The sequence below is a fragment of the Callithrix jacchus genome, chromosome 7 (assembly GCF_049354715.1).
Source record: "Callithrix jacchus isolate 240 chromosome 7, calJac240_pri, whole genome shotgun sequence".
NCBI classification, from domain to species: domain Eukaryota; kingdom Metazoa; phylum Chordata; class Mammalia; order Primates; family Cebidae; genus Callithrix; species Callithrix jacchus.
Window position 1 is genome coordinate 146,838,010 of NC_133508.1, and position 520,742 is coordinate 147,358,751.

Below are 520,742 nucleotides of genomic sequence, written 5' to 3' on the forward strand. Positions count from 1 at the left end.
ACCTCATTGTGGTCTTGATTTGCCTTTCCCTAATGACCAATGATGTTGAGCATGTTTTCATGTGTTTATGGGCTAGGCCATTTGTATATCTTCATTGGAGAAATGTCTATTCAAGTCCTTTACCCAATTTTTTTTTAAGAGACAGGGTCTCACTTTGTCACCTAGGCTGAAGTGCAGTGTCATGATCATGGCTCACTACAGCCTTGAACTCCTGGCTCTGCCCATTTTTTAATGGGTTTTTGTTGTGTTTTAATTCTCTATATATTCTGGATATTAACCACCGTATCAGATAGGATATGCAAATATCTTCTTTCTTCCACTTTTTATTTTATTTTTTTTGGAGTCAGGATCTCCCCGTGTTGCCCAGGCTGGTCTCAAACTCCTGGGCTCAAGAGATCCAGCCTCATCCTTCCAAAGTGCTGGGATTACAGGCATCAGCCACCAAGTCCTGCACCATCTTCTTCCTCTTAGTGGGTTGACTTTTCACTCTGTTGTGTCTTTTGGCTTCTTACTATAAACCAAAAATATAATTCTAAGCACCCCCCAACCCAACCAACTGAATAGACCCATCCTCTCAGCCAAGGGCATTCTAAAGTCAATCTGAGGCCAGGTGCAGTGGCTCACGCCTGTAATCTCAGCACTTTGGGAGGCCAAGGCAAGGATATCACTTAAGGTCAGGTGTTCAAGACCAGCCTGGCTAACGTAGTGAAACCCTGTCTACTAAAAACACAAACTTAGCCAGGTGTGGTAGTGGGCGTCGGTAATCCCAGCTACTTGGGAGGCTGTGGCAAGAGAATCGCTTGAACCCGGGAGGCAGAGGTTGCAGTGAGCCAAGATCTCACTACTGCACTCCAGCCTGGACGACAAAGTGAGACTCTGTCTCAAAAATAAATAAAAAGGAAACCTGAAACATTAGTTCAAGGCATAATGTGCTGAGAATGGGTGGTCAGGCATGCCTCATTATACCCTTTGCTTTTTGGAATTCAGGCACAGCTGACCAGCATTAAAACAGAGATCTTGGCCAGGTGTGGTGGCTCACGCCTATAATCCCAGCACTTTGGGAGGCCGTGGTGGGCAGATCACCTGAGGTCAGGAGTTTGAGACCAGCCTGGCCAACATGGTGAAAACCCATTTCTACTAAAAATATAAAAATTAACCAGACATGATGGCACATGCCTGTAGTCCCAGCTACTCAGGAGGCTAAGAGAGGAGAATCACTTGAACCTGGGAGGTGGGTGTTGTAGTAGCCAGGATCAGGCCATTGCACTCCAGCCTGGATGACAACAGAGTGAGACTCTGTCTTAGAAAAAAAAAACAAAAACAAAAAAACACAAAACCCAGACACCTTAACACTGACATTCTTTGTAGCAATAAGATACCAACAATGTGACAGCAGGTCCATCCCCCCAACCCCACCTCTGAGTTGTCCCATCTTTCCAGACTAAACAATGTACATTTAACATGTATTGATTAATGTCTTATGCTCCCTAAAATGTATATAAAACCAAGCTGTAGCCCAAACACCTTGGGCACACCTTCTCGGGATCTCCTGAGGCTGTCATGGGCTGTGGTCACTCACATGTGTCATGGCTCAGAATAAATGTCTTCAAATACTTTTACACAGTTTGATTCCATTGACATTACAATTTTCTTTTTTTTAAAGACGGGGTTTCACCATGTTGGTCAGGCTGGTCTTGAACTCCTGACCTCAGGTGATCTGCCTGTCTAGGCCTCCAAAGTGCTTGGATTACAGGCTTGAACCACCACGTCCGGCTTACAATTTTCTTTTTTTAGCCTTCTCTGCACTAGCAGACATTACAATTTGGGGAAAAAAAAATTAAAAAATATAATTTGGGGGCAGATGTGGTGTCTAATGCCCATAATGCTAGCATTTTGGATAGCTAAGATGGAAGGATTGTTAAGAGGCCAGGAGTTTGAGACCAGCGTGGGCAACATAGTAAGACCCCCATCTCTATAAAAAGCCCCACATCATGGCATGTGCCTGTAGTCCTAACTACTCGGGAGGCTGAGTGAGGCAGAGAATCACTCAAGCCCAGAAGTTTTAGGATACAGTAAGCAAGACTTTGTCAATACAACACAATGCAATAAATTTAAAAATTAAATTTTAAAACTAGAACTAGGCGGGGCATGGTGGCCCACGTCTGTAATCCCAGCACTTTGGGAGGCCGAGGTGGGTGGATCCCCTGAAGTTGGGAGTTCAAGATCAGCCTGACCAACATGGGGAAACCCCGTCTCTACTAAAAACACAAAATCAGTCAGGCATGGTGGTGCATTCTGTAATCTCAACTACTCAGGAGGCTGAGTCAGGAGAATTGTTTGAACCCAGGAGACGGAGTTTGTGAGCCGAGATTGTGCCATTGCATCCAGCCTGGGCAGCAAGAGCAAAACTCTGTCTCAAAAAAAAAGATAGAAATAATCTCTCAACTAGATAAGGCTTAAAAAAAAAGAAAAGGAAGAAAGAAAAAGAAAACAAATAAAACTGGAACAGACCTGTGAAGTTTCTGCCTGGAAATAATTAAAAATCTCTGCACTACCCATCCACCAAACTCTCCTTCCTTGCACTCCCATATGAGATGGACTCCGAGAGTATAGATACTTCAGTCCTCTCATTTTCTCTTATATGTGAACCTCAAAGAATCTATTCATCCCCATCAGACCAGGTGGTGTGGAGACAAACAAGAAAGGACATATGTAACCAGCTGCTTTATAGAAGCAAATATTATAATTACTGGTGCTTATTATTATTACTTTGAGATGAAATCTTGCTCTGTCACCCAGACTGGAGTGCAGTGGCACAATCTTGGCTCACTGCAAACTCCACCTCCCGTGTTCAAGCAGTTCTCCTGCCTCAACCGCTCATGTAGCTGGGATTACAGGCACATGTCACCACCACCCCCCGCTAATCTGTTTGGGTTTTTTTTTTTTTTTTTTTTTTTTGTATTTTTAGTAGGGACGAGGTTGCACCATTGTTTACTAGAGTCAAACTCTGTAAAATATTTTAAGAGATTTATTCTTAGCCAAATATGAGTGACCATGGTGCATGACACAGCCCCTCAGGAGGTCCTGAGAACATGTGCCCAAGGTGGTGGGGTACAGGTTAGTTTTACGTATTTTAGGGAGGCATGAGATATCAATGAAATACATTTAAGAAATACATTGGTTTGGCTTAGAAAGGCAGAACAACTCAAAGCAGGGGGACTTCCAGGCTATAGGTAAATTTAAACATTTTCTGGTTGACAATTGGTTATCTGAAGACCTCAGATCAAAGGAAATGTTCGGGTTAAGATAAAGGATTGTGGAGGCTGGGCACAGTGGCTAACACCTATAATCCCAGCACTTTGGGAGGCCAAGGCGGGTGGATTACAAGGTCAAGAGATTGAGCCCATCCTGGCCAACATGGTGAAAACCCATCTCTACTAAAAAAAATACAAACATTAGTTGGTCGTGGTGGCACGCACCTGTAGTCCCAGCACTTGGGAGGCTGAGGCAGGAGAATTGCTTGAACCCGGGAGGCGGAGGTTGCAGTGAGCCATTGATCACGTCACTGCGCTCCAGCCTGGAGCCTGGTGACAGAGCAAGATTCTCGCTAAAAAAAAAAAAAAAAAAAAAAGGATTGTAGAGACCCAGTTTTGTTGTTCAGAGAAGCTCCCAGATAAAAGACTTCAGAGAAAGCAGGTTGCAAAATGTTTCTTATAGGAGTTAAAAGGGTGCCTGGCTCTTAGTTGATTATCTCCTGGATCCGGAAAGGAAGGAAGGAAAACAAAGGGAAAAGGGGATTCTCTATAGAATGTGTATTTTTCCCACAAGAGACTTTGCAGGGCAATTTCAAAGTATGGCTAGGAAATGTATTTTGGGGTAAAACATTTTAATTTTCTTCCTTGTTATGCCAGAGTCAAGATTGGAACGTAAATCACGATATACAGCATAGAATAAAACCCATCTGGTGAGAATTTATGATTTGTAAAGCATGACTCCCCAGACCCTTTAGATAGGAATTTGGGCAAGATTTAAAAAAGAAAAATTCAGAGTTTAGTCTAATTGTGTTGGCCAAGCTGGTCTTGAACTCCCGACCTCAAGTGAACCACCTGCCTCAGCCTCCCAAAGTGCTGGGATTACAGGTGTACACCCAGCCTTGGTGCTTATTATACTTCAGTAAAAGAAAGGAATTCCATACCTCAAGTCCAGGAGAACATTTTCTCCCTGACGGTGATGAAGGTGAAATACACAATTTAATGAATATTTTTAACAATGAGCTTGAACTAGTCTATATTTTAAAATTGTTTTTGTTTTCTAGTTTTAAACTTAACACAACTTAACTCATATCTAAAATGTGTGAAATTCAACATGAAAGTAAACTAGAGATGAGACTGTGGCCTACTTTTAGAATTCCCTTCTGCATGCCTGAGAGGTAGAAAATTTGTGTACCTATTGAATACCCACAAGCTAGCTGTATGTTATGTCTTCCTAAATTGAAATTGCAAAATTGTAACTGAGACAGTGAAAGAGATCTGACCTCACCAACTCCATCTTGCTTCCAAGCTGTCCTTGTTCATTCCCGGGCATTGGCCAAACTAACTTTGGGAGGAACTTAATTTATAGTTTGTAGTTTGAAATAAAAATAACAGCTCTGGCTGGGTGCAGTGGCTCACGCCTATAATTCCAGCACTTTGGGAGGCCGAGATGGACAAATCACCTGAGGTCAGGAGTTCAAGACCAGTCTGGCCAACATGGCTAAACGCTGTCTCTACTAAAAATACAAAAATTAGCTGGGTGTGGTGGTGCACACTTGTAATCCCAACTGCTTGGGAGACTGAGGCAGGAGAATCGCTGGAGGCAGAGGTTGCAGTGAGCTGAGATCATGCCATTACACTCTAGCCTTCGTGACAAGAATGAGACTTCATCTCAAAAAAAAAAACAAACAACCTAATAATAGCACTTTCCCAAACAAGACTCCTTCTTGCCTGAGGTCTAGACTGCCTCCCTTTGAAGATTAACAATTTAGCCGTAAGATTAGAAATTATGGTTTAGGATTCATACAGCTGGAGGATACAAGATTCTGACCCTCCCCATATTGGTCCTGGGGATAACATCATTATTGTAAAAACTAAGATGAGAGACTGAGATATTTCCCAGACCCTGCGTTTGATGGATGAGCTGGCATCAGCCGTAATCGATAAACTGGCTCATCTCATCTTGTGGCCCCCACCCAGGAACTGACTCAAGAAGACCGCTTTGACTCTCTGATTTCATCTCCAACCCAACCAATCAGCACTCCCAATTTACTAGGCATGAACCCCACCCACCAAATTATCCTTAAAAACTGTGATCCTGGAATGCTCAGGGAGACTGATTTGAATAATAAAACTCCAGTCTTCTGCACAGCTGGCTCTGCATGCATAACTCTTTCGCTATTGTAGTTCACTTGTCTTAAATAAATTGGCTCTGTCTAGGCAGAGGGCATAGTGAATCTGTTGGGTGATTACCTAATTTGACATATTCATACTCTTAAGAATGTATACATGTTGCTAGGCTTTTATTAATCAACTTTCACAACATATTAAGGAAAGTTCTCTAAATCTTGGATAAAAGAGATAGAAAACACACTAAAGTTATACAGGCAAGGCACAATGGCTCCTACCCATAATCCCAGCACTTCAGGAGGCTGACTCCGGAGAATCACTTGAGGCCAAGAGTGCAAGACCCCATTTCTACAAAAATTATTTTTTTGTTGTTGTTATGCAGTTGCCAAGGGTTTGCAGGGAACCAGCCTGACACCCCACCTTAGGTACCCCAAGTTTGGTGGCAACAAAGGAATGAGAAAAAGACAGGTTAAGAATGCAAAATGTGGGACCAGAGGCAGTGAAGGCCCCAAGCTCTGCTCTTCCACGGTATTTATTGGCTACAATCACTTTGATCTCTAGGGTAGGTGGTGGAGTGACGGTGGGGAGAGGGTGAGGTGATGGCGGGTGAGTCAGTGAGCCGGAACTGGTGTGTCATTCTAAAGACTGATAACAGTGGCAGTTTGGGAGTGTCACAAAACAAGAACACATGGTTATCTTTAGCTTATTACCTATGTGCAGCTGATGGAACTCAGACCTTACAAGGAGCCTACAAGTCTGGTTACATCTTAGTGCTATGAAGGGGTTTCACGTCCTTGATCACAATGTTTATGGTAGCAGAGCCTAGGTTACCCTGCACTGGAACACGAAGCATGGAGAAGTTTGCCTCCCAAGAGACCTCCCACAGTTTGCTGTGGTTTGTTGTTCCCAGTTTATATATTACTCATAACCAATGTATGGAGGCACTCTGTCAGTCCTTTCTCCTTTGCTGCTTCCCCCAACAAGGGTTAAAAGGAAATTAGTTGAAGAACTTCAGAAATAAATCTAAGAAACTGATGATGGGCTTCATCCATTGGACCTCACTTCCTCCAAGTAAACTGAAAAAATAACATTCTTTCAAAAGCCAAAGACTCTGAGGAACAGAAACAGTTTTAGGTGTCAAGAGGTCTTTATTGAAATAATAGCACAGTTACACTTCTAATACCCTTTCCACTTGTATACAACAGATGAAAAATGCTTGCTACATACAGTGCACAGACAGTTCAATAATGAGAACCAATAAAACTGCATTTTAAATAAATAGCCTATTTAAATAATTTAAAGTAAAATTACTGTACAATATGAAAATAAAGATACATAAATGTTAGAATCTACAGAGCTGTAGAAACAAAATCATTATTCTGCATTACATAAAACAGTGCAAGAAAAAAAAATCCAAATAAGCTTTTGGAGTGCAAAGTTAAAATTTTCCATTTTAAATTATCATGCAGACATAGCATTTCAAGCCATGCTATGGCCTATGGCAAGGCTTTTAATTTTGAAGAGGAAAAATGCTAACCAGTCAATTTACTGTACCATCAAGTGTTGCATCACGTAACTGCTGCGGCTCTGCTTCTACAGTACAGTCTGGAAGGGAGGTAACTTGTTGCGTTCAAAAAACTGAAGTTAACAAGTTTTTGAAGCAAACACATTTACCTTTTAGCCTGAAACAAAATTATGTGACAAAATAATCATATCCCTGGGTTTAAGAAAAAAGTAAGGGCCTATACCACGTAGTGAACTAAGAAGCAGTTTTTCATTCATGTTTAAACTTCATAATGATCCTTAAGTGAAAGCAACCATGTAACTTCTGAGTGACATGTTACGGAATTCTGACCTCTAGAAGACAAGTGATAATACAGTATGGGATTGTAAGAAGAGCAAAAGTAGTTTCTGAACACCTGGGAAGTTTAATCTGGGAGGAACTTGGTTGCATTACATTTAATAATATAGTTGAAGTATAATTCCATTTCAATGTGCATATAAAACTGTTATTTAGGCAAAGACCAAGGAATGCATTTAATACTAAACCGTAAACACACTGTCCACCTTGACTTGGGGTGCATACCAACAACGGAAGAGCTCTTCTGCAGACTTTGGCAACAAGACTACATACAGCAGGTCACAGCAGCACGAGCTCACATGGAAGACTGAAAGCACTGCAGAATAACACCACTCAACATGTCCTATCAGTGGGATACATGGTAGTAAGGGGCCTCTTCGTGCTACACCACTTTCCTGGACAGTCTACGTTCTTCAGGTTTGTAATTTTCACAACTCAGTAGTCTTCAGTCTCTGTGCTTTCACTGCATAGACTGACATGGGGTGTGCTCTACCCATTGTAAGTCCAGAGGGTGACAGTTCTATCAGCAGAGGACGACAGGAAGGAAAGATCCTGGGTGTGCCATCTGCACTGAATCACTTTGTCCTTGTGCTCCCCCACCACCATGATAGGAAGCTGCTTCGTAAGATCCCCTAAATTAAAAAAGAAAAGAGATGTTGATTTACAATGCAAAATAAGTATATATATAGATTTTATAGATTTCCTGTTACTTTAAGACATTACAGTATAAAAAATCCTAAACTACATTAATATAATATATTGAAAGGTTTATGCATGGATAAATGACTACCTACCTAATTATGTTATTAGGATTTGGTAACATATACCCGTGCAGTAACATCTGACAAGCTGCCTCTCTTCGAAATTCTCTCAACTTGGTTTCTCCCTGATTTCAGTGCCACTCTATCTTTTGCTAGTTTCCCTTCTCTTCTTGACTTAAAGCTTGGTGAATACCAGGAGTCAACCCTCAGATTTCTTCTGTTCTCTCTGTACCTAACTTCCTGCAGAATTTCATCTAGCAACATGGTCATTTACATAATTCATAACATATTTTATCTCCAATCTTGACTTCTCACCTTAGCTCCACACTAGTATCCAAATAATCATTCAACATCTCACTTGACTGCCTGAGAGTCATCCTAATTTAACTTGTCTAAAACCAAACTCTTGGTTTTCTTGCCTAAACCTGTTCCTCCCCTCACCTGTCTCCCTTATCTCAATGGCATCATCTGGTTGCTCATGACAAAAACCTGGGAATCATCACTGATTCCTTTTCCCCTTACTCCCCAAATCTATTCCAAACAAAATATATCTCAAATTAATCACTTCTTACTACCTTCACCTCCACCACCATAGTCCAAGCCACCATCATCTCACCTGAACTATTCCAACAGCCTCCTTGCTGACATTTGTATCTCTACTCTTGCCCCGCTTACAATCTACTCTCCCTACAGAACGCCAAATTATCTAAAAATATAATTCAGCTCCTAACACTCCCATTTAAAATCCTCCAAAGCCTTCACGTTATATTTTTAAAAATGTTTATAGCCCCCAACTATAATAAATGTACCAGCATGGAGGGGGATGCTGACAATGGGGGAAGCAGGCTATGCATGTGTGATTCGGGAGTATATGGGAAATCTCTGTATCTTTCTCCCAATTTTGCTGTTAACCTATAAGTGCCATTAAAAATAAAGCCCTTAAAAAAAAGTCTATAAAACCCTGCCTCAATTATTCCTTGGTGTCTCTCACTCTCTTAGTTCACTAAGCTTCGGCCATGCTGGCTTCTTGTGGTGTCATGAACGTGCCAAGTTGGTTCCTACTTCAGCATCCTTACACTTGCTATGCTCTTCTCCTAGGGTCCTGGCCTGGCTTGTTCCTCCTTATCATTCTGGTCCTGTGCAAACGGCATTTCCTTGGAGAGACCTACTCGGTTATCTTACCTAAAATAGCCTTCCCCCTGCAGTGAACAAAGAGGCGCCACTACACTCCAGCCTGGGCAACAGAACAAGACTCCGTCTCAAAACACATAAATAAAACAGCCTTCCCCTATTCACCCCAGTCACTATCTCCCTACCAGGCTAATTTTTCGACAGCACTAATAACTAAAATTACATTGTATATTGGTTTACTTTTTATTGACCTCTAAAATATAAGCTCTATCAAGGAGGGAATTAACTGCCTTATTCATCTGTCTGTCCCTAGTTGATACACAATAAATATTTGTTTGATGAATGTTTAAAATAAAACTAGACACTAAGACCTAATTACAAAGATTGTATGCTAATGATTTGTTAAATGTAGAGGCCAGTAAGAGTACATAAATCCATCATTTATTTTAGAATGAGTCACTATAATAAATGTTGATTTTTAAAAATATCTTAAGCAGAGGCGAGAGGATCACTTGAGGCCTTGAGTTCAAGACTAGCCAGCCTTGGCAACATGGCAAGATCCCATCTTTACAAAAAAATTAAAAAATTTGCCATCCATGGTGGTGCACAGATGTAGTTCCAGCTAATCAGAGGGTGAGGCAGTAGGATCACTAGAACCCAGGAGGTCAAGGGTGTAGTGAGCTATGACTGTGGCACTGCACTCTAGCCTGGGTCAAAGAGTGAGACCCTGCCTAAAAAACAAAACAAAACAAAACAAAAACTAACAATAAGGCTGGGTGTGGTGGCTCACGCCTGTAATCCAGCACTCTGGGAGGCCAATGCAGGCAGATCACTTGAGCTCAGAAGTTCGAGACCAGCCTGGGCAACATGGCAAAACTTTGTCTCTACAAAAGATACAAAAATTAGCCAGGTATGGTGGCATCACTTGAGGCCAGCTACTTGCAGGGCTGAGGCTGGAGGATCACTTGAGCAGGGAAGCTGAAGGCCACAGTGAGCTAAGATCACGCCACTGCACTCTAGGCTGGGTGACAGAGCAAGACTCTGTTTCAAAAACAAAAATAGCGGGGCGTGGTGGCTCACACCTGTAATCCCAGCACTTTGGGAGGGGAAGGTGGGTTGATCACTTGAGCTCAGGATTTTGAGACCAGCCTGGGCAACATGGTGAGACTCTCTGCCTCTATAAAAACAAAACCAAAACCTAAACCTAAACCAAAACCTAACAATAAGACTATTCACTGCTTATTTAATAATTTGCTATTATATATCTTAATACAGTCTTAGTAATCTTCTCAATACTATAAAATAATTGAAAATATTACATAGTCAACCATACCACATTAACAAAAAAACAAAGGTCCCAAATAGAACAGGAAATAGAGAAGTCAATCTCAATCACCTTGTAGGTCTGTCACCTTTATTTTCATATCATAAGAGCCTGTTAGCAAGTAGTGAGCTCCAGGGGAGAATCGAACAGATCGAACATCACTGGAATGAGGGTGATAACTTTGTACCATTCTTCCTCCTCTTATGTCATACAACATGCAGCTAGAATCTTCTTGACCTGTGGCTAAGAGACGACCACTGGGATCGACAGCTACAGATGCCACTGCACTGCCTGTAGTGGTAGGAATGAAAGTTTAAATATAGAAAATCAATATACCAAAATGAAAACACAGCTATATTCACTGAACCATGTACTAATGATTTAATGTAGTTTATCAATACTGTTCAGCTATGAAAAAAATCCAGATTAACAGTTAACCAATAAACATTTGTGTCCTTTTAAGGGGCAAGGCCTAAACAAGATTTTGTAAGAAACAAGAGAGTCCATTTGTTGTCATTTGAGAGAACTCTGTAGAAGAGCATTACCTATAGTGCAATAGATGAGCCAGGCTACAGAAACCACTTTCCCCAATCCAGTGTTTTCACTGCTGAGTAAGTATCTAGAAATGCTCCTATACCCAGCTGACAGTCTAGATAAAGAGGTAAGAAATTCGGTAACAAAATATAGTTTAGGACAACAGTATAGGAAATCTACTAAGGCAACACATGATTACTGCCAATGGGAACTGTTAACAGAAAATAAGCTCTTGGGGGCATATATTCAGGGCAACTTGAATCCAAATCTCCCAGAAATACAATAAACAAACAGGCAGGGCGCAGTGGCTCATGCCTGTAATCCCAGTACTTTGGGAGGTCAAGGCACACGGAACACAAGGTCAGGAGTTCAAGACCACCCTGGTCAACATGGTAAAACCTGTCTCTACGAAAAATATAAAAATCAGCTGGGCGTGGTAGTGCATGCCTGTAATCCCAGCAACTGGGGAGGCTGAGGCAGCAGAATCCCTTGAACCTGGGAGGTGGAGACTGCAGGGAGCCAAGATCATGCAACAGAGCAAGACACGGTCTCAAAAAAAAAAAAAAATGTTTGAGACAGAGTGAGACCCTGTCTCAAAAAAAATAAATAAAAAGAAAAAAGAAAAGGAGTTACACTGATCTAGACCAAAGTGGTCTAGGAAGATGTCACAAAAAATGGGACGTAAGTTAGATATAAAAAAACAATAAACTGTATAAGTTTATGTATGTATACACACGCAAACACATACATTTATATGTAATAAAGAATAACATTTCCTTGAAATATTGGAAGAGAAGAGGGCCATTATGGTCAGGAAGAATTACATGAGAAAAAGTTTAGAGGAAAAATATAAAACAGCTTAAAGGAAGGTAGATCAGTTTGCTGGAGTTAAAGCTTTAACTTTTAACAAAAGGTGACATGAAAGGCAGCTTGAAACTGAAGTGCAAAAGGTAGGTTAGGGCCAGACCATCAAGTGCCTAAATCTCAAACTGCAAAGCTCTGAATTTATCTCTGTAGACAGTGAAGCATCACTGTAGGTTTCTAAGCAACAGAATTACACGATCTGAGCCGTACTTTGAGTAAAAGTGAAAATGTGTATCAAAGTAAAGCGAAAAGACTGTAGAACAAAAGAGGCCACTGGAAGACAAGACAGATTTCAGAACAAAAACTGAATAAACAGTCAACAGTCTTGAAATGAATTGCCTATATGGGGCAGTTAATCAAAATGAAGCAAAAATGAGTCCCAGATTTCAAATCTAGTTGCATAAGGAAATGAGAGAACCATTATCAAAACTAAAGAAGATGCAAAAGCAAAAACAAAACGGTAGGGAAGGTGGGAAGAATAACCGATTTAGAGAAGAAATAAAAAGAGTTTAGTTTTACACACAATAAAGTTTAGTGTCAACAAAAATCTTCATTCATTTACTCAACAAAGTTATTAAATCAGTACTCCCTTAGGCCAGGCACTATTGCAGGCGCCAACCGCTTCTGAAAGTAAAACAGGTATGATTGGTGCCTTGATGAAACTACTGGAAGAGGTAAGCAAAAAAATAAATAAAACTAAGAGTAAACAAGTACATAATTTTAAATAATGGTAGGAGTTTACTCATAGAAAACAATGGTGAGGTCCCAATTAGGTAAGTCAAAGAAGGCCTCTCTGGCCAGGTGATATTGAAGCTAAGACCTAAAGACAAGAAGGACCTAACCATGAGAAGACAAGGGGAGGAACATTTCAAACTAAGGAAATAGCATATGGCTTCACTGGACATGGGAGGAGCTTGGCATATTCCAGGAACTGGAAAGGAAAAAGTAATCTGAGATGAGACTAGAAGGGTACAAATGCCAAATCAAGCAGAGTCTTGTAGGTCATGATAACAAGTGTGCACTTAAGATTCAAAGTCAGCCGGGCACAGTGGCTCACACCCGTAATCCCAGCACTTTGAAAGGCCAAGGCGGCCGGATCACTTGAGGTCAGAAGTTTGCGATCAGCCTGGCTAACATGGTAAGCCTCGCCTCCACCAAAAATACAAAAAGTGCATGGTGATGTCTGGCTGAGGCATGAAAATTCCTTGAACACAGGAGGTGGAGGTTGCACAAGACTGCACCACTGCACTCCAGCTAGGGCGACAAAGTGAGAGTGTCTCTCAAAAACAAATAAGAAACAAAAATGAGCTGGGTGTGGTGGCACATGCCTGTAATCCCAGCTACTCGGGAGGCTGAGGCAGGAGAATCGCTTGAATCTGGGAGACGAAGTTGTAGTGAGCAGACACTATGCCACTGCACTACTCTAGGCTGGGCAACAAGAGTGAGATTCCCTCTCAAAACAAACAAACAAACAAACAAACAAAAAACTCTGTAAATGTGGCTTGTTATTGTAGCACGTTTTACACTGAAACTATACTTGAACAGTTCCAACTGTATATACTGTATGGAGCTTGTCCTCTAAATGGGTTTTAATTTCTGTATCTCATGGTGTCCTGTAAATATAGATTAAAGTCCAGCCTTTTCTTTAATTAAAAAAAAAAAAAAAAGAATTTTATGAGCCTGGCACACAGAATACGTTTCAGCTAGAGATAAAATTTGAGGTCTTTCAGCATATGAGTTACACTTACAGCTGGCAGAATGGATGCAATCATCTAGAGAAAGGAAGGAGACTAAAGTTCTGAGCCCTAGGGAATGCCAGAACTTAGAAGCTGAGCAAAGAGAAAGAGCCAGTAAAGGAATAATTATCCAGAAAGGTAAGAGAGTAACAGAAAGCCCAAAAGAAAAGTGGAAGAAGTCAACTGTGTTGCATGAGACTGAGAGCTGAAGCAAAATGAGGATATAAAAGTGATCTGACAAGAGGAAGTTTGTTGGTGATCTTCAGGAAATGGCTAACAATATATATAGGCAAGACTTTTAAGATATCTGAGTAAAAAAGGAAGCAAAAATGGAGGGTAAGAGCTGGGAGAGGGATACAGAGGTCAAGAGATGAACTTTGGGCATTGCCAATTCTATAAAATGTTTGTATGTGCATGGTAGGGAAGCAGAGGAGAGACACAGTAAGAGGAAGACATTAATATTATCAGAGAGAAGAGATGACCAAAAACTAGAAGTCTCTGAAATGGAGAAAAAGGGGCTGAAAATAATGTAGACTGCTAGAGTTCAAAAATAAATTAGTGGTAAGTATATAGAAACTACACAAATTAAAAACACAATTATTAACCTCAAGGAAAATATGTACAAGAATTTTTTTTTTTTTTTTTTCTGAGCAAACCAGAGTATTTTTCTTTCTTTTTTTTTTTTTTTAGGGAAAAAGAGAAAAAGAAGGGGAAAAAGAAAAAGAGGGAAAAAGGAATATTACTTCATTCCTAAAATGGGTTTCAATAATGGCCGATCAATATTTTGAGTGTTTAAAGTGGTTAATGCATATTTTATGTGTTTAAAATGGGGACCTCTATTGTGTTTATTTGTTCTGGCTCTGAGTTCAAGTCCTGGATATCGTTATCAATTTGTTGTCGCGTTGAATCTAAATCTCATTATGTGTCTTATGTATCTGGGTGTTAAGATCTCTTATTATTACATTAATCCTTTTACCCTTGCATCCTTGTAGCTTTGAAATCTATTTTATTAAGTGTGAGAATTGCAACTCCTGCTTTTTATTTATTTATTTTTGCTCTCCATTTGGTTGGTGAGTTTTTTTCCATCCCCTTGTTTTGAGTCTTTGTATATCTTCAGATATATCGTTAGATTTTGTGGATAATGTATATTTTGTGTGTTTAACATGGAGAGCTCTATTGAGTTTATTTGTTCTGGATCCTAGTTCCAGTCCCGGGTATCGTTATCAATTTGTTGTCTCATTGAATCTAAATCTCATTATGGGTCTTATGTATCTGGGTGTTAAGATCTCTTATTATTACATTAATCCTTTTACCCTTGTATCCTTGAAGCTTTGAAATCTATTTTGTCAAATGTGAAAATTGCAACTCCTGCTTCTTATTTATTTATTTTTGCTCTCCATTTGGTTGGTACGTTTTTGTTTTTTTTTTTTTTTCCAACCCTTTATTTTCAGTCTATGTATATCTTTGGATATACCGTTAGATTTTGTCTGTATCTTTTGATTGGGAGATTTGGTCGATTTAAATTTAGGGTTGCTGCCATTTGTTGTTAACTGGCTATTTTGTCCTTTTGTTGATAAAAATTCTTCTTTATGTTAATGCTCTTTACTTTTTGATGTATTTTTAGAAAGGGTCATACTGGTTGTTCCTTTCTGTGTATAATGCTTCTTTTAGAAGTTCTTGTAAAGCAGGCCTGGTGGTAATAAAATCTCTGAGTACTTGCTTGTTCCTAAAAGATTTTATTTTTCCTTCAAATGTAAAGCTTAAATTGGCAGGATATGAAATTCTGGGCTGAAAGTTCTGTTGATTAAGTATATTGAATATTGGCCCCCACTCTCTTCTAGCTTGTAGGGTTTCCGTTGAGAGATCTGCTGTAAGCCTAATAGGCTTACCTTTATGGGTGACTTGATCTTTCTCTCTGGCTGCCCTTAATATTTTCTCCTTCGTTTCGATCTTGGTGAATCTAATGATTATGTGCCTTGGGGTTGGTCTTCTTGAGGAATATCTTTGTGGTGTTCTCTGTATTGCCTGGGGTTGAATAGTGTCCTGCTTTGCTAAATTAGGAAAATTTTCCTGGATAATGTCCTGGAGAGTATTTTCCAGCTTGACTTCATTCTCTCCCTCACATTCAGGTACACCAATCAAGCGTATATTAGGTCTTTTCACATAGTCCCATATTGCTTGGAGACTTTGCTCATTCCTTTTTATCCTTTTTTCTCTATTCTTGTCTTGTCGTTTTGTTTCATTAAGTTGGTCTTCTACCTCTGATACCCTTTCTTCTGCTTGATCCATTCGGCTGTTTAAGCTTGTACATATTTCACTGAGTTCTCGTCCCCGCGCGTCTGCACCCGTCAGGCCACCGGCCAGGCATCCCAAAAAAAAAAAAAAAAAAAAAAAAAAGACGCCGCGCGGGGCTCGCGGTCCTGCGCGCCCGCCGAGGCCGCGCCCTGGGCCCGCCCCGCCCCGCAGTTCCACGGCCTCACGGTGCCGGGGCCTTGACACATGGCGCTGTCGCGCACCCCCACACCCAGCGACTCCTACTGCGCAGACCCCCGGGCGCTCTACTGCGACGGGCCCCTACCTGGGCCCCGGGACTACGCCAAGCGCCGCAGTCTGCCCTTCACCACCCCGCCGGGCCCCACCCAGTTCTTCTACACCGAGGAGTCCCAGGGCTTCCGGGGCAGCTACGCGGCCAGCCCCGGCCCCACCTTCGACGCCTACTGCCCCAGGCCCTACCGTCCCGAAGAGCTCCCCGGGCCCAGTTCCCGGCGCGTATGAAAATCTTCATCTTCTATGGTAGGAAGTCAATACATAATCCTAAAGATAAGAAAATAAATAGGAACGATCCAAGATGGCCGATCGATAACAGCTCGGGACTGCAGCTCTCAGTCAAAGCACAGAGAACTAGAGGACGCCACACTTTCAGACAAATTCTGGTTGCTCATGGAGCAGAAGATCTCCAGTGGAGGAACCACATGGGTCGCCAGCGCGACTCTTGTGGCTGGCGCAGCGGTTTCGCGGGCATCTTGGCACGGCAGCTCTTGGAGCAGAGTAAACAGGGCCGGCTCCCCTTCTGACCAAGGGTTGGAGGACCCACACGGGTTCAGCACGACTCCTGAGGCCGGCGCAGCGGCTGTGACAGCACCTCAGCGCAGCAGCTCTGGGAGCAGAGTAAACGAGACTGGTTCCCCTTCTGATCGAGGTTTGGAGCCCGGGGAAGGCAGAGTCGCCCATTACGAACACAAGAAGGAAGCCAGACAGGAGAATCCTGGGCAGAAAAGCACCATCAGTCTTAATGCCGCCGTTCTGGCCCTGGGAACTAACAACTTGGACGTCCAATCAAGAGACCTAATCTGAAAGTTGGAAACTTCAAAGACGACAGAAGGATAAATTTACAATGATGGGAAGAAACCAGCATAAAAAGGCTGAGAATACTCAAAATCAGAACGCCTCTCCCTCTAAAGATGATCACAGTTCCACATCAACAATGGAACAAGGCTTGACAAAGAACGAGCACACCCCAATGACAGAATCACTCTTCAAGGAATGGATAATAAGAAACTTCTGTGAGTTAAAAGAACATGTTGTAGCCCAACGTAAAGAAACTAGGAACTTTAAAAAAAGGTTTGATGAAATCCTATTGAGAATAGACAACTTAGAGAGGAATATAAGTGAATTAATGGAACTGAAGAATACAATACAGGAACTCCGAGAAGTATGCACAGGTTTAAACACTCGAATTGTTCAAGCAGAAGAAAGGATATCAGAGGTCAAAGTCCAACTTAATGAAATAAAACAAGAAGACAAGATTAGAGAAAAAAGAATAAAAAGGAATGAGCAAAGTCTTCAAGAAATTTGGGACTATGTGAAAAGACCAAATTTATGTTTTGAGAGGTGTACCTGAATGCGACAGAGAGAATGAATCCAAGCTGGAAAATATTCTTCAGGAAAATTTTCCTAAACTAGCAAAGCAGGACAAGATTCAACCCCAGGTAATACAGAGAACACCAAAAAGATATTCCTTAAGAAGAGCAACCCCAAGGCACATAATCGTTAGATTCACCAGGGTTGAAACGAAGGAGAAAATACTAAGGGCAGCCAGAGAGAAAGGTCAGGTTACCCACAAAGGCAAGCCTATCAGACTTACAGCAGATCTCTCAGCAGAAACTTTACAAGCCAGAAGAGAGTGGGGGCCAATATTCAACATCCTCAAAGAACAGAACCTTCAGCCCAGAATTTCATATCCAGCCAAACTAAGCTTCACAACTGAAGGAAAAATAAAATCTTTTATGAACAAGCAAGTGCTCAGAGATTTTATTACCACCAGGCCGGCTTTACAAGAGCTTCTGAAAGAGGCATTACATACAGAAAGAAACAACCAGTATTAGCCTTTCTAAAAATATACCAAAAAGTAAAGAGCACCAATATAAAGAATTTTCATCAACGAATGGATCAAACAGCCAGTTAACATCAAATGGCAGTAACCCTAAATTTAAATCGACTAAATCCCCCAATCAAAAGACACAGCCAAAACCCAATGGCATGTTACATCCAGACCTGTGTCACATGCAAGGATACACAAAGACTCAAAACAAAGGGATGGAGAAAGATTTACCAACCAAATGGAGAGCAAAAATAAATAAATAAATAAATAAATAAATAAATAAATAAAAAGCAATTCTCGTAGGGGATAAAATAGATTTTAAAGCAACAAAGATATAGTGGTAAAAGGATCAATGCAACAAGAGCTAACGATCCTAACACCCAGATACACAGAAACTTAGATTCAATGAGACAGAAAATTAATAAGGGTATCAAGGACTCGAACTCAGATCCGGAACAAGTAAACTTAATAAATATTTATAGAGCTCTCCACTTCAGATACATAAAATATACATTCTTGTCAATACCACATCACACCTACTGATAGGTTTAAATGAAACATTGATTGGCCATTATTAGTACCCATTTTTTTTCAGAATAAAGCAATATTTCCATTCACCCTCCCTCTCTCTCTTCCTCTTTCTTTCTCTCCTTTACTCATTTTTTTTTCTTTCCTTCTCTCAAAAAAAGAAATCAACTTGTAAACCTCTAGATCCAGGTCGGCAATGTCTCTCTCATTGCTTGAATTCCTTCCTTCCCTTCCTTCCCTCCCTCCCTCCCTCCCTCCCCCCCCTTCCTTCCTTCCTTCCTCCCTCCCTTCCTGCCTTCCTCCCTTCCTCCTTCCCTCCCTAAAAAAATTAAAAAATAAATATATAAATAAATATGAATATTCCCTTATTCACATACAAATTATTCCTCTCTCCATATCTTTTCAATATCGTTCAGTTTTGGTTAGATCAGTAGTCACTGTTTATATTATTTTAACCAGGACAATGCTGTTTTCCTTAATAAGCCTTATTGAATTGCTTGATTTCTTAAACCAGGGGTCCCAAATCCCCAGGCCACTGACTGATAGCAGTCTGCAGCCTGTTAGGAACTGGGCTGCACACCAGGAGGTAAGTGACAAGTGAGAGAGCATTACCACCTGAGCTCCACCTCCTCTCAGATCAGTGGTGGCATTAGAAGCTCATAGGTGCGGGAACCCTATTGTGAACTGCAGATGCGAGGCATCTACTTGTGTGCTCCTTATGAGAATCTAACGCCTGATGATCTGAGGTGGAACAGTTTCATCCCTAAACCATCCTTACCTCTCCTGCTCACCCATGGACAAATTGTTTTCCATGAAGCTGATTGTTGGTGGGTGCAGAAAAGGTTGGGGACTGCTCCTCTAAACTATGTTATACATTAATTTTGAAAATGATACAAACTAAACTTTAACAAATCAATGATCACAGACTCAGATATACTGTAATACATCATATCTGGTTTGAATCAAAGTGCAGAAAAAGGTCCATGAAACTCAAAAGAATAAGCAAGGCATTAAAGAAAATTGAGAATATAAGGCAGACCTTTTCACTTGGAATAGTACCATAGAATTCTCTTCTAATTCTGCTTTTGTGTGTGTGCGTGTGTGTGTGTGTGTGTGTGTGTGTGTGTGTGTGTGATGGAGTCTTGCTGTGTCACCCAGGCTGGAATGCAGTGGCAGAATCTCGGCTCACAGGCACCCACCACTATGCCTGGCTAACTTTTTTTTTGTATTTTTAGTAGAGACGGGGTTTCACCATCTTGGCCAGGCTGGTCTTGAACTCTGACCTCGTGATCCACCTGCCTTGGCTTCTCAAAGTGCTGGGATGAGCCACCACGCCTGGCTAATTATGCTTTTAAAAGCTACAAAGGACCAGACGAGGTGGCTCACACCTGTAATCCCAGCACTTTGGGAAGCCAAGGCGGGTGGATCACCTGAGGTCAGCAGTTTGAGATCAGCCTGGCCAATATGGTAAAACCCCGTCCCTACTAAAAATACAAAAATTAGCTGGGTATGGTGGTGCATGCTTGTAATCCCAGCTACTTAGGAGGTTGAAGCAGGAGAATCACTTAAACCTGGGAGACAGAAGTTGCAGTAAGCCAAGATTGTACCACTGCACTCCAGCCTGGGCAACAGAAGGAGATTCTGTTAAAAAAAAAAAAAAAAAAAAAACAAAAAACAACCAAAAAAAAGGGCAGAAAAGGTATTTTAAAATAAGATAAGAATATTGGCAGAATACTGTGTCGCCATTAGATACCGTGCTTAAAAGGTGGTACAATGCAAAGAACAGTACATGGAACAATCCAAGACATACTGATAAGTTTAGAAAGAAACATTTGTACTGCATGCAACCATTTGTGTGTATGTGTGAGTGCATATGTGTTTACAGGAGAAGGGAGGTTAGGATATATATAAACTGTCTGGTCATATGTTTATAGAGTTTTTCTGGAAGAATAAATAAGAAATTGGTCCTTTAGTGAAAAAGAGACCAAGAAATAGGAATGGAAAGAAAATAGTATACTCTTTTGTTCAATTTCACTTTTTGCCATGTGCATGCATTTTAAAAAATGTTTCAAAAGGTCTGAGTTCTAAAATGTCTTGCTAACAGACAATCTGGGACCTTATATTTAATATCCCTGGGCCTTGGTTTCCTAGGCTGCGTATTATTTTTACAAATAATGTAACAAATGAAAGTATTCTGAAAGAACTGAAAGTAACTAACAAAATATCAAGTATTTATTTCACAATTTTTCTATTTTTTATATTGCAGGGGAGAGGAAGCAGGCTAGTGCAATTTACAAAGTTTTTTCTCATATAAATTCAGTTAAATTAAAGAAAAACCTACCAGTTCCATGAAATGTTGTGCCAACAACACGAACACAACTTGGTACTCGAAGATCCCAAAATCTAACAGTCTTATCTTGGGAACCAGATGCAATCATCCAGCCACTCCAGGTATAAAGTGCTAAAATATGCCCTACAAAAGATCATATTTAATGTATGAGAGTATCTTTCCATAACATATTCAAAGCTAAGCACTCTAGAGTGGGCATGGTGGCTCATGCTTATAATCTTAGCTACTCAGGAGGCTGAGGCAGGAGGACTGCTGGAGCCCAGGAGTTAGAGGCTGCAGTGGGCTATGATCCTGCCACTGCATTCTAGCCTGGGCAACATGCAAGACCCTATCTCTTAAACAAAAAAAGGAAAAGTAAAAAGAGAAAAGCTAAGTACTCCTTATTTACAGCACAAGTGATGGTCTGGTTAATCAAATATACTATGTGATAGAGATTTTTCATATTTATCAAATAGATTAACAATTCTAAAAATAAAATTCAGTAAAATGTACAACATCAAAATCATACTCGGCCAGGCATGATGGCTCGCACCTGTAATCCCAAAACTTTGGGAGGCTGAGAAAGGATGACTGCTTGAGCCCAGGAGTTCAAGACCAGTCTGGGCAACACAGTGAAACCTCGTAACTACAACATTTTTAAAAAATTACCCAGGCATGGTAGCATGTGCCTATAGTCCCACCTACTCAGGAAGCTGGGTGGGAAGATCACTTGAACTCAGGAGGTCAAGGCTGCAGGCTGTGATTGCACCACTGCACTCCATCTGGGCAATAAGAGCAAGTCCTTGTCTCTTAGAAAAGAAAATGCAGAGAGGAAAAACGGCACACATTGAACAAAAAGAAAAGCAGCACTTGAAACTGATATTACATACCAGTATGTCCACTCAAAGCATGGAGGCCCTGTCCTCTTTGACAATCTGTTGTATAAATGTTACAATCCCCTGCTCCAGCACTTATTAAAATAGCTCCTCCGCTTTCCGGGCCTTCCATAAATGCCAAGTCTCTAATTGTTCCATCATGCATACTAAATTCCAGATCTGGTCCTGAAACAGTAGTAAGAATTAAAAAAAAAAAAATGCTGCTCAACTGACTGTGATAATTTGAGACTGCTGAACTACCTCAAAATGGGTTAAGAGTAATGATTTAGAAATATGGTTTGTATTTTCATTTAGAGATTGATATTATAAGCAATTTCACTTTACTGAGCAAAGAATTTTATCAAAATAGTTATTACCATAGAGTTATCTTGTCTCTTACCCCAAAGAAAAAGAAAGGAAAGACAGGTGATCTCTAGAAAACATCTGGTAGTTATTTAAAGGTTAGTTTTCTAATAATAATTTTCTAAAACTCAAACACCAACTGGATACCTGTAAGAATTTACTAAGAAAGAAGAATCTCATGAATGTAACTAAACAATTAGAATATTGAAAATTCTTCTTTAAGATTATATTCTTGGATTTCATTAAAGACAATACAGAAATACGACACGGAGAAACCATACCGTATACACTGGTAAGCTAGCTACTGCTTACATACTTGGGCCCTACCTGTTGCGTTACAAGTCTCTGCATTGAAGGGCAGCACTTTGACATATTTGTCATTTGATCCTGTTGCTAGTAACTGTCCACAAGGACTCCAGGCCACACAGTAAATGGATCCTTTATGATGTTTATTCCTTTTAAAACGTACCACTGGCTGCTTAGGAGTATCGTGTGCACTGAAAAGAAAAATTACAGAAAGATATTTCAATTTCTTGCTTGCTGCAATCAGTTATGAGTTTCAGTATTATAGTTGTTCTTGAAGGAAGAAACAAAAAGCATGTCAGACACCAGGTTATTAACAGTTTTCAGAATCAGATAAAAAATATTATTAGAAGCATGCTTCAAACCCAAAAAGTAAAATTATAAATCAAATCATACTAAACGAACTCTCATTTCAGATGATATAGGGAACAGGATACATGACTTTAAAAAGAAAAATCTCCATTTCTCATTTTTTTCATGCATTTTAAGCTTAGAAACAAAAAAGAAAATTTAAAAAGCTAACAATACTTCTAAATTTTAAAAAAATGTAATAAATATGTAATAAACATATAATATGAACAATGTGCAAGAGTTCTGTCCAGAATTTAAAATCTGGTGCAGGTAGATAGTGTCATGACTACCCATATACAGTAAGGCAAGTCTACCTTGTTACATAGTTCAGTATAAAGCACTAGGCCCGAAAGGATAAGATGAAGAGAAAAAGAAAAAAGGCAGGAGAACCACTTTAGTGATAATAAAATATAGTAGGGAAAGTACTGGCTGAGCACGTAGCAAGGGAAAGAGTCTGTGGGGCTAGAGGTGAAAAGCACGAGGTATTCAGTAGAGTGAGCAGGAGGGATGTGGTGGGTGAGGCGCTGGAAGCTCAGCTGTCGAGGGTTTTAAATGCCAAGCTCCTCAAGAGTTTGTCCTTTAGTGACAAACAATGGTTTAGAGTGGGAATAGTATTTTATCTACACTTTGAAACACAGACTAATTTGATACTAAAGATTTCTAGCTGGGTGTGGTGGCTCACGTCTGTAATCCCAGCACTTTGGGAGGCCGAGGCAGGTGGATCACGAGGTCAAGACATCAAGACCATCCTGGTCAACATGGTGAAACCCCGTCTCTACTAAAAATACAAAAAGTTAGCTGGGCATGGTGGCGCATGCCTGTAATCCCAGCTACTCAGGAGGCTGAGGCAGGAGAATTGCCTGAACCCAGGAGGAGGAGGTTGCGGTGAGCCGAGATCGCGCCATTGCACTCCAGCCTGGGTAACCAGAGGGAAACTCTGTCTCAAAAAATAAATAAATAAATAATAAATAAATAAATAAAATAAAGATTTCTAAATTAGGTATAATGATGAAATCAAGTCTATGTAGAAAATGTACGTTTCTCGCCAGGCGCGGTGGCTCATGCCTGTAATCCCAGCACTTTGGGAGGCCGAGGTGGGTTGATCACGAGGTCAAGAGATCGAGACCATCCTGGTCAACATGGTGAAATCCCATCTCTATTAAAAATACAAAAAATTAGCTGGGCACGATGGCGCGTGCCTGTAATCCCAGCTACTCAGGAGGCTGAGGCAGGAGAATTGCCTGAACCCAGGAGGCGGAGGTTGCAGTGAGCCAAGATCGCGCCATTGCACTCCAGCCTGGGTAACGAGAGCAAAACTCCATGTCAAAAAGAAAAGAAAAGAAAATGTACGCTTCTGGAGATTCATCCTGAAGGATGAAAGGGTTAAATGACATGATATCTGAGATTTATTTTAAATATTTTAGCAAACAGAAAAAAGAGATGAATGAAGCAAATATGACAAAAATCTTGACAACTATTGCATTTCAGCATATATTTTCTCTACATTTGAGTCTTTGAAAATGTTCATAATTAAGAAATTTTTAAAAAACAAACAAGACCAACAAATCTCTAATATCTAAAAAGTGATTAATACTGATCTAGGTCGGGCGTGGTTGCTCCCGAGGGTCAAGAGATGGAGACCAACCTGGCCAACATGGTGAAACTCTGTCTCTACTAAAAATACAAAAATTAGCTGGGCATGGTGGTGCACGCCTGTAGTCCCAGCTACTCAGAAAGCTGAGGCAGGAGAATTGATTGAACCCAGGAGGCAGAGGTTGCAGTGAGCCAAGGTTGCGCCACTGTACTCCAGGCTGGTGCTAGAGTGAGACTCCGTCTCAAAAAAAAAAAAAAAGATCTAGAGAACAAACCAGATAAAAAGTTTCTTTCAGCTGCACAACCAATTCATCACCAAATCCACTGACTCCTTTAAATGCATTGAACCTCTCAAATCTACTCACTTTGCTCCACCTCCACTGCCATCACACTAGCCATCAATACAAACAACTTCCTCCCTTCCTCCCATTGTCTCCTCTTATTGCCATCCAATCACAGCAGAATGATCATTTCAAAATAGTTACATTTGATTTGCTACTTTCAGCGGTGTCCCACTGCACTCAGCATAAAATCTAAAACAGCTAGAAAGCTCTGCCTAATTTAGTTCATCCCTATGTCTGCAGCCTTATCCAACTTCAGCTCACAATTTTCCAACCAATCTGAATTTATTTCCGTTCCTAAAAAAAGCCAAGCTCTTTCTCACATCATGTTCCCTCTGTATTACTCTCTTCTCCGTTCTCTTTGCATAGCTAGGTTTTACTCATCCTTAGATCTCCAAAGATCAAAGAAATCTTTCTCTGACTTGCCAGTCTGCACCCTACCCCATCCCCATTTTATTCTCTCACAGCGCCTTGTAATCTTTCTTCATAATACGTACCAAAGTGTTTATCTGTCTTCATTTGCATTACATTCATCCTCCCCACTAAACCAAAAGTTCCACGGTCCATTCCCTGTTAGAGAATTTTGACCTTCTTTCTTAAGTATTTCTACTTAAATAATGCAATAAGCACCAGTAAATTATAATACTATCAATTATCTAACATGGGCCTTATTATATACCCTTTCCCACTCTTTAAATGCTATCACAGTCCAAGAGCCAAAATTATTGATTTCAGACATAGAGATAGCAAAAAATTCAAATAAATGAAAAATCCCACCACTTGTTTCTCAAAGTAGGGTTACAATGAAAAAGTCATCAGAGTTGTAACGTGGCCGGGCGGGGTGGCTCATGCCTGTAATCCTAGCACTTTGAAAGGCCGAGGTGGGTGGATCACCTGAGGTCAGGAGTTCAAGACCAGCCTGGCCATCATAGTGAAACCCCATCTTTAAAAAAAAAAAAAGTTGTAAAAGAGTAAGAGGAGCTGTGTGTAAATTACATACCTAATTTATAAATAGGTGTGTATGAATAGAAAAAAAAACAGTCCGGGCGCAGTGGCTCACGCCTATAATCCCAGCACTTTGGGAGGCCAAGGCAGGTGGATCACAAGGTCAAGAGATCGAGACCATCCTGGTCAACATGGTGAAACCTCGTCTCTACTAAAAATACAAAAATCAGCTGGGCATGGTAGCACATGCCTGTAGTCCCAGCTACCCGGGAGGCTGAGGCAGGAGAATTGCTTGAACCCAGGAGGCGGAGGTTGCGGTGAGCCGAGATCGCGCCATTGCACTCCAGCCTGGGTAACAAGAGCGAAAGTCCATCTCAAAAAAAAAAAAAAAAAAAAAGAAAGAAGAAAAAGGAAAAAAAACCCAGCACAAATAGAGTTCAGTTCCAGCCAAGGTTTCAGGCATCCACTTGGGTTCTTAAAATGTATCCCTTGCAAATAAGGGGGTACTACTATATACTTTTCTGATAAAAAACAAAATACAAAAGCCATGAAAATAAAGAATTCTAAAGCAATAAATGAGCAATGTTGTACTGAAAAACATTTCAGAAAAAAATTATAAAGTTCGTCAATGACTTAAATATATTTCCTAAGCACTGAAAATAATAAGTTGTTTTACAGCAGAAAATAAAGTTTAATAGAAAGAAAGAAAGATTTGAAACACCACTGAATGGCAATTCTGGAAAAGGAACCTATGTGGCTAAATTAAAAATTAAGGTAAGAATGGCAGCACAAATCACTGATCCTTACCTTGGATCAATTACGTCTGGATAGGCACATACTCTCAGAGTTTTTGAATTTGAACCAACAGCATATAAACCGCCAGCTGGATGAAAAGCCACTGCTCTAACAGCTTGTGTGTCTTCTAGGATATTAATACAAACAAACTGCTTTTTTGATTTGTCATCCTATGGAAAGAAATGAGTATCATTCATCTTGTTACAAAATGAATTTGAAATAATTCATCTTTCTCCCATTTTAAATTCATTTGAACTGTATTATTCTTGTTGGATCATGTTAGGTTTACCACTGATAATCATGTTATTTTCTCTGTTTTTCTTACTTTATTAAATCTTACTAATATTCTTTAAGAGGCAAACACACAGATGAGTAGGCTACGGTGAAGAAATCTTATTTTAGAGAGTTAAGAAACAGCTAAGATATTTCCAGGTATTATCTTCGGTGATGCTTCTTATCTTTACTCTGGGATACCAGGTAATATTCAGCTCCTACAGCTACCACAAATGCAGCAAATCTTTATTTGTGTCCTTTTCATAATGCAACATCAGAGGAAACATTGTTTGCAAAGCCATCCATTTGTCTCCAAGCTTCTTTACAGACCCATAGATCCCTTAGCGCTCCTGCATCCAGCTTCTCCTGGAAGTTTCTAATGGTGTTTCTCTATCTTCCATTGTTTATAATTTGGAAATTGCATTTTACTGTGTCATATTCACATTCCTGTCCATGGGCCATGTCTGTATTCTTTAGATGACTCTTAAAATATAGTATTATTGATTTCATTTTTAAAAATTATTTTATTTTATTTATTTATTTATTTTGAGACGGAGTTTCGCTCTTGTTACCCAGGCTGGAGTGCAATGGCGCGATCTCGGCTCACCACAACCTCCGCCTCCTGGGTTCAAGCAATTCTCCCGCCTCAGCCTCCTGAGTAGCTGGGATTGCAGGCACGCGCCACCATGCCCAGCTAATTTTTTGTATTTTTAGTAGAGACAGGGTTTCACCATGTTGACCAGGATGGTCTCAATCTCTTGACCTCATGATCCACCTGCCTCAGCCTCCCAAAATGCTGGGATTACAGGCGGCAGTCACCGCGCCTGGCCCCTTTTTAATTTTTTTCATTAAAAAAAATAGAGATGGGGTTTCGCCATGTTGCCCAGGCTGGTCTTGAACTTCTGGGCTCAAACAATTCGCCCACCACAGCCTCCCAAAGTGCTGAGATGACAGGTGTGAGCGACCACACCCAGCCAATTTTTTTTGTTGTTGTTTGATATGGAGTCTCTCTTTTGGCCAGGCTGGGGTGCAGTGGCTCAATCTTGGCTCACTGCAACCTCCACCTCCCAGGTTCAAGTGATTCTCCTGCCTCAGCCTCCTGAGTAACTGGGATTACAGTGTCTGCCACCACACTTGACTAATTTTTGTATTTTTAGTAATCACAGGGTTTCACTGTTTTGGCCAGGCTGGTCTCAAACTCCTGACCTGAAGTGATCCACTCGCCTGGGCCTCCCAAAGTGCTAGGATTACAGGCATAAGCCAGTGCACCTGGCTCTGGCCAATTTTTTAAAATACATATGATTACATTAAGTTTTTCTGACAGCAGTCTCCATATATTATTTTAAGTAGCAAATTCAAATTCCCTACTTTTTCTGTTTTTCATTACTCATTGCTAAGCTAAGCTCAATTCATAAATACTCAAGTTTCTCTTCAATTACTAAGACAAAATATAAGCATAAATATGGGCCAGGCATGGTGGCTCATGCTTGTAATCTCAGCACTTGGTGATGCCGAGGTGGGCAGATCACTTGAGCTCGGGAGTTTGAAACCAACCTGTGCAACATGGTGAAACCCCATTTTTATAAAAATGGAAAACAAAAAATAGAAAAATTAGCCAGGTGTGGCGGTGTGCACCTGCAGTCTCAGCTACTCTAGAGGCTGAGGTGAGAGGATCAACAGAGTCTGGGAGGTCAAGGCTGTAGTAAGCCTGGGCAACAGTGAGACCCTGTTGGGAAGGGGGAGGGGAGGGGAGGGAAGGGGGCGAGGAACAGGGCAAGAAGGAAGGAAAGAATAAATACGCATTCATAAATTAAGTTCTCTTTAATTATCAAGAAAAAAAATAGCCCACTACAAGTTCTAACAAAAATAATAAACTATCATTTGTGTTTCTAAACAAAGGAAGTATAAAGAATTATCATTTAATCCCCTTAAGAAAAATGTTGGCCAGGCGCAGTGGCTCATGCCTGTAATGCCAGCACTTTGGGAGGCTGAGGTGGGCAGATCAGGAGGTCAAGAGATGGAGATCATCCTGGCCAACGTGGTGAAACCCTGCTATCTACTGAAAATGCAAAAATTAGCTGGGCATGATGGCATATGCCTGTAGTCCCAGCAACTCAGGAGGCTGAGCCACAACAATTACTTGACCCTGCGGGGTGGAGGTTGCAGTGAGCCAAGATCACGCCAGTGCACTCCAGCTTGGTGACAGGGCAAGACTCTGTATGAAAAAAGAAAAAGAAAAAATGTTTACCATTATCTCTAGCAATGATTATTTCAGTATTTCAAGCCGAAGTTATAAAATATCCCTTTAACAGCCTGGGCAACATGACAAAAACCCATTTCTACTAAATAAATAAATAAATAAATACAAAAATTAGCCAGGTGTGGTCACGCATGCCTGTAAGTCACAGCTACTCAGGGGCTGAGGTGGGAGGATCACTTGAGCCTGGGAGGTCAAGGCTTCAGTGAGCTGAGATTGCACCACTGCACTCCAGCCTAGGTGACCAAGCAAGATTCTGTCTCAAATTAAATACATAAATAAACAAGCAAACATCCCTTTAAAACTATAGAAATAATTTTAATAGAAACATTTGAGTGTTTCATTTTTGCTTTTTTTTTTTTTTTTTAAGACAGAGTCTCCCTTTATTGCCCAGGCTGGAGTGCAGTGGCATGATCTTGGCTCACTGCAACCTCCACCTCCCAGGTTCAAGTGATTCTCCTGCTTCAGCCTCCCAAGTAGTTGGGATTACAGGCATAAGCGACCACACCCGGCTAATTTTTGTATTTTTAGTAGAGATGGGGTTTCACCATTTTGGCCAGACTGGTCTTGAACCCCTGAACTTAAGTGATTCGCTCACCTCAGCCACCCAAAGTGCTGAGATTATAGGTGTGAGCCACCACACCTGGCCTTATTTTTACTTTAAACTGTCAACGTGTCCATCCAGAGTTCTCTTCTGAAGACAGAAGCTGAAGCAGTTCTGTATAAAAGCTTTGGTGACTCCTGCTACTGATGTCATTTGAAACCACTCTGTTACCCTGACTAGGACTGACTGGACATGGTGCAGGAACCTCTACACTGGGTATGGGCAACAGACTCAACCAAACCCTGTCTTTGGGAAGTGTGAATGTCAAGTACACATGTAAAGAAAAATCACTTCAGCTCTGATGTATTCTGAGAGGTCTAGGACCCATAATGACTACACAATGAAAAGACTTATGCCTCTCTCTACCTAAGCCTTTATTCATGCAATGCATCCTCCTTGCAGGAGTACGGGGAAAACCTGATATGTTACATTATGTATGTCTTATGTAAGTGAACTGAATTCTGATATTATTCATATGAATTTGATTAGAAATGTTACATTTTCCATTAATACATACACAGGGATTGTGACTGTTTGCAAAATTATATAATAGCATGGGGTGGATAAAAGGGAAAATATGGCGGGTTGTGGGGGCTCACATCTGTAATCCCAGCATTCTAGGAGGCCGAGGTGGGTGGATCACTTGAGGTCAGGAGTTTGAGACCAGCCTGACCAACAGAAACATGGAGAAATCCCGTCTCTACTAAAAATACAAAATTAGCCAGGCATGGTGGCACTTGCCTGTAATTCCAGCTACTCAGGAAGCTGAGGCAGGAAAACTGCTTGAACCCAGGAAGCGGAGGTTATGGTGAGCCAAGATCTCGCCACTGCACTCCAGCCTGGGCAACAAGAGAGAAACTCCAACTCAAAAAAAAAAAAAAAAAAAAAAAAAAAAAAAAAAAAAAAAAAAAACGACTAATTGACTAAATGGCCTATAGCACATCCATAATTACGAAAGATTGCTTTATAGCAGAAGCCACACAAACTAATTTTATTTGCTGTCCTCTGTACATTTTTATTTTATTTTATTTTTGAGATGGAGTATCACTCTTGTTGAATGAATGCTGGAATGCAATGGCACGAACTCAGCTCACTGCAACCTCTGCCTCCCACATTCAAGCAATTCGCCTGCCTCAGCCTCCCAAGTAGCTGGGATTGCTTGGGCCCAGGAATTCAAGACCAGCCTGGGGAACGCAGTGAAACTATGTCTCTACTATTTTTTTTTTTTGGAGACAGAGTCTTGCTCTGTCACCTAGGCTGGAGTGCAATGGTAACCTCCGCCTCCTGGGTTCAAGCAGTCTTCATGCCTCGGCCTCCCAAGTGGCTGGAATTACAGGCATGAGCCACTACACCTGGCTAATTTTTGTATTTTTAGTAGAGACAGGGTTTTACCATGTTGGCCATGTTTGTCTCAAACTCTCAACCTCAGATGATATGGCTGCCTCTGCCTCCCAAAGTGCTGGGATTACAGGATTACAGGTGTGAGCCACCACACTCAGCCTAATTTTTTTTTTTTAAGTCAAAGGAACTGGAAACACTGGGCTTGCATATTTCTTTTGCAAGGGACAAATATTCCTTTGTGTTTATCATAAAAATGGTCAATTTTATTAATTTACGTTATGTATTTCATCCCTAAAAGCATCTCAAATAACACCTTTGTTTATGAGGTTAAAATCTGAACTAAGAAAAGTAAGATAGAGTAAAAATGTATACTAGTTAGGGAAGGATGTTTGGTTTCAAAGCCAAAAACCAGGTATACTGATGAGAAGCCCAAAGGAGATACTAATCGTATCTGAAATTAACCACAGGGTTCAGAGAATAACACGGGGCCTCAATTCATGTCCCAAGGCCAGTACTAGGCCATTAGTATGAATATTCCCAAGAGTCCAAATGTGCTTTCCAAGGATCCCTCTTCAGTGACATCATTGAGAGCTCAATGCCTTGAGCCTTGAGATAAATACCAACATTACCAGTAATAACTACTTTAAATTTTTGTTTGTTTTTAAGAGACAAAGTCTCGCTCTGTTGCCCAGGTTGGAATGGTGCAGCTGCTATCCACAGGTGCAATTCTAGTACTCTATAATCTCAAACTTCCGGACTCAAGCCATCCTCCTGCCTCAGCCTCCTGGGTAGTGTGTAATACCATGTCTGACTAAAATGGTTTTTTGAATTGAGAATTCCTTAGCAAAATTTACAAGTGTATAGGAAAACAATGAACTTCCTTCCCCAAAGTATTACCTCTTCCCCTTTTGACCTTGATAGACTCCCTGAAGAATCTCCCAGAGGTGGCTTAATGACCGAATGTTCTGATGAGCTGTGGGAGTAGAAATTCAAGTAAAGTTTAATCTGTGTATCAAAATAGAAAATAAATTAATCTACCCTTTCAAACACTAATTTTTCTTTTTAGCAAACAATCCAAGCTGACTCCAAAGTTACTCTCTGGAGACATTCATTAAAATATGTTCTGGATTCAGCCGCACCAATGACAGTTTTAAGGAGGAGATGAAAAGCCATTCTGGAAAGAAAATTAAGTCAAGAGTCGACGTATTTTGGAGTGAGATGTCAAGTATGCTTCCCTTGCTTAGTTCCAGAATCCTGTTTGCTATGCTTAAATCCAACCCCAGACAGGACACTGGACAATGCTCTTTAGGAAAATTATCCGACCCAAGAGAAGAAACTATCAGAAACTTACAGTTGAGGGTTCCTTAGCAAAACAACCACGTAATCACTTTTTGTGAACCCAGCAAAAGTCCAAATGTGCTTCCCAAGGATCCCTCTTCAGGCACACAGATCTACCCACGTATGTAGCCCTTTCTTCCAATCAGCTTTTAAATTTTTTATTTAGTATCATAAAATATAATAGAGACAGCGTCTCCCTGTGTTGCCCAGACTGGTCTTGAACTCCTGGGCTCAAGCAATCCTACAACAGCTTCAACCCCCCAGGTTGCTGGGATTACAGGTGTGAGCCACCATACCCAGCCAGCTTTTATTTTAATGCCTCACTGTTAACAGCCAGCCAAAACGTTCTAGATACCTGAAAAGAATCCTCCTAGATAAAAGGTAGAGACTAAAATGAACAGAGAGAGAAAAAGGTAGAGAGAAAAATGAACTTGGGAGAAGCGAGGCAATTTAGGGAATAAAAGCTACAAAAATAGAATTTAAGTCCTTAGATATAAGAGGAAATAATGGATTAAGGAAACAGAAGCAAGCTCTATTTAAAAAAAAAAAGGACAAGAAATTAGAGAATAAGAAAGACCTCTTAGAAAATTAAAATTTGATAGTAGAAAAAAAACAAATCCATAAAAAATGGAGGTGAGGATATTGCTAAGCTAAATAATATTTTTTTAATTTCCTAGAACTTAAATTTCCAACATAAAAAGGGCCCATGAAGTACCCAGCAGAATGAAGAAACACAGACTCACTCTAAGGTCAATTTTCTATATCATTGTGCAGTTTCAGAATAGACTGAACAATAAGCCTCACCCAGAGAATGAGAAGTCAAACAGCCTGGCCAACATGGTGAAACCCCATCTCTACTAAAAATACAAAAATTAGTTGGTGCTTTTACCAGATTCTCCAGCACCTGGTGGTGTATGCCTGTAGTCCCAGCTACTAGGATGGCTGAGGCACAAGAATCACTTGAACCCAGAAGGCGGGGGTTGCAGTGAGCCAATATTGTGCCACTGCACTCCAGCCTGGGCAACAGAGCGAGACGCCATCTCAAAAAAATAAAAAATAATAAAAATAAGAAATCAAAACAGCATCAGACTTTTTAATCAGAACACTAAAACTGGAAAATCATGTAGCAATGCCTTTGAAGTAATGAGGAATGATTTTCATCCTAGAATTCTATACCCAGCAATACTAACAAAAAAAGGTGGAAATATATAGCACACACAGTTTTAGACAAGCAAGGTCTCAGAAACTTCACCTCTAATTACCCCTTTTTAGGAAACTGAGATGCTAAAAACAGGGAATCTAATAAAGAGATGAGGCAAAGGAAATCCCAGGGGAACAGTGAGGAAAGTCCCAGGATTCTATCTAGACCTACATAAAGTGATAAAAAAACAGAAAATATAAAGTGAAGCAGGAGTGATCCTGGAGAGACATCTCCCAAGGGAAAAAAAATGGAATAAAAAAATTTCTGATATTTTTTACAATAATAAGAGAAGTTTTATGATTTTATAATTCTATTAAAGCACTTACAGTTTAGTGTAAATATTAAGAAAACTAGGCCGGGCGCGGTGGCTCACGCCTATAATCCCAGCACTTAGGGAGGCCGAGGCGGGTGGATCACAAGATCAAGAGATCAAGACCATCCTGGTCAACAAGGTGAAACCCCGTCTCTACTAAAAATACAAAAATTAGCTGGGCACAGTGGTGCGCACCTGTAGTCCCAGCTACTCGGGAGGCTGAGGCAGGAGAATTGCTTGAACCCAGAAGGTGGAGGTTGCGGTGAGCCGAGATTATGCCATTGCACTCCAGTCTGGGTAACAACAGCTAAACTCCATCTCAAAAAAAAAAGAAAACTAATCATATACAGACACATGTACACCAACTCAAGGCAATTACTGACCCCAAGAAAAACAAGAAGTTATATGAAAAAGAAATATATTCATATTGCACTACACGACCCAGTTGTAAATAACATTTATGAGATCATAGTAATGTTAACACTGATACTAATTTTTTTTGTTTAAGACAGAGTCTTGCTCTGTTGCCTAGACTGGAGTGCAGTGGCATGATCTCCGCTCACTACAACCTCCGCCTCCCAGGTTCAAAGCAATTCTCAGCCTCCCAAGTAGCTGTCTCAGCTTCCCAAGTAGCTGGGATTACAGGCACCCACCACCATGCCTGGCTAATTTTTTTGTATTTTTAGTAGAAACGGGGTTTCATCATGTTGGTCAGGCTGGTCTTGAACTCCTGACCTCATGATCCACCCAGCTAGGCTTCCCAAAGTGCTGGGATTACAGGTGTGAGCCACCGCACCTGACCTGATACAGATTTAAATAGAAATTGATATATACTAAAAATAAGCGGTAGACAAAGTGAGGGTGTTATGCGTGAAGAGTATGGTAGGGAATCAATGGATAGTAAAAACAGTAATAGAAGTATGTTATTCAGAAATGTGGAAATATATAGCAAAAGGCTGGGTGTGGTGGCTCACACCTGTAATCCCAGGACTTTGGGAAGCTGAGGTAGGAGGATCACTTAAGCACAGAGTTTGAGACCAGCCTAGGCAACACAGTGAAACCCCATCTTAAAAAAAAAATTGTACGTATATATATCAAAAGAAAAACCATATTGGTTGAAAATGTCAGCCAACAAGAAATAAAACCATGGACAAAGATGGGTTTTATTTTAAGACTTAGTACTATTTGTCTTTTGAAACCATGTATGTATACTACATGGACAAAAATAAAAATTAAATTTTAATATTTGAGTTCTTGTTTTGAAAGTACTCAAAATGACTATTATGAAAACTGTAATAAAAAAGCAAATATTAAAAAAATTAAAATTCAGAAAGGAAGCAAAAATTAAACAAATGTATGCTCTGAAGTTTTTTGTATGCTCTAGGTTTTTGACACTAATTATTTATAAAGTGAATTCCTGTAAGCATACAAGTGCCAAAAGCAAGTTATGCATTTTGTACTTAATCTCAGCCAAAAGCTGGGAATCTCATGTTGTACATTTTTTAATGAACCACCCTGCAAAGTGCTTTATGCTAAGAATAAAGAAAATGCTCCTTAACTATTCCCGCTGCATAAATTAACACTTGTATACTAATTATAGCAAGACAAAAATGTTCCCTGAGCAGTGAAAACGTAAATACGCAGTCTTCCACTGCTGTAATTGCCAAAATGGTCAACACTGCAGCACAGCTGCAATCATTCCACCATATTGTAAAACATCTTCCTATGCCCTGAAAGTCTGAATTTGAAGATTATTTGTTCAAAGATGCCAACTGAAGAAAAAAGAAAATCAAGGAGATTTAGAGATTCTAAAACTGTAGGTTCTCTGAGTAGGACGGCTTATAAAAAATATAATCGCCTTGGTGGTGATGAGGAAGCAAAAAGAAAAAGAGAAGGAAAATGAAAACTCTAAAGAGACTTAGAAGTTAGTAAAAGAGAACATAGACAAATGAAGGCAGATTAGAAAAAAATACTGGTAGGCAGTAAGCTCTCAAAACTTTTATTTTTATAAGGCTCTAAAGTGAAGTTCAACCTTCTATTCATTAGTAGTAAGTTAGTATTTCCAAGTTTTACAAGGTCAAGCACTTACATTTGGCTTCCACAAGGTGATTCCTCCAGAAAAGGTATGTGGTTTGTTGATCCAGGATTACGAGGAGTGCTTGTATGAATATGTGAAGCATCGTGTGTTAATCTCTGACTAGAGTCTTGGGGTGGTGTAGTAAAACTAGTCACAGAAGAACTATGAGATCCGTTGCCTTTGCTCCCATTACATTGCTGGTTAAGTGTAGATATCTCATTACCAAGGCCATCCATTCCAATATTTAATTCACCGAGTTTTTGAATGGACCTATAAAATTAAACAATGTAATCATTTTAAAATAAAAACTTAATTGCATTCCTAATATATACAAGATTGAAAGTCTGAAAAGATAAATATATGTACATATAATCTATTGCAAATTTAGTATTAAAAATTACCATCATCAACTTAAGACACAACCATGATACTGAAAGAAGATCCACATTTTCCCATAGTATAACACTAAAGAAGATAGGTATAATGGGCATTATAGACTTTTTTTTTTTTTAAGACAGGGTCTTGTTCTGCTGCCCAGGCTGAACTGCAGTGGCGTGATCATGGCTCACTCACTGCAGCCTTGACCTCCTGGACTCAAGCAATCCTCCCACCTCCCATGCATAGCTGAGACAACAGGTGCACACTATCATGACCAGCTAACTTTTAAAATTTTTTGTAGAGACAGAGTTTCGCTATATGCCCAGACTGGTTTTGAATTCCTTCAAGCTATCTTCCTGCCTTGGCCTTCCAAAGTGCTGGGATTACAGGCATGAACCACTGTGCTCAGCCAGTATCACAGAGTTTTAAAAAGCAGCTTTTATAATAAAAATAGGAAAAAAAATCTGTTTCTTCCCCAGTAAAACTTTGGTTTAATTTTCCATTTAAAATTTAATTTTAAAAGAGTCAATAACAATACCACCACTACCAAAATTGCTCATCAACAAAACAAGTCATTTTTGTTCCATCTGTCTCGAGTAATGTTATGTCAAGTAAGAAATGGATGCCTAGAGTAGGCCATGATGAGTAAAAAGTCAAGTAGCATCCCTATTACTCCACATGCACTCATTCATTCTACAAATACTATGTGCCAGGCTCTGATCTAGACAATTGGGAGATAAAACAGGGAGCAAAACAAGTTAGCCTCAGCGCCTTGCCCTCAACAAATAGTCTCTCTACACCAAAGCCTGACTCCCTGTGTTTTATCAGGCTACAAAGGGCACAAAGAGGAAGCTACACTGATCTCAAGATTTAGACTCATGGGCCGGGCACAGTGGCTCATGCCTGTAATCCCAGCACTTTGGGAGGCTGAGGTGGGTAGACCACTTGAGGAGTTTGAGACCAGCCTGGCCAACATGGTCAGACCCCATCTCTACTAAAAATACAAAAGTCAGCCAGGTGTGGTGGCAGACACCTGTAATCCCAGCTACTCAGGAGGCTGAAGCAGGAGAATCACTTGAACCTGGGAGGTAGAGGCTGCAGTGAGCAGAGATCACACCACTGTACTCCAGCCTGGGCGACAGAGCAAAACTCCATCTCCAAAAAACAAACAAACAAACAAAATATTTTGACCCATGGCCAGGAGCAGTGGCTCACCCCTATAATCCCAGCACTTTGGGAGGCCAAGGCAAAAGGATTGCTAAAGCCCAGGAGTTTGAGATGCCTGGACAACAGAGGGAGACCCTGTTTCTATCAAAAGAAAGAAAAAGAAAAACTTAGCCAGACATGGTGGCGCATGCCTATGGTCCTAGCTACTTGGAAGGCTAAGGTGGAAGGACTGCCTGAGCCCAGGAGATCAAGGCTGCAGTGAGCCATGATCACACCAGTGCACTCCTGCCCTGGCAACAAAGTGAGATACTATCTCGGAAAACAAAAAAGAACAAAAGAAAAAGATATAGATGCAGAAATAGCCCAGTATCACTTTCTCCAGCTGAGAGCCAATATAAGAAAGGACTAACACAGGGAGTATAATTGTTGAGAGGTGTTGTGGCTCATGGTATTTTTAAGTTTTCCTACATTAAACACTGTGTTATGTGTATTTTTAGAGTTTAAAAAATACTTTCAAAAAGTTTAATATTATTAGAGGAACTATTAGTGTTTACTAAATATCAGTTAAAAATTGTAATTAGGTAGCATTTCTCAAATTGTGTTCTGTGAAACACAATTCTTGTGAAATGTACATACATCTTTTTATGCTCCCTATAAAAAAGGATATGAGGGGGCCAGGCGCGGTGGCTCATGCCTGTAATCCCAGCACTTTGGGAGGTCAAGGCAGGTGGATCACGAGGTCAAGAGATCGACACCATCCTGGCCAACATGGTGAAACCCCATCTCTATTAAAAATATTTTTAAAATTAGCTGGGCATGGTGGCATGCACCTATAGTCCCAGCTACTTGGGAGGCTGAGGCAAAAGAGTCATTTGAACCCAGGAGGTGGAGGTTGCAGTGAGCCGAGATCACGCCACTGCACTCCAACCTGGTGACAGAATAAGACTTCATCACAAGAAAAAAAAAAAAAAAAAATAGGATGTGAGGTCAAATAAATATGGGAAAAATGCTAAGTATAAAAAGCATTTAAGATACTAATACAGGATGGGCACAGTGGCTCACATCTGTAGTCCCAGCACTTTGGGAGGCTGAGGTGGGCAGATCACCTGAGGTAGAGAGTTCAAGACCAGCCTGGCCAGCATGGTAAAACCTCATCTTTACTAAAAATACAAAAATTAGCCAGGCGTAGTGGTAGATGCCTGTAGTCCCAGCTACCTGGGAGGCTGAGGTGGGAGAATCACTTGAACCTGGGAGGCAGAGGTTGCAGTGAGCCAAGGTCACGCCACTGCACTACAGCCTGGGTAACAGAGTGAGACTCTGCCTCAAAAAAAAAAAAAGGCTAATACAGCATTTTAACTCTCCTGAAATGGAGTGGGATAGGGGAGAGGCTATAATGGTCAAATCAATGATGCCAATTATTATTAGTAGTAAAAACAAAAGAGCAAGAGGTATAAAGTAATGATACAGTACTAGTAATAAAATTCCTATCATGCTATACTTAATTTTTTTGAGTAAGATCTAATTATATAACACAACTTGTCCTTTTTTTTTTTTTTTTTAGACAGAGTTTTGCTCTTGTTGCCCAGTATGTAGTACAGTGGTGCAATCTCAGCTCAATGCAACCTCCACTTTCCGGGTTCAAGCAATTCTCCTGCCTCAGCCTCTTGAGTAGCTGGGATTACAGGAATGTGCCACCATGCCAGGCTATTTTTTTTTTTTTTTGTATTTTTAGTAGAGAGAGGGTTTCACCATGTCGGCCAGGCTAGTCTCGAATTCCTGACCTTGTGATCTGCCTGCCTCGGCCTTCCAAACTGCTGGGATTACATGCATCTCTTCTCTTCTTTGTATGTCCCTCAAAAGGAAGATGCAAAATTTAAATCTGGGAATAATGACCTGCTACAAGAGTAATTTGGAAGAATAAACATTAAGAAGGAAAAGTACATTTTAATTTATAGATTCTATCTCCATTCAATGTGTCCTTGACACTAGGTATTGTAAAGCCCTAGGAGAGGCTCAAACACATAAAATTAAAGAGTTCTAGAAAAAAGAACTAAACAAAAATATATTAAAGGGTTAGAAAACAGAATAGATAAGAAACAGTTAAGAGAATGATAAAATTTATGAGAAACTAACTTATAAAAACTTAGGATAAACATCAACAGATTAAGGAGATGACCTATTGAATGGGAGGAATATTTGCAAACTATTCATGCAACAAAATACTAATATCCAGAATATACAAAGAACTCAACTCAACAAGAAAAAAACAAATATTAGCTGGGCATGGTGGTGTGTGCCTGTAGTCTTAGCCACTCAGGAGGCTGAGGTCAGAGAATCACTCAACCCTGGGAAGTAAAGGTTGCAGTGAGTTGACAGTGCACCACTACACTATAGGTTGGGTGACAGAGCCAAACCCTGTCTCAAAAATAAAAAAAAGAAAAATCTTATTAAAAGGTGGGCAAAGCATATGAATAGCTATTTCTCAAAAGAAGACATACAAATGGCCAACAGGTATATTTTCTAAGTGCTCAAAATCACCAATCATCAGAGAAATACAAATTAAGACCACATGAGATATCATCTTGCTCCCAGTCAGAACGACAATTATTAAAAAGACAGGCTGGTTCAAGTGCAGTGGTGTTTATAACTAATTGATCACAACCAGTTACAGATTTATTTGTGCCTTCCCCACTCTCACTGCTTCACTTGACTAGTCTTAAAATACATACATACATACATACATACATATAAAAAGACAAAAAAAAAAAACAGATGATGGTGAGGCTGCAGAGAAAAGGGAAATCATACATTGTTGGTGAAAACGTAAGTACAGCCATTATGGAAAACAGTATAGAGATTTCTCAAAAAACTGACAATAGAATAACCATTTAATCCATCAATCCTACTACCAGGTGTCTATCCAAAGGAAAAGAAATCAGTTATCGAAGGCATACCTGCAGGCACAGAATAGGATGACTAAGTACAATAATACGTCTTTGTTAAGTATAGTCATCCTATTCTGCTATCAAACATTCAATTTATTCCTTCTATCTTACTGTATATTTACATCCTTTAACCCACTCCTTTTCATCTTCTCTCTTCCCCCACTCACCCCTTCCAGTTCGTTACCTATTTTTCTACTCTTGACCTCCGTGTGTTCAAATTGTTTTAGCTCCCACATATCAGTGAGAACATGTGATATTTATCTTTCTGTGCCTGCTTATTTCACTTAAGATAATGACCTCCAGTTCCATCCATGTTGCTGCTAATGACATGATTTCATTCTTTTTTACGATTGAATAGTACTCCGTTGTGTATATGTGTCACATTTTCTTTATCCATTTACTCATGGATGGATACTTACGCTGATTCTGTATCTTGGCTGTTGTGAATAGGGCTACAATAAATATGTGAATGCAGGTATGCCTTCGATAACTGACACCCTAAATCCCCTGATTTGATGATTACACATTGTATCTATGTAACAAAATTTCTTATGTACCCTATAAATTTGTACAAATAAAAAAACGTGGCCAGGTGCAGTGGCTCATGCCTGTAATCCTTGCACTTTGGGAGGCCGAGGCGGGTGGATCACCTGAGGTCAGGAGTTTGAGATGAGCCTGATCAACAGGAGAAACCCTGTCTCTACTAAAAATATCAAATTAGCCGGGCTCGGTGGCTCACGCCTGTAATCCCAGCACTCTGGGAGGCCGAGGTGGGTGGATCACAAGGTCAAGAGATCGAGACCATCCTGGTCAACATGGTGAAACCCCATCTCTACTAAAAATACAAAAAATTAGCTGGGCACGGTGGCACGTGCCTGTAATCCCAGCTACTCAGGAGGCTGAGGCAGGAGAATTGCCTGAACCCAGGAGGCGGAGGTTGCAGTAAACCGAGATCGTACCATTGCACTCCAGCCTGGGTAACAAGAGCAAAACTCCGTCTCGAAAAAAAAAAAAATCAAATTAGCCAGGTGTGGTGGCGCATGCCTGTAATCCCAGCTACTCAGGAAGCTGAGGCAGGAGAATCACTTGAACCTAGGAGGCGGAGGTTTCCGTGAGCTGAGATCACCATTGCACTCCAGCCTGGGCAACAACAGTAAGTCTTCATCTCAAAAAAAAAAAAAAAAAAAAAAAGTTAGGCTGGGTGCAGTGGCTCACGGCTATAATCCCAGAGATTTGGGAGGCTGAGATAAGCAGATCACCTGAGTTCAGGAGTTCAAGACCAGTTTGGACAACATGGCAAAACCCTGTCTCTATAAAAAATGCAAAAATTAGCCAGGCATGGTGGTACATGCCTGTACTCCTAGCTACTCAGGAGGCTGAGGCAAGAGAATCACTTGAGCCCAGGAGACAGAGGTTGTAGTAAGCCAAGATTGTGCCACTCTACTCTAACATGAGTGACAGAGTAAGACCTTGTCTCAAAAAAGAAAAGTTTAAAAAATAAATAAATAAAAATAAGCATCCTTTAATATTTATGAACCTGGTTATCCTATGAATTTTCACAACATACTTACCTTTCAATGTAATTTTAAACTCTGATTCCTAAATAAATTGAAAATAGTTGTTTAACAATAAATATGCTCTAGGCCAGGCATGGTGGCTCATGCCTGTAATCCCAGCACTTTGGGAGGCCAAGGCAGGTGGATCACCTGAGTTCTGGAGTTTGAGACCAGCCTGGTCAACATGGTGAAAACCTGTCTCTACTAAAAAATTAGCTGAGTGTGGTGGTGCACACCTGCAGTTCCAGATACATAGGAGGCTGAGGCAGGAGCATTGCTTGAACCTGGGAGGCAGGGGTTGCAGTGAGCCAAGATTGTGTCACTGCACTACAGCGTTGGCAACAGAGTGAGATTCTGTCTCAAAAACAAACAAAAAAGAAATATACTCTAAACTAAACCTAAATTACAAGAAAGAATTTAAATTCTAGGCCAGGTATGGTGGATCACACCTGTAATCCTAGCACTTTAGGAGGTCAATGCAGGAGGATTGCCTGAGCTCAAGAGTTCAAGATCAGTCTGGGCAACATGGTGAAACTTTATCACTACAAAAAATACGAAAACTAGCTGATTGTGGTGGCTGGAGGATTGTTTTAGCCTGGTAGGTGGGAGGTGGAGGCTGCAGTGAGCCATCACCACACCACTGCACTCCAGACTGGGCAACACAGCAAGACCCTGTCTCAAATTAAAAAAAAAAAGAATTTAAATTCTATTTATGAATGTCTTTAAAGGAAAAATGAATCTTCCCAAATAGCTTAGCTTTTTTTCTGAGGAAGTACATTGCTAACCACTACTGGGGAAGAGGATCATAGAACCTTGCCATTTCATCTTCCCACTTCTAGATAGCTGCTTTCACTGCAAAATAATTTGGTCAGAAATTCAAGTTGCATCTATGACTTTCAGGGCTATAAAGAAAACATCCAAAAACCAGAAATGGCAATTCATCAAATAAGAATAATTCTGATAAGCCACTGACTTGATCAGAGGTGACAGGAAAATGATTCCCAAACTGGATGTTCAGAGGCCTACTTATTCGACTCTTGAAACCACCAGTTTAAACTATCCTTGTGTGAGCCAGGTACAAGGGCTCATGCCTGTAATCTCAGAGCTTTGGTAGGCTGAGGCAGGAGGACCACTTGAGCCCAGGAGTTAAAGGTTATAGTGAGCTATGATCACACCACGGCACTCCAGCCTAGGGTGAGAGAGCGAGACTCTGTCTCTCTTTGAAGAACAAAAAGGCCAGGTGCAGTGGTTTACATCTATACTCCCAGCACTTTGAGTGGCCAAAGCAGGTGGATCACGAGGTCAGGAGTTTGAGGGCAGCCTGACCAACACGGTGAAACCCTGTCTCTACTGAAAATACAAAAATTAGCCAGGCATGGTGGTGCGCACCTAATCCCAGCTACTCAGGAGGCTGAGGCAGGACAATCACAATTAGCTGGGCATGGTAGTGTGCACCTGTAATCCCAGCTACTCAGGAGGCTGAGGCAGGAGAATCACTGGAACATAGAAGCAGAGGTTGCAGTGAGCCAAGATAGCGCCACTGCACTCCAGCCTGGATGACACAGCAAGACTCCATCTCAAAAAAAAAAAAAAAAAAAAAAAAAGAGCCAGGAGTGGTGGCTCACACCTGTAATCCCAGCACTCTGGGAGGTTGAGATGGAAGAATCCCTTTAGCCTGGGCAGTTGAGGCTGCAGCAAGCCATAACCAGATTGCACTACTGCACTCCAGCCTGGACAATAGAGTGAGACTCCGTCTCAAAACAAACAAACAAACAAAAAACAAAACAAAACAAAAAAAAAAAACACTCCCTTTGTAAAGGTTTGAAGACAAAATCAATTTCAGGCTCACTGACTTGCACAACACTTAGAGTTGTCAAGGAGATTACTCCCAATACTACTGAATCAAGTTAAGAGCTAACAGCCACCATTACAGTTACCTAATCGTAATCATGATGATAGCCAACATTTATAGCATACTTCCTATGTATGCTATAATTAATATGTACATTTGCACATATTAATCACTGAATCTTCCAACAATCCTTGCTTATTTAAATATATATTATTTTACTGAATTCTAAACACACACTAAGACTGGGCACAGTGGCTTATACCTGTAATCCCAGAATTTTGGGAGGCTGAGGTGGGCCGATCACTTGAGCCCAGGAGTTCAAGACCAGGCTGGACAACAGAGTGAAACCCCATCTCTACTAAAAAAAAATACAAAAATTAGCCAGGCATGGTGGTGCATGCCTGTAATCTCAGCTACTCGGGAGGCTGAAGCAGGAGAATTGCTTGAACCTGGGAGGCAGAGGTTGCAGTGAGCCAAGATCATGCCACTGCACTCCAGCCTGTGCAACAGAATAAAACTCCATCTCAAAAATAAATAAATAAATAAATTAAATAATGAAAAATAAACACACACATATATGTGTGTATATATTTCTCCTATAATTGGAAACAATAAATGTAATTCATATTGTTTTGGCAGAAATTATAAGAATTGTTTTAATATATTTGATGAAAAAAAATCTGTAGGTTTAAGCACTTTAGTAACAATAAAAATAGCTACTAATAACATAGTGCTTACAATGTGCCAGGTACTGTTCTAAGCACTTTACATAGATTAACTCTATTTATCCTCATGGTAACCTTATAAGAAGGTTAGAAGAAATAAGAAGTAGGTAAGGGTCAACACAGTGGCTCACGCCTGTAATCCCAGCCCTTTGGGAGGCCAAGGTAGACAGATCTCTTGAGGTCAACGAGTTTTAGACCAGCTTGGGCAACATGGCAAAACCCCGTCTCTACAAAAAACACAAAGATTAGCTGGATGTAGTGGTGTGTGCTGTAGTGCCAGCTACTCAGGAGGCTGAGGCACGAGGATCACTTGAGCCCAGGAAGTTAAGTCTGCAGTGAGCCAAGATCGCACCTCTGCACTCCAATCTGGGCGACAGAATGAGAGCCTTGTCTCAAAAAAAAAAAAAAGCAGCAGACAAGGAGACAAAAAGAACTAGAGTAACTTTCACTAGATCCTCAGTTAACCTGGGACAGCTGAATCCACCTGGCAGTCGGCTGTGCAAAGGTTCAGCCTGTGCACTGACCCTCTGTACTCTTCTGCTCTACTTGTTTAGGGAATAAAGACCAAACTAGATGAGCCCTCAGAATGCTGTGACTAGAAAGCAATATGTAACTCTACGTTACTTGAAACACTTAAAAAGTCTTAAAATGTCAAACTATACATAGAAAGTAACAGCTATTGCATGTTTTAAATAGCTTTCAAATAACTCCATATTTTAAAAAGTGACTAGAAAACCAACCTATTAAGGAATTGTTCAGTGAGATTCTGCTGCTGATCGGGACCATCCTCCTGATTCACGCCTCCTTCAAGCAACATCTGTTGGTATATCTGCCGCTGTTGCTCCTTCTGTTCTAAATGCTGTTGATAGCGCAATCTTTGCCTATAATATTCTTGAAATTGTTCTGTTGAATCTCGAAGCTTAAAAACATTAGATAAAAACAATATATTTGAGCAAACGATGACAGAATATGTCTTCGCTCAACAGTACCTCTTATAAATGCCAAATAAAATATACAATTAGCTATATTTAATCATCACGAAATACTTAATCTATTGCTCTTTTAAAAAGTGAGTCTTAATACTCGAGTGGATTAGTTAATTTGCTTTATTCCACAGCAACAGACTGACCAAAATGAATGGCTGCCTTGGTTCCCTGACTAACCCAAAATAAAAATACAAATTATAATAGTTACAAGGGGGACATGGTCACAGAATATGAATGTAGATAAAGACTAATACAAATCTGGCATTTCTTTAAAAATATCCATACGGAGGGACTGCATTAATATTTAATAAACACAATGAAATACCAACGTACCCCAACCAGAATGGCCATTATTAAAAAACAATAGATGTTGGCATGGATGCAGTAAAAAAAGAATGCTTACACACTGCTGGTGGGAATATAAATGAGTACAGTCTCTATGGAAAAAAACAGTATGGTGATTTCTCAAAAAACTAAAAGTAGGACTACTATTCAATCTAGCAATCCCACTGAGTATCCACCCAAAGGAAAATAAGTCATTATATCAAAAAGACATCTGCAAGTGTATGTTTATCGCAGCACAATTCCCAATAGCCCTAACACATAGCACTAAAAAATGCTCCATGTACACTTGAGAAGGACATGTATTCCGCTATTATCGAGTGGAGTGTTTTATATACATCTGTCAGGTCCAGTTGGTTTACAGTATTGTTCAAGTCCTCTATATACTTATTGTTCTTCTATTTAGATGTTTTTTATTGTGAGTAGGGTATTGAAGTCTCCAATTATCATTGCAAAACTATTTCTCCCTTCAGCTCTCTCAATATTTGCATTATATTTTAAAACTCTATTATTTGGTGCATATCCATGTACTCTTCACAGTACTTTTTCTCATTTATTTTTTAATGTTTTTTCTTGCATTGCTATAAAGAAATACATTCTTAATATTTAGTTGAAAACAAATAAAAAACATATTCACCTTATGAAAACCACTTAACCCCTTCAGAGTGGCATACTACATAAAACTGTTTGTCGGTTGTTCTGTTTGAGACAGTCTCACTTTGTCACCCAGGCTGGGGTGCAGCGGTGCAATGTTGGCTCACTGCAATCTCTGCCTCCCGGGTTCAAGCTGGGACTACAGGCTTGCACCATCACGCCTGGCTAATTTTTTGTATTTTTAGTAGAGACAGGGGTTCGCCATGTTGTCCAGGCCAGTCTTGAACCCCTGAGTTCAGGTGATCCACCTGTTTCAGTCTCCCAAAGTGCTAAGACTACAGATGTGAACCGCTGCACCCAGCCTATATAAAACTTATACCCTTATTCACAATACAATTTCCTCACAAGAACACCAAAGAAAAATAATCTAGAACCCTGGACTTGGATAAAAGTTTTATTCTATATTTAAAATGTCTAATTTCTTATTCTTAAATCTAATTGGTAAAAAAATAGGGCATATATCTTAATAATGCAAACTAGCCATGTTTAATGTAAGCTCAATCACTTAAGTCCCAAAGCATATAAAACATGCAATGTCAACTGTGATATTTTAGATTTTTAATAAATTCACTTGTTAAAATTGTTCCAGAATACACAATGGCAACTAAATATGCTACATATTTGTTGGGGAGAGGAAGAAAATAAACTAAGAAGAAGAAAGTCTATGTATCTTCTTTACTACTTCCAAATATCAGAAAATTATTTTTACATTCTAAGTAAATTATATTACTTCTTACAAAGAGAATAAATCTGAAAAACACTAGGTATAGTAAATATTACCTCATTTTTTTCTTGTTTAGCTGGTCCTGGATTCTGTGCTCCATTTGCAGGCTCTTTTTCTGAAACTGAACTCTGGCCCAAGATTTCACTGCCAATAGGCCTCTGTGCATCAACAGGTGTATCACTTCTTCCAGAAACGTGCAAAAAAACAAAAAAGGCAGAGGTGAGAGTAAAGGAAAATATATTTTAGTTAAAGAAATTTTATTTTATTATTATTTTTGAGACGGAGTCTCTCTCTGTAGCCCAGAGGCTGGAGTGCAGTGGTGCAATCTCTGCTCACTACAACCTCCGCCTCCCAGGTTCACGCAATTCTCCTGCCTGCCTCAGCCTCCAGAGTAGTTGGGATTACAAGGCCCACCATCACGCCCACCTAATTTTTTGTATTTTTAGCAGAGATGGAGTTCACCATATTGGCTAGGCTGGTTTCAAATGCCTAACCTCAAGTGATCCACCCTCCCCAGCCTCTCAAAGTGCTGGAATTACAGGCATGAGCCACCATGCTCAAGAAATTTTAATTTAAAAAAATGAAGAGGCCAGGCACAGTGGCTCACGCCTATAATCCCAGCTCTTTGGGAGGCCAAGGCAGGCAGCTCACTTAAGCTCAGAAGTTCAAAACCAACCTAAGCAAAACGGTGAACCCCAGTCTCTTAAAAAAAAAAAAATTAGTTGGGCATGGTGGGGCGCTTGTGGTCCCAGCTACTTGGGAGGTTGAAGTGGGAGGATCACATGATCCTGGGAGGCAGAGGTTACAGTGAGCCAAGATCACACCACTGCACTCAAGCCTGAGTGACAGAGTGAGACCTTGTCTCAAAAAATATAAAAAGAAGATTTAGCCTAAGAGTTTATAAACTGTATATAAATAGATTTATTTTTCTTTCTTCTTTTAAAAACACCACAAAAAGGATTTTAAAAAATAGAAAGGTCTTGGGCCGGGCACAGTGGCTAACGCCTGTAATCCCAAAACTTTGGGAGGCTGAGGGAGGCAGATCATGAGGTCAGGAGTTTGAGACTAGCCTGGCCATCAAAGTGAAACTCCTTTCCTACTAAAAGTACAAAAATTAGCCAGGCATGGTGGTGCATCCCTGTAGTCCCAGCTACTTGGGAGGCTGAGGCAGGAGAATCGCATGAACCTGGAAGGCGAAGGTTGTGGTGAGCCAAGATCGCACCACTGTACTCCAGCCTGGGTGACAGAGCGAGACTCCGCCTTAAAAAAAAAGGAACGTCTTAACGGAGGAGTACCGTGTTACTAGGCAGGGATAGTGAGAGTAGGGTCTCCAGTTTTGTGGCCTAGGGACAGTCACTTATATCTCTGTGGTCCAGTTTATAATAGACTGATGAATATGAATAATAGGTTAGATAATATAATGCCTAAATTCTCTAAAAAGTATAGACTTATGGTGGTGTTATCTAAACATTTTTTTCCCTCCAATATATTTCTATACAATTTTAAGAATTTTTGAGATTTTATTAAAAGACTTTCTTTGAGGCTGGGCACGGTGGCTCACGCCTGTAATCCCAGCACTTAGGGAGGCTGAGGCAGGCGGATCACAAGGTCAGGAGTTTGAGAGCAACCTGACCAACATGATGAAACCCCGTCTCTATTAAAAATACAAAAATTAGGCTGGACACGGTGGCTCACACCCGTAATCCCAGCATTTTGGGAGGCTGAGGCGGGCAGATAACAAGGTCAGGAGTTCGATACCAACCTGATCAACATGGTAAAACCTCATCTCTACTAAAAATACAAAAATTAGCCAGGCATGGTGGATAATGGCCTCTCCAAGTAGAAGTATACAAGACATATCAAAATACAGTTCTAGGGTTCAGGAAAGCAAAGCTGGATAGTCATCTTCACAAAGCATTATTAGTTAGGAGCCTATACTCCTAAGCACCTAAACATACATACACAGACATCTAGAGGAGAAAGACTGAGGAAGAGTTTTTTGGCTATCAGGCTCTACTGTAAACTACTAATGACCACAACAAGTCCCCTTTTATGCTCACAGAGAATTTGTAAGAGCTATTAACTGTATAAAGAATAAAATAATCTTCAAAAAGTAACATTTCATTTCATTTTGCAACATATGCAACTTCCATATGCATGATCTCATTTAACTTGCACGATAACCTGTGAAATAGGTTGTAAGACCCATTTCACAGAGAGGTAACAGACTCACAAAACAAGTGATTTTCCTAAGATTGCATAGCTAGAAAATAAGAGTTTGAACTTAAACTCAGGCCATCAGACTCCAACTCCAATGCTGGTTCATGCCTGAAATACAAGCATTACAAGCTTATATATTTCAAATAATTTTTCTCCATTTTAAGCGTTTCTGTTCAAGTGAAAAGATATCCTTACAAAATATTACACACTCCCTTTCTTTCATGTTTTATCTTCCTGTTCACCATGGTACCTCAATCACTGTATTCTTGATATTGTAGTGTGCTGTTCACACATAGTAATCACCAAAAAAAGACATTTTTTTGAGATAGGATCTTGCTGTCACCCAGACTGGAGTACAGTAATGCAATCAAGGCTCACTGCAGCCTCAACCTCCTGAGCTCAATCAATCCTCCCACCTCCGCCTCCCAAGTAGCTGTGACTACAGGCACATGCCATCATGCCTAATATTTTTGTATTTTTCTGTAGAGACAAGGTTTCACCATGTTGCCCAGGATGGTCTTGAACTCCTAGGTTCCAGTGACCCACCATGCCCAGCCTGAAATATATTTTAAATGAATACTGACTTAAAAAAAAAAAAGATACTGACTTCAAGTATTTCAAGTAGTACTCTTTATGATCTAATTGAGCTTCCATATATATGTGTGTATTTTTTAAAAATAAATAGAGATGGGGTCTTGCCAAATTGCCCAAGCTGGTCTCAAACTCCTAGCCTCAAGTGATCCTCCCATCTCAGTCTCCCAAAGTGCTGGGATTACAGGTATGAGCCATCACACCTGGCTCAATATTTTTTAAATGAAAATACGTTTAAAAATAAGTAAATTTGTATACTTTATCCATAGGACAGTAACTCTTTCACGGCACTTCATTAGCAGTCCTTTTTGACACACTGTCCTTATCAAAGCTATGAGCTTTGAAGGAAAGAAATTTACATTCATTGAGTACCAATCACATGCTTGCCAATCTTAATACAAGCTTTATCTCATTTTGCAAACCAACATTTTATTAGATACAGTAGGTAACTGAGGCTCAGACAGACTAAATAACTTTCCCAAGGTCACACAGTCAGTAAATGGCAAAGCTAGTTCAGACCTATGTCTCACTTAAAGACTATGTTCTATTTATTATTCAACACCACTCTGCCTTGTAAGTTTTCTAATTTCAGAGGCAAGACAAATGTTTTCTGAATTATTGCTACTACCCATGTAATAAAACCTGTATTACTTAATTTTTGACACGTTACATTTTACCTCTCTGCTTTTTCTACAATAGTCTAATATCTTACACTTCACTTCTTTATATCTTTATCCAGATGTTCCTCAATTTCTACTAATTTATGTAGCAAACAGGACTTGTAGTCAGATTTGGCTTGATTTTTGTGCATCTTTTCTCTATACAAAGTCAACTCTACGGATGCACAAGTCCAAACATGTCATTCATACATGACCAAGAAGCTTCTGTCATCTTTTTTATTTTTCTTTGTTGAGACAGAGTCTTGCTCTGTCACCAGGCTGGAGTGCAGTGGCATAACTTCGGCTCACTGCAACCTCTGCCTGGGTTCAAGTGATTCTCCTGCTTCAGCCTCCCAAGTAATTGGGACTGCAGGCATGCACCACCATGCCCAGGTAATTTTTTTTTTTTTTTTTGTATTTTTAGTAGAGACGGAGTTTCATTATGTTGGCCAGGCTGGTCTCAAACTCCTGACCTCGTGATCCACCCACCTTGGTTTCCCAAAGTCCTGGGATTACAGGTGTGGGCCACTGCGCCTGGCCACCTTTTTTTTTTCTTTTTTTGAGACGGAGTTTCCCTCTTGTTGTCCAGATTATAGTGCAATAACATGATCTTGGATCACTGCAACCTGGGCATCCCAGGTTCAAGCAATTCTCCCACCTCAGCCTCCCAAGTAGCTGGGACTACAGGCATGTGACATCACGCCTGGCTAATTTTGTATTTTTAGTAGAGATGGGGTTTACATGTTGGCCAGGCTGGTCTCGAACTGACCTCAGGTGATCCACCCACCTCAGCCTCCCAAAGTGCTGGGATTACAGGCGTGAGCCACTGTGCCCAGCCAGATTCTGTCATCTTATGTACACAGAAGAGTATCAGCAGTTGCCTCAGAATTGAAGCTCAGCATTCCAGAAAATGAGAATTTTCTCTAAAAGGGCTGGGAAATCCAACTAATGCTTATTAATAAAAGTGACTCTATCAATGCTCAAGGCTTCCCATTCCTTTGAGATTTATTTTTATTTATTTATTTATTTATTTATTTATTTATTTTTTGAGACAGAGTCTCGCTCCACCAGGCACCAGGCTGGAGTGTAGTGGCACGATCTTGGCTCACTGCAACCTCCGCCTCCCAAGTTCAAGCAATTCTCCTGCCTCAGCCTCCTGAGTAGCTGGGATTACAGGCGCTCACCACCACGGCCAGCTAATTTTTGTATTTTTAGTAGAGACGGGGTTTCACCATGTTAGCCAGGATGGTCTCGATCTCTTGACCTCATGATCCATCCGTCTTGGCCTCCCAAAGTGCTGGAATTACAGGCGTGAGCCACCGCTCCCGGCCTCCTTTGAGATTTAAATAGGATGCTTCTATATGAAATATAATTATTCATGTTCATTACTAGATATTGTCTTTATCTTTCAAAGATGAAATATGGAACAATACAGTACCATAAAAAGTTGCCCTACCCTTTAGGAAGTCCCTCACTTACCCTGATTCAAATTAGATTATCCTCTCTAAAGAACATGAAAGAAAATATCACAACTCTCTCTACAACCTCAGAGCAACTTAATAGGAAAAGCTTCCCTATACATCTATCCTGTAATTCTTATGCCTTAACTAAAGATCTCCACTTGCTCTAATTATTGTTTTTCTTTTGAGACGGAGTCTCACTCTGCCACTCAGGCTGTGCAGTGGCGTGATCTAGGCTCACTGCCACCTCTGCCTCCCAGGTTCAAGCGATTTTCCTGCCTCAGCCTCCCAAGTAGCTAGGACTACAGGTATACACCACCACATCCAGCTAATTTTTGTATTTTTAGTAGAGATGGGGTTTCACCACGTTGGCCAGGCTGGTTATCTTGAACTCCTGACTTCAAGTGATCCACCCACCTCGGCCTCCCAAATTGCTGGCATTATAGGCCTGAGCCACCGCTCCCAGCTCACTTGCTCTAATTAGAAACAAATTCTGAGTCCTCTGCAAAGAATGGTTCCAACTATCCTATGTAATGTGAAAAGGTTTCATTTTTGCCTCTTTCATGAAATAAATGTATTGAAGTCAACACTAATACTTCATAGTGGCAACTCTAAATTATGGAAAACCATCCATACATCCTCATGGGTTTCCTGGAAAAATGAGGCAGAAAGTTTCCTAAACCTAAAGTAAACAACTGTTGATCAAGAGTCTGTTATTTCAAGCCAGGTCTGAAGAAAAAACTGAACGGTGGCTTTAACATTTATTTTCTTATTTTTATTTATTTATTTTTTTTGAGACGGAGGTTTGCTCTTGTTACCCAGGCTGCAGTGCAATGGCTCGATCTCAGCTCACGGCAACCTCCGCCTACTGGGTTCAGGCAATTCTCCTGCCTCAGCCTCCTGAAGTAGTTGGGATTACAGGCACACGCCACCATGCCCAGCTAATTTTTTGTATTTTTAGTAGAGTTGGGGTTTCACCATGTTGACCAGGATGGTCTCGATCTGTTGACCTCGTGATACACCCGCCTCGGCCTCCCAAAGTGCTGGGATTACAGGCTTGAGCCACTGCGCCCGGCCTATTTCCTTCATTTATATAAGAATCACTAGGCTGGGTGTGATGGCTCATGCCTATAATCTCAGCACTTCAGCAGGCTGAGGTGAGCAGATCACAAGGTCAGGTGTTTAAGACCAGCCTGGCCAACACGGTGAAACCCCAACTCTACTAAAAAATACAAAAATTAACTGGGCATGGTGGCACATACCTGTAATCACATTTACTCAGGAGGCTGAGGCAGGAGAATTGCTTGAACTGGGACCCGGGAAGCGGAAGTTGCAGTGAGCTGAGATCACGCCACTGCACTCCGTCTCAAAAAAAGTGGAAATAATTATAGAGTTTTATGTTCTAGTTATCTGCTACAGTACTATGTACAGGAGAAAAAAGTAGAAACAACTCAGGATCCTAAAATTAAAAATATATAAAAATAAAGATTTTTCAGCCAGGTGCTGTGGCTCACACCTGTAATGCAAGCACTTTGGAGGCCAAGGTGGGCAGATCACCTGAGGTCGGGAGTTCAAGACCAGTCTGACCAACGTGGTGAAACCCCGTCTTAAAAAAAAAACAAAAAACAAGATTTTTCTCATATAATTTTAATTATAAAAAATTTTAAACCCTTACTGAAGTAATAAGGACTAACTTTCAATTAAAGGGACCTGAACATTAAGGAAACATACACACTCCCAGACATGGTGGTTCACTGTAATCCCAAAACTCTGGGAGGCCAAGGCAGGATGATTGCTTGAGTCCAGGAGTTTGAGACCAGCCTGCGAAACCCCATCAAATATACAAAAGTAGCTGGGTATGGTGGTGTGTGCCTGTAGTACTAGCTACTCAGGAAGGCTGATTTGAACCTGGGAGATTGTGCCAGTGTACGAGCCTGAGATAGAGCCAGACCCTATCTCAAAAAAATAAAGAAGAACAGAAAAGAAAAACACACTATAATTAGATTAACTCAAACTTCTGAAGATTTCCTGTTTTATAAGCAAATGCTTACCGCTCAGGGGATTCTTCATAAATACTGTGACAGTCTGTATTCTCAAGCATGAGACTTCTACTGAGGTTTTGTACCCCTGGATAATGGAAGTTAGCAAAGGAGTGTGACATTGGAGAAGTTTTGTTTCCAAGGTCTGAAATTCTCTTATCATGACTGGTGAGTCCACAAGTGAGGCCATCCAAAGCAGGATTCAGAGAGCGGGTCATATAGGCATCAGCTGACTGAGGTCTTCTCATGGGGGATGATGGATAGGGAGAGAGTTTGCTGATAAGAGGAGTCAAAAGATCAGCATATGCAGCTTTTGTAGGTTTCAGAAGTTTGTCAACATGAATATTAAGCATTTTCTGTTCAAAAGCACAAGAGAAGACAGATGATGGAAGATTCTGAAGCCATGACAGTAAACTCAGATCCAAATCATCACAACCATTACCACATAAGAGGTCGATGCCAAGAAGCACTTCGCTTTCTGTAATTTCTTCTCCAGTTGCTTTACTCTGACAAAATTCTACACAGCATTCATAAAGTAGGCCTTTCATTACAAGCTGAAATAAACGATTGTTACTTGCTTTAAAACCAGCTTCACTTAGCTTCCTATCAGCAGGGATGAATTCTGCAACCATGACACAAGCCTCTTCAAAACAGTGAACTCGAGCAGTGCTGGGATTCCAGTCCTTAAACTCAGCATGGTTGGTCAGACGAGGCAAAGTCAACAGCAAACAGAGCTTACTGTAGTCATCTTTAGAAGGACAGTACTCTTCTAGAGCATGTAAACATTGCACAGCTTCTTGCATGGTAAATTCCAGCTGTAAGAAAAATGGGAACGATCAAATAATCACTATAAAAAAACATGCTGTGAAATATGAAAACAATGAGCATACAATGAATAAATTACATTGCCACAGAATACTCATATAATTTGTAGGATATGTAACAGCTTTCAAGAAACCAAAGTATTTTCACAAGTAAAATAAAAATAACAAAAAAATTGGTTAATTAGCACATTAAACTTTTATCTATAAAAAGTATTTTACTATAATTCAGGCTTAAGATGAGATCTCACTATGCTGCCCACGCTGGAGTGCAGTGGTTATTCATACACACAAATATAGTGCATTACAGGCTTGAACTTCTGGGCTCAAGTGATCCTTCAGCCTCAGCCTCTAAAGTTGCTGGGACCACTGGTGTGCCACACTGTGCCGAGCTCTCAAATATACAATTTTTTTTTTTTTTTGAGACAGAGCTTCGCTGTTGTTACCCAGGATGGTGTGCAATGGTGCGATCTCGGTTCACCGCAACCTCCGCCTCCTGGGTTCAAGCAATTCTCCTGCCTCAGCCTCCTGAGTAGCTGGGACTACAGGCACGTGCCACCATGCCCAGCTAATTTTTGTATTTTTAGTAGAGACGGGGTTTCACCATGTTGACCAGGATGGTCTCGATCTCTTGACCTCGTGATCCACCCGCCTCGGCCTCCCAAAGTGCTGGGATTATAGGTGTGAGCCACCACGCCTGGCCAAATATACAATTTTTTAAGGTAAGAATAATTAAGTTTTCTAGAAATGAAAATTGAAGCATGCCAACATTCATGTTTATAAAGCTTGCTATTACTCCAGCTTACCCAAAAGGCAAAAGAGCCATTCTATTAGTCCAAACTTACCTTAGGGCAAAATTGTGTGGGGATAAAAGTCAAGAAAAGGGAACGCCTACAGTTGACTTACTACAAAACAATCCACAGACACAACAAAAAGGAAGCTTAGCTGAGAGACAAAATATAACGATTTGTATAGTGAATACTGTTTTTGAATCATAAGCTTTTAATGATGTAACCTCAGCGCTTACCTAGTCCAGCCTCCATATCTTACATAAGGGAAGTCAGGGAACACATTTACCAAGGTAATTCAGTTCATTATTGGCAAAGACAGAATAAAAAATAGGTCTCCTAACTCACGTTCCAGTGTTCTTTTCACTTTTGAACAGCCTTATCCGGCAAAGATTTCTCTATCTGAAAGTCCCCACTGTAAAATCCGATAAAAAATTATAAAATGTGGTTTTTGCCACAGTCTGAATGTTTGTGCCTCTCTAAAATTCCTATGTTGAAATCCTAACCCCACAATGTAACGGTATTAGAAAAGTAGGGCCTTTGCAAGGTGACTAGGTCAGGAGTGCTCAGCCCTCAAGAATTAGATTAGTACCCATATAAGAGACCCCAGAGAGCTAGCTAGCCTCTTTAACCAGGTGAAGGACACAGCTAGAAGGCACCATTCATGAACCAGGGTACAGGCCCTCACCAGAGAGTGAATCTGCTGGTACCTTGATCTTGGACTTCCCAGCTACCAGAACCCTGAGAAACTTCTATTGTTTACAAGCCCCCTAGTTTATGATATTTTGTTGCAGCAGCTCAAAAGGACTAAGACACTTTACTTCAGTGAACAGTTACTAGAACTTAATAAGTTTTCTCAGTTTTAGTTATTAACACTTTAAAACTTTAAAAGTCACTCTTCTAATCAAAATGAATTTAATTTCATTAAATAGTCATGAAGACAAACATTTCAGCAAAAAACTATCTCTAGATCAAAGAAAATATTGAAAAGACAGAGAAAAAGAAAATAAACATAACCAATACACTTCTTGGATAAAAAAAGAAATGATGAAGAGTCATCAAGTCAAACCTTATCTATTGCTAACTTACCTTAAACAAGGGACGCACACACTCTTCAACTAGCTAGCTAGTTATATATATTGGCTTAAACCATAGAACAAGTTTAGAAGCACTAAACTTTAAAAATACTGCATCTAGAACACAGCAGATCTTGCCCCACCCCAGTTCATAAAAACTTTGAAAATTTGTGATGCTAATCTTTTGTTTTAGTGACTAAAATACTTATGACTGAAAACAAGACTAGGGCGCAAACCTTCAGGAATAAAAATCTTACATGCTGGGGCTCATCTTCTGCTGACATTGCATTGTTAACACATAAAGCTTCTAAAAACTTCTGCTTCAGAATAATATAACGAAACCTGTGGGAAAAAATGAAACATTAATTCTCCAATGTCTGATGTCAAATATACTTAGAAGTTACTATATAAGTACCTTTGCTTTAGGAAAATTATTCAAATAATTTACTAAGCTTCTTATCACGTTGAAGCCGTAACTGAAGAAATTTTAGTCACAAATAATTATGATTTAACACTCAGAGAATAAATCAAAAATCCAATTTTTACGTAAGATATCAAATGTTACCTAATATTAAATCAAAAGTCTTTTATATCCAATGTTTTGTTTACCTAACATACATCCAGTTTTTTCTTTATTAAAAAAATTTTAATTGACAACTATATATTTATAGGGTATGTTACATTTTTAAATTCCTAAACATTGCAGAAAGATTAAATCAAATTATTTTCTTTTTAAATATGAGAAGTCTAATTAAAAGCGACTAAAAGAGTAGGAGGAAATGAACATTTCTAAAAAGTCACAAAATAACCACAGACTTAAAGCTTTTATTTTGTTTTTCTTTTTTAGAGACAGGGTCTTCTGCTCTGTCACCCAGACTGGAGTGCAGTGACATGATCATAGCTCATCACAGCCTCAAATTCTTGGCTGAAGCAATCCTCCTGCCTCAGGCTTCCAAGCAGCTAGGACTACAATTGTGTGCCACAGCACCTGGCCAATTTTTTAAATTGTTTTGTAGAGACCGGGTCTCACTTTGTTGCTCAGGCTAATCTCAAATTCCTGGCTTCAAAAATTCTCCTTCCTCAGACTCCCAAAGTGCTCAGATTACAAGGATGAGCCACTGCACCCAGTCCCAACCTAAAGCTTTTTAACAAAAATTTTTCAGTGAGGGGAAGGGATAGCAAAGAGTCTGCCTAACTTGTCTAAGAATCAAAAGCTTTATTGCCTGAAGCAACTTATAGAAAAAGTGTTTCTTTTTTTTTTTTTTGAGACAGTTTCGCTCTTGCTGTCCAGGCTGGAGTGCAATGGCATGACCTTGGCTCACCACAACCTCCGCCTCCCAGGTTCAAGTAATTCTCCTGCCTCAGCCTCCCAAGTAGCTGGGATTACAGGCATACACCACGATGCCGGCTAATTTTGTACTTTTTAGTAGAGATGGGGTTTTTCCATGTTCGTCAGGCTGGTCTCCAACTCTTGACCTCAGGTGATCTGCCCGCCTCGGCCTCCCAAAGTGCTGGGATTGCAGGCGTTAGTAATCACGCCGGGCCTAGAAAAAGTGTTTCTAAGGCTTGAAAGAAAAAAATAATGAACCTTCAGTCATTCTTTCAGCCACTGTTGTAGTAGCAAATTGTGTTCAATTAAACAAGTGACCCTGCCTTCAAAAAGAGGGTCACCTAATAAATTATATGAAATATTCAGAGGCCTCAAAAAAGTACGAAGCAAGGCCTCAAAAAAGTACGAAACCAATTCTACGGAGGAGTAGGAAGTAAAAAAAGACATAGTAACTGACTCTAAGAAGACAATCAGGAGTGTACCAGGTAAAGGCAAGAGATGGTGAAAGGATTAATATCACACCTGTAATCCCAGCACTTTGAGAGGCCAAGACTGGAGGATCATTTGAGCCCAGGAGTTTGAGAACAGCCTGGGCAACAAAGTGAAACCTGGTCTCTATAAAAAATTTAAAAATTAGGCCAATGGGTGGCATACGCCTGTGGTCCCAGCTACACAGGAGTCTGAAGCAGGCAAATCACTTGAGCCCAGGAGGTCAAGGTTACAGTGAGCTGTGTTCACACCACTGTACTCCAGCCTGGACAACAGAATGAGACCATGTCTCAAAAAAAAAAGTCTGGTACTGCCAGAGCAGCTAAAAAATGAGAAGATCCAAAAACAGAGGGAGCCACAGTAGGAAACATACCAAAATTTACTGTATAAACTTAGTTGCCCAAATCCCTAGCTATCCCCTACACTATAAAGATGCAAGGGAGATTCCAAGGAGCCTGGAGAAAACAGATGGAAGGCCAAAGAAATGAGCAGAGATTTTGGCTGGTGCCCACAAGAGGGGAGAAACAGTCTGTATTTTGAGGCTACCAAAGTTAAATAATTGCCCATATAAAAATCAAACCTTTTATATAGGAAGAGAATAGAATTCAGAGCCTCAAGAGTGAATCTATAATGTACAGATTAGACTCATAAAATAATTAGATATAGTTAAAAAAAAAGGTGACACAATTAAGAGAAAAGGCAATTAGAAATAGCCTGATAGAAACAGAAGTCCAAATTACTAAGCAAGGACTACACTAGCAAACAAGGAGCTAATCTCAGTATGTTGACGGACGTAAAGGAAAATATAGTCATAATGAATGAACAGACAGAAAAATCTTACCAAAAAATTATAAAATTTGAAAATGAAAAGTACAATATTTGAAATGAAAAATTCACTGTTGAATTTGAAGCTGCAGTGAGCTATACACACACCTGCACATCAGTCTGGGTGACAGAACAAGAAACTGTCTTAAAATTTATCATCGGACTGCTAACAGCAAAAGAAAGGGTCAGTTAACATTAAATCAATTTAAAATAACCCAAAAAAACACTGGGAAAGCCTGGGGCAACATGGCAAAACCCCATCTCTAAAAAAAAAAAAATACAAAAATACTCCACACACCTGGAGTCCCAGCTACTTGAAAGGCTGAGGTGAGAGGACTACTTGAGCCCAGGAGATCAAGGCTACAGTAAGCCATGATCATGCCACCACACTCTAAACTGGGTGACAGAGAGATCAGTTTGCTTACTCTCTGCTCAAAACCAGTGGAGAAAGAAAAATAAAAATGAAAATTTTTGTTTATTGTTTTGTTTTGCTAAGCTTCTACCAATGATGAGACACTAAAAACTTCAGATGAAATCTTACCTTTTTTTGTCAAATTTTTCCATACATTCTAGAGGCTGAATGAACTGAAGAACTTCATCCCATTGACCATCAAGTATTAACTGCCTAAATTTAAAAAACAACAACAACAACAAAACAAAACCAGCATGTCACCAAATTCAGGTTATACTAATTAAAAGCAGAATAGATGACAAAACAGCATTTAAACTTCATAAAGCACATAATGAGATTAACATTTCATTTGATTCCTAAAACGAAACAAATTTCTCATAACTTTTTCCTTTTCTTTTTTTTTTTTTTTGAGATGAAGTCTCACTTTGTTGCCCAGGTTGAAGTGCAATGGCACAATCTCAGCTCACTGAAACCTCCATCTCCTGGGTTCAAGTGATTCTCCTGCCTCAGCCACCTGAGGAGCTGGGACTACAGGCTCACACCACTACATCCTGCTAATTTTTTTGTATTTTTAGTAGAGACAGGGTTTCACCATGTTGGCCAGGCTGGTCTTGAACTCCTGACCTCAGGTGATCCACCACCTGCCTTAGCTTCCCAAAATGCTGGCACTACAGGCATGAGCCACCTCACCTGACCTAAATTTTTCATAACTTATTTGTTAGAACACATATTATATGAGAAGAATTTGTGAAACCGCAACCACTCATATTAATGTGATTGTGGTTTTTTTACTTATGTAAAAACATTGGACTAAGCTTAAAAGTTCTCTTATTTCCATATTCATCTTACAGTTTTAAAGCTATTATATATTATTTTAAGAACAAGTGGCTGGGCGCAATGTCTCATGTCTGTGGTCCCAGCACTTTAGGAGGCTAAGGGAGACAATCCACTTAGCTCAGGAGTTCGAAATCAGCCTGGGAAACATGGCAAATCCTGTTTCTACACAAAATACAAAAATTAGCTGGGCAGGGGGTGCACGCCTGTGGTCCCAGCTACTCGGGAGGCTGAGGTGGGAGGATCAATTGAGTCCAGATGTCAAGGCTGCAGTGAGCTTGAGATTGCACCACTGCACTACAACCTGGGCAACAGAGTGAGACCCTGTCTCAAAAAAAAAAAAAAAGAAAGAAAGAACAGGTGATCACTTGAGCCCACGAGTTCAAGACTAGCCTGGGCAACATGCAAAACCCCATCTCTATCAAAAAAATTAAAATTAGCTGGGCATGGTGGTGCATGCCTGTAGTCTCAGCTACCAAGGAGGCTGAGGTGGGATGATTGCTTGACTCAAGAAAGTCAAGGCTGCAGTGACCATGGTCTTGCCACTGCACTCTAGCCTGGCAGCCTAGGTAACAAAGCCAGATCCTATTTCAAAAAAAAAAAAAAAAAGGAAAGAAAGGAAAGGAAAGAAATAAAGAAAATGGAAATATTTTAAAAAGCTGGAAGTGGGACAGGCATGGTGGCTGAAACCTGTAATCTCAGCACTTTGGGAGGTCGAGGCAGGCAGGTCACCTGAAGTCAGGAGTTGGAGACCAGTCTGGTCAATATGGTGTAACCCCATCTCTACTAAAAACATAAAAATTAGCCAGACATGGTGACAGGTGCTGAAGCTGAGGCAGGGAGAATCACTTGAACCTGGGAAGCAGAGGTTGCAGCGAGCCAAGGTCACACCACTGCACTCCAGTCTGGGCAAGAGTGAGACTCCATGTCAAAAAAAAAAAAAAAAGGCTGGGAGTGATGACTCATATCTGTAATCCCATCATGTCAGGAGGCTGAGGCAACATCTCAAAAACCCATCTCAACTGTGGGTGATTTTGCACACCCTCAAGACATTTGGCTACATCTGAAGACATTTTTGGGAGTCACAACTAGGGATACTACTGGCATCTAGTGGGTGGAGGTCGGAGATGCTCTTAAACATCCTACAACAAAGGACAACCCTCCACAACAAATAATTATCTGCTCCAGATGCTAGCAGCACCAAGGCTGAGAAACTCTGCTCTACATTGTGAATTCTACATGAAATCTACAGCTCTGAGAAATCTGAGAATACAGTTTACCCTCTGAGAATGAAACTAGCAAGGAATAAGAACAAGTTTCATCCTACTTTAAATGGTCTATGGGAATTTCCAAAAGTTACAAGCATTCCTATCTCTTTTCTTTCACAATGGCAATTTCCCCATTTTTGAATTTTTTAGAACAGAGAAATTTTAAATGGGAAGGATGGGCAGGAAGACCTACATAGGATTAACAATATTCTGCAAAGAAGAAATATTAATAAAAGCATGATGAGCACAGTGGCTCATGCTTATAAATCCTAGCACTTTGGGAGGCCAAGGTGGGAGAATCATTTGCCGCCAGGAGTTCAAGACCAGCCAAAGGCAATATAGCAAGATCCCATTTCCATAAATTTTAAAATAAAGAAATTTTTAAATAAAAATAAAAGCAATCACTGCATACCATCATCATTTTATAAAGGTACATTTCAATATTTAAAAAGAAAGAACACAATTTCAAAGGCCAGCCCTTTAAGATGAACACATTTGGTTTAATGAAAAACCTACTACTCCATTATATCTTTGCATTCCACCTCAGACCAGTAAAATTTCACCATAAATCAAGCAGGCGGGTACTTGAGAACAGCCACTTTTAAATTCTGGGAGTATTAATGTTTGAAAGACAGTGCCCACAAAAATACTGTCTTAGTATGGGTTCCCAGCTACACCATTAACTAAGCTCCCTGGGGCTGGAGGATATTCATAACAGAAAATACAGGGAAGTGCAACAAGTTGAAAAAGACTCCTCTAATATAATAAAGCTTTGTTGTTGTTGTTTAATAGATCCTTTTCATAAGGTAGGAATATTTCATTTCTTAAGGCTTTCCAAGTCACAAAATGCCACATGTCCAAGAATCTGTACTTCTTGTCAAGGATATTTGGTATCTCTTAAAAATAGAATACATTTCTGCCTGCAAATTTGGGATTTTCTGTTTCCATCCAATTCAAACTAGAATATATTTAGCATTCCATTTTGGCAAACATCTTATTTCACTTTGCCTTGAAATTCCACCTCTAAGAATCTTGTCCTGAGGAAATAATCCAATATATAGAAAAAGTCTCAGCCAGGCTCAGTGACTCATGTCTGTAATCCCAGCACTTTGGGAGGCTGAGGTGGACAGATTGCTTGAGGTCAGGAGTTCCAGACCAGCCTAACCAACATGATGAAAGTAAAAATACAAAAATTAGCCAGGTGTGGTGGTGTGTGCCTGTAGAATTACTTGAACCTGGGAGGCGGAGGTTGCAGTGAGACAAAATTGTGCCACTGCACCCCAACCTGGGCGACAAAGCAAGATTCTGTCTTTAAAAACAAAAAAATCTCATGTACAAAAGATGTTCTGTGGAGCAATTATTTAAGATAAATTGGGAACAATTGTGTAAAATCAGGGAAACCATTAGGAAATTTAGTAAAAAGTTTTTCTTTGTAGCTGGGATTACAGGCATGTACCACGATGCCCAGCTAATTTTTGTATTTTCAGTAGAGACAGGGTTTCACCACATTGACCAGGCTGGTCTTGAACTCCTGATCTCAGGTGATCCACCTGCCTCGCCCTCTCAAAGTGCTGGGATTACAGGCATGAGCTACCGCACCTGGCCTCATTATTTATTTATTTATTTTGAGATGGAGTCTCGCTCTGTCACCCAGGTGGGAGTGCACTGGCACCATCTTGGCTCACTGCGACCTCCACCTTCCAGGCTCAAGCGATTCTCCTGCCTCAGCCTCCTGAGTAGCTGGGATTAGAGGCATGCATCACCACACCTGGCTAATTTTCATATTTTTAGTAGAGATGGGGTTTTACCATGTTGGCCAGGCTGGTCTCAAATTCCTGACTGCAGGTAATCCTTTGCCTTGGCATCCCAAAGTGCTAGGATTACAGGCATAAGCCACCACACCCAGCCTGAAATTTTTTTTAATATAAATTTGTAATCACACAGAGAAACCTTGTGCTATTAATAGATAACGCGCAACTCTAAATTATAAATACAACACCATTGTTATTTTTAAAAGATGCACAGAAATTACACTCTAAGAATGAAAAGAGGCCAGGTGCAGTGGTTCACGCCTGTAATCCCAGCAATTTGGGAAGCCAAGGCAGGCAGATCGCGAGGTCAGGAGTTTGAGACCAGCCTGGCCAACATAATGAAACCCCATCTCTACTAAAAATATTAAAAATTAGCCGGGCATGGTGGCAGGCGCCTGCAATCCCAGCTACTTGGGTGGCTAAGGCAGGAGAATCGCTTGAACCCAGGAGACGGAGGTGGCAGTGAGCCGAGATTTAAACGCTGCACTCCAGCCTGGGTGACAGTACGAGACTCTGTCTCAAAACTAAAATAAAAATAAAAACATCAAGGAGTAAGAACAATAATATTATGTCTGGGTGGTGGGGTGATTTTTCTTTATTTTTCTATATTTTCTTTAATGAATACATTTTATTTCTATGGCCAAAAATGGTATTACAGAAAGGTTTTCTTTACCTTTTCAAAGTCTCTATTTTCTTAGTCAAGTATCTTTTATTCTGATACCACAACCACAATGGAGTTGTGACTCTTTCTTTTTAACAGACCTCTGGATCTTACTATTAAAAACATTCTACAGAAAGCATTATTTTGTAAATGCTCTTTTTTTTATTTTTGTATTTTTGAGAAAGAGTCTCACTCTGCCACCCAGGCTGCAGTGCAGTGGTGAGATTGAGGCTCACTGAAACCTCCGTCTCCTCAGTTCAAGCGATTCTCCTGCCTCAGCCTCCCCAGTAGCTGGGATTACAGGCATGTGCCATCATGCCTCGCTAATTTTTATATTTTTAGTACAAGTGGGGTTTCACCATATTGGCCAGGCTGGTTTCAAACTCCTGACTTCAAGTGATCCACCTGCCTCAGCCTCCCGAAGTGCTGGGATTACAGGCATAAGCCACCGCACCCGGCCTATTTTGTAAATGTTCAGTTTTTAAAATATGTTTTAAAATTATCCTTACATAGCTTTTTCATGATTATAAAGTTCTATCTGTATTATACATATTACCTTATTAATATTTAATATTTCTTTGAAGGACAAACTTCAGAATATAATGAAATCATACCTCAGGAAAAGCATATCATCTGAAAACAGGCCATTTATGACTCCGCTTTCCTTCTCCAGGGCCAGCATACTAATATGAAGCTTCTTTGAATTCAGGAAGTCCAAAATTAGCTTAATGATTTCAACCTCTTTTACATTCACTGTTTCTTCAGCCGTCATATTGATAGCCTAAACATGAAACGGAATAACAATAAAGCTAGTCCTATTGATTTATTTCTAAGTTTAACCGCCTAGAAACTACACATAACAGGTTTATTAGGAATTTTTAGTACATATATTCTGAAGTGAAGTTAATATTTATCAGAACAAAGTCATTCTTTAATGTGTGATAATGGCATGGCCATGATTTTTTAAAGTCCATATCTTTGAAATACATATTGGAGTAATTACAGATCAAATGATATATATAATTTGTGATTTACATCAAAATAATCAAAATTTTGTGATTTACATCAAAATAATATAAGAGGAGAGTAGGAAGAGATAGAGATAAAACAAGAGTGATCATGGTTACTGAATCGGGGTGATAGGTAGATGAGGGAGCTACAAACTTCAGATCCTGTCCATTCTTACATGCTTAAAATTTTCTGTAATAAAGAATATTTTTAAAAGTCATTAATAACCAAACCATGTTTAGCTATGTCCCAAATACATTGTCCCAGGTATTCTCTAATACGCTCACTCAATAAGTACTTAATGCCCTTCACTGTGACAGACACAATTCTGTACTCAGGAGACTTTGGCCTTGCCGTAAGAAGCTTTAGTCCAGTAGCAAGACCTAAATGATGACCTGGTCAGTACAGTAGAGCCAAACAAAAGAAGGCTGGTTAAGATGTGCAACTTTAGGCCAGGTGCAGTGGTGTACACCTGTAAGCCCAGTACTTTGGGAGGCCAAGCTGGGGGGACTGCTTGAGCTTAGGAGTTTGAGACCACCCTGGGAAACATGGCAAAACCACGTCTCTACAAAAAAAAAAAAAAAAAATTAGCTGGGCGTGGTGGTATGCGTCTGTAGTCCCAGCTATTCAGGAGGCTGAGGTGGAGGATCACTTGAGCCCAGGAGATCAAGGCTGCAATGAGCAAAGATCACCCTACTGCACTATAGCCTGAGCAAAAAATGAGACTCTGTCTCAAAAAAAAGAGAGAGAGAGAGAAAAGTATAACTTTAAAATAAAAACAAAAAAAGTATAACTTTAATTGTATCAGTAATATCAATGATATTTCAATACTCTCCAAAAGTCCTTCTAACTCTTACCTGTAAGTCTGCAGTGATACAACTAAGCATATAATGCTCAGGTTATGAATCCATAAAGATTTAGAACTGCGAGGACTATAAGATCATTTGTTCAACATTCTCATTTACACAAGTTAAATGGCCTAAACTGTTGCAGTTTTCAAATGTTAAGGCTCAGAGCAATGTAAAATACCACCATACTAGTGAAGTAGCCACAGAGAAACTTCACCAGATGAAAGAGACTGTAAGCATATCTTTCTCACAGGATCAACTTACTCTAAACAAGCTTGTAGAAACATAAACATATACATGTGGACTAGGGGTGGTGGCTCATGCCTGTAATCCCAGCACTTTGGGAGGCTAAAACAGGAGGATCACTTGAGCCTAAATTAGAAGTTACATACAATGAGCTATGATCACACCACTGTACTCCACCCTGAGCAAGACCATGTCTCTAAAACAAAAAATATATGTAGGCCCACAGGTTAATTTTTTTTCAGTTTCTTCACTTTTGTGCCAATTTATTTGTTCACAACAAGAAATGCAAATGTCTAGTGGACTAGAATACTCTATCAGCAAATGAGTACATTTTCCCCCTCAGCTAGGTGCCTGGGCAACATTGTGAAACATGGTCTCTACAAAAAATATAAAAATTAGCCAGCATGCCTGTAGTTGTGGTTACTTAAGAGGCTGAGGTAGAAAGATCACCAGAGCCCCAGAGATTGAGAATACCATAAGTGGTGATCACAGGGCGAGGTGGCTCACACCTGTAATCCCAGCACTTTGAGAGGCTGAGGTGGGCAGATCATGAGGTCAAGAAATTGAGAGGTCGAGGTGAGCAGATCATGAGGTCAAGAGATCAAGACCATCCTGGCCAACATGGTGAAACCCTGTCTCTACTAAAAATACAAAAATTAGCTGGGCGTGGTAGCACGCATCTGTAGTCCCAGCTACTAGGGAGGCTGAGATGGAAGAATTGCTTAAACCCGGGAGGCAAAGGTTGCAGTGAGCCAAGTTTGCACCACTGTGCTCCAACCCAGAGACAGAGCAAGACTCCATCTCTAAATAAATAAATAAACAGTGATCTTAACACTGCACTTCGGCCTGGGGGATGGTGTAAAGACCCTGTCTTACCCAAAAAAAAAAAAAAAGAAGAAGAAGAAGAAGGCCGGGCACCTGTAATTGCAGCACTTTGGGAGGCTGAGGTGGGCGGAACACAAGATCAGCAGTTCAAGGCCAGTCTGGCCAACATGGTAAAACCCCACCTCTACTAAAAATACAAAAATTAGCCAAGCCTGGTGGCATGCACCTGTAATCCTAGCTAATCAGGAGGTTGAGGCAGCAGAATTGCTTGAACCTAGGAGGCAGAGGTTGCAGTGAGCTAAGAATGCACCACTGCAGCCTGAGCAATAGAGCAAGACTCCATGCTAGGGTAAACAAGCGTCAAGGAAAAAAAAAAAAACAAGGGTCAGCCCATGGAAAAATAATTATAAGACTCACTCAAATATTTAATGACATGAAACTAGGCAAATCCCTCTGCTCAGTAAGAATATGCCTGTCTCAAGAAGCAGTAAATCACAAACTTCCCTCCCGACAAACTAGCTGCCCAACTCATGCTTTAGGTTTCCCTTTGCTATCTTCTGAGCTGACCACCATCCTCCTGTTCATAGACTTCTTCCAAAAGAGGATATAATAAAATGAATAAGATTTCCACTCGCTAAATTCTTTTTTTTTTTTTTTTTTGAGACGGAGTTTCACTCTTGTTACCCAGGCTGGAGTGCAATGGCGCAATCTCAGCTCACCGAAACCTCCGCCTCCTGGGTTCTCCTGCCTCAGCCTCCTGAGTAGCTGGGATTACAGGCACGCGCCACCGTGCCCAGCTAATTTTTTGTATTTTTTTTTTTTTTTTTTTTAGTAGAGACGGGGTTTCACCATGTTGACCAGGATGGTCTTGATCTCTTGACCTCGTGATCCACCCACCTCGTCCTCCCAAAGTGCTGGGATTACAGGCATGCGCCACCATGCCCAACTAATTTTTTTTTTTTAATATTTTTAGTAGAGACGGGGTTTCACCATGTTGACCAGGATGGTCTCGATCTCTTGACCTCGTGACCCACCCACCTCGTCCTCCCAAAGTGCTGGGATTACAGGCATGCGCCACCATGCCCAACTAATTTTTTTTTTTTAATATTTTTAGTAGAGACGGGGTTTCACCATGTTGACCAGGATGGTCTCGATCTCTTGACCTCGTGATCCACCCACCTCGTCCTCCCAAAGTGCTGGGATTACAGGCATGCGCCACCATGCCCAACTAATTTTTTTTTTTTTAATATTTTTAGTAGAGACGGGGTTTCACCATGTTGACCAGGATGGTCTCGATCTCTTGACCTCGTGATCCACCCACCTCGTCCTCCCAAAGTGCTGGGATTACAGGCTTGAGCCACCGCGCCCGGCCTTTTTTTTTTTTTAATTAAGATAGGGTCTTGCTCTGTCGCCTAGGCTATAGTGCAGTTGCACGACCATGGCTCACTGCAGCCTCGACGCCCCCCAGCTCACGTGATCCTCCTGCCTCAGCCTTCCAAGTAGCTGGGATCACAGGTATGTGCCATCACACCCAGCTAATTTTTTTATTTTATTTTTTGTAGAGACGGAATCTACCTATGTTACTCACCTTTTCTTTTTTTCAGGGTGTCTGTGGAACCTACTCATTAAACTCTGATCACTTCAGAACTGTCTCCCTAATATTATTTATACAGCACACTGATTAGTGATTTCAGCATTCCTCAAATCTTCAGATAATTTGTGTGTGTGTGTGTGTGTGACAGAGTTTCATTCTTATTCCCCAGGTTGGAGGGCAATGGCACGATCTCAGCTCACCACAACCTCTGCCTCCCTGGTTCAAGCGGTTCTCCTGCCTCAGCCTCCTGAGTAGTTGGATTACAGGCATGCATCACCATACCCAGCCAATTTTGTATTTTTAGTAGAGATGGAGTTTCTCCATGTTGGTCAGGCTGGTCTCAAACTCCTATCCTCAGGTAATCCTCCCGACTTCACCTTCCAAAGTGCTGGGATTACAGGTGCGAGCCAGCAGGCCCAGGCGACTCTTTTTTTTTTTTTTTTTTGAGACGGAGTTTCGCTCTTGTTACCCAGGCTGCTGGAGCGCGATGGTGCGATCTCGGCTCACCGCAACCTCCGCCGCCTGGATTCAGGCAATTCTCCTGCCTCAGCCTCCTGAGTAGCTGGGATTACAGGCACGCGCCACCATGCCCAGCTAATTTTTTATATTTTTAGTAGAGGCGGGGTTTTACCATGTTGACCAGGATGGTCTCAATCTCTTGACCTCGTGATCCACCCGCCTCGGCCTCCCAAAGCCCTGCGATTACAGGCATGAGCCACCGCATCGGGCCTGAGACTATAATTTTCTAATATAGCTCAATATACCAATGATACTAAGCATTTTTGTTTGTTTGTTTTGAGACAGAGTTTCGCTTTTGTTGCCCAGTCTGGAGTGCAATGGCACGATCTCAGCTCACAGCAACATCCACCTCCTGGGTTCAAGCAATTCTCCTGCCGCAGCCTCCCGAGTAGCTGGGATTACAGGCATATGCCACCACACCTGGCTAGATAGTAAACATTTTATAGGCCTCATATTCAACACTGAATCTAAATATTAGTCTAGATATAAAGTAAAGTTATTCTGAATGGAATTCACAGCAATAGTTCCACTTTAAATAATAACTATAAGTTTAATGCTGTAGTCATTTTTGGTTAATAAAGCCTAAAAGAACTATATTCTTACAAATACATATTTTATACTGACAGTTGAAGGTAACAAAAAATATATCCTAATTAACTTAGAATTGGTTCAAGTTTTTTTTTTTAAAAAACTAATTAAAAAAGACAAGTTTTAATTCTATGCCTTGAAATTCCCAGTAGAATAGTATATTTTAATCACCCAACCCAGAATTTTTTTGGGGGTGGGGGGGGACAGAGTCTTGCTCTGTCGCCCAGGCTAGAGTACAGAGGTAGGATCTTGGCTCACTGCAACCTCCGCCTCCTGGGTTCAAGCAATTCTCTTGCCTCAGCCTCCCTAGTAGCTGGGATTACAGGCATGCGCTAGCACTCGGCTAAATTTTTGTATTTTCAGTAGATATGGGGTTTCATCATGTTGGCTAGGCTCGTCTCAAACTCCTGACCTCAGGTGATCCACCCTCCTGGACCTCCCAAAATGCTGGGATTACAGGCATGAGCCACCGCACCTGGACCAGAATTTTAATTCTTATAAGCCTCACTGTTGTTGAATACCATATAAACCCAGGCATAGGCATATGCTTGATGACTTTATCTTAGAATTATTCCCTTCTAACTTATGCTACTGAAACATTTATAAAGGCTCCCAAAATCCTACCTCTCTAAGTAATAGATATACATATTTTAAACCTCCATTTCCTGTAATCCCAGCTACCTTGGAAGGCTGAGGTGGGCAACACAGTGAGACCTTATCTCAAAAATAAATACATAAATAAATAAATAACATAGAATTAACATTTTCTAATCTCCTCAAACTATTCACCACAAAGTTAGAACTTTTCTCTAATTCAAAAAAATAGAATTAAATAATAATTACTTTTTCCCCTCTCCTCTGGGGGAACTATAAATCTCGAAGATTTTAACGAGTTTAGGAACAACTAAAATTATCTTTTAAAATGAGATGCACACAATAGGTGTTCAATAAACATTAGCTGAATTAACTTGAGATGTAAAAACTCACTGAAGAAATGTCTCTATAAAAGTACAGATGACTATGGTTTTGCTTTTTTGTTTGTTTGTTTTTTGAGACAGGTCTTACTCTGTCACCCAGGCTGGAATGCAGTGGCTCAATCATGGCTCACTGCAGCCTCAGCCTTCTGGGCTCATGCAATCCTCCCACCTCAGCCTTCCAAGTAGCTGGGACCACAGGCATGTGCCAGTGGGCCCAGCTAATTTGTGTGTATCTGTGTGTGTGTGTGTGTGTGTGTGTGTGTGTGTATGTATATAGAGACATATATATTTTTTTGTAGACACTGAGTTTTGCCAAGTTGCCCAGGTTTAGTCTAATGGCTTGAACTCTTAAACTCAAGCAATCCACCCCTCTCAACCTCTCAAAGCACTGAGATTACAGGCATGAGCCATCATGCCTGGCCCACATGACTTTGTTTCTAATTGTTCAAAAACCCACTGAAAAGGATGGAGCTCTGACTGAAGCAATCCAAATTTTTTTTTTTTTAATGGAGTTTCACCCTTGTTGCCCAAGCTGAAGTACAATGGCATGACCTCAGCTCACTGCAAACTCCCCCTCCTGGGTTCAAGCGATTCTCCTGCCTCAGCCTCCCGAGTAGCTGGGATTATAGGTACATGCCACCACGCCCATCTAATTCTTTGTATTTTTAGTAGAAACAAGGTTTCACCATGTTAACCAGGCTGGTCTCAAACTCCTGACCTCAGGTGATCCGCCTAACTTGGCCCTCCAAAGTGCTGAGATTACAGGCATGAGCCACCGTGCCCAGCCAGCAATCCAACTATTTAGCCTAAGTTAACTCTGACAACTTCTTAGGTAGACCTGCCAGCCCACAGTACATGTGAATGAACAATGTGTTCACCAGATAAAATTTATGTAGGGTAAACAGTAAGGATGTACCCTACTGAAAATGAAAAACAGAAAAGAATCTGAATGTCTCAATATTTCCATATTAAACAACTTTTTAAAATGCATTTTTAATTGAGGTTAATAATTAACACTTTAATATGTATTTAAGAACACATATACAATTTACCATCTTCACCATTTTTATGTGTACCTTTCAATGGCAATAAATACAATACATCTATATTCTTTTTTTCCTTTCATCCTTGCCTTTTAATTGTGAATTTTCCTTTAAAAAGTACATTTTACTTATAGCCAGTATCCAGACTAAGTAAAGAAATAAGAGTGTTCTTTAAAAATAAGTATGTTTGGAAACTAGCTAGAAGGTATTTAGTATCTTAGTCCTTAGATACAATTAACATCTACTGAAATTAATTCCAGATGGGGTCACTATGTGGACTCCTATTGATTACTATCTTAGTAAAACAAGATTAGAAGGATGTATTAAAAGGTTAGAAATAAAATTATTTTTAGAAATCTAAGATTAAAGCTAAAATGTTAATAATATATAAGAAAATATAATAGCAATAAAAATCTATTGACTGTGTATCTCCATACAAAGATCCGGAAAAACTTCATGAAAAAAATATCACTGGCAGCTTACTAACCAAATATAAATAGATATGATTTAAATGTTCCTTTGCAATGAGATTACTTACTTAAAACACACATTACCAAGGAAGAAAAACACAAGAGGCCAAAAATTATTATAAACATAAGGTTAGGAGAACTAGAGCACCGCCATTAAAAACTTTATAGTCATGATAAACTGCTTAAGAAAGGCTCCATTAATCTGCAGTTCCTTCTCACACAATAAAAACTGCTCTCTAATCTTCCAAGTATTACAGAGTGTCTAAAATGGAACAGTAGTGCTTTACAATAGAAGTTCACAATGCAGACAAGAAGATGAAGTGTCATGAAACTTTTTTTTTTTTTTTTTTTTTTAGACGAAGTTTCTCTCTTGTTGCCCAGGCTGGAGTACAATGGTGCAATCTCGGCTCACTGTAACTTCCCCCTCACGGGTTCAAGCAATTCTCCTGTCTCAGCCTCCCGAGTATGGGATTACAGGCACAAGCCACCATGCCTGGCAAATTTTTGTATTTTTTTGGTAGAGATAAGTTTCAGGATTACAGGCATGAGTCTGAGTCACCACATCCAGCATGAAGATCACTATATTGCCCAGGCTGGAGTGCAGTGGCTATTCACAGGTGCCATGCCACCACTGATCTGCACGGGAGTTTTAACCTGCTCTGTTTCCAACCTGAGCTGGTTCACCCCTCCTTCAGCAACCTGGTGGTCCCCCATTCCCAGGAGGTCACCATATTGATGCCAAACTTAGTGCAAGACAGCAGACTGGCATAGCGCACTACAGCCCAGAACTCCTGGGGTCAAGCAATCTTCCCACCTCAGTCTCCCAAGTAGCTGGGACTACAGGCACGTGCCACCATGCCCAGCGAAGCTTTTCAATAAGATATCAAACTGCAACAGAGAACTACTGCATCTTTTCCCTTAAAAAAAAAAAAAAAAAAAGAGATAGCCAGGCATGGTGGTTCATGCCTGTAATCCCAGCTACTCAGGAGGCTGAGGCAGGAGAAGCACTTGAATCCAGGAGGCAGAGGTTGCAGTGAGCCGAGATCACTCCACTGCACTCCAGCCTGGGCACCAGAGTAAGACTCCATCACAAAAAAAAAAAAAAAGAGAGAGAGAGGAAAAAAAATTGCTAGCTGTTTTTGACAACATGGCATTCAAAACACTTTGTTGCTGCCAGATCATTTAATTTTAAATGTCCAGACCTTCAGAAATATACATGTGATGCTGCAAGTCACCTAACCTCTATGGGCCTCAATTTCTTCATTCATAAAGTAAGAGGATTAGTTTGTCTAATTTCTATGATAGCCCTTCAAGTTTTATAATTTGCTTTAACTCACATTTCAATATCAGAAAGAATATATTTTTGGGAAACATCAAGATATATGGAAAATATCAAGTCTGGGATAATCAGAAGTCTGTAATTAATAAGGTCTGTTTAATAAGAAGAAACAAAATAGATTTGCCTTAGATCACTTAAGCAAACAAACAAAAGAAAAGCTCTTCTAACCAAAGCTCTGTCATGTAACATTTGTAACATGGGTGCAGCATGTGTCCCTGCTTACTGTTGACAGCTGTTCTCAATTCATCAATTATTTTATTTTACCTTCTGGAACTGTGAATGATTTCTCGCCAGAGGAAACATTTAAAGCAGGTGCAACTTTATATAACAATAAAAAGAAAAGAAACTAACTAATATAAGCTGTATTTTGTATATATGCATAAGATATCTCTGGGAAAAAAACACATAAGAAATTGGTAATACTGGGTATTTGTATCCAAGAAGGAAAACTAAATAATTAAAGAATAAGAACAGAATCTGTACATCAAAGAAGCCCTGTAACATGAGTTTACCTATATAACAAACCTGCACATGCACCCCTGAATCTAAAATAAAAGTTTAAAAAAGAATAGGAATGGGAAGATAACTTTTTTTTTCTGAGACCGAGTCTGGCTCTGTTGACAGGCTGGAGTGCAGACAGGCTGGAGTGCAGTGGTGTGATCTCAGCTCACTGCAACCTCCACTTCCTGGGTTCAAGCTATTCTCCTGCCTCAGCCTCCGGAGTAGATGGGACTACAGGTGTGTATCACCATGCCCAGATAGTTTTTGTAGTTTTAGTAGAGATGGGGTTTCACCATGTTGGCCAGGATAATCTCAATCTCCTGACCTCGTGATCCACCTGCCTTAGCCTCCTAAAGTGCTGGGAGTACAGGCTTCAGCCACCATGCCCAGCTTAAGATAACTTTCACTATATACCCTTTTGAATTGTGTACCATGGACATATATTACCTATTCAAAAAATTAAAATAAAACATAAATGACAAATTTACATTTGCACATTAATTACTAGAAGGCATTAGTAAACTAATGCATGCAATGAAGTAATAACATTTCAAAGGAATTTGTATTTTTTTCCCCATAACCCAAGATCTCTTCTCAGATCTGATTTAAATATCATTTCAATTTTTCTTTCCTTTATTTTCTTCTTCCTGTTTTGAAGAAAGGGTCTTGCTCTCTAGCCCAGGCTGAAGTGCAGTGGCACGATCTGGGCTCACTGCAGTCTCGACCTCATGGGCTCAAGAGATCCTCCCAGCTCAGGCCTCCCAGTGGTTGGGACTACAGGCATGTACCACCATGCCTGGCTAATTTTTGTGGTTTTCATAGAGATAGGGTTTCACCGTGTTGCTCAGGCTGGTCTCCTAGTCCTGGGCTCAAGTGATCTGCTAGTCTCAGCCTCCCAAAGTGCTGGGATTGCAGGTATGAGCAACTACACCTGGCCTCAATCTTTCTTTATGAGACTAAGGTATGTGTGTTCTTTCCATATTCAGACCCATACATTTTTAAACAAGTATGTTTAAATTACTGAAGTACTAAAAATTCACAATATAAAAACGATTTTTTTAATTAAAATTTTTTAATACATTAGCAAAACATTCAAAACCCTTATTTAAAAAAAAAAAAGGCTGTATTGGTCCTTTCGTCTTTGTTATTATTCAGCTTAGCCTGTATGGCCATTCAGTGGAGTAATGGGGGAGGGCAATTCATGAGATTTGGTTCCCTTTCCTGTATTCCCACAGTTTATAAAAGTTTCAGGAGAGGGATGTAGGGGTGGGGGTGAGGGTAGGGGGTGGGATTTAAGCCTGGTCTGGTTTCCCTTTATATAAAAATGATTTTCTGCCTGGCACGGTGGCTCACATCTGTAATCCCAGCACTTTGGGAGGCCAAGGCAGGCGGATCGCAAGGTCAGGAGTTCGAGACCAGCCTGGCCAACATGGTGAAACCCCATCTCTACTAAAAATATAAAAATTAGCTGGGCGTGGTGGCGTGTGCCTGTAATCCCAGGTATTCAGGAGGCTGAGACAGGAAAATAGCTTGAACCAGGGAGTCGGAGGTTTCAGTGAGCCGAGATCACCGAGCCACTGCACTCGTCTGTCAACAGAGCATGACCTAGTCTCAAAAAAAAAAAAAAAAAAAAGAAAAAAACAGCCGGGCATGGTGACTCACACCTGTAATCCTAGCACTTTGGAGGCCAAGGCGGGCAGATCACCTGAGGTCGGGAGTTCAAGATCAGCCTGACCAAAATGGTGAAACCCCATCTTTACTTAAAAAAAAGAAAGAAAAAGAAAAAAACACAAAACTATTTTCCTTACTCAAACTGCTCAATTAAGTCATGTAATCCAGAAAAGGTAAAAAAAAAAAAACTGTCGGCTGGGCACAGTAGCTCATCCCCGTAATCCCAGCACTTTGGGAGGCCGAAGCAGGTGGATCACCTGAGGTGGGGAGTTCAAGACCAACCTGACCAACTTGGAGAAATCCCATCTCTACTAAAAATACAAAACTAGCTGGGCATTGTGGTGCATGACTGTAATCCTAGCTACTAGGGGTGCTGAGGCAGGAGAATCACTTGAACCCAGGAGGCAGAGGTTGTGGTGAGCCAAGATCACACTATTGCACTCCAGCCTGGGCAACAAGAGTGAAACTCCATCTCAAAAAAGAAAAAAATTGTCGGTGGGGCGTGGTGGCTCACGCCTGTAATCGAAGCACTTTGGAGGCCAAAGCAGGCGGATCACCTGAGGTCAGGAGTTCAAGACTGGCCTGACCAACATGGCAAAACCCTGTCTTTTAAAAAAAATTAAAAATTTATAGATGTAAAAAAAAAAATTTGTCAACTTTGACACTAAAAATGTAAAATGCAGACCAAGCATGGTGGCTCATGCCTGTAATTCCAGCACCTTGGGAGGCTGAGGCAGGCGGCTCACCTGAGGTCAGGAGTTCGAGATTAGCCTGGCCAATATGGTGAAACCCCATCTCTACTAAAAATACAAAAATCAGCTGGGCATGGTGACAGGCGCCTGTAGTCCCAGCTACTTGGGAGGCTGAGGCAGGAGAATCATTTGAACCTCGGAGGTGGAGGTTACAATAAGCCAAGGTTGTGTCACTGACTCCAGCCTGGATGACAGAGCAAGACTTCCTCTCAAAAAAAAAAATACAAAAATTAGCCAGGAGTGCCAGTCAGGCGTGGTGGCTCACACCTGTAATCCCAGCACTTTGGGAGGCCAAGGCAGGGAAATCACAAGGTCAGGAGTTCGAGACCAGCCTGGCCAATGTGGTGAAACCCCATCTCTAATAAAAATACAAAAATTAGTCAGGCATGGTGGCATGCGCCTGTAGTCCCAGCTACTCTGGAGACTGAGCCAGGAGAATTGCTTGAATCCAGGAGGCGGAGGTGGCAGTAAGCTGAGATCATGCCACTGCACTCCAGCCTGGGTGATAGAGCAAGACTCCCTCTCAAAAAGGAAAAAAAAAAAATAGCAGAACGTAGTGGCGTGCGCCTGTAATCCCAGTGACTCAGGTGGCTGAAATAGGAGAATCACTTGAACGCAGGAGGCGGAGGTGGCAGTAAGCCAATACCGCGCCACTACACTCTAGCCTGGATAACAGAGAGAGACTCCATCTCAAAAAATAAAAATGTAAAATGTAAATCTTCCAATCAACAGAAACTTGCCACAAACAATGTTAAGAGACAACAAAGCACAAAGTAGGACTAAGTAAAACACACATGAAGAGTTAAAAGGTTATTATCTAGAGCATATAAATAACATCTTCAAATCAATACCCTCAACAAAATTCCAGCTAAAAATGAGCAAAAAATAAAGACAATTCATAAAAGAACTATGAATCCCAATAAATTTATGAAAAGATGCTCAACTTCAATAATAGCCTTATTACAAGGTACCAACACGCTCACTACCACAGCACACGTAATAAAATGAGGTACCATTTATGCCCTACCAGTTTTGAAATAGAAAAAAAGAAGACCTGATAATATCTAGTTTTGGCAAGAGTGTGGGTAAATGCCCTCATATACCGTTAAGAATGTAAACTGGAATGTGTTTTTTGAGAGAATTTGACAGCATGAAATTTTTACCTACAAAAATGTTAGCTGAGGGTGGTGGCTCCTGCCTGTAATCCCAGCACTTTGGGAGGCCAAGGTGGGTGGGATCACCTGAGGTCAGGAATTTCAGACCAGCCTGACCAACATAGTGAAACCCCATCTCTACCAACATTACAAAATCATTCCAGCATGGTGGCACATGCCTGGAATCCCAGTTACTTGGGAGGCTGAGGCAGGAGAATTGCTTGAACCTAGGAGGCAGAGGCTGCAGTGAGCTGAGATTGTGCCACTGACTTCCAGCCTGGGCAACAAGAGGGAAACTCCGTCTCAAAAAAATAAATAAATAAAATTAAATGCATATACCCTTTGACTACCCAATTCCAATTCTTATATAGATATGTAGATATAGATGTGCAGGACTGTGTTGTTCTTTTTTTTAAATTTATTTATTTTACTTTAGGTGCATACTACATCTGGCATTTCTCCCCACCCTCTCCTCCCTTCCTCCCTCCCCAGCCCCCAATGTCTCTCCCCTACCCCTGTGCAGTTGCCCCCAGTGTGTGATGTTCCTCTCCCTAAGTAAATGTGTTCTCATTGTTCAACACCCACCTATGAGTGAGAACATACAGTGTTTGGCTTTCTGTTCTTGTGTCAGTTTGCTGAGAATGATGGTTTCCAGATTCATCCAAGTCCCTACAAAGGACATGAACTCATTGTTTTTTATGGCTGTGTAGTATTCCATGGTGTATATGTACCACATTTTCTTTGTCCAGTCTATCATTGATGGGCATTTGGGTTGGTTCCAGGTCTTTGCTATTGTACACAGGGCCGCAATGAATATACGTATGCATGTGTCTTTATAATAGAACAATTTATAGTTCTTTGGGTACCAATTCCAATTCTTATAGACACCCAGCCTGCAAAAATACTTGCAAATACAAAAAGATACATATATAAAGATGTTCCCTGCAAATTTATTTGTAATAGAGAAAAACTAGAAATAAATTGAACTCTCATTAATAACAAAATTGGCAAATAAAGTATGGTAAGCTCATACTCTAAGGCCAGGAGCAGTGGCTCACTCCTGTAATCCTAGCACTTTGGGAGGCCGAGACAGGTAATCATGAGGTCAGGAGTCTGAGATGATCCTAGCCAACATGGTGAAACCCCATCTCTATTAAAAATACAAAAAGTAGCTGGGCATGGTGGCATGCACCTGAAGTCCAAGCTACTTAGGAGGCTGAGGCAGGAGAATTGCTTGAACCCAGGAGGCAGAAGTTGCAGTGAGCCAAGGTCACACCACTGCACTCCAGCCTAGGTGAGAGCAAGACTAGGTCTCAAAAAAAAAAATTTACACTATAGGAGTCCCCAACCCTCAGGTCACAAGTCAATACCAATCCATGGCCTGTTAGGAACTGAACTGCACAGCAGGAGGTGAGATGCAGGCACGTGAGCATTATTTCCTGAGTTCTGCCTCCTGTTAGATCAGCAGTGGCATTAGATTCTCATGGGCACACGAACCCTACATAGAAGAGATCTAAACTGTAGTTTCCTTATGTGAATCTAATGCCTGATGATCTGAGGTATAACGGTTCATCCTGAATCCTCCAGTTTGAGGAAAAATTTTCTTCCAGGAAGCCAGTAAACCAACCAGTCCCTGGTGCCAAAAAGGCTGGGGACTGCTGCTATAGAATACTAGTGCAGCAATGTATATCTACGCATCCTAAAAAGGAAAAGTACATCATACAGTAGTATAGCTATCAATAAATATTTGTTGAATGAATGAATATAAACAGGCCCATTTATTTAAAAAGGGAGAGGCATGATATCTCTGTGTTTAAATAAATATACAAAGAAAAGTCTCAGGCCAGGCACAATGGCTCATGCCTATAATCCCAGCACTTTAGGAGGCTGAAGTCAGAGAATAGCTTAAGCTCGGGAGTTCCAGACCAGCCTAGGCAACATGGCAAAACCCTGTCTCTACAAAAAACAAAAAATTAGCTCAGAGTGGTGGTGCACACCTGAGGTTCCAGTTACTCAGGAGGCTGAGGTGGGAGAATTGTTTGAGTCTGGGTAGTGGAAGCTGCAGTGAGCTGACACTGCACGACTGCACTCCAGCCTGAGCCAAAGAGTAAGACCCTATCTCAAAAACAAACAAACAAAAACACACATACACCAAAAAGAAACGTCTGCAATGATGCATGCCAAATTGTTCAGTGTGGTTATCTCAGAAGAGAGGAATGGGATTGAGGTGTAAGGCAGGGATCTAGGAGGAGAAAAGGGTTGAAGAGACTTTTTATTTTTTACTCTTTGTAGTTTGACTATCGGAAGAGTTAACAACCAACATATATTCATGCATTATTTGTATGTTAATACCTACAATTCTTACATGAATACGATTTTCATTTTATTTATTTTTTTTTTTTTGAGACAGAGTCTCACTCTGTCACTCAGGCTGGAGTGAAGTGGCAAAATCTTGGCTCACTGCAACCTCTGACTCCTGGGCTCAAGTGATTGATTCTCCTGCCTCAGCCTCCCGAATACCTGGGATTACAGGCATCTGCCACCATGCACCGTTATTTTGTATTTTTAGTAGAGATGGGGTTTTACCACACAGGCGTGAGACACCGCACATAGCCAATTTTTAATTTTGTATCCTTTTTTTTTTTTTTTTAAGAAAAGGAGTTGGCTGGGTGCAGTGGTTCACGCCTTTAATCCCAGCACTTTGGTAAGCTGAGGCAGGTGGATCACCTGAAGTCAGGAGCTGGAGACCAGCCTGACCAACCAACATGGAGAAACCCTGTCTTAGCCGGGTGTGGTGGCCCTTGCCTGTAATTCCAGCTACTCGGGAGGCTGAGGCAGGAGAATCGCTTGAACCCAAGAGGTGGAGGTTGCAATGAACTGAGATCACGCCATTGCACTCCAGTCTGGGCAACAAGAGCAAAACTCCATTAAAAAAAAAAAAAAAAAAAAGAGAGAGAAAGAGTCTTACTATGTTGCCCAGACTAGAGCACAGTTGCTATTCTCAGGCCTGATCATAGCACATTACAGACTCAAACTCCTGAGCTCAAGTGATACTTCTGCCTCAGCTTCTTGAGTAGCTAAGACTACATGCCAGCTCGCCTGGCTCCATTTTTAATTTTAAAGCAAAAAAGAACTATGAAGATGAAAACTATATATATATATATTTAAGGATTAGATCTCAAAGGTTCTAATCTATATCAAGGTACCAACTAGAGTAAAATCCCCAAAACAGGATTAACTGCTTTGTTTACAATGCAAAAAGTACTGGGTACTATTTTAGGATCTTACATTCATTGTTTAACTGATCCTTACAAAAACCATTCTTGACCATAACATAGCTTCTAGATCCTTTCCCATTCCTGTCACCCTCCTCTAAATATTTGTTAATCTCCTTTTTTTTTTGAGACAGAGTCTCACTGTCGCCCAGGCTGGAGTGCAGTGGTAAGCTCAATCTCAGCTCACTGCAACCTCCCCTCCTGGGTTCAAGCGGTTCTCTTGCCTCAGGCTGAGAAGCTGGGATTACAGGTGTGAGTCACCCTGCCTGGCTGGCATAAATCCTTTTTTAAGGATATCTTTTCACTTGAACAGAAACTCAACATAGAGAAAAATTAGTTGAAATATGCAAGTTTTGGCTATTCAGTGTAATAGTCTCATAACTAGAGTATCCTCAGGTGTCGGCCAGCATTGAATTTGGAATCTGAAGACCTGGGTTCAAGTCTTCTGTTCAAAAATAATATACAGGGTCAGGTGTGGTGGCTCATGCTTGTAATCAGGCTGAGGCAGGTAGATCACCTGAGGTCAAGAGTTCGAGACCAGCCTGGACAACATGGTGAAACCCCATCTCTACTAAAAATACAAAAATTAGCTGGGCGTGGTGGTGGGCATCTGTAATCCCAGCTATTTGGGAGGCTGAGGCAGGAGAATCACTTGAACCTAGGAGGTGCAAGCTGCAATGAGCCAAGATCATGCCACTGCCCTCCAGCCTGGATGACAGAGTGAGACTCGGTCTCACAAAAAAAAAAAAAAAAAGTAATCAACAATGCCTTCCAAAATTCGTTGAACTCAAAGCCCATTCTCAGATTAAAACAATAGCAAGCATTATCATCATTTTACAGAATGAGAAATCAGTCAATGTTAGGGTCAGTAGCTCTTTCAAGAATGCAATCAGTAGCAAAACAAAGCTCAAATCCAGATAATCTGATTTTTCAGCTTACCGATCTACTAAGGAAAACTTCACATCTTCTAATACCTAAAGCATATATTAAACATTTTACATGCTGTCCATTAAATAACTGATAAAGTCTGTTTCACAAAAAGGAAAAGAGGTTGAACACCATTATGTAAGTAGTAAGAAGATAGTACCCCTGTTCTCTTATGATACATTTTTAATATTACTTTGTTTTAAGGAAGAAAAAAAACAGGAAGTGGACGAGTGGGAACTAAACACAGGTTAAAATTTTTTTCATCTTCATAACAGCATCCAAATTTAAGGGTTTGGGTTTTGGCTTTTTCACCTAACAATATACTGTTGTGGCTTACTTGACTTTTCCATTACCGTGTAATAATGTTTCCTTCCTATTGGAAGCAATCTACCCTAACCTCCTAAACCTAAGGTAGAATTATTCATTTCATCTTCTTTCTAAATGAGACCTCGAAAATATGCCATATAAAGAAAATGGGCTCTTAGGCATTTCTCCTTCCTAGTTAAACGTCAATGCAACATATGCCAACACTGGACACAAAAAAATTGCTACTTGGATTCACTGTGAAAAAAGATGTATAGCATTTTTTAAACCTACACGCTAATTTCTGTGCCATTAACTTTTTGAGGTATTCTACGGAGTCTACAACAAAGAGAGAAATAAGAATTAGGATCGCAACCTATGAATCTGGGTGGAACAAAGACTTCTCCTTTCATTATGCAGAGACAACCAAGTTGCCAAAAAAAAAACAAAAAAGAAAAGAAAAAACGGTCCCTTCCCATACCATGCACGGTTACTAACTGCACGTTTGGGTACAGAGAAGGAAAAATCATCTGGTCAAAAGCCCAAATGCTGCTCCGGCCTCCCCTCGCCCCTGCCCCCTTTGCCCAAGGCCTCGCCTCAGAGCTAGAGTCCCAATATTTTTCTCCCCAATAAAGGGAAGCGGCTTAACCCTTTGAGTTCAAAAACGTTGCGTTCTACGCAGGCGCCCCTCCAGCCCAATCCCTGTTCTAAATCGAGTGGCTGCCCCTCTTCCCGACCACACCCAGACCCCCAAAGGCCTGCTACCATAGACCTTGATGTAAGAAAGGCCAAACCCGGACCCCGCGGGGCTCCCAGCGCCGCCGCTCCCTCTCCTCCTCCCGGCCAAGGCGTGCCCAGAAAGGGACGCGAGCGCTCCCCTCAGTTCTCGCACCCGGCCAAGGGGCGAGGAAGGAAGAATCGGCGCGGCGGCGAGATGGGCACGGACCTCGCGCTAACTTGCTGCTCAGTGCCAGGGCGAGGGGCGTCGCTTTGCCCCCAGAATCCGACTGGTAGTGTGGGAAAGGTGTGGTCCAGGAGCGGTGGCCTCGAACCGGGGCCCAGCAGTTCGCAGGTCCTCATCCCGCAATGCTGGGGCCTCACCCACGACCCCAGTTCCCTCCCAGTCCGCACCCAAGCCTACTCAAAACCCCTCTCCGGGACGCAAACACCGTCCTAGGGGCCGCCCGGTCGGAGCCGTGTCAAATAGTGACAGGAGGCGACGGGTGACCATGGCAACCCCAGGTGTGCAGCCGCCCGACCCCGACTCCGCCTCCCGGACTCACTCACCTGGGGGCTCCAGGGCAAGCCCGGAGGAGCGGCGGAGGAGAACGCAGCTAGGAGGCCGGCGGCCAGGGCCCCGGAGCGGCCGGCTCTGGGCTGCGGCGGGAGCGCGAGGGCGGCGGTCTGGCTTTGGCGGCGGTCCTCCCTCCTACCGCCCGCGCGTCAATCCATCAGTTCGGTAGTCCGTCCTTCTCGCGTCCGCCCCTCCCGGCCCGGAGACTGCTCAGCTCAGCCTCTAGCAGACTGCGGTTGTCAAGTGCCGGGGAACTGAGCTCTTACCCGCGAGTAGCAGCCAATCGCTGCGCTTCCCCGAGGCGCCTCAGGACCCCGCCGCGCGGGGCGGCCAGGCAGGTGCCTGAGCCGAAGGGCGCGCCGGCGGGGCAGGGCGGGCCCAAAGCCCAGGCGGACAGGGGCGGGGCGGGAAGGGACGGGGAGGGGAGGGAAGAGGCGGACCCAAAGCCGGAGCGGGGCGGGCCGGGGCGGGCCGGGGTCAGGCTGGGACCTGCTAGGGACCAGCTGTACTAGAGGGAAAAACTGGTGCGGCAATAGCGTGAGAGACCGGTGGCCGGGACGTAAACCCGTAGCCGGCCGGTGACCCCATGTCCCAAAATAGCTCGAACAGGGTTGTCACCTCCTAATAGAGAAGACCTCAGCGCATTAGGATTGACTCTTCATACTCCTCCCCGATAATTCATAAAGGTTAATGAAGTTAGTTTTCCCTTTTTCCCTTCTCTCGCCGCTTTCCCAGGCCCCGCTTCCTCCCTGAAAACTCCAGTAGTTTGTCTCCTTCCTGGTTTCTCATTTTGTAAAACTGATCTGTCTTGAAAGCATTTTTCTTTTTTTCTTTTATTTATTTATTTATTGAGACAGTCTTGCTCTGTCGCCAGGCTGGAGTGCAGTGGCACAGTCTCGGCTTACTGCAACCTCCGCCTCCTGGGTTCAAGCGATTCCTCGGCCTCAGCCTCCCGAGTAGCTGGGACCACAGGCGCGTGCCACCACACTCGGCTATTTTTTTTTGTATTTTTAGTACAGATGGAGTTTCACCGTGTTGGCCAGGATGATCTCGATCTCTTTTTTTTTTTTTTTTTTTTTTTTTGAGACAGAGTCTCACTCCATCACCAGGCGCCAGGCTGGAGTGCAGTGGCGCAATCTCGGCTCACTTCAGCCTCCGCCTTCCGGGTTCAAGCAATTCTCCTGCCTCAGCCTCCCGAGGAGCTGGGACTACAGGCGCGTGCTACCACGTCCAGCTAATTTTTCTGTATTTTTAGTAGTGACGGGGTTTCACCATGTTGGCCAGGATGGTCTCGATCTCTTGACCTCGTGATCCGCCCGCCTCGGCCTCCCAAAGTGCTGGGATTACAGGCTTGAGCCACCGCGCCCGGCCAAAAGCATTTTTCAGTTATTTAACATTTAACATACTCAGTTTTTGTCTACTGCTGTTGGTCATAAACCCCCTTATTCCATAAATATACGTGATGCTCAACCCAGCTGAATTAAGCCTCCAGGAAGTATAACCATCAGGAAGAATACAATTACAGAAACCTGTAAAACCATCGTCATCCTCGGGCGGGTGCGGTGGCTCACGCCTACAATCCCAGCACTTTGGGAGGCTAAGGAGGGTGGATCACCTGAGGTCGGGAGTTTGAGACCAGCCTGGCCAACAAGAGCCAAACCCCGTCTCTACTAAAAATACCAAAATTAGCCCGGCATGGTGGCAGGTGCCTGTAACCCCAGCTACTCAGTAGGCTGAGGCAGGAGAATTGCTTGAACCTGGGAGACGGAGGTTGCAGTGAGCTGAGACCGTGCCACTGCATTTCGGCTTGCAACAGTGTTACAAAAAAAAAGAACATCATCATCCAACACGGTGGTTGTAAAAAATAAAAATAAACAATAAAAAATAACATCATCCTCGCAGAGGCGAAAGTCCAGAGTGATCTGGACCACCCAAAAGGGGAAAATGGGGTAAGAGTCTGGTAAAGAGAATAAACAGTGAAAATATTTGTCACCCCATGTTTATTGCAGCACTATTCACAATAGCCAAAATATGGAATCAACCTATATCAATCAACAGACAAATGGGTAAAGAAAATGTGGTACATACACACAATGCAATCTTATTCAGCCATTAAAAAAGAAAGAATGAAATCCTGTCATTTGCAGCAACATGGATGCGACGTGAGGACATTATGTTAAGTGAAAGGAGCCAAGCACAAAAAGACAAATATTCCATGTTCTCATGCATAGGTGGGAACTAAAAGACTTGATCTCATGGAGGTAGTGGGTAGAATGGTGGTTACCAGAGGCTGGGAAGTGTAGTCGGGGACGAGGATAAAGAGGTTAATGGGTACAAAAATGCAGGTGCATAGCAGGAATAAATTCTAGTGCTCAATAGCACAACTGGGTGACTATAGTTAACAATAATCTATTGTATATTTCCAAATAGCTAGAAGAGAAGATTCAGAATGTTCCCAACACAAAGAAATAATAAGTGGCTTATACCTGAAATCTCAGCACTTAGGGAGGCTTTGGCCAGAGGTTCACTCGAGACCATGAGTTAGAGACTAGCCTGGGCAACATAGTGAGACTCCTTCTCTACAAAAACAAGAATAAAAAATTAGACGTGGTTGCACACACCTGCAGTCTTAGCTACTAGAGAGGGTGGGTGGCCTGGGCCCAAAGCTCAAAGTTTGAGCTCAAAGTTCAAGGCTGCAGTGAGCAACAATCACACTACTGCACTCTATTCTGGGCGCTTGAGACCCTGTCTCATTATAATAATAATGTACGTTTAAGGTGATGGATCCCTTATCAATCAAATCTGGGTGAGTTTGAGGTCGGGAGTTTGAGCACACTGGCACCAAATCTCTATGACAGTTGGACTCATTCTTGTATGTAACTCTTGATTTTACATCAAACATTTTGATGGCACACAAATCCCAATCACCCAGATTTGATCATTACGCATTATATTTACGCCATAAATATGTACAACTATTATGTAACCATAAAAATTAAAAATAAGATTTAAACCACATTTCTGGGAATAAAAAATTTTGTCCAATTCAAGATAAAAGAAGCGAGAGCTTGGGGTACACATTTCATTTCTTTTCTTTTTTTTTTTTAGATGGAGTTTAGCTGTTGTTACCCAGACTGGAGTGCAACGGCGCGATCTCGGCTCATGGCAGCCTCCGCCTTCTGGGTTCAAGCAATTCTCCTGCCTCAGCCTCCTGAGTAGCTGGAACTGCAGGCACGTACCACCATGCCCAGCTAATTTTTGTATTTTTAGTAGAGACGGGGGTTTCACCTTGTTGACCAGGATGGTCACGATCTCTTGATCTCGTGATCCACCCGCCTCGGCCTCCCAAAGTGCTGGGATTATAGGCGTGAGCCACCTCGCCTGGCCTTTTTTTTTTTTTTTTTTTCTAAGATAGGGTATTGCTCTGTCACCCAGACTGGAGTGCAGTGGTGCAATCTTGGCTCACTGCAACCGCTGCCTCCTGGGTTCAAGCGATTCACCTGCCTCAGCCCCCTGAGTAGCTGGGATAACAGGTGCACGCTGCCACAATCCGCTAATTTTTGTATTTTTAGTAGAGACGAGATTTCACCAGATGGCGGTCTCGAACTCCTGACCTCAAGTGATCCTCCCTGCCTTGGCCTCCCAAAGTGCTGAGATTAGAGGCATGAGCCACTGCGCCCAGCCAAGGGAATATTTCTAAGAAAAATACTTATGCATTCAGAGAAAACAACACACAAAAGCTGAACTACAAAATTTCAATTGGGTAGTCAATAACTCCTGGAAGAAAGTCTTCATTATGAATCCTCTTAATGATAAGTGACAGGCAAATAAATATAAACATATAGCCAGGTGCCGTGGCTCACGCCTATAATCCCAGCACTGTGGGAGGCCAAGGCAGGCAGATCACCTGATATCTGGAGTTGCAGACCAGCCTGGCCAACATTGTGAAACCCCGTCTCTACTAAAAATACAAAAATTAGCAGGGCATGGTGGCGCGTGCCTGTAATCCCAGCTACTCAGGAGGCTGAGGCAGGAGAATTGCCTGAACCCAGGAGGCGGAGGTTGCGGTGAGCCGAGATCACGCCATTGCACTCCAGCCTGGGTAGCAAAAGCGAAACTCCGTCTCAAAAACAAACAAACAAACAAAAAATTACCCGGTCATGGTGGGGGGCGCCTGTAATCCTAGCTACTAGGGAGGCTGAGGCAGGAGAATTGCTTGAACCTAAGAGGCAGAGGTTGCAGTGAGCCGAGATCACACCACTGCACTCCAGCCTGGCGCCTGGTGACAGAGCAAGATTCTGTCTCAAAAAAAAAAAAAAAAAAATATATATATATATATATATATGTATATATATATATATATATATAACATAATTGAAGGTTACCCAGGATTTTGATATTGAAAACAAAGCAAGCAAACAACACTTTACAGAGTGCTTAAATTGAAAAAAGTAGGCAGATATGTATATCCCGGAAGTAGTCTCTCGATTGTTTTGCCAATATAGTTCATCTAAGAAACCACTTCTAAATCTTTATGCTCAAACAGTAAGTTTCAAGACCTCTTTTTTTTTTTTTTTAACCTCTGAAGAGGGTAGCCCAAGAAAGTATCCTTTTTTTTTTTCAACTTCATTTTTTATCCCATTTCCAACAGTTTTATCAGTTAGAACCTTTTTTCCATGGACCCATATTCTGAAACTTATTAATTAATTACATTTCCTTATTTTTTTGAGACAGAGTCTTGTCTGTTGTACAGGCTGGAGTGCAGTGGTGTAATCTTGGCTCACTGCAACCTCTGCCTCCTGGGTTCAAGCAATTCTCCTTTCTCAGCCTCTTGAATAGCTGGGACTACAGGCCCATGCCACCATGTCTAGCTAATTTTTGTATTTTTAGTAGAGACGGGGTATCACCATGTTGGTCAGTTTGGTCTTGAACTCCTGACCTCAAGTGATCCACCCACCTCAGCCTCCCAAAGTGCTGGGATTACAGACATGAGACACTGTGCCCAGCCTAGAAATTATATTTATTAATAATTTGTTAATAATTAATTACTGAGTCAGAAGCATATAATTTTAGAGAATTTTTTTGTTTGTTTTTTGTTTTTGTTTTTGTGACAGTCTCCACTCTGTCACCTAGACTGGAGTGTAGTGATGCGATCACGGCTCTCTGCAGCCTAGACCTCCTGGGCTCAAGCAGTCTTCCCACTTCAGTTTTCCCAGTAGCTGAGACTACAGATGCAAGTGACCACACCCGGTTTTTTTTTTTTTTGTAGAGATGGGGTTTCACCATGTTGCCCAGGCTGGTCTCAAACTCCTGGACTTAAATGATCCTCTCTGCTTGGCCTTCCAAAGAGCTGGGATTACAGACATGAGCCACTGTGCCCAACCCAGCATCCTTTAAATATTTACATATTCTACAAGCTCTAGAAAGGTAACTAATCAGGGACACTGTGACAAACACTGTGACAAACTAGGGAGAGTGCTTGAAAAAAGTTAGAACCACTCAGTTTGACGGGCAGGAGACGCTTCTGGAAGGAATGCCATGATGGCTTCCCAGGGAGAGCCCCAGGTCTAGTTCAAACTTGTATCGGTTGATTGTGGTGGTACTGGAAAAACCACTTTCATGAAAAGACATTTGACTGGTGAATTTGAGAAGTATGTGGCCACCTTGGGTGTTGAGGTTCATCACCAAGTGTTCCACACCAAACGTATTAAGTTCAATAAATGGGATACAGCCAGCCAGAAGAAATGTGGCGAACTGAGAGATGGCTATTTTATCTAAGCCATAGTCCAGTGTGCCATAAAAATGTTTGATGTAAAATCAAGAGCTACATACAAGAATGAGCCCAACTGGCATAGAGATTTGGTGCCAGTGTGTGAAAACATCACCTGGTGTTGTGTGGCAACAAACTGGATATTAAGGACAGGAAAGTAGGCTGGGCACCAGGGCTCACACCTATAATCCCAGCACTTTGGGAGGCTGAGGCAGGGGGATCACTAGGTCAAGAGATCGAGACCATCCTGGTCAACATGGTGAAACCCCGTCTCTACTAAAAATACAAAACTTAGCTGGGCATGGTGGCGCAGCCTGTAGTCCCAGCTACTCGGGAGGCTGAGGCAGGAGAATTGCCTGAACCCAGGAGGCAGGGGTTGCGGTGAGCCGAGATCGCGCCATTGCACTCCAGCCTGGGTAACGAGAGAAACTCCGTCTCAAAAAAAAAAAAAGAATGGAGAATTAAAGAGTAAGAGAGCTGAACATATGGATATACTGATTCTTTGAAGAGAAACTTCGGGTTCACTATTTCAACATCATGGACCCAGCTGTGACAGAGCAGTATGAGCATGACTTAGAGGTTGCTCAGACAACTGCTCTCCCGGATGAGGATGATGACCTATGAGAATGAAGCTGGAGCCCAGCATCAGAAGCCTAGTTTTATAGGCAGCTGTCCTGTGACATCAGAGGTGCAAAGCGTGTGCCACTTCATTACCTAGCTAAGCGGAACATGTGCTTCATCTGTGGGATGCTGAAGATGAATGGGTTTCAGAGTGAATTGGTAGTTTAAAAAATACCTTCATGGCCAGGTGCAGTGGGTCACACCTGTAATCCCAGCACTTTGGGAGGCTGAGGTGGGTGGATCATCTGAGGTCAGGGGTTCAAGACCAGCTTGGCCAACATGGTAAGACCGCCATTTTTACTAAAAATATAAAAATTAGTCTGGCGTGGTGGCGGGCACCTGTAATCCCAGCTACTTGGGAGGCTGAGGTAGGAGAATCGCTGGGACCCGAGTGGCAGAGATTGCAGTGATCTGAGTTCGCATCACTGCACTGCAGCCTGGGAGACGGAGTGAGACTCTGTCTCTAAATAAATAAATAAACAAATAAATACATACCTTGGTCGGGTGGACCTGCATAGTTAGCTGTTATGGAATGCAGTTGATTCCTTCTTGAGTTTTAAATATAAGACTGCTAGAGTCACATCAGAATAAAAAAAGAAAGAAAGGAAAGAAAGGAAGAAAGAAGAAGAAGGTGGAGGAAGAGGAGGGGGGAGGAAGGAAGGAAGGAAGGAAAGAAGGAAGGAAGGAAGGAAAAAAGGAAGGAAGGAAGGAAGGAAAGAAGGAAGGAAGGAAAGAAGGAAAGAAGGAAGGAAGGAAGGCCTCGATGAGGTATTACATTGGCTTTAGCATTCATTGAACACAAAATGAAATGCTTTGCTTAGGTTCTCATTTAAGCCTCATAATCTCCGTTAAAACACGTATCAATCATTTCCATTTTAGAGATTAAAGAAAATAACTTGGCCAAAGTCGCACAGCTAGTATGTAGCAGAGACAGGATTCTAACTATTCAGACTCTTAAAACGTTCTTTTCCCATTCCACCACATTATTTTTTTTATTTTTGAGAGGGAGTCTCATTCTGTCACCTAGGCTAAAGTGCAATGGTGCAATCCTGGCTCTGCCTCCCCAGTTCAAGCGATTCTCTTGCCTCAGCCTCCCAAGTAGCTAAGATTACAGGTGTGCACCACCACACCCGGCTTTTGTATTTTTAGTAGAGACGGGGGTCTCACCATGTTGTCCAGGCTGGTCTTGAACTCGACCTCAGGTGATCCAACAGCCTAGGCCTCCAAAGTGCTGGGATGAGAGGTGTGAGCCACCGTGCCCTGCCTCATTCTACCACATTACATTAACTGGAAATTTTATTTTATTATTTATTTATTTAAAACACAGAGTCTCAGCCAGGCTCGGTGGCTCACACCTGTAATCCTAGCACTTTGGGAGGCTGAGGTGGGTGGATCACCTGAGGTCAGTAGTTCAAGACCAGCCTGGCCATCATGGTGAAACCCCCATCTTAAAAAAAAAAAAGAAAGAAAAACACAGGGTCTCACTATCTCACCCAGGCTGGAATGTCACCTAGGCTAGAGTACAGTGGGATGATTATAGCTCACTGTAGACTCAAACTTCTGGGCTCAAACTATCCTCCAGCCTCAGCTTCCTGAATAGCTCGGACTATTCAGGCATGAGCCACCTCGCCTAGCTAATTTAAAACAAAAATTGAGGGCCAGCCCAGGCACAGTGGTTTATGCCTGTAATCCCAGCACTTTGGGAGGCTGAAGCGGGCGGATCATGAGGTCAGGAGTTCGAGACCATCACCAACATAGTGAAATCCCGTCTCTACTAAAAATACAAAAAAATTAGCCGGGCATGGTGGCAGGTGCCTGTAATCCCAGCTACTCAGGAGCCTAAAGCAGGAGACTCACTTGAACGCGGGAGGGGAAGTTGCAGTGAGCCAAGATCATCGTGCCACTGCACTCCATCCTGGGTGATAGAGGGAGACTCCATCTTAAAAAAAAAAAAAGAAAGGTGGGGGACCTCCTCTTTTGGCTTTGGAGCCCCCTCTCCCTCTGTCTCTGAACCAGGGAGACTCTTATGCCTTCTCTTCTCGTTCTTGCCTATTAAACACTCTGATCCTTGCTGGGCGCTGTGGTACATGCCTGTAATCCCAACAATTTGGGAGGTCAAGGTGGGTGAATCACAAGGTCAGGAGTTCAAGACCAGCCTGACCAAAATGGTGAAACCCCTGTCTCTATTAAAAACACAAAAATTAGCTGGGCGTGGTGGCAGGCGCCTATAATCCCAGCTACTCGGGAGGCTGAGGCAGGAAAATTGCTTGAACCCAGGAGACAGAGGTTGCAGTGAGCTAACATGGCACCATTGCAATCCAGCCTGGGAGACAGAGCAAGACTCTGACTCAAAAAAAAAAAAAAAAAAACAAAAACAAAAACAGAAAGAAAAAAAGAAAACAGTGCCAGACACAGGGGCTCATGCCTGTAATTTCAGCACTTTGGGAAGCCAAGGCAGGAGGATCCCTTGAGCCCAGGAGTTCAAGATTAGCCTGGGCAACATAGTGGGACCCCCTTCTCTACTAAAAATTTAAAAAAAAATTAGCCTGGCATGGTAACATGCTATCCCAACTACAAGGGCAGCTGAGGCGGGAGGATAGCTTGAGTCTGGAAGCTCGAGGCTTACAGTGAACCATGATTGTGTCACTGCACTCTCTCCAAAAGTGCTGTGATTATAGGCTTAAGTTACCATGCTCAGCCAGAAATTTTAGCTTGAATAAAATGGACTCTATCCTGAAAAGGTAGAGAAGAGGTCTTATTAATGGTTTAATTCCCCATACCCTATAGCATCGTGCTATTTGCCTATGCATTTACAGTGAATAGGAATCAGCATTGTCAGAAGCAAATATACCACCATTATATTTCTGGAAAAAAGAAGGTGGAAGGAGAGAAGGAAACAGGCTCTGCCACACAAGACATCTGGTACATCTTATCACTTGCACACTGATAAATGCATTCACTGTATATTTGTTTCTTAATGTAACATCAAGGTTTACACTACAATCTTAATAGCTGGTAGCCTAAGGTATCACCTTTCCTTCTACACTCAGCCACACTGGTTAAGATGAAATCTTCTTGTCTTTCACTCTAGTTGCTGCAATAGTAGTCGATTGTTCCAAGAGGACAAGGCTTGCTTAGATGAAGGACTGTCCTCAGATCCCAAGGCACTGCCTCAATCATTCACCGAATATTAACTGAATGCCTGTTCTGGGTCAGGAACTAGGTTAGGCATCATTTGGAAATGCAGGTTCTTACATGACAGAATGATTCATGGTGCTTTGTGACTTAAATGCCTGTAGGCTAAGGTGGACTTCTTTTAATATGATTCTCAAATATTATTTCTAAAAAGGAGAAGAGAAGTTTTTGGCTTTCCTCCAAATAGGAGAAAGAAGTCTGAGTACAAGCCCAAGCTAGGAAACTTTGCCTCAAGGAATTCAGGGGAAGTTTGTGGAGCTAAGAAAACTTGTTTTAGAAGCTCCACTCCCTGGCCGGGTGCGGTGGCTCAAGCCTGTAATCCCAGCACTTTGGGAGGCCGAGGTGGGTGGATCATGAGGTCAAGAGATCGAGGCCATCCTGGTCAACATGGTGAAACCCCGTCTCTACTAAAAATACAAAAAATTAGCTGGGCACGGTGGTGCATGCCTGTAATCCCAGCTGCTCAGGAGGCTGAGGCAGGAGAATTGCCTGAACCCAGGAGGCGGAGGTTGCAGTGAGCCGAGATTGCGCCATTGCATTCCAGCCTAGGTAACAAGAGCGAAACTCCGTCTCAAAAAAAAAAAAAAAAAAAAAAAAAGAAGCTCCACTCCCATTACTAGCACACACACATCAAAGAGCTTTGTGCTTCAGAGCCAGTAGCACCTAACCAAGACATGGAATTAACCTAAGTGAGGCTTTAGGAGAACAAAGCACCACCACTGCTTCTTCTCCTTTAAACAGATTCAAGGGCTGGGCATGGTGGCTCACACCTGTAATCCCAGCACTTTGGGGAAGCTGATGGGGGCAGATCGACTGAGGTCAAGAGTTCCAGACCAGCCTTGCCACCGTAGAGAAACCCTGTCTCTACTAAAAAATGCAAAAATTGACTGAACGCAGTGGCTTGCACCTGTAATATCAACATTTTGGGAGGCCGAGGTGGACGGATCACCTGAGGTTGGGAGTACAAGACCAGCCTGATCAATGTGGAGAAACTCTGTCTCTATTAAAAATACAAAATTAGCCAGGCATTGTGGCACATGACTAATCCCAGAGACTCGGGAGGCTAAGGCAGGAGAATCAGTTGAACCTGGGAGGCAGAGGTTGCAGTGAGCTGATATTGTGCTACTACACTCCAGCCTGGGTGACAGAGATAGAATTACCTGAGTCTTCCAGGGCTCCTATCTACACCTCTAAACAAAAACTTAAGTTATACATAAAGGAGATATGCTTTTCTTTACATTAAGTAAATATCTGATATGTTCTTGAAAATAAAAATAAGTGAAATAAAATATATTATTTTGGAAAACAATATCCACTTTATTCAAGTCAGTGAAATATGTCAAAATTTGTAAAAGAGGGAAACTAGGGGCCGGGTGTGGTGTCTCACTGCCCAGGAGGCAGAGATTGCAGTGAGCCAAGACCACACCATTGCACTCCAATCTGGGTGACTGAGACTCCATCTCAAAAAAAAAGATAATTTCATGTCTCTACATACTACATAGCAAAATGGCACCTGTGCTGTCTCACATATTATAGGTGTTTAATACTCAATATATGAAACGATTTTCCTTGAGTGTATCCCATAATTTTTTTTTTTTTGAGACAGAGTTTCTCTCTTGTTGCCCAGGCTAGAGTACAATGGTGCAATTTCAGCTCACTGCATCCTCTGCCTCCAGGTTCAAGTGATTCTCCTGCCTCAGCCTCCTGAGTAGCTGGGATTACAGGCATGCACCACCACGCCTGGCTAATTTTTTTGTATTTTTAGTAGAGACAGGGTTTCTCCATGTTAATCAGGCTTGTCTCAAACTTCCTACCTCAGGTACTCCTCCCGCCTTGGCCTCCCAAAGTGTTGGGGTTACAAGCATGAGCCACCATGTCCAGACTCTTTTTCTTTTCTTTTTTTTTTTTTGAGATGGAGTTTCACTCTTGTTACACAGGCTGGAGTGCAATGGCACGATCTCGGCTCACCGCAACCTCCGCCTCCTGGGTTCAGGCAATTCTCCTGCCTCAGCCTCCCGAGTAGCTGGGATTACAGGCACGCGCCACCATGCCCAGCTAATTTTTTGTATTTTTAGTAGAGACGGGGTTTCACCATGTTGATCAGGATGGTCTTGATCTCTTGACCTCATGATCCACCCTCCTTGGCCTCCCAAAGTGCTGGGATTACAGGCTTGAGCCACCGCGCCCGGCCTTTTTTTTTTTTAAGAGACAGGGTCTCAGCATGTTGCCCAGGCTGATCTTGAATTCCTGGCCTAAAACGATTCTGCCACCTTGGCTTCCAGAGGTGCTAGAATTACAGGACTGTGCACAGCTTCTTTTTGTTTTTGTTTTTTGAGATAGAGTCTCATTTTGTTGCCCAGGCTGGAGTGCAGTGGTGCAATCATAGCTCACTGTAACCTCGAACTATTGAGCTCAAGTGGTCCTCCCATCTCAGCCTCCCAAGTAGCTAGGACTCCAAGGGTGCATCACTGCACCTGGCTAATTTTATTTCTTATTTTTGTAGAGATGGGTTTCACCATTTTGTCCAGATTGCTCTATTGCATAATTTAACGGTGTGAATAGCTCACATAGTCACTTACAAGGACCCAGGAAAAGCAGCAGCCTTCAACAACACATTCAACACCTTGTTCCCTGATCATCCACGCTTCAGGTATCTATTTGTGGCAAGAAGGAAAACACCGGGACTCTAAGAAGTCAGACCTAGAGAAATGGGTGTGTTCTGTGACGTAGACAGAGCTTTAAAAGTTCTTGGTTGTAGACTGGGTGCAGTGGCTCAAGCCTGTAATCCCAGCACTTTGGGAGGCCAAGGTGGGTGGATGGCTTGAGTTCAAGTTGCCATGTTGTCTTGAGTCCAAGAGTTCAAGTTGAGCCTGGGCAACATGGCAAGACTCCATCTCTTTAAAAAATAAAAAAATTCAATGGGAGTGATCGCAAAAAAATAAAATAATATAATAATATAAGTAAAGTGCACAATAAATGTAATACACTTGAATCATCACAAAACTATCCTCCCATCACCCCACCACAGTCCATTAAAAATTGTCTTCTACAAAACGAAAAGGTTGGGGACCACTGCTCTAGACAATACATTCATGTAACTCCCCTTGCTGTCATTCACCCGCATAATTTTGTTTTCATTTCCTTTGTGTGTATGCCTAGAGAAGGAAGTATGTGCTGATGACACAGGTGCAAGGACAACTGGTATCCATTTTCTTTTTCTTTTTCTTTTTTTTCGTTTAAGAGACAGGGTCTGGCTCTGTTGCCCAAGCTGGAGTGCAGTGGTTATTCACAGGCACGATCCCACGACTGATCAGCATGGGAGATTTGACCGGCTCCGTTTCTGACCTGGGCCGGTTCACCCCTCCTTAGGCAACCTGGTGGCCCCCCCGCTCCCGGGAGATCGAACTTAGTGGGGACACCCGATCGGCATAGTGCACTACAGCCCAGAACTCCTGGGCTCAAGTGATCCTCCCACCTCAGCTTCCGGAGTAGCTGCCGGCACCCGCCACCGCGCCTGGCTCGTATTCATTTTCATACATTGGTCTTAGGAGCTTGGATTCTATGAGTGCACCCAGAGAGATGAATGTGCTATTTGCTGATGAAATCAGTTTCTGAGACTTCAATGCTGCAAATCAAACTGGCTGTCGATTATAGTATACTCACTCAAGTCATGCTCCCTCCCAGTGTCTCTTGGAAAATGGTCAAATGACTTTCCGGGCAAACACACTTCTCCAATGATGACAAGCCAAGTAAGCTCTTTCCTCCATTTTAAAATTTCTATACTTTCAGTATTACAGTTTTTACTCAAGAACACCAATTCCAGCCAGGCGCGGTGGCTCACGCCTGTAATGCCAGCACTTTGGGAGACCAAGGCGGGTGGATCACCCGAGGTCAGGAGTTTGAAACCAGCCTGGCCAACATGGCAAAACCCTCATCTCTACTAAAAAAAAAAAAATACAAAAATTAGCCGAGTATGGTGGCACAATCCTCGAATTCCAGCTATTCAGGAGGCTGAGACAGGAGAATCACTTGAACCTGGGAGGCAGAGATCGCACTTAGCTGAGATCGAGCCACTGCACTCCAGTCTGGGCAACAGAGTGAAACTCTGTCTCAAAAAGAAAAAAAAGAGAGAACTTCACTTAAAACAAAGTGGAGGCAGGGCACTGTGGCTCACACCTATAATCGTAGAACTTTGGGAATCTGAGGCAAGAGAATGGCTTGAAGACAGGAGTTCAAGGCCAGCCTGGACAACATAGTGAGACTCTGTCTCTACAAAATTAAGAAAAAAATTAGCCAGGTGCAGTGTAGGGTCAGCTTCTTGGGAGGCTGAGGCATGAAAATGACAAACTCACAAGTTCAAGGCTGCAGTGAGCTATGATGCCGCCACTGCACTCCAGCCTGGGTGACAGAGCAAGACCCTGTCTCAACAACAACAACAAGCCACAAAGCTGGGAGGTAACTATTATAGATTAAAAGAAATTTAGACATACCAAACAAATGCAATAGGTGACACCTTGTTTAGATCCTATTTCAAAGAAACTGTGGGAAGCAGAATAACCCCTCACAGATGTCTACTTCTGTAGCCAGGCATGGGGGTACACTGTTGATAGCCCTTGCTACTCAGGAGGCTGAGGCAGGAGGATTGCTTGAGCACAGGAATTGGAGGCTGCCTGTGAGCTATGATCACTCCAGCCTGGGTCACAGAGCGAGACATCACCTCAAAAAAAAAAAAGTCACCAACTACAGGGTTATCTGTATTGTTTTTCAAAGAACTTTGTCAATTCCTTTTTCTGTTTTGCAGTTTATTTCTGCAATTATCTTTATTTTTTCTTCTGTTTTCCTCTGCTTTTTTTTTCTTTCCCTAACTTCTTGAGCTGAATGCTTTATCCATTTATTTTTATTTTTTATTTTTAAATACATATGTGGCAGAGGTCATGCAGGCTCCTCTGAGTACACCTTTAACTAGTTCTTCTGCTTCAATACGCAGTGTTCTTATCACTTTTGTTTAGATGTACATTAATTTGCGTTTTGATTTTTTTTCTCTGAGCCATATGTGGTTTAAGAAATAGGGTCGGGCGCGGTGGCTCATGCCTGTAATCCCAGCACTTTGGGAGGCCGAGGCGGATAGATCATGAGGTCAAGAGATTGAGACAATCCTGGTCAACATGGTGAAACCCCGTCTCTACTAAAAATACAAAAATTAGCTGGGCATGGTGGTGTGTGCCTGTAATCCCAGCTATCAGGAGGCTGAGGCAGGAGAATTGCCTGAACCCAGGAGGCGGAGGTTGCGGTGAGCCGAGATCACGCCATTGCACTCCAGCCTGGGTAACAAGAGTGAAAAACTCCATCTCAAAAGAAAGAATTATAGGGACAGGTGCAGTGGCTCAAGCCTGTAATCCCAGCACTTTGGGACGCCGAGGCGGGTGGATCACGAGGTCAAGAGATCTAGACCATCTTGGTCAACAAGGTGAAACCCCGTCTCTACTAAAAATACAAAAATTAGCTGGGCATGGTGGTGTGGGCCTGTAGTCCCAGCTACTCGGGAGGCTGAGGCAGGAGAATTCTTTGAACCCAGGAGGCGGAGGTTGCAGTGAGCTGAGATGGCGCCATTGCACTCCAGCCTGGGTAACAAGAGCGAAACTCCATCTCAAAAAAAAAAAAAGAAAAAGAAAAAAGAAATAATTATGTCATTTCCAAGTGGTTAATATTCATTTGATTCTATTTATGTTGAATATATATGGTCTGACATTATAGGTCATGTTTTTTCAATTTTTGTTAATTTATCATGATTCTCTGTGTGTCCTTAATGATACATGATTGTTCCATGGGTCTAATTAAAACATTGTGCATTCTCTATTATAATGAAGTTCAATGTATAACTATTACATCAATCTTATTAATTATGTTATTGAGATCCTACATGCTCTTAATTTTAGTCTTTTTGCTCTGTCATGGTTGACAGCGGTCAATTAAATTTTCCTATTACTATTAAAGTGTCTATTATCATTAAAAAATAAAAAGAAAAAGAAAGTCCACATCTTAATTCCCAGGACCTGAGAATATGTTACTTGGCACGGTAAAAAGAGATTTTGTGCCAGGCGCAGTGGCTCACGCCTATAATCCCAACACTTTGGGAGGCCAAGGCAGGTGGAACACCTGAGGTCAGGAGACACCCCATCTCTACTAAAAATACAAAATAATTAGCTGGGCATGGTGGCACCACATGCCTGTAATCACAGCTACTTGGGAGGGTGAAGCAGGAGAATCCCAACACAGGAGGTGGAGGGTGCAGTGAGCCAAGATCACACCATTGCACTTCAGCCTAGGCAACAAGAGCAAAACTCTGTCTCAGGAAACAAAACAAAACAAAAAAACAGATTTTGCTTGCATGATTAACTTAAAGACCTTGAAATGGAGAGAGTTTTCTGGGTTATCCAGGTGGGTCCAGTATCACAGAGAATCCTTCCCAGCTGGCGTCACAGGCCAGGGAGATGCAACATTGCCAGCTTTGAAGAAGTGTAACATGAGCCAAGAAATGTAGCCTCTAAAGGTTGGAAAAAGCAAGCAAACAGTGGTCTCCTAGAACAACCAGATAGGAACACAACTGTGTCAACACCTTGATTTTAGCCCAGTTAGGCTAGGGTCAGACTTCTCACCTAGAGAACTAGTTAATAAATAATAAATGTGTTGTCACTAAATGAGCTGTAATTTGTTACAGCAACAACTGAAATTACTATACACACTCAAAAAAGATACGGTGAGACAAATCAGCAAGATTTAAACAGGGATTTGGTGTCAGTCATGTTGGCTCATGCCTGCGATCCCAGTACTTTGGGAGGCCAAAGCAGGAGAATCGCTTGAACTCAGGAGTTCAAGACCAGCCTGGGCAACATAGTGAGACCCCTCTCTCTACAAACAAATTTTAAAAATTAGCCAGTTGTGGTGCTGCAAACCTGTAGTCCTAGCCCCTTGGGAGATTAAGGTAGGAGGATTTCTTTCTTTCTTTTTTTTTTTTTAATAAAGACGGGGTTCCACCATGTTGGTCAGGCTGGTCTTGAACTCCTGACCTCAGGTGATCCACTCGCCTTGGCCTCCAAAGTGCTTGGATTATAGGCGCTAGCTACCACCCCCGGCCAGGTGGGAGGATTTCTTAAATCTAGAAGGCCAAGACTGCAATAAGCCATGATCGTGCCACTGCACTTCAACTCTAGCCTGGGCAACAGAATAAGAGCTTAAAAAAAAAAAAAAAAAAAAAAAAAAAAAAAAGCCAGGAATTGGGTATCAGATGAAATATTGAAGAATTAATGTTAATTTTTGATAGGATATGGTCATACTATTTGGGCTTTTTTTTTTTTTTTTTCCAAGACAGAGTTTTGCTGCTGTTACCCAGACTGGAGTGCAATGGCACGATCTCGGCTCACCGCAACCTCTGCCTCCTGGGTTCAAGCAATTCTCCTGCCTCAGCCTCCCGAGTAGCTGGGACTACAGGCACACACCACCATGCCCAGCTAATTTTTGTATTTTTAGTACAGACGAGGTTTCACCATGTTGACCAGGATGGTCTCTATCTCTTGACCTCGTGATCCATCCGCCTCGGCCTCCCAAAGTGCTGGGATTATAGGCGTGAGCCACCGCGCCCGGCCTTCTATTTGGGCTTTTTAAACTTTTTTTGTTAGAAATATGTACTAAAGTTTGGGTGCGATGGCTAATGCCTGTAATCCCAGCACTTTGGGAGGCCAAGGTGTGTGGATCACTTGAGGTAAGGAGTTAAAGATCAACCTGGCCAACAAGGTGAAAGCCTGTTTCTACTAAAAAGACAAAAATTAGCTGGGCATGGTGGCAGATGCCTGTAATCTCAGCTACTCAACAAGCTGAGGCAGGAGAATCACTTGAACCCAGGAGGCAGAGGTTGCAGTGAGCCGAGATGGTGCCACTGCACTCCAGCCTGGGAGACAGAGTGAGACTTTTTCACACATACACACACACACACACACACACACAAGTACTGAAGTATTTATAAATGAAATGATACAACGATGTCTGAGATTTGCTTTTTTTAGTTTTTTGAGATGGAGTCTTGCTCTTGTCGCCCAGGCTGGAGTGAAATGGCACGATCTCGACTCACCGCAACCTCTACCTCCTGGGTTCGAGGGATTTTCTTGCCTCAGACTCCAGAGTAGCGGGGATTACAGGCATCTGCAACCATGCCCAGCTAATTTTTGAATTTTTAGTAGAGATGGAGTTTCACTTTGTTTGGCCAGGCTGGTCTCAAACTCCTGACCTCAGGTGATCCACCCACCTTGGCCTCCCAAAGTGTGATTACAGGCATGAGCCATTGCACCCAGCCGGATTTGTTTTAAAATAATATGCCCCCCACCAACCTTGAAAAAGGTAAGGTAAGGGTTCTGAAACCAAGGTCCAAAAATTTAAAAAAAAAATTATTTAAAGGTAGGGGGATAGGACAAATTGGCAAGAAGTTGGTTACATGTTGAAGCTGGGGGCTCGTTATACTATTATTGTATATACTTAAGATTTTCCATAGTAGGTTAAAAAAATGAATTAATTTAGGAGAGAGCACATGTATAGTCCAGATCAGCACTGTCCAAAAGAATTTTCTATAATGATGGAAATGTTCCATATCAGCACTGTTCAATGCTGTACCCGCTTACCATAAGGCTTTTGAGAACTTGAAATATAGCAAACACAATAAGGAAGTGAATTTTTCATATTATTATCACTTTAAAAATATTTTAGAGACAGAGTCTCACTCTGTTACCCAGGCTGGAGTGCAGTGGTGTGATCTCGGATTGCAGTAGCCTCTGCCTCCTGAGTTCAAACAATTCTCCTATCTCAACCACCTAAGTAGCTGGGATTACAGGCATATGCCACCACACCCAGCTAATTTTTGTATTTTTGGTAGAGATGGCATTTCACTATGTTGGCCAGGCTGGTCTTGAACTCCTGACCTCAAGTGATCTGCCTGCCTCGGCCTCCCAAAGAGCTGGGATTACAGGCGTGAGCCACCATACCCAGCTGAATTTTTCTCATTTTAAAATGTAAATAGCCACATGTGGCTAGTGGCTACCATTTACACTGTGCAATTCTAGATACTGGAAGACAGCCTTGCCACCTTACTACTGGAATTTGAAGTTAATAAGTACACTCACGAATCAAGTCAGCCCGCCGAGCTTCTTTCCCCTTTGTGCTAATAGCAGTATCCAGCTCCCAGTTCCCAATCCCATGCCAAGCCCTTTATTACCATAAGTGGGGCATGAGATCCAGGATATAGTACAACTTCTTCCTGGACATAGTGATTGGTCCAGGAAGAAAATAAGCAGAGCTTGGATCATCATAATCCTTGCTTGGAATTTTAAGACGGGGTTTCACCATGTTGGTCAGACTGGTCTTGAACTCCCGACCTCAGGTGATCCGCCTGCCTTGGCCTCCAAAGTGCTTGGATTACAGATGTGAGCTACCGCGCCCAGCCGGAATTTTCTATATTAGGAAGTGAAGCAGCTTCTTCAAATTGGATTTGTAAGGAGGGAACCCTAGAACTGCTGGCCATCATATTCCTTTGCCATGCTGAGAATAAAACCAAAATTAGGATAAAAGACAGAGACAGAGTCTTGCTTCTCAAGTACTTAGATCTAGTCAACCCTAAAATCAGCTCCATCCCTTCTTTCCCATGTTTTGGTTTGGTAAGCCAATAAATTCCTTCTTTGTTTATGCTATTAATAGTTTTGAGTTAAGTTATATCACTTGCAACCTAAAATAGTCTTAACACAAAGCCCCACTCAGCCTGGGCAACACAGTGAAATAGCTTCTCTAGCTACGCATGCCTATAGTTCCAGCTACTCAGAGGCTGAGGTAGGAGGATCATTTGAGCCCAGGAGGTCCAGGCAGTGAGCTGTGATTATGTGTGATTATGCCACTGCACTCCAGCCTGGGTGAGAGTGAGCAGTTCACTGCAGCCTTGACCTCCCAGGCTCAAGTGATTCTCCCGCCTCACCCTCCTGAGTACCTGGGACCGCCAAGTGCACACCACTGTGCCTGGCTTTTTTTTTTTTTTTAAACAGAAATGGGATCTTGTCATCTTGCCCAGGCTGGTCTCCAGATCCTGGCTCAAGCAATCCTCCCGCCTCAGTCTCCTGAGTAGCTGGGACTACAGGCATGCTACCATACCTGGTTAATATTTTTGTATTTTTAGTAGAGACAGGGTTTCACGATGTTGGTCAGTTCTTGAACTCCTGACCTTAATCAATCCACCGGCCTTGGCCTCCCAAATGCTGGGATTACAGGTGTGAGTCACTGCTCCTGGCCTTGATTTTTAGTAGAGACGGGGGTTTTACTATGTTGCCCATACTGGTCTCCAACTCCTGCGCTCAAGTGATCCTCCTGCCTACCCCTCCCAAAATTCTGGGATTACAAGCATGGGCCACTGTGTCCAGCCTTGCTTTTTTAAATAACAAAAGATTCACCCAGATATGCACTGAAATAAAAAAAGTTTTCAGCTTGATTAAGCAGCAAGAATTATCGTATTACTAGTAATGGGCATAACATTCTGGGAGGAAAAAAAGTCATGAATCAGTCAGATGCAAGCATCAACCTGTTTAATTGTTCATACTTTATTCTTGTATCAGTAGGTTAAGAGAGTAAACTTTTCCCAAGCACTGATTTATAGATCATGTTTATAAGCAGCACACAAAAGTAAGTTTCATAAACAATAACATTCAATGATCTACTTAAATCCATTTATAATCCTTAAAGCTAAGGGCAATAATTTAATACAATAGACTAAATACACACAAAACCTGTATATCCAGAACCACAAACATGGTTTCCATAGCCACATATGGTTTAGCCACAAAGGACACATTTCCACAATGAACAAGTACTTACAAATATGTAAATAAAACACTAACCCAAATGCTTATCCTGCCATCAGCTTTTTAAGCAATGCCATTCCTGCTACTGAAAGCATTTAGTTTTAGAAGATTGAATCTGATCTGGGAAAACAAGTTCTAAAACTTAACAGGATGTTATAAGTCCGAAAAGATTTTATCTCAAAAAGCCTTCCAACACAGCATTATTTATGTGAAACTTAGTTTCTTTTTTTTTGAGACAGAGTTACGCTCTTGTTACCCAGGCTGGACTGCAATGGCGCGATCTCGGCTCAGTGCAACCTCCGCCTCCCGCCTCCCGGGTTCAGGCAATTCTCCTGCCTCAGCCTCCTGAGTAGCTGGGATTACAGGCACGCGCCACCATACCCAGCTAATTTTTTGTATTTTTAGTAGAGACGGGGTTTCACCATGTTGACCAGGATGGTCTCGATCTCTTGACCTCGTGATCCACCCGCCTCGGCCTCCCAAAGTGCTGGGATTACAGGTTTGAGCCACCGCGCCCGGCCATTCTGAAACTTAAATTTCTTAAATGAAAATAATAACTTGTTATCTGAAGAAAATTAAAACAACTTATCTTTTAAAAGAGATAAACATTCTTACAAAAAACTGTATTTTCTCCATCATCTCTTTAAAATAAATGCAAACCAGTTCATTATCTATATTTATTTGTTTGAGACAGAGTCATTCACACCTATTGCCCAGGCTGAAGTGCAGTGACACCATCTCAGCTCGCTGCAATCTCCACCTCCTGGGTTCAAGCAATTCTGCCTCAGCCTCCCAAGTGGCTGGGATTACAGGCAGGTGCCACCATGTCTGGCTAATTTTTGAATTTTTAGTAGAGGCGGAGTTTTGCTATATTGGCCAGGCTGGTCTAGAACTCCTGGCTTCAAGTTATCCACCTGCCTTGGCCTCCCAAAGTGCTGGGATTACAGGCATGAGCCACCATGGCTGGCCCAGTTCATATCTTTAATAATGTTTAATAATAAACTAGACTAGTACTAATTGTTGTCTTAAAACTTCCGAATACATAAAGTCCATGTCTGAGCTGTCAAGTCAAAAATGCCATTTAGATTTCTCATATTAAACAGCTACAGTATAGCTTACAAGGGCATAAACATACCTAACACTTAAATACTGCTTTATCCTTTAGATAGTCAAAAGTCAGAAGGAACTGCATGGTTTGCAAGGTACTGTGATTTGTGAGTGGTCATTAAAACCCAGTAATTCAAGTATGGTAATATAAAGGCAGGCAATTAAATGCACCAATATCACTCTAAAATCAAAGGCATAAAAATAAAGGCTGAGGCTGGGCTCAGTGGCTCACGCCTGTAATCCCAGCACTTTGGGAGGCTGAGGTGGGTGGATAACCTGAGGTCAGGAGTTCGACACCAGCCTGGCCAACATGGTGAAACCCATCTCTAAAAAGTAAAAATAAATAAAGGCTGAAAACTTTGTGTTTCTCCATCTTTCATTTCCATGGCTAGATATCAGAACCTTACTTTGGAAGATACACAGTTATTATATATGATATCCCCAGATGGCAATTTTCAGAAACTACAAAAAGTGTCAAGATCCATAGTTTGCTTCATCAAATGCTTTTCTAGCTCGTTTCAATTCTTCATTCATAGTAAGCAAGTCTTTAACCCTGGCAAATTTCCTTGGGTCCTTTCGAATCAAGAAGACGATATCCTCAACTTGTACTCGACCTTGTCTTCCAATGGACATCGCCTTGTGAGTCTATTACAAAGAAACATATTACATTTCATTTTTAAAAATCTAACATTTTACTGTTTTAATTTGCATTTATTAATTAATTGCAAGTGAGGTTGAAGATTTTATCTTATTATGGCTATTCATTTGTGAATTATCTTTCTACTCATGTCCTTTGTCCATTTTCTTTCTTTTTTTTTTTTTTTTTTGAGACAGAGTCTCGCTCTGTGGCTAGGCACCAGGCTGGAGTGCAGTGGCGTGATCTCGGCTCACTGCAACCTCCGCATCCCAGGTTCAAGCAATTCTCCTGCCTCAGCCTCCCGAGTAGCTGGGACTACAGACATGCACTGCCACACCGAGCTAATTTTTTTTTATATTTTAGTAGAGACGGGGTTTCACTATGTTGGCTAGGATGGTCTCCATCTCTTGACCTCATGATCTGCCCACCTCGGTCTCCCAAAGTGCTGGGATTACAGGTTTGAGCCACTGCGCCCAGCCCTTTGTCCATTTTCTACTGGGTTAGCAATGTTCCCCTTTATGCTTCAGAAGCACTTTAAAAAAATCTTAAGGACATTAAAACTGTCAAGACATTAAAACTGTCAACTTTATTGTTCCTTTTTTGTTTTTTGATATATGTAGATTTTGTCTTAATTTCTATAAAATAATTTCATAATTATGTGTACCCATCCATTTCATTTTTACTTTGTGTCCTCCTCCATCTTAATACCTAATAAATACTGGTGGGTTTTCTAAAAATCAAATAACTATCTCATCCCATCATTATATACTCACCTGTGAAAAATCGAAGATCTATCATAACATTATTTCTCTTTTTTTATTTTTAAATCTCATTTTGAATTGTACATAACATTATTTCTAATGACATAATAGAAAAATAGAAGCTAAATACTTAATAATATGGCATTAAGCCAGACATAGTGGCTTATGCCTATAATCCCAGCACTTTGGGAGGCTGAGGTGATAGATCACTTGAACCCAGGAGTTCAAGACCAATCTGGGCAACATAGTGAGACCCTGTCTCTACAGGAAATTTAAAAACTAGCAGAGCATGGTGGCATGTGCCTATAGTCCCAGATATTTGAAAGGCTGAGGTAGGAGGACCACATGAGTCCAGAAGGTCCCAGCTGCAGTGAGCAATGATGCCACTGCACTCCAGCCTGGGCAACAGAGTGAGATCCTGTCTCACACACAGACACACACACAAACATTGTATATCTTTAAATACTGGAAAAGGAGGGGGGAAAAAACCTATGTTGAATAATGGCATTACGGGTAATATTTTTATTTGACTCAAGGATTTTATAATTATGTCCTTATAAAAAATGGAAGAACGGGGAATAGAATATATATGTATAACCCCTATCCTTAATAATAGTAAACAGTAAATTCTGCAAACAAGCACTCAAATGGATAGCTTATTTCTAAGGGATGCCATAAATTCTAGTCTTATCTAAAGTTTAATATTTCGTGTTTTTTTTTTTTTTAGACAAGAGTTTTGCTCTTGTTGCCCAGGCTAGAGTGCAATGGCACAATCTAGGCTCACCGCAACCTCCACCTCCTGAGTTCAAGCCATTCTCCTGCCTCAGTCTCCCAAGTATACGGGATTATAGGCATGCACCACCACACCCAGCTACTTTTGCATTTTTTAGTAGAGATAAGGTTTTTCCATGTTGTTCAGGCTGGTCTCAAACCCCGATCTCATGTGATCCACTGTGCCTGGCTAAGTTTAATATTTCAAATCCATTCTTCAATTACTAAGACCAGTTGTGAAAGAATCTTACCATTTCAATAAAACAAAAACAAAAACAAACAACAACAAAAAAAGATTCTTACCATTTCAGTGATAAACTCTATGACAAGATCTTCAAGAATATCCACTGACTCAGTATAAGGATTCTGGTCATCCCCAAAGCCATACATCATACATCGCACTGTAAAAGAACGATCACTTTTGTTCATTTTTACAGATTTAACAATTTGATATTTTAAAAATTAACTAGAAATCAACCAAGTTATAGATAATATTGGTATAAAAACATATTTACATTGTATTTGTTGTCTCCAAGTATGGATTCTGGTTTAAAAGGTTTAAGCATAGTCTGATGACCAACTGTTCCCACTTAACCTCCAACAAACTCTTCCTTCCTCCCAGCTACTGAACCCTAAGGTAAAGTCTTTCCCTAATGTCTAGCATCTACTCACCAGTCTCTACCCTCTCCCTCCCCCAACACCTTTAAGTAGGAAACTCTGGCAGGGGACAGACAGCAACAGCTTAGCCTTTCCTGGCGGTGCTTTTTGTGTGTAGACATGGCAGTGGGGCATTGGAAAAAAGGCCGACTCTACTAATTACAAAGGGGAAAAGACATGAGAGAAAGTATCCAAATGCCTTCTTACAGGAAGAAACAAGGTAATCAAAATGAGAAAGGAGAGGGCTTATTACAAAGATTTTTGATTTTTTTTTTTTTTCCTGAGCTGGAGTCTCGCTTTGTCGCCCAGGCTGCAGTGCAGTGGCACAATCTCAGCTCACTGTAACCTCCACCTCTCAGGTTCAAGCAATTCTCCTGCCTCAGCCTTCTGAGTAGCTAGGATTACAGGCATGGGCCACCATGCCCAGCTAATTTTTTTGTATTTTTAGTAGAGACAGGGTTTCACCATGTTGGCCAGGCTGGTCTCGAACTCCTGACCACGTGATTTGCCTTCCTCGGCCTCTAAAAGTGCTGGAATTACAGGCATGAGCCACTGTGCCTGGCCAAATGTTGACATTTCCTAGATCAGAACAACTGCCAGGAAAGCCCTTTCAGGCTTCATCCAAAGAAACCATAGGAAATACAAAAGGTAAATCTAGGTCAGGCACAGTGGCCCACACCTGTAATCCCAGCACTTTGGGAGGCCCAGGCAAGTAGACTGCATGAGCTAGGAAGTTTGAGACCAGCCTAAGCAACATGGCAAAACCCTGTCTATACAAAAAAAAAATAATATATATATATATATATATATATATATATATATATATATATAATCTGGGCATAGGCCAAGATAATGGCTCATGCCTGTAATCCCAGCACTTTGGGAGGCTGAAGCAGATCACTTGAGGTCAGAAGTTTGAGACGAGCCTGGCCATCAAGGTGAAACCCCATCTCTACTAAAAAAAACACAAAAATCAGCTGGGGGTGTTGGCACATGCCTATAAGCCCAGCTACTAGGGAGGCTAAGGCATGAGAGAGAATCACTTGAACCCAGGAGGTGGAGGTTGCAGTGAGCTGAGATCACACCAGTGCACTCCAGCCTGGGCGACAGAGTGAGACTAAAAAAAAAAAAGAGAGAGTGAGAGAAGTCTAATATAGAAAAATAAAAAAAAATTGCCAAAAGATAAAATGTGTCGGTTCAGTGGCTCACCCCTATAATTAATCCCAACACTTTGGGAGGCCGAGGCAGGCAGATCACCTGAGGACAGGGGTTCGAGACGAAGCCTGGCCAACATGGTGAAGCCTTGTCTTTACTAAAAAGACAAAAATTAGCTTGGCATGGTGGGCACCTGTACTCCCAGTTACTCGGGAGGCTGAGGCAGAATTGCTTGATCCTGAGAGGCAGAGGTTGCAGTGAGCCGAGATTGCACCACTGCACTCCAGCCTGGGAGACAGAGACTCCATCTCAAACGAAGGAACAAAACAAAACAAAAAAACCCCACATATATCCCTTATTATATGCCAGGTCCGGTCATAAGTCCTTTGCATATATAACTCATTTAATCCTCACAATGATCCTTTGAGGTAGATACTACTAATTACGCCCATTCCATAGATGAGAAAATTAAAGCACTGTGTTAACTGATTTACCCAAGGTCACAAAGCTAGTAGAGATGGAACCTGAATTTGAACACAGCTAATCTGGTTCGAGTCTTTCTTCATTCCTACCCACAACAGCATCGCACTTGCTAGTAGTTGTTTAGGGCAGACAGGATCCATATGAATTCTTCCCCTGACCCCCGCCCCGCTCCCAGCTTTTTTGAGACAGTCTTGGCTCTGTCTCCCAGGCTGGAGTGGTGTTGTAGTCACAGCTTGCTGCAGCCTCAACCTCCCTGGCTCATGCAAGCAGCTGAGACTACAAGCACATGTCACTATGCTGGGGTAATTTATGGGGTTTTGGGTTTTTTTTTTTTTGAGACAGAAGTCTCACTGTGTCACCCAGGCTGGAGAGCAATGGCATCTCAGCTCATTGTAACCTCCACCTCCTGGGTTCAAGAGATTCTCCAGCTTCAGCCTCCAAGTAGCTAGGATTACAGGCATGTGCTACGACACCTACCTAATTTTTTTTTTATTTTTTAGCAGAGTCAGTTTTGCCATGTTGCCCAGGCTAGTCTTGAACTCCTGGCCTCAAGTGATCTGCCTGCCTTGGCCTCCCAAACTATCAGACTTACAGGCATGAGCTACCACATCCAGCCATTTAAAATTTTTTTCTAGATACAGGTGTCTCACTATGTTGCCCAGGCTGGTTTTGAACTGCTTTCTAAAAATTTATTTATTTATTTATTTATTTATTTATTTATTGAGACAAAGTCTTATTCTGTTGACAGGCACCAGGCTGGAGTGCAGTAGTGCAATCTCAGCTCACTGCAACCTCCACCTCCCAGGTTCAAGCAATTCTCCTGCCTCAGCGTCCTGAGTAGCTGGGACTACAGGCACGTTCCACCATGCCCAGCTAATTTTTAGTAGAGACGGGGTTTCATCTCTTGACCTCGTGATCCGCCCGCCTGGGCCTCCCAACGTGCTGGGATTGCAGACATGAGCCACCGCACCTGGCAAAAATTTATTTTTATTTTTTTTGTAGAGACAGGATCGCACCTTGTTGCCCAAGGTGGTCCCAAACTCCTGGACTCAAGCAATCCTCCTGTCTTGGCCTCCTAAAGTGCTGGGATTACAGGTGTGAGCCACCAAAACCAGCTGAGATCCACATGGATTCTTATCCTATTGTCTATAAACTCTTAGTACAGAGACAAGCTTTAAGAAGTCCTTGAGACTACCCTGAAATCATACAGAAAAATTTTACACATTATCTGTACGTGGGCATTTTTCTGGGAATAATTATAACTTTTATCAGATTCTCAAAGGGGTATTTGTAAATGTTAAAAAATGCTGTCAAATGCTGGAAGTGTTTTGTATCTTGATCTTAGTAATGGTTACGTGTGTGAAAGAGAGAGAGTACGTGTGTGTGTGTGCATACAGTTGTCCCTTAGTATCCTTGGGAGCTTGGTTCTAGGATTTCCCATGGATACCAAAATCCCAGATATAAAATGGCATAGTGTTTGTATATAACCGATGCACATCCTATCTGTCTGTCTGTATTTATTTATTTATTTTTGGGACGGAGTTTCACTCTTGTTGCCCAGGCTGGAGTACAATGGCTCAATCTCGGCTCACGGCAGCCTCCACCTCCCGGGTTCAAGCAATTCTCCTGCCTCAGCCTCCCAGGTAGCTGGGATTACAGGCGCACACCACTATGCCCGGCTAATTTTGTATTTTTAGTAGAGATGGGGTTTCTCCATGTTGGCCAGGCTGGTCTTTAATTTCCAATCTCAGGTGATCCACCAGCCTCGGCCTCCCAAAGTGCTGGGATTACAGGAGTAAGCCACCATTCCTGGCTATTTATTTATTATTTTTTGAGGTGAAATTTTGCTCTCGTTGCACAGGCTGGAGTGCAATGGTGCGATCTCGGCTCACTATAAACTCTGCCTCTCTGGTTAAAGTGATTCTCATGCCTCAGCCTCAGCCTCAGCCTCCAGAGTAGCTGGGATTATAGGCATGCACCACCACGCCCAGCTAATTTTGTATTTTTTTGTGGAGATGGGGTTTCTCCATGTTGGTCAGGCTGGTCTCTAACTCCCAACCTCAGGTGACCTGCCTGCCCCAAAATGTTGGGATTATAGGAATAGGCCACTGCACCTGGCCTCTAGATTTTAAATCATCTCTAAATCTCTTACAATACCTAATACAATGTAAATGCTATGTAAATAGTTGTTATGCTACATTGTTTAGGGAATAATGACAAGGGAAAAATGTCTGTGCATATTCAATACAGACACAGTTTTTTCTGAGTATTTTCCATCTGAGTTTGGTTGAATCCATGGATGCAGAACCCATGGATATGGAGAGCCAACTGTATAGTATACATAAAATTCAGCAAGCTGTTCACTTAAGACTTGCACAATTTATATCTAAGTTTTTTTTGTTTTAAGAGAGACGGGGTTTCACCATGTTGGTCAGGCTGGTCTTGAACATCTCACGATCCACCCACCTCGGCCTCCCAAAGTGCTGGGATTACAGGTGTGAGCCACTGTGCCCTGCCAGTTTTATTTTTTCAAAAAAAGATACTTGTAGAATACTTCTAAAAGAAGAAATGAGTAAATTAAGAAGAATAATTCTCCTATTTAGAAGAAACAAAAACTAGTAGAGGTGCAAAGAGAAGAAAGTAGAGCAGGTCTACAGAAGTAAAGGGACTTGGAAACCAGCCTGAGACAGACACATCCCTAGGGTTTACACTGGCAAGAGTTGTGAGGTCCAGAAACAGGAGGAAAAAAGCACAGGAGCCAATAGTTCCTATCTTTACTTTTTGGATCCTGTACTTTTTTTGCCTTTTTTTTTTTTTTGAAGATAATTTTAGATTTATAGCTGAGTTGCAAAAATAGTACAGAGTTCCCATATGCCCTATATCCAGCTTCCCCTTATGTTAACATGTTATACAAACACAGGGAGTCATCAAAGCTAAGAAATTAACAACGGTACAAGTACAGACTTTATTCAGATTTTACGAGTTTTTCCACCAATGTCCTTCATCTGTTCCAGGATCCCAAAATATTTAGTTGTCATACCTCCTTTGTTCCCTCCAATCTCTAGTAGTTCCTCAGCTTTTTCGTCTTTCAAAACTTTGACACTTGTTTTTTTAAATGAAACCATTGTTTACAAAAAACCTTGACAGTTTTGAAGAATATTGGTCAATTATCTTGTAGACTCTCCCTCAATTTGGGTTTCTTTGATGTTTTCTCATCATTTGACTGAAGTTATACATTACTAGAAAGAATACCAAGGTGATGTGTCCTCTTAATGCATCATATCAGGGGTACATAATGTCAATATATTGTACACTGTTGGTGATGCTATGGTGTCTTCCAGAATTCTCCATCGTAAGCTTACTGTTTTTGTTTAAATATTTTGAGGAAGATACTTTATCACTAACATTTTGATGAGCAGAATTCACCAGAAGGAAAATATATTTCACTGAAAAAGGAAACTTATTATATGGGAAGTATGTAAACTATTTGGTTAAAGGGTCTATAAAAGCATAAAGAAATGCGAGAGAATGCTTTGAAATAGGCCCACTGCAACCTCTGCCTCCCAGGTTCCAGCGATTCTTGAGCCTCAACCTCCTGAGTAGCTGGAATTTTTTTTTTTTTTTTTTTGAGAGGGAGTCTCGCTCTGTCGCCCAGACTAGAATGCAGTGGTGTGATCTCGGCTCACTGCAACCTCATGTTCCCAGTTCAAGCGATTCTCCTGCCTCAGCCTCCTGAGTACCTGGGACTACAGGCGCATGCCACCATGCCCCGCTAATTTTTTCTATTAGTAGAGATGGGGTTTCACCATGTTACCCAGGATGGTCTTCACCTCCTGACCTCATGATCCGCCTCCCAAAGTGCTGGGATTACAGGCATGAGCCACCTTGCCTGGCCCTTGAGTAACTGGAATTATAGGCATGCACCACAATGCCCAGCTAATTTTTGTACTTTTAGTAGAGATGGCGTTTTGCCATGTTGGTCAGGCTGGTCTTGAACTTCTAACCTCAAGTGATCCTCCCACCTTGGCCTCCAAAGTGCTGGGATTACAGGCATGAGCCACTGCACCTAGTCTCCCCCAAGTTTTTTTGTTTTGTTTTGTTTTTGTTTTTGTATTTTTTTTTTTTTGAGACTGAGTTTTGCTCTTATTGCCCAGGCTGGAGTGCAATAGTGCGATATTGGCTCACTGCAAGCTTTGCCTCCTGGGTTCAAGCAATTGTCCTGCCTCAGCCTCCCAAGTAGCTGGGAGTACAGGCGTGTGCCACCATGCCCAGCTAACCAATTTTTTTTTGAACGTTCTGGAGAACAGAACTTTCAGTAAGCTCTATGAATATTCAGGTAAGATAAGGAAAAGCCTAACGATTCCAAATTCCTGTCATCGCAAAGTAATCTCAGTGGAACAAAGGTCTTTGCTAACAACTAACTGAACATCACTCTGGGATGCTGTGGTATAAGGATCCCCTTCTTAGGCTGATATAATAAGTAAAATCACATAATGGTTTCAGTAGCATCAGAGAAATGAAATAGGAATTGGTCAGCTTTAGGAAGGAAATGAAATATGGAAAAGGATTTGGATGGTTAAAAAATAAAAAAGAGGCTGGGCGCGGTGGCTCAAGCCTGTAATCCCAGCACTTTGGGAGGCCGAGGCGGGTGGATCATGAGGTCAAGAGATTGAGACCATCCTGGTCAACATGGTGAAACCCTGTCTCTACTAAAAATACAAAAAATTAGCTGGGCATGGTGGTGCGTGCCTGTAATACCAGCTACTCAGGAGGCTGAGGCAGGAGAATTGCCTGAACCCAGGAGGCGGAGGTTGCGGTGAGCCGAGATCGCGCCATTGCACTCCAGCCTGGGTAGCAAGAGCGAAACTCCGTCTCAAAAAAAATAATAATAATAAATAAATAATAAAAAATAAAAAAGAATGTCTGACTGGGTGCCTGTAGTCCCAGCACTTTGGGAGATCAAGGTGGGCGGATCACCTGAGGTCAGGAGTTCAAAACCAGCCTGGCTAACATGGCGAAACCCCAATTCTATTAAAAATACAAAAAATTAGCCAGGTGTGGTACCGCGTGCCTGAAGTCCCAGCTACTCGGCAGGCTAAGGCAGGAGAATCACTTGAACCTGGCAGAGGTTGCAGTGACCCGTGATTGCACCATTGCACTCCAGCTTGGACAACAAGAGCAAAACTCTGTTTAAAAAAAAAAAATGAGCTGGGTGTGGTACATCAAGCTACTGCACTCTAGCCTGGGTGATAGAATAAGACTATCTCAAAAAAAAAAGAAGCTGGGTGCAGTGGTTCATGGCTGTAAGTAATCTCTGTAGTCTGGGAGGTCGAGGTGAGAGGATTACTTCAGTCCAGGAGTTCTAGACCTGTGCAACATAGTGGCACCTTGTCTCTACAAAATAAACTTTAAAATTGGCTGGATGCTGAGGGCAGTGGCTCACACCTGTAATTCCATCACTTTGGGAGACTGAGGAGGGTAGATCACCTGGAGATCAGGAGTTCAAGACCAGCCAGGCCAACATGGTGAAACTCAATCTCTACTAAAAATACAAAAATTAGGCCAGGCTCAATGGCTCACACCCATAATCCCAGCACTTTGGGAGGCCGAGGCGGGTGGATCACAAGGTCAGGGGTTTGAGACCAGCCTGACCAACATGATGAAACCCTGTCTCAAAAAATAGTAATAATAATAATAATTTTAAAAAATAAAAATACAAAAATTAACTAGGTGTGGTGGCACACGCCTGTAATACTAGCTACACTGGAGGCTGAGGCAGGAGAATTGCTTCAACCCAGGAGGCAGAGGTTGCTGTGAGCTGGAATTGTGCCACTGTATCCCAGCCTGGGTGACAGAACGAGACTCTGTCTCGGGGAAAAGAAAAATTAGTCAGGCATGCTGGCATGCACCTATAGTCTCAGCTGTTCAGGAGGCAAAGGTAGAAGGATCACTTGAGCCCAGGTGTTCGAGGTTGCAGTGAGCTATGATCATGCCAATGTACTCCAGCTCTGGTGACAGAAGAGTGAGATCCTTTCTCTAAGAAAATAAATGAAAATTGGGGGGATGAATGCATAACCACCATGGCACATGTACACCTATGTAACAAACCTGCACTTTCTGCACATGTACCCCAGAACTTAAGTATAATAGAAAAAAGAAAATAAATAAAAATTAAGGAAATACTTTTTCTTAAAAAAGATATACTGACTCTGTAGTTTCAAGGTCATTTGGGAACTGCTCACATATAACCCAGCTCACATATAAACCAGGTATTCATAAATCTGTGTTGCCTCATCTCTCACTACTTATATACAATTTTACATAAAGGACCCAGGACTGGGAGATGGAGAGCACATTCTCCTGCTATGTTCCAGGGCTTGGCCTGGACCATCAGTGGTAGGTAGCATCAGCTCTCCCTTCCTTGTGTTGCCAAAAAGAGTCAAACTGAGGGGGTAGGATGGAGAATCAATACATTATAATCTCTAAGCCTTTGTTTATTTTGTTTATTTATTTATTTATTATGGAGACAGGGTCTAGTTCTGTCACCAAGGCTGGAGTGCAGTGGCACAATTGCTTGCTCTACCTCCTGTGCTCAAGCAATCCTCTCACCTCAGCCTCCACAGTAGCTGGAACTACAGGGGCATGCCACCATCTCCTGCTAATTTTTGTATTTTTTGTAGAGAGAGGGTTTCACTGTGTTGTCCAGGCTGGTCTTGACCTCCTGGGCTCAAGTGATCTGCCTGCCTTGGCTTCCCAAAGTGGTGGGATTGCAGGCGTGAGCCACTGCATCCAGCCTCCCTGTCACTACAATGCCTTACACTATTCACCAGCTTTTTTTTTTTTTGAGACAGAGTCTTGCTGTGTCACCCAGGCTAGAGTGCAATGGCAGTCTTGGCTCATGCAACTTCTGCCTCCTGGGTTCAAGTGAGCACATTCAGCTAATTTTTCTAGTTTTAGTAAAGAGGGAGTTTTATCATGTTGGCCACGCTGATCTCAAACCCCTGATCCCAAGTGATCTGCCTGTCTCAGCCTCCCAAAGTGCTGGGACTACAGGAGTGAGCCACTGCACCCAGCTGTTCACCACCTTCTTCCTTTGTTCATGGCCTTAGTCCAAAGCCCCAAGCCCTAACTCACTTGCTATTCTCCTCTCAACACCTGTTCCAGGATCCATTATTACCTGTGGCTTACAGTCAAAGGAGTCTCCATTTTTACTGCTGTAAAGGCAGAGAAAAACTAACGGAGACATGTTCTTCTGCCCTAAATTAAAACACTAATTACATCTGCTCACTTAAAAAGCCATTTATACACACACACACACACACACACACACACACAGACAAAATTGGTTAGGATCGGTACTATCTGATTGAAAAGTTAAACAGAATTTTATAGGCAAGTCTGAGAATATTGTCCCTACAGGGATACATTCAAAACAATAAATCTACTTTGAAAGGACATGCCCAAGAGTTTTCATCATCTATAACAAAATCATTGTCAAATACTACTTACATTCTTTAGAAAAAAGTCTCTTTCTTTTACCCTGTCCACCTTCTGCACCTCCTCCAATTTCTTCATTTTCTTCCTCAAACTAAAAGTTAAAATGTATATATAAAAATGTCAAGTGATTTCATTGCATTTGCTATTTTAATAATTAACACATTTTTTTTCTTTTCGACAGGACAGAAAGCCTAAAGGAAGCAGCAAAAAAAAAAAAAAAAAGAAAAGAAAAGAAAAAGAAACCTCAACACTGAAGGGACCTCTCTATCTAGTCCAACTTCCAACTCATGCAAGTTGGACTAGATAAATAGGGCTTCTACAACGTTCCTAACAAATAATCCTACTGCGGCCATGTGCGGTGGCTCATGCCTGTAATCCCAGAACTTTGGGAGGCCGAGGCAGGTGGATCATGAGGCTGGGAGTTCGAGACCAGCTTGACCAACATGGAGAAACCCCATCTCTACTAAAAATTCAAATTAGCTGGGCATGGTGGTGTGCATCTGTAATCCATGCTACTCGGGAAGCTGAGGCAGGAAAATTGCTTGAACCCGGGAGACGGAGGTTGCATTGAGCCGAGATCGCGCCACTGCACTTCAGCCTGGGCAACAGAGCAAGACTCCGTCTAAAAACAAAAACAAAATCCTACTACTTCTACGTGTAAGAGTTCTAATGACCATAGGTTTTATTATTTATTTTGAGACGGGAGTTTCGCTCTTGTTGCCCAGGCTGGAGTGTGATGGCGCGATCTCGGCGCACTGCAACCTCCACCTCCGGTGTTCAAGCAATTATCCTGCCTCAGCCTTCCCAGTAGCTGAGGTTATTTGTATGTGCCACCATGCCTGGCTAATTTTGTATATTTAGTAGATACGGGGTTTCTCCATGTCAGGCTGGTCTCGAACTCCTGACCTCAGATTATCCGCCCGCCTTGGCCTCCCAAAGTGTTGTGATTACAGGCACAAGCCACCGCAACAGGCTTATAGGTTTTATTTTAATGAACTAAGGTGGCCTATTGCTAGATAATGTTACGTTAAACAGTTGATACTGAATCAAATTCTACCTCCCTGTAGTAAGCAAAACTAATATTTACTAAGCATTTGTTTATACAGTGCTGAAAACGTTCCTGAAGTAAGCCCGTAACCCTATTTTACAACAAGAGAACTGATGTTCAAAGTTAAATAAATGGCTCAGAGAATGGAGATTTTGAAATCCTGGCTCTCTGACTTTCAATGCATTCTTTTCCCATTACTTCACAGTAAGTACAGTTTTGTTAGCAATTGAACTGTTTGGTTGATAGTGAGCGCTAACAGATGTTAGTTTTGACTTCTGATGATTCTGTAGGTGTTTCAAACAGTGTTTGGCAAATGCAGACCAAAATCAAGGGGAAAGGGGTCACAAAACCTCTTCCTTCCCGTCTTTCCCCACTTTCTAAAATGATCAATCCTAAGGGCGTGAAGTCCCCTAAATCTGTCGGCTGAATTCAGTAAGGCAAGCGGATCCGATCCTGAACTCTGCCTCCGCTACTGAGCCCGAGGGAGTGAAGAAAAGAGAGGTTTCGGACAGAGAGGGTCACTCACGGTAGGGTCCTCTTCCTCATCTGCCATCCCACTAGCCCGCCAACCCACCGCGCCCCGCCGGCAGGCTCCGAGCAAGTTATACTACTTCCGCCGCCTCACTTCCGGTGACGCGCGGAGCTTGGGAGGGGCCTAGCTGGCTGCGGCCTGCTGGGGGATGCTGGCACTCCGTCCTAGCGGCGCAAATGAGAGTCCTCAGCGGAGGAGAGGGGAGCTCCTCCCTGTAATCCCCAAGGAACTGAATACTAACAAAAGAAAATCATGGGCTAGGTGGCGAGTATCTCGTTGTCATCCTAGATTTGCTACTGCATATTGAATCACGGTTTCCTGTTCGGGACTGCGAAGCTAAGGATCATAGGAGGGCTAACCAGCTGTCCGTTATCTGATATAAATGCTTTTAATTTTTTTTTTTTTTTTTTTTTTTTTTTTTTTTTGAGACGGAGGTTCGCTCTTGTTACCCAGGCTGGAGTGCAATGGCGCGATCTCGGCTCACGGCCACCTCCGCCTCCTGGGTTCAGGCAATTCTCCTGCCTCAGCCTCCTGAGTATCTGGGATTACAGGCACGCGCCACCATGCCTAAATCATTTTTTGTATTTTTAGTAGAGACGGGGTTTCACCATGTTGACCAGGATGGTCTCGATTTCTTGACCTCGTGATCCACCCGCCTCGGCCTCCCAAAGTGCTGGGATTACAGGCTTGAGCCACCGCGCCCGGCCTGCTTTTAAATCATTTTAAAGATTTGTGGGGCCGGGCGCGGTGGCTCAAGCCTGTAATCCCAGCACTTTGGGAGGCCGAGGCGGGTGGATCACGAGGTCAAGAAATCGAGACCATCCTGGTCAACATGGTGAAACCCCGTCTCTACTAAAAAAATACAAAAAATTAGCTGGGCACGGTGGTGCGTGCCTGTAATCCCAGCTACTCGGGAGGCTGAGGCAGGAGAATTGCCTGAACCCAGGAGGCGGAGATTGCGGTGAGCCGAGATTGCGCCATTGCACTCCAGCCTGGGTAACAAGAGCGAAACTCCGTCTCAAAAAAAAAAAAAAAAAAAAGATTTGTGGTGCCACTGTTTCTAAGCACTGTGTTAATTGTTGGGGATATTGTCCACCACTAATATTCAAGACATGGTTTCCTGAGACTGCATCTAAAATTTTGTGAAGGTTGGGGTTTTGTTTTTTCGTTGTTTTTTGAGACTGTCTTGCTTTATCGCCCAGGCTGGAGTGCCATGGTGCGATCTCGGCTAACTGCAACCTCCGCCTCTCGGGTTCAAGGGATTCTTTTGCCTCAGCCTCCCGAGTAGCTGGGATTACAAGCGTGCGCCGCCATGCTCAGCCTTTTGTTTTTTGAGACCGATCCTCACTCTTTTCCCCAGGTTGGAATGAAGTGGCGCTATCAGGGTTCACCGCAGCCTTGACCTGCTGGGCTCAAGCCATCCTCCCACCTCAACCTCGGAGTAGCTGGGATTACAGGCGCACACCACCAACGCCCAGCTAATTTTTGTATTTTTAGTAGAAATGGGATTTCGCCACATTACCCAAGTTAGTGTGGAACTCCTGGCCTCAAACGATCTGTCCCCCTCGGCCTCCCAAAGAGCTGAGATTACAAGTGTGAGCCCACCTTGCTCGCCGGGGAGCGCTTTTGGTCGGAACAATGGTTGGGAAAACCACAGGCATTGGAAGGCCAGAGCTAGGTATATAAAATAAATGTCCTACAGTGTAACAGATGATGCTACATAAAGAAAATCCCGTAATACACACGATTTCTGAATGTCCTGCTGAACATTCTGTGGGTGAAAGGTCCTGAGACTTGAACCTATCTTTGTTATCTGAGACTTGAACCTATCTTTGTTAATAAACACAAAGCATTTTCCCATGCTTTTAATGTACATTGAATTTTCTGGGAATGTTATTACCCCAAAATTGTATTTTGTTTTGTTTGGAATCCATTAAGAGCTGTGTATTGTTTCAGGAAATAACATCACCAAAAGCACATCACTTGTAATAATTTGAATAGTGAATACTGAAAAAAAGAACTTTTATTTAAGGAATGTGAGTCTTTTAAAATTATTAGGCCCAGAGAGGCATTAAAATGAGAGGCAGTCACATCCTACTTGCCCCCTTTTGAACTGTGTATTTAAGTCTTAAAACTGCTTGCTATTGCCACAAATATTAGTTATAAATTAGCCTAATTATGCCCCACCAGACACTATATGCCATACGTTATTGCTTGATAATGTTTAGCCAGTCACTAATCAATGTTATTTCTGTGAGCCAATGAGAATTCCTGAAAGACAGCTTTGATTCAGCCTACTCCCTGTCCTCATTCTTTTCCTTTAAAAATCCACTTGTACCTGCTGCTAATCTTAGAGTGTATATTCAGGGCAACTTTATGCTGCAGAGTTGCAATCTGCAAGTTTGGCCCAAATAAACTCTCTATTTATATTAATTTTGCCTCAGCGTCTTCCTTTTAGATCGACAATACTCACCCAAATCGGTCTTCATTCAAGATGATTCTACATGTAGGTACAAGCATCTGAAATCTCATTATACCCGCTAGTGCCATCATGCCTGAGCATTTACATATTGAATCATATGTTACTAGTTTCACTTTACCTTACGTTACCTTTCTGCCTGACCTCCTGGACACTGGATCACTGGATCCAGTTAGGGTACTAGATTATTTTAAAAAGTATGTGAGTAGGTAGATATATTAGTTATTTATTGCTATGTAACAAATTAGTCTGAAACTTAGTGGCTTAAAACAAATATTTATCGGCCGGGCATGATGGTTCATGTCTGTCCCGGCACTTTGGGAGGCCAAGGTGGGCAGAACACCTGAAGTCTGGAGTTTGAGACCAGCCTGACCAATGTGGAGAAACCCCATCTCTACTAAAAATTGAACAACAACCAAAAATTAGCTGAGCATGATGGTACATGCCTGTAATTCCAGCTACTCAGGATTACAGCTACTGAGACAAGAGAATCACTTGAACCCGGGAGGCAGAGGTTGCAGTGAGCGGAGATCACGCCATTGCACTCCAGCCTGGGCAACAAGAGCAAAACGCTGTCCAAAAAAAAAAAAAAAAAAAAAATTATCACACAGTTTCTGTGGGTCAGCAGTGTGGGTGCAATTTAGCTGGGTGTCTGTGGCTCAAGGTCCCCCCTGTTTCAGTCAGGATGTTGGCTGGGGCTGCAGTCATACCCAAAGTATTGATGGAGGAGGATTTGCCAGAGTCACTCACAGGTTGCTGGAGGTTTCAGTTCCTCCAGGTTGTTGGACTAAAGGCCTCAGTTCTTTACTGGATGTTGCCCAGAGGCCTCCCTCTGTTCCTTGCCACATAATCCTCTCCATAGGGCAGCTCACAATGTGCCAGCTGCCTTCCTCCAGAGGAGAAAAGTGAGAGAACCCAAAAGACAGAACTCACAGGTTTTTTTGTTGCCAAATTTTGGAAGTGACATCCCATAATTTCTGCCCTATTCTATTCACTAGAAGTCAGTAAAAAAGTGCAAGTAGGGCCGTGTGCAGTGGCTCATTCCTGTAATCTCCGCACTTTGGGAGGCTGAGGCGAGCAGACCTTGAGATCAAGAGTTCGAGACCAGCCTGGCCAACATGGTGACACCCCATCTCTACTAAAAATACAAAAATTAGCTGGGCATGGTGGCACATGCCTGTAATCCTAGGCACTCAGGAGGCTGAGGCAGGAGAATGACTTGAACCCAGAGGCAGAAGTTGTAGTGAGCCCAGATTGTGCTACTGCACTGCAGCCTGGGTGACAGAGCAAGACTCCATCTCAGGAAAAAAAAAAAGTGCAGCTCAAATTCAAGGAGAGAGGATCACATAAGGGCAAGACTATTGCAGGGGAGATCACTGGGGGCTTTCTGAGAGGCTACCTACCACAGTAAATTATATTATTTTTGAATTTCACTGGACAATAATGGAGATGTTGTATTTGTTAATAATATTTAAGGGAGATTATTGAGCCTGATAGGGTTGAGAACTGCGTTTAGGTAGTGATCCAGTGTCTAGGAGGTCAGGCACAAAACATGCACAGTGTCCGTTATCAGGGGATTAGACAGGTAAAATATGCTGGATGCACAGCATGGAGTACAATGCAGCAATCAAGCAGTAGATTTAGCAACATGGACAGAACTTGAAAACAGCGCTAAGTAAAAAAAGTAAGAAACAATAAGATCTATAACATAATACCATTTATATATATTTAAAATACTACTTATTTTACAGGAAAATATGAAAAAGCATAGACTGGCCGGGCACGGTGGCTCATGCCTATAATCCCTGCACTTTGGGAGGCCAAGGCGGGTGGATCACGAGGTCAAGAGATCGAGACCATCCTGGTCAACATGGTGAAACCCCATCTCTACTAAAAATACAAAAAATTAGCTGGGCACGGTGGTGTGTGCCTGTAATCCCAGCTACTCAGGAGGCTGAGGCAGGAGAATTGCCTGAACCCAGGAGGCGGAGGTTGTGGTGAGCCGAGATCACACCATTGCACTCCAGCCTGGGTAACAAGAGCGAAACTCCGCCTAAAAAAAAAAAAAAAAAAATTGGCTAGGCATGGTGGCACACCCCTGTATGCCTATAATCCCAGCTACTCAGGAGGCTGAGGCAGGAGAATTGCTTGAACCTGGGAGGTGGAGGTTGCAGTGAGCCAAGATCTCACCATTGCACCCTAGACTGGGTGACAGAGTGAGACTCCATCTCCAAAAAAAAAGGGGGATTCAGCAGAGAGGTTATTGATAGAAGAAAGAAGTGGAGTTGTAAAAGAGTAATTTAGAAGGAATGGCAGAAAAAAAAAAAGAAGGAATGGCAGTGGTGGGATTATCAGAAATGAGGAAAGCAGGAGCTGGATTAGTGATGGGATGTGGGCAGGCAGGTAACGCCACTCAGACTCCAAAGCAAGGCAGAAGCTTTGCAGTACCACGCCTACCACCACTTCCACTCTCCATCCCAGGGTGTAGACTTCTACAGTGCTTCTCCCTAATTTGGGCTTAGTGAGGTAATTTTACTTTTTAAAGGGCTTTCAGAATTTCCACAATAGTCTTAACGCAGTCTTAACCATACTGCCCATACTCCATGGTTAAATATGCAGGCTCTGAGATCAGATAGGTTGAGTTTGAAATCCCAGCTGTACTATTTATCAGCTATCTTACCTTGAGACAACTTACTTGACCTGCTGGTAAATTCATTTCCTCATCTATGAGAAGGGGATAACAACAGTTACTAATCATATAAGGTTTTTAAGAGGCTTAGATGTGTTAATAGCCATAAAGTGTTTTGGGTAGTACCTGGCATGTAGTAAATATTCCGTAACTATCAGTTGTTATTTAAAGCCTACCTTTCACTGTTATCTTCTGCCGTTCTCCTTCATGAGCTCTACATTCCACATTCAATTCAATGAATGAAGGCCACATTCAATTATTCATGCAATATTTATCAAGCTCTAGCAAAATGTTCAGCACTAGCTATGGGATTGTGGATAAAATGACAAAGCAAATGAACATTACAGTATAGCAGGGGGACATGAGTTAAACAGATATTGCATGCTTTGGAAACCTGATTGGGGAAGGAGACTGAAGAAGGTCAGAGAAGTCTCCCTCAAGCAAGTGAGGTCTGCGTTGGGACTTGAGGGGTGAATGTGAGTTAGCCATTGAAGGAGGAAGGGAGGCTTGATTGTGACCCCATCTTCCCATGTACTTTCTCTCTCCAGGGCTTTATCATTCATTTCTCTCCCCGCGAGAATGTTCTTTATTTCTGCCTATTGAAATGCTGCATGCCTTTCAGGCTCAGCTAAAATGTCTGCGCCTCAATAAGGCCTTCCCTGGACGCTCCAGCTGAAGGGAGTTTCTCCTTCCTACTCCTGCAGCACTTAGTTTTCATTTTCCTTGGACACTTCTCACTTTCTACTGTATTTTTTGGTTATTTATAAACATAGCTTGTCTTTTTCTACTAAATCTTAAACTTATTAAGAACAGAGTCTATTTCTCATTCATCTTTGTGTTCCCAAAGGCTAGCACATTCCTTAGATTTAGAAATCCTGGAACAAATGTTTGTAGCATAAATTAATGCCTATTTGACATCCCTTTTCAAATATGTTGTAATTCAAATGAAGCTATTGTTGCAAGCTGTGCCTTTGAGACTGAACTTACTCTTTGGTTAAACCAGAATGTCACAGCCATGGTCCCCATGACTGATTAGTGTTCACCACAATAACTGCAACAACCCTAACAAACAGGCCTCTGTTCTTGACTGACAGGCATTTGGCAACAACTACCAGTTCTCTGGTGAACACTGAAATGAATTGAGGAAGGACTGTCTGAATTGAGAGTCCCTAGGCCGGTGGGCTCTATTTATTCCTTGCAGTTGGGCTGCAAGAGCTGATGACCCAGACTTTGGCCTGATGTGAGACATGACTGCACTGTGTGGCAGTGAGGCTATGAGACTTTCCAGGGTGACAGAAATATTAATGATTGTAACAAAATCGTCAAAGATCAGCGTCAGTTGAAAGTGCTCTAATGTGAGGCAGTGTGATAACAAGGGAAAGGGAGCTTTGAACTTAGACCTGGGTTTGGATCCTAACAGGCTATGTTATTTATCTCACCCATGTCCCTTCTTTGAGTCTCAAGATTTCATTAAAAAAATTCTGTAAAACAGTTGTGAAAATCAAAGATACTGTCTTTACACAATACTCATGTTCTATTAAAATGTGTTTATTCATCTGTCTTACCCAACATATTTTGTTTTCTGAGGGCAGGGACTTATTTTTGCCCCTATTTCTGCAAAATCTAGCAAAGTACTTAGCACATAGTAGACATTGGCAAATACTTTTTGTTTTTGAGACAGGGTCTTGCTCTACCATCCATGCTGGAGTGCACTGGTGCATTCACGACTCATTGCAACCTCCACTTCCAGGGCTGAGGTGATTCTCCCAGCTCAGCCTCTCACGTAGCTGGGACCACAGGTATGCATCACCATGCCTGGCTAATTTTTGTGCTTTTGTAGAGACGGGCTTTCACTATCTTGTGCAGGCCAGTCAAGAACTCTTCAGCTCAAGTGATCTGCCAATCTGAGCCTCCCGAAGTGCTAGGACTACAGGCATGAACCACCAAGCCAACCACAGATACTTTTTAAACAAATGAACAACAATAATAGCTATCGTTTATGGAACACTTACTCATGTCACATATTGTTGTAAATAGTAATTCACTTAATCCTCCAACAACCTTGGAAAGGAGCTAACTCCAGCCAGGCATGGTGGCTCACGCCTGTAACCTCAGCACTTTGGGAGGCTGAGGCAGGTGAATCATGAGGTCAGGAGTTCGAGACCAGCCTGGCCAACATGGTGAAACCCTGTCTCTACTAAAAATACAAAAAATTAGCTGGGCTTTGTGGTACGCACCTGTAATCCTAGCTACTTGGGAGGCTGATGCAGGAGAATCATTTGAACCCATGAGGTGGAGGTTGCAGTGAACCGAGATCATGCCACTGCACTCCAGCCAGGGCGACAGAGTGAAAGTCCATCAAAGAAAGAAAGAAAGAAAGAAAGAAAGAAAGAAAGAAAGAAAGGAGGGAGGGAGGGAGGGAGGGAGGGAGGGAGGGAGGGAGGGAGGGAGGGAAGGAAGGAAGGAGGAAAGAAAGAAAGAAAGGAGCTAAAATTTCACAGAAAACTGAACTTTTTTTTTTTAAGACTTAGTCTGGGCTGGAGTGCAGTGGCGCCATCTCGGCTCACTGCAACCTCTGCCTCCTGGGTTCAAGTGATCCAGCTGCCTCAGCCTCCCAAGTAGCTGGGATAACAGGTGCGCACCACCACACCCACCTAATATTTGTATTTTTAGTAGAGACAGGGTTTCACCATGTTGGCTGGGATGGTCTTGATCTCTTGACCTCCTGATCTGCCTGCCTCAGCCTCCCAAAGTGCTGGGATTACAGGCGTGAACCACTGTGCCCATCCAACTTCTTTTATTAGAATATAAAAGCCTTGATAAAACTAATTTTGAAATAACCTGGTGAGATTCACCCTAACTTTTGGAGGGAGAAAGAAGAAATAAATTTAAAAGTAGGAGAAAAAAAGTAGGTGAGACAGACATGGAAAATGAAGAAAGAGAAGAGTAAATTTTGAGTGGAGTAAAAAAAATAACTGTTTAATCAGAATAAGATATTGTGCCCTTTAAAAATTGCAATTTGCCATTGATCACTCCTCCTACTTTTTCAGCTTTTATTTCATTCTTAATTTTTTTTTTTTTTTTTGAGACAGTGTTGCTCTGTCACCCAAGCTGGAGTACAATGGCACGTCTCGGCTCAGTGTAACTTCCACCACTTAGGTTCAAGTGATTTTCCTGTGTCAGCCTCCTGAGTAGCTGGGACTATAGGCACATGCTACGACTCCAGGCTAATTTTTGTATTTTTAGTAGAGACACGGTTTCACCACGTTGCCAGACAGGTCTCCAGTGACTGACTCAAGTGATCCACCTGACTTGGTCTCCCAGAGTGCCGGGATTACAGGGGTTACAGGCATGAGCCACCATGCCCAGACTTTAACTTTTATTCTTTTTTTTTTTTGAGAGGGAGTCTCACTCTGTTAGTGCATTGGTGCAGTCTTAGTTCACTGCAACCTCCACCTCCCAGGCTCAAGCGATTCTCCTGCCTCAGTCTCCCGAGTAGCTGGGACTGCAGGTGCACGCCACCATACCTGGCTAATTTTTGTTTTTAGTGGAGATGGGTGGGATTTCACTATGTTGGCCAGGTTGGTCTTGAACTCCTGATCTCAGTTGATCTGCCCACCTTGGTCTGCTGTGTTTACAGGCATGAGCCACAATGCCTGGATTTAACTTTTATTCTTTTTTTTTGAGATGGAGTCTTGCTCTGCCACCCAGGCTGGAGTGCAGTGGTGTGATCTTAGCTGCAGCCTCCACCTCTTGGGTTCCAGTGATTCTCTTGCCTCAGCCTCCCAAGTAGCTGGGATTACAGGTGCACACCATCATGCCCGGCTAATTTTTGTATTTTCAGTAGAGACAGGGTTTCACCATGTTGGCCAGAGTAGTCTCGAACTCCTGACCTCAAGTGATCCACCCATTTCAGCCTCCCACAGTGCTGGGATTACAGGCAAGAGCCACTGCGCCCTGTTTAACTTTTATTCTTAACCTCTGAGAGTGACAGAAGAGGAAAGACTTATCTTTCAGAGCAAAACAAAAATTGGAGAGGTTTTCATCTAGATTTAAAAAATGGTGAGAAAAAATTATCTCTAAAAAGTGAGTGCTATGAGCAAAAATAAGAAAGCAAAGACTGTAAGTGAAGAATATAGTCATTTTTTCTTTTTTTTTTTTTGAGACGGAGTATCGCTCTTGTTACCCAGGCTGGAGTGCAATGGCACAATCTCAGCTCACCGCAACCTCCTGGGTTCAAGCAATTCTCCTGCCTCAGCCTCCCGAGTAGCTGGGACAAAGGCGTGCACCACCATGCCCAGCTAATTTTTGTATTTTTAGTAGAGACGGGGTTTCACCTTTTTGACCAGGATGGTCTCGATCTCTTGACCTCGTGATCCACCCACCTCGGCCTCCCAAAGTGCTGGGATTATAGGCGTGAGCCACCGCGCCCGGCCTTGAACATAGTCTTTTTATAGACAAAGCTTAAAGTCCATATAGGGAACAATGGAAAATACTATTGGAAGGCCTTGAATAGCAGGCTAAGGACTTAAGCATTAGTCAGTAGGTAAGTGGTTGCCGTCAATGGAAACAGCAGTTGTGGTATGGAGGAAAATTTTCTAGTCCAGATTTCAGAAGGCTGCAATTGTTGTGCCAGTGTGATACTTGGCAGTCCTTGCCCTAAACCTCGGTTTATTTCTAAAACAGGGGTAATGAGGCAGTTGTGAGGGTTAAATGAGATCACATGACAAGATGTATTTGCTTTGAAAATGTCAAAATGTTATAAAAATGAAAGTTTTCATTGTTGTGAGGATGTAATTAAAGAAGACTGATATAAAACCACTAAGGTGATGGCTGTAGGATTAAAAAGGGGGATTTTTTTTTTTTTTTTTTTTTTTTTGAGACAGAGCTTCACTCTTGTTGCTCAGGCTGGAGTGCAATGGCACAATTTCAGCTCACCACAACCTCTGCTCCTGGGTTCAAGCGATTCTCCTGCCTCAGCCTCTCGAGTAGCTAGGATTACAGGCATGCGCCACCACGCCTGGCTAATTTTGTATCTTCAGTAGAAAAGGGTTTCATCATGTTGGTCAGACTGGTCTAGAACTTCCGACATCAGGTGATCCACCCACCTTGCCCTCCCAAAGTGCTGGGATTACAGGCATGAGCCACCAGGTCTGGCCTATATTAAATAATACATATTCATTATTTATATATAAATTATATATAAACTTATTTCCCTCTAACTTCCCAGTTTTTATCTAGCTTCGGTGCAGGGATTGAATATTCAATTGCTAGCAATGATGCTAGTGCTGCTGGTTTTTGTTTGTTTGTTTTTGAGACAGAGTCTCGCTCTGTTGCCCAGGCTGGAGTGCAGTATGGTAGAATCTCTGCCTGCTGCAACTTCCATCTCCTGGGTTCAAGTGATCCTCATGCCTCAGCCTCCTGAGTAGTAGGGATTATAGACACCTGCTACCATGCCTAATTTTTGTATTTTATTTATGTATTTATGCATTTATTTATTTGAGACAAAATCTCGCTCTCTCACCATTTATTTATTGAGACAAAATCTCACTGTCACCCAGGCTTGAGTGCAGTGGCGTGATCTTGGCTCATTGCAACCTCTGTGTCCGGGTTCAAGTGATTCTCCTGCCTCAGCCCCAGGAGTAGCATGTGCCACCATGTCTGGCTAATTGTTTATATTTTTAGTAGAGACAGGGTTTTATTGTGTTAGCCAGGATGGTCTTGATCTCCTGACCTCATGATCTGCCCGCCTTGGCCCCCCAAAGTGCTGAGATTACAGGCGTGAGTCACCGCACCAGGTGCAATGGGGCCATCTCGGCTCACCAAAACCTCAGCCTCCTGGGTTCAAGCGATTCCCCTGCCTCAGCCTCCGGAGTAGATGGGATCACAGGCATGCACCACCATGCCAGACTAATTTTGTATTTTTAGTATAGAAGGGGGTTTCTTTATGTTGGTCAGGCTGGTCTCGAACTCCTGACCTCACGTGATCTGCCTGCCTCAGCCTCCCAAAGAGCTGGGATTACAGGTGTTAGCCACTGAGCCCGGCCTGTATTTTTTTTTTTTTTAAGTAGAAATGGGGTTTCACCATGTTGGCTACGGCTGGTCTTGAACTTCTGACCTCCGGAGCTCCGCCTACCTTGGCCTCCCAAAGTGCTGGGATTACAGGCGTGAGTCACTGCGCTGGGCCTGCTGCTGCTGTTTTAGACAATGGTTGCTGAAGGGTTCGGAGACCGAAACAATAGGGCTTTTGCTGTTTTGTTTTTGAGTGGTTCTGAGCTGTTCTTTTAGGCAGTGGGATTTGTCTGTGTGTGAATGTGCACACACACACGCACGCGCGCACACACACACACACACATATATAATCTGAGTGGATGCCTGGCCTTGTCCTAGGTTTTGTCCCGTACATATTCCATCTGGTTCTCCCCCCCCCCCCCCCCCCCCCCCGCATATATGTTTTCTCAAGACGTCTGTCCTGCACTAGACTTTTTTTTGGCTTGCCTTTCCACGCCAGCTTCCAGAGAGGATGCTTTGGCAGTTTTTCTTCTGGGTAACCAAGCAGGCTGCAGCCAGCAGATGGCACTGCAGCGGAGAGGAGCAGAGTCCCTTTAGGACCTTGACAAGCACGACGGACTAGTAACCTTATAATTTAACCCTCGCGTTAGCTTTGGGGAACTCGGTGTCGCACTTTTGCCTGGACTCTCATAAAGCGGGCTGAGTTGTGTGCAATTAAGGATTTCCGTATGCAAATCTGCATCTGTAGTTTTGTCTCCTCCATCCCACCTCCATCATTAGACTTACAGTGTCTTTTGTCACATTGTCAAAGTGTCCTCAGAGAGGCGCTGTCTAGATTTCACCGATTTCTGGTTAAAGTGGCTGAGGCGATCCCAGCATGAATTAAATGCAGGAGAATCGAGATTCTCCTGATAGTTTAAGGAAAAGAAAAATTCACACAGGCAAACGGCCAACCATTTGAATGTTTTCTGACGACGTGGTGCTTTAGGATCTGAAAAATGAGACTTGTTTTTGTTTCAAAGTTCCTCATTTCATTTGGAACGTTCAGACGCTGTCTGACTACATAGATTTCCCTTCGGAGCAAGGAAGAGCAGCGCAAGAGCCGTCTCCGAGGCCGCAGGTGCGGCTTCTTCACCCCCAGTGCTGGAGTTCTCTCAAGTGGAAGCCCCGGACGATGAAAGTGGGCTGCTGCTTACACAGCAACAGCAGCCACGGCGCAAAATAAACTACAAAATGACAACCCTTTACCTTTTCAAACACACTGACACAGACCAATTAGGTTACGCCCCAGCACTAACACCGCAGGGGCACGCAGGAAAGATTTAGTTACCATGGCCACGCAAGAAGCCTCCGAGACAGCGTTCTTCTTACCCAACGTAAGCACGCAGGTTCCCTAGCTCGGTAATCGGCTAGCCATTCCCGATAGCTTTCGGCGTTCGCCTGTCGGACCTTGCGCCTGCGTACTACGGCTCCTTCTTGTCGCCTCGGCCCGGATCGGGAAGTGTCAAGCGGGCCCCGGGTTCCCCCGCCTTCGCCCCTATCACCGCTGAACCCGGACCCCGTACCCAGGTCCAGGGCCAGCCGCCATGACGAACGGTGAGAACTGATGCTCTGAGCGGAGGGTGGGAGTGAAGGACGAAGAGAAAACTTGGCGGGCGGGGCCGGGACTGACGTGGCCGTTCTCCCCGCCCCCTCACAGCCCGGCCCCCCCGTGGCCCCTCGACGCCCCTAACTTCTGTACCCCTACACTCCCCCGCGGGTTCCCCCTTCCCATATTCATCCAGAAACCCCAGTGCCGCTCATTCACATACCGAGTTATCCATCCCTAGCCTTTGCTTTCCCTTTTCTTTTTCTTAGTTCCTTCTGGCTCTTGGAGAGGTCAGTCCCAGCGGAACCACTGCTATTTAGACCCAGGAAAGACAGAGGCCCCTCCTCCCAGCCCCCTACGTTCTTATACTTTCGGACCGTAGTTTTGTTGAGAGGGCCAAGAAATCACATAAATATCAAGTCCCACACTTTTGGGGGTGCTGGTGAATGTAGACTGCCCAAAAAGTCCTTGTTATGGAAAAATGCCGGAAAGATTTTTGATTTTAAAGTCCTGGCGGGGTGATCCCACATGGAAACCCTGACTAGAGTTTCAAGGAGTCGATTTAGACACTGCTTCTTCTAAATGATGAGGCTGTTGCCAGCCTGTTTATCTGACCTACTTTTCCAGGCCTCTTCAAACACTTTATAGCTATGAATTCTGAATTCCAGAGGAGGACAGGAAGGAGAGCCTTCTGGATCTTTAGAGTCAACCTCATAGGAAAGGGAAAGAGAAAGCCTTGTCGGCATTAGGATGATTGGAGGGGGTCCGGGAAGCATTTCTCAAAAGTACTTTGTCCATAGACCTGGTACTGAATACTCGAATTTCACCTCCTTGTGAATTTTGGCATTGTCTGCAAAAACATATGAGAGATAAAGAGTAGCCCATAAAGGTGTATTTCCTCAGAATACCTTAGTGTATGTATTAATTTACTGGACCCTTTCTTAGTGACATCTAGCTCTGAGACAGTTTTACTGGAGGAAGAGAGGTAGACAGTGTGGTCTAGAACTGGCAGACACTGGTTATGTATAATATTCATTTGGAGCATCCTGGGAAGTCAGAGGTCTCAGGATACTAGGCACAGTAAGAAAAGGGACATTACCCAGAGGAAGACAGAATCTGAACCAGGAAGTAAGACAGCAGTTTGACACAGTAATTGCTGAATAAATTTTAGTCATTTTTCCCCGCTTTTGTGGTCCAATATCTTCTCGTTTTTTGCAATTAGGTGATTCATTGTGCTTATCTGTACACAAAATAAGCTTGGTTTACATATTTAAGAAAGGGCCAAGAATTTAAAGCTTTCTACTATGTTGAAGCCTTAGATACTTTTTATTTTAGAAAAATCTGTTATTATTCTGGTAGGAATTTGGAGAGTATCATGCATAAAGTGTAAGGTAAGTATAGGAAAATTGTAGTCATGTGGATTCTTACTCTTGCAATTTCCACTAAGCTTTACTTTTTGCCTTAACATATTCTTCACTAACAGATGTAGATCTGACAGATTTGGCTACATATCTAGCTCTCCTTTATCATATGAGTGATTTATAACAAGAACATGTTAAATTCTCTGTGCTGAATCTTTAAGGATTCATATGTCTCACTTTATTGCCAACACTAGTCATTCCTGGGATGCTAATTTCTCCCCAGGATTTCTACTTCTTGAAAGGTGAGGGGAGGGAGCAGTGACATTTTAGTAAAGGGGTTGTAAAAAAAATTTTTTTTTTAGTTGGGGTCTCACTGTGTTGCCCAGGCTAAAGAGCAGTGGCATGATCATAGTTCACTGCAGCCTCGAACTCTTGGGGTCAGTCGATCCTCCTTCCTCTTAGAGCAATTTTTGGGAACAGTAAAATAATCTTGTTAGTCCCAGGATGTTGGCTCCCTCTTGTCAAATGTTGGTTACTGCCTGTTGAGGTTATTATTTTGTTATTATGTCAGACACTATCTTAGAGTTCTCAGGCAGGATCACAGGTCCCAAGCTAGATCAGTACCTAAGGTTTTCTGTTCTTCTTTATTTAACAGTGTACTCCTTGGATGGGATTCTGGTGTTTGGTTTGCTCTTTGTTTGCACCTGTGCCTACTTCAAGAAAGTACCTCGTCTCAAAACCTGGCTGCTATCAGAGAAGAAGGGTGTTTGGGGTGTGTTTTACAAAGGTGAGGCCATGTCTGAACAGGGAAAGGAGACTGCCATCTCTGGACATTGTGGAGCTACAAAGTGGGGGGTACAGTGAGCTGAGATTGTATTTGGTTTCATTTTTAGAAAAAAAAATCCCTCAGATTGGGTCTGAGAGTCTATAAAATTAATCTTTCTCCAAAGTTGAGGGAAGAGGTAAATGTTAAAATTTGCCAGGTGTGGCGGCTCATGCCTATAATCCCAGCACTTTGGGAGGCCGAGGCAGGAGGATTGCTTGAATCCAGGAGTTATACATCAGTCTGGGCAACATAGTGAGACCCCATTTCTACAAAATATACAAAAATTAGCCAGGTATGGTGGCACGTGCCTGTAGTCCCAGCTACTCAGGAGGCTGAGGTGGGAGGATTGCTTGAGCCTAGGAGGTTGAGGTTGCAATGAGCCATGGTGGAGCCACTGTGCTCCAGCCTGGGAGACAGGGTGAGACCCTGTCTCAAAAAAAAAATTGTTATTTAAAAACGTAATTGTCTATTTTAGCATCCAGATGACTTTTGTATTCTCCATGCAGTAAAAGCGTACACATTAAACCATTTTAGGCTGGGGTGGAATTCCTCCCTTCAGTGGGAAAATGATTTTCCTATTGAAAATTTTTTTGGCCGGGCGTGGTGGCTCAAGCCTGTAATCCCAGCACTTTGGGAGGCCGAGGCGGGTGGATAACGAGGTCAAGAGATCGAGACCATCCTGGTCAACATGGTGAAACCCTATCTCTACTAAAAATACAAAAAATTAGCTGGGCATGGTGGTGCGTGCCTGTAATCCCAGCTACTCAGGAGGCTGAGGCAGGAGAATTGCTTGAACCCAGGAGGCGGAGGTTGCAGTGAGCCAAGATCGTGCCATTGCACTCCAGCCTGGGTAACAAGAGCGAAACTCCGTCTCAAAAAAAAAGAAAAGAAAATTTTTTTGATTTTCTGTAAAGGGTTCATTGGAGTTGGAGTTTCTTTTAAGGCTTGATTCAATTAACTCAGATACCTTTTTTACTTTTTATTTGAGGCACATTCATTTGGAATCCTACCTACCTAAATATTTTTTTTGGAAAAGGACAAAATGTAAATAAACAGTATATTCACCTAGACCCTAAAGCATAAGGATAGCATTTAAAAACATCCCAGAGGCCAGGCACACTGGGTCATGCCTGTAATCCCAGCACTTTGGGAGGCTGAGGGGGGTAGATCATGAGGTCAGGAGTTCAAGACCAGCCTGGCCAAGATGGTGAAACCACATTTCTACCAAAAATACAAAAATTAGCTGGGTGTGGTTGCAGGTGCCTGTAATCCCAGCTACTTGGGAGGCTGAGGCTGGGAAAATCGCTTGAACCCAGGTGGCAGAGGTTGCAGTGAGCTAAGATCACATCACTGCATTCCAGCCTGGACAACAGAGTGAGACTCTGTATCAAAAAAAAAAAGAAAGAAAAAGAAAATTAGCCAGGTGTGGTGGTGGGCATCTATAATCCCAGCTACTTGGGAGGCTAAGGGAGGAGAATTGCTTGAACCCAGGCAGCAGAGGTTGCAGTGAGCTGAGATCATGCCACTGCGCTCCAGCCTGGGCAACAGAGTGAACTCCGTCTCAAAAAAATAATAATAATAATAATTAGCCCGGTGTGGTGTTGGGTGCCCGTAAGCCCAGCTACTCGGGAGGCTGACACAAAATCGCTTGAACTCAGGAGGTGGAGATTGCAGTGAGCCTAGATTGCACCATGTATTCCAACCAGGGCGACAGAGTCTCAAAAAATAAAATAAAAACATCCCAGGTCCTTGAGAGCCTTGATATATCTGTCTGTGACTAGAGACTTCAAAATATCACCTTGAAAGTAAGGACTTCAGTGAAGGGCAGGTGTGATTTCATCTCTCTTTACTTTTGCCTGCTAGCTGCTGTGATTGGAACCAGGCTGCATGCTGCTGTGGCAATTGCTTGTGTTGTAATGGCCTTTTACGTCCTGTTTATAAAATGAATTCCGAAGTATCCAAGTCATCAACTGCCAACCAAGGGGACGGGGATGAAGAAGCTGGAGGCCTGGACCCAGTGTAGGAGAGTTCAGCTGAAGTCATCAGTCCCCAGGATGACACCACATCGTCTCCCCCTGCTACATGTGGGAGAAACTCCTCATGGTCCTGAATGTTATTTATGCTTCAGGGAACTACAGAAAGCCAACTTCCTTTGATCTGTGTGTAAATCAGTCCTTGGCAGAGTGCATATAATGTTCAGAAAAATTACACCCCTCAGTGATAAGATTACATACCTCCTTCGTAAAAACCTGTCACCCCGTTTTGTTCTTCAGCTCCTCATCAGGATCTTTTCAAACTGAGGCTCATTAGGGAAGGAACTAGGCTGTGTTCAGATCTTTTTTGAAGAGAGAGAATTTTCAAGACTTCTTTTCACTGTTTGATTTGGATCTGGCAAACTGGGGAGGGGATGCTGGGTGGGAAACAGTTACACAATGCCAAGAAATTCTTTGGCTTTGGAGATTTGTCTTTCATGTACCCATCTGGGAACATAAAAGAGGCATGGTGCTCATTGCAAAAAGGGAACAGATGAAGTAGCTGTGTTATGTGCTCGTAGCTTGAGAGTTTTGCCAATAGAATCTGGGCCTACATAAAATGTGGGAATTATCTGTATGATGAGACCAGAAAGCAGTGGCTTAGACAAGAAAAACTTTTTCTGTTCACCAATATCCTCAAATGGAGACTTCAGTTGATCAAATGGTATATGAAAAATGAATCAACTGTTGCTATTTCATAAAGCCTTTTTATATTTTCTAAATTACTTAGTGCTAAATACTCTTATTCAGTTTTTTTTTTATGCTTATACACATAAACAAGATTTTTATTGTTAACGTCAATGAGCAGATGGAACAATATTCACGTGCCAAGGACATATTGCTTACAAGATCACAAAACGGCTGTTGATTTGTATTCATAAATGATTTGGTGAATCACTATGTGTTTTTGAGTGAATGTATATACTGTGATTCACCAAAAATGAAAATTACATTTTACTACATATATTTTAAGTAGTACATGAAGAAAGTACAGTTTGGCTCAATGACTTGCCTAATGAAAGGATTTTTTTAAGTTTTAAAAAAAATGCCCAGTAAAGTGGTTATGGATACTTGATATTGACATCCAGGCAAGCTGTTTTGTAAGCAAGTCCAAGGCTCTGTCATTTATTGCTCGTAGGCGCTTCTCAGCTCTCAGTTCATACTTGAGGTCGGTGAGTTGTCTATGGATCTTTGCCATTTCTAATTCACGATTAAATTGCATTTCTTCTTTTAGGAGCACATATCCAAACTCGGTTTGATGCTTTAACTTTTTAAGGGTTTCTTTCAAATCTCTATTTTCCCTACTTAAGTCACATATGAGCTCTGTGGCTCGCTGGAGCTGTTCAGTTAAGTTCTTTGCATTTGTTGCTTTCTCAGACCGGTCATTTCTTAAAGTTTGAAGTTCATAGTCGCTTTTTGAACCACATTTGTGTCTTTCTTCAAAGTTCACAGGTTTTCTGAATACCTCTTTTTTGGAGTACAAAAGTTCTTTTTCAACATTTTCTAATTTATTTTCTGGTTTTCTACATTTTGTTTCAAGTTCTTCTAGTTCTTCATTCAAAAAACACATGCAGTGTTTTGGAGGCATTCTTTCAATAAACTTATTCTTAACGTGTTGTCGCAGTAATTGTAAGTCATACTTCCTGCAGCTCTCTGTATCTTCCGTGCTGTTACGGCTTTCTTCCGTTGTCACATCGAACTGAGATGATTCGTAGGAAGATGAATTTGTGACTCTGTCATTCCTTGAAATGTTTACCTTACTCTCTCCTATATCTGGTTTTTGTTCTATTTCGTTTAGTTGGAAAATGTATCCTTTCGTAGTAAATTTATTTTTTCCTGACACTTTGTGCTGGACAAATGATATATTTCTTCCATTCCGTTTCCGTTGCCTCTTGTCATTTCTTCAGAGGAAGAGTCGCAATAAGAAGTTCCTTCTAGAACATCCTGTGCACTAGATAAAGGAGTAAATATTTTCTCTTTCCAGTAGTTTCTTGTACTAATATTTTCATTGGGCATCTCTTCCAATATTTGTAAATTCCTCGTGACATATTTTCAATGTATTTAGCTTTGTCTTGTACTCCACAGTGGTAATGGTAAGTCTTAACACAGGCTGTTATTTCACATCCAATAGTAGCACCAGGCTGACTGCAAAGTGTACATTTCATTCTTTTTCCTCGCTTAATCTCCTGAAGTACAGTTTTAATATCAAAGTCTCCAAATCCTGCTCTTGATGTTGTTGTGAGCTGGACTGTGCCAGAAGAAAACAACATGCACTTATAATGGGCAGCTGCCTTCTTGGCATTAAATATATGCAGCTTTCCTCGTGCTTCATTTTCCTCCTCCCCAACATGGCAAAATCCACATTTAGGCCTGGTGTCACTAGGGCTGCTTCTGTGTGGAGACCTATCTCTATAGGAACTACTTTCCATTTCATCTGTTCCGTGGGAGGATGTGGACCTGGTATCTTCTGACAGCCCTTTAAAATTAGTTTTTCTTGGCTTTCCTTTGCGACTTTTCTTTTTACTTTTAGGTGATGAGGGCTCCAGTTCATGTTCATTAAAACCTTCCTCTAAATCAGCTGCTTCAGAGTTATGTGCAGTTTTCTTGTGTTTTCGGCAATAGACCACGTAAATTCCTTGTGAAGGTTTCTCTCCTATTTGAGCTTTATCATGCAATGCACAGTGGTAGTGGTATGTCCTGTGACATGTTTTCACATCACAACCAATTGTTGCTCCAGGACAACGGCACAAAGAACACATCAGCGTCGTGCCTCTTTTAATTTCCTTTTGGACATCTTCAATAGAAAATCCACCAAGACTTTCATTATCAGAGTGTGATGATACCAAAGCAGATGAAAAGAGCATACACTTATGGTGCGCTGCCACCTTCTGGTTTTCAGATATTAGTAACTGTCCACATTCCTTGTCTCTATTTGACTTACAAAAGCCACATTTGCGCTGTCTTGTAGGCCCTTTTTTCTGTTCAACTGAGCTTGACATGATTTTTAAATTGGCTTTAGAATGCCACTTTAAGCCTCAAGAAATGCCGCAGGGCCCAGAGACGTAAGGCAGGAGAGAAGCGCCAATGAGGGTAAAGAGAAAGAAGTCGATCTCGGTTCTCCGACAGTGCCTGAGAGCGGGGCTCTGTCGCCGGAGGTTGTTTCCTTTCATTCGAGGAGACTCTTATTCAGTTTTAAATGCCCTGACTTGGGAAAAAGAACTATTGAAGAAATAATTGTTTAATATATTTGCAGTTGGGGTAGAAGAAATAAGTCTAGTATATTGACTTATCTACTAGTAAATCCATCTAGTATGAGAACTTGTGATGTTAGATTGTGGTTTTGTCTTACAAAAGGCAGCAGACTTATTTTGTGTTTAAGTCTGAGTTGTTATGGCAATTTTTAGTTGATTACTTATTTTTCTTATCCAGCTCTTAATTTTCTTCATAGTGCATTGCTCTTTAGTTGTCTCTGGAAATTCTATTTACTATAAGGACATGAGAAATTCAAATAAGAGAAGTTGCTGATATTCATCAGTGTATTTGGACAGTTCATAGGATCCACAAATAAAGTGACGGTGTTTCCTCAAGTAAAAGAAAACTGAGCTTTGCAGTTGGTATCAAAGGACTTTGCCCTGTAGTTAGTAACTCCTGAGCAGACCGTTTTAGATGGCTCAGCATTTGATGGGAAGGCTGCTCCATTCCCTCCTTGTATCTGCAGAAGGATCAGCTGTTGGATGTCTAGAACTTCTCTATTTAAAAAAGAATAGGTCTAAGGTTAAATTATAAGCATAGACATGGGTCTTCCAGTTGAATTGTCCATTACCATAAAACTTTATGGTGGACAATTTAGCTGTGGTTGATTCCTGTGTGGCAGCAAATTGTCTTCTGTCTGCTTACTCCAAAAGAATAAAAGCTGCTAGGAAGTTAAGATTTTGAAATATGCAGTTTAATGCTTTGAGAGTTTCTAGAAATACCAAGTAAACACTACATGTCTAATCATCTCAGAGTTGTGGCTGTTATCTCTTCAGGAATTGGTCCACAGGGTAAATTTCAACAACTCATATGTTTCCGTTGTCATTTCTGAGGATCTTTGGCATGAGAGAAAGGAAATCTAGTGGAACAGGAAAGAGTTACACCTTGTGGGTGTGAGTTTGGGACCTGTTGGACAAAGGGAAAATCCCTCCCTGGAAACAGGTTCAGCATGTTTTGCACTTGTTATTTTGTAGCTTTAATGATTTTGTTTTCTAATAGGGCTAATGTCTCTAAGCTTGGTGTTTAGAGCTGCTTCATATTTTAAACTAGTTCCATTCCACAGTTCTAGTTCAAACCAGTTTTTATAGCCTCCTGGGTGGGTCATCTTGACCTAAACTCTTGTGTTGTTACATTTTGAGATGTTTTCATTACCAGAATGTACCAAAAAGTGCACAAGGTGAAGGTAATTTACAGCAAAAAACAAATACACAGCTTGTTTCATTTCTTGACTTTCCCTGAGCAGATAAGCAGAAACTTGTTTAACTCATTACTTTGGTTGATGTGTCTTATATATTTTTGACTAAAAGTTATAGGAAGTTATTCCTTTGGGGGAATCTTTTACAGGTGGAAAAATGGGGATAGCAGTATTGCCTCAGATTCAACCTGGCATCACTAAAAACCCTGTATGCCAGGGTGGAATGAAGTCAACTCCTTTTTATAGTTGAAATACAATTTTGTATTCACGATTGTGTGCACAAATCCTTGAAAATAAACTTTTTTCCCCCTACAATCCTTGCCCATTTTATTTGTCACATGTTGAATTTAATGAAGGTTGTTCAGTACTCCCCTGGGTTCAGTTCATAGCCTACTTTTTTAGTTCACATTAGTAAATACCATCATTCCCGTTACCCCATTGTGAGAGGCATTGAATGTATTATATAGTTAAGAATCTAGGCTGGGCGCAGTGGCTCACGCCTATAATCCCAGCACTTTGGGAGGCTGAGGCGGGTGGATAACGAGGTCAAGAGATCTAGACCATCCTGGTCAACAAGGTGAAACCCCGTCTCTACTAAAAATACAAAAATTAGCTGGGCATGGTGGTGCGTGCCTGTAATCCCAGCTACTCGGGAGGCTGAGGCAGGAGAATTGCTTGAAGCCAGGAGGTGGAGGTTGCGGTGAGCCGAGATCATGCCATTGCACTCCAGTCTGGGTAACAACAGCGAAACTCTATCTTAAAAAAAAAAAAAATCTATGATGGCCTAGCTTTCTCCCTTAGGGCAACTGAGATCTATACCTAGAGATAGCTATAACTATATATATATAGTTATATATAATATGCTGATATATATATAACTGTATGTAGTAAGTTTTCATATATATATGAACAAAATATATATGTGAATGAATAAGATTTGAGGTATATTGAATAAGGTAGAGAGCACCCCCAATACATTTCAGCTGCTACTGCTATTCAAATACAATTATCGGGCTGGGCGCGGTGGCTCAGGCCTATAATCCCAGCACTTTGGGAGGCTGAGGCGGGTGGATCACGAGGTCGAGATCAAGACCATCCTGGTCAACAAGGTGAAACCCCGTCTCTACTAAAAATACAAAAATTAGCTGGGCATGGTGGTGCGCGCCTGTAGTCCCAGCTACTCGGGAGGCTGAGGCAGGAGAATTGCTTGAACCCAGGAGGTGGAGGTTGCGGTGAGCCAAGATTGTGCCATTGCACTCCAGTCTGGGTAACAACAACGAAACTCCGTCTCAAAATAAAATAAAATAATCATCTGCTCTAAACAGTCATAAAATCTTCATTCAAATGAAGTTTTACAAGTTAACCAGTCGGGGCACCTAGAAAATCCTTGAGCCAGGCTGAGTGCGATGGTTCAGGTCTTTAATCCCAGCACGAGCCAGGCTGAGTGCGATGGTTCAGGTCTTTAATCCCAGCATGGTGGGAGCCGAAGTGGGTGGACCACTTGAAGTTAGGAGTTTGAGACCAGCCTGGCCAACATGGTGAAATTCCATCTCTACTAAAAGTACAAAAATTAACCTGGCAAGATTGCACGACTGCACCCCAGCCTAGGCAGCAGAGTGAGACTCCGTCTCAAAAAAAAAAAAAGACTGGATGTGGTGGCTCATGCCTGTAATCCCAGCACTTTGGGAGGCTGAAGCAGGCAGATCACGAGGTCAGGAGTTTGAGACCAGCCTGGCCAACAGAGTGAAACCCCGTCTCTACTAAAAATACAAAAATTAGCCAGGTATAGTGGCACATGTCTGTAATTCCAGCTACTTGGGAGGATGAGGCAGGAGAATGGCTTGAACCTGTGAAGCAGAGGTTGCAGTGAGTTGAGACCACATAATTGTACTGCAGCCTGGGTGACAGAATGAGACTTCATCTCAGAAAAAAATTAAAATCCTTGAGCCAGTGGGATTCTGGCACATACCATGGGTACTTTCCCCTTATTTGTTTATTCTAAGTGCCTGGTGAGACTGGCACAACTACAAATTATAACTTAAATAATTTTCTACTAATCTCCAAAATTCTTGGGATTTCTACCCCCCAACACCCATTTCATTGAAAAAGGAAAAGGAATTGAGCCATTAAAATTGTGCTTTGTAATGTGAGGGAGCTAATTATATAATCGCTGCTATTTTACACTACTCTTTCTGGAACTTGAAAGTCAAGATAATGTTTTAACAGATGTGACGGTAAATGAAGGCTCAGAAATCTGACTGCCACAGCATTGCGCTCTTGGCAGCCTTAGGGTTCTCGAGTGGGGGCAGGGATATGCCTTCCTACCTTTACCCAATTCATACATATCTAATGCTTACATTTAAATACCATATTCCAGCTGTGTGTGGTGGCTTAAGTCTGTAATCCCAGCACTTTGGGAAGCCAAGGCAAAAGGATCGCTTGAGCCCAGGAGTTCAAGACCAGACTGGGCAACTTGGTGAGACCTCTGTCTCTACAAAAAACATTTTTTTAAGTAACCAGGTGTGGGGTGGATGTGGTGATTTATGTCTGTAATCCCAGCATTTTGGGAGGCATGTAGATCATGAGGTCAGGAGATTGAGACCATCGGCTAACACAGGGAAACCCCACCTCTACTAAAAATACAAAAAAATTAGCTCGGCATGGTGGCACATGCCTGTAATCCTAGCTACTTGGGAGGAAGGCAAGAGGATCGTTTGAACACTGCAGGTGGAAGCTGTAGTGAGCTGAGATGGCGCCACTGCACTCCAGCCTGGGCGACAGAGCGAGACTCCGTTTCAAAAAAAAAAAAAAAAAAGTAGCAGCCAGGTGTGATCTGTGGTCCCAGCAACTTGGGAGGCTGAGGTGGGAGGATCAACTGAGCCCAGTAGGTTGAGGCTGCAGTAAGCCGTGATTGTACCACTACACTCCAGCATGGGCGACAGAGCAAGACCCTGTCTGAAATAAATAAACAAATAAGTAAATACATACATACATACGTACTGTATTCCTCACCTTTCCCTTTTGTAAAATGTTTGCCTTCTCCCGAGGGAGAAGGGGCTACTGGGGAAGCCGATGCTTCCTATGGTAATGACCAGGCATTGCTGTCTTCATGGAACAAAAGTCACTCACCTGCCGGGAGTGGTAACTCATGCCTGTAATCTCAGCACTTTGGGAGGCCGAGGCAGGTGGATCATGAGGTCAGACGTTGGAGACCAGTCTGGCCAACATGGCAAAACCCCATCTCTACAAAAAATACAAAAATTAGCTGGGTGCGGTGGTGGGCGCCTGTAATCCCAGCTACTTGGGATGCTGAGACAGGAGAATCGCTTGAACTTCGGAGGCAGAGGTTGCAGTGAGCCGAGATCGCGCCACTCCGATGCACTCCAGCCTGAGCAACAGAGCGAGACTCCGTCTCTAAAAAAAAAAAAAAAATCACTCACCTATAAATATCCTGAAGTAATATTTTAAAATTTAAGGCCGGCCCGGTCGCTCACGTTTGTAATCCCTCCACTTTGGGAGGCCAAGGCAGGCAGATCACCTGAGGTCAGGAGTTCGAGACCAGCCCTGACCAACACGGTGAAACCACATCTCTACTAAAAATACAAAAATTAGCTGGGCGTGGTGGCAGGCGCCTGTAATCCAAGCTACTCGGGAAGCTGAGGCAGGAGAATCGCTTGAACCCGGGAGGCGAAAAAGAAATTTAAGACAAAATAAAGTTAAGATCACAGAAAAACCAAAGATATTTGTATAAATGTGTAGCTATAAAAAGGTCAAAAGGCCAGGCGTGATGGCGCTCGCCTGTGGTCCCAGCTACTCAGGAGGCTGAGGTGGAAGGATCATTTGAGCCGGAAGCAGAGAGCCGCGATCACGCCACTGCGCTCCAGCCTGGCCGACACCGCGAGAATGCGTCTCCAAAAAAAAAAAACAAAAAAAACCAACCACGATTCTGGATGGTACCGCCTTTTCCTGGGACGTAGGTTCTCCTCCGAGCCACGAGAGGGCAGCAACGCGCGCACTCTGAGAAACAGCCTGTTCCTCCGGACTCGTCCGGCTATGCTCGGTGGTTCCTCCCAGAATCCTCCAAGGCGCCAGAGGGGGCGGAGGGTTTAAAAGCCGGGGAACGGACTTCCGCTGCTTTAGGGAGGGAGAGCGGCCTGGGTTCTGCGTGGTGTGTGGACTTGCGGTGTCGCGTGCGAGGGGCGTGTGAGCCTAGTGTGAGTGGACGCGCGAGTGTGTGATCGTGCGTGCGTGGAACGTGTTAGGTGAGTGCGTGAGCCCGCTCCTGAACCCTTCCCTCCGCCTACACCTTGATCTTATTTGATCGGGTTGTGACCCCAGCCCCGCCGGGCCTACCCGAAATGAAAAGCTCTCCTCCTGCGAAGCCCCTTCTCGGGGCGCTGTGCAGCGAGGCCCCTAGGCGGCGGCAACGCTGCGGTCCCCGGGGTCCCGGAGTTGGCTCTGCGGGGCCCAGCGCTCAGAAGTGATGAATTGATCAGATAGACGAGGCCGGGCTTGTCCCGGGCCACTGATTATCGAGGCGATTCTGATCTGGGCACGGCCACCCGGCTGCCTGTGGCGTAGGGGCGAGCACGTGAACGGCTGGTTAGGGCGGGGCGCTGAGCGCGGTGGCCGAGGAGCTGGAAAGTCTCGGAGGCCTTGTTCGCCTCTGATTTACTTTCCTCCCACCTTCCCTTCCCTCCCTCCCTCCTTTCTTGCTCTGCGCTACCACTTTCGGCTAATTTTTGTATTTTTTGGTAGAGACAGGGTTTTACCATGTTTCCCAGGCTGGTCTCAAACTCCTAACCTCAAGTGATCCGCCCACTTCGACCTCCCAAAGTACTGGAATTAAAGGCAGCTACTGTGCCCGACCCCTTTTTTAATCTGTGTTTTTTTTTCCTTTTCTCTTTCCTTCCTCCTTTTTTTCTTTCTCTCTCTTTCCTCTTTCTTATTTTTTTGAAAGAGTCGCCCTCTCTTTCGCAGACTGGAGTGCAGTGGCGCAGTCATAGTTCACTGCAGTCCACATCTCCCAGGCTCAAGCGATTCTCCCACCTCAGCCAGCCCTGGGACTATCAGTGCATGCCACCACACTGGCCACTTTTCTGTTTTTCTTTAGCCTTGGCTTGACATTTTTTGTATGCTACCAACACTTGTGTCCCCAGGGCTAATGGCACAGTACAGCATCTGCTACTAAGGGATACACACACACACACACACACACACACACACACACACACACACTGTCTAGTATATCTGTATACAGATTCCAAGGACCGTTCTGGAATATACTGAATTAGAATTATCAGGGCGGTCTAGGAATCTATGTTTTCAAAAGCGTGAATTTTTTTGATGTTTAATATCCCAACCTTCATGAATGTGATTATCCAGGTAGTCACCCCTCTGCCACCTTGAGCCACTCTAAATATATAGCCACTTGGCAGTAGATACGTGAAGATTGGAGGTCTGGGTGGAAGGAGACTCAATAGTTTGGTTTAAGAACCCTCCACCTGAGTGCTTGAAAGAAGCCCTTACATATCTGAATTACTCAACAGTTACTTACATTGTCAAACTTAATTAGAAATGGGAATTTATTGCATGATATGCTATTCTTTTTTTCCTTTTTGTTTTTATTTTGCCTTTTTAGCCAGTCTATTGTTTTAATTCTTTTTTTTTTTTTAAGATGGAGTTTTGCTCTTGTTGCCAGTCTGGAGTGCAGTGGCGATCTAGGCTCACTGCAACCTCCCTTTCCTGTGTTCCAGTGATTCTCCTGCCTCAGCCTGGCAAGGAGCTGGGATTACAGGCTCCCGCTAGCACACCCGGCTAATTTTTTGTATTTTTAGTAGAGATGGGGTTCACCATGTTGGCCAGACTGGTCTCAAACTCCTGACCTCAGTTGATCCACCCACCTTGGCCTCCCAAAGCATTGGGATTGCAGGTGTGAGCCACTGCGCCTGGCTTGTTATAATTCTTAAATTCTTTTTTTTTTTTCTTGGAGTCTTTTCACTCTTGTTCTCCAGGCTGGAGTGCAATGGCGTAATCTTGGCTCACTGCAACCTCCGCCTCCTGGGTTCAGGCAATTCTCCTCCCTCTGCCTCTTGAGTAGCTTGGATTACAGGCACGCGCCACCGTGCCCAGCTAATTTTTTTGTATTTTTAGTAGAGACGGGGTTTCACCATGTTGACCAGGATGGTCTCGATCTCTTGAGGCGTGAGCCACTGATGGGCCGGGCGCGGTGGCTCAAGCCTGTAATCCCAGCACTTTGGGAGGCCGAGGCGGGTGGGACATGAGGTCAAGAGGTCGAGACCATCCTGGTCAACATGGTGAAACCCCGTCTCTACTAAAAATACAAAAAATTAGCTGGGCACGGTGGCACGTGCCTGTAATCCCAGCTACTCAGGAGGCTGAGGCAGGAGAATTGCCGGAACCCAGGAGGCGGAGGTTGCAGTGAGACAAGATTGCACCATTGCACTCCAGCCTGGGTAACAAGAGCGAAACTCCGTCTCAATCAATCAATCAGAAGTGTTAAATCTCAGAAGATATTAAAAAAAAAAAATGTTGCCCAGGCTAGAGTGCAGTGGCGTGATCTCAGCTCACTGCAACCTCTGCCTCCTGGGTTCAAGCAGTTCTGCCTCAGTCTCCCGAGTGGCTGGGATTACAGGTGTGTGCCATCACACCAGGCTAATTTTTGTATTTTTAGTAGAGACAGTGTTTCACCATGTTGGCCAGGCTGGTCTTGAACTGGCTGTCTCAAACTCTTCACCTTGTGATCTGCTGGCCTTGGCCTCTCAAAGAGCTGGGAATATAGGTGTGGGCCACCACGCCCAGCCAATTCTTAAATTCTTAATATTACAGAACTAAAGTGAAACTTAATAACATTCCACTCTTAAGGGTTTTTTTGTTTTTTTGAGACGAAGTTTCGCTCTTGTTACCGAGACTGGAGTGCAATGGCACGATCTCGGCTCACCGCAACCTCCGCCTCCTGGGTTCAGGCAATTCTCCTGCCTCAGCCTCCTGAGTAGCTGGGATTACAGGCACGTGCCACCGTGCCCAGCTAATTTTTTGTATTTTTAGTAGAGACGGGGTTTCACCATGTTGACCAGGATGGTCTCGATCTCCTGACCTTGTGATCCACCCGCCTCGGCCTCCCAAAGTGCTGGGATTACAGGCTTGAGCCACCGCGCCCGGCCTCCACTCTTATGTTTTTTTAATCGACAAATTCATGACCCAAAAAGCACACAAAAAAAATTAAAAACAGGGAAAAGCTTATAAAATTAAATATGGATCCCAGCTGAACGGAGAATGTGATTTCTAATTTTTTTTTTTTTTTTTTTGAGATGGAGTTTTGCTGTTGTTACCCAGACTGGAGTGCAATGGCATGATCTCGGCTCACCGCAACCTCCACCTCCTGGGTTCAAGCAATTCTGCCTCAGCCTCCCAAGCAACTGGGACTACAGGTGTGCACCACCGTGCCAAGCTAATTTTTTTAAAATATATTTTTAGTAGAGACGGGGTTTCACCTTGTTGACCAGGATGGTCTAGATCTCTTGACCTCGTGATCCACCTGCCTCGGCCTCCCAAAGTGCTGGGATTACAGGCGTGAGCCACCGTGCCCGGCCCGTGATTTTTAAATTCTTATTGGATGATAAAGTTGTGTAGAAACTGGACACTTAACAAATTACTTAAAACCTGGAATCACCAGAAATTACTTGGATCATGGGAAAGCAGAAAAAGAGTTTCTGTTGCACCCCATTCCCTTCTCAGAAAAGCCTGGCATTCATTAGCTACTGGGCCAGACTAATACTGGTAATACTGGCAGCAGAGCCAGTGATGGTACCCTGCCTTCCAGAGGACCCTTCTACTGGGTTGGCAGTTTTAGTTTTAATCTGGGCCCTGGACATCTGGCAGATCTGATTAATGTTGGCATCTTGGAGGCCGATTACACAGCCAATGAAGTTATTTGGAATGGTGAGTTGCTGGTTGGTTTGAGTAGATTTTTTTTTTGGTTTTTTTTTTGAGGTGGAGTCCTGCTCCGTCACCCTGGCTGGAGTGCAGTGGTGCAATCACAGCTCACTACAACCTCCAATCTTCCCAGGTTCAAGAGATTCTGCCTCAAGCCTCCCAAGTAGCTGGGATTACAGGCGCTTGCCACCACACCCAGCTAATTCTTGTATTTTTGGGAGAGATGGGGTTTCACCATGTTGGCCAGACTGTTGTTGAACTCCTGACCTCAAGTGACCCACCTGTCCTTTTACCTCTGGCGAGTGGGAGTCAATTCAGGCGAATTCAGTCCCACTGTGCATCATAGCAAAGTGAGACTGTTGTCTTCTCACCTGGTTCAGCTTGGCCAGATCAAACGGAGAAATGATGTGTTATTTTTGAATCAAGTAGGCATCTGGAGATGGTCCTTCCAGGTCATGGATGGCAAGGGGATAGCCTGGAGCATCGCTGCACCAATCTTGGCCGCTGGTGAAGATGACTGGGGAGTTGGCCAGCATGGGCTGTTGCGGAATGGTCAGGACGCTCCGTTGTGGAGAATGGGAGTGTTTCCAGCATGACCAGGCAGATCTGCTTGACATACCAATGGCCCGCTTGGAGTTGGGCAGCATATTCCCCGCCACCTGGACCTGGGTACCATACTCTCCCGGATATCTTTGATCTTACACCTACCTTTCCCAAATCTTTCTTTTTTAGCTTAAAAAACTACTTATTCATTTACTTGTTTTGAGACAGGGTCTCACTCTGTTGTCCAGACTAGAGTGCAATAGCTCACTGCAGGCTCAGCCTCCTGGGCTCCAGTGTTCCTCCTACCTCAGCTAAAAGCGTGAACCATCATACCTATTGTGCAGTATTTTTAAAAGTTTGCCATTCTTGTCCAGTCGTTTTTATGACAGAGCAGGTCCCTGTGAGTGACCTGTAATTTTGGAAATCACTGAATGGGTCAGTTTTTAGGTACCTGCGAACCCAAGCACCAGGTTTTTGAACCATATTTATAAGAATCAGGGCTATATATCAAAACAAATTTACACAAAGAAAAGGCAGTTGACTCCCAGGCAAAGACAAATAGCAGAGTTGGAGATTAACAATGGCAAGGAGTCAGGACCAGAGAGATGGAACCAAGGAAAAGGAAAGCCCAGCAGATGCTTAAACTCGGGAGGGCTAAGTCTCTTAAGTGTGACCTTAGCATAAATGCTGATGTTATTTGGGGCTTCTGAAATTACAAGGTAGCTCATGTCCGTTCTTGTTTGAACACAGTTCAGTTCCTGGTACATAAAGTTTTGCTGGCAGTGTTGAATGGATGGCTCTGTATGGTGGGAGTGACTTCAGTTTACAAAATGTGAATATCGCTAGGCACGGTGGCTCACACCTGTAATCTCAGCACTTTGGGAGGCTGAAGTGGGCAGATCATCTGAGGCCAGGAGTTCAAGACCAGCCTGGCCAACATAGTGAAACCCCTCTCTACTGAAATACAAAAATTAGCCTCACAAGATGGCAGGTACCTGTAATCTTAGCTACTTGAGAGGCTGAGGCAGGAGAATCACTTGAACCCCGGAAGCAGAAGTTGCAGTGAGCTGAGATTGTGCCATTGCACTCCAGCATGAGTGACACAGTCTCAAAAACCAAACAATGTGAATATCTGTATCCTACCAAAGACTGCTAATCTGTCCTAAATCTTCAGCAAGATACAATTTTCCAAGTTGCAAATACACTCAAAAGGACTAGTTTCTACAAGTTGGGTAATTTCCTTCCTGTGTTTTAAGAGTAGTAAGGTGGCAATTTGTGGATAACAGACACTTCAGACTTCATCTTGCACAAAGCTATTTAATAAAAGTGGCCTCAGGATGTTCCACTATAATTAAGTCCAGGGGCCAGTCAACACTAGGTGGAGAAGAAGCCACCATCTTTCTTTCGGGAGTAACCTCCATTGGTGGCTGCAGTGTGAGGGGACACTGGAGAAAAGAGAAGACAAAGTAGACTGAATTTCAGATCCTTGGCCCTTTCAAGGAAACTTTTATCATCAATACAGTGTGGGTACTGTGGAGAAGCTTCTCATAACAGCTGGGAAAACTAGCATATGGATGACGGATGGGAGGTGGGTATAGGTCTTCCACTGCCAGATTTTTGCCCTTGCTGTAAATGTTTGTTCCTAGACTTAAGCCTGAGCAAAGACGCTCTGAAAAATTGTATCAACTTCCTAGCTCTACGGTCAGCATGTCCCCTGATACTAATCTGGTATGTGTCAACTTAGTCACTGCTTTCCAAGACCCACCGAAATCCCTCATCCCTGCTGTCCAGTCACCTCAAATCCCTGATTCATGGGTCCATTTAGAAAGACTTCCCCACTGCCCGATCTGCTTACCCAGTCTCCTAACCCTTACCTATGGATCCCTGGATGCTGTGGATGGACTCCTTTTTAGGGTTGATCCAGTGTCTGATGTTAGCCAGGAAAGTGACGGGTGGAGTGGGAGGGGTTAAAAATTCTCCAGGGAATTGGGTGTTGGATCTAGAAGAAGGTGTAAACGGGAGAGTGAAATCAATCAGAGAAAGGTGAGGAGGGTGAGGTAGTTGAGTGCAATCTCAAGAATAAAGCAGCCAGAGACCCTTTTTACCTCTGTGGGACTAACCAGAGATTTTGTTTGTACGGATGAGCACAATCTTGGGGGATTTCTGTTCATCTTAGACAGTGAAAATACTATATTTTAGACACAGATGTAAAGATACAGAAATTTGTATACCAATGAGTACGTAGTGATTATCACTTCCCTTATGTGACTGGATGGCAGCATGTGTAGGCTGGAGGGGCTCTGCCTCTACCACTTACCTGCGGATATCCTGCGTGGTCATCTGGTGTAACAGTATCTCACTTTTGTTCTTGAATGCCTCGGTGTGGTGGTTGTACAAGGCTGCTAAGCGGAAGTCCAGGTCATCCTTCGGTATCTACAGAAGTCAGTCCCCTCAGGGTTAGCTCGGCCACCTGTGCCCCTGCTCTAGTCGGGTTCTGTTGTGCTCTACTCTTCCCCAGAAGTATAATGAAGCCCCTGTTGGGCCTGAAATCTACCAGCTCCTTACACACTAAATTGTACATGATAACTCTTGTCAATATGGAATTATCGGGCCGGGTGTGGTGGCTCACGTCTGTAATCCCAGCACTTTGGGAGGCCGAGGAGGGTGGATCACGAGGTCAAGAGATTGAGACCATCCTGGTCAACATGGTGAAACCCTGTCTCTACTAAAAATACAAAAAATTAGCTGAGCATGGTGGCGCGTGCCTGTAATCCCAGCTACTCAGGAGGCTGAGGCAGGAGAATTGCCTGAACCCAGGAGGCGGAGGTTGCGGTGAGCCGAGATCATGCCATTGCACTCCAGCCTGGGTAACAAGAGCGAAACTCCATCTCGAAAAAAAAAAAAAAAAAAAATAGGGAATTATCTAAGGGTTAGGTCTAGGGAGTGGTGAGCTCTCACTAGAGACTCAGGAATATTGTCCCTGACATGGGCTTAATGAACTTTACCTCATTCATGCTTATATTCAGTCCTTGTTTTAGTCAGAGAATGAGAAGGTTCGTAAAATGATTTGCTCTAGATAACTGCCTGGAGCAAAACCTAAGCCTTTTGGCTTCATAGAGGCCAGATAAATTGGTTTTGGCTTTGGATTTGGTAGGACCTCATGTTAGAGACAGAAGGAAAAATACTGAAGCAGTTAGGGACAGACTAACTTTCAAAAAGAATCTTAAGGGCTGGGTGCAGTGGCTCGTGCCTGTAATCCCAGCACTTTGTGAGGCTGAAGTGGGAGGATCGCTTGAGGCCAGGAGTTTGAGACCGGCCTGAGCAATATATTGAGACCTCATCTCTCCAAAAAACAAAAAAAAATTAGCTGCATGTTATGGCACATGCCTATAGTCTCAGCTACTCTGGAGGCAGAGGCAGGAAGCATGCTTGAGCTGGGAAGGTTGGGGCTATGATAAACCATGATCAGGCCACAGCATTCCACCCTGGGTGACGGTGGGGGGGGGGGAGAAGAACCCTAAATGGCTGCAAAGATAAATAATATTTCAATGTTTGCTACCTCTGGATCGAAATAGTAGGCATCCCGCCTCATGGAAGTAATCGTGGGGGTTGAGTTGAGCCGACTCCAGGGTTCCTGCTGCTGAGCAAGGTGAGTTGGGTTCTTGTATGGCAATTTCTGCAAAAGAGAAACCATGTCCAGGAAAAACTGGTTATACAGGAAGCCTTGTTGATGTGGTTAGCTTCAGACGCATCCCCTTATTCCATCTGTTGTTTTTTTTTGAGACAGAGTCTTGCTCTGTCACCAGAGCTGGAGTGCAGTGGTGCAATCTTGGTTCACTGCAACCTCTGCCTCCCAGGTTCAAGCGATTCCCCTGCCTCAGCCTCCCGAGTAGCTGGGACTACAGGTGTGCGCCACCACACCCAGCTAATTTTTTTTGGATTTTAGTAGAGACAGGGTTTCATCATGTTGGCCAGGATGGTCTCCACCTCCTGACCTTCTGATCCAACTGCCTCGGCCTCCCAAAGTGCTGGGATTACAGACGTGAGCCACCGTGCCCGGCCTTGTTTTGTTTTTTTGAGACAGAAATCTCACTCTGTTGCCAAGACTGAAGTGTAGTGGCATGATCTCGACTCATTGCAACCTCTCCCTCCCAGATTCAAGTCACTCTTCTGTCTCAGCCTCCCAAGTAGCTGGGATCACAGGCATGCACCACTACACCCAGCTAATTTTGTATTTTTAGTAGAGATGGGGTTTTGCCGTGTTGGCCAGGGTGGTTTGGAACTCCTGACCTCAAGTGATACACCAGTCTCAGCCTCCCAAAGTGCTGAGATCAGAGGCAGGAGCCATTGCTCCTGGCCCTGTCTGGTTTTATTTGAATCGCAGACATCTGCAAAGAAAACAGTATGGGGCAAGACTCTCCAGACTCGTGATCATCTTAAGTTTTCTTGGAACTGAAAGAAACAGGCCAGGAATATAGGAGAAGGGGAACAGTGAGATGAGCGGGTGAAGGGTCGGGAGCAAATAGAAAAAAAACGATGAGCTCAGGTTTAGATGTAGTGAGTCTGAAGAAACGGTGAGACATTCTAATGCAAATAACAGGTAGAAAATTGGAAGTGTAACTTGGAGGAGGAGAGCTCAGAAGGACTGGTTGTCTGCACGAAGTAGTAGTTGAAGGCTGCAAAATGGAGTCACACCAAAAGGGAAGCGCTGGTTCGTGAGAATTGTACAGTATTACACCTGGGAGTGAGGAGGGCCTCAGAGAAGCAATCAGACATGAAATCGGGAGAGTGCAGGTGAGAAAAAGATTCCAGTAAGCAGGGAAGGGTCATTGATTGCAGGAATGGCAGAAAAGTCCACTGAACATTCAGTCCTTTCAATAAAACCTCACAGGCATGAACGTCAAAAGCATATAACAGATTTCATTATATGTAAAATGTTATATTCACCACTGTTTCCCCAGTTCCTAACACAGCGACTTAACACATGATATTCAAAATGGTTGAATCCAATTTATCATTTGACTGAATTCCAGTGAGGGCAACTAACAACCTATTAGAACTCTCATTAGACCTGCCCAACATTGTAATCCTCCTTCCTCCCGATATAGCAAAGTGCTATGTGTCATTGTGGTGCTTAAAATCCTGCTATGGGGCCAGGAGTCATAGCTCATGCCTGTAATCCCAGCACTTTGGGAGGCCGAGGCAGGTGGATCACAAGGCCTGGTGTTTGAGACCAGCCTGGTCAATATGGTGAAAACCCATCTCTGCTAAAAATACAAAAATTAGCTCAGTGTGGTGGTGGGCACCTGTAGCCTCAGCTACTCAGGAGGCTGAGGCAGAAGAATCAGAGGCAGAGGTTGTAGTGAGCTGAGATTGTCCCACTGCACTCCAGCCTGGGCAACAGAGCAAGACTCCGTCTCAAAAAAAAAAAAAAACTCTGGCCAGGCGCGGTGGCTCACGCCTATAATCCCAGCACTTTGGGAGGCCGAGGCAGGTGGATCATGAGGTCAAGAGATCGAGACCATCCTGGTCAACAAGGTGAAACCCCGTCTCTACTAAAAATACAAAAAATTAGCTGGGCATGGTGGTGCGCGCCTGTAGTCCCAGCTACTCGGGAGGCTGAGGCAGGAGAATTGCTTGAACCCAGGAGGCGGAGGTTGCAGTGAGCTGAGATCTCGCCATTGCACTCCAGTCTGGGTAACAACAGCGAAACTCTGTCTCAAAAACAAAGCAACAAGAACAACAAAAAACCCAGCATGATTCCTCACATCAATAGGATGAAACCATAGCTAGCTAGCGTGGTGTACACAGCACACTCAGCCCGCCAAGGGCATCTCTCCAGCTCTGATTGCTGAGTGCCTTCATTTCACACCTACAGTCCAGCCCTTCTGGACTATCTGCAGCTCCCCAAACAGGCCATTCTGTCTCTCCTTTTCATTTATTTGCACCCGCTGCTTCCTTTGCCTTGCGTATCTGGTTCCTGTTTCCTTCTTCCTAACTCACATTCTACCCCCTCCCTCACCTGGCCTACCTAATTCATATTTGGACATCAAAACACACCTGCTCTGTGAAGCTTTCCTTTAAGTTCCTGATTCTCATGGCACCCTAAACACAACTCTGTCACAACACGTGCTATTGTGCAAGCATTTTTGCTATCATCGGTCTCTCTTTACTACTAGAGTTCCTTGACAGCAGAAGCTACATCTGATTTATTTATACGTCCTCAGTGTCTAGCAGAGTGTCTGGCATATAGTAAATAAGTATTGAATAAAAGGGGGCTCTTAATATTGTTATTAGACCACAATTACCACTTAATTCTTCTTATTGTGCACCACTTTGAATGTCCCAAACACTAATACCAGAAGAAAGATCATCTAAGTTCTGAAATCAGTGACCACCATCCTGCTAAACACACACACACACAAACACATTGTGAAATTAACCAGAAGTCAGAGACAATGTGAACACAGATGTACAAAGCATGATCTCTGGTGGCTTTCAGAGGATTCTTTCCCACCCGATATCTCAGGGAACAGTCTTCCAAACAGGAAAATGGGTAGCTTGAAGGAACCTGGGCCCTCCCATAACTTATACTCCAACGGATTTGAGCTGCCAGAGCCCCTTGTTCCTCTAGACTAGAACTCTACTTTCCTCTGCTCAAAAACGCCTCTGAAATGTTAGCCGACCTGAATATGGAGATAGGGAGGCAGACGGAAAACAGACTTCTCTGGTACCCGACTTAGTGTCTTCACGGGAGTCCTTTATGTTACCGCCTCTGCCCATCACATAGACAGAAAGAAGACTACAGGCAACCCTGCTGGGAATCTGCGCAAGAAACCACAGTACCTTGGAAGCCCGCAGTTCTCCTAAGTAGGAATCATCGTTATCTAATGTAGGCTGCTGGAAAGGGTCCCGGGTGGGAGGCATGGCTAAATGCCTGACTCTTTTAAGAGGGATGGGAGGCCCGCTCAGCTGCAGCACAACCTCGCCCGCAGACGATCCCGGGTCCCAATTGTTTGGAACGCCGGTTTAGGTTGCCAGGCAACTGCCCAGCCATCCATGACAGAGGAATTCCCTTCGAGGAGGGCGCCATCTGGCGGCTGACCGCGGGAGGCCCCTGGGGGGAAGGTCCGGGGAATGCAGAGGGAAAGTGCCGCTGAGCCCGCCCCGAGCCTTGGAATTGCACTGGGCGCTGGCTGCTCACCATCAGGACTTCCGCAAAATACTTCAACTCAGGGCCGGGAGCGGTGGCTCACTCCTGTAATCCGAGCACTTTGGGAGGCCGAGGCGGGCGGATCACGAGGTCAGGGGCGGATCACGAGGTCAGGAGATCGAGACCATCCTGGCCAACATGGAGAAACCCCGTTATCTACTAAAATACAAAAAAAAAAAAAAAAAAAAAGAAGCCGGGTGCGGTGGCGGTGGCGCGTGCCTGTTGTCCCAGCTACTTGGGAGGCCGAGGCAGGGGAATCGCTGGAACCCGGGAGGTGGAGGTTGCAGAGAGCACTGCATCCCAGCCTAGCAACGGAGTAAGGCTACATCTAAAAAAAAAAAAAATTTTTTTTTTTTTTGAGGAAAGAAGTCCTGAAAGATGACCCAGAAATTTCCTTCTCCCTCGCACCTAACAAAAAGTGAAGATGTCAAGAGACCAGAGAGGGCTGGGCACCATGGTTCACGCCTGTAATCGCAGCACTTTGGGAGGCCAAGGCGGACGGATCGCTTAAGCCCAAGAGTTCGAGACCAGTCTGGGCAACATGGCAAAACCTCATCTCTACAAAAAAAAAAAAATAGGAAAAAAATTAGGCGGGTGCCTGTAATCCCAGCTACCAGGGAGGCTGAGGCAGGAGAATCTCTTGAACCCGGATGGGGGAAGTTGCAGTGAACTGAGATCGCACCACTCACTGCACTCTAGTCTGGGCAAGAGAGTGAGAACCTCAGAGAGAGAGAGAGAGAGGGAAAGAGAGGCCCACGTTCGGTACTTGGAAACTTGCGGCCAAGGTAAACTTGGATTAACTACAGCGTCATCTAGCCGGTTGTAAAAGCATGGATGGGGCCGGGCGCGGTGGCTCACGCCTGTAATCCCAGCACTTTGGGAGGCCGAGGCGGGCGGATCACTAGGCCAGGAGACCAGCCTGGACAACACAGTGAAACTCCAGTGGGCGTGGTGGCGCACGCCTGTAGTCCCAGCTACTCGAGAGGCTGAGGCGGGAGACTGGCTTGAACCCGGGGAGATGGAGGCGCCACTATACTCCAGCTTGGGCGACAGAGCGAGACTCCACTTCAAAAATAAAAAAAAAAAAAGAAAGAAAAAGTATGATGGATTTGGCGGGATGTAAGATCCACAGCAGGCGCGGCCTTTGCAGGAGGGAACACGTACTGGGGCCTCTTCCGGGTGACGACTTATGGAGGGTGATCTCTCCATCCTCTTTCTCTCGGCTCACACGCCACATTTGCAAAATCAGAGATGCTCATATATAACCCCGGGCCCGAAAGGGCAGTAGAAAACGGAAATTTGTTGGCACTGGCTTGGAAGATGATTCCACTGCGTTCTTCACGCGAGCCCCGGGCCTGTCTGTTGGGCCGGTTGCGCACCCCGGGCGCGCGCTCTCCCGCGCACCAGCGGTGGCGGCTGCCGTGGCGACAGGCAGGTGAGCGGCAGAGGCGCGCGTGGTCCCTGCCCCACCCGCACGAAGCCAGAGAGGAGGCGGTTGTCAAGGCGACGTGGGTAGGAGGAGAGGACGGAGGGAGGAGGAAGGAGGAAGGATGGGCGGCCTTGGCGTAGTCGCAGGGAGGTGACTGGAGCTAGTCTGGCCCCTTGCATCCTCCCACTGTGTACCTCCCTCCCCTTTTTTCCGCCTTCTGCCAGCAGAAGCAGCAGCCGCAGCACCTGAGCCGCTACTGCCGCTCACTCAGGACAACGCTATGGCTGAGCCTGGGTACAGCCACCATCTCTCCGCCAGAGGCAGGGGAAGAACTGAGAGGCGCACACCCCGGCTGCTGCGGCTGCTGCTCTGGGCTGGGACCGCCTTCCAGGTGACCCAGGGAACGGGACAGGAGCTTCACGCCTGCAAAGAGGTACTGCCGCCCTCGACCCGACCCCGCTTTGGCCACAAAAGTCTTGGATCCAAGCGGAGACCTTGGGGACCCAGGCGCAGAGAGTTTCAGAGGCCACGGAGTTTAGATTTCTTTGGGGATGAGGCGTGGGGGGAGGGAAGAGGAACCAGTTTGGCGTCATGAGGCAGCCAGCACAGTGGAGGACTCACGAATAGATCATCCTCGCAGCTTGGGATGCTGAGCTTAGCGAGAAAGGTCCCAGTCCCAAGAAGGGGAGCGACCTGGGTACCTGAATTCAGAATGAGGGAGGAAGATGAGTTGTTTTCCAGCTGGGATGAACTCACCTTAAAAGTGGTTAACAACAAAAGATTCTGCACAGAGAAGCAAAATAGAAAGGGAATGAGAGTAGGGGGAGAGGAAAGAAGTTAGGAAGGCCAGAGAGAGGTAGCGGAGCTAAGTGGTTCCATCATGGCTACGCAAAAGCGGTGCATGAAGGTGAGAGATGTTTGAGGGGATGGATGACAGGATCCCAACTCTCTCTTTCCTTGTTTATGAAATATCCGGTCACCGTGCAGACTGTTCAATGTGGCTCCTCCTGGTAGCGTGGCCTCCCCACAGCGCAGTTTGTTTAGTGTACCTGACCTCACACGACTCACCTTTATGCAGATTTCCAGTTCTTCAATATCTCATTTTCTGCCAACCTCTGCTCTCCTTCTCTGACTTCTGCTAACATATGTCAACGTCTCGTTTCAAGGTGTTTCCAAAATGTTGGCAGCAGAAGTCAGAAAATAGGTAGTGAATGTCTTAGAACCAAAAATGTCTTTTGAAAAGTCATCTTGGACGAAAGCAAAAGGGCACTAGGAGCAACAAAATTAAGTTGTTTCTATATTATAGAAATAATGATGTTTGCTTGTGCTCTGAGCAACTTTTTTAGAAACCATATGGCAGAGGCAACTGTAAGATATTTACAAGAACTACGCTGGGGAAGGCAAAATAAAAGTTCTGTTATTTCCGTGAAATGTGGACTTCATAAAAAGCATCGAGCACTGTGAAAACAATCCCAAATATCAAACTTGGCTAAGGTTTTGAGAGGTTGAAATATATATATATATTTTTTTTAACTTTAAAATTTTTATTTATTTATTTATTTGAGACAGAGTCTCTCTGCCGCCCAGGCTGGAATGCAGTGGTGTGATCTCGGCTCACTGTAACCTCCACCTCCCGTGTTCAAGCAATTCTCCTGCCTCAGCCTCCTGAGTCGCTGGGATTACAGGCATGCTCTACTATGCCTGGCTATTTTTGTATTTTTAGTAGAGACGGGGTTTCACCATGTTGGTGAGGCTGGTTTTGAACTCCTGACCTTATGATGTACCCACCTCGGCCTTTCAAAGTTCTGGGATTACAGGCATGAGCAACTGCACTCAGCCAAATTTATGTTTTAAAATAGAGATGAGGTCTCAATATACTGCCCCAGTCAGCCTCTAACTCCTGGTCTCAAGCAGTCCTCCCACCTTAGCCTCCTAAAGTGCTAGGATTACAAGCATGAGCCACTGCACCCAGCCCAGAATATTTTTTATAAATTGTTAGTGTGAACTGGTTAGCAGTAACTACCCCATCCCATATGGATATATATGTATTATTATAAAGATGTTGCGTATCTACAGCATAGCAGGTCCTGAAGAAGTCGGGTGGGGCGGGGTTTTTGTGTGAATAAAGATATTTGACTTTGAAGATTATGAATATGACATAAGTGACCCCAGTGAGTGGGACTTCCGATGACCTTTATTAGCCCCAGTGACAACCTGCCCCGGGCCATCTACATTTCCTCCCAGCCGCATTATAACCTGTTTTAGAGGTGGCTGCGAACAGGATGATCTCATCACTGACTCTGCTCATTGGCCTTAATGGCCTGTGGTCTAACCAACCAAAATAATGAGACCAAGAAAGCCCACTTGCCTAAGAATCAAACGAGGGAGTCTCCTGAGTGAAAGGTAAGAAGAGTACAGTTTAACTGCCAATTCTTGTTGAGATCTTTGTCAACGATGGAAAACATGAGACCGTTCCGAAATTAAGCACTTCCGTTATCTTTGGTTTGGAGGAAGGGAAGAATATTGATACTTGAGAACTTGAACTTGTTTACAAATTTTGCCTTTGGTCCTGTTTGCATGACAAGGTCTTGCCACAAAGTAAGTGTAAGCTTAGGGTAGCGGAACGCTATGGAGCTCAACCTACCAGGGTTTCAGTCCTGTTACTTACCACGTGGTTTTTGAATTTGTAGAATGGGTATCAAAATAACACCTACCTCAGGAAGGATTGCTTTAAGTATTGAAATAGAAAATACATTTGAAACACAAAATAGACTTACCTACCCACCTTTCCTGTTCAGCTTCTTTCCCATTAGATCCACACCCCACGCCAGATTGGAAATGGCTCAGGAGGCCTGCCCATTGGGCACAGGAATCGCAAGTCCTGTTTACATTCTCCTTAAGCAAACAGTGGTCACTGAACACCCTCCACTCCAAAACAATCAGGAAGAGAATAAACCCATTTTTATAGTATTCAGTTGGCAATATGAACTGAGCGAACAAGTTTGTAGACTTCTAACCCCAAATGGTGAAAAACCAATTCAAGGTAGACCAGTTCTTCTCTGTTATTTTTTTTAATTTTTATTTTATTTTGTGTATTTATTTATTTTGAGACAGAGTCTTGCTCTTTCGGCCAGGCTGGAGTACACTGGCACGATCTTGGCTCACTGCAACCTCTGTCTCCCAGTCTCAAGCAATTTTCCTGCCTCGGCCTCCCGAGTAGCTAGGATTACAGGTGTGTGCCACCAAGCCCAGTTAATTTTTATATTTTTAGTAGATATGGGGTTTCACCATATTGGCCAGGCTGGTATCGAACCTGAGACCTCAGGTAATCCACCTGCCTCGGCCTCCCCAAGTGCTGGGATTACAGGCATGAGCCACTGGGCCTGGCCACTCTTCTCTGTTCTGAATCTTCCTATGAATTTCTTGTGAGCTGATGTTGGGTGTTGACAGTAAAAACTCTTATTAGGCCAAGGCTAACAACAATGTTGTTCCAGCCTTGTTCGTGAAAGCTGAGGTATCCTTCTGGATATAATCAGGAAACAGAGAGGTTTAGCTTGAAGCCTAAACTGAGGTGGCAGAGAACTGGGAGTTCTAGACTGCCGGGCATGAGCTGGGGCTTGGCATTCCTCTCACAGTTTTATAATAATCAGGGTCACAGATGGAACTAAACATACTGTATGATGTTTGTTTTCATGAATCATTTCTTTAGCCGAGGCTAAGTGCTGACTGAGGGCCAAAGGAGCATTTCCCATGGCACAATGAAGCAAATCAAACGAAAGAGGAGAGAAAACTGCCTTTAGCACGCTCTGCCTTACCCTGAGGCTCCAAGACTAATTGCCCTCAAAGGGACTCCCAAGTCTATATTGAAAAGCCCATGGGTTAGGAATCAGGCAGACATGGATTGGAATAAAATTTGCTGAATGACTGATGCCATTTAGTAAGGAGGCTACTTTGAGAAGTTAATTAACTTCCGTCAGCCTCAAATTCCTGATCTGTGAAATGGGGATGACAACACCTATCTCACAGGGCTGTTGTAGGAATTAAATTAAATAACACATGCGACGGGCCTAGTGCATACCCTTGGTATATCATAGGTGCTTAATAAATGTTGGTAGGAAAAACAGTTGCCTACACAGATAACGACATATAAATGACGACCTAAGATTACCATGATAAACAATGCAGGAATGGCAATATAGAGGTTGATAGGAAAAGAGAAGAAAACTAATTGAGGGCCGGGTGCAGTGACTCACACCTGTGATCCCAGCACTTTGGGAGGCTGAAGCAGGTGGATCATCTCGACTCAGGAGTTGGAAACGAGCCTGACCAACATGGAAAAACCCTGTCTCTACTAAAAATACAAAATTAGCCGGACATGATGGCTCACACCTGTAATCCCAGCTACTCAGGAGGCTGAGTCAGGAGAATTGCTTGAACCCAGGAGGCAGAGGTTGTGATGAGCCGAGATTGTGCCACTCCAGCCTGGGCAACAAGAATGAAACTCCATCTCAAAGAGAAAAAAAGAAAGAAAGAAAGAAGGAAAACTAATTCAAACAGTTGGCACTTGACCTGCTTCTGAGATAATCAGTAGCATTTCAGTGGGCAGAGATGGAGGAAGGGTGTTTTCTAGACAGAGGGAGGAGCCTGATGAAAGGTCCACATGTGGAAAATGCAAATGATCCTGGGATTTGCAAGCAGACCAGCTGACTGAAATGTGCAATAGTGTGAGCTACAGAGTTGATAAGGTTGAAAAATTCTAAACTAAGTGGAGAATCCCTGAAGGATTTCTGGCAAAGATAGCAGCCTTAGCAGAGTGGATTAGCATGAATATAAAGTCAACATGGTTGAGGTGGGCCAACAGGTGAGAGCAGAGAGATGAGGCAGAGACCAGTTCCGAAGATATTACTGAAGTCAAGGAGGAGGTGAATAAAGGGACTGCACTGGTGGGTGGAGGGGGGCAGTGGGGTAAATAGAAAGGTGTACGTGTGAAAAACATGCTGACCGTAGATGTTAGAGGATTTGGCAACTGATGGATGGTGAAGGGTGATGGTGATGGGCAGATCAGGGATTTTTGTCAGGATTTTAGAGTGGGAGAATGATAGGAGTTACTATCCAAAATGCAGAAAGAACAGCTTTAGGGAGCAGAGTGATCCCTTTTCTTAGTTCTGATGTCCCTGGGATCAGCTCCTATAGTCGGGGGAGAAAGCCCTGAACCTTTGGCACATTACTTCACTTCATGAGCACAGCGTCTAGGCTTTTCTGTTTCCTCCTGCATTTTGTTCTTCTTCTGTTTCTTTGTTTTGTTTTGTTTTTGTTTTTGTTTTGAGACGGACTCTCACTCTGTCTCCCAGGCTGGAATGCATTGGTGCCATCTCTGCTCACTGCAGCCTCTGCCTCCCTGGTTCAAGCAATGCCCCTGCCTCAGCCTCCTGAGTAGCTGGAACTACAGGCATGTGCCACCATGCCCGGCTAATTTTTGTGTTTTTAATAGGGACAGGGTTTCACCATGTTGGCCAGGCTAGTCTCGAACTCCTGACTTCAGGTGATCCGTCTGCCTCAGCCTTCCAAAGTGCTGAGATTACAGGTATGAGTCACCACAGCTGGCCTCTTCTGTTTTTTATTTTATTTTATTTTTATTTTGGTCTTTTCCCTGAAAACATCCTATATTTGATTCTAACATGTTATTTGAGGTTTGGACTCCACAGAGAAATGGCTAGATCTAGAAAACATTTAGGACCCCTGAGCTTTCAGGAAATATGTAATAAAAGTGTAAAATTTTTAATGACTCTTTTGGTTGGAAACCATCAAGTTTGGATGTTTAAACCGCCCTTTCTATGTGTATACTTGGAGAAGTACAGCCTATGGAGTCTGGATAAAACTAGGTGAGCTGGATTCAACTTCTAACTCTTCTGCTCAATAACTGTATGACCTTGGGGAAATTATTTACTCTTCTCATGCCTCAATTTCTTCATCTTTAAGACAAGAATATTAATAGAGTCCACTTAATTACTATAATATGACAATTAAGTGAGTTAAGACATGTGAAGTATTTAGAACAGTTCCTGGTGCATAGAAAGTACTCAATAAATGTTAGCTGTTCTAATTAGATTTTTGGTGGAAGTAGAATTAATTAACATTGTTAGTAGTAAAAATTACTAAAAAGTTAAGGGTGATGGAAGTGGGTTGAGCTGAAAAGGGAAAGGGAGTCGACGTGAAACATATGCTGAGGAAAAGTTGATGGAACTTGGCAAGGCTGGGCATGGTGGCTCACACCTGCCATTCCAGCACTTTGGGAGGCCAAGGTGGGAGGATCGCTTGTGGCCAGGAGAGAAGCCTGGACAACATAGTGAGACCCCACCTCTACCAAAAAAAAAAAAAAAAAAGGAGGTGGCAAAGAGAGTCAGGAGAGCATAGTAGTTGAGTCTGGAGTTGTGCTGTCTGACATGGCAGCCACCAGCCACGTGTGGCTGTTGAGCATTTGAAATGTGGCCAGGGCAGCTGAGGAAATGATTTCAAAATTTTATTTAATTTTAATTAAGTGAACAATAAAGTTAAAATAGATGCTCCATTCAATTACCGGTATCAAAAAACCTTCAACTCTGGCACAACTTGGGTGTATGAATCTACTTTCTGAACTGTAAATTTTATGAGCTCTAAATAGCAATCAAGTATTTCTGATGCAAATTTAATGTAAGAATCAAGATATACTTTAAAATGTAAAACATGTCGGATTTGGAAGACTTAGTACAAAAGGAATCTAAAATGTCTCACTAATATTTTATATTGATTGCATGTTGAAATGATGTTTTAGGTATTATCTAAATAAGATGTATTATTATTATTATTATTTTGAGAGGGAGTCTCACTCTGTTGCCAGCCTGGAGCACAGTGGCGTGATCTCGGCTCACTGCAGCATCTGCCTTCTGGGTTCAAGTGATTCTCCTGCCTCAGCTTCCCAAGTAGCTGGGACTACAGGTGCACGCCATCATACCTAGCTAACTTGTATTTTTAGTAGAGACGGGGTTTCACCATGTTGACCAGGATGGTCTCGATCTCTTGACCTTGTAATCTGCCCGCCTCGGCCTCTCAAAGTGCTGGGATTACAGGCGTGAGCCACCGTGCCCGGCCAAGATATATTATTAAAGTTAATTTCAACTGGGTCTTTTCACTCTTTTAAACATGACTAGAAAATTGAAAGTCCTGTTATGTGGCTCACATTATGTTTCTATGGGACATTGTTGGCCAGGAGGTAAGGCTATGCAAGTCTGGTGCCTGCAGCTGAATCTGAATTCTACCATTTCAAAGACATTGCCTTGGGCAAGATATTCATCTCTCTTAGCCTACACTTTTCATCTGAAAAATGGAGATAATTTGATTTTTGTCTTTTATGGCTAGCTGGGAGGATTAAGCAAGATAAAGCTTGAAAAGTGCTTTGCAAAATGTATTGCATGCGTAGCTCAGTAAATGTTGTGCTCCTTAACTGTTTATGATCTGCTTTTCCAAAACTTAATAGGAACATCTTTCCAAGTCATTAAATGGTCTTGTATGACAGCATTTTAGCGGTGGACTGGATGAATGATCCTGGCTAATCTTTAATGCCAACTCTCACTGTGACCCCCTGCCTTAGCGCCATTCCTTTTCACCTTCTAATGTAGGCAACACTTTAGCAATTCTTCCCTCTCTCTGGAGTCATTCATGTTTCCCCTCTACTGAATCATTCCTATTAGCCTTCAAAAGTGCTATTATTTCTTCCATCTTAAAAAATAGAAAAATAGAAAAAAAAATCATCCCCAACAATTTCTCTTGATTGTCACTTTCCCTGTAGTTTCCACTCCATTGTACTGCTCCTTGTATAGCAAAAGCCCTTGAAAGTCTAATCTATAATAACTGTCTCTAAATCCTCTTTCCTTTCTCTCTTTATCTTTTTTTTTTTTTTTTTGACTGAGTCTTGCTCTGTTGCCCAGGCTGGAGTGCAGTGGCATGATCTTGGCTCACTTCAACCTCTGCCTCCCGGGTTCAAGCGATTCTCCTGGCTCAGCCTCCTGAGTAGCTGGGACTACAGGCACCACCATGCCTGCCTACTTTTTGTATTTTTAGTAGAGATGGGGTTTTGCCATGTTGGCCAGGCTGGTCTTGAACTTGTAACCTCAAGTGATTCACCTGCCTCAGCATCCCAAAGTGCTGGGATTACAGGCGTGAGCCACTGCACCTGACCTCCTTTCTCTCTTGAATCCATTCCGAGCCAACTTTCATCCTCATGATTCCACCAAAACTGCTTTAGCTCAATCCAGTGGTAATTTCTCAGTCCCAGTGAAACTTCATCTATGGGCATTTGGCAGCCATGATGACTCTCACCTCCTAGGAACAATTTCTTCTGTTTGGCTTTGGGGACACTAGTTCTGCTGAGGGGTTTTGTCTAGTTTTGTTTTAACTCCCTGGTGGCTCCTTCTCTGTCCCCTTGGTTACTTTTTTCCTCATCTCCTTAGCTCTAAATCTGGCAGTTCCCCAGGGCTCAGTCATTGAACCTCTCTCTTTCTCTTATCTCTATCCAGCCTCTTCTATTTTCATTTTCTTAGTGACCTCATCCAGCATCATGGCTTTAAATAACCTCTGTAAGTCAGTAACTCCCAATATGTCCAGTCTGGACCTTGTCGCTGAATGAACCGCATCCGTGAGCTCTTTACGTACATATTTGATTTCCATATCCAGAGCTTGACTGCTTCTTACTCCTCCACTTGTCCAAGGGACTATCACCTCTCACTGGGAAGATCACAAAAGGCCTGTGACTAGTTTCTTTGCTTCCACCCTGCTCACATACTGCGTAGTACTTAGCGAGAGTAAACCTAGGGAAAACAAGACAGCTTTGGTCCTGCTCTGCTCAAAATCTTCCAGAGGCTTCCTACCTTAGAAGCCGACTCCCTCCCTGACCTAAGCAGCCCTCCTCCGCCTCTCCAGCCACAACAGCCTCCTGGGCCTCTCGGACCTGAGAGGCAACTGCCACTTGAGAGTCTTGGCTATTGCTGTTTCCTCTGCCTGGAAGGCTCTTCCCTAAGATGTTACTTCCCAACCCCCTTCAAGTTTAAGTTGAAATGTCATCCCATTTCCTATCTCATTTGCTGTTTCGTTTTCTCCCGAGTGCCTATCCCTTTCTTTCCCCATTGATACGAAAGCTCCATGAAGGCAGGGGCTTTCTGTGTGTTGTTTAAGGTGTATCTCTAGCACCCAAGATCACGGACAGGACATGTGGGCCCTCAGTAAGTGAATGAAATAGCTACACAGCATTCCACTGATGGAACTGACAAACTGACCCCCTGCTGTTGAACATGAAATTTATTTCCAGCTTTTGGCTATTATGAGCAGGGCTAAGAAGGGCCACTTTTATGCATGTCCCTTTCAGAACATTTCTTGGAACAAATTCCTAGAAATGAAATTTCTGGGTGAAAGGATAATATCATTTTCACACTTCTTATACCCATTTCTAAATGGCTTTTTAAAAGCTTCTTTATAAATCACTTTATTCTTTTTTTTTTTTTCAGACAGAGTCTTGCTCTGTTGCTTAGGCTGCAGTGCAGTGGTGCAATCTCAGTTCACTGCAACCTCCTCCTCCCGGGTTCAAGTGATTCTCCTGCCTCAGCTTCCCTAGTAGCTGGGATTACAGGCGTGTGCCAGCACACCTGGCTAATTTTTATATTTTTAGTAGAGACAGGGTTTCACCATGATGGCCAGGCTAGTCCTGAACTTCTGACCTCAGGTGATCCACCTGCCTCAGACTCCCGAAGTGCTGGGATGTCAGGCATGAGCTATGGCGCGCAGCCCAAATCAGCTTATTCTCTTACCAGTAATATATGAGAGTTTTTTCTCCCTCTACTACCACAACATGGACTTTTCTGGAATTACAGATGTGAGCCACCACACTCACCCTGGTTTTATTTTTTTAATTTTATTTTTATTTTTATTTTTTTTGAGATCGAGTTTTGCTCTTGTTACCCAGGCTGGAGTGCAATGGTGCTATCTCGGCTCACGGCAACCTCCGCCTCCTGGGTTCAGGCAGTTCTCCTGCCTCAGCCTCCTGAGTTGCTGGGATTACAGGCACGTGCTACTGTGAGCTGCAAATTTTTTGTATTTTTAGCAGAGACGGGTTTTCACCATGTTGATCAGGATGGTCTCGTTCTCTTGACCTCGTGATCCACCCGCCTCGGCCTCCCAAAGTACAGGGATTACAGGCGTGAGCCACCGCTCCCGGCTTATTTTTATTTATTTGTTGAGACAGAGTTTCGCTGTAGTTACCCAGACTGGAGTGCAATGGCGCGATCTCGGCTCATCGCAACCTCCGCCTCCTGGGTTCAAGCAATTCTCCTACCTCAGCCTCCCAAGTAGCTGGGACTACAGGCGCGCACCACCATGCCCAGCCAATTTTTGTATTTTTAGTAGAGACGGGGTTTCACCTTGTTGACCAGGACGGTCTCGATCTCTTGACCTCGTGATCCACCCGCCTCGGCCTCCCAAAGTGCTGGGATTATAGGCGTGAGCCACTGCGCCCGGCTGACATATGAACATTTTTAATCACTGTATCTGTTGGTACAGATCACTGCCTTAGTAATGCTGCTAGAAACCTGCTGCACAGTAGTTAAATTGCACACTCAAGGAAAAGCATACAAAGTGTTGATTTTGAATGAGATGAACTTGAAATTTCCCTATTTCCTTTTGGCTTATTGAATACTATTTTAAAATAACTTTATTGATTTTACTACAATTATACTCTCTTATTCTAATAATTCAAGAAATACGGAATGCAAAAAAGACCACAAAACTTACCCAGAATTTCATAATTGGTTAAACTCATTGTAAACATTTTGCTATATCTTTCCAGCTTTCTAGCCATACTTTTAGACCTTCTATACTTCTATATGTATGGGTATAAATATATAGTTTTTTTTTTTTTTTTGAGACAGAGTTTTGCTTTTGTTGCCCAGGCTGGGGTGCAATGGTGCGATCTTGGCTCACTGCAACTTCTGCCTCCTGGATTCAAGCAGTTTCCTGCCTCAGCCTCCTGGGTAGCTGGGATTATAGGCATGCGCCACCATGCCCAGTTAATTTTTGTATTTTAGTAGAGATGGGGTATTTTCATGTTGCTCAGGCTGGTCTCCAACTCCTGACCTCAAGTGATCTGCCTGCCTTGGCCTTCCAAAGTGCTGGGATTACAGCTGTGAACCCCTGTACCCTGCCTGAAGCATGGATTTTTTAATGACATCATTAGCCCTCTCCATCTGTGGTCAGCTGACAGGCTCCAGCAGCTTTGGCTGTGAGGAAGGCCAAAAAGCTCATTCTCACCAGGGAATCACTGAGACATGGAGGGCCAGGCTCAAGAGCCTGTCTGCTTTATCAAGCTGCCAGCTTGTCCGGATCAGGGCAGATGGGCCGGGTGGCGAATTCTGCCAAATTTTTTGAAAATAAGTCAAACTCATCTTTTCCTCAGTCTGTAGTGTCCCTCTGGTGAGTGATACAAATTGGGCTGTTTGTCACATTTCTTTCTTAAGCTCTCCTTCTATGTCACACCAGATAAAGAACACAACAGATAATTATAGTTAGGGCTTGACAGCTACTGAAAGTATGAAAATATATTTTCAAACTTCTTTAGCCCTCCGCTGTTCAAACTCTTTTTTTTTTTTTGAGATGGAGTCTTGCTCCGTTGTCAGGCTGGAGGGCACTGGCATGATCTAAGCTCACTGCAACCTCCGCCTCTGCAAGCTTCCCCTGCCTCAGCCTTCTGAGTAGCAGGGACTACAGGTGTGTGCCACCAAGCTCGACTAATTTTAGTAGAGAAAGGGTTTCACCATGTTGGCCAGGATGATCTTCATCTCCTGACCTTGTGATCCACCCGCCTTGGCCTCCCAAAGTGCTGGGATTACAGGTGTGAGCCACCGCGCCTGCATAATTTTTGTATTTTTAGTAGAGACAGGGTTTCACCATGTAGGCCAGGCTGGTCTCAAACTTCTGACCTCAAGTTATCCACCTGCCTCAGCTTCCCAAAGTGGTGGGATTACAGGCATGAGCCACTGCACCTGGCCTTATTAAAGGCCACCACTTTCTAAACCCACAAAACTATGCAGCGTGAAAAGTACAAGTTTCATAGGGCTGGAATGCGGTTTTCTAAGTCTGAGCTTTACTGCTGATACAAAATGAAAAGCAAACAAAAAAAATGGACTCTAATTATAATAAAACTGCCTGCTAATTGGAGCATCCCTTTCCTGACCCAATGCAAAACAATAAAGGAAAACTGAAATTGGCTAATTTTATGCTTGAAATCAATTACTTTGACCTGCCATCCCAATCACATGAAAATACAGTGGCTCATAACCTACTCTGGGGACTGTCACCTAGATATAAAACTGTGACTTCATAAAATTGCTGGTGTTGGGGTGAATCTTGGTGGTCATCCAGTCCCAAGGCATCCTTGCCAGCCCCCAGCAATACCTGGGTCATGGGTCATTATAATGTTTTTGTTTTTACCAAATAGTTGTTTTTCCTCTTATATTTTTAATTTTTAATCCTCTGAAATTTACAATAATCCCCTCATTAAGCCAGGCATGGTGGCTCACGCCTATAATCTCAGCATTTAGGGAGGTGGAGGCAGGCAGATCACCTGAGGTTAGGAGTTAGAGACCAGCCTGACCAACATGGAGAAATCCCATTTCCCAGCTACTCGGGGGGCTGAAGCAGTAGAATCACTTGAACCTGGGAGGTGGAGATTGCAGTGAGCCGAGATCGTGCTGTTGCACTCCAGCCTGGGCAACAAGAGCAAAGCTCCGTCTCAAAAAAAAAAAAAAAAATCCCCTCATTATGTATTATTAAACATAATGGGCTGAAAGAGACATAGAAGAATTTTATGATATAAAACCAACTTTGGGCCAGGTGCAGTGCCTCATGCCTGTAATCCCAGCATTTTGGGAGGATCACCTGAGGTCAGGAGTTCGAGACCAGCCTGGCCAACATGGTGAAACCCCATCTCTACTAAAAATACAAAAATTAGCTGGGCGTGGTAGGCATCTGTAACCCCAGCTACTCGGGGACTGAGGCAGGAGAATCACTTGACTCCAGGAAGTGGAGGTTGCAGTGAGCTGAGATCATGCCACTGCATTCCAGCCTGGGTGACAGAACCAGACTCTGCCTCAAAAAAAAAAAAAAAAAAAGAAAAAGAAAAAAACCTGACAAAAACCAACTTTGATAGAACCATACAACCTTTAAGGGAATGAGTGGTTGCAAGCAGTTACAAAGAGAGATCAAGTGCCTGATAAAATGAGGCCAGTTGGGAAGGAGCAGTTGTCAGAGAGTAGCCTCTGGAGACGGGGTTCATACCCCAGCTAGAGCTTCCCTGGCTGTGAGACTCAGGCAGACTGCTGAATCTCAGCATCTCATTGGCCAAAGGAGCTAATCAGATTTAATTGGAAGGACTGCTCTGAAAATTAGACAGGAGAAACAAGCCCTGCGCTCGTTATGTTAGTTACCTAGGGCTGCATTAACAAAGTATCACAAAGTGGGTGGTTTAAAGCAACAGAAATTTACTTTCTTGCAGTTCTGGAGGCCAGGAGTCTAAGATCAAAGTGCCAGCAGGGCCACGCTCCCTCTGAAGGCTGTAGGGAAGAACCTTCCTTGCCTCTTCCAGCCTCTGGTGGTTGCCAGCAATCCTTGGCTTACAGCTGCATCACTTCACCGTGACATGGTCTTCCTCCTGTGTGTGTGTCTGTGTCTTCACATGGGCCTAAGGCCTTGAAATTAGGGCCTATCCCAATCCGTGATGGCCTCATCTTAACTAACTGTGTCTGCAAAGACACTATTCCAAAGAAGATTACATTCTGAGGTCCAGGGTGGGCATGAATTTTGGAGGAACACTATACAACCCAGTGCACCGGCACATAAGTGGAAGCTGTGATTGTTATCAAGTGCCAAAGCCCCAATGAGTAGAGAAAAATTATTTGTATGGGTTGGAGTGATTAAGGAGAGCTTTATAAAAGAAGTAAGAGTCATGCAGGGCTTCAAAGAAGTAGTAAAATTTAGATAATAACAAAAAATGTATAGAGTCTGTCAGGTGGGAAGAATAGCATATCAATACTTTATTTTATTTTCATTGAAAATAGAGATGAGGGCTAACTATGTTGCCCAGACTGGTCTCCAACTCTTGCGCTCAAGTGATCCTCCCAGCCCAGCCTCCCAAAGTGCTAGGATTACAGGTGTGACCCACTGCACCTGACCAGCATATCAATATTTTAACAATAGAACTATTAATCTTGTAAAATCAGCTACTCGTGAGACAGAAATCTCCTTTGGCCCAATAATAGGAATTAAAAACAAATCTTTCTCTAAATGGATTAACTATTAATACATATATTAGTTACCCATTGCTTTCTAACAAATTACCCTAAAACTGAACGGCTTAAAATGACAAACATTTATTATTACTTGCTGGATGTAGTGACGTAAATCTGTAGTCCTAGCTATTCGGGATGCTGAGAGGAGGATCCCTTGTGCCCAGGAGTTTGAGACCAGCCTGCGCCCCATAGCAAGACTCTCTTTAAAAATAAAATACCAAATACTTATTATCTTTTTTTTTTTTTTTTTGAGATGGAGTTTCCCTGTTGTTACCCAGGCTGGAGTGCAATGGCACGATCTCGGCTCACCGCAACCTCCGCCTTCTGGGTTCAAGCAATTCTTCTGCTTCAGTCTCCCGAGTAGCTGGGACTACAGGCGCACACCACCATGCCCACCTAATTTTTGTATTTTTATTAGAGATGGGGTTTCACCTTGTTGACCTGGATGGTCTCGATCTCTTGACATCGTGATCCACCTGCCTCGGCCTCCCAAAGTGCTGGGATTATAGGCGTGAGCCACAGCACCCGGCCTCAACACTTATTATCTTACAACTTCTGTGGGCCAGGAATTCATGAGCAGTTTAGCTGAGTGATTCTGGCTTAGTGACTCTTAGGAGGTTACAGTCAAGATGTCTTCCAGGGCTGCAGTCGTCCAAAAGCTTGTTTGGAACTTGGAGGTCCACTCCCAAGATGGTTCACTCACACGGCTATGGCAGGGGCCTTGGTTCCTAAGCATGGCCTCCTCCATTGGGCAGCTTGAGTGTTTTTATGACATAGCAGCCAGCTTCCTTCAGAACAGGTAATCAGAGAGAGAGAGAGAGCAAGGAAGATGCCACCATGCCTTTTATGACCCAATCTCAAAGGTCACACACTCACTTTCCTCACATTCTGTTCGTTGAAAGCAAGTCACGAAATTCAGCCCACCTTCCAGGGGAGGAGGATGAAGCTCTAATTCCTGTTGAAGGGAGAACCATGCCACAGTGTATAATGAAAGCATCCATTCCTGTAGCTGTTGGACTAGCTTCCTATATTGGACGTTCTTAAATCTCCATGTTATTATTATTATTTATTAATAAAATAATCAATTTGAGCACTCACAGTGTGCCAGGTGCTGGACTTGAAGCTAAGAATTTGGAATGAATGGGTTCAGTGCTTGCCCTCAAGAGGTTTACAGGTTAGTGAGAGAAAGGGAATATGTCTGTAAATATAATGCATGTATATGAGAGAGAAAAATGGATATAAACAGAGGGATTTGGGTTTGCAACTATAAGAGTTCCCTGAAGAAATCAGAGAAGCTTTAGGGGTAGAAGGCATTTGTGGGCCTAGGGCAGTACCCAAAATTAGCTTAACCCCGGGTATAGAATAGTTCCTGGGCAGGTCATTGAAGAGGGACATTTGGGCCAGGAGATGGGAATGTGCCAGGCTTGTATGGGGAATATCAGGTTGTCCAGGGTGACTTTAGTGGAAGGGGGAGAAAAGGAAGAGTTTGAGGTCAGTCTTGGAGGCCCTTGGAGAGTGTGGTGAGTAGAAAGGTTAGACTGGATTGTGAACACACCGGAGAATGACTTGTGTTTTTGAGCAGGGGAGGGATATGCTTAGATACACGTTTGGGAGAACAGAAAAAATTGGAGCCAGAGAAACTAATAGGTATGTATGTATGCATATATAAACTCATCCACTTATTTGAAATTTATTGCAGACCCATCAGGCATGATTTATAGAGAGCTTATAGTCTAGTGGGAGAGGTACACATTAATCAAATCATGGTAAGAATAAAATGACAACTTTGACAGTGCTACAAAGAAAGGTACATGGTGCAATGAGAGCACATATTAAGGGAATCGACTTAAGCCAGAAGTTCAGGGAACTATTCTGAGCAAGGTCTGAAGAATGTCCAGAAGTAATAAGCCCTGCAAGGGGAGGGATCAGCACAGACAAAGGGCCTGAGATGAGTACAGAGGACTGAAGGAAGGTCAGTGTAGTGGGAGGAGCAGGGACAGAAGGAAAGAGAACACGGTTAGAAATCAAGTGGGACAGGCCGGGCACGGTGGCTCAAGCCTTAATCCCAGCACTTTGGGAGGCAGAGGCGGGTGGATCACAAGGTCAAGAGATTGAGACCATCCTGGTCAACATGGTGAAACCCCGTCTCTACTAAAAATTGCCTGAACCCAGGAGGTGGAAGTTGTGGTGAGCCGAGATTGCGCCATTGCACTCCAGCCTGGGTAACAAGAGCGAAACTCCGTCTCAAAAAAAAAAAAAAGGAAATCAAGTAGGAGAGGAAGGCAAGGATCAAATCATGATTTTTTTTTTTTTTTTTTTTTTTTACCATGGATGGTCTTAATTAACTAATGAATTGATTGTGTCTCTATCTACAGGGACTTCAGTTTTCAGGAAATCCCTCCATCGAAATAGTGAAATCTAAATATAAAACAAAAATTTTGGCAGAAAAAATACAACTTAGGACCAGGTGAGGTGGTTCATGCCTGTAATCCCAGCACTTTGCAAAGCTGAGGTGGAAGGAGCGCTTGAGTCCAGGAGCTCAAGACCAGCTGGGCAACATGGCAAAACCCTGTCTCTACAGAAAATATAACAATTAGCCAGGCATGGTGACTCATGCCAGTGGTCCCAGTGACTTGGGAGGCTCCCTTGAGCCTGGGAGATTGAGGCTGCAGTGAGCCATGATTGCCCCACTGCACTCCAACCTGAGTGACAGAGAAAGACTTTGTCTCAAAGAAAAAAAAAATACAACTTAGAATGACAAATGCAGAAAGAATCATTAAATGAATATATAAATACTATATAAGCAAATGAACTGGAAACTTGACTCTGAGCTTCCTGGTGGCCAAAGTAGAATCCTCCCCAAAATTTAGAATATATAGTGCTCAGAGCCCATGAAGAAAGCACGTGGGAAAATCATTTAGCAGGCAGGTGCAACAGAAAGATGTACCGATGATCAGTCTGTGGCATAAGAATGGAAAACACTAGTAGCGTTAGAGGAAGGCATTACAGAGAGATTCACTGATTAGTTACTATGGTTACTGAGACTCTGTAGCATCTCTGGGTATTATCTCCCAGTATCTACTGAGATTATTATGAGACCAGTGATTTTTATTTCTCCATCATATGTATGTGAAGTAGAAATGGAATCTATCTTACTTTTTGGGCCAGGGTAATTTTCTTTTGTTTCAAATTGGAATAGCAGGGAATATGTTTAATTACTGTCTATGAACCATTATAGAAGTTGGCACTCCTCAGAGTGGGAGGAAATAAAGAGATGGCTTGTTTATCCGTAGGCATAAAAATACAGAAATGGCAAGATTTGTCCTGTTTCCTCCTGTGCCTGCTGAAAAGCAGAAGGATCATGTGAGGCCTTCCTGGAAATTAGGGAGAATGGCATCCTGCTTTAATTTCTTCCATCAAATTTCACTCTTGGATTCAAGCCATTTCTACTTTGGCAAAGTGTGAGGTGCTAATGTGGACTCCTGTTCCGCATGATGCTGCGCCAGGCTGGCCCAGGGGAACCGTCAGTGCCTGGTCACGGGTGGGAGGAGGTGGGAGGGGGCAGAGGAGCTCTGTTAACAGTTTTAGTACTGTGTAAAGGAGCTCTTCCTTTCCTTCCTTGTAGCAGAAGCCACCTGAGAAAGTGAACTTAGGCAAATGGCTTGTGCTTGAGTGTTCGGCTTTAGATTCTGCTCTTTTCTCCAAATCCACTCCTGCCAGCCTCACCTCTCCTTTTCACAATGGTCAATAACACAGTTTTCCAGAGGAAACACTGAAGGTGACTCAACGGCACTGCTCCCTCCTGTTGCCGTAGCTTTGGATGTCTTCAGGTTTTACTCTGCAAAGCCTCATAGGTTCCCCAGATGAAGCCCAGTGGTGAAGCCCTGGTGTGGGCTTCTTGACCTTACAGGGCTCTGGGCCTCTCCCCTCTGGCTGGCATCTGGCTGCCCTCTTCTGCCACCAAGACCCCCAAAAAGAAAAGTAGCTTCCTCTAAAACCAGGTTATTCTTGCAAAGCCTAGCCTTGGCCCTCTGTGTAACGTAAAAAGAACATCTGTCCAGTGAACAGCCAGCTTTTATGGCAGTCCCCTGTTGGCCCACTGATAAGAAATTGTGGCTGTTCCAGCGGCTGCTGCACCTGCTGCTCTTGGCGTTTCTTTCCTGCTTGTGTAGATAAAGCCCTGCAGAGCTGAGCTGCTTTCAGCTCCGTCATCACAGCTTTGAAGCCCTCTGGCGGCTTTAACAACATCTTGCCTGCCTTATCCTGGAGAGGACAGACAGCCCGTTCTTCTTGCTGGGTGGGAAAGCTGAAGCTGGACTCGGGAATTCTCTTCAGGGCTGCCCATAGGAGATCTCATCTTTTCCAGCAAAGGAAGGAAACTTGAAGGAAGAATGGATTTAAGTAATTGTCTTTAAGCAGTCTTCTTTCTCTCCTCCCTCCCTCCATTTAAAAAAATCATGGGATCATGTAATTTTTCAGCATAAATAATGGCAATAATAGTTGGAGGACAAGGTAAGATTTCTGGAAATCTGGCAACTACATGGGTGACTCAAAAATTTTTAAAAATGACCACACTAATCTCTCACTCCACACCTACCCTTGCCTTTTCCCAGGCAGCTTCCTGGCTTAGTGCAGGGTTCCCAAACCCCTAGAGGGCTTGCTAAAATCCAGACGGGTAGGCTTACCCTAGAGGTTCTGATTCAGTGGGTCAGTGAGGGAGGCTAAGAATTCAAATTTCTTTTTCTTCTTTTCTTTTTGAGACAGAGTCTCTCTCTGTCACCCAGGCTGGAGTGCAGTTGCACAATCTCGGCTCACTGGAACTTCTTCTGTGTCCTGGTTTCAAGTGATTCTCCTGCCTCAGCCTCCCCAGTAGCTAAGATTATAGGCACGCGCCACCACAACTGGCTGATTTTTGTACTTTTAGTAGAGACAGGGTTTCACCATGTTGGCCAGACCGGCTGGTCTCCAACTCCTGATCTCATGATCCGCCCTCCTCGGCCTCCCAAAGTGCTGGGATTACAGGCGTGAGCTACCAGGCAGGGAAGGACCTAGGAATTCGAATTTCTAACAAGTCCCTAGGGGCTACGGCTGCTGCTGCTGCCCCCACAGGTCCTGAAACACTTTGGGAACCATTGGTGTAAGCTTTATGGAAAGTATAAGAGCTTTGGAGAATGGCAGGCTTGGGTTTCAGTCCTAAATCCATAGCTTGCATACCAGCTGTGTGACTCGGGGCATATGACTGGACATCTCTCAGTTGGTTTCTTCATTCTTAAAATGAGGGAAATAACATCTACCGGATGGAGTTCATCGATTCTACAAATCCTGCAGCATCAGGCCCTGAGCTAGGTGGTGGGGTCATGCCAATGCATGACACAGTCTTTGATGTCAAGGATCTCTTCATAACCATGAAGATTAAAGAGAGAAAATTTGCAAAATTCAGGGACCATGAGGGATGCCCAGTAAACATTAATTTTATTTCCCTCAAGGAGGTAACATGAGTCTGCTTTTTTTTTTGACCTAAGAAGTAATTCTCAAATTTCACAGCATGGAACAAAGAGCCATGCTTCTCCCCTTGTCTAGAGGAAAATTTGAGGTATAGGTACTGTTTTGAGTTCAACTGTGTCCTTCTAAAATTCCAACTGAGTACCCCCCGCACCTCAGCATGCATGCTGATTTGGAAATGGGGTCTTTGTGGAAGTATTCAAACTTAATCCAGTATAACCAGGGTCCTCATGAAAAGGGGGAAATTTGGACAGAGACGAACACACAGGGAAAATACCGTGTGGGAGTTGGAATTATTTACGTCAGGTTTTCTTTTTTTTTTTGAGACGGAGTTTCGCTCTTGTTACCCAGGCTGGAGTGCAATGGCGCGATCTCGGCTCACCGCAACCTCCGCCTCCTGGGTTCAGGCAATTCTCCTGCCTCAGCCTCCTGAGCAGCTGGGATTACAGGCACGCGCCACCATGTCCAGCTAATTTTTTGTATCTTTAGTAGAGACAGGGTTTCACCATATTGACCAGGATGGTCTCGATCACTTGACCTCGTGATTCACCCGCCTCGGCCTCCCAAAGTGCTGGGATTTAGGCTTGAGCCACTGCGCCCAGCCTCTTTTTTTTCTTTTTTTTTTAAGACGGGGTGTCACCATATTGGTCAGGCTGGTCTTGAACTCCCGACTTTGGATGATCCGCCCGCCTTGGTCTCCAAATACTTCAGGTTTTCTTTTTCTTTTCTTTTTTTTTTTTTTTTTTTGAGACGGAGTTTCGCTCTTGTTACCCAGGTTGGAGTGCAATGGCGCGATCTCGGCTCACCGCAACCTCCGCCTCCTGGGTTCAGGCAATTCTCCTGCCTCAGCCTCCCGAGTAGCTGGGATTACAGGCACGCGCCACCATGCCCAGCTAATTTTTTGTATTTTTAGTAGAGACAGGGTTTCACCATGTTGACCAGGATGGTCTCGATCTCTTGACCTCGGGTTCCACCCGCCTCAGCCTCCCAAAGTGCAGGGATTACAGGCTTGAGCCACCGCGCCCGGCCCAATACTTCAGGTTTTCTAAACTTAAAAAAAAAAAGGAAAAAAGAAAAGAGAGTTGGAGTTGTGCTGCCACAAACCAAGGAACGCCAAGGATTGCTGGCTGTCACCAGAAGCCAGGGCAGGAGCACAGGCCAGACCTTCCCTCACAGCTTGCAAAGGAACAGCCTCGCCAACACCCTGATTTTGGGCTGCTGGCATCCAGAACTGTGTGACTACAAATTTCTGTTGTTTAAAGCCACCCAGTTTGCGGCACTTTGTTACAGTAACCCTAAAAGACGAATGCAGGCACCGTGAGGTAGAATGTCCCTCACCAACAAGGCACAGTAAGGAGAGGTGAAGAGGACTTCTAGTTTTTATTCCACACATCTCTTTACTGTGCTTGTGATTATAGAAAATTAATTGGCTGGGTGTGGTGGCTCACGCCTGTTATCCCAGCACTTTGGGAGGCTCAGGCGGGTGGATCACCTGAGGTAGGGAGTTTGGGACCAGCCTGACCAACATGGAGAAACCCCCATCTTTACTAAAAATACAAAAAGTTAGTCGAGTGTGGTGGCGCATTCCTGTAATCCCAGCTACTCAAGAAGCTGAGGCAGGAGAATTGCTTGAACCCAGGAGGCAGAGGTGGTAGTGAGTTGAGATCATGCCACAGCACACCAACCTGGGCGACAGAGCAAGACTCCGTCTCCCCCCACAAAAAAAAAAAAACTAATTGTAGGTATAATTCCTGCTAAATACCCTGAAAAGAATGAACTCCTATTCCTCTAGACATTTACACCTCTCAGTTAGCAACGGCCCCTGACCGTGCGTCCATGTATCAGGGAATTCTTCAAAATAGCCATGGAGCGTCTGTTGCAGGCAAAGCACATGCAGACGTTTAAGTCACAGAGAAATGTTGAGTCAAACAATTTATCATCTAACTGGGACAAGGAGAACTGAACAGTAACAAGATAGTTTGTGATCTTTGCCCCATGACTGTTGTGGAGGAGGGAGCCTCCACCTGCCAGGATTAAGGCCATATCACGAAGGACTGGGAAAAGGCACTTCAGCCGGGACTGGTGAATTGGAGGGGTGAAGGGGACCAGGCAAGGCATTTTGTGGGGTGGGGGAGCAAGTATAATGCTCTCTTTTGATGCTTTTACTTAGATTTTCATTTGCAGACCCATGTCACTCTGGAGGGGTAAGTGATAAAGGCAAGGTGATAATTTTGAAAAATATTTGATTATTGGCTGGGCACAGTGGCTCATGCTTGTAATCCCTGCACTTTAGGAGGCTGAGGTGGGTGGATCACAAGGTCAGGAGTTTGAGACCAGCCTGGCCAATATGTGAAATCCCGTCTCTACTAAAAATACAAAAATTAGCCAGGAATGGTGGTGTGTGCCCGTAGTCCCAGCTACTCGGGAGGCTGAGGCAGGAAAATCACTTGAACCTGGGAGGTAGCAGCTGCAGTGAGCTGAGATCGCACCACTGTACTCCAGCATGGGTGACAGAGTAAGACTTCATCTCAAAAAAAAAAAAACAAAGATAAGAAAAAATGTGATTATTTATTTATTTTGAGATGGTGTCTCACTGTTGCCCAGGCTGGAGTGTAGTGGCCCAATCTCGGCTCACTGCAACCTCCACCTTCTGGGTTCAAGTGATTCTCCTGCCTCAGGCTCCCAAGTAGCTGGGACTACAGGCATGCACCACCATGCCCAGCTAAGTTTTGTATTTTTAGTAGAGATGGGGTTTCTCCATGTTGGCCAGGCTGGCCTCGAACTCCTTACCTCAGATGATCTTTCCGCCTCAGCCTCCCAAAGTGCTGAAATTACAGGTGTGAACCACCATGCCTGGCCTATAATTCTAAGAAAATTATTCAAGAATGAGATCAAAAAGTCTATTTGGCTTCTCCAGCTTGGAGCACTCAGATATCACAGGTGTGTCCACAGCTAGTAAGATTCCTTTGTGAGGCATAGATAAAATGTCAAACGCAGTATGATAAACTGTTTCTATCATCTCCTCCCTCCCCACCACCACCACCACCAGCAGCAGCAGCAGCAGCAGGCTAAAACTTCCTGATTTCCTAATTTTCCCATAAAGGAACATTTTCTCCCATGGGTCAGAGTCAAATGAGGAACACAATGGCAGTGTCAGCTCCTGCCCAGGGTGGTGAAATGCTGCTTCAGCCTTCTCCCCATAGTCCCAGCTTTGAGTGTCCTCCTAAAGAATCTTTTCCCTAAGAGGTGTTAAATTTGTCTCAAACTAAATTTTAAAAATTTTAAATAGATAATTCATCTACATGGTAATCAATTAAAAAAGTATAAGGGGGTACAGAGAAAAGAATAAGTGTCCCTCCTACCCCTGTCCTGACCCCCTAGTTCTCCTCCTAGGAAGTAGCCCCTGTTGCCTTTGAACTTGCTCTTAAAGTAATTTTGTGGCCAGATGTGGTGGCTCGTGCCTATAATCCCAGCACTTTGGGAGGCCGAGGCTGGTGGATCACTTGAGCCCAGGAGTTAGAGACCAGCCTGGGTAACATGGCAATACCTCGTCTCTACTGGAAATACACAAATGAGCTAAGTGTGGTGCTGCTGCCTGTAGTCTCAGCCGCTTGGGGAGTTGAGGTGGGAGGGTTGCTTGAGCCATGGCTGCCAGGAGCCATGATCACACCATTGCACTCCAGCCTGGGTGACACAGCGAGACCTTGTCTCAATAGAAGAAATAAAATAGAATAAAATAAAAAAAAAGTTAGTTTGTATTGAACGAGCATTCCTGAGGCACGCCATAGACACTGGGGACACACAGAGACATTATAGCAGCCTTGACCACGGGCTCTCTCTGGGACAGCAAAACCAGAGGCAGGAGAATGGTCACGGGACAGTGTGCTCGTCATAAAATCAAAGTGTAATACACAGAGAATGACAGGTTCCTTTAAATTAGCTTTACTTATTTAGATTGGGATTGGAGGAGTTGAATTTTGAGCCAGATATTGACATGAATTGGAGGTTAAGAAAGAAAGAAGCTAGGGAGCATTCAAGAAATCACTTTTAACATTTCCTGAAGAACATTATTTCTCATCTGTGATATCTGCCACTTTCTATCTGATATTATATTTATGTATATATTTATAGCATTTCTTTTTTCCTGTTTTTGAGACAGGGTCTCACTCTGTCATCCAGGCTGGAGTGCCGTGGCATGATCTTGGCTCACTGCAACCTCTGCCTTCTGGGCTCAAGCCATCCTCCCACCTTGCCCTCCCAAGTAGCTGGGACCACAGATGTATGCCTCCGCTCCTGACTAATTTTTGTAATTTTTATAGAGTTGGGCTTTCGCCATGTTGCCCAGGCTGGTCTCGAACTCCTGAGCTCAAAAGATCCACCTGCCTCAGCCTCTCAAAGTATTGAGAATATATACCCAGCTATATATTCATAGCATTCTTATTTTGTAGTATACATCATTTATTTATTTATTTATTTTAACAACTGCGTTAACTGATGTGGTATATATCTTATAGGATAGTGTCTTGTAGACTGTTATGTGAATAGAGTGCACAACCTGTACATCTGTACACCTTGGCTGTCTATATGCCAAGACTGTCCTGATTGTATTTGCAGCCCCTCACCATATACTTACTGAATATTCTACTTTGAGGTAAAGTGGACAGCATCACAAACCATTATGGCTAGGGCGCAGGGTTGGAATAAAGAGAGGAAAAGCTGGAGCGATAAGCAGAGGCCAGAGGAGTGAAGGCCCTGGTAAACCTTGCAGGAGTCCGGCCTTGCTCAGGAGGGCAGCTGTGGGGCAGTGATACAACCCAACTTGCATTTCAGATGGACCACTCTGGCTGTAGCCTAGAGAATGCACGGGAGGGGAGAGGGGAGCAAAGCACCGGAAACCAGGAAGGAGGCTCCTCTGGGTGAGAAATGACTGTGTTTTGACTTCATCAGTAGCAGTGTGCCTGGAGAGAGGTGGACTGATTCAAGACATGTTTTGGAGGTAGAAAATAGCTGGGTCTCAGGGTTGTGCACAAGGGCGCAGCTCCGAGCTTGAGGAGGTGCTGACTGCAGCAGTTTCATTCTCGGAGCAAAAGGACAATGCTGAAGCTGGTATTTTATTCTTTGTTAAGTGTTCAGAATTTGTGAAATATTTTAAAGAAATAAGTGAAACTACTTAAACTCTTCAAATGCATTTTATTTATTTAATTAATTTATTTATTTTTCTGAGATAGAGTCTCTCTCTGTCACTCAGGCTGGAGTGCAGTAGCACAATCTCAGCTCACTGCAACCTCCACCTCCCGGGTTCAAGTGATTCTTCTGCCTCAGCCTCCCAAGTAGCTGAAATTACAGTCATACACCACCACATCCGGCTAATTTTTGTGTTTTTAGTAGAGATGAGTTTCATCATGTTGGCCAGGCTGGTGTCAAACTCCTGACCTCAGGTGATCTGCTTGCCTTGACTTCCCTAAGTGCTAGGATTACAGGTGTGAGCCACCATGCCCGGCCAAATGCATTTTATTTATTTTTGTTTTTTAAATTTTTATATGATTTATTTATTTATTGAGATGGAGTTTACTCTTGTTGCCCAGGCTGGAGTACAGTGGCACAGTTTTGGCTCACTGCAACCTCTACCTCTCGGGTTCAAGTGATTCTCCTGCCTCAGCCTCCCGAGTAGCTGGGATTACGGGCATGCGCCACCACACCTGGCTATTTTTTGTATTTTTAGTAGAGACGGGGTTTCTCCGCTTTGGTCAGGCTGATTTCAAACTCCCAACCTCAGGTGATCTGCCCGACTCAGCCTCCCAAAATGCTGGGATTACAGGCGTGAGCCACAGTGCCCAGCCATGCATTTTATGTATTATGAAACATCAAGTAAAATGTACAATAATAAAAATATAAACATTGCTTATTATCATTCTAATATAAGTTGTTAGCAGATAAAATTAATGAAAATACTATTTAAAAAATCCTGAAGAGCCCATATTGCTACTACAAAGTGGCTGATGTTACCTTTCAATTAGATATAGAATGCAGGTCGGGAGAGCAGCTGAGCACTATATTTTATTTTATTTTTGAGATGGAGTCTTGCTCTGTCGCCTGGGCTGGAGTGCAATGGAGCAATCATGGCTCACTGCAGTCTTGTCATCCCCGGTTCAAATGATCCTCCTACCTCAGCCTCCCAAGTAGCTGGGACCATGGGACTGCACTACCACACCGGGCTAATTTTTTTTTTTTTTCTTTCTAGAGAGGGGGTTTTGCCATGTTGCCCAGAATGGTCTTGAACTCCTGGGCTTAAGTGATCCTTCTGCCTTGGCCTCTCAAAGTGCTCGGATTATAGGCATGAGCCAGTGTGTCTGGCCTATTTTATTTTCTTTGACTTCCAGAATACATGCTGGAGAGAACTATATTTAAAATGTTGGATCTGAGGTGCTTGTGGAATGCCTCCATAAGCAGTCAAGGGTAAAAATTTGGGAATATATAAACTGGGCCAATATGTCAAAACTTATAATTTTGCCATATTGGCCAGACTGGTCTCTAGATGTAAACTGGGAATCATAAGGCCATAAAGACAGTTGAAACTATGAAAATGGCTGTGTGTAGGAGAGTTGATTGAATTCTGGCACTCTGAAGAAAGAAAATAAGAAAAATTTAAAAATTTTTTTAAAAAAGCAAAAAACAAACAAAAAAGAGAGTCGAGCTGAGATTTAGAAAAGCCTAGGACTTTAATTGAACTAGAAGACATATATGTAGAGACTGAGGAATAGAGCAAGTCAAAGAAAGCTATGACATTAGGAGTAAATGGGTACCGTCCGTGGTGTGCTGGTAAATGTTTAACAACTGGCTCTCTAGGGAGGCGAAGGGAAGCCCCGATCTGTAGTGTTTGATGAATTCCATGGTGTAAATACTCCCATCACAATCAGTCTCAAGTTATCAGTGGCACTGAGCATTGAGCTGGGAAGAGGTGAGCACAGTCAGAGCTTGTGATCTCATACAAGTGTACGCTGGTCCACAGCTGGGCGCAGTCCTGATGGAAAGAGAGGATTCTGTCGGGGAGATGTGGGGGACATGCTTCAAAGATAACATAGACCACATAAAGACAGATAATAGCAAGTGTGGGTGAAGATGTGGAGAAACTGGAACCTTCATACATTGCTGGTGGGAATAGAAAATGATATGGCTGCTATGGAACACAGTTTGGCAGTTCCTCACGAAGTTAAACATCGAGTTACCATATGACCTGGCAATTCTACTCTAGGTATGTTCTCAAGGGAATTGAGAACATATATTCACACACAAACTTGTACATTATTATTCTCACAGCATTATTCATAATAGCCAAAAAGCAGAAACAACCCAAATGTCCATCAGCTGATGACTGGGTGAAATAAAATGTGGTATATCCATACAATGGAATTTTTTTTTCAGTGCAGTGGTGTGACTCAACTCGCTGCAACCTTTGCCTCCCAGGTTCAAGCAATTCTCCTGCCTCAGCCTCCTGAGTAGCTGGTATTACAGGCATGCTCCACCATGCCCTGCTAACTTTTGTATTTTTAGTAGAGATAGGCTTTTGCCATATTGGCCAGGCTGGTCTCAAACTCCTATCCTCAAGAGATCCACCTGCCTTGGCCTCCCAAAGTGCTAGACTAACAGGCATGAGCCATCATTCCTGGCCCATACGATGGAATATTATTCGGCCACAAAAAGGAATTAAGTACTGATCATTCTACTATACAACTTACTACTTGAAAGCATTATGATAAGTAAAGGAAGCCAGAAAGAACAGACTACGTATTGTATGATTGTGTTTACATGAAGTGTCCACAACAGGTAAATGCACAGAGTCAGAAAAATAGATTCACGGTTTCCAGGGGGTGTGGGGAAAGTAAAATGGGAAGTGACTGCTGATGAATATGAAATATGAAAATAATTTAAGAATATGAAAATATTCTGGGATGAGATAGTCATGATGCTTGCACAATCTTGTGGATATATTAAAACCTCCTAAATTGCATAATTTAAATTTGAATTTTAGAGTACGTGATTTATATCTCAATTTTTAAATAAATGGTAAAGTGAGGTTCCGCTGCCTGTAAAGTTTGAACTTTTTTTTTTTTTGAGACATGGTCCCACTTTGCCACCCAGGCTGGAGACCAGTGGGACAAACACTGCTCAGTGCAGCCTTGACCTCCCAGGCTCAAGCAGTCCTCCTGCCTCAGCCCCCCAAGTAGCTGGGACTACAGACGTATGCCACCATGCCCAGCTAATTTTTGTAGAGACAGGGTTTCACCATGTTGCCCGGGCTGGTCTTGGACTCCCAGGCTCAAGCAATCCACCTGCCTCAGCTTCAAAAGTGCTGGGATTATAGGTGTGAGCCACTGCTCTTGGCCTCTAGTTTGAACTTAATCTTAAGGGATATTGGGTGCCAATATTTTTGGAGAGGGAAGGTGGATTATCTAAAATTATATTTTAAGAAGTGATAAGGGTAGATTGAAAAGTCTGAAGCCCAAACTTTGGCTTTTTGATCTAATTCTTGAATAATTTTCTTAGAAATAGAATTCTAGGCCAGGCATGGTGGCAGATGCCTGTAATCCCAGCTGCTAGGGAGGCTGAGGCAGAAGAATCACTTGAACCCAGGAAGTGGAGGTTGCAGTGAGCTGAGATCATGCCACTGCATTCCAGTCTGGGCAACAAGAGTGAAAGTCCGTCTCAAAAAAAAAAAAAAAAAAATCACCCAGTCTTAGGTAATTAGTTGTAGAAGCACAAACAGACTAAGACAATATTTATTGAAATTTAAGGCCAGGCGCCGTGGCTCATGCCTATTATCTCAGCACTTTGGGAGCCTGAGGCAGGCAGATCACCTGAGGTCAGGCATTTGAGATCAGCCTGGCCAACATGGCAAAACCCTATCTCTACTAAAAAATACAAAAATTAGCTGGATGTTGTAGTTTACACCTGTAGTCACAGCTACTCAGTAGGCTGAGGCAGAAGAATTGCTTGATCCCCGGAGGCAGAGGTTGTGGTGAGCCAAGATTGCACCACTGCACTCAAGCCTGGGCAACAGAGCGAGAAACTCTGTCTCAAAAAAAAGAAAAGAAAAAGAAATTTAAAACTCAGGGTCTAGGTGCACTTGCAGATTTGAAAGAGATGACTAGATAATGAAGTAAATGACTGTAAAAAAAACATGACTCAAAGCAACATAGAGAGAGACAGAGCTGGGACTATGGTAGCTGGGGCTACAGACATGTGCCACCATGGCTGGCTAATTTTTGTACTTGTTGTACAGACAAAAGAGAGAATAGAATGAGAAATAGAACAGAAATAGAGAATAGGATGAGATGGTCTAACTTACATCTAATGGGACTTCTAAAGGGAGAAAGAATAGCAAAAGCAGGAAAAAAGGCAATATTCAAAGAGAATATGTCTAAGAATTTCAGAATTAATAAAAGATACAAATCTCAGGCCGGCACAGTGGCTCACACCTGTAATCCCACCTGTGATCCCAGCGCTGTGGGAGGCCGAGGCAGGTGAAATGCTTGAGATTAGGAGTTCGAGACCAGCCTGGACAACATGGCAAATCCCCATTTCTACTAAAAATACACACACACACACACACACACACACACACACACACTAGCCAGGCATGGGGGTGCATGCCTGTAGTCCCAGCTACTCGGGAGGCTGAGGTGGAAGAATCGTCTGAGCCCAGGGAGGTCGAGGCTGCAGTGAGCAGAAATGGAATCACTGCACTCAAGCTTGGGTAATTAGAGTGAGACTGTCTCAATTTTTGAAAAAAATGATACAAATCTCAGACTCAAAAATTAAGAATTCCAGGCCAGGGAGAAAAAGTTAAAATCCGTATCTAACCGGGCGCGGTGGCTCACGCCTGTAATCCCAGCACTTTGGGAGGCCGAGGAGGGTGGATCACGAGGTCAAGAGATCGAGACCATCCTGGTCAACATGGTGAAACCTCGTCTCTACTAAAAAAAAATACAAAAAATTAGGTGGGCATGGTGGCGCATGCCTGTAATCCCAGCTACTCAGGAGGCTGAGGCAGGAGAATTGCCTGAACCTAGGAGGCGGAGGTTGCGGTGAGCCAAGATCGCGCCATTGCACTCCAGCCTGGGTAACAAGAGTGAAACTCCATCTCAAAAAAAAAAAAAAAAAAAAAAAAAAATCCGTATCTAAGTATCTATCAGTGTGGAAGCTGTGTGGCTCTTCAGTCACTTAGTGTCATGTCCACTGTATTTTGCCTATTGGTCTAAGTAGTCACAAGCCTGCCCAGATTTGAGGAGGCCGGAGAGTGTAGGAATGGAACCCACTTTTGTTTTTTTCTCTTTTGAGAACCCACTTTTCTAAGAGAGAAATGCAAAAGAATTTCAGCCACAGTAGGTGAGATAGTAATTGTCAACACAGATGCAAAAGCAGGCACTGTGACCTTGTGGCTGTTCTTGAGGGAAGGTAGTCATCAAGATGAACTTAGATATGTCTAAACTAATACTTATTATTACTATTATTTTAGAGATGGGGGCCTCGCTCTGTCCTCCAGGCTGGAGTGCAGTGGTGGAATCTTGGCTCACTGCAACATCCGCCTCCCTGGTTCAAGCGATTCTCTTGCCTCAGTCTCCTGAGTAGCTGAGATTACAGGCACCTGCCACCATGCCTGGCTAATTTTTATACTTTTAGTAGAGACGAGGTTTTACCATGTTGGCCAGGCTAGTCTCAAACTCCTGACCTCAGGTGATCCACCTGCCTTGGCCTCCCAAAGTGCTGGCACACAAGCATGAGCCACCTTGGCTGGACAAGTCTATTAATTAAAAAAATTATTGGCCGGTGCGGTGGCTCATGCCTATAATCCCAGCACTTTGGGAGGCCGAGGCGGGTGGATCACGAGGTCGAGAGATCGAGACCATCCTGGTCAACATGGTGAAACCCTGTCTCTACTAAAAATACAAAAATTAGCTGGGTGTGGTGGCGTGTGCCTGTAATCCCAGCTACTCAGGAGGCTGAGGCAGGAGAATTGCTTGAACCCAGGAGGCGGAGGTTGCAGTGAGCCGAGATCGTGCCATTGCGCTCCAGTCTGGGTAACAACAGGGAAACTCCATCTCAAAAAAAAAATTATTTTAGAGAATATTATTTTGAGGGCTCTTGAGAACCCATACGGGAACCCTCAGGGGTCTAAGGATTCCATTAGGAGAAACGGTGTTACAGGAGATTGGGTATTACAAAATAAACAATTACAGAAGTTACAGAATTACCCAGTTACAGAAGCCCTGTCTGTTGAGCTGGTTGTCCAGGCTAGAATTCTGTCCTCTAGGTTCTCTCCAGCAGGCAGCCACCATATCCAAACAAGCGATGTCCTTGGAGAGTTTTGCATAGGCCACCACCTAGATGGCCTGGTCCTGACATGTATGATTAAAAGCTCAGGTGAAAACACTTAATAGAACATTTTGATCTCATTAACAAGTAATAGAAGCACATCTTTAGAATATAATTTCATAAAGCCCTGCCTAGTAGACAGATGTGTGTACTATATTCTCTCCTATCAGAAGGAGATTGGAATTTATAAAGGGACATTTTGTTTCTTGGTGACAAAGCCATTTCAATCCTAGGCATATTTACAACCAGTACGGAAAAACCCTCTGCACCTGAGGGACTAGCTGCAATTACAGATTGTCATAAATGTCAGCGACCAACCTATTTCTTGGAGAGATTACCTTCCGGGGAGTTGCTGGAGAAGAAAGAGTGGAAAAAGGACAGGTGTTGCTCCATATGTATGAGAAGACCAGGATTAGAGAAAGAGGGCATATCGGGCAGGCGGTAAACAAGACGGGGGAAACTGAGGAGCGTCTAACTGCTGAGGATTATCACAGCAAGGCTAGAAATGTCAGTGGGGCTCCTTTCTCTCAGCCCTGCTGCCAGCGGGAGGAGAGAACACCTGGAGCTCCCTCATAAGCCCTCCTCAGGCAGGGTCAGAGCAGTAGCTGAATTTTTTTTTAACGAGTTTACAAAGAGCTTTCCTAAGCATAATCCCCTAATCATCCAGAGAGATCAGTGTTCCTCAGTTTTGCCAGGGAGAACTACTGAACTATTTAACCATCTTAGCAGGGTGTTACTATCCCTGTTTTACAGACAAGGGAGATTGAATGACTGGCCATGGTCATGCAGTACGGGGTGGAAGGACAAAAGCAGGGTCTAGACCTTTGGCTGTAATCCCAGCATCTGCACAGCTCCCAAGCTGTTCCAGGGCCACACCCTCTCCCACCATTCAGTCATCCAACAAATACTTACTGAAAGCTACTATGTCAGGCACTGTTCTGGGTGTCTGGGGTACGTCCATGGAAAGAAACAAAGATCTGTGTTCTGATGGCACTTACGTTTGATCTGGAATGGGGACTAAGGTAGAAATAGACAATAAACACAGCAGATAGTAAAGATATAAAGTGTGTGTTTGAAGGTGGTAAGTGCTATGGGAAAAAATTCAAAGTCATTGCAGATTTGAAGGATCAATGGATTGTTGAGACGCGGGAGCCAATTGCAGTTGTAAACAGGGAGGTAGAGGCAGAAGGGATAATATTGGCAATCCTTCAGGAGGTTTTTTTTTTTTTTGAGAAGGGGTCTTGCTCTGCCACTCAGGCTGGAGTGCAATGGTGTGATCTCAATTCCCTGCAACCTCTTCCTTCTGGGTTCAAGTGATCCTCCTGCCTCAGTCCTTCAAGTAGCTGGGATTACAGGCGCCCTCCAACTCGCCCAGCTAATTTTTGTATTTTCAGTAGAGACGGACACATTCACTATGTTGTCCAGGCTGGTGTCAAACTCCTGACCTCAGGTGATCTGCCCACCTCAGCCTCCCAAAGTGCTGGGATTACAGGAGTGAGCCACCACGCCCTGCAGCTTTTGTGAGGGCTAAAGCGGAAGAAGATGCAGGTACAGTGCTGGGCCCCGAGCCTGGCGCATGGGTGCTTAGAGATACTCATTAGGGTGGCTGTTATTACTGCTAGCAGTCCTGCCTCCCTCACTGGACTGGTCAATGTCTTCCAAGAACCCTCGCGCCAAGGCTCTACCGAAAATAGGCAGCTTAAGTTACACACAAACTGGGCAACAGGGTCAAGGTCCTGCCTGGCTTAGAGCAGAGTGGCACAAACTGTCCCAGGTCAGTGTGGAGGCCACTTTCTGCTTTGTGTGATGTGTCCGTGGCCAAGCAGGCAGGGCAGGCCCTGCCAGGGGGTGCCGTCTCTACTGTTTTGACCAAAGTAGAAGCTGGAAAGCCAGAGTAGAATAGAGCAATGCTGAAAGAAACGGCAGTGTAAGGCCAGGGTTCCCCCAGACTCCTTTAGACTGCGAGCCCCGCGCCGTATGGCTAGGTGATGGTTCAGGGACTGAGGACATCCAGCAGAGTCGGCAGGACTGGGGTCTGACTGAGGACGGCCAGCAGAACCACAGGACTGAGGTCTGACTGAGGACGGCCAGCAGAGTCGGCAGCACTGAGGTCTGACTGAGGACGGCCAGCAGAGCCACAGGACTGAGGTCTGACTGAGGACGGCCAGCAGAGCCGGCAGGACTGGGGTCTGTGACTGAGGACGGCCAGCAGAGCCACAGGACTGAGGTCTGACTGAGGACGGCCAGCAGAGCCGGCAGGACTGGGGTCTGTGACTGAGGACGGCCAGCAGAGCCACAGGACTGAGGTCTGACTGAGGACGGCCAGCAGAGCCGGCAGGACTGGGGTCTGTGACTGAGGACGGCCAGCAGAGCCGGCAGGACTGGGGTCTGACTGAGGACGGCCAGCAGAGCCGGCAGGACTGGGGTCTGTGACTGAGGATGGCCAGCAGAGCCGGCAGGACTGGGGTCTGACTGAGGACGGCCGGCAGGACTGGGGTCTGTGACTGAGGACGGCCAGCAGAGCCGGCAGGACTGGGGTCTGTGACTGAGGATGGCCAGCAGAGCCGGCAGGAGTGGGGTCTGACTGAGGACGGCCGGCAGGACTGGGGTCTGTGACTGAGGACGGCCAGCAGAGCCGGCAGGACTGGGGTCTGTGACTGAGGACGGCCAGCAGAGCCGGCAGGACTGGGGTCTGTGACTGAGGACGGCCAGCAGAGCCGGCAGGACTGGGGTCTGTGACTGAGGACGGCCAGCAGAGCCACAGGACTGAGGTCTGACTGAGGACGGCCAGCAGAGCCGCAGGACTGGGGTCTGTGACTGAGGACGGCCAGCAGAGCCGGCAGGACTGGGGTCTGACTGAGGACGGCCAGCAGAGCCGGCAGGACTGGGGTCTGTGACTGAGGACGGCCAGCAGAGCCGCAGGACTGGGGTCTGACTGAGGACGGCCAGCAGAGCTGCAGGACTGGGGTCTGTGACTGAGGACGGCCAGCAGAGCCGGCAGGACTGGGGTCTGACTGAGGACGGCCGGCAGGACTGGGGTCTGTGACTGAGGACGGCCAGCAGAGCCGGCAGGACTGGGGTCTGTGACTGAGGACGGCCAGCAGAGCCGGCAGGACTGGGGTCTGTGACTGAGGACGGCCAGCAGAGCCGCAGGACTGGGGTCTGACTGAGGACGGCCAGCAGAGCTGCAGGACTGGGGTCTGTGACTGAGGACGGCCGGCAGGACTGGGGTCTGACTGAGGACGGCCAGCAGAGCTGCAGGACTGGGGTCTGTGACTGAGGACGGCCAGCAGAGCAGGCAGGACTGGGGTCTGTGACTGAGGACGGCCGGCAGGACTGGGGTCTGTGACTGAGGACGGCCAGCAGAGCCAGCAGGACTGGGGTCTGTGACTGAGGACGGCCAGCAGAGCCGGCAGGACTGGGGTCTGTGACTGAGGACGGCCAGCAGAGCCACAGGACTGAGGTCTGACTGAGGACGGCCAGCAGAGCCGCAGGACTGGGGTCTGTGACTGAGGACGGCCAGCAGAGCCGGCAGGACTGGGGTCTGACTGAGGACGGCCAGCAGAGCCGGCAGGACTGGGGTCTGTGACTGAGGACGGCCAGCAGAGCCGCAGGACTGGGGTCTGACTGAGGACGGCCAGCAGAGCTGCAGGACTGGGGTCTGTGACTGAGGACGGCCAGCAGAGCCGGTAGGACTGGGGTCTGACTGAGGACGGCCGGCAGGACTGGGGTCTGTGACTGAGGACGGCCAGCAGAGCCGGCAGGACTGGGGTCTGTGACTGAGGACGGCCAGCAGAGCCGGCAGGACTGGGGTCTGTGACTGAGGACGGCCAGCAGAGCCGCAGGACTGGGGTCTGACTGAGGACGGCCAGCAGAGCTGCAGGACTGGGGTCTGTGACTGAGGACGGCCAGCAGAGCCGGCAGGACTGGGGTCTGTGACTGAGGACGGCCGGCAGGACTGGGGTCTGACTGAGGACGGCCAGCAGAGCTGCAGGACTGGGGTCTGTGACTGAGGACGGCCAGCAGAGCAGGCAGGACTGGGGTCTGTGACTGAGGACGGCCGGCAGGACTGGGGTCTGTGACTGAGGACGGCCAGCAGAGCCGGCAGGACTGGGGTCTGTGACTGAGGACGGCCAGCAGAGCCGGCAGGACTGGGGTCTGTGACTGAGGACGGCCAGCAGAGCCGGCAGGACTGGGGTCTGTGACTGAGGACGGCCAGCAGAGCCGGCAGGACTGGGGTCTGTGACTGAGGACGGCCAGCAGAGCCGGCAGGACTGGGGTCTGTGACTGAGGACGGCCAGCAGAGCCGCAGGACTGGGGTCTGTGACTGAGGACGGCCAGCAGAGCTGCAGGACTGGGCTCTGTTTGCTTCTTCCACTGCTGTTGGGTCTGCTGCTTGCTCTGGGGGAGGGGAGGTCTTCCTTGTAGGTAGAGGAAACAATTAACTGCGAGGGATGAATAAAAGGAAGCCAAAAAGGCACCCTGACCCTCTGCGTCCGCCTGGGTGCCAGCAGTTTCACCTCTAGCCACTCATTCAATTAAAGACTCTGGCATCTTAACGTTTTCGGTGTCTGAAATTTTTGGTTCAAACAAAATTTGAACTTAGAAGTATGAACAAGAAAAAAATATTTTAAAATGTTGCTCCATTAACGGGGGACTCTCTAGTTCCCCTTTTTAAGGGGCTGGCTTTCTTCTAAACCCCTAGACTCTGGAGCATAATTTAAAAATCGCTGAGTTAAAGCATTTCAGCCACCCTGTTAAAAAGTAAACAGCTTGGTTTGGTAAAATATTAAGCTACTTTAAAATTACTAATACATTATGGCAGGTGGTGACGTTCTCCTGTGTAGGGAGGGCAGGGTGGGGGGGCTAATAGACTCCTTAGAGGATTTAAAGCAATACAGTGGACCCACTGCCCAGAAAAATGCACATACCTGAATCCTGTCTCTAGCTGTATATGGGAAATGGTCCATGGACCATAGGTTAAGGACCCCTCTCTTGTGGGAGATTTGTTTATGTGATTTATTTTCTAATCGGATTAATATTTAAGGCTTGGGGCACAGAAGAGTGAGTTTTGAAAAAGGGAGGAAGGAGAAGTAGAGCGAGAGAATCAGGATCTTGCTGGTAGAGCCCAGGAATGTGTTTTTAACATACTCTCCAGGCAGTTCTGATCAGACAACTGTAGGCCCCTGAGGTCTAGAGCCAGTACACCCAGGCCCTACTGAGTCAGCAATCCTAAAATAGTGGGAGGAGGGAGGGAGACTGGAAGGAGCGCAGCAGCCAGAGAACAATGGGAAGTGTCCTCTCCCCCTCAGCCCGCCTCTTCACCATGGGAGGTCGAGGTCGCAATGCCCCTGAGCCTCAAGCAGCCCATCCACGCAAAGCTTGAGCAGAAGCACCCTGAAACAAGAAGTGCAAAAACCAGGAGTTCACAAAACACCCACTGGGGCTGGGCCTGAGAGAAAGTCTCCTCTGAGGGACTCCTGTTCCAAATGCTGACATTTCTCCATGATTTTCCATGTTCCTGTGCTAAGCGGAATTCACTGGTACTTCCCAGCAAAGGGCTAGTCTCTCCTTAACAGGGAACTTTTAGAGTTTGCTGGAAGTAACATAGAGCTTCTGTTAATTTGGGGTTGATTCATGGAATGGTCAGGTACTTTCCAAGCAAAGAGGCATTGGCAACTGAGTCAACAACTCTCTACCGACCCTGCTACACCCAGCTCCAGGGGATTTGCCTGGCCCACCCTGCCCTCATTGGGTTTTTTTTTTTTTTTGAGGCAGTGTCTCACTTTGCCACCCAGGCTGGAGTGCAGTGGCGTGATCACGGCTCACTGCAGCCTCCACCTCCCACACTCAATGCATCCTTCCACCTCAGCCTCTTCAGTAGTGGGGACTACAGGCATATGCCACTACACCTGGCTAATTTTTGTGTTTTTTTTGTAGAGCGGGGTTTCGCCATGATGCCCAGTCTGGTCTTAAATTCCGGGCCTCAAGCAATCCTCCTGTCTTGGCCTCCCAAAGTGTGGAGATTATAGGCATGAGCCACTTGTGCCCAGCCTCTAATTTTGACATTCTCCCCAAAGAATCTGCTTTTTTAGGGACTGTGAGAGGAGAAGAGAAACTTCTCCTCTGAAAGCAGATGCTTTGGGAACAGGGGAAGAAGTGGCCTCTCCCAGACCCCGAGGCATCCAGTCTAAAGTTGGCTTCAGTTAAAACCCAGGTTTACTTAAGATCCTGTTTCTTGACACGGGTCCTGTCCCAGCCAAGACAAACCCAAGTCACGTTGATCTTCTGCTTCCTTGCCTGCTTGTGACTTTCCACAACAGTGGTTTTAAGACTTAGGACGTGAGACACCTGCTTGGCTCTGTCTAGTCTCTCTAGGAGGTAGGAGTGGCAGGGAAATTGCTTCCTTTTTTTCAGAAATCTGTGGGTAGTTATTCTTAGCCCTGTTAATGTTTTACTCAAATATAGCCATTTATCAAAATTGTAAAGTTAATATTTGTTCATTTCAATGTATGTAAATTTTACCTTTTGGAAAAGGACCATGAGGCCGGCGCAGTGGCTCAAACCTGAATCCCAGCACTTTGGGAGGCCAAGGTGGGGGGATCGCTTTGAGCTCAGGAGTTCAAGACCAGCCTAGGTAACATGGAGAAACTTCATCTCCATTAAAAATAAAAAATAAAAATGAGCCGGGCATGGTGGCATCAGCTTGTAATCCCAGCTATTCAGGAGGCTGAGGTGAAAGGATGGCCTGAGCCAGGAGTTCAAGGCTGCAGGTGCAGTGAGCTGAGATCACACCACTGCCCTGCAGTGAGCTGAGATCACACCACTGCCCTGCAGCATGGGTGATAGAGTGAGACCCTGTCTCAGAAAAAAAAAGATCATAAAAAATGAAAAATGACAATCTTGTGTGGGGAGGAGCAGGTGGAGGCAGATGCAGTGGGGTAGAGGTAGATAAAGAATGGCAGAAATTGGTAAGTATTGAAGCTGGCTAATGAGACAGGAGGCTCATTGCACCATTTTGTTTTTTAAAATATATATTTGAAATAGTATATTTCAAATTTGCCATAATAAGTTTTTAAAATTCACCATACCAAAAAGTAAAAGTGGGAGAGAAGACTTAGGGATGTCTGTTTTCTCTTAGAAATCTCCCTTCTTCATCGAGAATCTCAAAGAAATTCATACTCTTTAACCTAGTAATTCCACTTCTGGGAATTTATCCAAAGGAAATACTTAGAGATACAAAGAAGGTGTCATTGCAATGGTATTTAAAATAAGGAAAAATGGGACACAATTCCAGGCCCAACAATAGGGGAATGGTGCAAGAAACGGATGCAGCCATGAAGGGCGTGGGAACATGCTCTTGACCTAGAATTAAATGGGGAAAAATCAGAATACAAAACTATATGCCATATGATCTTCATTTTGCATGGGTATGTGCATGTATAGAATAAGAATCTGGAAATAAATACAGCAAAATGTTAAAAATAGTTATCTCTGTTTGGTGGACTTGTGGCAGATATTTATTTTCTTTTTTATTCTAGTCTGTATTTTCATCTTTCCTGCACTTAAAATGTATTACTTCGGTAATTATTTTTAACTAGATGTGCTATTTTCCAAAGAAAAGGGAAAAAGATGGAAGAAAGGACAGATTTCCATGTCCCTCATGTCCCCTGAGGACCTTTGCAGGCTGGGGAGTGCCCATGTTAATCCCTGGAGACCCCATTTGAAGGGCTTTCCAGCTAGTCCGGGCATCTGTTACAGGCATGGTTGGTCAGCTGGGCTGGAGAAGCTCCCTGGCAGGAAGAAGAAGGCTGGTAGAATGGTAGACTTCACTGCCACCCGGTCACCTTGTGCTTCTCCTTTGGAGAGTTCTGTCTTCTTCTTTTTTTCCTGTCCTGTCTTTTTCTCTCTTTTTTTTGTCTGAGACAGAGTCTCACTCTGCCACCCAGGCTGGCATGCAGTGGCACGATCTCAACTCACTGCAACCTCCCTCTCCCAGGTTCAAGAGATTCTCTTGCTTCAGCTTCCTGAGTACCTGGGATTACAGGTGTGTGCCACCACACCCAGCCAATTTTTTTTTTTTTTTAGTAGAGAGGGGGTTTCACTGTGTTAGCCAGGATGTTCTCAATCTCCTGACCTCGTGATCTATCCACCTTGGCCTCCCAAAGTGCTGGGATTACAGGCATAAACCACAGCGCCCAGCCCAGCCGTCTTCTTAACTCTGCTGTTGCCAGGTTATTTTGAAGCAACTAGGCTAAAAGTCTGTGGGAGCTGGCTTGTCCTGTTTCAAACCGCCATCCCTTGGAAGAGAAACAATGTGGTTTAATGGTTAATGTCAGATCAGAGTTAGAGATATGTTACTGTCTTTGCCACAGCCCTTAGACATCCAGACCCTGCTCTGGAGAAGTGGGGGCAAGCAACAGCATGCAGTGGCAACTAAACCTCTTTGGGATGGATGCGTGTTTGTGGTCTGTCTCCTCTCCACCCCATCCCTGCCAGCACACTCCCCACCACATGTACATAAAAGCTCTGGAAATCCACAGGTTTCAGACACCACTGCTTCACCAGAACCTAGCACATATCAGGCCCTCAGTACGTGCTAGCTGAATGTGGTATGAGTGAACATCATTTTCATAGAATGTAGAAGAGCAGACAATATTCCAAGTTAACAGTATCTTCTGAATTTAAATATTTTAATTCTAAAAGAGCAGAATGTTTGAAAAAAAATTGCACTTAATATTTCTTTGCACAACTGCAATACTGTGTTTTTGAAAGTGGTTAATAACAAACAAATAAGCATGAGGGAACCACCCCAGCCCAGGTCTGTCCAGTGAGACTGCCACGATGCGCACTCTGCCTGCTGCCTCCACTCCTTCCTCTTGGTGTTTCTGAGTTTGGCCAACCATTTGGATAATAATTAAAATATTTTTGGGAGGGTGTAGTGACTCACATTTATAATTCTAGTACTTTGTGAGGTCAAAGTGGAAAGATTGCTTGAGTCCAGGAGTTCAAGACCAGCCTTAGCAACATAGCAAGACCCCATGTCTACAAAAAAAAGTTTGTTTTTTTTTTTCTTGAGACGGAGTTTCGCTGCTCTTACCCAGACTGGAGTGCAATGGCATGATCTCGGCTCACCGCAACCTCCGCCTTCTGCGTTCAAGCAATTCTCCTGCCTCAGCCTCCCAAGTAGCTGGGACTACAGGCATACACCACCATGCCCAGCTAATTTTTGTATTTTTAGTAGAGGCGGGGTTTCACCTTGTTGACCAGGATGGTCTCGAGCTCTTGACCTCGTGATCCACCTGCCTCGGCCTCCCAAAGTGCTGGGATTATAGGCATGAGCCACCATGCCTGGCCAAAAAAAAAATTTTTTTTGATTAGCCAGATATAGTGGTGCACACCTGTAGTCCCAGCTACTCAGGAGGCTGAGGAGGGAGAATCTCTAGAGCTCAGGAGGTTGAGGCTACAGTGAGCTGTGATCACACCACTACACTCCAGCCTGGACAACAGAGTAAGACACCATCTCTAAATATATGTAGATTTATATTTTATAAAAATATTTTGTATTTTGGAGGTATTTCTCAAATTTAGACTATCGGATCATCAGGCTTCTACCTTCTAGGGTACTCAGTAGAATAACTCAGAGGTTAGGCATGCTCTCTAGGACCTGTGGTATCACCTTTTAAAAAAAATTTAAAATTGTGGCAAAGTATACATAGCAAAAGTTACCAGCTTAACCATTTTTAAGGCTACGGTTCAGTGGCATGAAGTACGTTCATATCGTTGTGCTACGTCGGCACCACCATCGTCATTATCCACAGAACTCTGTCTTTCAAAATTGAAATGCTGTACTCATCAAACAGTAACTCCCCATCCTGCTCCCCAGCCCCTGACAGACACCATTCTTTCTGTCTCTATGAATTTGACTACTCCGTGTCTTGTATAAGTAGAATCATACAGTATTTGTGTTTCTGTGACTGGTTTATTTTACTTGGCATAGTTGTTGTGTTTTTTATTGTGTGGATTTTGACTGGGGGGCACCGAGACCAGCCCCAGGTAGAACTGGGAAGTAAGGAAGGGCCTATCCCCAGCTGCCCCACTTTCCTCCCTCAGTTCCAACCCACCTGAGGTCCCTGCTCAGTGGCTAAATGTCTTCTTCACCCTCATCCCATCTCTTATTTATCTGCAGAGAGCACCCGATCGGGCATGTGTCCATCCATGGCAGAGGAGGGTGGGCCACCTCACCTGACAATTCTATCAATTCTGTATATAATATGGAGACAATAGTTCCTCCTAGAGAGGCGCTGCTATCAGAAGAAGAGGGGTGGATACTGGGCAGTCACAAGCAGTAGATGTCTTTGTTGAACCTCCAACGAGGTTCAAAATGCCCTTCCACCTATCCATGGCACACAGCTTTGGACTAGGGTCCCTTGGGCCTTGTTTGCAAAGTTGTGTTTTTTGTTTTTTGGAGATGGAGTCTCACTCTTTCACTGAGGCTGGAGTGTGATGGCACGGTCTTGGCTTACTGCAACCTCTGCCTCCCGGGTTCAAGCTATTCTCCTACTTCAGCCTCCTGAGTAGCTGGGACTACAGCTACAGGCACGCAGCACCACACCCAGCTAATTTTTTGTATTTTTAGTAGAGACGGGGTTTCACCATGGTGGCCAGGATGGTCTCGATCTCCTGACCTCATGATCCACCTGCCTTGGCCTCCCAAAGTGCTGAGATTGCAGGTGTGAGCCACTGCGTCTGGCCTGTTTGCAAAGTTTTTTATGCACTTGGATTTCCTTGCAAAGTTTTTAGCAGCTTGAGAGCCATTGCTGACCTGAGATGCACTTTGTGATAGGAGCCTACAACAGGCTGCCCTCAAACACCGGCAGCCTTGCAAACAGACTCTGGACTCAGATAGTCTGGGTCCAATCCTGGTTTGGCAATTCTTAGCTGTGTGGCTTTGAGCTAGCGACTTCGCCACTCAACACCTCAATGTTCTCATCTGTAAAATGGTAAAATAATTTACCACTGGATTGTTTTGGAGATTGGGAAACTACTGTGTCAAGTGCTTGACCTACATCATCTTAATCATGCTCAGAGAGGGCCCTATTGCACATGGGAAAAAGTCACTCCCTCTCTGGGCAGATGCAACCCCTAAATAGGGGGTACCACCTAACATGCAAGGCTAGAGCTAGATCTTACCTTCCACTCATGCCCTGACCTAGGTAACCTTATGAATAGCCCACACAGCTGTATACAGCAGCCCGGCCCCTCTATGATGCAAGGGTTTGTATATCCTCATTTTTCAATGAAGCAGCTAAGGCTTAGGGAAGTTGAGCACCATGTGGGAAGGGGTGGTGGGATCACTTCTAATTTGCCAATTTACTTAGGGCTCACGAAAGAGGCTGATCCAGTCCCTGGGACCCTCCTACCACGGGAATTGTGGACCACATCTGTGCCATCAGCTAATCAGCTTAAACCTTATCCATCTTCCACAGTGGATAGTAATGAAGTACAGCTCTAGCATCTAACCCATAGATTACCGCCAATCTCTAGTCTCTAAACAGTTCCTTTTCTTAATTTGAGACAGGGTCTCACTCTGTCATCTGGGCTGGAATGTAGTGGCACAATCATGGCTCACTGCAGTCTCAACCTCCTAGGCTCAGACGATCCTGCCACCTTGGCCTCCTGAATAGCTGGGACTATAGGCACGTGCTACCATGCCGGGCGAATTTTTAGATTTTTAGTAGAGATAGGATTTCACCATGTTGGCCAGACTGGTCTCAAACTCCTGACCTCAGTTAATTCACCTGCCTCGACCTCCCAAAGTGTTGGGATTACAGGCATGGGCCACTGTTCCTGGCTTGTAAGTGGTGGGAAGGTAGAAGGAGGGACAGATTTCCATCCAGGTACCACCCTGACTTGACAGTCTTATTATTTTTTTGGTCATTTCAGCAGTTCAGTAGCTAGACAGTAAGGACTAAAAATATTGTGAGCCTGAGTGAATTCTTCTGGAGCTTGACGATCAGTGTTACCGACAGATAAGTCAATGCCGGCAAAGCATATTCCAGTTTCAGGATTTTTGCTCTTCCTTCTCATGTGCCCAGGAGTGTTACATGGCTGGGCGATACTAGAGAAGGATGCACTAACTAAGGGTCCCCACCCCCTCTTTTCTAAAGCCTCCCTTTATTTCCCTGATGAACAGGCAGCACCCACTGCCTGCTGTGTCCCATTTAGCAGTATAATTCGGGTGTGCGTCACAGAATTGTGCACCGGGAGGAGGAGGAGTTGCATGCTGGATGTACATACTGAATGTGTTTATGTGCCCCTTTGCAAACCTGTACTTTATGCAGACTATATACTTTTAGACAGATCACAGAGTAAGCTGAGGTACTGTCAGGGAATTGATGTGTTCACAGAACACTGAATATAATTGAGGAGTCCTGCCAGTTCTGTCCTCAATGTAACTCTCTCTAAGCTTATGTCTTTTTTTTTTTAAGACAGAGTCTCGCTTTTTTGACCAGGCTGGAGTGAAGCAGCACCCATCTCAGCTCACTACAACCTCCGCCCCCTTCCCTGACCCCACCCCCAGGTTCAAGAGATTCTCTTGCCTCAACCTCCTGAGTAGCTGGGATTACAGGCACGTGCCACCATACCCAGCTAATTTTTGTATTTTTAGAAGAGACAGGGTTGCACCATGTTGGCCAGCCTGGTCTCGAACTCCTGACCTCAGGTGATCCACCCACCTAAGCCTCTGAAAGTGCTGAGATTACAGGTATGAGCCATCGTGCCCAGCCCTAAACTTATGTCTTGAATGGTGTAATCTCAAAGGAAAGTTCAGATTTAAAACAGGTATGTTAGAGCCAGCCACCTTGAATGATGTAAATATCCCCAAGTGGCATGAAGTAAATGAGCACATGTTGAAAGGGAAATTTTCTTTTCTTTCTTATTTTTTTTTGAGATGGAGTTTCCCTCTTGTTACCCAGGCTGGAGTGCAATGGGACGATCTCGGCTCACCAGAACCTCCACCTCTTGGGTTCAAGCAATTCTCCTGCCTCAGCCTCCCAAGTAGCTGGGACTACAGGCATGCACCACCATGCCCAGCTAATTTTTGTGTTTTTAGTAGAGACGGAGTTTCACCTTGTTGACCAGGATGGTCTTGATCTCTTGACCTCGTGATCCACCTGCCTCGGCCTCCCAAAGTGCCGGGATTATAGGCACTTAGAAAAGGGAAATTTTCTAAGGCTAGGAACCACCATTTTCTCAGCAAACCTTCCACCTGAGTGGGGCTCTGGGGACATCAAATGAAAGATGATGAAAAGTAGCTGGGCATGGTGACGCGTGCCGGTAGTCCCAGCTACTCGGGAGGCTGAGGTGGGAGGATCTCTTGAGCCCAGGAGTTCTGGGCTGTGGTGCGGTATGCCGATCGGGTGTGCGCACTAAGTTTGGCATCAATATGGTGATCGCCAGGAAGCAGGGGGCCACCAGGTTACCTAAGGAGGGGTGAACCAGCCCAGCTCAGAAACGGAGCAGGTCAAAACTCCCGTGCTGATCAGTCGTGGGATCCCGCCCGTGAATAGCCTCTGCACTGCAGCCTGGGCAACATAGCGAGTCCCAGTCTCTTAAAATATAAAATAAAATAAAATAAAATAAAATAAAATAAAATAAAATAAAATAAAATAAAATAAAATAAAATAGAGAAGTAATGGGTGCCTCCAGGAGGCCAAATGCAGTGAGAATGAACTGAATGATCTTCGAACAGATTAGATATTTTAACACCAATTCTCAGGCCTCAGAAGTGAGCCTAGCTGCTGGCAGACAACCAGTATGGTCATATTTAATTTTTAGATATGGTTGTTAAATTTGGCCCTGTGTGAGTTTGTGTTTGGTCAGAGTCTATAAGGGTGGAGGAGGATTGCTGGTGGGAAGGCCTGGTTTCTAGCTCAGTGGCTTATAGGCTGTGTGACCCTGGACAAGCTATCACCCCATTGAGAGTCTGTTTTATCATCTGTACAATGAAGAAAGCAACCCCTGCTCTACTTACCTTACAGGGAGTTGTGAAGATCAAACAAGATGGTGTTTGGGAACTGAACACACTGCACAAAAGACCAGCATGATTATGTTCACAAGCACAACGCAGTCCTTCCTGCCTTGCTCACTCCTTTCTCCATTTAATTTACACACAGAGGATTTTACCCCTCATTCTTGCAGCAAAATCCTTTTGAGAGTATCCTTTTTAGAAGTGGATTGACATTAGACATGTATAGTTGCCCTATTTATCTTCAGAGTCCTCTGAGATGAAGGAAAGACAAGAATTATTAGGAAAAATAGACCCAGAGAGATGGTAGCCCAAGGGCACAAAGAATTCCCATCCTGATGTTCTTTCTTTTCTAGATGATATTGACATCTACATCCAAAGCCAAGGATTCTGGTTAAAAGTTAATCTCTTGGCTGGTTATGGTGGTGCACGTAGCGGCAGCTGTAGTCTCAGCTACTTGGGAAGCTGAGATGGGAGGATCATTTGAGCCTAGGAAGTCAAGGTTACAGTGAGCCATGATAACGCCACTGCACTCCAGCCTGGGTGACAGAGTACGAGCCTGTCTCTAAAAAAAGGAAAAAGAACAAGAGAAAAGAAACTACTTCTATACTGTATTACAACAAGTGTGAAACGCCACTGCTTCTAAGACACCATGTTTTTTTTTTTGAGCCAGAGTCTCACTCTGTTGCCCAGGATGAAATGCAGTGGCACGATCTCTGCTCACTGCAGCCTCTGCCTCCCAGGTTCAAGTGATCCTCCTGCCTCAGCCTCCCAATTAGCTGGAATTACAGGGACTCACCACCACACCCAGCTAACTTTTGTATTTTTAGTGGAGACAGGGTTTTACCATCTTGGCCAGGCTGGTCTTGAACTCCCGACCTCTTGATTTACCTGCCTCGGCCTCCCAAAGTGCTAGGATTCAGGTGTGAGCCATGTCCCGGCCGCAAACTTCAAAACTGTCTTATTTTTAGTCTCAGCTCCTTGCTGTTATACATGTTATGCAATCATGCTTTCATGTGGGCTAAAGGGGGACATTCATTCCATTTTTCTTATGGATACAGTGATACAAAGTACCTCCGAGCTTGAATATAGTCTTAGGTAAGTGCAGATTGTAAAATACTTGTCAGAGGCAAAATCATCACTAATTCCATGGTCCGTTGTTTATTACCAGATTTAAGAGGAAGACACGCTCAAGGGCATTTGGCACATCAGTTGTGTTTTCTTTCTTCTGAGCGAAAGTTTGTTGTTGTTCTATTTAATGCTTGATTTGGTTGTTTTGTTGTTATTCCATTTGCTTTTAGCTCAGGTAAAACAAACTATGAGTTTCCTTTTGCACAGACAAATTAGGAATGAACAGGCTCACGTGAAGGCACATGACCTGCTTCAGCCAAATGATATAGTCATAAAATGTAATTGGGAATTCATAGTCTTTCTGATAGGAAAGGAACCCATAAGAAGCACAGGGAGGCCAGGTGCAGTGGCGCATGCCTGTAATCCCAGCACTTTGGGAGCCCGAGGCCAGTGGATCATGAGGTCAGGAGTTCGAAACCAGCCTGGCCGACACAGTGAAACCCCATCTCTACTAAAAATACAAAAAATTAGCTGGGTGTGGTGGTGGGCACCTGTAATCCCAGCTACTCAGGAGGCTGAGGTGGGAGAATCACTTGAACCCGGGTGGCAGAGGCTGCAGTGAGCCAAGATCCCACCACTGCACTCCAGCCTGGGCAACAGTGTGAAACTCTGTCTCAAAGAAAAAAAAAAAAAAATAGGAAAGAAAGAAAAGAAAAAGAAACACAGAGAAATAGAAATACCATTTCTGTGATGAGCCCTTGTACATTTTTGGTGGGCCAAGGTTTCAATTGAGAACATCCTTCCATTTAGAATGTCCTCATTCATAAATTCTACACTTAGAGATAAGAAAAACTCCACCTATTTCTAGCCTGTTCCTTAGTTACCTTCCCACATTCCTCTGTTCCATAAGGACACTACTTAAACATAACAACAAAGAGAGTCACCCACAAAGATGTATTTCTAGGGACTAGACCATGGCTGGGTGGAAAGGAAGGATCCAAATTATTGTAGTCCTTGCACTCGCTTCATCATCAGCTCCCTGCCAGGGGTTCCAGGGCCCATTTCCGAGAGGAGGAGCATTAGTAGCCATGGTGCTGGGCAGGAAGTGGGTGGGAAGCTGTTAATGTCTGATCACTGCTAATGCACATTTTGCCCACTGTTCTCTCCCCTGCAGTCTGAGTACCACTATGAGTACACCGCGTGTGACAGCACGGGTTCCAGGTGGAGGGTCGCCGTGCCGCATACCCCGGGCCTGTGCACCAGCCTGCCCGACCCCGTCAAGGGCACCGAGTGCTGTAAGCAGCTGTCCTGCTCAGGGCCTCCCTGTCACTCAGCTTTGGTCTCTCCCCCAAGTCTCCTGCCATCCACTTTAGGTCCTTCCTGGCAGAGCAGCTGCATTAATCAGATCTTTTCCCCATCCCTTATGAGATTTTGCGCAGAAGTACTTCATGAATGCAAACTGGATATCTGAATTTGCTTTCATTTTTAAAAGGAATTTAAATCCCATCAGTGGATACGGCGTAAGCAGTGCCAGCTGTGTGCACTGAGATATTCTTTTCTGTGCACATACATTTTCTTTTTTGCCTGTGTGTGTCTCTCCAATCTACACTCACTCACCAGCCACAATCAGTCGTTAGGGAAGACTGAGATTTGCTTTCGTTCTTAAAAAGGAAGTCAGAGAGGCTAAGTCTCTGCAGAGACATCCTTTAACATGCTACAGGCATCACTTCCGGGGACAGGAATCTTCCCGACTGTGGATCTGATTGTGCGAACAGAAAGGCAGTGACTTGCCGCAGACCCCACCTCTGTGACTCTGCAGTCACAACTTTTCTACAGTTGGGAGCTGTTCCCCTGCATTCTTCTTTTAGGAATGCAAAGGGAATAACAATAAAAACCAGGCAGTAGATTTAAGGAATTATTTGAAGAGTTGGAAAGAAGTTTGACGACATTTATATTCTAAAATCAGCTTAGTACAGTGCCTGGTTGAGTAAGTGAGCAAATAAATACTTATAAAATTAATGACTGGATATTGCTGAGATGTGAGCAGAACTGAGGTGTGGGCCAGATGCAGTGGCTCACGCCTGTAATCGCAGCACTTTAGGAGGCCGAGTCAGGCAGATCACGAGGTCAGGAGTTTGAGACCATCCTGATCAACATGGTGAAACCCCATCTGTACTAAAAATACAAAAATCAGCTGGGCGTGGTGGCATGCACCTGTAATCCCAGCTACTCAGGAGGCTTGAAGCAGGAGAATTGTTTGAACCTGGGAGGCAGAGGTTGTGGTAAGCCAAGTTCGTGCCACTGTACTCCAGCCTGGGTGACAGAGGGGGACTCCGTCTCAAAAAGAAAGAACCAAGGCGTGACTGACTAGTGGAAACAAATGAGCCATCTTCAGTGAGCTCTGCTGACTCTAGTGAGTCCCACTGTGTGTAAGTGCCATGATGTGCACACGCAGTGCGAACTGCAAAGACAAATGAAGCACAGTCCCTGCTTTAGAAGCTTAGGGTGGTGGAAAGTGCAGACTTTCATTCATCCACTCGTTGTTTCAGAAATATTCGTGAAGCTCCCAGTCTGTGCCAGTCACTGAGCCAGCCATCCCTGGAGGGGAACAGAGCCTAGTGGGTGGCAGACATATAAGATATGAGAAAGAATGAGCATTATGAATATTTAGGATTAGGCATAGCTGAGAGGACCGCTTGAGCAAAAGTTTAGACATGGATGAACAGTGACGCATTTGAGGAAGAGCTTGTGGTCCAGGGTGGAGGCAACACGGAGAAGGGGATGGATGGGGTTGAAGTGGAAAAAGATCTGTCGTGAGAGGTCAAGCTGGAAAGTTAGGCTGGAGGGAAATTGTGGAGAACTCTGAATGCCAGGCCAAGAGCATAATTCTAGAACCAAAAGGGAGTGGCAGTTTATTTTTGAAATAAGGAGAATAATAGTACATATGTGTTTTAGTTTTTATTATTTAAAAGACAAGGTCTCACTCTGTTTCCTAGGCTGAAGTACCGTGGTACAATCATAGCTCTCTGCAGCCTTGACCTCCTGGGTTCAAGCAATTCTCCCACTTCAGCCTGCTGAGTAGCTAGGACTACAGGCACACACCATCACTCCCAGCTAATTAAAAGAATTTTTTTATAGTGACGGGGTCTCACTATGTTTTCCAGGTTGGCCTCAAACTCCCGGGCTCAAGTGATCCTACTGCCTTGGTCTCTCAAAGTGTTGGGTTTACAGGCATAAGCCACTGTGCCTGATCATACCAGTGTTTTAGAAAAGGCACCTCTGACCACAAAATGATCAGAAATAAGAATAGGAAGCTAGTTAGAAGGATGTTGCAATGGCTGAGTTAAAAGGTAATAAGAATCCCACCTAGCATGGTGGCAGCACAACTAGAAAGGCAGAGGCCAGAGGCTCAAGGGAGAAATTTAAGGTTGAACAGTCATGTGTCATTTAGAGGGATCAGCACAAGAGACCTTGGCATCCTTTTCACTGGAGAGCTCTCAGAATGGTCAGGGCGCCTCTCCAAAGGAAACAGGAGTGCCAGGGACAAGCCGAAAGTCCCACGGCAGGGCAGAGCATCCATGGCCCTAGATCTTTTAAAAACAACAGCTTTATTTGTATATAATTTACATGCCATGAAATTCATTCCTTTAAGTATAAAATTCAGTGGCTTTTTGAATATTCATGCAACCATCATCACTCTGATTTCACATTTTAATCATCCTACAAAGAAACCTCACATTATTAGCAATTGCTCCCCAGGCCCCTCCCCACAGCCCCTGGCAACCACAAATCTACTTTCCGTCTCTATGGCTTTGCCTCTTTTGGCCATTCCATACAAATAGAATCACACATAACAAGGAGTATCACTGCTGAAAAAACTTTTTTTTTTTTTAAAGAAAAACAAAATCACACAGTAAATGCCATGGCCCTGAATCTTAGTGGGCCAAACTCCAACCCTGAGCTTCTCCTTCAGCTGCTCACAGCCTGTCCACTTCTGGGGCTGCAGTGACCTCACTGTCCTGCCTTGTCTCTGCCCTGTTTTCCAGCCTTCTCTTGCAATGCCGGGGAGTTTCTGGATATGAAGGACCAGTCGTGTAAGCCATGTGCTGAGGGCCGCTACTCCCTGGGCACAGGCATTCGGTTTGATGAGTGGGATGAGCTGCCCCATGGCTTTGCCAGCCTCTCAGCCAACATGGAGATAGATGACGGTGCCGCTGAGTCCACCGAGAACTGCACTTCGTGAGTTTGCACTCACCCCCACCCCGCCCCCAACCCACTGGGGAAGAGGCTGCAGGGTACGCTGGACAGCCTCCTTCACTGCCCCTCGGGCTGGGCAGGGAGGACGAAGGGAAGAGGCAGCCGGGCTGCCAGGGTGAGGCCTGCAGCTGTGTCCACAGGAGCAGTGGATATGACTCTGCCTGGCCCACTCATTGATTTAAACTTACCAGTGATAGACAGGCATTTGTGGGAGGTAAGAGACATGGGGAAATAGGAGAGTGGACAAGGGGGACAAGGCTTACATGGCTCAGTCTATTTAAAACAAAACCCAACTGGAGCTGGGCACAGTGGCTCACCCCTGTAATCCCAGTACTTTCAGAGGCTGATATGGGAGGATTGCCTGAGGCCAAGAGTTTGAGACAAGCCTGGGCAACATAGCGAGACCCCTGTCTCTACAAAAGGTTTAAAAATTTTGCCAGCTGTGGTGGTGCATGTCTGTAGTCCCAGCAACTCAGAAGGCTGAGGCAAAAGGAGAGCTTGAGCCTAGGAGTTCACGGTTAAAGTGAGCTGTGATCACACCACTGTACCCCTGGATAACAGAGCAAGACCCTGTCTCAATAAAAACAAAAACCAACCAACAAACAAACCCAAAAGTGGATTTCCACCACAGAATTTCGGATCAGCCAATAGACTTTCTCAGCTTGATTGGAACACAATATGCAAAGCTGGGGTATCTTCCCGGCTTGGATGCTAACTTCTTTTTTGTTTTTTGAGACAGAGTCTCACTCTGTCACCCAGGCTGGAATGCAGTGGAGTGATCTCGGCTCACTGCAACCCCCAGCTCCCAGGTTCAAGCGATTCTCCTGCCTCAGCTTCCTGAGTAGCTGGAATTACAGGTGTGTGCCACCATGCCTGGCTACTTTTTTTTTTTTGTATTTTTAAAGTAGAGATGGGGTTTCACCATGTTGGCCAGGCTGGTCTCGAACTCCTGACCTCAGGTGACCAACCTGCCTCAGCCTTCCATAGTGCTGGGATTACAGGCGGGAGCCACCCTGGGTGCTAACTTCTAAAACTGATTCTGCCTAGCCTTTGCTCAGTGCTGGCTGAAATCTTCCAGATGCTGTGAGACCCCAATGACCAGAGCATTTTCTTGAAAAGCTCAGCCCAGGGTGCTTGGAGAACTGGGTATTTCTTTCAGATATGCCTTTTATAGGCCAGGCACTATTTTGGATGCTTTACATATATTATTTTCTCTAATTCTCACAAGAACCCTGTGAAATAGGCATTACTATTTCTATTACAGAGACAGGAACCCGAGGCTTAGCGAGGTTATGACCTGCCCTTTGTTATCCGGCTTACAGCTGGCGAGATTGAAATTCAAGCCCGAGTTTCCACTGCCTTATAATGCCACCTTCAAATAACATTTATTATGGGAAAGGCAATATTGGGTCCTAGGGAGTGAAAGTGGGGGGATATGAGGATGTGAAAGGCAGTCTTATTGTTCCTTATTAAATATTGACAGCAAATACGGGAGGAAAGTAAATGAAAGTTTCTCTGATACCCGAACAATCAAATGAATAAGAAGGACTCAATAATTGTATTACACTTGGTTTTCTAAAACTGGGAACAATGTCTTAAATCTTGTCTGAGCCAAGCAGTAGCTATTTAATCTGTAGTCCAATTTTGATGTAGTCAATTTGATGTGTCAGATTCATTAGCATGACAATACTGGATGCAGAGATAAAGCTAGAGAGCTTTAGAGCTGGAAGGAACTTGAAGGTGTGGTTTAAGACAACCAACCCCCATTTGAGTCCTAATGGAGAATGTCATTAGGCCCTGGACAAGGGGCAGACCCGGCTCAGTCAATTCCTACCCACGTAAAGGAAGGATTTCATCTCTCTCTGGGGCCTGCACCGAGTGTCCAGAAATCATTATCTCTCAGTGAGGCAGGATGTGGGTGGGTTAATAATAACTTGTATTTCCACGGCACGGACTATATCAGGGCCTGCATCTTAAGGCATCCCACGACATCACTGGGAGGGAGGGAGGGAGGGAAAGGATATTTCTCCCTCAGTGGAGGGGAAATGGCCATCTGGAGAGGTTTGTGTGGTTTCCCCATCATCCCTCAGAAAGGCAATAATTGAGCCGCTACCTAGAGCGCAAGGATTTGGCTTTCCTGTTCAGCTGTGCAGCTACCCAAATCCTGCCTGTTTTGCCTCAAGAGCCTCGAAGCTGGTCTCCTGCTTCCATTCTCAGCCTCCTTCAGGCCTGTCTACTCAGCAGCCAGATTAATCTTTCTTCTTTTCTTTTCTTTTTTTTTCAGAGACAAAGTCTCACTCTGTCACCCAGGCTGGAGCGCAATGGTACAATCACAGCTCACTGCAGCCTCAGCCTTCCCGGGCTGAAGCCACCTCAACCTCCTGCGTAGCTGGGACTTCCAGCACATGCCACCACACCTGGTTAACTTCTTATTTTTTTGTAGAGACAGGGTCTTACTATGTTGCCCAGGTTGGTCTCAAACTCCTGGGATCAAATGATCCTTCCACCCCAGGCTACCAAAGTGCTGGGATTACAGGTGCGAGCGCCTCATCTTCTTAAATTCTGTCACAGTACTTTCCTGCTCAAAACTCTAGATTCAATGGCTACCAATTGCTCTTGGGATAAAGACCACTACCTTCCCACAGCCTTCAGGGCCCTGCTGCCCTGCCCTCTGCCGTCTGCCCATTTCCTCAGCCTCTCCCAAGGACTGTCTGTTTTCGCTTGCTGTGTTCCAACCACACTCCTTCCCCACCTTGTGACATTTGAACACTTAGGGTAAGTTTCCTAAGCACCTCTGGGCTTCTTTTTAGTTTCTTCAACTTAAAAATGATGAATGATGATAAAAATAGTACTCCATAGGTTGAGGTAAGGATTAAATGAGATGATACTTGTAAAGAATTTAGAGCGATACCTGACACTAGATATCAATCAAAACATGTTGTTATTATTGAACGTGAAATGTCTTCACCAGGGCAACGCTGAAAAAATCAGAATTGTGATGCGTTTTGCAAATGTTTTTAATTATTCATCAAACTTCAGGAGTTATTTATAGCTGATGTCCTGGAGCACATCAGCATTAAAGGTTATCTCTTTCAACAGGGAGAAATCAATGCTGTTAGGTTAGCTGAGATGTTGTGGATGAGCTCATGTTATGTTTCCGTTTTGAGAATAACACTGTCAAAGAGCTAGAAATAACCATGTTATTCTGGGAAACACGGGGGAAATCTGTGGACTAATCTCAGGTTGCTTTAACTGGCCATTATTATTATTATTATTACTATTATTTTAAGATGGAGTCTCCCTCTTTCGCCCAGCTGCAGTGCAATGGCGCCATCTTGGCTCACTGCAACCTCCGCCTCCCGGGTTCAAGCGATTCTCCTGCCTCAGCCTCCTGAGTAGCTGGGATTACAGGCATGTGCCACCACGCCTGGCTAATTTTTGTATTTTTAGTAGAGACGAGGTTTCACCATGTTGGCAAGGCTGGTCTCGAACTCCTGACCTCAGGTGAGCCACCCACCTCAGCCTCCCAAAGTGCTGGGATTACAGGCGTGAGCTGCCACGCCCAGCCAACGGGCCATTATTAAGCAACCGGAGACCTGGGCAATAGTGGGATTGTCTTTGATCGCCCATTCCCATGTTCAACTGTTCGACCCTCTGAGTTCCCGCTATGTGCCAGGCTCAGGTTGGTGCTGGGAATACTTTAGTTAGCAAGGTAAATTCGACCTCTTCCCTCACATAATATTGGCAACAATTTTAAGGTCTGACAGTTTCCAATTTGGAGAGGATGTGGAGCAACAGGAACGGTGTAGCAGTAGCCAATAAATGGGAGGCTCACATACAGTCCTCCTCCCAGGCATTCTACTCAGACATGTGCCTAAGGAGACGGAAACATAGCAGAATGTGCACACAAAACTGCAAACAATCCAAATGTCCATCAACAAGTAATGCACAAATAAATACGGTAGAGCCATACAGAGGAATGTTATGCAGTGGTAAAGCCAGAGAGCTGTGTCTGTGAATACAGATGCATCTCACAATCATTGCATTGAAGTTCCTCCCTTCCCAAAGTGAGTTTCAGAGCACATAAATATGGCACCATTTATGTGAAGCTTTACAACGTGTGAAGCAGTACCATGCAGTATATTGTTTAGAGATACGTACAGAGAACCACATGCACAGGTTAAACACCAGATTCAGGAAAGTGGTCACTTGGCAGTGGGAAGGCAGTGTGTTCCAGGAAAGGTGAGGAGGTTAGCGGAGGATACACAGAGGCTTCTGCCCTTGAATTTCTTAAGCAGGGTGGTGGGTCGGTGAGTGCTCATTATACCATTTTATAGGTCTTAAATAGTCCATAATATACTAAAAATAAATAAAATATCATGGGATTATGGCTATGAGAAAGGGAGCAAAGAGACCTAAAGGCACCCAGAGAAGAAGCAGACAGAAGCAGGGAAGACTTCTTAGATTAGGTGGCATTTAAGACACAGGAGGAATTAAACCAACAGAGAAATGAGGAAGTTTGTTCCAGGAAGAGGGAAGAGCCTGTCACGAGGCCCATAGGTAAGAGAAAGTTTGGCAGAGGAATTGAGAGAAATGTCATAGGGTTGGAGTATAAAGACAAGATCAGGAATTTGTACCCTATCCTAATGGCCACAGGGAGTCAGTCACAGGGGTGTTAATTATTATTATTATTATTATTTGAGACAGTCTTGCTCTGTTGCCCAGGCTGCAGTGCAATGGTGTGATCTTGGCTCACTGCAACCTCTGCCTCCCAGGTTCAAGCAATTCATCTGCCTCAGCCTCCCAAGTAGCTGGGATTACAGGCACATGCCACCACGCCCGGATAATTTTCGTATTTTTAGTAGAGATGGGGTTTCACCAGGTTGGTCAGTCTGGTCTTGAACTCCTGACCTTAGGTGATTCACCCACCTCTGCCTCCCAAAGTGCTGGGATTGCAGGCGTGAGCCACCGTGCCCAGCAGGGGTTTTAATTCTAAGCAAGGGAGTGTCATGGTCAGACATCTGTTCTGGAGGATCTGTCTGCTGGACTGCAGTGGGGAGAGGGCTTGGAGGATGCAGGACTGGCTTCAGGGAGACAAGTTTGGGAGCTGGTTCATAGATGGTGTGGTGGTGAGCGAAGGGACAGCCTCTGGACAGGGTGAATAGAGTGAACACATATTTAGGAGACAAAGCGCATGACTAGGTTGACTGTCTCTGGGGTTCTCTGGCCCTCCCCTTTCCATAAAAACAATTTACATGTAGCATCTTATAGTGGACATTTCTGGAAAAACAGTTGGACTAGACTGGGTGGATGTCTGAGTTCTGAAGAATAACTCTGTCTACTGAGTTATTTGACAGCTTTAGAGTTGGGCAGCCCTGATCTCAGCCCTGCCACGTGCTGGCTTCGTAATATTGGGCTTGGCACTCTCCAAGCCCAAGTTTCATCATCTCTTAAACAAAAAAAAAACGTTTCCTCTTATTGATGAAAAGAAATCATATAAAGCACATAGTTCAATACCTGGAAGGTAGTAAGCAACCAATAAATGTTATCTCTCTCCGACCGGGCACAGTGGCTCACACCTGTAATCCCAGCCCCTTGGGAGGCCGAAGTGGGAGGATCACTTGAGGTCAGGAGTTTGAGACCAGCCTGGCTAACATGGTGAAACCCCATCTCTCTCTCTCTCTCTCTCTCTCTCTCTCTATATATATATATATATATATATATATATATATATATATATATATAGCCAGGTGTGGTGGTTCCTGTCTGTAATCCTAGCTACTTGGGAGGCTGAGGCAGGAGAATCACTTGAACCCGGGAGGAGGCGGAGGTTGAAGTGAGCTGAGACCATGCCACTGCACTCCAGCCTGCGAGACTCTGTCTCAAATTAAAAAAAAAGTCATCCCTCCCCCACTTCACCTGCCACCTGTATCCCAGGTAGTTCTGCACGATGTGGAGGTACGCCTGCTAGTCTTCTTTGCCTGTCTGCCTCCTCTTCTCGGCTGTACTCCAGGTCCTTGACCTACCTGACAGCTTCTTTTGTCTTTCTTTACTGAGCATTTTCAGGTCCAAGCTTCAGCTTGTCAATTACAAGCCTGAAATTTCCCAAAGACCCAGCAGAATGTGAGACCCGTACATGGCACAAAGCCTGGTGGGCTGTGCTCCTGCCTGTGAACCTGGTTCCTGTTCCTTCGCAGGTCCAGATGGGTTCCCCGGGGTGACTACATTGCCTCCAACACAGACGAATGCACAGCCACACTGATGTATGCCGTCAACCTGAAGCAGTCGGGCACCGTTAACTTCGAATACTACTACCCGGACTCCAGCATCATCTTTGAGTTTTTCGTAAGCCCCTGGCCAAGGTGGAGGGTGGGAGCTAAAGACTCTCTGGGGCTCCGATCCGTTTGAGGAATCCATCATGAGCATAGCTCTGCTTGGGAAATCACCATTGTTTTCCCTCTGGAGAAAGCTGTGGGCAAAATGAGCTGAGGCCCCAGAAGGCAAGGAGAAAAGGCGAAAGTGAAAGGACTCTTGGGGGAAGAATTGTCTGGGAGATTTCTAGGTGTTTTATCCAGCTCAGACATAAAAAAAGCACATCCGAGTGACAAGTTATTTCTTTGGTGTCCACGCTCATATTGTGTGTGTGACTAGCTCCTGCCCTACTTTGAGGCTTATGTGTCCTGAGCTCAGTCCCTGAAGGAAATTGGCAACTCTTCTCATATAAAGAAGGGCCCTCTGGAGGGCTGGTGCAATGTGGGGAAAGGTATCCATTTCCTTGGAAAGCTGAGACTAGGTCCCAAATTCTTTTGTGTCAGGTTCAGAATGACCAGTGCCAGCCCAACGCAGATGACTCCAGGTGGATGAAGACCACAGAGAAAGGATGGGAATTCCACAGTGTGAGTATAATCACACCAGCCTTCTCCCAGAGATCCCAGAAAAGGGACCCAGGGTCTTCCCTCAGAGAGTGCTTCCTCCCAGTCTGAGCCTCTACCCCAATGCCCCTGGAGGGCAGGAGTGTGATATAATGAAGATGCTATAGTTACTGACCTCCAGCGTTGACTGAATATGGGTGTGAGCTGACTTGTTGCTCCTATGGCTTGACTCCAAAGACCAGCAGCTTTCCAGCTTCAAGACTGGGATCTTCTGGGGAGGGGGGCTGCCCCCTGCAAAACCACAGAATGAGGGAGTGCCAGTCACTCTATTGTCAGTACCTTCAGGTCTCTTTAGTGGTCTCACTGTAAGAGATGCTCATGGTATATATGATCCAGGGAACGTTGGGAGGGTTATAAGAGGAGGTTTAGAAACAGAGAAACTGTGCTAAGTTGGGAGGAAGGGCAGAGCTGAGGAAGAAGAGGAAGAGGGTCAGAAGAAGCATTACCATGCAGATATTAAGAGGAGTCATCCCAACAAAGAGGCTATATCAACAGAGGAGTGGGTTTTCTCTGTGATGAACGAATGCTCCTGTTTGTGGTTTTTAGGTGGAGCTAAATCGAGGCAATAATGTCCTCTATTGGAGAACCACAGCCTTCTCAGTATGGTCCAAAGTGTCCAAGCCTGTGCTGGTGAGAAACATCGCCATAACAGGTACTGAGAGCGGGGTTGGATCTGAGGTCTGTTACTGACTCCCTGGGCTGTTGACTTTGCAGTCTCCAGGGGGCTCAGTCTCCAGGCTGAATCCTTGCTTTTCTGTGCTCTTGTTCCTCCCTAGGTGTGGCCTACACTTCAGAATGCTTCCCCTGCAAACCCGGCACATATGCAGACAAGCAGGGCTCCTCTTTCTGCAAACTTTGCCCGGCCAACTCTTACTCAAATAAAGGAGAAACTTCTTGCCACCAGTGTGACCCCGACAAATACTCAGGTGATGTTCCTGAGGGTGGGAAGAGTTTGGGGATAGAGGGTACCAACAAAACATACAGGGAGAAACCAGGGAGTAGACCCACCCTTCTGGCCAAGGAGGATGATAATTCTTAAACCCTTCTTTTCTGGATCCTGGAATACCCTTGCCAATCCATGTCTCCATTATCAGTTAGTCAATTTTTTTTTTTGAGACAGGGTCTCACTTTATCACCCAGGCTGGAGTGCAATGGTGCAATCATGACTCACTGCAGCCTCAAACTCCCCATGTCAAGCAATCCTCTCATTTCAGCCTCCTGAGTAGCTAAGACTACAGGTGTGCCCCACCACACCCAACTAACTTTTTATTTTTATTTTTATAGAGACAGGGGTTTTGCTAGTTGTCCATGCTGGTCTTGAATTCCTGGGCTCAAGCGATCCTCCTGCCTCAGCCTCCCAAGTTGTGAGCCTATAATCCCAGCACTTTGGGAGGTTGAACCGGGAAGATCAACTGGGACTGGGAGGTTGAGGCTTCAGTGAGCCATGATCGCACCACCACACTACAGCCTGGGTGACAGAGTGAGACCCTGTCTGTAAAAATAAAATAAAATAAATCATTTAATCAATATTTATTGAGCCTCTCTTATCCACCAGGCCCTATTCTATGTGCTTGGAGTACATCAGTGAACAAAACAGACAAAGGTCCCTGTTTTTATGGGGTTTACATTCCAGTGGGATGAAGAGAGATAATAAACAAAAAGAAATAGATGATCCATATATAGTAAATTATATAGTATGTGAGGATGTAAAAAGTGCCATAGTGCCATGGTGAAAAGAAAAAGCTCAGAGCTAGAGGGATTAGGAAAGCTAAGGAAACGGGTTGGAATCTTTTCATTCTTGTAGAAACAGGGCCTCACTGTGTTGCCCAGGCTGGTCCTGAACTCCTGGCCTCAAAGTGATCCTCCTGCCTCGGCCTTCCAAAGTGCTGTGATTACAGCATGAGCCACTGTGCCTGGTTCAATCATTTTTTTAAAGTGGTAAAATTTTAAATGAAAGCTTATACAAGATTATAATATAGGCCAGGTGTGGTGGCTCGCACCTGTAATCCCAGCACTTTGGGAGGCTGAGGCAGGTGGATCACTTGAGGTCAGGAGTTCGAGACCAGCCTAGCCAACCTGGCAAAACCCAATCTCTACTAAAAATAGAAAAATTAGTCAGGCGTGGTGGCGTGCACCTGTAACCCCAGCTACTCAGGAGGCTGAGGCTGGAGAATCACTTGAACCTGGGAGGTGCAGGTTGCAATGAACTGAGATCACACCACTGCACTCCAGCCTGGGCGACAGAGTGACACTCAGTGTCAAAAAAAAAAAAAAAGATTATAATATAAAGAGTAGATACAGTAGATTTAAAAGGTATACATTTATATAGTTTGACATATAACAATTATCAAAGTTAATTTGTAAGACCCGTGACCCTATACTGATGAACACAAACATTTTGATAACAAGGCCTAAAGATGCAAATTACAAGCTTTTATCAGCCTGACAGCATTCATTGAAGTCGAATCAGGCAGTTGGGAAATCTAGGGTTCCTTGGAACACAATTTGAAAACCACTGCTTGGAGGGAAAGTGAGGGGACAGCTGGAAGCTGCCTGTTTTTACAGTTTGAGGGTAGCTTCCTAAAGCATTCCAATTTGAGAAAAAGGACCTGGTCATTTGAGGGGGCTCCAGGGGGCATCGAGGCTCTGGTGTGAGATGGACAGTGCCAGCGGATGGCTTTCTGCTCAGGCAGTCCAGACATTGTTATGAGGGCCAATCTCTAAGACAGGTTCTGAAACAAACAAGAAGGGAGCGAGAAACGGTCCCATCTTTTCCCCTGGGAACACGACTATTCTACTTTTCCTTTCTTACACAGGACCGTGTGTAAACCCAGCACAAGGCCCTTTCTCAGACAGATCCCACATGCCACACTTCACACAGGTGTTAAAGTGTGTTTGCTCAGCCAAGACCGGCCACTAACCTTGTGAATTGCTTGTTTCTACACTATTCCTAAAACAAAAGTCGTATTTACCTACACCGATCTTGCCAAGTGAGTGCAGTTTTCAACAAAAACAGGAATCTTTGGATCTTGGGGGAAGGTTTTATCTGTAAGTCTAGATTCCTGTTTTTCCACTTGCATTTTTTATTCCTCTTCCCCACTCTGCTTCTATCAACAGCAACCTTTGTTAGCTGAAATCTCTGGCTCCCTTTCTAGTCCAGCAGTTGGACAAGGGTTTGAATGGCAAGGTGGTTCTAGAAAAACTGCATAGGAGTGTTTTGATCAACTCTATGTAAGTTGATTTTTATCCAGAGTGCTGTTAGGAAAGCATTAGGTTGGGAGTTTGAATTCTTGGAAACTATTTTCCTTCTGCCATTGATTTCTCAATGTGCCCCACTGACTGAGATATGAATTGTTTTTTTGTTTGTTTGTTTTTCCTTTTTTTTGAGATGGAGCTTTGCTCTTGTTGCCCGGGCTGGAGTGCAACGGCATGATTTTGACTCACTGTAACCTCCGCCTCCTGGGTTCATGTGATTCTCCTGCCTCAGCCTCCCAAGTAACTGGGATTACAGGCACCTGCCACCATCCCTGGCTAATTTTTTGTGTTTTTAGTAGAGACGGGTTTCACCATGTTGGCCAAGCTGGTCTCAAACTCCTGACCTCAGGTGATCCACCCGCCTTGACCTCCCAACGTGCTGGGAGTACAGGCGTGAGTAGTCTAGCCTGGACATCAGAACAGGACCCAATCTCTCAAAAAAAAAAAAAAAAAAAGGGAATGACAATAATTATATCTGCCTAATAGTGTTATTATGAGGATTGGTTAACACAGGTGAAGGATTTAGAAAGGGTCCTGGCGTGTAGTAAGTACTAATTTTATTAATTCCTTTACCTTAAATCCTGTCCCAACACTCATTTTTAATGTGAAAATGGGGGCCAAGCGCAGTGGCTCACGCTTGTAATCCCAGCACTTTGGGAGGTTAAGTGGTGGATTATGAGATCGGGAGATTGAGACCATCCTGGCCAACATGGCAATACCCCGTCTCTACTAAAAATACAAAAATTAGCTGGGTATGGTGGTGCATGCCTGTAATCCCAGCTACTCAGGAGGCTGAGGCAGGAGAATCGCTTGAACCGGGGAGTCAGAGTTTGCAGTCAGCAGAGATTACACCAATGCATTCCAGCCTGGTGAGAGAGAGAGACTGTCTCAAAAAAAAGAAAAGAAAAGATGAAAATAGGCCAGTGCTATGGCTTACACCTGTAATCCTAACACTTTGGGAGGCTGAGGCAGGAGGATTGCTTGAGGCCAGGAGTTTGAGACAGTCTAGGTAATAGAGCAAGATCCCTGTCTCTACAAAAATTTAAAAAATTATCTGGGTATGGTGGTGTGCACCTGTAGTCCTAGCTACTCAGGAGGCTGAGGTGGGAGGATTGCCTGAGCCCAGGAGGTAGAGGCTGCAGTGAGCTGATTGTGCCACTGAACTCCAGCCTGAGTGACAGAGTGAGACCTTGACTCTAAAGAAAAGGAAATACTCCTAGTACAGGTTACAGTCATAAGACATTTGTGCTGTCCAATTGACAAATCACGATCTCACTTATTACCTATAGCATAGTGAGGGAGTGATATCTTCACTTACTGAGGAAGAAAGAGAAGCTCAGCCACATTGAGGAGCTTGACAAGAGCACGAGCTGCTGTCTGAGCTGCACCCGAGTCCATTCAGTACTGAAACCCTCAAGAGAAATGTTTTACTTTGATAAAACATCCCACTGAGAACATTGTACTCCTGGGGGGGGCGGGGGGTAATGAAAGCAGGAGGCAGGTGCAGAAAGAGGAGTTGGAGCCCCTGAGATAAACTTTATCTTCTTACAGTTTTGCCCAGGGCCAATCCTACTTAAGTCACTTTTCCCTCCCTCAACCAAACACAGAGGCCTGTCTTCCAAATTTGACTGGCATCCAACTTAAACACCTTGATGAAACCCGAGCTGGGAAAGGAGGTTGGTTTCAGCATTTTGGTTAATCATTTATTAAAACCATCTTAACAGGGGTCAGTGTGTAAACAGCTGAGCCATTTTTGCTCAAATGTCAGGTTGAGCAAATATTTGACAAGCAGAGAAAGGTCTTGGTGCAGAATGAATTTTCTAACACACAACTTGCACTTTATTAGATCCAGGAATTGGCATGTCCCCCACTTTTTCAGCCTCTCCCTACACATTCTTCCTGGCCAAGTCAGTCAAAAGCAGGAGTCCCTGGTCCCTCTGTGCTGAATTGGGCCTCCTGCTTGTTAACCAAGTAAATGAGCTGCGCAGACCCCAGCTGTTTCTCAGCCAGTAGCTCCCTCCTGTCCAGCCTAATAAGACAGAGACGGAAGGGGTATGGAGACGCGCGGTTGAGGGAACTTTCCAGCGCAGGCCAACAACGCTGCAATTAGGAGATTGTCTCATCCACGAACTCAGGTGGTGCCTGGAGAAAAAGAAGGAATCAGTTGAGAAATAAGCGTTTAACTGAAAGGGAAGGAAAAAGACTTTTAATCCTTATCAACTCTCCTGTGACCACTCCCAAATAAAAATAATTCCCTAACACGCAGGTAGTAATAGTTACTGCAATCTAGTGAGTAACTACTTGCAAAGTGCCAGGTATGTGCTGGCTCCCGCAAGGTATATATTATTATTCCTGTTCTACAGATGAGAAGGCTGAGGCTCAGAGAGGTTAAGCAACTTACCTAAAGTGACACAGCTGCTAAATGATGAAGCAGGATCCAAACCCCTATCTGTCTAGCTTAAAATTTCATTCCACTATACCATTCTACCTGCCAGGCAATAGAAAGAGAGAGAAGGTCTTGCCGTTATTCAATGCTTATCTGCAGGTGACACACTAGTCATATTAGAAGTCGTGGTGGCAGTAGTAACAGTATTGTAATGTGCACCTTATAAAGCAGTTATTTTTATTCTGGAGAAAGTAAATTCCCTAGAAAACTTCCAAAAAATTTTTATTTGCATAAATTATGCATATTTTTCTAGGTAGAGAGAAACATTCTTTTTTTTTTTAAACTTTCAAAAGAGTTTCTAAATTCAAGAAAAGTTAAAGCCACTGCTTGAAAGAGAGAGTCAAGCTGGGCACAATGGCTCATGCCTGTAATCCCAGCACTTTGGGAAGCTGAGGTGCGAGAACTGGTTGAAGCCAGGAGATCAAGACCATCTTGGGCAACATAGCAAGACTCTCTCTACCACAAAAAAAAAAAAAAAGAAAGAAAAAAAGAAAAAAAGAAAAGAAAAGAAAGAAAGAAAAGAAACCCATGTGATGGAAAGATGATAAAAAATTAAAAAGCTAATAGAGATTCATTGAAATAGTTCTCGCTATTCAGAGGTTCATAGGTATGAAGAGCTAACATAGACATAAGGAGAACATGCAGAGAGTAGGATAAAACTGACAGCGTGCTTCCTTCCCTTCCCTTTCCTCTCCTGTCCTTTCGTTTCTTTCCTTTCCTTTTCCTTCCTTCTTTTTTTTTTATTTTTAAAATCAGAACATTTATTGCATGACTAATCGGTGAAATTCTTAAGATGAACTGGATGCTGTAACAGCTGCCCTCTTGGATTTAGGTGTCGTTCCTTCACAGAATCCATGCCTGAATCTGCGGTATACAATTTTTAGGTGCCTCATTCGACCAGTCCCGGTGGTATTTCGTCTTTTAGCCTTGGCACTCCAGTTATACTTTCTCTTGTGCTTGGCAGGGTAGCCACATTTGCCTCAGGTCGACTTTTGAAGGTGGTAGGCTTTAGAGATGCAACATGTGCATCTTATTACGATGCTTCCCAAACAATGACGTTCCCTTCGTCATCCTGCTTCTGCAACTGGGACCAGAAAGCCTGCCTTCCTTCCTTCCTTCTCTCTCTTTCTTTCTTTCTTTCTTTTTTTTTTTTTCTCTTTCTTCTTGGACAGGGTCTCTCTCTATCACCCAGGCTGGAATGCAATGACATGATCATGGCTCACTGCAGCCTCAACCTCCTGGGCTCAAGTGATTCTCTCACCTCAGTTTCCAAGTAGCTGGGACTATAGGCCTACACCACCACGCCTGGCTAATTTTTGTATTTTTGGTAGAGACAGGGCTCGCCATGTTTTCCAGGCTGGTCTTGAACTCCTGGACTCAAGAGATCCTAAAGTGCTGGGATTACAGGCATGAGCCACTGCGCCCAGCGGTTAACATTTTTCATTAGGTACAAATCAAGAGTTAAAGACAGTGTTCAGGCCAGTGTGGGAGGTGGGAGGATTGCCTGAGCCCAGGATTCCAGGTTGCAGTGAGCTAAGATGGCACCACTGCAGTACAGCCTTGGCAACAGAACAAGACTCTGTCTCTAAAAAATGGCAATAACAAAATAATAATAAAGAGGTCGGGCGCGGTGGCTCATGCCTGTAATCCCAGCACTTTGGGATGCCGAGGCGGGAGGATCGCCTGAAGTCGGGAGTTCGAGACCAGCCTGACCAACACAGAGAAACCCCATCTCTACTAAAAATACCAAATTTACCTGGAGTGGTGGCATATGCCTGTAATCCCTCAGGAGGCGGAGGCAGGAAAATCGCTTGAACCTGGGAGGCAGAGGTTGCATTGCAGTGAACCGAGATCGCGCCATGGCACTCCAGCCTGGGCAACAAGAGTGAAACTCCGTCTCAAAAATAAATAATAAATAATAAAGCTAGTGTTGGGACACTTGGGTTGAGGCAAGTGGAGAGAACCTTACATGTTAGGGGGAGTCCAAGGAAATTACAAACCTGATTTGTGTAGAATGGTTGCATGAAGCAAAGGAAATTTCAAAGGTGGAAGGCCTTCATTCTAGGCATATATCAGAACATTCACAGAAAAGCTTGGAATGAGTGTAAAAGCAAAGTCATATTTTACTTCAGCACTTCAGGAGTAGAAAAACCACACCCACAGTCAAGACACTAAGGTACCTGGAAGATGGTGAACCTTCTGAACCTCCCCAGGTTTCAGGGAACTTGGGTTGGTGGTGATTAACCTGCAAGAGGCTATTTCCATCCCCCTTCCTTGCTGGTCCTTTGAAGAAGCCAGTTCTCCATCTCCTGCTCCAAGGGTCATGGGGTGGGGGGGCCGGGGGGAGCCGGGCAGCAGGCTGCGAATAGTGGTTTTTCATTAGCACCTGGAAGAGGTGCAAAGGGATGGCTGAGCAGGGTTTGGGGAGCTGGAAATGACCCTACTGAGGCAAGGGAAAGGGTGAGTGTGCAGGATTTTCTACTTCCGGCAATATCTGTGTGGCAATGCACGCAGGGGCTTGGCAGTCACAGGGCCATGAAGAGGCTGGGAGCTCAGCTTTCTTATGTAACTCCAAATATTTCTTCTTGCATTGATAATTTAGAGAAAGGATCCTCTTCCTGTAACGTGCGCCCGGCTTGCACAGACAAAGATTATTTCTACACACATACGGCCTGTGATGCCAACGGAGAGGTAGGTAGCACCGTCTTGGAGCCCCTAGCCCTAGATGGAGTGTCTTTCACTCCCTGAGCTTTGCCACCATTTGGAGCTCCAGCGGTCAATGACCCTGGCACTAGTTAAAACCCCACAGACCTTTGAGGGAACCCCAGGGCTAGGTGGGGCAGGGGGCAAAATGGGAACTCTTCATTCATTTTCCGGTCAGAAACTGTTTTGCAGCATCTGTTTCACTGTTTATATTCATATGCTCTGTTTCAAAACCCCTTCATTCTCTCTTGCTTGGCGTCTTTAACTTGCCGAGCCCCGTGGGGCAGACTCTGCCTGTCGCACACAGTGTTTTCCCAGAGCTCTCCAGCCTTGCCCCTCGGCGCTGCATTGTGGGCTGGCACGGAACGATTCCTGCCTGTGGCCTTGCCCCTCAGCGCTGCATTGTGGGCTGGCACTGAACGGTTCCTGCTTGTGGCCTGACTTGTTCCGTTTCTGCTGCTTCTCTTCCCTCCATGCTTTCTGCTTCACAAAGAACTTTCCCTCCTAGTCTACATTGTTACTAAGTCAACAAGCACTCTTTGAGGTTAGCTGATGTGTCAGGCAGGGCACTATAGGCTGGGGAGTCAGGGATGACTGAGGCAAGCTCCTGCCCTCAGGGAGCTCACAGTCCTGTGCAGGAGGTGGAGAGAGAGAAACACAAGCCCAATCAAGGCAATCAGAGGGATGTGCAGGGAACTGGGAGCACCCAGAAGAGGAGTGACCAGGACCTGGGGTGGGAGCGGCAGAGAAAGCCTCTCAGAGGAGGCCATTTGTTCAACAATCCACAAATATTTATCAAGTAGCTTCTCTGTGCCAGGTACTGTGCTAGGCACTAGGTATGTATCAGTTAAGAAGACTGAGGGAACCTCTAGCTCTTTTTTTTTTTTGAGACAGAGTTTCACTCTTGTTACCCAGGCTGGAGTGCAATGGCGCGATCTCGGCTCACCGCAACCTCTGCCTTCTGGGTTCAGGCAATTCTCCTGCCTCAGCCTCCTGAGTAGCTGGGATTACAGGCACGCGCCACCAGGCCCAGCTAACTTTTTGTATTTTTAGTAGAGACGGGGTTTCACCATGTTGACCAGGATGGTCTCGATCTCTTGACCTCGTGATCCACCCGCCTCGGCCTCCCAAAGTGCTGGGCTTACAGGCTTGAGCCACCACACCCGGCCTTAAGTCTTGATGGGGAGGGAGACAAATGGGTGTATAATATTGCAATTGGTAGTAAGTGGTAGGAAGGAAGAAAATAAACCCCGATTAGGAGACAGAGAATGATGGAGAGTGGTGCCGCTATTTTAGAAAGGCTAAGGATGGCCTCTCTGAGGAGGTGATATTTGCGCAGAGGTCTGAAGGAGATGAGGGAGGAGCCACGGAGCTTTCCAGACAGCGGACACAGCAGGAGTGGAGGCAGCAGCTGCGGGGCCTGGTGGGTGGAGGAACAGCATAAGTGAGCAGGGAAGGGCTTGAGGCACACGGAGAAGGGTCTAGTTGAGCCATCTCTATCCCCTAAGCCAGAGACTCTCGAGGGGATAGAACTGGGAGCTGGGAATTCTTCACTCAGCACTAAGCAGGATGCTTGGCTCTTAAGATGCATAAACACTTGCTGGCTGGCTGACTTCTCCCTTTCCTAACTAAGCATAGGTTAAAGTCTGGTCTTTAACAATGAATATTTTTGATATCATTTCTTACCACCACCACCTCCCTGACATATTTGGGGCATCATCTCCTTCCCCAGCAGCCAAGAGAGAATGGCTGTGTTTTGTCAGTTGCACCTTAGACCCAGTTCTGTGGTGTCTGTATGACCTTGTAAAAATTATTTTCATTTTCTTGGTCTCGGCTGACTCACTAATGAAAGGCAGACAATTAATCCTGCTGCTCTTCTCCCTCCTGTTCATAACATGTGACTGAATGTGACTGTCTTTCCTCCCTTCTGCCCCACTCAGTTCCCTCCCTGGGCTCACACCAAGGCCTTCTGGATCAGTAGTGTGTTTGCTGCCTGCAAGCCTGGGTGTCTGCCTTGGCCTGACCACCACGGGCCTTTAGATGCTGGGTCAGACCAAAGCCTGCGCTCCCGCCTTACAGCGCAGCCAAAGCCCAGCTCAGAGGAGCAATGAAGTGTGCGCTTTCAGGAGTGAGTGTGAATATGCATTCCCCAGGCTGGCAGAATTCTGCTTTGTGCCTTATTCCCACATGGGTTCTGCTCAGTCTGGTGATTCAGTTTGTCTTCTAAACTGTATTTTAAAATCAAGGGACACACCTCAAGCTGGCTCCTATGATTATGTTTCTGATCTTGGCTGTACCGCAGTCATTTCTCAGGGACTAGGATGGCCCGTCCATTGGGGCTACTGCATGTGCTGGTCCAAGAGCAGGCCTGAGTCAGTGTGCTGGCTCCTGGGACCTCCTCTCCGAGACTCACAGGAAGCAGGTGGGGTTAAGCCTGGGGCTCTGGCTGTCGCAGCCCTTCACAGGGAGGAGGGCCAAGCTGAGCAGGGGGAGGAGGAGCCCAGGGCTCCCCATCAGTTAAGGCAGCCTGTGTCCCTCCTTAAGGACTTGTTTCTTTCTCCTTTTTTTTTTTTTTTTTTTTTAATTAAATGGATTCTGGCTCTGTTGCTCAGGCTGGAGTGCAGCGGCGCAATCTCGGCTCACTGCAATCTCTGCTTTCCAGGTTCAGGTGATTCTCCTGCCTCAACTTCCCGAGTAGCTGGGACTACAGGCGTGCACCACCATGCCCAGCTAATTTTTGTATTTTTTTAGTAGAGAAGGGGTTTCTTTCTTTTTTTCTTTTCTTTTCTTTTTTCATTAAGGGCAGGGACTTAATCGGAGAAGGGGTTTCACCGTATTGGTCAGGCTGGTCTTGAACTCCTGACCTCGTGATCTGCCCATCTCGGCCTCTCAAAGTGCTGGGATTACAGACATGAGCCACTGCTCCCAGCAACGACTTGTTGCTTACCTTGAAAAACTATGGACAGAGGCCTTAGTCATCCTTCTTTTCACGTGTATGGTATGCTGCATGGGCCATGTTCATCAGCCCAGCAGTGCAACCCATAAGGGCCCCTTTTTGTCTGTGACTCGATATGAGGACCATATGGGAAGAATGGAGCGGCCCACCTTCACCCCTGACTCAGCTGGGGTCTCCTGAGGGTCATCTCCACTTCCGCACACAATGCAGAGGCCATGTCTCGTTCATCTCGTGAGACACCAGATGTGGCGCATAGAAGTATTAGGCTTTCTGTAAAGGTTGACCCAATCAATAAAAGATCAAAGAATGCGCCACTCAAACAGTAAGTTGGGACATCTCAGCCACCCCGTCATTCCCCAGGGGGCATGTAAGTCACCTCCACTCTGTGCCTTTCCGAGTTCTGGGATTTTCACCAGCTGCTTTTCCTGTGACCTTGATAGCAATAAGATTCTACAGTGGAATCGGAGCTTTCTCTAACACAACTGGTCCCACATCCTCTGTCATAAAGTCTTCATAAGAGCTATTCCCTGTCACCTGGGCAACATCCATTTGGCAGATAGTTATTGGGCACAACCATGCATCAGGCACTGGGTTCAGTGCTTGGGTTACATCAGTGACCAACCCCTCCAGAGGTTTCCGCCCCCCAGAGGAACTCTTATCTGGCCCAGAATCTGGATCTCTGCCCCCAACCCCCATCCTCAAGGTAGAGTCCCAAAGATGTCTTAAATCTCACACAGGCTGAGTGGTACTTAATCCATTTCTGCAGACACAGCTCATGTACAAATGGGCCAAGCCAAAGATCTGCAGTGAGGAGCTTGAGGGGGCGGTGAAGCTGCCTGCCTCTGGTGTGAAGACCCGCTGCCCACCCTGCAACCCGGGCTTCTTCAAAACCAGCAACAGCACCTGTGAGCCCTGCCCATATGGTTCCTACTCCAATGGCTCAGGTAACCTCCTCCCCAGCCCACTCCCTGCCTCACATCCAGCCCCATGTCAACTGTGCTGGTGGGCTGCGTGGGCACTCAGAGTGGCCAGCTGAAGGCAGACTCCGCCCTTCCAAGGGAGGCAGTAAGGACCAGGTCACCTCTGAAGACTAAATTCAGGAGAAGAGAGGTCAGGGCTGGCCTTGTCCGCAGGTCAGAGTCAGACTTGAGGCTGCCTTCCTTTTTCCTCGAACCAACTGCAAATGTGGCTCGGGCCTGAAGGTGCCCAATCCTTAAAGCAGAGCTTCCAGCATATGGCAGAGATGCTGACTAGAAGGCTGAAGGGGCTGGGATGACCAGCTTGACACACCCAGAACCTATAAGCCATGCTGCCTTGGGGGGATTTGTGTACCTGTTAATATGAATGCATTTAATGATAATGTGACAATAATATAAACTACATGTATCAGACTAGAAGGTACATTTAAGATCTGAAATGGAAATTTTGGTGGGCAAGTAGGATGGCTGGCATACTGGAAAGAAGGCCCAGTGTTTACATCTTGAGTTAGTTAAATACGTTGTCAGAATGTTTTTGAGTCAGCCTGACACACCTCCCTGCAGCAGTTCTCAGCAGCCAGGCTTGTTGGCTGCTTGCTACTGTTGCCACTTGGCTGTGTGGCAGCAGCTCCAGTCAGAGTGGCCGCAGCCTTCTGGCTGAATGCATGGATCTTGTGGTTCCCCAGATTGTACCCGCTGCCCTGCGGGAACTGAACCTGCTGTGGGATTTGAATACAAATGGTGGAACATGCTGCCCACAAACATGGAAACGACAGTTCTCAGTGGGATCAACTTCGAATACAAGGGCATGACAGGTAATTGCCCCCCCCACCCCGCCCCGTGCTGTGAGCTGTTAGCTCCCTGCACTCCCTCAGTTCTCCCAGCTTCACATTGTTTCACAATAGTGATGTCTGAGAAAAATAACCAGGTCATGCATTCCCTTGAAAGTTCCACTCCTCATGGACGTATGTCCAGCCAAGATGGCTTTAGAGGAAGGAACAGAGCTAGAAATATAAGCGTGCACTTCAAAGGTCTTGCTCTGAGAGCTTCAGGGTCTTTGACCAAAGTAGCAGGAAAAGTAATGTAGTTCGTGTTCAGTGGTGGTTCTGGATGCCTCAAAAGATGGTGTCACACCTCCCTTCCAGATTGTCATCTGGGTGCACATTTGTCTTGCACCCAACAGCACAAGGACATTAACTCTCCCCTCTCCTTTTCAGGCTGGGAAGTGGCTGGCGATCACATTTATACAGCTGCTGGGGCCTCAGACAACGACTTCATGATTCTCACTCTGGTGGTGCCAGGATTTAGGTGAGGAATCCAAAGCCCAAGGGCGTCCAGGCTAGCTTGGCCATATCTGAATCCCAAGTATTTTGGAATATTGTAGAGGAGAAGGCTTCTGGGGTTGTGTTTCATTTCATTTCAAATGTCAGTTGAGAACAGAGGGCACAGTCATAGTTTGACCGAGGTAACCTGAATGCTAACCCATGTTTCAAGCCGTCCACGTTGATTTACCGACTGCTCTCTCATCCCGTATAGCTTCTCCCATCCATTAGCCACATGCTATTCAAATTCTTCCTCCTCACAGCATCACTTCAGATTAGAAAAAGAAAAAACACCAAAAAATAATAGGGCCAGAAATGCCCATAGCCAGTTCATCTTTATTTGGGGCAACAAGATTGGGAGGGATTGTTTTTATTATCATATTTGTCCCCATATCCCAAGAAGACCTAGGGCAACAAGAAATTTGTTTTCCGCTAAACAAACACACAAACACATCTCCTGGCTGTGTGGTGTGGTGGAAGGAACACTGGACTGAAAGGGCACTCGTGCTTTGCTGCTTACTGGCTGTGCGACCTTGGGAAAGTCACTTCACCTATTCGGGCTCCAGGCCCCTCATCCACAAAACCAGTGTGTGATTTAGGACTGAGGTTGAGATGGCTCTTCCAACCCACTGGTAAACGCAACTGTATAGAGATACTGAGAACTGGAGGTCCTGAGAATTCAGGCAAACGACTAACGCCAAAAGGAAAGCCGTGAATGAATTTTCAAGGTCAAAGTGAACTCTTCTGCTTATATGAACTCCAAAGATAAGGGGCGACCACTGAATGGGCTTCCCCATTGCCAATTTGACACCTTCATTCCCTCCTTCGAGGTCCCTGCTCCCTATCCCTGGGATGGTGCTCAGTTTGCCTTCCCTTGACACCTTACTCAGAGCTGCCCAGGTACAGCCTGTGTCTGCAAGGCAAGTAAACTTTTTAGGCTCTTTTGGAATAACATTCAAAAAGTATTTTCCAATTTGCAAATCCGATCACCATAGTAAATTGCTGCCTCATCCCCACTAACACCACAGCCCATTTGGGCGCAGCTCTCTCTTTCCCAAAAGTCGGACCAAACCGAGGATTTTGCTGGGTCACAAATTCCGCTCCTTTAACCCCAGCAAAACTCCCCAGAGCTGGAGAGAGAGCTGCTGAGTATATGTCAACAATTTACAGTCTTATGATAGCAGTGCTTCTCAAACTTAAATGTGCACACGAATCACCTGGGATTATTAACACGCAGATTCTGATTCACTGGGTCTGGGAGGAGCCTGAGGTTCTGTGGTTCTAATAAACTCAGGGAGATGGCCATACTGCGGGTCTGCAGACCATATTCTGCTAGTGAGGTGATACAGCATTTTATAAAGCACCTCCACATCTGTCATGCCTTCAGGTCTCCCCGCAATGATGGGAGGTAGTTAAGAAAGAGATTTTAGGCCCGGTGCGGCGGCTCAAGCCTGTAATCCCAGCACTTTGGGAGGCCGAGGGGGGTGGATCACGAGGTCAAGAGATCGAGACCATCCTGGTCAACATGGTGAAATCCCATCTCTACTAAAAATACAAAATATTAGCTGGGCATGGTGGTGCGTGCCTGTAATCCCAGCTACTCAGGAGGCTGAGGCAGGAGAAGAAGGTTGCGGTGAGCCGAGATCGCACCATTGCACTCCAGGCTGGGTAACAAGAGCGAAACTCCGTCTCAAAAAAAAAAAAGAGAGAGATTTTATCACCTCCATTTTGCAGATGAGGAAACTATGGTTTGGCTGGGTCAAGGTCACATAGCTAGGAGGGCAGAATTGGATTTAGTCCACACACTTTCCATCGTATTCAGAACCTAATCCTGGACCCCAGCAGACCCTCTGCTGTTGTCTGGGCTCTTCAGTAAGCACTGCCCGGCCTCTAGAACTGACTTTTAATTTCTGCTCCTACAGACCTCCACAGTCGTTGATGGCAGACACAGAGAATAAAGAGGTGGCCAGAATCACGTTTGTCTTTGAGACCATCTGTTCGGTGAACTGTGAGCTCTACTTCATGGTGGTGCGTTTTCCTTTCTTTGCCTGCTATAGGGCCTCCAGGGGAGGGTTAGTCCTATCTGCCCCACTGGTGTGTCCCCGTGACTGACACCCCACTTGTAGTGATTCCACAGAGGAAAGGCCCAGACTGACCAGCAGGGACCTCACAGTTTAACAAGGGTCTCACCAACCGTGATGGCACTGGGATGGCAGCCACATGGGCACCCAGTTTCCTTCTTGCCATCACACCCTCTTCACTTGTCTGTCCTGGGTTCAGGGTGTGAATTCCAGGACCAACACCCCTGTGGAGACCTGGAAAGGTTCCAAAGGCAAGCAGTCCTACACCTACATCATTGAGGAGAACGCCACCACGAGCTTCACCTGGGCCTTCCAGAGGACTGTTTTTCATGAGGCAGTAAGTTTCTCCCCTTCCTCAGACACCCAGCTCCCAGGAGAGACACTCTGAACCCAGGAGGATTCTTAGCATTAGCTTAAGTACGAGTCTGAAGTTCCAAATCCAAGGGTTAGAAGGACCTTAGGGAGTCGAGCAGAAAACTGCCTAACCCAGACCTCTGAGGACCACCTAGTCTTGTCCAAATGACTTCCTGGAAAGATGACACCGTAAGAAATAAGCTGGCCCTCCTCATAGTCCCTGCCCTGATACATATGGTACCAGACTTGTTGTTTTTTTTAAATAATAACAACTCTGCTTTTATTTTCTTAACTCAAAGGAATACAGGCTTATTGCAGAAAACTCAGTAAATAGAAATAAACAAAAATAAGCAATAAAATCGGCCATAATCCCGCTACCCAGAGATAAACCAGTTAACATGCGGGGCACCTCCTATACACTCTATTTCTCTACAAATATCTTTTTTTCTTGTTTATAAGGAAAAGACATGCTTTTTTCATAAAACAGTATCCATTGCGTATTTTCCCCACGGCACTTAATATTTTTATATATCCTATAAATGGTTCAGTCTCATTTTAAAATGACACCAGCTGCACGTGAAGAGCCACTGGCTCTTCAAAAAGTACTTTCCAATTTTCAAATCCGATCGCCATAGTAAATTGCTGCCCCATCCCCACTACCATCCCAGCCCACTTGGGCACAGCTCTCTCTTTCCCAAAAGTAGGACCAAACTGAGGACTTTGCTGGATCACAAATTCCAGAAATTTGTGAAGAGCTACTGGCAAGTGAGTACAGAGTTGGATGCTTGTAAGATTTTTCTTGACTTTCACAGGATGAAAGATTAAGTACCTTGCTCTTTCGAGAGGCCTCAATTGTTGCTGCTGTCTCAAGCCTCCCCCTCTCCTCTCTCATTTCCTTGTCTCCAGAGCAGGAAGTACACCAATGATGTCGCCAAGATCTACTCCATCAATGTCACCAATGTCATGGATGGCGTGGCCTCCTACTGCCATCCCTGTGCCCTAGAAGCCTCTGATGTGGGCTCCTCCTGCACCTCTTGTCCTGCTGGTTACTATATTGACCGAGATTCAGGAACATGCCACTCCTGCCCCCCTAATACAATTCTGAAAGCCCACCAGCCTTATGGTGTCCAGGCCTGTGTGCCCTGTGGTCCAGGGACCAAAAGCAACAAGGTACCTGCAGTCTGAATGCCTTCTAAACCTGGCCCTCTGGTTGGATGACATCACAAGATGCTGGGTCCTGGGTGGGGTTCTTGAGAGGCTGATACCCAAGTGCTCCCCTTAGCATACCCCTAGGTTGGAGTCCTGGAGGACATCCATCTAGGCTGTGACTGTGGAGGGTGAGCAGGGCTTGATTTCCAGGGTTCAGGACTCAGTCACTGACAAGTCTCATCTTCAGTTGGCAGGTAAGAGAGGTTGGCGACTGTCTGATCCAGAGGGTTATTTGGCATCTGTGTAGAGACCTAGAGGGAAGGAACAGTGGGGTGGGGCCTGTGGTTTATATTCAGCATTGTCCAATCTGGCCTGTTTTTCTGGAAATCTGCCCCTTCTTCTTTGAAAAGATGGAAACCCAACCACTGCTGGGACATATGAATAACTGGCATTGCTATCTTCTATCCCAGGGGTTCCTCGGCATTTCAAGTATAAAGATTCCTTTGCTAAGCGGGAAAAGGCTGGGTGCAGTGGCTCACACCTATAATCCCAACAGTTTAGGAGGCTGAGGTGTGAAGATCACTTGAGCCCAGGGGTTCAAGGTTGTAATCAGCCATGATTGCGCCACAGCACTCCAGCCTGGGTGACAGAGCAAGACCCTGTCTCTAATTTAAAAATAAATAAAAATAAAGGCACCTTTGAAAACTAATAAATAAGTAAAGTGGATAAGCAGTGTTGCTGTCCCCATGAACTTTCTGCATCTGAGAAGTACTTATGACTAAAAGTTCTTAGATATTAATCGATGCCTTTAAATGAATTTGTATTTTACTGATCACATACATCTGTAAGGCACTATCGATATGTACTCCATAAACATTGCCTAGTTCATCTGTGCAATAAGTACAACGATTCTACAGACCCCTGGCAACCTCTTTGGGGTACCCTGGACTTTGGCCGCAATCTTCCTTCCCTGGAGCTCCCTCTGCTGCTGTGGGAGGAAATGACAGTTGCGTGCGGCTGTCTCTGAAGGGTGACCCTAAAGCAGAGCAATGAAAGGGTTTATGGGAAGAAAGTTTCCTTTTGGAGTTCAGTTTCCTACAGAGAACCTGGGAAACAGGAGGCAGCAGGGTTCAGTGAGTTTTACCCTGTGAGGGAGGGAGGAGGGAGCAAGATGGGTTTCTCTTCTTCCATCTCAGATACCCTTTTCTGGGTAGTAGCACCTCATTGTCTCTGCTCGAAAGTCAAAAGGGTCCTCTTGTGTCTTGAGAAGCTTCTGTAATCTAGGCACAGGGATAAGGCTATAGAATTTGACTGAACTCCCTTCTGAAAAATAACAGGTTTGGATTTGTCCATCATATATGTGCTAATAACTGAATGGCAACATATACATCAATCCCACTAGTGCCTGTTTCACTTCTTTTACTGGTCACCCCTAATCCTTTCTTCCTCCTCATTACCCCAATTGGGCGGGACCAGACTGGGGAGAAAACTGCTACTCTCGGCCAAAGGCCTGACCTGAGCAGCTGGCCTAACCCGTCCCTCTCCCCCTCAGATCCACTCTCTGTGCTACAATGATTGCACTTTCTCACGCCACACTCCGACCAGGACTTTCAACTACAACTTCTCTGCGTTGGCAAACACTGTCACTCTTGCTGGAGGGCCAAGCTTCACTTCCAAAGGGCTGAAATACTTCCATCACTTTACCCTCAGTCTCTGTGGAAACCAGGTAAGGTATGCCAGTTGACAGGGTGAGAATTGAATGGGGGAGGCCCATGGATCAGGGCCAGAGACAGACACAGGAGAAAACCAGAAATCCTTCAGGCAGCAGGGGGTTGAGGAGCTTCAGATGATTTTTTTTTTTTTTTTTTGAGACGGAGTCTTGCTCTGGCTCTGTCGCCCAGGCTGTAGCACAGTGGCGGGATCTCGGCTCACTACAACATTTGCCTCCAGGATTCAATTGATTCTCCTGCCTCAGCCACCCGAGTAGCTGGGATTACAGGCACCTGCCACCATGCCCGGTTAATTTTGTATTTTTAGTAGAGATGGGGTTTTTGCCATGTTGGCCAGGCTGGTCTCGAACGTCTGACCTTGTGATCCATCCACCTCTGCCTCCCAAAGTTCTAGGATTACATGCATGAGCCACCACACCCGGCCTCAAAGATTTTTAAATATTATTCTCCCTGAGGACATTTCCCCCTAAAATTAAACAATCAGGATTATAAACACTTAGGAAAATAAAGATGTTTAAAATAAGGTGTTTTTTTACTTTTACCTGCCCTTTATTTCCTCAGAATGAGTATATTTAAAAAATATCCAGGAGGGTTTTTTCCCCCTTTCTTGAAAAAGCAGTCTTCAGCAATCACTGCATTTGTTGCTTGTTTTCTACAGGCTGGATAAAATCAACTGTTTCTGGTTCATCCACATGTCTCTTTGCTGACAGTACAAAATAAAGTAACATGAAATGCTTCATAAGGAAAGATTGTCGCCATCAGCCATTTCATGCTGCCGCAAATATTTCAGGTCCAAAATTCAAAGGCAGAAATGTCAAGGTTAATCCCACCACTGCACGTGACTGAACTGCAAACAAGCCACAATTAGAAGTTGGAAAGTTCATTTCAAATGTTACAAAATAGACTGGGTGCAGTGGTTCGTGCCTGTAATCCCAGCAATTTGGAGGCCAAGGCAGGTGGATCACTTGAGGTTTGCAGTTCAAGACCAGCCTGGCCAACATAGTGAAACCCTGTTTCTACCAAAAATACCAAGCATAGTGGCGCACGCCTATAGTCCCAGCTACTTGGGAGGCTGAGGCAGGAGAATTGCTTGAACCCGGGAGGTGGAGGTTGCAATGAGCCAAGATCATGCCACTGCACTCCAGCCTGGGCAACACAGCAAGACTCCATATTAGAAAAAAAAAAAACAGTTACAAAATAAAGAGCATCTTGAGCATTCAGTCTTTGATTCTGTTGATGGTAAGGCCTTCACATCATAGAGCTCTGGCCATCTTCTGCAGCATGCAAAGAAGTTGATGGGTGTTTATAACATGTCAAGAAATAAACTAATGTATGAAAGACTAGTTTATTTCTTGTTTTCAGAAGTCTTTGAAGAGGTTAAAATGAAGCCTCAGAAGTTAACAGGTCATGATCACTTAGGAAATAAGACTGATTAAAGCAGCCTCCATGTAGCAAAAGTGTCACTCAGTGAATTATGAAGAGCTATAATGGTGGGGAATTTGGGGAAATGGTGTCTTTTTTTCTCTACTCCTTTCCTTTTTTAGAAATGCTTATGGTGTACTGCCACACCACAGATCGTTAGTTCAAAGACAAAAGAACTCTTTGTTTTATTGTAATATAAAGGTTTCCTTCAGTTTTTAAGCTCATCTACTTTTTACAATCTAGAAAAAAAAAAAGGTAAGAGACACCAGATTAGCACCATTTATAATAAAATTTATAACACTGAAAATGTTGGCTGGGCACAGTGGCTCACCCGTCTAATCCCAACACTCTGGGACACTGAGGCAGGAGGATTACTTGAGCCCAAGAGTTCAAGACCAGCCTGGACAACACAGAGAGACCCTAACTCTACCAAAAAGAAAAAACTCCCCTGTGGTTCCAGCTACTCAGGATGCTGAGGCAGGAGGATCCCTTGAACCCAGGAAGTCAAGGCTTTGAGTTATGATTTTTTATTTTATGATTTAAGCTATGATTGCACCTTTGCACTCCAGCCTGGACAATAGATCGAGACCCTGTCTCAAAAAAAAAAAAGGTCAAATCTGTCTTGTCATTAGACCTGGGTTGAATAACATTCCCCTACAACACACCACTGGAAAGCTGAAAATGTAGATGTAAAAAAGCCTTCCCTGTTCCCTTCTGGGGATTCCTCTGTGCCCACTCACTTCTTCCCACTTCTTCCTCCCCACTCCCCAACCAGGGTAGGAAAATGTCTGTGTGCACCGACAACGTCACTGACCTCAGGATTCCCGAGGGTGAGTCAGGGTTCTCCAAATCTATCACAGCCTACGTCTGCCAGGCAGTCATCATCCCCACAGAGGTGACAGGCTACAAGGCCGGGGTTTCCTCGCAGCCTGTCAGCCTTGCTGACCGACTTATTGGTGAGTAACTCTGCTACTTCAGCCGTGTGTGTGTGTGTGTGTGTGTGTGTGTGTGTGTGTGTAAGAGAGCGTGAGGTTACCAGGCTGGGAGGTAAAAGGCCCCACATGAGGGGCCCAACCTCTTGACCTGTGTTTTCTATTCCATTCTGTATGCCAAGTGCTCCCCGGGCCTCTGACAAACCCTTGGGTCACCCCTTTCATAAGCCACTCAGGGATGTGATGAGATGAAGTGAGGTTGCATGTTGATAGGTTTTGGAAGAATTGAAGTGGTTGCCAGCTAATGCTACTAGTGGGAACTAATTAGGAGCTCTAATTTGGCAGGGGTGACAACAGATATGACTCTGGATGGAATCACCTCCCCAGCTGAACTTTTCCACCCGGAGTCCTTGGGAATACCGGACGTGATCTTCTTTTATAGGTGAAGATGAGAGGCTAGGCTAATGCGAGTGAAACCTAGGACTCCTCCATAATTTCTGCTGCATACCTCCCTCTCTAGCCGCCTACTGCTTATCAAGCCAGAACATGTCTAAGGTCTAGCAGATCTGTCCAGTCATGATAGCTAAAGGCTGGGAGTTCCCGATCCCAGCTTCTTGGGTATAACTGGTGCAGGTCTGCCCTAGAGGCAAGGAGAAATGCTGGATGATCTGCAGTGGACTTCCCTTCCAGCCTAAGCAGGCTCCGGTGTATGCTAGCCATGATTTTCTGAAACCAGGGAATTTCCCCCTTGACTGCATTGATCCCCACCCTTCCACATATACACCAAGGCCTGTGCACTCCCCACGTGCTAGGCTAAAGCCCAGGTCCTGACTTCCCCAGCTAGGGAATCGTTCCATGCTGATTTCACCTGGTGGCTGTCCAATAACAGAGGTGAGTGACTCATTCCCCTATGGGGGCTGGCTGTCTCTGCAGGTCCAATGATGTGACCCAGTCCTGCAGTTCTGGGAGATCAACCACTATCCGTGTCAGATGCAGTCCACGGAAAAGTATCCCTGGAAATTTGTTGCTGCCAGGGTAAGCCCTGCAAAGGGGTGTAACAAAGGCCGAAATCTCTCTTCCTTGAAGTCATTCCATCCTGAGATCCAGAGATTATTGAAAAAGAGCAAATGGGCTCTTAGGGGCACAGTCATGGCCCCAAAACCTCAATCTTCAGATGGCAAGAATGGGGCAGAAGGAAGAGTGAAAGCTACCCTCATATTCCTGGACCATTATGGAGGCAGCTGCGTAGCAAAATAACCAAGAGCTCGGCTGAGAGCCAGATTGAATTATCTCCTCCACTTACTGGCTACGTTATCAGGATACGTTTCTTACCTTCTTTAGATCTCTTTTTTCCTTATCAGTAAAAAATGGGTATAATGCTAAATTCCCTGAAGGAGTTGTTTTGAGGATTAAATGAGACAAGGAGACTTTAGGATGCTTCATGATCTCCGCCATTATGAGGATTAGTCAAGGTTTAGGGATCCTAGGAATCTCTCTGCAACTAGAATACCCACTTCTGAGTTTAATAGAACTAAATAAAAAACTGAGCGAACTAAATAAAAAACTTCCAAATGAATATGACTGCAGGACACCCCTCCCCTCCCCGTATAACAGCAACTAACATCTTGATGGGCACTAGCACGTCTTGAGGAAGACGTTTTGGAAATGCTGCACCTAAACAGCTGACTGGGGAGACGGGGAGCAGAGCAGGGCATCTTGACCCAATGGTGGTGTCTGAGTGTCAAATCCCTGCTCTTGCTGTTGTAAACACCACAGTAAAGTACATAGCAGGTATCCATGACCGGAAGTTCATTCCTGACCCCCACCTCAACTCCAATCTCACCCCAAGGAAGCCGTGTCAAAGTGGCTATTGCAAAATGTTGCAAGTCCGTGAGGAGGACGGGATCCTCGGAGGGGTTCATGGGACAGCCATGTTAGAGCTCAGACACTTTCAATAGCTCCCATGTGATGTCAGCAAAAACATAAACCAGCAGAAGGCGGGGAGCCCACTGGAGGCCAGGAAGGCCTCTTATCATCCATGAAATCAGAGATCAAAACCTGTGTTAAGGACTAGTTGGAAGGATCCCGGTAGGGCTGGCAGTTTGGGCAGGGAGAGGATAAATCAGGCAAGCTGTGGGACAACAGGCCTCCAACCAGATCTTCCCCACTGTCCAGCGAGTGAGAGCTCAGGTCTCCTTTCTGCTTTGCTAGAACGTGCTCGGATGGGACCTGTGATGGCTGCAACTTCCACTTCCTGTGGGAGAGCACGGCTGCTTGCCCGCTCTGCTCAGTGGCTGACTACCACGCTATCATCAGCAGCTGTGTAGCTGGCATCCAGGTGGGTTTCCCTCTGACCGGGCACTCCCACGAGAGAAGGGAATGGGAGAGCTGACTTCCTTATTTTTCTCCCCAACAGAAGACTACTTATGTGTGGCGAGAACCCAAGCTATGCTCTGGTGGCATCTCTCTGCCTGAGCAGAGAGTCACCATCTGCAAAACCATAGATTTCTGGCTGAAAATGGGCATCTCTGCAGGCACCTGTACTGCCATCCTGCTCACCGTCTTGACCTGCTACTTTTGGAAAAAGAATCAAAAGTACATGATGGGGTATTGGAGTTTGGGGATGGACAGGGTTGGATCATTGATCAGGGAGAACATCCGAGAGTATCAACTAATGGGGTTTTCTCTGGAGTTGGCTACAGACTCTGTGACTCTGGTCAGAGGCTTGTTGAGCCACTTACCCAGTGTATGCTTTGGGCATCCTGACTCCTGAACAGGGATGGTATCATGGTGGCAGTCTATAAATGGATGTTAGATTCTCAAAAGCAAAGAGTATCCTTAATGCATTGTTATTATTAACAATACAGAGAATGACATTATGATGTCAATATTTCTATTAAGCTTTGAGATCACAGAAACAGAGAGCCTTTAAGGAAGAAAGATCACTGAACTGGGAACCAAATTACTTCTGGTCCCCCAGCCCAGACACCTTTTTGCCATTTCAGTCTCCTTACCCATGGCATGGGAGTAGAACCTGCCCGTAGCCCAACGTCTCTACCTCTTTCCCCCTTATTCCCACATTTTGGGATCTTGTCTTTCCCATCCTCCTGTTCTATAGACTAGAGTACAAGTATTCCAAGCTGGTAATGAATGCTACCCTCAAGGACTGTGACCTGCCAGCAGCTGACAGCTGTGCCATCATGGAAGGTGAGGATGTGGAAGACGACCTCATCTTTACCAGCAAGAAGTCACTCTTTGGGAAGATCAAATCATTTACCTCCAAGGTAAGGGGCCTGGCCATTGCACTGAGGTCAGCCTGGAGGGCTGGAGGAGACTCTGCTCCTCAGACACTGAATGGTCCTGTACTCTTCAGGGCACCCTGCTCCCCAGACCCCATATGACGCTATTTCCCCAGTCTGGAAATCTTGCCTTCTGCCTTCTGTGTTTCTTTCCCCTGGGGCCCAAGGCTGCTCTTGATCAGGCTCCTTCTCTTCCAACATGCATTCCTGTTAGTGAACTGTTCCCGCCTTTACACTTCCAGAAGAGTACTGAACCATCCATGTTGTAAGAATCATCCTCCACCCCTTTTTTTATTTTCACTGACAGAGGAAAAGGTTATCTCTAGGATCAACTTCTGATAGAAGTCAGGCTCTCCTTTGACCAGTGGAGGGTGCTGTCCTCCAGGTGTCTGGGCTCAGTCCTTTGGGGCTGGGTCATAGTTAAATCTCAGCTGTTCCCCACTGAGCAATTCTGAGCTGGGAGGGTTGGCTCTGTGTGGGTGGGTGAGTGAGTATGAAGCTCATAAACGCAATACAGATAACACTGTCACTGGGCGTGGGGCCAGCAGAGAGCATCCAATCACCTCCTCCAGCGCCACAGCCCTCTGCAGCCCCACTCTGCCGGTGCCTGTACCTGACTACTGCTCTGAACCAGTTCATCCCAATAGAAGTGGGTGGGGAGGGCAGTAGGAGGAAGGAGGGTATTGGCAGGTGGTGAAGAAAGGACACCACTTGAGTATTTAGATTGCTGAGTCTTGTTTCCTTTGTGCTGACCTGCTAGGGAGACTCCCTTGGCCTCCTTAGACTATGATTTTTTTTTTTTTTTTTTAAAGCAGTGGGAGAACAGTTTACTATTGGACTCTAGAGTCTACCTGGGACTTTTAGAATTCAGAAAAGGCGCAAAGCAAGGGATTTTTTATTTTTAGACAGAGTTTTGCTCTGTCGCCAGGCGCCAGGCTGGAGTGCAGTGGTGCAATCTCGGCTCACTGCAACCTCCACCTCCCAGGTTCAAGCAATTCTCCTGCCTCAGCCTCCCGAGTAGCTGAGACTACAGGCGTGTGCCACCACGCCCAACTAATTTTTGTATTTTTTTAGTAGATACGGGAATTTCACCATGTTGGCCAGGATGGTCTCGATCTCTTGACCTTGTGATCTGCCTGCCTTGGACTCCCAAAGTGCTGGGATTACAGGTGTGAGCCACCATGCCCGGCCTAAAGCAGGGGATTTTAAAGATTTTTGACTCATGCCCAGCACTTTGGGATGCCCAGACTGGAGGATATCTTGAGGCCAGGAGTTCAAGATCAGCCTAGGCAACATATCAAGAACCTATCTCTACAAAAAATAAAAAACAGTTAGCTGGGTATGTTGGAGCATGCCTGTATCCTCAGCGACTTGGGAGGCTGAGGTGGAAGGATCACTTGAGCCCAGGAGTTGGAGGCTGCAGTGAGCTATGACTGTGCCATTGCACTCCAGCCTGGGCAACAAAGTGAGAGCCTGTCTCTAAATTTGTATTTGTTTGTTTGTTTGTTTATTTATTTATTTATTTATTTAGACCGAGTTTTGCTCTGTGTCCCAGGCTGGAGTGCAGTGACACCATCTCAGCTCCCTGCAACCTCTGCCTCCCAGGTTCAAGTGTTTCTCCTGACTCAGCCTCCCTAGAAGCTGGGATTACAGGTGCAGGCCATCACGCCTGGCTAATTTTTTTTTGTTTGTATTTTCAGTAGAGATGGGGTTTCACCATGTTGGCCAGGCTGGTCTTGAACTCCTGACCTCAGGTGATCTGCACACTTTGGCCTTCCAAAGTGTTGGGATTACAGGTGTGAGCCACTGTGTCTGGCCAAAAACATTTTTTAAAAAGAAAAAGTTTTTTTTTTTTTAATTCTCCAACTGACCCTGAAGGGAGCAAGCAGAATAGAGAGTATCTCATTTCTGTGTTTCCACAAAGCCACTGAAACAGGAATTTCATAAGGGTTCCTTCTGTCACCGATTTTCCATTTCTCTCCTTTGTCCCCAAACTTGCCCCTGTGCAGCAGCCAGCTCCTGTCACCATCTCTCTTTCAGAGGACTCCTGATGGATTTGACTCAGTGCCGCTGAAGACATCCTCAGGAGGCCCAGACATGGACCTATGAATGGCATCGCCTGCCTCGCCTGCCTCCTCACCTTGCATAGCACCTTTGCAAGCCTGCGGCAATTTGGGTGCCAGCATCCTGCAACACCCACTGCTGGAAATCTCTTCATTGTGGCCTTATCAGAAGATGTTTGAATTTCAGATCTTTTTTTTTATGGAGTACCCAAGTTCTCCTTTCTGCTTGCCTCAAACCTGCCAAATATACCCACACTTTGTTTGTAAATATGCCCTTGCTTTGCTTGTATCTTGTTTCCCAAAATGGCCCATCCGCCAGAGCCATAGCTTCATCTGCTCATAATTCCTATAGCTCTGGAATGAAAATATTTCTGTCTTCTTAAGTATAGAAATTACTTCCCTGTAATCTAACTTAAGGGCAGAAACAGCTTGGAGATTTTTTCACATGCCCAGAGCTCATGATCTCTTTAGGAGAGAAGCTGGGTTAGGAGGGTATCCGGGTTCCCCAGTGGACAATCTTCATAGCAGCCTGGATCCATTTCTCCTGGATCAGCTCAAAGGGAGTACAATGGGTAGTCTGAGGACAAGGTGAGTAAGGCTTGGGGAAGAAAAGGCTTGAAAAGCACAAAGAGAGGCAGCAAGGAACCGTTTTGTTTTTGAAACGTTCTCTCTGTCACCTAGGCTGGAGTGCAGTGGTGCAATCACTGTTCACTGCAGCCTCAAATCTCTTGGGCTTAAGTTATCCTCCCACCTCAACCTCCCAAGTAGCTAGGACTACAAGTGTGCACCACCAGGCCCACTAATTTTTATATTTTTTTTGTAGAGACAGGGTTTCATCATGTTGCCTAGGCTGGTCTCCAACTCCTGGGCTCAAGTAGTCTGTTTGCCTCAGCCTCCCAAAGCACTGGGACTGCAGGCATAAGCCACTGCACTCAGCCTTTTGTTTGTTTTTTAAACCAGGTAGCTCATTCCTTGTTTTAAGTAAATGATAAATATACTCACAAAAGGCAATGAAAAAAGTTCATCAAGAAAATGCCCAAAGCCTTGGTGGAAGCATCCTCCCTATTTATTTTAAACCTCCCACTATCACTCTATGACCCTGAAAAGAATCCAGGTCAGCCCCAAACCCAGATGTTCCAGCCTTATCCTCTATTGGATTTACCCACAGAGATGGCAACCCCCTGTCAGTGAGGAAAATGCCCCATCCTTGAGTGCCTCCATCCTCGAAGTTTAGGTCATATTATGGAACAGGGGTCTCTTATTTGAAAAGGGCACAGGGAGGCCAAGATTTTAATGGGGCACTTTTAGGGGATTCAGCCCACAATGGCAGGGGCCTGAGGTGGCCGTGATGTCTGCTTCTAAGCTTAACCCATCTGCTCAGGCACACAATAAATGTCTAGGTGGCCGAAAATGGAACTAAATCCCAGGCCCATACCCCAGCAGCAGAATCAGACCAGTCTTCAAGGAAGGAAGGCTAGGAGAGTTTAAAGATGTTCACTGGGCCCAGCTTGGTGGCTCACACCTGGAATCCCAAGGCAGGATGGTCACTTGAGCTCAGGAGTTTAAGACCAGCCTGGGCAACATAGTGAGACCCTGTCTCTAAAAAATTAAAAAATAAACAAGGTGTTTATCAAGCTGGGATACTTCTTACTTTCAAGCCCTTATCTTTCTCTTTTTTTTCATTCTCATTTGCTTTTTGTGCTAAAAAACTAAAGAGACTTCTGGTTCCATTTCTGGCAATATCCCTTCTGAAAGGCGAGTAGAGTGGGTGTCTTCTATGCCCATTTTCCCTCAATTTCATGCCAACTATTATCAATGAACTTTTAAGTACCTAGAATGGGTAAAACCAGAGCAAGACTTTAAATTACCTTCTTTTTTCTTCTACTGGTAATTCTGCCTCCATCACTATCAGGATAGGGTGACCTTCCCTTGATCAAGCCCCAGTTGTCCATGATTTGTGCCTGTGCCCTTTCTCCAGTGGCCATTTGGTGACCAGATGGTAGATACAGAAAGGGGATGGCATTTGCAAGTGATTTGTCTGCCACAAAATGGGTTGCTCATCTGGATTAGCCACTGCTGCCCTGGCGATGGCTTTCTAAGAGTCAGTGTGAGCAAGAGCCATGCTGTGGCCTCTGGCCATCAACAGTGTTGGTGATGGCAGGAAGTCCCTTTGGTCTAATAAATCCAGTTTTTCCTTAGGTATCCAAATTCTCCCTCCTTCTGTAGGAGTCAGGCTCTCAGAACGTGTGTCCATGTCGGAATTCCCTGTGTGGATGCAGATATGCAGCTCCTGAGCTCCGGCCTAAAATCTGCTGTAGCCTCGCAATACCTGGACATGTCCCATTTCACTGGATAGCTTTCTTTTGTGACAAAGGCCACAAACAGCCCTTAGACTATTTTGGAAACGGTAGGAAAAGGTACATATGCCTTTGACTTCTTTATTCTGACTCCACTAATTTTAGCCATAATACTTTAAGTAGTTCCTTTTTTTTTTTTTTAACAGAGTTTCACTCTTGTCACCCAGGCTGTGGTGCAATCACACAATCTTGGCTCACCACAACCTCTACCTCCTGAGTTCAAGCGATTCTCCTGCCTCAGCCTCCCGAGTAGTTGGGACTGCAGGTGCCTGCCACCATGCCTGGCTAATTTTTGTATTTTTAGTAGAGATGGGATTTCACCATGCTGGCCAGGCTAGTCTCGAACTCCTGACCTCAGGTCATCTGCCCGCCTCAGCCTCCCAAAGTGCTGGGATTTTGAGTGTGAGCCACCACACCTGGCAAGGAGCTCCTTTTTACTACCCCTTACTGCGCTGACTTCTGCAGGTCTGCCCCATGACCTGTCAGGAACTCCTGACTTATGCTACCAGGGTCACCTGTTGCTCCCCTAGCAAGTTGGACATGTCATATATTTTTAACAGCTTTATTGAGATCTAATTCAGATATCAAACAATTCAACTTTAAAACCTAGGATTCAATGGCTTTTAGCATACTCAGAGTTGTGCACCCATTTGAGTAAAGACATGTTTAATTTCCTTTTCTTTCTTTCTTTTTTTTTTTTTGAGACAGAATCTTGCTCTGTTGCCCAGGCTGGAGTGCAGTGGCATGATCTCAGCTCACTGCAGCCTCCCCATCCTGGGTTCAAGTGATTCTCCCTCCTCAGCCTCCCCAGTAGCTGAGATTACAAGTGTGTGCCGCCACACCCAACTAATTTTTGTGGTTTTAGTAGAGACAGGGTTTCACCATGTTGGCTATGCTGGTCTCGAACTCCTGGGCTCAAGTGATCCACCCACCTCGGCCTCTCAAAGTGCTGGGATTACAGGCATGAGCCACCGCATCTGGCCTACATGTTCAGTTTTCCCTGAACAAAGGCATTAGTCCTTGACCTAGGGCTGTAGTGGTCTGTCCAGGCTGTTGCTAGAGGGAGTGCAATAAAATGTTTAAATCTCATTTGGTTACTCTGAGTCCTGGAACATGCAGTAACTCTCATCCCATAGTCATCACTGTATCTGGCTGGGAATACAAATGAAGATTGTGGTGTATTCAAGCAGCAGGGATTTTTTTTTTTATGCCAACAAACTTTTTTTTGTCTGACTACATTAAAGATAAGACTGGCTATATTTATACAACAGAGACTTTGTAATAGATTTTTTCAGCTTTGTGAAATTGAATTTTTGTCTCTTCAGGACTGGTCGGATTTCCTTTTTACTCTGTATTCCAAGCATTAATAGTTTGTTAGGGGATGGGTATTGCATGTCACTTTTTTTTTTTTTTTTTGTAAAATAAAAACATACCTTACAAATTTTCTTGAACGTGGGTCTGGTGACTGGAGGAATGAGTGGGAAATGTAAGTGTCCTGGAAGCTTAAACTGAAGAGAAGGATTCCACATTCACAGAGAGGCAGAGAAAAGAGCACAGACTTCCCAACAAGATAGTCATAGACTAGAAACCTCCTACTACTTGTTGAGGAATCAGTCAATGACCAAAGCCTCAACTTCCACATGATACCTAACTCCCAAGATTGAATGAGGTCAAAAGAGATAACTCATAAACTACTTTGCATGTTACTTCCCTTCCCTTCTGCTCAGGTTTCTTTCGGGGAGCATGAGGCCAGCCACATAATAATAATAATAAATCCACAAATAGAAGTAAAATTAGCTTCTTTGGGTATAAGGTAGATTATCACAAACTAGATGTGGAGAAAATCCTGGACAATAAATACCAAGGACCTACCCTTTCCCTGGGTTTCTGGATTTTTGCTTTCTTTTTCTTTTTCTTTCTTTTTTTTTTTTTTGTCTCACTGTGTTGACTAGGCTGGAGTGCAGTGGCACAATCTCAGCTCACTGCAGCTTCAACCTCCTGGGCTCAAGTGATCCTCCCACCTCAGCCTCCTGAGTAGCTGGGACTACAGGCATGCACCACCATGCCTGGCTAATTTCTGTATTTTTTGGAGAGACAGGGTTTCACCACGTTGCTGGTCTCAAACTCCTGGGTTCTAGAGATATGCTCTCCTTGGCCTCCAAAGTGCTGGGATTGCAGGCGTGAGGCCAGTGTGCCTGGCTGGATATTTCTGCTTCCGTACTTCATTCTAGTTGCGGGCACTTGATCCCCAAAAAGAAGTCTCTCAGGTATTAATAGACGAGTTGGGAACTTCACAGACTTTTCAGACTGAATGGCACTAATGCCAGATGTTCTTTATCAGGGTCCTTAGGTAATGTCTAGCCTTCAAACAGGCCTCTCCCTGCCAGTGTTTCCTACACCAGTATGAACCCCCTGCTCTGTAGCCAGAGCCCTTTTTCTTTGTTCGTGAAAAGTTTTCTGGTAAAAGCCAGAAAACCTGCTAAACAAATTCTAAAAGAAGGTGCGACAGCTCATGCCTGTAATCCCAGCACTTTGGGAGGCCCAGATGGAGGACAGCTTGAGGCAGGAGGTTGAGGTTACAGTGAGCTATGATCGTGGATTGCACAACTGCCCTCCAGCCTGGGTGACAAAGGCATATCCTGTCTTAAAAAAAAAAAATCTACAAGAGCGGTAACACTCAAAGCCATTTTTCTTTTTTTTTTTTTTTTTGAGACGGAGTTTTACTCTTGTTACCCAGGCTGGAGTGCAATGGCGCCATCTCGGCTCACCGCAACCTCCGCCTCCTGGGTTCAGGCAATTCTCCTGCCTCAGCCTCCCGAGCAGCTGGGATTACAGGCACGCGCCACCACGCCCAGCTAATTTTTTGTATTTTTAGTGGAGACGGGGTTTCACCATGTTGACCAGGATGGTCTCAATCTCTTGACCTTGTGATCCACCCACCTCGGCCTCCCAAAGTGCTGGGATTACAGGCGTGAGCCACCGCGCCCGGCCTCAAAGCCATTTTTCTAACACATCTGACAGCACTCAAATGTGCCATCTCTGATGGCTCTTTATTGCTGTCAGACAGGAGCAATCGGCAGCAGGTACCCACGTACACTCCAAGGCTGATTGTTTATGGCCCACATCTACTTTGACTGGGTGGTACCTGGGTTGTACTAGTGGTTAAATATTTTGAACAGATTGGGAACGATCCAAGATGGCTGATCGCTAACATCTCGGGATTGCAGCTCCCAGTTAAAGCTCAGAGAATGAGAGGACGCCACACTTTCAGACAAAATTTGGTCGCTTACGGAGCAGAAGATTTCCCAGTGGAGAAGTCACACGGGTTGCCAGCACAACTCTTGGGGCTGGTGCAGCGGTTTTGCCGGCACCTCGATGCAGCAGCTCGTGGTGCAGAGTAAATGGGATTGGTCCCCCTTCTGACCGAGGTTTGGGAGGAGCCGCATGGGTCACCAGCAAGACTCTTGTGGCTGGTGCAGCGGTTTTGCCAGCACCTCGGCGCGGCAGCTCTTGGTGCAGAGTAAAAGGGACTGGTTCCCCTTCTGACCGAGGTTTGGAGCTCCAGGAAGGCAGAGTCACCTATTACAAACTCAAGAAGGAAGCCAGACTAGAGATTCCCGGGCAGAAAAGCACCATCAGTCTCAACGCTGCTGTTTTGGCCAGCGCAGTGGGTCGCTCATATTTCGGCCCTGGGAATTAACAACTTGGACGTCCACTCAGAGACCTAATTTGAAAGTTGGTAATTACAAAGATGACAGGTAGATAAATTTACAATGATGGGAAGAAACCAGCATAAAAAGGCTGAGAATACTCAAAATCAGAATGCCTCTCCCTCTAAAGAGGATCACAGTTCCTCACCAACAAGGGAACAAGGCTTGATGGAGAACGAGCGCATCCCAGAAGATGAATAATAACAAACTTCTGTGAGTTAAAAGAACATGTTGTAGCCCAATGTAAAGAAACTAAGAACTTTGAAAAAAGGTTTGATGAAATCCTAATGAGAATAGACAACTTAGAGGGAAATATAAGTGAATTAATGGAACTGAAGAATACATTACAGGAACTCCGAGAAGTATGCACAGGTTTAAACACTCGAATTGTTCAAGCAGAAGAAAGGATATCAGAGGTTGAAGTCCAACTTAATGAAATAAAAATGAGAAGATTAGAGAAAAAAGGATAAAAAGGAATGAGCAAAGTCTCCAAGAAATGTGGGACTATGTGAAAAGACCAAATTTACGTTTTGAGAGGTGTACCTGAATGCGACAGAGAGAATGAATCCAAGCTGGAAAATATTCTTCAGGATATTATTCAGGAAAATTTTCCTAAACTAGCAAAGCAGGACAAGATTCAACCCCAGGTAATACAGAGAACACCACAAAGATATTCCTTAAGAAGAGCAACCCCAAGGCACATAATCGTTAGATTCACCAGGGTTGAAACGAAGGAGAAAATACTAAGGGCAGCCAGAGAGAAAGGTCAGGTTACCCACAAAGGGAAGCCTATCAGACTTACAGCAGATCTCTCAGCAGAAACTCTACAAGCCAGAAGAGAGTGGGGGCCAATATTCAACATCCTTAAAGAACAGAATTTTTAGCCCAGAATTTCATATCCAGCCAAACTAAGCTTCACAACTGAAGGAAAAATAAAATCTTTTATGAACAAGCAAGTACTCAGAGATTTTATTACCACCAGGCCTGCTTTACAAGAGCTTCTGAAAGAAGCATTACACATAGAAAGAAACAACCAGTATTAGCCTTTCTAAAAATATACCAAAAAGTAAAGAGCATCAACAAAGAAGAATTTACATCAACGAATGGATAAAACAGCCAGTTAACATCAAATGGCAGTAATCCTGAATTTAAATCAACTAAATCCCCCAATCAAAAGACACAGCCAAAACCCAGCGGCATGTTACATTTAGACCTGTGTCACATGCAAGGATACACAAAGACTCAAAACAAAGGGATGGAGAAAGATTTACCAACCAAATGGAGAGCAAAAATAAATAAATAAATAAAAAGCAGGAGTTGCAATTCTTGCATCTGATAAAATAGATTTTAAAGCAACAAAGATATAGTGGTAAAAGGATCAATGCAACAACAAGAGCTAACGATCCTAACACCCGATACATGGAGACTTAGACTCAATGAGACAGAAAATTAATAAGGATATCAAGGACTCGAACTCAGGTCCAGAACAAGTAAACTTAATAAATATTTATAGAGCTCTCCACTTCAAATACACAAAATATACATTCTTGTCAATACCACATCACACCTACTCATAGGTTTAAATGAAATATTGATTGGCCATTATTAATATCCATTTTTTTTAGAATAAAGCAATATTTCCATTCTCTCTCCCACTTTTTCTTCCTCTTTCTTACTCTCCTTCACTCCTTGTTTTTCTTTCCTTCTCTGAAAAAAGAAAAAAAGAAATCAACTTGTAGACCTCTAGATCCAGGTCGGCAATGTCTCTCTCATTGCCTGATTTTCTTCCTTCTCTTTTCTCCCTCCCTCCCTTCCTCCTTTCCTCCTTTCCTCCCTTCCTGCCTTCCTCCCTTCCTACAAAAAAAAAATGAAAAAATAAATAAACAAATAAAATTATCATTAAAAAAAAATTTTTTTTTGAACATTGCCCCTGCTTATAGCATAAAGTCAAAACTCTAAGAAGGAAAGTAGAAAAGAAAACACATTCATTTGGCAACTCTGTGTCAAACTTGGACTTAATGCTTTCACAGCATTGCCTTTCTTTCCTTTTTACTACAGCCCTGGAGGCAGCTACTATCCCCAATACGATAGAAAAAGAAACTGTGTCTCCAACAGACTGAGTAAAGTGGCCTACAAGGTCCCTAACAGCCCAGCTGTCCCACCCTCCCAACATTGTTTCTACTCCAACTACCCTGAGCTTTTGATCTGCTCTCCATCACAAGCACTTTCATGCCTCCAGCTTTGGTGTGTGCTCCCTCTCTGTCCCTCTGTTTCCTTTTCACCTCACAGATCCCACTCAGCCTTCCACGTCACCCCACTGTGGGATGTAACAGGGAATAAACAATCCCATGGGAGTACTGCTATTAATCTTAATGAATTCAACTGTGCAAAGCAACAAACAAGTAACAGACACAAGCTTGTGCAATGCAACAAACAAGCAACAGACACTGTACAATGCAACAAACTTGCAACAGACACAATCAAGCTTGAAACTGCAGGGCAGGAAGAGCCCTGAGTAATGGTCTGGAAATGTTTTTAAGGGTTTCCCAATCACTGATGAAGAAGTAAAATACATTATCAGGTGACCAGGCAAGAACAAACTTAAGACTTGGTTTAAATCTTAAAGAAGACAATTAATGAACAGGGAACCATAGAGCAACAGTGAATATTAAGAGATAGAGAAACTGATTTAGGGTTGCAATACAAAACTTTGTGAATAATTTAAGAGCTATTCAAGGGGAATTCGGAATATAAACTAATTTTGTCTCGGTGCCAAAGTTAACAATCCCACATAAAATGCAATTCCCTATACAGTGGTTCAGCCTTAATAGTACTTTCACTTTCCACAGTTGCAGTTACCCAAAGTCAACTTAATTCAAAAAATATTAAATGAAAATTTCAAAATAAACTATTCGTAAGTTTTAAATTGTGTGCCATTATGGGTGGCATAATGAAATCTTGTGCCATCTCACTCCTTCCCACCTGGGACATGAATCATCCCTTTGTCCTGAGTATCCACGCTGTCTACACTATCCACCCATTACTCACTTAGCGCCATCTCAGTTACCAGATCGAAAAAAACACAGTATATGTAGAGAACTCAGTATATGTAGGGATCCATAGGTCTGAGGTTTCAGGCATCCACTGGGGACTACTGTATGATACAGTATGGTGGGAGAATTGATATCTTACCCCAACTCTATCAGATGGAGAGGCTGGATCAAAGTCTCCCCAGGTCCTGGCAGCTTTCCCTGACCCACGCTATTTTTAAACGATTCCTGCTTAGTTGCTGAAGGATAACAACATGGACTTCCTTTGTTACTGTGTCTCTCTGATAGAAGGGAATGGGTAAGCCAGAGCTGGAGGTTGGGTGGTCAGTTCCTTCTGAAACAGTATCATCAATACTACTGTACTGTGGGAAACCAGAAGGGTGCCTAACAATTTACAGGGAGGGGTAAAAAGGATGTCAGAGAAGCTTCCAGTAGAAAGGAGGAATTAGGTTGGAGAAACAGAGAAGAGAAAGGGAGTTCCAGGAAGAAGGCACGTGTGCAAAGAAAGGCTCAGAGGCAAGGAAAGGGAGCCACAAGTAGATGGGAATGGGGAATTTGAGGGGAAGATGTTAAGAGATAAAGACGGCCAGCTGAGGTGGCTCACACCTGTAACCCCAGCACTTCCAGCACCTTAAGAGGCCAAAGTGGGAGGACTGCTCCACCCGAGGAGTTTGAGAACAGCTTGGACAACATGGCAAAGCCCCGTATCTACCAAAACAAAAACAAAAAGTAGTTGGGCGTGGGGGCACACACCTGTAGTCTCAGCTACTCAGGAGGCTGAGGTGGGAGGATCCCTTGAAGCTGGAAAGGTCGAAGCTGCAGTGAGCCATGGTTGTACCACTGTGGGGAACACAGTGGGATACACACGTGCGTGCGCATGCACACACATACACACACACGAGATAAAGAGGGAATATGTTAGAGAAGCTGGGAGGGGGCAGATCATAAATGGCATTGCCACCCGTGTTTGGATTCCCCTGAGGGTAACAGGTATCCACAGAATATCTCTAGCAAGGGAGTGACAGGATTGGACTTGTTCATTGAACATTGAGAAATCCTATATTTAAAAAAAGGAAAGAAAGAAAAGAAAGAAAGGGAAGGAAGGAAGGAAGGGAAGGGGGAGGAAGAAGGAAGGAAGGAAGAAAAGAAGGAAGGAAGGAAGGAAGGAAGGAAGGAAGGAAGGAAGGAAGGAAGAAAGAAAGGAAGGAAGGAAGGAATCCAAGACAGGGGAATACAAAGGGCTGCTGTAGTGAGGCCTAAGAGAAACGTTCCAAGTTAGCCAGTTCCAAATTGGGAACATTGAGGTAGGCAGCTTTGGTTGAGTGCCCCACACCCTCTTTTCTTACTCTCTCTCTGCAGTCGCTCTTTCTCCCTAGGCTGCCCACTACCTGTTCAGGATCTCCAAGGCAGTAGCTTCACCCAGGACTCTGTGCTCGCTGACCTGCGACAAGCTTCCACCTTCTCAGCCTACTCCCCCGATCCCACTCACTCAGTGAGGATGTAACAAGCACTCACCATGGGTAAGGCAGTGTGCTAGGTCCCATGGGGAGAAAAAAGCAAATACCCAATGGCCTCTGCCCTATAAAATCACGCCCCATAGCATAGTCAGGGTTCTCACTGCCTGTTTTCCACTAAGGAATGCTAGTAAAAGGGCAAAGCCCAAACATTAGGCTATCTTAGGTATTTACCTGTGTCCTGGTTTTGATTACATCACTTACCTTCTCTGGGCCTGTTTCCTTATATAGAAAATGAAAGCATTAGCCTGGCTGGCTGTTTTCCAGTCGGGGCTTCTTGAGCCCTTCAGTCCTCAGAGGCAGTATCCAAGAACATTCTTGGTAGTTAGGGTTAACAGAAATCTCATATCCAAAGGTGGCGGGGCTTCACACCATCACTCCATAACTAAAGTTTTTGTGTTGATTTGTTATTGCATTAGCTTCTGGCAGGAGTTACTTAGTGCAGCCACACTGCTTATTTCCTGCTGATCAGAATTTTTAGTTGGCAGCCATATAGATCTGACTAATAAAAATGCCAAATGAATTATTATTTAAAAAAGTTATGTTGGCCGGGCGCGGTGGCTCAAGCCTGTAATCCCAGCACTTTGGGAGGCTGAGGCGGGTGGATCACGAGGTCAAGAGATCGAGACCATCCTGGTCAACAGGGTGAAACCCTATCTCTACTAAAAATACAAAAAATTAGCTGGGCATGGTGACGTGTGCCTGTAATCCCAGCTACTCAGGAGGCTGAGGCAGGAGAATTGCCTGAACCCAGGAGGCGGAGGTTGCGGTGAGCCGAGATCGCGCCATTGCACTCCAGCCTGGGTAACAAGAGCGAAACTCCGTCTCAAAAAAAAAAAAAAAATTATGTTAATTGAACAAAAATATTTCAAAACACGAGGGACAAATTGATGAAAAGATCAGGAATCATTAAGTTAACAGATCGCTAAAGTTCCCCTCCAACTCTAAAAATCCTGTTTCTGAGCTGATTCTGAGCTATTATGTTAATTTATTATACTCATCAGGTAACATGAAAAAAAATTTTTTTTTTTTGAGATGAAGTCTTACTCTGTCATCTAGGCTGGAGTGCAGTGGCTTGATCTCAGCTCACGGCAACCTCTGCCTCCTAGGTTCAAGCCATTTTCGTGACTCAGCCTCCCAGGTAGCTGGGATTACAGGCATGTGCCACCCCACCTAGCTAATTTTTGTCTTTTTAGTAGAGATAGGGTTTCGCCATGTTGGCCAGGCTGGTCTCAAACCCCTGACCTCAGGTAATCCACCCACCTCAGCCTCCCAAAGTGTTAGGATTATAGCACCCGGCCACATGAACATTTTAAAGGGAGATGTTTGTAATCTAATAAGACTAATTGTGAAAATTCACAAATAAATTTGGAGAGATTAGAATACCAAGATCACTCGTTGAATGACACTGATGACCTCCTTAACGAGTTGACCCAGGGCCACTGGGACCACTTCAACCCCAGAAACACCCGTCACTGTTTTCGAAACTTAATGGACAATACACTTTGGCAGTGCCTTCAATGACATGAAAGTAGGCAGCACTCCCATCACAGACCTTGCCCTCAGGAGGTTTTAGAGAACCCAGCACTTTGAGGAGAGTCTTCTTAGATGATTTCCTCGAGACTGCAGCTCCTCACCCTTCCTTTCCACTGGTTTTAAATCTAACACCGTAGACAGGTTGAACCAAGGGGAGCAAACCCAGACAAGCCCCTTTCCTCTGCCTCCCTCAGGGTCTCTACTTAGCTCTATCACTGTTGTTAGCCATGAACTACACTTCAGGGTTGGCTTGGCAGAGGCATTTGGGGGAGCAGGGATAGTGTAAGAGGCCAAAAAAAGAAATAAAAAAACCAACCCCATTTTTCTCCTTTTACTCACACACTCAACGCAGAACATTTCTGTGACCAGAACAGGGGTGAGAGGCCCTGGGGGATAAGTTCCTCACACACCAAGGGATTGTCCAGTGGACATCGGCTCAGCGTTCTATAATTCAATTCTATTCTGATTCCAACACTAGCTATCTGGAGATAGTGTCAGATTCCACAGGGTAAGGGCTTGATCCCACTAGACTGCCACCCTTCAGATGCCAATTGCAAGTAGTAGATTTCACCTATACTTCTGACTCACCAGTTACGGACTGGGGCTCCCACTACTCCCTCCCTGGCTCTGATTAATTTGCTGAGAAGGCTCACAGACCTCAAGGAAACATTTACCAGTTTATCATAAAGGCTAGGACAGGACAAAGGATACAAATGAACAGCCAGATGAAGAGATGGATAGGGCAAGGTGTTGGGGTGCAGAGCTTCCATGCCTTCTCTAGGCAAGACACCCTCCTGGCATCTCCACGTTTAGCAACCCGGAAGCCCATCAACTCTTGTTCAGTGTTTGTAGAGCTTGATGTCCAGCACCTCCCCTCCCCCTTTCCTGGAGGTTGGAGGGTAGGGATAAAAGTTCTGATCCTCCAATCACTTGGTCTCTCTGGTGACTGCCCCATTCTCAGGTTATCTAGGGCCCCCATCCTAAATCGCCTCCTTATTATAAACTCAGGTGTTGTCAAAGGGGCTGATTCAGGAAATTCAAGCGTTTTAGAGGCTGTGACAGGAATCAGGGACAAAAGCCAATTATATTTCATATTATAGATAATATGATAGCTATGTCACACCCTCATCTCAGAAGTCCATGATGGTGGAATAAGATCAAGAAGGTCTTAGCACATCGAGCTCTGAGAAGGCATTGGGAGTGAGGCTTTAAAGTTTCTGCAAAGTGGAAGGATTGGGGATGGGGGTGGGGAAACAGATCATCTGTTCCCAAATCCTTCAGATAATCTCGTTATCAGTGAGATTCTTTGACAACTTTGGCTTCAATCAGCAACCAGCATATTTCATTGTAAAGGCCTGAACATTATAAAATCAAAGTATGATACAGATCGTTCTTCAAGACGCTTTCAAATCGACCCAAGACATGACCTCAACACCTTACACTGCATTCAAACCTGCTAAATGTCCCTTTGCAAAAGTTTTCTCTTTTCTCTCTGAAAGGCAACCGCACTTTCCCAACCCTGTGCTCTTAAGAGTTGGTAAAGGGACAATTTGGTTTATCCCATAATCAGATTAAGAAAGGTATCCCATTTCTAAGGCAGGAGAGCAGGAATCTTAAGCTGAGGTATCCCTGGGACTAAATATGCCATCCTCTTGTAGCAAGATGGAGATGACAGCCGAGCTTCAGGGTGGAAAGACCCAACCTAGTGAGAGGAAAACGGGCACCGGGTTCTAAGCTAGGGATGAGGGGACAGGCCTCTGCCTGGCCTGAGACAGGAGGAGGAAACTGAGGCATTCGCACTTTTATGGGGCGATCACAGTCCCTGCAGAGCGGAGCAGAGCCGGGGAGAAGGAACCGGAGGTAGAGTCCCACGCCCACCCACTCTCCCCTCCCCTCCCACCGCGGCCCCGCCTCCCACAAGCCGCTTCCGGCCGAGAGGGGGCGCCTGCGGGCCCCAAGCGCGCCTGCGCAGGGAGGGTGGGTCAGCGCGCTGCGGCGCCTGTGGGCTCCAGCCGCGCCTGCGCATGGAGAGCGGGTCAGCGCGCCGTCGCAGTGCCGCGGTCACAGGCTGAGTGCTGCCGAGCGAACCTCACTTCCCAGAGTGTTGGCCCGGGAGGAAAGAAGATGGTGCTGGATCTGGATTTGTTTCGGGTGGATAAAGGAGGGGACCCAGCCCTCATCCGAGAGACGCAAGAGAAACGCTTCAAGGACCCGGGACTAGTGGACCAGCTGGTGAAGGCAGACAGCGAGTGGCGACGATGTAAGTACCGGAACGGGCGGGTTACCCCCATGGCCCTAAACCCAATTTTATCTCTCAGCTCCAGCCACCGCTCCTGAGGCCACAGCTTCCACCCTTCGTCAGATCCCCTCCCATGCTGCGGTGGCTCCGAGGTTCTCCCCATCCCCGAAAACAGCCGGGGATCCGGGGTTGTCCCCACTTCCTCCTCCACCCGGGCGTTGCGAGGTCCCTTACACGCGTGCTCAGCGCGGTTCGCTGCTTGGGTGCGCACGCGCATCGGGAGCTGTCAAGTCTTCCTGTCCCACTGTAGCCAGAGGTTGCCGGGGCGGGAGGTTGTGGGGTCGGGGCCGCTTTCCTAACACGAATCTTTGGTCGCCCCCAGTCTTTTTCTTATCTTCAGCAAGGCCAGAGTGGTCTTCCTTTGTTTAGATAGGATCAAAGGCTCCTTCCTGAGACTGTCACTTCTGAAGCACAGTAGATTCATTCCTTCCGTAACGGAAGCATTTAGGGGCGTTGGAGGCCGCTCTTAGTCAAAATAAATGATCCTGAAGCTTTTGGGAAGGCCATCTCCCTGACCTATGGGCATACCTTTAAGAATCAGAAAAGTCTTTTCCGTGAAGATCAGACGTGAGAGGAGTGGGGAAGCAAGAAAAAAATTGTAGTGACTGAGGCTGTTTAATTGTGATTTGTGGAATTTTTCCTTTAAAGACATGGCAGAGTTGGGCTAGAACCTAGAACTGCTGGATCTTGGAGTCATATCGGGCATCTTTTATGAAGCTGAATAAAATCATAGAGAACCCTCTGCCCTTCAATCTCTGCCTGTATTAACTGGAGTGGTCACTGTTTGGGCAGATGCTGTCAAGTACATGTGATTCGATTTGTCTGATGCAATAGGTCTGCAACCGTCTGGGAGCCAGGTTGATGACAGAACACTGCAGAGACAGCCGCTTTCCAAGAGTGTGTTAGATTTCTACTAGGAAATTGATTTTCTCCTGTTTATAAGGATCTTGGGTGTCAAAAGAGTATTTGCTAAACTTGAGTTGTGTGCTGATTCTGTATGTCTTAGGCCTGCTATTATAGTAGTTAGTTTGATTGTGAGATGCCACACTTGACCCAAAGGTTTAAGTTGCAATGGAATTTAATGTTGCCACATTCTTTGTTTAGGATAAAACTAGCCTGAGCACTGTTCTACTGAATCTGAAGTTAAGAGTATCAGATTTTTGTGTCAGTCCAGCCCTTAGCCAGTGCCAAATGACTTTGAATGTGTTAGCTAGTCTTTTGGGTACAATGTCCACATCTGAGGAATTTGTCCCTTATCTGACAAGTAGATAGGTAGTGAGTTCTTCAGGGACACGGACTGAGTTTTATTCATCTATATATCCCAGTTTTTAGGATATACATATACACATTTATACATAAAATCCCAGTACCTCCCACTGCACCTAGTCCTTGGTAAAGCCTTGATAAAGATTTGTTTGGAGATGTGAATATTTTCTGAGTTGAGGGCACTTTACATTCTTTATGAAAAGTAGTTTATGTAGTTTATTTTCTTTTTTAAAAAACTTAATCCCAAATGTGAAGTTGTTTCCTTTTCTTTTTTTGAGACGGAATCTCTGTTGCCCAGGTTGGAGTGCAGTGGCACCATCTCGGCTCACTGCAACCTCCATTTACTGGTTTCAAGAGAGTCTTGTGCCTCAGTCTCCAAGTAGCTGGGACTACAGGTGCACACCACCACACCAAGCTAATTTTTGTATTTCTTTTTTTTTTTTAGTATTAGAGATGGCAGTTTCACCATGTTGGCTAGGCTGGTCTCCAACTCCTGACCTCAAGTGATCCGCCCGCATCAGCTTCCCAAAGTGCTGAGTTTACAGGTGTGAGCCACGGTGCCTGGCCAGTAGTTTATTTCCAGTGAATCTATTAATTGGATTCTTTTCTATTCGACAACCCTTTCCAATATTCTGTTTGTATCCAAATGGAGTTTATGTTTTTTCCCAAGTTCCCAACTGCCCAAGGTGGACATTGACAGATTTGTATCAAGGTTCTTTGTGTCTTTAACTTCAGATTAGAGGATAGAGTTCTTCTCTCATTGGCTTGAACAAGGGCTTATAACCAGAGCTACATTAAGAACTCAGACCATGCTCCCTAATTGAACACACGTAGCAAGCTTCAAGTCCTCCGCTACGATACCAATTTGTCTTCCTGTAGACTTCCAAGGTGCCACTAGAGTTCCTTGGAGAACACAGGAGTCCAATATAACTTGGAGTCATAATACCACGTTGAAACTTACAACTCTTCTAACTCCAGGGATTTCAACTGTGGTTTCTTCTTTTTAATTCAGAGTAGTGTAATGACTCTACACTGGGGCATAGTTGTCTTGGCCCACTCCCAAAGCAAATAGATTTCCACGTATCTGGAAATCTGCTGCAAACCACAAGAATTCTATCCTCCCTCAAAGAGTGCTATCCTGAGTATTTTTTTTTTCTTTTTACTATGAATTGAAAATCGAAGTTGTTGTTTCCTCTTTTTTTTTTTTTTTTTTTTTTGAGATAAGGTCTCACTGTGTCACTCAGACACAATCACGGCTCACTGCAGCCTCAATCTCCCCAGGTTCAGATGATCCTCCTGCCTTGACTTCCGAGTAGCTGAGACTATAGGTGCAATGCCACCATGCCTGGCTAAATTTTGCATTTTTTTGTAGAGATGGAGTTTCGCCATGTTGCCTAGCCTGGCCTCAAATTCCTGGCCTTAAGTAATTCTCCCACCTTGGTCTCCCAAAATGTTGGGATTACAGGCATGTAAAACAGGTGAAACAGGTCCTTATCATTGTTTGCCCCAGCAACTGGAATAGGAATAGCTTTCTATCTACTTTCAGTTTCACTCCCGTCTCACCAGGGCATGTAATTTTCTAGAATGTAAATCTGATCATTTTACTTGCAGGCTTAAGTTTTGCAGTGACACTCATACTTTAGAGCAGCACTGTCTGATAGGAATAGAATATTAGCTACATGTGTACATATGCTCCTTGACTCAGGATGGGTTTATGTCCCAATAAATCCATCATAAGTTGAAAATATTGTAAGTAAAAAATGCATGTATTAACACCTAGCTTTCTGAATATCATAGCTTGGCCAAGCCTACCTTATACGTGCTCAGAACACTGAAATTAACTTACAGTTGAGCAAGATCATCTTACACAAACCCTATTTTATAATAAAGTGTTGAGTATCTCAGGTAATTTATTACTATTTCATAAAGTTGGACCATCATAAGTTGGCAGAAGCCTGTCATTGTTAATTTGTTTGTATCCAATCTAAAAAATACAAAGAGCAATGGATGAAACTTAAAAATATAATATATATATATTTAAAAATGTGTGTGTGTGTGTGTGTGTGTGTGTGTATATATATATATATATATATATATTTTTTTTAAGACAGTGTCTCGTTCTGTTGCCCAGGCTGGAATGCAGTGGCATGAACACAGTTCATTGCAGCCTGGACCTCCTGGGGTCAAGTGGTCCTCCCACCTCAACCTCCTTAGTAGCTGGGGCCACAGGTGTACACCACCACACCCGACTAATTTTTAAATTTTTTTGTAGAGGCAGCATCTCACTTTGTTGCCCAGGCTGGTCTTGAACTCCTGGACTCAAGTGATCCTCCCATTTCAACCTCCCACACTGCTGGGATTACAGGTGTGAACCACCACACCCAGTCCCAAAATTATATTTTCCACATATAATCAGAATTTTAAAATTACAGAAGCTACTGAGATATTTTATTTTTTGTGGGGGGCGGGGTGCAAGTCCTCAAACTCCAGAGTATGTTTCAGACTTAAAGCACATCTCAGTTCAGGTGCTCATTTCAAATTCAAATGCTCCTAGTTGCATGGTATTAAAAGCTACTGTACTGGACAGTACAGCCTTAAAGCATACAAATCTAAATTTCTGAACACAATTTGCAAAGTCCCCCATGCCTTCCTGGCCTCGCCTTCTACCACTCCCCACATAGGGCCTCCGCTCTTTGCTCTAGCTTGTTATGCTAATCCTAGACTGTTTCATACTTCTGTGACTGTTGTCTCTTCCTGACATGTTCCTTTTCCATCTTCCCCTTCCATCAGCCGTCTTGGCCTCTCAGCTGCTCCTGTAGTGCTACCTCACCTGTTGAGTGCTCTCCTTATATTATCTCACAAATCTCTTACAGCATTTATACTATTCCTGCATATACCCTTCAAAAACCTATTTTTATTGACATATATACAGTAAAGTACACAAATCTGTGTATACAGCTTGATGGGTTTATAAATCTGTACATACATGTGACATTCAGATCAAAATATAAGACATTTACAGCACACCAACAGATTGCCATATGCTAACTCCCAATCAGCCCCTCCTCCAAAAATAATAGTGTCTTACCTCTGTCACCATAAGTTCCTTTGCCTGATTTTGAACTTCATATAAATGGACTTATGTAGTATATACTTTTGTATATGGCTTCTTTCTTTCAAGATTATGTCTGTAACATTCATCCACGTTGCTAACATGTAGCAGTAGTTGGTTCTCTTCATTGCTATGTAATAGTCCATTATGTAAATATGCCAGTCAATTCTACTAGCATATTTACTTCATGACATTTGGATAAACTGGGTTGTTACCAGTTGAGGGCATTATGAACTAGTTTCTATGAGATTCTTTTTAAAAAAATTTTTGGCCTGATGCGGTGGCTCAAGCCTATAATCCCAGCACTTTGGGAGGCCAAGGTGGGTGGATCATGAGGTCAGGCAATCAAGACCATCCTGGCCAACATAGTGAAACCCCGTCTCTACTAAAAACACAAAAAATTAGCCAGGCATGGTGGCACATGCCTGTAGTCCCAGCTACTCAGGAGGTTGAGGCAGAAGAATTGCATCAACCCAGGAGGTGGAGATTGCAGGGAGCCAACCAAGATCAAGCCACTGCACTCTAGTCTGGGTGACAGAGTGAGACTTTGTCTCAAAAAAAATTTTGATTGTAAATTAACAAATTATAGTTGTATACATATTTATAGGGTACAGTGTAATGTTATGAGTTATGAATACAATGTGGAATAAAAAAGAAAGCTAATTAACATATCTGTCACCTCAAATACTTATATTTTGTGATAAGAACATATGTGTATTCTTTTTTTTTTTTTTTTGAGATGGAGTTTCGCTGTTGTTACCCAGGCTGGAGTGTGCAATGGCACAATCTCGGCTCACCGTAACCTCCACCTTCTGGGTTCAAGCAATTCTCCTGCCTCAGCCTCCCGAGTAGCTGGGATTACAGGCACGTGCCACCATGCCTAGCTAATTTTTGTATTTTTAGTAGAGACAGGGTTTCACCTCGTTGACCAGGATGGTCTCGATCTCTTGACCTTGTGATCCACCCACCTCGGCCTCCCAAAGTGCTGGGATTATAGGCGTGAGCCACCACGCCTGGCCCATATGTGTATTCTTATCTGTGTCTTTTGGTAGACATAAACACTCATTTCTGCTGGGTGTAGCAAAGAGTAGAACTGCTGGATCATAGGGTGGGCACATGTTAAGATTTAATAGATAATACCAAGTAGTTTTCAAAGTGGTTATAATGACTGATATTCCCATCAGCAAATATCTAAGAGTTCGAGTTGCTCCACATTCTTGCCAGTACTTGACATTGGCAGTCCTTTAATTTAGCCTTTCCGGTAGATATATAGTGGTGTCTCATTGTTATTTTAGTTTGCATTTCCTGATGACAAAAGATATTGAGCGCTTTTTCCTAAGTTGAGGGCATTTGGATAGCCTATCTTGAGAAGTACCTGTTCAAGCCTTTTGACCAATTTTTATTTGTCTTTTTCTTAGTGGTTTTGTAGGAATTATTTATATAGTCTGGATAGAAGAATACCTGTGAGATACAGATACCTGAGATCTCCTCTCCCATTCTGTGGGACCTCCTTTCCTTTTCATTCTTTCAGTCTTGTGATGAATAGAAGTTCCACATTTTAATGAAGTCTAATTTATTAACTTTTCTTCTGTGATTTGTGTATTGTGTTTCCAAAACACAATAGATAAATCACAGAAATTGTATTCTGTTTTGGAAACCATGTTATGTCTTAACCACCAGAAGAGATTCTCCCGTTTTTTTTTTTTTGTAGAAGTTTTATTTCTTTACCTTTCACATTTAGGTATAAGATTTATTTAAGGCCAGGCGCGGTGGCTCAAGCCTGTAATCCCAGCACTTTGGGAGGCTGAGGCGGGTGGATCAGGAGGTCAAGAGATCGAGACCATCCTGGTCAACATGGTGAAACCCTGTCTCTACTAAACATACAAAAAATTAGCTGGGCATGGTGGCGCGTGCTTGTAATCCCAGCTACTCGGGAGGCTGAGGCAGGAGAATTGCTTGAACCCAGAAGGCGGAGGTTGCGGTGAGCCGAGATCACGCCATTGCACTCCAGCCTGGGTAACAAGAGCGAAACTCCATCTCAAAAAAAAAAAAAAAGATTTATTTAATACTAATTGTGATGTATTATGTGAGATAGAACAATTTTTTTTTAATGTGGAGGGTCAATTGCTCATGATAAAAATGCAACAAACTAAAAATAGAAGGGAGCTTCTTAATCTGATAGTAGGTACTTACAGAAAAACCCATAGGTAACATTTTTCTTGATAAACTATTGAATGCTTTCCTCTTGAGGTTAGGAACAAGATAAGCATGTCTGTCTGTTATCACCTCTTCTAATCAACATTATGCCAGAGGTTCCAGACAGTATGAATGAGGGAAGAAACAGAAATAAAAGCTTGAAATGGAGGAAACTGTCATTATTTGCAGATCACTTGTGTATGCAGAATCTGAACTATTGAAATTAAATAACTTTAACATAATCACTGGATACAATACACAGAATCAAAGGTACTTCTATATACAAGTAACAGTGTAGAAGCATCTGGTACATAGAGATATACCTAATAAATAACATTTAAGACTCATACACTGAAAACTATAAAACATTGCTGAGAGAAATTAAAAATAACGAAGGAATATACTATATTCCTTGATTGAAACATTCAGCATTGTTACAATATTCAGTTTTCTTTTCTTTTTCTTTTTTGACATAGTCTTGCTCTGTCACCCAGGCTGGAGTACAATGGAGTGATCTCAGCTCACTGCAGCCTGGTATCAAGCGATCCTCCCACCTCAGCCTCCCAAGTAGCTGGAACTATAGGCACATGCCACCATGCCCAGCTAATTTTTATTTATTTATTTATTTTTGTAGAGACAGGGTTTTGTAGAGACTGCCACATTGCCCAGGCTGGTCTCAAATTCCTGGGCTCAAGCGACCCACCCACCTCAGCCTCCCAAAGTGCTGGAATTACAGGCATGAGCCACCGTGCTCTGCCTTCTTTTTTTTTTTTTTTTTAATGCTCCCAATACCTACTGTGGTGCCTTGCAAATAGGAAGGAATCTCAAAATAATTATAAATTTACAGGAAGTTGCAAAAATAATAGTGAGGTCTTGTTTTCCCCATTGATAACATCTTACATAACTAGTACAGTACTAAAACCAAGAAACTGACTTTGCTACAGTCCACAAACCTTACTCAGATTTTGCCAGTTTTACACGTGTGTGTAGTTCTGTGTGATCTTATCATGTGTAAATTTGTGTAAACACTGCCACCCTCAAGTTACAGAACTGTTTCATCACCACAAAGATCCTTCTTGCTATCTTCTTGTAGTCCATTCCGTTTGCCCTCCATCTTACCCCTAGCAACAACTAATCTATTATCTATCTCTATAATTTTATCAATGTTAATAAGTGAGAAAATAGTGATATCGTTTTGCATTGAAGTTTCATTAAAGAGATATCAAAGAGAAAAGCTAATTGGTAAACCCTTAAAGAATAGCTCTGTAGGTGCTATCTCATTTCTCGTCATCAATTTTGCCTCTTAAAAGCTTGAGTTTGGCTGGATGCAGTGGCTCACACCTGTAATCCTAGCACATCTTGCGTAGATCACTTGAGCCCAAGAGTTTGACACCAACTTGGGCAACACAGCAAAATCCCATCTCTATGAAAATAAAAATTAAAAAATAGCTGGGTGTGGTGGTGCAGACTGATAGTCCCAGCTGCCTGGGAGGCTGAGGTGGGAGGAGGCAGAGGTTGCAGTAAGCTGAGGTTGTACAACTGCACTCCAGCCTAGGTGACAGAGTGAGACCCTGTCTCAAAAAAAGCAAAAGCTTAAGTGCTTGAGTTTTACCATATTGCCCTTAACGTTTAGATTCAAGAGGTCCCACTTTTAGTAATCAGAGTTAGACTGATGAGCCATGATACCAATGTATTAATTTGGGCCAATATGTTGACTAGTTAGTGCACTGTCTTCCCCCAAAAGAAACCAAAATATAAGAGACTAAATTATTCTCAAGGCTGCCAGATAAGCATTATATCAAAGCAAAATGATAACATTAGCCATTTCTAGTATGGAGAGAGAGCAATCATGACTGTACTCTTTATACATTCCTGTGTATAGCACTTAGTTTCCTTAAATGAGTTTTAAGATAATTGGGCAGGTTAGTTACTTGAATATCTTCCAAGTTTTTCAGATGTGTCACTCTATAGTGGTGTCATACAGGTTATGGTACTTTTTAATTTTAACCTCAGAATGGTCTTTTTCTTGTCACCAAATGCTGGGACACTACTATAGTCACCATTGTATGCCAACTAAATTTGGAGCTCTAAAGCTCTAGGATTAGACCCAGTGTGGGGTCTCATGCCTGTAATCCCAGCACTTTGGGAGGCCGAGGTGGGTGGATCACATGACGTCAGGAGTTTGAGACCAGCCTGGCCAACATGGCGAAATCCTGTCTCTATGAAAAACAAAAATTAGCCGGTGTGGTAGCAGACACCTGTACTCCTAGCTCCTCAGGAGGCTGCGGCAGCGGAATCGCTTGAACCCGGGAGGCAGAGGTTGCAGTGAGCCCAGATGGTACAACTGCATTCCAGCCTGGGCAACATGAGCAAGACTCTGTCTCAAAAAAAAAAAAGCTCTAAGATTTTATAACTTCATGAGGCAGATCCTTCAACTCTGCCGGCATTTAGGGCATTTAGGCCTTAACCTGAGATCAGTATTAAGAAGTCATGATCAGGAGAAGGGAGTGTCTTAATTATGGGCATTTCTTTGGTATATTCTTGGATTCTTTATTCCTAGGTAGATTTCGGGCAGACAACTTGAACAAACTGAAGAACCTGTGCAGCAAGACAATCGGAGAGAAAATGAAGGTAAGAGAACTGAGAAACAGACAGCCATGAGAGCTTGAACGGAGATACTTGATCTTGCTCTTAGCTAGTATTCACAGAAGTTCTAACTCAGCGTTTAAGTCTACAAGATGCTTAATTTCTGTAGGGGGAAATATTATTTTAAAAAGAAAGGGAGGCAGGGAGCTTAGAGGTGCTTTCAGATACTTTACCCCAAGTCCATCTTCTGTGTTCAGGTAAGATTCTTACCTCACTAACCATTTGTTGTCTATTCTGTTCTTACGTTAGGAATATAAATTCCACCAGTCATCTTTTCCAGGCTCAACCTGTGGTGCCAGAAAGGATTTCTTATGGCAGATTTCAGATTTTTCATCTCAGTATAGTCATGCTCCATGATGAAAATAATACAGATTCAGAGTTCAAATCTTGCTAAGTTACATGACCTTTAGGCAAGTTTATGTCTAAGCCTCAGTTTTCTCATCTATAAAATGACGATACTAACACACCTATAGAATGGAATTGTTAGAACCTTTTTTTAAATTGAAATGCCAAGCAATGGTTATGGATAGGATTAAATTTCTTTTACATGTAGAAAACTGGGCACCATGTCTAGAACATGTAGTTTTTCAGTAATTGTGAGTTAAAATGAATGCCAAGTAATGTTACCGGCCTTCATCCAAAAAAAGTCCTTCCTATGCTTGAAAAATACTAAGCTTCAGCTCAGCTTTTGCTTTGGTATCCAGAATAGTTCATGTTTTTTGACATTTCTTCAAAAATAACCTGTTTAGCCTCTCAGTCATACTACATTATGTATTATAGCTGGGTGTGGTAGCTCACGCCTATAGTCCCAGCACTTTGGGAGGCCAAGGTAGGCAAACTGCTTGAGCTCAGGAATTCAAGACCAGCCTGGGCAACATGGTGAAACCCCATCTCTACAAAAATAAAATAAAATACTTAGCCAGGCATGGTAGCCCACGCCTGTGGTTCAGGAGGCTGAGGTGGGAGGATCACTTGAGCCCAGGAGGTTAAAGTTGCAGTGAACCAGGATTGTGCTACTGAACTCCAGCCTGGGTTTCCAGCAAAACCCTGTCTCCCCCCACCAAAAGAAAAACCAAAAAATAAATTAAGTGAACTTACAATCTAGAACACTTTTAAGTTGTAAACCTCAAAACTAAACAACAACAAAAAGTATAAAACTTTGGAACCTACACCAGTAAAGAGCATAAAAAGATTGCCTTGGGCTTCTGGCACCTTCCACTTGACTTCATGATAGTCTGCATCTTTCTCTGACAACATTTTGTTACACTTTCAGCACGTAACACTTTTAGCTGTGAAAAGTGATATTGATAATCATGCAGTTTCTTTCTGTGGGACTTAATCATTCGCGTGAGAGAGGCCCCACAATTATGTTAATTCCCTGGGTGTTCTTTGGGATCTATGTACAGTTAGTGCCAGCTGGGTATTTTTTGTAGCAAGAAGGTGGGACTGTGAGTGTTGTCATTTACAATAACACTCTTAGATCTGATTTTGTTGCTAGCCATGCAGGGAGTGTTCACTCCTGCTGCCCTTGAAATGGTAATAATAGTGCTTTAATTTGTAGAGCTCGAAAACATTCAGATACTTTCACAGACATCTCATTTTGGTTTTGATCCTTACTGCAAATAGAACATGGAGTGCAGATAGTACATTTAGCAGCCCTATTTAAAGGGTAAGGGAATAAATAGTCTTAGGAAATTAGAAAGAACTTATTTAAAATCATACTGTAACTTAGTTGCAGAGTCGAACCTTGAGCTCAGAACTTGGATTTGCTGCTCTGGGGGACTATCAAATAGCAAGGGAGCCTCGTAACATGCTCACTCTGCCTACAATGCCATCGCAAAAGTCTTGAGATATTAGTCAATTTTTTTCCTACTCCTGTAGTCTGTGTTTGTTCTTATCTAGATTCATTCTGATAGCTTCAGATTTTTCCAACTTTTTTTCTTTTTTTAAGACAAAGTCCCATTTTGTTGCCCAGGCTGGAGTGCAGTGGGACAGTCATAGCTCACTGCTTTCTCAACCTCCTGGGCTTAAGTAGCCCTCCTGCCTCAGCTTCCCTAGTAGCGTGCCACCACACTCGGCTAATTTTTTTTTTTTTTTGTAAAGACAGAGTTTCCCTATGTTGCCACTGGACCTGGCCAGATTTTTCCAACTTTTTAAGATGATTTTGCTCTGAGTCACTGAAGGGTGTGAGTGGAGTTATGGTTAGAATTTTGACTGTATGAGAATGTGTAATGAACCTAAAGGATTTCCATGCTTTACATTTAGAAGATTTAGTCCTTTTGGTCTTTCTTTTCTTTTCTTTTTCTTGAGACAGTACCTTGCTTTATTGCCCAGGCTGGAGTGCAGTGGCATGATCATAGCTTACTGGAGCCTCAACTCCTTGGCTCAAGCCATCCTCCCACCTCAGCCTCTCAAGTAACTAGGACTATAGGCACATGCCACTGTGCCTGGCTAATTTTTTTAAAAGTTACCCAGGCTAGAGTGCAGTGGCACGATCATAGCTCACCACAGCCACTAATTCATGGGCTCAAGCAGTCTCCCACCTCAGCGTCCCAAGTAGCTGAAACTACAGGCGCACTCCACTATGCCTGCACAATGGCTCACACCTGTTAATCCCAGCACTTTGGGAGGCCAAGGAGGGCGGATCACGAGGTCAAGAGATCGAGACCATCCTGGCTAACATGGTGAAACCCCATCTCTGCTAAAAAAAAATACAAAAATTAGCTGGGTGTGGTGGCGTGCGCCTGTAGTCCCAGCTACTCTGGAGGCTGAGACAGCAGAATTGCTTGAACTCTGGAGGCGGAGATTGCAGTGAGCGGAGGTTGCGCCAGTGCCCTCCAGCCTGAAGCCTGGCGACAGAGCAAGACTCTGTCTCAAATTTTAAAAAATTAAAATAAAAAATAAATTAAAAAAATTTTTTTTGGTATGGGGTCTCACTCTGCTGCCCCAGTGGGTCTTGACCTCCTGGGATAAAGTGATCCTCCCACCTCAGCCTATGAGCTGTTGCAAACCATGGCACCGGGCTATACTTTGTTTTATTTATACTTACAAAGCAAAGGCTAAATATTTGTTGTTGAGGTCTCATATATCTTGTATAATGGCCTTTGATTTTCTTTAACTCTTTTTAATTTAAGAAGAATTTAACTCTTTAAGTTGTCTTCTTAAATTCACCTGGTTTTGTGCAAGGATTACAAATGATGATTTAGCAGAATTATCATACAGAAGGATGAAAAGAGAAACTAGAGAGAATGAAATCCAGCCTTGGTTACATCCCTGCCATTTGGCAAATTGCATTGATTGTTCTAAACTTAGTTCCAGATTCTGTGACTTTTTGTTTTCCCTGGCTGTCTGATATTTCATCATGCCATTCATCTTTACCCCTTAGCCTCAATGCTGGAATTGTTGTTGGCAGGTAGGCTGGTTGCAGTGGCTCACACTTTTAACCCCAGCACTTTGGGAGGTGAAGGTGAGCGATCACTTGAGGCCAGGAGTTTGAGGCCAGCCTGGCCAATGTGGTAAAACCCTGTCTCTATTAAAAATACAAACAAAAAATTAGCCAGATGTGGTGGCACGCTGCTATCATCCCAGATACTTGGAAGGCTGAGGCAGGAGAATCGCTTGAATCCAGGAGGCGGAGCTTGCAGTGAGCTGAGAGCATGCCACTGCACTCCAGTCTGGGTGACAGAGACTCCATAAAACAAAAAAAGAATCCACACTCGGGTGTGTCTACTCCAGGGCCTGCTCCTGAGCACTGGACTGTCTGTCCAGCACTTATAGCTCATGAACATTTCAAATAAATTCTCTTCTGATTCCTATGATGATCTATGTACAGGTAATGACATTCTTCTTCTCATGTTCTTCAGGATGTTAATTCTCTGACCCAGACAGATTAATTGATTTTAGGATCAAAAAGCTATTAAGTGGCAGCACAGGGACTTGAAACTTTTGACTTCTGGCCTCTAGTGTACTAATTTTTCTCCTACATGTTGAATGTTTTAGAAAAATTTATGTAAGAAGTTCTGTGATTCCTTTATACAATATGTTAATTTGGTGTGCACTTTATAAAACAACCCCAGAGATTTTCTTTTATTTAGCTGTGTTGGGTTTTTTTCCTTCCTGCAGAAAAAAGAGCCAGTGGGAGATGATGACTCTGTCCCGGAGAATGTACTGAATTTCGATGACCTTACTGCAGACACTTTAGCTGTAAGTTATAGTCCTTTTTTAAGTTAGAATCTCTGCTATTTTGTCTTAATTTATTCCTAGACAGCAAGTGCTCACACTCTGCTCTACACAGCATTGTGACATCCTTTAATTTCTGCTGCTAATTTCTGCTGCTGGGAAATGTCCCCACCCATTCTTGTTATATTCTAAACTTGAGTATCAGACAGCAGAGATGGAGACAGATGGAGTGGGAAAGTCAAGGGTAGGAAGAATAGAAAATGGAAAGGAACTGTGTTTGGTTATATAACTCTATTTTCTACCCTTTGTTTCACAAAGGCAAGAAACTTCAGTTGACTGTAATACAGTAAATATTCAGTACACTGGGCAAGAGCAGTAATTCTTGAGTTTTTTAGTCAACGAACCCTTTTTTGAAACCCTTAACATACAGTAAGAACATAAACCAAAAAAGCAAAGTTGCTGTGCTTGAAGGGCTGGGGTTGGGGGCCTGAGCCTGCCTAATCCACTGCTGAGGGCTCGCCTCAGAGAAGTAAGAGCATACTTTGGAACACTTGCAATACAAAATATAAAATATGCTTCAGACAAATGTTTTTTTTCTTTTTTTAACTTGAGAGCAGTAATAGCAGATCACTGGGGAAAAGCCAGCACAACAGGCCTGTGGAAACGGTGCATTGTTTAATCAATTGTATTGGAATTTTAGTTAAAATTTTTAAATTCAATATAAATATAAGCCATACATTTAAAGACTGATGAATTAAACTATTTAATATTTCCTTTCATCAAATAATACAGACAAATCTCTTACTCCTAATACATTTATAATCTTCCTAGAGAACAGTTAAATGCAGCAAATCAATAGAGTGCTAAATGGGTTCAGTCAACAAAATCAGAAAGTGGAAATTAAGGGAATGTTCTCTTAAGAGAGCGACAGTACTAAAATTCCTGAGATGTAAGGGAACAATAGGAGTGGCCAGAACCGTCCATCTCTGCCTTAAGCCCCCAAAGAAAAATGCCACTGGATTTGTAGGGCAATACTATATATCCGTGTGTGAAATAAATCTCAGCTCTTCAAAAGTCTTCGTTTCCAGTTTATAAATGCTACCACAAGAGCTATCCTCAGAGCACAACAGGGTTAAGGCAACACAGTCTTATTCCTGTGCTGGCCTTGCCTCACTATCCTGCTTACGGGCCTGGCCTGTTCATCTACAGAACCTGAAAGTCTCACAAATCAAAAAAGTCCGAGTCCTCATTGATGAAGCCATCCTGAAGTGTGACGCTGAGCGGATAAAGCTGGAAGCAGAGCGGTTTGAGAACCTTCGAGAGATCGGGAACCTTCTGCACCCTTCTGTGCCCATCAGTAACGATGAGGTAGGAGGCTGTGCCGCAGCAGGAGGCTGCCTCACAGCGCTGCTGTCTCTGCTGAGGCGGGGACGGGAGGAGACGTGTGGAATGTGGAACGCCGGCACTCCCTGTCAGAAGCAGGTTCTTTGTATATTCCCTCTGTCCACCAATTGAGAATTGCAGGAGTCAGATCCTTGTCTGATTGGGAAGTAGCAAAGACAGCAGGTAGGAGGAGACTCCTGGCACAGAAATCTCTTCTAAATAGGGCTGCTGTCCTCCACTGTGTGTTGCCCGTGGTAGCAGGCGTCTCATGGGAGGGATCTGCTAAATCAATCTAACCCCCTCACCCACACCCTGCTGAGAAGCTGCAGGTTGAAGGGAAATCTGCATGATAAAAGTTTCCTGCTGAGCGGGAGCTTCCCCTGCACAAAGCTGCTCTGAGCCCAGCCTTTGTTCCCTGACACCCCAGCCGAAGCAGGGCCCATCTGTGCCTCTTTCATTCATTCCCTGGTGAACACTAAACTCACTGCAGGCTGGGGTATGCCGGAGGCTGCAGAGCACAGATCTTGAGCAGACTCTGGAGGTCAGGGCCCTGAGTCCGCCCTCCTGTGGCCCTGGGACCAATGAGAATATGGAAAAAAAAAAATCTACATTCTCCCCTGCACCCCAGGCAATGTCAATTGTCTGGGAAGGGTTGTCCCTGTGCAGGATTTGTGGGGTAATTTAAAAGGGTAAAAAAAAAAACCTGTGAGAATACTATAGAACTCTTGGGAAATTATCATTCCCAGTTTTATGGCTAGAACTACTTCTCTTTTTTTCTTTTTCTTTTTTTAAGCAGTGAGATCTAAGTTTATCATGGCTAGAATTACTTCTCAAACTTGGTAAGTTATTAGTTGTCCATTGAGTAGCAAGTCGCCTTCTCTAGCTATGATACACAGTAGTGTTTGAGTTAAGCATGGCTTCACAAAGCTAAGTTGTTCTTGGAATAAAGTTGGAAAGATGGGAGTTGTAAAATTAAGAAATCATATATCAGGGTGGGCATGGTGGCTCACCCCTGTAATCCCAGCACTTTGAGACGCCTAGGCACGCAGATCGCTTGAGCCCAGGAGTTAGAGACCAGTCTGGGCAATATGGCAAAACCCTGTCTCTACAAAAAATACAAAAATGAGCCGGGCGTAGTGTTGCACAGCTGTAGTCCCAGTGAGGCTGAAGTGGGAGGATCACTGGAACCTGGAAGGTTGAGGCTGCAGTGAGCCAAGATTATGCCACTGTACACCAGCCTGGATGACAAAGTAAGACCCTGTCTACACACACACAATTAATTTAATTTAAAAATAACAAAATCATATGTCATGTATTTTTCTTTCTTGGTCTGTTTCCTTAGGATGCGGACAACAAAGTAGAGAGGATTTGGGGTGATTGTTCTGTCAGGAAGAAGTACTCTCACGTGGACCTGGTGGTGATGGTAGATGGCTTTGAAGGCGAAAAGGGGGCCGTGGTGGCTGGGAGTCGAGGGTACTTCTTGAAGGTAAGAGCTGGGAACCAGTGGGGATAGAATTATAAAGAAGAAACAAAAAGTTGTTTTTTTTTTTTATGGAGAAACATAACCTACTTCCTACTTAAAGAGGCCTACAGATCTACCAGTTGTACTCGCCTTTCTGCAAATGTATTGGCAATTAGATGCAATTCTCTTTCTAAAGCAAGAGAGGGCTTATCAGGATTCCGTAGAACAAAAGCCACTAAGTGGTCCTCCATAATGAATGTATGTTTTGCTGACTGAATCAGAACAGTCTCTGCCTTTAAGTAGCTCAGTATAATTGGACAGTCAGACAAGTAACAAAGAATCAAAATACACTGTCATAAGTGCTACGGTTTATGTAGGCCCAAAATGCTTTGAGAGCATAAAGAGAACTCTCTTAATGGCATGCCTGGATGATACGCTGTTAATGTGCTTCGGTGTTTGGAATGAATCTCAAGGTTCAGAATGTTAGTTGTTGTGGTCCGTGGTCTTTTTTGGCGTGCCCCTGGGTAGTCCTGTTCTCTTGCCCCAGGGTGTCAGTTCTAGCTGAACATGGTGGTAACAGGACCTAATCACACAGTACTGTGTCTTCTGCTCCTTTAGGGGGTCCTGGTGTTCCTGGAACAGGCTCTCATTCAGTATGCCCTTCGCACCTTGGGAAGTCGGGGCTACATTCCCATTTATACCCCCTTTTTCATGAGGAAAGAGGTCATGCAGGAGGTGGCACAGCTCAGCCAGTTTGATGAAGAACTTTATAAGGTGAGTAGCCCGAGGCATGTGGCAGAATGACTTCTTTAGTTATGTAGCTTAACTTCAGTGATGCAGAGAACTTTCTGCGATGATGGAAACATTGTCTATCTGTGACTCTTGAGCATTTAAAATGTGGGTGGTGCAACTGAGGAAGCACATTTTAAATTTTAATTAATTTTAACTTAAGCATGTAGCTAATGACTACCATATTAGACAGTGCAGCTGCAGAGCCTCTTTTACCTTTCCCTGGGTAATCTGTATGATGTCTCTAAATCGAGCATACTTGAACACCATGAGCTTAGAAAAGAAGCCCATTCAGGCTGGGCAGCACTTTGGGAGGCCAAGGCAGGCGGGTCACAAGGTCAGGAGATGGAGACCATACTGGCCAACATGGTGAAACCCCATCTCTACTAAAATACAAAAAGTTAGCCAGGCGTAAGGTGCACACCTGTAGTCCCAGCTACTTGGGAGGCTGAGGAAGGGGAATCACTTGAACCCAAGAGGCAAAGATTGTAGTGAGCTGCGATCATGCCACTACACTTCAGCCTGGCAACAGAGGGAGACTCCGTCTCAAAAAAAAGAAAAGAAAAGAAGCCGGTTATTGGGGGCTTGGACAAAAGGAAATTACAGTAGTGGCACTGATCTCCTAGCCCACTTCTCATGTCCTCCCATTCCAAACCCCAGACTGGAAGCTTCCACAGGGTGAGACATAACTTGCCTTGGGATGGAGGTGGCTTCCAGTCTGTGGCCCCTTCTCAACCATGGGCCATGTCAGGGAGAGACAGACAATCAAGTCAAGGTTCAAAAGGTCATTGTGATCAACTGGCTCTAACACCAATAATAACACCCTACTCTGTGTTGAGCATCAAGATTTCTAGCGTGTCTCTGCTAACAGCTCTCTGTCAGCAGTGTCTACTATTTATCTGTCCCTCCCTTTCAACTCTTCTGTCAGAAATAGGGACTTAGTTCTTCCTTTTACATTTTTTTTTTTAAGACGGGGTTTCACCATGTTGGTCAGGCTGGTCTTGAACTCCCGACCTCAGGTGATCCACTAGGATTACAGGCGTGAGCCACCGCGCCCGGCGGGACTTAGTTCTTACTGGCTTATTTCCTCTCCAGACAGTGGAGGAAGAGTTAGACAACTGCTGTTGGGCTCATCTAATTTATATAGGGAGATAGTTCAATAATCAGAACAGTCTTTCCATTGGTTCTGTTGATGCGGTCAAAGTTAAGTTTTCATTCAAGACACACTGGGAAACAAAATGATGTCTCTAAACCCTGAGCATTAGTATAACCTTGACTTCCTCCCTCTCTTCTTTCTTTTAATCAAAGGAGGAATGTGTTCCTTTATTGACTAAAACCTGATTTGCCTTTTCTTTCTTTTTCTAATTTCAACCCCTAAGATTAGATAATCACTAACAGAACATTGAAAATGTCCACTGCACAAGAATACAAAAAAAAAAATACTAAAATTAAAATTAAAATTAAAAATTAAAAAAAAAAAGAAATGTCCACTGCAGGTAACCAGCCTTAGGGAGAAATCTATATGGAGTATTACGGAAACTATTAGGTAGCCGGTGCTCCCCGAGTCCTGCATTCTCCATCTCTTATCTCCAGATGCTTCTTGGACCCGAAGGCAGGAAGAATCACAGGTTTCAATAGTTAAGAATTTGGCTGGCACTACCTCAGTTGTGGCTGAGCATAGTGGCTCACGCCTGTAATCCTAGCACTTCAGGAGGTTGAGGCAGGTGGATCATGAGGTCAGGAGTTCAAGACCAGCCTGGCCAAGATAGTGAAACCCCGTCTCTACTAAAAATAGAAAAATTAGCCGGGTATGGAGGCAGTCACCTGTACTCCCAGCTACTCGGGACACTGAAGCAGAGAATTGCTTGAACCCAGGAGGTGGGGGTTGCAGTGAGCCAAGATCACATCACTGTGCTTCAGCCTGGGCAGCAAAGCGAGACTCTATCATAAAAACAAACCTCGGTTCTGTAAGAATGAATATAGCGCTACCCAATAGAACTTTCTACACTGTTGGAAAAATGTTCAAAGTCTGCATGATCCAGCATGGCAGCCATTAGCCACATGTGACTTGCGCACTGAAAATGTGGCTGATGCAACTAAGGAACTAAATTTTAATTTTAATTTTATTTGTTTTTATTAGTTTTAAAAATCAATTTCTTGTATAGAGACAGGGTCTCACTGTATTGCCCAGACTGATCTCAAACTCCTGGGCTCAAACAATCCACCTGTCTCAGCTTTCCAAAGTGTTGGGATTACAGATGTGAGCCACTGCACCCAGCCCAATTTAATTTAATTTAAATAGTCATATGTGGCAGGCTATACCATATTAGGCCACACAATCCTAGAGCTTTCCTATGTTGTATGTGAATGACCCCACAAGTGGCTAAATTGCTTCTGCCAGGTAGCAAGGTAGTTTTCCAAGCCTCTAAACACTGACCCAGAGGAAGCTTTCTTCCTTACTTTTTTTTTAAATTAAAATACTGCTACATGACAGAAAATTTAGAAATGGCAGGGGGAATTATCTGCTTTTCCATGACCTACTGGGAAGCATTAGATGACGTAATATAACAGCTGTCATCTTAAAATATTCATTTTGGGATTTTTTTCCATGCATATGTTGTTTTCACATACTTACAATTGCCATGTACATAAATTGCCTTTTTACTTAGCATTATTTTTTATTTTTATTTTTGTTTGCGTATTTATTTTTGGAGACAGAGTCTAACTCTATTGCCCACGCTGGAGTGCAGTGACATGATCTTGGCTCACTGTAACCTCCGCCTCCCAGGTTCAAGTGATTTTTGTGCCTCAGCCCCCCGAGGAGCTGGGATTACAGATGTATGCTACCACACCTGGCTAATTTTTTTTATTTTCAGTAGAGACAGTATTTCACCATGTTGGCCAGGCTGGTCTTGAACTCCTGACCTCACATGATCTGCCCGCCTCGGCCTCCCAAAGTGCTGGGATTACAGGCATGAACCACTGTGCTCAGCATATCAAAAGTGTTCTTCTGTGATACTGCATGGTCTTCACTGTTATGGTTGTATAATATTCCAGAAATAATGTTTCAGTGAACTTTGTCCGAGCTTTTTTTGTTTTTTATTTTTTATTTTTATTTTTGCATTATTTTCTTCAGCTGAACAGCAAAGTGTATTCTTTAAGGATTATAACCACTAGACTAACCCATAAAAGCAGAGACTGGTGTCTCTTTTTGCTCCACATTGGTGTTTAGTAAATGCCTCACAAATATTAATTTATGTAGCTACCGGCTGGGCACGGTGGCTCACGCCTATAATCCCAGCACTTTGGGAGGCGAGGCGGGTGGATCACAAGGTCAGAAGTTTGAGACAAGCCTGACCAACATGGTGAAACCCCATCTCTACTGAAAATATAAAAATTAGCTGAGTGTGGTGGCCTGTGCCTATAATCCCAGCTACTCAGGAGGCTAAGGCAGGATAATTGCTTGAACCTGGGAGGCAGAGGTTGCAGTGAGCAGAGATGGCACCACTGCACTCCAGCCTGGGCGACAGAGTGACTCTGTCTTAAAAAAAAAAAAAAAAAAGTGTGTGGCTACCAGCACGGCTTTATTGCATACTTGCCAGCATTGGCCATTATTCATCAGGTTTATTAGATAAGTAGAAAATAGGCGGGCATGGTGGCTCACGCTTGTAATCCCAGCACTTTGGGAGGCGAGGCGGGTGGATCACAAGGTCAGAAGTTTGAGACAAGCCTGACCAACATGGTGAAACCCCATCTCTACTGAAAATATAAAAATTAGCTGAGTGTGGTGGCCTGTGCCTATAATCCCAGCTACTCAGGAGGCTAAGGCAGGATAATTGCTTGAACCTGGGAGGCAGAGGTTGCAGTGAGCAGAGATGGCACCACTGCACTCCAGCCTGGGCGACAGAGTGACTCTGTCTTAAAAAAAAAAAAAAAAAAGTGTGTGGCTACCAGCACGGCTTTATTGCATACTTGCCAGCATTGGCCATTATTCATCAGGTTTATTAGATAAGTAGAAAATAGGCGGGCATGGTGGCTCACGCTTGTAATCCCAGCACTTTGGGAGGCCAAGGTGGGCGGATCACAAGGTGAGGAGTTCCAAGACCAGCTTGGCCAATATGGTGAAACCCCGTCTCTACTAACAATAGAAAAATGAGCCAGGCGTGATGGCACATGCCTGTAGTCCCAGCTATTCAGAAGGCTGAGGCAGGAGAATCCTTTGAACCCAGGAGGCAGAGGTTGCAGTGAGCCAACCTCTCGTCACAGCACTCCAGCCTGGACAACAGAATGAGACTCCATCTCCAAAAAAAAAAAAAAAAAAAAAAAGTTAAGTGGAAAATATTCTCTCCTCTTAATTTACATTTTTTTTTTTTGTCTCTGTCAGGAACCCCATTTTGGACTGACCCATTCCCCTATCTTTTTAGTATTCTCTCCCCACTTCCAGGCAAGGATTAAAGGAAATTTTTTCTGTACTATCATTGCTATCTTTCTTGTGGTTTCTTATTCTAGCCAAGGTCCTCCCGTCTTCCTCTTTAACTGGTATAGGTCCTTCCTTCCATAGGTGATCGGCAAAGGCAGTGAAAAGTCTGATGACAACTCCTATGATGAGAAGTACCTGATTGCCACCTCAGAGCAGCCCATTGCAGCCCTGCACCGGGATGAGTGGCTCCGGCCGGAGGACCTGCCCATCAAGTACGCTGGTCTGTCCACCTGCTTCCGCCAGGAGGTGGGCTCCCATGGCCGTGACACCCGTGGCATCTTCCGAGTCCATCAGTTTGAGAAGGTGAGTAGATGGGTCAGGTTAAGGAGTGGAACTTTCTCTCTAGGATGGTTAGACGAGAGACAGGATCTGTGCTGCTGAGGCCCAGCCTGGCTCCAGCTTTTCCTCTCATTGCTTCCATCTGTGTTTCTGGGGAAATACATGGTGGAGTGGCTTGGAATATGGACTCTGAAACCAGGCTGCGGCTCTGCCACTTACCAGCTGTGTAAGGTTGGGCAAAATGTATAAGCCCCCAGTGCTCTGTTTCTGCCTTTGTGCGAGGAGGAAAACTGTAACAGTGCCTGCTCACCAGGCCTGTTGTGGCCTATTGTGAGGATTATCCCAGTCAGTAGACATTAAGCATACAGAATAGTGGCTGGCGTGCATGTGGGAAGCTCATGCCATAAGTATTTGCTCTTGTGGTCCAGTCCCAGTTGCTGGGGTCCCAGCTTTGCCTGCCTCCCAGGGGTATGGAAATGGGCCTTCACTGTAAGGACATCTCCTGCTTCAGTCCTTTATTCACCCTATTTTGCTCTCACCCTCTCCTTTGGGTCCCTCTCTGCAGATTGAACAGTTTGTATACTCATCACCCCATGACAACAAGTCCTGGGAGATGTTTGAAGAGATGATTACCACCGCAGAGGAGTTCTACCAGTCCCTGGGGATTCCTTACCACATTGTGAATATTGTCTCAGGTATTGAGCCCAGCCTCTTCTCAGCCTCCCTTTCCTGCAACCCACAGATGCCACCCTCCCCTGAGCCCCTACACAGAGAAACAGCTCACAATTCAAATGAAAATATTACACTCTTCTCACTTGGGAGTATTTGGTGACAAGAATATCTGGATGTGATTTCACTTCTGGAGACAGGACATGAATTAAAGAATTCTTCAGGCTTGCTAAAGGTTAGCCTTCTGAAACACCATCCCTCCTTCATGAGTTGGAGGGGTTTTTCCTTACAGGTTCTTTGAATCACGCTGCCAGTAAGAAGCTTGACCTGGAGGCCTGGTTTCCGGGCTCGGGAGCCTTCCGTGAGTTGGTCTCCTGTTCTAATTGCACGGATTACCAGGCTCGCCGGCTTCGAATCCGATATGGGCAAACCAAGAAGATGATGGACAAGGTAGATGGCCCCCAGGGAGGTGGGAAGCAGAGCCTTCAGTACGCAGCCCATCCGTCTTACTTCTCAGCCTTTGGGGTGCATTGGTCCCCAGCATCATGGGAAAATCTGAGCTTCTCAATCTAGACCGAAAAGGGAATCTGAAAATGCCTTCTGAGTCAGAACTGAGTTCTTTTAGCTAGAAACCTGAATCTAGCTCTTTTCTATAAGGTAATTCTAGCTTTTCTCTTTCTGGCTTTGTTTTTCTTAACTCCAGAGAAAGAATAATCTCCATTTATCTACACAGAACAAGTTGGAGGCTTCCTACTTCTCACCCAAGAAGGTCTGGGTTGTAAGCTCTCTCTTCAAACCCAGTTTTCAGGCCCTACTCCTTTCCAAGTCAGGGGCTTGAAAGGGGTGAAAAGGAGAGGCCACAGAAGTAGTTTCTTCCTTCCCTCAAAGGGCCCAACTCCTCAAAATACCAGAACCTACCATGTGTCGCTCATGGAGACATGAGGGATCTTTCTGCAGTTACCTAATAGGCAGTAAACACCAAATAATTCAGGTTTGGAAAAAAGTTGCTAAGGGGTAGAACGCATCATTTTGATCTGACAGTTGTGGTTGGGGAAGTCTCGTTGAATGGATGGTTCCTGGCCATCAGCAAGACCAGCTGAGAGTTGAGCCCAACTTTCCCTCCGGGACCCTGTCTTCCCAGGTGGAGTTTGTCCATATGCTCAATGCTACCATGTGCGCCACTACCCGTACCATCTGCGCCATCCTGGAGAACTACCAGACAGAGAAGGGCATCATTGTGCCTGAGAAATTGAGGGAGTTCATGCCACCAGGTAAAACTCCCAGCTTAGCTCATCGTCATCCTCTTTTCTGTCTTCACGCTCTTCTAAATAGCAGGCCACTTTCATAAGGTAGCAGGTTTTTTTGTTCAGACACAGCCCCTGAAACTCTGTCTGCCCTCTAGGGCTGGGCAGGGCAGGGGGCCTGGTTGAGAAAGTAGCCAGTGCAGGTATGCTACTGAAATGCTGCTAGAATTCAGGCTAGAGAAGAAAAGAATAAAGGAAACAGGTGCCTATCAAAGGGACCCCTCTGTTCAAAGGGATCATTGTCTTGTGGAATTCTCCCCAGAGGTCTTAGGGCTTTGACTCCCTGAGAAACAATAGGTCATTTGGTTGGCTCTTCCCTCCCAGGACTGCAAGAACTGATCCCCTTTGTGAAGCCTGCACCCATTGACCAGGAGCCATCAAAGAAGCAGAAGAAGCAACATGAGGGCAGCAAAAAGAAGGCAAGAGACGTCACCCTGGAAAACCGGCTACAGAACATGGAGGTCACCGACGCCTGAACATTCCTGCCTCCCTGTTTGCCAGGCTTTCATTTCTGTCTGCCGAGATCTCAGAGCCTGCCCAAGAGCAGGGAAGCCAAGCACCCATTCATTGCCCTGCCCCCATCTGACTATATAGCTAAGAGGGGAACAGTGCCACGTACCGCACAGATGTTCCTGTCTCCTCACATGGGTATAGGAACCCATCACTGACGACCGATGAAACCGTGTAATAAAGCATCTCTGGGGAGGGCTTAGGACTGTTCCTCAGTCTTCTTCCTGGGGCTTGAACCCTGCCTCTGACAGTTCTCCCCAATACTCGCTTCTGCTTTTCCTTCCAAATTAGGCTGCTCGCTCTAGTTAGCAATTCACAGAGCCTTTAAACAGGTAGGTGAAGGGACTGGTATACTTAGAAGAGGCTCAAGGGGAAGGTGGAAAATGGAGTCTGAAACACAAGTTTGCAGGGCAAGGGCCAGGATCTTCCTTTACAAATATGTTCCTGCTTGAAATCATTGAGGTAGGACTAGCTTAGAGACAAGAACTGATGTAAAAGCCTCTTAGCACTTCTGTTCCCTACGAAGGGCTCCATGGAAAGAAGGAGGCTGTATTTAATCCAGAAGAGCCCCTAGCTTCTATCCCTAGCACGGCTCAGGGACTTCATAATGGCAGTTTCTCTCTACAGCCATCCCCACATGGGGAGACCTTGCTGCTGCGACTCCAAAGGACTGAGATAGCCAGCAGAGCAGATGGGAGGAGAAAAATGTTGCAGTCCCTTCCCTGGAGCTCCCACTGTTGCCCTAATAGCCAGTTCCTTTCTCAGGCGAAGGTGATATTTAGGCTCTTTATTTACTTGCTGCCTGCCTTTCATCTGCAATCTACAAACCCTTTACTTTAATACCAGCTTCTGTTTAGTGCCTGTCTCCTGGGAGGTTAAAATACTCCCTATAGATGATCTCTTTTATCTTTGTGATGGTCCCAGAAGGTAGGGTGGGGACATGATTATGTGATTATGCCTATTCCATCCTTTCGAAGACAGAAATACTAGCACAGTAAGGGAGATGAGGGAGGCAACATGGCCTGGTGGAGGTTGGAAGTCCCGACTCCTCGGCAGTGCTTCATGTTTTTTTGGGAGGTTGAGAGCTGGAATGTGAACTGAACTGTCACTTAGGAGCCTTTATCTCACCGCAGCTTCCTTAGCCCCTGAGCAGCAACTTTCCTGGGCCTACTGGAGTGCTGCACCAAGGAAAGGGGCCATGTGATAATTTTCCACTGGGGGCTTTGGATTGATCCTATTAATCTTGCTACTGGAAACCCTGTCAAAACTGGGCTGGGTGTGTGAAAGGGTGACACAGTGGCTTTCTTGCCTTGCCTGGCCATGCCAGCTGGGGGCCCACAGGCAGGCTGCCCCCAGCTCTGGGATAACAAAGCTGGGGCAAGGGGATAAACAGCAAGCTGCTCCTATTTGTAATTCAGAAGGACCAGAAACTCACATTGCTGTGGCCCCAACTATTTGGTTTGAAGAAATGCAGCTTACACAGTGAGCAGGAGGCCAGTTTTGCCCCACCCCCTACCCCATTCCAGAAACCCACTGGGAACTTTCACATGGCCCTGAACACCCTGGCTCTGCCTTAGTTCTGCCTTAGAGGTCCCTATAGCTGCGTGCTCTGCTCCCCATGCCTACCTGCTTTGGCTCCTGGTGCCCATGACCTTCCTACCAGTAGGAGGCTCTGCTTTTCACCATTGCTCCGAAAGCTCTGTTGGCAGAAGCTGGGCCTCTTAGCCCCTGGGGACCCAGCTGACTTACATGCTGGAGCTGGCTACCTGGACTCCTTGCTGCTTTGTGCAGAGACCCCCCTGCCCTGGGCAGCCCAGATTCCCCTGCCAGCCTTCTGGCTGGCTAGGAAGACGGCTGTATGGACCGACTGGCCTGTTAGCAGAAAGTAACTAAGGGACCCCATGCTTCCAGAAGCAGGGACCCGGTGCTTCCTGAAGCCAGAGGAGAGAAAGCCTATGGTAATGAAGGCAAGGATGACTGTAGCTGAGGTCTGCCTGCAGGTCATACACCTGCAAAGCACAACAGCAGGAGGGCACACACGGTCACCAAGTGCTTACCCTGTGCCAGGTACCATTAGGAGCAGTGTCTACAGAAAATGCAACAGAGCCCTTGCTCTCAAATAACTGTTGGGACAGGTGTGGTTCACCTTCCTCCAGAGAGAGGGAAAACCAGACTCTCCCTCCCGGAGGCAGTGGGATGGGGCTGATGCAAGCTTCATTTAGGAGGGGCTGACCCACCTGGAAGCTGAGCAGTTGGGAACAGGCCCAGATAGCCTAGACTCCACCCTGGTAGTTGCCTCCGCAACCCACGCCTGATGCCCTCATCCCTGGCACCTTGACCTGCCCCATCTCCAACCTCAGCTACCCGAGTTACCTCAGTCAGCAAACACCCTCCAGAGGCCTAGTGGAGTGAGTCAGAGCCCTGGGTCCCTCACCAACCCTGGGTTCCCACACCCAGGTATTCAGGCCCAAGATGCAGGTCTGGGTGCTTTAGGCAGGGAGTGAGGAAACTGGGACCAACTGTCTGGCCTCTCCACCAAGAGATACAACTGTAAGCCAGGCTTCTAGAAACTAGAGACAGGTAACTGGGGACCCATTTAAGACCGAGGGACCTGCCTGTGCTCAGTCCAGGCTGGGCAGGGCAGCTTGTTAGCCAAACACTGAAACCTCACTCCTGGGAACTGACATTCTCCTAGCCACCTGTCCTGCTTTTCGTCCCCTGAAGCTATTCCGGTTTACCCCAGATCCTGAGAATGCCTCATCTTCCCCAGCCCCCATCTCCAGGGAGGTGGGGAATAGTGCTGGGGCGGCCCTGGCAGCACTCCCAGGATGAGTCTGACAGACAGAGCTGGGATGGGCCCCAGAGAAATGTGCCGCGTGTCCGAGCCTGTGCCAGGATGATTGGCTCCCCCACTTACCTCCCAGCGTGGGGTTCCCCGGCAGCTCCTCCCAAGTAGAAAAGGAGAGTGCATCCATGCAGCCTGGACTTGGCCAGGTCCTGGTGGGGCTGATGCCTCAGCCTCTGACATTGCCCTTTTAAGATCCCTCCCCGGCTAGGCACTGTGGCCCACTCCTGTAATCCCTGCATTTTGGGAGACCGAGGCAGGCAGATTGCCTGAGGTCAGGAGTTCGAGACCATCCTGGCTAACATGATGAAACTGTTTCTACTAAAAATAAAAAAATTAGTCGAGCATAGTGCTTGACTAATCCTAGCTACTTGGGTGGCTGGGGCAAGAGAATCACTTGAACCCAGGAGGCAGGAGGTAGATTGCAGTAAACCAAGATCCCACCATTGTACTCCAGTTTAGGCAACAAAAGGGAAATTCTGTCTCCAAAAAAAAGCCCTCCCCATGGGGGCGGGGTGGGGGTGCACCCAGCAATGTGCAGCTAGCTCCCCATGGACCTGCCAGGAAAGAAGCCCTGACCTCCAGGTCTTTACTTCTCTGAGACCTTCAGGTGGAGGTGCGGTGTCCCAGCAACCGCCGAGAGAACTTGTTCTGGAAGGCAGGTTCTGTCCTGCTGCTTTGACTGGCTGGTTCACGAGCCCTGAATCTGGGAGACGGGTCCCCATGCCTCCATAGGACTTGGCTTCCTTCCCCAGCCTCTGTCACAAGCCTGCTGTCAAAATGGTCTGGGGGTTTATTTTCATTGAGGTGTAAATTGCTGATAAGACGGTGTGACCTGGAACAAGCGGTTTTTCAACCCTGAAGAAACTGAAGAATGAAGCTCCCATTTGGAATAGCCTTCATCCTTGCCTCCTTCCATCTTGTCTCAGAGAAAACCTTTTTTTTACTCCTTCTCCAAAACCAGGTCTTGTCTACTGTCCCGCTTCCCCTCAGTCCTGATCTGCTTACGTATTACCCATCTGAAAACGGCCCTCCTGCAGTCTTGCCGCTCCTGTCAAATTGCAATCCCATCTGGCTCCTCTCCCTCAAAGATTAATGAACAGTGGACACTTGCAGGCTCTGCTACCTCATTAACATTCCTGGCCCTCCTTCACCCCACCCCCTCAGAAGAAAGATGGAATGTTCCAGAGGGAACTGCACGAGAGGACAGGAAGAAGACCTGAATGGCTGGAGCACAGAGTAAGGGTGATTCTGACTGGAGGCTGGAGACGTGGGCAGGGTCAGGAGCTGGTGCCCGACCCTAAATGCTGGCCTCTGCCTATGCTTTCTCTGCTGCTCTGTGACCTCCACATGCGGGGCTCTCAAATCCATCATCTCTCATCTGAGCATCTCCAGCCACCCCCAGCATACATGTTGGGCATCTCCTCTTAGTATTCAGGCACCCCAACACACACCCAAGACTCACCCTAGACAACTCCCCCCGCTTCATCCCCAGGGGCCAGTCTGTTTCACAGCGCCATTGAGTCTTCATCACTTGGGGCTGCCCCCTTGACAGCCTGCTCCCTGGCCCTCCTCCTGGACTATAACAGCCGCCTCCTTGCTGGTCTGCTGGACCTCAGCCCCTTCTTCCAGCACAGCCTCCTCACTGTGCCAGAGTAGCCTGCCAGATGGCACAGCCATGATCATCCCTCCCCTGCCAAAACACTTCAGATGGTTCCCCTCAACTTATAAGGTCCAGACTTCTCAGCTGGAGTCCCAGCTCATCAAAATGTGGCACGAGTTCAGATTAGCGGCTCTGTGCTTCTGGTCCCCACTGCCCCCTCAGTTGCTTCCGTCCCGGCAGGGTCGCGTTGCACTTCTCCACGCTTGTTCACACTGTTCCCTCTGCCCCGATGCCTTTCCCTCCTGCCTACTTGTGGAATTCTTCCTTCCTCTTCAAGACAGCCAAATGCCACCTTCCTTAAAAAGCCCTCCCTAACACCATCACCCCCACACAAAAATATTAGCGACTATAGCTCTGTGGCAGCTTTTGTTTCTATCCAAGGGACTGGCTGTCCCTTGAGGCTCTAGCTCATCTGTGCACCTCTCACATTTAGCCACCTATCCCCACGGCTGGATCCTCGCTTGGGCCAGACAGGGCCTCCCTCCTCTGCCAGCTCTGACAGATTGAACAGCCAGGTTATTCAGAAGGTACTTGGGGATTTGCCACTCAGAGCTCAGCCCCAGGTTCCATCGCTTCCCATCCTCTGCTCAGAGGCTGAAAGTATGCTCAGCTGGATCGCAGATGGCTCTACATCCTTATGGAATGGTGCATGTATTAAGCCACCCTTGACAAAGAACACTGGCACTGTGGGTTGAACCTATCAGTAGGATAAGCCATCCAATATCACCTTTTAACAAGCCCCAAAGAAGGTCTATCTCACAGGGCTGGGACATCAAAACCTCTCCCCTTGGCTGCAGCAGGCATGGGGAATGCAGTTTTGTGGTTAAAGTGAATTGAGTTCAGTGCTGCCCTTAAAACAGCCTAGAGACCCAGCTGGCCTACCAGATGGTGGCTCCAGGCATAAAGGGACACCTGGTCACCCCTCTCTGCCATCCACCCATCCATCCATCCATCCTCCATGTATGTATTCATTTTTTCTTTTCTTTTTTTTTGAGACAGTCTTTCTCTGTCATCCAGCCTGGAGTCCAGTGGCATGATCTTGGCTCACTTCAACCTCCACCTCCTGGGTTCAAGTGATTCTCATGTCTCAGTCTCCTGAGTAGCTGGGATTACAGGCACATGCCACCACACCCGGCTAATTTTTTATTTTTTTGTAGAGACAAAGTTTTACCATGTTAGCCAGGCTATTCTCAAACTCCTCAAGTGATCAGCCTGCCTTGGCCTCCCAAAGTGCTGGGATGCAGACATGAGCCACTGCACCCGGCTCATGTATTCATTTTTTGACCAATATTTTTCACATGCCTACTGTGTGTGTCAGTCCTGAGCTAGGTGCTGGGTACTCAAGACATATGTGTTCTTGCTGGTCCTGGAGCTCAATGCCAGTAAGACATGTGAGCCAAGTAAATACTTCATGTAATTATAAGTTATCATATGTGCCGGGAAACTGGGGGCATTTAAGACTGCCATGTTCAACAGCTGGAAGGGAGTCAGCATGTCCAGAACAGAGTGAAAGGGGAGGAATGAGAAGAGGCTGGGCCACTCCACACTGGACTTTGTGGATAAATAGAGGGAAGTTGGATTTTATTCATGGCACAACAGAGGCTCACGGCAGGGTGTTCAGAAGGGAAGTGACATGCTCAGATCTAAGGCTATGCAATAGTAGCCTATCCTTTAACCAAATAAATCCAGAATGTGGCATTTCAACAAGAAAACTGACCTGAACTCTTCAGTCAATGGCACCAAAAAAAGAAAGAAAGAGAAAGAGAGAGAGAGAGAGAGAGAGAGAGAGAGAGAGAGAGAGAAAGATTTAAAAAAAGAAAAGAAAAAAGAAAACAAAACTGACATATAACCAAATGTAATCCACAAACTTGAAGGCAGCAGCTGTCTAAGACTTTTGGGAGACAGTAAGGAATTTGGATTGGTCTGCATATTAGATGATACCAGGAATTCCCCTTCATGTTCCTAGTTGAAGCAGCAGTCCTATGGGTGTGCAAGAAAGGGAAGAAGGGGAGGCAATTGGAAAATATTGGTCAAAAAAGGAATATGTGAAAGGAGGAAAGCTGGATGGATGGATGGATAGTTGGATAAATGGATGGATGGGTGCATGGATGGGTGCATGGATGGATGAATGGATGGATGGATGCATGGATGCATGGATGGATGGAGATGGATGAATGGATGGATGGATTGATGGATGGATAGATGGATGGATGGATGCAGATGATGGATGGATGAATGGATGGATCCATGCATCGATGGATGGATGGATGGATGCATTCATGGATGGGTGGATTCATTCATGGATGGATGGATGGATAGATGGGTGGAGGGAAGGCTGGCTGTCTGGATGGATGGGTACATGGATAGATGAATGATAGAGGGATGGATGCATTCACGAATGGATGCATGGATGAGTAGATGAATGGATGGATGAGATAGATGGATGGAAGGATGGATGGATGGATGGATGGATGGATGGATGGATGGATGGATGGCAGAGAGGGCTGACCAGGTGTCCCTTTATGCCTGGAGCCACCATCTGGCAAGCCAGCAGGATCTCTAGGCTACTCTAACGGCAGCTGTAAATTCATTCACTTTATTTATTTTGAGACGGAGTTTCGCTGTTGTTACCCAGGCTGGAGTGCAATGGCACGATCTCGGCTCACCGCAACCTCCGCCCCTGGGTTCAGGCAATTCTCCTGCCTCAGCCTTTTGAGTAGCTGGGACTACAGGCACGCGCCACTGTGCCCAGTTAATTTTTTGTATTTTTAGTAGAGACGGGGTTTCACCATGTTGACCAGGATGGTCTCGATCTCTTGACCTCGTGATCCACCTGCCTCAGCCTCCCAAAGTGCTGGGATTATAGGCGTGAGCCACCGCACCTGGCCAATTCATTCACTTTAACCAGAAAACTGCATTCCCTGACTCTCAGAAGCTGCCTGTGGAGGGGCCCACGGCTCAAGCACCTCATTTTCTTCCCATTCTTCAAAAATTGAGAGAGATAAAGCAGAGTGTCAGCAATTATTGAATCCAGACACCTGACACAGTCGCTCACACATGTAATCCCACTTGAGACTAGGAGTTTGAGTACAGCCTGCACAACACAGTAAGGCCCCATCTCTAAGAAAATATAATAAGGCAGGACACGGTGGCTCACACCTGTAATCCCAGCACTTTGGGAGGCCGAGGTGGGCAGATCAGCTGAGGTTGGGAGTTTGAGACCAGGCTGACCAACATGGAGAAACCTCATCTCTACTAAAAATACAGAATTTATCCAGGCATGGTGGTGCATGCCTATAATCCCAGCTATTTGGGAGGCTAAGGTAGGAGAATCACTTAAATCCAGGAGGCGGAGGTTGCCATGAGCCAAGATTGCGCCATTGCACTCCAGCCTGGGCAACAAGAGCAAAAAAAAATCTAAAAAAAAAAAAGGTGGGCATGGTGGCCTGCGCCTGTAGTCCCAGCCAGCTACTCAGGAGGCTGAGGTGGGAGGATGGCTTGGGGCTGCTCTCAAGTGGTGTAGGCTGCAGTGAGCTATGATCACACCATTGCACTCCAGCCAGGGCGACAGAGTGAGACCCTGTCTGAAAAATAAAAATAAAATTGTTGAATCTAGCAGGTATTCATTATGCCATTATACCATTCTTTCAATTTTTCTGAATGCTTGAAATTTTCCCAAATAAAAAAACTTGGGGAGATTTTTTTAAACCTAAGAACATGTTTATTCGATTTTTTAAAAAATCACTTGGGCTGCTGAGCAGAGACTGGTTTGGAGGGGAAGTGACCACATGAAGAATCCGTAAAACCCTGACTGGGTATCTGTGACAGACCTAAAGTGGGGGGCTGAGAAACAACAGAGCCCCCCACAAGGAGTGCACCCTCCAGCCTTGAAGAAAGTGGGGGGCAGTGGGTGGGGCGTGGCAGGCAAGTGTGGACCAAAGGATGCTAAGGTTTCTGGCCGCCCCCAACCTCCAAGTCTGTTGGCTCCTGGTCCCTTCAAGCCACCCAATGTCTAGGAGCCTCCCCCCCCCCATGGCCAGGTTCTTTCTGTGCCCTATCTTTTTTTTTTCTTTCTTTTTTTTGAGAAGGAGTCTCGCTCTCTGAGACTCTCTGCCAGGCTGGATTGCAGTAGCACAATCTCAGCTTACTGCTGCCTCACCTCCTGAGTGGCTGGGACTACAGGCACACCCCACAATGCCAGGCTGATTCTTTTGTATTTTTAGTAGAGATGGTGTTTCACTGTGTTGGCCAGTATGGTCTCAATCTCCTAACCTCATGATCCACCTGCCTCGGCCTCCCAAAGTACTGGAATTACAGGCATGAGCCACTGCACCTGGCATTCTGTGCCCTTTCTAAAGCAGCAGGGAGCCCAGAAATGAGATCAGGTGTCAGGTCCTCTTCCCCATTCTCTCCTTCCAGAGAAGGCACCCTGCCCACCCACAGAAGGTCACCATGACCTTACCCATCAGCAGCCTCCCCTCCCGCCCCTCCTTCCCAGCAGGGCATTGGCTCCAGAATTTCAGCCCACAAGAATCTGCCCAAGGCAGAGCTCACCTTGTTCTTCCCAATGTGGCCCCTGTTTGCCCCTCATCTGCTGGACCACAGCAGAGCCACCCCAATCTCAGCTCCAGCCAAGCTGATGCTTGCAGTTCATTCATTCATAGTATACTGCTTAAGAGCGTGGGCTCTGGGGCCAGATTGCCTAGGTCCAAATCCTAGCTCTTCCCTTACTAGCTACATAATCATGGAGAAGACACTTAATTTGTAGGTTAAGTGACTTAACTGATGAATTCCTCTTCCAGGAATGCTGTTCCTGATTCTTCAAGATGCAGCCCGAGTCCCATCTCCTCCAGGAGGCCCTCTGAGATTTCCTCTACCCTCACTGCTCTCTCCTCTGAATTCCTTTAGCCTTTTCTGTCTCAGTTGCTCCTGGAGCACTTCACCCATGCAACCCTGTTGAGTTGAGAGCCAGGGCCATGCCTTATCTAAGGAACCCTCAGGAAGCAGCCTGAGTGAGGAAATCCCATGAGAGCTAAAAGACAGCCCCAAGGCTAGCCAAGCAGCTCCCCTTCCTTCCCAGAGCCTCCACAGTGAAGCGGAAGGTTTGTACTAGAAGAACAATCAATTCTCTTTTGACAGACCCAAAGCCCTTGCTGCCCTTTGATAGCACCTAGAAGCTAAGCAGAAGGGAGGCTTAATGTCCCTTCCATGTAGGAGGGAAGTCCATAGGTTCTTTACAACTGGAAAGCTCCATGAAGCAGGCAGCCCTTCCCTGGGGATCAGGGAGGCCACCACCAGGGCAACCCCTCCCTCATTTGAGACTCCCAGTGATGCATATGAAACTTGGAAGTTTCCCTCCTGCTTTTGGGAGGTGGAAGTATCTGAGGAAGTGATGGGGTGAGAGCTCTGTCCTGTGCCCCTGGAGGGAGGGCCAGGGAGGATTAAGGACTACTTGGCAAACATGCTTGGGGATGAAGGGAAGGGTTCCTTAGATCCCCCAACCTGTCCGACCTTGGGTGGACAGGCCACCCACCTGGAGGGGGCTCCTGTGCTCATGCTTTCCCTAGCAGCCCCTGCCTCAGCTGGAGGCTCCAGAACCACATTCCGAGATCCAGAGCAGGACTACTCTTCCCTCCCACCCAGAAAGCTTATTTTCACAACAAAGGGAGAGAGCTGAATGGAGAGCTGCAGCTTCTCCATGGGTTGGCTTGGGCCTTCACCAGAAATGAGTCTCATTACCCAACCCCAATTCAAAGGATAATTAACAGATGGTATAATTTCCAAGCATTCTCTGCACCACATGGCTATTAGGTGAAGAACAAAATGCCCACGCAGCCCCTAGATCCTCCCCAACTCCAGAGTCTCAGGAAGTCTGGAGAGGCAGAACCTGCGGAGCTGCCCTTGGCCTTGCTGGGAGGAAGAAAGCTCCTGTTTGGTCAACGGGAGGGCATTTCCCTGAGCCATGGGTCCTCCTCCTCCCTACTTCTCTCCATCCTGCCAGGAGCATAGTCTAACCCTAATCTTTCTTGCTGTACCCAAGGCCCATCTCCTTTCCTATTTCCCCAGGGAAAAAGAGAAAAGCTGATTTATCATCCTTGGCCTCACTGTGTGGTCACACAGACACTCCTTGGGCTTGGGGTTGTGGGGTCCTCTGCTGTGACCCACTGAGAGTGGCACCACTGTGACCAGGGGGCAGTGTGAGAAGGGAGCACCTGATCCAGTGCTTTTCAGATGGCCTCCTCCAGACCCTCAAGTTCCACAGAGCAGCCCAGGGGTTTCTTGGTTGAGGGAGTGGTGGAGAGGGGCAAGGCCCTGACAGGCTGGAGTACAATGGTGTGATCTAGGCTCACTGCAACCTCCACCTCCTGGGTTCAAGCAGTTCTCCTGCCTCAGCCTCCCGAGTAGCTGGATTACAGGCATGTCCCACCACACCTGGCTAATTTTGTATTTTTAGTAGAGATGGGTTTTCTCCATGTTGGTCAGGCTGGTCTCGAACTCCCGACCTCAGGTGATCTGCCTGCCTCAGCCTTCCAAAGTGTTGGGATTACAGGCATGAGTCACTGCACCCAATCCACTTCAGATTTCTTTCAAAGAAAAGGATTCTACTGCTAAATAAACATTTGAGAACCATTCACCTTATTCAATCTCCTCATTTTACAAAAAGGGACATTGAGGCACAGAATTTGAGCAAGGTCACGCAGCTGTGGGGTTGAGGGCTGGGACCCAGGCCCAGGCCTCCCCTCAGGCCAGCTCTCTACCACCTGACTGGGCCCCTGGCTGCCCCAGGGTATGGGGTAGCTTTTTCTGGGCTGACTGCATGGTTCCTACCTGGCTCTCGTGGTCCAGTTTCATGTCTGGACCTCTCCGAGGACCCCTGGAATCCCGCACAGCCTCTCAAGTGAAGCTGCAGTGAAAAGGGTCAGGAGCCCGTGTACGTGAAGCCGTGCTGGAAGAAGTGGGTACCTGCTGGACATCGACAGGGAGACAGGAGGGGGTGAGAGGCTGCCTTTCTAGACAGGACCCCCGAGGGCAGTGCAAGCCCCTTGTCTAGGACCCAGGAAGCCTGTGTTAAAGCTAGGCTCCACCGCAGCCAGCCTCCAAATCTGGCTATAGTGTGTTTACACCTGGTGGCTTCCACTTGCTCTGACCCTTCTAGTTTACCTCCCTGGAAAAGCCCAAGTGGTGTCCAAGATGAGGCTGGGGTCATTCTTCCAGCAACTGGACCCCAAGGGGCATGCTGCATGCTGGTCAGACCACAGCCTCGCTTGGTGGAGGTGGGGGGTGGGGGCAAGGTAGGGAGGGGGCGGGCTCCGTAGCTCATGGTGGGTGCTTCTGGGGGATTTCGGAGGCTTTGTAGTGTTATTCAGAGCCCTTTTAGCTCAGTCTGACCCGGGACCTATGGGAGGGGACAGCAATTAGGGCCTTCATGATTGGCATGAAGTGGGAACTTGGCCTCTGAGAGCCCTTAAAATGTTTTGGAAACCTCTAGGCATACTTAGGGTACTGCCACCGTGACTATCATTGGCTGTGTGGCTTCCGATCGCTAATTCTCACCGGGCATCTGGCGGGCCCGGCTTGGGAGAATTGGGATGGAGGGTCCTGCTGGCGGGAATCCTGGCGCGTTGGCGCGGAGAAGTGCGCTGGGTGGGGCCCACCTCCTCAGGCGCGCCGGGCGTCGCCGCTTTAAGGCGGCAGCGGCGCGAGCAGGTCTATGGTAATGAGCCGCCGCCGCCGCCGCCGCCGCTCTGCAGAGCTCGCCCGCCCGCCGGGGAGGCGAGGGAGCGCGGGGCTGGGCCCGGGGCCGCGGCGACCGGCAGCAGCCGCGGCGGCGACGAGGGGCGCGAGCGGGCGGCGCGGGACTGTCGGGGACTGCCGGGGCCGGGTCGGGGTCGGGGCGCGCGGCTACGCGGGCGCAGGTGGGCGATCCCACCGGGGCGGAGGGGGCACCCCGGCTCCGGAACCCGGCAAGGCCAGGGGCGCCGCGGGGCCCGCGGGCGCAGGTGGTGAGTGCCCGGAGCGCAGGTGGAGGCGCGGCGGCTGCTCGTGGTGCTCAGGGTGACCCGGGAGAGGGTCCGGCTCCGGGGGCGGGGGGAGCCCGGGGGCGTCGGAGGGGGCAGCGCGGGCCCCTCCGAGCCATCCAGGCGCAGGCCCCGCGGGGCGCACGGGGGACCCCGGGGACTGGCGCCCAGGCCCGGGCATGAGGCCCGGCGGGGCCGGCAGGAGCCGGAGGAGGAGCCGCTGCCGCTGTTGACCCGGCCGGCCGGGAGCGGGGAGAGATGCGGAGCCCGGCCACCGGCGCCCCCCTCCCAACGCCGCCGCCGCCGCCGCTGCTGTTGCTGCTGCTGCTGCTACTGCCGCCACTATTGGGAGACCAAGTGGGGCCCTGTCGTTCCTTGGGGTCCAGGGGACGCGGCTCCTTGGGGGCCTGCGCCTCCACGGGCTGGCTCTGTCCAGGCTCAGCATCGAACCTCTGGCTCTACACCAGCCGCTGCAGGGATTCAGGCACTGAGCTGACTGGCCACCTGGTACCCCACCACGATGGCCTGAGGGTTTGGTGTCCAGAATCCGGGGCCCATATTCCCCTGCCACCAGCCCCTGAAGGCTGCCCCTGGAGCTGTCGCCTCCTGGGCATTGGAGGCCACCTTTCCCCACAAGGCAAGCTCACGCTACCCCAGGAGCACCCGTGCTTAAAGGCTCCACGGCTCAGATGCCAGTCCTGCAAGCTGGCACAGGCCCCCGGGCTTATGGCAGGGGAAGGGTCCCCAGAAGAGTCCATGGGTGGGCGTCGGAAAAGGAATGTAAATACAGCTCCCCAGTTCCAGCCCCCCAGCTACCAGGCCACAGTGCCAGAGAACCAGCCAGCAGGCACTCCTGTTGCATCCCTGCGGGCCATCGACCCAGATGAGGGTGAGGCAGGTCGACTTGAGTACACCATGGATGCCCTCTTTGATAGCCGCTCCAACCAGTTCTTCTCCCTGGACCCAATCACTGGTGCAGTAACCACAGCCGAGGAGCTGGATCGTGAGACCAAGAGCACCCACGTCTTCAGGGTCACGGCACAGGACCATGGCATGCCCCGACGAAGTGCCCTAGCCACACTCACCATCTTGGTTACTGACACCAATGATCATGACCCTGTGTTCGAACAGCAGGAGTATAAGGAGAGCCTCAGGGAGAATCTGGAGGTTGGCTACGAGGTGCTCACTGTCAGGGCCACAGATGGGGATGCCCCTCCCAATGCCAATATTCTGTACCGCCTGTTGGAGGGGCCTGGGGGAAGCCCCTCTGAAGTCTTTGAGATCGACCCTCGCTCTGGGGTGATCCGAACCCGTGGCCCTGTGGATCGGGAAGAGGTGGAATCTTACCAGTTGACAGTGGAGGCAAGTGACCAGGGTCGGGACCCAGGTCCTCGGAGTACCACAGCTGCTGTTTTCCTTTCTGTGGAGGATGACAATGACAATGCCCCCCAGTTTAGTGAGAAGCGCTATGTGGTCCAGGTGAGGGAGGATGTGACTCCCGGGGCCCCAGTACTCCGAGTCACAGCCTCAGATCGAGACAAGGGCAGCAACGCCCTGGTGCACTATAGCATCATGAGTGGCAACGCTCGGGGACAGTTTTATCTGGATGCCCAGACTGGAGCTCTGGATGTGGTGAGCCCTCTTGACTATGAGACGACCAAGGAGTACACCCTACGGGTGCGAGCACAGGATGGTGGCCGTCCCCCACTCTCTAATGTCTCTGGCTTGGTGACAGTGCAGGTCCTGGATATCAACGACAATGCCCCCATCTTTGTTAGCACCCCTTTCCAGGCTACTGTCCTGGAGAGCGTCCCCTTAGGCTACCTGGTTCTCCACGTCCAGGCTGTCGATGCTGATGCTGGTGACAATGCCCGCCTGGAATACCGCCTTGCTGGGGTGGGACACGACTTCCCTTTCACCATCAACAACGGCACAGGCTGGATCTCTGTGGCTGCTGAGCTGGACCGGGAGGAAGTTGATTTCTACAGCTTTGGGGTAGAAGCCCGAGACCATGGCACTCCAGCGCTCACTGCCTCGGCCAGTGTCAGTGTGACTGTCCTGGATGTCAATGACAATAATCCAACCTTTACCCAACCAGAGTACACGGTGCGGCTCAATGAGGATGCAGCTGTGGGCACCAGCGTGGTGACGGTGTCAGCTGTGGACCGTGATGCCCATAGTGTCATTACCTACCAGATCACCAGTGGCAATACCCGAAACCGCTTTTCCATCACCAGCCAAAGTGGTGGTGGGCTGGTATCCCTTGCCCTTCCACTGGACTACAAACTTGAGAGGCAGTATGTGTTGGCTGTTACTGCCTCCGATGGCACGAGGCAGGACACAGCACAGATTGTGGTGAATGTCACCGATGCCAACACCCATCGTCCCGTCTTTCAGAGCTCCCACTATACAGTGAATGTTAATGAGGACCGGCCGGCAGGCACCACAGTGGTGCTGATTAGCGCCACAGACGAGGACACAGGTGAGAATGCCCGCATCACCTACTTCATGGAGGACAGCATCCCCCAATTTCGCATTGACGCAGACACGGGGGCTGTCACAACCCAGGCTGAGCTGGACTACGAAGACCAAGTGTCTTACACCCTGGCCATTACCGCTCGGGACAACGGCATTCCCCAGAAGTCTGATACCACCTACCTGGAGATCCTGGTGAACGACGTGAATGACAATGCTCCTCAGTTCCTGCGTGACTCCTACCAGGGCAGTGTCTATGAGGATGTGCCACCCTTCACCAGCGTCCTGCAGATTTCAGCCACTGATCGTGATTCTGGCCTTAATGGCAGGGTTTTTTACACCTTCCAAGGAGGTGATGATGGAGATGGTGACTTTATTGTCGAGTCCACATCAGGCATCGTACGAACACTACGGAGGCTGGATCGGGAGAATGTGGCCCAGTATGTCTTGCGGGCATATGCAGTGGACAAGGGGATGCCCCCAGCCCGCACACCCATGGAAGTGACAGTCACTGTGTTGGATGTGAATGACAATCCCCCTGTCTTTGAGCAGGACGAGTTTGATGTGTTTGTCGAAGAGAACAGCCCCATTGGGCTAGCCGTGGCCCGGGTCACGGCCACTGACCCCGATGAAGGCACCAATGCCCAGATCATGTACCAGATTGTGGAGGGCAACATCCCTGAGGTCTTCCAGCTGGACATCTTCTCTGGAGAGCTGACAGCCCTGGTAGACTTAGACTACGAGGACCGGCCTGAGTACGTCCTAGTCATCCAGGCCACGTCGGCTCCTCTGGTGAGCCGGGCTACAGTCCACGTCCGCCTCCTTGACCGCAATGACAACCCGCCAGTGCTGGGCAACTTTGAGATCCTTTTCAACAACTATGTCACCAACCGCTCAAGCAGCTTCCCTGGGGGTGCCATTGGCCGAGTACCTGCCCATGATCCCGACATCTCAGATAGCCTGACTTACAGCTTTGAGCGGGGAAACGAGCTCAGCCTGGTCCTGCTCAATGCCTCCACGGGTGAGCTGAGGCTGAGCCGCGCACTGGACAACAACCGGCCTCTGGAGGCCATCATGAGCGTGCTGGTATCAGGTAAGGAAGGGCCCAGGTGGCGCTAGGGGCAGCTTGCGGGGAGGGTCTGGGCAGCCACTGGAGGTAAGGCTCGATCCAGGAAGCAGCTATGGACCCATGTCCCTGCCTGGTGCCTGGCAGAGAGAGGCAGGGGGCAAGAGCCAGCTTGGGAAGAAGCCCCAGGAATCCTGGCGGCTGGTGCAGGCCCCGCCTTCCGCCGGGGCTGGGCTGGGCTGCTTCGGTTGGCTGCCCCCACCGTCTACCAGCCTGTGACGCGGTCGGGGAAGTGTTGTGAGGCTGCCCCAGCTATGGCTGCCAAGATTTGTGAAAAAAGGCGCGTGGAAGCCTGGGGGGCCAGGAGAGCTGGGGGAAGGGTAGAGAGGACTGTGGCCCAAGAGAGGAGGTGAGGCCAGGGCCTCCTCATCCCTATCAAGATATCCCTGCAGTCTCATACAGCCTTTGGCAGAGCTGAGGGTCATGGGCGCACAGGGCTGCTGCCACCCAGGGGTCAGGACCCTGCAGTGCTCTTCTGGCCCCTTCCGACTCCTGGCTGAGCTGCAGAATCGGCTGACATGGACTTTGTCTAGCGCATTCTTTTCCCTCCAGGCAGAAGGAGCCTGGCCTAGCTCCCCCTTCAGAGCTCCCGCAGGAAGTGAGGCCACAGCTCATTGTCTGTCCAAACAGACCCCACTTTCAGAGTCCTTGGTTCGGGTCTGGCTTGGAGGAGGGGCTGCAATGAAGCCGGCGGGGGGCGGGCAGGCTGAGGCCTTCTGGGCCCCCTTACCACCCCACGGGCTGTTCTTAGGGTGCCAGGCCTTCCTTTCTTGCTGGCTGTGACCAGCCCAGGCTTCAGGAATGGGGTGTAGGGAGCAGGCCAGGCCAGGGGACTAATGGGCTTTGAGAGCAGAGACCCCAAGGCACCTGATCTGAGGAGAGAACAGAGTCCCAGGGCGTGGGAGCCTGGCGGAAACCCAGGCCGGGGCATTCCTGCTGCTTGTCCAAGCGCTCAGCCTACAGACTCCCTGGACAGCAGCGCTGGGGGAGGAGAGCTGGAGGGGGTTGGTGACAGTATTCTGTCTTTTTTTATCAGCTCTGGGGAGCCAGAGGTAGCAGCAGGGAGAGAACCACACCCAAGTTGCTGAGTGCCTCCCCTAAGCCTGGGAATGACTGAGACCCTCCTGAGGAGCTGCTGTTAGCTGCACCCCAGGGGTGGGTCAGGTCACGCCCCGTTTAGGCAGCCTTCAGACCCATCTGGGAAGGGAGAAAAAGAGGCTGACAGGCCCCTACTCCCACCCCAGGAAGTCTGGCCTGAAGGGGAGGGAGGGGCATGCAAGAGTCAGGGCGTGGCCTCACTCAGGGTCCCTGCTAGACAAATGCCTCCCTGCCCCACCCCTCAAGGTGGTCACAGGAACCAGGAAGCAGGAGCTTTTCAGGGGCTGTGGCTGAGGTTTTGAGGCTCCTGAGGCTTCAGTTTCCCCTCCAGGAGGAGGAATTTAGAGGCTGGAGCTCCTGTGTCCTGGGCACTCGAGACAGTGGGAACAAGGGCCTCTCCCTCTGGTTTCCACACCCAGCCTGCCCTTGTTGAGCGTGCTGAGGGGGGCAGAGAGACGCCCCCACCCAGCCTTCAGTCTCCGACCTGGGCAGAGCCCCAGACCTTGGTTCCGTAGTCTAGAGGAGAGGGCTGGGGCAACACCCAGGACGGCCCCTCCTGGCCCAGCAGTGTTGGCCCCGCCTTCTCCCCTCGGCCCTGACCCTTGGAGGCAGTCACCACGGCAACCCCAAAGTTCAGGGAGGCCGGGGTGAGGAGGTTTGATTCCCACTGCCCCTTTGTTTTCCTCCTCTTGTTCTTTGTCTCTTCTTTCTTTCCCGCCCCTGCCCATGCGGGGCCTGCAGCACTGCCTCTCTCCCGCGCCCTCTCCCTGCTCCTGTGGCTCTCCTGCTCTCCCACTCAGCCTTTGCTGGCTGTTCTCCTGGGACTTTGTCTCCTCCTATATGATCTCCATGTTTCTGGCTCCCCTCTCTTGTTCCCTGTGGCTCAGCCTGGGCTGGATGGCTCTCCTGGAGTCTCAAATCCCCTCACCTCCTTCTTCCTCTGCTCAGACACACAGTAGCTCCTGTCCATGGTCTGGGCAGCTCCCAGAATAGCAGAGCCCTCCTGGCCTCCAGCCTCTGCTGGCACATCTGCCAGGGGAAGAGAAGCTGGGAGGCTGACCAGGACCTGGTGCTTTTCCAGGTGTGCCTTGCTAAGTTTGGGGCACAGGTGGCATTTCCTGGGGTCAGAGGCCATCCCACCTCTTTCTTTTCTGTCCAGGAAGACAGCTCAGGCAGTGCACCCCGCCCCCCCATTCCCAGTCTGCCTTTGCACCTGAGGGGCGACCTGGGTCAAGGCAGGGGAGGGTGACATAGAAAACAGAGAGCAGTGGGTTGACTACTGGGGACAGGGGACAATAGCAGAGGGGGCAGGTGGCCACAGATGGTGGACCAGATGGGAAGCAACAGAGACATGCTGGTAGGGGGCCCAGGCAGAGCCTAAGACGATGGTGGTGGGGGCACAGGGAGGAGTGTTTGTTCCCAGGGCTGAGGGGTGGCAAAGTTTCTCCCTCTCTGTGGCCTTGGCTACCTCCTGTCCTCTCTTAATCAGTTATGGGCACTGTGTGTGGAGTCTCGGGCTGCTTTTTGCCTGGAGGAAATATCCCATCAAGGAATCCTTAGGCAGATGCACCAGGTACACAAGAGCCCTGTGCCAGCTGAGCACCTGAGTTTGGTGAAGTCTGAAACAGAAAGGAAAGTAGAGCCTCATGCCATAAATCTGGGCAGGCTTCCTGGAGCAGGTGAGATCAGGGCAAGTTAGAAGAGTTGGAGGACTGTGGGCTGGTGTCTGAGTGGGAAGGAACAGCCTGTGCAGCAGCTTTGAGATGAGAGCGGGAGGAACAGTAGTGGGTGATGACAAGCAGGCTTGCTGGTGAGAGCTACTGAGAACAAGCAAGTGAAGCGGCTGGAGGGTAGGTGGGCAGTGGGCCAGGGACACGGCTGAGATGGGGGTCTGCCTTCAGCCTTCCCGGCTTCAACTGAGCCACCGCTATTACAGTTCGCCACCGCAAGTAGGTACAACACAGACGAGGAATCTGTTCCCATGTCCCTACTCCCACCCCACCCCAGAAACATGGGTTCCTTCCCCATTACTGCGAGGGTAAGCATTCACTTTTTATATCTAGCTGGGCTCCACCTGTTTTGTTTTTGAGATGGAGTCTCTCTCTGTCACCCAGGCTGGAGTACAATGGGGTGATCTTGGCTCACTGCAACCTCCACCTCCCAGGTTCAAGCAATTCTTCTGCCTCAGACTCCTGAGTAGCTGGGATTACAGGTGCCTATCACCACGCCCGGCTAATTGTTGTATTTTTAGTAGAAAATAAAAATACATGGGGTTTCACCATGTTGGTCAGGCTGGTCTCGAACTCCTGATCTCATGATCTGCCCACCGCAGCCTCCCAAAGTGCTGGGATTATAGGCATGAGCCACCATGCCCTGCCTCCTGCTATGTTTTAAAGGCCATTTTTTCTTTTTTTGTCTTTTTTTTTGAGACGGAGTTTCACTGTTGTTACCCAGACTGGAGTGCAATGGCTTGATCTCGGCTCACCGCAACCTCCGCCTTCTGGGTTCAAGCAATTCTCCTGCCTCAGCCTCCCCAGTAACTGGGACTACAGGCGCGCACCACCATGCCCAGCTAATTTTTGTATTTTTAGTAGAGACGGGGTTTCACCTCGTTGACCAGGATGGTCTCGATCTCTTGACCTCGTGATCCACCCGCCTCGGCCTCCCAAAGTGCTGGGATTATAGGCATGAGCCACCGCGCCCGGCCAGACCATTTTCTCTTTATGAAGACTGAATAGATTGTCGTCCACATCTTGATGTTTACTGAACACCTACTATGTGTAAGGCATTGTAATAAATGAAAATATGGATATGCTGGTAGCTCATACCTGTAATCCTAGAGCTCTCGAAGGCTGAGATAGGGGATAACTTAAGGCCAGGAATTTGAGACCAGCCCGCACAACAAAGCAAGACCTCATCTCTACACACAAACAAAAGTTAGCTGGGCGTAGTTGTGAGCACCCGTGGTTTCAGCTATTTGGGAGGCTGAGCCCAGGAGTTGGGAGGCCACAGTGAGCTATGATCATGCCACTGCACTCCAGCATAGGCGACAGAGTGAGAACCTATCAAAAAAAAAAAAAAAAAAAAAAGACTAGGCCAGGCATGGTGGCTCATGCCTGTAATCCAAGCACTTTGGAGGCCAAGGTGGGCGGATCACCTGACGTTGGGAGTTCAAGACCAGCCTGACCAACATAGTGAAACCTCTCTTTAAAAAAAAAAAAAAAAATTAAAAATTAAAAAAAAAAAGGATTATCTCCCTTATGGCCCTGCAAAGCCATTTCCTCCTCCAGGACCTCAGCTTTCATTTTTGAGTTAAATAAAAATTCATTCCCATGTGTATCTGCATTCAGGTGTGTATGGTGTTTCTGGGCTTAGGGTGTGTGGGTGGAGTGAGATACCAGCAAGTGTGTGTTAGTACTTAGCTGTTTATAAGTGAGTGTGTTGCCTGGAGGTATGGCAGGCATTTGGGTGTAATGAGCTAGCCAAGTGGGCGAGGAGTAGCTAGAGGCCCTAGGGCCAGAGAAGAGACTGGCCCAGTGGGGCTCTGGGGTCTCAGAGTGGAGAGCTGCCCAGGCCCTTCTATCTCTGACCCCTGGTCCTCCACCCCCACTCACCCTGTCGCCAGCATGGGGCAGTGGGTGATGTTGTTACTGGTTAACATGGCTCAGCTGTATTTCCTGGGGTGGGGCTCCCCAGGCTACCCACAGCAGCCCAGGGAGTTGGGCGGGAATGCTTTGTGCTGGGCGTTGCCATGGGGATAGCAAGTCTGTGCCCAGGCAGCCATAGGGCTCAGTGGGAGGGGGACAAAGTGGCCCACTGACCCAGTTTACCCCCCCACTCTCTGCTGCAGTGGGGGAGTGGGGAACACAGCCGTGGTTGTGATTACTGTGGTGTTGAGGTGTAGAAGCTGAGGGGGCAGGGGGATGATTTTCATGTGTCTCAGGATGCTCTGGACCCTGTAGAAAAGTATGAAAAAGACACCATAGGGTTCCTGCGTGAGGCAATGCAGACGCTGGTGGAAGGGAGTAGGAGCGTGGCTTGGGCAGGGAAAGGTGCACGAACATTAAGACGTGTGCCCTGCATCCACCACAGAAGGTTTTGGGAAAGGATGCAAAGAGAACTTTTGCAAAGTTTACCCCCTGATCCCTGAAGAAGTGACCGGCCCACAAGTGACATACCTGGCTCAGCACCCTTATGCCAGTTGGAGAGGAGAGCCTTTTCTGGAGGGTGATGCAGAAATATGCAGGCTGAATTTCAGCCCGGGCTCCTGTGCAGGGCCTTCCCCACACACCTGCACAGGTCTGTGACTTAGCCCCCCATCCCAGGCTGAGTCCTGACTTGTGTCTCTCTCCACAGATGGCGTGCACAGCGTGACGGCCCAGTGCGCCCTGCGTGTGACCATCATCACGGATGAGATGCTCACCCACAGCATCACGCTGCGCCTGGAGGACATGTCACCCGAGCGCTTCCTGTCACCACTGCTGGGTCTCTTCATCCAGGCGGTGGCCGCCACGCTGGCCACACCACCAGACCACGTGGTGGTCTTCAACGTGCAGCGGGACACCGACGCCCCCGGCGGACACATCCTCAACGTGAGCCTGTCGGTGGGCCAGCCGCCAGGGCCCGGGGGCGGGCCGCCCTTCCTACCCTCCGAGGACCTGCAGGAGCGCCTGTACCTCAACCGCAGCCTGCTGACGGCCATCTCGGCGCAGCGCGTGCTGCCCTTCGACGACAACATCTGCCTGCGCGAGCCCTGCGAGAACTACATGCGCTGCGTGTCGGTGCTGCGCTTCGACTCCTCGGCGCCCTTCATCGCCTCCTCCTCCGTGCTCTTCCGGCCCATCCACCCTGTCGGGGGGCTGCGGTGCCGCTGCCCACCCGGCTTCACGGGTGACTACTGCGAGACCGAGGTGGACCTCTGCTACTCGAGGCCCTGTGGCCCCCACGGGCGCTGCCGCAGCCGCGAGGGCGGCTACACCTGCCTCTGTCGTGATGGCTACACGGGTAAGCCAAGGGAGAGGACCCATGTGGCAGCCCCGGAAGGCGACTCATTCCCTTCCCCAGTGAGGTACAGTGACGCTAGGCGATCATAAATCCCACCCACTCCCTGACAGCAGCCTACTGAGGAAGGCAGTGCAAGGAGTGCTTCTCCCTGCTGTGCACAGGACGCACAGCCAGTGTCACTGCGGGCAGAGCTGTGTCCAGAGCCAGTCGGCCTGGCTTCCGGTCTCAGCTTTGCCACTATTAGTAGCTGTGTGACCTTGAACAAGTTACTTAACCTCTCTGGCCCTAAGTAATTTGAAATGGAGGTAATGAATGTACTTAGGTCATAAGTTAGTTGTGAGGATTAATGCAATTAATTTGATACTTGGAAAGAGCTGGTGAGTGGAAGGTGTTGGCTTTGATTTAAGGGAACACCGAGATTAGGTGATTTGCTCCTGGTCTCATGTCACAGCTGGTTTCCAGGTGAGGCTGGGGCTAGAACCCAGCCTCCCCACCACTAAGCCAGTCCCCTTTCTGAGCTGCAGCAAATACTTTCCCCAGGCATTAAGGGGAAGACTTAGAAGGGCTGAGGGAACTGGAGGGGGTTGGGTTCTGAGTTGGGGTGCTCCAGAAGATCACTACATCTGGGTGGGCCTGGGCAGAATGGCTCCACCTCTGCCCAGGTACAGGTAAAAGAGGGTCCTGGCTAGATGGCTTCCCTGTTGGCCTGTCAGCTGAAGTCTTTACACATTCTCCTCCCTGGGATGCTCACTGCCTCTGCTCTGTGCTCCTGACCCCACCCTTCAGGCTCCTGCTTCTTCTCAGGACACTCCTTGCTCCTCTTCCCTGTGGGCCCTTCCTTCCTAGATGCCAAGGCCCTGCTCCCTGTCCTCCAGGGCCATGCCCACTGGCTCTGCCATCGGCCATAGGCAGGCCCCACTCCCTTCCCTGCTGCATCTTCCTGCCCAGAACTTGCCAGACTTGACTTCTCTCTGCCGCTGCTAGGAGTAGGGGGAAGGGGAGGGGCGGGCCTGGGGGAGGGGAGAGGAGTCTTTGTCCAAGAGGATGGTGGGGTGGTTGGGGGGGTTTAGAGTAGGCGAACAACAGTTTCCATGGAAACAAGGGCCAGTCACTAGGCACAGGAGCTGAGAACCTATCTCTAGAATCTGGAAATGGGGAGGGAGAGAAAGGGGTGGTTCCCATCTGATGTTGGAGTTTTCAGCTCCACTGTTGAATCCTTGTCTGCTCCCAGGGCTCAGTTTCCCACTCTCAGCATCTCCCAAGTGCAGGCATTCAGTCTGGACCCCAGGGCTCAAGGTGGGAGTCCTCTGTCCCATTCCTGGGGACTCCCCAGCTTCGCTTTCTTACTCCCCCATAACCCAGACAAATCTAAGTGGAAGCCTGGTCCCATCCCCAGGGAGGAAAACTGATCTCAGTGCAGAAGAGGGACAAAAGCACCAGTGGGAGGGAGGGAGGGAGGAAGGAGGGCGGAGAGAGGGAGGAGGGAGAGAGGAAAGAGGGAGGAGGGTGGCTCCCAGCCCTCTTGCCATCCTGCAGGCTTGGCTCATGCATTTACCTTCTTGGGGGCCAGGACACCCCAGTCATGCTTGGTGGCCGTGACACCAAAGGCTCCCAGGATGCTGGCCTTACAACCAGAGGTCCCAGCAGGCCTGTACTTATGAAGCTCAAATAGATGTAGGGAAGGGGCTGGGAACTCTGAGGAACTTGCAGGGGAGCCGTGTGTGGAGCTGTGGTGGGAGTGGCTCAGTGAGCCAAACAGGGTGCCCAGGAAGGGCTGGGAACTGTAGGTCCCAGAGAAGATGGCACCAAGAGGAAGTGGGGATGCCTGGGAATTTTGGGGAGTATGACAAGGGTCATGGGAGGCCATGGGAGCTATCACTGGGTTCAGGGGTATCAGCTCCCCTCCTGTCCTCAGGTCCTTGGTACTCACCTGCCTTTCCTCTATTTCAGGTGAGCACTGTGAGGTGAGTGCTCGCTCAGGCCGTTGCACCCCGGGTGTCTGCAAGAATGGGGGCACCTGTGTCAATCTGCTGGTGGGCGGTTTCAAGTGCGATTGCCCATCTGGAGACTTCGAGAAGCCCTACTGCCAGGTGACCACGCGCAGCTTCCCCGCCCGCTCCTTCATCACATTTCGTGGTCTGCGCCAGCGTTTTCACTTCACCCTGGCCCTCTCGTGAGTGGCTGGGAGCTGGGGGTGGGGATCAGGCCTGGTGGGCGTCTGAGGAGCCTCCTGTTCTGTGAGTGAAGTGAGAAGTCAGGCAGCGAAAGAGCGTGGAGCAGGCTGCTGGCAGAGCCAGGTCTGCTCTTGGAGTTGCCTGTGGTTCTGCCCACAGATCTCCTTACCCCGTGCTGGTTAGGTGGCTGGGGTGCTGGCATCCAGGTGGGTGCCCCATTCCCTGCCCCCATCCCCGACTCCTGTTCAGGTTTGCCACAAAAGAGCGTGACGGGTTGCTGTTGTACAATGGGCGTTTCAATGAGAAGCATGACTTTGTGGCCCTCGAGGTGATCCAGGAGCAAGTCCAGCTCACCTTCTCTGCAGGTGATTACAGTTGTCCCCCAGCCGTGCCCATCTTCCAAAGGCCCCAAGTCTCCCAGCTCTTGACCCCAAGCCACATACTCTCTCAGCCAAAGCTGGGCCCAGCCTCAGCCATTGGCACCACCAATGCCACCATTCCCAGTGCTCATCTGGCGTCCCAACTCACCCAGTCCTTTCCCCAGGGGAGTCAACCACCACCGTGTCCCCATTCATACCTGGAGGAGTCAGTGATGGCCAGTGGCACACGGTGCAGCTGAAATACTACAATAAGGTAGGTGCGGAGGGCACAGAGGGTGGGGGTTTCTATTCTTGACTCAGGTGCTTACCCAGCCCTGAGTGGCACCACCTCTAGGCTTGGGTGGGCTGGTCAAGGCATTTCTGGCTGAGAGGAAGGGAGTGCCTGGGAAGGTGCCACCTTGCTGGGCATTCCCACCCCAGCTCCTCAGGGAGCTCCATGCTCCCTGTTCTACTAGGCAGGTGCAGACTCAGACGCCGATGAACATAGTTATATGCATAAACCATGTGAACACACGTGTGTATATTCGTCTGTGTGCATGTGTCTGGGTGTGTGGGTGCACAGAGGTGCCCAGTGTGTGCTGGCCATGGACCTAGTGGGCCCCCTGCCCAGCCTCTCACTTCTCTGTTCTTTTTGTCCACAGCCACTGTTGGGTCAGACAGGGCTCCCACAGGGCCCATCTGAGCAGAAGGTGGCGGTGGTGACCGTGGATGGCTGTGACACAGGGGTGGCCCTGCGCTTTGGATCTGTGCTGGGCAACTACTCCTGTGCTGCCCAGGGCACCCAGGGTGGCAGCAAGAAGTGAGCAGGGGAAAGGGCCAGGGCTGGAGTGAAGCGAGAGCAGGGCCAGGCAGGGAGGGAAGGTGAAGAGGCTGGGCTTTTGGGGGCTCCCTCCCTTTACCTCCCTTAGCCCCTGTTCAGCCCTGGGGATGGGGGTCGAGATGGAGGAATCAGAGCTAGACCCTGTGGGGCAGTCTGGGGAGGGGCGGGGTGTTCAAGAGCAGCTCCAGGCGGGGTGACCCCTTTCCTGAGCGCTGCTCTGCAGGGCCCCTTGGACACAGGCTAGGTCCTTCCTGTCTCCAGCCTGGCAACAGGGCGAGTGGAGGACCAGAAGCTCCCAGCCCTCCCTTTTGCTGCCACTGTCTTTGCTCCCCCAGGTCTCTGGATCTGACGGGTCCTCTGCTGCTAGGTGGGGTGCCTGACCTGCCCGAGAGCTTCCCAGTCCGAATGCGGCACTTCGTGGGCTGCATGCGGAACCTGCAGGTGGACAGCCGGCACATAGATATGGCTGACTTCATTGCCAACAATGGCACTGTGCCTGGTATGGGGGCCCAGGGTGGAGCCAGGCTGGGATCCTAGTGCAGCGAGGAGGGGCTGTGCCTGGTGTGAGGATGCTGGAATGGAGGGTCTCAGAGGCCTCTCTAGCCACTGCCACAGCCTTCCTCTTGAGAACCCCACAGGCTTCCTCTTGAGGTTCCCAGTTCAGGACCACTGAGCCACCTTCTTTCCATTCCAGGCTGCCCTGCCAAGAAGAACGTGTGTGACAGCAACACTTGCCACAATGGGGGCACCTGTGTGAACCAGTGGGATTCGTTCAGCTGCGAGTGCCCCCTGGGCTTTGGGGGCAAGAGCTGCGCTCAGGGTAGGAGGGGCGGCTGTCAGAGGCTGAGGCCTGGGTGCCATCAACAGTCTGGGAGCTGGCAGGGTGGGGGCAGGCACTGGGCAGGGCTCTGCTGAGCCGGGCTGTGGGTGGAAAAGCGTGTCTGGGCACAGCCCTGAGAGGGCAGCAATGGAGACAAAGGGGCCAGTCAGAGGCAGGCCTGGGCACAGCGTGGGGCAGGCCCAGGGCAGGTACGCACTCTGGAGGCGGGGCTGATGAGGGGAGTGGGTGCTGCCTCCGTGTGCAGTCACCACCACTAAGCATCACACCCCCAGGGCCCTCCGTGGCTCCGCCCATCACAGGCTGCCTTTTTCTGCCCCCCCCCCCCAGAAATGGCCAATCCACAGCACTTCCTGGGCAGCAGCCTGGTGGCCTGGCATGGCCTCTCGCTGCCCATCTCCCAGCCCTGGCACCTCAGCCTCATGTTCCGCACACGCCAGGCCGATGGTGTCCTGCTGCAGGCCGTCACCAGGGGGCGCAGCACCATCACCCTACAGGTGATGCAGGGAGGGGCGGGCCGGCCCTGGTCTGGCTATAGGGCTCTGGTAGCCTCTGGGGGCTGGACAGAAATGGCTGGGCAGGTCCTGGGCAGGGGTGGGGGCATTCATTGGGTCACTGCTGCCACCTATTGGGCCTGAGGGAAATAAATACTCTTTCCTCTTAATGGCCTCAGCCAGGCCCCAGGATGGGTTTGGTGGTCCAGAAAGGGGAACTGTGGGCTGGAAAAGAGTGATTACGGCCGTCTGCTGACCCTGCTTTCTTTCCCCCTGGTGTCAGCTGTGGGAGGGCCATGTGGTGCTGAGCGTGGAGGGCACAGGGCTCCAGGCCTCCTCTCTCCGACTGGAGCCAGGCCGGGCCAATGATGGTGACTGGCACCATGCACAGCTGACACTGGGAGCCAGTGGGGGACCTGGCCATGCCATTCTGTCCTTCGACTATGGGCAGCAGAGAGCAGAGGGCAACCTGGGCCCCCGGCTGCATGGGCTGCATCTGAGCAACATAACAGTGGGTGGAGTACCTGGGCCAGCCAGCGGTGTGGCCCGTGGCTTTCGGGGCTGTTTGCAGGTGAGTGTCCTGCCCTCCCCTCCCCTCCCCACTCCCCCATCACTTGCAGCCCCACTCCACTGAGGGCAACGCTGCTTCTGTCCCTCCGAGGGTGTGCGGGTGAGCGACACACCGGAGGGGGTTAACAGCCTGGACCCCAGCCGTGGAGAGAGCGTCAACGTGGAGCAAGGCTGCAGCCTCCCTGACCCCTGCGACTCAAACCCGTGTCCTGCCAACAGCTATTGCAGCAACGACTGGGACAGCTTCTCCTGCAGCTGTGATCCAGGTGTGCTAAGGTTCCGAGGCAGTGGGTAGGTTATCAGGTGCCTGGGGCCACGTGCTGGCTGCTGTGTGACCCAGGGCATCACATCACCCCTCTGAGCCCTAGTCACCTACACAACAAAGCCATAGCCAGCCAATAGGATGCTCAGAGTGGGAAGAAACAGATGAAGGTGGGTGTGATGGAAGGTGGTGCCAGGGGAGTGGAGAATGAGCCTCTCTGGTCCTTCTGGTGCCAGGTTACTATGGTGACAACTGTACTAATGTGTGTGACCTGAACCCCTGTGAGCACCAGTCCGTGTGTACCCGCAAGCCCAGTGCCCCCCATGGCTATACCTGCGAGTGTCCCCCAAATTACCTTGGGCCATACTGTGAGACCAGGTAAGTGGACCAGGGCATGGGGCAGCAGGTCACAGTGTCTGCTCCTCCTCTCTGGTGTATCCCTCAGAGCCCTGAAAGCCTGGCTGACCAGCAGCCAGGGTCAGAAGGGCCGTGCGGGGCTCACCTAGGTTAGGTGGGAGTGGCAGGGGGAGCTCATGCCTGCCCGGGTCCCTCTCTGTAGGATTGACCAGCCTTGTCCCCGTGGCTGGTGGGGACATCCCACGTGTGGCCCATGCAACTGTGACGTCAGCAAAGGCTTTGACCCAGATTGCAACAAGACCAGCGGCGAGTGCCACTGCAAGGTGACAGCCCCAAGCAAGCCTCCACTGAGGCCACGTGGGCCTCTGTCCACATCTCCGGGCCCCTCAAGGGGTGGCTATAGAGATGGGTCTGCTTGCCGAGCTGAGCACCATGTGCCTTTGCTCTCAAGTGCAGGGTCGTTGGCTGCTTACCTTCATGTGTCAGAGGCACAGGGGACCCTGGGCCGATGTGTAACCCGTGAGCTCTGGGCCTGGTATGGTGGTGGTTTGCAGCCTGTTCTGATTGTGTGACATCTTGCCAATGGGCTCAACTCCAAAGCACTGCATGTGTTAATTATTTTGAATACGACTCCTGAGGGGACCTGAGGTTGGGACCCTCTCCAGAGGGGCCACAACTGGGCATCCTGGGACGAGAACATGGCCAGTGACGCCTTTCCTCCCTCCTTTCTCAGGATAACCACTACCGGCCCCCGGGCAGCCCTACCTGCCTCTTGTGTGACTGCTACCCCACAGGCTCTTTGTCCCGAGTCTGTGACCCTGAGGACGGCCAGTGTCCATGCAAGCCAGGCGTCATCGGGCGTCAGTGTGACCGCTGTGACAACCCTTTTGCTGAGGTCACCACCAATGGCTGTGAAGGTGGGGCTCCCAGGATGGGTGGGCAGCCCTCCTCACAGTGTGCCAGGCACCTGCACCCCAGGGAAGCCAAGAAGGGGCTGGTTTCAGACCGGAGGAGGCCGAGGGAGGCCTGGGGTGCCGGGGCAGGACCGCAGAAGGAGAGCTGCTCCTGGGTGACCATATGGTCTTCCCCACAGTGAATTACAGCAGCTGCCCATGGGCGGAGGGAAGGCTGGGGAGCCTGGGCAGGACTGCAGAGGGAGAGCTGCTCCTGGGTGACCGTGTGCTCTTCTCTGCAGTGAATTACGGCAGCTGCCCATGGGCGGAGGGAGGGCTGGGGAGCCTGGGCGGGACTGCAGAGGGAGAGCTGCTCCTGGGTGACTGTGTGCTCTTCTCTGCAGTGAATTACGACAGCTGCCCACGGGCAATTGAGGCTGGGATCTGGTGGCCCCGTACCCGCTTCGGGCTGCCTGCTGCTGCTCCCTGCCCCAAAGGCTCCTTTGGTAGGTGTTGGAGGCCCCAATGTGATATTGAGGACATGGCCCCTGCCAGTAGTGGGATGAGGGCAGGAAGCTCCTGGCTGAAGATCCGGGGACCCCACTTTCTGGCTTCCAGGTCCTGGGATTTCATTTCCCATCTTCCTTGGTTCAAGGTCCCCTCCCCAATGTTGCCCAGGCATGCCTACATCTTGGACTTTTTTTAAATTTTCAGACAAAGTCTCACACTGTCACTCAGGCTGGTGTGCAGTGGCACAATCTTGGCTCACTGCAACCTCTGCCTCCTGGGTTCAAGCAATTCTCATGCCTCAGCCTTCTGAGTAGCTAGGATTACAGGCACCCACCACCACACCCAGCATTTTTTTTTTTTTTTTTTTTTTTTGTATTTTTAATAGAAACGGTTTCACTATGTTGGCCAGGCTGGTCCCAAACTCCTGACCTCGTGATCAACCCGCCTCAGCCTCCCAGAGTGCTAGGATTACAGGTGTGAGCCACTGCGCCTGGCCATATCTTGGACTCTTAACAAAAATGCTGAAAAACCTGCACTGTGCTCAGCATAGGGCTGTACTAGCGATTCAGAGATGAATCCTGCAGGGTTCCTGTCGTCTGCTCACCACCGAGTCCTGGAGTTACGCCACCACAAAGGCAGTCTGGGGAGTAGAAGGTGTTGGCCGCTGATCCAGGAGACCCAGCCCAGGATGGGGCCGGCACTGGTCCTGGACTGGCGATGAGCAGGTTCATAGGCAGGACATGGCTTAGAGCACAAAGTGGTGGCTGGAGACAGGCAGTGATGGGAGCTCAAGGAGGTCGTATGCCCTGTTCTCCCAGAGCCCTTGTGTGGACCAATCTTGCAGAGGTTTTTGGCCCTGGTATTCTATATACCTGTCTTCCTGTTTCACCAGGACCCTTGTTTGCTTGTCATTGTCCCTGGCCCATGAGGTGCTGGCCTCCAGCAGCACCTCGCAGCCATTCTCAGGGGCTTCCTGTGTGTCTCCCTGAGGCAGCCCTCTTGGCTTCCTTCCCCCAGGGACTGCTGTGCGCCACTGTGACGAGCACAGGGGGTGGCTTCCCCCAAACCTCTTCAACTGCACGTCCGTCACCTTCTCAGAGCTGAAGGGCTTTGTAAGTGAATCCCCTCATTGCCATCTTTTCCCTCTCCTTTGTCCTGAGTCTCCCTTGCCCCCACTCCCATCTTTGAGAAAGGAGATTGCGGAATTACAGCCCCTGTATTCCTAGGCTCCCAGCTAGAGAGGCCATCTTTCCCCTCTCCTGAGGTTCTTTTGCTCCAGAGTTCTGCCCTCACTCCTGCCCCTCCGCTCCCTCCCATCTAGGCTGAGCGGCTGCAGCGGAATGAGTCAGGCTTGGATTCAGGGCGCTCCCAGTGGCTGGCCCTGCTCCTGCGCAATGCCACACAGCACACTGCTGGCTACTTCGGCAGCGACGTCAAGGTGGCCTACCAGCTGGCCACACGGCTGCTGGCCCACGAGAGCACCCAGCGAGGCTTCGGGCTGTCCGCCACGCAGGATGTGCACTTCACTGAGGTGGGGCTTAGAGGATGCAGGGCTGGCTGGTTAGATGGGGTCATGGTAAGCAAGCCTGCTCCTGGCAACCTGGGGGCCAAAGGGGGCCCTCCCACCCACCTATGGGGAGCTCGCTGTTGGCAAGAGTTCTCCATGAAATCCTGTGAGCCCTGGCCCGGCCCTCTTCCCCACTCTTCTCATTATAAGGTGTGTGTGTCTGACCCAGAGCAGAGGTCAGTCTGTGGTACCACAGGCTGGGAGGAAGCAGTATCTCAGGACATCTGTGTGGGTCCAGGCACAGGGCTGGGAAGCTCTTACATAGAGAATGGGAAGGAGGGCTTAGGGGCAGAGCATCCGGTGACCTGAGTGGGCAGTGCGATCCCGGAGCGTTTCTGGGGAGGCAAGGAGCGCGGAGCGAGGGACCTGGTGGAGAGTGGGGACCGGCCCAGGCACAGGCCAGGGCTCCCTGGTGGGATGTCAGGTGTGGGCTGTGAGCACACCCACTGTGACCTTGCCCACCCCAGAATCTGCTGCGGGTGGGCAGCGCCCTCCTGGACGCAGCCAACAAGCGGCACTGGGAGCTGATCCAGCAGACGGAGGGGGGCACCGCCTGGCTGCTCCAGCACTATGAGGCGTACGCCAGTGCCCTGGCCCAGAACATGCGGCACACCTACCTAAGCCCCTTCACCATCGTCACACCCAACATTGGTGAGGCTGGTACCTGGGTTGGGGAGGTGTGTGGAGGGAGTCCCCCCCAAAGGCGGCCATGCTGGGGGCCTGCCTGCTTCCCAGGTCCAATCTGTGACCATCCCCTTCCCTAGTCATCTCTGTAGTGCGCTTGGACAAGGGGAACTTTGCTGGAGCCAAGCTGCCCCGCTACGAGGCGCTGCGTGGGGAGCGACCCCCAGACCTTGAGACAACAGTCATTCTGCCTGAGTCTGTCTTCAGAGGTCAGTGGTGACCACGGATTGAGTTGGGAACTGGATCCTGGTGTCTGTGGAGACTCCACCGAGGACAGGGCCCAGCTAAGTGTGACAGTGTCCCCTCCCAGAGACGCCCCCCGTGGTCAGGCCCGCAGGCCCCGGAGAGGCCCAGGAGTCAGAGGAGCTGGCACGGCGGCAGCGACGGCACCCGGAGCTGAGCCAGGGTGAGGCTGTGGCCAGCGTCATCATCTACCGCACTCTGGCTGGGCTACTGCCCCATAACTATGACCCCGACAAGCGCAGCCTGAGGTCAGCGACCAGGGGACAGGGGTGGGTTGGGGTGTGGGTTGGGCGGTGAGGGCTGAGGCAGGAGGGGGTCAGGGGTGTCTCCCCAGTCATGTGACTGCTGTGGTGACTGTGCACTGGTCTGCCCCACATCAGGGTCCCCAAACGCCCCATCATCAACACGCCCGTGGTGAGCATCAGCGTCCATGATGATGAGGAGCTTCTGCCCCGGGCCCTGGACAAGCCCGTCACGGTGCAGTTCCGCCTGCTGGAGACAGAGGAGAGGACCAAACCCATCTGTGTCTTCTGGAACCATTCGATCCTGTGAGCCTGTGCTGCCCTCAGCCCCAAGGCCTTGGGCCAAAAGCCCAGGCCCCTGGATGCCCCACCCTCCTTATCCCCCTGACCCTGCCTTCCTCACACAGGGTCAGTGGCACAGGTGGCTGGTCCGCCAGAGGCTGTGAAGTCGTCTTCCGAAATGAGAGCCATGTCAGCTGCCAGTGCAACCACATGACGAGCTTTGCCGTGCTCATGGACGTGTCCCGGCGGGAGGTCGGGCCCACAGGGGCAGCTGCAGAGCTGTGGGTGGGCACCCAAGGCGCGGGGCTGGGTGCTCAGGCCCTGTCCTTCCTAATTCCCTGGCCCCCTGCCACCCACTCTGCAGAATGGGGAGATCCTGCCACTGAAGACACTGACATATGTGGCTCTAGGTATCACCTTGGCCGCCCTTCTGCTCACCTTCTTCTTCCTCACTCTCCTGCGTGTCCTACGCTCTAACCAACACGGCATCCGGCGGAACCTGACAGCTGCCCTGGGCCTGGCACAGCTGGTCTTCCTCTTGGGAATCAACCAGGCTGACCTCCCTGTAAGACGCTCCTACTGCCCAGAGACTGTCCCCACCTTGTCAGGTGCCCTTTCCCGCCCCCACTGGCAATCCCTGCTTCTGCACCATGAGCTCTGATAAGGTGCCTAGTGCAGTGCCTGGCCCAGGGTTTCCTCTTCTCCAGCTCCCCAGGGATCCCCCAGCATCCTATAGGCACCTGCCTTTGGCCCAGGCTTCCCCCAAAGCAGTTCCCAATACCCAGGCCCTCCTCCCTGCCTGACACAAAGCAGAGCTCATGCTCTGGGTGGGCCCTGGTCACTGACCCGGCCTGGCCTGGACCCTCAGTTTGCCTGCACAGTCATCGCCATCCTGCTGCACTTCCTGTACCTCTGCACCTTTTCCTGGGCTCTGCTGGAGGCCTTGCACCTGTACCGGGCACTCACTGAGGTGCGCGACGTCAACGCCGGCCCCATGCGCTTCTACTACATGCTGGGCTGGGGTGTGCCCGCCTTCATCACAGGTACCCCCACCTATTCCCGGCCTTGGGGTCCCACATCCCTAGGCCCCAGGTCCACCTTCGTGTCATGTTCTCCCCACCCACATACAGGCCATGAGGCCCCAACCACATGCCTCAGGCCAGCTTATTCACAGGTGTCCCTCTAGTTTAACCCAGACTCTGAGGCCGCCACCCAGGGGTCGCTCCCCTATCCTAGAGAGGATGGCAGGGGCTGATAGTGGGTGGAACCCTTTTCCAGGCTTCATGCCCGGCCCTGTGAGCCCGCCTGCCGGCAGCCCTACTTCCCAGGCCCCTCACCACCCCTCCCCTGCTGCCATCTGTTTCCATGCTCCAGGGCTGGCCGTGGGCCTGGACCCCGAGGGCTATGGGAACCCTGACTTCTGCTGGCTCTCCATCTATGACACGCTCATCTGGAGCTTTGCTGGCCCAGTGGCCTTTGCCGTCTCGGTGAGTGCTAGCAGGTGGGTTGGGTGTCACCCGCGGCCTTTGTTGTCCTGCTACTGAGGCCGTGTGTCCTCAAGACTCCCTTTAGGAACAGCTGAGGCCATGGGGCCCTGTGGGCTGGGTAGAAGCCGTCTGTCCCCACTGAGGACCCCACACCCTCTGGTCTTGCCTAGATGAGTGTCTTCCTGTACATCTTGGCAGCCCGGGCCTCCTGTGCTGCCCAGCGGCAGGGCTTTGAGAAGAAAGGTCCTGTGTGAGTATAGGGTTGGGGTGCCTGGGCTATGGGTGGGCACCAGCATGAGAGCCCTCATGGCCGGACTCATGGCCTGTCCCTCACCCAGCTCGGGCCTGCAGCCCTCTTTTGCCGTCCTCCTGCTGCTGAGTGCCGCGTGGCTGCTGGCACTGCTCTCTGTCAACAGCGACAGCCTCCTCTTCCACTACCTCTTTGCTGCCTGCAATTGCATCCAGGTACCTGGCCCAGCCTGTGGAGAGGGGAGGTACCTGGGCTGTGGGTAGCGGAATAGGCACAGATGTTGCTGCCTCTTGATTGCCAGGGCCCCTTCATCTTCCTCTCCTACGTGGTGCTCAGCAAGGAGGTCCGGAAGGCACTGAAGCTTGCCTGCAGCCGCAAGCCCAGCCCTGACCCTGCTCTGACCACCAAGTCCACCCTGACCTCGGTGAGGGGGCCAGGGGTCCTAGGCGGGTGGCGAAGGGAGGAGGAGGTAGGAGGACCCTTGAGCCTGCACTTTTGGCCTGGCTCGTCTTTCCCTTTTCTCCACCACTTTCTGAAAGGTGGAAGGGGAGGTGAAATGATTTGTTTGGCCTAGGGAGGAGATGCTGGAAAGGGTGTGTAGGATTTTGACTTGAGGGAGATGGGGCTGAGACAGATAATCAGGTAATGAGTACCTTGCCCCTAAGAATCTCTCATGAACGTTAGTAAATTTTCTGTCTTCCAAGATGCTCTCAGGAGACAGTTTCTGGTCCCATCTTTTACAGAGCCATTATAGAGTGAGTCCGGGGTCCCTGGGGGTGTGCAGGGGTGGCACAGCTGTATTAGAACTATGACCACTGCCAGGCTTCAATATGGGGGCAGCAGAGAAGTGGGCCCCCCTCTTTCAGCCCTGAGCATGGAACTTAGGGCAAGCTCCCTCCACCCTCCTACTTCCCGGCCTGGGGTCCCCCATTCCACTCCCCCACTTACTGACCTCTCTCTTCCCTGCCTAGTCCTACAACTGCCCTAGCCCCTATGCAGATGGGCGGCTGTACCAGCCCTATGGAGACTCGGCCGGCTCTCTGCACAGCGCCAGCCGCTCAGGCAAGAGTCAGCCCAGCTACATCCCCTTCTTGCTGAGGTAAATCCCGGGAGATGGGAGGGTGGAGGAGGGGAGGAGGGACCCATGCATGCTGGACCCAGGCCAGCCAGCCATTGAGAGTTGCGGTGCACACACCGTGGTTGACATGGGGGCCAGCTTGGAAGCTGTAAGGGACCCAAAGCAGGAACCAGGATTCCAGGGGAGAGGAGAGACTGGGACCCTGGGCAAGGGGCCAGGCTGACCCCTGCAGCATTGTCTTGTCTTCCCAGGGAGGAGTCCACACTGAACCCTGGCCAAGGGCCCCCTGGCCTGGGGGATCCAGGCAGCCTGTTCCTGGAAGGTCAAGACCAGCAGCACGGTGAGGACCGAAAGCTCTGGCTGCCCAGTAGGGCAGTTGGCTGGCTTTTACTGAAGGTGGGTGGAGGTGGCTGGACTGGCTGTGATCTCTCCCCGTCCTCCTAGATCCTGACACGGACTCCGATAGTGACCTGTCCTTAGAAGATGACCAGAGTGGCTCTTATGCCTCTACCCACTCATCAGACAGTGAGGAAGAAGAAGAGGAGGAGGAAGAGGAGGCCACCTTCCCTGGAGAGCAGGGCTGGGATAGCCTGCTGGGACCGGGAGCCGAGAGATTGCCTCTGCACAGTACTCCCAAGGGTGGGCCAGCACGGGGCTGTGGCTTTTGGGGCCAGTGGGAGGAAGTGGGCCTGAGGTTCTTTTGAAGCAAGATTGTGGTGGTGGCCTCCTGGCTGTCTCCCCTCTGTGGGCCTCATCTACTTCCTTTCCCCACCAGATGGGGGCCCAGGGGCTGGAAAGGCCCCCTGGCCAGGAGACTTTGGGACCACAGCAAAGGAGAGTAGCGGCAACGGAGCCCCTGAGGAGCGGCTGCGGGAGAATGGAGATGCCCTGTCTCGAGAGGGGTCCCTAGGCCCCCTTCCAGGCTCTTCTGCCCAGCCTCACAAAGGTGAGTGGGGCACCCCCAGCTGCCACGCTCCCCCCATCAGCAGCCTCACTCCTCACATTCCCCTGTGGCTGCACCTCACAGCCCTGCCCCGGCCCGCAGGCATCCTTAAGAAGAAGTGTCTGCCCACCATCAGCGAGAAGAGCAGCCTCCTTCGGCTCCCCCTGGAGCAGTGCACAGGGTCTTCCCGGGGCTCCTCTGCCAGTGAGGGCAGCCGGGGTGGCCCCCCTCCCCGCCCACCACCCCGGCAGAGCCTCCAGGAGCAGCTGAACGGGGTCATGCCCATCGCCATGAGCATCAAGGCAGGCACGGTGGATGAGGACTCGTCAGGCTCCGAGTGAGTGTGGCCGGGTGGGTGGGATGCGGTGCAGCCCTACCAAGGCCCCTGCTGGGCCCAGAGCTGCCTCCGGGCCTCACCAGGCAACTCTGGTTGGCATTCAGAGGACAAATGGGCAGAGCTGGCCCAGCTCCGTTACTATGCTCCCTTACTATGCTGTCCCCACAAACCATGGTGCCTTGTGGGGCAGGCCACCCCTCATGCCCTACGGGGCTCAGCCTAGGGCGAGTGCGGGAGGATGGGGAGCTGGGGATGCTTTCCTGTTTCCTTCGCCTGGTGAAAGCTTTCACTCTCTCCTCTGTTCCAACTAACCCTCTGTCTGCCTTTTCTGCCACTTTCCTTTCCTGCCTCTCCAGATTTCTCTTCTTTAACTTCCTGCATTAACCCTGGGCCGTGGTTCCTCCGCCCGAGGCTCCCTTCCCTTCCCCAGCCGCACTCATGCCCTGCTCCTGTCTTGTGCTTTATCCTGCCCCGCTCCCCATCGCCTGCCCGCAGCAGCGACGAAACGTCCATCTGAGGAGCCTGGGCCTTGCCGGGAGGGGTACCCACCCCACCTAAGGCCATCTAGTGCCAACTCCCCCCCCCCCACCATTTCCCTCACTGCACTTTGGACCCCTGGGGCCAACATCTCCAAGACAAAGTTTTTCAGAAAAGAGGAAAAAAAGAATTTTAAAAAGGATCTCCACTCTTCATGACTTCAGGGATTCATTTTTTTTATACGCTGGAATTTGACTCCCCTTTCCCTTCCCAAAGAGGATAGGACCTCCCAGGATGCTTCCCAGCCTCTCCTCAGTTTCCCATCTGCTGTGCCTCTGGGAGGAGAGGGACTCTTGGGGGGCCTGCCCCTCATTCGCCATCACCAAAAGGAAAGGACAAAGCCACACGCACGCAGGGTGTCACACCCTTCGGGCTGCACCTGGGCAGGCCTCAGAGTGGTGAGGGGCCAGGGCAAAGGGCATGCCTTGCCCTGCCTGTGCCGCCTCTCCCAGGAACTGGAAAAGCCCTGTCCGGCGAGGGGGCAGAAGGACTCAGCGCCCCCGGACCCCCAAATGCTGCATGAACACATTTTGAGGGGAGTCTGTGCCCCCAGGCGGGGGTCAGGCCACCCCAGCCCCTCTCCTTTTCCTGGACTCTGGCCGTGCGCGGCAGCCCAGGTGTTTGCTCAGTTGCTGACCCAAAAGTGCTTCATTTCTCCTGCCCGCCCCGCACCTGGGGCAGGCCAGTCATGTGTTAAGTTGCGCTTCTTTGCTGTGGTGTGGGTGGGGGCGGGAGGAAGAGTGAACACCTCGCTGGTTCCGCCGCCCTGAGGGTGCTAACACACAGGTTTCAAGTCTGGGTTCTGGTGTCCACTCACCCACCCCTGTCCCCCAAAATCAGACAAACACTACTTTGTCTGACCTGCTGTGGCCTCTGAGACATGTTCTATTTTTAACCCCTTCTTGGAATTGGCTCTCTTCTTCAAAGGACCAAGTCCTGTTCTCTTTCTCCCCAACTCCACCCCAGCTCCCTGTGAAGAGAGAGTTAATATATTTGTTTTATTTATTTTCTTTTTGTGTTGGGATGGGTTCGTGTCCAGTCCCGGGGGTCTGATGTGGCCGTCACAGGCTGGGTGTTCCCAGCAGCCCTTCCCCTTGCCCCAGGCCGTCATCTCCCCACCTCTCCTCCCCTCTCCTCAGTTTTGCTGACTGCTTTTCATCTGAGTCACCATTACTCCAAGCATGTATTGCAGACTTATCACTGACTTTCCTTCTGGAGCAGGTCGCTAGAAAGAGGCTGTGGGCAGGAAAGAGAGCCTCCTGTTTCTCACTTGTGAGGCCGGGCTCTGGCTTTTCTGCCTTGGATTCTCCCCCTGCCCTCTCCCTTCAGCAATTCCTGCAAAGGGTTAAAAATTTAACTGGTTTTTACTACTGATGACTTGACTTAAAGAAATACAAAGATGCTGGATGCTAACTTGATACTAACCATCCGACTGTACAGTTTGGTTGTTGCTGTAAATATGGTAGCGTTTTGTTGTTTTTTCATGCCCCATACTACTGAATAAACTAGTTCTGTGCGGGTACAGCACTGTCACTGTCTGCTTCTGTGTGGCACCCTCTCCTCCCACAGGGAGGAAGGTCTGGTCTCTGGAAGGCAAAAGAGCTGGCAGGGCCCAGAAGGCCCCACCAGGTCAGGGGGACTCAGACACCACTGGCTGATAAGCCTGTCCCTTGACCTGTGTCCACGACATCGCTCCCAAATGGCAGATCATGAACAGAACACAGAGCCCATGGCCCGGCATTTCCAAGGAAGACATGGGTGGGCTGGAAAGCATCCTTTTCACCAGGACAGAAAGGACTTCCATGGCAGGAGAGGCTGCACAGGGCAGGCAGGCTTCCAGCCCAGCCCCTCAGGGCTCAGTTCTAGACAGGGATGAGTTTTCTGGGGCAGAATTCAAGAGGCAGGGAGGGCTGAGTTGAGAGGCTGGTGGGAACTGAGTGGTGGGAAGTGACTGCCTCCAAACTACGCTGCCTGGGTGGTTTTTTGTTGTTTTCCCCATTGGAAGATGAAGCAGCTACTCATAATGAAGCCAAGTGTGTGCTTTGCAACATACTTCTTGTACTAAGTTTTGTTTTTGTATATATATGATATATATTTGTAAGTATATATATTTTAAATTTAATAGGGACAGGGTCTCATCTTGTTGATCAGGCTGGTCTCGAATTCCTAGGCTCAAGTGATTCTCCCACCTTGGCTTCCCAAACTGCTGGGGTCACAGATGTGAGCTACCACATCCAGCCTAGTTCCAAGTTGTGTGTTTGCCAAAGTTCCACTCAATAAACTAGAAAGGCAGCCGGGCATGGTGGCTCATGCCTGTAATCCCAGCACTTTGGGAGGCTGAGGAGGGCAGATCACCTGAGCTCAGGAGTTCGAGACCCGTCTGGTCAACATGGTGAAAGTTGGTCTCTACTAAAAATACAAAAAAAAAAAAAATAGCCGAAAATGGTGGCTTATGCCTGTAGTCCCAGCTACTCTGGAGGCTGACACAGGAGAATTGCTTGAACCTGGGAGGTAGAGGTTGCAGTAAGCCAAGATCGAGCCACTGCACTCCAGCCTGGGTGACAGAGCGAGACCCTATTTAAAAAAAAAGAAAAAAAAAATGCCTAGAAAGGGATTTAACCTGGGGACAATATAGGGCGATGATTAAGAAGACAAACCCTGCTGGACACAGTGGCTCATACCTGTCATTCCAGCACTTTGGGAGGCCAAGGTGGGTAGATCACTTGAGGCCAAGGTGAAACCCCATCTTTACAAAAAAATACAAAAAAAATGTTAACTAGCTGTGGTGCTACGTGCCTGTAGTCCCAGCTATTAGGGAGGCTGAGGTGGGAGGATGGCGTGAGCCCAGGAGGCAGAGGCTGCAGTGAGTGAAGATCACACCACTGCATCCAGCCTGGGTAATATAGCCAGACCTGTCTAAAAAATAAAAAATAAAACAAAAAACAAAAAACCCCACAAACCCTGGAACCAGACTGAGTGACTTAATCATTCTAAGCATAAGTTTCTCTGCCTGCAAAATGAGGATGATGATAAAAGCATCCACCTAACTGAGCTTTTATGCGGATTAAGTGAGTTAACACATGTAGTGCTTGGAACAGTTCATAGTACATAGTGAGAGGCCAGTAAACACCGGCTTTCAGTGTTGTTGCTACTGGGTGCGGTGGAAGAGTGCATAGACAGAAAAAGTAGAAAGCCAGGCCCAAATGGACGGAGACAGGCAGGTGGCTGAACAAGAAGGGCAGCGTGGCAGGAGGGGCTCCTCCCTGACTGGCACTGCCTACTGAAAGTGCTGCTGAAGCAGGTTTGGCATGGGAGGGAGTGGGGTAGGGACGAAATTCAAGGCTGACCAAGAGGGCAAAAAGGACATGCCTTGCCCTGTCCAGCCACCAGGTGGCAACAACACATGGTCTGCAGCTTGTTTTGCCTCTAACGACCCACCCAGGACATGGCTCACACCCAACACACAAAAACGTGCCACCTTCCGGCTTCGCCCAGGTGTGTACCTAAGCCTGCTGACCTTCCAGTGCTTCTACTGGGCCAGGAGCCAAAAACAGGCCCTGGTCACTAGACACCAGTGCAGAACACAGCTGGGAAGCACATCTGAAGTTCCTTGCCTTACACCAAATTCCTCCAGAGCCAAATGCTCCTTGTCTGTCTGAATACCCCTTCCCTCCCACCAATTCCTGGAATCCAGAGCTGCAGGAGTTGCTGCAGAGCTCAGGGAAAAGTGTCTAGGCACGGTCACTGAAGTTGGTGAATGTGCTAGGTAAACTTTGGGATCAGCCACAAAAGGGAGAAAGCAGTGGCAGGCCCCTGACTCCAGGGACAGGGCAAGGACACTTTGGTGTCTCAGCCAGGCATTTATGGCTGTATAGGCATGGGTGGGGCACCAGCTTGCAGTTCCACTTCTCTTTGCCCACTTACCTTCTGCTTTTCTCAAGTTATGGCCTGGCTTTCAAGGAGGGAAGTTTCCTCAAAACTCAAAGGAATTGAAATTGGTTCTGATTACCAGAGTTAAAGGCTGCAAAAAAAGGGAAGCCCTATACCAAATGTGTTAAATGTGTCTCTGTCATTCCTTCAGCAAACACTCACCGTCTTGCACTCAAATATTTTCTGAATAAATAAACCAAATGCTCTGTGGCCAGTGCTACACACAGGTCACAACACTAGAGCACAGCAGAGGTTTCCAGATCCTGATGCTCGCCAGTCTAACGGGGAGATGAAGAGAGTGCAGGCAACCCCAGTGATGTAAGTTGGAGATGACAAGGTGTTCCAGCTGCTCTGGCTGAGGTGACTCCGGGAGTAGAACACCACTAAAGGGCCTTCATGTCTCACAAGGAGAGCAAATAAGAAGCTGGTGTGGGCTGGGCATAGTGGCTCACGCCTACGATCCCAGCATTTTGGGAGGCCAAAGTGGGTGGATCACCTGAGGTCAAGAGTTCGAGACCAGCCTGGCCAACATGGTGAAACCCTGTCTCTACTAAAAATACAAAAAATAAGCCAGGCATGGTGGCATGCACCTGTGGTCCCAGCTACTCAGGAGGTGAGGCAGAATTGTTTGAACCTGGGAGGCGGAGGTTGCAGGGAGCTGAGATGGTTCCACTGAACTCCAGCCTGGGCAACAGAGTGAGATTCTGCCTTGAAAAAAAAAAGAAGAAAAGAAGCTGTTGCATTTCTAGGAGGCCCCATTCCTTTGCCAGTAAAGGACATTCTAGTTTAAATAAAGAATCTACCTAGCCTAGCTTATTAGCCTCACATTCTGTGAATTAGCTACACTTAACTTTCATCTGGACCTTCCAATGATACAAGAGACCTGGGGAAAGGCAGCCTGTCCTTGTCTAATGCCAACAAGGGGAGTAGTCATAGCCTGATAAGCCAGAATCTCAAGGCCCTAGGGCCTATTCAGGCCCCTGCCTAGGAGGCCCACCCTGGCCCCCTCCCTGGAATTACGGAGATTTACTCCAAACTTGTTAAAAATTGGAGCAGCGGCTGGGCGCAGTGGCTCACACCTGTAATCTCAGCACTCTAGAAGGTGGAGGTGGGTGCATCACCTGAGGTCAGGAGTTTGAGACCAGCCTGGCCAACATGGTGAAACCCTGTCTCTAATAAAAATACAAAAAATTAGCCGGGCGTGGTGGCGGGCGCCTGTAATCTCAGCTACTCAGGAGGCTGAGGCAGGAGAATTGCTTGAACCCAGGAAGCAGAAGTTGCAGTGAGCCAAGATTGCACCACTGCATTCCAACCTGGGTGACAGAGCGAGACTGTCTAAAAAAAGAAATCAGAGCAGGATCGACTTCCAGATATACAGAGAATATAAAAATACATTCACTTTATTTTAGAAAAACGAAGACTGATAGAGTAAGCTTATCACAAACTGGCCTATTAGGAGTCACAGAATTCACAGGAAACAATTTTTGAAGACCAGGTGCCTGCTGTTGCCTCTCCAAGCATGCCGGAGTCCAGTAGAGAATGCAATTCAGGAAGACGGCTCCTCAGAGAGCAGGGAGGTTAGCTACAGAGACCACTCACATGGAAATGTCCGGTGAACCCATGCCCGGGAAGAAGATCAAATTCTCTGGGGCTGACCACACAGTGGGGGTGGATAAAAACAAACCACTTGCCTGTACCTCTCATTTCTGTTCATTCATTTCATTGCTGGAAGGTGACCTCTTTTCCCCTAATCTTCTTTCAACCCAGAGAGTTTAAGTCTTCTTCAGCTCAATCCTAATCCACCCCATTTCCCATGGTCTCTTACTCCCGGGGGACCAGCCCTGGTGGCATCTCTTCCTCCTGTCCCTGGGCCAGAATCTGCTGGAGTCAGGGTCTGCTGGGTAGAGGCGAGTCCAGGTACTGACGGTAGTGGTTTACTACTGAAGTCTTGCTTGCTGTCCTGACCTCTTTACCTAAAGAGACAGAAGGAAGAACTGCTTTAAAATGCCGTCCTTCCTCGAGCCCATTTGTCACCCAGCAGAGTTCAAGCTCCTCAGGGTGGGAAGAAATGGGACCCCCCCCGCTTTCCCTGCCCCCAGCTTCCCTCCTCTCTCAATCTTTCCATGCAAAATTTAGGGCTAATGTGTATAACAGTTTAGGATCCCAGATGATGGCGGGGTAGGGAGACAGGACGGACAAGGGAGGACCAGACTGACCTGGTAAGTCCTGGGACTGCCACTTTCCTGGGGGGCTGCACATTGCTGCGAGTGGCACCCATGACAGGAAGATTTAGTCGCTGGGAAACAGGAACTTCATGGGAGTTAACAAAGGAAATAAGTTAGCAGCAAGTTTAATTGACCTCAAAAAGGAATACTGGATGAAGGGAGTGAGTGTGGGATTAGTGCTCTCCCCTCAACCATGATGTATTTGGAAACTAAGACTTAGACTCTGTCCAGCCCCATATCCTCTCTGTAACTCAGCCTCCCCATCTTCCAACTGAATTGCAATGAGGATGGCAAAAGTGGTCACTGTTGCCAGCTCTGGGAGAGTGAGGACATGCCGGGCAAGGGCAGGTATTCCTCCTTCTGATCTCTTACCCTTGTGTCCACTTTCCTTCACTCTGTGTCCTGCGGCGCTTGGTCTTGGAAGCCCTTTTCGAGTTGACAGAGAATCCGGAGGTAGGGCACCTCTGCCAGGTGGTACACTCCGGCTGGTGAGTGGCATTCGGCTGGCAGGTCTGGGGATGGCCGAGGGAATGGGCAGTTGACTGGAAGATTTAGCAGCTGCTCCCTGTGGCCGGGGCAGGCGTTGAGAGTTACTGGTAGAAGGCTGTGGGGCCAGGACGGGTCTGATGGGGGTAGGTGGACCTGGTGGAGAGGAGTAGAGAAATTTCAGAGTCAGTCCCACAAACTCCCCACTCCCACCCACCCGCAACTTGGCTGCTCAGGTCTCCTCACTAGCTGCTGCTCTCCCACTGGGCCCAGCTTTCCCTTGGCCTGGGGGCGTCGATCGGGTAAGAGGAGAAGATGCTGGGCTTTTGGATGCAGGGAACAGACTGCAAGTGGGTGACTCCTGAAACACAAAGAGAGAGGAAAAAAAGACTAGAGTGGAGAAAATATCTGTTCTGTGGCTTAAGGAATTAAGAACTAGAGGTGGAGCGTTGTTTAGATCCCAGTAAGGAAGGGTAGATGTTTGCTAACATCACCGTCACCATCACTATTGCCAATACCATTAATGGAGTTTATTATAGACATTACAGGGCTTATACTCAGAAACTATGATAAGAGTTTTTGTTCTCTTTGTTTATGGTTCTCATTTAATTCCAACAATTCTAGATGAAGAAATACTATCCCCATTTTACCAGTAAGGAAACCATTCTCTGCCTGCATCATGGCATGCGCTATGTCTGGGGCGCACCTCCAACTCGGTCCTCTCAACTCACCCTCTTCATGTTGGAGGGCCTCTTTCCAGGCGTTGCCCGAAGAACCCTGACTGACCCCTTCCTATCACTGCTCCGGAGTCGAGGCGTCAGGCTGCTTGGGGAGGGGGTGCTCCGAGCCAAAGAGTTCACAGTGGGCAGCAGGTCTCGGACAGGACTGTCCTTGAGCACAAAGGTCTCCCGCCGAGGACTGGGCTTCACTCGGCGAGGCCCCAGGCCCTCGCCCGTGCTCTCCCGCTCCTGCAGGGCACACCGCTCCAGCTGGGCGGCCAGCCGGTTGGCCTCATCGAGGATCTCCTCCAGCTTCTCTGGGCTGAGGGGGCCTAGGCTGAACCTCACATCCTGGGGAGCAGAAGCCACTGTATTTGGGTCACTTCGGTGCGAGAGGCCCCGTCGAAGTGGTTTCTCTGGAGTCACCAACACTGTTACGTCTTCCTCCTCACGGCTGGGACAGGAAACGAACCAGGCATCATGCCCATGCAAAAGACAGCAGAAGACTACGCAAGGTAGACTGGGCAAAAGCCCCACAACAGAGCCAGGGACACAACCCCATGCCCTGATGCCCGTGCTGCTTGTGAGATGTGGCCTCTGGGTGATGAGATACCTGGTTCTATGGGGCCTAATAGGCCTTTCGCATTTACTGACACCAGAAATGATGCCAGGATGGAGATGCAGCAAATCCACTTACCCTTCTTAACACCCTGAAATCTAACTCCAGCTTCTCGCTTCTCTCCCCACTACCAATAGTGTCATAGAGGCCCGAGTCAACCAGCCACCCAGCGGCCCCGAGTGCACGAAACCTTGCTAAATTGCCAACCCAAGTTCCAGAGGCCAGTAACTCAGCAGTAAAGGGACAGAGACAAAGAAGTGCTGTTAGAGGAAAGTAAGTGGCACAAAGAGGCTGGTACCTGTCGGATGGTGACAGCCCCCCAAAGTCCAAGGTCTCATCCACAATAAATTTTACATCTGAAGGGGAAAGAAGAATGAAGGCCAGTCATGGGTCCCTGATGCAGCTCTCCATTACTGGGTCTCACTCCTCCCTCCCTCCTTTCCTTACCTTCCTCCAAATCCTCCATGTTCAGCCAGCAGGAGCGAAAGTCCACTTAGACCTGAGCTGGAGAGAAACCATACCTTTCCTGAGGTATCCATCCTGCCCAGGGATTGCAGCTATATTCACGCCAGCGGCACAGGTCATGCTGGAGGCAAAGCAAGCACCCAGGAGTGGCACCTGCCGCGTAACTACCCCTGCTATCTCCGGGTAAAGTGCGGAGGGCTCCCCCCACCGCCCAGATTGCCCTGGAGCCGCCCCTCACCCTGTTCTCTCCTCACTGGGAGGTTCTGAACGCCCCATCTTCCTCCCCGCCACTATCCTCAGGGTTCTTCACCCCCCAAGCCACGTTTCCACTTCCCTGACACCACACGCAAAGCACACCTCCAGCACACCCTGTTTCCACTTCCCGCGCCGCCTTGTCTTCCACGCAAGAGTCTTCCCCCAGCAACCTAGTCCCGGGAATCTGCTCCGAGGGGGCGGGGCTCCTTTCGAATCTCTCAGGCCCCACCCACTCAAGCCATACACGCACCGTGATTGGTGGATCTTCAGGGGGCGGGGCTGTGGAGCTGCCGGCAGGAAGTCCGCGGGTGGGGGCCGGAGGAGAACCGTTCCCAGAAGACTCCAATCCCGGAGGCTGAGGCGGAGCCTAGGGTTGAGGCCCGGAGTGCGCGTGCTGGCGTACCTGGAGACCCTCTTTCCCGCTGGCAGGTGGGAGCCGGGCGCGGCTGGCCGGGAGGGGAATAACGGACCCACGAGTGTGGCCCTCGCGCCCCGCCCTCCTCTTGCTGCTGGGCCACGGAGCCTCCAGTCTCCAGAGCGATTGTGCTGCTTAAACCGACGCTCGGCGGGAGGAAATTAGTTTTCTTGGGCGCACTCAATATGCAGGCGCCGCGTTGGCCCGGGGTCGTCAGTTGTGGTTTTTTCCAAGTTAAGGAAGCACCTGAACACTTACATTGTAGACATATTGGGGTTCTCTAAGAAGTACATCCTCCATCGCCTCTTTAAGAACCTGACGCAGCCGAGGTGTAAAGAAAGCAACGGGCTTTTCACCCAGACAGGCTTGGGTTCAAATTCAACCCAAGTTTAACTGACCTCAAAACCCCAGTTTCGCTTTAGAGAGTCTGCCTTGAGTATATATCTGCCCTCTTTTCGTGAAAAGAGGATGGTGATCCTCGCAGTTAAGATGGATGTTAGGATAATCATGAAGATGTTTTCTACTGTGTGCCCTTAAGGAATTTAGAGGGGGCGTTTGTAAGTAGCCCCCTCTGAAATAAAAGCTGTGTTTGTAAAATGCTTAAGCCAGCTTGTTAGGAGTGTTGTCTCTGTTGTTGCTAAAAGGGGCCTGTGCCACCAGTGAACTTGTCAGAGACTTCGAACCAGAGCGACTCCATCTTGAATAGGGGCTGGGTAAAATAAGGCTGAGACCTACTGGGCTGCATTCCCAGGAGGTTAGGCATTCTCAGTCACAGGATAAGATAGGAGGTTGGCACAAGATACAGGTCACAAAGTCTCTGCTGATGAAACGGGTTGCAGTAAAGAAGCTGACTAAAACCCACCAAAACCAAGATGGCGATGGCGATGAGAGTGACCTCTAGTCATTCTCACTGCTGCACACCCACTGGCGCCATTACAGTTTACAAATGGCATCACAACGTCGATATTACCCTATAAAGTCTACAAAGAGAAGGCATGAATAAACCATCCCTTATTTAGCAGATAATCAAGAAACAACCATAAAAATGGGCAACCAGCAGCCCTCGGGGCTACTCTGCCTAGGGAGTAGATACTGTTTTCTTTCTTAATAAACTTGCTTTCACTTTATGGACTTGCCCTGAATTATTTCTTGTGCAAGGGCCAATAACCCTCTCTTGGGGTCTGGATCCTGACCCCTTTCTGGTAACAGTGAGATAGCAGGTCCACACAAGTTACAGATCACTAAGACCCCTCTAATAAAACAATATGCAGTAAAGAAGCCAGCCAAAATCTGCCAGAAACCAAGATGGTAAAGAAAGTGAACGCTGCTCATCCTCACTGCTTATGATACACTAGTTACAATTCATTAGCATGCTGAAGACACTCCTGCCAGGTGCCATGAAGGTTTACAAAAATGCTATGGCAACATCTACATGGTATAAAAGGAAGAGGAGCCTTCAGTTCCAGGAAATCATTCTCCTTGCCCAGAAAACCTATAAATAATCCACCCCTTGTTTAGCATATAAGCAAGAAATAACCATAAAAACAGCCTACCAGCAGCCCTTAGGGCTGCTCATTTTTTAATTCTTTTACTCCCCCCCCACCCCTTTTTTTTTAGTCTTGCTCTGTTGCCCAGGCTGGAGTGCAGTGACACCATCTCTGCTCACTGTAACCTCCACCTCCTAGGTTCTAGCAATTCTCCTGCCTCAGCCTCCTGAGTAGCTGGGATTACAGGTGTGTACCACTACAACTGGCTAATTTTGTATTTTTAGTAGAGACAGATTTCACCATGTTGGTCAGGCTGGTCCCCAACTCCTGATCTGCCCACCTCAGCCTCCAAAAGTGCTGGGATTACAGGCGTGAGCCACCGTGCCTGGCTTCCTTTACTTTCTTAATAAATTCACTTTCACTTTACTCTTTGGACCTGTCCGGAATTCTTTCTTGCAAGAGATTCAAGAATCCTCACTTGGGGTCTAAATGGATCAAAACCCCTTTCTGGTAACAAACTGAACTTCCTAGAAAGGTTCTGAATATTTAAAGTGAAAAAGTCCTAAGAGAGTGGTTGAGGGGCTTGTCAGTGAACAGAGCCTGAGCTTTAGTCCCCAGAGTTCGTGCCCATTATTTTGGCCATTTATAGGCTTTTTGTTTACTTTTTAGTTTTTGGCTAAGACGTTGAGGTGGTGAGATCTGCTGGAGTGACACGTTACTGTAATAAATGCCACCAGAAGCCAAGGAGCTGAAAACCAAAAACAAAATTCTAAGCCCCTCAACCAATTGAATGGATCCCTTCTCTCTGCCAATGGCATTCCAGATGTAACCTGGAAAAATTGTTCAGGCCATAATGGAGAGTGGGGGATAGGACATGCCTCATAATACTCTCCTCACGCTGGGATTCAGGCACAGCTGACCAACATTAACATTAAAACAAAGTTCTTGCTGGGTGGCTCTCGCCTATAATCCCAGCACTTTGGGAGGCCAAGGCAGGCAGATCATCTGAGGTCAGCAGTTTGAGACTAGCCTGGCCAACATGGCGAAACCCCATCTCTACTAAAAATACAAAAAAATTAGCTGGGCGTGGTGGCAGTCACCTGTAATACCAGCTACTTGGAAGGGTGAGACAGGAGAATCCCTTGAACCTGAGAGGCAGAGGTTGCAAGGTTTCAGTGAGCTGAGATCGTGTCACTGCACTCCAGCCTGGGTGTCAGAGCAAGACTCTGTCTTTAAAAAAAAAGCAACAACAGGGATCTTAACTTGAGGAAACAGACTTTTTCACCCAGCAGGCTGGAGTGCAGTAGTGCAACCACAGCTCACTGCAGCCTTGCAACCTCCACCTCCCAGGTTCAGGGGATTCTCCTGCCTCAGCCTCTCCTCACTGCAACCTCTGCCTTCTGGGTTCAAGTGATTCTCCTGAGTTCAAGTGATTCTCCTGTCTCAGCCTCCCAAGTAGCTGGGATTATAGGCGTGTGCCACCATGCCTGGCTAATTTTTGTATGTTTAGTAGAAATGGGGTTTCACCATGTTGGCTAGGCTGGTCTGGAAACCCTGACCTCAAGTGATCTGCCTGCCTTGGCCTCCCAAAGTGCTGGAATTACAGGCATGAGCCACCACGCCTGGCCAGAAACAGACTTTTTGTAGCAATAATGTTACTAGAAAGGGATCCAGATCAAGACCCCAAAAGAGGGTTCTTAAATCTCACACAAGAAAGAACTCAAGGTGAGTCCATAAAGTGAAAGTGAGTTTATTAAGAAAGTAAGGAAAGAATGGCTTTCTAAGGAAAGAAAGAAAGAATTCTTTCTAAGGAAAGAATTCCCTAGCCAGAGCAGTCCTGAGGGCTGCTGGTTGCCCATTTTTATGGTTATTTCTTTAGCATATGCTAAACAAGGGGTGGATTACTCATGCCTCCTCTTTTTAGACCAGATAGGGTAACTTCTGGATTTTTTTTTTTTGAGACAGAGTTTTGCTGTTGTTACCCAGGCTGGAGTGCAATGGCACGATCTCGGCTCACCGCAACCTCCGCCTCCTGGGTTCAAGCACTTCTCCTGCCTCAGCCACCCGAGTAGCTGGGACTAGAGGCACGCACCAGCATGCCCAGCTGATTTTTGTATTTTTAGTAGAGACAGGGTTTTACCTTGTTGACCAGGATGGTCTCGATCTCTTGACCTCGTGATCCACCCGCCTTGGCCTCCCAAAGTGCAGGGATTATAGGCGTGAGCCACTGCGCCCGGCCATTACTTAGAATTCTAACTGTCTGGGAATGCAGCCCACTAGGTCTTAGCCTTATTTTACCCAGCCCCTATTCCAGATGGAATTGCTCTGGTCCAAAGGTCTCTGACGATAAGTCACCAAATTCCAGCCCGACTCTAGTATAGTATCACATGACAGACAGGAGGCCCTGAAAGAAACTGAGGTCTTTTACCCCAAACCATATTTCTTTCTTTTTTTTTTTCAGAAGCAAATGAAGCACAAAATTTATGTAAACAGATGCTTGAATTCGCTCATCTGCTCTAATTAACTCCTGTCCTTTGGGACCAGGTTATGGGCAATGTACACGAGCGTTTACCAATGCAATATATATATTTTTTTCAATAAGTCTTTGAGGAACAGGTGGTGTTTGGTTACATGAATAAGTTCTCTTGCGGTGATTTCTGAGATTTTGGTGCACCCATCACCCAAGCAGTGTACACTGCACCCAGTATGTAGTCTTTTATCCCTCACCCCACCCCACCCTTTTCCCTGAGTCCCCAAAGTCCATTTTATCATTCTTATGCCTTTGCGTCCTCATAACTAAGCTCTCACCAAAATATATTTCTTTGACATATTTTGAAATTGCTCTGCAGAGCTGTCTCTTGTGCGGAACATCTACATTCTATAGAGAATCCCTGTTCCTTTCCAGGTCTTTTCCCTGAGACAGGAGAGAAGTAGGAGTTTGACACCTTTTTAGGTCTGATAAGAGCTCTGCAGCCTGCTACCTGGAGGCTTCACCTGCATAATAAAACCTTGGTCTCCATAACCTTTTTTCTCAACCCAGACATTCCTTTCTATTGGTTCCAGGTCTTGGATAATAACTCTTTAACCAATTGCCAATCAGAAAATTGTAAGGTCTCTTAGGCTGACTGATGGCACCATGGTAACTTCTGTGACCTGCATGGACACTCCAGATGAGTTCCTGGAACTAGAAAGTCTGATGTAACTGGAAAACCACAAAAAGGGGAAGAATGATCAACCACTGCTGTGTCAAGACATTATTCTATGGTTTCTTATTTCCACCTCAGCTGATAAGGCAATTGGACTTTGTAACCAACCTTGGTCAACCTCTTGACTCCAGACCCTACGACCCCCTCTCAGCTTGCAGAAACCTTCCCAAACTGTAACTTCTGTAACTTTCCACCACCTACACCAAACCTATAAAACCAACTCTTGCCGGGCGTGGTGGCTCATGCCTGTAATCCCAGCACTTTGGGAGGCCGAGGCGGGTGGGTCACGAGGTCAAGAGATTGAGACCATCCTGGTCAATATGGTGAAACCCCGTCTCTACTAAAAATACAAAAAATTAGTTGGGCGCGGTGGCGCGTGCCTGTAATCCCAGCTACTCAGGAGGCTGAGGCAGGAGAATTGCCTGAACCCAGGAGGCGGAGGTTGTGGTGAGCCGAGATCGTGCCATTGCACTCCAGCCTGGGTAACAAGAGCGAAACTCCGTCTCAAAAAAAACCCAACTCTATCCCACCGCCCTCTGCTGACTCTCTTTTTGGACTCAGCCTGCCTGCACCTGGGAGAATAAACAGCCATGTTGCTCACACAAAGCCTGTTTGGTTCCGGGTGGTGGGGGGGTGTCTCTTCATTTGGAGAGCCCATTTTAACAAAAACCTTTGAATCTGCTGTCTATGACCTGGAAGCTCCTCCACCCCACTTCAAGTCGCCTGGCGTTTCGGACTGAACCAATGCACATCTTACATGTATTGATTGATGCCTTATGTCTCCCTGAAATGTTTAAAACCAAGCTGTAGCCCAGCTACCTTGAGCACATGCTGTCAGGATCTTCTGGGGCTGTGTCAGGGGACCTTGGTCACCTATATTTGGCTCAGAAGAAATCTCTTGAAATATTTTACAGAACTTAACTCTTTTCATTGACAGAACCTTAGAATTTAGGGTGGGAAGACCCAGAACTTGCAAGTTTATGTGAGAAAGAGCAGAGAGAAGAGGATTGCCTCTCTCTGCTACTGAAGATGGAATGCCTGTTGCTTGCAGGACTTAGGATACATGGAGGGTGGGAAGACCAGAGCCAGCAGGGCTTCCCTCATTCTAGGAAAGTAGCAAAGTGGAGATCAGAGGGGAAGAAGCTATTAATTAACTGCATTCCTTCTTTCCCCAGGAGCAGCCAGAGTGGAGAAACTACATTCATCTTTAGATGAGCAGAGGAGGAAGTTTTAGCAAACTGGAAGGTAATTTATCCTAAGGAAACTCCAAATTATCATTTTGAAAGCCATTACAGTAGCAGGAAAAAAAGAAAAAGCAACAGAACTACTTTCACCTCCACTAGAAAGACAGCAAAGTTAGAAAGTATAGCTTTCAGGCACAAAAATTATTTGCCCAGCCAGTAATCTGGGAAACATTTGATATTTGTTTTCCTCCCCTCAACCCCAAAATAATGTGTAGGAACAGGTGTTTAAGATTTTGGATAAATAATGAATTAATGAAGAAATTCCCGTCTCTCAGCCACAGAGTAGGCCTGAACTCAGAAGTGCTCCTTAAGTGTCAAATGCATAAATGAGAACAATAAGGACTCCAGCGTGCTTCTCCTTCAATGCAGAATGTGGCTGAAGGTCTTGGGCAGTGTAATTTTATTCCTTCACCATGAAGGGTGGGAATATATCATCTTTAAGGGATGGCCCTTGAGTAATCCAGGGAACAGCTGAGGCATGGGGCTGTGGTCTGAGGCCAAAGGTCTGACTTATCCCTAGGGCATTGTAACTGGGGGTGTTTCACCTCTTCCTGACCTAGGTCCTGCTTCCACTGGAGGGAGGCCTCTTTGCCATCGTGTTCATGGCTGGCTCGTACTGGACTCTGGTCCCTCCCACGACATTGTCAAGCAGGGGTACCCTGCAAATGACTTGCATGACTATTTTCTCAATTTTCAAAGGGATAGTATATAATTAGTAACATTCTAATTGCATAGAAATAATTTATGATTCAAAGAATGCCTTATGGCGTGGAGGCTTAATTCTTGTGAAACTCCACTTGAGGACCGGAATACTTTACCTCAACTGAACATAGACCTTTGGTCTGAACAAAAGGGTCCTTCACATTCTGCTCAGCCAAATCACTTCCCCAACGTCCTCAAAACCTTTCCAAGTATTTATTGCCTCCTGGAAATATTTTCTTTCTTAAATGCATGATTCCAACCCAGACCCTCTACAGTGGGGCTCGCCAGATGAAAGAGATGAGAGAAGACAGAAAGCCTTGGAGTCAAACAGACCTGGTTCAAATCCTAGCTCTGCTGCTTACCAGCTGCATGACTTGGGATAACTTATGAGCTTCAACTTCCTCATTTGTAAAATGAAGATTAAAAGAGATAAAGCACAGATAGTTCAGTTCCTGTTGCATAGATGGCTGTTTCAGTAATCTATGAGTAACAAACCATTTCAAAATTTAGTGGCTTGAAACAACAGCCACTACTGATTTGCTCATGATTTTACAATTTGGGCAGGGCTCTGCAGGGATGACTTGTCTCTACTCTACAAGGTGTTGATTGGGCTTAGCTGGGGCTGCAGGGTCCAAGGTGGCCACATGTGTCCAGGGCCATGGTGCTGGCTCTCAGCTACGATGCTTGGTTGTCCTCCATGTGGCCTCTCATAATTCAGTAATCTAGCCTGAGATCCTTTCAATGGGAGCTAAATTCTTTTCTTTTTTTTTTTAGACGAAGTCTCGCACTGTCGCCCAGGCTGTAGTGCAGTGGTGCGTTCACGGCTCACTGCAATCTCCACCCCCTGGGTTCAAGCAATTCTCCTGCCTCAACCTCCTGAGTAGCTGGGATTACAGGCATGCGCCATCACGCCCAGATAATTTTTTTGTATTTTTAGTAGAGATGGGGTTTCACCATGTTGGCCCAGATGGTCTTGATCTCCTGACCTCGTGATCCTCCCATCTCGGCCTCCTAAAGTGCTGATTACAAGTGTGAGTCACCGTGCCCGGCTGGGAGCTGACTTCTAAAAGGAAACGCAGAAACTCTGGTACCTCTTAAGACCCAGACCAGGACCAGCGCCACATCACTTCTGCTACATTCTTTGGTCAAAGCAAGTCACATGATTCAAGGGAAGGGAAAATAGTCTCCAGCTCTTGATGAGAGGAGCACCACGCTCATACAAAATAGGAGGAACTGTTATCATCTTCTGCAGATTCTATCACAGAACACCTTCAATGTCTTATTTGTCATCAGAATAAAAACAAAGCTAATCAAGGGAACTTCACCTTCATTCTTTCCCCAGGGCTTAATGTGACTCTGCTCCAATTTCTTTTCTTTTCTTTCTTTTTTTTTGACAGAGTCTCATTCTCTTGCCCAAGCTGAAGTGCAGAGGCATGATCTCAGCTCACTGCAACCTCTGCCTCCTGGGTTCAAGCAATTCTCCTGCCTCAGCCTCCCGAGTAGTTGGGATTACAGGCGTCTGCCACATGCTTGTCAATTTTTTTTGTATTTTTAATAGAGATAGGGTTTCACCATGTTGGTCAGGCTGAGTTTGAATTCTTGACCTCAAGCGATTCGCCCGCCTTGGCCTCCCAAAGTGCTGGGATTACAAGTGTTAGCCACTGCGCCCAGCCTAATTTTTGTATTTTTAGTAGAGACAGGGTTTCACCACATTGGCCGGGCTGGTCTCGAACTCCTGACCTCAAATGATCCATCCACCTCAGCCTCCCAAAGTGCTGTGATTACAGGTGTGAGCCACAGTGCCAGACCTCCAATTTCTTGAGTATCATTACGGCCCTCAGGTCTTGGAGCTCTGTCTTTAATTAGCTATATGTATATTAGTGTTCTGCTGTTTGCCTCGTTGCGGTGGATGAGCGTCCTGTTATCCCAGCTTAAATTGGAACGCCCATAGAGGCAGAGAGTAAGTCACCTTTGGCATCTCTTTCCAGCACTTGGTACTGTGGAGAGTTGAATTTGGTTCTGTCATAGATGCCTAGGGAAAAGGACAGCGTTAGAAACCTCTGTGGAAGAGAATGTGGATGTGGGAATAGATAGGGGAGCCTTAGGGCCCTGAGGTTCTTTACAGCCTGGCTAAAGGATGGCAGCTTTCCAAATGTTTCATAAAAAGTCTGAAATACAGGGACACTTAGGCACTGGGGAGTCACACATTTATTTAGAGGAATCCAAACCAGACACGGTGCCGAAGCTCCTGGAGGACAGAGTCTCACCACGGGCGGGCTTCATGGAGGCACTGGAAAGAGAGAGCACTTTGTAGCCATGACAGCAAACCGCCAGAGCACACCAGGCTGCTGAGGGCATCCTCCTCACGGTCCCTGGCTCCTGTGCCATGAATTCACTTCATTGCTGGGCACTGGCTGTGAGAGAGGGAAAGGGGCAACTAGCTCGAATACAAATAACATTAACACAGAGCGGGAGATGAGGGAGGGAGAGCTGTCTCTGCAAGCCGACTGTGGGAGAGCGCTTTTCTGAGAAGTCTGGACTTGTAACGCATCCCTTAGGGCTTTCATTTGCTACATACCAGTGAGAGCCTTAAATAAATGTCTTCTGAGATCAAATTCATTTTCAATTTCCATCAGCCAGCAGCTACAAGTCAGAGGGGACACTGGGAACTTGTTCTCTTTCGTTCTATCTCAAGCTTCTTTTTCACCTTATGCCTCAGTTTGTACACAACATACCTACTGTGAATGATGGAAAATCTAACGGAGCTGTCAAGTTCTAAATGATGAGCTGAGTTGCCTTTTGCCAGTAATGTGCTGCTTGGGACCACACACCTAAAGATTAAATTATAATTGACATAAATGAGAAGGAGGATTTTCTTCTCTTGGAAGGGAAGGAATCCATAAGCTTTAAAGTAAAAAACAAATGTATTAATCTGTTTTTTACCATGCTTATGATCCGGAGGTGTTTAGTCAATCAAGAGGGGCAGCCTCCCTGTCCTTACCACTCCACAGGCATGTAGCGCTGTGACTCCTGTGGGTTCCTGCACTCTGAATTGTTCCCTTGATGTCTTTTCCTACAATACCTGCCCAGATCCCTCCCACAGAACCTCTTTCTGACTAGGTGGATGCTATCACTCTTCTTCAGAGGACCATTAGGTTTAATTCCTACCATCGACTTGAGGAGTGCAGACATAGAGAGGATATGACAAAAGCAGACTGCAGCTAGTATAAATTCTCTCCACAAGGATGATGATATTCGCTTTTAAAAATGGTTACAACAGCTGGGCTTGGTGGCTCACACCTGTAATCCCAGCACTTTGGGAGGCCGAGGCAGGCAGATCACTTGAGGTCAGGAGTTTAAGACCAGCCTGGCCAACATGGTGAAACTCCATCATTACTAAAAATTACAGGCATGGTGGCATGTGCCTGTAATCCCAGCTACTTGGGAGGCTGAGGCAGGAGAATCACTTGAACCCAAGAGGTGGAGGTTGCAGTGAGCCAAGATGGCGTCACTGCATTCCAGCCTGGACAACAGAACAAGACTTCACCTCAAAAAAAAAAAAAAAAAAAAGGTTACAACAAAAGTGGTCACCAGTGGATACGTGACTGAAAGGCTCAGGAATGCACCTCTGTCCCTGACTCAACAAAACTAGCCATAGCCAGGCACAGTGGCTCACGCCTATAATTCCAGCACTTTGGGAGGCTGAGGCGGGCAGATCATGAGGTCAAGAGATCGAGACCATTCTGACCAACATGGTGAAACCCCGTCTCTACCAAAAATACAAAAAAAATTAGCTGGGCATGGTGGCGCGTGCCCATAGTCCCAGCTACTGGGGAGGCTGAGGCAGGAGAATTGCTTGAACCCGGGAGGCAGAGGTTGCAGTGAGCCAAGATCACACCCATTGCACTCCAGCCTCGATAACAAGCACGAAACTCTGTCTCAAAAAAAAAAAAAAAAATACTAGCCATAAACATGAACTAATCCATTGAGACACCTTGCCTCTCTTTACTTACCTTTACCAGAGTACCGCATCCTCTTAGGTGTCCTCAATTAGGAACTGCAATAATTGAGACATTTCTCAGTGTTAACATCTCAGAAATCTGAGAAACCTTTCAGAGCATTGGAAAGGAATATTCTATTTCAGGTTTTTGGGGAGTCAATGGTGCTATTTAGGTAGTCTATACACAGAGAAGACCGGACACGTAAGGGCTCGTTCATTCTCGATTCATGCAACAAACATTTAGAGTGCCCACTGTGTGTCAGAAACCGGGCTAGACACTGCAGGGACAAAGGCGATTAAGACACCATCTCTGCCATCAAAGTGTTTATAATTTAATAGGGAAACAGATCTATAGATAATCATAAAACAATATGTTAAACACAAAGATAGAGGTCTGAACTAGGTGACAGGTATAGATAAGTGACTAAATACTTTAAGGAAGTAGAGAGGATTGCAATATTACCTTTAAACAAACCAAAGGGGAAAGTGGAATAAAGCCCAACAAACAGTTGCAGCTTTCCTAGGCTGAGTCAGAAGATTGCATGGCATAAAGAAAACGATCTGAGTGAGGACCAAGAGACCTCGGCTCTTTCCACCAGTGCCAGGTGGTCAATTAACTGACACTGGAACTCTTGGGCAAACCAGTTCCCTCCCTATACTTTTGTTTTCTCCTTTGCAAAATGGAAATAATAACTCTTCCTATATTATTAAATTACAATGGAGAGACATGAGATAGTAGATAATTAAAATATTTCTGCTGGGCGCAGTGGCTCACACCTGTAATCCCAGAACTTTGGGAGGCCGAGGCAGGTGGATCATGAGGTCAGGAGATCGAGACCATCCTGGTCAACAAGGTGAAACCATGTCTCTACTAAAAATACAAAAAATTGGCTGGGCATGGTGGTGCGTGCCTGTAATCCTAGCTACTCAGGAGGCTGAGGCAGGAGAATTGCCTGAACCCAGGAAGTGGAGGTTGTGGTGAGCTGAGATCGTGCTATTGCACTCCAGCCTAGGCAACAAGAGTGAAACTCCGTCTCAAAATAAAATAAAATAAAATATTTCCTCCAGGCTGGGCATTGTGGCTCACGCCTGTAATCCCAGCACTTTGGGAGGCCGAGACAAGTGGATCATGAGGTCAGGAGTTCAAGACCAGCCTGATCAACATGGTGAAACCCTGTCTCTACTAAAAATACAAACCTTAGCTGGGCGAGGTAGCACGTGCCTGTAATCCCAGCTACTCAGGAGGCTGAGGCAGGAGAATTGCCTGAACCCAGGAAGTGGAGGTTGTGGTGAGCTGAGATCGTGCTATTGCACTCCAGCCTAGGCAACAAGAGTGAAACTCCGTCTCAAAATAAAATAAAATAAAATATTTCCTCCAGGCTGGGCATTGTGGCTCACGCCTGTAATCCCAGCACTTTGGGAGGCCGAGACAAGTGGATCATGAGGTCAGGAGTTCAAGACCAGCCTGATCAACATGGTGAAACCCTGTCTCTACTAAAAATACAAACCTTAGCTGGGCAAGGTAGCACGTGCCTGTAATCCCAGCTACTCAGGAGGCTGAGGCAGAAGAACCACTTGAACCTGGGAAGTGGAGGTTGCAGTGAGCCAAGATTGCTCCACTGCACTCCAGCTTGGGTGACAGAGTGACATTCTATCTCAAAAAACAAAAAAGTAGGCTGGGCATGGTGGCTCCTGCCTATAATCCCAGCACTTTGGGAGGCCGAGGCTGGTGGATCACGGGGTCAGGAGATTGAGACCATCCTGGTCAACAAGGTGAAACCACGTCTCTACTAAAAATACAAAAATTAGCTGGGCATGGTGGCGCACGCCTGTAATCCCAGCTACTCGGGAGGCTGAGGCAGGAGAATTGCCTGAACCCAGGAGGCGGAGGTTACGGTGAGCCGAGATCATGTCATTGCACTCCAGCCTAGGCAACAAGAGCGAAACTCTGTCTCAAAAATATAAATAAATAAATAAATTAATTAAAGTAAAATATCTCTTCCGATACATCCTGATGATGACAATGATGAGAGTGTCCAGCAGGGGAACCCCTCCTCTACCTAGACTTGCATCTCTGGCCCTTGACTCTTCCACGGTGGAGAGAGGAGCTGACTGGTAGCCTAAGGCGCTAATTCTCCTCTTGCCCTTACCTTTCACATCCACCCGACAGTCCACAGATGCCTCCCCTAGGGCGTTCACTGCCTTGCAGGTATAGATGCCTCCATCAAAGGGACCAGGCTTGCGGATCTCTAGGGAGCAGATCCCCAGGTGAGTCAGGGCTCTGTACTTAGGGTTGCCTTGGATATCCATCTTGTTCTTCAGCCAGATGATCTTGGGCTGGAAAACAAAGATGAGGAAGACAGCAAGGAGGAGCGGGGGTAAGAACCAACGGTCTCTCTGTGCTCAGTCTTTGGGACTCTGTCCACATATAGATAATGGCTTTTTAGAGGGCTCCCATTGTGGAAAGGGGCTCCTCTGCCAGTACCTTCAGCAGTCCCTCACGCTCCTTCTCTTGGTTGAAAATAGCACCTGAAACCTCACTTTCTTCACCAATATTTCTGACTGGAAGAAAACTCCTAACTTCTCTTCCATGCTCTCAGGCAGCCCCTTTATGGCTCAGAAGCACTGAGCATCTCCTCTTGTGAATCATTTGTATTCTGTTCCCACTGCTCACTTATGAGCTGCCTCTGACACCTCTGGTTAGAGAATAGTTTCTAGAGTGGGCTGTTGATGTCCCCCTTCTGAGATGTTATCTCCATGTAGTCTGGTCCAGTCTCAAAACCCAAAAGGTTGTTGGTACGGGTTGTTAATGGTGTTTAATCCTGCGTTCGGAGCATGATGACTAGATTGTAAACAGAGAGGCCTTGCTCAGGGTTGCGGCCAAAGGCTGAACTCTAGGCAGTTTGCATGTGCACGGCCCTGATTGGATGAGGTACAGATAGGTAAGGAGAAACCACCGGGATGCCGTCACTCCCACCAGAGAAGCAACTTGAAGCACATGCCTAATTGCCTGCAGGTCGGTAAGCAACAACTTCATATATGAGGAACAAACACTCAAAAGGAAATGTCATTCTCATCAGTCCGTCCTGGACTCCAGCTACCCCAACTATTCCTGAATACCGTGCTGTTGAAGAGGCAGATGATGGTGATGGTAACAGATGTTATGTTACAACGCTCTGCAACTCAGCTTAGGTTAGGACAGGTAGGAACATGAAGCGGCTCAGCACAGCACCCCCCAGAACCCCCACTCACCCGGGGAGAGGCACGGACACAGCAGAAGAGCTGGGTATTATAGCCGGTGACTGTAGTGCAGTCGGCCAGAGGCTGGGTAAACTTTGGGGCTTCAGAAAAGTCTCGCTGGGCAAACCCCTTGGTCTTGTAAACAGTAGCTGAGGGCACCAAGAGGGACCAGGATGTAGATTCTGCGATCCCAGCCCTTGTCGACTCTTTATCCTTAAGTCTTTTTTTTTTTTTTTTTCCTGAGATAGAGTCTCACTCTGTTGCCCAGGCTGGAGTGCAGTGGTGTGATCTTGGCTCACTGCAACCTCCGCCTCTCTAATTCAAGCAATTCTCCTGCCTCGGCCTCCTGAGGAGCTGGGAATACAGGCATGCACCACCATGCCTGGCTAATTTTTGTGTTTTTAGTAGAGATGAGGTTTCACCATGTTGGCCTGGCTGGTCTTGAACTCCTGACCTCAGGTGATCCGCCCGCCTTGGCCTCCCAAAGTTCTGGGATTAATGGGCGTGAGCCACTGCGCCAGGCCTATCCTTAAGTCTTCCCAGCTTACAGTCCCATGCCCTCCTTACCTGCTTTCTGGATGTGGGCGAGGTCAGTGGTGATGGGGGCTGTTTCACTGAGTCCGCACTGGTTTTCAGCAAAGACGCGGAAGGCATAGGAGTTGCCGATGATGAGGTCGGAGACAACGCAGCTGGTGCGGTGATAGTGCTCCAGCACCGTGAACCACAGCTGCGGGGCCCCGACATGATGCCACAAATCAGCCACCCGACGTGGAGCTAGCACAGGCCTGTTCCAGCATGCCCTCTTCCACCCTCCTTCCTTCCCAGCTGGCCTCACCCCAGATTTTGTGTCAGCCTTCTGCACCGTGTATCCCAGGAGTGCTGTATTGCCTGTATCTTGGGGAGGTGTCCATTCCAGGGTAGCGTTGAAGCCCCAGACGTCTACCAGCTTAATACTCTGAGGAGGGCCTGGCCTCTCTGAAAGGGCAAAGCTATGGCAGTGGGTGTGGAATAGCCCACATGCATTGAAGTCACCTCAGGAGTGCCCCGGCCCCTTTTCCTGCTAGCTACCCCTTCTGCACCAACCCTGTGTCCCAGATATAATGTGGGGGCCTTGCAGCAGCTTCCCCAGCTCTCTGAGCTGGCTCCTCTTCAGCCTGGAAAGGGAGTTTCTGAGGACCGCCCCCCTATGTCCCACTCCCCCCACCGTACCAATCACCAGGATGTCAATGGTGGCCGTGGCCTCCAGCCCGCCTAGCTGGACACGGAGTTGGTAGCGACCTGAGTCAGCACGTTGGGCTTCTCGGATGAAGAGGATGGAGTCTCGCTCCCCATTCCGCACGCTCACACGGCTGGTGTCCAAGGCACAGCCATTGTGTGTCCAGGTGGCTTGAGGTTTGGGCTTGCCCTGAGGAACGAGGGTAACGCTTTGAACAGCCCCGAGAGGCTTCTTGACTTTCCCTGCTGCTGTAGGGGTCCCGTCCACCCCAGGTTCACAGGGAGGCTTGACTTGGAGCTGCACATTCCTTGAGTTAGAAGTTGGTGGACCCTCCTGAGGGCCTCCTCCTTTCAGCAACAGCCTAAGGATCTTGGGAAAGAGGGATGGCGTTGAGTCTCCCAACCTCTGAGAGCTTACGTCATGGACACCCGAGGCAGCTGGGACCGACTAAATAGCTACTCAAACCCTTAAGAACTCTCCTAATCGTAAGCTCCCAGGCCTCTGCAGACTAAAGGGCATGGATACGCCTCACACCATCTCATGGGGCACACTTAGTCCTACCCAAACCCACCCTTAGGAGTGCAGAGGTCATTTGGCCTCAGACTTCTGGTGGCGTGACCCCTTCTATCCAAGGGTGGGAAGATTGCCCCTCTGCTAGCCGGACTCTTAGTATCTGCTTCCAAATCCAAAGCCTGGGCTGGCCCCAGACATAGACCGAGTATGGGGCTGGCATGATCACCTGGAATGGGATTAGTAGGTTCACTGTGTCCCCAACCTTCCGGATGTAGGTCTGCCTCAGGGCCCGAGGTAGCCAGATCTTGGGGTGCTCTGAATGATGGAGAGAGAGAGAGAACAGGAGATACTCAGAGAAAGTAAATCCTGTGTCCAGCTGCCTGGGTGCGTGGGTGGCCCAGGAGTCAGCCACCAAATTAAGCCCTTCTTAGAGGGAAGGGGAAGAGTGCTCCCATCATCCTGCTGGGATTTTAGGGTGAGGGGTTGGCTTAAGGAATGCCTTGGGGAACGTTAAGGTCTCAGCAGAAAGAGTACTGGAGCTCAAGTCTGACACTTCTAATTTGTAACTCTCAAGTGCTGACTTTCCATCATCTGGAGGCATTCCATCCTGATGGAGGCGTTTTTATTTTTCTGCTTGTGTATAGACCAGCCTCGTCTGTGTGGTTTGCCTTTCCACCCCTTTTCTACATTTGCCCTTACCTTTCTTTCCATCATGGCCACTTTTCACATTAATCCTGACCTCCCAGTTAGGTATGAAGCTTGGGGGAATGCTCTCCATTCTGCAGGCAAAGTCAACACCCTGGCCTGCCCGGCCACCCACAGAGACAACGCTGACATCACTGCAGAGGGAGCGCGTGTCTGGGTCCCTTACTCTGCCTGGCCACTCTGCTCTCGGGCACCTTTGCAGTCTTATTTCAGTTTTTGGAGGACCACTCTGTACAAACAGATTCTGGGACAGACCAGGTCTACCGCCCATTTCGCCTTGATCTCATGGGCCTGTCGCGGTGAGAAGTGGAGATCAGATAACGTGTATTGGCTTCCAGGATGAAGACAGGAGATGCTGGAAAACTGCTGAGTGTAGGTTCGGAGAATGACCAGGTGTCATTTCTTTCCGCTCGGGATGCCTCACACTGTCTTGGCTACCAAAGCACAAATATTCCCTCTGGGTTCCCTCGGGGGCCTGGTTGAGATGGACACCATTTTCTAGCCTTTTTCTGACTGCTGTCTCCCCCTTTCTCAGGCAGAGGCAGTTGCCTGGCTGATATTATCTTCAGTAGAATGTGACAGTGCTTCAGTTCCCAACAACCCAGACTCCCTGTGACAGTTCATTCTTGGCAGCTGGAAGAACTTCACCCCTGGTACATTCCTGTGGCAAACAGCGTGACTGCTTGATAGAGGATTCCAGACTCTTTGATAAGGCACACTTCTGCGAAAATACTTCCCTGAGCATTCACTATGACATATGTATGCTCACTTATGGATGAACTGTTTAAATATGTATATTACGTAACACGAACACGTAAGTGACGAAGCCTAAACAGAGGTTCTCCTGTGTTCTTCCTCCAGCTCGATCGTCAGTGCTGTCCAGAGAACTTCACTCCCAGAATCTCCCCATGATAATCTCAAGGTCGCAAGACTTTTGCAGATGAAGATCAATAGCAATATACAGTGCACATAGTCCGTTTTCTTTCTGCAGTTTCCTTTTCTGCGGTGTGGCTTATGTTTTCACCTGGGCTGTGCTTGTCTTAGACTGCACCTAGGAATACGTGATGAGAGGACTTGACAGGCCTGTGTACCATCTTCTGTGCCCTGCTCAGGCCTTGACTGCCTCAGCACAGATGCAGCAGCCCCAGGGAGCTGAGTGATCCTGTTGTGGCTGCCCCCGGTTGGGCTTTGGCGGCTTGGGAGGGGCGGGGCATAAAGAACAGAAGAAACGTTTGTGTGATGGGCTCCTCTCCTGTGGCCGTCTTGGCAAGCAACCAAGGAGTTGAAAACAGGCGGATATGACTTAAGGGTGTTTTGAAAAAGAGGGCCGTGCTTGGAAAGGAGGGTCAAAACCTCATCTTGTTGGGCTTGGTTCCCTACTGCTGGGGGAGGAAATAACCCTTCTTACATTTGCCAGGGAGAGGGCTGGAGACAAGGTGGCTCTGCTGTCCCTTCGTTGCCTGCCTACACAGTGTTGGCGTTGGGAAGGGCCTATAAGCACCAGAAGAAGGGACGCTGGGAGCAAGAGGGCTCTGAGAGAGAAGCCGGTGTTCGGGAGACCTCCCGGCTAGCAGCGACGATGTGCCTGGCACCTGAGACTCCTGCTTCCCCATTTAGGACTGTGTGTCTGAAGGACCCATTCTCAAAGCATCACCTGTGTCCTGCCTGCCAGCACCCACCCAGCACTGAGCACCAAATCAGGGCTCAGACAGTGGCCCCTGGAGGAAGGAGGCTCAGAGGGAAGGCAGGGCTAGACACACCCAAGGACCGCAAAGGTTGAGGTGGGGAGAGGAGCCCAGGCCCTCACGCCTGGCAGAGGTGCCCACTGAACCCTGCCCTGCCAAGACCTCAGGTAGGGAATGGGCTCTTACGGGTAGCTGTGAACTGATGTATGTGTTTCCACCTAGTGTTTGTTTCTTAGAAAAACACCTCGGGGCTGGGCATGTAATCCCAGCACTTTGGGAGGCCGAGGCGGGCAGATCACTTGAGGTTGGGAGTTTGAGACCAGCCTGACCAACATAGAGAAACTCCGTCTCTACTAAAAATACAAAAGTAGCTGGGCATGGTGGCGCATGCCTGTAATCCCAGCTACTCGGGAGGTTGAGGCAGGAGCATTGCTTGACTGGGTGGCGGAGGTTGCAGTGAGCCAAGATCGCATCATTGCACTCCAGCCAGGGTGACAAGAGCAAAAAAACTCCATCTCAAAGAAAAAAAAAAAGAAAGTAAAGAAAAACACCTTGGAAAATGTTAGCATTCTTATACCTGAAATAGAGAGAAAAGTAAAAGAAATGGATTTATGTGGAACATAAGCTAAGCGAGGGGCCGGGGGGAGTTAGGGGAAGAGGAGCAGACTGGCCCTTGAGATCCAGAGGGGATCCTAGCTGGGCAGAGAGAGTGAGGAAAGAGGCTGCCGGCAGGGATGGTGGTCTCTCCCTCCCTGGACGGTTCCATTGCTGGTTCTCTGCTCATCAGTGGGTTTCCTGATGAGACAATGAAACTTAAGTCTCTAGTATGGACTTTGAGGATGGGTAGGTGAGGCCTCTGCTCCCAGCAGGCTCCTGGCTCCCTGTGGGAGGGCAGAGGATGAGCGTGGGGCTAACATAGCTGATTACATGCAGAGGTGGCAGGAGAGAGTGTGACAGCTTCTGATGCCCGGTCAGCAGGTCAGCAGCACGCTCTCCAATCACCTCTCAACCCAACCCAGGCGCAATCTGACTCTTTGCTAAGAAAGTTAATGCCGGGGGAGGCATCTCTTTTCACACATCCGCAGTCATGCGAGGTGTAAATTGTCCTGACCTTGGGGAGGCATGGCTTCCCCTGATGCCCGAGATCTTTCTCCTCCTTGGATGCCAGGAGGGATGTGAACCAAAGCCTAGAGACTTTAAGAGCCTAGGTTTTCTAAGAGCAGGTCTGTCACAGTCACAGTTTGGTTTTCTCCCTTCATAGGGTCTTAGAGAAAAGGCATCTTGAAAAGTCCTTTGAGGGCCTTTGGTTGTGACCGGCCTGCTCTGAGCATGACGTGTCTCTCGGACACACTGCTAATTCTTTCTTAAAAATTATCAGAGAAAACTACTTCAAGTCCAGTGATCTTGACTCTGATTAGAAAATTCCTCCTAATACCTACCATGCTTTTATCCTGCTAATGTTTGTGCCCGTTTTCTTACTCTGCAAGTGTTCATATCCTCTCATAATTCCCTTTGATGGGATCAGAGTCTTTCTCCAGCGGCTGCCTTTCTCCATCGTTAGGACTGATGTTACTAGCTATGGCCTGGAGAGCCAAGAATCAACATGGAAGCATTGGAGGAGTGGGGAGGGTGTGTGTTTGTGTGTGTATGTATGACTGTGTATGTGTATGTGTATGAGTATGTGTATGTGTGAATGTATGAATGTGTTTATGTGTCTGTGTGAATGGTGTGTGTGTGTGTGAATGTATGAATGTGTTTACATGTATGAATGTGTGTGAATGGTGTGTGTATGTATGAGAGTGTGGCTGTGTGTGTGTGTGTGTGTGTGTGTGTGAGAGAGAGAGAGTGCCTACGTGGGTGAAGGGTCACCAAAAGAGGGTGAATTCAGGAGGCTAGCTATAACTTTTAAACTATCTAGAGGTTTCCAGGATTTCTTAGAGAAACATTAGCAGATGCCGAGGATGTGGCCTTGGCCTACTCAGAAGCCTGTCTGGAGGAGTGCAATGGCAAAGGAGTGGGGCAAGAGTGTCACTTTCTTGAAGACCATGAAACTAAGGTCATAAAAAATAAAAGGACATAGGAACAGGCAACACTTCTCCGAGGAAGTGACTTTACTGCCCCCACTGTCTTACAGTCGTCCCTCTAGTGCTTGATGGTTTTAGCCCTGGCTCACCTCCTCTCCACCACTGCTCCAGGCATAACTCCTGTTGGTGTCAACACCTATGTTTCCAGTCCCTATAGGGCGTCTCACATCCGGCCCACCACTCCTCCAATAACTTTGTCCTGTCCTAATTCAGCCACTGGTCCTCGTGGCCATTCTCTAGACCAAGAGCTACAATCCTTCTATGATCAGAATTATAAGCATCCCATCGTCTCCCTCACCACCTCTATAACAGAGATGGCTAACCGGCCACCAGAATATTCTGTAGTGTCGCTACCTCTGAGACATGGTGGCCCAGCTGCCTTGCTGGTTGGCCATGAGACTAGTTCTTGCCAATGACACGTGAGTGGCAATGGTGAGAATCACCTCTGGTCCCAGGCTTTGAAGAAGTTGCATTTTTATTTTCCTCTTCTGCTAGCCATGCGCAGATGATCATGGGGCCCTAAGGAATGGCGGAGCCCCAAGATGAAAGCCACCTGGGTCCCTGAATTACCACATGGAGGAGAACTATCTGTGCAATACAATTGTTTTTAGTTCTTACGCTAGTGAGAAATAGATATCTGTCATTCCTGAGACCTATTTGATCAAGAGCTACAATCCTTACATGATCAGAATTACAAGCATCCCACTGTCTCATCACGACCTCTATAACAGAGATGACTAACTGGCCACCAAAATGTGACATCTGCCATTCATGACATATATTTGAAGAAACATAACTTCTTTAAAGCCTGGGACCAGAAGTGAGTCTCACCATTGCCACTCATGTGTCCTTAGCAAGAACTAGTCTCATAGCCATCTGGCAAGGTGTCCAGGCAGCCACGTCTCAGAGATAGCTAGAAGGGCTGACATACGTTTTGGTGGTCAGTTAACCATCTCTATTACAGAGGTGGAAATGAGACAGTGAGATGCTTGTAATTCTGGTCATAGAAGGATTGTAGCTCTTGGTCTAGAGAATGGCCATGAGGACCAGTGGCTGAATTAGGAGAGGACAAGTATCTACTAGAATACCTAGCGAATACAATCTTTATCCCTTTAGCTCACTTCCTCTCATGCTCCAACACCAGCAATTCTGTGGCATCACTGAGGTCTGTGGTCATTATCCTACCACCCTGTCACTACCCAGCAGCCTTCATGTTAGCACTTTCTTCACCACCCAACTTAGATTACACAGTCGTTATTATACTCTCTTGCACTCACCCAAATCCCTTAATCTGCTTTGACTTCATTGCACTCTTCTGGCAATACCTAACCCTGGTTAAATAAACTTCCCATCCACTCAGTGCCTGTATCTGCACAGAATAACAGGACTGGGAGGAAATACAAAATTATGTGGACTCTAACTTGAGGGCCATTAATAGTGACCACCATCTTCAAGTGGACCCTGGCAATTCTACTAGACTTCCCGAGTTCACTCGGTCTCTCATTCTCCTGGGTGACTAGTGCACACCTTCCTCTTCCAAAACCTCCCTACCTTCTCCCTCATTCTCATTCCCAGTTGTTGATCTTGCTGTGTCTAAGGCTCACCTACAGTCTATTCCAACATAGCCAGATGGAAAAATCCTTAAAATCGACACTTAGGGCTGAGCACAGTGGCTCATGCCTGTAGTCCCGGCACTTTGGGAGGCTGAGGGGGGCAGATGGCGAGGTCAGGAGATCAAGACTATCCCGGCCAACATGGTGAAACCCCGCCTCTACTAAAAATACAAAAATTCGCTGGGCATGGTGGCACGCCTCTAGTCCCAGCTGCTTAGGAGGCTGAGGCAGGAGAATCACTTGAACCTGGGAGGTGGAGGTTGGAGTGAGCCAAGAGCGCGCAACTGCGCTCCATCCAGCCTGGCAACAGAGCGAGACTCCATCTTAAAAAAAAAAAAATCTACACTTGGTCCTGTCAGTCCTTACTCCCAGTCCCTGTACTGGCTGGCCGTCCGTCTCAGAGACAACTACCTGCTACATCTCGCCTTGCTACCTCTCGGACCAAAATGCTGCCACTGTCTCCCTCCCTGTGCTACAGCCACAATGGCCCCAACCCATAAAGCACACTCTTGCCTCAGGGGCTCTGCGGTTATTCTCTCTCTGCGTGGAAAAATTTCCCCAAATATCTGCATGCATTGCTCTCTCACTTCCTTTAAGTCACTGCTCAAATATCACCTTATGAGTGAGGCACTCACTGAATATTCTATTTGAAGCAAGAGGCTTGCATGCTTCCTCCCTGCAGCACGTGCCCTCTCCTTCCCTGCTCTAGTTTGGCATTGCATTTCTCACTATCTGACATATTAGCTATTTTACCTATTTATTGGCTCGCTCCCTCTGCTAGAATCTAACTTCTACGAGGGCAGTTATTTTTACTTATTTTGTTCATTTCTGTAATGTTGGCACCTAGAAGAGCACCTGGCACATCATAGGCACAACCTACATATTTGTGGAAAGGAGGAGTAAAGGAAGGATAGAAGGAAGGAGGGAAGAAAGGTCACGACTAGGCATGAGAGTCAGCTTTTCATGCCTGGAAGACACAGAACAGTTCAGATTGAAAGAGAACACACAGTCAGTCGGAGAGATTATGCTTAAGTCGAGAGATGGGCTCTCCCTCCTCCACCTCAGGGTCTTGGTCTCACCTTCTCCATGGGAGGGATGCAGCTTGTTCGCCAGCCTCTCACTGTTTTGGAAGCTCTCCTCTAGCCCCTGCCAAGCTTTGTCTCCAGGACACAGTGCCTCAGTGTAGAGCTAAGGACAGACATAGAGCTGTTTACCAGTGCTGGCCACCTACTCCTGCTTATTTAGCCATGTGGCCGGCTTGCCAAACTAAAAGCTCATTGTTGGCGATTTGTAGTTTGTTTTGATCTTGCAAATTAATTTCTATTTCTGATGCCTGCTCTAGTTCCCATGTTTTCACATGCCCACTGCAATACTCCCTCAGTCCGGAGCTCTCTTAAGAAAGAGGAGTTAGGAGGAAGAAAGGCTTTGGAGGTCTCAGGGGGCTTTGGGGTCATCTTGTCCAGGCCATGGCACCCTGAAGGATCTTTGTAGGAGGTTTGGGGCTCTGCAGACTCTCTGAACTTTTTTGTATGTGTATTTTTCCCAGGGCAAGAGTCCATAGCTCTCATTAGATTTTCCTAGGGGTCCATATCCACCAAAAAGTTAAGACACTGATTTAGTTCAACTCCTCAATTTACAGATGAGAAAATGGGAGCGGACTGACTTGCCTAGAGCCACAGAACAGAGCTAAGATTTGAACTCATGACTTCTTTTTTCCAAGTAGTTAACAGATGCACATATATTTTGCAAAGTATTCAAAAGTGTTCTTACTGCCGGTGGCATCTGGGATAGCACTGGGTTGAGCCACTGGTGCTAGTGGCCCTGAGGCCTGCAGTGTCCAGAGATGCTGCACACAAGGGGCTTTGGGCTGCATTTGTGGGACCATGGCTAGGGGCTGTCGGGAGCTGGCTGCAGCCAGAAGGGAAAAGCATGGGGGAGATGAATGCCCTCCTTTAGGGTTTTGGGAGACCAGTACAGGGAATCAAGGCTTTAGCAGTCCTGGCTCTTTCTCCTGCTGCCTGTCACTTATTCTCTGGGCCTTTTTTTTTTTTTGAGACGGAGTTTCGCTCTTGTTACCCAGACTGGAGTGCAATGGCACGATCTTGGCTCACCGCAACCTCCGCCTCCTGGGTTCAGGCAATTCTCCTGCCTCAGCCTCCTGAGTAGCTGGCATTACAGGCACGCACCACCATGCCAGGCTAATTTTTTGTATTTTTAGTAGAGATGGGGTTTCGCCTTGTTGACCAGGATGGTCTCGATCTCTTGACCTCGTGATCCACCCGCCTCGGCCTCCCAAAGTGCTGGGATTATAGGCGTGAGTCACCGCGCCCGGCCTCTCTGGGCCTTTTAAGGGAAGAAACTGGTTTTCTGCCTCAGTCACCCCAGCTTAATATATTCACACTAACGTCTGCTCCCTTCATCTTCGATAAGACAAACTTGGCCAGCTCTGTGCCCTTGACATTCAAACAGTTTCTGAAAACCCTCCTCTCCCATGCGGATAAGAGGCAGAGAGCGTCGCTGCACAGCCCTGTGGAAGTAGAACTCAGCCCTCACCCCTCACTTGGAAATATTTGATCATGTATTTACGTCTTAGTTTGGCATCTCCCAAGGCACTTTGGATCATCTCAGCAATCCTTTCAACTACCATGATAGGTAGAGGTTCTTAATTACCATTTTACAGAGTGAAGATTGAAACCGATTAGTTCAGTGCCTTGTCCAAGGTCACAGGGCTGTTAGAGGCAGCACTAGGAATTGAGCCTAGAGCTCTGCCTCCAAGTCTAGTACATCTTTTCCCCTACCTCTTCCTACGCTGGGAGTCCATGTGTTTCTTAAGATTTTTTTCATCCTCTTCACTTAAGATTCCAGGTGAGCGCCACAAAGTGGTTAGCTACAGAGGCCTCAGCCAGAGCATTCGGGGATGGGCGGCAGGAAGCCCAAGGCTGGAATGCGTGCCAACCACCTCCCAACGCCTCTTTGCTGAGAGGCGCACAGAGACCATCACGAAGGGGAAACGGAATGCTTCTCCCAGGAGGGCTCCACTTCTCAGGGCTCCACTGTTCAGACTCTGAGGGGTCAGGCTCTCCCATGGGAGCAGTGGGGGGTTGGAGAAGGTCCTGACCCCATGGCCCAGCCAAGCAGGAGACCAAGTGTCACTGTGCCGCCCCACTCCTAGCCTCCCTGTTGCCACAGCTTTTGATTTCCCTGTTCCTGCTGCAGACAGCCACTATCTCTCACCCCTCAGTCCCTTCCTGACTGGCCATTAGTATGTCAGGTCCTCCCAGTCCCTGCGACCAAGTTTTTAAAAGGCAAAAATATAAACAGATCATTTTTAGTCACTGTAAAGTGCCACCAACACCATCACTGACTTCTCGGCTAAGACACAAAAACCTAGCAGGACCTTTAAGCAACAAGTCAGACTCCAACGATGGGGGACAAGGCTCCCACAAATTATCTCCATCCTAAGTACCAATCCCATAAAGTCTTCAGTTCTGCAAAAAACCTGAGGTGCTGTAAGGAAGGTGGCGACATCCTCCCCAACTCCCACCCTCCCCACCCGCCATAGGTCACCTTCTATAAGGGGCAGGAGCTGGAGAGTGGGGCTGCCAGCTTCCTGTCCAGGTGAAGCCTGGGGTCCTTCAGCATCCGCTGGGCTGGCTTCTTTCACCTTCAGCTTGGATTCTGCAGCCACCTCCGGAGCTGTGGCTGCCTCCATGCTGGGCCTTCCCAGAGGCTGGGCTCCAGCTGAAGATTTTCACTGCTGGTGATGAGGGAGGGGCTGAGCACCTGCTCCCCAGGCTGGCCTCCCGGGTCCCAGTCACAGGGTTACGTAACTGGGCTGGCCTTCCCCAGTCAGCTACGCCTAGCCGAAGGGCTGAAGTAGGGGCTGGGGGAGAGAGGAGGATCAGAGAGCAGCCCAGAATAGCTCTAGGAGGACTGAGGTAGCCATGTTATCTTGGGAGAGAGATGACACCCCCGACAGCTCCAGGGAGGGAGGGAGAGCTTGAACACAGACCATCCAAAAGGGACCTCTGATTTCGGTTGAGAGGGCTGAGTGACATCTCTGCTCCTGACCTCCAGTTCATCCTGCAGGGCATTCAGGTCCCAAAGAAGGGGCCCAGGATTAGCTGACTCACAGCAACGCCTGAACTGCTTTCTCCCTCTGCTCCCACATTCAGTGAGTTGTAAAGTCTTATCAACTCGCCCTTTACAGGGCCTGTGTCATCCTCCCCCACTCCCTGGGGGCAGCAGGCACAGCACAGTTGTAGGTGGAGACCGCACTGGCACTGACTGCGGTGCCACTTGGGCTCTGTCACCAGCTAGCTGTGTGACTCACAACACATCAGTCTCTCTTCAGTCTGTTTCCTCATCTGTAAAATGGAGATAATTATAACCATAGGGTCGTTGTGAGGATTAAGGAGGTAATCTCTGTGAAGTGCTTAGCAGAGTGTAGCCGACTAAGTGCTTGATACATGTAAGCTATTTTTAGGTCAGGCCAGCATTTCTCCCTTTGAGAGCTGTCAATGGCTGCCTTGCCTATGAGATGAAGTACAAATAAAAGGAGAGGCAGCAGTGGTGCAGGGAGGCGAGCTCAGACGACCTGCGTGTGACTTCTGGCTGTACCATTCACTCACGAGCTGGGACTCTGGGCAAATCTCCGACTCAGAACCTCAGGTCCCAGTCTATGAAGCAAGGGATGCTGCTGCCATCATCCCTTGTGTTGAGGACGAAATAAAAAGTATAGGAAAGCAGCCAGCTCACAGCAGGTGCTAGTCACATACTACAGGTCCTACATGATTTCCAGGCTTAGCAAACCATCTTTCTACAAGTGTACATGCCGCCGACACTGCTGCTTTCCTATCATACTCCTTACCTTCTTATCTCCAGAAGCCACCATTCCTTCTGCATTTTAAAATGCTTTAATTTTAGAGCAGTTTTAGAGTCACATTAAAGTTGAGTGGAAAGTGCAGGGTTTCCATAGCCCCCTTTCCACCCGTATTTTTATCATGGAAAAAAAATGGGTGCAATTGAAGGAATGGGCTTCTTACTCACTTTTGCCCTGAATTTTGGGGTAATTCATAAGATTCCAGGAGCCTGTGTTGTCCTAGGGTCACAGAAGGTCAGCCTCTTTGTAGCTGGTATAGGGGCTGAGGTTCAGGAGAATCTGTTTAATGGGGCCTTGGATGGCCTATGGGGCTGGTGTGATTGGCGGAAGACTGGGTTTTTGCCATATCAGAATTGGTTTGAAGGTCTTTCTGAACTATTTCTCTTGCTTGACCTCAGCCAAGGCCCCGTAAGTGTGGACAGTCCCCTGGCCAGGAGACCCCAAATACACCCCCCTTTACACAACACTTGTAACCCATCTTTTGGAGAAAATTGGCTCAGGCTGAGTCTTAGCCCTTTGTTGAAATGAAGGTGTAAAGAATCAACTTTAAGATGCAGATTCCTAAGGTTTGCATTTCAGGAAGTCGAATTCAATAGATCTGAGGTGGAATTCAGAAATCTGCATTTAAAAAACCAACCCAGTGATTCTGGCGCAGAAAATCTTAGAATATCATGTTAAATAGAATCCCTTCAAATAAAACAACGACCTTAGATAATGTCCTGGGTAGGAACTCTCCCATCAGATGGTGACCTCAAGAACAAGGACTTTGCCCTGTCATTTTCAGACCAAGATGCCAGTGTTACATGGAATACTGCCCCAGGCTGGCAGAGTAGGATGGTTAAAGGCTCCAGACAGGTAGGCAGGAACCTCTCTTAAACGCTTTGCAAGAGAGGAAGGCTGCAACTCTCCGAAGTTCCTTAAGTGAAATGGAGGAGCTAGGGCCCGTAAGAGCAGCAAGACAAATGTAAGAGGGGCAGATAGGAAATTACAAGGCTGAACTTCTCAGTGCTTCCAGGTGTCAAACCTGCTCAAAAGAACACAGAATTCAAGGAGTAATTATTTGTTGCTGTGTCCAGAAGGAAGAACAGTATAGCAACTGAAAACTGTGAAGGTATGTGCGATGGGCACCTAGACTTTCTAGGAGGAAGAACAAGAAAGCTAGTTGTACACACACGCAGAGGAGGAAGATGTGTATGAGTACGAAGAGCAAGAAAATGGAGAACAATAAAATTAGGTAATTTATGGGGAAAACAGCTCACAAAAATGCGAGCTATTGTCCTCACAGATGATCCAATACATTTCATGCTATAAATGTACAGCCTGGCTCTTTGACTGGCCTATTCTCTGGCTGCTGAAGTCTGATTCTGAAGCTGGAAAACTGGAAGAAGTATCATATTAACAAACTGTAGCTTAGTCATTTCAGTAGGTCAGATAACAAAGTCCAGTCTGTTTTATTTTTAACCCAAATATTGCAAATATACAGAAAATTACCAGTACAAAGTTAAACACATTTGAATTTATTTACACAATGCTAAAGAAATTTAAGTTTTATTTCCATTTGTGGAATTATGGGGTCTGGCTTTAATGTGTAACTGATGTGGGTCACTGAAACTCGATTATCCCACCTCACATGCAATTTTCTGTCCCAAGGGAATAGAAAACTTGGGTTTTTAGGGCACATGCAGTAATGATCTTAATACTGCTTTACACTTTGGTAGGAAGGCAGCTGTCCCACAGCTTGGGGAAGGACCACATGCTCAGAAAAGGAACGAGAGAGGAGAGAGGGTTGAACAACAGGCACATGGGGACCCTGAGCATTTCTGTGCACGAGGATAAGGAGAGTATGACTAAAACCCTCCTCCCTAGAGGTCCAAACACAGGAGGTGGGCCAAATCATCAAGGAACAGTCAGTCACCTGCTCGTGGCTGAGGGCATGCGGAGGATGAGCACTACATTAAGGATCTGGGGCATAGCAATAAATCATTACCATGTACACTATACAGTTTATACATGTATATATGTACACACACATATATATATAAAGGTACAGATTAGTTTGTTATTCCTCATAAACAGGTACACTTAAGAATGTACTGGTGTGAAGAAATGCATACTGCAAGTTGTTTCGAATTAATGTTCTGACTCTTATTGTTATTATAATGTAACATAACCCAGAAATCAACATGCTCCTGCTATTTCAATGATGCTTCTTGAGGGCAAGGCCTGGGCTCTGCTAGGGCAGGATGGTGCTCCTAGAGCTGCTACCTGAGCTGGACAAACGCGTGGCAGATGGAACATAAAGTCTGGCACCTGCTGACTCTGGCCCTCCCTGTCACTTCATCACACAGCAAATCTTAAAACTTTGGTTTTGTTCAAAGGACGTTTAAGTCCATGTTCCATTTTCCTGCTTCAGGGAAGATGGCAGCAAAGTTGAAAGACGAATCCCTTCCTGTTTTAGCAGTTCCAAGTATCCTGGATGAATATGGGGGTGAGGGGCTACACTGACAGTGAGCAGGATGCGCTCTAGGTCATTGTGGACAGGTGTGGGGCTCTTGAGAGCGCTGCTAAAAGGAAACAGGGAACCTCTACCTGAATGGTTGGCCCGGAAACTAAGTAATGACGAAACACCAGGCCAGCCGTTACCCTGCGGTGGGTGTGGATGGTCCTGGGCTCCTCTCCATATCCTCGTATTGTGACAAAGGCCATGAGAGAACTAGCTCTGGTTTACAGACTTGATGCAGGAGCCGGAGGCAGCCAGCACATTACCAGCCTCTCAGGGATGAAAGGCCAGCTTGGGCATGAGAGGAAGTGAGAAGTCCATTCAAAGGCAGACGTAGAGTCTAAGTTCCAGTTACACCTGGTTCATGCACTCTTCTGAGCCTACCCCCAGAACTGCTGCAACTCTCTGAAGGCTTTTATTCTTCGAAATAGGTTCCCACTGAATTAACAGCCTACAGGAGAGACCAGGCTGGTCTCTGACCAGAGCTAAAAGAAGAGTGAATTCCTCACCTGGATTTAAGAACTCAGACCACTTTGGACTGGTATGTCCAATCTCTCGTTTTGTTTTGTTTTGTTGTTTTTTCCCTGAGACAGTTTCACTCTGTTGCCCAAGCTGGAGTGCAGTGGCATGATCTCTGCTCACTGCAACATCTACTTCCTGGTTCGAGTGATTCTCCTGCCTCAGCCTCCTGAGTAGCTGGGATTACAGGTGCCCACTAACACACCCAGCTAAATTTTGTACTTTACGTAGAGATGGGGTTTCACTGTGTTGGCCAGGCTGGTCTTGAACTCCTGACCTCAGGTGATCCACCTGCCTCGGTCTCCCAAAGTGCTGGGACTACAGGTGTGAGACACTGTCCAATCTCTCCTATAATGCTAAATTCCATTGCTGAAGCCTCCAGAAATGATCTCTTCTGCTACATCAAGCCTAGGGGTTTATACAATTATATACTATGTTTTACCTTCAAAGATAATGTTCCTAACATGAGTAGGACAAATTAGAAATCTGTATTTTTAGAAGCTGTAATGGATTTGGGCTGTCTTACTTTCTGGCTGAGGGCATACATTTGTGAGTGAGCAGGTTGATAAAGAAAGCTAACTAGTCAATAATGAGAATATGCCAGGCTGGCTGGCTGTCTTCAAACCAATGGAGCTAGCCAGTCTGGAGTGGAAACCAGGATGGGGAGGGAGACCCATCAATGGAGAGTCCACTCCCACACTCTTGAGCAGTGACTCTTAATGAGGGGAGGGGCAGTTTCTAAAAACATATTCAAAATTCCCATTACTTTTGTTTCAGCCATGAAAGACAGGAAAATAGAATCTTCTGTTCACCAAGGTGGCAAAAAGGTGCTGAATGCTGCTCGGAAAGTAATGCCACTGATCCCTTCCTAAAGAACAGCAAGTCCTCTACAAGAAGGCAGCCCTGCTCAGAGATCAGCACTCGCACGCGTAAAGATTTCCAAGAGCTCTGAAGCCAGCCAGCCAGCACTGCTTATCACACACACACGGCGACCCTGAACAACTGACTCCATCCCAAGAACACTGTGAGGTTCAAATGACATTATGTGAGTCAAGGTGCTCTGAAAATTTGCCAAGTTCCACAGAAATCCCAGATATCAGTATAAGCAAAGAGCCCAAATTTTACATGGTTAGTGAAGAATATCAAGGTACATGTACTCACAGTGAGTACATGCTAGGAGAAAGGTGAGTGGTCAAACAGTTCTTTTCCGGACACCGAATTTACTTTAGGCAGGAGGGAGGGTGGGACAGAGGCTGACGCTTTATCATTTGTGAGCTGGTGTATCTTTGAAATTATTTTTAATTTAAAACCATGCAAAATGAACGAGCAAAACGACCAGTGTACTCCAGACCTAACCATATTAATTATCTTCACAAAATCTGCTTTAACTTCGTTTTCCAAGTGAAGCTCCCTGACTCATTTAATTCTATTGCAGTTTCAACGTCTCTAAAACTCTCCATCCACTCTCTCCCCTACTTTCCACGCAGCTGTTAATCCATTCTGGGGAGGAGAGAACTTAGCCATCTGCTCACATTCTGACAAAAGTTAATTTGGCACTTTTTTTAAAAAACTGACTTTCTAGCTACAAAATAAACTAGCAGCAAATGGTATCTACCAAAGAATGTCCCAATCATAATCACTGGGAGAAACTATGACCTGCACAGTAGCTACATTAAGACCAAAAGCTTTCCATATTATATTCCTATATAGCAAATATTCAAGCTGTATTAAAACGAATTATTGCAACTTTCCATTAGTATATGGCCACTCCAAAATTCACCCAACCACATTCTATAATTTGTTTTAGCGAAATATCAAATGGAAAACTTCTTTCAATTCAAAATAAGAACTTAATGTATCACACAAAGCATCATCTAGACTGGAAGTGTGTTTTCAACTGGTTCCTCCAAATTTTCATGCCAACTAATTACTTGGTAAAGCCAGAAAAAAGGGGTGAGGAGGAGAGCCTGGTAATAAAATTCTAATTTTTTAAGTCTATAAATCTGAAAACATCTCTAGTCCTGGTTCCATGTACAACAGCAACCTAAGAAGCAGCAGATATGCAGCCATTGTCATGATTCAGCAATGAGCCACACGACAGGTGAAAAGGGAACATGGAAGACTGTGAGGTTCCATCTTTGGGGGGCCACACTGCGCACCCAACAATCAACTCTAGGGAAGAGATCATTCAGCCCGGGCAGACTTTCAGCCCAGTCTGTACCCTGTCCTTGGGTAAGTCCACTGGCACACACACAAAGCACAGCTTGAAAGATCTCAGAAGAAACAAGAGTTTCTCTTTTAATAGGTGCTAAATCTAGTCAATTCTCTGCTGTTCCCTTCTTCCGGCTGCAAGTTAAAAATATTGCCCTGTAAGTTTTCCTGATTTATTATGTGGGAATCACATGGTTAAGTTAGTTGCCAAGGGGCAATTAATAAGAGTATTGCCTAATTGAAAAGGGGAAAAGAAAAATCACTGTGGTCTGTGGTCTCCGGAAAAAAAAAAAAGGAAGTGGGAGCTGTGTGAGGAGCTGGTGTGCAGTGTTCTTGGAGTAGGGCTGTCCCCAGATGGAGAAAAGCCGGCCAGGCTGTGTCAGCCTCTGCAGCCTCTGTTTTCATCTCTACAGCTGCTTCGTGGCACCAGCAGAGCCCAGGGATGGTACCAAGAACATTGTGAGAGCTGATGCTGGAGTTGGCAGATCCCCTGGGGCAGGCGCCATGCAGAACACACAGAAGTGGGTTAAGTGAAAAGGTCCCTTCGAATTCCATTTCATTTCCCTTAAAAAACAATACAAAAGCCCATACTTTGCAAAGACACAGGACAGGAAATAGGAAGTTAAAGAATTTAAAATGTCCCCCCATTCTCAGAGCCAATTGTAAAAAAGTGCTCAGGGTTCCCCACCCCCACCCTGCATTTCTTTAATGTAGGTCCTTTTGGCTTTGATGGAAGCAGCAGAAACAGAGCTGGGTCCCTCGCAATGGGAAATTTATTTCCCTGAAGTTGGAGCCACAGGGAGTGTAAGAGGTACTGTGGTTCCACCATCCATGCTGGGTCCAGCTCCTCTGAAGAGCTATTCCAAGAGGTCCTGAAAAAGACATGCACTATATTACCAACAGACCACAACACTCTTACTTCAAAAGCAATCACTTAGTTTCTGGGCTTGCCAAATCTTAGGGTTATTAATTGCCTTGGCCCTGGCATATCTTGATCACGAACAGAAGACAGATTTTTTTTCAGGTGTCAGGGAGGGGGACTACCATTCAAGAAGAAATAGCCTCACCTCATCTGAGTCATCATGATAACCACTTTTATTAGTGTGGGAGGCTGTGTCCAAAGCATCCACACCGTCCACGCCGTTGGCCTCTGCGTGCTGCTGCAGCACAGAGTAGCGATGCACCAGGAACCTGGGGATAGAAACCTCCTTAGCACTCGTGTGCCCCACTGGGGTGTTTCTTACAGGACTGTGGACTTTCTCAGTTTTATACACTCAGGAATGCAGCACAGACACAGAAAGCACAGTCCATGGTTGACATATGAAAATGTAAGACATGAGAATATTTGGGCCTGATTTTTCAGAAACAGTATTTGCAAGTACCTAGTTTTTGCCAAGAGCAGACTCAGCCATATGCTCTAGACTGGCTTTCTGGCTTGAACTCAGTACCTTGGATTGACCTCTGTGTTCCTTACCTTCCCCCACAGACATATTTCTTCACAATGAGCACTCCTGCTACAACTGTGACCAGCATCAGTCCCACGATGGCCAGGATAATTGGAACAGAATTTGACTTGGAATTCTTGAGAAATTAAAACACAAACACAGAAGCTTTTAGGCAGGCATATCCTAGGACTGAGGTCAAAGCAGCCACTCATTCCCCTCATCTCTTTATGAATGATCTGCAGTCCTGATGCACTTAATGATGGCTCTTTTCCAATCCCCCAAGATGAACCATCTCAGTGTTACCAGAAGAATATTATAGCTGGCATAGAGTCTTCTGAATTCCACCTGACTTGAACTTTCAAATTTGGTGGCTTAAATGTCAAAGTTACACTGGAAGCCTTGGCAACTGCCTAGATCAGGTATGATTCCTCTGCACTACCACTGTTGACAAGTCTTGGGGCTTAAGGGTGGAGCAGGAAAGGGAGACTACTGTAACAGGCGCTGAATGACTCTAGAACAGGGCCATTATCTGGGAAGAAGCTGTGTCAATGCTATACCAGGCAGGCCATTATATGACACCAAGATTTATTTTTTTACTTAATTTTTGTATGTTACTATAATTAAGCCTTGTCATATCATTGTTTGCATGTGACCTACCTGCTGGAATATGTGTTTTCAATGTATCCCATTGGAGGCGGAGCTGGATTCTGAAACAAGCTGTGTCCCTGTGGGTGGGAGTCCTGTGCGATCCCACACAGAAACACTCTGAGGACAGCCACCAGGAACCCAAGAGAGGGGTGCACAGGAGGAACTTGCTCCCTTACAAATACAGACACCCACACACTCCTCTCCCACCATCTCCTTAATCCCACCCCTTGTGAGTCCCTCATCCCTTAGGATGGCAGAGAGGAGGGGCTGCAGGTTGTCTAGCTTGACCTCTCCTATTATGGATTAGGAAACGCGCCTGCTGTTTAGCATCTGGTCATGCTGCTGGCCTAGTGCTTCTTTTTCAAGAGGTTTCTTCTTTACACATATCCAAATCCACAGGTAGTTGGATTTGGATGCCGTCTCATAACTTTTTTTTTTTTTAAATTGAGACAGGATCTTGGTCTGTCACCCAGGCTGGACTGCAGTGGTAAGATCACAACCCACTGCAGCCTGGACCTCCCAGGCTCAGGTGACTCTCTTGCCTCAGCCTCCTGAGTAGCTGGGACTACAGGCACGCACCACCACATCCAGCTACATTTTTTTTTTTTTTAAAAGATGGGGTTTCTCCATGTTGCCCAGGCTGGTCTCAAACCACTGACCTCAACCGATTTGCCCACCTCAGCCTCCCAAAGTGCTGGGACTATAGAGGTGTGAGCCACTGCACCTGACAGATAACTTGTTCTAAATCAAAACCAGCCCATCACCATAGCTCAATTTTTCACTTTGAAGACACTTAACGTGACTTGGTCAAAGATCACCCTACCTATTGCCCAGTGCTCTTCTCTTCCACACATGCACAATTCCAGGTCATGGACCTTCACAGTCTTTTTTTGGATATGGAATCTTGCTCTGTGGCCCAGGCTGGAGTGCAGCAGTGGGATCTTGACTCACTGCAACTCCCACCTCTCGGGTTCACAGGATTCTACTGCTTCAGCCTCCCGAGTGACTGGGACTACAGGTGTGCACCACTACAGCCAACTAATTTTTTTAATTTTAATTTTTGTATTTTTAGTAGAGACAGGGTTTTACTCTGTTGGCCAGGCTGGTCTTGAACTCCTGACCTCAGTGATCTGCCCACCTCAGACTCCCAAAGTGCTGGTATTACAGGTGTGAGCCACTGCGCCTGGCCCACGGACAACCTTTTTGGGCTTTTCTAAATGACTCTCAGCCTCAGAATTTTCCACAACTGTATGATTTTAAGAATTTTACAACTTTACAGAATTTCATCCCGCCATCCTCAATAAGAAAAGAGCTTTCAGTAGAGCTTATCACTGGGTTACGTGACCCATCCTTCATGCTAACAGCCACGTATGTATAGGGAAGCCTGACCATTTTGTATCATTAACAAAACTCCCAACGCTTTAACTTTGATTTTTCTTGGCAGAACACAAAATCCTATTTGTACCTGAAAACTAGACCTACTTTAACATACCTGCTTTTCCGGACTCAAAAAGTTGCTTGTGCATTTCTTTTTCAAGTCTTTTACTTCTCGAACAGGATTTACCCCACCCTGGCATTTGTCCCCTGGAATTTTCCGGTACCTACCAGGCAGAGAAGATTTGATAATATAAGATAAGGATGTATTCCTGGGTCTCTGCCTATTTCTTGGAAACATGACTTGAAAAGCTACCAAAAAACTTCCCTCCTGACATCATCTTTCAGGCCTAGGGGGATGCCCACAGGGATTTTTGGGGGATATTTTGTGTAGTCTCAGGCCTTGAGCAAACTAAGCATCTCTGTCCCCTGCTGCCAGGAACATGCCTGTTCTTTCTACCTAAGAGGTTGTGCCAAACAAATGTGACCCCAAAAAAGCTTGTTAACAAGTGGTACAAAACGGGAGGGGAGAAGCTATCAGGGGAGGGAGGTCATGAGGCCCCTTTAGAGCAGCATGTCCAATATGGTGGCTACTGAAACTAAAACATGAAAATTTCACTTCCTCGGTTACAACAGTGTCCACAGCCACGTGTGGCTAGTGACTACCACATTGGACACAGCAAATTACAGAACACTTCCATCACCAAAGAAAGTCCTATCAGACGGAGCTCTCCCTGCCTGTGCCTAAACTGTGCCAGATGAGCAATGGACATTCATGGCGGATGGGACGCTTCTGTCATTCTGCCTGTGGGCCCCTCACCTCTCCTCCCTGCCTGGGAGTGGTGGGCAGAAGGCAGGGGTGCAGGATCTGGCTGAGCTTGTTCTCCCGCCCTCTGCCTTGTGGAGTTGGTGGGGTTGAATCCTCTGACACCAAGCACCTGCGGCTTACCTCTTGCAGCTGTCCCTTGAGGGAGGCCTGCACATCCTGCTGCCCCCACCCCGCCAGCCCTCTAAAAAGAGTGCTCTGAAGCAGGGCTTGGATCTCAGAGTAGAGAGAAGCAGTTTTCATTCTGAACAAGGACACCTCATCTGTCATGACAAGGGAGAAAAGGCCACCTCACCCATTTGTTGTTAGGTGTTCTTCTCTTCCATACAGACAAAACTCCAGGTCGTGGCCCTTCAGTTCTGGCTGCTCCACACACTTGGAGTCATTTTCTGGACGGTAGTAGCCAAAATCACTGCAAGAGTCAGCAAATAAAGTACCTTTCAAAGCAGCTGGAAGACAGTAAGTGACTAGCAATGAAGGGTTATGTGGGGCAGTGGATGCTTAACATTCCAGTCTTGGGTTGTTAGAAAGTAGCTCAGGAAGGCCTGTGATGCCTCTGAAGGAGGTTCACTTAGGAAAACAGACATGGAGAGGGCTTCTTTTTTTTGAGATGGAGCCTTGCTCTGTTGCCCAGGATGGAGTACAGTGGCGCCATCTCGGCTCACTGCAACCTCCACCTCCGGGGTTCAAGTGACTTTGCCTCAGCCTCCTGAGTAGCTGGGATTACAGGCACGTGCCACCACGCCCAGCTAATTTTTTTATTTTTAGTAGAGACGGGGTTTCACCATGTCAGTCAGGCTGGTCTTGAACTCCTGACTTCGTGATACGCCCATCTTGGCCTCCCAAAGTGCTGGGATTACAGGCACGAGCCACCATGCCCGGCTAGAGAGAGCTTTATTGAGGAAAAGCAGCTTATGGGTCTGACCTGGTGGGTGTAGGACTAGCTAGGGTCCCAAGGCTGTACACTGTAGGCAGCTCAGGTGCAGGGTGGGGACTGATGTAGCCTGCAGTAGGGTGAGGACCCACACAGAAACCTCAGCATCAGCAGCAGCTCTCAATTCAGGGATAGCTGGCAATTCTTTTCTTTTCTCTCTCTTTTTTTGTTTTGAGACAGGGTTCCGCTCTCTTGTCCAGGCTGGAGCATAGTGGCATGAACACTGTAGTCTCAATCACCTAGGCTCAAGTGATCTCCCCACTTCAGCCTCCTAAGTAGCTGGGACCACAGGCATGCGCCACCATGCTAAGCTAATTTTTTGTAAAGATGAGGTCTTGCCATATTGCTCAGGCTGGTGTTGAACTGGGCTCAAGTGATCCATCCACCTCAGACTCCCAAAGTGCCAGCATCACAGGTGTGAACCACTGTGCTTGGCTAATTTTTGTATTTTTTGTAAGGACAGGGTTTCACCATATTGCCCAGCCTGAGCTCAAACTCCTGAGCTCAAGGGATCCACCTGCCTCAGCCTCCTGATGTTTTGGGATCACAGGCATGAGTCACTGTGTCCAGCCCGAAATTCTTTTCTTTACCTCCAAATGTCATTATGATGTTACCCTTGCGGTACATTGCAAATTTTTTGTCTTTCCCACTTCTGTTCCTCTTAGCTTCTTATATAGCCTTTGCCTCCCGTTCTACTCCATCTCTCCATAGTGCCATCCACTGCTCTCCTTTTCCTGCTTTCCCCAAAGAAACAATGTCTGCTGACAATCTCCAGGCTGACTCCCCATGAGTATCCTTGGTCCCACTCCTCCAACCTGCCCTGGGGCCTTGCTTCCCTGAGTTTGAGGGGAACAATCAATCTCTCCCACTCAGCTGGTGGCTTCTCCTTAGTCTGCCTATGTCTTGACCTTAGAAATTATTTCCTTAACCCACCTCTCCCTTACTACCCACATTTGTCAAAAGATTACTTTTTTACTTGTCCTATTTTACGCATTTGTTTTTTCTTCCAATGCATTTTGACTTCGATCCCCTCTGCAACTTTGAAAATGAGTGTCTGGGCTGGGCGTAGTGGCTCACGCCTATAATATTAGCACTTTGGGAGGCTGAGGTGGGCAGATTACCTGAGGTCAGGAGTTTAAGACCAGCCTGGCCAAGATAGTGAAACCCTGTCTCTACTAAAAATACAAACAATCAGCCGGGTGCAGTGGCACACGCCTGTAATCCCAGCTACTCGGGAGGCTGAGGCAGGAGAATTGCTTGAACATGGGAGGCGGAGGTTGAGTTGAGCCGAGATCACACCACTGCACTCCAGCCTGGGTGACAGAGCGAGACTTCATCTCAAAAAAAAAAAAAAAAAAAAAGAAAAGAAAAAAAAAAAGAAAATGAGTGTTTGCAGTGTCCCCAAGGCTCAATAATCATTAAATTCACTGGAGTCCTCTCTGGTCACATTCCCCCCGACCACCCATTCTGCAGCATCTGACACACCGTTGTGCCCCTGCCCACCTTGGCAATGGCAAAGCTGCACTCATCTGTTTCTCTGGCCACCGCATGCTCTTTTTTCCTAACCCATAAATGTAGTCTTTTGCCAGTGGGTGTGGGGGGGAGGCAGAATGCATTCTCTTGCTTTTTCTCTATCTGTTCTCCCTTAGTGATCACAACTATTTTGGGGTTACAACTAAAACTTCCAGGTTTTACCTCTCTCAAGTTCTAATCCTATATTTCAAATACATGCTGGATATCACCATCTAAATATGCTGACAAAACCTCAAAGAAACAAGACGTTTCTCCTTTGTGCCAGACTCTCCTTATCCCTTTCGTATTTGCCCAGGATACTACTTCCTTCCCACTATCTCAGTGGAACATTTAGCCTGAGCATCCTCCTTTCAGACCCTTACTTATTTAACAGGGCTACTATGACTTCCCCAATGGCTTATCTTCCAGAACACCCTTCCTTGATTATGCTGTTGGTGTCTCTGCTCACAGCAGTCCACTGGCGTTGATGACCTGCTTCTTCCCAGATGCTCATGTTCGAATCCTACCATTTGTCAATGCTCAGCTCATACCACCTCCTCAACAAGACCTTCTTTGACCCAATTCCTTTCAGCTCTAGATGAAATATTCTCTTCCTTTTCTAAATCCCCATGGCACCTGCCACCTTCTGTTGTGCCACAAATTTTCCATTATCACTTTTTTCATTGCCTGTGCACAGCTGGTATTCAACAAGTATTTGGGGAATATATAGATGCTGCTTGTATTTCAAGGTTTTCCTGTTAAGTATTTAGGAGAGTGGGTATAGAGAACAAAAGATGCTGAAGATATCACACCTCCTATAACAGGAGGAAATTCAGGTGAGAGTTTTAGGTACTCAATCCAAAAATTCTGGATTTTTGTGAGTACCCTTCTCACTCATAAAGGACCTAATTTCCAAACATGCGGGCTCTGGAGGTGAGATGCCACCTTCACATCCCAGCTCTTCCAATTCCCATGAGCAAGTTAGTCACGTCCTCTCTGTTGTGAGGTTAAATGTAAATTGCCTAGGATAGTGCCTAGCACAGAGTTAGTGCTCAATAAATGTTAGTTGCTATCATGCTTACATTATTATCAAATATAATATGCTCCCAAGAAATCTGGGGCTTAATGGTGGAAGCAAACCTATAAATAGTAATTAAAGGGCCGGGAGTGGTGGCTTACACCTGTAATCCCAGCACTTTGGGAGGTCAAGGTGGGTGGATCACCTGAGGTCGGGAGTTCAAGACCAGCCTGAACAACATGGAGAAACCCTATCACTACTAAAAATACAAAATTAGCCGGGTGTGGTGGTGCATGTCTGTAATCCTAGCTACTCAGGAGGCTGAGGCAGGAGAATCACTTGAACTCGGGAGGCAGAGATTGCAGTGAGCTGAGATTCAGCCTGGGCAACAAGAGTGAAACTCTATCTCAAAAAAAAAAATGTTATTAAAACATAGTAAGTGCTGTAATAGAACTCTGGGGGTCTAGATGAGGGAAAGCCCATCTAGTGGTGTTACCTGAGCTAAGTACGAAAGGCTAAGTGGGAAGTCGCCAGACTTGGGGGTAAAGCAGGGACTGTGGAGAGACTTTCCAGGCAGAGGAGGCATCGGGAACCACTGCATAGTTGGAGAAGAGCAGAAGCACAGGTGAAGAGCCTGGCATACATGGAGTCAAGGATGGGAGAGAATCCTTTAGAGTATTACAGGTTCATTGATGACCCTAGCCCTACTGGGATACCAAAGGTGATCCTTACGGAAACAGAGAAGGGAGGACCCTTGAGCACGCCACACAAAGGTGTGAGCCATGCAGGAGGAATCATACTGCGTTAGACCTGCATTTTGGTTCGACCTGTATTCTATTGTCACCTGTGGTTTGAGAGAACATCATGTGCAGGGCCACGGCTACTATCTACCTGCCTTCTTTGTCCAAATCCTTTAGGATCTGCTTTTATTTTGTGTCAGTATCTTTTGCAGGTAACAAGTTCCACAGATTATACCTGTGACGTGAAGCCGTTCCACTCATCTGCCTGAAAATTACCTCATTTAAGCTATCCAGGGACTCCTTGCCCTTATATAATCAAGTAACCCTATGCCAGCCAAGTAACTAATCCTTAAGCCTGGATGGTCCTGAACTCTAGGGAGTCCACTTTGATGGCCTCTAAACCTTGATGGGGACCGATCCAAGATGGCCGATCACTAACAGCTCAGGATTGTAGCTCCCAGTGAAAGCTCAGAGAACGAGACGACGCCACACTTTTAGACGAATTTTCGTCACTCATGGATCAGCCGATTCCCAGTGGAGGAGCCCCACGGGTCGCCAGCGCGACTCTTGTGGCCGCCGCAGCTGTTTTGCGCGGCGCAGCAGCTCTTCATGCAGAGCAAACGGGACTGCTTCCCCTACTGACCGCTTCCCCTACTGACCGGAGTTTGGAGCTCCGGGAAGTCAGAGCCGCTTGTTGCGGACTCAAGAGGGAAGCCAGACCAGAGATTCCCGGGCAGAAGAGCACCATCAGTCTTATCGCTGCTATTTAGGCCGCCACAGTGGGTGGCTCGGATCCCAGCACTGGGAATCAATAAATCGGACGTCGACTCAGAAACCTAATTAGAAAGGCGGTTCATCTACAATGAAGGGAAAAAAACAGCCTAAGAAGGCTGAGTATATCCAAAATCAGAACCCATCAGCAACGGAACAAGCCCTGATGGAAAAGGACTCATCAGCAGCAGAACAAGTCCTGATGGAAAAAGACTGTGTTCCATTATCTGAAATAGGCTTTAAAAGGTGGATGATGAGAAACTTCTGGGAGTTAAAGGAACTTGTTCTAACCCAATATAAAGAAACTAAGAACTTTGAAAAAAGGTTCGATGAAATGATGAAAAGAATAGACAATATAGAGAGGAATACAAATGAACTTATGGAGTTGAAATATACAACACGAGAACTTAGTGAAATATGTACAAGCTTAAATAGCCGAATGGATCAAGCAGAAGAAAGGATATCAGAGGTCGAAGACCAACTCAATGAAATAAAACGACAAGACAAGAATAGAGAAAAAAGGATAAAAAGGAATGACCAAAGTCTCCAAAAAATATGAGACTATGTGAAAAGACCTAACATACATTTGATTGGTGTACCTGAATGTGATGGAGAGAATGAATTCAAGCTGGAAAATATTCTTCAGGATATTATCCAGGAAAATTTTCCTAATTTAGCAAAGCAGGACACTATTCAACCCCAGGCAATACGGAGAACACCACAAAGATATTCCTCAAGAAGACCAACCCCAAGGCACATAATCGTTAGATTCACCAGGATAGAAAGGAAGGAGAAAATATTAAGGGCAGCCAGAGGGAAAGATCAGGTTACCCATAAAGGGAAGCCTATTAGGCTTACAGCAGATCTCTCAGCAGAAACCCTACAAGCTAGAAGAGAGTGGGGGCCAATATTCAATATACTTAAAGAACAGAACTTTCAGCCCAGAATTTCATATCCTGCCAATTTAAGCTTTACAACTGAAGGAAAAATAAAATCTTTTAGGAACAAGCAAGTACTCAGAGATTTTATTACCACCAGGCCTGCTTTACAAGAACTTCTAAAAGAAGCATTATACATATAAAGGAACAACCAGTATGAGCCTTTCTAAAAATACACCAAAAAGTAAAGAGCATTAACATAAAGAAGAATTTACATCAACGAAAGGATAAAATAGCCAGTTAATATCAAATGGCAGTAATCCTAAATTTAAATCGACTAAATCCCCCAATCAAAAGATACAGACAAAATCTAACGGTGTATCTAAAGAAATACAAAGACTCAAAATAAAGAATTGGAAAAAAACTTACCGGAGAGCAAAAATAAAAATTAAACGGAGAGCAAAAATAAATACATAAAAAGCAGGAGTTGCAATTCTCACAATTAATAAAATAGATTTCAAAGCTACAAGGATACAAGGGTAAAAGGATTAATGTAATAAGAGATCTTAACACCCAGATACATAAGACCCATAATGAGATTTAGATTCAACGAGACAGAAAATTGATAACGATATCCAGGACTTGAACTCAGATCCAGAACAAATAAACTCAACAGAGCTCTCCATTTTAAACACACAAAATATACATTATCCACTTTAAACACACAAAATATTGATCGGCCATTATTGATACCCATTTTAGGAATGAAGTAATATTTCTTTTTCCCTCTTTTTCTCCTTATCCCTCTTTTTTTTCTCTTTTTCCCTCTTTTTCTTTCTCAAAAAAAAAAAAAAAAAAAAAAAAACCTTGATGGGACCATGACTATACTGATGTCACCTCTAGTCTTAGGACCAACCACCATCTCTCCGTCTTTATTCTTGGGGAGGATCCAAAACCTAGTGTCCCACCTGCTGAGCTCATGCTGTCAGGCTGCTTTCTTTTTCTTTTTTGTTTGAGATGGGGGTCTCGTCATATTGCTCAGGCTGGTCTTGAACTCCTGACCTCAGGTGATCCACCCACTTAGGGGCTCCCAAAGTGCTGGGTTTATAGGCATGAGCCACCATGCCAGGTCTCAGGCTGTTTTCTCAAGTCCAATTTCCTCTTTGCTCCTCTATCACATTTTTTGGTGTTTTTGTCTTTTCATTTTCTACAGATTTTTGTTTGAATTATTCTTTCTTATATCACTTCTCTCCTTCCCACCACTGTCAACTCAGGATTTCTGGGGTTTGTTGCTGGTTCTGCCCAATAATTAACTGTCTAATATGATTATATTATCTGTCCAATTATTAACAATTTTGGTTTCCTTTCTCTGTGCCTCAGTTTCCTTGATAAGCAGCAGCAGTTCTACACTCATGGGGAAAAGGGTTTCAATTTTTTTGAGACAACAGTTTTGGCTGGGTACGGTGGCTCATGCCTGTAATCCCAGTACTTTGGGAGGCCGAGGTGAGTGGGTCACAAGGTTAGAAGTTTGAGACCAGCCTGGCCAATATGGTGAAACCCTGTCTCTACTAAAAATACAAAAATTACCCGGGTATGGTGGCAGGTGCCTGTAGTCCCAGCTACTTAGGAGGCTGAGGCAGGAGAATTGCTTGAACCCAGGAGGTGGAAGTAGCAGTCAGCCGAGATCACGCCACTGCACTCCAGCCTAGGTGACAGAGCGAGACTCCATCTCAAAAAACAAAGAGTCTCGCTGTTTAAGCGAGTAAGCCAATCTTGGCTTACTGCAACGTTTGCCTCCCAGGTTCAAGTGATTCTTGTGTCTTAGCCACCTGAGCAGCTAGGATTACAGGCATGCATCACCATGTCTGGCTAATTTTTTTTTTTTTTGTAGAGATGGGGTTTCACCATGTTGGCCAGGCTGGTCTTGAACTCCTAGCTTCAAGTGATCCATCCACCTTGGCCTCCCAAAGTGCTGGGATTACAGGTGTGAGCCACTGCACCCGGCTGGATTTCAATATTTGTTAGCCGTATAAGGAAACTGTCTTTCACCTCCTCCAACAGGGAAAGGGAGACAGAGCAATCTGAGGAATGCTGATACCAGAGAAAGTCCTCCAGGGAACAGAGGCAGATGGAGGGCTGCTTGGTCACAACATAGTCTCGACCATTCTGACACACGGATGACTTGCGTAGCCTCAGAAACTGTTCTTTATAGCCCAAAATGCAGCCATCTTCATAATCTTCAGGGTCTGTGGAGTGTGCCAGCCATATGGTATAGTCCTTCTCTTCACCTAAAGGAGAGACAGACTGTTCAGGAAAGTGCGCAGCACAGAACTCACCCACGGGAGGCAGCTGCCAGGCTATAGGAAGAACAAGGAGAGGGAAAGTGGGAATGTCTGACTCAACCTACTGCTTCATTTTGGAATTGCAAACAAAAAGTTACATTAGTCTAGAGCCTACTAGCAATTGCATTTCCTTGTGCCAAAAGAGTATTCTTTCCATCTCAACATCCATCTGAGGACTAGGAAAAACCCTATTTGTTTTGAAGTGGAAAAATGGATAAAAAACCTCTGAAGTTCCTTCCAAACTAAGAGGCTGCTGTCTGTGTGTCTCGCATACCTACGTCCTCAGTCAGCAGGAGCTGTCATAGGTAAGCAACCAGATATTCTCCACTCAGGGCCAGAGAGCTCTTTGTTTAGGACAAGATACTAATTAGCCAAGAGCACAGGTTCAATTTCACCATGTGTTCATCGGCTTAAAGCAGAAGGGAAAACATCCTCTTCCTAGACTTCTAGCTCTAGTTGACCGGTTCTCAAATGCAGATTGTTGATAAACATGGTTTCTGGCTTAGTATGTCGTATCATCTACTGGAAAAACGACTCAAAGCCTGTGACCTAAAGACAGTGGATTAGGTTTTTATCCTTCCGGATATGAAGACCAGCAAAGGGCCCTATAAAGAGCAGGTGCTTAACAAATCTTTTAATGACATTAAACTTTAGGGGTAACTGGAGAACTGCCTGCTGAGGGGAGAACTCCTAAGCCAGCTTCTGTATAGCCTACTGAATGGATTTAGATGACAGCGACCCTCAGGTATTAAATCTATTTGAACGTCTTATGGAAAAGTAAGGTTCAAACCAAGGGTGTGCTCCCTCAAGAGTTACTGAATCAGCATGCTGAGGAAATGAGCCCATGACAACAGTCTTGAAGGACCAAACTGAACTGAAGTTGAATTTGGAACTTAACATCTGTAAACGTTAAGTCTTTTATTGTATTATGCGAACTCGAAACTATAGGTCATCCTTTCTCCAGTGTTTTTCTTTATCCTACTTATTTCTTAGTAAAATGCCAGCACCTTTGTTTGGCACTGAGGTCAGGGTTTGCTTGTGACACTTTGGGGACACTGTGCAATGAACACTCTGAATCCTTTTCTGAAGCTATTTTCTGGGCCTTTAACATTGCTTAATGTTGAAATGATAATATTTTGGATATATTAAGCTTATTTTACTACTATCACCTTCCTTTTCACTTTTATAACGTAGCTGACAGAATAATTTCAATGACATATGTGGCCCTCATATTTCTCCTGGACAGTGCTAGCACCAAGGAGGAGGCTTTTTTTCTGATGCTATTTCATTACTTAATCACCCACACAAAACATCTGTCAATCCTCTTTCATATGCATATGTATCTGCTGATTTCAGCCAAAATAAATTAAACCATATTGATTATTCAGGGAAATGGGCTTACAAGTTTCTGGTAGAAAAGGTCACAGGAGACACTCACAGTTCCTTTCAAGGATATCTTTAAAATCAATGGTGTAGGAGACCCACTGGCTGGTCAGGAAAGATTCTGTGAAGCCCCAGATGCTGATATTCATGGACCTAGCTCCAGGTTCTGAAGCTAGGCCAGTGAAATAGATGGGGTCCCTGGTGAATGTGTAGGTTTGCCAGCACTGACCTTCGTCTGTGGAGAACCTGAAACCACAATTAGACAAAGATCATGACAGAGGATCAACGTGTACTGGGAATTCAGGAAACCACTCTGGCTGTTTGATCCCAAACCAGACAAAACCCCTTATATTTAGGTGATAGCTTATTGGCTCACAACTATTTTAACCTTTTTTTTTTTTTTGAGACGGAGTCTGCTCTGTCACTAGGCTGGAGTGTAGTGGCTGCAATCTCAGCTCACTGCAACCGCCACCTCCTGGGTTCGAGCGATTCTTGTGCCTCAGCCTCCTGAGTAGCTGTGATTACAGGGACATGCCACCACACCCAGCTGGATTTTTGTATTTTTAGTAGAGACGGGGTTTCACCATGTTGGCCAGGATAGTCTTGATCTCCTGACCTCGTGATCCACCTGCCAGGTGTGAGCCACTGCACCTGGCCAACTATTTTAACTTTTAGTGTCTGTGGTTAACAGGCTAGGGAAAAGAGATTAATTCAGAGTATGAAAGTAAATACCTTTACAGAAATTATTTCAAAGGAAAGAGAGGAGAGTGACCCAGGTAAGAACTGGGTTTTAAATTAATCAATGTGGTGCATGGCCTTGAAATAAATAATAATTATTCCAATTAATACTGAAATAATATTAGAGACAAGGTCTTGCTAATGTTGCCAAGGCTGGTCTTGAACTCCTGGGCTCAGGTGATCCTCCTGCTTTGGCCTCCCAAAGTGATGGAATTACAGGCACCGCACCCAACCCAGAAAGAATGTTTTTAAGAAGTGACAAATTTGTTAGCTAGAGGCAGTCAGAGGAAAAAGCAATGCCATTTAATCTTTGCTGCCAATTAAAAGCAATCCTTTCTAGAATGTTACCTACAGCTCTGTCGAATGCAAAAAATTGAATCAAGGTCTGTAACATCCCCCCAGTAAACTGAAGAACATTCCCCCAGTTGCCCTCTATGCAGACAGTGTGTGTGAGATGAGCTCATGCATACTTAATCACATTGATAGGACGGCTGCTGTGCTCAATGGCCACAATGATGCCTCCAGAATCCAGGATGGTGTAATAGTGGGGTCCTTCCAGCATCTTTGTCCAGGAGTAACCCCCGTCATCTGAGATGTACACATCTGGGACCATCACTGAGATGGCATCCCCCACGCTACCTGCAACATAATCCGCCATCTCATCAGCACAAATAGGCAATGAAACAGAGAGGATTTACTCATGAGAGAATAATTTTGAATTAATTTATTCTGATTATTTCCTATCAAGCCTCTATTAGTAGGAAAGAAGGCTCCCCAAAACTTGGGAGAAATTGTGTTGCTCTTTCTGATAAGAGTTGATGAAAAACCCAAAGTATTGTTATAATGTTAAGAAATTCTACCAAAGGAATGTAAAAACATCCACAGTGTTTCTTCTCAGAGGGTTCAGAGCCTGTGGCTAAGTTTCGGTGTGCCTCAGCCACTGTTCCAGCTGGAGTGGTGAGTGGGAGCTCCTTACCATGAGCAATGACAATGCCTACAGCATTCGGCTCTGAGAGTGGGGCCATTGGAACATTCAGTTTCTGGGAGATGCTGTATGAAGCATGAATATGAAGGCTGCACTGTGAAGAAACAAAAGCTTAGATTAAAACCAGAGACAATTTCTTGAATCATCTCACAGAGCCCTTCCAATAAAACTTTAAGTTAACTGAGACCTAGGTAAATGTACCATCTTAACTATTTATTTAATATTTAGGTATATAGTTCAGTAGTGTTAAGTATATTCACACTATTGTACAACAAAATCTCTAAAACTTTTTTTTTTTTTTTTTTGAGATGGAGTTTCGCTCTTGTTACCCAGGCTGGAGTGCAATGGCGCGATCTTGGCTCACCGCAACCTCCGCTTCCTGAGTAGCTGGGATTGATTACAGGCACGTGCCACCATGCCCAGCTAATTTTTTGTATTTTTAGTAGAGACGGGGTTTCACCATGTTGACCAGGATGGTCTCGATCTCTTGACCGCGTGATCCACCCGTCTCGGCCTCCCAAAGGGCTGGGATTACAAGCGTGAGCCACCGCGCCCAGCCAAACTTTTTTATCTTACAAAATTCAATCACCAATTAAGCAACAGTTCCCCACTTGTTCCTCCTGCCAGCTCCTGGAAACTACCATTTTACTTTGTTTCTATGAATTTGGCTACTCTAGGTACCCTTATAAGTAGAATAATACAATATTTATCATTTTGTGTCTGGCTTACTGCACTTGGCATAATGTGCTCAAGGCTCATCCATGTTGTATTAATAGCTATGTCAGAATTTCTTCCTTTTAAAGGATATTATTTATTTGTGTATGTGTTTATCTGTATCCACATACACCCCACATTTTATTTACTAATTTATCTGTCAATAGACACAAGCTGCTTCTACCTTTTGGCTATTGTGAATAATGTTGCTATGTACATGGGTGTATAAATGTCTTTTTGAGGCCCTACTTTCAATTCTTTTGGGTATATACCCAGAAGTGGAATTGCTGGGTATGATAATTCTATTTTTAGTTTTTTTAGGAACTACTATACTGCTTTCTGAAGCAGCTGCGCCATTTTACATTTTCACCAACAGTGCACCAGGGCTCCACTTTCCCATATCCTTGCCAACACTTTTTAAAATAGTAGCCACCCTAATCTGTGTGAGGAGACTCACTGTGGTTTTGACTTGCATTTTACTAATGATTAGTGATGCTGAGACTCTCTTTACATGCTTGTTAGTCACTTCTATATCTTTTTTGGAGAAATGTCTATTCAAGTTTTTGCCTATTTTTTTATTCAGGCTATTTATTTGTTGTTGAGTTGTAGCTCAGTGGCATACTCTTGATTCTGAAATGTACTAGAATATTTGGAAGCAAATATACAATTATTTCCCCACATGTAACCTGTCTCAGTTTATTTTTGCATTACATCAAAGCCTCTGACAAATGTTTAAAGCATGACTCTACACAAATAAACCTGATAACCACTCGATATACCTCAGACACTGTACAAGATGTGGTGGTGGTTTGAAATAAGATCTAGTCTTGTCTTTAAGAAACTGGTGTTTTAGGCTCCAGGCACACTCTCACAGACCCAGGCTCTAGGCCTGCCCCCAAGGTACCAGGCCCCAGGGCCCAGCCAACTGGACCCCTGCATCAGGCCGGCCCCTGCAGGCTCTGGTTAGGGCCCACCCCTGCACCAGGTTGGCTCCTGTGTATCTACTGGTGTTCCACCTAAAGATTCACTTACAAGGTCCACCCTAGTAGATCCTACTGCCAGGACTACCTCAGTGGACCCAGCCTCCAAGCTACCTCCAAAGACCAAGGCACCAGGCCCACCTACCTGCAGAACCTGTCAGCTGCCCCCCAAGAATCTCTGAATGAGCTACCTGGTAAGGGCTTCCCTTGCTGAAGCCATCTGTAAAGGACTATGTGTGTAAGCGAGCACACAAGCTGAAAGTAGAGATCAAAAAAAGATATTCCACACAAACAGTAGCCAAAAGAGAGCAGTGGCTATATTTATATCAGACAAAATAGACTTTAAGTCAAAAACTATCATAAGAGATAAAGTTACTACACAATGATAAAGGTGTCAATTCATTAAGAGCATATAACAATGGTAAATATAAATGCACTCAACATTAGAGCACCTACATGTATAAATCAAACATGAACAGAACTGAAGGAAGAGGTAGACAACAATGCAATCATAGTAAGGACTTCAATACTATACTTTCAACAATGGATAGATCATCCAGACAGAAAACAAATAAGGAAAGAGCAAACTTGAATAACACCATACAAATGGACCTAATGGACATATACAGAACATTCTATCCAACAGCAGCAGAAGATACATTCTTGTCAAGTGCACACAGAATATTCTCCAGGATAGTTCATATGTTAGGCCACGATAAATAGAAGACTGAAATCACCTCAAGTATTTTTTCAACTACAACATTATGAAACTAGAAATCAAAAACAGGAGGGAAATTCCACACGAATACTGAAATCAAACAACATATTCTTGAACAACCAATGGGTCAAAAAAGAGGGAAATCAAAAAATATCTTGAGACAAATGAAAAGGGAAACACAGCCAGGCGCGGTCGCTCATACCTATAGTCCCAGCACTTTGGGAGGCCGAGGTGGGTGGATCACGAGAACAAGAGATCGAGACCATCCTGGTCAACAAGGTGAAACCCGTCTCTACTAAAAATAGAAAAATTAGCTGGGCATGGTGGCGCACGCCTGTAGTTCCAGCTACTCGGGAGGCTGAGGCAGGAGAATTGCTTGAACCCAGAAGGCGGAGATTGTGGTGAGCCGAGATCGTGCCATTGCACTCCAGTCTGGGTAACAACAGCAAAACTCCAACTCAAAAAAAAAAAAAAAAAGAAAAGAAAAGGGAAACACAACATACCAAAACTTAAGGGATGCAGCAAAAGCAGTTCTAAGAAGAAAGTTTACGGTGATGAATTAAGAAAAAAAAAAAATCTCAAAAATCCTAACTTTATACCCCAAGGAAATAGAAAAAGAAGAACAAACTAAGCCCAAAGTTAGCAGAAGGCAGGAAACAGTAACAGAACAGAAATAAGTGAAACAGAAGTTAGAAAAATAATAGATCAATGAAATTTAATTTGGTTTTTTTGACAAGACAAAAAAGTGACAAACTTTTAATTAGAATAAGAAAAAAGAGAAGACTCAACTAAAATTAGAAATATGAGACTAGACATTACAACTGATACTACAGAAAAACAAAGGATCATAAAAGTCTACTATGAACAATTATACATCAACGAATTGGATAATCTAAAAAAAAAATGAATGACTTTCTAGACACATACAGCCTACCAAGACTGTATCATGAAGAAATAGACGATCTGAACATACTATTAAGAGTAAGGAGGCTCAATCGGTAATAAAAAGTCTCCCAACAAGAAAAGCTTAGGACTTGATAAATTCAATGGTGAATTCTAGCAAACATTCTTCAAAGAATAATAATACCAATCCTTCTCAAACTCTTCGAAAAATTGAAGAGAACGGAAGACTTCCAAACTCATTTTATAAGGCTGGTATTACAGTGCTATCCAAACCAGACAAGGACAGTAGAAGAAAACAAAGTTACAGGTCAATATCTCAATCAGAAACAAGACAAAGATGCCCGCTGTCACCACTTCTGTTCATTATAGCAACAGAAGTCCTAGCCAGAGCAATTAGGCAAGAAAAAGAAATAAAAGACATTCAAACCAGAAAGGAAGAAGTAAAATTGTCTGTCTGCAGATGACATTAACTTATATATAAAAATCCTTAATCTTTAAAGACTCCACCAAAAATCTGTTAAAACTAAAAAACAAATTAAAAAAAGTTGCAGATTATAAAATCAACATATAAAAATACAATACACACTAAAAACTATCCAAAAAAGAAATCAAGAAAATTCCATCCAACAGCACAAGAAAAAAACTTAAAAAAAAAAAACAAAAAACTTAGGAGGTTGGGTGTGGTGGCTCATGCCTGTAATCCCAGCACTTTGGGAGGCTGAGGTGGGTGGATCACGAGGTCAAGAGATTGAGACCATTCTGGACAACATGGTGAAACCCCGTCTCTACTAAAAATATAAAAAAATTAGCTGGGCATGGTGGCGCGTGCTTGTAATCCCAGCTACTCAGGAGGCTGAGGCAGGAGAATTGCCTGAACCTAGGAGGCGGAGGTTGTGGTGAGCTGAGATTGAGCCATTGCACTCCAGCCTGGCTAACAAGAGTGAAACTCTGTCTCAAAAAAAAAAAATAATAATTTAGGAATAAACTTAACCAAGGAGGTGAAAGATTTGTATACTAAAAACTACAAAACATCGGTGAAAGAAACTGAAGATGACAAAAATAAAAAAATAAAAAAGGAAATATATCCTATGTTCCTGACTTGGAATAATTAATATTGTTAAAATGTCCATACTACCCAAAGTGATCCACAGATTCAATACAATGCCTACTATTTTGACTGTCTTTTTTACTATTATATGGTTATAAATAACCCTCTTTCTGAGACAACACAGAACAATCCACAAACATATTAATTAATTAATTAATCAGCTGTTTACTGAGTACCTACTATATCTCAGGCACTGTTTTAGGTACTTGCAGTATATCAAGAACAAAACAACCAGGTGTGGTGGTTCACATCTAATCCCAGTGGGAGGCTGAGGTGGGAGGATCATTTGAGGCCAGGAGTTCAAGACCAGCTTGGGCAACATGGCAAAAACCCATCTCTACCAAAAAGTATCAAAATTAGACAAGTGTGGTGGTACATGCCTGTAGTTCTAGCTACTCTAGAGGGTGAGGTGGGAGGACTGAGTGAGCCCAGGGAATTTGAGGCTGCAGTAAGTTATGATTATGCCACTGGACGACAGCCTGGGTGACAGAGTAAGACACTGCCTCTTAAAAAAAAATTCCAATAGTATTTTTCACAGAAATAGGAAAAACAATCCTAAATCTTATATGGAACCACAAAAGACCCTGAATAACCAAAGCAATCGCGAGCAAAAAGAACAAAGCTGGAGATATCATGCTACCTAATTTCAAAATATACTATAAAGCAATAGTAATCAAAACAGCATGGTACTGGCATTAAAAACACATATAGACCAATGGAACAGAATAGAGAGCACAGAAATAAATCTATGCATTTATTATCAATTTATCTTTGACAAAGGTGCCAAGAACACACAATGTGAAAAAGACAGGCTCTTAAATAAATGGTACTGGGAAAACTGAGTATCTATATGTAGAAGAATGAATTTCAACCCTTATTTCATGTCATATGCAAAAATTAGCTCAAAATGGATTAGAGACATAAATGTAAGACTTGAAACTAAAAAACTGCTAGAAGGAAACATAGGGAACAAAGCTTCTTGACATTAATCTGGGCAATGGCTTTTTGGATATGACCCTAAAAGCACAGGCATCAAAAAACAAAAACAGACAAATGAGATTGCATCAAACTAAAAAAGTTCTGCAAAGCAAAAGAAACCACCAAAAGAGAGGAGAGAGACAATATATGGAATGGGAGAACACATCTGCACACCAAACATTTTATAAGGGGTTAATATCCAAACAAATCAATAGCAAGAAAACAAATAATCCAACTAAAAAATGGGCAAAGGATATGCAGAGCCATTTCTCAAACAAAGACATACAAATATAGCCAACAGGTATATGAAAAAATGCCCAACGTCACTAATCATGAGGGAAATACAAATAACGATCACAATGAGATAGCAACTCACCCGAGTTAGAATGGCTATTAGCAGAGAGTTAAAAGATAAGTTGGCAAGGACATGGAAAAAAGGGCACCCTGTACACGGTTGGTGGTAATGTAACCCGATACAGCTACTATACTATGCATACTATGCAATACAGTAAGAAATTTCCCTAAAAAATGAAGGACAGCAGGGCAGGGTACAGTGGCTCATGCCTGTAATCCCAGCACTTTGGGAGGTGGAGGCAGGCAGATCATGAGGTCAGGAGTTTTGAGACCAGCCCGATCAACATGGTGAAACTCCATCTCTACTAAAGACACAAAAAACTAGCTGGGCGTGGTAATGCACACTTTTAATCCCAGCTACTCGAGAGGCTGAGGCAGGAGAATCACTTGAACCTGGGAGGTGGAGGTTTCATTGAGTTGAGATTGCTACACTGCACTCCAACCAGCCTGGGCAAAAGGGTGAGATCGAATCAGAAAGAAAAGAAAAGAAAAGAAAAGGGGAGAGAGAGAGAGAGAGAGAGAGAGAGAGAGAGAAGAGAGAAGAGAAAAGAAAAGAAGAAAGAAAGAGAAAGAAAAAAAGAAAGGAAGGAAGGAAGGAAAAAAGAAAGGAAGGAAGGAAGAAAGGAAGGAAGGAAAGAAAGAAAAAAGAAAGAAAGAAGAAAGAAAAGAAAAGAAAGAAACGGAACTAGCAATCCCATTTCTGGGTATATATTCAAGAGAAATGAAATTGGTATGTCCAAAAGATATCTGTGCTCCCATGTCCACTGCAGAATTATTCATAGTAGCCAAGATACAGAATCAACCTAAGTGTTCATTGATGGACAAATGGATAAAGAAAATGGAATATTAGCCTTAAAAAAGAAGGAAATCCTGCCAGGCATGGTGGCTCATGCCTGTAATCCCAGCACTATGGGAGGCTGAGGTGGGTGGATCACCTGAGGTCAGGAGTTCAAGACCAGCCTGACCAACATGGTGAAACCTTATCTCTACTAAAAATACAAAAATTAGCCGGGCGTGGTGGCACATGTCTGTAATCCCAACTACTCAGGATGCTGAGGCAGGAGAATTACTTGAACTGGGGAGGCAGAGGTTGCAGTGAGCCAAGATCTCTCCACTGTACTCCAGCCTCAGTGGCGGACTGAGACTCTGTCTCAGAAAAAAAAAAAGAAGGAAATCCTGTCATCTGTAAAATCACGGTGAACCTGAGAGGCATTATGTTATGTTAAGTAAAATGAGCCCAGCACAGAAAGACAAAGACTGCATGATCTCATTTAAAAGTGGAATGTAAAAACGTCAAACTCACAGAAGCAGGGAGAATTGTGGCTTCCAGGCGCTCGGGGTAGGGGGAGATGAAGGCCAAAGGGTACATAGTTTCAGTTATGCAGGATGAATAAGCTTTAGAGAGATACATTGTGACTATATACATTGTGACTACAGTCTAGAATACTGCACTGTTACTTGACATTTGCCATGAGATTAGATCTGAAATGTTCTCACCACACACACACCCCCAGGATAATTTCGAGGTGACACATATGTTAATTAGCTTGACTGTGGTAATCATTTCACAATATATACATATATCAAAACATCACAGTGTACACTGCAAATATATGTACAATTTTTATTCGTCAATTATGTCTCCATAAAGCTGGGGAAAAAAGAAAATATGTCAAAGACAAGTTGAGGTATGCAGCCAAATGAAAGTTAGTGCTCTAAAAGAGGCTCAAAATGGCTAAAATGTTAGATATATATTATGTATATTTTACCACAGGCAGAACTTCCCCCAGGAATAGTGTGGGTGTTCAGGGAAAAGCAGTGGGTTACAAGGGGTGTGTCAGGGATAAGGTGGGCAATGACAATGAAAAGGCGACAGAGGGCCCACCAGGAGAGAACCTTCACTCACCAGGTCAGGGACAGGGGCCATTCACAGGCCAAGGGAGCCACATCGAGTGCTGGGCAGGGAAAGGCATGGGGAGCCTGCAGGCGGCAAGGCAAACACAGAGCCACTGAAGCTGCCCAGGCTTAAAATGAGGAGGGTGGCAGCCAGGCAGGGCCAAGGCGGAGATGGGAAACAGGTCAGAGGGTTGCATAGAAGCAACAGTGCTTGAGAGTGTAAAGGAGGAGAGTGTGTTGGGGTGGTGTAGGGAGGCACATTTTGTCTCACCATCTGAGGCTCTTAAAACAAAACAGAAAACCCTGCCTAGAATAACAAAGTGCATGTCAGTGACAGGGATCCTGAGGAGAGCTCAGGAACTACTGGTGCTTCCATTTCTGAAGGAAACTCCAGCTGTCCCCGCAAGCTCCTCTCACATTCTGTGAGAGCCAGATAACAAGCTTTTTTCCTTTTTTCCTTGCCTGCCAAGGCCTACCACTCCTGGCTTTGGCTCTCCTGGAGTGATACATCTGTAGTTCCGGCTCCCAATCTCTCGGCAAGGAGGCCTCCAGTGGCCATGGGAGCCTAGGCAGAGGGAAAGGAAGGGTGGATCCTCTTCCTCTTGCTTCCAATGAGCAAGGCTGTGCGCTGTGTATGAAAGGTGGAGCTGTGGCTTCTTGCAGAATTTCTAAAGTCTCCCAACTGCCATACTAACCCCTAACTAATCACCAGCCCCTCTGGCCATTGTTTTCATTCAGTTTAGTGAACCACAAATTGTTAGCCCTCAGTTTTGCTCTTCTTTAAAAGATAGATAATCCATAGTATTTTGACCTTTCCTCAGTTCTTACTTTCCAAATTCTAAGTTAATTTCATTACTCTCATCTCCAAAATTTTCATCTTATGCAGGACCCTAAGCAAGTATGAAACTTCATCACCCAGAAGCCTGGTGCTGATTGGAGCACAAGGGAAAGGCTGCTGTGCTCTGCACACACTGGAGTAAACAAACCTCATTCTTGTTTTTTGCTGTGGCATCACATTCACTGTTTTCAGGCTTCCTCAGGTGCTTCCACCTTCCTCCTTGGTCAAAAGTAATCATGGTCTGGATAGAATTATCTGAATGGGAAGAGAACGGCATTAAGTCTGATACACTGGAAGCACCTAGTTAGATTTAGTTTATCATTGCATAACTCCTGAGACCGTATAGCACCTGGAGTCTGACAAGCTTTTAACACCTTACAAAACTGCTCAGTGTTGGTGAGGAATGGAGCAGTGCTTTAAATATGATATTTGAGGCTGGGTGCAGGGGATCATGTTTGTAATCCCAGCACTTGGGGAGGCCGAGGCAGGTGGATCACCTGAGGTCAGGAGTTTGAGACCAGCCTGGCCAACATGGTGAAACCCCGACTCTACCAAAAATACAAAAAATTAGCTGGGTGTGGTGGTGGACTGTAATCCCAGCTACCTTGGGAGGCCAGGACAGGGGAATCGCTTGAACCTGCGAGGTGGAGGTTGCAGGGAGCCAAGATTGCTCCACTGTACTCTGGCCTGGGCGAAAAGAGTGAAACTGTCTCCAAAAAAAAAAAAGATATTTGAAGAAGATGTCCCACCTGAACAGAACCCAATTAATTCCACAAATTATCTAGGACTGATACTCTTTGAAAAAGGTACCTTTTAACTCCTTATCAACATGAACAGGCTGATGTCTGTTCTCCTTCCTTGCTTGCTTGCCTGGGAAGCAAAATCTACCATAGGAAGGCATCCTAATCTTTATTTAGACAAGGCCATGACACTACGCTTGTTTTAGTGACTCCTGAGATTGAGTAAATCTGCACAGTTCTGGATTAATAACTGAATTTTTGTCTCTCTCCTACTCTATATCCTATCTTTCTTATACCTTTCTTTTTACCCCTTGTCTCTTCCCCATTCTTATTTTCAATGATATAAACTGTTGCAGGTTTTAAATTCAGAGATATCCTTTGAGTTTTCTTTTATTTGTATTTATTTATTTATTTTTGAGATGGAGTTTTGTTTTTGTTGCCCAGGCTGGAGTGCAATGACACAGTCTCGGCTCACTGTAATCTCTGCCTCCTGGGTTGAAGTGGTTCTCCTGCCTTAGCCTCCTGAGCAGCTAGGATTACAGGCGCCTGCCACCATGCCTGGCTAATGTTTTGTATTTTTAGTAGAGACGGGGTTTCACCATGTTGGTCAGGCTGGTCTTAAACTTCTGACCTCAGGTGATCCACACGCCTCAGTCTCCTAAAGTGCTAAGAGTACAGGTGTGCGCCACCGTGCCTGGCCTTGAGTTTTCTAAGAAAAAGCAAACAAGAAAGCAAATAAAGGAAAATTCATTTATTCAACAAACATTTACTGAGTGCCTACTATGTGAATTATGTGAAAACTTGTTTTTTTTTGAGACAGAGTCTTGCTCTATCATCCGGGCTCGACTGCAGTGGCACCACCTTGGCTCACTGCAACCTCCGCCTCCCAAGTTCAAGAGATTTTCATGCCTCAGCCTCCTGAGTAGCTGCGTGCCACCAGGTCCGGCTAATTTGTATTTTTAGTAGAGACGAGGTTTCACTATGTTGGCCAGGCTGGTTTCAAACTCCTGACCCCAAGTGTTCTGCCCACTTCGACCACCCAAAGTGCTGGGATTACAAGCATGAGCCTCTGTGCCTGGTATGAAAACTTTCTGTAAGCCTTTGGGAATATATCAGTGAACAAAACAGACAAAAAAATATTGTGAAAAATACATTCCAGTAGGGTGAGACAAGCACTAGTCATAGTAAATAAGTAAATTATGTAGTATGCTAGAAAGTAAGTACTATGGAAAAACTTGCGCCGCTAAAGGTGGATTGAGAGTCTGTGCGTGAGAAAGGGAAGGTAAACTGGAATTTAAAATAGCATAGTCAGGGCAGGTCTCATTCAAAAAGTAACACATGAGCACAGACATATCAGCCTTGCTGCTATCTGGAGAAGCAGAGGGAACTGTGGTGCAAATCTCTAATCCACGCACGTGCATGCGTACCTGGTGTGTTAAGAACTGGCAGGCAGACAGTGTGATGAGAGTAGGGCAGATGGAAAGAGAAGAGCTGGAGATGAGTCAGGGAGGAAATCAGGAGCCGCATCTCCAGGACCTTGTAGGCCACTGCCAAAACTTTACAAAATAAAAACAGGCCCTACCTCCTACCGAAAAATAAATATGTAAATAAAATGACACTTTAAGAGTCTTTGTACTGGAGATTGATGTGTTTATTTGTATAATGGGGCCTAAGGAAAGGTGAGCTCTGTATAGCCATTGAGTAGAACACGAGAACCTTGGCTGGCTATTGCTATGCCCTTAACAAGAAGAGCAGGAAATGGGTCAAATTCAGGCTTATTCTCAAAGCCTACATCTCCCAATATAGAAGACTCATTTTATAACCTAAACAACATAGACTCAAAACATCTTTCTTTCTACTTGCTGTTGCTCTGCTCACGCCTAGCTCTATTTACCATAACTTACTTAAACTTGGGAGCCACAATTTGCATGGGTTTGGTCTGTCCCTGCGGGACTCTCCTTATCCCTTCTCCCGCCGCATCACCCAATGTCTCACCACAACCACCAGCCCAAACCCTCCTGTGACTTTGATACTCTGCTTGTGTCGTTCCTTCAGCTGAAAATGCCCTTCCCTCTTCATTCCTGCCTATCATACTTCAGACTCAGTCTTAAATGTTTTTAGGGTGCATTCATTGTATGGTTTTGAGTGCAAGGCTCTTCAGCCGTTTATTCACAGACTCATTCAGCAAATATTACTGAGCATCTGCTACGTGCCAAAATTGTCATAAGCACCAGAGAAGCATCAGCAAACGCAACTTTAAAAATCTCTTCTTTCCACAGGACTTGAATGGAAGCTTCTTCAAAGAAGATCTTCACATGGCCAACAAGAACATAAAAAGTTGTTCAACAACATTAGTCACTACAGAAATGCAAACCAAAGCTATAAACCAGATACTACTTTACGCCCATTAAGATAGCTGTTATAAAAATAACAGAATACGGCTGGGTGCGGTAGCTCACACCTGTAATCCCAGCATTTTGGGAGGCCAAGGCGGGTGGATCATGCGGTCAAGAGATCGAGACCATCCTGGTCAGCAAGGTGAAACCCCATCTCTACTAAAAATACAAAAATTAGCTGGGCATAGTGGCGCGTGCCTGTAATCCCAGCTACTCGGGAGGCTGAGGCAGAAGAATTGCCTGAACCCAGGAGGCGGAAGTTGCGGTGAGCCGGGATCATGCCATTGTACTCCAGCCTGGGTAACAAGAGCGAAACTCTGTCTCAAAAGAAAAAAAAAAAAAAAAAAAAAAAAGAATATAATGTGTTAGCAATGAAGTAGAGAAACTGGAATACTTTTGTATTGCATGTAAAATGGTACAATCATGTGGAAAACCCACTGGTATTTCCTCCAAAATTGAAACACAGAATTATCATGTGATCCTCCTATTTGACTCCTATATATATCCCGAAAGGAATTGAAAGCAACAACTTAAAAACAGTTACATGTATACCAATGTTCATGGCAGCATTCGTTATTGGTAAGAGTCAAAAATGGAAACAACCTAACTGTCCATCAATGGATGAATGAAAAATAGGCCAGGCATGGTGGCTCATGTCTGTAATCCCCGCACTTTGGCAGGCCGAGGCAGACAGATCACTTGAGGTCAAGAGTTCGAGACCAGCCTGGCCAGCATGGCGAAACCCCGTTTATACTAAAAATACAAAAATTAGCCAGGTGTGGTGGCACATGCCTGTAATCCCAGCTATTCGGGAGGCTGAGGCAGGAGAATTGCTTGAACTCAGGAGACGGAAGTTGCAGTGAGCCGAGACTGTGCCACTGCACTCCAGCCTGGGCAACAGAGCAAGACTCCATCTCCAAAAAAAGAAAAAAAATAAATAAAAGGCACTATATTCAAACAAAGGAATATATTCTATCCTTAAAAAGGAATAAGTGAAATTCTAAAACATGCTACAATATAGTTGAACTTTGAAACTATGCAAAGTGAAAGAAGCCAGACATACAATAACCAATAGTGTCTGATTCTGCTTGCATGAGCCACCTATTAAAGGCAAATTCATTAAGACGAAATAGAATGTTGCGTTACCAGAGCTGTGGACTGGGTGGGGATGAGGAGTGCTTGTGTACCTGGTGCAGTTTCTATTTGGGATAATGAAAAAGGTCTAGGAATAGGGGTGATGGTTGCACAACATTGTGACTGGGCTTAATGCTACTGAATTGTACCCTATACAATGTTTAAAACTGCAAATTTTGTTAGATATATTTTGCCACAATAAAAAAAAAAGGAAACAGGCCAGGCACAATGGCTCATGCCTGTAGTCCCAGCACTTGGGAGGCCGAGGCGGGTGGATCACCTGAGGTCAGGAGTTCGAGACCAGCCTGACCAACATGGCAAAACACTGCCTCTACTAAAAATACAAAAGCCAGGCATGGTGGTGCATGCCTAGAATCCCAGCTACTCGGGAGAGGCTGAGGCAGGAGAATCGACTGAACCTGGGAGGTGGAGGTTGCAGTGAGCCAAGATTGCGCCACTGCACTCCAGCCTGGGCAATAAGAGCGAAACTGTGTCTCAAAAAAAAAAAAAAAAAAAAAAAAGACAAGTAAAAAATGTACTTGGCAAGTGACGGTTACGGGGGACAGGATCCCCTGAAGGCTCAAACCCTACCACATGCAGCTGAAGGTGCAGTGCAGCACTGTGATGCCCACACTCACCTTCGGAGAGCACGCTTGTTATGTAGACGCCTCGGAGGGAGGTCACATTGGTAAAGTCCGTTTCTCCGCCTGTCGTAGTGTAGAGATGTCGGTCCAAAGACTTGGAATAGACAATGCCTCGATCATCTGAGGTAAAGATTGTGCCAAACCCAGTGTCTGAAATAAGCAAACAAACAAAAATACTAAGTCTCGGGTGGAACCAAAGAGAAAAACAATAGTCTAACCACACGATTGTCTGCCGACTAAACGCAGTAGCCAATTGTGTCTCTTCATTATGAAGACTCAGACCTGAGAATTAATCAAGGTTTGATACTCAAGATCTTTATGCCCATCTTTAATTCTAGTACCCAGCTTAGTGCCTGGAATATGCCAGATGCTGAGTTTGTTGAATAAATTAATCAGATGCTACAGAAAGCTCTTCCCAGATATATTTTGGAGAGTTTCTGTGTTTAGTTTCCACATTTCTAAATCTTTACACTCTAGAACAATGCTTTTTAAACTATCTATGGTGAAGGATCAATTTGTAAGACTTCCAGCCAGTGCAGTGGCTCATGCCTGTAATCCCAGCACTTTGGGAGGCCAAGGCAGGAGGATCACGAGGTCAGTAGTTTGAGACCAGCCTGGCCAACATGGTGAAACCCTGTCTCTACTAAAGATACAAAAAATGATCTGGGCGTGGTGGCGCACGCCTGTAATCTCAGCTACTCAGGAGGCAGAGGCAGGAGAATCACTTGAACCCAGGAGGCAGAGGTTGCAGTGAGCCGAGATCGCACCAGATTTCCAATATGTCACAAACTGACGCTTTTGTAAACCTAATAAAATACTAATCATTAAAAATGAAAAGGCAGACAAAATACAGACCCCTAATTTTTTATCATTAGATCCAACAGACATAAAATTGCTTTGTTGAAGGGTCAGAAGAGTTTCTAAACTCTTGCTCTCAATCTCTGTACTTATCTGGTAACAGAGAGTCTGCACAGTCAGTACCAGTCTACTGACCATTCTTTGAGCAGCTCTGCTCTGGAACACCTGAACATACACACGAGCTACCTTAGAGCACCAAAACAAGCGGCATTTTTAACAGGGGCCACAGATGATTTCTAGGACAGAATAATCAGTATGACACTAATGAACTTCTAGGGGTAAGAGGAAAACTCAACATGTAAAAAGGAAAGCTGCTCAAAGCTTACATCTCTATGCTTTCAAAGGCGAGCCACCAAAAAGCTCTTACCTCCAGGTTCATCTACATGCATGAATACCATGTCATCATTCGCTGCCAGAATAGAATAGAACTGTTCCTGCCCCACAGAGGGGAGTTGGGCCATACTCCACGTGTCCCCTTGATCTGTTGAAACGTGGATCCTTCTTGTTGTATCCTAGAACAGATGCCAATATTTATCTTTCTAATTTTCTGCCAAGATGCCATGTACAGGGACATGAACAAGAATGTTTTTCTTTTTACAGAGACCAAGTCTCACTCTGTAGCCCAGGCTAGAGTGCAGCAGTGGCACAATCTCAGTTCACTGTGAACTCCATCTCCTGGGTCCCAGTTCCAGCAATTCTCCTGCCTCAGCCTCCCAAGTAGCTGGAATTATATGCATGAGCCACCATGCCTAGCTAACTTTTATATTTTTAGTAGAGATGGGGTTTCACCATGCTGACCAGGCTGGTCTCGAACTCCTGACCTTGTGATCTGCCCACCCTGGCCTTCCAAGTGCTGGAACTACAGGCATGAGCCACTGCGCAGGCCCAAGAATGTTTTAAATAATTACTATTATCAATTTCTCCACTGGGTACAATGGCTATAAATGAAAGGTCATAGTACCAATTACCAAAGCAATTTCTAGCCGCTAGCAAAGTTGCAGGTAATGGAACAATCCATTCTATTCTAAGTAAGGCTATCTTGGCTTTCTCTCTGAATTCTTCATTCTGATGCAGCCCTGTAAGATATTGTATGTCTGATCTCTGATAGTCCATCTCCTTCAGCAGAGCTAAGGATTTGATGGGAACATTACTAGGCTGGCTTGACAGCCATTTGCATACACTCACTCCGATAATTCTTAAAATGATGACTGATGCGTAAAAGTTTGGTCCCTTTCAGACGATCCCTGCATAATTTAAATACTTATATAATTAAGAGTCTAGAAAATAGCGATGAAACTCATGTTTGGGAGATCACAAGAAAAGTCAGGATGTAACATACCTCCTCTCTAAGGAATTCTCTCAGAATGGCCAGGAGGAAGGGAATAGGCATGGGCTGGAAAGAGGCCGGCTAACTCAACAGTCCTGATTTCCTTCTCCCTCCCAGTCTTCTTTGCTGGATTCTTCTCTTTCCAACCTTTCAGTTGTGGGTGCTTCAGGGATTGCTCAGTCCTCCTACCTCTTTGCTACTTACTTACCCCTCCAGAAGGTATCATCTAGTCACATGGCTTCAAATACCATAGCAATTAGGGAGATTCATATACCCAAATGCTCACTTAACATCTCCATTCAGATATCTAATACATGTCTCATATCTAGAACTGAATTTTTTTTTTTTTTTTTTGAGACAGAGTCTCACTCAGAGTGCAGTGGCATGATTGTCGCCACTGCAACCTCCAACTCCAGAGTTCAAGTGATTCTCATGTCGCAGGCTCCCAAGTAGCTGGGATTATAGGCACGTGCCACCACGCCCGGCTAATTTTTTGTGTATTTTAGTAGAGACGGGGTTTCGCCATGTTGGCAAGGCTGGTCTCAAACTCCTAACATCAAGTGATCTGCCTGCCTTGGCCTTCCAAAGAGCTGGGATTACAGGCCCAAAACTGAATTCTTGATTTGTCTCCACAGCATGCTCCTTCTGCGGTCTTTGCCATCCCAGGAAATGGCACCACCATTCAGGGACTTAGGATGACGACTCTGAAGGTACCGTTGAATCTGCTCATTCTCTCACAACCCACATCAAATCCATCAGCAAGTCCTATTAGCAATATGCTTATAAATATATCCACAGTCTCGCCCACTGCCAAGGGCCTGGCCCAGCTACCACCTCCCTGGCTTGGACTCCCGAGAGCGCCCCTGTCAGGCTGTTCTGCACACACCTATTCTTCAAAGAGAAGCCAAATCCCAGCATACCCCTGCTCACAACCCTCCCACAGCTCCCAAAACAGGAAGAGTAAGGCCCATATTCTAATTGTGACCTAGAAAGGCCATGTAAGGTCTGGCCGGGCCCACTGTGGTCCCACTTTGGACTACTCTTCTCTATGCTCCCCTCATACTGCCCTTCTCCCCTTTGCTTAGATTGATGAAGCATGCTCCAGGCTGAGGGTCTCCGCACTGGCTGTGCCTCGTCCTCCTCTCCTCCCAGATGGCCACATGGTCATGCTTTCAGTTCACTTAGTCCCAGAGAGTCCATCCTAAACACCCTAAAAGAGCACTGACTCCCGACACTTTCTTAGTCTGCTTTAGATTTCTTCACGGCTGTTGTATTTTTAGTAGAGATGGGGTTTCACTCCATTTTAATTACCGGATACACACACACACACACACACACACACAATTTATATTTATTTATGAGACAGGGTCTTACGCTGTCACCCAGGCGTGATCACAGCTCACTATAGCCTCAACCTCCCAGGCTCAGGCGATCCCCCCACCTCAGCCTCTCAAGTAGCTGAGACTACAGATGCACGCTACCATGTCTCCCATGCCCAGCTTATTTTTCTATTTTTTGTAGAGATGGGGTTTTTTCATGTTGTCCAGGCTGGTCTTGAACTCCTGGGTTCAAGAGATCCACCCGCCTCAGCCTCTCAAAGTGCTGAGATTCAGGCGTGAGCCACTGCCCCAGCTTTCGTATTTATTTTTTGAGTATTTATTTTCCCCCTTAAATATAAGTTCTGAGAACAAGAAATTTACCTGTTTTGTTCACTGCTACATTCATGGGACATAGAATGGTATCTGGCATATAGTAGGCACTCAGTTAATGTTATCTAACTGTATTTTTATTCTTGGATAATGAGCAAGAGTTTACTTTCTACAGATGTCCATGTCTGAGTAATGCTGAAACACTGAATCAAAACATCCTGGCTGGATGTAGTGGCTCACGCCTATAATTCCAGCACTTTGGGAAGCCGAGGTGAGCAGATCACCTGAGGTCAGGAGTTCAAGACCAGCCCAGCCAACATGGTGAAACCTCATCTCTACTATAAAAATACAAAAATTAGCCGGGTATGGTAGCACACACCTGTGGTAGTAGCCACCTGGGAAGGTGAGGCAGATGAATACCTTGAATCTGGGAGGTGGAGGCTGCATCACTGCACTCCAGCCTGGGCAACAGAGCAAGACCCTGTCTCAAAAAAAACAAAACAAAACAAAACCAAACACCCAAAAAAGATAACAGAATTCACATGGTGGCAGGAGGCCAAAGTGCAGAGTAGCCTATCAGAGTTAATCATCCTCTGCGAAAAGAATCAGCCCCAACACTTACAGTGGTATTAAATATAGAAAATAGACAAGAAACTCTGTCAGTGCCAAGTAATAAAGATAATCTATATGAGAGATATTTGCAGAAATATCAGACCCCAAAGAGAAGAGAGAAATACCTACCTTATCAGCCATCACAGAGGCAAAAAGGAAACGTCCCCCAAGACCAAATGAGTAGATTTTCACGCCAATAGTTTTGAAGCTTTTCCCCAAGTCTGAAGTTCTCCATAATTCCAGAGCCCCAAGGTCAGCTTCTTAAACAAGACAAAATATTAATTAAAATTTCACCTACTGGTTAGTCTAGTTCAAAGCAATTGTTTTAGAATTAGTCTTAATTTTATAGCTAAGCATTTAAAATACTATGCATGTTAATCAAGTGACAACATAAAATGTGGTACAGTATCTGATAGAGGAAATTCCTATTTGGGATTGACTGACTGATTGGTTGGTTGATTGATTGAGACAGAGTTTCATTTTTGTTGCCCAGGCTGGAGTGCAACAGTGTGATCTCAGCTCACTGCAACCTTCGCCTCCCAGGTTCAAGCAATTCTCCTGCCTCAGCCTCTTGAGTAGCTGAGATTACAGGCACGCACCATCATGCCCGGCTAATTCTGTATTTTTAGTAGAGACAGGATTTCTCCATGTTGCTCAGGCTCGGCCTCCCAAAGTGCTGGGTTTACAGGCATGAGCTATCGCGCCTGGCTTGGGTTTTATTTTATAAGTTTGAGATTTTATGCTCGATGGAAAGGTAAGAGATTACTTAATTCCAATATAGTGTTTCATAAAAACATCAAAGTGACAGCATGCTGCTTTACTTGCTTCATGGCACAGTTTGGAATTGTCTTATCCTATTTTAAATTGTCTTGAGTGTTCTTTTCTTTTCTGTTAAGAGCTGGGGGTCTTGCAGCTTTTCTGCAAGCTTTTCTGTTAAGAGCTGGGGGTCAACCATCATGCTTAGCTTAAGCTTTGGTTTTCTTGTTTATCATCTAACACCCCTACTTGAATTTACATTCCATGAGGGCAGGTCTTGGGTATTTTGTTCTCTCCATCCTTAGAATAGTGTTTAGCATATGAGCAGGTGCTCAAATACCTGTTGAATGAGTAAATGAAAGATTTTGCTTTCTGCTTTGAAATTGTATCACAGGGCTGGGCGTGGCGGTTCACACCTGTAATTCTAGCACTTTGGGAGGCAGAGGTGGGTGGATCATGGGTCAGGTGTTCGAGACCAGCCTGACTAACATAGTGAAACCCTGTTTCTACTAAAAATACAAAAATTAGCCGAGTGTGCTGGCAGGCACCTGTAAACCCAGTTACTCGGGAGGCTGAGGCAGGAGAATCACTTGAACCTGGGAGGTGGAGGTTGCGGTGAGCCAAGATCCTGCCACTGTACTCCACCCTGGGCAACAGTGCGAGACTCCATCACAAAAACAAAATTGTGTCGTAGTTTGGGAAGCCACCGCTTCTGCCAACACAAACACAACCCATGCTTTTCTGAAGAAATCACTATGCATTTCAATTTGCTATTGTCTGTAGCATGATATCTGCTTTATATAAACAGACTGCTAAGACTGAATACTGCCTCCATGTACAGCCTATATTCTTACTTGATCTGGGTAGTGTAGTAATTTGGTTTTACTTTCAAGATTTTAATAATCACTAACAGCTATCTTTAGCTATTACAATAGGTATATCAGGAGAATGGAAGGATCTTTTATGTTTCTGCCTCACGCAATGCAGAAAATTCTACCACAAATGGACAACAGAACACTATTTTCTTGGACCAAAATATACTTACTGCAGGAGCCATTCGCATAGGTGGTAAAGAAGATGGTGCTGTCTGATCCCCTACAATGAGGCAAAAACGGGGAGAAGAAATGGTTTAAGACTGCTGAAGAACTGTGTCAACCTTACTCACAAACCTCCTAGCAGGTCTAACAAGCTTCATTCACAGGTACCAACAAGCACCACTTCTCAGGTGCCGAGCCCTGGTACTTCACAGCTCTGACCGTCAAGCTCCCCACTGCCCAGCCCACGTGCTCCCCACAGACTACCACTTCTTTACGTGAACTCTTTCAGCCAGTCATGCTGGTCTACTCACCCTCTCCACATCGGCCTCTGGCATTTTTGATGGTCACAACCGGGGAGTAGGTGGGTGGGGGAGTTGTCACTGGCGTCTAGTGGGTAGAGGCCAGGGATGCTGCTACACATTTTATGATGCACAGGACAGCCCTCCACAATAAAGAATTCTTTGACCCAAAATGTCATTGGTGCTGAGGTTGAGAAACTCTGTTTTAGAGCACTGTACCGTCTGCACAGCCACTTGGCGTGCATTTGCCTCCTGTTTTTAAATTTTAATTGCATAGTATATGCCTTGCCTTTCCTACTATATAAATTAGCTTCTTTAGGGCAGGTACTATGCTTTACTGTTACCCTTCAGAATCTAGTTCAATGCTTTGTATGAGCTAAGTAATTTAGTTCTTCCATCTCAAATAGACAACTAGGTCAGAGGTTGAATTATTTAAAATGTAACCTGGAAAGGGAGTTTGCAGGGAACTAGATTTAGACCCTCCTAGGACTTATTAGATTACAACCAAGAAAAGGTGTTGGTTTTGAGTATGTTCTTTCAGCACTTCCTAGAAATTAAAGATCTAAAAGCATGAGTAAACAGTTAGCAGCAGCCTGGTTATCCATATTTAGATACTAAACAAAGAAACACGTTACAAAAGTAAAATCCTTGCATAGGATACAAAACAAAATACTATTTTAAAAATCACTTTTTAGGCTGGGTGCGGTGGCTCAAGCCTTAATCCCAGAACTTTGGGATGCCAAGGCAGGTGGATCACGAGGTCAAGATATCGAGATCATCCTGGTCAACATGGTGAAACCCTGTCTCTACTAAAAATACAAAAATTAGCTGGGCATGGTGGTGCACGCCTGTAGTCCCAGCTACTCGGGAGGCTAAGGCAGGAGAATTGCTTGAACCCAGAAGGCGGAGGTTGCGGTGAGCCAAGATGGTGCCATTGCACTCGAGCCTGGGTAACAACAGCGAAACTCCGTCTCAAAAAAAAACACTTTTTAATTTTAAAGATAAGTTTTTGTTTGTTGAAGAGATGGAGGCTTGCTCTGTCACCCAGGTTGGAGTGCAGTGGAGCAATCACAGCTCACTGCAGCCTCAAACTCCCCAGCTCAAGCAATCCTCCCACCTAGTTCTCTTGAGTAGCGAGGACTACAGGTGTGCATTACCATGCTTGCTTTTCTTTTTATTAATTTTTTGTAGAGATGGGGTCTCACTATGTTGCCCAGACTGGTTTTAAATTCCTGGTCTCAAGTAATTCTTCCATCTCAGCCTCCCAAAGTGTTTGGATTATGGGTATGAGCCACTGCACCTGGCTAAAGATGAGTTTTCATGATAAAAAATTAACAAAAATTAGCCAGGTGTATGCCTGTAGTACCAACTATTGGAGAGACTGAAGTGTGAAGATCACTTGAGTCCAGAGGCAGAGGCTGCAGTGATCAAAGATTGTGCCACTACACCTTAGCTTGGGTGACAGAGCCAGACCTTATCTAAAAAAAAAAAAAAATCACTTAAGTCTTACTTACACATGACCTACATGTTTTAGGTCCATTAGGAGTGAAACAATTTAACTTAGTTATCTTAAAAATTACTTTCATCTAGCATGGTGGCTTACACCCCTGTAATCCCAGCACTTTCAGAGGCAGAGGTGGGTAGATCACGAGGTCAGGAGTTCAAGACCAACTTGGCCAACATGGTGAAATCCCATCTCTAGTAAAAATATAAAAATTAGTTGGGTGTGGTGGCTTGTGCTTGAAATCCCAGCTACTCAGGAGGCCAAGGCAGGAGAATCACTTGAACCTGGGAGGCAGAGATTGCAGTGAGTCAAGACCATGCCATCGCACTACAGCTTGGGTGGCAGAGGAAGAGTCTGTCTCAAAAAAAAAAAAAAATCCTTCCTTCCTGATAAAACTGTACAAGGTACAAACACAATTCATTAAAATACATAAAATGAAAGCAAATGTGGCATGTGTACCAGAGTGGTGCTATAAAAACCTCATTAAGAAAACATTTCTGGGGCTAGGCATGGTGGTCCACACCTATAATCTCGGTACTTTGGGAGGCTGAGGAGGAAGGATTGCTTGAGCCCAGGAGTCTGAGACCAGCCTGGGCAACACAGTGACACCCCTCATCTCTAAAAAATAAAAATACAAAAAATTAGCTAGACATGGTGGCATGTGCCTGTAGTTCCAGCTACTCTGGAGGCTGAGGCAGGAGGAGGACTGCTTAAGTTCAGGAGGTCAAGGCTGCAGTGAGCCATGACTGTGCCACTGTACTCTAGCCTGGACAAAAGAGCAACACCCTATCTCAAAAACAAGAAACATTTCTAGAAAAGGCCCAGTTTGTTTAAGCAACATATTTAATATTTTAATCAATCTTGGTAGACATATTCTAAACTTTCCTGATTCCCAGAGTACAGGAAACTCTTGGGATTGTGGGTCATCATCATGAACATCAATTTTATCAAACTATAACACAGTGTTCCCATTAGAAGTTACTAACATAAGTGCACTTTCTTGATCTAGCACGAATAATTTCATACTGTTATATTCTCTAAGTGTTTGTCTCCTCTTTCATAGTAATTCCATCTCCTTCCAGCTCTCAGGCTGTAATTCTAATGCTGCTACGTGCTTATTGCAGCAGCTACATATCCCACCTCTGGAACCAATCTGCTGTAAACTGGGATTCACAAATAAGCTGAAATTAGTAAAAGGGGAAGGAGAAAGAGGCTCTAAACAACATTCTGAGCCTAATCAGATTTTGGAGGCATGAAGTCTCTTAATTCTTGCTTAGCCATCCCCATATTCTCCAAATAAATCTCCCTTCACAAAAGGAAAAAACTAAAGCCCAGAAAGGTTGAGCCCCTGAGTAGCAGCAGAGTGAGGATAGAACAAAGGTAACGAGACTCCCAAGTAAGAGCTCCCTCCACTCTGTCCTCTTTAAGCAGGCACCCAGAGAGGCAGGGCATCTCTGAGAGAAGTGAATGAGTTTTAGTGCGCAGTGTGACTTAGGAGTCTGGAAGCTCTTTTAGCTTTCTTCCTGATTCCTTGTTATGTTCTACATGACTGAAATGGAACTCTAGATAAGAGAGTGTAAATCTGGGCACAGAGAAGTATGTAAATCCCTAAATTAAAGCTATATTTTCCTTATTCCAGTTGATGTCACCAATCATAGAGAATGAACCCCGGGCAGGCAGCAGCAACTCAGTCACATGCCTTGTTTTATACTTTATGTTCTAATGTTTAAGTGAGACCAAGTCTTCTTTTCCAGCAGAATGAGAAGCTCCTCCAGGTCAAGGCCTGTGTCATACCCCTCTCTGATATCCATTATGGCACCCTAAAGAGTACCTGGCACATAGTTAAGTGCTCAATATTCATTCATGTGATTTTTGGCAGACTATCAGGAAGGGTTTAGGGTTCCGCACAGATGGAGTCTTCTGTTACTCACCATTTGGCCAAACATACTGCTTTGTGGATTTCTTCCCATTTTCCCCCAAAATTCTTGGACACCCACAGGCCATTCTGAAAGATCATAAATGACTTATCAAAATTCTAGCTTTATCCTGTGCAGTTGCTTGTATGACCTTTAATACTTCATATCCAATCATTCAGGACAGTAAAAACAAACATGGAAGCTCCATCAGAGCTGCCCAAGCTCCACAGATGCACACATGGCTTATCTGGACCCTTTTGTCGTCTTGAAAGTTCAGAATAACAAATGTATATGAAGTGCCTACTATGTGTGAGGCACTGTACAGATGTTGCACTGGGGATACAAAGAAGAATAAGACACTCCCTGCTCTCAAGGGGCTCACAGTTTAACAAGGGGCATAGATAAGAAGAAAGTTCAACACTATGCAGAGTTATAAAATGTGGTCTGGTGTAGAAGTGCTGCATCTTCTGGTGGAGGGACGCTGCATCAGAGATAGTTTGCTGAAGAAGACAGCTGCACTGAGTTTTAAATGATGAGCAGTGGTACCAAAAGAAGGCGATTCTCCTGCCTAAGCCTCCCAAGTGGCTGGGTTTGCAGGTGCCTGTCACCATGCCTGGCTAATTTTGTATTTTTAGTAGAGATGGGGTTTCTCCATGTTGGTCAGGCTTGTCTAAAACTCCCAACCTCAGATGATCTGCCCACATCAGCCTCCCAAGGTGCTGGGATTAGGGGAGTGAGCCACTAAGCCTGGCCACCAGCTTTATTTCTAACCAAACTCTATTTATGTGACAACACAGCTAATTTACTCTTGGATCCCATTCTACCTTTTTATCTTGAGTTACCATCAGTGCTAATGTTCCTCTCTTGGGTGTAGTTCTCCAGGAGAATTTGTCCTATATTTCTTTGTGTGTGTTTTTTTCTTTCCACCTTAAACAAATTAAAACTACTTAATAGCTAAGCCTGTATATAGACATTAAAATTAAAAGCAATGAGAAAGAAAAAAAAGAAGACAAACTGGGAGATGAGGTTTTGCTGCACAAATAGACTTAGTATTAGCAAAGGCGAGGAGGTCACAAACCCTGCAGTGTGTGCAGGGAGCTAAAAGCCATCAGACATTACTGGAGTGCAAATTCCAAGGTGAGCAAATGAGAAACTAATGCTAGGGAGAAAGGTGAGGCCAGCTCACAGAGAGCCTTCCTTCTGTGCCATGCTAAGGGCTCCAGGGTTTATTGCGCATGAGGTGCTCTCAGGAGGAATGTGTACTAAGCAGGAGGATGACACAGTCCGTTTCACTTTTTTAGGTGGACTACTTGGATGAGAATGGGAAAGATGGATTTCAGAGGGTCCAGACTAGAGGCAGGAAAAGCAGTGAATGACTGCTGCATTAGTTCAGTAAGAGCTAATGAGGTCGTCAACACTGGCCACGAGGAACAGGCTCTGTAAGAATTCAGAAGCTAGCATAGCGTAAGTGGACGACTTTTCCTGCAGGGCAGGATAAAAGGTAGGGGGGTGTGTGTACGCATGTGTGTGTAAGTTGGTCACTCTGCTTTTCTGGTTGGGGTATAGGATGCATTGTGTTATCATTAACTCGTATAAGGATTAAGGGAAGAAGATCATGCCTGAGAAGAGTAGGGAGGAAGCTCAGTTTTAAATTGATTTAAGATGCTTGTGGGACATCCAACCAGAGATATACAGGGGGCAGCAAGACAGAAATATGATGCATTGGGGGAAAGCTAGGGCTAGAGATAAGGATTTGAAAATCTCAAAAATTGTAGCCAGTGGTAGTTAAATGGTAAGAGTGGAAGAGGCTGCTCAGGGAAATGAACAGTAGGCATTTAAGGGTAGGTTGAAAGGAGGTTAAGGAACCACTGAGAAGGAATAGCTAGAATGGTAGAAGAACTAAAAGGAATGAAGGTCACAGAAGTCAAACAATTAGCATTCTCAAAAGGAGGGATTAGCCAATAGTTTGAAATGTAGCGGAAACCTGACAAAATGATGACTGACAACATGACACCGGCAATGTGAGCTTACTGAGCTCGGCCTCAGTGGAGATTGGATAGAGATGTCTTAGTCTAGCTGAAATTAAATGTAATTTATTTAGGCTGGGTGCGGTGGCTCACGCCTATAATCCCAGCACTTTGGGAGGCCGAGGTGGGTGGATCACGAGGTCAAGAGATCGAGACCATCCTGGTCAACAAGGTGAAACCCCGTCTCTACTAAAAATACAAAAATTAGCTGGGCATGGTGGCGCGCGCCTGTAGTCCCAGCTACTTTGGAGGCTGAGATGGGAGAATTGCTTGAACCCAGGAGGTGGAGGTTGCAGTGAGCCGAGATTGTGCCATTGCACTCCAGTATGGGTAACAACAGGGAAACTCTGTCTAAAAAAAAAAATTAAAAAAATAATAAAAATAAATAAATAAATAAATGCAACTTATTTAGGCACAATTTACCTTCAGTGCTCCCGTACTCTCACCCACCATTCCTCTTTAACTTTTTCTCACCTGGTAGTATTCGCATCCCAGTATTTCTAATTTACCTAATTCTACTTACAAAGACAAGACAGAATCTGATAACACTGATTCGCACTTTAGTACAAATTGGTCCCTCTTCTCCACCCCAATTACATGTACTTCAGACGTACCCTTAAATCAAAGGGATTTCAGGTACAGAAGTGGACTGTACCTGTCTCTTCCTGAGGACAGTGCTGTTTTAATAAACCTGAGACATTTGATAAAGGAGATGTGCTGGTCAAAGGGCAGATCTGTGGGTCTGTTCATTCCTGCGGAGGGCTTCTTACTCCCTTGTAGTGCTTTCAGCTTAAGCTGCTGGAGGCCAATATCTAGGAACTGTTGTTCTAACATCTGAAGCTTACTCCCCAGCAAGCTAGTTTCCTTTCTCCGGCCTCCACTGCTAAGCAAAACTCTGGCCCTTCTGGAGCCCTCCCCCAATCTCTGCACAGAAAGCCCCGAACCCAGACCTCTCTTCCAGTGCCCTTCATCCTCCCTATGTCACCTTCGCTCAGCCTGACTAGTTCACAGTTGATGATCTTGTTTCTGATCCCGAAGCAGTCAGCACAGCAATGACTCTCAAACTTTGGTGCTCAGGCTCAGCTGGGGAGCCTGCTAAAAATATTAGCCACCCCACAACAGAAGTCACTGATTTATTATATCTGGATTTGGGCAAAGGGATGTGCCTCTTGAACTCGTTCCTCAGGTGTTTCTATCTGATGAGAAAAGGCCATAAAAATGTAAAGTATAATTCTGATTACAGTCTAGCAACTCAGACACTTTGGGCCCTTAACCACAGTAAAAGAGACTGGTCCTCCGGGAAAGGAGAAGCTGAATGTGTTCATCAGAGAACTTTCAGAAGAGAAGTGGGAGGGTTAGGGAGACACACTGGTTTCTGCGGAAAATATAGGAACGTGGTGGGAACGCAGGGATTTAAGACTCTGGACATTTAATACATGAGTGTCAAAGACTGAAATCTATATGTTTTATAAACTGAGAACCTAACAAAAAAGAAAAAAATTTAGAAAGATGTTTGATCACAGGAAAGGAACAATGATAACATCAGAAGTTTGACAATTTATGCTTGTCCCTTGTGGCACGAGAATGATTGTGTTTTCTAGTTCATTACTCCAATACCATATAGTTGCTTAAAAAAGTTACAATGACAACTAGGCATCATACTTACCTGCAACAGATAGCACATGGAAATCATGTCCTTTACCAAATAGAAAAACACTGTTAAAAAAATACATACTTCATGCCATAAGGAGACTCTAGAAAGAAGTCCAATATAAAAGCATTTCCTGCAGAGTCCTTATAAGACAGTATATTTGAGACTATAAAATGCAAAAGGCAAGCCATGTTTCTCATCTGGACTTACTTCAGTGCTGAGAGCTAAAAGATAGTCAGAATTCTGAGGGCTATACATCATCTGAGTGAGAGGATGAAAAGGGAGATCTGTTTGCACAAAATTCTTCGCAAAATCTGATGATCTGAAGATTCTTCCTCCACGACTTCCTCCAGATACTTCTGCTGTTAATACCACCTGACAGGAAGAGGAAAGATCTGATTCAGGGTGTGATACTCTCTATGTAAGCACAATCTATGCAAGCACAAAAGTTCTTATACCATTTTCACCAGACATTGGTTAAGAAATTTTAGCTCTAAAAGAATGAAGCGTTATAAAAACCGATTAGTTGCTTCCATTCTACTCCTTAGGTCTTATTCTTATCAAAATATAACATCCTGAACTGAGTGGGGCATCGTATCTGCGAATTTAAGCCTAGGCTTAAGAAAGATTAATTTTCCAAAAGATTAAAATGTTGTCATAGGGAATATACATTGTAATGTTAAGCAAGTGCTGCATAATTATTAAGAGTTTTGGTGCACCTTGGGCAGGGAACAAAAAAAGAAATCCGCGTGCTCAAGTTCTCTTCTAATATGATCAGTATTAAATTGTGTTTAAGGCAGGCACAGTGGCTCATGCCTATAATCCCAGCACTTTAGAGGGTTGAGATGGGTGGACTGCTTGAGCCCAGGAGTTCAAGACCAGCCTGGGCAACATGGCAAAACCCCGTCTCTACAAAAAATACAAAAATTACCCAGGAGAGGTGGCAAGTGCCTGTAGTCCCAGCTACTCAAGTGACTGAGGTGGGAGGATCCCTTGAGCCTAGAAGGTCAAGCTGAAGTGAGCTGTGACAGTACCTACCACTGTACTTCACCCTGGGGGACAGAGTGAGACCCTGTCTTAAAAAAATTGTGTTTAATTTTAAAACATAAATATAGCAATACTAAACTAAATTACATTAGTGTTTTTCACTGAACCATGCCAATACTAATATCTGACAGCCCTGCATGTGGTATCAAGCACAAGCTTTATGTATCCAAGAATGAGTCTCACCTTTCCAGAGTTCTCAGGACCAATAGCCATGCCAAATTCAGTCCGAATAAAGGTGTTATTGATGAGATTTGTAATATCCTTAAAGTTCTTGCCATAATCCTCACTGAGAGGAAGAAAAAAAAGGGCAAATTTAGGGTGCAGTGGTCATGGACATTACTGAGTTCCTACCCAGCTTTCATTCCCCTTTCCACCCATCATGCTGAGAGACTCAGCTCACCCTGAACAGTCACATTCTTAGCTCCAGAGCTACCCTGATGAATCTGAAGAACATTCCACCCCCCTCACCAGCAATGGGGGTTCAGGAATCAGGATGGGCCAATGAGACAAAAGGGGGGCCAATGAGACAAAAGGGGGTTAATTTGGGGTCCGCCTCCCACTTATGATAGCCACCTGATGAAATGGTCTATATTCCTTCAGACCAGCAGTTCTCAATCAGGGTGTTTTTGTCCCCCAAAAAACATTTGGGAATGTCTGAAGACCTTTTTCTGAGACGATCACACTGTCACCCAGGCTGGAGTGCAGTAGTGGAATCTCAGCTCAGTGGTGCAATTCCCAGGCTCAAGCGATTCTCTAGCCTCGGCCTCCTGAGAAGCTGGAATTACAGGTGTATGCCACCACGCCTGGCTAATTTTTGTATCTGAAGTAGAGACGGGGTTTCACCATGTTGCCCAGGCTGGTCTTGAACTCCTGAGCTCAAAGCAATCCTCCTGCTTCAGCCTCCCAAAGTGCTGGGATTACAGGCATGAGCCACCACGCCTAATCCTGGAGACATTTTTGATTATCACAACGCAGGGCTGAGGTGCTACTGGCATTAAGTGGTAGTGACCAGTGATGTTACCAAACATCCTACAATGCACAGGACATTCCCACAATAACAAAGAATCACCTGGCCCCAAATGCCAAGAGTACTAAGGTTGAGAAACCCCAATGATGTAGTATGTGAACATGAAGTAAAAAAGATGAACTATCATCATTCTGTCACAGTGAGAGCACAGAGAAGGTAATTCCAGAATTCCTGAGAAGTAGAGCCCATGACACTGAATAAACTGACCCTGATGCCTGTCATTCCTCTGTACATAGTTACAGAATCAACTATTCCCTTATTATTCAAGTTAGTTAAAGTGGGATCTATACAAGTGTAGCCAAAGGTTTCCTAACTAATCTATTAATCCACAGTATTTATGATAAAACTGTGAGTAGGTCTTGAAGCTGTAACATCTTAAAGTTCTTCCCCCTAGAAGCTACCATCCCTAGGCACAAGTCTCTAAGGCATTCAGTACACAAAATACAGCCAGGAAAAACAAACAAACTTAATCTCAACTCTCAGGTTTTCAAAGCTTTTTCCAAAAGTTCATTCTAACATTATCTTTGAGAAGTATCTGAATCAATGTTAGATTCTGGGAAATAAGAGCAAACATTCCACAGCTGTCTAACCCTGACAGGTTTAATACTGTGTACAGCTCTCTTACACAACACACAATGCTAAATCGTAATGTTCATTAAAGTATCCATCAGTGGAGACAACTGTGCACTGCACATTTTTGCCCACAGATAAATGTAATCTTCAGTGGTGTTCAATGATAGAATACAGTCATGTGTTACATGAAGATGTTTTGGTCACCAACAGACTGTTTATATGATGGTGAGTCCAGAAGATTACAGTACTATATTGTCACCATGCCTTTTCTATGTTTAGATATACAAATACTTACCACTGTGTTACAGTTGCCTACAGTATTCAGTATAGTAACATGCTGTACAGGTTTGTAGCCTAGGAACAAGTTATACCATGTATCTGCAGTGTGCAGTAGGCTATACCGTTTAGGTGTAAGTAAGTACCCTCTGATGCTTGCACAATAATGAAATCACCTAATTATGCACTTCTCAATGTATCCCCAACAATAAGTGAAGCTTCAATGTACACGACATAAATGGATGCTGCGGGTTTTGGTAGCGGCCTCAACAAATAAAGAATCGCAGAACCCTGAGCGATGTAAGGGACTGAAGTGAACATCTTGTTCAACTCCCTCATTTCACAGATGAGGAGTTGCAAGGGAGGGCGATTTATCAAAAGTCAAATAGTTAATTAAGGGCAAAACTGAAACTACAGACCAATTCTCTGAACTCTTAGCCCTAGACTAGAGACAACTCTTAATTATCCGTGAGGATTTTTTTTCCCTTACAAACTGAGGTTTTCCTCTATCTTGCTGGGGGCTTATGACCTGGCAGAAGAGATAAGCTAAAAGAAAGTTGAAGACAGCAGGGAAGTATGCACGCAAGTATGCAGGGGTCCCTGATAATATGTTAAAGCAAAGTACGTATGTCTAAGTTGTCTGAAGGACTCTATCTTTCTTAATTACATATATACACACAGAAAATTCCTAGATAAATGAAACAGGCATTGGACACCACCCAACAGAATCCTATATTATGACCCTTCCTTTGGCTTTGGAGTAGAAGATCAGCTCTTATCTTCCTGACAGCTGGCCAAGAGATGTGCATAAACAATTCCCAGCTCTAGAGTGCATATATCATCAACAGCCCTGTAAACCTTCCAAAGAGGTTGAAGCAGCCTGATTATCACTAGTTTACAAATCTGTCCTCCTCCATGACATCCCCCAGGGAATCTCCACAAACCTGTTAGCAAGCCTGGTTGCTCTTTAAGAACTTGGCACAACAAACATATCCCTGCCCTTCAGAAAAAGAAATCAGCATGAACAAAACAAAAAATCACCTGCTACAGCACTCTGGTACTTTAGTCAGTTAAACAAACAGAGAAAATGGACTAGTATCAACCCACTGGGACTTAAGTAGGGTTCCAGCAAGGCCACCTTGGGCCCAGGTGTATATTTTTAACATAATACTTTATTTAAATATAGGTTTATTTTCTATCAGCATACAACATACATCATGAAGAGGAAATCTATGAAGCAACTTTGATTAATAAATCTACTTTTCAAATTCCGTATGATAATTAATATGAACAGCTGTCAAATGGTAAGTAAATGATTAAAACCCTGTGAAACCATGTGCTTTAGAAACAAGTCTTTTTGACCAGGGGCAGTGGCTCATGCCTGTGATCCCAGCACTTTGGGAGGCTGAGGCAGGTGGATCATGAGGTCAGGAGCTCAAGACCAGCCTGGCCAAGATGGTGAAATCCCATCTCTACTAAAAATACGAAAGTTAGCCAAGCATGGTGGCATGTGCCCGTAATCCCAGCTATTCAGGAGGCTGAGGCAGAGAACTGCTTGAACTCGGGAGGTGGAGGTTGCAGTGAGCCAAGATTGTATCACTGCACTCCAGCCTGGGTGACAACAGAGTGAGACTCTGTCTCAAAAAAAAAAAAAAAAAAAAAAAGGAAAAAAGAAAACAAGTCTTTTTAATAACAATTCTATGCATCAACACTAATATCCACTCTTTCTGGTTACCAAAAACAAATGACCACTTTCACATGTATCCGTGGTGTAAACATGAACATGTTTATAACTCAAGAAAATAATGCTAAAATACAAATATATTTGGAACAGAGCTTAGCTTGGGCTGCTATAAGAGAATATCATAAACTGGGTGGCTTATAAACAGCAAACATTCATTTCTCACAGTTCTGGAGGTTGAGAAGTCCAAGATGAAGGTACCAGCAGATGTGCTGTCTAGTGAGGGTCAGCTTCCTGCTTCATAGATTGCCCTCTTGTCACTGTAACCGTACATGACAGAAGGGGCATGGGAGCTCTCAGGTGCTCTCTCTTATACGGAGACTAATCCCACGGGTGAAGGTTCTTGCCCTTATGACTTAATCACTTCCCAAAGGTCCCACCTCCTAATACCATAGCATTGGGGGTTAAAATTTCAACGAGTTCAGAGGGAACACAAACATTCAGTATACAGCATCCTGACACCCCCGCCCTGCCCCTCCACACCACTACTCCAAACTCATGTACTTTTCACTTGTAAAATATATTCATTACATACCAACACCTCAAGTCTTTTTTTTTTTTTTGAGACAGAGTTTTGCTCTTGTTGCCCAGGCTGGAGTGCAGTGGCATGATCTCAGCTCACTGCAACCTCCGCCTCCCAGGTTCAAGTGATTCTCCTGCCTCCCAAGTAGCTGGGATTACAGGCATGTGCCACCACACCCAGCTAATTTTTTGTATTTTTAGCAGAGACAGGGTTTCACCATGTTGGCCAGGCTGGTCTCGAACTCCTGATCTCAGGTGATCCACCCTCCTCAGCCTCCCAAAGTGCTGGGATTACAAGCATGAGCCACTGTGCCTGGCCTAAAAGTCTTAACTTGTTCCAGCATCAACTGCAAAGTCTAAAATCCAAAGTGTCATCTCAATGTCATCTACATCAGATAAAGGTGAGACTCAAGAAGGTATGATTCATCCTGAAGCAAACTGCTCTTTAGTTGTGTACCTGTAAAACCAAACAAGTTATACACTTCTAAAATACAATGGTGGGACAGGCACAGTATAGACATTTCCATTCCAAAAAAGGGAAAGGGGGAAAATGAAAGGGGACTTTAGGTCTAAAATACAGGCAAACTTCATGAGATATATTTATCTCAATACTTTTTAAAGAGTAGTCTTAAGGCCGGGCATAGTGGCTCACTCCTGTAATCCTAGCACTTTGGGAGGCCAAGGTGAGAGGATTGTTTGAGGCCAGGAGTTTGAGACTAGCCTGGGCAACATGGTTGCCCATTGACAAAATATACAAAAATTAGCCAGGACGGTGATTTCCAGCCTGTAGTCCCAGCCACTCAGGAGGCTGAGCCCAGGAAGTCGAGGCTACAGTGAGCAAAGATCATAAGCCACTGCATTCCAGCCTGGGCAACAGTGAGAGACCCTGTCTCAAAAATAAGTAAATAAAGAGTGGGTCTTGCTCTGCCACCCAGGCTGGGGTGCAATGATGTGATCATAGCTCACTGTAGCCTAGAACTCCCAGGCTCAAGCAATTCTTCTGCCTTAGCCTCTCAAGTAGCTGGGACTACAGTCATATGTCACCACATTCAATTTCTTTTTTCTTTGGTAGAAATTGAAACCACTTGTTGCCCAGGCTGGTCTCAAACTCCTGGCCTCAAGCAATACTCCCATCTCAGCCTCCCAAAGTGCTGGGATTGCAAGTGTGAGCCACTGAGCCTGGCCTAGATATTAAAGCTTGAAAATAATTCTCTTTGGCTCTCTGTGCTCTGTCTTACAGGTCCAATGTTGTGGGGGGGGATCCCTCCTCTTTCCAGACACGCTGGCAGTGTGGTCTTGCTCTGCAGCCTTGACGGAAAGGGGGCAGGCCCCCAAGGATCTGGGTGGCCCTGCACCCATGGCTTTGGGTGATGGTCCCTTCTTTTGAAATTGAGGAGGCAGCCTTGGTGATCCCTGAATTGCCTCGTCTTAAAGAACGGCGCACATTCGCAACTGAATAGCTCTGTGGTCCTTGAAATCTGAAAGCCTTCCCTCATTGCGTTTAAACTGGCAGTTTTCCTGCTGGGGTGGCTGATTAAGTTCTCAGTTCACATTCATGCTAATCTCTTTAACAAATGGTCACTCGGCCACTTCCTAATTATTCTCAGTTTGTGCAATATAGACTGAGAATTTTCCAAATCTTTAAGTACTGCTTCCTTCTTGCTTAACAATTCTGTCTTTAAGTCATTTCTCTCTTCCCACATTTTACTACCAGCAGTCAGGAGGAACTGAGCTGCAGCCCCAATACTCTACTTAGATACTGTTTCAGCTAAATATCCAATGCCATTGCTTGCCAGTTCTACTTCCCACAAAACACTAGAACATAAACACAATTCAGCCAGTTCTCTGCCATTTTATAACAAAGATTGTCTTTTCTCTGTCGTCCAGTAACATGTTCCTCATTTCTGCCAGAAATCCCATCGTAATGGCCTTTATGCTACACATTTTTACTCACATTCTACCACTGATTACTTAGGTATTCTCTAAGATGGAAGTTTTCTCCACAGCCCTTCTTTTCTTTCTGGGCCTTCATCAGAATCATCTTTAACTTTCATTAACAGCTACGTAGGCTTTTTTAAGCATGCACCTCAAAATTCTTTCTGCTTCTACTCATTTTTTTTTTGTGCACTTTGCCAAGATTAAGCCACTATAAATTATAAATAAAAGAAACAAGGATGATGGCAAACTCTTGAAAATATTGTTTTGTAGTTTTTACTAACTGAGAAAGTTTACACCATCTTCATTATTCATCACGGATTCTATATTTGTACATCTGTCTACCTTCTTAAATTTATTTGTAACCCCCAAATCAATACTCATGGTGCCTTGCCAGTCATTTACAGACATTTACAGAGCAGCAAAACTTTGACTCACCCACTGTACATTCCCAGCTGAGGTCAAACAAGGTGATGCTTTGCCTTTGTGTTCAGGTCTAATACTATAAACCAGTGTCCTTTTCACAGTCTATTTAATGCTGTGTTTTTGCATGTTTATGTTTTTTTGGGTAGTTTTTCTGTTGAAATGGCCTCCAAGTGCAGTGTCAACATGCTGTTTAGTGTTCCTAAACACAAGAAGACTTTGATGTGCCTCATGGAGGAAATACGAGTATGTGAGACAAGCTTTGTGTGGGCAAGACTTGTACTGCTGTTGGCCCTGAGTTCAGTGTTAAAGAATCAATAATACGCATTAAATAAGGTATCTTTAAACAGAAACACTCATAAAACAAAGTTATGTATCGATCATCTGATGAAATGAGTGCTGTGACAAGAGGTTTGCAGAAACCTAACCCTGTATTTCCCCGTAGGAGCAATGGTTCACTATTAACTCATTCAGTATTCATGGCAACTTTAAAGAACATAACTACCACTAATGACAACCCACTGTACTGAGATTTCCAGGTCAAAGATCAATAGGGAGAATGTAGTTTATTAAAACATATCAAAACAATTATGGACTTGAAACTATGGCTGGGTAAAACTGGCAAGATTTCACTTCATAATAAACTTAATTCCCAATATTTCAGTCTCTTTTTTTCCTCACTGTCTGATGTTACCTTGTGTTTTTATTTAAATATTTTGTGCTTTATCATTATTGGGGCAGGATACATGTTTTCTATAGAAATTTTGAAACTATAAGCAGGAAAATGAAGAGAGTAAGACAGTGCAAATAAAACCATAGAACTTTTCATCAGAAGGAACACGAATATGCATTTGGGGTCTTTGTCTTACTCTGACAGCTTTACGTGTATAAAAGTGAAGCTGTATTAAAGGTAAAATGCAATCATATTTTAATACACTTTTTCTTTTAAAAAAGGAAGGAAAATATATGTTGTAAATGGAATTTATGCTAACTTTGGAACTGAAATGTGCAGTCATTAATAATCTACCATAGCAAAAACTGAACTAAGCATATCATTAAAAAGGTTGTTACACAAGATGCCTTTATGAAGCTGGTTTACTGCACTAGCGGCACTGTGCATTGTATACCTTTAAGTTATTCTTAAAAAAAAAAAATCTCGTGAAACCCCGTCTCTATTAAAAATACAAAAAATTAGCTGGGCATAGTGGTGCGTGCCTGTAATCCCAGCTACTGAGGAGGCTGAGGCAGGAGAATTGCCTGAATCCAGGAGGTGGAGGTTGCAGTGAGCCGAGATTGCGCCATTGCACTCCAGCCTGGGTAACAAGAGCGAAACTCTTGTCTCAAAAAGAAAAAAAAAAAAAATCTCAAGTAACATCCTGAAAAACTTACATTGACTATGTAATATATTTTAATGTAAAACCTCTTATAGACTTCCTCATTAATTTCCAAAATTTGAGCAACTCTCAATAGGAAATAAAAACCAGAAATAAAATAGCCCAGCAGCCTTTGTGGTATTAATAATTACGTACACAATACCGGTATAGAATAATGCTTACATTTGCTTCACTAAGTAAATCGTAGAAGGAAATGTTGGATTCAAGACATCACAAAATGAAAAGATGGAAAATATCTTTTAGTTCCCAAAAATCAAATTATCATCTTAACTGTCGCTAGTTTATTTCTTTAGCTTCATATGCACACGGGAGAGACAAAGACACTGTATAATCCATTATGGAAACAAATATTCCTTATAAGAAAATCAAAATTTATACTATATAAACATGATTCCTTTAAATGGAAAAAATATATATGTGTGTGTGTATACATACACACACAGAGAAACATGTATAAACATGTATACACACACACACACACACACACACACACACACACAATCTCCCAAATCCTTCAATAATTCTTTTTCACAGCCTAAGGACAGAAGTATACTCCTTCTAACTCCGTATATCAACAGAGACAACTTCCTTCTATTCTTGTGAGACTTCATACTGTAATACACAGAGCAGGTGGCATGCGATTTGCTGTTTTCTATTTGAAATCCAAATGAATCTTTAACCATATAAGATTTAGTATGCAAAGACAGTCGAATGAATAATATAATCATCAATGCTGTGAAAAACAGACAAGTCTTCAGAGTGGGTTCAATGGGCTTTTATTTGTAATTGGGCAACTTCAGCATATTTAGAATCCATTTTGACCAAACTGCTTCTTCCCTTTCTCGTTTCTGAAACAACATTTGCCTCTTGGTTGACATGTTCAACATAAGTCACTTTAGGCCAGCCCAGCTGGAAAGGCAACAAGGCACATCTGCAGTTTCCGCCTAAACTCTGGAAGTGGGGACAGAGTCAGTTTCCACTTCATGACAGGGAAGAGATAATTAATATTGAAAGTCAATGTGGTTAAAAAAAAAAAGAAATGAAACACTGCTGGGCAACATGGAGAAAAAAGTACCTTGGTAACATTATAGTGAATCAGAAATAAACAGAATTGCACTCTAGTAAAGTATATGTCAGGAGAGCAGGGTTTCTCACAAGACTAGACAAAAATAGGCTGAAAAAAGGTTTGAGTCTGATGGTGGTGGTATTTAAACATTGACATGGCAGTATTGGCTCTTGTTTTTGTTTTTAATGTCTTAAGTTGTTGAGGCATTAGGTATAGAAGATAATTCAATCTGGAGAAAGAGGCATTTAACAAATAGCCTTTAAAACATGTTGACATCCATTAGAGAGAGGTTTTCCTTTACTAGTAAAAAATAAGCATCCCTTAAGGCACAAATGTGTATATTTATCACAGTAGCATTAGTTACTGAGGAAAAAAATAGCTACAACCTAACTATCCAATGGAACGATGATTAAGTAAATTATGTCAACCTGAAAAAATGAGGAGTTACTAGCAGAGTGAAGGTATGAATACTGACCGATCAGCATAGATGGAGGTCATAATGCCAAGTGTTAGCAACATTTGCAATGCTGGCAGGAGTTGGGGGCGCAGCGTGTATTTGTAGATGTGGAGGCATCTGGGGGCAGACAATCACTTTATAGCAACTGGTGTGGAAGGCTTCAAATTCATTTTAACAACTGGTACAGCAATGCCAGTAGCTAACAGCATCAAGTTTTTCCTCCATGCCAGGCAATGCAGAGCATACCTCACAACAGCTCTGAGGTAGGCATTATTATTGTCCTTTTACAGATGACAAAAGACTTAGGAGGTTGAATGACTTTCCCAAGTTCATTCTGTTTGCAATGACAGTGCTGCAATTCAATCCTAAGCCTACTTGGCAACGAAGCTTGGCAACATTTTGCTATTCCACACTGCTTCCCAATACTCTACAGCTGTATCATACAGCATTAAAGGAGAAGGTCAGGATAATAAACTGCAAATAAATGAAGATTATACTTGGCTGTATGGTGAACTTATTTCTTTCCTTTAAAATTTTCAAATGTCCTATATGATTATACTGCTTTTATAATGCAACACAGGTTGGTAGGAAAACGAACATGAGAAGAGATTTTATTTTTTTGAGAAAGGATATCGCTCTGTCACCCAGACTGGAGTGCAGTGATGTGATCACAGCTACTGCAGCCTCAACCTCCCAGACCCAAGAGATGCTCCTACCTCAACTTCCCATGTAGTTGGGACCACAGATGTGTGAAACCTTGCCCAGCTACTTTTGTGAGGAGAGATTTTATAATAGCAAAGATTCTTAAACACTGGCAAGAGTTACCGAAGTAAAGTTACACATTTTAAATGCATTTTTCTCTTCCCCAATAGGATGCTTTTCATCTATCTAAAATGGTTCAACTACTGTTCTGATCGAATAAACAAAGTCGCCTATTTTCTTTTCCCCCTGAGATGGAGTCTTGCTCTGTTGCCCAGGCTGGAGTGTACTGGTGCAATCTCTGCCTCCCAGGTTCAAGCAATCCTCCTGCCTCAGTCTCTTGAGCAGCTGGGATTACAGGCATGTGCCACCATGCCTGGCTATTTTATTTTATTTATTTTATTTTTAGTAGAGACAGGGTTTCACCATGTTGGCCAGGCTGGCCTTGAACTCCTGACCTTGTGATGCGCCCACCTCAGCCTCCCAAAGTACTAGGATTACAGGTGTGAGCCACCACGCCCACCCCTAACTCTTTCTAGCACCAAGATTCCACAATATAGTCAATCCTATATCAAATTTTTTTTAATTATCCATCTGAAAATTATAGAGTAGCCAAGGCATTCATTCATTTATTCAATTATTGTTTACTGTCTACCTACTACATGTCAGGCATTTGGCTAGATTCTGGAGAACCCAAAGTTAGCCAAGAACTTTGACTTCATGGACCTTACACTGTAGTGCTAAGATGGCAATTCCTTCTTGGCCTAAAGGTATCTGCTGCCTCTCCAGGGCCAACATCAATGTATTGAAGGGCAGAGAGCTTTGGCTCCATGCCCAGGAGACACAAAGTTCATACCTCTTGGGGAAGAGAGGTTAGGCTAATCCATTTCAGAGTTTGAACGGGGGTTCACTCCCGCTTGAGCCAAGAACAACAGTCAAATAAAGAACCTTGAGAAAGTACCATGACTCCCGGGAGATAGCCTGACCCTGGGGTAGTTTCTATGTCATCTACTGGGATGTCATTATTTCTTTAGGTCCCTAGGGGGAAATGAGATAGACATAAACGATTGAAAAGACACAATCACTCGGCAATCTCTAGGAGTTAGCTGTCTTTAATCTTACTGTTAAGGAAAGGAACCTACTTCTTAACCAAGTCATACCTTTGAGAAGACAACTCCAAAGCTTTATCAATGTCACAGTACATGTTATGATTCCAGTACACCATGTTACCACCATCAGCACCAGTGTGAACATTACAAAGCATTTTGGTAGGTCTGACCTCAGAGCCTCCTTCTTACGTAAAAATAATCTGCTTAGGCCTCAAAATGCTATATAAATAATATTTGCTGGGAAAGTACAATGAAGATTTTTATTTCAGAAATATAAAAAACCATTTTGTGCTCATAATAAATAGAAAGACTTTTTAAACTCCATACTACCTTCCCACAAATAAATATCTGTTTAAATGAACATAAACACACCACTATAGACTCTTTCTTCATTTTCCTTTATTGTTTTTTTTTTTTTGAGCCTCCCTCCCCACCCCCTTCCATCTTCCTTTATTGTTCTGCCCATCAGTCAGGTCGAACTCATCTCCTTGGAACCAGGTCCCTTTTCACATTTCTTTCAGTTGCTAATTAGATGTTAAGGCCAGGCATAGTGGCTCACTCCTGTAAACCTAGCACTTTGGGAGGCTGAGGTGGGCAGACCACTTGAGCCCAGTAGCTCAGTTCTAACCTGGGCAACATGGTGAAACCTTGTCTATCCAAAATACAAAAATTAGCCAGGCATGGAGGTGCATGCCTGTAATCCCAGCCACTGGGGAGGCTGAGGTGGGAGGATGGCTTGAGCCTGGGAGGGAGAGGCTGCAATGATCTGTGTTTGCACCACTGCTCTCCAGCCTGAGTGACAGAACCAGACCCTGTCTCAAAAAAAAAAAAGTGCATGTTAACAAGTATTCTCAGAGCCAGTGTTGTGGCTCCTGCCTGTAATCCCAGCACTTTTGGAGGCTGAGGCAGGTGGATCACTCAAGCCCAGGAGCTTGGTACAAGCCTGCGCAACATAGGGAAACACCATCTCTACAAAAAATTAGCTGGGTGTGGTAGCATGTGCCTGTAGTTCCAGCTACTTGGGAGGCTGAGGTGGGAGGATGGCTTAAGCCTGGGAGGCCAAGGTTGAAGTGAGCCACTGTACTCCAGCCTGGGTGACAGAGTGAGACCTTGTCTCATAAAAAAATAAAAAAAATTGTGCTGAGTGGACAGTCTGCTGAAAACTTATGATGGCTAGATCTTTTAAATCAACTGTTACACGCCATCATGTCTAGAAAAGTGAGAATCTACATTCTTAGGTGTTACTTAGTCAGATGCCCCAATGTGTGTTATTGATCTCACCTTCGATACAGCTTGGACTGTCCAAAAGTCATAATTACCAGTGGTACATGGAAGGTAGTCAAGACTAGAATGACCTGGAGAGAGAAAAAAACATTCTGTAAACAAAAAAGATATTCCAATTAAGTGCTGATATGTGTTCAAAATTAAGCCAACACCTAAAAGACCTTTGATATCCCTACTTTGTAGTATTCCCCGAAACCCAGAAGGATCTAGATACTAGGGCTGAGAATGAAGAAAAAGTCCTCAGCTCATTTTGTTGGTATGCTCCCCATCGCCTACAGTGAAGCAATGAGGCTGACTACTCAGTGAGGCTGACTACTGAAATACACATTCAGATAAAAGAACGCTTTAACTATTTTGCATCCATATTGTTGTAAGATATTCTCAGGCAAGAACCCTCTCCCTTTTCTCCTTACAGAGGCTAGAATGGCATGGATTTCTCATAGAGGTCACTGTGTCATGTACGTCTGTCTTTTTCTTCACCTTGCTGTTAGTTCTTCATGAAATTAATTTTTTCAGTACTTTACCTACCAAAAACTGCATGAGGAAATGATTCTGGATGTATTACTACAAGAGTCTAGGGAGTCTCAGAAAGCCATATAAGAAATCTTGGAGATGTCAGGGCACGGCGGCGCATGCCTGTGATCCCATCACTTTGTGAGGCCAAGGTGGATGGATCACCTGAGGTCAGGAGTTTGAGACCAGTCTGGCCAACATAGTGAAACCCCATCTCTACTAAAAATACAAAAAATTAGCTAGGCATGGTGGCGGGTGCCTGTAATCCCAGCTACTTGGGAGGCCAAGGCAGGAGAATCGCTTGAACCTGGGAGGTGGTGGTTGCAGTGAGATCACGCCACTGCGCTCTAGTCTGGGCAACAAGAGCAAAACTCCGTCTCAAAAAAAAAAAGAGAATACATTCCCAATTCTAAAGCAAAACCAACACAACTACAACTTACTGAAAGTCTGTCTTGCAAACATGCATTTTCTGTGATTTAAGCTAAAGATAGTTTCAGGAAGAAATGACATTAGGTGCTTAAACCCCCCAAATCTATATCATCTTGTTGTTAGACTGAAATAATAGACTCAAAATATGACTTACCCCAGTGCTATCTCCAACCCAGGACAAGGATACTGAGCCTCTGAGATCATCAAACACATGCTATAAGGGTGAAAAAAATTAATTTAGAAATGACATCTATTCTCCTTCAGTCTTTGGCTTCTTTAAATATTTGAACTTTATTACTGTTCAGAGTAACTAAGCTCATAATTATAAAGGGGATATGGACTCCCAGTACAAAATTTGGGAGAGATGGGATTTAACTACTTAATGTGAATCACAAATAACTTGGAAATTTAAATTCTCTCTCACACAAAGTAAGCCAAGCAGATGAGTTTTCTTTACTGCACCAGATGGGGAGATGGGACAATCTAACTGCTTTCTCCAACAGAACTAAATATAAAGGTATAGCAAAGTATTTTTAGGGTGCTTTAAAACAAGAGATCATGGCCCACACTGGCAGGCACAACTGTAACCAAATCAGCATAATTTAAATTGCTCTGGGCATCCCTTACACTATAGTTGAATAGTTTGTAGCCGGATTCCTTTTACTTCTAGGCTAGCTCACTCAAAAGGACAAGGAGCAGGAGAAGCAAATGCCTTTGTTTTACCTTTTTAATTTAATAACAACAGTAATAATGACAATAATTAAACAGCCTTACTAGAGTTGCAGTGAGGGTAATGAGGTAAAAAAGGAAAAGCTGGTCTATTATATCCAAAATATAGTAAGCATGTTAAAATATAGTTATAATAACCACTGTAGGTGGTTTTGGGTTTTGTTTTTCAACCACTTCCTTTTTCTACTTATACAATTATATACATCCATTAAAGAAGATGTAGACAATTACAACAAGATATAACAGATAAAATATAAGTCATTCATAATCCTACCACATAAAGATATTCAGGTTAATATTATGTGTACTAATACAACCTTCTGTTCTCTATCATTTTTGTAACTGATAAAAAATAAAAATTACAAAGAGGCAACACTGCACTTGGAAAATTCAAACTACATAGAAATTATATATCATATAGTCTATACAGCCAAAGTGAAGATACTCCTCTTTTCTAGGCCACATGCTCACCACCTAAGCCCCATTTCTTAGACAGCTTAATAGTTCAGTACATATTTCTACTAAATGTTGATGATTATGTTTTTTTCTTAAGACTTGCAATCTTATTAAGATTTAAAAATCTTAAATATGCTTTGCCCTCCCAGATACGAGAAGCTCCTTAGAAGCTGGGAAATGTAACTTTATACTTCTTGGTACTCCCTGTGCCTACCACAGGGATACTTTGCATACTCAATAAGCATTTGTTGAAAATGATTACACATCCTTCCCAAACCACAAACTCAACCTCAAAATAGAACATGTCTATAAACAGTTGGGAGGCCAGCTACTTGGTCACTCAAGCCACCAATCCCAACACAGACATCTAAAGAAATAGAACTCAAAACATGAACTGTTTTGCTTATCTTTAAATTTTCTCTTATAGCCCTCCTGAATGGCCTCTGAATTCACCTATCCGATTTCCCCTCTGGACCATAAGTACCTTTGATGGCAAAAGAATCTCTTATACAATTTCTTTAAATTAGTACAATCAAGTATTCATGCAGGTCTTGCTCTTGAAATAATGGTTAACTCTCAAATGCTCAGCAGATCTTCTCACAGCCTCTGGAGGACAGAAGGGCTATTCAGACATACAGGCTTGACAGGCATCTGAGAAAAAGTTGGGCTGCTACAGCTTCTGAAATCAGAAGCTTAAACACTGACACAGCAGTGTGTCTTATAAGACATTTCACACAGAGCGAGACCACAAGTTCTCTTGAGTGAGGACAGAGTGTCTGAAATGACATCAATGAGATCTTCAGAAAAAACAGGAACATTTACAGCCACCACAAGACCAGACAGATCACGTAAGGCTAACAGTCACCTAAACATAGATTATCTTTCCAAGGAAGGTCCTCATCATAACTAAGAGAAAATATAATGTCCATCAACTGTGGCAGTGGACTTCATGGTGTTATTCATCAGGCTGTTAGGTATCAGTCTTGAGCCAATCAGGACTGAAACTTTTACTTTTCAGGCAATGCTCTATGCAGCTGAGCCAGTCAATGCAGATCGGCATTACCCACATTTTCCTATTGCTCAACCACAGAACGAGGAGGATTATCAAGTGTCACTGGCAACTCTCAGTTTCACTGAAACAACTGAAATGGTAATGGACCTCATTCATCATCCAAAGAAATGTTGGCCAGATTTACTAGCTAAAACTGTGGTTTTCTAATACCCTTAAGCTTTCCTCCCACCCCTCCAAATAACCTATGAAGATTTGCTTTTGAAAATGTGCACACTCATTGAAAAACTCATCTACCTATAGCAAATACAACTGATTTTTAAAATATTTCAGCCTCTAACATTTTTATACTGGGTGAAAGTTAAAAAAGGAAAATGAAATGAGATGTTACAGCAGGTTCAAAGGTTAAGCAGAAAGAAAATGTCATATGGAAAAAAGATAAATCCAGGAGAGCTAGGGACCCAAGAGTACATATTCAATTCTGCCCCTTCAATGGGAAAAAGAATACGGATGTCCAGGAAAGGGCGGATGACCTGGTCATGAGTAGGAGACAGAATTCGCTAGTCAGCACAAAGGCAACAAGCCTAATCCAGAGTCATTTTTAATATTCAAGACAACGTACATGTCTTTCTACAACTGCAGTGACAGCTTAGATCTTTCAAAATATGTATTACAGCACTTTTAAACATAGCCGCAAGAATGCTGCTTGTCCTCCCCACTAGACCTGAGGCCCAACTGGTAAAGGAATCAAGCCTATACATTTCAGCAGCTAACACACAGCATAGTGCATAGTGGGCATGCAATAAATATTGTAATAAATATTTCTTGAAGAACTGCTTATGAAGTTCTGAAAAAGAGGATGACGAAGTAAAAATATAAGGCCAGACCTGCTTGATTTCCTCATGACAGACAAGAGAATCAAAAGTTCATTTCTTCTTCTTCTTTTTTTTTTTGAGACAAAGTCCTGCTCGGGTGCACAGACTGGAGTGCAGTGGTGCAATACTGACTCACTGCAACCTCTGCCTCCCAAGCTCAAACCATTCTCCTGCCTTAGCCTCCTGAGTAGCTGGGATTACAGGCACCCCCCACCATGCCAAGCTAATTTTTATATTTTTAGTAGAGACAAGGTTTCATGATGTTGGCCAGGATGGTCTCGAACTCTTGACCTCAACTCATCCACCTGCCTCTGCCTCCCAAAGTGCTGAGATTATAGGCGTGAGCCAATGCGCCTGGCAAAAGTTCATTTCTGAGTGGACTTCCACTTCTGGTCAAGATGGGGTGACAGGGATCACATTTATCTTCCTACCAGAAACAACTAAAACAAAAAAACAACAACAGAATATATGAAATGACTGTTTCCAAGATATTGGACATCAGGCACAAAGGACGAAATTTCTGAAAGACAGGAACTGAACAGGGAGGGATCCAACCCTACAGTTTCCCTCGCTTAATGCCTGGAGAGAATTTCAGGCACAGTGCAGGGGCACACAGGCAGAGCCCAGAGTTCTCCCTAAACTGAAGAGAGGAAGCTGGTAGTCGGGGGAGGCCATAGAGGCCAGAGTTCACAGGGCAAAAGATCAGAGAAGAAAGACGTACACAGAAAAAAAATTCTGGAGATCTGAGGAGGTGGTCTCCCCAGTGACCCCACCAAGTCTTCAGCTTAACACGATCAACACACGCATGTGAGGATACTACCTGAGGCCAGGGAAATAATTACCTGAAAGGGCAGCAGAGAACAATACTCAGACCTCACACAAGGCCAGGAATAATTCCTATTTCCGGAAACCACAATAGAAAACCTCATATTTCAAGGAAGTTGGGTAGAGTACTCAGAAACACTTATGCCTCTGTGGCAAAGAAAAATAACCCCAGACTAAATGTTGTGCTGGTCCTGCTGAAACAAGCTTAAAAGCAAGACCTAAAAGGATCAAACTGTTTCTAAGTAACCAGTGTTCCAGAACAAAGTTCAACAATATTTAGAAGAATATAAAAATTGCATCCAACAATATAAAACTTGAGGCCGGGAATTCTAAGCCAGCTTGGGCAATGTAGCAAGACTCCCATTTCCACAAAAACAATTAAAAAAAAATCGGCTAGGCATGGTGGTACACGCTTGTAGCCCTAGCCACTTGGGAGGCTGAGGCAGGAGGATCGCTTGAGCTCAGGAGTTTGAAGCTACAGTGAGCTATGATCACATCACTGCATTCCAGCCTGAGCAACAGAGCAAGATCCTGTCTCTTGACATAAATTTTTAAAAATCACCAGGCATGCAAAGAAGAAATCAGGACCCATAATGAAGAGTAAAATCAAACTGGCTCAGAAATAACAAAGATAAGTAGCAGATAAGGACATTGAAATAGTTATAACTGTACTCCAGATGTTTAAGAAATCAGAGAATAGATTGAGGATGTTAAAGAAAAAAAACGTTTTTAAAATACTTAAATCAGGCAGGGCGTGGTGGCTCACACCTGTAATTCCAGAATTTTGGGAGGCCAAGGTGGGCAGATTACTTGAGGTCAGGAGTTCGAGACAAGCCTGGCCAACACAGTGAAATCCCATCTCTACTAAATAGAAAAATTAGCTGGGTGTGGTGGCAGGCACCTATAATCCCAGCTACTCAGGAGGCTGAGGCAGGAGAATCACTTGAACCCAGGAGGCAGAAGTTGCAGTGAGCCGAGATCGTGCCATTGTACTCCAGCTTGGGCGACAAGAGTAAAATTCAGTCTCAAAAAAAAAAAAAGGACTTAAATCAGACTTGTAGAAATGAGAATTACAATGCCTGAGATGAAAAAATACACTGGATAAGGCCCTGTGACTCATGCCTGTAATCCCGGCACTTCGGGAGGCTGAGGCAGGCAGATCACCTGAGGTGAGGCGTTCAAGATGAGCCTGGCCAACATGGTGAAACCCTATCTCTACTAAAAATACAAAAATTAGGAGGCTGAGGCAGAATTGCTTGAACCTGGGGTTGTAGCGAGCCGAGATTGTTCCAGGCTAAGTGACAAAGTGAGAGTCTGTCTAAAAAAAAAAAGACAAAAACACTGAATAGGCTAAACAGATTAGACACTGTAGAAGAGATGAGTGAATGTAAAGCCATACCAACACAAACTATCCCAAGTGAAACACAGAAATTTTTTTTAAAAAGACAAAAATAGAACAGAGTCATCAATTCTACAGTTCTACAAATGTTCTTGAAGTTATTCTGCAGCTCAGTGATGGCTCTGTTCATTCTTTTTGAAGTGGAACAAATTCAAGCAGCTAATTATATATGCAATCAGGGCATTTAGAGGAGGGTGGGCTGGGGACAGAAAAAAATTTAAGATATAATAGCCAAAATGTCCCCAAATTTGATGAAAAGGATAAATCCAGAGATCCAACAAGCTTAGAAACTCTAATCTCAAGAAACATGATGAAAACGACATGTAAGCACATCATATTCAAATGATCTAAAATCAGCAATAGAGAAAAATCTTAAAAGCCTCCAGAAAAGCAAATGACATTACATACAGATAAACAAAGAATGATAGCAGACTTTTTCTCAGAAACACAAGCCAGATAGTGAAGTAACATATTTAAAGTACAGGGAAAAAAACTGTGGAGCTATAATTCTAAAGCAAATGAAACTATTTTTCAAAAATGCAAGTTTCACAATGAGATACCATCTCATACTAGGGAGAATGACTATTATTAAAAAAAAAACAAAAACAAACCAACAGATATTGGTGAGGCTGTGGAGTAAAGGGAATGTTTATACACTGTTGGAGGGAACATTCAGCTACTGTGAAAAGCAATTTGGAGATTTCTCAAAGAACTTAGAACTATGATCTAACCCCCTGGTTATATATTCAGAAGAAAACAAATCATTCTACCAAAAAGACACATGTACTATGTTAATTACAGCTCTATTTACAATAGCAAAGACAGAATCAACCAAGGTGCCCATCAGCAGTGGACTGGATAAAGAAAATGTGGTCCAAACACACCATGGAATACTATGGAGCCATAAAAGGAATGACATCATGTCTTTTGCAGCAACATGGATGCAGCTGGAGGCCATTATCCTAAGTAAATTAACGCAGAAACAGAAAACCAAATACCACATGCTCTCACTTATACTAGAAGGTAAACACTGGGTACTCATGGACATAAAGATGGCAACCACAGAAATGGGATTATTAGAGGAGGGATGGAGGTGATATTGAAAAACTACTGGGTACACTATGCTCACGACCTGAGTGATGGGATCATTTGTACCCCAGCATCACACAATATACATAGGTAACAAACCTGTACATGTACCCCTAACTCTAAAAGTTGAAAAAAATGCACGTTTCAAAAAAGAAAAGTTCTGCGTTTCTGCACTTGTCCATTGCTCCTTAGCATTCTATGGCAGACGTTTTTTCTTTCTGACAGCCACAGGGGACAGACTTACACCAGTGCAAAAGATCTGAAAGACAGCTGAAGTCCCATCTTTCCCTGTAAAACCAAGCATTCTGGTCTGTAATTATCATAGCTCAAAGTGATCTCCTCTTCCTAAGCATTAACCTCACAGCATGTATGGATACTCCTTGTACTATAACTATTTACATTTACATATAAATGTAAACTATACATGTAGAACTATCTACATATTTGTCTACCTCTCAAATTATGCTATAAATTCTTCATGGCAGACACCATAATTTGGTATTACCCATCAGGCCTAGCACAAGGTCTATACATATTAGATGCTCCACAAGCATCTCCATAAAAGTCTATTCACAAACTCCTGCTACTCACATTATTACTTTTTTTCTTAGTATTTTTTTTAACCCATGATAGCTGTTTGTCCTGAACTAACATTATTGATCTGTATATAATTTTCCTGCTAAAACGGTTTCTGTTGTCTTAGAAAATAATGGCTATATAGGCTGGGTGCAGTGGCTTATGCCTGTAATCCCAGTACTTTGGGAGGCCAAGATGGGTGGATCATGAGGTCAAGAGATGGAGACCATCCTGGCCAACGTGGTGAAACCCTGTCTCTATGAAAAATACAAAAATCGGCTGGGTGTGGTGGTGCGTGCCTGTAGTGCCAGCTACTCAGGAGGCTGAGGAAGGAGAATCGCTCTAACCCGGGAGGCAGGGGTTGCAGTGAGCTGAGATCATGTCACTGCACTGCACTCCAGCCTGGGTGACAGAGTGAGAATCCATCTCAAAATAGTAACAATAATAATAATGGTAGAATAGAGTTTATTCCTATGCTCTTCTAGCCAGTAAAGATACTATTATAAACTGGTATGTGTTCTTAGCTGTTCACACATGATGGTGACCTTACTCCTCTCCTTCCTGTGGTAGTTACCATTAACTTCATGTAGCTAAAACATTGGTAAAGATGCCCTGAACACATCCAAGTGTTTAGAGGCATTGGGCAGGGGTAGTCTACACAGAAAAGAAACTCAAATTTCAAGTAAAGAAATAAAGGTCTGCACACTGAAATTTAAGCAGAGTTTACAGAGTGGGGAGACAGATATAAGCAAGAGTAAGGCAATAAGGGAAGGCAGCTATGCAGGTAGAACACACAGGAAGATATATACAAGTATCTTGAAAATTTTCAAAGAGCAACCCAAATAAAATCTATTAATATCACCAAGTCGTAAAATGCTGAGTATACAGTAAATGCTATTAAGACTTATTAAAATAAAAAAGAATTTCAGGCTGAGTACGGTGGCTTACGCCCGTAATCCCAGCACATTGGGAGGCTAACGTGGGAGGATCATTTGAGTCCACATGTTCAAGATCAGCCTGGCAATATAGCGAGACCCCATCTCTACGAAAAATTTAAAAATTAGTCGGGCATGTTGGTGCACACCTGTAGTTCTAGCTACTCAGGAGACTGAGGCAGGAGGATCACTTGAGCCCAGGAATTCGAGCTACAGTAAGCTATGATCATGCCACTGCACTCCAGTCTGGACAACAGAGACAGACCCTATCTATATTTAAAAAATAAAAATAAATTTAAAAAGAATCTCAAGATCAGAATAAAGTAAGTTAAGGTTGAAATAGAAGGAAAATAAAAATAGTGAAAAGGAAATATATTTAAGAAGACACTTTAGAAATAGTACTTCTGCTTGAAAAACCCAAAGAAAGCTGAGATACGCTACCGGATCACTTAGGAACAGTGTCTGATGCTATATAGAGCTGAATATAATGAACCAGTAAGTTATGGCTCAATTGCTCTAATCAAGGCAAAGTAAGAAGAATAAAAGAAATATAAGCAGAGGATAAAGCTTTGTTGCTAGAAACAACTGAAAGGCAGAACAACCCCTATAAGAAGGGAAACCCAAAACCTCTGACCCAATATTACCAAAGAATGTTCTAATATTAAAATAATGAACCATATGAAAACATCTAGTACTATGTTGGAGAGTCCAGCCAATAGAAGGTAGAGTGAATGTTATTTAAAAAAAAAAAAAAAAAGATGTTATGTGTTAGCTGTGTAAATGACAATTCAAATGGAGAGTGTGGGGAAAGCTGAAGCCTGTTTTGTTTCTGGTAAACAATAGCTGTGCTGCTCTAATGTAGCATGCCTAAGAGGCAGATTATTTAGCACAGGGGTGTCCAGTCTTTGGGCTTCCCTGGGCCACACTGGCAGAAGAACTGTCTTGGGCCACACATAAAATAAACTAATGGTAGCTGATGAGCTAAAACAAAACAAAACAAAACAAACAAAAAAACTCATGTTTTAAGAAAGCTCACGAATTTGTATTGCGCCATATTCAAAGCCGTCCTGGGCTGCAATCGGCCCAAGGGCTATGGGTTGGACAAGCTTCATTTGCCACAAAGAGAACATGATCTGGTCACTACATATTGCTAAGGAGTTAGCGAAATATGTGATCTAGAAACAGGTCAAAATTAAGGAAAACTACGTAACTATGCTGTTTCTCTGTAACAGTCCAAAAGCCAGTACCCAGGGGAGCCAGAGCAAGTACAGTAATTTGGATAACCTAATCATACCCTAGAATAAGAAACTCAGAATCCAAGAATTTTGAATCGTTGGGTAAAATGTCAGCTTGATTCTACTAGGAGCAGATGAGCATAAAATTATTGCCACTTTTGGAAAAATTTATTAATCCCATGGCAGAGTTACTGGCACAGGAACAGACAAGACAAATCAATAGAGCGAAACAGATCCAGGAATGGATGAGGTTTCTTTTAGCACATGATAAAGCTAGCACTTCAAGTTAGTGGTATAAAAACACTGGAAAAGCTGGCTATTTGGAAACAAAATAAAAAGCTGAATTCCTAACTCCCTTCTTAAAATGCCCAAATAAATTCCACATAGGGCGAAGATTTAAATGTAAAAAAATTAAATTAAAAAAATACTAGAAATAGCCAGGCACAGTGGTTCATGCCTATAATCCTAGCACTTTGGGAGGACAAGGTGGGTGGACTGCTTAAGTCCAGGAGTTTGAGACCAACCAGGGGAACATAGTGAGACCCTCCCTCTACCAAAAACAAACAAACAAAAATAGCCAGGTATGGTGGCATGGCATGCGTTGGTGGTCCCAGCCACTCAGGAGATTGAGGCGTGGGGTTGCTTGAGCCTGGGAGTTCGAGGCTGTGGTGATCTGTGATGGCACCACTGTACTCCAACCTGGGTGACAGAATAAGACCCTGTCTCAAAAAATGATACTAGAAGTATATGTGAATACTTTTATAACCTTGGAATGGAAGACCTTTACAAAAATGATACAAAAATCAGAATCCATATTTAAGGATTTACTTTGACTATTTAAAAAGTTCAAATTGCAAAACGCCAAAGAGAAAGCTGAATAAAATTGGGAAAAATCATTGGTAACATGACAAAGTTTTTGTTTTCTTTTGTTTTTGAGACGGAGTTTCGCTCTGTCGCACAGGCTGGAGTGCAGTGGCACAATCACTGCAACCTCTGTCTTTAGGGTTCAAGCAGTTCTCCTGCCTCAGCCTCCCGAGTAGCTGGAATTACAGGCACATGCCACCATGCCTGGCTAATTTTTGTATTTTTAGTAGAGACGGGGTTTCACTATGTTGGTCGGATGGTCCTAACTCCTGACCTTGTGATCCACCTGCTTCGACCTCCTAAAGTGTTTGGATTACAGGCGTGAGACACTGCGCTTGGCCTGTGACAAAGTATTAATATAGGAAGGGTTTGAATTCATATAAAAATTATTTGTAACATGACAAAGTACTAATATAGAAAGGGTTTTCAAATCAATAAGAAACAGGCCAAAACCTCAAATAGGTTTTCGGAAACTAGGCAAATAACGTAAGCACCCAATTGATAGAAGAACAAAGAAATGCCCAATAAACATGAAAAGCTTTTAATCTCTTTAAAAAAAAAAAAAAAAAAAAAGGCCAGTGCAGTGGCTCACACCATAAACCTAGGTGTGAGGACTTCTTGAGCCCAGGAGTTTGAGATCAGTCTGGGCAACATGGCGAAACCCTGTCTCCACAACAAATTTTTAAAAATTAGCCAGGTGTGGTAATGGGCACCTGTAGTCCCAGCTATTGAGGAGGCTAAGATGGGAGGATGGCTTGAGCCCAGGAGGTAGAGGTTGCAGTGAACCAAAAAAGAAAAAACTAATATGACATTTTTGCTTTTCAGACTGTCAAAGATTAAAAGACTTGCCAAAATGTATCCAGTGAGGGCACAGACCAGAGCACCTTTTTGATAGTGGGTGGGAGTACATAAATTGCTGCAACTTTTCTGGAGAGCTATTTGGTGATGCAAATAAAAACTGAGAACATCCATATGATGTGACCTAGCAAATCCTATTCTTAGGAATTTGTCATTAGAGGATAATCATATACCTTTATAAAAGATGTCATATATTGGGGTGATTACTGTAGCTAACAACCATTGAACATTCTCTACGTGTCATCTTCTGTGTTTATTTAATCCACATAACAACCCTATGAGATATTACTATACCCATATATTATAAACGAAGAACTGGAGATTTGTTAAGTAAATTATGTTATGTCATAAAACAATATATCAGGTACTATTAAAATGTTTCAGGAACAAGGAAAAAAGAAAAATTTAAAAAACCCAAAATAAAAATGTTTCAGGTATTTACTGACATTGAAAGATATTCATAGCATATTAGTAAAAAGCAGGCTACAAAACATCATATATGTATATTTATGGTTAAAATGATATCTGGGGCCAGGCACGGTGGCTCACACCGATAATCCTAGCACTCTGGGAGGCTGAGGCAGGATGACTGCTGGAGCTCAGGAGTTTGAGACAACAAAACAACAACAACAACAACAACTAGCCAGGCACGGCAGGAAGCACCTGTAGTGCCAGCTACATTGTCTGAGCCCAGGAGGTCAAGGCTACAGTGAGGCGTGATTGTGCCACAGCACTCTAGCCTGGATGACAGAGCAAGAGTGCCTCTTAAAAAACAAACAAAAAAAGACACCTGGAATGATACCCTTCGAAATATCAATAGCAGCTGTCTTAAGTGGTATTACAGAATTGATAGGGTTGGACTCTTTTTTACAGTTTTTCTAGAGTCCATGAATCACTCTCATCCCACCTTCAACTGGCAGGAACCATTTTTTAATAAAACTATGTAAGTAAGCTATTTTTAGTTTAAAATAAAAAGAGAAAGAAAGAAAATAAAACGTATAAAGGAAAGGGTACTACCAAAAGTACACATAGACCATGTTAGTTTATTTTTCCTTTTTTGAGATGGAGTTCAAAAAAACATTTTTTTTTTGAGACAGGTTCAAGCGATTCTTGTGCCTCAGCCTCCCCAGTAGCTAAAATTACAGGTGCACTACCATGCCTGGCTAATTTTTGTAATTTTAGTAGAGATGGGGTTTCACCATGCTGGCCAGGCTGGTTTCGAACCCTTGAACTCAAGTGATCCCCTGCTACACTGAGGCAAAGGATTGTATGTGGTCTTGATTTAAGGTAGACTTCCTAATATCATTACTCACTGATATACTAAGCTACCTTTTCAGAGTCACATTCAGAGCCTTTTGTCCATTACTTATTGAATCATGATTTCTGGTGTCCCAGATGGTACCAACAGCCATCTACTGCCCTCAGTAGGGGAGGTCTGGGCAGCAAGAAGTCACTGGCTGGCATTTATATTTGCCATCTGACTGTCAAATAGGTTTTCAGGAATTCATTATGTTAGAAAGCAGGGGACAGCTTGTACTACCTTCTCTAAAATGCATCTACCTTGAGAGCTGATGATACAAGATTCATCCAAGCACTTATTGCCTACTGTCTTAAAACAGGAGGCCCCCACACTTCAGAGTTCATGAATTAGCACAATGTCCATTTCTGTGATCATCTGAATATACCCTAGGATCTGTTCAGAAATGAAGAAAGGCAACAAAACACAAGATTCTTCACAGAAACAACCAACTTCACATCTAATTAAACTAGAAGCTGAATTATAAGCTTGGAAAATTTAAAGTTGGTCCCAAGAGTCATTGTAGCTTGGAAAAAAATTCAGTCATGAGAAACTTCTGTCTATCTTCAGTTACACACATGATCAAAAATAAAACACTGAAAAAACTAACACTGGCACTATTGGGTATAGGTCAGTTTTCCCAAGGCAAGGCCCAGCGAAAAAGCCACTTACTGATTGCCTGACCACGTCCCCATCAGGAGCAGCCTTTCTGACATGCAACGAAGGAAGTGAATTCAATGATGGCATCCTTCACATACGTGCCCTCTTTCAACAAATGTCTGCATACCTACCATGTGCTGTGATAATACTTGCTCTGAGCTACTGAAGATTATACTCTATCAACAGGCATCTTATGTACAGAAATCTAAACAGGAAGGCTAAACACGCTAGACTTTCAATCTACAGATGTCAGCCTGTCATGATGAAAATAAAACTACAGAAGAATGTTAAGCCTAGTCCAGTAACTGATTGGGAAGGTTGGGAATCCATTTCCTCAGGAGTAAAACCGAGAATTACAACAGAAAGGCAATGGTGATCCCATAAAGACTGGGAGTCTAGAGTTAGGCATCCGAACGCCAGTGAGGCCTAGAACACAACCCGAGTGATGCTCTCGCAGGCAGGAAGAAAATCCCAACAGAATATAGTTCTGTTAAATAAGGCACCGCTAGAATCATAACACATGAGCCAGAAATAAGATCACAAATGTTCCAGCTCTCATGAAGTCTATTCTTAGAAATGACAAAAATTAACCGCAAAATAAGGTACAAGTTTTCAAATCCATTTAATTATTCAGAGTTTTCTGAGGCAGCGTGATACAGAGGGGAGTACCAGGCTAATAATCAGTCGACCCGAATTTTATTTCCAGCTCTGCAAAAAAGCTGTGTGAAATTGGGCAGCCCAACCTAATATCATTACCAAAGTGAGGGGGCTGGAATGACCATCTTTCTAGTCCCTCCTCTAAGCTTTAAAATTCTATGACTCATCAATAATTCAGCTACTCAGTTTGCTTTTCCACTTCTATGTATCTGGGTTTTTGTTGTTTTAGAGATCAGCTCCCTGCTCTACAACAGGCCAGTGCTCAAAGGAGAGGGGCAACAGCAACCTCCATGATCTAAATACCTCAGAAACACGGATACTTACTGAAAAGAAGCAGGGAGACCCCTGATGCCACTATCATGCATTAAATATCTGTGCATTCAACCTCTAAGAGAAATTTGCAGACCATAACTCTAATTCATTTATTAAACTGGTTAGAATTGTCTAATATTAGAAATCTGCTTTCTTAGCATAGAGAGGAAGCAAATCAGAGAAAGACAGGGACAACAGCAAGAGGAAGAGGATATAAGAACAGTAATTACAAAGGGAATAGAATACCATTTCTGCAGGAAAAAAGCAAACAAGAATACCATTTCTGCAGAAAACAAATACCACTGCTAAGCAGACAATGGCATTAAGCTTATAATCTAGGACATTTGAAATGTGAGAAGATAGCCCCACATATCTCAATAGCCCCTATGGGTTTTAAATGTCACATCACATTAAAAACTGTGAGTCGTTGTCTTAGACCATTTTCAGTTGCTATAAGAGAATATCCAAGACTGGGCAACTTATAAAGAAAAGTTGCTTATTTAGCTCACAGTTCTGGAGGCTGTGATGTCCAAGAGCATGGCATAGGCATCTGTTGAGGATCATCCCATGGAAGAAAGCAGAAGCAAGCACAGGAGATACAGAAAATAAGTAGGGCCAGGCACGGTGGATCACGCCTGTAATCCTAGCACTCTGGGAGACCAAGACAGGTGGATCACTTGAGGTCAGAAGTTTGAGACCAGCCTGACCAACACGGTGAAACCCCGTCTCTACTGAAAATACAAAAATTAGCTGGGCGTGGTAGCACACAGCTGTAATCCCAGCTACTTGGGAGGCAGAGGCACAGGAATCTCTTGAAACTGGGAGGCAGAGGTTGCAGTGAGCTGAGATCACAACACAGTACTCTGGCATGAATCTGCCTCAAAGAAAAGGAAGAGAAAAGAAAAGAAGATAAAAGAAAAGGACAAAACTTTCTCCCTTCTATAATTAACCCACTCTTGGAATAAAGGCCTGAATCCATTCATGAGTTGGTGCCCTCATGATATAGTATCTCTTAAAGACCCACCACTTAACACTGTTGCACTGATGATTAAGTTCCTAAAACATGAATTTGGGGCAGGCACATTCAAACCACAGTAGTCCTGGTATAGCATAATTTATTCTCTTCTTAGTGACCTAGACTCATACTGTTGGCTAAGAAGTCAGAGAAGTATATTAGAAAGATTTCCATTAAAAAAGCAAGCAAACAAAACCTTCGGTACTTATGAAGGGTAAGCTTAGTTTTTGAAAAAGTCACTTCCATGCAGCAATTCATTTCTCAATAAATGAGCTACATCTCAAAATTTTTTGCATTTGTTACATCTTAGTTCATTTTAAAGAAAAAAAAGTGACAAAGATATCTGCTCCAGTTGCCAGGTGACTGAGCCGACAGAACCATAAAGGCTTGCTGCTTATCCCTTGGGTGTGGGCGCTGACCCGTCCCCCCATTCCCTCTGTTACAACCACACTGGCCTTCTTCCAGGTTCTGGAGTATGCCAAGCTCTTTCTAGATCCAGGCCTTATGAACATGTTGTTCTCTCTGCCTGAGATACTGTTCCTGGCAAAATCCTATCCGACTATCAGTTTAAATAATTTCTCAACGAATCTTTCCTAATGCCCCAGACTAAAAAAGACCTCCGTCAATTATTCTCCTGTGGTTACTATTTTTCTTCTGGGTAGTTATCACATTTATGATTACATATTGTTTAGTGCCATTTTCTCTATTGGTCCATAAAGCTCCATCAAGGCAGAGGGCTCATCTGTTGTGTTCTATCCCAGTTCCCAGGACCAGATGCAGTGCCTCAGGTGTGTAAGTGCTCAATAAACAACTGCTGAATTAAAGAAAAACAATGATATTCAACCTTCACTGAACACTTACTATATTAGTATTATATATACTAAGGTACTCACTGTTAATTTGTAAAGAAAGCAGCAGGTTCAGAGAGGTTAAGTAATTTGCTCAAAGTCAGAAAGTTGGCAAGAGGCAAAGCAAGGTTTCAAACTCATGTCTGTCTGACTCCAGACTGCACATTTCATGACTACTCTTTCTTCAGCACTGTGGGAGGCAAAGTGATGAAGGACTCATAGTACAAGCTGGGCTCTACCTTAAGGAGTTTATCACTTAGGGAATAAAACTTTTTATAAATGAAACTGAACACAAAGCAGAACACTAAGTGTTGTATTACATGGCATAATCAAAATTATAGGAGAGACTAGAGGGGCATTCAGACAGGAAGAAAGCCATGAAAACAAAGATGGAGAAGCAACAGAGCACATGGGGAGCGGAAGGGACTGGTTAGGTCACTTTAACTGGAACAGAGGGTTAACATAGGTCAGGAAGTGGTGAATTTGTAGGTTAAAGAAATATGCACATAGGCTGGGTGTGGTGGCTCACACCTATAATCCTCGCAGTTTGGGAGGCCCAGGCGGAAGGATCATTTTAGCCCAGGAATTCGAGACCAGCCTAGGCAGCACAGTAAGAACTCGTCCCTATTTTTAAATAATTGTTAAAAGTTTAAAAAAACAATAAGCACATAATAAAAAACAATGTCACCTACATTCTGGTCCGCTATTCTTTAAAGCAAAGCTTCTGAGAAGTACCAATCGCATCTCACTAATACTTCTTGAAACTTCACAGAGGGCTGTAGAGCACAAAGCTAACAGTAGCTGCTCAGTTAAAGAAAGGGGTGAACTATCCAAGGTGCTACTTCAGAGCTATCAACTTAACCAGAGTCATTAACTCTAATATTAAAGCTTAATGAAAGGGAAGAAAAATTGTTATTAAATTATGGTCTTAAAAAAATAATTTGGCCAGGTGCAGTGGCTCATGCCTGTAATCCTAGCACTTTGGGAAGCTGAGGCAGGTGGATCATCTGAGTTCAGGAGTTCAACGCCAGCTTGGACAACATGGTGAAACCCCACCTCTACTAAATATACAAAAAATAGCCAGGTGTGGTGGCGCACACCTGTAACCTCAGCTACTGCGAAGGCTGAGGCAAGAGGATTAGCCCACGAGGCAGAAGTTGCAGTGAGCTAAGATCATGCCACTGGACTCCATCCAGCCTGGGCAACAGTGAGACTGTGTCTAAAATAATAATAAATAATGTTAAGTCATTTAAACCTATTTACTAGCCAGGTGCAAGGATATGTGCCTGTAGTCCTAGCTACTGCAGAGGCTGAGGCAGGAGGATCACTTGAGCCCAGGAATTCAAGCCCATGCTGACACAGTAAAGACCATGCCTCTTAAATTTTTAAATTTTGTTTTAAAACAAAATAAAAACTATTTAACCATATATGCCTGAAGCTATTATAACCAGATGACCAGGTAGCTGATTATTGTTTTTGAATTATTAATCTGATTATTTTCTTCTCCATCTCCCACAGCTTCAAGAAAGGCATTTGAATAGATGATCTTTCCCTAACCCTAGCTCCCACCCTCCCCTTTTTTTTAATCTGAGTCCAGTTATGTAAATAGTACATTTTTTTACCTTTTAGATATGGGATATCACTATGCTGCCCAGGCTGTACAGTGATTATTTACAGATGGAAGCATAGTGCCTTATAGCCTTGAACTCCTGGACTCAAGCTTTTCTCCTGCCTCATCCTTCCAAATAGCTGGAACTATAGGTGGGCACCACCACCTCCCCCTAATAATTTTTTTTTTTTGAAGACAGTATCTCGCTCTGTTTCCCAGGCTGGAATGCAGTGGTGCAATCATAGCTCACAACAGCCTCAAACTCCTGGGCTCAAGTGATCTCCTCAACTCAGACTCCTGCATGGCTCGGGCCACAGGCATAAGCTACCACACTGGGCTAATTAAAAAAATTTTTTTTTATACAGATGGGGTCTCACTATGTTGCCCAGGTGGGTTTCAAACTCATGAGCTCAAGTGATCCTCTCACCTCAGACTCCAAAACTCTTGTGATTATAGGTGTAAGCCACCCTGCTTAGCCAGGGCTAATATACCTTAATCCACATGCAGTTCTTGTGAGTATCTCTAATAATTCTCTAGAAATATTAGAGATATAAAAAAATAAGCATATGTACCAATATTTAAGCATCTAATTGGGAATGTGTCAGAAGCTTTGTAGAGAAAATCATTACAAGAAATCCTCAACAAGAGTATACACTAAATTCTGTACCATCTCTTAAGCTTCACAATGACCCTAAGAGAAAGATATTAGTACTCCCATTTCACAGATGAGAAATCTAAAGTTCAGAGAGGTTAATTTGTCCACAGTCAGCGCTGAAGTTTGAATCCAGGTCTAATACCTGAGATCCTGTTCCCCAAACCACTGCCTCAAACCACCATCAATCATATTAACAGAAGTCTGACATAATCACAAAGGTTTAAAAAGGAAGAAAACCACTACATACACGTCTTACGTTTCTGCCAGTCTTGACTCAACTTTCATTCTTGCCACCCCCACCCAAGCCTGTCATCCAGCTCTGCCAAGTGATAAACCAAATGCATTATGCCTCATCCGCTTGCTTTAATACATGTGCTACTGAGGGTTTGGCTGGGGGCTGAAGCTATCAGGATCACCTGGCTGACAGGCGGGCCCTGTGGAGGCTGTGACACATCAACAGGTTTGTTAAGGAATTATGCAGATCATACTCAGACAGTACTTCAAGGTTTCAAAACATTTTCACATGTATCTTCTCTGCAAAACTTCATGATAATCCTCCATTTTATGTGACGGGAAACTGAGGCTTAGAAAGGCTAGCTGAGCTCTGTCGAGGGTACTATGATCTCGAGGAGCAGAGTAGAATTCACAACTATAATTACTTATAACTAGGGTCCCATAACTGCCTTATCCTAAGGCAAATGTGTTGATTTCAACACTCCTATGAAATACTTCCAAATGCAACACCATGTTAGGACAACTGTGTTCTATTCCCAGCCCTTGGCCTGTAAGCAAGTCAGCCAGCCGCATCAGCAAAAGGGCTCTGACCAGCTAATCAGCCCAATAATCCATGATTCAAATGGTTAACCACATTATCGGTAAGAGTTCAACCTTATCCTTGTTCACAAATGTTCAGAAAAATCTGTTCACAGGCAACACTGTCTTACAGCTCCTGGCTTCCTCATGCCTTGCCTTACATTTTTCTTCAACCAGGTCCAGAAGTTTAGGAGTGTTTTTTGGAAACATTAGCACTTCAAGTATAAAGGACAGTCTGCCCTGCCCTCTGTTCTGCTTTCCTCTGGAACCTATGCGTCCGGGACCACAGCAATGGTGAGCCTCTGAAAGGGGAGCTCTTCTTGGCTCCCCATTTTTACCTCTGGTTCCTCCAGCTTTAGCCGCATATATAGCACTATCTGTTAAAACTCTTTCACAAGTGAGTCCTTTTGCCAAACTCACCACGCACATCTCTCCTCTCTTTCCATCCCCCACAAAAGAGCTATTTTTTTTAACGTCCTTATATGTTTTCCTGGAAACCACAGTCATACTCCCCATCAATTACCTCATGCTAAAATAAAGCTTCTATTGACCATCCCCTGAGCATATACTGGATTTTCCTACTTCCGTTGTGCCTTTACAGATCTCCCTAAAAATCACCTCCACTTTGATTCTCTCTTCAGCCAGAAGGCCTTCCCAGAACACTGCACTGTAGTGGTCAAGCCTTCTTCTAAACTCCTAGTGAGACATCTCTCAACACCTAACCTAAATCCTTAGGATAGCCTCAGTGCTTCGCTTTTTTTATACACAGGTCCGGACTCCACTTGATATATGGCAGGCGGCTCAGTAAGTGCCTGAATGAATGACATCTATATAATACTTCAAAACACATTGATAAAATTTCTCATTTGACCCTCCAAACAATCCTAAGAGCTGCTGTTCTAGTTTAAAAAACAACTGTTAAGATCAGAGAAGTTAAGTGATTTTTCCATAATCGCATAGCCATGAAGCACCAGAGCCAGGACCTAAATCTGAGTATTGAGACATCTTGCTGGAATTTTGTATACAACATATCTATGTTTTGAATCCTTTGTGACAAAGAGCAAGTAAAAGATAAACATGATTTAAACTAATTGTTTCTGGGAATTATTGAAGTTAATACAAATTTTCCTCCTCAGTTCAATTTCCCCTGGTCCTTTAGGGCAAGTGTACTGTGGAATGAGACTTGCAAAGAGGCGTAAGTACATGATTAGAAAATGTGTGTGTGCGTGTGTGTGTGTTTCAGGACATACAGAAAGAACAAAACTCTTATCAAAAGCAAATATAAGAGAGAAAAGACAGTATTCATAAGCCAGAGAAGAAACATAACATGTATTTTCTTCTGATGAAAACAAATCAAGCCAATTAATGCTATGTATGTTTCTACAAGTGAATATATTTATGGGGAGCCGATCATCTATTTTCAAACACACAGGCAGCCAGGATGGAGAAGAAAAGCCCCAGTTTTGTCAGAGTACTATAGGAAAGGGAAAAAGAAAAAAGGAATTTGTTGCTATCTATTGGGTTTGCTTTTGGACTATTCAAGCTAGTAGCTTTTATTAGCGTTAGATTTTTTAGCCAACAAGGAACAAACAATGAAGTATTACTCCAAAAATAAAAGAGACAGATGTCTTTCATAACTGTATGAAAAAAATTACTCCTGCTATCTTTAAGAACACTCATATTTTACTGAAGCAAGTTCTGGAGGTGGCAGTAAATCATCCCCAGATGTGAAATCCATGCTATGTTCAAGTTTGACTGGGAGTCAAACAGCCACAGTTTGCTTCTAAATTTGGAATCAGCCAGTAAACATTTGTGATCACAGCCTCTGGCCTCTCTTCTTCCATATAAATCACAGAATTTTTAAAAGAAATTTTAAGGCTAGCCCAAAACTTCTCATGTTGCAGATAAGGAATGGAGGGCCAGAGACTAAAACACAAAATAGAAAATAAATTACATTCACAGAAAACTTCCTTAGCAGAATATGACAGGTTCTGAATGGAAGGATTTTGTTTTTACTGTGGTTTCCTGAGACTGGGATTGGGGACAGAGAAGGAAAAATAAAAAATAGCCTCAATCTTTCACCTAACAATCTTCATAGGTATGAGAAATCTGTCATGACGATTCATTCAACCAAACTATCTCAAAACCACACATTACTAATCCCACTTTGACTATAGTCACCATTGAAACAAGAAAGCTGCTGATAACTGAAATTGATCAGCTTGTTCTTCAAGCCCCATTAATCCTCAAATCCACCTACATACAAATCACTGAGACCACACAGTGGGAAGAACAAGTTTTCACCAAGTTTCTAAAAACAGGAGTAAAAGATGCAATAGAAACACTGATTAGAAAAGGAGAGAAAGGGAACTGAAACTTGTAGAAATTTACAAATGCATTACTTAGTTCATAGAATTGTCAGAACCGCTGCCATAGTTTTTTTTTTTTCTAGAAAAGCTGTATTTTTAATTACATGTCAAATGTGATGGCTTTGTCTGTCTTAATATTAGCTCCTAATTATATAAAACATCTGAGCCTCGTTTCTCCAGCCTCAAAACACAGTTCACTTTCTGTAAAAGAAATTAAAAGGGTAGGATTAGGTAGGAAGGAGGGAGAAGAACAAATGCGACTCTCCTGTTCTGACCACTGCAACTTGGTGCTAAGCACTGCCCACCAGGTGATGGTCACACAAGGGTAACAGGCCAACTGGGACATAGTTGTGGAGCACAGACTCTGTCGTCACCCACTGAGAATCCAATGCCTGTTGACAAGAGCTGATTGGAAACTGGCAGAGTGCAGAAGAAACTGTTAATAGTATCTGTAACCCTGACATGAAAGACCTGATCAAAACAGCAGGATGGAGAGACTATTATTGTTATTGATACTACAAAAAGAAAACAGCCATTATAAATTGACCAGAACATAAGCCTTCTTTCAAGTACTTCCACAAGCAGATATGAGACTCAGATTTCTAATTAAAAATCACTGTGCACAGAGCCAAATATTTGAGTCAGCAGTGAACTTACCTAATTGTTACAATGCATTCCCTTGGAGCCATCTGTTATACCTGGCTAGCTTTCTACTCTCATCCCAACCAAACTTCAGATGAAGACGAACCTTTTCCCAGATAATTACACTTCATCAAATCTGCTGATATGTTTTATTGAAATCTCCAATGCATAAGTCAACATCCCTCTAGAGGCTAAGGGTCTGACTACACATTGCATAGGAGAGGACTGATTCTTCAAGAGGGTTTCGCTCACTCTGCTCAACCAGGACCAAGAAGATCCTACAGAGTTCCTACTCCTTGATCCAAAAATAAATGGAAGAAACAGAACTTAAGAGAATATTAAATAAGCTAGATGGTTGGGGGTGCTGGAGAAGGTAGTATTAAGAGAGGCCAAGTTTTGGAATAAATGAGGCAGTTAAGAAGTTCCGGGGCATTAAAGGACTGACCTTCAGACTTCCGGGTGTTACAAAGGTCTAGCAATCCACAACAACAGACAGAGGGCCTCAGCGGCAGCTCCCTAAAGCCTCTGACAGGCACACTCAGTCCTGTCAGCTTGGACTCAGCCCTGCCAACGCCAGCAAACAAACACATGCATTCTTCCCAGAGCTGACACCCCATACAACACTGCGTCTCTACAGGGCCTGTTTAAGAAGCCAGATGCTTTGATGTTGGAGTAGAAGTTGGGAAGTTATGTTTAAAGAAGTAGTTAGTGACAGGAGCAGAGGGAGGACAGAAAATAAGCAACAGTTCCTGGCTTTATTCATAAGTTTAAAAAGTTTTAAGGAAATTGTCAAATGGGCTGTACAAAGGAATGAGAAGTAAGAAAATTATGTCAGTCACCACCACAACTCTGGCCAAGGCATTTCCTCAGTTCCTTTAAGACAGTTTCATGCCTCCCCTCAAAGGGGTGCTTACAGCAGAAATGTTTTGAAGCAACCCAGCCTAGCAACCAACATTAATAAAGTCTTCTGGCCTGCTCAATTTCACTCACGTACAAAGGTTATAAATGTCACAAATACTCCAAGCAGTTGAAGGAAGGAATCAGTTAAAAACGTGGCATGAAAGCAGTTTTCAGTTCAAGGCAAAAGGAAGACTATCGAGCCTAAGAAAACAGCATTTATAAATGATTCTTAATAATAGCTTAGTGAGTGCTAATAATGTGCCAGACATTGTTCTAATGAGTTATTACATAAGGTATGTATATATTATACAACACAATGTGATATGTTGTATTACATACTATAACTCATTACGACATAATACAATGTAATGTAACATTATATATGTATATATTAATATGTAATACAAATATACATTATGTAATATAATTTACATATATGTATATATTATGTATATATAATTCAACACACACTCATTTAATTCTATCACTCTATGAATTAAGTACTCTTATCTTCACTTCCCAGATTAGGAACTGAGACACAGAAGGCTTAAGTAACTTACCTAAGATCACACAGTGACATGGCCAGGGTTCGAACGCAGATCGTCCAGACAAGGCAGTGCTATACTGCCTTCCCATGATATGTCAAACCCTTAGCACAAAATTAGGGAGAATAATTTTTGGAAAGGTATAACTATTTATCTTTCTCCTTTGTTTTTTACCATCCCTTTTTTTTTTTTTTTTTTAGTAATAACCAATATTTTTTATCTCCACTTTCCCATGAGTCTATCATGGCTGATTTATAATACTATAACTACAAAGGAAAATGTTTTCCTCTCCTGCCTCAACTCCTAAAATAGAGCACTTAATCATTAGAACTTCTATGTGGAAAATATATACTGCATGTAATAAACCCAATACATTTGAAATATATTTTAAATTAATAGATTGAAAAGAAATGATATGGGAAAAAAACCTTAGAGATAAAAAGGGAGGCTTGGGCAAAGAGAAAAACCTTCATGGACAAAGAAGCCTGAGTGGTCATCAGGACACCGGTCTCCTAAAACCGTAATGTAAATGTACTATTGTGTTTAAGCTTTACCGTGCTTTCTTAAGAATGCTAAATGCTAATACAAATGCTAAATGCTAATATAAGCCATAGAAACAGGCCTAGTAGTTTGCTACAACCTTCTGAGGCTTTTTGTTCTCCAGTCTAAATGATCTTTTCTTTGTATCTTGGCACCTCCAGCATCTAGCACAGATCTAGGCATTTGGAGAGCATTCATATACATGGATGATATGAATGAATGTGGCTTGAAACGAACAGCACCAAGTTAAAAGAAATAAGAGAACTGTGAACTTTTGATTTTTCTTGGGACTCAAATCTTGTCATATTATATAGGAAAATGATTCTAAGAGCACTTTCCTTCCCCAGTTGTACAAAGCATACAATATCTCTGATTAAAAGTTGTTCCGTCATGCTGATACTTTTATTTCACACTGTTTTATAAAGGGTCCCAAAATACTAGATCTCTTTAATACAGGTCAGGATTCTTTATGACTTCTAAAAACAAATAAATAAATAGAACAGGCTACTACATAACAATTCTTGGTTAAGGAAGTGGTACTTTACTTAACCACTTTTGAGGTAAAGGATATTAAACAAAGGCTCCACTTTTCTTTTTTTAAACCAGATACAGAAAGGATGAGACCACAGATGATCAACAAGGGCAATTTTTTTTTTTTTTGAGACAGAGTCTCGCTCTGTCACCCAGACTGGAGTGCAGTGGTGTGATCTAGGCTCACTGCAACCTCTGCCTCCTGGGTTCAAGTGATCCTCATGCATCAGCCTCCGGAGTAGCTGGGATTACAGGTGCATGACACTGAGCCTGGTTAATTTTTGTATTTTTAGTAGAAACAGGGTTTCATCATGTTAGTCAGGCTAGTCTCGAACTCTTGACCTCAAGTGATCCACCTGCCTTGACCTCCCACAGTGCTGGGATTACAAATGTGAGCCATGGTGCCTGGCCAAAATAGCTATTATAAATAAGGTCACTGAAAAAACACTGGGAGAGAAAAGCTAAAAAAAAAAAAAATCATTAGAAACTGCTAAATGAAAGAAATAAAAGAAAATTTCTTAAAGAAGGAGTGGTTTTAGTTTGGCTCATCCATAGATTTGGCCTTAGAACCCCTGAGCTGGTTTTCTCAACCTCTTGCTTTGGAATCAATCAATATATTACAAATGACATATCAATTCAAACTAACCAGGAAGACTCTGCCTCAAGGAATAAACAGAGGCAGGGCATAGTAGCTCAGGCCTCTAATCCCAGCTCTGTGGAAGGCTAAGGTGGGCGGAGCACTTGAGCCCAGGAGTTCAAGACCAGCCTGGGCAACTGGGCAAAACCCTGTCTCCAAAAAAGAAAAAAGAAAAGAACAATTAGCTAGATGCATGTGCCTGTAGTCCCAGCTACCTGGGAGGCTGACGTGGGAGGATCACTTGCACCCAGGAGGTCAGGGCTGCAGTGAGATGTGATCGCACCAATGCATTCCAGCCTGGGCAAAAGAGTGAGACCTCATCTCAAAAAAGTAGTAATTACACAAAAATTAGCTAGGCATAGTGGTGCACACCTGTAGTCCCAGCTACTCAGAAGGCTGAGGTAAGACCCTGTCCAAAAAAAAAAAAAAAAAAAAAAAAGGAGTAAATCTAAATCCAGGAGTAGCTGCAGACCTAAAGTTAGGTCAACCAGCAAGAGAAGAATTTGAAATATGGAATAAGAATGCTGTGTCCAGCTGGCTCAGGGAAGGAAGTGGTCCAGTATAAATTAAGCATCAGTGTTGTAAAGCCTTTCTCAACCCCCCACTGTGAGAAGGAAGTCTATTCTATTATTTTTTTTTTAATTTCTCATCAAGTAGGAAGACTTCCCAGTACTCATTCTACTCAATCTGTCCCACCCTTCAGCACTAGCTTGGCCTCCTTTATACAACTGCTGCTCCAGCTGCACTAAGCACAGTTATTCCTGAATACTTGTGTCTTGTGTCCCCAGATCAGAGAATTCTATCACAGGTAACAAGTATGGTCCAGATAACTGGGCAGTCCAAGGGGAAACTGAGGCTTGGCTGATATTGAAATGTGATTACAGAAAGACAAGTGCAAGCACAGAGCCTTGGCCACCCATCCCTACCCCCAAGTGCAATTCATTCTCTGTGAAAGAGGAAAACAAGCAAGCAAGAAAATATATAGAATTGAAAATACATTATGCAAATGTAGCTAGCAAGAATTAAATTGTTAATTATAGAGAAAAAGAAGATGCCCAAGTTGTGCAGAAGCAAGAAGCCAGGACTTTCTTAATAACTGGTTTTGTCAATCCAGTAGTGTGCAAAGGTTGAGCTTGCTTGTCCCCAGGGACAGAAATACCACAATTCTGAAAGTCTTTTGACGGAGAACTGGCTCAAAGCAGAATGTATGCAATTCCTTTCCTAAGTATTGAAAATCTTATCACCACAGATGTAGACATACTAGTCAGGGTTCCGTACCACGACAGAAGGTCAAATCTGAAGGAGTAAGAGAGATCACATAAATACTACCATCTCATTTCCAAGCTAGTCCCCTTAACTATCAAAACACACACGGTGACCCGACCGCTGCTTCTGGCCTCCTGAACTCCCGCCTCTCCACCCCGAAAGTACTGACCCAGGGAGGACACACCTTTGCTTCTGCGCAGCCCAACTTCTGCAACCGCTCAAGAGTTAATTAATTACTCCTCCAGCTTCCTGGGGCCTAACAGCTTTACTGGGTCCTGATTTTTTATACAGACGGAAAACAATGACGCTCAAGAGATTTTGACAACTTAAAAAAAAAAAAAAAAAAAAAAAAAAAAGAAGAATGCGGTGGAAGTCTAAGATTGCCTCCCCTGTGACGAAACACAGCCCAGCCGGCCGCCCGGGCCCGACTCCGCCCGCCTGCCCGCCGCAGTTTCCGAGCTGCGGCCCGGGGTGGCGCGGACGCGGTGGGGCCGGGGTCTCCTTCGGGAGTCGCGGGGCGAGCTAGGCGCGCGGGCCGGGAGGGGCGCACTGGCGGCACCTCGAAGCCGAGCGGCGCCCGGCCCCGGCGCCCGCTCACCTGGTGCGTGTTGTTGGCCAGCTTGGCGACGAAATCCCGGACCCGGCCGCATTCCTCGTCCTCGCCGGGCGCGCTGCGACGCCAACGGCCGCCGCGGGGAAACGCGCCCCCGGCCGCCGCCGCCCGCAGCCCCCAGCTCACCCCAATGGGGCCGGACCAGCGCAGCAGCGGCGCAGCAGGCGGCGGCGGCGCGTCCAGCCGGTCCTGGCCGAAGGTCGCAAGCGGCAGCAGCTGCAGGAGAAGAAAGAGGCCGAGGCCGTGGGGCCAGCGCAGGAGGACGGCCGCAGCTCCTCGGGGTCGCTCCATCGCCGCCGAAAGCCGACGCCGCCGACGCCGCCGACACCTGCCGCCCGGCGCGCCCGCCTACCCCCGCCGGCGCGCGCCACACCCCCGAGCCGAGCGCGGCGCTCCTTGGATACGCGCGGCCGGGCCTCTCCGCCCCATAGGCTGGCCGCCTGTCCCTCTTTCCCGGCCCACTTCTCATTGGCTCGCGTCGCCTCCGGCTTCGGGGGTCCTGGATTCGGATGCCAAGATGCGGGACTGATTGGCTGGAACGTGGCAGAGACTGCTGAGGTCAACCCCGCCTCGCCCAGCGTCTCCAGGGCCCGGCTGACTGAGTTCACGTAAGAGCTTTTCCCACCTTCCCGCCGAGCCCCGGGCTCCTGGCGCCGCGACCCCTCGCCGCACCTCTAGCGCCCTCAAGTTGGAGCTGTGTTACTTCCCTCTTGTTCCCCAGAGACACCCCTAAAATTCCTTCGGTGAGGCAGAGCCTGGAAAATCTCCCCCGGGGAATCCCTGAGCTCGCTCAGCTGGAAAAAGGAGCTCCATCATGAACCGGGGCTTCAGGTTTTTATAAACCCCGCTCACTGGAGCGCCCATTGTCGGCTAAGCAGCCCCCTTGTTGCCAAGGTGAATGCGAACTGGTGTGGGTCACATCCTACGGAGACAGACGACAGGACATCCGAGACTCCTGCAAGCCTGAAGAATAGACTTTCCACACGTTTAGCCTCTTTCGCCTTCCTCTTCTGCGGGGAGGTAGGCCAAAGGCGGAATTACAGGTTTTCCAGTACTTCGAATGTAACTTAGACATTAGGGGCAGGTAAAAGGGGGCAAATGACCCAATGCCTACCGTTTACATGATAATTTCCTAGATGCACATGTACTTTACAAGAATGCCTTAGCTCTGCAGTGAGAGCTTCGCACAAGTTTGGTTCCAGTATGTGATGTCCTCTAAATTAGAACCCCAATCCACCTCCAATGAATAAAATAAAAGCCCTACGCTGTTCCCTTTACTGCAGAAGCTGCACACATAACTTCTACAACACGTAGTACAGGTAAAACCAGTTCTGAATCCTTAAACTGACTCTGTCCCTTTGGAAAGTTAGAAATTGTTGAGTAGAAAAGGTAGCAAATAGAAAGCTACAAAATATGCAAATCGTTACACTCAAAGAAAGTAAAGATGACTTTTAACTATACGCTGGCCATAAAACCAAATGAGGGTATACAATGTACAGCAAAATGATACAACGCAGCAACCCAATATTTACATTAAAATACTTCTAGTCACGTTAACTTTCAAACAAAAAGACTTAAGAATTTAAAAATTTTCCCAAAACAACCATAGTAAGACGTGAGAAGTGAAAAATGTTTTTGAATGCCATCTGAGCAGGAGAGTAAAATCACAAGAATAGTCTTTAAGTTACCAGTTACTGGACTGACAAGATAAAGCTGATGAAAACTGGTGAATAGTTTGTTCCTTTCATAACGACTATCAGATTAATTTTTAAAATAAATTATTTTAAAATCTATGCCAACTATGGGAGTAGATCACAAGACAGTCAGTTGCAATAGCATGTGATTAGGTGGGGGGAGGAAAGGGGGTTATAAAGGAATATTTCTTTGTTTAGGTGACACAAAGATGAATGGTCTATTGTCTTACTGACTGAAAAGACAAAAACACCTCAACAGTGCCATCTCCTGGAGAAATTACCAAATACACTTAAACTCTTAAATTCGTTGCAATTATCTGTACGTTCACTTTTTAATATGTTGCTTTTAGTTGTCACAGGCTTACAGTACTTATATTTCCTTCCTCAAACTGTATCAGCTTCGGGGGACATGGTAACTTGCATATGGCACTGAGAAAACGTTTGAGTGAATACATTTAGTATTTCACTTCTTTGTTAAAATCAGAAACCTTATTATATTTCATTTTTGTCTAATGAGACTGGCATTAAAGTTGCACTGTCAGTTTTCTTTTGTGAAAGGACTAAAATAGGTAAATTTATCTTATTACTAAAAACTATACCTTTCAGGATACAATCTAATAGCAGAACGTTAACACAAAACAATTACACATCATGAAGCCATTGCTTTTCCTAGTAAGATCACTTCTTTGACCTAAGAAAGCTTGTTTTAATATTCTACAAAAAAAATCAAAGTTCGACCTCTTTGAAGAATGCCAGTTATAATTATAGAAAGTATGAAACGTACTGTTTTACCAGGTAAAACACAAATACATTGCCTAGCCAGTGGGAAGGAAAACAATAAGCTGAGGCAAACAGAGATAGGTTAAGAGCTATTCCTTAGTATTTGGGCTTTTTTTTCCCCCTGTGAAATCCATGTGATTCAGAGACACAACTCACCTCTCCCAAAAGGAACAAGGGCTTTATCCACTTCTGCATTAACCTAGAGTTAAAAGGGAATGTTGTTTGGCACTCCCCACAAGAAGTTTCACAAGAGTACAGATTCTATCTAACAGCTCGCTGCCTGATGACTGATAGACTTCTTGGCATATAGTAGCTAGATGCTCAATAAATTTGTTACATGAATAAATATAAATTGAGATAGGATTTTCAATGGTATTTCCTATTAGGATTTAATAAAACAAAGTGATCTTGAGAGAAACAAATGTCCCAATCAACATGCTATATTTAATAAGAGCATTAAAATCACTAGAAGTCTGTGGAACATTGAGTAACAATGTACTATAGTTCTCTACTTTCCTTGTATGTTATCTAGGGCAAAATCCCTTTCTTCTAAATGTTTCTGGTCATTGCATTATTGAAATGTATATAAATACAAGTTGTTTTTTGCTGAATGAATTCAGCTTACTCAATAGTCATAATTTATTAACATTATAAACTACAACTTCCTACACATCAATACACCCAGAGCCCAGCAAATAATTATGGGGTCCCTGTTAGTGAATTAAATCAATTCTGCATCATCCAAATATGGATTAGCCATGTTGTAGACAGTGCAAGTACTTTTCAAATCTCCAGATTTCCCTATTACTGAAGAGTTGGTGATCTGAAACAAGAAAATCTGAGCTGTTCAAGTCCCAACAGAACAGCTTCATTTTGTGTGTCCATGGGCACACGGCCTTAGATTTCTCATCTGTAAGTAGTGATACTGATACCATCTTCCCATGGTCATTTTTGAGGCTGAGATAGAATGATTCTTTAAACAATCTCAACCAATCATAAGATGGCAGCTTTGAATGGGGGGAAGTTCATAATTCATTCCAAAGTCTAATGTAAACTGCTTCTGAATTTTACAGTTCTCTTATGGATATGGCTGAGATTTGTAATTGACTGCCAGTGAGGCCAAGGTCATTAATTTATTTTTTAGGCCTTCACTTCATAAACAGGCAAATCTCTTTCCAAAGTGTCTATCAAAACCCGAGAACTGGTACAACACTATTGATGGCTTATTCCAACCCATCAATGTTTTGAAAAGGACTTCAAAACATGTTGATGGTCAATTAGTAACATCTCCTTATAAGAAAAGCAGCAAAAATACATGTTTGCTCAATAAATTACATAATGAAATGGATTTACAGTGCTGTTAACATCTATTAACCACTGGGAAGAGCTGGACTAGTACATTTATCAACACTAAGGTATTAATGGATATAGTTTATTCTGTTATAGAACATCACTGAAAGTTTTAGAACAGGTATCTTCATAGAATAGGGACATCAATCCAGGTGCGGTGGCTCATGCCTGGAATCCCATCACTTTGGGAGGCTGAGGCGAGTGGAACATGATATCAGGAGTATCAAGACCAGCCTGACCAATATGGTGAAACCACGTCTCTACTAAAATTACAAAAATTAGCCGGGAATGGTGGTGCAAGCATGTAGTCCCAGCTACCCAGGGGGCTGAGGCAGGACAATCGCTTGAACCAGGGAGGTGGAGGTTGCAGTGGGCTGAGATCCAGCCTGGGTGACAGAGCTAGACTCTGTCTCAAAAAAAAAAAAAAAAAGAATAGGGATATTAATAACACTGTCCTTTTGGCTTACTAACATATGCATTTCAAACAAAAGACTGTATTACAATGGCTGGGAGCAATAGCTCACCCCTACAATCCCAGCACTTTAGGAGCTGGAGGTGGGAGGACCACTTGAGCCCAGGAGTTCAAAACCAGCCTGGGCAATATAGTGAGACCTCATCTCTTTAAAAAGACTATTAGAAGAGAACAGACAGTCTATAAACAAATATTTTAAAATTTTCTTTATTTCAGAATTGCCTTTATGTACAGACATCATTAAAAAAAATGCACATACAATGGAAATTTTCCAAGGAACAGGAGCTGGAAATAAAATTTATGGACATTATTAGAACTGAAATTGTCCCAGAGAAGTTCTGAGGATCAGGCTTCCTTAAATGTCCTTGATAACCTCTTCAAGTTCTTCCTTTGTGAACATGTGGAAATTCTGGCCAGGCTGCACTGTGGCTAGCTGGAAAGAAAACAGAAGGTTTAACAAGCTGGGTTCAATTACCCTGCGGATGGTCCTACCACGGTCAGAAGAAGCTGCGTTGGTGATGCAGCTATTCATGAGGAACTAAGGGATCTGCTGTCCCAAGGAAATCCTTTCCAGGCAGCAGGTCCCTAAAATAGCTCTCTGGTTCCAAAATAAAAATGCTTATTGACCAAATTTTCTATTTTAAGGTGAACTCACCACATCATACTTAACCAAATGCCTGGCATCACTGTCATTTATTGAAGTCACTTCAACAAGGACCACAAAAGCAGCAACAAAGTGCATGGACTCAGTACTTTTCTCTGTTAAAGACTCTTTTAGAAATATATTTAAAGTATATTTAAATACTTAAAAGTTGAGCTTGTGTGTGTGACCTCAGGTTACTTGGCCACCTGTGCCTCTATTTCTTCATCTGTACAAACGGGGACAATAATAATAGCTAATTCATAGAGTAGTTGTGAGGATTAAATGTTAATATATATAAAGTGCTTAGACCACTGTTTAGAACATAATGCACCAAATAATCATTAACTATTATTGTTAGACATTTTCTCTAAAATTGTTCATGTGGCAAAACGTTAAAAAAAAAATGTTTGTTTTGTTTTTTAAAAGGACTGACCAAGAAAAGACTTCATTAATTCTGGCATAGGAAATTCATTGTGACTGCTGAAGATATCAGTAATAACCGGAAGTCCAGATTATATTTACATTTATGCAACAAAAAAAAACTAGGGTCAGAAGATGGTTTTCCAATCTCTCTGCTGATAATGTCCCACAGTTTTAGGCAATACTCAGCAATAGGTGCCACTTCACATTTGCCTCAAAAGATTTGTGTTTTACATGTCATATCCTCATAGTGTCTTTTTTTTCCCCCTTCAATTTTAAAACTAACATATGGCTGGAAATAGCATGTAACCTATTACATGCTGTTAAATGCCTGTAACCCCAACACTTTGGGAGGCTGAGGCAGGAGGATCACTTGAGTCTGAGAGTCAAAAACCAGCCTGGACAACATGGGGAGAGTCTATGTCTACCAAACTCCCTTCCCCCGGCCCCCTGCAAAAATATAGCAGGGGGTGTGGCAAAAGCCTGTGTCCCATGTACTCAAGAGGCTGAGGTGGGAGAATTGCTTGAGGCTGGGAGGTTGCGGCTGCAGTGGGTCGTGATCATGCCACTGCACTGCAGCATGGATGACAGAAGGAAGGCCTGTCTAAAACAATTAGTAATAATTTTTTAAAAATTAAATGTACTAGCACTTCAAAGTAATTTTCAGTACTGATATTTAATATAACTTGAAAGTTGCTAGACAGACTTAGCATAATCCAGTTACGTGATGTTTAGTATCTTCTGCCTCATCTATAAGTAAAATTCAGAAAGACTGCTGCACATCTTAAGATATCTGTTATCTAGGAACAGACTTAAAAAAAAAGTTCTCTTCTCAAAGCCTGTGGTCTCCTCTAGATTCTCCTAAAAGATTTATCTCCAATTACATGAAAGGTCAAAAAAGTCCCAAATATATTTGCAAAATATATGTAAACAATTAGTTTACCATATAGACCATGAGTTCCATTCTGAGGATGTTTAAACATACAAATACTATTATTACTGCTTCTTTTGGCCAGGCGTGGTAGCTCACACCTATAATTCCAGCGCTTTGGAAGGCTGAGGCAGGCGGATCACTTGAGGCCAGGAGTTTGAGACTAGTCTGGCCAACATGGTGAAACCCCGTCTCTACTAAACATACAAAACTAGTTGGGCGTGGTGGTGCATGCCTAATAGTCCCTGCTGAGGCACAAGAATCGCTTAAACCTGGGAGGTGGAGGTTGCAGTGAGCCGAGATTACACCACTGCATTCCAGCCCCGGCAACTAAGTGAGATCCTGTCTCAAATAAATAAATACATTAAAATGTTACTACTGCTTCTCTTAAGGTATATCTTTACGTGATGATCAATGATGTGAGGATAGAGAAATACAAGGGCGATAATCTAAAGAGTGAGGGCCTAAAGAATTTCACTCACGACTCAGGCTAGCCTCTCAAAACATTACAGGGGCTAAAAAACAGAAACTGGGAAAAAACTGAGAACAGTCCTACAGAAGAACTAGAATGCAAATCAATACTATTAATAACAGTTTGAGCCAAGGACTGCCTTCAGGAAGTTGCTCATCACTAGGTAAGTAAAAATAATCCCTTACTTTTGTGTAATATTAAAAATGTATTTGCAGACTGAGAAAGATACTTTTCTATTTATTATCTCACTTTCAAAAAACACCTCCATCAGGCACGTAGAACAGATATTTTCTTTCAATTTATTCCACCAATAATTAAATACTAAGCACCTGTGTATTAGTTACAAGTACTTGTGACTAAGAATTCCAAAGACGAAGAAAGTCTGTCTTATTTACTAAGTGCAACATGCCAAATGCATTCAATGCCAGGTAAGTGTTTATAATAGAGCTAAACATATGTATAAGAGTGATCTGGGGGAGCCCAGGAAGGCTTCAAGGAGAAGCAACTTTTGAGTTGTATATTAAACCATGGCAAGAATGGGTCAGACAGACAGGAAGGCCAGACAATATGCAGATGCACAGAACCACAAAAGAACATGACGTATTTAAAAAATTGAAAGTAATTCTGGAGGGGTGCCAAGATGGCTGGGAGAAGACAACACCAGAATGCAGCTCCCAGCGAATGAGACACAGAGGGCTAGAGAACTTCCGGATTCCAAAAGAGGTGCCCGGTTTGTTTCTGTGGGACTGATAGGGCACTGAAAATAGGCCCAGGGAAGGAGCCGCGGGGGCGAGAGCTGCCCAGGGGGACAAATCAAGACGGGGAGGGGGGGCTGCGTCCCCACCTGAAACGTGCAAGCTGGCTCGGAGGGTCTGGGGGACTTAACCCCCTTGGTGCTCCAATTCGGATCCTGCGCTTACCTCATCCCTCCTGCAACCCACGGTCCACAAGAGCCCTGCCAGACGATGGGGGCACAGTGGGTAGCCGATTCAAATCTGATCGGCGGTGCGGCAAGTTGGGGTGTGGCAACTACCATGGGGTGCGGCAAGTTGTCGCAGGGACCTGGATGGGAGTTTGGACTAACGCCAGTGGGACAGGCCGTCCCACAGGGGAAGGCAGAGTTGAAAGCAGGGAAACAGACCATAAGGCCTGGCAGGTCCCACCTCCGCAGAACTCAAACTGAAGCCCTCGCTAGAGAGCTTGGCAGCAAATACACCACCTTGACCCCAACCAGGAAGATCCAGCTGGGAAGGAGTGACGCCATTGGGAGGCAGGGCCAATCTCACCTGCAAACAAACTCCAGGGAAGGACCACCCACCCCAAAACCTGACTGAAAGAGCTCAGCAACGCCCTCTACAGGCCAAAAAAGATACAGTTCCAACCTCAACAGAAAAAATTGTCCATTCAGAGACTCCTGAAATCACCAACTTCAAAGATCAAAGGGAGATAAATTCACAAAGATGGGAAAAAAACAGCGCAAAAAGGATGAAACCATCAAAGAACAGAACACCTCTTTGCCTCCCAGGGATCACAACTCCTCACCACCAAGGGAACAAAAAAGAGAACCAATTTGATGAATTGACAGAAGCAGGCTTCAGAAGGTGTGTAAAAACAAACTTCGAGTTAAATGACCATGTTCTAACCCAACAAAAAGAAACTAAGAACCTTGAAAAAAGGTTAAACGAAATGCTAACTAGAATAACCAGCTTAGAGAAGAACATAAACGACTTGATGGAGCTGAAAAACACAGCATGAGAACTTTGCGAGGCATACACAAGTTTCAACAGCCAAATCGATCAAGCAAAAGAAAGGCTATCAGAGATAGAAGATCAAATCAATGAAATAAAACAAGAAGGCAAGATTAGAGGAAAAAAGTGTGGAAAAAAATGAACAAAGCCTCCAAGTACTATGGGATTATGTGAAAAGACCTAATCTACGCTTGATCTGCATACTTGAATGTGATGGGGAGAATGAATCCAAGTTGGAAAACACTCTTCAAGATATTATCCAAGAGAACTTTCCCAACCTAACAAGGCAGGCCAACATTCAAATCCAGGAAATACAGAGAACACCACAAAGATATTCCTCAAGAAGAGGAACCCCAAGGCACATAATTGTCAGATTCACCAGGGTTGAAATGAAGGAAAAAATCCTAAGGGCAGCCAGAGAGAAAGGTCAAGTCACCCACAAAGGAAAGACCATCACACTCATAGTGGACCTCTCAGCAGAAACTCTGCAAGCTAGAAGGGAGTGGGGGCCAATATTCAACATCCTTAAAGAAAAGAACTTTCAACCCAGAATTTCATATCTGGCCAAACTAAGCTTCATTAGTGAAGGAGAAATAAAATCCTTTATGGACAAGCAATTGCTGAGAGATTTTGTCGCTACAAGACCTGCCTTACAAGAGCTACTGAAGGAAGTACTAAGCAGGGACAGGAAGAACCAGTACCAGCCACTGCAAAAATGTACCAAATGGTAAAGAACAACGACGCAATGAAGAACTGTCAATTAACAGGCAAAACAACTAACTCGCCAGTAACAAAATGGCAGGATCAAATTCAAACATAACAATATTCACGTTGAATGTAAATGGCCTAAACACCCCAATTGAAAGATAAAAACTGGCAAATTGGATAAAAAGTCAAGACCCATCAGTGTGCCGTATTCAGGAGACCCATCTTACATGCAAAGATGCACATAAACTCAAAATAAAGGGATGGAAGAAGATTTACCAAGCAAATGGAGAGCAAAAAAAAGGAGGGGTAGCAATCCTAGTTTCTGATAAAATGGACTTTAAACCAACAAAGATCAAAAGAGATAAAGAAAGGCATTACATAATGGTAAAAGGATCAATGCAACAAGAAGAGCTAACTATCCTAAATATATATGCACCCAATACAGGAGCACCCAGATACATAAAGCAAGTCTTAAAGACCTACAAAGAGACTTAGACTCCCGTGCAATAATAGCGGGAGACTTTAACACTCCACTGACAATACTGGACAAATCAATGAGACAGAAAGTCAACAAGGATATACAGGACTTGAACACAGATTTGGACAAAGCGGACCTAATAGATATTTACAGGACACTGCACCCTAAATCCACAGAATACACATTCTTCTCAGCACCACATTGCACTTACTCCAAAATTGACCACATAATTGGAAGCAAATCACTCCTCGGCAAATGCAAAAGAACGGAAATCATAACAGTCTCTCAGACCACAGTGCAATCAAATTAGAACTCAGATTGAGAAAAGAACTCAAAACTGCACAATCACATGGAAACTGAACAACTTACTCCTGAAGGACAAATGGATAAACAATGAAACGAAGGCAGAAATAAAAATGTTCTTTGAAACCAACGAGAATGAAGACACAACATACCAGATCCTATGGGACACATTTAAAGCAGTGTCTAAATGTGTTTAAAGAGGGAAATTTATAGCAATAAATACCCACATGAGAAACAAGGAAAGATCTAAAAATCGACACCCTATTGTCTAAATTCAAAGAGCAAGAGGAGCAAGATCAAAAAAACTCAAAAGCAAGCAGAAGACAAGAAATAACTAAGATCAGAGCAGAACTGAAGGAGACAGAGACACAAAAAGCCTTCAAAAAATAAATAAATCCAGGAGGTGGTTTTTTGAAAAGATCAGCAAAATAGATCGCTAGCTAGACTAATAAAAGAAAAAGAAGAATCAAATAGATGTAATAAAAAAAGATAAAGGGGAGATCACCACCAATTCCTCAGAATATAAACTACCATCAGAGATTACTACAAACAACTCTATGCACATAAACCAGTACATCTGGAAGAAATGGATAAATTCCTGGACACTTGCACACTCCCAAGACTAAGCCAAGAAGTTGAAACCCTGAATAGACCAATAATAAGGTCTGAAGTTGAGGCAGCAATTAAGAGCCTACCAACCAAAAAAAAGTCCAGGTCCAGATGGGTTCAGAGCTGAATTCTACCAGACATACAAAGAGGAGTTGGTACCATTCCTGTTGAAACTATTCCAAACAATCCAAAAAGAGAGAATCCTCCCTAACTTTCTTTGAGACCAACATCACCCTGATACCCTAATCTGGCAGAGATACAACTGAAAAAGAAAACTACAGGCCAATATCCATGGTGAACAATGATGCAAAAATCTTCAGTAAAATACTGGCAAACCGAATCCAACAGCACATCAAAAAGCTTATCCATCACGATCAAGTAGGCTTCATCCCGGGGATGCAAGGCTGGTTCAACATACACAAATCTATAAACGTAATTCACCACATAAACAGAACCAAAGACAAAACCCACATGATTACCTCAATTGATGCAGAGAAGGCCTTCGACAAAATTCAACAGCGCTTTATGCTAAAAACTCTCAATAAACTAGGTATCAACGGAACGTATCTCAAAACAATAAAAGCTATTTATGACAAACCCACAGCCAATATCATTCTGAATGGGCAAAAATTAGAAGCATTCCCTTTAAAAACTGGCACTAGACAAGGATGCCCTCTCTCACCATTCCTATTCAATATAGTATTGGAAGTTCTAGCCAGAGCAATTAGACAAGAAAAAGAAATGAAGGGCATTCAATCAGGAAAAGAAGAAGTCAAACTGTCCCTATTTGCAGATGACGTGATCATATATTTAGAAGACCCCATTGTCTCAACCCAAAACTTCCTTAAGCTGGTAAGCAAAGTCTCAGGATACAAAATCAATGTGCAGAAATCACAAGCATTCCTATACACCAGTAACAGACAAACAGAGAGCCAAATCATGAGCAAACTCCCATTTACAATTGCTACAAAGAGAATAAAATACCTGGGAATACAACTAACAAAGGATGTAAAGGACCTCTTCAAGGAGAACCACAAACCACTGTTCAAGGAAATAAGAGGGGACACAAACAGATGGAAAAACATTCCATGCTCATGGTTAGGAAGAATCAATATTGTGAAAATGGCCACACTGCCCAAAGTAATTTATAGATTCAATGCTATCCCCATCAAGCTACCATTGACCTTCACAGAACTGGAAAAAACCACTTTAAACTTCATATGGAACCAAAAGAGAGCCCATATAGCCAAGACAATCCTAAGCAAAAAGAACAAAGCTGGAAGCATCACGTTACCTGACTTCAAACTATACTACAAGACTACAGCAATCAAAACAGTATGGTACTGGTACCAAAACAGAGATACAGACCAATGGAACAGAACAGAGGCCTTGGAAGCAACACCACACATCTACGACCATCTGATCTTTGACAAACCGGACAGAAACAAGAAATGGGGAAAGGATTCCCTGTTTAATAAATGGTGTTGGGAAAATTGGCTAGCCATATGCAGGAAGCTGAAACTGGACCCCTTCCTTACATCTCATACAAAAATTAACTCCAGATAGATTAAAGATTTAAACATAAGAACTAACACCATAAAATCCCTAAAAGAAAACCTAGGCAAAACCATTCAGGACCTAGGCACAGGCAAGGACTTCATGACTAAAACACCAAAAGCAATGGCAACAAAAGCCAAAATAGACAAATGGGACCTAATTAAACTTGAGAGCTTCTGCACAGCAAAAGAAACAATCATTAGAGTAAACCGGCAAGCAATAGAATGGGAAAAAATTTTTGCAATCTACCCATCTGACAAAGGGCTAAAATCCAGAATCTACAAAGAACTAAAGCAGATTTACAAGAAAAAAACAAACAAACCCATTCAAAAGTGGGTTAAGGATATGAAAAGACACTTTTCAAAAGAAGACAAATATGTGGCCAATAAACATATGAAAAAATGCTCATCACTGGTCATTAGAGAAATGCAAATCAAAACCACATTGAAATACCATCTCACGCCAGTTAGAATGGGGATCATTAAAAAATCTGGAGATAACATGCTGGAGAGGATGTGGAGAAACAGGAACACTTTCACATTGTTGGTGGAAGTGTAAATTAGTTCAACCATTATGGAAGACACTGTGGTGATTCTTCAAGGATCTAGAAATAGAAATTCCATTTGACCCAGCAATCCCATTTCCTAGTATATACCCAAAGGATTATAAATCATTCTGTCATAAAGACACATGCACATGTGTGTTCACTGTGGCACTGTTTATGATAGCAAAGACCTGGAACCAACCCAAATGCCCATCGATTGTAGACTGGACAAAAAAATGTGGCCCATATACACCATGGAATACTATGCAGCCATAAGAAACGATGAGTTCGTGTCCTTTGTAGAGACATGGATGAAACTAGAAACCATCATTCTCAGCAAACTGACAAACCAAACACCACATGTTTTCACTCATAGGCAATGAGAACACTTGGTTACTGGGAAAGGAACAACACTCACAGGGCTAGGTATCGGAGGTGGAGGGGAGACGTGGGGAGGGACAGCGGTGGCGGGGGGCAGGGAGGTTGGGGAGGGATAACACCAGGAGAAATGCCTGACATTGGCAACAGGGAGGGGTGGGTGGATGGAGACAGCAAACCACCATGGCATGTATGTACCTACGAACCATCCTGCAGGATGCAGGACATGCATATATACCCCAGAGCCCAAATACAATTTAAAAAAAAAATCTTAAAGAAAAGAAAGTAATTCTGTATGGCTAGAGCAGAGGGTGCACATGGAATATGAGGTGAAAAGGAGAGGGAGTAGGGGGGTTAGAGCTCACAGGGAGACGTAAAAGTGTAACAGCTAAGACCAGACCTGGATTCAAATCCTGACTCTACCATTTACCTGTTGGTCCTACCCTCTCAAAGCCAGTTTCCTCTTCTATAAAATAGGAGTTTTCAGAATAGGAATATCTGTCTCAAAGAAGTGTTGCGAAGATTAAGAGAAGTAATTGCATGTAAAATGCTTAGCAAAGTCTCTAACGGATTAAACAAATGACTTAAGAAGTAGTGAATTATGCCATCAGAAGAATTTAGGAATTTATCTCACAGACAATAGAAGTCAGAAACTTTTTTTTTTTTTGAGACAGAGTCTCGCTCTGGAGTGCAGTGGCATGATCCCGGCTCACTACAACCTCTGCCTCATGGGTTCAAGCAATTCTCATGCCTCAGCTTCCTGAGTACCTGGGATTACAGGTGCTCATCACCATGCCTAGCTCATTTCTTGTATTTTTAGTAGAGACGGGGGTTCTACCATGTTGGCCTGGCTGGTCTTGAACTCCTGGCCTCAAGTGATCTACCTATCTTAGCTTCCCAAAGTGGTGGGATTATAGGCATTACACCATGTCCGGCCAGAAAATATTTTTTAAGTGAAGAACAATTAAGATTAGATAAAGCTTAGAAAATCCACTATAGTAGCACAATGAGGAAAAACTAGACTGAAATGGAGGAGGGAAAGACTAATTAGGAGATCTCTGAAAATATACAGGTAGGGGAAAAATAGGGACCTCAAAAAAAGAAGGCACTGGAAGTAGGGATGAAGAAGGGACATTGATTTGGAAGTTATTTATAAGGAAGCAAAGAAATGATCAAGAAAAACAGAAGGGAAGTTTAAGTATTCCATGTTTCTATGGGTGTCATCAACCAAGATTAGAAATATGGGAAGATGAAATGGTTTTTAGGAAAGATAATGATTTTAATTTTAGAACTGTCAAATTTGAGGTGAATGCTTCAAAAAGGTCAAATGATAGTTCCAAAGAGTGCCATGAAATCTGACAAACAGGAGTTATCTTAGCAAGGAGGAGTCTCATGGAAATAAAAGCTGAAACAAATAGTAGTGATTGAGGAGTAAACGAGAGGTAAAGCAGTGGAGATAATACAGGTTCTATTTGGAGGAGATTTGGCAAAAAGGTTAAAAAATAGGATGGATGAAATAGCATTCAACAATAAAATATAACAGAATTGATACAACATGGCTGAAATTTAAAAAAAACAGGTGAAATAATGTCAGGTGAAAGAAGTAGGTATGACTCCATTTACATGAAATTCTAGAACACAAAACAATAGTGACAAAAAGTATATCAATGGTGGGTGAAGAGACTACAAAGGGACATGAGGAAACTTTGTTAACATTTGCTGAATTGTAAACTTAAAATAGGTACATTTTACTATATGTAAATTATATCTCAAAAAAGTTTATTAAAAAAAGGTAGGATACTAGATAGGTGTACATAAATATTTTCTTCAAAAGAAAGATGTAATTTGGATATTTTCCTTTTCTTAGGGGAAGCAGTTCATAGAGGGAGGCTGGAGATGCTAACGGAGTAAGAACTTAAAGCAGATGGGCTCTATCTAGAGCAGTGGCTCCCAAATATCCGTCCCTCTTAGACTGACCTTTCATGGCAGCCTATGAAAGCTGGTTCTACAGGTGAGATATTCACCAAGCTGGTTCTATAGGTGAGATATTCTCCAGTACTCTCTAATCTTCTGTCCTTAACTAGTCAATCCCCTACCACAGATCAGTCCAACCATCCATTTTCCCATGAGTGTAGTCAACAAATATCCTGGTAAGTACTGGGACTGATTGGTTTAATTACTGATTTATAATTACAGCCTTGGTTGGCCTTTAAATTTTATTTATTTATTTTTTCGAGACAGAGTCTTATGCTGTTGCCCAGGCTAGAATGCAGCTAGAGTACAATCTCAGCTCACTGCAACCTCTACCTCCCACGTTCAAGCAATTCTTATGCCTCAGCCTCCTGAGTAGCTGAGATTACAGGCATGCACCATGACACCCAGCTAATTTTTTGTATTTTTTTTTTTTAGTAGAGATGGGGTTTCACTATGTTGGTCAGGCTGGTCTTGAACTTCTGGCCTCATGTGATCTTCCTGCACATGTTGTCTCCTCTTCGTGGAATACCTTTCTGCCTCCCAAAGTGCTGGAATTACAGGCATGAGCCACTTTGCCTGGCCTCAACACACATCCCATACCTCAGCAGTCAGACAAAACCTCGAAGTTTCCTTTTACCCACAATGTTATTTTTACATCTTGGAGCCTTTGCACATGTTGTCCCCTCTTCCTGGAATACCTTTCTGCTCCCTTTTCCAGACACCACCCCTTCCAAGAAGCTTCCCTAGTGCTTTAGTCTAAGTTACACGTACTCACAGGAATCTGTTCTCTATGTGTTCCCTGCACTACACAGTATACTACTTGAATTGGAATAGGATTTCCTGTATCTGTATCCCTGGCAACTAGCATAATGCCTGCTATATAAGGGGTACTCAATATAATGCTGCATTAATTTTACTTTTCAAAACCAACTCCTTCATTTGTACCATGCTTGACCTCTTCTTATAACTTTTCCATCACTATTCTAATCTCTCCTTTTCTTTCTTTCCACACTTTTTTTCTTCTTTTTTTTTTTTGAGATGGAGTCTTGTTCTGTTGCCCAGGCTGGAGTGCAACGGTGCGATCTCAGCTCACTGCAACCTTCGCCTCCTGGATTCAAGCAATTCTCATATCTCAGCTTCCCAAGTAGCTGGGATTACAGGTGTCCACCTGTAATTAGCCTGGCTAATTTTTGTATTTTTAGTAAAGATGGAGTTTCATCATGCTGGGCAGGCTATTCTTGAACTCCTGGCCTCAAGTGATCCACCTGCCTCAGCCTCCCAAAGTGCTTGGATTATAGGCATGAGCCACAGCACCTGGCTCTTTAAACATTTTTCTATATACTTGTTTCATCTCTGTTTATATTTTCAAGACTTTTTTCCCTTAAAAAGACATACTCCTTTAATGCTATCTTCTGCTGACACTAATCAAACTTCTTGAAAAGCAGCATATTCCTGTTTTCTCCACTCATCACCTCTCTTTCATTCTTTTTATTTTATATTTGAGACAGAGTTTCATTTTATTACCCAGGTTGGAGTGTAGTAGCACAATCTCAGCTCACTGTAACCTCTGAATCCCAGGTTCAAGCAATTCTCATGCCTCAGCCTCCCAAGTAACTGGGACTACATGCACATACCACCACACCTGGCTAATTTTTGTATTTTTGGTAGAGACAGGGTTTTGCCATGCTGGCCAGGCTTGTCTCCAACTCCTGGCCTCAAGTGATTTATCTGCCTTGGCCTCTCAAAGTGCTGGCATTACAGGTGTAAGCTACCTCGCCAAGCCTCATTCTTTAACTCATTGAATTCTGGCTTCTGACAGCACCACTTTACTAAAGGTGCTTGTTATTCAAAGACTATCAATAATTTCTTAAGAACTAAACATACAAAAATGTTATTTCCATGATCCATGTAGTCTTCAGCAATGCAAGCTATAATATCTAAATAAAAAAACAATAAAACAGCCAGGTGTATTGCCTCTCACCTATATTCCCAGCTACTCAGGAGGCTGAGGTGGGAGAACTGCTTGAGACCAGGAGTTTAAGACCAGTCTGGGAAACATAGCAAGACCCCATCTCTAAAAAATTAAAAAACATTAGCCAGGCATGGTGTGTGTACTTATGGTCCCAGTTACTTGAGGGGCCTGGGTGGAAGGACTGCTTGAGCTCAGAAGTTCAAGACCAGCCTAGACAATATAGCCAGACCTCATCTCTTCAACAACAACAACAACAATAAAACAGAAAAATACCTCAATGTTCGTTGCATTCAGCTTCTCCTCCATTACTTGTTTGAGGATGATGAGTGAAGACTTGATGGCTTCTTTCAGAGTCATAGACTTGAAACAAAGAAGGCAAGAAGATGCCTATTAATTATACACAATCCTTCCTTCCTTCAAAGATTTTCCCTTCATCTCACTGTAGAAATTATTTAGTAAGTATGCCAAACATCTTACTTAGTACGATGTATTACAAGTATCTCCAGAACTCAAGTAAACGGCAAATAAGTGGAATACTTTTTCAGAAAAACCCCCAAAACCTTATTGTAAGCCGCAGTAAAGTCACCAACCTTCATATAGTAAGTAGTCTTTGAAGAAGGGGAAAGGGATATACTTCTCTTGTATACATTTGAATTCCTCTTTTAATTTAGAATGTAATATTATTTGTGATATCCTATGAACAATAATGTGCAAATGATCTAAGAAGGTAGCCCAAAGGTTTAGAAAATTCACTTTTTACCCCATTTTGTATCCAATTTCCTCCACATGTAAAATCAATACCATTAGCAGCTGATGTGAGCAGGCATCCCTGTATGAACCACCTGAATGACACAACGGCCTTCATTCACACCAATGAGTTACCCAAAAGCAAATCTTCCCATCTCACAAAGAAAATATCAAATGCCCACTTGCTTCAAGGGCCAATTATAAATTGCTAAGTAAAGCTGTGAAGATAGAGGATAAACGTATTATGGTACATCCACTCAGTGGTATATTACTCAGCCATCAGAAGAAAATATTGGTACAAGATGAATGGATCTCAAAAACAGTCTGTTAAACAAAACAGATAAAAACTTACAAATTCTTTAATTCCATTTATAAAAAAGCACAAGAACAGACAAAACTAATGGACAGTGGTAAACATGGTGGTAAACATGGTTGCAAGGTAGGGAAAGAGATTGACTGGAATGTGGATGAGCATTTGTATTTTTTTGGAGTTGGAAAGTTTTTTTTTTTTTTGAGACGAAGTCTTGCCCTTTTGGAATGCAATGGCGTGGTTTTGGCTTATGGCAACCTCCGCCTCCTGGGTTCAAGCGATTCTCTTGCCTCAGCCTCCCAAGCAGCTGGGACTACAGGCATGTGCCACCATGCCCGGCTAATTTTTGTATTTTTAGTAGAGACGAGGTTTCACCAATGTTAGAACCAGGATGGTCTCAAATTCCTGATCTCATGATCCACCCGCCTTTGCCTCCCAAAGTGCTGGGATTACAGGGATTAGAGGTGTGAGCCACCAGACCCGGCTTCTTGTTTTGCAATTGTCAAAACTCATAGAACTGAACTCTTAAGGTCTGTACATTTTATTATATGTAAATTATACTGTGATTTTCAAAAAAATAGTACAAGTTGTGAGAATACTTAATTACCTTGTGGTAAACTTCTTGCAAGGAGCTCTGGGCACCCTCTGAAGCAGAGCCAATTGCTCGAGCATCACACTGTACAAAAGTCCCAGATGGGTCCATATGAAACCTGCAAAACCACAAAAATGAGGACTAAAATGCTTAAGAGTGGTGGCACTTTATGTAACAAACGTCTCACTTAAACAAAGTATAAATGCTTGGCCCTGCAGCAAGAAAACACCACTGAAATATTGAGGCACAGATATAAAAGATTTTCTATGTCTGGAGAAACCAGACATTTCAAAAAGTGTTTAATTAGTAACTTCCTTAGGGATTTAGAATTATAGTATAGTATGTATAAATATGGTACTTGTTTATGCCTATCTTAGTAATATTTGAAGATAAGGATCAGATCAACATTCCAGAACAAAGCTCTAAAACATACCCTGACTACAGTAACAAAGTTATTTCTAATTCCTTCCAGAATTAACGCTGGTTCCAATAGGAGAATTCTTCGTGGAATCCCCAAATTTGTGTAAACAGCATAGAATCACTAACTTTAGTATTAAAGCCCCGTGTGTGTGTGTGTGTGTGTGTGTATGTGTGTGTGTACATACACATACACACACACACACACACACACATCTACAATAGCCCTTTTACAATAATTTTTTCTTTTTTTAATTTTAATTTTTTAACGAGACAGGGCTCTGTTATCCAGGCTGGAGTGCAGTGGCACGATCATAGCTCCCTACAGCCTCAAACTCCTGGGCTCAAGAGGATCGTCCTGCCTTGGCCTTCAAGTAGCTGGGACTACAGGTGCATGCTAATACCTGGCTAATACTCTACAATAATCTTCTCAGTCCCCACCCCAAATTAAAATAACTCCCTATAAAAGCATGAAGGAAAACTACAAAATGGTACTTACAGTTGGGGTCCTTTCTCATCAACTCCTCCAAACAGCAATGCTACTCCAAAGGGACGAGACTAGAACCAAAAAGTAAGAGATATTAAGATTAAACAGCTACAAAGTAAAGAGGTGAGAGGGGCTGGGAATGTTTATGTTCACAGGACAAATGTCCTAAGTCCCACAGAACAATACGAAAACTCAACACAAGTATCATGCTCACCATGGCACCTGGATCTGCATCTTCTTCTCCAAACTGGAGAGCTAGATTGGACACAGCTTGGGTCACACTCTCCACCGTCATTGTCTCATTGTAGGTGAACCAGTGGTTCTAGAAGAAGAGCAAAGCACGGAACACCCTTCTAATAAGGACATTAAAGCAGCCCACCATCTCACTACACACATTCCTTTAAACTGGGATTGGAAACTGAAGGCTCAAATGTGGGTTTCTTAATTAACATTAACCCTGAGTACTTGGGAGTACATGAGGGGAAGAGAAATAGCTCTGGAAATAAACATATCACAAGGACTCTAAGCAACGATGGACAAGAGAATTACTGCCTTGAAAAAAAGGGTTATGCCCTCAAAGCACCAAGTTTACTCTTTTCAAAAACTAAAAGTGCCTCTTTCCGTCAAAGACTCTAGCTTATTCTGTTGATGTTTAAGTTAAATGACTTATTCTTACATTAGTAGAGAAGCAAACTTGCAAATAAGTGCAAAAAATTTTACCGTATATTTTTCTTACTAGCCTATCTCCAAGCAGCAGCTACAAAGTTAAAACAAACAAAAAAACAGTATCCCTGACCAGTATTTGCCAGCTGCTACAAGTTATTACTCACCGAAGGAGGACTGTTACTTGCAAGCCTGGCAACCAAGGCAGTTGAGGGGAGAATATCCTTTAATTATGTCCACCTCCTGCCAGGGTGCTCCCACAGAAAGTCGATTAGGAAACAATGCATTGCAATGCATGCTTTATATAAGGCAAAGCCAACAAAAGCAAGACACTGTCAGCACTACTGACCAGAGCTTCTTTAAAACTGCAATGGTTGGATGGCTAAACTTCAAGCCCCAGAAAGTTCTAACTGGAAATTCTACCCAAAATTACTCCCAAGAGCCATATCTAATATTGACACAGATATCTGCAGTATAGCTCAGGCAGCTATAAAATAACTAAACAAGGAACTCAAGCATGCTGGTAAAAAGGAGATGATGCCAATTTTACCTGTGTCTCCACTCTGGCTTTATCAATTAAAGTCTTAGCATCAGCAATTAGCCCACTCATGGCACAACCTGCAATGTAAAATTGAAAGTGACCCAGTGGCCAAATCCTTGTAGAAGCTTTCATCCACTCAGGGGATCCTGAAATTCTGGAGTGGAACTATGGCAGCCATTCAGCTATCCCATGGTATTTTATACCCTAAAGATTAGATAGGAAATGATCTGCACTGAACCCAAGTATTAATGGTATTAATGATATTAGAAACAAAAAACCATCCACAATGACACAGAAGTCCAGGCAATAAAAATAAGTCCAGAGAAAAGCAGCTAACCAAACATGAATTTCCACATATTACATCCCTAGGCATCCCTTTAGCACTCTTTGTAGACCATGATACATTTTCAAACTAAGCAAACACTAATGCCCCAACCTGAGAAACAAGGAAAAGAAAATCACCTCACTATGAACTATAGTGAAGGGCCCTCAAATAAATCAAAAGCCTTTTGCCTCTCTGTTCCAAACACAAAGCAACTAATGATATCAGAGAGAGCGTGCCTGATGGCCCAAGCCACCACGATTATAACTGTTATTATTATTTTTTTTCCCCAGACAGAGTCTCACTCTGTCACCCAGGCTGGAGTGCAGTGGCTCAATCTCAGCTCACTGCAACCTCCGCCTCCCAGGTTCAACTGATTCTTCTGCCTCAGCCTCCCGAGTAGCTGGGACTACAAGCAAGCACATGCCACCACGCCGGCTAATTTTTGTATTTTTTTAAGAGACAGGGTTTCACCATACTGGCCAGGCTGGTCTGGATCTCCTGACCTCGTGATTCGCCTACCTCGGCCTCCCAAAGTGCTGGGATTACAGGCTTGAGCCACTATGCCCGGCTATAACTGTTATTTTACATGCCATAATTCAAATGTAAATCTCCAGCCTAAGTTTCTCTCCCAAGTTTCAGACATATAAAGCCAAATAACTTCCTTAATATATCTACTTGGATATATCACACACCCATTTCCCTTCTAGATCCCATCATCTTCCTTGGCCCTCATAACCAATCAGATCACAAGTTCTGTCAATCTCTACCTTCCTCTCCATTCTCTGGCTACTGTGTTGGTTAAAACCTTCATCATCTCTTTATTTCGACTATTACAAAAGTTTCTTAACTGGCCTCCCTGCTTCCAGTCTCAGCCCTTTTTAGTCTACCTTTAACACCATTATCAGAACAGCCTTTCTAAAATTCTAATGGGATCATATTACTTCATTGCGTAAAACCTTTCCCATTTATGCAAAAGATTACACTGAAGCACTTTAGTGTGGTAAAAAAGGAATTGCACTCTCCGACCCCAGACTCATCTCTTGCTGCAGTTAATGTCACAGTCCTACAAAACTGCTTATGCCATGGTATTTTATATTTTACACTACAATGGCTTCAGTCATTTCTATTCCTTCTGACTAGAAAGCTCTCTCTTGCTAAACCCAGACACTTGTTTGCCTTGTGTACACTTCCTTACCTTTCAGAATTAAACTCAGCTCATAATCACTTTCATGGAATCCTTTTCTGAAAGCCCCACTCTATCATTGACTCCAGGCAAAATGAATTATTTCCTCCTTTGTGCTCCTACCGAGAACACACTATTGTCTTTCTTAATACTTTTGTCACTTAATTGCATTTACTTATTTACCACCACAATTAGACTGTATGCTCCTAGAAAACAAGTCTTTCTTTCTTTCTACATCCTGTATCTAGCACAATGTCTGGCACACTGTAGGCTCTCAATTTGTAGAATGAAGTGACACTGAACTACCTTCAAAAGAAAAGACTGGAGTTAAAGAAGACACAATGTTCCAATCTTAAAATATAAAATCTCAGTTTCTATATATATATATATATCTATGAAAGAGATAATATCAAGCTCCCAGTCACCACGGCATTTGGTTCTGATGCCTTTAAGCAATTAATTATTTTGCCAATGTTTCATTAATTAGATGACTAAACAGGTTAAGAAAATTTGGAGAGCCAAATAAAACGCCATTCTATAAATAAGTAGAACAACTCACTCTGTGATTAAAGCAGGGGAATTAAAGACCAAAAAAGTGGGTAGAGGGAAAACGGAATACGAAGACAAATCTGAAAACAAAGTCAAGTCTGTATTATTCCTATAATTCGTAGTCACTCCAAAGATCTTTGAGAATTCCTCTTTTCTTAATGGACACTCCAGCTTCTCACACATAATCCTGTGCTCTGGTGGCCTCCTAGTAGGGCAAATTTTGTGCATCAGTAAAGACTCACTCATCATAAGGAGCTGGTCTATGATTCAACCTTTGCATATTTCAACAACCATCACATTTACAAAGTCTAAAGTTGAGGGGAAAGGAACTTCTAGGAATAGGTTAAACATAAATGAGTCCTGCAACAGCCCCTACTCCTACATTTACGCATTCTGGACTACTGCCTGGAAAATAATAGCTAACAAGGGGATAACATGTTTATTTCATAAACCTTCCTTGGAACATCATAGAGGACTAATTAACCTAAACCAGATTCTACAGAATAGCTTTCCCCGACTCCTTACCTATATGAGCATCAATCTCTACAATTTTCTCAATGCTGCTGGGCTCCATCAGTGGGGAGGTAATTCTCTTCTCCACAGCTAGGCACACACCCTCTGATGTCTGGATCCCAATGGCTGTAGAACCAAGCTAAAAAGAAACATGTTATGATTACCATATACAGGTCACATACTCTCCAGATAGTTCTCTGTAAATCTTCATGATAGAAACTTCAATTGGCCACATCTCATAGGCAGAGAGAAGGAGCACCCTCATACACTGTAAATAATTAATATACTATTCTTTTTAATAGCAAGAACACTGATTTATAGAATTTTATATTTCTAAAAAGTTCTTTTTTCTCCCTTAAATTTTTATTTTTTATTATTTTTTTTATTTTATAAAATTTTATAAAAATAGAGACGGGGTTCCAACAGGCCAGGATGGTCTTGATCTCTTGACCTCGTGATCCACCCGTCTCGGCATCCCAAAGTGCTGGGATTACAGGCGTGAGTCACTGAGCTCGGCTCTCCCTTAAATTTAAAAAAAAATTTTAATGTTTTTTTTTATAATTTACCCAGGTAATTTCCATAACCCCAAAAGAATAAGTTCAACAAAGTCTTGAACACATTGGAAAAATCCACCCTCTAATGCCAATATTTGGGGGAAGGAAGACTCAAAAGTTCTAAACATAGTGGGCAAGAAAGTAATAAAACTCTAATCTAGTCTTTTCTGGACCTGGTCTCTTTTCACCTCTGCCATCTATCTTGGTCTGTCCCAAGAGGTGATATTCCCCAAACCTCCCCGACCTCCAGAAAAGTAATAAAGGAAGGTAGGGAGGGATGAAAAGAACCACCACCACCATCACCACCACCAACATAAAATGATTAATTATTTAAGGTAGCTAGAAGTCCACAATATACCTGGAACCTATCTCTTTATCTCTATGTAACACCAGTCATCTACTTCTCTATGCTCGTTTCTTGCAATAACATACCTACATAAGAAGGGTGAACACATTATGTATTATAAAATGCTTAAAATGGTGCCTACCACATAGGAACAAATGAGAGAGGAACAATAGCCTCTCTCATCTTTAATCTCTCTCTCCCAATGTATCTCTCATGTTACAGCCTGACTGATCTAATAAAATGTTATTATTATATTTCTTCTCTCAAGAACTAACATTACCCTATATTGCTTATAACATAATATCCAAATAAGCTTCCAGAGCCTTCTTATCCTGATGCCACTTTTCCTTTTCAACTTCATTACTCATTATTTTCCAACAAAATCCCTCAGGTATAGCCCAACCCACTTGCTCAAGCCACATTATGTCCTACCCTTGCACCCGTGCTCATGTTGTCTTCCCTGGAATACATTCTTCCTTCTCCCTACCCAAATTCCACTCATCAAAGCCTTCCATGACTATGCTTTGTGCTTTGAATTCCCATTATATTTAATTACTTCTACAAAGTAATCACTGCCAAGTGTGAGCATTGCAAAGCGTTCCAAACAATTCCAAGAATCTTTATGTGTAACTTGCTTAACATGTCTGTAGACTGATTGTTTCCCAGACAATATATTATTTTTCAAATGTGTTGTAACTTTATTTAGAAGTGTTATTAAATGTACACCAGCTTTTCATCATGTATTTTTTTGAGACAGAGTTTCGCTGTTGTTACCCAGGCTCGAGTGCACCTGGGTAACATCTTGGCACCATCTTGGCTCACCACAACCTCCACCTTCTGGATTCAAGCAATTCTCTTGCCTTAGCCTCCTGAGTAGCTGGGACTACAGGCGTGCACCACCATGCCCAGCTAATTTTTGTATTTTTAGTAGAGACAGGGTTTCACCTTGTTGACCAAGATGGTCTCAATCTCTTGACCTCGTGATCCACCCACCTCGGCCTCCCAAAGTGCTGGGATTATAGGCGTGAGCCACCACGCCCAGCCTGTCATGTATTTTCTTAATTGGTAGACACATGCATAACTACAGAAGATGAACTGTCAAAAATTTGTATGTAAAAAAATGAGTGCTCAAGGTGGGCACAGTGGCTTACGCCTGTAATCCCAGTACTTTGGGAGGCTGAGGCAGGCAGACTGCATGAGTCCAGGAGCTCGAGACCAACCCTGTTTCTATAAAAAATACAAAAAGTAGCCAGGCATGGTGGTATATGCCTATACTCACAGCTACATGGGAGGCTGAAATGGGAGGACTGCTTGAGCCCGGGAGGTAGAGGTTGCAGTGAGCTGAGATTGCACCACTGCACTCCAGCCTGGGCAACAGAGTGAGACCCCATCTCAAAAAATAAATAAATAAAAATGAGTGCTCATATTTCTAGTTAAAGGGCAGACTAAAGACATACATTAGCTCTACTACTTCCTTAAGTCTATTACTGTATGATTAAAGGACTTTAAAAAAGGCATAAATCCACTATAACAGAGAGTGGGGGAAGACACAGCAACAAAACTTTGAAGCTAAAAAGAAGATAGGTTAGTGATACCTGGGTAATCCAAATCCTAAACCAGCAGTAAAGAAACAACCAGATTTTTATCACATGACCTCAAAAAAGAAAATGGTCCTCGTTACCAACAAGGACCTCTGGAAATGGAAATGAACAAGGAGCTATAATTCAATGTTTAAGAAACAGATTCTCAGATCCTCTCCCCTATGCTGTAGAGCTAAATGACTGCACCACTCCCACTCCTGCAGAAGACTCCAGGCTTACTCTCTGGAGACCATAAAAGAGAGGGTCTTTGGATTGGGGATACTAAGCACAGTCTAAGGCCGGAATAATGTACTGAAAATGGGATAAATACATACAAATTTACAAACATAATGTTAAGAACCTCAGCCTTCTTTCCCTACTCAGCTCTCAGAAGCCAGTAGCCAGAAATACCCTCCAGAAGAGGCAGTTTTCTCCTGAGCAATGGTTTTCAAACTTTTTGACCAAAAGCCACAGTAAGGAATACCTTTTATTTTATTATTATTATTATTTTTTTTTGAGACAGAGTCTCACTCTATTGCCCAGGCTGGAGTGCAATGGCTCGATCTCGGCTTACCTCCTGGGATGAAGCAATTCTCTTGCTTCAGCCTCCTGAGTAGATGGGATTACAGGCACACACCACCATGCCCAGCTAATAAGGAATACATTTGATTTTATAACTAAACTCACAAATAAATATAAATACATAACAAAAACAAAATTTCATGAAAAAAACCCACTTACCACTACTGTTGGCAAGGCATTCTGGTATCTATTGCTCTGTCCCACTTAAAAAAGAAATGTGAGCCAGGGCTGGTGGTTCATGCCTATAATCCCAGCACTTTGGGAGGCTGAGGCAGTAAGATCACTTGAGCCCAGGAGTTTGAGACCAGCAGTTTGAGACCAGCCTGGGCAAGATGGTAAAACTTCACTTCCGCAAAAAATAAAAATTATCTGGGCGTGGCAGCATGTGCCTATAGTCCCAGCTACTCTGGGGCTGAGGTGGGAAGATCACTTGAGCCTGGGAGGTTGTGGCTGCCATGAGTTGTGACTGTACCACTGCACTCCAGCCTAGGTGATAGAGTGACACCATCTCAAAAGAAATGCTCCTCATGATCACTAAAATAAATTTAGTATCTCCTAACAGGTCTAGACCTGCAGTTTGAAAAACATAGCTCTAAAGAATGATCAGTTCAAAATAGAAAAAAAATTTTTTTAGACAGGGTCTCACTCTGTCACCCAGGATGGAGTGCAGTGGCACAATCACGTCTCGTGGAGCCCCAACCTCCCAGGCTCACGAGATCCTCCCACATAAGCCTCCAGAAGAGCAAAGACTACAGGTGTACACTACCACACCAAGCTAATTTTTTAAATTTTTTGTGAAGACAAAGTCTCATTGTGCTGCTCAGACTGGTCTTGAACTCCTAGACTCAAGCAATCCTCCTGCCTTGGCCTCCCAAAGGGCTATGATTACAGGTGTGAGCCTTGCCCAGACTAATTTTTAAAATTTTTTTTCTAGGCACGGGCTATGTTGCCCAGGCTAGTCTTGAACCCCTAAGCTCAAGTGATCCTCCTGCCTCAGCCACCCAAAGTGCTGGGTTATAGGCATGAGCCAAAATGTCCCACTGGGAAAAAAAAAATTTAAAGAAAAATTGGAAAATTGTTGAAGAAAAGTAAGATATTTTATCCATAAAACAGTAACAGGAGGCTAATAAGAAAAAAAAAGAAACAAAAGAACTTGGAAATTAAAAATAGTTTCTGGCCGGGCATAGTGGCTCACGTCTATAATCCCAGCACTTTGGGAGGCCGAGGTGGGCAGATCACCTGTGGTCGGATCACCTGAGGTTGGGAGTTTGAGACCAGCCTGACCAACATGGAGAAATCCCATCTCTACTAAAAACACAAAATTAACTGGGCATGGTAGTGCATGCCTATAGTCCCAGCTACTTGGGAGGCTGAGGCAGGAGAAGCGCTTGAACCTAGAGGCGGAGGTTGCGGAGTGAACTCCATCTCAAAAAAACAAAAATAGTTTTTACGATAATATTGGAAAATGGGTTCTACCAAATTTAGCAAACAAATCAAAAAATGATGACATGGGGTCCAACACAAGAGGAAGTTAAAGGGAATGCCTAGAATGATCTGAGAGAAAATGAAGTCCACAGCTACGCAGGAAGCACAGAGAATAACCAGTCCAGACTGGAGCAGGTCAGACTCCAAGATTTCATTTAGAATCCTTAATGGGGCACAGTGGCTCATACCTGTAATCCTAGCACTTTGGGAGGCCTAGGTGGGCGTATTACTTAAGCTCAGGAGCTCAAGACCAGCCTGTACAACATGGCAAAACCCCGTCTCTACAAAAAATACAAAAAGTTACATGGGCATAGTGGTGCGTGCCAGCAGTCCCAACTACGTTGGGGGCTGACGCTGGAGGATCACTTGAGCCTGGGAGCTTGAGGCTGCCATGAGCTGAGATGGGCATGCATCTCAAGGAAAAAGAAAAAGAAAAAAAAAGGAATCCTTAATAGGACATTTAATTTGGCTGTTTTGAGAGGATATATGTAACCTGCAGAGACTTTGGAATGTATTATTGATCATCCTAAATTAAGCAAATATTTTTAAAAAGAGAATTATAAACTCCACGAAAAACAATATTGTGCAGAAACAGAAAAACAATTATAAAACACAAAATGGCTCAGCTGTGAAAGCATTTACAGTCATACTAATGTAACTGTGTTGACTAACAGTCTAACAAGATTATGATATTCAAGATATATCTGGAGAGGGTCATCCATCCTCACCTCAAAAGACAACTGTGTGTGATGGCGAGTAGGGGTGTGGGGTTGGGGCAGAAATCTTCATCTCTCATAATGAAAAGTCCATGGATAATGCCTAACAAAAAAACCATAAATCTATGTTGTAGAGATATGGAGGTACATGCCTAGAATATTACCAGCTGAAAGAATTTAAAGTGTTGCCTCTGAAAAGCTGAACACAGATGATGCAGGGCTCAGAGTTGCTGTTTTTGTTACAAAGTTTATAGGACTACTTTGCCTTCTGACTCTGAAACTACATGCATGTATACCGTAAAAGTCACAGCAGTATATAATCAGAAACCATTGCCAAAAATTGTAATTTAGCACTTAGTTGTTCTCTAATTGTTTTATGTATAGTATACTGATCCTGAATCCCCAGCTGAATAGAATAAGACAAAATTTATATATACTTTTAAATTTTATTTAGAAGAGTGATTCTCAGTTGGGGGCCCCTTTGTCCCCACCAGGCAGTTGGCAAAGTCTGGATACAGTTTTGGTTGTCACAACTGAAAGAGTAAGTGCTACTGGCATCTAATGGGTAGTATCCAGGAATATTTATAAACATCCCAAAATGCACAAGATGGCCCTCCACAACAAATAATTATCCAGGTCAGGCCAGGTGTGGTGGCTGACACCTGTAAATCTCAACTCTTTGGGAGGCTGAGGCAGGAGGATCACTTGAACCCAAGAGTTTAAGGCCAATTGGGCAACATAGCAAGACCACATCTCTACCAAAAAAAAAAAAAATTAGCCAGGCATGGTGCACACATCTGTATCCTAGCTGCTAGGGAGATTAAGGTGGGAGGAAAGCTTGAGCCCAGGAGCTGGAAGCTGCAGTGAGTTAAGATGGTGTCATTGTACTCCAGTGTGGGTGATAGAGAGAGACCCTGTCTCTAAAAAAACTAAAACAAATCTCTTATTTAGTCCCTTAGGTGTCTTTACCAACAAGAAAACAAAGGTGGTCAGATTCATGATTTGCTCAAGAAAAACAAAACATAAAAAATAAATACAGGTGCTAATTCTGGACTTCTGCATTCTTCTTTATAGCTAAGAGGATCAAAAGCACAAATACATTCCGCCACCCCCACTGAGAAAACACTATTTAGGTAATTATGAAGCAGTTAACTGCTCAAAAAGTTTTAAAATAGATATTAGGAATAGGATTGAAACTGTTATAAAAACAGTTAATAGTGTTTGCTTAAAGGGATATAAGAACATTTTTACTCCAAGGTAGGTTCTACCAGCATGAAATTTCAGGAACTATGCTACTTGCTACTATACCTTGATAGCCTCAATGGCATATTCCACTTGAAATAATCTTCCTTCAGGAGAAAAAGTATTCACACCCCTATAATTTAAAAAAAATTATTAATTATTCTCATAAAAGCTACTCACATAGACCTGAATTCAAGCTAAGCCAGCTACAGAAAATGCATGCTATCATTATTCTCTACTGCGCCCACAACAATCTGTAGCTTTTTTTGTACATTAGTTTCTCAAGGGAATGGGACCTATATATAGAACACTTCTGCCCCACTCACAGAAAGTCTTCTCAAACTGATGAAATGAGAGCAAGTGACTTTTCTGCCTCAATCCTGAATCAACCTGGATCAATTCTGAATTGACTTACCAATTCCCTTGGTAAGTTCATGCCCCAAAACTATCAGCCAATTTCCAAGAAAATGTGTATTTTTTCTTATCCTCTTCCCATAACATGTATGTGATGTTAATATTTGGGGTTATCACTCTTCCTTCCATTCGCAATGCCCTCATTACCTTTCACTTAACTATTCTAATAGTCTCCTAACAGGTATTGTCTTTTGGAGCAGGTAGTAAGTGTTTTTCCCCTAATTCAAACAATCTCTATAAAACACAATTATTACTTTTTAGTAGAAGTCAGCCACAGGTACATTACTTATTTGTGTGAATTACTATTATTATCTTAACAACAGACTGAGCTAAATGTAGTTCCTATGTCTAACCTAGTTCATCACTCGATATGTATATAAATTACATGCCAGACTGCTTTTCTCTCTAAAACACTTCCCCTTAATACTTAACACTTTCCACCTTTCCTTGCTCAAGTGTGCTGGAAATCCCTATGGAGAAGAGGCACCAATCATGGTCTCAGCTATAAAAGCTCTGAGCACACAGTGGACACAAAAAGTGTTAACAAATGAATGAGATGGTTGCAATCCTTGGTTTATGGAGTCTGGACTTTACAACAGGTAACATGACATGTAGTAGTGCTTTTGGCTGGCTGTGGTGGCTCACACCTGAAATCCCACCACTTTGGGAAGCTGAGGAGGGCAGATCACCTGAGGTCAGGAATTCAAGACCAGGCTGGCCAATACGGTGAAACCCTGTCTCAACTAAAAATACAAAAATTAGCTAGGGTGTGGTGGCAGGTGCCTATAATCCCAGCTACTTGGGAGGCTGAGGCATGAGAATCACTTGAATCCAGGAGGCGCAGGTTGCTAATGAGCTGAGATGGCACCACTGCACTCTAGCCTGGGCTACAGAGTGCTAAGCACCAGTTACTTCCAAATCTCTATTACCAGTTTTACCTCTTTCCTAACAATTTAAATGCTTGCTGAACATTTCCTCTTGAATATTCCATTAGCACTTAACATGTAACATTTTCCAATTTGAAATACTATCTCTTTAAATCCAGCCACCTTGCAAAATTGACTTCATCTCCTGCCATTCCTATTTCAGTTTTATTTTAAAATACCTCCGATCTTCCAGTTTTCCCAAGATAGGAATTTCTAAATGATCTGACTCATTCCTCCCCACCTTTTCCCATATCCAAATATATGCTAAGTCATACTAATTCATATCAATTCCTCCTCCACAGTAACACGTCACTCTTCCTTCTCAATGCCCTCATTACCTTTCACCTAACTATTATAATAGCCTCCTAGCCTCCTGACAGGTATTGACTCACTTTCCCCTGATTCAGACAATTAATCTCTGAGACACAAGTATTATTTAACAGCAATCAGTTGCCTACAGAAATAGGACCCAAACGCCTTAACCTCATATTAAAACCATTTAATATCTAGCAGCATGCTTTTTCCTATTATCTCCCGCTGTTCCCATGCATGTATCATATGTACCAGTCAGACTGGACTTTTCCCAAACATGCATTGTTTTTCCATTGCCCCTCCTTCATTTATCCCATATTCTCCAACTCACAACTATTGATCTCACTGTCTTTATTAAAATTCCTACTCTTTCAAGAGACCCAGCTCTTTTTTGTGGTTTTTTTTTTGAGACGGAGTCTCGCTCTGTCACACAAGCTAGAGTGCAGTGACGCAATCTTGGCTGACTGCAACCTCCGCCTCCCGGGTTCAAGCGATTCTTCTGCCTCAGCGTTCGGAGTAGCTGGGACTACAGGTGCGCGCCATCACGCCCAGTTAAAGACCCAGTTTAAATGTCAGCTCCTTTGTGAAGTTTTCCATGATCCTCTCATATTGAATGCAATCTCTCATCAAAACTTCCACGGTACTGACTTGAATTTCTCTAATGGCATTAATATGTTTCTGACTCACACTACAGTTACTTCCGTAAGCAATTCTGTTTTGATTTTTTTTGAGACGAGGTCAGCGCCACCATGCCCGGCTGATTTTTTTTTTTTTAATGTTTGGTAGAGACGAGGTCTCGCTATGTTGCCCAGGCTGGTCTCCAACTCCTGAGCTCAGGCAATCCTACCTCGGCTTCCCAAAGTGCTGGGATTACAGGCATCAACCACTGTGCCTGTAAACAATTCTTTAAGAGAGTCTCCTATATGAGAGCAAGGAGCTTGATTTTGTCCATTGCTGTAGCACCAGCACCTAGAACAGTGCTTTGTTCACAGCAAACACTCAAGCACATTAACTAAGAGAACAAAAATAGATGTATTTTAGGTGGTCTTGGGAAGATAGAAAAATGAGTAACAAAGCAGTCAATACATGTTAAATAAACGGCCACAAAATTTAATAAACGCTTTCTGATAAGGATAACAATTTCCATCATACACACCCTTACTCAAAATTATGTCACCCGAAGATGATTCTCTTTAATATTCTGGAAGTTAAATATCGACCAACAAAGTCACTTTATAGACAGTGGGAAAATATGTCAAAACATATGTCAATACATCTTCTATGAGTCAGTAAAAAAGATGAAAAAGAGGTAACTGCAGGGGGTAAAACTTTGATAGGATTAGCATATACTTGACAGGAAATGCAGCTTCTCATGCCACTTAGTACAAAGAAAATGCCTGGCTTTAAAAAAAACTTAACAGCTATGTGAAAACTTAACTGATGAAAACGGAAACTGAAAGTAAAAATATCTACAGCATCAATATGTGCAACTTTATATTGTGAGCATTTCTAAGCCACAAGTTTTTTGAAACTTGCTTTAAACTTTTTAAAAATCAGAAAAATTTAGGTCAATTGGAATCAGCATAAGAAATCTCTTGAAAACCATTCTAAATTCCAGTCCCTATAAAATCAGACTCTAGACAATATATCCGGCCAAAGTTACGACTGCCTTCGTGCTTCATACACCGCAGCATGCCCTACTAGAAACCAGTTGCTTTTTCTTCCAGGAGGCACGTTTAACTTTTTTTTTTAAGGCAGTCATACTAAGCACGAAAAGATGAATGAGGCAAGGGGTGACCCCTGGCCTTCTCCTGGTTCAAGTTAGGAGTTTCGGCTCCTTAAGCCTTCTTTACCAAGCACAAACAGGAGCTTCTCGCTTCCGCACCGAGTTAGGACCCAGGGGGAGACTAAGGGGTAGGACAAGTGCCGCCGATGTGCCCAAGTCTAGCTTGGGGAACCACGGCAGGCGCCTGGGTAGGGCAAAAAATCCCCCAGGTCCGGCCAGTCTCGGGTTCCTGGGACGCCCCATGACTGGGCAGAACCCAGGCCGCGCCGCCAGGTGCCCGGCCTGCCCACCATAATTCCGACCCGACGTCCCCCCGCCGCACGGACCTGTCGTACTCAGACCGAGTGAGAAACATGGCGAGGGTAGGAGGAGGCAGCGGCTACGCGGGGATTCTGAGGACCAGCACAACTCCACCGGCACCCAAGTCACCCACACCGCCACAGCACCAAGGACCAACCGCGCGTGCGCCCGCGACCTCTTTAGCCCGCCCTCCAGTGCCTGCTCCTTATTGGCTGATAGTAGTTCCCGCAAAGGTGACTGGGCCAACGCGCTTCCTCGCCAGGGCGTGGTTGGTCCGGAGGAGGAGGAGGAGGACCAGTGAGGTACTTCCGCTTTAAATCGCGGGTGGTTGCTAAGGAAGATTGGAACCCTAGGCGAGTGGTGAGTTCGCATTTTAGAGAAGGTGTGAGCCCGCCCCGAGACTGGCGATTGGAAGAGCTTGCACGCCGAGCTGGGTTGTCTGAACCCTGACTTGATAAGTCCCTCGCCGGCTCCCGTAATCTCAGCTAGAGGATGTTAGTCCCGTTTCCTACACAGCCTGCACCTGCCGTTTCTTCTCAGGATTCCCTCTCTTAGAGCTCCGGCGCGGCCTTCTACGTGCCGGGTCGAGGGCTCCAGGACTTTGGGCGGTAATGGGTCCGCTATTGTGAGTCTGAGCCAGTGCCGCGGGCGAGTCCCTTTAGCTTCAGCCAGTTTGGCTCGTTTATTGAGAAAAGCGGGGGGCGAGGAGTTAGTGTGTAAGAAAGTCTTCAAGTTTCCATATGGTTAAGGTAATTTTACCAACTCTTTCTTGCACCCCTCCCCCAGCACGGTTTCAAACCTGAATAACCTAGAGTTCATGATCCCGACTTCAAAACATTCTCTGCTTTTTCTGTTATTTGTGAAAAATAAGTTTTTTGTGAGCCCAGATCGTGCTATTGCACTCCAGCCTGGGCAACAGCCAAACCCTATCCAAAAAAAAAAAAAAAAACGCTCTTTTTCGGCGCTACTTTCTTCCCTTCAGTAAGGGCCGAGGAGCAACTTCACAGCTTTTTAACACTGTAATTGAAGTATTTGTTCAAGAAAGGCAAGAAGTCTTGGCGCGGAAGTGGGGGACATAGGGAAATTGTTGGTCGAATGATACAAAGTTTCAGTTTGACAAGGTGAATGAGTTCTGTAGTTAATCATGTATTGTGTGCTTGAAATTGCGAAGAAGGTACACCTTAAATGCACTTACCACAGGAAAGTAAGTATGTGAGATGATGGGTATGTTGATTAGCTCGATTTAATTATTTGCAGTGTGTGTATATATAAATATATATCAAAACGTCACATTGTATACCATAAACATGAACAATTTATATTTGTCACTTATACCTTAATAAAGCTGGAAAGAAGTCGTTTATCAGGCAGTATATGCCTGAAAGGGAAATGGCAGCATCTCATTTCCAGCTATTAATACCATTAGTTAAGTCCTTAACCTCTCAAGGCCTGTATCTCTCCAGTAAAGTTCATTCTTGGTCCTAGATTAGGTTTGTAGGTCACCGAGGCATTTCAAAAGTAAAGGAAATGTAAAAATAGGCTTTTTGGGTATTAACCAACATCTGTTTTCCCACCTTTTATTTTCTGACTTCCTTCATAAATTCAGTAGGAACTTAGTTTGGTCATCCCTGGCCAATCAGGTGTTTAGCACTAAAAAACTGAGGAAAAATTCCAAGTGGCAATCCTCAGGGATCTGTTAGATTTCTAAGAAAAGAATAGTAATCTTTAGCTTTCTTGTCAGCTCCCTCCCCCTACCCCCACCCGCGGCTTGTCAGTTGCTTTCTATTGAAAAGTCTTGGTCATAAATTCACTACAGCTCCTCTTTAGAAGTTCTTTTACTACGTAGATACTTGAGTAAAATATTTCCTGAGCACCTAGGGATGCGCGGTGCTCTGCAGCCCCTACCAGTGTCAGAGGCAGTAATGAATGGCTTACAAAATGTTCTTGAATGCAGAATCTCCTCTGGGTAAATGTGTTTGTGCTATATATAACATAAATGAAGGGGCGCCACAGGTAATTGTGAGTAGAAAGGAAAATCTTTTCTCCCAAGAGAGTGCATTGTTGTAAAAATCTAGCAGCTAGCTTAATGTCTCTTTGAAAGAAATAAAATGAGAAATTAGCTATTTAAAAGTAATTGAAGTTAAACAAAATGTGTATATATGCAGAGGATTATTATTCCCCCTTTAAAAAGTAAATTTTGATTCATGCTACACCTTGGATGAGACTTGAAGCCCTTATGCTAAGCGAAATCTCAGACACACAAATATTGTATGATTCTACTTATATAAGGTACCTAGAATAGTCAAATTCATAGAGACAGAAAGTAGAATAGTTGTTATCTAGGGCTGGAGGAAGAAGGGAATGAGAAGTTAATGGGTTTAATGGGTACAGCATTTCAGTTTGGGATGATGAAGAAGTTCTGGAGATGGATTGTGATGATGGTTACACAACAGTGTGAACGTACTTAATATCACACTTAAAAATGGTTAAAATGTCAGCCAGGCACAGTGGCTCACACCTGTAATCCTAGCACTTTGGGAGACTGAGGTGGGCGAATCAGGAGGTCAGGAGTTTGAGACCAGCCTGGCTGATATGGTGAAACCCTGTCTCTACTAAAAATACAAAAATTAGTCGGGCATGGTGGTGGGCACCTATGGGCCCAGGTACTTAGAAGGCTGAGGCAGGAGAATTGCTTGAACCTGGGAGGTGGAGGTTGCAGTGAGCCAAGATTGTACCACTGCACTCTAGCCTGGGTGACAGAGCAAGACTCTGTCGCAAAAAAAAAAAAAAGTAGAAATGGTAACTTTTATGTCAGGATATTTCACCACAATAGAAATAATTTTTTAAGTTAAAAGGGGGAAAAGGAAGATACTGGAAGTGTAAGTTCTTTGAGGGTCAGTACTCTGTCTTGTTTAGCCTAGCACCTGGTATATAGTAGATGTTCTAGATACATTTGTTTAGTAAATACGTATTTATTTATTTATTTAACTTTTATTTTAAGTTCAGGGTACATGTGCAGGATGTGCAGATTTATTATATAGCTAATTGTGTGCCATGGGGATCTGCTGTACAGACCATTTCATCACCCAGGTATCAAGCTTAGTCTCCACTAGTCATTTCTCCTGATCCCTTCCCTTTTCCCACCCTCTGCCCTCCAGTAGACCCTAGTATTCATTGTTTCCCTCCATGTGTCCATGTATTCTCATCATTCAGTTCCCAGTTCCAAGTGAGAACATGTGGTATTTGGTTTTCTGCTTCTACATTGGTTTGTTAAGGCTAATGGCCTCCAGGTGAGTATTTATCGATTGCTATAAACATAGTAAATAGACATTAATATATGTGTGACTTGGAAAAGTAGAGTAAGTAGAAAATTCAGAATTTCAAATAGCCACTTTAAAATGTTTTTAAGTACTTTTTAAAATTTTTTAAAGAAAATAGACAAAAGCTTGTTGGTCACACCTTTTTAGGTAAAATATTGATACTGAGAGATGAGAAGGACTGTTCCTCATTGGAGAAACATAGTTATTCAGACATTAATAAAATTCTACATTCACCATACAGTGAGAGTTCTCAAATATTTTGGTACTATTTTGCACATTGTTTCCAAAGAAAGGAAGATTATCCCTTAATTGAAAGCTGCCATAATTATTTTACAGATGAAATAAATTATACTGCAATAAAGATACTTTTTCAACTATAGATAGAAGCTCTGTTATTCTACTGGAAGTAAATGAAGTAGTTTGGTAAAGTTGATAGCCCAATAAATGTTGAAAATATATTCGTTAGCAAACATCATATATGAATACATTGTGTCAGACATTCCTGGGTAAGGCAGAAAATATGTGGAGAACTTAAAAAGTGATTCCAAATAAATTTAGGATTCTTTGCTCTTTCTAACTATTATGTTCCCCAAATCCATTTATCCACATTTATCTCTAGTAACTGCAGTTCGTTTACATAAAAAGACATTTTAGATTTGGCTGCTTCATTGTGTATGAATTTTTACTTCAATCATTTTGTAGAGTATTTTTAAATAACAATTTTTTTTTTAGAAAAAAAGAAAAGAATTTAACAAAAAGAATAAAAGAGAAAGAAAGAGGAAGAGAAAGAGGGAGAGAGAACAGGAGTGTTGCTTTATTGCCCAGGCTAGAATGCAGTCTAAAAATGGGTATTGAAAACCTCTTTTATGCCAATAATTGTGCTTAACAATGGAGACAGGAAGGAATAAGGGAGGAAAATAACAAGCAGCCAACCAATATTTCATTTAAATCTGTGAAATGCTATGCAATTACTGAGGAGTGATTTACTTCTAATTATGTAGTCTCTTTTAGAGTAGGTGTTATGTGGTACTGATAAGAATGTATGTTTTGTGTATTTGGGGTGGAGAGTTCTATAAATGTTTATTAAGTTTACTTGTTCCGAGTCTGAGTTCAAGTCCTGGATATCCTTGTTAATTTTCTATCTCGTTGATCTGTCTAATATTGACAATATGATGTTAAAGTCTCCCACTATTATTGTGTGGGAGTCTAAGTCTCTTTATAAGTCATTAAGAACTTGTCTTATGTATCTGGGTGCTCCTGTATTGGGTGTGTATGTATTTAAGATCGTTAGCTCTTCTTGTTGCATTGATCCTTTTACTATTATGTAATGTCCTTCTTTACCTCTTTTGATCTTTGTTGCTTTAAAGTCTATTTTATCAGAGGCGAGAATTGCAACTTCTGTTATTTATTTATTTATTTATTTTTGCTCTCCATTTGGTTGGTAAATCTTCCTCCATCCATTTGTTTTGAGTCTTTGTGTATCCTTGCATGTGAGATGGGTCTGGATGCAGCATACCAATGGGTTTTGGCTTTTTATCCAATTTGCCTGTCTGTGTCTTTCGATTGGGGGATTTAGTTGATTTTTTTTTTTTATTAGCTAAAGTCTATGCTTATTCCCTTCGTTTTTACCTAATATCCTTTTTCTGTTGCAAGATTCCATCCAGGATACCTTGTTACATTTAGTTGTCTTTTTCTCCTTAAGCTCCTGAAATTGTGATAGTGTCTCAGACTTTTTTTGTTTTTGATGTCCCTGAAAGTTTTGAGCTCATAGGTCTTTTTGATATTTATTCTCTGTATATTGCTTAGCAGAGTATCACAACAAATATTAATTTGAATTAAATAATATATATAATTGGTGAAAATCAAATCATGTTTGAAGTAGCTACATGGAAGGATGATCAAGTTATCACTGAAACTTCTTTGAGCAGCTTTTGTTGTGTATTGCTTATTTTCTGACATTGATTAAATATCAGATATGGAGTTCCTGGCTTTCATTAAAATGATGATTTTCTTTTTTTTAATTGCATTTTAGGTTTTGGGGTACATGTGCAGAACATGCAAGATAGTTGCACAGGTACACACGTGGCAGTGTGATTTGCTGTCTTCCTCCCCTTCACCCACATCTGGCATTTCTCCCCATGCTATCCTTCCCCAGCTCCCCGCCCCGCTGTCCCTCCCCTATTCCCCCCAATAGACCCCAGTGTGCAGTGCTCCCTCCCTGTGTCCATGTGTTCTCATTGTTCATCACCCGCCTATGAGTGAGAATATGTGGTATTTCATTTTCTGTTCTGGTGTCAGTTTGCTGAGAATGATGTTCTCCAGATTCATCCATGTCCCTACAAAGGACACAGACTCATTGTTTTTGATCGCTGCATAATATTCCATGGTGTATATGTGCTACATTTTCCCAGTCCAGTCTATCATCGATGGGCATTTGGGTTGGTTCCAGGTCTTTGCTATTGTAAACAGTGCTGCAGTGAACATTCGTGTGCATGTGTCCTTATAGTAGAATGATTTATAGTCCTTTGGATATATACCCAGTAATGGGATTGCTGGGTCAAATGGAATTTCTATTTCTAGGTCCTTGAGGAATCGCCACACTGTCTTCCACAATGGTTGAACTAATTTACACTCCCACCAGCAGTGTAAAAGTGTTCCTATTTCTCCACATCCTCTCCAGCATCTGTTGTCTCCAGATTTTTTAATGATCGCCATTCTAACTGGCGTGAGATGGTATCTCATTGTAGTTTTGATTTGCATTTCTCTGATGACCAGTGATGATGAGCATTTTTTCATATGTTTGTTGGCCTCATGTGTGTCTTCTTTTGTAAAGTGTCTGTTCATATCCTTTGCCCATTTTGGAATGGGCTTGTTTTTTTCTTGTAAATCTGTTTGAGTTCTTTGTAAATTCTGGATATCAGCCCTTTGTCAGATGGGTAAACTGCAAAAATTTTTTCCCATTCTGTTGGTTGCCGATTAACTCTAGTGACTGTTTCTTTTGCTGTGCAGAAGCTGTGGAGTTTGATTAGGTCCCATTTGTCTATTTTGGCTTTTGCTGCCTATGCTTTTGGTGTTTTGGTCATGAAGTCCTTTCCTACTCCTATGTCCTGAATGGTTTTGCCTAGATTTTCTTCTAGGGTTTTTATGGTGCCAGGTCTTATGGTTTAAGTCTTTAATCCATCTGGAGTTAATTTTAGTGTAAGGTGTCAGGAAGGGGTTCAGTTTCTGCTTTCTGCACATGGCTAGCCGGTTTTCCTATCACCATTTATTAAACAGGGAATCCTTCTCTCACCACTCCTATTCAATACAGTACTGAAAGTTCTAGCCAGAGCAATCAGGCAAGAAAAAAAAATAAATAAGGGTATTCAAATAGGAAAGGAGGAAGCCAAATTGTCCCTATTTGCAGACGACATGATAGTATATCTAGAAGACCCCATCGTCTCAGCCCAAAAACTCCTGAAACTGATAAGCAACTTCAGCAAAGTCTCAGAATATAAAATCAGTGTGCAAAAATCACAAGCATTCCTATACACCAATAACAGACTTAAAGAGAGCCAAATCAAGAATGAACTGCCATTCACAATTGCTACAAAGAGAATAAAATACCTAGGAATACAACTAACAAGGAATGTAAGGGACCTCTTCAAGGATAACTACAAACCACTGCTCAACGAAATAAGAGAGGACACAAACAGAGGGAGAAACATTCCATGTTCATGGTTAGGAAGAATCAATATCATGAAAATGGCCATACTGCCCAAAGTAATTTACAGTCGATTTAAATTTAGGATTAATAATAACATATGTGAGTTTTATACTGCCATTTGATGCTAGCTGGCTGTTTTGCCCATTAGTTGATGTAAATTCTTCATTATGTTGATGCTCTTTACTTTTTGGTATATTTTTGGAAAGGCTGATACTGGTTGTTCCTTTCTTTGTGTAGTGCTTCTTTCAGAAGCTCTTGTAAAGCAGGCCTGGTGGTGATGAAATCTCTAAGTACTTGCTTGTTCACAAAAGATTTTATTTTTCCTTCACCTGTGAAGCTTAGTTTGGCTGGATATGAAATTCTGGGTTGAAAGTTCTTTTCTTTAAGGATGTTGAATATTGGCCCCCATTCTCTTCTGGCTTGTAGGGTTTCTGCTGAGAGATCTTCTGTGAGTCTGATAGGCTTGCCTTTGTGGGTAACCTGACCTTTCCCTCTGGCTGCCCTTAGCATTTTCTCCTTCATTTCAACCCTGGTGAATCTGAAGATTATGTGCCTTGGGGTTGCTCTTCTTGAGGAATATCTTTTTGGTGTTCTCTGTATTACCTGGAGTTGAGTATTGTCCTGCCTTGCTAGGTTGGGAAAATTTTCCTGAATAATATCCTGAAGAATATTTTCCAGCTTGGATTCATTCTCTTTGTCACATTCAGGTACACCTATCAAATGTAGATTAGGTCTTTTCACATAATCCCATATTTCTTGGAAACTTTGCTTATTCCTTTTTATCATTTTTTCTCTAATCTTGTCTTCTCGTTTTATTTCATTGAATTGGTCTTCGATCTCTGATATCCTTTCTTCTGCTTGATCAATTCGACTGTTAAAACTTGTGCATAACTTCATGAAATTCTTGTGTTGTGTTTTTCCGCTCCATTAATTAATTTATATTCCTCTGTAAGTTGTCTATTCTCATTAGCATTTCAAACCGTTTTTCAAGGTTCTTAGTTTCTTTGCATTGGGTTAGAACATGTTCTTTTAGCTCACAGAAGTTTCTTATTATCCACCTTCTGAAGCCTGATTCTGACAATTTATCACAATCATTCTCCATCAGGCCTTGTTCCCTTGCTGATGAGGAGCTACGATCCCCTGAAGGAGGATAGGCATTCTGATTTTGGATGTTTTCAGCCTTTTTGCACTGGTTTCTTCCCATCTTTGTAGATTTATCCACCTGTCATCTTTGTAATTGCTGACTTTCAGATTGGGTCTCTGAGTGGACGTCTAGTTTGTTGGTGGTGATGTTATTTTAGATAACAAAGGTTTTTACCTCAAGGATATAGAGAGGTTTAGCTAGCTTTGATTCTTGCAAGACCTTAAAGAAACAGAAATTGAAGAGTTCTGGCCAGTGACTGAACATGGCAAGAGTACTAATGCAGGCCCATTGCTGCATAATTTGGGACTACTCTAATGGGAAACTTTGGCTTATAGACTACACATCAGCCTAGTTGAAACTTTCTTAGAACTGCATTGCAGTCTGAGACCCTGCCTGTGCAATCCTTTCTTTTCTGTCTCCTTCATAGGTGCCAGACTTATATTACAGTCTGGAGCATATCCCACCTTCTCCTGCTCTCATCCCTTTTATCCTTCATAGACGTTTCTTCCCATAAATTTCTTATATGTTGTCATGGGCTGAATTGTGTCTTCTCCAAAATTCAGTTGTTAAAGCCTTAACCCCAATATCTCAGAATGTGATTGTAGCTAGGACCTTTAAGGAAGTGCTCAAGTTCAATGAGACTGTTAGGGTGGGCCCTAATCCAGTCCTGACTGGTGGCATTATAAGAAGAGGAAATTTGGATACACAGAGAGACATCAGGCAGGTGCGCACAAGAGAAAAGGCCATGTGAAGGCACAACAAGAAGGTGACCATCTGCAAACCAAGGAGAGAGACTTCAGAAGAAGCCAGACCTGCTGACACGTTGATCTTGGACCACTAGCCTCCAGAATGTGAGGAAATACATTTCTGTTGTTTAAACCACTCAGTCTGTGGTATTTTGTTATGGCAGCCCTAGGAAACTAATACACATGTCAAATCTCGCTTTGGCTTTTCCTTCTCAGAGGACCCATACTAGCACAGGTGGCACTAGGGGAGATCCAGGAAGACATAAGATGGGGCTTCAAGACTGACTCACTCACTACTTGTTGGGCAAAGAAGATGCCATCCTGTACAGTATAGGAGCACAGTATAGGTAGTTCCTAGCACAAGGTGGTGATCTAGTTGCTAAAGATTTTCGTAAATGGTCACCTGGGAAGAAATCCCAGTGAGGTTAAGTTAAAGACCCCGCTGATTCAATTTCAGGCATTTGAAATATATAGGGGAACAATGCCTACAAGGACAATGAAGATGGCTGGATGCTGCTAAGTTGTGACATCCAGAAAAGGGATGAGAAAACAAAGGTTCCACTGGGTTAATAGCCAAATATGAAAGACAGAGGGTCTCTTTAGTAGCCTACAAAAAATTACTTATTTTCTGTAGTGGAAAAGCTAACACAGATGAGTGACAGACTTCAAACATGATAGAGTCACAAAGTTTCAGACACACTTAAATGTGCAGCCAAAGCAGGTCAGGGTCCTTATTGGGAAAGCCCGAGACTGAAACAAGGATGGAACATCTGGATAGACATTTGTATGGATGTTTGCTCTGCAGACCTCTGTGTACTTTCAAAACTTGCAGAGGTGATCTGTCTCTCCGTATTAAGAGGTAGTACTTCCCCCCAAACTGAAAGACGCTGCAGAGCTACTCTCCCACAAAGAAACACAGGAGTTGTCCCAACTTCCTCTCCTATCCTCTCCAGGCCAATAGATAGTGGTAAATACTAGCATAACCCAGTTGGGAACATGCTGGGCCTGACAAAGGAGGAAAGACACTAAGAATTAGCATATGCAGACAAGCCAGGGGAGTACTCGAGGATTGGATTTTGAGGCGCTTGATCAAGGGGACTGAAATATAAAACAATAATCAAGATTCATTGACTTGGGGGCACTTCTTGAGAGACAGGATTTAACACCCTAGCAAAACGTCAGAAATGAAACAGTCACTTTTGAGGAATTCTTAGAAATCTGGAGCAAGTGATGGACAATGCTGAGCAAAGTAAAAATGGTTTACCCTTGCTGTGACATGGTAAAAGCCCCATAAAACTGCGTACGTCAACCATACCTTGGCTTTGTATTGAAACTGCTCTCTGTAACCCAAATGTGACAGGCAAGCAGTCCAAACCCATGCCATCTTGGCCCCTGCAACTTGTAATAAGTAACCTAACCCCCGAGGTGATTTTAGGGTCTTGACACCCTCCTTTCGGGGCCACAGGTTGGAGACGTGAGTCCTCCGTGGCCACCTGCAATAAAGACCCTGCAATTTGGCATACTTTTGTCTTGGTGTTGACTTTCTATGCTCGGGCCAGTACAACACTGGCATATGGTAGAATGAATTTAAAAATTCATTCTTCTATCATATGGGTGAACTGAGTGTTTACAATTGATGTATTAAGTGAGAGCAGAAGACCCCTTAGAGGATTATGTTCCACAGAAAGGTCCAGAAGACACCATTCACCAAGGCCATCAAAAGTGCTCAGTTAAGAGGAAAAACAGCATTACCAAAGAGTGTTCTGCAATCCTGGGCTGACAGTTGGAGAAGAGCTGTCACAGAATTGGGGCTTATTAATAACTATGACAATTATATCACCCCAACTCCCAAGTAATGGAGTCCAGATGCTGGTGCTTAGTCATCAGAATCCAGAAGGTTCAATTACCAGTAAGAGCAGCAAGATCTGGGAAGAGTAGCACAGTAGAAATGTCTGAATTTTTGTGATGTGTGGTAGGGGCTATTCCCTACTTTAGTTATATATTTCAGTAGACTCTATTGTATTGTAGCTGTCAGGCATGGAAAGATGTAGTCTGGAGTTTGTGATGATTAATTTTTTATCAACTCCACTATAGGGTATCCAGATATTTGATCAAATATTGTGGGTTTGTTTGTGAGGGCGTTTCTGGATAAGGTTAACATTTGAATTAGTAGACTGAGCAAAACAGATTGCCCTCCCAATTGTGAGTAAGCCTCATCTAATCAATTGAAGACCTGAATAGAATAAAAAAGCTAAGTAAGAGGGAACTCCTACCTGACTGCTTGAGCTGAGACATTGGTCGTTTCTGGCCTTTGGACTGGGACTGGAACATCAGCTCTTCTTGGATCTCAAGCCTACTAACTTCCAGACTTTAATTGGGCAGAAGTCAATGGTCTGGACCTCTGATAGGGGGTCTGGAAGGCAAAGGACTGGAAAATCAAAGACAAGGAGGTCTGGGATAGAGTCAGGTGAATGACTATGCAGAAGTAGGCATGAGGTGTGAAGTTTTTATATCATGTATTTACAAGAGAAGAGGCATTAAACAAGTAGGCAAAATGAGTCAGTTGACATTACTAGGCTTAATCATTGGCCATCTTGGAACCAGCATGATGGGCACTGTTATGGGCTAAATTGCTGTATTAGTATGTTCACACACTGTTTATTAGACATACCTGAGACTGGGTAATTTATAAAGGAAAGAGGTTTAATGGACTTACAGTTCCACATGGCTGGGAGGCCTCATAACCATGGTGGAAGGCAAAGGAGAAGCAAAAGCATGCCTTACATGGTGACAGGCAAGAGAGTGTGTGCAGAGGAACTAAACCATCGGACCTTGTGAGACTTACTCACTATCACAAGACTTACTATCATAGGAAAGACCCACCCCCATGAATCAATTACCTCTCACCAGGTCCCTTCCACAACACATGAGAATTATGGGAGCAAAATTCAAGATGAGATTTGGGTGGGTTCACAGCCAAACCATATCATTCTGCCCCGGCCCCTCCAAAATTTTATGTCCTCACATTTCAAAACCAATCATGCCTTCCCAGTAGTCCTCCAAAGTCTTAACTCATTTCAGTATTTACTCAGAAGTCCACAGTCCAAAGTCTCATCTGAGACAAGGCAAGTCCCTTCCACCTATAAGCCTGTAAAATCAAAAGCAAGTTAGTTATTTCCTAGACACAATGGGAGTACAGGCATTGGGTAAATACACCGGTTCCAAGTGGGATAAATTGGCCAAAACAAAGGGGCTACAGCCGTCATGCAAGTCAGAAATCCAGCAGGGCAGTCAAATCTTAAAGCTCCAAAATAATCTCCTTTGGCTCCTTATCTCATATCCAGGGCATTATGATGCAGGAGGTAGGCTCACACAACCTTGGGCAGCTCTGCCCCTGTGGCTTTGCAGGGTACAGCCCTGCTCCTGGCTGCTTTCACGGGCTGGCATTGAGTGTCTGCGACTTTTCCAGGCACACAGTGCAAGTTGTCAGTGGATCTACCATTCTAGGATCTGGAGGATGGTGGCCTTCTCACAACTCCACTAGGCAGTGCCCCAGTGGGGACTCTGTGTGGGTGCTCTGACTCCACATTTCCCTTCTGCACTGCCCTAGCAGAGGTTCTCCATGAGGTACCTGTCCCTGCAGCAGACTTCTGCCTGAATATCCAGGTGTTTCCATATATCTGAAATCTAGGCAGATCAGGCTCAACACCATGTGGAAGCTGCCAAGGCTTGGGGCTTGCACCCTCTGAAGCAATGGCCTGAGCTCTATATTGGCCCCTTTTAGCCACAGCTCGGACACAAGATACAAAGTCCCAAGACTACACAAAGCAGCAAGGGCTTGGACCTGGCCCATGAAACCATTTTTTCCTCCTGGGCCTCCAGGCCTGTGATGAGAGAGGCTGAGAGAAGACCTCTGATGTTCCCTGGAGACATTTTCCTCATTGTCTTGGTGATTAACATTAGGCTTCTTGTTACTTACGCAAATTTCTGCAGCCAGATTGAATTTCTCCTCAGAAAATGCGTTTTTCTTTTCTATTGCATCATCAGGCTGTACATTTTCTGAACTTTCATGCTCTGTGTCCTCTTGAAAGGAGAGCATGAAAGTTCAGAAAATGTTAGAAATTTGTTCTGCCAGATACCTAAGTCATCTCTCTCAAGTTCAAAGTTCCACAGCTCTCTGGGGTAGGGGCAAAATACTGCCAGTCTCTTTGCATAGCAAGAGTGACCTTTACTCCAGTTCCCAACAAGTTTTGCCATCTGAGACTACCTCATCCTGGACTTTATTGTTCATATCATTATCAACATTTGGTTGATAATTCTACAAGTTTCTAGGAAGTTCCAAACTTTCCCACATCTTCCTGTCATCTGAGCCCTCCAAGTCTCTAGGAAGTTCCAAATTTCCCATATTTTCCTGTCTTCTTCTAAGCCCGGAAGTTCCAAACTTTCCCACATCTTCCTGTCATCTGAGCCCTCCAAGTCTCTAGGAAGTTCCAAATTTCCCATATTTTCCTGTCTTCTAAGCCCTCCAAACTCTTCCGCCCACTGCCTGTTACCCAGTTCCAAAGTCAATTCCACATTTTTGAGTATCTACAGCAACACCCCACTCTACCAGTACCAATTTACTGTATTAGTCTGTTCTCATGCTGCCAATAAAGACATACCATGTCTTAGGTAATTTATAAAGGAAAGATTTAATAAGAGGTTTAATGGATTCACAGTTCCACCTGGCCGGGGAGGCCTGCCAATCATGGCAGAAGGCAAAGGAGAAGCAAAAGCATGTCTTACATGGCAGCAGGCAAGAGGGCATTTGCAGGAGAACTCCCCTTTATAAAACCATCAGACCTCGTGAGACTTATTCACTATCATGGGAAAGACCCACCCCCATGATTCAACTACCTCCCACCAGGGCCTTCCCACCACACATGGGATTTATGGGAGTGACAATTCAAGATGAGATTTGGGTGGAGACACAACCAAATCATATCAGTTTCCCCTACTCAATTCATACATGGAAGACCTAAACTCCAATAGCTCAGATTGACATTCAGAAACTGGATTGTTGCACATATAATTAATTAATAAAGATGAGTTTATACTGGAAGGGGTAGACCCCTAATTCACTCTGACTAGTGTTCTTTTGAGCAGGTGGCCATGTGAAGACAGAGATACACAGGGTGGACACCATGTGAAAATGAAGGCAGAGCTGGCACAGTGGCTCACGCCTTGTAATCCCAGCACTTTGGAAGGCTGAGGCGGGTGGATCACCTGAGGTCAGGAGTTTGAGACCACCCTGACCAACCTGGAGAAACCCTGTCTCTACTAAAAATACAAAAATTGGCATGGTGGCACATGCCTGTAATCCCAGCTACTTGGGAAGCTGAGGAAGGAGAATTGCTTGAACCCAGGAGACAGAGGTTGAGGTTAGCTGAGATCGCACCATTGCACTCCAGCCTGGGCAGTGACAGTGAAACTCCATCTCAAAAAAAAAAAAAGTGAAGGCAGAGATCAGGGTGATAGAGCAGAATCTAAGAGGCATGGCACAGATTCTCATTCATAACCCTCAGAGGGAACCAACCTTGCTGACACCATGATCTCAGACTTCTAGCCTCAGAACTATGAGACGATACATTTGTTTAAGCCACCACATTTGTGGTACTTTGTTATGGCAGCCCTAGGTAACCAATACCATCACATAAATGGACTGGCCACAGTGGCAGGGATAGAGGCTATATATGGGCTCCAACTTTCCAAGGTTGATCTAGCTACTGATGATCTTTACTGTTAGCATCAAAGACTAATGCAGAGTCCCCAATATGTCACTAATACTCAAGGAGATCAACTGGCTGCTTGGTGACAAGTTGACAACATTAGGTCTCTTCTACTTCTGAGGGACTTAACAGTTCATTCTCACAGTGATGGATATCTAATCTGGGTACGGGTTTTCTTTTCCTTCCCACAGGTTCTCAGCCAGGGTTTAAAATATGGAGTTTAAAATACGGGTTTAAAGTATGGGAGTTTACAAAATGAATGCCTGATCCACAAGCATAAACTCTTACGTAACATGGCATCCAACCAGGCGACTTGTTTCATGGTAAAAGAGGAGCGAGAGTGGGCCTGTGGCCATGGCATCCCTGATCATACCATACCATCCAGAAAAATCTGGCATTTTAAAGGATTGGGATGACTTTTTTTTTTTTTTTTTGAGGCAGGCTCACACTCACCCAGGCTGGAGTGCAGTGGTACAATCTCAGCTCACTGTAGCCTTGACCTCTCAGGCTCAAGCCATCTTCCCACTTCAGCCTCATGAGTAGCTGGGACTATGGGCATGTGCCACCACACCCAGCTAATTTTTTTTTTTTTTTGAGACGGAGTTTCGCTCTTGTTACCCAGGCGGGAGTGCAATGGCGTGATCTCGGCTCACCGCAACCTCCGCCTCCTGGATTCAGGCAATTCTCCTGCCTCAGCCTCCTGAGTAGCTGGGATTACAGGCACGTGCCACCATGCCCAGCTAATTTTTTGTATTTTTAGTAGAGACGGGGTTTCACCATGTTGACCAGGATGGTCTCAATCTGTTGACCTCGTGATCCACCCACCTCAGCCTCCCAAAGTGCTGGGATTACAGGCGTGAGCCACCGCGCCCGGCCACCCAGCTAATTTTTAAAAAAATTTGTAGAGACAAACCCTCACTATGTTGTACAGGCTGGTCTTTAACTCATGGGCTCAAGTGATCCCCTGCCTCAGCCTCCCAAAATGCTGTGATTACGGACATGAGCCATCGCACCCAGCCTGGAGTGACTTTGTAAAGGCACAGGTGGCATTCCACTCAGAGGCAACACAAAGAATTGTATGTTATCATTCTGGATTTGTTATACACATTAAATCAGAGGCCTTGTGATTCTGTCATAGTTTTTTTTCTGTTGCTATAACAGAAAACCACAGACTAGGTAGTTTAAAAAGAAAAGAACATGATTTCTTATAGTCTAGAGGCCAGGAGGTCAAAAGAATATGGTGCTGCCATCTGGTGAGGGCCTTCTTGTTGTGTCATAACATGACGGAGAGCATCTCATGATGAGAGGGCAAGAGCATGTGTGTCAACTCAGGTCTCTCTACCTCTTCTTTCAAAGCTACCAGTCCCATTATGGGGGCCCCATCCTGATAACTTTATCTAATTCTAATTACCTCCCAAAAGCCTCAGCTCCAGATGTCATCAACATATGGAATATAGAAATTAAGTTTTTAATACATGAAATTTGGAGGACACGTTCAAACCACAGCAGGTCCTAACAAGAAAAATACTTGGGTCCACTAGCCAAAGAGTAGAGGTAGGAATTGCCCTACTTTTCTTTACTACCAATTACCCAGTAGAAGACTTTGTGCTTCCCATACTCACAAATGTGGGATCCGTAGGGCTGGAGGTCCTAGTCCCCAAGAGGTCCTAGTCCCCAAAGGGAGGACAGCAGGGGTCCCATTGAACTACAAGCTATGGCTGCTGTTGGGCATTTTGGACTCCTTATGTCCAGAGACCAGAAGGCAAAAAGAGGAGTCACCATCATGGAGTAATTGACCTTGATCAGTAAGAGGAAGTAGTGCTGCTTTTTACAGAGCCCATGTAATCCCACTTGAGCATCTCCTGATACTTCCTTGCTCCATGTAGCTGAATGAACACATGTAGCAAATCTGGCCTGAGAAGAGTATGGTTACTAGAAGCCCAGACCACCACATAAACCACCAAGATCTGCTAAGGTGATAATGGATGGTGAGGGGCACTTGGAGTAGATGGTGGAGGAGAGAGAGGATCAGTATCAACTGTGGCCCCCAGACAGGTTGCTGTAGTTTATCACATTAATCTTCCTCTTCAAGTTTTCCTTTAGCAAGAAAGGCCCATGGGAACCGTAGAAAAGTTTCTTCCCAAACCTGTTTGAAAAAGATCTGTTTTCTCAAAGAGTGGGCTGTGGTGCTTCTGAAAGTGGGCCTCTCAGATTTCCTGCTATGGGAGAATAGTTAATTGATGACCCCTACCGCTGACCTTCTGGATTAACCAATGTGTTTGCTGCTGAGGCCATGCTTCTTAGGAACTATTCTTAGCCAGTGACTAAGCATGGTGGGGCACTAATACAGGCTCATTGGGACTTCTCTAATGAGTCACTTTGGTTCAAAGCTCAGAGGGAAGTTTAGAGAAACAGCAAATTTAATGCAAGGAAAATAAAGGAAAGGAAATAAAGATAATATCAGAAATCCATGAAACAGAATGCAGGTATCCAAGAGAGAAAATCAATGAAGCCAAAACTTAACAATTTTCTAAAAGAGTAATAAAAGTACATCGACTCCTAGCAAGGTTAATAAAGAAGCACAAAGTCTTCTACTGGGTAACACATTACCAATATCAGCAATTAAAGGGGACATCACTATAGGTCCTATAGATATTAACAAATACAGGAGGATATTATAAACAATCTTATACCATTAGAGTTGACAATTAAGAAGAAATGGAAAATTTTAGTGAAAAACAAAACCTACCAAGTCCAAAACCAGAATAAATAAATTTTATATTTTAGAAGGATTGAATTCATAATTCAAACCTTTCTACAAAAAAAACTCCAGATGGCTTCACTAGGGAATTCTTTCCAAGATATATACTGCTTTTAGAAAGGCATAAAAGACATATTCATACTTTCTAATGCTTGTATATTACATACTCTATTTGTGGCTTAACTTCCCCCTGCTTCCATGCATCATTCATTGAGCACCTACTGTGTTTCAGGGCATGATGGTAAGTGTTACAAATGCAAAGATGATAAAGGATTTTCTGATTGGAAGAGGGACTTTTAGGTTGATGGAAGAAGTAGATATAATAATGTAAATGCAGCAAAATATGTGCTAATGATGATATGTATAAAGTGCTGTGAGAGATGGTGCTGAATCCAGGGAAGGGAAGGCTTTCCAGGCATGAGGGGTGAAACAATATTGCATGTGGTATGGGCATAAAAATGACTAGAAAATAAACAACATTCCTTCTCAGTCTTCCTTATTGAATCTTCTCCTGATACTTCCTTAATTTTTTTTTGAGTCTTCAAGTCCTGTCCTTGGTTTCTGTTTTGACTTTTCCCAAGCAGTTTTCTCTATTCTCACATTTGCCCCTTTCATATACAAGTTAATCATTCCAAAATCTATGTCTCCAGCCTCCACCTCTCTATTGAGCTCCAGGGCCACATATCCAAATATCTGAACTCACCTACTCAAGAATTTTGCCCTCACACTATGCCATCTCCTGCATCACCAACTTCCCTCCCTTGAAAAATCCTTCCCTTGATTGCATGTGTCTCTCCAGCTACTACATCATTTCTCTGCTCCTCTTTGTGTAGTGAAACTTCTCACATTCTTTGTTAAAAGTGAGGATTTTATTCCTATTACTTTTCTGAGACTGTGCTTATCAAGGTCACCAATAATCTTCATGTTGCCTAATTCAGTTCTTAACCTACTTGACTAAATGGCAGCATTTGACCAGTTGATCATTTTCTCTTTCTTGAAGGACTGTCTTTACCTGGCTTCCACCCTATACCGATTTTCTTCTCACCTCAGTGGCCACTCCTCAATCTCTTCATTGGGTCCTCTTTCTTTTCTCAACCTTTAATTATAACTGATTCTAGTGTTTCATCCCCAGACTTCTACCAAATTTTTTCTTTTACTCATTTCTTAGAAAATCTTAACTAAGTCTTTCATTTTAAATATCATCTATATGTTAGTGATTACAAAAAATGTATATCTCCAACCTCTCCCCTGAACTTCAGACTCATATCTTCACTGGCTATTCCACTTGGATGTCTAATAGTATTCCACACTAAATGTGTCCAAACCAAGCCTTTGATTCCTTGCTGCCCAAACCTTCAGTCTTCGCCATACCAGTAAATAGTTCAACCATCCACCCTGTTGCTCAGGCCAGAAATGTTGGGATCATCATTGACTCCTCTCTGTTTCTAATACCTTCGTTTGATCCACTAGCACATCCATCATCCTGCCTTCAAAATATATTCCAAATCTGACTGACCAGTTCTTACCACCTTGATCACTACTACTCTCACCCAAACCACCATCATCTCTCACCTAGATTCCTTCCTCCTAACTGTCTATCCTACTTCCACTCTTCCCAACTATATTCTGAATGATTCTTTTACAGTGTAAGTTAGGATATGCCACTCGTCTGTTCAGAACTCTCCAGTGATTCATGTCACATTTAAAATACAATCTAAAATTCTTTCCACAATCCGTGAGGCCTTCATGATCTGGCCTCTTGCTACATTCTGACCTTATGTACTTCCTTTCTCCCCTGCCTTTTTTTGTATGTCAGCCATACTGGCTTCATTGATGTTTCTCAAACATATGCCAAGCACATTGCTGCCTCTGGATCTTTATACTTGTTTACTTTAAAAATACTGGTTCCACAGATACTCTTATGGCCCAGTTCCTCACATCATTCAGGTCTCTGTTCAAATGTTACCTCCTCAGGGGGACCACCCTATCTAAAATAATTCTTTGATTTGCTGTGCTTTTACTCTTTTTTCCCCTAGCTTATAACTCTACAGGAGTTATTTCAGGTATGCATCTGTTTATTGAATATTATCTACCTCCCATATTAGAATGTAAGTTCCATAAAGGCAAGGAATTTATCCATTTTGTTCAGTCACCCAGTCCTGTCTATCCTGCTTCTTTAAAATATCTTCAAGGTGGGTATGGTATTATCCCAACATTTTGGGAGGCTGAGGTGGAGGATCACTTGAGCCCAGGAGTTTGGGAACAGCCTGGGCACATAGTGAGACCCTGTCTCTACAAAAAAGTGAAATTTAAAAAAAATCTTCAATTCATCTTCTTTCCATTCCTACTACCTCTGCCTTAATTCAGTTGCCACCACCACTTGCTTGCACTGTTATCAAATTCTTCTACTTGACTTTGCACCTTTGCTTTCTTCTATCCAGGCCATTCTCCCACACTCCTACAAATTTGATAGCACTGTAGTTGATATCTGTTCATGCCTCTCCCCTACATAAAACCCTTTGTAGGGGATACCCTCTTTGAATATTAAAGTCAGTCCTTTAACACAGCATCCAAGGCATTTCTAGCCACTAATTCTGCCACCTTCTAGCCTTTTCTCTCTAGCAGTCCAAAATGCTTATACCTCATGTGTTTCTTGCCTCTGTCCTTGGAACATGCTGGTTCTTTTGTACTTAAATGCCCTTTCCTGACTCTCACAAAGATAAATATACCTCCTTTGACCATCCTTCTATTGCATTTATTATATGGTGCTTGATTTAAAAAAAAAATACTTACATGAATGTCCCATATTACACTGTGAGCTTCTTAAAGGGAGAGGATTGTGTCTTATTTAGGGCACAGCTCCTGTCACACAGTCAGGGACAGATGGAGATGGAAGTAAGGCACAGGAAGTGTTCAAAGTAGAAGGAACTGTATGTATCAACACTCTGAAGCATGAAGGAACTTGCTTCATCTTTAGGAAAGAGAGGAGGCGAGTGTGACTAGAGACCAGTGAATGAGGGGCAGAATAACAGGAGAGCAAACTAGAAAGACTGTGGGAATTAGATCATTGCAAGGCCTTATTAGCCATGCTAAGGATCTTGAACATTATCCCAAGAGAAATGGGAAGCCTTTGAAAGGTTTTAAGTAGAATGGCAAAATAAGATTTGCATTAAAAAGTCATGATGGCTGCTCTGTAAAGAATGGATTGCAAGGATACAAGAATGAATTCAGAGACTAGAGAGACATTGTTGCAGTAGTCCAGGCAAAAGGTGATGGCGAGTTGAACTAGAGGTAGCAGTGGGGATGCTGAGAAGTAAATAGATTCAAAATATATCTTGGAGGTAGACTGAGTAGGGCTTAATAACAAAGTGAGGGGTGAAGGAGATAGATTTGCACAACTGAAAGGCTGGTGGAATCCTTTACTGAAATGCAGATATGTCAGAGTAAGGGTCAAAAGAGCAACAGTTAAGTTTTGAGAGGTTAAGTTTGCAATGTCTGAGTGTGAGACATGTAGAGGAATAACACAGTTGAGTATACGAGTGTAGATTTCAGAAGAGAGGTCTGGACTGGAAAAATAATTGGGAGCCATGAGCATACAGGTTTAATGTAAAGCCTTAAGAGTCAATGCCAGAACCTAGAGAGAGACTGTAGCATGAAAAGAAAAGAGGGCATGGCTTATGTGGAACTGAATATAAATTCACTGGATTAGAGGTAATGAGAACATGAAACTGAGAGGCCACAGGGACCTTGAAGTTGCCAAGGAAAATGGTAGAAGTTGAGGGTGAGTAAGGCTGTGAGCAAGGTACTTGCAGGTCTTCAGAAAATGAGGGAAAATGACCAACAGTTTGGAAGATAATTGCATTGGGAGGGGAGAAAAGATGAATAGATAGATGACACGAACCTCAAAAAAAAAAAAAAAAAAGAAAGATTTTCCAAGAGGTAGAAGGAGCAATGGGGAAAGACAACCTAAATTTCCCCCTTAAATATATTTTCTGTTTCAGATAACAAGTATCTTCAAGAGTATCTTTGGATGTTGCAGGTTAAATAGATTGAAATAAATTTTATCTCTGCTGTTCCAGACCAAGCCAGTCCCTGGGTCTTAATCAAGGCAGGAAATCTGGTAGAGTGATGCCAAAACAGCAGGAACCTGGCTCAGAAAAGAGTGAGAAATAACAAGCTATACCGAGTTCAAGTGAGAGGTAGTGAGGGATTGAACCAATGCAGGAGCAGAGGAGATAAACAGGGAGATCTTGAGGAAATACCTCTGACATATCTGGAGATTGAGTTCAATTACATGGCTGCTGATTCAATCGTTCATTCCTACATAAGGAAATCCCTGTAAAAACTCTGAACACCAAAGCTGAAAGGAGCTTCCTGGTTGGTGAACACATCAGGGTCTTGGGAGAGTGATGCATCCTGTCACCATGGGGAGAGGGGGAAGGACCATCTGAACTCAGGAACTTCCCAGATTTTGCTTTATGTGTCTCTTCATTTGACTGGCTCTCTTTTGTATACTTCATAATAAAACTATAATCACAACTATAGCACTTGCCTGAGTTCTGTGAATCATTTTTGGGAATTATTGAACCTGAGGGCATTGTGGGAATCTCTGATTTTAGTCAGTTGGTCAGGAGTTTGGGATCCCCGAACTGTGGCTGGCATCTCAAATGAGACCAGTCTTTCTGGGGACTGTGCCCTTAAACCTGTGGAGTCTGACACTAACTCCAGGTGGTTAGCATCAGAATTGTATTGCACCTGGAGTTGGTTCTGAATAAAAGGTAACAGAAGGTCCTATTCAAACTGACTTTAAAAACTAAAGGGAATTTATTGGTGCATATTACTGAAAAATCCAATGTGTAAGACTTCAGCGCATGGTTTGATCTAGCAGCTCAAATAACATTACTAAGACCTGGATTTTTGTATCAGGTTTTCTGCTTTCCTTCCTTGAGACTGGCTTCATTCTCAACAAACTCTTCCCATTGCAGGATGACTTGTGGATTTACATCCAATTGAGAAGACAGGGAGGTAGAGAGAGAAAAAAAGAGAGAGAGAGGAAGAGGAGAGAGAGAGGATCTTGATGCCTCAAATAAATGTCCAAGAATTGAGTACAGTTGGCCTAAATTGGGTCATATGACCACCCTTAAACAAACTACCATGCCCAGGTGTATTGCCATAAGCCATTCAGAGCCTACCCTAAAACCAGAAGTGCCTCTGACCAAAATCATTTTGCCAAAAATGGCTTGCCTTAAGCAAAATCTGGGTACTGTTGTTAGGAAAATGGGGAAATGAATATTGGGGATACAGTCAGTCATGCCCACGACAGTGTTAAATTGATACTTATTTGACTCTTCATTTTAAAAATTAACTGCACTTTGGAAAGAACCTCCAAATCCCTTTAGTTTTTAATTCTACACTTAAGAGTTTTGTATCTGAACTCTAGTTGACTTTAAGTATTTTGTGAGATTCTCTTTGTAACCTAATGATTTGCTAGTGCAATTCAGTAAAAGAGAAATACTGGTTGCCAGCCTATGGTAAACACTCACCTTCTCTAGATATCATGTGTGTCCAATTTAATTATTCAGAGAATAATACCCTAAGAAATACCAACACAAAAAGTGAGAGTCAGATGATTCTGCAAAAGAATATTTCTATGGCCTCAGCTCTGCAAGACCACTTGGAACTACCAAAATCGATACCACAAAGCTTATACAACAAAACTCATGGACTTTATTCATGGGAACATTCTCAGATCTTCATTTAGAGCCAATTTGCTATGATTCTAGATATAATTCTAACAGATTAAGTTATCCAATATAGTGAACCTCTATTGTTCACTATTCCCTTTTTTGGGTAATAGTATTCTGATTTTCCTTTGGGTTAACTAGCTCTCTCCCTTTCAGTTTTATGGGTTTTATAGAGCTGATCCCACCCATAAGGTTGAGGAATGGTACAGGACCAAGATCCAGTCAGTCCCTTGTCCACATTAATTGATGCTAAAATGGGCAAGTGGCCCAATTTGGGCTACCTTGAGCCCTACCCAGAACTTTGCCTACAACTCTGGTGGGATTGCTAGATTGTTAAGATGTAAGCCCAGATCCATATGGGATACCCTGAGGGAACAGCCTGCTGGAAAATTATGCCAATGTAGAGAAAAGAAGAGCAGAAAGACAGAGATAGAAATAGAGATTCAGCTGGGCGAGGTGGTGGCTCATGCCTGTAATCTCAGCACTTTGGGAGGCCGAAGCAGGCGGATTGCTTGAATCCAGGAGTTTAAGACCAGCCTGGGCAACATGGAAAACCCCTGTCTCTACACAAAAAATACAAAAATTAGCCAGGAGTGGTGGCTCATATGTATGGTTCCAGCTACTCAGGAGGCTGAGATGGGAGGATCACCCGAGCCCAGGACGTCAAGGCTGTGGTGAGCCGTGATGGCCTGCTACCTCATCCTGGCCTGGGTGACCAGAGTGAGACCCTGTTCTCAAAGTAGAACATCAGAATTGAGTTCTCTCTTTCTCTGCTCAGAGAAACAGACAACTGAGCAGAGAAAGAGTGAGAAAGAGAGAACTCAATTCTGATGTTCTACTTTGAGCCCCTGGAACCAGCTACAACTAAAAAAAATTGAACTTTTCAGTTATAGGAGGCAATAAATTACATTTATTGCTTAAACATTTTTGAATTGGGTATATGTACTGAAAGAATTTTAATGAATTCATCTGGTTTTCTGGTTCAAGCAGATTTGATGAGAAGTAATAACGAGGGATTTTGCTTGAAAGCATGTAAATAAGCAGCACTTTCACTTTATTTTTTTTTTGGTGCCAGTCTGTATCTGTTGCCCAGGCTGGAGTGCAGTGGCTTAATCACAGCTCACCACAGCCTTGACCTCCTGGGCTCAAATGATTCTCCTACCTCAGCCTCCTGAGCAGTGATTTTTTAAAAAAATGTTATAAATCCTGAACACTTAATGAAATAAAATACAGTGTTTTGGTGTCTGGTGCTGACACCAAAAGAAGGCAGAACAAAACTACAAATCTCTCTCTCTGTTTCTTTCTACTTCATTAAACAGTTTGGGACTCTAAATATGACATCATATCTTATAGTTCATGATCTTACAATACAGGAAAATGATGGTCCTAATCTGTTTTTATAACTGCCTTCAATGTTCTTTCATATATAAAACCTTTTTTTTTTTTTGAGACAGAGTCTCACTCTGTCACCTAGGCTGGAGTGCAGTGGTGCAATCTTGACTCATTGCAACCTCCAAGTCCCGGGTTCAAGCGATTCACCTGCCTAAGCCTCCTGAGTAGCTGAGACTACAGATGTGCGCCACCACACCTGCCTAATCTTTGTATTTTTAGTAGAGACAGGGTTTCACCATGTTAGTCAGGCTGGTCTTGAACTCCTGACCTCAGGCAATCTGCCTGCCTTGGCCTCCCAAAGTGTTGGGATTATAGGCATGAGCCACTGCGCCCAGCCCATAAAACCATTTTTGATTTCTCCTTCAGTAAGTAGTTACTATACTGAAGCAAAATTTATTATCAGCGTTTCTGTCTTATTTTTTTGGGTTTTTGTTTGTTTGTTTGTTTGTTTTTGAGACTGTCACCTAGGCTGGAGTGCAGTGGCATAGTTTCAGCTCACTGCAACCTCTGCCTCCTGGGTTCAAGCGATTCTCCTGCCTCAGCCTCCTGAGTAGTTGGGACTACAGGTGCATGCCAGCACACTGGATAATTTTTGTACCTTTACTAGAGATGTGGTTTTTACTTTGTTGGCTAGGCTGGTCTTAAACTCCTGGCCTGAAGCAATTCACCTTGGCCTTCCAAAGTGCTAGGATTACAGGCATGAGCCACCTTGCCTGGCCCAGCCTTTTTCTAAAAAAAAGAAAGAAAGGAAAAAACAAGTGTAGCGGAGGATGAAGAAGTTTGGAAGAGGTATGGAGTTACTGAGACTGGGTGGTAAAAAGGAAGTGGATGTCAGTGATGGAGAGGGTTTGGGCAGAAGGAAGGAGAGTTTGAAGAGAGAATGAAGAAGAGGAAATAAATTTTCTGACCAGTGTATAAAATAATGGTATAATGCCAACAAGAATACCTGAATTTCAGTGCTTAAAAATAGCACAGTATATTGGAACATCTTAATACAGAAAACAATAATGCAATGACGACTCCCTCTTCCATCACTTTCTATCAAAGTAGCCTCTAAATCTTGTTAATCCAATTTTAGAGGCATGTCATCCCACCTAGAGATTCTGCCACTGTGCCTGGCCTGATGATGACTTTTTAGATACAATACCAAAGGCATAACCAGTAAAAGAAAAAAAAGATGTTGGATTTTATTAAAATTTAAAATTTCTGTTATGCAAAACTTCTGTTAGGCAAGAGAATGATAAGACAGCCAAAAACTGGGAGAAATATGTGCAAAAGACTTATCTGATAAAGGAGTGCTATTCAAAATATTAGAGGAGCTCTTAAACAATAAGAAAATGAACAAAATGATTAAAAAATGGGAAAATGATCCAAACAGACATTTGACCACAGAAGATGACAAATAGTATATGAAGCAATGCTCAACATATGCCATCAGGGAACTGCAAATTTAAACAATGAGATACCCACACATACTACTAGAATGGCAAAAACCCAAAACACTGGCAACATTTAATGCTGGTGGGAATGTGGAGCAATGGGAACTCTCATTCATTGTTAGTGGGAAAAAAGAAAGGGTACAGCTTCTTTGGAAAATAGATGGTTTCTTACAAAACTAAACATAGAATCCAGCAATGTCACCCCTTGTTATTTACCCAGCTGAGCTGAAAGCTTATGTCCATGCAAAACCTGCACGTGGATGTTTATTGCAGCTTTATTCATAATTGCCAAAATTTAGAAGCAACCAAAATGTCCTACAGTAGATGAATGGACAAATAGACTGTGGTGCATCCAGCTGATGGGATATTATTCATCACCAAAAAGAAATGAACTATCAAGCTGTAAAAAGACAAAGCAACATTAAAGGTATATTATTAAATGAAAGAAGCCAATCTGAAAAAGGCTGCATACTGTCTGATTCCCACTATGACATTCTGAAGAAAGCAAAACTATGGAGGCAGTAAAAAGAGTATGAGTTGCCAGGGAGGGATCAATAGGTAGAACACAGGACATCTTTAGGGTAGTGAAACTTTTCTGTATGATACTATAAGGGTGGATATATATCATTTATTATGCATTTGTCAAAACACACAGAATATACAACTCAAAAAGTAAACTCTGGCTGGGCACAGTGGGTCATGCCTGTAATCCTAGCCCTTTGGGGGACTGAGGCAGGAGGATTGCTTGAGCTCATGAGTACAAAACCAGCCTGGGCAATATAATGAGACGTCATCTCTACAAAAACTTAAAATATTAGCTGAGTGTGGTGGTGCACAGTCCCAGCTACTCAGGAGGCTGAGGTGGGAAGATCGCTTTAGCCCAGGAGGTCAAGGCTGTAGTGAGCTGAGATTGCACCTCTGCACTCCAGCCTGGGTGACAAAGCAAGACCCTGTCTCAAAAAAAAAAAAAAAGAAAAAAAAAAAGTAAACATTAATGTAAAGTATGAACTTTCATTGATAATGATGTGTTGCTGTTGATTCATTGATTGTAACAAATAAATATATTACATTGGTGTGGGACGTTGATATTGTAACAAATAAATATATTACACTGGTGTGGGATGTTGATATGGGAGAGGCTGGGCAGGGGAGGGAGAGGTGTACTCTCTGTACTTTCTACCCAATTTTGCTGTGAACTTAATACTGCTCTCAAAATAAAATATATTAATTTAATAATACATGTACTCTTTTTATTTAAAAAACATCAATTTAGGCCAGGCTCGGTAGCTCACGTCTGTAATCCCAGCACTTTGGGAGGCCAAGGTGGGTGGATCACCCGAGTTGAGGCATTCAAGACCAGTCCGACCAACATGGTGAAGCCCCCTCTCTACTAAATACAAAAAAATTGGCTGGGTGTGGTGGTACATGCTTTTAATCCCAGCTACTCAGGAGACTGAGGTAGGAGAATCGCTTGAATAGGGAGGTGGAGGTTGCAGTGATCCATGATTGTGCCATTGCATGATAGCCTGGGCAACAAGAGCAAAACTCCATCTCAAAAAAAAAATCAATTTAATTTGCCAAACTAAAAGTTTAAATAACAAAGTGTAGTTGTCTTCCTGCTCCTTAGCTTATCTAGGTCCAAGTTCTTGCCTCACAACCAGGAAGAATTAGGCACGCGGACACTGAAGAGTGAGTGGAGTAGAATTTATTAAGCAAGAACTCTCAGTGGAGAGGGGACACAGTGGGGTGGTTCCCCTACCTGAAGGTGGGAAAGTCACCTGTGTGGCTGGGTCTGGGGACTTTTATGGACTTAGAATGGGGAGTATATGCTGATTGGTTTGTGAGTATGCGAAAAAGTTTAAAGTGAAGACACCACTCAAAGGTAGATATAACAATGTAGAAAACCAATTAGGAAAGGGTAGGCATATGTAAAATAGGTGAAGGGTGGGGACCAATCAGAGGAAAGCATGCGAAATGGGAAGACAAGTTGGTACTCCGGTTGAAGGATTTAACTTGTGCCTGACTTTTAGGCTTTAAACTGTCTTTGGCTTGGAGGTGTGGTTTTACCGGGACCTGCCCCAATCTGCCTAAGGCATTTAGCTGCCTCCTGTCACTATCATTTCCCCACTCCAAAGAGGTACATCTAACTGCCATTAGAATAGGGATGAAGACCCTATAACTGCTTCCTGCTGACGGGGTGCCGTTTTGGGAAAACAGCAGTCAGATCTCCCTCAGAGGTCTATCCAAGGGTCGCCAGTAAAATGGAGCCATCATCTGAGGCTCCAGTTACATGATCATTTGGAGTTTGATGGTCTGTCGGCAAGAAGAAACAATTCAGGTTATTAGAAGACATATATCGAAATGAAACAAGGGGGTAAGTTCAGCTCAAAAATCCCAAGGCTGCCAAGATTTGGGTACATGGGGTTTGGCTTTGGTTAGCACCTTTGTTCTCCATTTTCCCAAACAAAGAAACCTCCAAGTTATGAGCACCCTGTTTACTCCTGTCACCTGGCAGGATTTGTAGAATTGCCCAGAATTAGAATATTGATCCAGGTTTTTACATTACCCATCCCTCCTGTCTCTTCTGAGCTGCAGTGGGAGCTCACTGCTTGGTTCACAGCAACAAGCAGGGATAGTCTAAAATGTAGGCAAAAACTTGAAAACAACTAATGAGATTAGAATTTAATGATGAGTGTATGGTAAGTTTTGAAACATATTCTTTAGTCATTTTTGTTAAAGACAAATTACAATAGGACTGAGTTGTTTGCAAAATAAACTTTAGTCTTGTACTTGTCTCTTGTACTGATTATTATCTATACTTATACTGATTATTTACATAAAGTATAGCAAGAATAATTATTTTTCACATGGGCTTTTAAACTTGGCTTTGATGAAACTCTGTTCCACAAGAAATCTCAGATAAGACCTTTTAAAGCCAAGCCCAGCCATGGGTTTATGCCCTCAAATACCTGTGAATTGGGTAAATTCCACTCTTCTTGAAGTCCCAAGATAACGTGGGGATCCTGGACCTATTAGAAAGTAACCTTCTTTACTCACCACAGGTTAGGAACCCTGTATAGGGACAGTGTTGACAAGGTATGAGAGCATTTTTCCCAGCGTGGCAGGGGGGATTTATTGGCTCTGCAACTCAAACTTGATTCCCTAAGGAAAGCATATCATTCCAGTCAAAGCCTTGGTAAAACAACCAGTGTCTCCAATTGTATCCTGTTGCAAAAGAAAATGTATTTGCACTGATGCCAATAACTGTATTCCCATAAGTTAAGAATACTCACAAATAATTTCCAAATTCTAGAGAAACCAGGCAGAGATAAATATGCTTCAAATTTTGTTCACAAGAGTATAATTCACTCAATTATTAAAGGATGTAAATGACTCAAAATAAAAGCTTCCTTGACTCTGAAAAACAAAAAAAGGATCAGCAATGTTTCAAGCAAAAAAAAATTTTTTAAAGATTACTTCAGTTTTCTGTTCAGTCAATTCAGTGAACTCTTATTCTGCTTGATATTCATGAACATTTTGGCTCTTCATGAGTCCTCTAAGTTTTCCTCTATTCTAATGTCACAATCTTCAAAGTTACCAGAATCCTGTATTTCAGAGCACCTGTCAAAGTCCTACAGCTGATTATAAACCATCTTTTGAAAAGGATCAAAGCAAGACAACAATTGTCTGTGAATGACAAAATTTCCTTAAGGTTATTAGGGTCAAAAACACAATTGACAAGAGAATTTGGTTATTTCTGTGGTTGACAATAACTTAACATAGTGACCTTAATTATGATTGCTAGCATGTACTCAGACATTCGAATTTTAGAAATTCCATGCAATTTTGGGACATGTGTTAATATTATTCACTAAAATGTCACCTGAAGAGGATTAAACATTATTTTGGCAATCCCATATAACTAAACATGTCAAATAACTCTGTATACCTCTCTTTTGGATGTTCCAGGAGCCCTTTGTAACACCCAAAAGTTAGGGATTGGAAAAGACAACTTTGAAACTGAAGTTTGATTTGGGAAGCCTGTGAAATATGTTAAAGGTTTAAAACACTTGATATTATGAAATAAAATTCCAGATTACCATAAGTCATTTATCTTAGCCAAAATGATGACTCAAAAATTTTAAACAAGGCAAAAACCTTTACTCATTAAGAGGGAAGACTTAGCTTTCCAAACTATCTATCTTTAATATTACATGAAAATTCTGTTCAAAAGAGAGAAAGCCAGATTTCACCCTTGTGTTAGTCTATTATTAATGTCAACCCAATTTGTTTTTTTTGAGATGGAGTCTCACTCTGTCACCCAGGGAGTGCAGTGACACAATCTCAGCTCACTGCAACCTCCACCTTCAGGGTTTAAGTGATTCTTCTACCTCAGCCTCCTGACTAGCTGGGATTACAGGCATACACCACCACACCCAGCTAATTTTTGTATTTTTAGTAGAGATGGGGTTTCACCCATCTTGGCCAGGCTGGTCTCAGACTCCTGACCTCGTGATCCACCCATCTTGGCCTCCCAAAGTGCTGGGATTCCAGAAATGAGCCACCATGCCCGGCCACAACCCCAATTTTTTTAATGAAACCTTATAGATAATTCTATCCAATCTCAGCCAGTTTGACCATGAGGTGAGATTCTTATAAACCTTTTATAACCCTTTATAAATTTTTGTTAAAGAGCACATCAATGCCTTAAGAAAACCTTGTTGCACTTTTATTCCAATGCTCAATTTGCAGAAAAACCATATAATACCTTTTTGAATTTAGTCAATATGTTCACATACAGGATTCTTTTTGTAAGATTAATTTTTACAAACTTTCTACCACTTGTTTAAGTCTTTAGCTTTATCTTATCTAATTTTAAAATCTTACCTAATTTAAAACAATCCTTTAACCCTCTAAACTAGGCAAAAATTTACATTCCCATGCCTTCTTATAATCTTTTACCAAAAACACATTTTACCTTCCTTACACATCTTGCATGTAAATCTATTTTCAGTAGTCTCAATTACATGTTGTAATGGCAACTCTTAGCAATTGATATAGAAAAAACATTTGACAAGATTCAGCATCCTTCCATGATAAAAAAAAAAAAAAGACACACAAACACACACACACAAAACTTTCAGCAAACATGTAACACAGAGAAATTTCTTTGACCTGATTAAGGGCTTCTACAGAAAATCTAGAGCTAATATTGTACTAAATGCGAAAGGCTGAATACTTTTCCCCTCAGATGAGAAACAAGGCAAATATGCCCACTTTCACCACTCCTATTCAGCATTCTACTAGAAAGTTCCAGACAATGCAGTAAGACAAGGAAAATAAACAAAAGACCTATAGTTTGTAAAGAAACAAATAAAACTATTTCTATTTGTAGATGATATGGTTGTGTACATAGAAAATCCCAAGGAATCACACACAAACACAAAAAATACTCATAGAAGTAAAACAGGAATGTATAAAGATCACAGGATAAACGATTAAAAGAAAAAGGGTCATATTTCTATATACTAGCAATTGTCAATTGAAAACTTTCATTTAAAACAATATCATGGCTGGGCACGGTGGCCCATGCCTGTAATCCCAGCACTTTGGGAGGCTCAGGTAGTGGATCACTTGAGGTCAGGAGTTCAAGACCAGCCTGGCCAATGTGGTGAAACTCTGTGTCTACTAAAAATACAAAAATGAGCTGAACATGGTGGTGGGCACCTGTAATCCCAGCTACTCGGGAGGCTGAGGCAGGAGAATTGCTTGAACCCAGGAGGCAGATGTTGCAGTGAGCCAAGATTGCACCCCTGCACTCCAGCCTGGGCGACAGAGTGAGACTCCATCTCAAAAAACAAACAAAAAATCATTTATAATGCCTCTCCCAAAATTAAATATGAGGGGACTTGAAAAAGTGAAATTAAAAGATAAAAATAAAAAAGTATAAACTTTATTTCTCGACACAAACTTCATAAACTTCAAGATACTTCTGTAAGTGATATCAGCCATTGAGTCCATTTCTAAAGAACTGAGGGTCCTGGGAACTTAACCATGTCAATGCAATATATATATATATATATTGCAGCATTAACTGAAGAAAAATAGGTAACCTTTAATGATTTTTTAAGACTGGAAAACAAAAAAGAATTCAGGAGGAGCCAAATCAGGACTGGAAGGTAGATCCCTACTGATTTCTCATGGAAACTTGCAAAATTGCCTTTGATGAGACGAATGAGCAGGAGTGTTGTTGTGGTAGAGAAGGACTTTGTTGAAGCTTTCCTTGGCATTTTTCTGCTAAAGCTCTGGCTTTCTCAAAGCACGTTTATAATAAGCATGTTATCAAGGCAGAAGGATTGCTTGAGCCCAGGAGTTCAAGACAAGCCTGGGCAACATGGCAAGACCCTGTCTCTACAAAAAATAATTTAAAAATTAGTCGGGTGTGATGGTGCACACCTGTGGTCCCAGCTACTTGGGGGCTGAGATGGGAGGATCACTTGAGCCCGGGAGGCAGAGGTTGTGGTGAGCTGAGATTGTGCCACTGCACTTCAGCCCAGGTGACAGAATGAGACCCTGTCTCAAAAAAAAAAAAAAAAAAGCAGATGTTACCATATTTGGCCCTCCAGAAAGTCAACAAGCAAAATGCCCTGTCCATTTCAAAAAACTGTTGGCATGACCTTTGCCCTTGACCAGTTGATTTTGCTCTGACTAAACCCCTTCTACCGCTTGGTGGTCATCGCTTTGATTGTGCTTTGTCTTCAGAATCATGGTGGTAAAGTCACGTTTCATCCCCTGTTACAATTTGTTGAAAAAACGCTTCAAGATATTGATCCTACTTTAAAAATATTTCCATTATAAGCTCTGCTCTTATCTGCAGATGACAATAGTTTTGTCACCCATTGAGTGGAAAGTTTGCTCAACTTTAATTGTTCAGTCAGAATTGTCTTAATTGAAGACATTTATGGTGTTGGCTATTGCACGTGCTGTCAGTGGTCTTCTTCAATTAGGGCACAAACAAGATTTATTTTTTTCTTGCAAACTGATGTGGGCAGCCTGCCGCTGTGGGCTTCATCTTCAACATCCTCTCATTCCTTTTTAAAGCAAGTTATCCATTTGTAAACTGCTGATTTTTTAGGGCATTGTTCCCATAAGCTTTTCATAAAACATAATGATTTTACCATTCTCTCACCCCAGCTTCGCCATTAATTTTTGTTTTTGCTTCAATTTTAGCAGAATTAATGTTGCTCTGATAGGAGTTTTTTTCAAATTGATGTCTTATCCTTCTTCATCTCAAACTAGCTCCTGTTAAGATAGGTTATAACAAGTTAGTGAGTTTATTTTGGTGCAAAAAAGTTTTGAGGCTGGGCGCGTTGGCTTACCCCTATAATCCCAACACTTTGGGAATCTGAGGTGGGAGAATTGCTTGAACCCAGGAGGTCCAAGCTGTGGTGAACCGTGATTGCACCAGTGCACTCTAGCCTGGGCAACAGAGCGAGACTCTGTCTCAAAACTAATAATAATTATTAATTAATTAAAATTTTTTTGAAACCCATGCACAGTATTTTCATAATACACATTATCTGTGAAATTCTCAAAGACCCCTGTACTTATGTATAAATGTATCAAAACATGTATGTGATCAGTATGCGTAACACTGAAAAATGCCGATGAAAGAAATTAAATACCTAAATAAATGGAAAGGTATATTGTGTTCATGTATTAGAAGGCTGAACACAGTAATAATGTCAATTTTGCCTAAATTGATCTATAGATTTAATGCAACTCCAATCAAAATCCCAGCAGACTTTAAAAATTTCTAAAGTTGATACATAATAGATGTTCATATTTTCAGTGTACATGTGATATTTTGATGTAGTAATATAATGTGTAATGATCAAATCAGGGTAATTAAGATATCCATTACCTTAAACATTTATCTTTTCTTTATGCTGGGAACATTCAAATTATTCTCTTCTAGATATTTTGAAATATGTAACAGATTATTATTTATTATAGTCACATTACTGATTTATAGAACACGAGGTCTTATTTCTTCTATCTAACTGTATTTTTTGTATCTATTACTTCACCTCTCTTCATCCCTCCTTCTCCTTCCACTTCCTGGCCTCTGGTAACTACCAGTCTACTCTGTCTCTCTCTCTCTCTCTCTTTTTTTGAGATGGAGTCTTGATTTGTTGCCCAGGCTGGAGTGCAGTGGCATGATCTCAGCTCACTGCAACTTCTGCCTCCTGGGTTCAAGCAATTCTTGTGCCTCAGCCTCCCAAGTAGCTGGGATTACAAGTATGCACCAACATGCCTGGGTAATTTTTGTATTTTTGGTAGAGACAGGGTTTCACCATGTCTGGTGGTTTCACCAGGCTGGTCTTGAACTCCTGGCCTGAACTGATCCACCTGCCTTGGCCTCTCAAAGTGCAGGATTACAGGCATGAGTCACCGACTGGCCTACCAGTCTATTCTTTAGCTTCATGAGATCCATGAAGCTACTCCAAAAACAGTTTCGTAGTTTGTTAGTTTTTTTCTTTTTTTTAGCTCCCATATACGAGTGAGAACCCCCAGCAGAATTTTTTTATGTAGACAAACTGATTCTAAAATTTATTTTGGAAGGCAAAGGAACTAGAATAGCTGAGACAATTTTGAAGAACAAAGTGATGAAATCTTATTACTCTATTTTAACATTCATGATAAAATTACCATATTCAGTACAGTGTGGTATTGGGAAAGGTACAAATAGCTAGGTTAATGGAACAGAATAGAGAGTTCAGAATTAGATTTACACAAATATGGCCAATTGATTTTTTTTTTTTCACAAAAGTGAAAAAGCAATTCAATGGCAAAAGAATAGTCTTCATAAAATGACGTGGAACAATTGGACATCCATAGGTAAAATATTTTTGCATTTATTTAGTACTATTATTATTATTTTTAAGACAGCGTCTCACTGTGTCACCCAGGCTGGACTGCAGTGGTGTGATCTCGGCTCACTGCAACCTCCGTCCCCCAAGGGTCAAGCAATTCTCCTGCCTTAGCCTCCCAAGTAGCTGGGGCTACAGGCATGTGCCACCACATCTGGCTAGTTTTTGTATTTTTAGTAGAGACAAGGTTTCACCATGTTGGCCAGGCTGATCTTGAACTCCCGATCTTAGGTAATTCGACTGCCTCAGCCTCCCAAAGTGCTGGGATTACAGGCATGAATCAACACTCCTAGCCATAAAATCTTCTTTTAAAGAACCCTGACCTAGGCTGGGTGCTGTGGCTCACGTCTATAATCCCAGCACTTTGGGAGCCTGAGGCAGTCAGATTACCTAAAGTTAGGAGTTCAAGAACAGCATGGCCAACATGGTGAAACCCCGTCTCTACTAAAAATACAGAAATTAGCGGAGTGTGGTGGCAGGTGCCTGTAACCCCAGCTACTCGGGAGGCTGAGGCAGAAGAACCCCTTGAGCCCACGAGGCGGAGTCTGCAGTGAGCCGAGATTGTGCCATTGCACTCTAGTGTGGGCGACAGAGCAAGACTCTGTCAAAGAAAAAGAACCTGATCTGGTCCCAGCTACTCAGGAAGCTGAGACAGAAGAAGTGATTGAGTCCAGGAGTTAAAGTCCAGCCTGGGTAACACAGAGAGACCCCATGCCCACCCCCACTCCCATCTCTTAAAAAACAAAATCAGAAAAACCTTGATCTAAATCTCATACTTTATACAAAAAATAACTCAAGCTTTCTAAATATAAACATAAAACTATAAACATTTAGAAAAAAATACATAGGCAAGAGTTTTGTTGTTGTTGTTGTTTGTTTGTTTTGAGATGGAGTCTCTGTCACCCAGGCTAGAATGCAGTGGAACAATCTTGATTCACTGCAATCTCCGCCTCCTGGGTTCAAGCAATTCTCCTGCCTCGGCCTCCTGAGTAGCTGGGACTATAGGTGCTTGCCACCATGCCCAGCTAATTTTTGTATTTTTAGTAGAGATGAGTTTTCACCGTGTTGGCCAGGATGGTCTTGATCTCTTGACCTTGTGATCATCCTGCCTCGGCCTCCCAAAAGCAAAGAGTTTTTTAGACAGGTTGCCAAAAGCATGATCTGTCAAAATAAAAATTGATAAAATAGAGTTCACCAAAATGACAGTGCTAGAAGAATTAATAGACACTATAGACTAGGAAGAAGTATTTGCAAATCACATATCCAGCAAAGGACTTGCATCCAGAATATATAAAGAATTCTCAAAATTCAATAGTAAGAAACAAACAATTCAAATTAAAAATAGGCTAAAGATTTGAACAGACACTTCACCAAAGAAAATATATGAGTGAGAATTAGCTAGGTGTGGTGGCACATGCATGTAATCCCAGCTACTCAGGTGTCTGAGGCATGAGAATCCCCAGAACCTGTGATGTGGAGGTTGCAGTGAGCCGAGAATGCGGCACTGCACTCCAGCCTGGGAGACAGAGCAAGACTGTGTGTGTGTGTGTGTGTGTGACAGAGAGAGAGAGAGAGGGAGGGGGAGAGAGAGAGAGAGAGAGAGAGAGAGAGAGAGAGAGAGAGAGAGAGAGAGAGAGAGAGAAATAAGCACAGTAAAAGATGTTTAATATTATCAGCCACTGGGGAAATGCATATTAAAACCACAATGAGGTATCATAACATGACTTTTAGAATGGCTTAAAAACTAAACTAATAATACTAAGTTATGGAGAAGATGCAAAACAACTGGAGTACATTATTGGTGAAAAACAATGCAATGCAAAATACTGTATGGCCACTCTGGAAAAACGTTTGGTAGTTTCATATAAAGTTGAAATAAGTTATGTATAACTTACATAAAGTTAAACATATATGTACCTACAACCTAGATCTGCTTCTGGGTATTTACTCTAGAAATTAACAAAACACATCCACACAAAAACCTATATAAACCCACAGGCCGGGCACTGTGGTTCACACCTGTAATCCCAGGACTTTGGGAGGCCAAGGTGGGTGGATCATGAGATCAGGAGTTCAAGACCAGCCTGACCAATGTGGTGAAACTTCCATCTCTAAAAAAATTTAAAAAAAGAAAAAAAGGAAAAAGAATGTTTATAGCAGTTGTACTCATAATGGCAATAAAAAAAAGGAAACAACCCAAATGTACTTCTGCTGGTGAATTGATAAGCAAAATGTGATGGATCATATTTCCTATGAGGGAGTACTACTCAGCAAAAAGGAGCACAAGCAACGCATGGATGAATCTCAGAAATATTATGCTAGGTGAGAGAAGCCAGACACAAAAGACTACACACTGTATGATCTCACTTATCTGAAACTCTAGAAAAAATGGAACTGATTTATAATGACCAAAAGCAGATCAAGTGGTTGCCTACAAATTGATTACAAAATAGCAGGAAGGGGCTCTTGCAAATGGTTGAAATGTTCTATATCTTAATCACAGTGGTGGTTATAGGGTGTATACATTTATCAAAGCTCAAAGTTGAAAATGTATACATCTTTTTTTGTTTTTCTTTTAGAAAGAAAGAGAGAAAGAAAAAAGAATGAAAGAGAGAAAGAAAGGGGAAGAGAAAGAGGGAGAGAAAATGGGAATTTTGCTCTATTGCCCAGGCTAGAATGCAGTCTAAAAATGGGTATTAAAAACCTCTTTAATGCCAATAATTGTGCTTAACAATGGAGACAGGAAGGAATAAGAAAGGAAAATAACAAACAAACCAATATTTCACTTAAACTTGTGGAATGCTATGCAATTGCTGAGGAGTGATTTACTTCCAATTATGTGGTCACTTTTAGAATAGGTGTGATGTGATACTGAGAAGAATGTATGTTTTGTGGATTTGGGGTGGAGAGTTCTGTAAATGTTTATTAAGTTTACTTGTTCCAGGTCTGAGTTCAAGTCCTGGATATCCTTGTTAATTTTCTATCTCGTTGCTCTGTCTAATATTGACAATGTGGTGTTAAAGTCTCCCACTGTTATTATATGGGAGTCTAAGTCTCTTTGTAAGTCATTAAGAACTTGCCTTATGTATCTGGGTGCTCCTGTATTGGGCGCATATATATTTAGGATCGTTAGCTCTTCTTGTTGCATTGATCCTTTTACCATCCTTCTTTGTCTCTTTTGGTCTTTGTTGCTTTAAAGTCTATTTTATCAGAGTTGAGAATTACAACTCCTACTTTTTATTTATTTATTTATTTATTTATTTTGCTCCTCGTTTGGTTGATAAATCTTCCTGTATCCCTTTGTTTTGAGTCTTTGTGTATACTTACATGTGAGATAGGTCTGGATCCAGCTTACCGATGGGTTTTGGTTTTTTATCCAATTTGCCTGTCTGTGTCCTTTGATTGGGACATTTAGTCCATTTAAATTTAGGATTAATACTGATATATGTGAGTTTAATACTGCCATTTAATACTAGCTGGCTGTTTTGCCCATTAGTTGATGTAAATTCTTCATTACAGTGATGCTCTTTACCTTTTGGTATGTTTTTGGAATGGCTGATACTGGTTGTTCCTTTCTATGTGTAGTGCTTCTTTCAGAAGCTCTTGTAAAGCAGGCCTGGTGGTGATGAAATCTCTGAGTACTTGCTTTTTCACAAAAAAATTTATTTTTCCTTCACTTATGAAGCTTAGTTTGGCTGGATATGAGATCCTGGGTTGAAAATTCTTTTCTTGGGAAAGAAATCCAAGATGGCTGATTACTAGCAGCTAGGGATTGTAGCTCCCAGAGAAAGTGCAGAGAACGAGAGGTTGCCACACTTTCAGATGAAGTTTTGTTGCTCACAGATCAGGAGATTCCCAGTGGAGGAGCCCCATGGGTCGCCAGCACGACTCTTGTGGCTGACGCAGAGGTTTTGCTGGTGCCCCAGCTCGGTGGTTCTTGATGCAGAGTAAACAGGACTGGCTCTCCTTTTGGCCGACGTTTGGAGCTCCAGGAAGGCAGAGTCGCCTATTCAGCTTATTGAAAAAGAGACTCAAGAAGGAAGCCAGACCAGAGATTCCTGGGCAGAAAAGCACCACGAATCTTAATGCTGCTGTTTTAGCTGGTGCAGTGGGTTGCTCAGATTCCGGCGCTGGGAATCAACAAGCTGGATGTCCACTCAGAGACCTAATTTGAAAGTCAGTAATTACAAAGATGACAGGTGGATAAATGTACAATGATGGGAAGAAACCAGTGTTAAAAGGCTGAGAATACCCAAAATCAGAATACCTCTCCCTCTACAGGGGATCACAGTTCCTTATCAAGAAGGGAACTTGTCAACAAGGCCTCTCATCAACAAGGCCCGATGGAGAACGAGTGTGTTCCATTAACAGAATTAGGCTTCAGAAGGTGGATAATAAGAAACTTCTGTGAGTTAAAAGAACATGTTCTAGCCCAATGTAAAGAAACTAAGAACCTTGAAAAAAGGTTTGATGAAATCCTAACGAGAATAGACAATCTAGAGAGGAATATAAGTGAATTAATGGAACTGAAGAATACAATATGAGAACTCCGTGAAGTATGCACAGGTTTTAACAGTTGAATTGATCAAGCAGAAGAAAGGATATCAGAGGCTGAAGACCAACTTAATGAAATGAAATGAGAAGACAAGGTTAGAGAAGAAAGAGTAAAAAGGAATGAGCAAAGTCTCCAAGAAATATGGGACTATGTGAAAAGACCTAATTTATGTTCAATAGGCGTACCTGAATATCATGAAGAGAATTAATCCAAGCTGGAAAATATTCTTCAGCATATTATTCAGGAAAACTTTCCTAACCTAGTAAGGCAGGACAATACTCAACTCCAGGTAATACAGAGAACACCACAAAGATATTCCTCAAGTAGAGCAACCCCAAGACACGTAATCACTAGATTCACCAGGGTTGAAATAAAGAAGAAAATTCTAATGGCAGCTAGAGAGAAAGATCAGGTTACCCATGAAGGGAAGCCTATCAGACTCACAGCAGATCTCTCAGCTGAAACCCTGCAAACTAGAAGAGAGTGGGGGTCAATATTCAATATCATCAAAGAAAATAATTTTCAACCCAGAATCTTGTATCCAGGGAAATTAAGCTTCATCAATGAAGGAAAAATAAAATTTTTCATTAACAAGCAAGCACCCAGAGATTTCATCACCACCAGGCCTCCTTTACAAGAGCTTCTCAAAGAAGCACTATACACAGAAAGGAACAACCAGTATCAGTCATCCCAAAAACTTACCAAAAGGTAAAGAGTATCTCCATAATGAAGAATCTATATCAACTAATGGGCAAAATAGCCAGCTAGCATTAAACAACAATATTAAACTCACAAATATCAATATTAATCCCAAATTTAAATGGATTAAATGCCCCAATCAAAGACACAGACAGGCAAATTGAATAAAAAGTCAAAACCCATTGGTATGCTGTATCCAGATCCATCTCATAAGCAAGGACACACAAAGACTCAAAACAAAGGGTTGGTGGAAGACTTACCAATCAAATGGAGAGCAAAATAAATAAATAAATAAACAAAATAAAACAGGAGTTGAAACTCTTGTCTCTGACACAATAGACTTCCATAGTAACAAAGACTAAAAGAAACAAAGAAGGACATTACATAATGGTGAGAGGATCAATGCAACAACAGGGGTCAATGATCATAAATATATATGCACCCAATATAGGAACACCCAGATGCATAAGACAAGTTCTTAATGACTTATAAAGAGACTTGAACTCCTGCACAATAATAGCGGGAGACTTTGACACTACATTGTTAATATTCGACGGATCAATGAGATAGAAAATTAACAGGGACATCTATGATTTGAACTCAGACCTGGAACAAGTAAACTCAGTGAATATTTACAGAATTCTTCACCCCGGGTCCACAGAACATACATTTTGCTCAGTATCTATTTTGAAAGTGACCACATAATTGGAAGTAAATCATTCTTCAGCATTTGCATAGCATTTTACAGACTTAAATGAAATATTGGTTGGCTGTTTGTTATTTTCTTCCTTTATTCCTTCCTGTCTCTTCTGTTAAGCACAACTGTCGGCATAAAAGAGGTTTTTAATACCTATTTTTAGATTGCATTTCAGCCTGGGCAATAGAGCAAGACTCCTGTTCTCTCTCCCCCTTTCTCTTTCTCTTTCTCTTTCTTTCTTTCAAAAAAAAGAAAATTCTTTTCTTTAAGGATGTCAAATATTGGCCCCCACTCTCTTCTGGCTTGTAGGGTTTCTGCTGAGAGATCTACTATGAGTCTGATAGGCTTCCCTTTGTGGGTAACCTGACCTTTCTCTCTGGCTGCCCTTAGCATTTTCTCCTTCATTTCAACCTTGGTGAATCTAACAATTATGTGCCTTGGGGTTGCTCTTCTTGAGGAATATCTTTGTAGTGTTCTCTGTATTACCTGGAGTTGAGTATTGTCCTGTGTTGCTAGGTTGGGAAAGTTTTCCTGGAAAATATCCTGAAGAATATTTTACAGCTTGGATTCATTCTCTTTGTCATATTCAGGTACACCTATCAAACGTAGATTAGGTCTTTTCATGTAGTCCCATATTTCTTTGAGACTTTGCTCATTCCTTTTTACCCTTTTTTCTCTAATCTTGTCTTCTCATTTTATTTCATTGAGTTGGTCTTTGACCTCTGATATCCTTTCTTCTGCTTGATCAGTTTGACTGCTGAAACTTGTGTATACTTTGTGAAGTTCTTGTGCTTTTCAGCTCCATTAATTCACTTATATTCCTCTCTAAATTGTCTATTCTCATTAGCATTTCATCAAACCATTTTTCAAGGTTCTTAGTTTCTTTGCATTGGGTTAGAACATATTCTTTTAGAGCACCCAGTCTCATAGAAGTTTCTTATTATCCACCTTCTGAAGCCTGATTCTGTAACTTCATCACACTCATTCTCCATCAGGTCTTATTCCCTTGCTGATGAGGAGCTGCGATCCCCTGCAGGAGGATTTCTGAAATCAGAATTCTGATTTCAGGTGTTTTCAGCCTTTTTGCGCTGGTTTCTTCCCATCTTCGTGGATTTGTCCACTTGTCGTCTTTGTAATTGCTGACTTTCAAATTGGGTCTCTGAGTGGACATTCGGCTTGTTGGTGATGAAGTTTTTTCTGTTTCTTAGTTTTCCTTTGGTGGATGCCCCTCGATTCTCTCCCAGGTGTTCCAGTCGCCTGTTGAAAGGGTGCCAGAATCTGTGTAACTTCCCTTGCGGTGACCCACTGTGCCAGCTGAAACTGCAGCATTGAGATTCATGGCACTTTTTGCCCAGGAATCTCCTGGTCTGGATCCCTGTTTCAGTCCCCTTTTCAATCAGTTGAATGGGTGACTCTGCCTTCCTGGAGCTCCAAACGCTAACTAAAAGGGTACCCAGTCTCATATACTCTGCACTGAGAACTGCCGTGCCAGAGTGCTGGCACAGCTGGCCAAAAGAGGTAATGCTGGCAACCCGTGGGGCTCCTCCGCTGGGAATCTTCTGGTCCATGGGCAACAAAAATTCATCTGGGAGTGTGGCGTCCACTCACTCTCTGCACTTTTACCGGGAGCTGCAATCCTGAGCTGCTGCTAATCGGCCATCTTGGATCTCTCTCAAATGTATACATCTTATGACTGAGTGGCTCACTTTTAGGTATAGAGCAGTGTTTATCAAGCTGCTGGTAGAATCCTGCTATTAGTAAATCATCAAATTAATTTGAGAGGTATTTATCCTGAAACTAAGGAAGCTGAAGCTTCAGCTTCCCACTCTTACAAAGTGTCTTCCAAGTCCTGGTTATTAATTTTATATTCAAAATTTTGTATTTTTTCTTTTTCTTGTTTTTTGACAGAGTCTCCCTCTGTCTCACAGGCTGGAGTGCAGTGGCATGGTCTTAGTTCACTGCAATCTCCACCTCCTGGGTTCAAGCAATTCTCCTGCCTCAGCCTCCCCAATAGCTGGGATTACGCCACCACACCTGACTAATTTTTTAGATGGGGTTTCACCATGTTGGCCTGCATGGTCTCGAACTCCTGGCCTAAAGCAATCCACCTGTCTTGTCCTCCCAAAGTGCTGGGATTATAGGCATGAGCCACTGCACCTAGCCAAAATTTTGTACTTCTTTTAAGGGGGACCTCAAATTGTATTAACTTTAGGCTCCATAAAACACCTGCCTCCAGGTGACCATCATAAAGCATCTGCCTCCTGGTGACCAAAATTTTTTAAATGAAATTGAATAGAAAATATGAGGGTGTTTTGCAAAACTTTTGTTCCAGTTTATATAATGGGTCAGGTTGTAAAATTTTCTTACCAGGGTTTGTGGTTTAGTGCATGTGTGCACATACACACACACACACAGAGATACACGAAGTTGGAAATTCAGTGCTGTGTAAAAATCTGTGAAAATGTGCACAAGGAGATCTGTATACATTCATTGCAGCACTATTTGTAAGAGAGAATCTTTAGAAACAACCTAAATGCCCATCAATAAGAAAATAAATTGACTGTATTTATTTTGCATAGTCTGTATGCATACTGTTGAAGACATTAGTAATATGTATTAATTTGTGTTTGTGTAGTGTGGCATTTACATACATCACACTGCTTAATCCTCATGACAGCCTCGAGAAGTGAGTGGAACATAAATTATTATCCCTATTCCGCAGAACAGGAACCTAAGATAGCAGAACAATTTAAGAGGTGGACTGGGGACTGGGCTAAGCTGTTCCTTGCTTAGCCTAGATTTGCGTGGAAATCCACTGGTAAAGTTTCCTTCAAATCCATGTGGCCTGATCCAGCAAGAGCTGCCTTCTTCACCGTCTCTCCCTTCAACCCCCAAGGCTTTGGGAAGGCACTTACTCAATGGCAGAACGACTTGTATAGATAATAGCCGAAAGTTTGTTCAAAAAGCATTCATTCTGATGTGCAGGGCAGGGCAAGGGGTAGACCTGCAAGAATGACTTGGATGAGATGGATATGTGTGTGAAATATTCACTACTCACCTCTGCCGAATGCTTTTTGAAAGTTAGAGATCGAGTTACAGTCATCAAAATGCAATATTACCTTCCTTCCTTCCTTCCTTCCTTCCTTCCTTCCTTCCTTCCTTTCTTTTCTTTTCTTTTCTTTCTTTCTTTCTTTCTTTCTCTCTTTCTTTCTTTCTCTTTCTCTCTCTCTCTCTCTCTCTCTCTCTCTCTCTCTCTCTCTCTCTCTCCTTCCTTCCTTCCTTCTTTCTTTCTGTCTCTCCTTCTTTCTTTCTTTCATTCGTTCGTTTGTTGTTCGTTTTTGAGACGGAGTCTCTGTTGCCCAGAGTTGCTGGGCAACTTCTGTTCCTGGAGTGCAGTGCGTGATCTCGCCTCAGGCAGCCTCTGCCGCCCGGGTTTAGGTGATTCTCCTGCCTCAGCCTCCCGAGTAGCTGGGATTACAGGCGCCTGCCACCACACCTGGCTAATTTTTGTAGTTTTAGTAGAGACGGGGTTTCACTATCTTGGCCAGGCTGGTCTTGAACCCCTGACGTCGTGATCCACCCGCCTCAGCCTCCCAAAGTGTCTCTGTCTCTCTCTCTCTCTCTCTCTCTCTCTACACACACACACACACACACACACACACACACCTTTTTTCTTTTGCTTTTTTTTTGACGCAGCCTTTCCCTCTGTCGCCCAGGCTGGAGTGCAGTGGCGCGATCTCGGCTCACTGCAACCTCCGCCTCCCGGGTTCAAGTGATTTTCCTGCCTCAGCCTCCTGAGTAGCTGGGATTACAGGCGCGCCACCACGCCCGGCTAATTTTTGTAGTA

General features: G+C 44.5%; 12 protein-coding genes, 3 long non-coding RNA genes, 2 other non-coding genes and 1 pseudogene across 58 annotated transcripts; 8 read left to right on the plus strand and 10 right to left on the minus strand.

Annotated features, from left to right (window-relative positions):
- Window positions 1-6,509: 6,509 nt before the first annotated feature.
- Window positions 6,510-83,985, minus strand: WDR47 (WD repeat domain 47). Of its 10 annotated transcripts, none has more exons than XM_009001822.5 (15): window positions 83,741-83,985; window positions 65,028-65,194; window positions 59,969-60,052; window positions 57,041-57,125; window positions 54,111-54,913; window positions 47,186-47,309; window positions 45,164-45,342; window positions 35,813-36,070; window positions 31,769-31,844; window positions 26,409-26,566; window positions 22,396-22,565; window positions 21,721-21,891; window positions 20,843-20,974; window positions 10,531-10,749; window positions 6,510-7,874 (listed from the first exon to the last, which is right to left on the minus strand). In XM_009001822.5, the coding sequence occupies exons 2-15, from the start codon at window positions 65,183-65,185 to the stop codon at window positions 7,732-7,734; spliced, it is 2,760 nt and encodes a 919-aa protein (XP_009000070.3). In that variant the 5' UTR covers window positions 65,186-65,194; window positions 83,741-83,985; the 3' UTR covers window positions 6,510-7,731. The 10 variants fall into 10 exon arrangements, with proteins under 10 accessions (XP_009000070.3, XP_002751213.3, XP_035108247.2 ...); XM_002751167.7 differs by having other exon boundaries at window positions 47,186-47,312; XM_035252356.3 differs by having other exon boundaries at window positions 57,020-57,125.
- A 19,953-nt stretch (window positions 83,986-103,938) lies between these two features.
- Window positions 103,939-118,958, minus strand: TAF13 (TATA-box binding protein associated factor 13). The gene is made up of 4 exons (XM_054236624.2): window positions 118,862-118,958; window positions 117,300-117,378; window positions 107,799-107,896; window positions 103,939-105,971 (listed from the first exon to the last, which is right to left on the minus strand). The coding sequence occupies exons 1-4, from the start codon at window positions 118,886-118,888 to the stop codon at window positions 105,801-105,803; spliced, it is 375 nt and encodes a 124-aa protein (XP_054092599.1). The 5' UTR covers window positions 118,889-118,958; the 3' UTR covers window positions 103,939-105,800.
- A 12,561-nt stretch (window positions 118,959-131,519) lies between these two features.
- TMEM167B (transmembrane protein 167B) lies at window positions 131,520-140,617 on the plus strand. Of its 2 annotated transcripts, none has more exons than XM_002751170.6 (3): window positions 131,520-131,643; window positions 133,652-133,783; window positions 135,686-140,617. In XM_002751170.6, the coding sequence occupies exons 1-3, from the start codon at window positions 131,634-131,636 to the stop codon at window positions 135,766-135,768; spliced, it is 225 nt and encodes a 74-aa protein (XP_002751216.1). In that variant the 5' UTR covers window positions 131,520-131,633; the 3' UTR covers window positions 135,769-140,617. The 2 variants fall into 2 exon arrangements, with proteins under 2 accessions (XP_002751216.1, XP_017830479.3); XM_017974990.5 differs by having other exon boundaries at window positions 133,652-133,844; window positions 135,686-140,612.
- Window positions 136,679-138,068, minus strand: CCDC160 (coiled-coil domain containing 160). Its single transcript, XM_009001823.5, is given in 2 exon segments — window positions 136,679-137,688; window positions 137,691-138,068. Coding segments are annotated over 2 exon segments (978 nt in total). The 5' UTR covers window positions 137,872-138,068; the 3' UTR covers window positions 136,679-136,891.
- Window positions 140,618-144,435: 3,818 nt separating the features above from the next.
- On the plus strand, window positions 144,436-144,854 carry LOC118143544 (small Cajal body-specific RNA 2). Its single transcript, XR_004727738.1, has one exon.
- Window positions 144,855-150,098: 5,244 nt separating this feature from the next.
- CFAP276 (cilia and flagella associated protein 276) lies at window positions 150,099-157,375 on the minus strand. 2 transcript variants are annotated; one of them, XM_002751171.5, is made up of 5 exons: window positions 157,179-157,375; window positions 152,361-152,477; window positions 151,119-151,234; window positions 150,676-150,800; window positions 150,099-150,246 (listed from the first exon to the last, which is right to left on the minus strand). In XM_002751171.5, exons 1-5 carry the CDS (start codon window positions 157,221-157,223, stop codon window positions 150,176-150,178), a joined length of 474 nt encoding a protein of 157 aa, XP_002751217.1. In that variant the 5' UTR covers window positions 157,224-157,375; the 3' UTR covers window positions 150,099-150,175. The 2 variants fall into 2 exon arrangements, with proteins under 2 accessions (XP_002751217.1, XP_009000072.1); XM_009001824.5 differs by lacking the exon at window positions 157,179-157,375 and adding an exon at window positions 155,648-155,815.
- Window positions 157,376-157,655: 280 nt separating this feature from the next.
- On the plus strand, window positions 157,656-245,464 carry ELAPOR1 (endosome-lysosome associated apoptosis and autophagy regulator 1). Of its 4 annotated transcripts, none has more exons than XM_017974991.4 (22): window positions 157,656-157,876; window positions 204,959-205,079; window positions 207,831-208,023; window positions 214,239-214,386; window positions 214,857-214,937; window positions 215,520-215,625; window positions 215,750-215,899; window positions 223,277-223,365; window positions 227,100-227,277; window positions 227,997-228,125; window positions 228,528-228,618; window positions 230,555-230,660; window positions 230,913-231,050; window positions 231,974-232,237; window positions 233,769-233,942; window positions 236,144-236,324; window positions 236,646-236,742; window positions 237,234-237,335; window positions 238,512-238,638; window positions 238,717-238,895; window positions 239,419-239,584; window positions 241,640-245,464. In XM_017974991.4, exons 1-22 carry the CDS (start codon window positions 157,724-157,726, stop codon window positions 241,706-241,708), a joined length of 3,042 nt encoding a protein of 1,013 aa, XP_017830480.3. In that variant the 5' UTR covers window positions 157,656-157,723; the 3' UTR covers window positions 241,709-245,464. The 4 variants fall into 4 exon arrangements, with proteins under 4 accessions (XP_017830480.3, XP_035108259.2, XP_035108255.2 ...); XM_035252364.3 differs by having other exon boundaries at window positions 157,705-157,876; window positions 241,609-241,930; XM_035252368.3 differs by lacking the exon at window positions 204,959-205,079.
- On the minus strand, window positions 221,434-221,745 carry LOC108592685 (large ribosomal subunit protein eL37-like; annotated as a pseudogene).
- Window positions 245,465-246,467: 1,003 nt separating the features above from the next.
- LOC118143447 (U7 small nuclear RNA) lies at window positions 246,468-246,530 on the minus strand. Its single transcript, XR_004727663.1, has one exon. It is a non-coding gene; the product is annotated as a U7 small nuclear RNA (small nuclear RNA).
- A 9,348-nt stretch (window positions 246,531-255,878) lies between these two features.
- On the plus strand, window positions 255,879-280,605 carry SARS1 (seryl-tRNA synthetase 1). 2 transcript variants are annotated; one of them, XM_035252372.3, is made up of 12 exons: window positions 255,879-256,089; window positions 265,263-265,333; window positions 269,471-269,551; window positions 270,737-270,895; window positions 272,253-272,396; window positions 272,991-273,146; window positions 277,723-277,944; window positions 278,486-278,615; window positions 278,882-279,039; window positions 279,293-279,358; window positions 279,731-279,860; window positions 280,218-280,605. In XM_035252372.3, exons 1-12 carry the CDS (start codon window positions 255,954-255,956, stop codon window positions 280,367-280,369), a joined length of 1,605 nt encoding a protein of 534 aa, XP_035108263.3. In that variant the 5' UTR covers window positions 255,879-255,953; the 3' UTR covers window positions 280,370-280,605. The 2 variants fall into 2 exon arrangements, with proteins under 2 accessions (XP_035108263.3, XP_002751220.4); XM_002751174.6 differs by lacking the exon at window positions 279,293-279,358.
- A 12,053-nt stretch (window positions 280,606-292,658) lies between these two features.
- CELSR2 (cadherin EGF LAG seven-pass G-type receptor 2) lies at window positions 292,659-319,102 on the plus strand. Of its 7 annotated transcripts, none has more exons than XM_035252374.3 (35): window positions 293,044-296,497; window positions 301,985-302,632; window positions 304,583-304,805; window positions 305,056-305,171; window positions 305,351-305,439; window positions 305,828-305,985; window positions 306,342-306,505; window positions 306,701-306,826; window positions 307,175-307,341; window positions 307,622-307,909; window positions 308,000-308,174; window positions 308,407-308,548; window positions 308,730-308,850; window positions 309,261-309,444; window positions 309,825-309,926; window positions 310,948-311,042; window positions 311,252-311,461; window positions 311,965-312,148; window positions 312,262-312,390; window positions 312,492-312,672; window positions 312,805-312,972; window positions 313,074-313,200; window positions 313,313-313,513; window positions 313,817-313,991; window positions 314,323-314,435; window positions 314,606-314,685; window positions 314,774-314,900; window positions 314,987-315,109; window positions 315,390-315,440; window positions 315,657-315,784; window positions 316,015-316,103; window positions 316,208-316,402; window positions 316,539-316,709; window positions 316,791-317,043; window positions 317,400-319,102. In XM_035252374.3, the coding sequence occupies exons 1-35, from the start codon at window positions 293,188-293,190 to the stop codon at window positions 317,425-317,427; spliced, it is 8,841 nt and encodes a 2,946-aa protein (XP_035108265.1). In that variant the 5' UTR covers window positions 293,044-293,187; the 3' UTR covers window positions 317,428-319,102. The 7 variants fall into 7 exon arrangements, with proteins under 7 accessions (XP_009000077.1, XP_035108265.1, XP_035108266.1 ...); XM_035252375.3 differs by having other exon boundaries at window positions 317,539-319,102; XM_035252376.3 differs by having other exon boundaries at window positions 316,809-317,043.
- Window positions 319,103-322,883: 3,781 nt separating this feature from the next.
- On the minus strand, window positions 322,884-326,436 carry PSRC1 (proline and serine rich coiled-coil 1). 3 transcript variants are annotated; one of them, XM_002807016.7, is made up of 8 exons: window positions 326,382-326,436; window positions 326,007-326,058; window positions 325,858-325,915; window positions 324,953-325,394; window positions 324,468-324,582; window positions 324,108-324,377; window positions 323,727-323,820; window positions 322,884-323,483 (listed from the first exon to the last, which is right to left on the minus strand). In XM_002807016.7, the coding sequence occupies exons 2-8, from the start codon at window positions 326,023-326,025 to the stop codon at window positions 323,480-323,482; spliced, it is 1,002 nt and encodes a 333-aa protein (XP_002807062.2). In that variant the 5' UTR covers window positions 326,026-326,058; window positions 326,382-326,436; the 3' UTR covers window positions 322,884-323,479. The 3 variants fall into 3 exon arrangements, with proteins under 3 accessions (XP_002807062.2, XP_009000078.1, XP_054092601.1); XM_009001830.5 differs by having other exon boundaries at window positions 326,007-326,063; XM_054236626.2 differs by having other exon boundaries at window positions 326,007-326,436.
- Window positions 326,437-326,547: 111 nt separating this feature from the next.
- On the plus strand, window positions 326,548-343,671 carry LOC144577069 (uncharacterized). 2 transcript variants are annotated; one of them, XR_013520322.1, is made up of 3 exons: window positions 326,548-326,708; window positions 332,563-332,632; window positions 343,543-343,671. It is a non-coding gene; the product is annotated as an uncharacterized LOC144577069 (long non-coding RNA). The 2 variants fall into 2 exon arrangements; XR_013520321.1 differs by lacking the exon at window positions 343,543-343,671 and adding an exon at window positions 334,108-334,245.
- Window positions 335,524-352,121, minus strand: MYBPHL (myosin binding protein H like). Of its 10 annotated transcripts, none has more exons than XM_003733508.6 (9): window positions 351,957-352,121; window positions 342,529-342,617; window positions 341,852-341,978; window positions 341,409-341,548; window positions 341,141-341,300; window positions 340,586-340,722; window positions 339,484-339,670; window positions 337,347-337,390; window positions 335,524-335,747 (listed from the first exon to the last, which is right to left on the minus strand). In XM_003733508.6, exons 1-8 carry the CDS (start codon window positions 352,099-352,101, stop codon window positions 337,380-337,382), a joined length of 996 nt encoding a protein of 331 aa, XP_003733556.3. In that variant the 5' UTR covers window positions 352,102-352,121; the 3' UTR covers window positions 335,524-335,747; window positions 337,347-337,379. The 10 variants fall into 10 exon arrangements, with proteins under 10 accessions (XP_003733556.3, XP_002751221.3, XP_078188829.1 ...); XM_002751175.7 differs by having other exon boundaries at window positions 341,783-341,978; XM_078332703.1 differs by having other exon boundaries at window positions 335,524-336,164; window positions 341,783-341,978.
- A 2,577-nt stretch (window positions 352,122-354,698) lies between these two features.
- Window positions 354,699-442,744, minus strand: SORT1 (sortilin 1). Of its 7 annotated transcripts, none has more exons than XM_035252380.3 (21): window positions 442,374-442,744; window positions 415,784-415,843; window positions 414,685-414,758; window positions 411,614-411,712; window positions 402,365-402,467; window positions 401,345-401,509; window positions 397,472-397,545; window positions 393,746-393,795; window positions 392,074-392,201; window positions 388,724-388,868; window positions 387,493-387,648; window positions 382,733-382,839; window positions 374,087-374,189; window positions 373,581-373,749; window positions 372,428-372,618; window positions 370,746-370,935; window positions 363,090-363,206; window positions 362,087-362,195; window positions 359,976-360,082; window positions 359,569-359,692; window positions 354,699-359,373 (listed from the first exon to the last, which is right to left on the minus strand). In XM_035252380.3, exons 1-21 carry the CDS (start codon window positions 442,677-442,679, stop codon window positions 359,359-359,361), a joined length of 2,592 nt encoding a protein of 863 aa, XP_035108271.3. In that variant the 5' UTR covers window positions 442,680-442,744; the 3' UTR covers window positions 354,699-359,358. The 7 variants fall into 7 exon arrangements, with proteins under 7 accessions (XP_035108271.3, XP_035108270.3, XP_035108273.3 ...); XM_035252379.3 differs by having other exon boundaries at window positions 392,074-392,204; XM_035252382.3 differs by lacking the exon at window positions 442,374-442,744 and adding an exon at window positions 441,960-442,068 and having other exon boundaries at window positions 392,074-392,204.
- A 558-nt stretch (window positions 442,745-443,302) lies between these two features.
- On the plus strand, window positions 443,303-446,994 carry LOC144577070 (uncharacterized). Its single transcript, XR_013520323.1, has 2 exons — window positions 443,303-443,408; window positions 446,901-446,994. It is a non-coding gene; the product is annotated as an uncharacterized LOC144577070 (long non-coding RNA).
- On the minus strand, window positions 446,878-476,149 carry PSMA5 (proteasome 20S subunit alpha 5). 3 transcript variants are annotated; one of them, XM_078332705.1, is made up of 10 exons: window positions 476,018-476,149; window positions 472,320-472,386; window positions 471,024-471,114; window positions 465,761-465,887; window positions 463,188-463,255; window positions 462,189-462,296; window positions 461,987-462,045; window positions 461,086-461,188; window positions 459,695-459,781; window positions 446,878-447,117 (listed from the first exon to the last, which is right to left on the minus strand). In XM_078332705.1, the coding sequence occupies exons 4-10, from the start codon at window positions 465,807-465,809 to the stop codon at window positions 447,040-447,042; spliced, it is 552 nt and encodes a 183-aa protein (XP_078188831.1). In that variant the 5' UTR covers window positions 465,810-465,887; window positions 471,024-471,114; window positions 472,320-472,386; window positions 476,018-476,149; the 3' UTR covers window positions 446,878-447,039. The 3 variants fall into 3 exon arrangements, with proteins under 3 accessions (XP_078188831.1, XP_002751222.1, XP_009000087.1); XM_002751176.6 differs by lacking the exon at window positions 471,024-471,114; XM_009001839.5 differs by lacking the exons at window positions 471,024-471,114; window positions 472,320-472,386.
- Window positions 476,150-476,474: 325 nt separating this feature from the next.
- On the plus strand, window positions 476,475-482,030 carry LOC118143073 (uncharacterized). Its single transcript, XR_013520320.1, has 3 exons — window positions 476,475-476,740; window positions 481,344-481,385; window positions 481,892-482,030. It is a non-coding gene; the product is annotated as an uncharacterized LOC118143073 (long non-coding RNA).
- Window positions 482,031-520,742: the final 38,712 nt, after the last annotated feature.

What these genes read in the sequence shown, in the direction of transcription:
- WDR47 (XM_002751168.7), bottom strand. Translation starts at nt 65,185, where the DNA reads ATGACGGCTGAAGAAACAGTGAATGTAAAAGAGGTTGAAATCATTAAG. An exon ending in GATGATATGCTTTTCCTGAG is followed by an intron (nt 60,053 to 65,027) that starts GTATGATTTCAT and finishes TTTTAAATTTAG; the next exon opens with GCAGTTAATACTTGATGGTC. An exon ending in ACTGAACAATTCCTTAATAG is followed by an intron (nt 36,071 to 45,163) that starts GTTGGTTTTCTA and finishes TTAATTTTATAG; the next exon opens with GTCCATTCAAAAACTCGGTG.
- TAF13 (XM_054236624.2), bottom strand. Translation starts at nt 118,888, where the DNA reads ATGGCAGATGAGGAAGAGGACCCTACC. An exon ending in GAGACTTTTTTCTAAAGAAT is followed by an intron (nt 107,897 to 117,299) that starts GTAAGTAGTATT and finishes GTTCTTTTACAG; the next exon opens with TGCGATGTATGATGTATGGC. An exon ending in TAGAGTTTATCACTGAAATG is followed by an intron (nt 105,972 to 107,798) that starts GTAAGAATCTTT and finishes TCTTTGTAATAG; the next exon opens with ACTCACAAGGCGATGTCCAT.
- TMEM167B (XM_017974990.5), top strand. An exon ending in GGACATTGTGGAGCTACAAA is followed by an intron (nt 133,845 to 135,685) that starts GTGGGGGGTACA and finishes TTTGCCTGCTAG; the next exon opens with CTGCTGTGATTGGAACCAGG.
- CFAP276 (XM_009001824.5), bottom strand. Translation starts at nt 155,728, where the DNA reads ATGCCTCCCACCCGGGACCCTTTCCAGCAGCCTACATTAGATAACGAT. An exon ending in CCTACTATTTCGATCCAGAG is followed by an intron (nt 151,235 to 152,360) that starts GTAGCAAACATT and finishes TGACTTCTGTAG; the next exon opens with ATACCGAAGGATGACCTGGA. An exon ending in CAGCATCCAGGGATCCATAG is followed by an intron (nt 150,247 to 150,675) that starts GTAAGGGTTAGG and finishes TCTTTTCTCCAG; the next exon opens with TGTCCCCTCACACTGCAGCC.
- ELAPOR1 (XM_017974991.4), top strand. Translation starts at nt 157,724, where the DNA reads ATGGCTGAGCCTGGGTACAGCCACCATCTCTCCGCCAGAGGCAGGGGA. An exon ending in GTGAGCTCTACTTCATGGTG is followed by an intron (nt 230,661 to 230,912) that starts GTGCGTTTTCCT and finishes TCCTGGGTTCAG; the next exon opens with GGTGTGAATTCCAGGACCAA. An exon ending in CCTTGCTGACCGACTTATTG is followed by an intron (nt 236,325 to 236,645) that starts GTGAGTAACTCT and finishes CTAATTTGGCAG; the next exon opens with GGGTGACAACAGATATGACT.
- SARS1 (XM_035252372.3), top strand. Translation starts at nt 255,954, where the DNA reads ATGGTGCTGGATCTGGATTTGTTTCGGGTGGATAAAGGAGGGGACCCA. An exon ending in TTGATGAAGAACTTTATAAG is followed by an intron (nt 273,147 to 277,722) that starts GTGAGTAGCCCG and finishes TTCCTTCCATAG; the next exon opens with GTGATCGGCAAAGGCAGTGA. An exon ending in GAGTCCATCAGTTTGAGAAG is followed by an intron (nt 277,945 to 278,485) that starts GTGAGTAGATGG and finishes CCCTCTCTGCAG; the next exon opens with ATTGAACAGTTTGTATACTC.
- CELSR2 (XM_035252374.3), top strand. Translation starts at nt 293,188, where the DNA reads ATGCGGAGCCCGGCCACCGGCGCCCCCCTCCCAACGCCGCCGCCGCCG. An exon ending in CAACAATGGCACTGTGCCTG is followed by an intron (nt 306,506 to 306,700) that starts GTATGGGGGCCC and finishes TTTCCATTCCAG; the next exon opens with GCTGCCCTGCCAAGAAGAAC. An exon ending in TTTTACAGAGCCATTATAGA is followed by an intron (nt 315,441 to 315,656) that starts GTGAGTCCGGGG and finishes TTCCCTGCCTAG; the next exon opens with TCCTACAACTGCCCTAGCCC.
- PSRC1 (XM_002807016.7), bottom strand. An exon ending in GGGCTGTCACCATCCGACAG is followed by an intron (nt 325,395 to 325,857) that starts GTACCAGCCTCT and finishes TTCCTGTCCCAG; the next exon opens with CCGTGAGGAGGAAGACGTAA. An exon ending in CAGTGGGAGAGCAGCAGCTA is followed by an intron (nt 324,378 to 324,467) that starts GTGAGGAGACCT and finishes CCTCTCCACCAG; the next exon opens with GTCCACCTACCCCCATCAGA.
- MYBPHL (XM_078332701.1), bottom strand. Translation starts at nt 343,278, where the DNA reads ATGGGCGGTAGACCTGGTCTGTCCCAGAATCTGTTTGTACAGAGTGGT. An exon ending in TGGCCATGATGGAAAGAAAG is followed by an intron (nt 342,618 to 343,001) that starts GTAAGGGCAAAT and finishes TCCATCATTCAG; the next exon opens with AGCACCCCAAGATCTGGCTA. An exon ending in GTGTCCGTGCCTCTCCCCGG is followed by an intron (nt 339,671 to 340,585) that starts GTGAGTGGGGGT and finishes TTTGTTTTCCAG; the next exon opens with CCCAAGATCATCTGGCTGAA.
- SORT1 (XM_035252379.3), bottom strand. Translation starts at nt 442,679, where the DNA reads ATGGAGCGACCCCGAGGAGCTGCGGCCGTCCTCCTGCGCTGGCCCCAC. An exon ending in GTCCTGAGAACTCTGGAAAG is followed by an intron (nt 401,510 to 402,364) that starts GTGAGACTCATT and finishes TCTTCCTGTCAG; the next exon opens with GTGGTATTAACAGCAGAAGT. An exon ending in GCATGTAGATGAACCTGGAG is followed by an intron (nt 387,649 to 388,723) that starts GTAAGAGCTTTT and finishes TGCTTATTTCAG; the next exon opens with ACACTGGGTTTGGCACAATC.
- PSMA5 (XM_002751176.6), bottom strand. Translation starts at nt 476,046, where the DNA reads ATGTTTCTCACTCGGTCTGAGTACGACAG. An exon ending in ACTCGGTCTGAGTACGACAG is followed by an intron (nt 472,387 to 476,017) that starts GTCCGTGCGGCG and finishes TTTAAATTATAG; the next exon opens with GGGTGTGAATACTTTTTCTC. An exon ending in AGAGATTGATGCTCATATAG is followed by an intron (nt 463,256 to 465,760) that starts GTAAGGAGTCGG and finishes TTTACATTGCAG; the next exon opens with GTTGTGCCATGAGTGGGCTA.